The sequence below is a fragment of the Myxocyprinus asiaticus genome, chromosome 3 (assembly GCF_019703515.2).
Source record: "Myxocyprinus asiaticus isolate MX2 ecotype Aquarium Trade chromosome 3, UBuf_Myxa_2, whole genome shotgun sequence".
In the NCBI taxonomy this organism is placed as follows: Eukaryota; Metazoa; Chordata; class Actinopteri; order Cypriniformes; family Catostomidae; genus Myxocyprinus; species Myxocyprinus asiaticus.
Genome location: NC_059346.1, coordinates 20,577,075 through 21,153,790, shown reverse-complemented (window position 1 = coordinate 21,153,790; position 576,716 = coordinate 20,577,075). Strand labels below are relative to the sequence as shown.

Here is a 576,716-nt window from a genome sequence, read left to right as displayed (position 1 = left end):
ACCTGGTAAAATGACAGGTTCTGCACTAACAAAAAGTAATTACAAGATACATGTTGTATTTTCCCAAATGAGAATACAGCAATGTACACACAACAAAATATACATAGTTTAAAGGACACTCATAAAAGTGTGTGTAAGCCCCATGGGCAATAAATTATGTTCTTTTGCAGTGTAATGACAACCAATACTGACAATATTTCCCTTCATACAGCATATCATCCATGATGGACATTCTGGAGAAAAACGATTCTAATTCACTGAGGAACTGTGTCACTTTGAAACTTGTGCTAAATTGCATGTTTACAGAAATTTACAAACCTAACGCTGAGCTACTGTATATAATGGCCTCTTGAAGATAGGAAATCATGGATAGCTGAAAAACTACCCGCAACAATGACACGTGTTTGCAAAGTGTAGCACATCAATCAGCCAAGATGGCACCGGTGGTAATGGAAAGATGATACCATGACACCTGAGGCAATATCTGACAAGATAAAAAGGCCACAATGCCAGCTGAAAATCTGAGACTTTGCTATGAATTTCTGGCCCCAAAAAGAGCAAAATCCTATAAGTCTTCCTCACAATTGTGGACACAGTCTTACTGTGATGAGCAATAAATCTAGGGGTTGCTGGTGATTCACCTGAGAAGATTCACTAACAAATTCTATTGATTCTCAGGCTTGATTTGTGCCTGATCTCATCTACCCCATCAAGAATATGTGGAGCAACTCAGGGTTGGCCAGACTACATTAAAGCAGAAACATTTTGATTAGAGAAGAATAAGCCTTTAAGAGGGAAGGAAATGCATTTTGATGCAAACATGATACCTTTGCATCCAGGGAACTGAGTGGAGCAGCATTTTTAGACAAACATGATATTTATTATGTCCAAACACACTCAGCACCCTGGGCAACTGTTGAATATTAAAAGAGAGAAGATTAAGCTGTGCTGTTTGTTTTGGGGTTGTAACCTTTCTTGTTGAGTATTATTGCTCAAATAAATAAGTAAATTAATGATAAATTAAGCTTCTAATTTACCAAACACTATACCATATGTATGTTAGGATTAAAGATGCACTCAGTAATTTTTTTTTACATTTATTAAATATATTTAAAATAGAATTATCGAAATTAACGCATTAATTATTATTTTTTTATTTTTTTACATGATTAACACATTTACCAATTTGACATTAGATTCTGACATTTTATTAAGTTCTGTGTGATTTCTAAACACTGGGTGGAATACCCATTACTTTGCTATGTGTCTGGAGTCTTTTACACTGATGTACACACCACAAACACACTACTGCGATTCCTCATCAGTGACCAAGAGATGGAGAAAAACATAATTTTTGTACAAAACAAACCCAGATGGGACTTGTGACAAAAATAACGTACTTTGTGGCAATTGTACTGCAGAATTTACCACAAAAGCATTAACTATCACCTAAAAGCCAAACATGATACATGACACTGATGAGGGAGCACAGAGGCAGTCTAGCTTGTTGTAGCCTATAGAGTAAAATTTCAATTTTCGCAATTAGCTATGGATCGCGATTAAATATTTTATTTGACTGACAGCACTAGTTTAAAATCATGTACACTCACATGAAATGAAGACTCCAGATCAGTAGTCTACTAAAAGATTAGTGCTGTCAGTCGATTAACAAAAATGTATTGTGATTAATCGCATAATTTTTCATAATCGTGATTAATTACCGATATTGGAAGAGCTGAGATTTCACTCTATATATGCTTATTTTCCTGTCAAAATGCACTTATTTCTTTTTTAGGAATGAAAACAAAATGAATATGTAACAATAATTCTTTATTAACATTTTCAAAACAAAGCCATCCACAATATAAAGATAGAAATGCACTAAAATAGCATTAATTCAATTAACATTAAATGTTTTGCAAACTCTAAGTCAGAGGTTGACTAATTGAAAGAATTATACAACCATAGGTTGCGTATTCATTGCCATGCGCATTAAATTTCTTAAAATCTCATCCCCCACAGATTGTGGCTATCCGCTTTGTTACAGTAATCATGCAGCTGCATTCACGATTCGCTTCAGGGCATCAACTCCACATGAAAAGCGCTTGCAAACAACGTCTCGTTCTGCATTTTCGTGATAGTTAAGACTTTACATGCATCTGTTGTAAATTGCACCCTACAGAGGCTGCAAAGTACCCATCTGGGCTTGTTTTGTATAACAAATAGCATTAAGAGGTCCATTACACATCATTTGATTACTGACGCGGAAGCGCTGTTGGGTGTTTTGGTGTGCGCATCAGTGTAATGACTCCAGCAGGACACATAGCAAAGGTTCTATCCTGCTCTGACTAGTGTATATGCTGGTTTATCCTTAAGTAATGGTAAATTTGAGCATTTTTAAGAAAAAATATTGTGTTTCTGCATTAACTTTGACAGCTCTTTAGAATATGTTTTATTTTAAACTGAGCTGGGTTGCCTCATGGGGGTCACCATTTTGACATCACAGATTATCAGCCGAATACATAACCCCACTAATATCAGATACTTTCACACATGGAATAAATTAATCATGGCTGATTGTGAAAACTACATTTTATGCCACATCCATACTGCTAGAGTTCAGTATAAGTCCAACAGAACTGTCAATTTCCCAAAGCAATATGAACGAAAAATTACTGACTGTACCGTAGTAAGACTCAACTGTTTTCATAGCAATACATAATTTGACAACAAAAGGAAAAAGAGAGGAGCTGAAGACTAACATTCTAAATAGATGCAGTTTTAGGTGTTTATAAGTTTATAGTGTTCCTAGAACATTATGCGAACATATGCAGCTTTTCGATATTTTAGTCATGTATTTGAACATCAGGCTTCCCTCTAAAGCTCTAACAAAAATGTGTCACCTTTACAGAACAAATTTGAACATAAGGGCTTATTACTAACACACGCTGTTAAATTCTTCCTCAAGTGCACCGAGTGGAGAAGAGCAGCTGAAGAATTGAAGGTCAGGTGTAAATGCGACAGGGTCTTTTAAGTGGCCAGCTGTCTTCCAATGTTCCAATGATTGAGTTCAGGAGGGGATTCTTGGAAACTGGATTTAAAGAACAGTCCCTCTTTCTCTGAGGATGGAATTACAAAAGCTTTATATATATTTTAAAAATTTGACAGACATGTGAATTATGTTGAATTGGTCAGTGCATTCTAAAGGAACTGATAATGAACTGCAAGTTCCATTCAGTTTTTTATTTTTATTTTACTTTGATTAGCTAACAAAAAAAGGCAAATTTGCTTTTCAAGAATAATTATAATTAAATGCTAACACTTTACATTACGGTTCTATTCGTTAACATTTGTTAATGCGTTAGGTATCGAACAAAAAATGAACAATATATTTTTTACAGAATTTATTAATCTTTTTTTTATAAAAATACAATTGTTCATTGTTAGTTCATGTTAGTTCATAGTGCATTAACTAATGTTAACATATACATCTTTTGATTTTAAAAATGTATTACTATGTGTTGATATTAACATTAACCATGATTATTAAATGCTGTAAAAGTGTTGTTCATTGTTAGTTCATGTTAACTACTGATCTGGAGTCTTTATTTCATGTGAGTGTACATGATTGTAAACATTCTTTAAAAAAAAAAAAAAAATCTGTTACACATCATGATATACCCACAAGCTTGATAAAAATTATGCACTTTGTGATAAATCTTGTTCACTTTTAAAAAGGCATACAGTGGCATGAAAAATATGAACACCCGATAATATTTATTTGTGATTTCTATTTGCAATTATTTCACAAAACAAAGAAAAAGCAATTGCTTGGACAAAAATAAGTACACAATCAATTGGGTAAAAATCGATTTTATTCTGCATTTATGGTAATTGTCAATAAGTCTCCTTAATTAAGTTGGAGAGATATTTGTCCACTCTTATTCACAGAACTGCAGACGTGTGATGTTTGGACATTTCACTGAAAAACTGCAGAACCACTTAATTTTGCTTTGCAAAAATGTTGCCATTGTCACGTAAATTTCATGAGATCAGGCTGGATGCTTGAGAGCTTTCTTGCATGTACTGTACAAACCTATGCTTTCACTTTTATATATATATATATATATATATATATATATATATATATATTCTTCAGTGGATTTGCTTTAGTGTCTTTGATTATTGTTTTGTTGCCATGTCCACTTTTAGTCCAACTTCAGATTTTTTTAAAGATGGCCTCATACTCTCAAGTCCCTTATGAAAATCGAGAGATCATGGCAAATTTGCAGCAAACTTGCCGCAAATTCACCACTGATAATTTTTCACATGCAAATGAGCTTTGCGGGAAACTTGCAACAAATTGTCCATTGTTGCCAAAGGCTTGCCAGAGGTTCACCACTACCAGCGAAGAGCTACAAACTTCTGGAAAACATTTGTGGCAAATAAAAAGCTCATTTGCATGTGAAAATAACAAGCTGCAAATTTGCGGCAAGTTTGTGGCTACAATGCAAATTTTTTGTAAGGGGTATTCTCTGGTACAATGTGACTTTATGATAAAAGCCAAAATTCTCTACATAATGCACCAAACAATAACTCCTAGAATTTCTTCTATCAAAAGACAAAGTCCACATCCATAACTAAGACGTTTTCGTTTGAAAACGCATCTTTTTTTCTACGTTTTGGCCTTGCGTCCATACAGAGAAGGCATTTTTGACAGAAAACAAATACATTTTAAAATGCCATCTTCACGTTGAAGACTGGACAGGGGAAATGGAGATATCTGAAAACGATGACATATTTGTTGTCATGCAGCATTATTGTGCCTGATATTCACTTAGATAGTGTTGTTAAAGATAACTGTTACTTTGTAAAACCTTCAAAGGTGATGTGAAGTTTACTCGGAATTGCTGTCTGGCGACGGAACGCAAGGACAATTGCGTTTCAGACCATACATGGAATGGCGTTTTTTTTTTCACATGAGCAGTAAGTTAAAGAGTTTTCATATGTTTCAGTGTGGATGAAAAACTCTTGGAAAATACTTGAAAATGCCAGTGACGGAGAGCGTTTTGAAAACTAAAACGCCATTTTCAAATGCATCCGGACTAATGTGGACGTAGAGTCTTTAGTTTTTATAAAAAATGATGTTTCCTTTTGTGGCCAAGCAGTTCTATCTTATCCTCACCCATCCTGAACAACACTGACAATAAGTACTGTAACATTTTTAAGCATATCACAAAGCATCTTTTCCAACAGCATTTCAAAATCTTACATTTTGTTAGAAGCTTCAAAAGATGCCTTAGAACACCAGAAAGTGTAAATTTCTCCTTTTTTTTTTTTTACACCACAACTTCTCTTACAACCGTTTTTTCCTGATCCTTTTCTTTACATCTATAATGCCAGAATATATCAGAGGCATATCAGAGGTGAATATGCACAAAAGGGCAAAAACATGTAGCTAGTCTAAAATGCCTATTAAAATCTCTGTGGACCAAAATTCTAGATGTTCAAAGCAAACCCACAGCAAGAAAAATCCTCTTAAAGTGTTTTTTTCCCACTATTCATCTATGGCATACCAGCCAGAGATCTTACTTTGGATGTCTGCACCCTTCTCTTTATTAAATATTAAAGCCTAAACACACTAGACAATAGCTAATATTCTGTGCACTGTCCTCTTCTAGTACAACATCATAGTGACATCTCAGAAAGCCAGACACTCTAAGACACAAAAAAGTCACCAAAGCCATTTATATCCGATTAATGTCTTATTCACTCTGGAATGAAAATTAGATCAATATGCAATTATATTCCAATATGCATTTTCAGTTGAAAGAGACAATCAAATATACTATAGGCTAGCACTAATTGATAGCTGATAGATTACCATAAATTGATAAAGAAATAATCCAATATATCAAATAAATAAAATGAAATAAGTAGAGGCTACAGGAAGTGTATGTTGGCTGAGAATTAGATGAAAAATTATTTGTATCATACAATTAGGATTAGTTGATTTGTCAATGGTCACATGCTATTTTGTAGTGTTCATTTTACTATGTATTTATTTGAGCTATGTGTAATTATTTTTGGTGCTGCAAGTAATTGTATATTGTTATTGCTATAGTAATTGATTGGTATAATGTAATATGTGTAACATGGACGCTGTAAAAAGGTTTTCTAATTTTTTTATTCCATACAGTAATATTAAATAAGCACATTAAGATATTAACAAACTAATCCAGTTTTGCTAGATAACATCCATATACTATATAAGAATCCATGTTCAGCACTAAACCTATAAAAAATAATACATTTCTTGCATAGATGGTCCAATATAGTAAGCCTACATGCTGATTGAATGCCATAAGCAAAGAATTAGCAAATAATCCAAGACACAGGGAAAGACATATGATGACTGCAAGAAGGCACTGCAGTATTAAACTACTAGTCACTGTGCCAAATCAAACACATTTTTGCTTATCAGTCTAATTAACCTATCCTGAGTGAGCCACCAACTCTGAATCACTTCCCATCTGTCAAATTTATGAAAGTGTCATCTTTGCTCCCCCACCCGTTTCCACTGACTTGCCGGCAATCAGTCTGATTCATGAAGTGACTGTCGCTTTTCACATATTAGCACAGCCACGCTGAACCTAAATACAAACCCTGCAAGTGTGCAAATCTATTAGAATTATACACTTCCTGTTCTTGCTCTATTGTTGTCTTGTTTCATCCCTTTATAAAGAAAGGTGAATCATGAAGTCAAAGTCAAGGTCAGCTTGTTAAGTTAATGTGTTAAAAGTTGTTGTTAGTGTAAAGGAGCAATAATAATCTTCAGGTTAAATGAAAACAGTCTGAACACTTAATTAGAACACTGTGGTTGAGAGAATGTGACCCACAGTTGCTCTCTCTGACCGCAATGGGCGATGATTTGTGTCAAATGAGAGTTGGATGGACATGTCTTTATCTAATAGGAGCCAAAACACAGCTGTCCACATAAACCTGTCATGATGGCTAATTATACACCCCTCAACATACTAAAGTGGATAATGTATAACTTTTCTCTTGGAATAGCAAAGAAGTGAACCTATGAACCTTTTTATTCAGTTGCCATCTCAGAGATGTTTCCAATGAAACTTAAAATAAGCTAATATCAGAACAGGAATCGTCCAAACCTTGGTGTAGTCTACCTTCCCAGATCATTCTTATTTGGGAATGACACAAAAACTTGACGTATTTAAAAGGTCCAGAAAAATAAAGAGCATCATAATGTTATAAATAATGAGAAAACTTTCAATCAAGGGAATATTAGGGACATTTTAGACCAATAATCCTCTCAAATCTTTTTTAAGATTCTTTTTTTAAGCCATTGATTGGTTGTATTTTTCAATTATTCCTACAAAAAAAAAAAAAAAATTATATACAATAAAAAAACTTTTTTCACAATAATAGCGTGCATGTTTCTTGAATATAGTATAATAGTGTTCAGGCTTCTTGTATATACACTCACTGAGTACTTTATTAGGAACACTATGGTCCTAATAATGTGCCCGACGTAGTCTTCTGCTGTTGTAGCCCATTTGCCTCAATTTACGTTGTGTTGTGCATTCTGAGATGCTATTCTGCTCAATACATTGTACAGAGTGGTTATTCGATTTACCGTACCCTTTCTCTCTGCTCGAACCAGTCTGGCCATTCTCCATTGACCTGTCTAATCAACAAGTAATTTCCATCTGCATAACTGCTGCTCACTGGATGTTTTTTTGTTTGTTTGTTTTTTGGCACCATTCTGAGTAAACTCTAGAGATTGTTGTGCATGAAAATCCCAGGAGATCAGTTACAGAAACACTCAAACCAGCCTGTCTGGCACCAACAATCATGCCACGGTCGAAATAACGTCTCGGTTACTGTTGTAACTTCCGTTCCCTGATGGAGGGAAGAGACGTTGTGTCGATGTAGTGACACTAGGGGTCACTCTTGAGAGCCCTGATCACCTCAGATCTTTGAGAAAAGGCTAATGAGAATTGGCGAGTGGAATTTGCATGCCACTCCCCCAGACATATGGGTATAAAAGGGAGCTGGAATGCAGGATTCATTCAGGTTTTGTGCTGAGGAGCCGAGACACGGTCCTGGCCATTTCAGCTGCTAGTACAGCATTGTGGCGAGAGGGACACAACGTCTCGTTCCCTCCGTCAGGGAATGGAGGTTACGACAGTAACCAAGACGTTCCCCTTCTGTCACTCACTCGACGTTGTGTCGATGTAGTGACACTAGGGGTCCCTATGGAAAAACACCACAACAGCTGAACCGTGTTACGTGAACTGCTGATGCAGGTGCAAGCAAGCTGCTGCGTGCGTAGTAGCAGGTGCATCAGACTGCACGTAACCTCCCCCAATGCCCCAAAAGACTTCTTGTAGTTCCCCACATCCCTGAGGGGGGGGAAGCAACGTAACTAGCATGGGAGCAGGCCGTGCCAGCTGCAGCCTTTTCTCTCTATGTTTTCTCTCCACAGAGTATTAGATTCAGCTGGGGCCATCTAACGATATCATACGCATCGGGGAAGGTGTTCTTTTCCTTTCCTATTCTTTCAGGGGGAAAAGACCCCGCGGAGACCACATCCTGCCCAAAAGGGGAGGTCAACATGTGGCAATACGACACATGGGCTCAGCAGCCGCACATGGAAGAGGCACGATAAGTAGGTCCTGCCACGAAAAAGGGGTTGGGGGACTCTACAAACACAGTGACCGGGGACAGAGAGAGCTCTGCCCAAGGGAGAAGTGGGTCCGCCGACAGGGAGACCGTACCGCGGAATATACATCACAGGGGTTACCGGAGTAATCGGCACCTGTGGAGCACCTATCCCAGTACAGGGCATATTAGAGCCCGTAGTGGGGCTGGCTGCGAACTCCTCCACCGAGTTCACGAACCATAGGGCTAGGGAGTATGGACATCCATGGTCCACGACTTCGTGAACTCGACTGGGGGTAAAAGCGCACGTTTTCGCCTCAGGGGAGGGGAGAGGCGCTATATGCAAGCGATACACCCAGCCAGCTGTTCCGTAATACCGAACTCTAGCTGTTCGTACCTGAAAGAACACGGGACGAAATCGGCTCAACCCGGAGATTGTAAAATCTAGCAAAAGTATCGGGTGTTGCCCAGCCCTCTGCTCTGCAGATGTCTGCTAGAGAGGTGCCATTGGCTAGTGCCCACGAGGACGCCATACTCCTTGTAGAGTGTGCTCGAACCCGCAAGGGGGCGGGCACAGCCTGGGTCTGGTAGGCCAATGCAATGGCGTCCACGATCCAGTGGGCATGCCTCTGTTTGGAGACGGCGTTCCCTTTCCACTGTCCACCAAAGCAGACAAAGAGCTGCTCAGAGCGTCTAAAGCTCTGCGTGCAATCCAAGTAGGTGCGCAAAGCACGCACCGGACACAGCAACGACAGGGCTGCGTCTGCCTTCTCCCGGGGCAGCGCTTGCAGGTTCACCACCTGATCCCTGAAGGGAGTTGTTGGAACCTTGGGCACACCCGGTCAGGGTCTCAGGATCACGTGAGAATCTGCCAGACCGAACTCCAGGCAAGTGTCGCTGACAGAAAACGCTTGCAGGTCCCCCACCCTCTTGATGGAGGTGAGCGCAATCAGGAGGGCCATCTTTAAGGATAGGCCTTTCAGCTCGACTGACTCTAGTGGCTCAAATGGGGCTCTCCAAAGACCCAGGAGGACCACGGTGAGATCCCATGAGGGGAAGAGGCCTGGCCTGGGAGGATAGAGCTTCTGGGCACCTTTGAGGAACCTGATGATCAGGTTGTGCTGTCCAAGGGACTTACCGTCAATTGCGTCGTGGTGAGCCACTATAGCGGCTACATAAACCTTCAAGTTGGAGGGGGACAGCCGCCCCTACAGCCTCTCCTGCAGAAATGTGAGCACTGACCCGACTGCGCATCTCTGGGGGTCTTCGGCTCGGGAAGAACACCAATTCGTGAATAAGCGCCACTTTAGGGCATAAAGCTGCCTGGTAGAGGGAGCTCTGGCTTGAGTGATCGTGTCTACGACTGCTGGTGGTAGACCGCTTAGACCTTCCACGTCCCATCCAGGGACCAGACATGGAGATTCCAGAGGTCTGGGCGCAGATGCCAGAGGGTGCCCCGTCCCTGAGAAAGAAGGTCCTTCCTCAGGGGAATCCACCAAGGAGGTGCTGTCACGAGGAGCGTGAGGTCCGAGAACCAAGTCTGAGTGGGCCACTATGGAGCCACGAGGGTGACTTGTTCCTCATGCTCCCTGACCTTGCACAGGGTCTGTGCAAGAAGGCTCACTGGGGGGAATGCTTATTTGCACAGCCCCCGGGGCCAGCTGTGTGCCAGCGCATCTGTCCCGAGGGGGGCTCCCATCAGGGAATACCAGAGCAGGCAGTGGGAGGATTCCCGGGAAGCGAACAGGTCTACCTGTGCTTTGCCGGATCGACTCCAAATCAGCTGGACCACCTGGGGGTGGAGTCTCCACTCTCCGCTGAGCGTTGCCTGCTACGACAGCATGTCTGCTGTGGCGTTGAGGCTGCCTGGGATATGAGTGGCCCGCAGCGACCTCAGCCGCTGCTGACTCCAGAGGAGGAGATGGCGGACAAGTTGCGACATGCGATGAGAGCATACACCGCCTTGGCGATGTATATGTGCTACTGTCGCTGTGTTGTCGGACTGGACCAACACATGCTTGCCCTGGATCAACGGCAATAGCCTCTGCAGGGCGAGTAGTACAGCCAGCAACTCTAGGCAGTTGATGTACCAACCCAGTTGCAGTCCTGACCAGGAACCGGCGACTGCGTGCCCATAGCACACGGTGCCCCAGCCCAGTTTGGAGGCATCTGTGGTGACCATGACACGTCTGGACACTTGCTGTAGGGGAACTCCTGCCCGTAGAAATGCAAGGTCTGTCCAACAGCTGAATAAGTGGCGGCAGAGCAGCGTGATAGCTACGCAATGTGTGCCGCGGTGCCATGCCCATCTCGGGACTTGAGTCTGAAGCCAGTGCTGAAGCGGTCTCATCAACCCGAGCGCCGTGACTGTTTCTGAGGAAGCCATATGCCCCAGGAGCCTCTGAAAGTGTTTCAGTGGAACCACTGTCCTTCGCCTGAATGACTTCAGGCAGTAAAGCACTGACTGCGTGCGCTCGCTTGTGAGGCGCACTATCATTGAGACCGAGTCTAACTCCATGCCGAGAAAAGAGATGCTCTGAACCGGGGAGAGCTTGCTCTTTTCCCAGTTGACCCAAAGCCCTAGACGGTTGAGGTGCCTGAGCACCAAATCCCTATGCGCGCAAAGCAACTCTCGAGAGTGTGCTAGAATCAGCCAGTCGTCAAGGTAGTATGCGGATGCCCTCTTCCCTTAACGGGGCAAGAGCTGCCTCTGTGACTTTCATGAAGATGCGAGGGGACAGGGACAAGCCGAAGACGTACTGATATGCCTGGCTGTCGAAAGCAAACCGTAGGAAGGGTCTGTGTCGAGGTAGAACCGAGATGTGAAAGTACGTGTCCTTCAGGTCTACCGCCGTGAACCAATCTTGATGCCGGATGCATGCCAGAATGTGTTTCTGCGTTAGCATCTTGAACGGGAGTTTGTGTAAGGCCCGGTTCAGAACTCGCAGGTCCAACATTGGCCGCAACCCACCGCCTTTCTTTGGTACGATGAAGTAAGAGCTGTAGAACCCTTTCCCCATCTCGGCTGGAGGGACAGGCTCTATCGTGCCCTTGCGTAGAAGGGTCGCAATCTCCGCACGCAGGGTGGCGGCGTTCTCGTCCTGCATTGAAGTGAAGCGGGCGTCTGGTGAACTGAATCGCGTAGCCGAGTCGGATGGTCCTGGCCAACCACCGTGACGGGTTGGAAAGCGTTAGCCATGTGTCCAAGCTCCGGGTGAGGGGCACTAAGGGGACGATCGCGTCTGACGTACCTGGGGGTGGGGCCTCGTGGCGGGGGGAGCAGGCAACGCCACATCGAGGAGTGTTGCTTCGACCCGAGGCGGCTGCGCTGAGGGGGACCTCAAAGCACTTACCTTGCTCTGCGTACCCGGCATAGGGCGGGTTAGCGACTGAGGAGGAGGGCCTCTTGGACCGTCCTCGAGACTCGTCACAATGTAGGTGTGGTGCGGCAGGCGCGCGAAGGCGGGGGGCCCACTGGGTCGTCCGTCTCAGTGGTGCTTAGGAGCTTTCCGGCTCATCGTGCCGGCCCGAGAGACGGGGGGCGTCAGCTTCCTGCAGGGGGCTCTACACTGGGGCCGAGAGCTAGGCTCGGGCTGAGGCAGAGCCACCTGGGCTTTCACCGCCACAGGGGGATGCCCTCGGCAAGCAGATGGGGTGCGGGATCTTGAGCCGCGCCGGGGCAAGATGTGCTGGATGGCCTCCATCTGCTTCTTCACCACCGAGAACTGCTGGGCGAAGTCTTCAACGGTGTCGCTGAAAAGTCCAATCTGGGAGATGGGCGCATCGAGAAAGCGTGCTTTTTTGGCCTGGTGTACCTGCAGGAGGGCCATGGTATGCAGGGCAGAGGCAGCCTGTCCAGCGGCACTGTAGGCCAGAGACGTCCAAAAGAGAGGCTCTGGAAGGGAGCGCCAGACGATCCCGCCAGGTGGCGGCGTTTTGCGGGCACAGGTGCATCGCAACTGCCTGATCCACTGAGGGACCTCCGTGTACCCGTGAACCGCCCCGCCGTCAAGGGTAATGAGAGCGGACGAACCCGGAAGTCTGTTTCTGAATGTGCCCTCCACGACCTCGTGAGTTCATCATGCACCTCCGGGAAGAAAGGAGGGGGGGGAGCGTGGCTGTGAGCGGCGCCCCGAACCCAGGAACCAATCATCAAGCCGCGAGCGCTCAGGGGAGGCTGGAGGGTTCCAGTCCAACCCGATACTCGTGGTGGCCTGGGCAAGCATGGCGGTCAGCTCTGCTTCGGCCTCAGACTGGGCGGGCAGACGCAAAAGTGGCAGCCTAGTAGAGTCCTCACCATCCGACATTGCCAGTGCACTCTCCGATGCAGCAATCGAAGACTCATCCTGCTCGCGGGCCCCGAAAGAGACGTCAAGCCGGCCATGAGGCGGGCTGGTCTCATTTCGGAACCGGACGGGAGCAAACGAGCATGCTGGGGAACGGGAGGTCTGCGGGGAATTACCTGGCGAGACCGCACCCATTGAACTCCCCAAATCGCCTCCAGCGCCAGCCGGGCCGGCCTCACACCCGTGGGAAGAAGGCACAGCACGGGGGGCGGTTAGAGTGGCTTTCCCCCGGAAGAAGGAAAGCCGCGACCGCAATGTTGTCATGGTCATATCCTCGCAATGAGATCATGAACCATCCACAAATGCTGCCTCAGTGTGATCGCTGCCTAGACACATGAGGCAGCCCCCGTGGCCGTCGGAGGCGGAGAGATAATGACCGCATCCAGGAATCACACAAAGACGGAAAGGCATCTTTAAAAAGACGCGTCTTTAAAAAGACGTTCAACGTCAATGTGTGTGCTCTAATAGAGAAAATATACTCTTTAGCAGGAATATACACTCTTTTAGCGCTGTCGAAGTGCCCAGGGGGGCGAAATCTGCACTCGTTGTTCAGAAGGAGAGAAAGCCACTGGAAATGCGCCGTATACCCAACAGTATACGCTTCTTAAGAGGTGAATGGAACAGCAGTAGCATTCAGCTCGCTGATAGTACAACCACTCGGCTCCGAAGAAAAAATCGGAATGAATCCTGCATTCCAGCTCCCTTTTATACCCGTATGTGCGGGGGAGTGGCATGCAAATTCCACTCGCCAATTCTCATTGGCCTTTTCTGAAAGATCTGAGGTGATCGGGGCTCTCAAGAGCGACCCCTAGTGTCACTACATTGACACATGTCGAGTGAGTGACAGAAGGGGAACTGAGATCACATTTTTTGCCCCATTCTGATGGTTGATGTGAATATTAATTGAAGCTCCTGACGCATATCTGAATGATTTTTTGCATTGCACTGCTGCTACACGATTGGCTAATTAGATTTGTAGATGTGTTTCTAATAAAGTGCTCAGTGAGTGTACATTTTCTATTGGGATTTTTTTTTTTTTTTTTTTTTTTTTTGGCCTACGCACCTATAAACTGCTTTTTTGGACTTCTTAAAAGGCCTGGTGAGTTCCTTATAACTTTACAACAAAAACATGCCACAGATCAAATCTAATGGTAGGGATCTGGGAGAACCCTCTATAAAAGGCTTGGACTGAAAGCAGAGTTTGATAACAGATATATATCATTCAAATACAACACACTCACAGACACTGCCAAATCCAAAAAAGAATGCATACTGCCATGACAGATTTGTTGTTGCCCTTGCAGATGGTTCATAAACCATACATCTTTTGCTCTTTTAGTCTTGAGTCCTGTTTACATCCTCATCCATACTGATCGTGTACCCAAGGAAATACACAGCAATTTAAAAAAAGCTGCACTTCTTTACAGAGCATAAAAAATAAGACTGCACTTTCTAGTGCTGTAATTATTCTTAGTAAAGGTTTATTTACTTATGAAAGACTAGCCTTTGTGGGTTCTTTTCCAATTCCATTGAGTGTGCATAGAGAAAGTGGGACACCCTTGTTCTTTCAATAGCATAACGATGCCAAGTGTTATCAAGCAATAACATCTAAGAGCATCAGCCAGGGAAAAGATGAGTCAGTTAAGCTATTGCAACCAAACACACAGTGAAACCTTATATTCTCAATGATCCCTTCAAAGTTCCATACATTCATATCCATTTCAAAAGTGCATCACAAAGAGTCTGTACACACATTATGCATTCTTGCATCAGAAAAGACGCAGTGCAATAAATGGAACAGAATGCAGTTGTCTCAAGACATGTTTTTAAAAGTTCTTTGAAGGGGCTGTTTACAACAAATGCATTTTTGCATCCTTCCATGCTTTTTCTTTTTGTTTTTTTTTTCTTTATAAGCAAGCACTAGATGGATGTCTTTGAATGCTGTGCAGTGGCTCGCAGTTTTTTCAGTATATCTTGAAGAAGGCCATGTTTTTAGATGTCATGTCAGGATAAAAAGAATTTCAACTTTAAAAAGCATGTTTTGAGATGCCTACATTCTGTTCTGTTCATCTCAATGCGTATAGCTTTTTTTAGTGCAAGATAACGTTGAACGGCCCCTAACAGGTTAATCCCTTAATTCAATTTTCACAGATGATCAACCATCCATTTTAAAAGAAATCTCTAATTTCTGTCCATTATGATCACACGGGAACTCGACATGTTGCTCCTGAATCGACTGAATCTGCTGAGTTCTGTAAACAACCATCTCCTATCAGATAACTTTGCATCAGTTCAAATGTGTTTATCTTTTTCTGTGGCACTACTGCATTACCAGAGGCTATTTAGTATGGAGCCAGAATGATCTAAAATATATATATATATATATATATATATATATATATATATATATACAAAATACAATTCATAAATGCACAGCACAATTCAAATTCTCAAAATCCGATTCATAAATTCAAAATATAATTCATAAATACACAAGTGAGAGCACAGATATTTCCCGATTGCCCAAACAAATACATCTCACTTTAATAAATTCATAATGTTTTCACAGATACGTATGTATCTATCAAGTTCTTGAATTAATCTGCATCCCAAATGTGCGAATGTTGTTACATTTATTCATGGATGTTGAATCTGCATTTGCAAATCGTCACAGGTGTGTGAATCACTTTGGATTTGTGTGTGGCTTTTTTTTTTTTTTTTTTTTTTTTTTTTGAGACCTTCCTGCTAGGCTGCGATTCACAACTATCATTTTTTTTTTTTTTTTTTTTTTTTTTTTGGAGAAGTCCTCTTTAGCCAATCACATTGAGCTTTTAATCCACCAATCATAACACACCATGCTGATCTGACTCGAGAAGCATAACCTTATGCTGTTTTGCGCAATGTGCCAGCACTAGTGCACAGAGAGGGATGTTTTTAGCGTTGCAGTATTGCAGCTGACCACACTTCACGAGCAAGTAAAGCAGACTTTCAATGTCTCATGGCATTTTATATCTCATAAAATATTATGAGGTTTGTTTATGATAATGAAGTGTGGCATTTGCAGATCTGCAAAGCTAATGCTAATGACCGGTAGCCATACTTTCTGAAGAGAAGCCTGCTATCTTTAAAATGAAGAGAAACATATTTTAACTATAGTGTTTGTAGGAAGGTCGTAGTAATCACAGGTACCACAAGAGTGGGGGGAAACTGAATAATTCCTCTTTGCCATGGTTCAATAAATGTAACAATTTCATTGGTTTCATTAAAACAACCTGTTTCAATTATGAAAAAATAGTTTTAGTTTTGCTATCACATTATGTGGATTGAATTTACATTATTTTAGTCAGAAAACCATAGGTACCACATTTAGAATAACTAGTAATTGAAAGGAAAATGGTACTATTTTAGCTTTACACCATTATGCCATAAATATTCAGTGATCTGGGTGTATGTAAAGTCAATGATTACTTGATTTCTATATTTTTCTTTATTCAGTAACAAAAATGGAATACATTTATGCATGTAGAAGGATTGTTTTTTTACAACCTCTATAGCTTGTCATCCTGAGACAACATCAGCACAGTTATTTGTTTAAAGCTCTGATATGTTCAATAAGGTCTGGATGTTTTTTTTTTTTTTTTTTTAATTCCTTAGGAATCACTAAAGTGTTGTGAATTGTATTTTATATATATATTATTTTTGAGATCATTCTGGCTCCATACTAAAGAAAACAGCTGCCCGTGAGCATTCCAAAGAGGGCGGCCGAGTGGACTCACTTGCCTTTAAAGGCACTTTGGCATTGCACAAGCCACCTCAGAGACAGGAGTTCTGGTCCCATAGAGACCAGGAAGTAATTAACGTTCACATAATCAATGATGAGTTCTATTCAGAGGCTGCAATTTCCCTCTAAGATTACATTTTTACTTCACTGATGCTTAGGTTTAGGGTTGGGCCTAGGGTTTGGGTTAGGGTCTATGGTAAATAAAATATGCATTCTTAGACTGTATTACATAATTTACAACTACAAACAACTCATATTTGTCACCATTCTGAGGACATTTTACCCAGAAACTAAATGGGGGGGGGGGGGGGGGGGTGTTTCTTCTTCTTCTTCTTCATTTGGCAGACACTTTTATCCTAAGCAACTTATAGTGCATTCAAGGTATACATTTTATTAGTTTGTGTGTTCCCTGGGAATCAAACTCATGATCTTGGCATTGCTAGCACCATGTTCTACCAGTTAAGCTACAGGAATACTACCAAACTAAACTGAGATCATCTCTATTTATCCTAAAATTGTATGTTATAAGCATGATATGCATACCTTATGGGACAAGTAGAGAAACAATGGACTGTCACATTTGTTTTGACTTAAAAGGTTTCAGGTTGATCCTCTGAGGTCCACTGAAACAAAGAGGTGATAAGGGAAACTCAGCAGCAAAGCCCCATGTTATTAACACGTCTATGGATATGGATATATGAAACAGAGATTGCAGCAGCCCTGTCTCTCCATCACTATACTCATCTCAAAGGGAGCATAGATAACCACTGCCCCCTGTTGGCCCAATGGCAACACATAGAGCTACTGCAGGAGGAGTTTTAAGATGACTGTTGATGATTAATTCATATACTATCATTCGGAGTTTTTGATGCTTCTCACATATATTTTTATTGTCCTATTTAGTAAGACTTGGACAACTGAAAGAGCAAACCAAGCAATACCTATAATAAACTCCCCTGCTTATAAATCCAGCTCACGGCAAATCAAGGCATTTTAATTGTTCTTAGAAAATCACGTCAAAGCCATAGTGAAATGTGAAGCAGAAAAAACATTTTTTAATCAGTTTGCTACTTCTTCTAAAACTGGGCCACTTCCAGTTAGAAAATTAACCCAAGGGTAATTCACAGTCTGATTAACAGGCTTATGAATAAGTATGAGTATTCCACTGGAAAGAAATACAATGGACTTGCACAAAGACAGAATGAAATAGGCTGAATGCACAAAATGACTAGCTCCCAGACTGATCATTGAGTAACGTGTTTAAAGTCAGTCTATCAATATTATTGACAGTGTCAAGGTAAGTTACAATAGGGCTTAAAGGAAAGAAAGAAAGAAAGAAAATGGCCCTTCTTTCATGTACAGTGTAGTGCCAACTGGTCTGTATTATGCTTTATAATACTTCACTTGTCTATTTTCAGTAAAGGGAAATAAAACACCATGTACATACATAGACAGAACTTATCTAAAAAAATAAAAAGTTTGTTGGTTATTATGTAATCTGTAGTCATAAACAAAGCTCAGGTGTTAATAGAGAGGTTACATGTGAGTTTCCCCTTAGATACTGTCAGTTTTTGTGTTCATCATTCTTTTAAAGTATAAAACCATTTTTTTAATTAGTAGTTCTCCACATCAAATTTTGACATTTACTTGTCAAAGTCAGCACAATTCACACAATGACAAAGCAAGAGAGATGTAAGTGAACTACTGCTGTAAACTTAAGATCAAAGGCAGGGCTGATGTTGCTGCTCTAATATATAACGCTCTCTCTCATCTCATTTAGCTACAATGTAGTAGTTTATATGTCAGCTGTAGCTAAGTGAACGTGTCAAATTTTTCTTAAAGAATACTGCAAAATAGTTTCAGGTAGCACTGAATAAAGACTGAAATCAGCTAATCTATTTGTCTAAATCATTTGCATGTATGCTCAATGGTATTATGCAATCAAATTCATTACACCAAACAAAGAAAGGAAATTAAACGTGGAATTTGTCAATGACCATTTTCAGTTTTAAAAGATTTTCAGTCAATTTTGATAAACTAAATTAAAGGAATATTGCTGGTTCAATACAAGTTAAGTTCTATCATCAGCATTTGTGGCATAATGTTGTTTACGACAAAAATAAATAAATAAATAAATATTTCGACTCATCACCTTCTTTTATTTTTCTTAAAAAATAAAAATAAATAAAATCAAGGTCAAAGTAAGGCACTTACAATGGAAGTGAATGGGAACAATCAGTAAATGTTAAAATACTTACTGTTTTAAAATATAGCCACAAGACGTAATAGAGCCACAAGACGTGTGTTAACATGATTTTAGTGTGATTAAATCCCTTACTAACTTTTTCTGTGTAAAATTAAATCCACTGTTACAACATTGGTGCCATGACGACGTAATGTTACTCTAAAACCTTAAAACGACCATAAAGACGATGATTTAAACATCTTCACAGCTCAAATAATACATTTGTTTTTAACAGAACAATTAATATAAGTACTTTTATAAAATTATAAGCTTCACATTTCTGCCTTTAAGCCCTCCAAAAATTGGCCCCATTGACTTCCATAGTAAGTGCCTCACTGTAACTTCGATTTTTGCTTTTTTTAAAGAAAAGGAGGGATGAGGGACCTGGGTAGCTCAGTGGTAAAAGACGCTGACTACCACCCCTGGAGATGCGAGTTTGAATCCAGGAGTGACTCCAGCCAGGTCTCCTAAGCAACCAAATTGGCCCGGTTACTAGGGAGGGTAGAGTCACATGGGGTAGTCTGTGGTCGCTATAATGTGGTTCGTTCTCGGTGGGGTGCGTGGTGAGTTGAGCGCGGATGCCGAGGTGGATGGCGTGAAGTCTCCACACTTGCTATGTCTCCGTGGCAACGCGCTCAACAAGCCACGTGATAAGATGCGCCGGTTGATGGTCTCAGACGCGGAGGCAACTGGGATTCATCCTCCGCCACCTGGATTGAGGCGAATCACTACGCGACCACGAGGACTTAAAAGCGCAATGGGAATTGGGCATTCCAAATTGGGTGAAAAAGGGGGAGGAAAAAAATATGTGTATTAAATAATAAATAAAGAAAAGGAGGGATGAGTCGAAATTGTTTTTGTGGTACTTATTAACTTTAAGCATCACAGAATTAGTACATGGCACAATGTAGAACTGTTCAGAGGTCACAAAGGCAGCAGATGCACTGTTCACAGTGGAAAATTATTCCCCATGCAATGTGGTTGTGTAAGTGCAATGTAATAATGAGTTGAAGCCTGTTACTATAGACCCATATGAGAGAACTAAAGCAAGTACAGTCATTAAATTGCTCAAGAACTTGTAAAGTTGAATGAATTGTAATAACTTTTTCTTATGGTTCATTCTCATGAACAAACTGGGTGATATCTGTTATGCAAATAGAGAAATAAACTTTGCTCCTCCCTGAATTCCTCTCCTGAGTACCCCAAACTGTACCTAAACTAGAAGAGCTGCATTCCTGTAGACATCATGAATAGTCCCTTGAACACAGACGATTACTTACAACGAGCCACGACTTGAGCGTCATTTAATGAGACATTTAAGCAAAATGCAAATATTCTTTCACTGGAACACGATCACCGTGGAGCTGACAAAGAGGACACCTGTCGATCTTCTCAAAGCGAAGTTTACTCAAATGTTCAATGAAAACTGAAATTCATTGTGCCGTTTTCTCAGTTTACATTTAACTTTTACTCATAATCCATTTACACATTTTTGACCCTCGATTCGGGATATTATTATTCATCATGTGGAAATTAATGGCCTGCGTTCTCATGGCTTCTACAGTACAGGCGCGTAATCTACGGAAGAGACAGAATGTATGTTCAGTGTGCGACTTGTCCCGTTGCCTGTCCGCTCTAGAGTCTTGTTATTTCGGCGTGGTGAAGGACAGCTGTAACTGCTGCACGTTGTGTGCGGCGGGAGAGGGGGAGTTTTGCGGGAAGCGTGAACATGGAGTTTGCGGTCAGGGGATGACCTGTGAATATCCACCGGAAAGGCGCGCGTCCGAGGGCGGCACATGCGTCTGCGACTCAAATGAACCAGTATGCGGCAGCGATGGAAGAACATATCCCAGTATCTGTCGACTGAGAGCTGAAAACAGGCGGGCTGAGCTGAGCGGCATACCTGCTGTCATTTTCATCCAGAGAGGCCCCTGCGAGACCGGTGAGCCAAAAAAAATAAATAAATAAATAAATAAATTCTGCACAGCACCTGGCCAACTTGACACAAGTTAATTACAGTCTGGACGGTGTAATTGACATTTTTGTTCTCCCAAGAAGTTACTTGCAGATGACGCAAAAATTGAAATTGTAAGGAAAGGCGGCAATTCTTATTTTGCAAATTAGGTGTGTCCTGTGATTAAAAAGGTTCAATTGCTGCAGAAAACTTTAATAAATACCTTAAGCTTATTATTATTATTAGTGTACAACGGTGCAAAAGGTTCTGAACTCTTGATTTTATTTTCTCCCAAAACACGAAATAGCATTAAAATCTACCACAGCACTTTTCTAAACACCTGTTTGTCATATGAACTGCACATTTTTCCTCTTTCATGAGATCATTGTGTGTGGTGTCTAAAGGTTCATGCAATTTGATCTAATATTTTATATATTTTTTTAAATGTTATAATTGTGGGGGTTTTTGTGTGTGTGGGGGGGGGGGGGGGTTGCAGCGTGAAGCATTTACATGTTTCCATTATATTTATGGTATAAATAATGGGGGGGGGGGGGGGGTGTTGTACCTGCATGTTTTGATTATTACTGTGTGTAACTAATGAATATCCTGGAAATTACCACATTTATTTTGAAACAAAATACTTGTTTGTCATTTTCAGTTTTGTTCAAGGTGATTATATTTAAATATATATATAATAACTGTCCCTGAAAAGATAACATTTGGGGTAAAAATGTTATCCCTCTTAAGTGGGGAGAATAGATTTGTTATGAAAAATTTTCAAAGTGGGCTCACATTGACTGATTCAATCATAATGAAGATTAATTTGTTTATAGAATACCTTAGATGTTATAAAATGCCAAATGTGTTTGAAATTAACAGGAAATCGTGCACCCTTTTCTTAAGTGGTTATTTTGAATAAGCATTATCTTAATTTGTTACACAAAAAAGCATCTTGTTGTGATCAAAAGTACTCATGTAAGTTGACAAATTGTGCCCTATAACTATTGCCCCACTAAATAGATAGATAGATAGATAGATAGATTATACTGTATATACATACATACATATACATAACAGTTGTTATTATCAATACTGAATATGAGTAGATGTAAAGTCAAGTTTAAGGCACATATCACAATTTGAGTAAGTTTTAATTTACAGCTTCATGCATAATTCAAGCAAAAACCTTCATACAAAAATAAGAAGAGACATTTATGTGATAATGGATTTATAGCTCCAGTCACAAAAACCTTTGTAGTGATGCAGCATTTCAAATCTCTTTCAATGTCAATGGAACTTTGATAGGAATTTATTTCAACACATATCAGTGCTGGTGTTAAGCAAAATTACATATTGCAGGAGCATTGTTTAGTCATTGACAAGTATTTTTTTTGACATTTGTTGTAACAAGCAATGAAGCAACTTTTGATGTTTTAGTGGAATATTATTGCCTCAATAAGCAAACATAACTAGCAAACACTGTTGTATTATGTTGTATCATATTTAGATTATAATAGGCATTTATAAAATTCCCAGTTTTATCATACCATGATACCTATGTTGTGTCCACATCATATCCAATTGTAGCACTAATGAAAGTCATTGCTGTCATTTGGAGATCAGATAAGCAAATCATATTTTTTGTGTATGTCACTCATTCTCACAGCCAAATTGTTCTTTTAGATTGGGTGGTTCTACTGAGATACCATTTTTTATTTTTTATTTTTTTTTTTTTATTGCTTTCAATAACTGAGGGTGCTGGCTGGGTGTTGATTAATGTCAATGTAAGAGTTCTACACAATCTCACAATCACATTGACACTACAATCATTGCAGTTTATATGAGAATAGTGAGAGAAAATGACTTAATAGAGTCTTAATTCACCTATCAGAGCCTGTAATTATCATTAATAAATCAATAATTGTTTTAGGCTTTAAAGTGATAAGTTATTTTTTGGATTTTCATAGACATAAGGACAAGAGTCAAATCAGTGCTCAATGAAGAATTATAGGACTTGACATATTAGTAGTTGTATCACTTTTATTAAATATAATTTAGATTTTATTTATCATATCCCATGTGACTATTTAAACAGAATTTATTTTTGATCTAACTGAAATGTTTGCACAACAATGACAAATAAATATATATTTTTTTTCTCCTTTGGGCTGTTCTTGTTTCTGCAGTTTTTTTTTTTTTTTTTTAGTTAAAAGTGTTCTTTAAATATCAGCTAAATAATTATTGATGCAACTACTCTTGATTGAAAAATGATATAGTGATTCATTACGTATACTGTATATTGATATAGAAGTATATTTATAGGCTTATAATACCTAATTCACTGACATACTTTCTGAAAACACAGTGTTTTGAAACTAACTTTCAGAGAAGGTTTCACCAGAACTCCCTGCTTTTATACATACAAATGTTCTCTGGCTTGAGGCCAAGAGATTCAAATGTACTTTGTCTTGACAGCTGTGCCTTGGGATATATGATCCATAGCTGAAAATCATGTGGCATGTTCTGTCAACTATACCTTGCCAAATTCAAGGGTCCCCAAAGGGCTGAAAAACACAATGTCACAAGCAATTCAGCTCTGAATGTGGACTCTGTATGCTGAAATAGTCAAGGGAGTGCCAATTTCATCTAGCAGTAAAATGACACATTAAACAAACATTACACAAACATTCCATAACATGTTCTATCTAAACACTACAAATTTGCATTTACAAAGTATGTTCTGTCAGGTTTCTTTGACAGAAAACAAGAAAAAGGATGGATTGACCAATTACTCATCATAATCTACACGGTGGGTTTTTAAGGTGCTGCCATAGTGGATTAGAGTCAAGATTTCTCAGTTTCCACAATAGAAAAGCCATTCAATATTTTCTTGTATTCACTTGTTGTGGTTCACCCAAGGCAAACTACACAGTGTCTGGACAGTGTCTGGACTTTCTCTCAGAGGAACACGGCTGATGTCAGCTGCCAGAGACAAGGAGATACGCATCCAGTATCAATTTATGCAAAGTTCTCCCCCAGCACATTCAGATATTTGTAATACATTGCCCATTCTATTTTCTCACAAATTTAGTGTTAGCGAGACATTGTTTAAAAAAGAAAGAAGGTAAAACTGTTACAGCTCACTGAACTCATGTCACCAAGCATGTTTGGTGTTAAGAATTTTTTCATCCCACCTAATGTAGTTATGTTTGATTGTACTTCTGAATTCTGTTTGCTTTAAAAGGTTCTCGAAATCCAAACAGCATGCGCTACAAATTTAACTTCATAGCAGATGTGGTGGATAAAATCGCCCCTGCAGTGGTCCATCTAGAACTGTTCAGAAGGTAAGAACAGATGGTGGTGGCTGTTTAGATGCTGAGCAGAGTAATATGCTGGTGAAAATACTAGGTATTTTTAGCTAGCTCAGGAAGAATTCTTCAGATGTGTTTAAACTGAAAAAAAAGTTTCTGTTTGGTTGTTTAGAATGATGTAAAAAAAAAAAAAAAAAAACTGTTTAAACTGCTGTCGGGATCAGATTCCTGCTTCAAATGTGTGTGATGGGACAACTGCTATTGCAAAAACACATTGGTATAGAATTATGTGAGGAAAACATTAGCATAGTGTCATCTCCATCAGTATTTATTTTTCTATCTCAAACCTCTCTGTAAATAATAAGAAATTAATGTTATTATAAACTCATTTTACATCAAGGGACATTATTTCCAAAAAAATTTCTTCCTAGACTACCATATTCCAACCAAGAAGTCCCTGTTTCCAGTGGTTCAGGGTTCATCGTGTCAGAGGATGGGTGGATTGTTACTAATGCACATGTACTGTCCAATAAGCAACGTACCAAAGTAGAGCTCAACAATGGTGTGCTCCATGATGCCACAGTCAAAGATGTGGATCAAAAATTAGACATCGCTCTCATTAAGATTGACTCAGAGGTAAGTAGACCAAGATGTCCATTATCTGGTCAGGTGGCACTGGAATAATTTACATTTTTGCCATTGTTGCAATAATCAGAAGAGATAATAATCAAAGCATCTAAAGCATGTGGATTTAGAATATGAGCTATCATTAAATGACTTGAAGGGTTAGTTCACCAAAAATGTAAATTCTGTTGTCATTTACTCACCCTCATGTTGTTCCGTATAATCTACTTCCTTAAAACAGAAGAGGAGAAACTTTGAAGAATGTTGACGCTGCTCTTTTTTCATAAATTGAAAGTGAATTGCGACTGAGGCTAACATTCTGCCTAACATCACCTTTTGTGTTCAACAGAATAAAGAAATTCACATGGGTTTGGAACAACATGAGGGTGAATAAGTGATGACAGATTTTTCCATTTTGGTTAAAATATCCCTTTAATAAATGATAATGAGTTATGTAAGGGATCAGCCACTTATTATTGCAAAATAAACCCTGACAAGTTTATCGGGACCCCAACACAAAGCAGAGTGGTCTTGTATCAACCTGAAGGGGTTTATTTTGCGATAACAACTGGCTGCCTGTACATTATCCAGCTTATTACATGGCTACTAACCAAATAAATAAAAAATGGGCATAAAATATTGATTTGCTTTAAAATTAAGTAATTATGTGAGAAAAAAGAAATCGCTGAACAGCTATACTAGTCAAAACTTTTGAAACACTTGACTGAAATGTTTCTCGTGATCTAAAAAATCTTTTGATCTGAAGGCGTATGCTTAAATGTTTGAAATTAGTTTTGTAGACAAAAATATAATTGTGCCAACATATTAATTTATTTCATTATAAAACTAAAATGTAATAAAAAAATTAAAAACGTTTTTGAAATTGATGACGGGCCAAATAATGAAGAAAAGCAGCCAATAAGTGCCCAACATAGATGGGAACTCCTTCAATACTGTTTAAAAAGCATCCCAGAGTGATACCTCAAGAAGTTGGTTGAGAAAATGTCAAGAGTACATGTCTGCAAATTCTAGGCAAAGGGTGACTACTTTGAAGATACTAAAATATAACACAGTTTTGATTTATTTTGGATTTTATTTAGTCACAACATAATTCCCATAGTTCCATTCATGTTATTCTATAGTTTTGATGACTTTACTATTATTATAAAGAATAAGTGTTTCAAAACTTTTCACCGGTAGTGTAACTTCCACCTCCAGTTTGCATCAGATATCTGTTCGTGTTTATTTTGTAAATAAATACAGTCTGACTGCTCATTGTCCAGCTTATTACAAAACTACTTGCCAAATAAATAAATAAATGGACATGAAACATTGATTTGAGTTTGGATCTATATTATTAGCTTACTTGTAGAGATCGCAAAGTGATCCGAGAAGTAGGAAAGATGACTTGCAATACCTGGATGTCCGGTCTGATATGTCGTAAGGCCCAGGTATACTTTGTTTTTCTGCTTTCCAGATCGGATCGGATTTGCCTTACAAAGTATACTCTTCTGGTCGTGAGCGAATACGAACTTGTTTGTTGCATGCGCACTACAGTAGCTTTGTGATACTCTTTTAGTACAGTCAACGGCAGGTGCACGCGCCAGCGATGCGCACAGATGAGGACTGTCTGAGTGTCGAGAAAATGAGTGCTGATAGAGAAATTTGCATCATGCATACTGTGTGTGGAGTGATCAGCAATACGTACAACCGAAGTATACTTATGCCTTTAATCCCCAGATGTACGGTTGTTACTCAGAAGTATCAGACTGCTAGATGGTGCCATTGACCAATCAGAATTGAGTATTCCATAGACCCGAGTAATTACAAGAATTCACAAATGACAAATACTGACATTTTAGACTAGCCTCCAGAGTGTGAGGTCTTCAATGGAGACTATACCCTTTTTTCTTGAGAAAGATGTTGTCTTTTTATTTACAGCTCAGGTCTACTGGACTGTCATCTGACTAGCATCACAGCTACAGAAAGTAAAAAAATCTCAGAAGGGCGGAACAGCAGATGTTTCTGCAGTCAGCAAGGGCATGTGCCACCAAAAATTCGATTCTGATACATGACATGGTTAATTTGCATCCTGCTCTAGAAACACTGGTAATCACGCCTGGTGCATTAACCTAAAGCCATAAAAATGCACCTAAAGAGCATAGGCAGGCAGGGACAGGCTCAGGCCCAGACTGGCTGCTGGCTTCAAATATTTCAAAGAAACTTATTGGACTTTTCTGAGGGCAGAAGTTACTAAAGTTGTTTTTCTGGAACAAAGACTAAGCTTCATTTTCTGTGGGATAACTATCCCCCTGGCTGATCATGCAATCTATAGGAGTTGATCTAAAACATTTTTTAATTTAAATTGGCAAGCTGGCAAAATATGTACAGGGAAAAATCAGTAGGTACAGTATCTACAGTGGCCACATTAATTATTTAGAAACACCTAATTCACACCTAAAAATGTCTGAATGTCACTGCATTCTAGAAAATGCAAGCAACTGACCATTTCTCAGAACTAACTTCAAAAACTACATAAACTTCAATTACTTTAAACCAATTTCAATAAGCCTTTTTCTCTAGGTTTTTAATGGATGTATGAAGTCAGTTGCCCTCAAGCTTACACAGGTTTGACAACCAGAAAGTGTCCAAAAACTTTCTGGCTTAATTTAGAATAATATATCTATTATTTTAAGATTTGAAACCAAACAAACATATTTTGTGAAATGCATTTCTTTAAAAAAAAATGCAACTGGTTTATATAATTTTTTATATAATGCAAAGACATTGATCAATAACATTGATATTGAAGTTTTCGAATACTTTGAGGCCACTGTATCTCTCACTCTCTTATATACAGACTCCGCTGCCCGTGCTTTTGCTCGGCCGTTCATCAGACCTGAGGCCAGGGGAGTTTGTTGTGGCCGTGGGAAGCCCATTTTCCCTTCAAAACACAGTAACAACTGGTATCATCAGCACTACCCACCGTGGAGGTCATGAGCTTGGCCTACAGAACTCTGATATGGATTACATCCAAACGGATGCAATTATTAACGTAAGCATTCTACTTACAAAAGCACAGACACTATTGTCCATATAGGCAGTTTAGCTGTACAACTATGTGTCCCGGCAAATTTATTTTTTATTTACCATTTCAAGGCGAGCATGGATTGCTAATGAATGCTAATAGAATTTAAATGTTTTCTTCCACAGTATGGCAACTCAGGAGGACCTCTTGTGAACTTGGTAAGAACCATTTATTCTTCTGTCTCTTATTCTGCATTAAATATACAGTATTTTAAGCATAATGCTCAATATTACAGATCTTGTGTTGTGTATCTCTTGTCTCTATAAAAACTCATGTTTTTATTTGTTCAACATTTAGTGTTGGTATTTAGGATTCCTCACCATGCAGCTTCAACTGTTTTTATGTCTACTTCCATCTGGAAATGTAGTATACCCCGGACAAATTACCTGCAGTGGTTTATATAATTCTATTGATCTTTATAAAGGAAAAACAACATGTGTCGTTGAAAGAGCCTCAGGCACAACCGGGCATCTGGCTTTGCAATAAAAATATTTCCATTTATATTGCACAAAGGGGGCTTGAAAAAATATGCAAAAAGCACTGCACACTATAAAATTGGAACTTACCAGTGAAAAAGAATAGCATGGTATATGGCATAAGACACTAACATAAAACAAAAATCTGTATTTCAAGCTTCTCTTGTCAGTTTAAAGGGAAAAGTTACAATTGTGTCATCATTTACTCACCCTCTTGTTGTTCCAAACCTCTATGGCTTTCTCTCCACTAAAAGAGATGTTAGGCAGAATGTTAACCTCAGTCACCATTCAGTTTCATTGCATTTTTTCCCACCATACAATGAAAGTTAAGGGTGATTGAAGCTAATATTCTGCCAAACATCTCTTTTTGTATTTCATAAAATAAAGTCATACAGGTTTGGAACAAGAGGATTAGTAAATGGCAACAAACTTTCATTTCTGGGTGAACTATCACTTTAAATCGCTCTTTACTAATTAAACATAAACTTAAATATACAAGCTGTAAGTGCATGCAAAAACCATTTGTTTCACTTGTTTAAACAGTGTCCTAATACTGTGCAAAATTCCCTCTTACTGTCCAATTAAATCAGTAAACTCACTGACCACTGTCCCCTGTGTGTCTCAAGGTAGCTGTTCATTCATTACAGTGCATTTCAATATTGTGCTCCCTGTTTGCGGTTTCAAGGATGGTGATGTCATCGGCATAAACACTTTGAAGGTTACACCAGGAATATCATTTGCCATTCCCTCAGACCGCATACGCCAGTTTCTTGCAGACTCCTATGACAGACAAAGGAAAGGTTTGTAATCCTTTTCTTTATGTAAGAGTTTTTGGTACAGTACAGTACCATTACAGTCGTTTATCTTGACTGAACAAATAAAAGGGATAGTTCACCTAAAAATGAAAATTCTCTCATTATTTACTCACCCTCATGCCATCCCAGATGTGTATGACTTTCTTTCTTCTGCTGAACACAGACAAAGATTTTTAGAAGAATATTTAAGCTCTGTAGGTCCTAACAATGCAAGTGAATGGTGATCAGACCTTTGTAGCTCCAAAATATCACATAAAGGAAACCATATGTAATCCATATGACTCCAGTGTTAAATCCATATCTTCAGAAGTGATATGATATGTGTGGGGGAGAAACAAATTGAAATTTAAGTCCTTTATTTACTCTAAAGCACCACTTTCACTTTCAGATGTGAACGTGAAACTAAACAGGCACCACATGTGGCTTTAAAATGTAAAAGTGAAAGTGGAGATTTAGAGTAAATAAAGGACTTACATTTCGATCTGTTTCTCCCCCACACATATCATATCACTTCTGAAGATATGGATTTAACACTGGAGTCATATGGATTACATATTGTTTCCTTTGTGATATTTTGGAGCTACAAAGTTCTGATCACCATTCACTTGCATTAAGAATTTACAGAGCTGACATATTCTTCTAAAAATCATAATTTGTGTTCAGCTGAAGAAAGAAAGAAATACACATCTAGGATGGCATGAGGGTGAGTAAATGATGAGAGAATTCTCATTTTTCGTACAAGAAAATTGTGTCATTCTGTCAGTTTTTACTCAAACTCATGTTCCAAACCCATGTGACTTACTTTAGGCAGAATGTAAGCCCTAGTCACTATTCTCTTTCACTGCACTTTTTCCATACAATGAAGGTGAATAGTGACTGAGCATAACATTCTAACTTTTCCATTTGTGTTTCACCAAAGAAAGAAGGTAATACAAGTTTGGCAATACATGAGTGCGAGTAAATGATGACAGAATTTACATGTTTGGGGTGAACTATCCCTTTAACAATATTCTTAAACTTTGATTTCAGGAAGAACACTGACTAAAAAGAGATATATGGGAGTGCGAATGCTTCAACTTTCAGCTGCGTAAGATGTATTTTATTTCAACATGCTTTGAAGAAGATATCAAGTTATCTTCCGTTTTTACATTGCTGTTATCAAGTCCTATACTGTATATAAGTATCCATGCACATAGCCTCCTTTGATGTGGAACTGGAGCTCATGGAACTGAAAACTACTTCTGTCATTTTTAAGAAACTGTGATTTATTATAAAGAGTTAATACACTATTGAACTTACCATGTTCATTTCTTCCATTAGTTTGATTAGGGAGCTCAGGGAGAAAGAAAGCAACTTCCCAGATGTGAGCTCAGGGGTGTACGTTTATGAGGTTATTCCAGGGACAGCTGCCTACAGGTAAAGGAATATGCCGACACCTCCTCATCTTCTGCTCAGCCCCAACCGCACCTCTCTCTTCACTCATCTAGGCCCAGAGGCCACTCACGTATACCTCATAACCCTCACTCATATCAGGATTTATGTCCTCATGGTATACCACAGGGGCTTTTTACATATTTGCCCAATTAATATTTTTTCCCCATAGCACTCCTGCTCTATGAAATGATTTTTTTTATTATTATTATTTCATGATAGGCACAAGCTTTTGACAGTGAAGTAAGCAAGACCCTTAAAATCTGCTATTAACTCAGCTGTCAGCATCTTTAAAAATCTGTTATTTTCAATCTGCCACTTTTACCAGTATATGTACATCTAGTCACACACATATGCTATTTGTATTTATTAAAAAGGTTCAGTCAAGCAAAATCCAAACTCACAACCTCTGTATTTAAGCCAAGAAATATTCAGCAGAGCCACATTAGCTCACGTTCTAAAGATGGAAATTCTAGCATTGCCCCTTTTGTGCACTTGGACAAACTGCAAATCAAGAAAGAAATACAATCTGGACTTTATAGAACTTTAAAAGCTTAGACAAAACGTTTCAACAAGTATTAAAATATTTTTAATGCATAGCACTCTATCAGCTCTTAAGAACATACACTAACACCCATGCTCCTCTAACTATATCCCTTATATACTCAACAGGACGCTGTAGAAGATCTGCTCTGTTACATGCAGATCGAAAGTCTGATCAATTTGCTGCTGGAATACATACTCAAATACAAATTGTACTCAAAAAGAAGTATCAAAAATGTGACACCATTGCTGTTTTTTTGCAGTGCTGGCCTGATCAAGCACGATGTGATTATAAGCATTAATGGACAACCAGTGCATTCTACAGATGATGTGAGTCAGGCTGTGCAGTCGGGCGAAAATCTCTCTTTGTTGGTGCGGCGTGTAAATGAAGAAATCATACTTATGGTGGTTCCTGACGAAGTGGACTGATAAGCTTTAGTCACTGTCTGCATACCTCTAAACAATGCAGTATCCATAAGCATGCATTAATTGAAAAGGGCATTCTCTTATTAAAATCGAAGCATTGTGTCATTGCCCACTGATTGTATTGTGTTTTGATACAAATAAACAGGTGAAAAGCATATTTTTTTGTTTCCATAATTTTTCTTTTATGTGTAAGATGTATTGATTTTCTGTATATATTCTCCTGATAGTGTATCATGTCACATTTTGCCATTTCAAAGTTTGAAGTGGCTACTGTATATGATTCTATAATACTGTAATATGAAACTTTTAAAAACCATTCTTGTAAATTTCAGGGAAATTAATAACAGCTTGTAATCTTACAATGCTTTTTGAATGAAAGGGGCTTTACTGCATGAAAATATTTAGAATTCAAATACAAGTTGATATTCTGCCATGATCAAGGTTCCCATGGAAATATCAGGGAATTTTAAAAGTTTTTCTCAGGCCTGGAAAAGTCATGGAAATTAGTAAATGTATATATTTTTCTCTGCTCTAAAATATTTCATCAGTTAGATATTGCTCTTGTGTAGAGTAAAACATGCTCCCAAGCCATAGGGGTGTCCATTTTGTCAGTGTATCATACTTTTGAGTTAGTTCTTTTCAATGAATTAAGACTAAACGGTTCAGAAATCTGTCTAAATGATTTGCTAACAAATCGACCTGAATCAAAAATGATTTTTAAAAATCTGTCATGGAAATTCATTGGTCACAGAGGATGGGAACCTTGCATGCTGCAATCGATCACGTGTACCTAGCTACCTTCTGCTTTCAACTGTTTTACAAATAAAAAATAATTTTCTCTGCCAACCAAAATTCAAGCAAGTCTTTATGATTTTAACAAAGCCTAAAATTGCTTATTAAATGAGCAATTAACTGGGTTGTGTTGCAACACACTCTAAAGGGTCCCATTTTTTCAGTACACACAGTATTTACCATGAAGGCCACGTGACAAAAGTAACCCACAAAATATGAAAGAATAATTATTACTTTCTGTGTTTTAAAGAGTACGTGATAAAAGCCATGGTAATTCTGCCAAGGGATGCATGTTTAATTGAGTGTATTATGGTCTGTTTTTTATTTGCCATCACAAGTGATTTCATAACATTGGTTCATTGACAGCTCTTTATAGGTACTCATTCTTAACAAGATCTGCAACATCTATGCAGCTGTTTTTTTTTTTTTTTTTTTTTTTTTTTTTGCACAGTCTGCATTCCAGCCCTTGAAACAAAATGCGGTTATTTAAAGGTGCACTCAGTAATTTTTCCCTCATTAAAAAGTTTAACTCCTAAAGACATAAATTGTAATTTTGCAATATATGTAGGAAATCATGACCACTCACATTAAAATGAAGACTCCACTCATATCAGTAACTTTATAAAAGCCGTTTTATTCTACATGGAGTGGGTCCGCACATGGGGGCTGCCATGTTAGAATCACATGACCAGCCGAATACTACTCCCTTAATCTCAGTAACCATCCTGTTATTGACACTTTCACTCACTGATTAAAGTAATCATGGATGATTGTGAATACTACATTTGTACAATGGCATCTGAAACTGAAAACTTTTGATTTTAAATTATGCTGCATCCAAGCCGCTAAGTCCAAGATGACACAAAGACAAACGTTACTGAGTGCCCCTTTAAAGCATCACATAGTGACAGAGAGCATGTAAAAACCATGAAACAATAAAGAAAAGTGTTCTGTAGTGTGTTTCGAAAATACCAATCCTATTTTCTTGACAATATTATGCTGTTTACAGACATAGACAGTCCCCTTTGTTATTTTATGGTGAAGTGTCTCAGTCTCAATCCAAGTTTAATACGAAGAGACAACTACACTAACCTGCAAGGGCAAAACTCAGTAACTAAAATTTTTTTCAAAATTTATTTATAACTGAAATCAGGTTTCTTTAGACTACGGTCTGACCAATGCCGTGAGTTTGTGCCGGGGCTATACATTTGTCAGACAGATTGCAGACGAAGTGTGTGTTAGTGAAAACATTTAATCCTTTTTGCAATTCCATTTTGATGACAGTAATGGTTGAGAAATTACACACTTTAACATTAATTGGTCGATTAAGAGTTTGACTCTTAAATGATTTTATTCACGTCACAAATAAAGAAACAGTATTTTACATTTTACAAATAATAAACAGACAGTGCATTTAATATATCCTTTTAGTGTTCAGCTAAAAGCTGAATCAGATAAAGCCACTTTATATCAGTAGAAAGTGCACCAGTTGCTGCTGTCACTGGGTGTCAGCCCCCCTGTGATCAGGAGAATGAGGTCCACAAACCACCAGATGCCAAGACCCCCCAGAGTAAGCAGCTTTCCCACTGCAGTCCCAGTATGTCCAAGACAGAACCGATCAACCCCGAAACATCCCAGGAAAAATGAGTAAAGTAGGGTGGTAATGAAGTAGTGTCCGGTGTATCTTAAATATAAAAAAGGAGGACATTTAACATAAATAAACTGTATAGCATATAGCAAACAAGCAATAGAGCTGCATTAAACAAATTGGTGACAATTAGAATAAATTATGGGAAGGGTTTTTTTTAAGTATATGTAAAGCTTATGAAGTGATACAGCTGTATTAACAGATGGTCAGTTATCTTAGGACTTACAGTGGCAAGAAAAAATTACCTTCATTTATCTTCATCTAAGTTACAATAATGAACAAACACAATCTGTTTTAACTAATAACACATAAATTATTGTTTTGTTCTTGTACATATTGAATACATAACTCAAACATTCACAGTGTAGGTTGGAAAAAGTATGCAAACCCCTGGGCTAATAACATCAACAAAAGCTAATTAGAGTCAGGAGTTGGCAATCTAGGCATCCAATTAATGAAACGAGATTGGAGGTGTGGGTTTGAGCTACTTTGACTTATAAAAAGTAGGGATGCTCCGATCGATCGGCCACTGATCGTATCAGCTGATATTCACATCTTATGACTCGATCTGTAATTTGGCCGATCGCATATACCGATCGCTCATGTCGCAAAACACGCATGGCTCCTTTAAGACATCAGCAGCACTGTCACAGCATCACGGAGTGTGAGGAATACTGGCATAGTGTTGTAAGACAAAAACTTGACACGGCAGTTAAGAACGATGCAGTGGGAAAGGTATGGAGAATATTAAAAGTTTGTGTACTGTACTGTTAATGTGGCGTTTCACATGTGACACGGCAAAGGGAAGACAGCACAAGCTATGAAATAGTCCTTATTATCATTCATAGCGGCAGCTTCTCATCTCCGCCGGGCACAGGCATCTCAGTGATAAAGCGAGTTACAAAATGTGGTGTAATTCAAACATCTTTATTAACTATCTCCCGATTAAATGTAATTAACAATCCGCTTTCCTTTCATTTCATCTCTTGCCTTCATAAGAGAGTGCATGTTCCCCTCATTAAAGTTCAAGCAGCAGCAAGTGAAAAATTAACTATTAATACAATCATCCAACTAAATGAAAAGGAGGGAAGGAATTGATAAATATAAAAAAATGTTTACACAATATTAAGATACCATAATATAATGTATTAAATATAATGCAAAAATACATAAGAAATAAAATAATGAGGAATAATAATTATATGAAACAATGAATCAATTAAGTTTAATTGCACCTATGAGTTATCAGTTTGCACCCCCCCTCCCCCATATACTGCTGCAGAAGCAACCACTGGGCATGAACACACTGCAAACCGAATCCTCCATTCATCTGCATTTAAATAGCAGAATGTTCTTCTCTCAATGGAGACATTTACACTGCATAGATTGTTTTAAAAAGATAATAATGATAATTGCAAGGATTCATAACTGTGAATGTTAATCTGCCTCAGTACTATCTATAAAAGCATTTTTAAACTCCAGTCAACTTCCAGTAATAATAAACGACTGTGATTGGCCCATCCTGGCCAGCGCTGGGAAAAGTTACAGGTACCACGTGTCAACGACAAGACTGAGGGATGGTGATAGGCTGTCCAAGCTCCAAATGCACCACACAAGTCATCCTTAACTCTTGTGCCTTATATATATCAATTCTTCTGAAGCCATTCGATAGTGTTTTTTGAGGGAACGATCGAAATATCAAGTGTTAATTCATCGTTTCCCCATTTGAATCTGGCGCGCGAGACATCTTTGTTTACATTAGCGCAGCTAAGAGCGCACCTGACACTGCTACATGCATTATGCAGTTCACACTGCGGTGCATGCCAAAAGTTTAAACAAAGAAGGAGAAAAAGCAGAGATGTAGATATTGCGCACATTGGTTCTTGCGTATATTGTCACTATTTTTGCTAAATGTGTGAAAGTGATTTGAGAACGGGTCAGTCTTCCGCGCCCCCCTTACGATACCTTTGCGCCCTTCTTAACATTGTGTGTGTCTAATCCGCAGCTAGCAGAAATGCTTGGTTGAGGTTACTGCTGGAGGATCGACTAGTTAAGCACTGTGAATGTTTAATTGTTTGTGTTGCTAGGTTCAGCACACTGTGTTTGTCTATACATGTGACTTTGATGAAGATGAGATCACATTTTATGAATAATTACTTCAGAAAATCAGCTATTTCCAAAGGCTTCACATACTTTTTCTTGCCAACGTATACAATATTTGCATTGTGCATTTGTCCAATATTCAAGAATGTTTCAGGCTCAGTGATAGGGCTCCAAAATACTCAAGAATTTGACTGCCCTCTTGTGGTAACAAAATAAAAACTAATCTCTTGTCTGAAAAGGTAGAGGTCAAACTACAGCAAACACTGTGTAACTGACTATAATTATAAATTGATTATTATTTTATAATTATAAATGAATTACCATTAGCATGTGCGTGAATGATCAGTAAAACATATCATGTTCTGTTTCACTTACTTAATACATGGCTCATTGCCTCTGAGAAACTCCCTGGGTCCAGCACACTCAATGCCATCTAGCGCTGTGCACAACACCAGGGTATGGTTCACATCTTTGTATACTTGACCTCCAAACTACAACAAAACGCAAGTTGTGAGTTACTAGATAAGCATAGACTGAATGAAAAAGTGTTTCAAAGCATAATTTGGTACTGAACCTGCATTTATGACCATGTCTATTCGGTGGACTGTAACTTAGCTTTCCCAAAAACAAAAAGGGTTTAATCTCTTTACCCTCACACATCCATAGCCCAATTCCTGAAAGGCAGAGACATTTCCCCCGTGATCAACTGGATCTTGACAGAATATGAATTCCTCTGGTCTAAAAAAATAAAAAATATAATAATCTCACAAATTATCTTAAAACACCATGTCTGTACCAAATACTTCACAGGGGACACCGGGGCTAGTTGTCACACAGGGAAGTTGTCAAAACGGCTTTAACTCAGTAACAATAAGATTTGGAGACAAAAGTCTAATTGTGCAAATGTGTGCTTTCTCTAGCAGAGGGTCTGTGTGTTGGTTTCAAACAATTCTAAGGTTGTCATATTTTCAATTTTTTCCCATGAAAATCAGGTTTAAATTTATACATTGTATCAAATCTAATATTAACAACATTTTTATATTTTTAAGATAAGATATATTTTTATTTTCCATTTGTTGTTTAATAAATCGTTTCATGCCTCATAACTGTTTTAATTTTGCAATTTTGCTGAAAAGCCTATGTTTAATGGTGTGTTCCATTTTGACAACTTATAGTGTGACAACATGCCCTATTTGGGGCAAGTTGTCATAAAAGGCCAACATGTGTGGATTGAACTGAAGTATATATTTTTTTTCTGGCCAACTGACAATAAAAAATAAATATACTCTGAGAAATACTGCAGTTACAGTACTGCAAAGTGTAACAACTAGCCCCGGTCACTCCCTACTAAGCGAAAACTCAGTTAACCCTAAAACAGGCAACGTGCACCACAAGATACATACTCTTTAGTTTCTTATGGGGGTATTAGAGAGTTTCTCACCCAGTCTTGTTATCATTTATCATAGTTGGGTCTGTTTCGAGTATGTGGGTCACATGACTTGGTTCCCTCTCGAGGGACTCGAGCTGCGTAATCGCTATGGGGACACGTCCTGAGGTCTAAAGCCCTTATACAAATCACAATATACAATTTATTGACTGATGGCACTTAGCGACGCCACCAGGGAGCAACATCTCAAGCTCCATAAAGGCGCTCACTTTGCACCATCATGTCATATTTTCTGTTATTCAGTGCACGATTCTGTCTAAGCCCGTGTTTGTTCCAACGACTCCCGTTGAAGCGAGGTTCTTTGTCCTCCCTTTTGAGTGGAGATCATGGTAAGGATGTTGTTTATACAGCATAAATTTTAGAGCAATTTAATGTAGAACCTTTTTTACTAAACATTACAGGGGTCCGATGGGGACAGCTGCGCTTTTCAAGGCTCGCAATTTCTCACCACGAGGCATTATCCCCACCTGTTCTAGTTCCACAGCCTCCAAATTTGTAGCTCCATGTGCGGTAGCCGTTTGGAGATTTTCGGCTCTTTGTCTGAGAAGTTGGAGTGCAAAAGGACAGCGGTTTCTTCGTCGTGTTTGTAGCACTCCCCCTGAGTGAAAGCAGGACCATGGCTCGGCAGCCATTTTCTGACGATCAAAGCATGCAAAAGAGTTACCATGCGTGCCTTGAGCCGTCGCTATTAAAAAACGCTGTATAGAGAATGAGTCGTCGGAAGGTAAGGAATAAATTTGCCCCATGTCCTTATTGTCTTTTTCTGTGTCATTCTGGGAGAATGCACATGAATAACACAATGGAATAACTTTCTCTGTCTCCCATCCCCATTCGAAGTGCACTGCTTGTGGCGTAGGGGATCATGCAGGGACCAGTAAACCCGGCCACAGAGCAAGGGGGCTGGAATAAGATAATATTCCCCAGCGGAGTGATGGCAAACCAACGTGCGGAGTGTTTCGTCTGTGCCACTATTCTTTCGGGATTCTATCAGGAGATGCAAGGTATTTTAACTCGCTTTCTTTATCTTTCGCCTGCTCATGGACCACGCGGGCATTTTGGCAAGACAAAAGCACTGCTATCTCTACTCGATTTTTCGGTAGCAGCACGGATGTCGCCCTTTTCAGTCAGCTGTTGGATCTACACATGATGGTTTTGCAGTCCAACTAAGCGCATCGCTTAAAGAAATACTCCGAGCTAATATCGGCGCCGTTTGGAATTTCCCTTGTTTATCCCCCCGCGGCTCGCGCTGGGGAACGAGTTGGTCAAGGTGATGCTTTTGTTCTGCAAGGATGTTTCACACTATCCGGGTACTACACGTTGTTCCCCCATTATATGCTGGGACCGGTTTAGTGTCTTACCCATTTTTTTTTTTTCAGTCAATTAATTTAGCTCAGTTTCCCCCCGAAAATTACACTGGTGAACAAGCATTGAATATTTTCAGCTTGAGTTTTGCCTATGCGTCCATGACTAAGAGTCTCGGGGCACACGTATTATAACTCAATGTACGATAAAAATAGATCTATACACGAGCCTATGGGCTTGCTGTGTCACGAAGTATGAGCCTCCTTTCAGTGAGTGACATTGGACTGTATAAATGTATCCGTTTCTCTCCTATCTGCCCTTCGGTCAATATCGAAATGAGTTTGCTGCTGTACACGCTTCGTACATCCGACAACCAGAATCTGGTTCAGTTTTCCCCCGTAGCTTGCCGGGGAGTGAAAAAAAAAAACTGCTTCCCAAATTCAGCCTCTGTCTCCATGACCAAGGGTCTCGAAATATGCGTAACAGAATTCGATGTTCATCAAGGCACAAGTGTACGCAAAGGCACACAGTGAACATAAGCACCACACGTTGTACCCCCATAAGAATGCAGGGGCCGTTGTGCAAGCCTGCTTGATTCTCAATTCTCCTCACGTTTGCATTCCTCCCCATTTCTATGCTAGGGAAGATGGTTTATCTGGCGTCCTCTGCTGTAAATACATTCAGAGTGGCCGGCCCTTATAATTGCTTGATTTAATTTGGCCTCTGTGTCCATGGCCAAAGGTTATGAGACATGCATAACAGAATTTGATGTACACAAAATACACAGTGAGCATAAGCACCACACGTTGTCCCCCCCATACTGAATGCTGGGGCCGTTGGGTGAGCCTGCTTGTTTTCTCAATCCCCCTCATGATTGCATTCTTCCCCGTTTCTATGCTAGGGAAGATTATTTATTTGGTGTCCTCTGCTGTAAATACATTCAGAGTGGCCGGCCTTTATAATTGCCTGATCTAATTCGGCCTCTGTCTCCATAACCAAGGATTTTGAGACATGCATAAAATAATTTGACGTGCACAAAACAATCATTTCCCCAATGTGCATACATTTTCCCTGTTCAGAATACCAGGGAAAGGTTTATTCTATCAGCATCCCATTTTTCATGCCTGAATACAATAAAGGCAAAACATTATCAAATCCTCCTCAACCAGCCTCGGTATTAAGGAGCAAAGATCCCCTCCTTTGTGCCACTGGTTCAGGGGCAGCTGCCAAAAAGTCAAGCGTGCCATCTAGTGGTTACAAGTCATGCTGCAGACAAAGGCCATGGATTAATCCCTCTGTCTGCCCGTCTGTCAGCTTGGCAGCAGCTGAAGGGCATTTAGAACTGGGTACTTCAAACGATAAAGCACAGTGGCTTGCATCCCATTCTGGGTTTGAGATGCTTGAATTCCAAGCTAATGAAATATCAATTCAGAATGAAAACACAAAAGCAAATAATGTCAAGTGCAGCCGAGGGACTGGTTTGTGACAAAAGATTTGAAGGATGCTTCTATCCATATTCAGATTGCGCCAAAACACAGCTGCTTTCGGGGGCAAAGCGTATAAATTTTGCGTCCTTCCGTTTGGAATTGCACTATCACCATGCACTTTCACAAAATGCATGGATGCAGTTTTGACACCCTTGAGACTTTAGGGCATCCGTGTTTTGAATTATCTCGATGATTGGTTGGTGCTAGCCCACTCAGAGACTCTGGCTGCCCAATGTCAAGAGGTCATTCTCAGCCATCTGAGCAATCTAGGGCTGTGTGTACACCTAGACAAGAGTCTCTTGTTGCCAGGAGACAGACTAGGGGTGGAGCTGGATTCGCAGACGATGCAGGCGCAGCTGTCTCCAGCTCGCATTCTGTCATTTCGCTGGTGTCTAGCGATGTTCAAAGTGGGACATGTTCTCCCTGCGAGTGACTATAGTGGCTGGGCAAGCGCTTATTAATGGAGTCTCTGTCTGTGGACATTCTCTTGTCTCTTGTTTTATGCGTGGCGTACGAAGTCTTAGACCTTTTCGTCCTGTCTGCATTCCCTTAAGGGATTTATCTGTTGCTTTTGAGGCGATCTCAGGAGCCCCGATTGAGCCCCTGGCAACAGTTGCTGATAAGTTTCTGACCTTAAGAACGGCCCTGCTGGTGGCATTGGCATCGTTTAAGAGGGTTGGTGATTTACATGCTCTGTCGGTCAATCCCTTATTTATGGATTTTGCGCCTGGGTATTCAAGGGTGGTGTTAAGACCTTGCTTGGGCTATTTGCCCAATGTCATGTCTACATCCTTTCACACGCAGACTATTAATTTTCAGGCTTTCTGTCCTCCCCCATTTGAGTTGGAGCATGAAAGGTTACATATGCTTTGCCCAGTTAGTGGTAATCTTGCCATACTCTCTAGTAGCTGAATAGGCTCGTGCTTTCCTGCAGTAAATCTGACATGATGGCGCAAAGCAAGCGCCTTTATGGAGCTCGTGACTTAGCTCCCTGGTGGCGTCACCAGGCGCCATCAGCCAATAAATTGGCGTGATTGTATAAGGGCTTCAAACCACGTGACACTCAGGGCGTGTCCCCATAGCGATTACGCAGCGTCTTGTCCCTCTCAGGGAACCAGGTTTATGCTTCACGTAACCGAGACGTTTTCTGTGATTGTTAAGTTAAACTGACCTAAAACCAACATGGCCACCCATGGTGCAGGACATGCTGACTTTGTGATATTAATATATAATTAATTCTTACTTTTTCAATAATAGAAGTATAAAGACAAATTGGAGCAGGACTTTGCGAATATGAACACCAAACAGGCTTTTCAGCGAGTCAGGTCTCTTACTGGACAAGCCGTTAAACAGACTATTTCTGTATTAGATCCCACCACCTTTGCTGTTAATCTTAATAATTTTTATGCCCGTTTTGATACCTCTGATTTTTCAGCAGAGTGTGATAGTTTGCATTCTTTTCCTTCTCAAGAGTTGGATTATGAGTCCCTTCTAACTTAGCAGGATGTCTATTTCCAGCTTATTAGGTGTAAACCGAATAAGGCTCCCGGGCCAGATGGAATTCCAGGTCGGGTCTTGAAAAACTGCGCCCTGAAATTAACCCCCATTCTTCATTCTCTTTTCCTTCGATCACTTCGTACTTCAACAATACCGGTCATATGGAAAACATCAGTTGTTATTCTTGTTCCCAAAAAAACTCAACAGAGTTAAATCACTACAGGCCGGTATTGTTAACCTCTATCATAATTAAATACTTTGAGAAAATGGTTCAAAACATTATGCTTCCATATGTTTTACCATTTTGGACTGTCTCCAATTTGCATATAAGCAGAAGAGAGGTACAGAGGATGCAGTGGCTTGTCTCTTGCACTGTCTACTTCAACACCTGGATATCCCTGGAAATTATGCCAGACTTCTTTTTATTGACTTTAGCTCCACCTTGAATTCAATTCAGCGTCATCAGGTCATAAAGCAATTACAGTGTCTGCAAGTTCCATCACCACTAGTATATTGGATTTATAATTTCCTTTCTAATAGACCACAAGTGGTAAAGGTGGACAATGCATTATCGCTCATTATTGTTCTCAACACTGGTGCCCCTCAGGGGTGTGTACTTCGCCCATTTCTTTATATTCTCTATACAAATGACTGTCAGAGTCCAGTTGCCACCACTCATTACTTTAAATATGCAGATGATACTGCCATTCTTGCACTGTTTAATAAGGACAATGATTCTTTTTTGGACTATCAACTCACTATAGCATATTTTAGTACATGGTGTGATGATTACTTTCTCCACCTTAATATCTCAAAGACTAAGGAACTTGTTTTTAGCTCTACCAAAACACTGATCCATCATTCCAGTATTATCATTAACGGAGAGATGGTTGAAAGGGTGGAGCATTTAAGATATCTTGGCATTACATTGGATAAACATCTCAACTTCAATCAGCACACTCTAGGTATTTACAAGTGCTGTCAACAGAGACTTACAGTTATTCGTAAACTTAAACATCTGTCTGTTCAGCCTAGTCGTCGTCTTCTTCTGTATCTAAGTATTAATGAGCCAGTTCTTATGTATGGTGCCATTTGTTTCTTTCATATGCTAACACTTACAAATAAGAACAAACTCTTAAAGATAACTAATTTAGCGAGAAAAATTATTGGTATTCCTACCCCTAATTTATCGGACTGTGTCATTTCATATACGCTCCGGAAGGCACATAAAATTTTAAATGATCCAGACCATCCACTTTATCAGTATTTCATCCTCCTTCCTTCTGGCCGCAGGTATACAGTTATGCTCAAAAGTTTGCATACCCTTGGAGAATTGGAAATATATGTACCATTTTTAAAGAAAACATGAGTGAGCGGGGAAAACACATTTCTTTTATTTCTTATGGGATTCATATTCAACTGTAAGTTATAAAAGAATGGCACAATCATAAAACAAAACATGGTAACAAAGAAAAAAATGAAATGACCCCTGTTCAAAAGTCTGCACACCCTTAGTTCTTAATACTGTGTATTGCCCCCTTTAGCATCAATGATAGCGTGCAGTCTTTTGTAATAGTTGTCTATGAGGCCCCAAATCCTTGCAGGTGGTATAGCTGCCCATTCATCTTGGCAAAATTCCTCCAGGTCAGGCAAAGTCTTTGGTCGTCTTTTTTAAATCTTTTCATTTTTCATTCTAAATCAGCATACTGCTGATATACCTAGCAACATCATTGCTGTTGATTTTATGGTCATTAATTTTAATTAGTTTTATAATCACTTTATGTTGATTAATGACAAATTAATGTTTGCAATGTTTCTATTGTTTTATGCACTTAAAATTAACTTGATGTCTCAAGTGTTATGAATAATAAACTTTGGCCATGCACTGTCATTGCTGTTAGATATAATGGTTACTGTATGTTAATTCATGTAATGTTTAATTTCACTTTTTAAAAATGTCATAAGGAGCTCTTTTTGTGAGGCTCTTTTTTTGTAATAAAGAATGGAATACATTTTCTAATTGTACTTTATTGTTAAAATGATACATGGTTGTCCTACTCAAATGCATGTGACATCAAATAAAATAGAATTAGGTTGGAAGTAATCCAAAAGTATTCAGATTAGATTTACCTTACTAGGGAAACGTATCCTGGGAGATACAACTCATAAAATCCAGAATATATCAAATATATCAAAAATTCCTTTGGATATGTTTGTCCAAATGATATAAAAATTGACATGAAATTATTTTTTGCTGATAATTTTCCACTCTTGCCTGTTTTAGGGTTACACTCGGCGCTGTTTACATAAAACAGGTTACATGCTTCAGCAAATGGGGACGTTTACTTACAGGTACCGACAAAGGACGACTGGTGATGGAGGGCTGTATTCATATTGCTCCGTATGATTTGATGTTTCGGTCGGTATAACACTCTCCGTCACATTTTCTTCGGGTTGTTCGCTAAACAGGATTGATTTGCTGGTCGTCACTCTGTTTCCGGGTGGCTCGGTTGAGTTTTGAGAATGAATCCCATCCAGACACTGTAAAAGCAGCACTGTGAGGAGCAACAAGAACTGCCCGCATAGTAAAATATAACTGACCGAAATCTGCGGCATAGCAATAATCTTTTGATATTTCTGCACAGCAGTGAGGCAGAACGGCTAAATGAACTTCCAGCTAATGCAGGAGATAGCTGCTACCGAGCGCTGGTTTTAGAGTTAAATATGTAAATGCAAGTCGACATATTACTGGTGTTTTTGCTCGATGAAGTGCATTCTACGTTACGCATTGAGACCGAAAAAATACCATATTACACAAACGAAAAGCGGAGCTTTTCAGAAAACCATTTAGGTGGCGCATTGCAATGACGTCATTTTCACCAGAGCGTACGTCACTTGGGCTGTGTCTTGTTTGGAAGGCAGAGTCCTCCGGTGGTCGCGTTTGTCGGCCGTATTCGTCATCGAGGCTGTCTCGTTTCAGAAAAGTGAGTAGGACACTTCGAATGCGACCTTCTTTCACGTGAATTCGGAGGATGCATGAGGTGTATCCTTCGTGGGAACTCACAACCCACAATTCTTTGCTTCAACGGAAATGTCTAAAAACAATAATGCCAATTTGCCCGTAAATATGATGTTCAAACGCAAGGAATGTTAATTCTCAAGTTGAAGTACCTCAGTAGATGGGTGCAGGGTATATAATATGTATAATTATATTAATATATAATTAAAATAAAGTATTAGGCTAAAATTACGCCTGTAAAATCTATTTTCTTTTCTCTTTACATCATTATAACGCTCCTAAAATGTACCTCATACATTCCCTTCCAAAGGGAATTTGTTACCCTCTCACTCAAAGTGCTGGCGCATGTTAAAGTGTGGCGTGCTGTCATAGCAACCATGTTACGTTCCTCCGTTTGTCCTACAAAGGCCGTCTCGTTTGAACGAGACTTGTTTAAAGGAGGACACTCGGTATACTGCAGCCTTCAAAGGACGCATCCTACCAAGCACGCAGCCTTCGAAACAAGACACAGCTATAATATTCATTTTTAAGCCTCATTCAAAGCAGCTTTACAGAAATATATTGTTTTCTGAATCCTGTGTAATCATTCATCTCAATAACTATAATGATAAGAAACTTGTGTATTACGTTATGTTATTATAAAACCCCCCTCCCCACCAAACGCCAATCTTATTGCTTCATCATGAGTTACTTATTTAAGGGCTACCTCTTGTGGTGAAATTAAGCTGTGTAATTGTGTTGCATCGAGCAGATTGAAAATGAACGAAAGTTTCTTATTAAACAAGAATTTATGTCAGATATACCAGTAAAAAAACAGCTAACTTTACACTTAAAGTAAGTTTATAATAGTTATTAACTGATACATCTTAAAAAGGCTGGTCAGTTTGATTGATTAGTTAACAAAATTAGTTAACATAAACTAAGAATGAACAATAATTTTAAAGCATTTACTAATCTTTTTCAGTGTGAGTTACAACATATACTAATACATTTTTTAAATCAAAAGTTGTATTAGTTAACAATAGTTAATGCACTATGCAGGGGCGGATTATGACTAGTAAGGGCCCCGGGGCCAATTTTCTTTTAGGGCTTAAAGTGTGGGGCTCAAAAATAGTGGTCATTTGGTCATTGTTTGGGAAATTCTGTTTGGAACGACCCTACCACTTGGCTACCATTATCATTCTTCCCTCGATAAGCCCTGCAAAGGCATCATTTAAGCCAATTCAAAGTGTCCAAAAATCCCCTAGACTACATTACATTGACAGAATGTTTAAATGAGCTATGAGTCTTTTTTGGAATGTTCATAATTTCAAACTTCAGCTCTCAAAATTTACACAGAAGCCTTTAATCTATTGTAAGATGCTCTCTTTTTTCTTTTTCTATTTTTTTTCTTTCTTTCTTTCTTACTGTTAAACCTGTAAAAATGTCTAACTTCAAGCATTTAAAACTAATAAGAGGGCTGAGGGCCCTCATAGTCACAGGGACCTGTTAAGGGGGCCTTGCTTAAGCTCTGAGGCCCACATATTTAAGCATATATTCGTTTTTTGTTCCTCCCAATTTGGAATGCCCAATTCCCACTACTTAGTAGGTCCTTGTGGTGGCGCGGTTACTCACCTCAGTCCAGGTGGCGGAGGACAAGTCTCAGTTGCCTCCGCTTCTGAGACAGTCAATCTGCGCATCTTATCACGTGGCTCATTGTGCATGACACCGCGGAGACTCCCAGCTTGTGGAGGCTCATGCTATTCTCCGCGATCCACACACAACTTACCACGTGCCCCACTGAGAGTGAGAACCACTAATTGCAACCACGAGGAGGTTACCCCATGTGACTTTACCCTCCCTAGCAACCAGGCCAATTTGGTTGCTTAGGAGACCTGACTGGAGCCACTCAGCACGCCCTGGGATTCAAACTCGTGACTCCAGGGGTGGTAGTCAGTGTTAATACTCGCTAAGCTACCCAGGCCCATTTAAGCACATATAAACATTGGTTTTCAAGGTTGATGGGACGCAAGAACTTGCAGTCCAGGGCCCCCCCGGGCCACTGGTAGTCAAGGCCCCTGGGCACTGGCCCCATTGGCCTGGTCCATAATTCACCTATGGCACTATGAACTAACATGAACTAACAATGAACAATTGTATTTTTATTAACTAACATTAATAAAAATTAATAAATGCTGTAAAAAAATATTTTAGTTCATGATACCTAATGCATTAACTAATGTTAACGAATGGAACCTTATTGTAAAGTGTTACCACTGATCCTAATACAAATTGGCCATGTTAGCAAATCTTGAGAAATAGGATTTATTATTATTATTATCATTATTATTAATAATAATAATAATAGTGATAATAAAAATAACACTATGTAACAATTATTTTTATTTTTTTACCTGGTAGTAAGTTATTTCCTAATTGCTTATTCCCCACAAACTTTGCTTTTGTGACCAGGACAGTGATATTTTGAAATGTACCTATTTCCAATGAGAAAACGGGCGAATTTGTGTCTTTTTGTTCAAATAAAGTCAGAAAAAAACAACATATGAATCCAAATTAACATGTATTTATACTAAAGTAATATTCAAAGCTGTGCTGCTCCATAGTGGTAATAAGTACCCATCTTTTCCCCTGGCTCACTCGGTGCACCTCAAAGAGGATTACAACAGCATCAAGACCTTGCTGGACGCCTTGAAGTATGATGAGTATGGCTGGGAGGTCATAGGAGACTTCAAAATGGTGGCATTCCTGATGGGTCTCCAAGGCAGTTTTACCAAGTTTCCCTGCTATCTTTGCCTTTGGGACAGCAGGGACACCAAGGTGCACTACCACAGGCGGGACTGGCCACAGCAGACCGAGTTCTCTGTGGGGAGGAACAACGTCAAGTGGGAGCCACTTTTGGACCCCTAGAAGGTGCTGATGCCACCACTGCACTTCAAATTGGGCCTTATGAAACAATTTGTCAGAGCTCTAGATAAGGAGTCGGCAGCCTTCAGGTACCTTCAAGACTTCTTCACTAAGCTGTCTGAGGCAAAGGTCAAAGCTGGTGTCTTCGTCGGACCACAGATAAAGAAGGATTTTGTATTCATATGTTGTTTTTTTCTGACTTTATTTAAACGAAAAGACACAAATTCACCCGTTGTCTCATTGGAAATAGGTAAATTTCTAAATATCACTGTCCTGATCACAAAAGCAAAGTTTGTGGGGAATAAAAGCTATTTTCTATACTTCTGAGGCATAAGCAATTAGGAAATAACACTTACTACCCTGGAACAAAAACTGAGTTATATAGTGTAATTAGCTGACTAGAATAATTTAATAAATGCCATTATAAAAACAAAGTGTTTGAGCATACCATCAACCATAGTAGAACAATTGTTTTGGAGGACTGTTAGATTTATTATACTTAAATATTATATAATATATTAATAATATATGTTATTATTACTTATATATTTATATATTATTCAAATTTAGGTAGGACTACATACACTTAAAATACTATTTAAAGATTAATGCATTTCAATTTATTTAATTAAAAATTTAACTGTTCAATTTAATGGAATTTTGTAATGAAATTAAAATGCATAAATAAAAAAATAAAAAATAGGCAAAAAATGTTTGTGTAATAACTTAAATAAGATGTAGATTAGTTACATGATTAGGCTAACTATCTACAAACAATGCTGAAATAAATTAATGTGTACCAAATTGTAAACATTAAAAAAAATAATAATTAAAATAAATGAAGGATAGAAAAAAAACATGGAGAAATTGTATAAAATGTATTATTCATTTAATGGTTGTTCTGCAACTCTTTTGCAAATTTTATTCATTGTTCACACCTTTACAAAGCAGATACAGATTAATGAATAAATAGTATATATTAATTTTTAATCCAGATCTTTGACTGATACATACCATAGATTTACAATGCACATCATCACCGCTTAATTTTGTTTTTTTACATGTTGAATATGTTTCTGTCCCTGTACAGACTCTACAGATCCCGACACAGTGTGTTTTGATCATGATCATGTTGTGATGTAACCACAGGTGATCCAGGAGTTGCAGTAACAGCATGCTTGTTTTTATCAGTTTCATAATCTGATATAAATACTGAGGTTTGTGACAGTTTTCGGCCATGCGCCCACATTGGTAGAGGGTAGGGTCTGCATTGAGGTCGGTAGCTCACATTGAGAAAATTAGGACGGTGAACCTGGTATGATACCCCAGAGGAGGTGGAAGAAGGTGTGGTCATGTAATTCTGTGGATAAGGTAAGATACTTCCATGTGCCCAAACAAGCACACCCTGTAAAAAGGTCAAGCAGATCAAATAATTAATTTTAATTAATTTTCTTGTTATAATTTACATGTATGTTAAGGGCAATAAAACAACACCACATTTTAGTTTGCGCTGATATGGCCAAATAGGCTTTCATTTAAAAGCCAGGTCTAAAACTAAGGCTAGCATTGAGCCCAACATATTGTTCCACATTTAAGGCACTCAGTATCTAAACCAAATAACAGTGAAGAACAGTGACGAGTGCTTCCTACCTGAGAGGTTATTCTATGCTTCTGAAAGCTTGGTGATAAATCTGGCATACCAATGAGTCCTTGTTGTGAGGATGAGACTCCAGAGGTGTAACCTTGGCCCTCCCCTTCCTTTGACTTTCTGAATAGCCAAGGACCTGTTGCTTCAGATGCCAAAAGTGGTACGGTTCGAGCATAATTAAACTGACATAAATTTGACAAGAAATGTGGTGGCATACGCAGAGAATTAATTAGGCCTGGTGTTGGGACGTAATAGTGCTGAGTGAGCAAACCCTTAGTCTCATCTGCTTTAAACTTGTGTTGTTGTCCATTTCTGTTTTCAAATGGTTCATTTTCAGTACCCTCCTCACCAAGCTTTTCCCTGCTATTGATTTCTACATTCCTATCTTTATGTTTCTCCACTTTTGATTCATTCTTTGGTTCGTGTACTGTTGTTGAGATTTCTCTGGAACATTGGTCATTCGTGGAAACTGAGTTCTTGGCATCTCCATTCCTCTCCTTTTCTTCTCCATCTTCATCAAGGTTACTCTCATTAGCATCTGTAAAGTACATATCTCATAAGTTTGTTAGGAAAAGTAACATTAAAATTTATAAGAGGACAAAAAAGAACAAAAGAGATGATGATGAAAAAGCATACTTCTAAAAAACATAAATAATAATATTTAGTTAAAACTTGTTTACAATGAAACACCTGTTGAGGTTGATGTCACGACATTGGGTTCTTGAAGTAAGTAATTCGAGGAGCTTTGGTCCGCCAATAGAATTCTTTTTTTCGGTTCCAAATCTTCACAGCACTGATTCAACATTTGTTTCCTAAATATCGGGAAATGCTCATGTCAGTGGGCATTACATGAAATCTCTTAAGACCTATGTTTAGGAACTTTGGAAGAGAAAACACATTTGACAAAAATGTTTCTGACCTTTTCTCTCGTCTCCCATTCCCAGTATCACGGAATCCTTTCGCAAACGGATTATTATCGATTTTCAGCTGAGTTATCTGTCATTCAAAAAAATAAAAAATAAAATAAATAAATAATATATATACTACCGGTCAAAATTTTGAAACACTTACTCATTCTTTATTATAATTTTTTTCACATTTTAGAATAATAGTAAAGTCATTAAAATTATGGAATAACATAAATGGAACTATGGGAATTATGTAGTGACTAAACAAAATCCAAAATAAATAATAAAAACTGTGTTATATATTTTAGCATCTTCAAAGTAGTCACCCTTTGCCTAGATTTTGCAGACATGTACTCTTGACATTTTCTCAACCAACTTCTTGAGGTATCACCTTGGGATTCTCTTTAAACAGTATTGAAGGAGTTCCCAGCTATATGCTGGGCACTTATTGGCTGCTTTTCTTTATTATTTGGTCCAAGTCATCAATTTCAAAACCTTTTTTTTTTCTAATTAAATTTTAGATTTATAATTAAATAAATTAATATGGTGGCACAATTATATTTTTGTCTACAAAACTAATTTCTAACATTTAAGCATACGCCTTCAAATCAAAAGATTTTTAAGATCATGGGAAACATTTCGGTCAAGTGTTTCAAAACTTTTGACCAGTAGTGTGTATATATATATATATATATATATATATATATATATATATATATATATATATAATCTTACATGTTGTATGAACATTTCTTATGTGTTGGGAATTGTTTAAATTTTTAGTAGGCAACTGTAGGCTTATGTGCTTTGAGTTTGATCAGCTTCTTAATAGGCTAATGACTTTTAAACACATCCTTCCCATTTTTCTGAAATATCCAACAACTGATATAGGTCACATATATATATATATATATATAGATAGATAGATAGATAGATAGATAGAGGTCAGTTGGTTAGAAACATTAGCAATTTCTTGTTTCCCCCCACACGTAGCCTATTCATTTTTCCATTCAGATAAATTGGGGATTCACCAGTGTAACATTTAAATCGATAAGTTTGCTCACCTTTTCATTTTGGTATGCTGTCACAGCGATGAATTCTGTCTCTGGAAACACGTAGGTTTTGAATGTACTGTAAGGAAGTTTGAGGACGTCATTGGCTCGAACAATATGAAACCTCGGCTGATATTTATGCATGGAGTTTAAAATTGTCTGCAAATCCACAGCAAAAATAATAAGAAACCATAATTAATTTTCGTTTTTATTTAATAAATTCTTGTTAACAGAATTAAGGCCATTTCTCATTATGATACGGATTCATATAGGTTATAAAATACTTCTAAATACTAAAAACACACAAATGAACAACTGGACTTTAATGCAACTGAAAGTGTCTTTTAAAAGTGGCTACTTGTTGAAAGGTCGACCATAAATCATGAATCACGTATACGACATTAAACCACTCACAAATCCATGTTTGTCAGATATATTGTTCGTCAGTTTCAGTTTATGAAAGGTCACAATTTTGGACATCCATTGCTCCCCGGTTGCAGGACTGTCTGGATGGACGTACATTCGCTTTGGCATTTCTGGGTCGGCCTTGCCAGCCACCATCCAGCGGGAGTTGTGAAACTTGTATCTGTAGTCATCAGCCGCGACTATATCCATTAGCAGCATGTACCTCGCGTTTCTGTCAAATCCGCTGCAGCGCACTTTGAATGCTGGAAACATTCGCCTCAAAGAAGCAAAACTATTTTTTTAATACTGTCACCACAAGGAATAAATACATATGCACATTATACAAGAAAGTGTGAAGGAAGTTTTGGCTGAATGTGTAAAGGCGCGTTTTCATAAGACTGGCGCGCTCTCGCGCATTTCAAAATAACAATTGCAATTGTAACACAGTCCTCGAATAGCCTAGTCTAGTCTAGTTCTTACCTTCCAGACTTTGTTATGACCATCTCCGTGCCGCTTTTGTGAAACTGGCCCCACAGTTCCTTGCCTTCCAGGTGAACGACGGGGTCAACCTCAGTTGCCAGTTGGGAATCTCTAGCCTCCACAGGGAGGTGAGCAGGAGACGCCGTTTCTCTGAGTGCCAAACGAATGGGGTTAGGGACCACGTTCGCAAACTGTTGCTTCCCGTATCCAACCGGGAAAAACTGAGACTGCTGTCCAAGCATCGAACTGATTGTGAAGTCAGAGGGACCGGCCGGTAAAAAGTGGTGATGCATTCTCTCAACTTGCGCAGCAGTCTACCTGTGAAGTTATTTTATAATGAAAACAATGATCACTCCATGCCCACACTGTATGCAATAATTCTATTCAGTACTGTCTTCGGCATTCGTCCCTATTGCAGTAGCTAAATCATGCTACTTTTAGTGTGCAAGGAGTTGTTACTCGACCACACGACACTTGGCATTTTAACCTCCTCACCACGTTGTCAGTTTTTGAGTCAGTCACCCATTTTTATGGTTGTATTTCTTTGTCCTGTTGAGTGTTAAAAACTCAACTGCAGAGTCAGTTGAGGTTGTTTTATTGGGTCTCTTGCGCAAAGATGAACCCTGAGGACCTTATGCTATACTCGCCGGATTTCCAGACAGCATGATGGTTTGTGGTCGGTACGGGTGAGTATGTTTGAAGTCTGGGGTTTCTGATTGGCTCAGTGGACACATCTAAACCAATTGTGTTTCATAAAGGCGTGGTAGGCTACATTGATTTTTCTAAGAAACAACTGCAACAAACTGATTTCATACAAACTAAGCATCAGCTGTCCAGATTTTAGTGTCGCTTTTGTTGTGCATAAAGTGAGTAAAGAATATATTCACATAACCTTCACAGGTAACACTTTACAACAAGGTTTCATTTGTTGACGTTAATGCATTAGGTATCATGAACAAACAATTAACAATATCGTTTTTTACAAAATGTATTAATCTTAGTTCATGTTAAAAATACAATTTCATAGTGCATTAACTAATGTTAACTTATACAACTTTTGATTTTAAAAATGTATTAGTATATGTTGAAGTTAACATTAACTCAGATTAATAAATGCTGTAAAAGTATTGTTCATTGTTAGTTCATGTTAACTAATGAAATAAATGGAACCTTATTGTAAAGTGTTAAGCATTCACAAAACCTAAGTAAAAACTTAAACTATTAAAAACTATGAAAATGAACTTCACAAAAAAAAAACTGACATTTATCATCAATGTTCTTTTGTGTTAAGGTAAAAACAAAACACAGTTTGTAATGATAATATATTAAAACAAAATTCCTCAAAAAAATGAAACTGACACTTTTTTATAAAGCATTTTTAGGTATCTAATTAATGAATCAGTATGTTTCAGAACTTTGATCAGCCTCCTAAAATGACCTCAGTAATCTATGATTATTCTGATATTATTAATATCACATATAATGACAAAACGGTCTGAAGAAAAGACATACAAAATACTGTATATAGACTTAACTGATGCTCTTTTTAGGACTGTCACATTAAATTACCCCTCCCACTCACCTCCCACAAGTCCACCCATAATCAATCTTACATTGGTTTTCTAAATGCTTGATGCAAAAGCACCACACAGCACAACCGTACTCTCTTTAACCCGGTAAAAGAAAGCTGTATAGGCTTTCTCTTGCAGATATTTCAAGCAGAACCTTCTTGTCAAATAATAGTACTTTTTTCAATTCATTTTTATTATTTGTATGGCACTTTTCAAAAAATACATAATGTTTCAAAGATTTACAGAAAATCATACTGTGATGTCTATAATGTCTTTAAAGTGAATGGTGGCCTGTACCTTTAAGCTAAAAAAAAAAAAAAAAAAAAAAAAAAGCAAAGGCAGCATAAAAGTAATCCCTAAGACTCCAGTTGTTTAATTCATGTCTTCAGAAGTGATATAAGTATGGGTGAGAATCAAATCAATATTTAAGTCATTTTTTACTATCAATCTCCACTTTCACTTCCACAGTCTTCTTCTTTTGTTTTTGGTGATTCGCAATCTTCATGCATATCGCCACCTACTGGGCAGGGAGGAGATTTTAAAGATGAAAAAGGCTTAAATATTGATCTGTTTCTCGCACACACCTATCATATCGCTTCTGAAGATATGGATTTAACCACTGGAGTCTTATGGATTACTTTTTGCCTTTGTGTGCTTTTTGGACCGTCAAAGTTCTGGCCACCATTCACTTGCATTGTACGGATTTACAGAGCTGGGACATACTTCTAAAAATCTTCGTTTGTGTTCAGCAGGAGACAGAAAGTCATACACATCTGGGATGGCATGAGGGTGAGTAAATGATGAGAGAATTTTCACTTTTGGATGAACTATCCCTTTAATATCTTAAAGTCCCTGTGAACAGCTGCGTTGAAAACTTAATTGAAAATCATGCCTTATTGTCTTAATGTCTTTCAGCCCCTAGTGAGCAAGTCATATGTGACTGTGTCAAGGAACAAAAACTCAATAAGATGTTTAGTTAGAAGAGAGAAAAAAAAAACTTTGGAGAAATGGACCCATCTGGGGGAGCCAGTCCTCCTCTGGCTATACAGCATTAACATAATGCCAATATTATTTAGCTATGTGTTTTACAATTCATGTATTATTAGAGTAGATTAAGTGATGTAATATTTTGGTAGGCAACTAAAGGGTAGTGAGTGACAATTTTAGGAGGGTTGCCCTCCCGTCTTTTCCTGCTCTCAGACTCTGTCCCCAAAGATCATGCTGTGACATGAGAGGGGAGCTGGAGAGTGACTGGGGATTCAACCTCTGCAAAGCTGATGTATGCTTTTGATTGGCCTGGCTGGATTAGGTTGTGTATTCAGTTACAAGTTTTTATTGCAGAATAGTTTTGGCAGCACATTCCATGAAGGCTCAAAATCGTCGCAATGGACTGAGTGAGACCAGCATGATCAGACCACAAGTCCATTCAGGCTCCAAAACTGTCAATTGTGTAACTTTTGATTCAGCACAATCCATTTTTTTTTTTTTTTGTCATGTTCACAGTCACATATTGAATATTAAGCTTTGATCTTTTGTGTATGTGTGTGTGTGTGTGTCCTCCTAACTAATGCAGCTCTGATTTGACAGTCCATCCAATGGGGAAATTCCATCAGACATGCACTACATTCCATTGCAGTCTTTCTAATAAGGATCTTTTATTCTTTATTCTGTGTCCTCAAGGCTTTGTCTCTTTAGCTTAGCTTTATATTAAGGGAGGGTAACTGGCGTCACCTTTGTGTTTTTATGTTTTGTAGTGTATAGTGTAAGATGCCTGGCACCACATCGCTTCAGTATCGAAGCAGTGTTGGGTTACACTGTCCTGCCTTACATGTTCATTTAAATACTGGTGCCAGTTTCCCCCCTGTTCAAAACCATCTCTGATATCAAAGAAAAAGAAGGACTATTTATGTCCTTTGTAAAAACCTATTTTATAAATTCCATGTTTGTAATCAGAAATAAAAATCCTGGGATTATTTGCTCACCTTCACGTTGTTCCAAACTTGTTTGACTTGGAACACAAAAAGAAGAGATACAGTGCATCCGGAAAGTATTCACAGCGCTTCACTTTTTCCACATTTTGTTATGTTACAGCCTTATTCCTAAATGGATTAAATTCATTATTTTCCTCAAAATTCTGCAAACAATACCCCATAATGACAACGTGAAAGGAGTTTGTTGGAAATCTTTGCAAATTTATTAAAAATAAAAAAACGAAAAAAATCACATGTACATAAGTATTCACAGCCTTTGCTATGACACTTAAAATTGAGCCCAGGTGCATCCTGTTTCCACTGATCATCCTTGAGATGTTTCTACAACTTGATTGGAGACCACCTGTGGTAAATTCAGTTGATTGGACATGATTTGGAAAGGCACACACCTGTCTATATAAGGTCCCACAGTTAACAGTGCATGTCAGAGCACAAACCAAGCCATGAAGTCCAAGGAATTGTCTGTAGACCTCCGAATGAGCACAGTGGCCTCCATCATCCGAAAATGGAAGAAGTTTGGAACCACCAGGACTCTTCCTAGAGCTGGCGGCCCGGCCAAACTGAGCGATCGGGGGAGAAGGGCTTAGTCAGGGAGGTGACCAAGAACCCGATGGTCACTCTGACAGAGCTCCAGCATTTCTCTGTGGAGAGAGGAGAACCTTCCAGAAGAACAACCATCTCTGCAGCACTCCACCAATCGGGCCTATATGGTAGAGTGGCCAGACGGAAGCCACTCCTCAGTAAAAGGCACATGACAGCCTGCCTGGAGTTTGCCAAAAGGCACCTGAAGGACTCTCAGACCATGAGAAACAAAGACTGAACTCTTTGGCCTGAATGGCAAGCATCATGTCTGGAGGAAACCAGGCACCGCTCATCACCTGGCCAATACCATCCCTACAGCGAAGCATGGTGGTGGCAGCATCATGCTGTGGGGATGTTTTTCAGTGGCAGAAACTGGGAGACTAGTCAGGATCGAGGGAAAGATGAATGCAGCAATGTATAGAGACATCCTTGATGAAAACCTGCTCCAGAGCGCTCTGGACCTCAGACTGGGACGAAGGTTCATCTTCCAACAGGACAACGACCCTAAGCACACAGCCAAGATATCAAAGGAGTGGCTCCGGGACAACTCTGTGAATGTCCTTGAGTGGCCCAGCCAGAGCCCAGACTTGAACCCGATTGAACATCTCTGGAGAGATCTGAAAATGGCTGTGCACCGATGCTCCCCATCCAACCTGATGGAGCTTGAGAGGTCCTGCAAAGAAGAATGGGAGAAACTGCCCAAAAATAGGTGTGCCAAGCTTGTAGCATCATACTCAAATAGACGTGAGGCTGTAATTGGTGCCAAAGAAGCTTCAACAAAGTATTGAGCAAAGGCTGTGAATACTTATGTACATGTGATTTTTTTCGTTTTTTTAATTTTAATAAATTTGCAAAGATTTCAAACAACCTTCTTTCACATTGTCACTATGGGGTATTGTTTGTAGAATTTTGAGGAAAATAATGAATTTAATCCATTTTGGAATAAGGCTGTATCATAACAAAATGTGGAAAAAGTGAAGCGCTGTGAATACTTTCCGGATGCACTGTATTAAGCAGAATGTTAGCCAATCACCACTCACTCTCATTGTATGAAAAAAAAAAAAAAGATTAAATTAATGTTAATGATGTTTTTGTTTTTCGTTCAGATCATGTTTATGAGAAAAAAGGCGTCGCGTTTAACTGAGGGTGGTGAAAACTCCCCTCATAGAGATACAACTTTATTTCCATGAACATTGCCTTTATTCAGAAACATTTCAATTATTTCACACCCTGCTTTTTGTAATGGGCAAATCTGCTGATTTATGACGATGCTCTGCTATGACAGCTTTATGTCCTGTGCTCAGCTGCTCTTCCATGGTGGCTGAGAGCAAAGAAAAAGATCCACACACTGGATTAGGAGAGATATGGCATCTGCACCCATCTGATGATTCAGTTTTAACTGCGCAAGGGGAAACTCTGGCTGTCAGTCATTCCCACTTCAAAGGTGGAGCAGGCAGAAATATGTGGGAGGGCGAGAGTCCAGGATACCAGTCTGATATTTGTGAACACTAACAGGCATTGTGTGTCACTTAACACCAAGGATATATAGTTGCTTTGAACTGTGTCACCACCCAGTACTGACCACTTACAAAATTTAATGGAGATATTGAGGTGTGGCTGGCTGGGAAGAGGCAAGGTTTTGAAGCTAAGGTTTTTTACAGATTCTAAAAAGGAAGTTTAGAGTGTGGACATTGTTTGTACTGTAATAGTAACATTATTAACATTGTAAAAAATATAAGTTCTATACGTTGTATGAATTTCTACTTTTAATCTCCATAATATGAGCAATCTTTATTTCATTCATGCATTTTAAGTACCCATTTTTTTAAGTTGTGAGCAGCATTGCTGGCCTTATTCACAGCAGATTTTTCATGGGAATTACAACAAGGATGTGAGGGAGAGACCTACAGTCTCTTCAATGGATTTTACAGTTGTTTAAAGTGTTTTTGGATCATTCCACAGATGAAACATTGTAAAAAAAACAGTTTTGCAAGAAACTTCAGTAGACCAAAAAAAGCATGCAGCATGAAGCATTTTCATGTTCCATTGATCATGGTATAAATATTGGGGGGGTTGTACCTGATTGTTTTGATTCAAGATTATTTGGAATCTACACCCTTGACCTCACATCATCGCTTTCATTCTAGTCAAAAATCAAAGATGGCGCTAGTGAGAATAAGGTCTATAGTGCAAGAAACCCCAAAACATTCAGCTCTTATAATGCATCTGTGCTTAAGAGACAACTTTAGGTAGAAGTACTTCAACAAACCATGACAACAGTAAAACCAACATATAGTGTTGGGCACAATATGATTACAAAGTTCTTAGTTACTGTGACCAAATTATTTTTGGTCCAAAAAAAGGAGTGTAACGCATTACATTTTAAATTCTCATAATCAGATTATAGATACTGACTTTCAATGAACTTTTAAGTACATTATGGGTTACACATTTCTAAAATAGTATTATTTGAGTAGAATTTAAAACCTGAATTATGTTCATGCACGTTTTTTTGTTTTTTTTGTTTTTGTTTTTTTTTTTGTTTGTTTTTTTGCACTTCTCTGACAGCTGAAGGAAGTACGCCCCCTATTGAATAACTGAAATGGAGAAACGTGTGGTGCTGAGTGTATAACTTGCATGCAACATTGAACAAGGAGGAAATATACATTATTTTTAATTCTTTGAACAAAAAACAACAACTTTTCTGTGAAAAGTGTTATAGAAAGTAATGTCATCAGTAAATGTGATTACTTTTTGAATTAATCAAATTATAATTGCACTTTATACTTTTTAAGTAACTTGCCCAACACTGATGGTAATTCATTTTTAACTTGAGATTTGGCAGATGAAAAGTAAAGGGACTGCAATTTGTGAATACATTCAAAGAGTAAAAATTGGGAGTTATTTCTTGTCATTTCTAATTCATTACTTTACCCCCAATGAATGGCCAATGAGTGGCCTTTGTATGGCCATCTCTCAAACACCTCAGCTGTTTATTTAGAGGGGTTGTGATGAATAGTCAGCCACTAACAGACTGGTGTGACTGGACATGTTTGGACTGTAGAGGTGGGAGGAATGTAGTTAAACAGTGGAACTGAGAAGGTGTGAGGAGAGAGAGGTTTAGAGCACAGCATGGCCATCAAACAGTCTGTATGGCTGCTTAGAAACAGAATCAGGAAAGGGAAACCTTTATAATTTTTTGATTCCTTGTTTATTCACATCTGATTGAGATAAAGTAAAGCAGAAATAAGCACATCTCTTCAGACAGGCTTTCTGGGAGCAAGTCCAACTGCAGATGAATGAGCACTGAGAGAAATGAAAGTAAATGACTGATTGTCTGGGGAGCCTGAAGTGTAGTCGTCAGTCTGATTCAGTTTACATTAGTTTAGAACACCACTTCATGCAAATATTGTTTCTTAATAGAAATAGGAGAGCAGAGAGATCAGTCTTTAAACTGTGAAACCCATAATTCCTCTTGAAAAATCAAATGGCCTGATTCTGCTGGGAATTTGACTGGAGCAATTCCACTACACATAATAAAAGCAGTTACAGTTCTTGCAGGGCCAAGAGTAGTACGGCTGTATGTAGAATAATTGAAAAACATAAGTTTAGTATCTGACTAACTTACATGTATATGGTGAACCCAATATAATATATACACACACACACACACACACACATATATATATATATATATATATATATATATATATATATATATAATATATTATTTGTGCAACAATCTGAATCCATTTGAAACGATATGTTTTCATGGTTAAGCCTTTGAGATTAATTTATTGCTGATCTTGTTAAGAGGTTCTTGCAGTTGGAGAGGTTGAATATTGTGTCCTTCAATTTCTTTTGTGAAATGTTATAACTCAAAAGAATAAAAAAAAAATTAGAGCTGTGTGTCTGAATATCCCAAGCAGAATCCAGGTGAAAGATTTATATCCATATTTGTGGGCAACAAAAAGACACACAATGACAAACTCTACTGAAGGTTATTGCTGTAAATTCTCTGAGAAATGTTTTATAGAGAAACGTTGCTACTATATGAACAATTGTTCAAACACTGGATGTGTTTGTACTAAAAAAGAAATCAATTGCATTGCCACATCTGCACTTCAAGAAAAATTGACAACTTTCTCTCTCGCATAGACATTGATCGATGTTGGGAGGTCAGTGATACAGTGGCAGTGTAGAATGTGCTTTGATTCAGATGAAGGTCACTCCCAAAGAACCACGGAAATACTGGCTTTGCTCAGTTATTGCTATATACTGTATATCAACACTTTTGTTCTTCTTAAATCGTCCATCTGTATTTCGGATAAGTTTTTTGTTGTATACAAATTAAGCTCTTTACTGGACATCCATTCCATAATGGCTTTTAAGTATACCAAGTCTTTGTGGGATTGTAAATAAAACTGAAGTGAAATCAAAATGGTTTTAGTGGAAGTTACTCTGTATAGCCGTTCCGGTATCAGTTTTGAAGTTTGCTTTAAAAATGTTAAGGTTTAGATTTTGTTAGGGGAAACTGGTCTCAGATCTGCCCTTTGGGGAACAGTATGTGGCTCAGGGGATATGGTTATTTGGAACACATCTAATCCCATGAACACCCATGCCAAAAAGACAGTATTGATGTTTTTGAGCAGTGAAAACCTACTCTGGTAGATTAGGAAAGGTCTGCCAGGCTCTGTAAACCTGTGATTAAAAGCTGTAGTAGTCCTTAGAGTATTAAACATGAATCTGGGTAATGAACACAGAAGGAAGGGGTAAATAAAAGAAGCTTTTTGGTAAATTAAATTACATGTAAATATTTGCTTACTTCGGGGGTCTTACATAAGACGTCTGATATTTTGGTACAGTATTGGAATGTCAAGCAGGTTACAGACATTTTTAAGTAAAAGTAAATTATTTATATTCTAAAATGTGAAATATTTCAAAATCATTAAAGTATGTAGTGTCTTGATCATTCAGTTGGTAGCAGTATGCTGTTTTGATGTTTTTTGTTTTTTTACAATATTAAAGGGGTCATGACATAAGGAATCAAATTTTCATTGATCTTCGGACATATAGGAGGTCATTGTACTATAAAAACATACTGTAAGTTTCAGAACTGAAAACTTCTTCCTTAATAGAAAAAGAGCATTTATTTAAACCAAGCTTCAAAAACGGCTCATTTGGAATTTGTGCAACTTGACGTCACAAGGACCAAATACACGTGCATATGACTACCTCTTCAGCAAGACATCAATGCCTATTTTTCCCGTCATTGCACTCTTGGCCCCGCCCACTGGTGCTCAGTCAGGCACACAGGTGAAGAGGAGAGAGATGGGTTTGTCATGGGAGGTCATCCAAAGTGGACTTACATAGGACACCTTCATGTGCCTGTCTGGATTTAAATGCTTGTCTACATAAACGTGCACTAGACGAACGGCTTTGACTGGTATCATACATCTTGCACCGTTTTTAAAAGATGAAATCTCAAGTTATAACTCTAAAATGGATTGCCCATTGTGTTTCATTCAGCTGTGTCCTGGACCATTTTTGCACACAAGAGCGTAAAAGCACAACTTTTAAAAACATGTCTCATTCTGCTGCTGCCACCGACTGACAGAAACAAATGCAGTCCTGTGTGTAAACAAACACAGAAGATATGAGATGTGAAGACCAGCATCTCTTCTTTGGCCTGCTGAAGCACCCAATATCATGGATTGTATTACAGTCACAATATGATTCAAGCTTTGAAAAGGAACTGTTATTGAAGGATGGGGCAGTTAAAACACTATTGGACTGCAAATCCGTAAGCAAACAGTTTTATTCATGAATATTTTATATGTCATTCTGTTTAATGACTGTTAAATATTTTATGGTGCTGCTTGAGTGAACAGTTTAATTTATTGAGATAAATGTGTTGTATGTTATGTGCTAACCTGAAATGTAGTGTGGAGTTTGTTCATTTTCTTCAGATTGTGTTTCAAATATAGCTGTATTGGAAGGGCTGCACAATGTTAGCCAATCAGAACAGTGTGTGTTTACACTGAAGTCTTAAAAGGCCAGACAGCTTAAAATCAAGCGTTTCAGACAGAGGGCCAGAGACAGGGTGGAACATTTTTACATGACTAAATTATAACTGTTTTGGTGCCAAAAAAAAAAACTATACTACAGTTATAAGTGGACCTCAGGGAAGATAATAAAAATATTTAAAAAAAAAAAGAGTATGTCATGACCCCTTTAAAGGGAAAGAGAAGTCAGCAAAGGTTACTACTTTGCGTTTTTTACTAGAGCTCTCAGATCCAAAATGTTTCCATGCCTTGCTATAGAAAGACCTTGAAGCTTTCATCCATTTCTTAATAAGATAATAGTTCTAATGTGTGAAAATTGATTTCCTCAGCCATACGCTGTCCTTCTCTTTGCCTCTTGTATTGTTTTTCTATTTCTGTTTTCCTCAGACATATGATTTACTCTCTTTATAGTAATAAGCCTGGATTGATTTTGCAATGCAAAAAAGCCAATAAAACAATTTTTATTTAAGCTTTGTGGGGCCTTTGGTGTGTATATTTTACAAAGTGTGTGGTCAGGGCAGGGCACTAAAAGAGAAAGAGAGAAGGCAGAAAGTGATTCGCTCATTTACCGCATAATATTTAAGATTGAAATGTGTGTATGCATCAATTTTACTTTTTTATGTTAACTATTTAACCATTGCTATTAAAGTTTTAGTAGTTAGTATTAATAAAATAGTTATTAATAGTAAAGTTATTTTACAGATTTTTCATGAGCTATAAGTTATTGTAAAAATTATTTTATTTTGTTATAATCTCTTTTTTTTTTCTTTTTTTTTCTGCGAAGGTCAGATCAGCAACCATTTAGTTGCATCCAGCTCTTCAAACATAAGTGGATAATGTGTGTTGGTGTTTGTTTGCAAATTTTGTTAGTAAGTGTGCATTCTTTAAGCTCAAACATTGAACCTAAACTGTCAATAAACATAATATTAATAGAAGTCTTTTAACTCTTCTCATAGTATTTTACACAAACAGAATTTACCCTGCATATTGATGGATACTAGTAAACTAAGGTAGGATTCAGTAATTACCGAAAGCTGCCCTCAGAGGATTGTTTGATATTTCTATTTCAGTTTCAAATTCATGCCTTAACTTGAAGATGGTTGCCATATGTGAATATGTATAAAGTCGCTGCTTCTGGCTTGTACAACCATGGTCATTGCATGCATTTTTGTTATGCCTTTGTATTATCTATGGTGTCCATTACTGCATGCAAAAAGGTTGTCTGGTCTAACTTAGACCTCAGTGGGATCTAAGAGCTTGAGAAATGTTTGGAATTTATCATGTCTGTCTGTGAAATTGTCATCAAACTTACAATTGTCTTCCAATCTTGTTTATCCTAGTTTCAGTCCCATTGCAGCATGGATTATCTTCCACTGGACCCACTGGTGCCTCTTTTAGGAGAGTAGAGAGTCTGTAACTGTCTTCTCTCTCAAGTGAATCTCCATAAAATGTGGAAATACTCTATAAGGCTCTCGACAGAATGAACATGCCATGTGATGGATGTGTCACTTTGACAAAGAGTAAAAGAGAGCCTTAAACATTGGGGTCCAAAAGTTTGAGATAGCTTTTGTTTTGCATTCTTTTTTTATACATATTTTTCATTACAAATTATGTCATCAGCATAACTATTAAAGTGAAAAGTAGAAAATAGACATGAATTTCAGTGTTTATTACTATTTGGTATCTTCCCATTTTGCTTTAATGACAGTACACACTCGAGCATGGACAAGCTTATTATGCAAAACCTGATGATCCATGTTATCCCAGCATTATTTGAAATGTTCCAAAGAGCCTCTTTTGTGCTTTAATAGAAACAAAGAAATTTGACCTTTTGTAGAAAAGAGTGATCCATGTAAAAAAAAATATGCTTATGAGTGACCTAGAAAAAGTGCATAATCTTAAATATTATGTCTTCATTTTACATAATAACACAAACATAATCTTTATAAGTGGAAGATTCACAAAAGTGAAAAGATATGGAACTGATATTCTTCAGCTGAACAGCAGGTTAAGAAATCATCCAATTACTCGAAATTACTAGTAGTATTTTTTTATTTATGAAGTATAGCTTTTATGTTGGTTCTTGAGATTTGCACTACTTCTAATAAATGCACCCATTAGAGGTTTAAAATCATTAGAGCCAAATTATTGCAAATTGGTTTAATTCACAATTCTTAGTTTAATTCCTTGGCATCATATCCACGTCTTATCCTCATTTAAGACGTTCTGAAATTATCTGATGCATGTATATATATTTAATTATATATCCCTTACATACACATTCTAGCAGAGCTATAACAAATGAATAATTAGTTTACTGTAACAATAACAAAAATAAAATAAATAATATTTATTTTATAAATAATAAATAATATTTTTTGTCTAAAATTTGTATTTAAAAAGTAAAGCTTTAAAGTATTTTAAACACAAGAAATTCTGTAATGAAAAAAAAAATTTTTTGCCTGTTTGTCTGCACAAATTGCATAATGAAATGCATACAATTTAAATAAACTATGTTTACAACACGTAGCCTACACTAACTAAATTTTCAAAGATTCTCTTTTGAGAAAAGTCAGAGTCAGAGGGCCAAAGGACAGTCAGCACAACATCCATTGGTATGATTGAAAGAATAAATAAATAAATTGAGCAGACGACAGGCTTGCTCTAATGTTAATGAGGCATATTGATCAAAGGCTACAGTAAAAAATGGCAAACAGATAATGGGTGAGTGGAGACTTCCTCTGGGAGAAGACGTTAGATCTGGAGTGAATAAGAGCCTTCTTTATTAGCCGATGATTCACAAAAGTGAAAAGATATTGAACTGATTTTCTCCAGCTGAATGGCAGGTTAAGAAATTAACCAAATACTCAAAATTACTCAATTAGCAGTATTTTATATATGAAGTATAGCTTTTATGTTGGTTATTTTTCTTGATTTGCACTGCTTCTAATACATTTACCCATTAGAGGTTTTAAAACACTAGAGCCAAATTATTGCCAGAAAATGTTGTTTTAATTCATAATTATTTAGTTTACACCAAATCCACATTTTAAAATTAACCGATGCATGTATATAAAGGCTTATATACTACATTAATATATTTCATTATATAGCACTTACATACACCTTCTAGCAAAGCTATAACAAATGAATTATTAGTTCACTGTTACAATGATAAAATTAAATAAATTCAAACATGCACTTTCACAGTCAAATAGACACTTAAGAAATCACTATGGGTGTGAATTATTGATTGAGAGATGCTGGACAGCAGCATCCTGATGAGGGTTGGTTTGGAGCTGTGCTATTTAATTAAGAAAATGTACTCTTTCTCTTCCTTTCCCTTTTGTCAGCACAAACACCTCAGTGGAAGAAGAGGCACCCAGAGTACGCTTCAGCACAAAGAGGCCCATCATTTCTCCTCCTGCCTGTAATTACGGCCTCCAATTGAAACAGCATGAAAATTTATGTCTGAAGGTGTTCTTAATGTCTGCTGTCTGTACTAAGATATACAAGGCTGATACAGATAATCTCGTGGATCATAAAAGACACAAGCTGCCAGAAAGAGAATTAGGGCTTCTTTATTATAAAATTATTTACAGGTAGACCACTGTTAATTGTCTCAATGTAGCTTACTTTCAAGAAACAATGCAAATCTCCTTGTTAGCTTTTAAATATCTAAGTAAATGCTTTGTTATAATATGTTGAAACTCCATGCTGAATGAACAGGTGCAGCCTGGTGTGAAATGATCAGTTTTACATACAGAATTATGGGCCCTGAGTGATTAGTGATGGAGTATTAAAACAGCAGGTGATACTGACCTCACAAATATAGATTTCACTGAAATAGGCCCAGTGAGTTTTGAAGGGTTAAAGTTTTGTGTGTGAACATTTACGCTACTTACCCCATTCTGTCGAGTTACTGACAAGTTCCATCCCCTTTCAGACATCTTTGCTTCAATTCAAGAGTGCTTACTTTTTGTTGTGGCGCCACTGATAGCATGTAGCATGAGTAGCCTCAGACAAGGAAGAAGCACAAGTTCCGGACCTGCATCAGTGGCGGCATTTCACAAAAACCTAGGGTATTGCATAGTTCTCTGTGGCCATACCACAAAGACATTTCAAAGTACTGGAACCATGAAACCACATTATATCTAAACAAACATATGTGCAAAAATCCAACATATTAAAAGAATGCACGGACTCAGACTTACAGATAACAACAGTACGAAAGCAATACAAACCCTGAAACATGCTTAGGCTGTTTAAAATACACTTTTTAAAGCTGCTTGTACAAGCCAACAAACAGATTAAAATGGTTTGATAGTGCATAGAGTAACACATAGACTACAAACCTATGAAGAAGATTACTAGTTGTCCCTACATATAAAAGATTAGACTGCAGGATGCATTATTATCTAAAAAATTACTCACATTAAAAAGCATTAAATACATAAAAACATAGGACTTCCCTATTTTGTCGCAGTGCAGTCTTTATTCCATAAATAGGTAGAGGCGAGGTCAGAACAGTGCAAAGTCGGTGACAAGCTCTTCCAAATCTAAACATTTCACCAACTCTTTCTCCATGAACATGAGCATCAAATGACTTAGTCTCTCATCACCCACTGTTGTCCTTAGATACATTTTTACTTATTTAAGACAGAGTACAAACGTTCCTTGGAAGCTGTTGTGATCGGTAGGGTCAGCACGATTTGGAATAGTTTTATCAACTCATTGTAGGCTACTGGCATAGACTGCAATTGAATGAAATCCAACAAAATGTTGTTGTCATTAGTTGGTTTGTCATTACATTTTAAAAAAAAATCCTTGCAGAACTGACCTGGGACTCAAGGATGACTTCATCAACACGTGCAGCGTAGTAGTTTGCAAATGCAGCAATTTTCACTGAATCCAAGAACAAAGGTGAGCTTTTGTCATTGGCCTCTAGTGACTGTAAAAGGGCATCATTGTCACTGAATTGGCGACAGAATTTGGCAACAAAACAATCAATGACAGAGAAGTACAGCCTTTTTGGATTGTCTACTCCCATACTCTCTCTATATCCAGTGGTTAAAGCAGTGAGATACCCGCTCAAGTATGATGACACTTTCTGTTGTCTTGCTTGTCGGGACTTGGATGCTGTGGCTGCATACTCAGGTGAAACACCTAGTGTGACAGCAAATTTGTTCACCTTTTCCAACACGTCCTCCCATTCAGTGTCTGATCTGATGGTCTCAAGGTGCTCTTTGGTTCTTCTGATCAGAGCTATTGCTTTGAGGACAACAAGACAAGACTCCTGAAGCTGTTCAGACAGACCAAACGTAATAGCTAATACCTTTTCGACAATGTGAAAACTGACAATAAAATTGTATGACTCCACTTTTGCCTTAAGTCCAGCAGCCTCGACTGACCCATCCTTGTGTTCCGTTGCAGTTGCATCCAAAACAGCCATTTCAGCCTCATAGTGCAATACTAGTTTTTGTATCGCTCTGTACCAGTATAGCCAACGAGTTGTGCATGTCCGTTTCAGCTGTAGCACTTTTTGTCCCAGGTGCGTTTGCGCTTCAATTAACATTCCGTGCCTTGTGTTACTATTTGCAATGAAATTTATAAAGTTTGCAGCACGTCGAAAAAGTCTGACAGTTCTGGAATATTCCTAACAGTGTTCACAATAACCAAATTAAATCTGTGGGCATAGCAATGAGTATAAGCTGCATGAGGTACTTTCTCCTTAATTTTAGACTGAACTCCATTGACTGAATGCATAATACTGGCACCATCATAACACTGTCCAATGCAAAACTGCACATCTATACCAAACTCAGTTAACTTGTTAACAATAAACGCAAAAAGTGAATATGCAGAGAGGTCTTGCATATGAAAAGCTCCTAGAGCACGCTCTTTAATTATACCAGAATGTACATACCGCAAATGAACTGCAAGCTGCTCCTTCTTTGACAGGTCTTTGGTTTCATCCACCAAAAGTGAAGAAAATTTTTTTTGGCCTATTTAACTTTGTCGACAATTGTCTTAACAATTTTGTTCCCAAACACTGTGATGAGATCATTCTGACTGTCCTTTGATGTATAATGTCCATATGTTCAGCCCATTCTTGCTCTCATCACATTGTCCATTTCTCCAAAAACATCAATTAGTTCACAAAAATGTCCTCAGTTGTTGCCCACGGCATGATTGCATAGAGACATTCATTGGAGGATTCGAAGTAGAAACTTTAGATGACGTTTCACTTAAAGTACTGGTACAGACCTCATTCTTTCACTGCTGCTCCCACCATTCTCCTTAATTTCTTTGTTTAAAAAAACATAGAGAGTGGATTGTTTAGGCCTGCTTCTTTTCATTTTTACTTCAGTATGTTGACAGCAAATCAAAAAAGACACAAGATTAATTGATGCAATTTACTGTGGCTGTGTAACAGCTGTGTTCTGGAACTGGAAGTAAAATCAATTGATTTATCCACAGAGAGTATTATTAGAATTACTACAGTATTTTTGCAATAATGTATACACCTGGCTTGAGGGCTGAGGTGAGGTTGTTATATGTTTTATATGCTCATGTAAACGCTGCCATTGTGATTTCAACATCATTAAAAAAAATCTTATCTAATTTCCAAAAACCCCTGTGAAAAACTACACTACCTACAATCCTGAAGCAGGATCCAAACAGAGAAGTCACTTTATGATGAAAACAGTGCTCATAATCGGAGACCTCCCGCTATCATAAATCATCGCTATTAACGGACCCTTCCTGCCAATGTCATATTCAGATCTGTTCTATAAATAATTGGATTATCTTTAACGAGCATGTTCCTGAGCTGCTTATTTCCCCTGTTTTGCCTGAATGCTAGGGTATGGCAACTGCCATACTCTGCCACACGCAAACACCGCCCCTGACTTGCATGGAAACCAGGTAGCAATTGTGTTGCCCTAATTAATGATGAGCATAATTCAAAGGTTGCATTTTCCCTCTAAAACATTTTTTTTACTTCACTGACGGTTAGGTTTAGAGTTACGTTTTGTGTTAGGGTGTGTGGTTAATAAAATCTGCATTCTTTGTGATGGCAGTACGTTCCATGGACACCAGAAAGCGGCATATTGCGAGAAAACGGTTATTATGAGAAAGAACCTTCCGTATACATGCGTCTCAGTCAGTAAGCAGCTTTCTCCACAGCAACGTAATTTCTCCGCGACGCTTGTGTAAATAACAAACATGGCATCTGAGGAAGACTTTGATATTTTATTCTCCGTTGCTTTGCTTTATTTCCAGATATTCCAGAGTTGTTGCTGTTTTTGTTTCCTTAACTTTGTATCGCGACCTGCAGTTGCAGTAGTGGTGTTTCCTCCTTACGTAAAACTCTGGGATTCCCCCATTGAGCACATAAACGTGAGGTAAAGGTTGGGCAAGGAGGAGGCGGGAACCGGCTGAACAGTCAACATAAAATTTTAATGCATAAATGAACTTAAACTATGAACTTAAACAAACATAAACAGACACACATGCAATGCGGCCACGTGCATCTCTCTCACTCTCGACCGGCATCTCCGGCTGCCCCTTATCTCACTCTCCTGCTGATCAACTGATTCAGCGCCGGCCGTACTCCATCACGGCCCAGCCATGCCCTCCTTCTCGTCACACTCCTCCCCCACCCGATTCAGGCCGGGGCACCACCGTTCTGAATAACTCCCCCCCTTCTCTGCGGGGGGGAGACGCTGCCCTTCCTACCGTTCTGTCAGCTGGTGGTCCACCCTGCCTCCTGTGAACCTGGGGGGAGAGACGAGGGGAGGTGTGGGGAGAGGGAAAGGGCAGACAGCTGCGGCTACTCCTCTGGCAGATGGCAACGGCGAGGACTCCATGACAGGACTCCTCCTCCTTCCTGGGTTTCGGCACCACTGTAACAGGTAAAGGTTAGGCAAGGAGGAGGTGGGAGCCAGTCAAAGCGGTTATTTACAACTAAAAACGACTAGTTTTTGGCACAACTATGTGGCTATTCTAAACGGAAACTGGAGCTCACACGTGTCCATACGTTCAACAACACTTCCAGCTTCGGTCACTGGGGAAGTGGTTCAAATTTCGGTAAGTACCGAAGACGATTTCACCTGAAGAACTTTCGACATACTTTCACTGAAACTGCTGCTCATAATGAGCTTAGGGAATTTTCTGGCCCCAAGGTACATAATCCTTGACCAGCTTTATACTGTACATTGTTATATATTGTCTAATGTTAAATGAAAAGTGATGGCAAAGACAATACATGTTAATCATGTTATGGTTAAAACAAAAAGAGATATTTAGGATCAAGAACAGCAAAAAAGAGAGAAATTCTGAAAGAGAGAGAGCGAGCAAGAGAGAGAGAGAGAGAGAGAGAGAGAGAGAGAGGTGGTAGATGTTTTAGGGGGCTGATATGTTATGCCCATGTCAGACCCACTGCTAATAATTTAAACAATGGCCAATTTTGAGAGCCAAGACAAACACGATTCTTGTTCAGTAATAAAATTCATTTCCTAAGGCTGAGATGTGGTGTCATCGGCATCCTCAAGCCACAGGAGACCATGATTGTGATTGAAAGTGTATCAGTTTTTCATCTTTTCTTTAGGGGAAAAAATACATAGGTTTAACGAGAGAAAAACATATCAAGCTATGTCAAGAAATACAAGCGGAACTTAACAATATAAAGTTTATTACATATTTTTATGTAATAAATATTTAATTTTACCACAGTTATTGAAATTAGAAACAAAAAGTTAATCTCTTGTAAATAAGACTTCGGTCTGTTGATTAGTATAAATTCTTAGTCTTTCCACAAGAGTAAACTCTGGTCCTTTCTGCACAAGTGAATTATTTATTTATTTTACTGACTGCAACTGATCCCTGCTTGAACTGGATCTTGGAGGGCAAGATGTCAAGTCTTCTCATGACAATTAAATTGCATGACTGTTACTATCAACACCACTCACTACATCAATTTACTACACCTTTATTAATCTGAGAGAGGAAGACAGGGTGTGTGGTAAAGGCAGAGGGGGTGACGCAACACAGGGAAGTAACCTGACCTGGTTTGAATGGTATCTTTTTTTTGCCTGATGTGTGACAGCTTGGGCATGAACACGTTCCCTATGATTATAGCCTAAAGAGCCCATCAAACTCAAAGCCAGTACAGCATGCTGTCTGCTGGCACAGTGCGACCTGCCACTGTATACAGTTACAAAGGCTGGAGTCAACAAGGAAACCTAATCGTTTTATTAATACCCACAGAATTGGGCCAGACATCTTATTTTGAAACAGCTGAAGGCCAGCAAAACCACTTAGGTCACAATCTGACACTGATCTCAGTCTTAACCTACACAACACACATCTGCAATCTACACCTCCACCTGCATATACACATACATTACCCTATCATATTCAAGGCTACAGTGTTTATTTAAAATAAATACACAATAAATAATTTTATGCCACACAGTGGCCATCATACAAAACCACAAATTGTCATTGTGCAGAACACTGAGACTGCATCACCTCCTGATTTTTTTAGAGCAGGGACTAAAAACACAATTTCTGTTTGTTCCAAGCAGAAACTGTATTTGGTTTTTTTCGTCCCGGTTCTGCTGTTCCGCAGTCTTCTTTCCAAATGGTAACCGGTTTTTGACGGTTAATAACATTCTTTTAAAAGTCTTTATTAAATATATATTTTCGATACATGTATTGTTAATATTAAATATATCCCCAAAATAATTTCAAATATTTCAAATATACATCTGGCCATCTAAAATCAATTAATAGCATAAATCTCTCTCTTCTGCACCCACACACTTGGTTTAACATTTTTCAGACAACAGGAATTGGTGTAATTCTGAAGATGTACTGTCACAAACCCTTTGGTCTTTGGTTTAAGGAAGAAAAAAAAACAATCAGAATGAAATCAACTAGTTATTAATCGGTTACCAGCATTACAACTGCAAGTCATTCAAATCATTCATTTTCAGCTATAGTTTTCATTCCTTGAACCATTTTTAGTCCCTGTTTCAGAGTGACTGGCAGTTGAGGGGCATTCCAGAGGGTAATCAGAGGGCATCAGTACAACGTTTCATTAGGAGTTAACTTCCATGAAATATATCATTAGTATTAGACATAAGGGCCTGAGACTTAAAAGTGGATCACAAAATGACATGGATGAGCTATAAGATCAGTATGTTATTTGAGAAGTTCAAGTAACAGGTGGTTATCCAATAAGTATTGGAGGTAAACCATCAAACTAACTTACAAAGAAACGAACTGTAAAGATAGGCAGGTGTATTTAGTCAATTTTAGGCCCATTCTTCCTAACTGATGTACAGATCATCACATCATCGGTCACTGAGTCTATCTTTAGTCAACATTTACTAAAATACTTCTATTTAGAGATGACAGAGAACAACCTATATCTTCCCTCCATTAAAGGAATAAAAAATGAAAATTCTCTCATAATTTACTCACCCTCATGCCATCCCAGATGTGTATGCATTTCTTCTCACCCACACCTATCATATTGCTTCTGAAAACATGAATATACCACTTTGTATGGATTACTTTTATGTGCTTTTTGGAGCTTCAAAATTCTGGTCACCATTCACTTGCATTGTATGGACCTACAGAGTTGAGATATTCTTCTAAAAATGTCCGTTGTGTTCAGCAGAAGAAAGAGTCATACACATCTGGGATGGCATAAGGGTTAGTAAATGGTGAGAGAATTTTCCTTTTTGGATGAACTATCCCTTTAAGGCACACGAGGTCATCACGACTTCTAGGAATGAGTTCAATTCAGTTTTAAGTCTGGATCTGGGACAATGTCAGGATTTGGTATTCCACTGAGGTAATCCACTTCAGAAGTGAGGATCTGTATGCAGAGTTTATTAACAAAAGTCTAACGTGTAAACTATGTGAAAACAATCCTTAGAATTCAGGTGACCTCTGGTGGCGAGTAAAGTGAACTACAGACAGTGCTAACTGTCAAACACGTTTAGATGTATTCATAAAAATAACCGCATATTACATGTGGCATTATTCGTTTCTGACTGTAGCAGTAAATTGTCTGAATAGCAGTGGGTAATGGGGGTAACCAAACTCACTAAAGAAACTTTAGTGTAGGGAAGCAGACATCAACCTTTCTGCAAACATCAACCTTAAATAGAGTTAATGATTAAAAAAAAAAAAAAACATCAGCAAGAGGTATTGCGAGTTAGGCTTAACATTAAAGTAAACACATTAAAGCTTACCGGTCGATTTGAGGCCATTTAAGGTCACTCCATGCAAAGTGTCAGGACAGTGTCATTATTTCTCTGACCTGCTGATTTCTGCTTTCAGCTTCATATGCCATTGGATGACAAAATTTGCATATCCGCTAAACAATTTGCGTGACCAAAGATGCTATAGCATAAGCAGAGATTTTGCCTAGTGTGTGTTACAATTTGCATAATAATAGTTTAGGTATGTAAATTATACACAGATATTATTTAGCGTTACATTTACGATTTAGATTTTCAAATTAAGATTTAACATATTTATGTTACAAGCAAATTTGCAAAATACATTAACGAGTTAGATTTGAGATGTTTTTATTATTTTAAAATGAATTTGAAAAGCGTTTAAAGATATATTGTATTGGATAAAATCATGCTATATCTAGATTGTGTTCAGTGTTGTTATTAACAATGGGTTTTATGAAAAAAAAAATGTTTATGTGTGTCTGTAAATAAAAGTACTAATCCATAACTGAACTACAGTACACATTTTTTTTTATTATTTATTTATTTATTTATTTATTTATTTATTTATTTATTTTTTTTAAAGGGCTTAACGCAAAAAAAACAAAAAAAAACAAAAAAATTTAAGCCTGAGCATGTTCTTTTTTATTGGCCCACATCCACACCATGTAACGCACAAAATTGAGTAGAAAACTGTGATTGGTCAAAAAAGTGATTGGCATTTTTGTGAACAAATGATTTCAGCGCATGAATGCAAATAGACCAATAGCGACAAGGGGCGGACGTTTTAAGGTGAGCGAGGAAAAATGGCGACCATCGCAAAGAAGTTTAACTGGAATATTTACATGACAATAATGAATAATTACAGTCTGGCAAACAAAATTAGATTATCTGCACTGTTAGTTTTAATACTCGCTTTTTCAATTAGTTATGGAGAAAACAGCTATGAAGATAACGCCTATGAATTTCTCAAGCGGGAGTATTCGCTGAGTAAACCATACCAAGGTAAGCGTCAATGACGTTAAACCGGTTTCCTGCCAAAAGTGACACCTGTTTCAGAAAATCAACTAGATAGGGAGAAAGACTTTGGTGTGACCACTGGTTTATTATTAGGTCATTCCTGGGTTCTTAATTTTTTTTTGCTGAGCTTTCACCTTTTCATGATAGAGGGGCTGAGTGATTTGTCAACTGCAGTGATTTACTTATATACGTCCATGGGGCGGAAGTACAGGACAGTTTATTGCTTTGATTTCAGTTTCAGACGATTTAGGCTAAATAATAATAATAAAAATGAAAAATCGGTGTATGTCTTTCTGTTGATTTGATTCTCACTTTGAACCTTGCCTTTACTATGATATCTGAATTCTCTCTGACTGGATGTACGCAGGACTGGGTTCTGCCAGCTCCTCACACTGGGAGTTGATGGGAAACACCATGATCATGCCTGAACACATACGACTGACACCAGACTTGCAGAGCAGACAAGGAGCTGTGTGGAGTCGTATTGTGAGTTTAAATGAAAACATCACCATGGAATATTGGCTGAATATAGAGCAGCAGCCTATCAGACAAAGAGGTCCGTAAAGTGTGTAATAGGCAATTATGAAGGCTTTTTTCTCAGTGTGTTTCTGTATGTAGCCCTGTTACATTAGGGACTGGGAACTGCGAGTGCAATTTAAGGTCCATGGTGAGGGTAAGAAGAACCTGAACGGGGATGGTCTTGCAATATGGCTGACCAAAGAAAGAATGCAAATTGGTAAGATAGCATAATTATTTTAATCATCACTAAAAAGTTGTTAAAATATTGGTATGACCATGAGGTTTTTTTGTTCTTTGTGGTTTTCTCTAGGTCCAGTGTTTGGAAACATAAACTTTTTTACTGGTCTGAGTGTTTTTGTAGACACTTATCCCAATGATGACAAGCAGCATGAGGTATGTCACCACTAAATTTTACAAGAACAAAATGAACTACACAAGTACACAAGATTACTTTGCATGTCATATCCTGCTCCTTATATGTCAATGGATACATCATGTCGGCTTTAACACTAAATATCTATCGTTCATATATCACACACTCACCAGGAGCCCAATGTATAAGCGTTGCGTATGCACAAAATGCACATTGAAATGTGTTTTTGCAATTTCCCACGCAAACATCGGAATTTTTACAAAATAAACTTGCCGTAAATATGTGCCCACTGTCCACACGCTCTTCACTGTGCGTACGCACTCTTTTGCTGGTGTGTGTGAATTGGCGACACCAGCTGGCCAAGTAATGAGCTGAAAAGACTGATTATAAACTCAGATAATGCATTAAAAAAATATAATGCTGCCTTCATGTGTTATCGTAATTATGCTACTTCACAATTGTTGTCGGAAAGAACAGGAAATGAGGACGACGCCAGGTTCTTTTGTACATATTTCTAAAGGAACTTTAATTTTGAAACCATAATACATATTACTCTGTTAGCTTGCTGATGATAATTGAATTTTGGTCAAATACAAGCTATTTTCATGGTGTAAAAAATCTACAACAATCATCAAATGGTTGCTGATATACATAAATGAATATGACCGAAACAGCGAAAGTTAATAATTAGCTGTATTTAGAAGAATGAATAAAACCTGTCATTCACAATAGAAACTGTAGTCTCCTCGTGATGGCACCATAAGCTTACATGTTGCACGTTTTATTTATTTAAAAAAGGCTGCGATCTGATGATGTCAGATAGTGTTTTACACTGCAAAAATGTTTTTCTTAATCACATTTCCTTACAGAATAAAAATAATAAAATCTATGATGATCTATGAAAACATCCTAAAAATGAAGGGCTGAGTATTAATACAGATTTCCTGATTTGATTCCGATTCACAAGCTCTCGGTTTGATTCTGATTTTGAATCAATATCGATTCATATGGGTATATTTCATTTATAATGTCCCTTTTGCTTACATATGAAATAAATTCTCTCCCAGCTAATGCTGTTAATTATACAGAGGACCTTCTAGCTAGGTAGGTTATGAAAATATTAATTTTACTAGTTATTTTTTCACCATTTTGGTCACATTTTAGCTTTTTAAAAATGAATAAATCAATGTATTCAATCAATAAAAATAATATTATATTGCATCAAATTAAATCAAATCACTTTTATTGTCACACAGCCATATACACAAGTGCAGTGGTGTGTGAAATTCTTGGGTGCAGTTCCGATCAACATAGCAGTCGTGACAGTGATGAGACATATACCAATTTACAATAACATCAAATTAACACAACACAATTTAAAGTCTAATATACACATAATTACACAAAACACAATATACAAATAATAACATACACTGTACAGAATACAATATGCACAATATAGATACACGTTATTCAATTAAAAAAAAAAAAAAAAATATATATATATATATATATATATATATATATATATATATATATAGTTACATGTTCATTGTTTAATTGCATAATTTATACTATTTACAAGTATTTCCATTGATTTGTTGAACACGTGCTAAAAACCGGTACTGTCTCTTTAGGGAAACCGGCATTTCTGTAAAGAGCATCTGTAAATGAGTGCATGATAACGAGAGAGACTCAAATGGCTTTATCTCATCTGTGCTATGCATGATTAGAATTAAATGTCTCTTTTTGTTTTTGATCAACAACTGACTGTAAAGAACAGAAACGGTATTAAAAGAGACTGTTAATTGACAAATGGGTTGCTTGGATCTCGTCTTTGGCACACATTAATGGAACAACTTTTACTCTCATCATGTCATGCAGTGAAAGGATCTCGCTGCTGAATACTTCACCACAATTCATTCACTAGTGATTGAAATCTGAACATTTACCAGCCAGTTGCCAAAAATAAAAAAAATTTAGTTGCATTGCGTGAAATTTGGTTGCAAATGCAAGTGATTTCCTCTCATTGTAGTAAAGGTTGCGCATAGAGTAAAAGATTGATCTTCGGATTTAAGAATCGATATAGACATCGTTCAAATGAAGATCATGATGCATCAGGAAATCTATATTTTTACCCACCCCTACAAAAATTCGTACAAAAATTACCTGAGAAGCAAAATTGCATAAGTTAGGTTAGGTTTATTCTTGACCCTTAAACGCATACCTCGGGTCTTTAGAGACCCGGGACCTAATTTCCCCCCTGTACCTCATCCATTTTATGGATTTGTGCCCACAACTCTTTAGTTTTCCTCAGTCTACAGTTTGCATACCCTTGGAGAATTGGTAATATATGTACCATTTTTAAAGAAAACATGAGTGAGCAGGCAAAACACATTTCTTTTATTTCTTATGGGATTCATATTCAACCGTAGGTTATAACAGAATGGCACAATCATAAAACAAAACATGGCAACAATGAAAAGATGAAATGACCCCTGTTCAAAAGTCTGCATACCCTTAGTTCTTAATACTGTGTATTGCCCCCTTTAGCATCAATGACAGCGTGCAGTCTTTTGTAATAGTTGTCTATAAGGCCCCAAATATGCAGGTGGTATAGCTGCCCATTCGTCTTGGCAAAATGCCTCCAGGTCATGCAAAGTCTTTGGTCGTCTTGCATGAACCGCACGTTTGAGATCTTCTCAGAGTGGCTCGATGATATTAAGGTCAGGAGGCTGTGATGGCCACTCACAGTGGGGATGGTATTCTTTTCACTATAGGCCTTGTTGACCCCTCTCCAAACATAGCGCTTATGGTTGTGACCATAAAGCTCTATTTTGGTCTCGTCACTCCAAATTACAGTGTGCCAGAAGCTGTGAGGCGTGTCAAGGTGTTGTCGGGCACATTGTAAACGGGCTTTTTTGTGGCATTGGCGCAGTAAAGGTTTCTTTCTGGCAACTCGACCATGCAGCTCATTTTTGTTCAAGTATCGTTGTATTGTGCTCCTTGAAACAACCACACCGTCTTTTTCCAGAGCAGCCTGTATTTCTCCTGAGGTTACCTGTGGGTTTTTCTTTGTATCCCGAACAATTCTTCTGTTAGTTGTGGCTTAAATCTTTCTTGGTCTACCTGATCTTGGCTTGGAATCAAGAGAGCCCCGAATTTTCCACTTCTTAATAAGTGATTGAACAGTACTGACTGGCATTTTCAAGGCTTTGGATATATTTGTATATCCTTTTCCATCTTTTTAAAGTTCCATTACCTTGTTATGCAGGTCTTTTGACAGTTCTTTTCTGCTCCCCATGGCTCAGTATCTAGCCTGCTCAGTGCATCCACGTGTGAGCTATTAAACTCATTGACTATTTATTAACAGACACTAATTGCAATTTAAAAAGCCACAGGTGTGGGAAATTAACCTTTAATTGCCATTTAAACCTGTGTGTGTCACCTTGTGTGTCTGTAACAAGGCCAAACATTCAAGGGTATGTAAACTTTTGATCAGGGCCATTTGGGTGATTTCTGTTATCATTATGATTTAAAAAGGAGCCAAACAACTATGTGATGATAAATGGCTTCATATGATTACTATCCTTAAATAAAATACTTTTTTTGCATGATTGATATTTTCAAAATCAATGCCAAAATTTCACAATTTCTGCCAGGGTATGCAAACTTTTGAGCACAACTGTATCTCTTATAAATAGTTTGACAAAAAAAAAAAAAAAAAGAATTATTGGTTTTAAGTATCAAAAGTGTGTAGGGTCATTGGAGACCCTTGGTAGGTAAAAGTGTTGTGTTTTTTTTTACACTACCATAAATTATACTTTTTATGATTATTTCTATGTAAGTTTACTGTCACAGGATATCTATTTATTTGTTTATTTCAAGAGAAATTAGAACTATATCTATACAAATAAATACATGTAGATTTTTTTTTTGCAACAATGGTGAATTATCTGTGTCATATACATGCTATTTCTTACTCAAGTGATTGACTTAATTGATTTATATTTAATATTGATATTTAATGAAGAAACAACATCGAAGTAAACTATAGCAGGCATGAACAGTATGATTTGGCTATTGTCATTTGGGTGTACTATTGAAATGATGTAAGTTGTGCATCTATTTAGACTTAATAAGTGCCTGAGAAAATACTTATGTGTAACTTATTTGTAGTTTATGTGTATCTTATATGTTGTGTGTACCTCAATATGTGTTTGACAGCCAATTGCGTCTCATAAAATTTCTGTGTGAAAGTAATGAATCCTGTTCTAGATTTGTCTTGATTTGTTGCATTATCTCTTTGATAAATGAAAAATAAAACATCAAAATTTATTTTATTATTTTCTAATTGTCTTGAAAATATTTTAAAAATTTTACACTATCTTGGAATTTTGTAGATCCATTTTTGATAGATATGCGTGCCTGGTCTATAAAGACCCGAATATGTAAGAGTGTTTGGTGAAATTCCCATGATTTAAGGGTTAATAAACTGAAAAATATTTTTCCAGTGGTGTGAGAATAAGACACTTATGTTAAATAGGCTAATAACAAGATATGTTCTAGATAAAATATATAATCTTTTTTTTTTTTTGGTCTATATTGCACAGCCCTAGTGTAAATTAAGTTATATCATTGTGTCATAATGAAATTAGTAAAATTGCATGCCCCATATAAGTGAGAAATATTTATTTTAACATGTTTACTTTCTCTCTCTCTCTCTCTCTCTCTCTCTCTGACTGACAGAGAACCTTTCCTTTCATCTCTGCCATGGTGGGGAATGGTAGTGTTGCATATGATCATGACCGTGATGGACGGACTACTGATCTTGGTGGCTGCTCTGCCCATGTTCGCAATGTAGAACAAGACACCTTCATCTTGATCAGATACGTGAAAAACAGACTCATAGTAAGAGATATTCTTGCATTCCTTGTTTCTTTCTGCAGCCAAAGAATATTACACATAGACATTTCATCCCGTTATACTGCCATGCTGATACTCAAAGACGAGGCATAGACGGAATTCTATTGATCTTTTAAGGGATGATTTTGGATGGACTAGTCAGACATGTTTGAGAAAGCAGCCTTACCAAAGTTCCATATTCACCTAAATTTCCTGTTCTTTCTGTCAGGTGATGACAGATGTCGAGGGGAAGCAAGAGTGGAAGGATTGTCTGGATATCCCTGGGGTGAGAATCCCACAAGGTTACTACTTTGGAGTCTCGTCAGCCACTGGAGACTTATCAGGTTTGGACCTTGAGAAATCTCATAAAGATGCAGATTATGGAATAATATTTTATGAAATACATTCTTTTCATATGGGTAAATAATTTAGTATTATTATGGGCATTTCTACAGAGCAACATATTCAAATTATATAATGCAAGATAATGCAAGCTGCCACAGACATGTTGGGACAATTCTACATTTTACAAATGTAGATGGCATCTTTTGAGGTATTAAACTAGATTTCAATCAGTTCGTTCAATATATTTTCTCCTCTAGCCGTAGTAGGCAATTCTGTGTCTGCCTGTTTTATTCAAGTATGTGAGGCTATGCCCATTGGCGAGAAAATGAGGCTGGAGGGATAATTTGTTCTTTTTTGTGATTAAATTTTTTTATTGATTCATATATTAAACAAATAAAAGCAAAAACATATACAAACAGAATCAACGCTTAACCCCCTCTTTTACCTCCCCCTCCTCCCTATCCCCAACCCCACACACAAGAACACCCCAGTGGTCCCACAAGGACACACGCAAAAAAATTAAAATAATAATAATCACACACATAACAACTACACCTCTCTCTCCAATGGCCCTCCCCTAGAGCCCTTCAAAAACGGCAGATATTTGCCCCACTTTCCCACAAACAAGTCAAAATTTCCCAATCATCTAGATACCCCTTCTTCAAAAGCTGCCACCCTCCCCATCTCCACACACCACTCCAGAAATGATGGCGCTCTGTCCGACTTCCAACCCCTTAAAATAACTTGTCTGCCAATCATAACACTAGTCAGAACCCAATTTTTATAAATATTGTCCTATGGAACTATGGAATAACATAAATGGAACTTTGGAAATGATGTTGTGACTAAACAAATTACAAAAATCAAAACTGTGTTATATTTTAGCATCTTCAAAGTAGTCACCCTTTGCCTAGAATTTGCAGACATGTACTCTTGACATTTTCTCAACCAACTTCTTGAGGTATCACCCTGGGATGCTTTTTAAACAGTATTGAAGGAGTTCCCATCTATGTTGGCACTTATTGGCTGCTTTTCTTTATTATTTGGTCCAAGACATCAATTTCAAAAACTTTTTTTTTTTTTTTATTATTACATTTTAGTTTTATAATGAAATAAATTAATATGGTGGCACAAATATATTTTTGTCTACAAAACTAATTTCAAACATTTTAGCATACGCCTTCAGATCAAAAGATTTTTAAGATCATGAGAAACATTTCAGTCAAGTGTTTCAAAAGTTTTGACCGGTAGTGTATATCTAGCCAAAAGATTCCCTGCTTTGTCCCCCGACTCAAAATATGACTGTCTTGCCCTAAATAACCAAAACTCCACCTTCTGTGACAAAATAGTATTATATCTGTATTTCAATCAGGTCAGTTCTCTGAGGCCATCAGACAACATTCGGTGCTTCAGTTCTGTCTCGGTACTTTTAATATTCTCTTCCAACTCCACAAGTTCTTGTGCTTTGGATTTTTTGATGAATGAGGCATACTGTATGATCCGACCCCTAAGAACCGCCTTAAGTGCCTCAGTGATACTGAGGACCAGTTGGTCTCCATATAAACATTGATTTCAGCCTTTAATATTTGTTGGAAATCAGCATTTTGCAAAAGGGATACATTAAAGCGCCAACTATATGATTTATTTCTCTGTATGTGGCAACACCACTAAACTCACCAGGGCGTGATCTGAGACTAAGATGTTTCCAATTGAGCAATCCACAACAGATTAAATGAGGGACTTGGATAAAAAAATTAATAAATAAATAAAAAAAAGTCTATTCTAGAATAAATCTTATGGACTGATGAAAAAAATGTATAATCCCTACCAGATGGGTTCAAAAGTCTCCAAATATCTGTAAGACCAAGGTTTTTACACATCCTGTGAAGCATCAATGTTGCTCTAGGGGGCTTGCACACATTTGCTTTGCTATGAACAAGGAGTGAATCCATCAAAAGATTAAAATCTCCTCCCAATATTGTATCATGAGGGGTGCCAGCGGCTTGCAACATCTCTTCAAGATCTATAAAAAAGCCCTGATCATCAACATTAGGTGCGTAAATATTAATCTGTTTGAGACATTTGAATTGTAGATGTTTATTTATCAATGTAATGACCCCCCCTGCTCTTATTTGAGCCAGCACTAAAGAAAACATGTCCACCCCATATCTTCCCAAATATTTCAGCTTCCTGCGGGGAAATATGCATTTCTTGAAGAAACACAATATCATATTTCTTACGTTTAAGAAAAGAAATAACCTACTTTCTTTTTATGGGGTGCCCCAACCCATTCACATTCCACGTGGAGAGAGATAATCCACTCATATTAACATTTGACATTTTGACGTACATTTTGAAAAAATAGATTGTGTGTCAAAAATAAAATGATAAAGACCACATTCCCCATTAGTGCAACAATCAAACCCCGGACTTCCCCCCGAACCAAACAAACAGAAAAAAGAAAAACATGCGCATTAACCCTGTGCACAACAGCGCCAACCGGCATCCATCACTCTAAACTCAGACAGTCCATGTACACCTACGAGAGTCCCCACAACAACTTTGCCTTCGGATCCGGTGCATCTATACAAATTTTGTGAGACAGAATTACACAACAAAAGATAATCTATAAAACAAATTACAGCCAACAGGCAGAATAAACACAAAAAACATGTAGATTCATTCACAAAACTGTCTCGAAGGTGTGTTCCTCCACAAAACAAATTCCAGCCATTAACGGAACCAGCACAAAAAAATAAAAATAATATAAATATATATATATATATATATATATATATATATATATATATATATATATATATATATATATATATATATATATATTAGTCGACAGTCAAATGAATGTTCAGTGAGCCGGCTGTTTCATAAGTGCAGCAAATGACGTAATCATTCCAATGTCCTGCAAAATATACTCCACAAAACACACTCCACCCAATAGGAGGCATAAGCACCAAGAATGAGCAGATTCATCCACAGCTGTCCCAAAGAAGTGTTATTCCACAAAACAAACTCCAGCCGCAAGGCGGAACCAGCACAAAAAGAAACAAAAAAGGCTTCTTCGGACGGTCAAGAGTATATTCAGTGAGACAGCCCACTTGGAGCCACGTCAGAAACACCATGACTTCCTCAGTCCATTGGTTTTATGAAAGACATTGCTTGTTGTGGGCATGTAAATATTTTGTGGCCATCCTTAGTATCTATTCTCAATTTGGCCGGGAACTTCAGTGTAAAAGGTTCCCTTCGTTGATGCAAAAGGTTCCTTGAAGGAGTGTTATTCCACAAAACAATCTCCAGCTGCTTGGCGGAATCCACACAAAAAGAAACAAAAATGGCGCCCAGCTTCCTCAGACAGTCAAGAATATGTACAATGAGACAGCCCACTCGGGGGCCATATGAAAGTCACCAAATGGTTTACTCACCCATTGACTCAATGAAAGACAATGCTTGTTGTGGGCATGTAAATATTTTGCAGCCATCCTTAGTATCTATTCTCAATTTGGCCGGAAATATCAGAGCAAAAGCGATCTTCCATTGATGTAAGAGTTTCTTGCATTCCTTTAAATGATCTAGAAACAAGAAAATGCTGTGGTTCTTCCAAGAAAGCTTTCCTTTGCTCCTCGCCTCGTACAACACGATTTCTTTATTGGATACAATTTCTTTATTGGATGATCTCAGAAATTTGGCCAGAATTGATCCGGGGCCTGTCTCCCTCAGCCGATCTGCGAGCCGGGACTCTGTGAGCTCAATCAATTTCCAGCTTGTGGCCTGTTATGTCAAGCAAACTCAGGATGAGCTCGTCTAGTTTGAATCCAGGGTGTGCTGAGTGAATCCAGTCAGGCTTCCTAAGCAACCAATTGGCCCGGTTGCTAGGGTGGGTAGAGTCACGTTGGGTTAACCTCCCCGTAGTTGCTATAATGTGGTTCTCGCTCTCATTGGGGTGCGTGGTGAGTTGTGCGTGGATGCTGTGGGAATAGCGTGAGCCTCTACATGCGATAGGTCTCCGCGGTAACGCGCTCAACAAGCCACGTGATAAGATGCCCAGATTGACTGTCTCAGACGCGGAGGCAAGTGACATTCATCCTCCGCCACCCGGATTGAGGTGAGTCACTACGCCACCACGAGGGCCTAGAGCGCATTGGAAATTGGGCTTACCAAATTGGGGAGAAAATCCACAAAAAAAGACAAAACAAAGAGAAAAAATAGGGGAAAAGTTCATATTTACAATAGCAATTTTTGTAACTTTAACTGGTTCAAGGGCTCCACATCTCAAATTCTGGATTTGACTGATAAAAAAGGTTTAAACAAGTACAATTAACTCTCAATAAATTTTAAACTAAATATTTTTTTCGTGTTGCACAGCATGTTAGTGCAACCTGTCTCCAAATGCTTTTGTTTTTTTTTTTAAGAGAAAAAAAACTGTTTGTTTTTTAGATTTTTCTGCACTTTTATTGCACTTTGTTTTCTTTCTTTTTTTTTTCTAGATAACCATGACCTGATCTCCCTCAAGTTGTATGAGCTTACAGTGGAACACAGTCCTGAAGAGGAAGAGGACCAGCAGGAGATCACTTTGCCTAGTGTAGACTACAGAGCAGACTTTAATGGTATACAGTTATTCAAGATTGTAACTTATGTTCAATGTGATATTTTATTGAGGAGCACAGATGACTGAATCTTACAAATGTTTTCTTTTCTCAGTTGTGGTGGAGGATGAAGGAAGGAGTATTCTCACCATCTTCTTTCTCTTCATTTTCTCCGTCGTTGGGCTGGTCGTTTTAGTTGTGGCTGTTCTATTTGTATATAGTCGCTATAAAGAAAACCGCCGCAAGCGCTTCTACTGAGCAAACTGAAGAAAGTGTCAGGAAGGAAACGGGATGAGAGATCCGTCATTAGTGTGACTGGCATTTTTGCAAACAATGGAGGACCGCTTTTGGTCCTCACCCCTGCCACCAACAGAAAGGAACTGAAAGCCAAAGCTAAACTAAAAGCCATACCTGACCTCTACAAGTGGAAACCGACCACCTCAATTGTGATTTCACCATCATCTCTCAAAATTTTTTTAAAAAGTATTTGAAAGAGTGTCTGTTGTTGGAGAAAGTGAGAGAGTGTGTTGTGAAAGACTCTTTCTTCATATTCTTTGTGCGTTCACTGTAATTTTGTACCTAACCAGTTACACTGACCTTGGCCTTTGACCCTTAACACTGAAATTTATGTGTGACAGCATTTACAGAGGCGGAATAGTTAAACAAATTGCTATATACTCAGGTTGTCTACTGTAATACCACTGCGGAAATACCTAATATTGAATATTGGTGACCAGTCTAAAATAAATAGTTGTTACTGTCATCTCTTAGCTGTAAGCATTTCTGCTTTAATCTTGTGAATTTTATTCCCTTTATTAAATTTTATTTTCATCCATGGCTTCATAATGCTGGCCAGCTGTACTGTTCTTAACAGATAGCAATAATCATCAATTATTGAAAGACATTTTCCCAAACTCCATTTTTTGTAATAAATGTGTACTTTGAAATTTGTTGTCTTTTGTTGTATGTGGTCCCGTTTCCAAAACTTCACTAAACTGAATGTCCTTAAGCTTAAGCTTTAACATACTTTTAAGTAGGTTTGTTTACATGATTTAACCACTCTGTGATAAACCTTCATTTGTATGTTTTCCTTCCCTGTCCACACCTTCTATCTACTAACCATAATGTGCTGATAAATATCATAGACATGTTGGTAGCACTATTTTACAGTGCTTGTACTTTCTTGGTACATACACTCACTTAGCAAGCATGGACGAAGATACTTGTCGAGTACTTACCGTTAAGTACCATTACATTTCACCTTATATAACAATCTTTAACTGAACACTGATTCTCTTAACTGATTGGTATGTACCATGACATTACCCTTCTTACATCCTGGTAATTTCTGGCAATTCATGAATGTATTTTTTGATGACATATCTAATGATAATGTGTGTGTTGACAATTCTCATTTTGGGCATGGAGACTCCTATATGCACTTGACTACCAGTTGTCATGTGAAGAAGACCTTACTTAAAATTACAAAGTACTAACCAAAAATTTGGCCACAGCTCTGCAGGATGTAAAAAGTCAGTATGTTGTAACTGTGGAGAGGAAGGGCATGAATCAGGCTGTGCAAGACCAGCAAAATGCAGCAACTGCGCAGCTGATCACTCAGCTTCATCAAAAGTCTGTCCAGTCATCAAAGGATCCAGGATCAAAGAGGAGGAAATCCAGAGAGTAAAATGTATGGAGAGAGTGAGCTACGTTGAAGCACTCCGAGTGGTTGAGGAGTCTTAATATGCCTTTAATGTAAGGAAATCTTATGCCTCTGTGGTAAAACCAATCATGAGCACTGCTGAATGCCAGACAGACTTGACCTGGGTGAATAATGACAAACCACAATACATAAACAAAAATTCTATCTCAGCTAAATAGAAGACTTAATTACATCAAGTCAGACCCAAGTTACTGAAGAACAAAGTCTGTCAGCTGAACACAACCAATCTTCAAGAGGGAAAAAGACACAAAGTAGTATAAGAACACAATTATCATAAGTTAATCAAGGAAGATGTCAAAAGACTGAAATTTCAAAGGATATTGAAATGAAAGACAACATAACCTCTCATAGCCGTAGCTTATCTCCTAAATGCAGAAGTAAAGGGCGTGTACCGGTTTTGCCTATTTGAGAATGAAAAATCACATTATTCAGTGGAACTGCCAAGGGATCAAAGTAAACTTTGCTAAACTGCAGTGTTTATCTGCTGTTGATAATCCCATTGCCTTTTGTCTTCAAGAGACTCACTTGGTACCAAGTAGCCCACTGACCTTAAAAAAACTATACAATATTTAATGCATTTGGCCAAAATATGCAACGCCCCTCGGGTGGATCAGCCATATTAGTTAGATGTGACATAATTCACAGCCATATACCAATAGATATAAACTTGCAAGCAGTAGCAGTGCGTTTAACGCTCCATAAAGCCATTTCCCTGTGCTCCATTTACATACCCCCTGATGTTTCTGTAGCATTACATGACTTGGACAGATTGGTACACCAGTTGCCATCCCCATACATCCTAATGGGAGATTTTAATAGTCATAGTCCACTATGGGAGAAAGCTACACAAATACAAAAGGCAAAATGATTGAGGACCTTATCTATAATAATGATCTATGCATATTAAATGATGGTTCGTACACTTATCTGCATCCAGGACATGGAACCTACTCTGCTATTGACCTAACTATATGTGAGCCTGAGCTATTGCTCGACTTCTCGTGGCAAGTTTGGGATGATCTGTGTGGGAGTAACCACTTTCCTCTGATTGTTACTTCATCAGAAGCAGAAATCCAACAAAGAACTCCAAGATGGCATCTTAAAAGAGCCAACTGGTACTCCTTTCAGACACTTTATGAGAAATTCAGCATAGCGCCCCAAGAAAATCATGACCCAATAAAGAGGTTTACTGATACTTTAATAGAAATAGCAGAAAAAGCTGTTCCAAAAATATCAATAAAACAATACCATTAGACTAACCCATGGTTTGATGAAAATTGCAAAAAGGCTAAAGAAGAATGGAAAATGGCAGAAAGGATGTTTAACAAACACCCAACAACAGAAAACCTCATTAAATGTAAAAATCGCAGGTCCAAAGCACGTAGAATCATTAATGAAACAAAAAGACAAAGCTGGAAAAAATATGTATCAAGTTTAACGTCACATGCACCAACAAAGAAAGAATGGGACATGAGCCGAAAGATGAAGGGCAAAGAAGGTGGATCACAAATATGACATATTAAGAGTCAAGGCACTTTATTAACTATAAAACAAGAAATTGCTAACAAGCTTGCAGAGACTTTTGAGAGGAACTCTTCACTACAAAACTGTCTCCCTGAGTTCCAAGAAATAAAGATACAACAGGAACAGAACCAACTTGACTTTTCTTCTGATAACACAGAGACACACAACCAGCTCTTTATAATGGAAGAGCTTCTTAAAGATTTAAAGAACTCAAATGATACTGCTGTTGGACCAGATAAAGTTCATTACCAGTTCCTAAAGCACTTACCCCATAATGTATTATTAATTCTTTTGGACAATTTTAACACCGTTTGGAAACCAGGAGAAATACCATCCTATTGGAAAGAAGCAACAGTCATACCCATACCTAAACTGGGCAAAGGTTATATAGACTCAAACAATTACTGCCTTATATCCCTCACCAGCTGCCTATGTAAAACCATGGAAAGAATGGTCAGTGACCGGCATGTGTGGATGCTAGAGAAAGACCATAAGATCAGTGATTACCAGTGTAGTTTCAGACGAGGAAGAAGCACTTTAGACCATCTCATAAGACTGGAATAATTTGTACATAATGGTTTTATCAAAAAAAGAGCATGCGGTGGCAGTTTTCTTTCATCTAGAGAAAGCCTATGATACTACTGGGAGATTTGGCATTTTAAAAGATCTGTATGAAATGGGTTTTAGAGGGTACTTACCCATTTTCGTTTCAAATATTTTATCGAATAGACTTTTTTGCGTCCGAATAGGAACTACATTGTCGAATATACACACACAAGAATTAGGTGTGCCTCAGGGAAGTATCCTTTCAGTTACCTTGTTTAGTATTAAAATTAACAGTATTGCAAATTTTATCGGGTCAAATGTATTCTGTACAGAGTCTGTATGTCGACGATTTGTGCATCTGTTACAGGGGGAAAAATATTAATTTTATTGAAAGGCAATTACAGATGTGCATAAACAAAATATATGATTGGTCAGTTAGAAATGGATTGAAATTCTCCAAATCAAAAACTGTCAAAAATATAGTTAAAAAGTATATAATAAGTATTGTTTTGTTTCTCAAAATAATCAATCGTTTGCTTTCAGAAGAACTTTATTTGTCGACTGGAGTCGTGTGGATTATTTTGATGCACCCTAAATATGCATTTTGGACTGTCAAATAATGGAGTACATTCACTTGCGTTGTTTAAAGGAAGAGGCCTGAAATGAAATCCTAAAAGTGTTAAATTCTGTTTTGATGAAGAAAGAAACTCAGATACATCTTGGATGGCCTTAGGGTGAGTAAATTATCAGCAAATTTTCATTTTTGGGTGAACTATTCCTTTAAGGCCCCAATGCACGAACAACAGGTCTCTTTGCTTGTACGCTTGCATGCTTGCACCTCCGATTGAGCTAGAAGTAACTAATTGTAGAGGTAACACAGCAGCCACTCAGCCTTGACACATTTCGTAAATGTGTGAGAGACCAGGGACAACCCAAAGGGTAGGACCTTGAACCGGAATGTAACCCCCTTGAAGGCAAATCTCAAGAATGGCCTGTAGGCAGCAAATAAAATCAACCCTGAAAGAGGAAAATTCTGATGGTCTGGCTCTGGTTGCGGAGTGCCAAGTGTCACCAGCCAATTAAATTGATGTGTTGGTATAGGGTTTCAAGGTCACCACCCCTGGGAAGAGCTCCCACAGCATCAGCTACTGACGCAGCGTCGAAGTTACCGACTTGTTTGGTAACATTAAACATAAACTTTATTAAAGTATACATTTATATTTATATATTATTTTAGGTTCTGTCAGAAAACGTAGGCTAACTTTAGGGTAAAAGTTTTATAGCAGTATAGCTAATTAAAAAAAAAAGTGAATTGTATTTACAAATGCACTATTATACTATTCTTACAATATTTATCTTTCATCTAAAAAACAAATGTTTTAAAATGTTTCAAGAAGTTTAATGATTAATTTTATCACATTTAATTCTATAGTGCACATTTGTTTTTGTACCTTTTAATTTGTACCAGCCCTGTAATAATGAAACAATCAAACATAGAGTAAGTTTAATTATTTCCTATGTTTCTCTTCAACAAATTTATTTTGGGCACATGCATGTGTTATTTACTGCCTGTGAATCATCAGCTGATGTTTTTCACACCTCTCTGTGTCAGTTGTCTTATTATACACCCCTGCACTGTCTGTTAGACACAACGTCATGCACAGTGGAAGTAACAATTGATGCACTCCCACAGGCAGTGACACAGAGTTTTAAGATCAACAGAGTTAAAAGGGCGAGTTCAACTGTCTTAATTGAGGATAATTCTTCATTGGAGGACCTTTATATAATTCATTTATCAACCAGGTAAGATTATGACATGACTGAGTACATGCCATTTATTTTAAACCATAGATTGTATGAGTTATATTGTGAGTATATACTATGTTTTTTATGGAGAGATCAAAATGATCTACATGTATGTCTTTTCATATATAGTTCCTGACTTTTAGTGCATGTTCTATGAAATTACTTTGGTTACATCTAGAAGTCTGCATATGGGTAGTTGACACATAACGTGTATGATTTTGTTTTTACAACTTCTAAAATTTTAGAATAAAATGTATATGAATGTATAAGGGAAAGTGTAAATTTTAGGTGCTGTGACTTAGTCAGTATTTCTCTTACGTTTTTCACCATTTTGCCTTCACTAGTTAATTTTGAATGGTCCAGTGGTGTGACATAAAATTTTTTTAAAAAAAATGAACAGTACAAATATTCCATAATGTCAAATAAAATGCATGCATTATAATTATAAAAGTTTTGTAAAATGTTGTTTAGAATAGTTTTAGATGGAGTATATGACACAAAAGGACATGCAAACTACATATATATTTACACACACACTCGCATAATAGACATTACGGTAGATACCCAAAATTCAAATTAATGGTTACTAAATATGTGTTTACATTTATTGTATATGTGTATATTCACAGCTTGGAGTATTGAAAAAGAGGAACTGAGGTAATAGCTCTTCCTCTTTATGGAATTGTGGGGAACTCATCAATTATTCTGTACCTGAAAATAGTTTGTGTAAAAACCAAAAAAACATAAGTTCATATATCTCTGTATGCTTGTAGATGTGTATCTGTTCGCACCGAAAACTGCAGAAAATAATTGAACTATTGTCTGTCGCTGTATGGGAACACAGGAAATGCATCACAAACAGAAAAACACTTCATGAGGCTCCATTTAGTGCCATGTGTCAAACTGTCCTCCGTTATATCAGTTCCTCTTTCAGTTTTGAGACAGGAAATGAGGTTTCTGACTTCACCGAGTCAGTATTCTTTGTTTCATGGATACTAGTAGTTTGGAGAAGAACACAAGGTTTAAGTGTGAGATAATATTTTAACTTCATGTGTATTTGAAAACCTTACAGAACTGAGCAACACTGTGGAAGATGTCCTGCCTGAAGGGCCTAAAGTACACCATGTGTGTGGTGAACTTCATCTTTTTTGTACGTATCCATTTTCAGACTGTCACATGATATATGTTGCTATTTAATATAACACCATGACTCATCTCTGTCACACAGTAGAGAAAAAGCACAGAGACAATGTCTATTTGCCTTTTTCATGAAACATGAACATAACAAATTTCAGTGTAAATAGCACATAAAACCATTATTACATAAATTGTCTGTTGCAATTTAATGGGACAATTTACCCTGTGTTTTTATGATGCAAACATTAAGATAAATTGTGTAATTTCTGTGCCACTAGTATCACTAAAAGTGATAACTCTGATAACGTCCCCGCTCTTACATCGGTTGCACAAACTGATAGTCCCGCTCCAAACTCACACTATTGGTCAAGCCAATGTTGCTGTGCCGAGCTTGACGGTTGTTCAAACTAACAGGGGGACATTTTGATAGGGCAAAAGTTACACATGGCTTACTTACAGTTAACTCTATGAAGGTAAAATAGTGCCCAAATGATTTGCATGTGCAGAGTAAGATTTGTATAAGCGTAAATAAATTTACAAGCATGATAGAAAAATTTGCATGCAAAATTTTTACTTTTACATTTACTTTGTTAATACACAATTACAGATTCACAACCAGGGTTGGGGAGTAACGGAATACATGTAACGGGATTATGTATTTAAAATACAAAATATCAGTAACTGTATTCCACTACAGTTATAATTTAAATCATTGGTAATTAGAATACAGTTACATTCAAAAAGTATTTTGATTACTGAAGAGATTACTTTGCATTTTATTGTCATTTGTTTCATTTAATATTTAGTCCTTTCAGATGGAAAACATTTATACATATAAATGATGCGATCCAAAGTGCATCTGAACATCGGTGAAACACTTTCTTATGATGTGTTACATTCATATGAGCAGACAGAGAAGTAAGTTTGAAGTAAGTTTGGAGCAGAAGAAATAGAAATAAACCTTGTGTAAACTGTCAGCTTTATGCTAAGCTAAAATGCTATTTCTAGCCATTTTACATGCACACGTTACCAGGCACGATCATATTTTTTAACAAGAAAATTCATGTTGGATCATAATTTCTTTTTTTCTAGTAAGACCTTTGATATTAGGGCAAAAATTTTATTCTTGATCATTTTTGTATTGTTTTCCTGTAAAAATATCTAAAAATCCTTAAAACAAGATCAATTTGATTTATCTTGTTTTAGAAACAACACTGCATAAGATATTTAGGTTTTTCAGAGAATGTATTTTTAACGTGTATTTTGTCTTACTGTACTGGCAGAGTTTTTATAGTCAAAACAAGTGAAAAAATCTACTAGTGCTGAAGAAGTAATCCAAAGTATTTAGAATAGGTTACTGACCTTGAGTAATCTAACGGAATACGTTACAAATGACATTTTACAGCATGTATTCTGTAATCTGTAGTGGAATACATTTCAAAAGTAACCCTCCCAACCCTGTTCACAACACATGAATTACACTCATGTAAAGCATTAAAGTATTGCTAATATTTTTTTCTTATGCTTGCAACTTGATTTACACCTTTACAAAATGTTCAGTGCGCATGCAATTTGTTTTTACGCTTGCAATTTGATGCTTTGGAGAGAGAGCATACCTTTTTTCATTAAATTTTTATGTGTAATTAGTTCTTATGTACAATCTTTATGTGTTATTTGTTTGGAGAGGCCTTTGGACACTAGGATACATTTTTACTGGGCAATTTTTTTACCCAGTTACAGTTGACATGATGGGAACAAAACAAAAGCAGTTTTTCAGAGCTACATTATTTATACCCCAAGATATAAAATGTCAAATCAGAAAAATAAGAAAGAAATCATACATTCTGGGGGGGATTTTCAGCAGTTTATTAGGCAGAGAGTCTCATAATTTAGCATAATCTATATAATTAAAAAAATTTGAAAAGTTTTCTTTAAAATGATACAAAATTGACCCTCTTTGTTTTTTCGATGTTATAAGTATTTAATTTTGGGCATGCCACTGAAAAATGAAATCTTTAAAACACCTTCAGATCCTAAAGTGTTAAAAATACACATATTAGCTTTAAAATGCATGAAACAGCAGGTATCAGAACAACCTGTATGAGAAATGTGGGCCACAAAAATGTGCATTTAACAGGTGAATGCATGTTATGTACTTAAACAGTATATCTTTAGAGGGATAGTTCACCCAAAAAGGAAAATTCTTTCATCATTTACTCACCCTCTTTCTTCCTTCTGCTGAACACAAGCAAAGATTTTTAAAAGAATATCTCAGCTCCGTTGGTCCTTTCAATGCAAGTGAAAGGTTAAATCCATATCTTCAAAAGTGATATGATAGATGTGGGTAAGAAACATATCAATATTTAAGTCCTTTTTTACTATAAATCTCCACTTTCACTTTCACATCTTAGTCACATGTGGTGCCTGTTTAGTTTCACTTTCACATCTGAAAGTGAAAGTGGAGATTTATTGTAAAAAAAGGATATAAATATTTATCTGTTTTTTACTCACACCTATCATATCACTTTTGAAGATATGGATTTAACCACTGGAGTTTTATGGATTACTTATGGACCTTCAGATTTCTGGCTACCATTCACTTGCATTGAAAGGACCAACAGAGCTGAAATATTCTTCAAAAAATCTTCATTTGTGTTCTGCAGATGAAAGAAAGTCATACACATCTGGGATGGCATGAGGGTGAGTAAATGATGAGAGAATTTTCATTTTTGGGTGAACTATCCCTTTAATGTGTACTTTAGTGTTTTATAACTAGTGCTTTTAATCTATTGTAATTACATTTTCATTATTCATCTTACATTTATTTATTTAGTACTTGCTTTTATCCACAACAAATGAAATATGAGGAAACAAAAAAACAATTTATCATACAGGAGCCAACAATATTACCAACACTGGTTTAACTTCAGACAAGAAAAGATTGTTAATGAAAGGGCCTTTATTTATAATGCTTTAATAATGAAAAATACAGTATATATACTATGTATTATGATCTATTTTTTATTTGAGCCCCTCTGGTTGGTTATCATATCATTTCAGATCTGTGGTGCTGCTGTCTTTGCATTGGGAATCTATCTGATGACATCCTCCAGGTTCACTTCCCTGCTACCCAGCCTTCAGTCTTTGAACATAGCCAACACTCTCTTCATCACAGGGATCATCATCTCCTGCGTGTCCTTCCTGGGCTTTCTTGGAGCTCTGAAGGAAAATCGTTGCCTTCTAATATCTGTGAGTCTTGGAAACAACTGTATGCAGAACAATTCAATGCATCCATCACTTATCTGTGTACAAATTCTTTAAAGTCAACTAGGTTTATGTTCTTTTAATAAAACTCAACATCTCTACTTGTTTCATTTAGTTCTTTATACTGCTGTTCATTCTAATGCTGGCTGAGTTGGCTGCTGCCTGCCTTCTGCTCATGTATGAGAAACAGGTAAGATACACCTTAGAATGCTCTAATATAGATAACAAACACTGAGTTGCATATGGATGCAGGTTATTCATGAGCAACATAGTTATTATCAATCAGATTGTACTTAATCATCTAATCTAATTTTGAATTTGCAGATTGACCAGTTCATTAAGGATGATCTCACTGGCAGTTTAAAGAAATACAAAGAAAAAAATGTCACACACACAAATGACTGGGACACTGTGCAAAAGAGAGTAAGTGCCCATTTCAGATTATAAGTTTTCTCTCTTTTTCTTTCAATTACATTATGCCTCTAATACATTCTAATACAACAGCTTAAATGCTGTGGTATCGAAAGCTATAAGGACTGGGAGCACCATGTACCACAGTCATGCTGCAAAAGCGACCACTGCCTAAAAAATGGAACACAATACTGGGATCAGGTAATACAGCACTCATATCCCTCTCTAAGCCTGTGTCAACCAAGCAGCAAAACAATAAAAATGTAATTTTTTACAGTATAAACAATGTCAGGGAGATTTTCATATCATGATCAATGTTATACAGTTTGTATTATCTTGATTATTATATTTAGGGTTGCTACAACAAGCTAAAGGATGTGTTTGACAGCAACCTCTTGAACACAGGGATTGCCGTCATTGTTGTCTGCCTTATTGAGGTAAACACATTGGTAATTAAGCGTAATTTTTAAGTGTAAATGAGGCTTTATTTCTTGTCACCACACCTAGGAATCAAAAGTGGTTGTCATCGACAGCACTAGTCCTCACATGACATTAAGGTGCAATTTTAGAGGTTGTGTGGTTCTAATAAATGCTAAATAAAAGTTGACTAATTGTCTTGACATAACCTTTGAAAGACATCAGTGTCGTTTAGCAGTATGTTGTTTTACCTTTGGTTCAGACCAACACAAAACTATTAACTAAGTAGTATGGATGATAAATGCACAAGTATCTTTGATGCTTGACTATAAATATAAACCTCTCTTTTTGTAGGTCTTGGGTATGTGTTTCTCAATGACCCTATTCTGCCACATAAGTCGATCTGGATTAGGATACAAGTGATACACAGTTGGGGCCACAAGGACATCTTCTACAGAGTTTATATTGTTAATAACCATTGTCATCTACTATCAAATCCAGTTAGACTGCCATGAAAAAAACAACAACTCAGTTTCAGATAATCAACAACTGCATTATCATCACTGTCAGAGTGATTTACCAAAACATCATTTTGTTCTTGTTTTTGATGGTGTTGCAATTGTCAGTTCTTCTTTTTACTTCTTTTTTAACATTAAGCATTGTCATTAGAGCAGTTAAACCATTACCGTGGAACTCGTTCTAAATTCGCTTCTTTTGTTCAGCAGTATTATTTTTACATTGAGCATAATAGCTTAAATGGAAACTTCTTAGGGGGTGTTAGAGGCTGGATTCACCCACATGCACGTCTGAATGTCAAGCATGAAAAATGGCATAAGAGAAGGTTTCCATCATGAATCTTCTTTACACACATAGATCTAACTGCATATTGCACTGTATATAAAGTGTATTACTTATTAATATTACTTAAGTATTATATTTTCCCTCTGTCACTTAATAATTCTAAGCAATGTTGAGTTGATTATGTTCTTGTAATTGGCTTAATTGTTACACAGACACATTTTTGTGTACTGGACAATGTAACTGTTAATTTCTTATCACTTCTTTTTTCCTATGGAACTTGACTTACTGAACTGTAGCAAGTGATGAAGAAACCATTTGATTACCCAGAATATGCACAATGTGTAAACCACATGTACAATCTCTTCATTTAACGATCACACCACTTAAAGGCAATTTATGATGCTAACACGGCAATTATGCATTTTATTTCTTTTCTGACTAAATGTAAACTAATCTAAAACAAAATGAAAATGTTGTCTCTCCTTTTTGTACAAGGCAAATACTAACACTGTTTATGGTTAATGCAGGAATATGACTTTTGGTTATGAATGTGTGATTTCAACAGCTTAAACTTTGAAACATGACATCAGAATTCAATGGTTTTATTTTTAAAACAAAATCCTGTCTCCACAATATTTAGGACACCAAAAAAAACTAAGATTTCCTTTACATCGAGTTTGTTTTAAAATAATTTTGTTCTTTAACCATCACACAAAAATAGAAACAAATACAATTTAAAGTCATCTTAAAAAAAAAAAAAAAAAAAAAAAAAAAAAAACTGTACACGGCAGATTACACCATTTTTCGCAAACACCCCTTGTAACTATACATACATTATTGCAATTCACCTAAAATATGCTAAACTATAACTGATCATTCATAAGATTTTCTGCTCTGAAAAATGGTGGCTTGTAAACTGATCTAAATTTTCACCCTTTTGCAATCATGCCCTTGTGCAAAAGCTGAAAACGAGATTTAAACTGATTATCTTATGTTGGGCTTTATGGGGAAAAAGTGGCACTTTGCCCCTCTGCAGAGCAGCTGGACAACAGAATCAATGTAATGTGTGCTTCGAGCAAAAAAGCTGCTTAAAAGATATAGGGAAAAAGAAAGAAAATTATTTTATTTGCCTGATCCAGAGTACAAAAATGTAGACGCCTATTAATGTTTTTCGTAATATCGATTTATCTACCCACCACATAAAATGACTCTATAACGAGCACAAAAAAAAAAGAAAAGAAAAAAAAGGGGGCAACATTGTAGTAACTATCATTTAAAATGTTGTTTAAATATGCATAAATCCTCTAATCAATGTTTTCTTCCATTACTGAACCAATAAAAGAGCTACTGATGGCTCAAGTCTTTCATTTGTGCTTGAAGTAGCAGTCATATGTCTTAGTAATTCTCTTTCTTTCTCCAAGTCCCACATGTATCTAGAAAGCCATTCAGGCTGTGCTGCAAATTTCCAGAATTGGCTGAAGTTACTGTTCTAATGATCTAGGACCAGTTTCTTTTTTACAGTTTCTCATACAACAGGTAAAGTTAGCATTTGGTGGAAGAAACTATTCCTAGATCAGTGCTGTTATATGAAGTCACATTTTCAAGACTCCAAGATAACGAGGCTGTTGGTTTAAAACAATATAAATCATTTATAGCTTTTAAACTATTGCATTATACATTTCAACAGAACTAGCTGTGCATCCAATCCCTTACAAAAACCGTTAGTTTTGCTTTCTCAGCTGTTTGTGAGGAGCATACAGTGTCACCCACAAAATGCATGATAACCAATTATCGCCTTTTGTCCTGAATAATATTATTTCCATTGGTTTCTCAATAAAAACAATTTTTTTTTTAAATCTATATTTGAAGAGTACCACATCAACATTCAACTACGAGAGCCCAGAAACACTTCCTCACACACGCCTTGTTTTACTGTAATAAACAGAGGAAGTGTTTAAGAAAATATAATTATATATTAGACAGCTGAGTTTGTCTAAAAACTACTGTCAGTCAGGGGACATGACACCATCTTTCACATCCTCTTACAACAGCCACAGAATCCCCCAGAGAATCAATCATAGGCATCATATTTGGAATGAGTACAGCTCAATGGGGTACCCAGCCCCCATTCAAACATTGCTAGATAAGAACCAAAGCTCTGCCTTTAATACAACTAAATCAATAAGTTACACACAGAATCCATTAAAAAGGAAAGGTGGGAAATGTAGAACACATAAGGCCCCATTGTTGTAGGTTTTAGTCAGTCTTACTGAAAAACATTTGAATGGGAAAAAGTGAACTTTAATATTGCTTTTACACAGCAAGACTGTTTCGCAAGGAGATGCTTTTGAGTATATGAAACAAAATGAAGTCTTGATGAACTGCCATTCTTTTAATGCTCACTCACCACAACTTAGCCCTTTGCACCAGAAACTTGTTGAACATCTGTGAGTTTAGCAGCAGCTTTGTTCGGAGGACATCAGAGGCTGCCTACCCAAGCATTTTCTGCAACTGTTTAGTCATGGTTAACCAGTAGTCAGTAGTGATTCTAAAGTTAGAAGCCTATTTTAAGAAGTGTAGTTAGAGTAATTTCTCAAACATTGCTTGAGAGCATAACATTTAAGCAAATCAACTGTAACTCCATCTTAAAATGACTTGCAGTGCCTTTAAAGGTGCTGTGTGTAATTACTGTGGCACCAAAAGGAATTGCATTGTTTAAAAAAAAAAAAAAAGAAAAAAAAAAGAAAGAAAGAAAGATAGTTCCATCGCAAACTCATACAATTGGCTGAGCCACTGTTGGTTATGTTGGGTCAAACAATGTTTTGAAAGTGCCACAGAGCCAGAGTTCATAGACTCTTCCTACAGAAAGTCAACCTAAAAATGGCTTACTAATAGATGTCTCTGCATATTAAAGGGAAAGTTCACCCAAAGATTTTAATTCTCTCATTTACTTACCCACATGCCATCCCAAATGTGTATGACTTTATTCTGCTGAACACAAACAAAGATTTTTAGAAGAATATTATATCTCTTAAGGTCCTTTTAATGCAAGTGAATGGTGACCAAACCTTTCAAGCTCCAAAAATCCCATAAAGGCAGCATTAAAGTAATCCATAAAACTCTAGTGGTTAAATCTACATCTTCAAAGGTAATCTAATAGGTGTGGTTGAGAAACAGATCAATACTTAAATCCTTTTATAATTATATAAAAAATTATTAATCTGAAAGTGAAAGTGGAGATTTACAGTAAAAGGATTAAAATATTGATCCGTTTCTCACCCAAAGTGATTGGATCGCTTCAGAAGACATATATTAAAACACTGGAGTCACATGGATTACTTTTATGCTGCCTTTATGGGATTTTTGGAGCTTGAAAGGTCTGGTCACCATTCATTTGCATTGAAAGGACCTACAGAGCTGAGATATTCTTCTAAAAATCTTAATTTGTGTTCAGCAGAAAAAATTCATACACATCTGGGATGGCATTAGGGTGAGTAAATTATGAGAGAATTTTCATTTTTGGGTGAACTATCCCTTTAAGCTAGGATATGAGACAGTATTTTTAAATTTAAAAAAAACAAAAATAAAAAGACACATTTCACCTTTAGGAGTCAGAACACTCCAAACTAAATGTTCATCATCTGCATGCAGGGCCATGACCAAAATCACTTCAAATTCTCTAAGCATGGTCTACTTTAGAAATATTCAACAGCAGTGGGCAGTACTGTCAATCAGTTTAACAATGCCATCTGTGCCATATGCCAACAATAAATGAGTCCACAAGCCAGACTGAGATGAAGTGTCAGTATTAGTTAACCAGTCCTGGTTATGGTCATCATGACCCACTTCAGCTTAGATTGTGAATGGTTTATAGATGCAATATGTAAAACAAAATTAACCAGACAGCATCGTGTACTCATTTCAAACTAACAAAGAAAATGACATGCTCAATTATTCCTCCCCCCATCACTTCAGGATGTGCATCCATGCTTTATGAGGATAACATGATTCTGCTGTCTCACAGAGTATCTGTGCAATTTTCCTGAAGTTTCTTTACAGTTTACAGTATAAAGCTGACCAAAATGCAGCACAAGCCCAAAAGTAAAAGATAGCCAATTAAGAAGGGTTTGTGAAAATATCACATGCACAGCATAATTTTTAAAGGGATACTTCATGCAAAAATGAAAATTCGGTCATCATTTACTCACCCTCATCTTCTTCCAAACTATCTTTCTTCTGCAGAACACAAAATGAGATGTTAGGCAGAATATTAGGGACTGACAGCCTCATTTGCCATTCACCTTTACTGCATCTTTTTGCCATACAATAAAAATTAGTGACTGCCATTCTGTCAAATATTTTTTGTGTTTAATGGAAGAAAAGTTTGGAAAAACCTGAGGGTGACTGATGACAGAATTTACATTTCAGGGCAAACTATCTCTTTAAGGGTACCAGTCACATGTACATCCAACACCATCTAGTTGTATTCCATCTAGACAAGTAAAAAAAAAAAAAAAAAGGAATAACGGAATAATAAAAAATAAAAAAACTACGAGTGTATGACCTTGACTGAACATCCAAGATTATATTACCATGAATTTTAAGCAACTGACAGCAAACCAATCCATGATATCGCTTTGAGCAAAGAGTCTGAGTGTGACACGTAGATGAACAGAGCCATCACGCAGTTCTATTGCAGCTTAATTAAAAAAAAAAAAAAAAAGTTCAGAGGGAAGGAGAAAAAGAAAAAAATTTCTATGAAAAAAAAACCTAAAATGCTTCTGTCATTTCCAAGTAAAAAAGGTAAACTGCAAGCACAATCAGAACACATTTTGAAATACACCTCAAAAAAGAGGTTGTAAAGATTGTGCCGATACATTGTAAATATGATGCTTGGATTTCCAAATCCATTAAGTGTAGTAAGAGAACACAGATTATTTCCTACTTCCGTGTTAGAAAGCAACTGGTCTACATAGACTTCCGCAGTCTACACCGGAGCAGCATGGAGAGAATTCCGGAACCATAAGGGGGAGATGATGTAGGAGTGTGCCGAATGAGTCGATAAATGTGGTGTTTAAGTGTATGTGGGACCAATGCAGTAGTTCAGGTGCTTTCAGGAATGTGTGGAACAATCAGAGGAACAAGGAACAATCCATACTTGGAATGATGATACACGGCATTTGGGAAAAGAGTGGAGCACCTCCGTGAGTCTCACAGAGGCATGAGGCGTGTGGTATGAAGGAGAAGTGGATTCAGATCCTCGGCATGTACAGCGCGGTGTAGAGAGGGCTCAGAGGCACTCCGCTCGATTTTTGGCAACAGATCCTGGACCTGCTCGATGCCCACCAAGATCTGTGCAACATCAGGGGATATACAAGCAAGCACGAAACGTGAAAGGCTGTTGCATAATTAAAACTATTACAAAACTGTTAAAGCTTAATACGGGGGGGAAACAAAAGGAAAGATTACAAAAATTAAATTATTAGTATTGGTCACAAAATAAATACAAAAAATATGAATCTCTCTCTAATTATCACCTGTGGAAAGAGAGGCCGTTCATCCCGTTTGAATTTCAGACAGTCGATAATGAGCCTCTTCATTGATTTAGGGCAGTTACTGTACAGTTTACTGAGGTCTGGGGACAAGTATCCACGACCCACCATGAAAATAATCTGCAGGAGGAGAATAACTTTAAAATCATAATAAAGCATTTTCTTAAAACAGTGAAGTAAATTTTAATATATTGACTTCAATCAAAGACATAAAATGCACATTTTAAACAGGGGTTTTGGTCTATAATTTCAACCTAGAAAGGGGAATCCATCAACCTGTGATATTGTACACCAATTCCTGACATACAGTTGTGGCCAAAAATATTGAATATCGAAAATATATCATTCAAAATATTTACAAAAATCTACCCTTCAATTGAAGTAAACTAACTGAAAGGGGGGGGGGTCTCAATCAAGTATTTATCTCCAAAACATGTTTGCCACAATTATTGGCAACCCTAGAAATTCTTAGGAGTAAAATACACTATTTTGCCAAAAGTATTCACTCATCTGCCTTTAGACACATATGAACTTAAGTGACATCCCATTCTTAATCCATAGGGTTTAATATGATGTCGGCCCACCCTTTGCAGCTATAACAGCTTCAACTCTTCTGGGAAGGCTTTCTACAAGGTTTAGGAGTGTGTTTATGGGAATTTTTGACCATTCTTCCAGAAGCGCATTTGTGAGGTCAGACACTGATGTTGGACGAGAAGGCCTAGCTCGCAGTCTTCGCTCAAATTCATCCCAAAGGTGCTCTATCGGGTTGAGGTCAGGACTCTGTGCAGGCCAGTCAAGTTCTTCCACACCAAACTCGCTCATCCATGTCTTTATGGACCTTGATTTGTGCACTGGTGCACAGTCATGTTGGAACAGGAAGGGGCCATCCCCAAACTGTTCCCACAAAGTTGGGAGCATGGATTGTCCAAAATCTCTTGGTATGCTGAAGCATTCAGAGTTCCTTTCACTGGAACTAAGGGGCCAAGCCCAGCTCCTGAAAAACAACCCCACACCATAATCCCCCCTCCACCAAACTTCACAGTTGGCACAATGCAGTCAGACAAGTACCGTTCTCCTGGCAACTGCCAAACCCAGACTCGTCCATCAGATTTCCAGATGGAGAAGCATGATTCATCACTCCAGAGAACGCGTCTCCACTGCCCTAGAGTCCAGTGGCGGCGTGCTTTACACCACTGCATCCAACGCTTTGCCTTGCACTTGGTGATGTATGGCTTGGATGCAGCTGCTCGGCCATGGAAACCCATTCCATGAAGCTCTCTACGCACTGTTCTTGAGCTAATCTGAAGGCCACATGAACTTTGGAGGTCTGTAGCGATTGACTCTGCAGAAAGTTGGCGACCTCTGCGCACTATGCGCCTCAGCATCCGCTGACCCCGCTCTGTCATTTTACGTGGCCTACCACTTCATGGCTGAGTTGCTGTCATTCCCAATCTCTTCCACTTTGTTATAATACCACTGACAGTTGACTGTGGAATATTTAGTAGCGAGGAAATTTCACAACTGGACTTGTTGCACAGGTGGCATCCTATCACAGTACCACGCTGGAATTCACTGAGCTCCTGAGAGCGGCCCATTCTTTCACAAATGTTTGTAGAAGCAGTCTGCATGCCTAGGTGCTTCGTTTTATACACCTGTGGCCATGGAAGTGATTGGAACACCTGAATTCAATTATTTGGATGGGTGAGCGAATACTTTTGGCAATATAGTGTATATCTGAAGTATATTCCCATTCATATTTTATGTTTTAGTACACCTGGGAGACTAGGAACATGAAATTGTTCAGTAATGACTTCCTTTTTCACATGGGTGTAAATATGAGATAACACACAGGCCAAATTCCCTTACTCATTCATCACAATGGGTAAGACCAATGAATATAGTTCTGATGTGCGGCAAAAGGTTGTTGAGCTTCACAAAATGGTAAGTGGCTATAAGAAAACAGCTAAAGAATTGAAAATGCCCATTTCCACAATCAGGGCAATAATTAAGATGTTCCAATCAACTGGAGATGTTATGAATCGGCCTGGAAAAGGACGCGTGTCTATATTGTCTCCACACATGGTGAGGAGGATGGTTTGAGTGGCCAAAAATTCTCCAAGGATCACAACTGGAGAATTGCAGAAATTAGTTGGGTCTTGGGGTCAGAAAGTCTCCAAAACTACAATCAGACATCACCTACATCACCACAATGTTTGGGAGGGTTTCAAGAAAAAAAGCCTCTGCTCTCATCCAACAACAAACTCAAGCATCTTCAGTTTGCCAGACACTACTGGAACTTCAAATGGGACCGGGTTCTATGGTCAGATAAAACAAAAACAGAGCTTTTTGGCAGCAAACACCAGAGATGAGTCTGGCACACACAGAGAGGTAGCCATATGGAAAAGTACCCCATGCCCACGGTTATATATAAAATACCAACAGATAAAAAAAAATCTAAACCTGACGGCCTCTGCTAGAAAGCTTAAAATTGGCTGTGGTTGAATCTAGGGCTGCAACTAATGATTATTTTGATAATCAACTAATCTAACGATTATTAGAACGATTCTTCGACTATTCTGCGATTATTGCAATGATTAATCATTAGCTCTTAACCGATTATTCAGCTTGTGCCCAGATTTAAATGGTTGTATTAAACGTGCTTGCTAACAATACAGAGGACAAAATCATCTTTTAAAAATACCTCTAAATGACATTCAATGAATTAAATTAAATTTAATTCTTAAATTTTTAACAAAAATCACTGCAAACATTCCTATTGTTATCAAGCATTTATGTCTTGTTTTCCATTTAAAATTACCTACAAATCCTTAAAACAAGATACATTTACTTGAGAAGCAACATATAAGATATTTAGACTCTTGAATATAAGTATATTTTGTCTTTACTGCACTTGCAGAAGTATAACAAAGTGAAAAAAATACACATATTTAAAGGTGTCATGAATTGGATTTTTATTTTATAATGTTCCTTGAGGTCTACTTATAATGTTAGTGTGATTTAAGGATTTTGATATATTTTAAAATATTTGTATTATTAATATTATATTCAACATTCTCAGATAACAATTTTTTATTCTGCAGTATAGCTGCTAAAGTAAATGTACATTGTTTTAAATGAGTTTTAGATATTAGTTTTAGAAAACAAGCCAAAATAAAAACAAATCAAAAACGTATTTTGTTGCAGTGTGTAATGGGGCGAACACTACCCTCTCTCACCTGTTCACTTCAATCCATCTTTATCTCACAAAAAAACAAACTCTCTCTTATTAAAAAAGCTGAGTATTGCCAATTTTCATCACTATAAGTGATGCATAGTGCACAGTGATGCATTTATTATGATTCAATAAGTCACGAGCCATCACGTTATTATCTAGCTGCATTAAATGTTTGCTCGAGGGATGTGCGTCCCCGTGACAGAGTGTGAAACAGCCGGGTGCATTCTCAAAATTCGCAACTCATAGAAGAGGCGCTGACCGCACAGAGAAATGCCAGTTTTGGAGTTTGTAGTTATTTACATGACCTGCTTCCTTATTAACTGAACTTTAATAAAGCTATAACGCATTAAATATAACTGCATTAAAGATGTAACGCCGGGGTGTTTCCTTTAAAGACGCTCGACCCTCAAATTTTGCTTCAGCGAAGCAGCTGCTCCTGCTCTGCTTATTTCACAACGACAGTGCTTCTGTATTTACTTATTTTGTATTATTCCCTCATACTTTGCAATCTACATCACTTGAAGCTGTTAGGAATGTTTGGAGTGCATCTGGACTGCGAGCTGTTTTCTTCCTCTTCTCAATCAGGCATGAGCTGCAGTGCTTCTTTCACGCGTCGTCATTAGTTTCATATGACCTCATGTTAAGTTAAACGAGATCAAACGACTTTGACAACTAAAATTTTTGTTGACAATTTTTTTTTTTATTGTCGATGTTGTCGATAAATGGTTCACTGACCACAAAATCAAGGTTCTGCCATGGCCATAGAAAACCTGTAGGGTGAACTGAAGAGGAGAGTCACCAGCATGGACCTCAGAATTTAAAGGATCTGGAGAGATTCTGTATGGAGGAATGGTCTCAGATCCCTTGCCATGTGTTCTCCAACCTCATTAGGCATTATAGGAGAAGATTCAGAGCTGTTATCTTGAAAAAGGGAGGATGCCCAAAGTATTGAAAAAAAGGGTGCCAATAATTGTGCCACACATATATTTGACAAGTTTTTTGATAAAACTTGTGTTGTGTTTAAAATTGTTTGATATACATTAGTGGATAGTGTGACGAGGAGGAGGGCGAGGCCGGGCCGTGAGTGCGCACCAATCGGGCTAATCAGCCGAGGAGAGGGATAAGGCCGAGCCGGATGCAGCAGTTTGGGATATATATTTTTGGACACAACTGTATGGCTAAAAATGTCAAAGAGTGTGTGTCTGACCTGATCACGGTTGTTGATATTTGAATAAGGCAAAGTCCCAGACATCAGTTCATAAAGCACCACTCCATAGCCATATACATCTGACTGGAAGGTGTATGGGTTAGGGTCCTGCATTCTGATCACCTCAGGGGCCTGATAAACAACAGCAGAGCTTTGAGAGACCATGTTAAATACAGCCTTGACACAGTAACAATGGAAGGGTGATTACTTCAAAATACCCAATGTGTAAGCTATCTGGTATAAGTTTCATAGTCGAAAACGGGCTGCTCAGTTAGTATCTGGTATTGAACTGGTTGATGGTGATTACTTACCATCCACAGGATGGAGCCACTGGGCTGTTCAACCTGCTGAGAGCCACTCCAGCGAGACTTTACTGTGGCAAGCCCAAAGTCACCAATCTTTACCGTCCACCCTTCGTGCAGGAAGATATCTGACAAATGAGCTCAGGACTGTCAATCCACAGTATATGATTTTCAGCAGAAACATGCTGAAATATCCATCAGTGGATCTGGTACAAATAAATCATAAGTAGGGAGGAGAATAAACCAATTCTTAAGCCTTCACTAAAACCACCCACTACAGACATGAGCTAATAAATCTACAAGGACATAGTAGTAATGATGCCATCTGCTGGCAGAGAATGAGCTAAACATCTAATCTAGCTTGGTATTAATGCAACAGATCTCTCACAGTACAGGCAAAGAGCACTGCTAATGCATTATAGAAAGGATACTATTAGATTTCAAGTCCCGATGAATGATATTCTTGGCGTGAAGATAACTGTTCAAGACAAGAGAAGCAGAATATTATATACAACATTAAAAGGAATATTCCGGGTTCAATACAAGTTACGCTCATTTGCCAACATTTGTGGCATAATGTTGATTACCACAAAAAATATTTTCCACTCATCCCCCCTTTTCTTTAAATAAAGAAAAAAAATTTAGGTTAAAGTGAGGCACTTACATTGGAAGTGAATGGAGCAAATTTTTGGAGGGTTGAAAAGGCGGAAATGTGAAGCATATAATTTTATAAAAGGACATAAATTAATTCTTCATGGCAACAAAGTTGTAAAATTGGCTATAACGTTACACAGAAAAGGTTAGTTAGTGATTTTAATCACGCTAAAATCATGTTAACACTCATATTGGTTATGTCTTGTGGCTATACTTTTAAGATAGTATTTTAACATTTACAGATTGTACTGTAAGTGCCTCACTGTAACTTTTTTTTTTTTTTTTAAAGAAAAGGAGGGGCAAGTCAAAATAAATTGTGGCAATCAAATTATGCCTCAAATGCTGTCGATTGAGCTTAACTTGTATTGAACCCAGAATATTCCTTTAGGAATGGGATGAAAACTCCTACGATCTTTACATCCAAGCATTATTAATAGAAAGTATAATCACAGGGGTAGCTCAGCGAGTAAAGATGCTAACTACCACATCTGGAGTTGTGAGTTCGAATCCAGGGCTTGCTTAGTGACTCCAGCCAGGTCTCCTAAGCAACCAAATTGGCCTGGTTGCTAAGGAGGGTAGTGTCACATGGGGTAACCTCCTCGTGGTCGCTATAATGTGGTTCTCACTCTCAGTGGGGCGCATGGCCAGTTGTGCATGGATGCCGTGGAGAATAGCTTGAAGCCTCCACGGTAACGCGCTCAACAAGCCATGTGATAAGATGCACGGATTGACGGTCTCAGATGCGGAGGCAAGTGAGATTCGTCCTCCGCCACCCGGATTGAGGCGAATCACTACGCCACCACGAGGACTTAGAGCGCATTGGGAATTGGGCATTCCAAATTGGGCATAAAAGGAAAAAAATAAAAAATTTAATAAAAAAGTATAATCACATAATCAGTAGAGTTGAGCAAAGGGAGCATGTTATTTTCCTATTCGAATTTGTCCTGAACAAAGAGTGCATTAAGCCTTTTATCTTTGTCTTTGAGAACCCTTCTGTTGGTAAGGCCAAGTTATATTGTCAATTGGCCATTGTATGTGGAGCATCTCGATTAAGACTATTCCTGGAATTTTCCCTTATAAATGTATTTTATATACATTTTTATTAATATCACATTTCTATTTCTTTTCTACATCGCATTTGGCTTCTTTGCACAGCAAATATGCTACAAGTATAAGGGGCCATCCTGAAGACCTGAGGTCAATATAACCAAGTTGTCAATGAAGAAAAAAAAATAGAAATTCTTACTCCATGCCCTGAGCAGTCTGGCGAGCAACATCAATACGGCGCATGGTGTCAAATTTGGTCTCTGTAACGTGCAGGTGGTGATACAGGCTGCTGCCTTCACACCACTGTGTGATTATGGCAAAATTAGGCTTCGTCATAAAGCCCATGAACAGCAGAATGTTGACGTGACGTGTTTTTCTGAGGAGTAAGCGAAATTAGTTATGCTTAAAAGAGAAAATATCAGCTACAGATTATATTTCTAGAGTAGAAGTTCAGTAGAGCAGCATTAATCAGGATTCCCACAGTGTTTGGCCAATACATCCATTTCCATTCCATTTGGGCATAATGGATAAGGATTTTTTTTTTATTCATTCAAATTGAGACAGATTCACTAATGAACCATTCATACCAAATTGGAGATCAGTTTGACCATTTCACTGAAAAGAATAGACCCAAAAGAACAATTCACTTACAAATCGGACATCACTATGGCTTGCGTCTAATATTTAGCCGATAAAATATTCTACAGCAGAGCACAAATACTCACTGAGCACTTATCAGGAACACCTGTACACCTACTTATTCATGCAGTTATTTATTCAGCCAATCATGTGGCAGCAGCGCAATGCATAAATCACACAGATACGGGACAGGAGCTTCAGCTAATGTTCGCATCACATCGGGTGTGAGGGGGGGATGTTCAGGGGGAGGGACATATAATTTGGTATAATGTGTATGTTCTGTTTCTTTAATCCTGTTTTTGAATCAATAAAATATTATTTAAAAATAAATAAATAAATTCACATAAAAAAATGTGATCTCGTACTGCCAAAACAGCGCCAACCCGCATCTCAGAATAGCAGAATAGCATACATATTAGGGGTGTTACGGTACATGTATTCATCCCGAACCATCACGGTAATGACGTCACGGTTCGGTGCATGCAGTCAGACGAAGAATACAGTTGAGCAAAAGGGAGCATGTTATTCAGTCGGTCAGTCACAGGCGATCCACACGTCAATCCAGAAGGGGGCGTGTGCGGTAATGCAACGCTGTTTGCTAACCGCCACAACAGGAAAAAGAGAAGAAGGGACCATCTATGCACCAATCCAAAACAAGAATGGCTTCTCCTAATGCACAAGTTTTATTTTTCATTATTCTATTTATTTTGTACTTTTATAACACAAGAGATGCTTTTCAGTTTGGTAGCTGATTGTGACCAAATACCTTTTGGTTTTTTTTCAACCCTACAAAAAAAATACGGCCTATGAAAGCATGCATTCTGTTTAATGCTTAGTGCTTAATACACTAAAGGAGGCTGTACTGTACCAACTACCTCAGGGGGCACTAAATGCCGCTAGGTGGAACAAACTGTAATTTGCACAACTGTGTGTTAAAAATAAATGAAAAGAAACCTAGCATTTGGGATTTGTTGCTTTTTCCTGTTGTACAGAACTCATATCGAACAGTGACCCCAAAACTGAGGTACATACCGAACCATGACTTCTGTGTACCGTTACACCCCTAATATATATATATATATATATATATATATATATATATATATATCTCCATGACTTTGCCAGGTTTTCCATTAAAGTGGGAACCTTGACTAATGCCAACTATTTAACACTATACATATTTTATCATTTTATCTTTTAACATTGACAGGTGCCATTGCAAATATCTGGAAGGTGTGGCCACTTACCGTAAAACCTGCATCTCATTTTTAAAGGCTTGTAGCTGCTCTGGTGTGGGCTCTGTCACTTTAAGAATCTTGACAGCCACATCTCCGTGCCACTTGCCTTTAAAGACTGTTCCAAAAGAGCCTGCCCCAATCCTCTTTAACATGGTCACCTCCCGTGAGTGCACCTCCCAGTAGTAACTGGAGTCTCTGTAACCTCCACGGTGCTGAAAACCAGCAACAAAATTTAATAAAACAGCTGATTACAATACCAGAAACCACTAATATTCTAAGCAGAATCATTTGAGGTTTCGATCACATAAAATAGATGCTCACCACTTTCTTTTTATCATCAGATGATGATGGCTTTCGTTCCTTGGGCTCAGAAGGGGATTTGGGGGGTCTTCTTCCTGGTGATCCTAGGTGGGGTGGGCTAGTGGAAGGCTTGGTAGAGGGCTCTGGTCCTGTGGACAACAGTAGGTATTAAAGGCCACTTCATACACATGGATATTGCACATTAAGATGTGTAAATCTAAACAGTGATGATGGGCAAGGGAACAATGAACAGTGTAAAGTGATTGTGTGCAAAAAATGAATATGTGCTCATATGCATGATGTCCAACTATCGCTAATTAAAGAGAAAAAAAGAAGAAAAAAAAGAAAAATACTCACCCATTGTGCTGATTTTTAATGGCTCCTGATTGAGTGAAAAAAGAAATGAATAAATAAATGTGATGATAAGAGGTGATAGAGGCATATAGAACTTCCAGAGTCATATTTTCTAAATTTATGGACAAGCTAATACTATCTCTTGTACAGAGGGCATTATATATATATATATAATTTGATACAGCCAATAGGTTTCCCAATAAGTTCATGATTACTGGATAAGGATTTTAAAAAAGACACAAAAAAACAAACAAAAAAAAAAAAAAACAGATTGCGCTCACAAAGAGCAATTTCTAGCTGATGTAATATTTTAAACATGAGCATTACCATGACTTTTTGAGATATCACTAATTTCCATGACCTTTTCAGGCCTGAAAATCACTATTTTAAAATTCCCATTTATTTCCGGGTTTTCCATAATAGTGGGAACACTGATCCTGTTAAATCAAAGACACCAAAAGGAGCAAGTAAAGTGTTTGGAAATGATGAGTCTCTAGTCCCATATCTAACCTCCATGAGGCCAGCAGCTCCAGGATCCAGAGTGCTGACCATGTGGACGTTTGGGGTTGAGGTGGAGCGATGCCTCTGAAGAGACTGACCGTCTTCCCCCCGCACAAGGAAACAGAAGGAGGGAGAGCCAGGGGACAGCAGGTCTCCGCTAAGAGGGGAAAACATTTTAATTTTGATAATGAGGACAAGGAACTCGAATTTCCCCTTGGGGATAAAAACCAAACATGTATCTAACTGTAAGTGAAGTAAACATTTACCCATGAGGATCAGAGGTTAAAGCTAGGTCACTCTGTGATATGGAATTGGAGTCTGACATGATCAAAATTGGTATCTGAGGGTAGTCTTCTGTGCAGGAACTAGCACCACACCTGAGAGACACAAACACCAATTCAGTGACATAAATAACAAACGCACATACACTTAGTGCCAGATTTCATTTGCACAGTTGTGAAACACACACCGTTTTGTCATTGTATCCATGTCCAAACATACAGTAGGGACTTTACTGCTGCAGTGCTGGTGGAACTTATATCCACATGTCTGACACCTGAAGCCATTGAACAAAAACTTGTGGCAGAAGTCACAGTATGCTAACTTGAAGAACGTTTTACGTACCTGTGAAAACAAGAATATGTCATTTAAGGGTGATTGGCACATTGTACACATCCTGGCCAAAAACAAAGTCGCCGTTTGGATTTAAATAAGCAGATACTTTATAGCCTATGATTGGATCATTACTGCAGTGATTAATATGTTTCAGCTGGCAAAAATTGATTTAACCCTAACTGATGCAGTGTGTAGCTTCTCATTTCTTAAACAACCATGTCGGAAGACGGAGATTGCTGAAATTACTGGAATTGGGTTAAGAACTGTCCAATGCATTATTAAACCTGGAAGGATAGTGATGAACCGTCAGCTTCGTGAAAGAAATGTGGTCGGAAAAAAAATCGTGATCGGAGATCACTAAAAGGTTTGGTGAAGTCACATCGTATAAAATCGACAGTAGAACTCACGGCTATGATTAATAGTGAAAGTAAGAGCATTTCCACATGCACAGTGCGACAAGAACTTACAGGATTGGGACTAAACAGCTGTGTGGCCACAAGAAAGCCACTTGTTAGTGAGGCTAATTGTAAAAAACTACTTCAATGTGCTTGGAAGCATAAAGATTGGACTGTGGAGCAATGGAAAAAGGTAATGTGGTCTGATGAGTCCAGATTTACCATATTCCAAAGCGATGGGCGTCAGGGTAAGAAGGGAAGCGCATGAAGCGATGCACCCATCATGCATAGTGCCCACTGTACAAGCCTCTGGAGGCAGTGTTATGATCTGGGGTTGCTTCATTTGGTCAGGTCTAGGCTCAGCAATTTTATACAGCAATAAAATGAAGTCAGCTGACTACATGAATGTACTGAATGACCAGGTTATCCCATCAATGGATTTTTTTCTTCCCTGACAGCATGGGCATATTCCAGGATGACAATGCCAACATGCATCAGGCACAAATTGTGAAAGAGTGGTTCAGGGAGCATGAGGAATCATTTTCACACAAGAATTGGCCACCACAGAGTCCTGACCTTAACCTCATTGAAATTCTTTGGGATGTGCTGGAGAAGACTTTACAGAGTGGTTTGACTTTCCCGTCATCAACACAAGAATTTCAAGCCAAAAATTAATGCAGCTCAGGACAGTAATAAATGTTGTGACGTTGCATAAGTTTGTCAAAACAATGCCATAATGAATGCATGCCGTAATCAAAGCTAAAGGCGGTCCAACGAAATATTAGGGTATGCGACTTTTTTTTTTTTTGGCAGTGAATATTATTAAAGGGAGAGACCTAAAAGTAGTTAATCGTCATGTTGTTCCAAACCCCTTTGACTGACTTTCTTCAGTGGAACACAAAATAATATGTTAGGTAGTATGTTTGTCTCAGTCACAATTCACTTTCATTGCATCTTTTTCATGCAAAGAAAGTGAATGGTGACTGAGGGTGTCATTGAGCCTTTCCTTTTGTAATCCATGGAATAATGTTATACAGGTTTTGTAACAACATGAGGGTCAGTAAATAATGACAGAATATACTTTTTTGTGTGAATTATCCCTTTACATTACAGCTTCAACAGATAAAATTTTAACAATGAAATGTCCAAAAAGCAGCAGAACAGAAAGACCTGTGAATGACTTTAAATTCAGTATTGACCTTTGAATCAATCTCTGCAAACACAAGAGGTCTGTGCCCAATTTTTCCCTGTCAATTTAAAAACTGATGCACCAAGAGAGTCTTTTAAATTAGCTGACTGTTTATATAACAGAGGTGTGATCTCACTGATGTATCATGACAGCTCTGCTGATACTTTAGAACTGCTGTATCAAACATTTTACATCAAGGAGCACTAACACGGAACATTTTCTCAGACTTTGGAAATGTAATTCTAGTTGTACATGACAATATTCGCACATAAACCTACCTCAGAGATAATATACACAGATTACTTGCTGCATTAACCTCACATATTTTCCAGTACATGCACAGTTCCAAAGAAAATCTAAAGAGGCCCTGAAAGGAGAACTGAGTTTCCCACATGCAGACTGATATTTTTTTGCACAAGTACACTTACAAAGTTGTGCATGGTAAGGGGAACATCATCCAGCACTTCTACCAGAAGCTCCTCCCCAACGAGGGGTGTGATGTCAGTGTTCCATTCTGTAAGCCTCTTACGGCTGTCCAAAAGAAGGAAAGAAAAACAAAAAGACACAATTTAAGCATCAAACTGTCCTAAAGAGAGACATTTTGTCACTTTGGGTTACAGCATCCATTTGGCCAGATTCTTAGTGTCACGTACCCTTCAAGAAGGCGAAAGACAGCACAGCAATCCTGGCTAAGGCCTCTGACTTTCAGGGCTTTGTCTAGACTGTCGTAGACAGTCTGCCCAGGTCGAACGTTTACCTGAACACATGGTCACATAGTGGTATCAACAGACACACACAAAAAGACAAGTACACAAAGACAAGTCAATAACATACAGGTCGTGACAAATCCTTTGAAAGGTGAACTAAGCAGTTTTTTGTTTGGACAATAGGATGGAGGTTTTTGACTTCATACTAACTATCACTGTGGATGGCTGCAGTAACACGCAAAAGTTTTCGGTTACCAAAGTCATTATAAAAGTACCCTATTTGTCATATACGTCATGTGATCTCAACATGGCAGTGCCCATGAGGGTGCACCCAACCTCATGTAAAATAAAACACCTTTTTCTTGACAACAGTTATGACTAGAGTTTTCATCTGATTTTAAACACATTTTTCAAAAATACTATTTATTTATTTACATTTAAAAAAACAAACATTTAAACAGCACCTTTAAACAGAAGTTGTTCGAAAACTTTCCGAAGAATAAAATGAAAAGCTGCCCAAGAAGTCTGTGGACATTTAAACGTTGCATAACAGGCTCCAATGAATAAGACATTGAATGAGTATTTGTTCATGGAACCCTCACCACCGTCCGCTGCTTGTTGGGGAGGTAGACACGGATGGTGCCCCCACCTCGGGGAATGTCTTCTGGGCTGTTTTCCCCCGAGGAGGAACAGGAGGAGGTGGAGGACATGATGTCTCCAAAGAGGCAGTGAGGGACTGGCAGCACTGAGACTCAGTCAGCCACAAAAAAGATTCACACACAAGGGCAAAGCAGGAAAAAGCCCTCATCTGGAGCCTAGTATGGAAAAAAAAAGACGAAGTTTAAGGTTTTGAAAAAAACTTTAACAAATCAAACATTGTATATTCTATCTTCAATTTAAAGTTGCTTGCTGAGATGCAAGATTAAATATGAGAATTCTTATTCATGGTCTTAGCACAGATGTTTAGAAAAAATTGTTTCCCTTGTTTTGTACAATTACCCCTTGATAAAGTAACTGTTTCTCAAGGTTCCAGAGCACTAAAGCATTTATGGTACAAGTACACACACACACACAGGGAGGATATGAAGGAGGGTATGGGTGTGAGCAGTGTATCTGACAAATTTAGAAATTTTCCAAACTTTATAGTTTGAATAAATAAAGATCACAATTTCTGTGTGTGCCAAGGGATTATCTGCCAAAAAAAAAAAAAAACGTACAGAGAGTGTGGCATTTAAGATGCGATTCTGCTATCTCCGATGCTTCCACAAAAACTCAGAACTCAGTCATTTTGAAATCATTTAGGATACACACTTCAAGTTGCACTCCTCTAAAACTGACAATTCAAATAGACTGCTTAGGGGCTTAAGTTTAAGACTTGAAATGAGTTTTAAATGGCTATGGCACACCCTAAATTGATAGCCATAATCCACATCCAAGCTCAAAAAAAAACAAAAAAAAAAACACTTTCAATGCACGCAAAAAGCAAACTGGTAACTTGGAACCATACGTGAGTGGAATGTAAAGTGGCTAAATAAATACTTGGACTAGTTTATTTTTGCACGCATTATGAAACACACGATGAAAGAAATGCCCCAAATAAAAGAAACTACTGATGTCATTTAAACACATTTTTACATTATGGTCTATAATTAAAGACCATTAATTTAATCCTGTCAAGACATGTAATTTAGCTCACAAATTTCATGGTATTTAATGAAGTATACCATCTTTGTAACCTTAAGCCACAAATTTGCTATATACATTCAGCAAGTAAAGGTACAGTACAGTGAAGCACTATGCAAAACATCACAACATAATTAATACACAATATACAGTCTTGTGCTGTACAGTTACACAAAAGAAAGCAGAACAGCATGTAATAAATAATCAAATATGCATCTCACACATCCACTTAAACATATGCATCTCTCACATTCTACTCAAATTCCAGTTCATACAAGCCAGAAAGCTGGCAGTCACAATTCCAACAGTACATATTGCTTGATCAACATTAACCACCCCAAGAATACATCAACAACTCCTCAGTGATCAGTCCTTGTTCAAATCTAAGTAGAAAGGCAAATGAAGAGAAATGTAACACCCTGCAATTCATGTTACAAATGCAGCACAAGCGCAGCAGGCGAGAGAAAATCATACAGATGTTTTACAAAAACACCTCCCATCTAGATATAGTTACTATGTTTTTTTGTTGGTGTTTTTTTTTTTTTTTTTTTGCACTTTTACAGCAACACAGGCCATTCACTCTTACCATGCCATTCACGCTCACTCAATAGACACGATATCAGACAACATTTTGATGAAATTGCATTTTCGTGTAATAGGATACTAGCTATTTACAGTCCGGTCAGTTGGTGTTTTTTCTTGCTGAAAAAGGGAATGCTGTTTTCATGAGGCTAAAAGAGATTAGACGACTAGCTAGCTTGTGTTGCTAATGCTGGCCACCAATTCTGTGCAGAAAAGTCGAAAACCCCCGTCTTAATGTATTTTTCAGCCTCGGCGTTATGAATTACGGCTTCTTACACCTGTGGTTAAAATTCCTGCAAACTACGCGGCCCTTTAGCGAGACTCAATTTGCATTTATGCTCCAGAGTAAACACTCACCTGAGACAGCCATCTTGAATTCTTTCAGTCTCTAGTCGGATCAGCAAAGAATTTCATGGAAAGCGGAACAGCAAAAACTCGCACTCTGATTGGTCAGATTCTATGAACCACGGCGCTGATTGGTCACTTTTTGTAACGCTTTGTAGCAAGAGAATGAAAAAGGGGCGTGTGCTGCGAGAAACGAATTCAAAGTTTTTCCAGGATTAAACATGACTGTCAGACAGGACACATCTTTATTAATCGATTGTTCAAATTTTTTTAAACGCATTTCAAAGTAAGTTCCTGCCCGATAGTTGTAATACATGTTTATTGAAACTTCAATTCTTCTTAGAAACTCACTAAATGTGAGGAGTGATTTATGCATTTATATGTCTTGTTGTATATAGTTCACCCAAAAATGAAAATTCGGTCATCATTTACTCACCCTCATGTTGTTCCAAACCCATATGACTGACTTTCTTTTCTGGAACACAAAGTGAGATATTAGGAACTGACAGCCTTAGTCACCATTCACTTCCATTGCGTGGGCCAAAGTTGCAATTGAAGTGAATGGTGACTGAGTTTGTCAGTTTCCAACAATCTGCCTACCATATCCTTTTGTGCTCCATGAACAGAAATAAGCAATACAGGTTTGAAAAATGATAACTAAACAAAACCGTTATACTTAAGCACAAACTGCTTTATACATTTTCAATACAAACCTTGCAAAACCACATTTGATAAAGCATAATGAAGACATAATACAAAGCCAATACATGGTAAAGTTTTTTTTTAATGTTTAGTGAGTGCTGTACAAAATACTTAATTTGTAAACAATATTATAACGTCGTTCTGCAGAGAGCAATTTCCCCACCTTGCTTCCAAATTTGTCAGTGTCACAATTAAATGAAGAAAAAACATTAAAAAAAAGATGACCACTATGTAGGTGGAATTCATTTGGAAATGTCCATAAGAATTGACCAATACACATTTCTGACAAATATATATGGCTACTCCACACTCAAGAATTTCCTCTTTTTGGCAGTACGTATGAAAGAGTGGTGTCGCCATTCAACATCAGCAGTGTTCTCATTTTCCAGTGTGCCGAGCTTGATCATGTACACTGAAAAAAAAAATTATTATGCATAACTCATCAACATTACTGCCACCTGCATTCATATCAACTTATCTAGAACCATAAAAGTGGTACTTACATTTCATTTCAAATCTAGGTCCAACTTCTGACAACTCAATGTTTTTGTGGTCTGTTTTCTTGTAGGTGTGGTGTCTGCAATTTACAAAACTTCAAATTTATCTCTTATATGAACATTCAAGAAAATAATTTAAGGAATGTTCCAGGTTCAATACAAGTTAAGCTCAATCTACATTATTTGTTGTATAATGTTGATTTCCACAAAAATGTATCGTCTAAAAATGTAATGTATATCAACTCGTTCATCCTTTTAATAAAAAAAAAAGAAAGAAAAAAAAAGCAGAAATCAAGGTTACAGTAACTACTTTTCCATCCAAGGATTTTTTGCGAAAAGTTTTAGCGCATCAAAATAAAGCTGATGGAAACGCAAATTATCGCTAAAATGTCGACATAATATTTTAATTAATATTTTATATGTTGATACTTCAAATGTCGCGGAAAACTGGTTTGGAAACACTTTTCATTGAGAAAATTGGCATTAACGCAAAAATGTAGTGTCACATGACAGAATTTACCCCAATCGTTAGCCTGTGTTAATCATGATGACAAGGTATACATCCTTGAAAGCCGATTTATTGTACGTGATTATGGATTGATCTTAACAGCATAAAGATCCGATCACTACAAACATGGCACTTCCAGGAGTGCCAACACAAATATCTCGTATCATGCACATGGACAAGTGCACGGAGAACAAATTAATGGCCACTTTTTGTGATTAACTTAATCGCGGTAGCAATCCATTTATTTATTAAAGTTGCTTTTCCACACCATTCAGAATAATAGACGGCAGTCACAAAATTAGCCCACAATACAAAAAACATATAATTTCTGTGCACAAAGATGTTTTAAATTAAAAATAAATACACAATACTAGGAGAAAAACATCAGTGTGCTTTTTGGAACACTAAAATACAGCCCAATTTTATTAAATTATTGTTAAAATTCCCTGTATTCAATTAAATAAATTACCAAACGAATAAAGCATTAAATTAAAAAAATGACCAAATGAAAAAAATAATATTTTTAGACCTATATATGCCTTTTCTTTACACAAACTTAAATTAGCCTTACCCTGTTCTGTGGATGAAAAAAGTCAGCTGAATGACTTTCTCGGAATGTTCTACACTTTTTTTCAAGACTATAAACTATCAGAACTATTTGTCCAATGCTGAGTTCACTTTCAGAAAATGAGCTTTTGAACATTTTAAAACTTTTAAATATTTTAAATCTAACCCTCTTTACCTTGGATCGCATTTGCTGAGCTTCTTCAGAAAATGTAAATTGCATTATGATGCTAAAATTAATTTTAGATGACAATCAAGTTCAGTTGGTCATTAAAAGTTGCTGGACAAATATGCGGGACATAATGCAGTTGTGATGGCGATGCTTTAGATCAGATGATTGGTCAAAATAGCCTGTTGAATATCAGGAATTTATCATATTTGTAAACCCTGATATTACACCTCATCAATTTTTCTTTAATAGCTGTGCACACAGCATGTACACATTGATGGATGGTCCTTATACTAAGACTGAAAGTTTCCCCCACTACTTGGTGCAGGTTGCCAGCTTGAACAGGGACATGACGATTCATTTTCGGGTTGGAACTGGTGGCAACCTGCGATAGGCACAACATCAGGACAAATATTTGATTGCAATTCCTCGTCTTCTGATTGCTTTTATTTGTGAAATTAAAATGACAATAAGCTGGCTAATATCAATGAATTGTCTCAATACTCTCCCCATTTTACCAAAACTTTGGAGGAAATAAATGAGGGACATCTGAGAGGTGACTTAGCGATAAACACACATTTCTGTATGGAAACGGCTTAAGGGCAGATTTCTTTTGCGATAAACCAAAACTTATACCAAACTTTTTAGGCATGACGTCATCATGCACACTATTTTTTATCAATAAAAGGCCATTTGAATGGAAACAGGCAGAAGACAGCAAATTTCACAAAATATTTTTTACGCATTTTCACTTTGTCGATACCAAAATAGCGTGAAAAGTGGATGGAAACTAGGCTAGTGAGGCACTTACAATGGATTTGAATGCGGCCAATTTTTAAACAGAAATGTGAAGCATCTAATTTTATAAAGCACTTGCATTAATTCTTCTGTTAATACTCATATATTATCTGAGCTGTAAAGTTGTTTAAATTGTCATTTTAACAGTAGTTTTAGGGTTTGTTGACATTACATTGTCATGGTAACAAAGTTGTAAAATTGGCTATAACTTCACACAGAAAAGGTTAGTAAGTGATTTTATCACACTAAAATCATGTTAACACACATTGTTTTTGTCTTGTAGTTATACATTTGAAACTGTGAGTATTTTAATGTAAAAACAATTGGCCCCCATTCACTTCCATTGTATGTGCCTCACTGTAACCCAGATTTTTCTTTTTTTTAAAGAAAAGGAGGAACGAGTCGAAATTCATTTTTGAGCAAATCAACATTATGCCACAAATGCTTCGATTCAGCTTAACTTGTACTGAACCCGGAACATTCCTTTAAACTGCTTTCGCTCAACACCTCCACTCACCTGAAAGAGATGAAGTCATCTGTATTTGCAAATGTAATAACACGTCTACTATCCTCTTTCGGTACTGGAAACAGGTACTTTAGGATGTTGGACACCTACACAGAAATTTTTTTTAACTTAAATGGAATTTCCAAAGCTTTCCAAAAACCCTTTAAAATGCCACATTCTGTTTAAGTACAAGTATACCATAGAAAACTTAGTCTCCATCAATTATTGCAATTAAAAAGGCAACAATGATCCTTTTTAGATATTTTAAAGGAATATTTTGGGTTCAATACAAGTTAAGCTCAATCGACAGCATTTGTGGCATAATGTTGATTACCACAAAAAAATATTTAGACTCTTTTCTTAAAAAAAAAAAAAAAAAAAGTTACACTGAGGCACTTACAATGGAAGTGAATGGGGCCAATTTTTGGAGGGTTTAAAGGCAGAAATGAGAAGCTTATAATTTTTAAAGCACTTACATTAATTCTTCTGTTAAAACTCACGTATTCATTTTTAAGCTGTGAAGTTGTTTAAATTGTTGACTACATCGTCATGGCAACGAAGTTGTAAAATTGGCTATAACTTTACACAGAAAAAGTAAGCGATTTTACCACACTAAAATCATGTTAACACAAATATTGCTTGTCTTGTGCCTATACTTTTGAAATGGTGAGTATTTTAATGTTTACGGACTGGCCCCATTCACTTCCATTTTTAGTGCCTCACTTTCACCCAGATTTTTTTTTTTTTAAAAGAAAAGGGTAATCAATTGTGATCAAATTTTTTTGGGTAATCAATATTATGCCACAAATGCTGTCGATTAATCTTAACTTGTATTGAACACGAAATATTCCTTTAAGACAGATCTTAAAATAGTAGTATGAAACAAATCAAACTACTGGTATGTAATTTCACACACATTATCACATTATGTCTAAATTGAAGAGTTCATAATGCTTAATGTCAGAAAAAAACACAGGACATGGAAAATCATACAACTTAAGTGAGAAACTGATTATCAGAAGTATTTCCTTTATGACCCCTACCCTTCTTCCAAGACGTGATGAGAAGTTGTGAAAGATTAGGTGAGGGTAGGCTTCAGACATGGTGCCGATGTCAGGAACATCATGTCTCATTACCACATTATACAATGTGAAGTATGCTGTTGGCCCGAAAGGGAGGTGGCATACAACCAAACCATCTAGAAAAAGAAAATACATAGATCAAGATTCTGTACACCCTATAAAACCTTACACATGGAAAGTGTCTAGATGAAAGTTACACAATATTAAAATGCTGAGGTAGTATTGCTGAGCACAATAAACTGGATGGGGAAGTAAAGCATTTGAATAATTTTTCACAATACGACAAATGTTTACTGGTACACTGTGCACACCCACTTATATAAGCATGTCCAGAACAGAGAATAAAACAGGGCCTCCATACAAAACAGTCCATACCTGGCTGGCCTCTTGTCTCATGGACAATGACAAGGTCAGTGACACTATTAGCTTTGCACGCATGTACTAATGTTTTAACCTCATGGTTTCCTCTGTTCATACGCTGGGCTCCAGGAAACATGAGCTTCATTTCCTGCATAATAAAAAAAAAAAATGGCAGCCATATAAACCACAACCACACCACTTCTCTGCATGATGCTTGAAGACTGTTTCCTTTAAGTCAATATGATAATACGAAAGTGAATACAATCACATTAAAACACTAAAAGCAAAAAAAAAAAAAGGAAAACACAAGTATGCACACAAATAAATACTTCTATAAAACTGCTCCATCAGTACAATCGGAATAAAATTATTTAACAAACTTTGGCAAACATCTTGAGTCTGGAGCTGGGGTCTCTGGATGTTGTGACCATGACTTTAGGGTCTTCCACTCCTGCCCATTTGTACTCATCATCCATATGAGAGCTGATACCTACACAATATGAATAAACATCTTCATATGTCAGACAGTGAGCATTTGACACATGTGAAAAAGCAGACTGTCTAATCACCTTCTCCACCCTCATCATCAAACTCCAAAAGTTTCTGTAGCTCTAATGCCTCTTTCCGAACCTCAGTGGGTATAAGACGGTTTTCTGCAAAAGATAAAAACAACATCATGATATGACATCCTCAGATAATATGAGACAAGTTGGAAGACAATTAACAGGTGAATACAGGCAATTGTGTTGGATATAAATCTAGAGTCTTACCGTCCAATGAAGATTTGAGCTTCTGTTTCTTCTCTTCAATAGTGCACAATCTGTCCTCCTGGGCTTTCCTGTACAGGTACTCCTTCCTCAGTCTCACCTCTCGACGCAGCTAGATCACAAAATACAGTTCAGCAAAAATATGAATAGTAGAATATAAATTGTTCTGGTAACACTTTACAAGATGGTTCCATTCGTTAACATTAGTCAATGCATTAGGTGTCATGAGCTAACAATGCACAATATATTTCTTACAGCACTGATTCATCTTTGTTAATGTTAGTTAATAAAAACATAAGTGTTCTTTGTTTTTTCATGTTAGATCATAGTGCATTACTTAATGTTAACATATACAACTTTTGATTTTAAACATGTATTAGTATATGTTGAAATAAACATTAACCAAAATTTATAAATGCTGTAAAAGTAATGTTTATTCTTAGTTCATGCTAACTAATGTTAACACATGGAACCTTATGAGCAATATAAGAATGTACTATGTATAATTATGTATACTGTATACGCATGCACTGTGGCATGGCAAGTTATACTCAGATTCTCTTGGACAACTAAACTGAATTGCTTTGATAGTCTGAATATGATATGGCCTTAAAAGACAGCATGCATTGGAAATGATCTAACTAGGTTCATAATGATTTCAATTTAAGAAATCATTATGAACTCTTTAATGTTTGACATCAAGCCAAATTTAAAAGCTATACCCTTTCTTCAACATTTAAATAATATTATATATAAATAAATAATATTTAAATCTCAACACATTTGAAGACACGACTTGAAAGATTAGCATACAACTGCACAGCTCGGCTACAAATGATTTAGATATTTTCAGACAATGTTATGACATTCCCTAAGTGACTCTGTTAATGTGTCTTCTTCACATATCCATCACGCTTTTAATAAATAAATATCCTGCCTGAACACACGTTAACGCAAAAAAGTTAGCACCGTCTGGCTTGATAAACACAATTCTAGTATGAATGGGGTTGAGGAAAAACCTCAAGTCAAAACATTTACACAAAAAAAACTTAAACACGCCTTATCAACCACTCAAATTCAAATTAAATATTAAACTGCAATAACTACTTACCATTTTGAAGAATTACACGTGACGATTCGGCCTCCTTGCAGTCTACTGTCACGACTTCCTGTTGGACAATCCGCTCATCCAATCACTGACCGCGAACAAACATGACTGGGTCTTTCAAAATAAAAGTTCATAACCGGGTCGTGTTGAGAGACTTTTAATAATAGAATTGCACAAACACAGCAGTTAATTACATTAACACAGCAGTTAGTTAACCATACTGACTAGTCAAAGATACTTCTATCTGTGAAAGCTGTTTATTATTAATCTCATGCTGTCAAAGATAAATAAAACGGTCAAAGAAACACTTCTCTTAAGCATAAAAATCAAATACATTTTCAATACATATGCAGATGCAGAAAGGGATGTGCCTGAAACCGAATACCTTATTCGGAAAGGCATGAATAATGACTTCATAACGAATAACGAATATACCTTTTTCACACTCCGGGTTTTGGAACACGGAAGTAAACGACTGCAGGCTAAACTTCGACAGCGGTGAATGGGAGATCACAGCAAATATTATTTTCACTTACCCATTTGCTCAAAGACCAAAAGAAAAAAATCCCCTCTTGAGTTTGAATGACTTTCCAGAAGAGGAAAAAAATTGAGAGCGGCGGATTAAGATTTATATTACTATAAAGTGCCTTTGGTGTCCTCATCAGAATCACTCAGTCATCATGAACATATTTGCAAAATAATGAAATTCTGAGGTTTTATTATAAATGGCCAAACATCTACACATATATCAGTACAATGACAAGTCTCCTGAAATGTGTTTCCCTCATTTTATACCATTTTCATTGATTGGGTGTATGTGATTTTGGCATGTCCTACACGCTGCTCTTCTAACTTCAATGAGTGTAATAAGTGGTTAAATGTCACAAAATTAAAATACTTTTTAAATGTTCTTATTGTCCTCAATAAGTTATTTGATAAAACAAGTCATTTTGATAATTTGCATTCTATTTTCATAATAATATTAAACATTTTGCACATGTCCCTGAAATTGCTGTCCACCCTGTCATTATGGGGTAACTGCCCCTTTAAGAAGCCGGCTGATGTAATCAGTGACATCATCACCACCATTTTGTCTTTCTTCAATGGAGGATAAAACAACTGCTGCAAGTACAGTATTAGGAAATATAAGTGTAATATCTACACTTATATTTCCTAATTTTCATCATATTGTGTTTGTAGTTGGATGTTGTCAAGCTTAACATGTCCACACTGTCATAGTGAAATAGTAATTAATATAAAACTTTTCAGAAATTAAAAATATATTTTTTTTAAACAGTACACAGTCACCTTCAACAATGAATCACTTTGCTAACTTAAGGTCCACCATGTGTTCATTAATTGCTAACTATATCCAAAAATGTCCACCCTGTCACTGTCCACCCTGTCACCAAGCCTTCCATGACAGGGTGGACATGGCACATGACAGGAGGACATGTGCGTAGTTTTTGCCACATTCTAATAATGTTACACATATTACAACAGTTATTACACACATATTATAACAGTAGATGCTATACATAGTAGGAGTGAGCGATATGGACTTTTTTGGCGATATCGGTATCAGCAGGCCCTTTGATGATGATGATAATTTGATGATATTTTACAAACTTTTTTTTCTATGTAATCAAAACAAAGTCCATATAATAGATTTCATTGCCTGTTTGAAAAAATACAGCTGTGCAGATGTAAATGACCAAGACTAGGCAAGCCTAGTTTAGCCAGACCACCAATTAAAGGGGGAGTCAGCGGTTTGTAAGGGAACGTTTTGAATTTTATTTTTCCAGGAATGAGTCCAAGTAGAGCTGAGATAGCAAGGAGATATAGGGAATGTCGTGATGCTGACCCTGACAGTAGAAAAAAGTACCTTGAGAAAGATAGGGACAAATGGAATAAAAACAGAGAGACTGGAAAGAAGAAGGGTGTTAATGAGCTCAGTGAGAGAGAGAAGAGGGCAAAAAGAAAGAAATGGAAGGAGGCAAAAAAGGTGAGCCAGAACCAGGGCCAGTGCTTTACTAGAGACACCCCCAACTCTCCTAAAATTCCTGAAAATCAGACTGAGCCAGGGCCCTCCAGGTTAGAACATAGAAGTTTAGCTATAGGATTTATTAGAAAGTTTAGATTTATTTGAAGGACAATTATCAACTCTTTATTTCCCCATAAAATGACATATTGATAACTAACTCCCTAAAATCGTACTAAAAATACTAACAAATATTTTGTGTTTCAGGTAACGGCATCAAGGGGAAAGCATTCAAAGGAGTTTGAAGAGCAAACTGAAAAAACATCGAAAAATTGGAGGCACAGCTGGCATAAGAGAAAACTAAAACAGAGAAATTTAAGAAGAGGTTCCATAGGGCCAAGAAAGAATGTGCATCCAAATCGCCACGTGCAACAGTCAATGCTTTGTTGGGTCATCAAAAAGTGAATTCACCCATCAAAAGAGCTCTTCTTTTCCATACATCCCTGATTGAAGATATTAGAAGAAAACACAAAAACAAACAAAGAGACGCAGTTGATTGTGTAAGTGGTCACTGGAAATATAGTGAAGAAGTATAAGATCCAAAAGTATGCCCTGACTGTTTTTGGCTACTCTAAGAAGAAAGCAAAGTATCCTCTGAATCTTACCTACTGTGGGAGGAAGTGCATCAGTCGAACTGAGATTAAAAATAAATTTACATCCTTTTTTCTTCGAGATGATGTCAGTCGAATGACAACCGGCCGCAAACAAACAGTCACACGGCTGAAGATAAAGATGCAGAAGAGGATGCTTACTGATACAATGAGGAACTTGCATAGAAAGTTTCTCTCTAACCACCTTGGCCACATGTCATACACCTCCTTTTGCCATCTCAAATCCTTTTGGGTGGTAACCCCTGACCGTGACACATGTCTATGCAAAAAACATGACAACTTGCAATTTATGGCCAATGCCTTGCAGAACCATGGGTTGCTGTCTTCAAGAAATATTGAGGAAATGTCTGAAGCAACCATGTGCGACCCCATAGCCAAGGTCTGTGCTTATGGTGAGTGCAGGGAATGCCTTCACACTTGTCACCCGATGCTGAAAACTCCTGGTCAAGAGAACATTCATTTATCTCAGTGGATGACAGAGAAGATTATGAAGGATGAGAAAATGTCAACAATCACAGTAAAAAAAAGAAATAACAACAACAGAGGAAGACCTAAACACACAATTCCAGGAGAGGCTTCTCCATTTTAGACGCCATGTTTTCAACATTAAATGGCAGTTTGACATCTACAGGGCGCTCAGGAAGAACCTGAAGCACAACGAGTGCCTCTTGCATGTGGATGTTAGTGAAAATTACTCATGCAAGTACAGTGAAGAAATCCAGTCTGTGCATTTTGGAGGCTCACACCAGCAGGCCAGTATGCACGGAGTTCTCTACACTGCAGGTGAACAGGCGCCGCACACCTTCTGCTCCATATCACCCTCCAGAAGACACGACCCTGTGGCCATCTGGGCCCACCTTGAACCAATTCTAAAGTTAGTGAGAGAAAGACACCCTCAAGTCAGCATACTTCATTGGAGAGTGGTGCTTTATTAATTACAACAATGAAGGCTACCCAGGTGTCATCATGGATGTGGAAGGGCACAGTGTGAAAGTTAAGTGTTTGCACCGCAATGGCACAAACAAATTCTTTTGGCCAGGTCCCTGGGAGGACATCAGTTGGCAGGGTTGGCAAGTAACAGAATACATGTAACGGGATTACGTATTTAAAATACAAAATATAAGTAACTGTATTCCACTACAGTTACAATTTAAATCATTGGTAATTAGAATACAGTTACATTCAAAAAGTATTTTGATTACTGAAGAGATTACTTTGCATTTTGCATTCGGAGGTGAGCTTCCCTCCCTCCAAGACATCTATACCAGGCGGTGTGTGAAAAAAGCTGGGAGGATCATCAGAGACTCCAGCCACTCGAGCCATGGGCTGCTCTCACTGCTACCATTATGCAGGCGGTATCGCAGCATCAGGACCCGCACCGGCCGATTTCATGACAGCTTCTTCCCCAAAGCAATCGGACTTTTGAACTCTTGATCGATCACGATACATATATCAGCACTTCATTTTATTAGCCTCAGACTGGACTCACATTTTATACTTCTCTTAATAAAACACTGGCAACTGACTAACAACTGACAGCTAAATGTCTGAGTGTATTTTTATTGTATACAGTCTTCTTATTTTGTGTATACTGGATATTGTATATTATTAGGTGTAAACTGTGTTATGTGTAAATCAGATGTTTATTGTAATTGTCATACTGCTATGTTGCTTGGAACTGCACCCAAGACTTTCACCCACTGTTGCACTTGTGTATATGGTTGAGTGACAATAAAGGGATTTGATTTGATTTGATTTATTGTCATTTGTTTCATTTAATAGTCCTTTCAGATGGAAAACATTTATACATATAAATGATGTGATCAGTAGCGGATTTAGGCATGGGCGACATGCGCAGTTGCCCAGGGCGGCATCTTGCGGGGAACGGCACGAGGCACCCACACAGACCGTCAACAACTTTGGGGGTGTGTTGAAGCGGGTTTCACCCAGGGCGCCATACAAGCTAGAACCGCCACTGGATGTGATCCAAAGTGCATTTGAACAGCGGTGAAACACTTTCTTATGATGTGTTACATTCATAGGAGCAGACAGAAAAGTAAGTTTGAAGTAAGTTTGGAGCAGAAGAAATAGAAATAAACCTTGTGTAAATTTTCAGCTTTACGCTAAGCTAAAATGCTATTTCTAGCCATTTTACATTAGAATCCGAATCAGAATGAGCTTTATTGCCAAGTGTGCTTACACATACAAGGAATTTGTCTTGTTGACAGGAGCTTCCAGTGTACAACAATACAAAAACAGCAGCAAGACATAGATAATAATAAAAAATAAAAAATAGTTATACACATACGTACATACACACACACACACACACACACACAGACACAGACACACATACATACACACATACATACACACATACATACACATACATAGTGCAATCTAATACAAATCTGTTATCTGTTATGTACAGTGCAAATGTTTGTTTTTTTTTTTTTTTCCAGAGAAAATGTACATGTAACAAGATGTACGGCAGCGGATCCGGGTGGCGGAGGACGAATCTCAATTACCTCTGCATCTGAGACCGTCAATCTACGCATCTTATCACGTGGCTTGTTGAGCGTGTTACTGCTGAAACGTAGTGCGTGTGGAGGTTTCACACTATTCTCTGCCGCACAACTCACCACGCGCCCCACCAAGAATGAGAACCACACATTATATCAACCATGAGGAGGTTACCCCATGTGACTCTACCCTCCCTTGCAACCGGGCCAATTTGTTTGCTTAGGAGACCTGGCTGGAGTCACTCCTGGATTCAAACTCGCGACTCCAGGGGTGGTAGTCAGCGTCTTCTATAATTATTTTTATTATTAATGTTAATAATAATAATTAAATAGGCCTATCCGAGGCATATTTTATATGCAGAAACTGTAAGAGAGTTACATTTTAAAAATTAGATTTTGAGACACGTCTGGTTTTAGCCACGCCCACATCCTCTTCTATCCAATTACAGAGACATATACAGATAATGGCTTCGCTGCACACCCCTATACAGAATACAACAGTTTGATTGTAATGTCAGTAATGAGTGAATTGCAAGACAATAAAATGTGGGATCTGTTTAAGGAATAGTTCACTCAAAAATTAAAATTCTCTCATGATTGACTCACCTTTAAGCCATCCCAGATTTGTAAAACTTTCTTTCTTCAGCAGAACCGAAGTGAAGATTTTTATAAGCACATTTCAGCTCTTTTTGTCCATACAATGCAAGATAATGGGTACCATTAGACTGCTGGCAATTTGACAGTCCAAAAGTCATATTTAGGCAGCATAAAAGTAATCCACACTTATGTCTTCTAAAGCAAATCGGTAGGGTTGTGTAAAAAATAAATCAATAATTAAAACTTTATTAACTTTAAAAAAATCGCTTCATGCCAGCAGTCAACGCATCAGTGACATAAGCACAATGGTGCATTCACACGAAAAGTTGGAAGCGCGCACTTTGAATACAACAGAGGAACGAACGTCACACGAGAGTTAGGTCATTTCAAACAGCAAAACAGTGTGGTGAAAGCAATGATTTAAAGTTAAAAACTTTTTAATTATCGATTTGTTTCTTAGTACCTATCGGTTTGCTACAGAAGACATTAATTGATCAACTGGAGTCTTACTTTTATGCTGCCTAAATATGACTTTTGGACCGTCAAACAGCCAGCAGTCTAATGACACATTATCTTGCATTGTGGGCAGCTGTGGCTCAGGTGGTAGAGCGGGTTGTCTATTAATCGCAGGGTTAGCGGTCCGATTCCCGGCCCACTTGACTCCACATGACGAAGTGTCCTTGGGCAAGACACTGAACCCCAAGTTGCTCCCAATGGCAGGCTAGTGCCTTGCATGGTGCAGACCATTTACCATTGTATGGACAAAAAGAACTGAAATGTGCTTATTGAAATCTTCATATCGGTTCTGCTGAAGGAGAGTCATACACATCTGGGAAGGCTTAAAAGTGAGTCCATCAGTCCATTTTTTGGGTGAACTAACCCTTTAAGGAGGCCTGGGATAAATATCCACCTGAACATCTTGATAAATATAATGAATAGAAAGTTTAAAGGGATATTTAGTGAAATTTCTCTGATGAAAATTCTCTCATCCCAGATGTGTATGACTTTCTTTCTTCTGCTGAACACGAAGATTTTTGAGAAGAATATTTCAGCTCTGTAGATCCATACAATGCAAGTGAATGGTGGCCAGAACTTTAAAGCTCCAAAAATCACATAAAGGTACCATAAAAGTAATCCATAAGACTCCAGTGGTTAAATCCATGTCCTCAGAAGCGATCCGCCCCGTTTCCATCTGGTATTACGATGCGTCCTGGGTGATCCGATCACACGTGGTCAGGTGAGACACATCGCTGTTTACCCCTGGTCATTTAAATGCATATCCTGTGACCACTTGTGTTTGGATTTGGAGGGGAGGGTCTCTGTTTCATGACGACATACATCAATCACTATGTCAGTGTGTTACTGCATGATAATAAAGCGCAACAAAGTCAGAAAAGACAAAGAAAGCATGAAAAAACGGCGCGCTATTTCTCCCAGATGTGGTTTACATTTAAACTTCATTAAGTTTAAATGTGGCTTACATCTAAGCACAAATGCAACGTGTCAAGCAGAATTATCCGTTATTTAAGTGTATTACATGTATTAAAGGAATTTCAGGTGTTCGTGCTTGTTATCTGTGTTGATATCAGACACACTAAAGAAGACATGATTGTATATGTGTCTGCTTTTTAAAATTTCCAATCAGATGGTTATTTCCTTTTTAAAGCCGCTCATAAATGGCAAACTCTTGTTTTAGCGCAGCGGTTTATTGACAGGTGTGGGGTTGAGCTTAATTTCTGCCAGGACGCATACAGGATGGGTTACTGTTTACACCCCAAATGTGATGCGGACACATGCGTTTTTTTTGAACACATTCATATGTGATTTCTTTGATTCGATCACAAAACATTTTAGACGCCGTTTAAACCTGTATTTAAGGCTGACCACATGTGACTGGATCACCTGAAACGCATCTTAATACCAGGATGAAACGGGGCCGATGGGTGTGGTTGAGAAACAGATCAATACTTAAGTCCTTTTTTTACTATATATCTCCACTTTCACTTTCACATTCTGAAATTGCATCGCTTCAGAAGACATATATTAAACCACTGGAGTCTAATGTATTACTTTTATGCTTTCTTTATGTGATTTTTGGAGCATGAAGGGACCTACAAATGAGGTGAATAAATGATGAGAGAATTTCCATTTTTAGGTGAACTATCCCTTTAAAACATATATATATTTGAAAATAGAAATACTAATTTATAATAACATATGGAATGAATGTATAAATGCTTGCACTGTATTTTTTGCTCAATTTAATGCACCTTTCAAAAACATACCAATTTAATTCTAATTTTATCTGCAATAAGTTCAATATTTGTCAGTCTGTCAACCTGAAGGAGCAAATAAGGAATCAAAATCTAAAAGCAAAAGATTAGAAATTAGAGAACTGAGCCAAGTTCCTGCTATTTATGGTTGTGGCTACTTATTTCCTGTGTGTGTTTCCTTCTTTACAGCATATACGCGCAGTAAACCCTTTACATTCTCAAAAACACTGCCTGTCATCCATGTACCATACTGCCATAATGAATCTTATAACAGCATTTTTTCTTCTGTTCCTAACAGGTAAGATCACTATGCATACAGATGAAGACTTACATATACAAAATCAAAATCGTTTCAAAAATCTTCATCTTTTAACATTAATTTCAATTCTTAATAACATCAGCTATTCAGTGGAGACATCTTAAAGTTGGTTGGGACAATCATAATAAAGTCTTTATGTTTTAAAAAATCAAATGCAAATATATTGGACATAAAATCCAAAATATGTTCAGATTTAATGCTTGACAAACATATAGTCTTTCACAATTTCCTATAGCTAGTATCCAACCACAGAGGATAAGAAGTAACCACAAACATTAAATTCAATTAATAATCTTCTCTTCAGGACACAGCACATGTCAGAATCTGCAGGAACTCTATTGTCCTTATGAATCTAAGAACACTTATCAGACCAGGGTTTGGTGCAAGAAAGATACCGAAAATGGAACCTGCTGCACAGGCTTCTCATTCAGGCCAAATGTCAGCATTTTGGAAAACGGTAATGTTTATGTAAAAGATGATGGAAAAGCTTTCACTGTCTTGGTACTGACACTGACCCAAGGAGATGGAGTCTACTGGTGTGGGTTGAGGGCTGAAGACAATACCATCATAAAACTGGCAGAGGATTACTTTTACATTAGTAAGATGAAAGACTACTCTATTTCTTTTTCTTTTGTTTAATATTATTAATTGAACAGTTCCCCTGTTGTATGGTGTCCTCTGTGTAGAGCATTACTTTACTGTAATAATTACTGTAATTAAATTTGGTTAAGAAATACTTTAAGCATACATGTATTTCTTAAACCAGTTCATTAAAGCTCGTCTATGCCTGTTGCAGCTCCACCAAACTTTGTGTGGTCAATCCTCCGCTGGATTTTTTTTCTTTTACTGCCTTTGATGTCCATCTCAATTTACATTTATTCAAACAGTGAGTGCTCACACATACCCCTTCAGTTTATCATCGCATCATAATGAAAAACACTTGGAATTATCTCACCTACTAATCTGTACAACTGATGCTCTTTTAAATTAATTTATGTTTTACATGTATTTTTATTTTACAGTAATATATATAATTATGTTCTGCAGAATTTTATTAAATTGACTATTTCTTAATTTAGGGAAATATGGAGATACAAAGGTAAGACATTGCAGAAGCTCATTTTAATCAGTCAGTTTATCTGATTTAGACTATCACTTAGCTGGCAACATTTATTAATAGGGGTTTTTAACTGAAATTTTCATTTTGCAGAAAACAAATGAAAATATTATGCTGTCTGATGCCATGTAAAGCGGGTGGAAGAAGGCGGCAACCGCATTTGCTGAAGAATAATGAAATGATAGGGCGTCAGATACGCCATCAAATGTAGATTATGTTTGTACTTAAAAAGAAATACATTTAGGCACAGTTCCTAATTGTTGTACTTCCCTCTAAATTGCATTTTATATATATGTATATATATATTTCAACTCCCAGATTTAAAATTGTCTATTGAAGAGGGGTAATAATTTTGTTCCATTTGCTTTGTTAAATGTGACGCTTTCAAATGACCCGTTATTGCATATATCATTCATGTAAAATTTAAACTGTGTAATCATTAAAGGAAACAAAAAAATACACATTTTAAATTTTTATTTTGTTTGCTGTAAAATAAATATGCCTTATATCTTATAAAATATACTTTATTTCTTTATAAAGCAAATGTTACAATATAACACACAATGTGACACACAAAGGGATAACCTATACAACACACGCATAACGCAACACAATGTGGATTTAAGAAAGCATATCTAATAACAATTTAAGCTTTTTTATTTTCATACACACTAGCTGATTCAAAGACTTTGTAGAAGCAAATGCGTGTCTGTGAACTGAAATGCCTGTTGCACTAAAGTCTGCTGTCTTTACCTACTGACTTTAATTATTAGTGTAAGTATACAAGTGCCATGCCGTTAATACTGTATTTAAAATGAAACCAAAAAGAATTATGACACAGGACTGGTTCTATTAGAAAACAGCAAAAGGATTACAAAAAATATTGTGTTTTTGCATTGAATTCAGATTTCTAGCAACAGTGCAATTTCAATCAATCCTGATTTAATTGAAAAATAATTCTGGCAAAATATTCTGATGACAAATATTACACAATAGCTCTTTCTTGACATTTACAGTCATCATAAAAAATAAGGCAAACAAATACAGAATTCAAAGTGGTATAATTACAGACAGAAGTCAAATAAAATGTTGTATAATTACACAGTACTGTAGGTACATTTTATTATTCTAACCAAAAACATTCATTATTTGGCCTACTTGAGCTCTTTTAGTGTTGAATGTTGAGTATAGTCTCCTTTGAGACATTTCCTGATTTAAAGACGGTGTAGTCATACAAAGGAAATGCCTGTTTTTGTAATTACCCCTCTATCATGAAAGAATGCCTAAAACTGCGACATTTATTGGCAAAATCTGCAAGATTTAACCAATATATTCCTAAAATATTGTTTTCTTCGGGAAAACAAATAACCATGAAAATACAGCATATTTATTTCAAACACTTCACACAGAGGAAAACTACACAAAGCCAAGTTCTCAGAACATCTACTGAGCATAAATACCAATTCATACACATACACAAGACAACTAATAAACCAATAAAATCAATTAAAAACATTGTCTTGGTGTAGTAGTGGTTCACTTCCGGAATGTGTTCCAAACATGACAGAAATGTAGAAAACACATAAAGGCGAGCATGTAAATATTAAGAAACACAAGGTTATGATAAAGTGAAAATGTTCCATTTACACCTGAAAATTAAAAAGGTACAACATGCAAGATGTAACAGTTTTGCATGGCTGTTCCACTTATTGCAGTTTGAGCCTACGGAGTGCAGACAACCCCAACCCTCCCAGCCTCTGTAGGTATGGAAAGTGAATTGAGTTGCATTTGCGACAAACAGAAAACCACTGTGCAGCGTTTCTTAATCTGTCAGGAAATCATTAAATCAGTCAAATCAAAGAGTTATATGCTGAGCTGCCTACGAAAGCATATTTTTGTTGGTTTTGACAAGAACTCTTTCAAGATTGTGATACCAATGACATCAGCAGCGCAAACAGTGCACAACTGAGCATTACAGCTCCTCGTAGTCGCCCTCCTCTCTTGGTACTGAGCCTTCTTTACCAGCCAGAAAAGCTTCAAGATCATCCGTTTTCTTGCTCCGTGATTTTCTCTTTTTTTTCTCCTTGTCATCTCCAGTTCCTCCTGCCTCATCTCTTTCCTTTTTCTTGTGTTTATCCTTCTTCTTGCTGCTTTTTTCCTCATCCTGAAATAAAATGTGAACCTAGTTATAAAACAGGACACCATAAAGGCCCTGATATACTTCATATGAAATCGAAGAACGAATGGTCGTTATGTCATTTTGAACAAAATCTGGCCAAAAAGAAGGTGTTTTTGAGTTTGTTTCGCCGGGGAGAACTTGTAGGAAAACTTCTTCTGGCTGCTAAATACCTTCTTACTGCCACTGGTCCACGTCATTAGTAGGTGTGACCTGAAGCTCTACCTACTTTAAGGTCGACAGCTAATGCTGTTTACATTGTTCAGTCAGTCAAGATGAACACACCGGTGTGCAGAGTTATTAGCAAGCTGGTGCAAATATACCTTCATCTGTAGAGACATTTTCCAAGACCACGTCATATGATTTTTTTGTTTTAATTAGTCTACAAAAGGAATAAAATGGACTCAAATACTCTCAAGTGCCCATTCACTCATGTGCCACCTGCAGCGAAAGCCATTCACACATCAGCCCATAGTAAGATATCTTATAATCATTCTTTTGTCTGTATTTTGAATATTAACACTCTTTTATACACCCATCTTTGCAGTAGTATCAGTGTCATCAAAAATAACAAAATAACAGAGTGTAATCGGCGCATATTATGGCCACATATAGCATGTTTGTGCATTAGCGTCATGAATTCAGAATGTAAACAAGACAAATTGAACATTCTCTACTGCATATACTGTATATTACTCTAAATCATCATTGTGTGGTTAAAATAGCTTATTTCACTGACCTCATGTGAATTCTACTCACAGAATGAGGCATAAAGTCATTGATAACACATTATAATGCCACATTAGTGAAGGTTTTACATGTAGTCTAGTGCATCCTCATATTTAAATGTACTTCTAAACATCTCCCACAGCAGTGTGGCCAGTGTCTGTATGTTCACAAACAGTATAACGTTGCTCGGCTGTTTCAAACTTCTTTTTACTTCTGAATGAAGAAGAACATCTTTGGAAGTATATCGGGGCCTTAATTGTTTTTACTAATGATAATAACTGAAAATTATTCACCTCTTTAGTCTTCTTTTTCTTTTTCTTCTTTTCCTTGGAATGCTTGCTTTCTTTTTCTGTTAGAAGATATATAGACAATAAATACATTTAAAAATGTGTTTTCACATTTTCTGCATAAAAAACACTAAGCCTAATGTTGTACAAAATTAGTGACTTAAGTGACTTGCCATCTTGCTCGTCGCTGCTGTCTTTGCTTTTAATTGACTTTTCCTCGATGCCTAAGCCAAAGTGGTCACCATCATTCTTGCTTTTGAAGGAAAGTACCGTAGGTTTCAAGGGCTCAGGTATCTTCACTGTGGTGATGTCATCATCTGACAGATCAGGAAGGTCATATCTGACTGGAAAAGAGTCCTTGGGCACACAAAATTAACATTGTATTACAATGAATAACTAAACAATATCATCTGATTATCAATTTTGTTTTAGTCTAATATGGACTATAATGCTCAAAATCATCATCTTCACTTTAGTCATAATACCCTGTGCACTTTCTTAATGACCTCCTCCTTGCTCTCAAACTCAGGGTCGTCCATGACAAATGACAGCATCTGTTTGGCCACAGGGACGTCAGGGTCTGTGTCAGAGGATTCAGCTTCAGCTGATCCCTCTTTCTTTTTTCCAAGATGTGCTTGGGGCTCTGCCAGTCCTTCTGACTGCGATGCTGGTTGCAATGGTTGAGCAGCGTGTATTGGAGTGGGGGTAAGCATTGAAGTTTCTAAGTTTTTACTGCTGATACTTTCTTGGGCCTGGATCAAGGGTTCTGTGTTTTTGGGTTTTGGTTTGTCTTCCAGTGATAATGAATCCACAGTTGCCCTGGATGACCAACAAATATTATTACTACCATGAAATCCAGACTTTGATTTAGATACCTGTTAGTTAACTGCTAGCTAGCTAGCTGCCCACAGCAAAGTGCAAGCAAAATCCAGCCATTTCTTAAAGATATGTAATTGTTTACTATGTTAAAACAGTTTTTTCTTATTCCAGCTTAATTTGCCGAGAAAAATAAGTAAGGTTAATTTGCCCAAAAGTGTAAACATGTGGCACTTTCAAAACATTGCTCTGTTTGTCTGAGACATTATGCCACTGGCTCAACCAGTGGCTTGAGTTTGGGGCAACACTATCTGTTTGTCTGACAGGAAAACTATCATTTTAAAACAATTCTATTATTGTAATTTTGTTTGGTGATGCTAGTGATGCAGAAATTACACACACAAGATGTTAACCCTTTAAGCTCCGAAGATGTTTTTAAAGATTTCCTGTTTCAATGGCATACCCAAAATTAAATGCTTATAACAACAAAAAAAAAAACAACAACAACTAAAAAACAAGGAGGGTCAAGTGTTTGGTATCATTGTAAAGAAAACTTTTCAACATTTTTAATGATATAGATTATGATACATTCAGAGACTCTCAGCCCAAGAAACTGCTGAAAAATAAAAAATAAATGGATCCCAAAATTTACTTTTTCTTATTTTTCTGATTTGTTATTATATATCTCTGGGTGTAAATAAGGTGGCTCCAAAATAACAAAAATTGTGTTGATTTGACAAAGCAATCAAAAGTTATAGCATTACAAATATAATTTATCATAGTGTCCAAAAACATCTCCAAGTGTCCAAAAGTCTCTCCAAACAATAACAAAAAAAACACATAATAACTGTACATAAGAACTAATTACTCATGCAAACACTACAATGACTAAAGGTTTGCATATCATGCAGACATGATTTTAGTAATGAGATTTCACAGAATGAGTAGCATTTGACTCGATGAGTCTGCATCATATGACACATGGCTCTTTGATGAGTTTAATGTTTTTACAGACTGCAATAATTTGTACAGTGCAAATCTCTTTATAAATGATCAAAACGGACTACCACCCCTGGAGTTCGTGAGCTCGAATCCCAGGGTGTGCTGAGTGACTCCAGCCAGGTCTCCTAAGCAACCAAATTGGCCCGGTTGCTAGGGAGGGTAAAGTCACATGGGGTAACCTCCACGTGGTCGCTATAATGTGGTTCGCTCTCGGTGGGGCACGTGGTGAGTTGTGCGTGGATGGCGCGGAGAATAGCGTGAAGCCTCCACACACGCTATGTCTCCGCGGTAACGCGCTCAACAAGCCATGTGATAAGATGCGCGAGTTAATGGACTCAGACACGGAGGCAACTGAGATTCTTCCTCCGCCACCTGGATTGAGGCGAGTCACTATGCCACCACAAGGATTTAGAGCGCATTGGGAATTGGGCATTCCAACTTGGGGAGAAAAAAATAAATAAATAAATAAAATAAAATAATAAATGATCAAAACGGAACACTTCTGATTTGTCTACAAATTTCAAAGCACGTGTTCAGTTTTGGTCATAATGCCTGCATGCACTGGAAAATAGAGCTTCTAAGCTTTCAAACGATACCTATTTTGTGTTGGTTAAGACTGTAGTTATCTTTATGTATTTTGTTTGGGGGGGGGGGGGGGGATTTTTCCCCTTTTTCTCCCAATTTGGAATGCCCAATGACCCAATGTGCTCGTGGTCGTGTAGTGATTCACCTCAGTCCGGATGGCGGAGGACGTATCCCAGTTGCCTCCGCGTCTGAGACCGTCAACCCGCGCATCTTATCACAAGGCTTGTTGAGCGCGTTGCCACGGAGACATAGCGTGTGTGGAGGCTTCACGCCATCCACCGCGGCAACCACGCTCAACTAACCACGCGCCCCATCGAGAACGAACCACATTATAGTGAACACGAGGAGTTTACCCCATGTGACTCTACCCTCCCTAGCAACTGGGCCAATTTGCTTGCTTAGGAGACCTGGCTGGAGTCACTCAGCACGCCCTGGGATTCGAACTAGCGAACTCCAGGGGTGGTAGCCAGCGTATTTTACCACTGAGCTACCCAGGCCCCCAAGACTGTAGTTATTTCAAAATCTTAATTATCATGCATCAAGGGTAGGATCCCAATTAATGCTTACAGGTGTTTGTGAGGCTCAGGGTCCAGATCTTCATCCTGAGCTACCGCAAGGTTTGGACCCTCCTCATCACTGGAGAGAGTGATATCTAAGTCTTTACAGGGAACAGATGCTCTGGGTTCAATTTCTGCATCATCTGGGTCCAAATCATCCTGGAACACAGCGACCATGGGGTTCCCGTCTCTTCCTTCACCATCACTGAAATAAATATAAGTAAAGGGTATCTATGTAAATTTGACTAATTCCATCCATACTGAACATCAAATACAACGCCTCACAATTTCTTGACAACACAAAATGTATTTTCTAACAATGGCTTAACTAGTTTATCTGCAGAGTCAAAGGAATGAAATAGAAGACTTTTTAAGACTATTTAAGGCAAAGGGAAAGAACATTTAAACATCTTTTCACAATGAAACAAACAGTTTAAAACACATTAAATAATTAATTTGTAGATCAATACAAAAACACTGAAGCTGCATAGATTCTCTGGGCATGTTTACTATATAATATTGCACATTTACAGTATGTGTTTTTTTTATAAAATAATATAATAATATATTAAAACTCAAATTTCTTATGACATTATTATGAATGCATTACCTAATGTTAACATATACAACATTTACTGTCTATATATACTGGTATTTGTTGAAATTACAAACATATACCAATACAATTTTTAATACTAAAACATCCAAACATTTTACAACAATCTTAACTAATCTCAGAGGGGGCAACTATTCTTAATTCTTACCTCTAGTTTTATTCAGACAGAATGATTTTTAAGTATGCAACCTACACTGTGACCCTTCTATTAAGTCATTTGTTTCCCGGCAAGATGTGATGCAACCATGTGCTAAATTACATTTATATCGTTGTTCTTGGCAGATACCTTTAACAATTACTTTAACAGGTAGTTAAAGGGCAGTTCATTCAAAAATGAAATTTCTGTTATCATTACTTACCCTCACCCTCAAGCCTGTATGAATTTCTCTCTTGCGTGAAACAAAAAAGGAGTTGTTAAACAGAATGTTAGTCTCAGTCAACACTGATACTACATCTTTTTTTTATTCAATGAAAGTGAATCAAGACTGAAACTAACATTCTCCCTAGCATCTCCTTTTTTATACTGAAAAAATAAAGTCATACAAGTTTGCAACAGCACTGATCATGCCCCAGCAGCATGAAGGTGAGGAAGTGATGACAGATTTTTCATTTTTGGGTGAACTATCACTAGTACAAGTCAATACTCACCAGTTACATTAAATATGTCTGTTTACAAAATGTATTGCAAATGTTAACAGATGAAATCATAAAAGAGAACCTTGCTGCATAATCAGTTATGATGTATATTGAAAACAAATATACTATATATTAAAGATAAATAATAATATATTTTCCTATTATGTATATCAATATTTATATAATGAAATTATTATTGTTTATGTATATAATTATGTACTTATTAAAATTTACTGATTCACATGGCAGAGAAAATACCTGTATAAATCAGATGGAGCTCTAGAGAGATGGAGATGAGAGATGAACCCTGCAGCTGAGTAGTTCTGATAGCTTTACACAAAGCATTTTTTTGCTATTTCTGCCCTTCTTGTCAAAGGTGCTGTAATTTGAGGGAGCGACATGATGTGAAAGGCGGCAAAACTACACCATTCCAATCTTGCAAGCTTGCAAGTTGCAACGTTGACAGCTTTGTTGATTATAAACAGGAGCGATAGTTTTATCCCATCACACACTTACAAAGACATGGTATAACACCATTTGCATGTTGGATAAACAGGTTTATACATCTGTAACATCTTAAGTTCAGTAAATATGGGACAACAATGCGCTTCCTCGCCGTGCGAGCTCACACTAAACTCAAGCATTCAATGAAGTGCTGAATCCTGGTTGCACGAGAGAGAGAGAGAGATACAGTTTGAAACAAATGATTGATTACTGATTTGTTCATCTGTATGGATTGGTTTACCAATCCTCAGTTACATGGTAAATTGAATAAAATTGTGCAAATATTCCTGCATTATGAACGTGGAATTAAAATTGAATGATTAAAATTGTGCGCAAAACCCACATTCCCACGCAGAAATTCAGGCCCCTATTACCTAATGTTAACTGGTTTTAACCAGTCCCAACTCATTATTTTCGAGCCACTTGTTGTTAAACGTACATTTCCCGATTGTTTGGTATTTACTTATATGCAAATCACTTACCATGGCTATCACCAACAAAACATGTTTGCTGCTTTAAGCGTCTCCTATGTTCACACCCCAAAATGTAAGAACCCCCCCAGCCCGCAAACGATATTTAAGATTTCTTGTATTTGATATAAGATATTTAAGACATTTTATGGCCTTAAATATTAAAAAGTGAATTTAATACTGTGGCAGTGGGGGCGTGGTCAAGCATCTCTCTGGAGAGAGAGAAAGCGGTAAGGGCGCTTACACCTGAGCTAAATGATGTCTAACACCTGTCTCTAATTTCAGTGAGCATGGGGAGAGTGGCATAAATAGAGACACACCGCAGATAGAAGAGAGAGAGAGCCTGGGCACCACAGACCCGAATAAGAAACAAAGAGTGTTATTATTACAAATGATGAGAGTTTATTTTGTGAAGCGGTGTGCGATTGTAGATTAACTTAGTGCATAATGCAAAGACTGTGAGACTGTAATTGTGCTACAGACAGAGAAAATAAATCCTTACCTGAACCAGGAAAGCTGCTTCTTGCCTCCTCCTTACACTGGTGCCGAAACCCGGGAATTGAAGTTTGGGTCGAAGATGGATGTAAGTCGCCCCGTAGAGTCCTCCGAGTTGGCGGAGATCCTCCAAGCCCTCGCCAGCCTACATCAGAGCCACCAACAGACACTGCTTGAGCTCCGACAAGATCAAGATCGCCGGTTTGTCGAGCTCCTGCATGCTCAAGCCGAGGACCGGCAGGCGATCCGGAGCCTCCTCAGCCAGGAGGCGTCCTCAGCCGCGACCTCGGACACTCCCACGCCGTTACCCCCGCCAGCATTACAGAAAATGGGGCGGCGGACGACCCCGAGGCCTTCCTGGATTTGAGCGGACCACCGAGATCTGGGGCTGGCCGCTCGGCCAATGGGCGGCCCGACTGATCCCACTATTGTCCGGGGAAGCCCAGCTCGCGGCTCAACAACTGCCAGCGACGAGCCTCCTGGCCTACGGAGATTTAAAGAGAGCCATCTTGCAACGGGTTGGTCGCACTCCGGAGGAAAGTCGTCAACTCTTCCGGAGCTTGAAGTTGGAGAGCTCCGACCGCCCATTTGCCTTCGCCCAGCGGCTCCGTGACGCCTGCCGAAGATGGCTGCTAGCAGGGGACCGCGACGTCCATGGAATTATCGACCAGGTGGTACTGGAGCAATTCACACATCGACTGCCAAAAGGGACAGCGGAGTGGGTCCAGTGCCACCGCCCGGCGTCGTTGGAGGAAGCTGTCCGGCTTGCGGAGGACCACATGGCGGTGATCCTGAGGGCGGAAGAGCCCTCCTACATTTTCTCTCCTCCCTCTGTTTCTTCCCCCTCCCCTCTCTCCTCTCGTTCTGCTCTCTCTCCAGGTCCCGTTCCTGCCCCATGCAGACGAGGAGGACTTCAGCCCCTGAGACCAGTTCCCCTACTCCAATGCCCCGCCACTAATTATTCGGACGTCACCAGCCCGCTGACTGATCTCACTAAAAGGGAGCTCCAGATCCGGTCCAGTGGACGGAGCAGTGTCAGCGGGCGTTCACGCAAGTTAAAGCTGCACTTTGCGGGGGGCCGCTTTTACATTCACCTGACTTCTCTCTCCCTTTTGTTTTACAGACAGATGCTTCAGACAGGGGGCTCGGGGCCATGCTCTCGCAGGTGGTGGAGGGGGAGGAGCGCCCAGTGTTGTACATTAGCCGTAAGCTCTCCTTGAGGGAAACTAAGTACAGCACCGTAGAAAAGGAGTGTCTCGCCATCAAGTGGGCGGTCCTCACTCTCCGATACTACCTGTTGGGGCAGGCCTTCACCCTCTGTTTCGATCATGCCCCACTCCAGTGGCTCCACCGCATGAAAGATACCAATGCCCGGATCACCCGTTGGTACCTGGCTCTTCAGCCATTTAAGTTCAAGGTGGTCCACAGACCGGGGGCGCAGATGGCTGTCGCCGACTTCCTTTCCAGGAATGGGGGGGAGTGGTAGGCAGGCCGGATGCCGTCCCGGCCTGAGTCGGGCGGTGGGGATATGTGGCAGCGGGGGCGTGGTCAAGCATCTCTCCGGAGAGAGAGAAAGCGGTAAGGGGCTTACACCTGAGCTAAATGATGTCTAACACCTGTCTCTAATTTCAGTGAGCACAGGGAGAGCGGCATAAATAGAGACACACCGCAGATAGAAGAGAGAGAGAGCCTGGGCACCACAGACCCGAATAAGAAACAAAGAGTGTTATTATTACAAATGATGAGAGTTTATTTTGTGAAGCGGTGTGCGATTGTAGATTAACTTAGTGCATAACGCAAAGACTGTGAGATTGTAATTGTGCTACAGACACAGAAAATAAATCCTTACCTGAACCAGGAAAGCTGCTTCTCGCCTCCTCCTTACAAATACTTTTAAGATTTTTTAAGGACCCTGTTATCGGTTAGCGAGTACCCTGTTATCACATAATTAAAGTTTCTAAACTTCTACCAAAGACCTTTTTTTTAAAGCTTATCCTTGGTGTACCTGTCACTATCTGCAATGCCTGAAGCAGAGGGCTGGGTATTCATAGTGGATCTTGTGTTAGAAGGGAGATCGTCGTCCAGGAAGATTTTGTCCAGTCCCTCATCTGGCACAAAATCATCCACACTCTGAACTGTAGGAGGAGCCGCTAAAGATACCGGATCTGGCTCTGTAAGAATCAAAGAATTGAGAGATCACATGACCTGTGCCAAAAAAATCAATTTGCAATTACAATGAGTTCCATTGTTTAGCTATTTGCTGCCTTCAAGGAAAGGCAGTAATAAAGCAAATCTTTTGATATTTTATTAGGTATGTTTTCTTAAATAGCTACCGTTTGATATTCTAGTGCCTTTAAGTGGGGTGCAAGAGCTACTAAACCCTCTCCATACCTCAGGAATGCACAAAGTCTTGTGATTTTCTATTGATCCCCAACACATCCTTATGATGTGCACGAGTCCTAATCCTCTCCATTTTTTTTTAAGTCTTTGTATATCTAGCTTGAGGAAAGGTTTTAAAAAGGGTCTGTGTGTGTGTGTGTGTGTGTGTGTGTGTGTGTTAGTGAATGAATTCCTCTCAGCCTTAAAGTCACATTTGGAAGTCATAGCATTGGGGCAATCATTAAACAATAACCAATACAAAAGCTCAATGTTTTTGCTCAAAAAAAAAGCTCAAAAATATATTTACAATATAAAATGATATAATTAATTTGATATACTGTATAGCCAAACAGATCCTGGACCAGAACATAACATGTAATGCATATACTCTTAAATAAACAGCTCACATTCACCTGACAGACATGCCGCTACATGTTTCACAATCCACACTGTACTAAAACTCACCCTGAGTGACTGCTGAAGGTTCCTGGGCTGGAGCTGAGCCGAAGAGCCTGGAGATGAAGCTGCGTTTCTGGGGTTGAGGAGAAGAGGCGGAGGCCTGGGCTGGAGGAGAGACCGCAGGGTCGGGGTGAGCAGGGGAAAGGGAGGGAGAGTTATCAGGCGCTTGAGCTGAGGAGAGAGGGGGAGGAGGAGGCGACGGAGAGGGGGATGGAGACTTCAGGTTCTGGGAGGGGATGGGAGGCTGCTGGGGGCTACAGGGGCTAGAGCTGCTGGTGGAGCATCCACTCTGAGGGACTACGGGAGATTGCGAGCCAGATGATGGGCTCTGTCCATTAGCGGGGCCAGGAGAATTGTAGCCTTTATTACGAGGGTCGTTCATTTCCAGGAAACTGCAAGTTATAACAAACACCTAATGTATTACAATAGCTAGTCAGTCGGCACTCATTGCAGTTCACAAACTCAAAGTGGGTAAGCGATAGGGCTGGACTACAAAGCAAATTTTTTTGATGATATTAGACATTTATCTTGATATTTATGTATTTTATCTAAGGAACCATCACTTCAACAAAATAGCCATTGGTGTAAAGTAGATTTAAAATGTTTCATGCAAGTAAATTACAGTCAAAATCTAGTTAAAAATAATCAACGGATGTTTGCCAAATTGTTGTTTTTTTTTATTAAATGAGTGCAACATTTAATTATCTGCATGTGTATGCACCAATTACATAGTAATAAGCAGCAATATACAGCTTATTTTTTTACTAAATGTAGGGTCGCAAAACCAGTCTAATTACAATAACCCTCACAATATATACAATGCCGCTTTATTTTATATCACCCGCAAAATCATAACAACTATATAGAGGATATCAAGCCCAGCCCTAGTGAGCGCTGTATAATATTGTTAGATCGTCAGTGCAGATGTTGCCATCATTTAAGACATGTCTACAACAACGGCAACATAAATAATGTAGCTATTGTAAAGGCATCTACATTATTTGCATGTGTATTTGAATGTATTGTCGCTGTTATTTGAATCTGAATAATTTTCCTACAAAGCATATGAGACTGAACTGCAGTTTGTGAGTTGTAAGTTCTTACATATCATAGTTCTGATCCTCTGTCTCCTGCTGAACAGTTAGCTCCTCTAGTGTGGCATCGATGTCCAACTGATTGGTTTCTAGCTGCCGTAACAGGGTCTCTCTCTGTAGAGGTTATCATTAGCACATAAAATGAATGACAACTGGTCCCATCACTACCATTTCTTTCAAAGCTATAATAACTATAGTACTGGGAACAATAACTAGCTTAAGAAACAGTGTTACAGGCAAACATGCAGAGAAAGATTTATGTAAATACTGATCTCATTTCTGCTTGGCACATGACACAGCTCAAACACAATAAACAAATCCTACTTACTACTTTGGGGACCTGGTTGATTTTTCATTTGCTTAAACCTCATCAAAAATTATGCAAATCATTTTAGTAAGAGTTAAGTTGTAAGACTAGAGCACTAGAACCTACTCACCTGAAGTTGCAAGAATGGAATGTTGAAAAATCGGTGCAAATATTTCAAACCAAAACCGTTCTTCATGGAAGATTCTGCATAATGGATGTAAGAGGAGCCAAGATGTCTACAAAATTATGGAGATTTCAAACATTAATGAAATGGCACACAGAAGAGTAAGAGATTGTAAAGTCAAGATGAAATCAAATCTGAACTTATTTACTACACTGCCTGCCCCCCCAAAAAAATAAAGTCGCCGTTTGGATTTAAATAAGCAGATACTTAAGAGCCTATGATTGGATCAGTATTGTAGTGATTAATATGTTTCAGCTGGAAACAATTATTTTAACCCTAACTTATGCAGTGTGTAGCTTCTCATTTCTTAAACAACCATGTCGGAAGACGTATCCCGTGGTCGTGGTTGTGATGTTGCATAAGTTTGTCAAAACATTGCCACGATTAATGCGTGCCATAATCAAAGCTAAAGGCGGTCCAATGAAATATTAGAGTATGCAACTATTTTTTGGCCAGGCAGTGTATCTTAACCTTAAAGACCCTGTGAAATCAAAATGTAAGTTATGTTGGTTTTAGTCCATCTATTAGTTTTATATTAGGTACTTTATATTAGGTCATCTATATGTCTTCTAAACGTTGACAAAATTTGTTTTCAGAAGACATTAGCATTATAAATCTGCAGTCTCTTTCTTTCGGCTAAAAAGACTCAGAGGTTGAGAAACGTTTTCCAATCAAATGCTTTCTAGAACATGAACCCACCCTTCCCCTACAACTGTTCAGCACATCTGGCTGTGTTCTAACTGCCGCTGATCATGCCTTCGCAGGGCCTTCGAAGGGAGGACAATACATGCTGTAGGGTCCTTCCAAAAAGAATTTCCAATAAGGATCTCTTAAAAAGTGAGTTCTGACTGACCGTTATCACCTATCAGCCATCTGAAGCTCTCACAGTGGAGGGTAACTGTCTTCAAAGGGCTTGAGTTGAGGGGGGATGTGAGGGGATGGCATCCCCCTTGTTGCAAGAAATACCAAAAAGCAGACCCCTTGTAAAACCACCATCCCACCTTACCATCCTTCTTAGATTGTGTCATGTATTACTTAGAACTAATCATGAAAGTAAAATATTTAATTTTCTACATTTGATAAATAACAGACTTTAAATAAGGGCGATTTGCCAGACAGAATTAGATTGACATGTTTAAGGTTGCCAGATGTCTATAGGTGAAATCCCCCAGTCAGATCTTGACATTTGTACAGTTTGGATATATTCTGCCAGGATGGCGCTTTAGTCACACAATCTGGCAACCATGAGCACACAAGCTCTCTCTCCACTGCGAAAAGACGGTGGTTTTCTCAAAACACTGGCAGGTATGTCGGAGTTCAGCGATGGGTTGATTTATCCTTCGTAGTGTTTACAAGAAAGTTACACCACTGAAGGTACAGCGAGTTTTCAAAAGTTTCACGCACTTTCAAAAATGGCCAAGAGAACCGTTCAAGGACATCTTTTGTATTTCTTAAAAAAAAAAAAAAGAGAACATGATCATAATGTATATTCTTTTCACAAGATTCATCATAAAATACAAAAACAGAGGGTAACAGGTACATATTATGGCCATGTGTTTTAAGGGTCAATGAAGTGACGCTCATTTTTGTCCAGATCTATTAAATTCAAAATACTTAAAAAATGCAATTCACACAAACCATTTACTTGAATACACCTTTTCTATGATGAGCATATTTTCAAGTCATATTGACATTTTTCTGGGGCTTAAAGTAAAATAAATAAATAAATCTGATATTTATTTTGACATTTTTATGAAAAAGCACATTTTGTTCAAGTCATGTGGTGTAACCTTGAGAAAACTTCATATTTTTGACACAAAAATTCATAATATTTATATATATAAAAAATGTACTTGAAAAATGTATTTAAAAACTTTTTGTAAATTAATGATGAAGTTGTTTATTTCTCATGTATTCAAGGTGCAAAGAAAGTGTAATTATACTTTTTACTTTGTGGTTACACCACGTGACAATTTTAAAGTTTTAAATATTTTGGTAGAAAATGCTATCAAGGTTTTTCAAAAATGTATGAAACCAAATTAGAAACAAAGATTACATATCTGAGAACTTGACACAAGTGTTTTGAGCTAGACATTTTTTTTTTTTTTTTTTTTTTTTTACAAATCGACCACTGGGGATGATCACTTCTGAATAGGACGCACCAACGCGGGAACGGGACCTGAAGAAATTTGCTGGAGTTTTTATTTTTTGGTGCAGCCGAAGGTTTCTTGGGATGTACAGCTTGAGTAAGTGTTCTTTATTCTTAATACTTTGTGTATTATGATTCAAAATATGGATATACTGTATTATCTTTTACTCTCGTTTCTCTTTTATCTGCATTGGACTTGCACAATGGCTCCAGACTTGTCATAATCAAAGACCACAATGTGCTGTGTGCGGTTGTGGGATGGTAATGGCTTAATGTTGTCAGATCATCATTCGGTTCTCAAGTTTTCAGAAAACCTGGCCGGTATTGAGATCGCTTCTCAAGTGTCCCCAGTAAGCAGCTCTGACATGAGCAGGTTAGTAGAAACCAAAGCCTACTGGCTATTTTCCACAAAAAAAAACAACAACAAAAAACAAGTTGTTTGAAATGTCATTCAACATGTCCTACCTCATCTTCCTATTTCATTTGGAAACATCAAAATTCTCAAAACACCACCGAATTGCACACGTCAAGGGTTCTCCACAAAGACTTTAAAACTTATTCCTGGTCTTACATACAGTTTCATCTAAACATGTTATTCCAAATTAAAAAACTTTGCAATCTTTCAGTAAAATTGTATAACTTCATCCACCTCTGGAATGACTTTACCAATGCCCACTTATTACAATACAATCAGTTTGTGTTGGATAAAATTCATGCACTACCACTTGCTGAATATCCTGTTTTACAATGTCACAGTACGGAAGTAAAATGGGTTTCGAATGCCATTTCATGTTGATTTTAAACAACTCATTGGTGAACATCTTCCATGATATTCAAGATGACCAACCTTGCACTAGACGTCAACTCACCTCAATGTATCAAACACAAATGATTTGCAGAGAACTGATTATGATTTCCAAGCTTTAATGATCTAACCTGTTAAGGCCAGCAATGAAGTCACGGATGTCATCAGGTAAAATGACTCTGTGCTCCCCCATGTCCCGATAATTACCAAGCACACAAACTGGCACATGAGTGGGTACCTTAGGCAGCTCCCGTATAATGTAATTATAAGTCCTACAGGTGCATAAAACACATACATTTTGTGAAACAAGTTACTATCAGTGAGTTCATTCTGCATAATAGTGAAAAGCAAGCATGCTATGTGATACTTATATGTACAGACAAATAAATGGCTTTTTTTTCATCTCTTTTAAAAAAAAAACACTTAATTATTATTGGTTTTATCTAAACCCAAAAATATATTTAAAAAAAGAAGATTCGTAAAAAGATGAATTCAGTGTGTTAAATAGCCTAAATAGTGTAGTCTAAATAATACAGCTGAAAATTGTCAGTCACTGGAGATATGTAAAGGCAGATTGTCTTTATTCACCTACCACTGCTTGGTGATGTCAAACATCATGATCACACCATTGCAGTTCTTATACACATCCAAAAACTCAGCATCCAAGGCCAATTCACCTTCCGTCTGCTGATGGCACAAAACATTTCAAGTTAAACAGTCGACTTCTCTATTATAATAAAAAAAAAAAAAAAAAAAAAAAAACAACCAATATATTTGTACAATACTTGCATTGACAGAATATTACTTGAGATTAATTTACCTCTGGAGGTTCATTCTCCAACTTTAATGTATCACTTCTCTTTTTACCCTTGCCTATAATGTCATAACAAGGATATTTTAAGTATAGACCAAAAAGAAGCATAAAATTGGAATTCATTGAAAACAACTAGACAAACTTGATGTCAGTAACAGCTTTCTAGTGCATCAAAAACTACTTAGAGAGCAAACTCTTGTGGCAATATCCTCTCTCACAGGAACTGACATTAGTGGCATTAACAAGACTTGGTGTTCTGTGGTATCACAATAACACAATATATTGCATGTCATAACCTGCTAACATAACACACAGAGCATTACACCAAGCACAGGTGAGTCACAGCCTATTGTCTACAACCACGGAGTTTCTCACCTACACCTTCAGGAAGAGGGATTTTTTGGCCTGGTTGGACAGTAGGTAAGAAAAATATCATTAATAAAAATGACTGGGGAACAATGGGGGCTGGGTGAAATGGCTTTATGTATGACCATTAAGTGAGATGGAGGATGTGAATGCAAAAAAATGACATGCAGTAAACATTTTCTAAATTTACAAAGGCATAAAACAAACAAAAGCAGGCAGATAAGACAAATATAATAGCAATGGGCCTCATTCATGAAACTTTCGTAAATATATGAGTAGATTCGGAGTAATTTCAGGGGCGGAGCCAGGAGTTTTTCATAGGGGTGGCCTGGCAGGGGCCAGCGATCAGTCTGTAGTGGCACAGAAATTTCAGGCAGCATTTCCATAGCATCAGGGGCGGTGCGGGGGGGGGGGGGGGGTGATACAGTGACACTCGGGACAGAGAGGTGCGGCGACCTTTGTGTGCGCACATATTAAGACTCCTGTGTGTTGCGGTTGTACAGAGACAGTTCCACCTCTAAAAACTAAATTGTGCCCAAGACAAAAAATGACCAAAGCGGCAGTTGCGAGTGGGGTGTCCAGGCTTCGGTCCATGGTGGCCACGGCCACCCCTGGCCACCCACTAGCTCCGCCACTGAGTAATTTGCGCATAAAATGGACCTTCCTGAAAACTTTCCGTCACATTCACAAATGTTTCGTACTCCCCAGATTTGTTAGTTAAACATGTGTGTTCCAAACATTCATAAATAGGGGTGTGTGCACATTCATTCACAATTATCATAATCCACGCCCATGAAAACTCCATATAAGGAAGGCACCAGACTCGCTAATAAATGCTGTTAACATCTATATGGAACAATAATGAAATCGTTTTTATGAATGAAGTGCATTCACATCATAAATTTTGATTTAGCAAGCACAATAGCATCTCAGAGAAAGTGAGGACTTACTGTCATCGCATGTTTTTGCTGTCATCGGAGGCTCTTTTGTGAATGAAACAGTTCAAGAAGTCAATAAAAATGGTTTGACATGAGTGTAAAATATCTTCAGTTCATGCCGGGAGAGGGATGTCCAACATTATTAACCTTCTCTGGTTCTGTTCGCAGCGCATCACCAACATAGTTCGTGAAACTTCTCGGGTAAATCATAATGGTAACAGTGATATACAGTGATATGCAACTGGAAGAATCTTCAGAGAAATTAACAGAATTCCTGAAGAACATCTTTGAGCGAAACGCTGTGAGATATTACAGATTACAATATTGCAGACATTTGGGCCTATTCTATTTTTTCCCTGTTGTATTGTGTTTGCACCTGACCGGGATGTGTTTATTTATGGGTTTAACAGCATTAGCATTGACTATACGTTATCAACTGAATGCGATTTATCGATGCCTACACTAAATTATGAAAACTAAATTATTGAGCTCATATCAAATAAAAAAAACAATCCAACCAATAACGATAGAGGTCATTCATTTTTTCTAGAAAATCAAACGCAAACTGCGTCTTTCCATGAACCTTTCACCACGTGTAAAGCACTTCTGCAGGAAGAACAATAAACAGAGTTGGGAAAAAAATTATATTTTGAAAAAATTAATTCAAGCTGTAAAGAAACATTTCTATATGGTTTAAAAAGAAAACAAAGCTTTTTCTTGTACTAATTTACGTTATTTATTAAGCTTAATTTCACTCATTTAATTATTAGTTCATTTTTTCATTACTTCTCTTCTATAAAAACATATTCATGACAGTTTGCCTGAAAGAAAACAACACATTCAGATGTCTTACGCACGATTTACACATGGTAGGCAGCACGTGCAAATTTTGTTCATACCAACTAACGTTTTGAAAATACGAAAACTTTCATGAATCCAAGAATTTACATCAGAACGGCTTTACGAATGATTTACACAAAAATTAGTTCTGCTCGTGTTTCATAAATGAAGCCCATTGTCTACAAAGTTTCCCTTTATTTAATGTAGATGCTAAGAGATGGACTAGAAAAAGGTGGAAACTCACCTTTATCCACCACGTCCCATACCTCCACCTTCACCACATCATCAGTAGCTGAGGAGAAACGAGAAATGAGTGCAGTTCTGGAAAACTGAGGTCACTCTTCCTTTGCATTGACCAGGGTAAATCTAGTTTGCAGTGATTATCATATTATAGTTATGTTTAGCCCCAAAATATCAACAATAAATCATGATAGCCAGTATCAATGCACAATATAGACACATCCTCTGCCGTTCAGAACCCAACACTCCCTCCCTTGTCCATCCAGACTATTTTTTGAAGTTAAGCAGGTTCATGTTACATATCCATGCCTATTTAGTACTCAGCAATTTGGTCTGCACTGATAAACAGAGTTATACCATAACATAACAGATGTCTTACAATTTCAGTAGCAAAAACAGCCTTTTTAATTGTAATGTAAACTAAGCATGGACTGTTCTTTGTGCAATAAGCTTGACCAACATTATAAGTACACTTTAGGAAAAAAATATAATACCACAAAAGTGTAGAATATGGATCCTTTAAAGTAAAACATTCCAGGTTCAATACAAGTTGACAGCATTTGTTAATGTTAATTACCACAAAATATTATTTCGACTTGTCCATCCTGTTCTTTAAAAGCAAAACAAAATCTGGGTTACAGTAAAACACTCACAGTGGATGTGAAAGGGGCCTAAACAAGCAAGACATAAACAATATGTGTGTTAACATGATTTTATTGTTCTAAAAGTGCTTACCTTTTCAGTGTAAATTTAAATACAATTTTACAACTTCATTGCAATTATGAAGTAATGCTGTAAACCCTAAGACGACCGTAACAACTACAATTTCAACAACTTTACAGCTCAAATAATACATGAGTTTTAACAGAAGAATTAATGTAAGTGCTTTTCATAAAATTATCTCATTTCTCCCTTTAAACCCTCCAAAGATTGTCCCCATTCACTTCCATTGTAAGTGCCTCACTGTAACCTCGATTTTTGCTTTTTTCTTAAGGAGGGATGAATCGAAATGATATTTTGTGGTAATCAACATTATGCCACAAATGCTGTCGATTGAGCTCAACTTGTATAACACACAGAATATTCCTTTAAAAAGAACAGGGAAAAGAGAGTGCTCCTGGCCATGAACGTAGAGGCACTTTGTTTTTCCAAGTAACAAGTTGGATACAAGTACAGCTATGCCAACTATCTAAAGCAGGAGGCCACACCATAAATTACAGTTAAAAGGTTACATCATGTGATTTTGATCAAAGATGGATGTACATAACTAACAAAAACAAACTCTAGAAATCCCTAACTGCTCTAGGCCTCTAATGTTCCAACCGACGCTATACAAAGCTATCATCTACTTTTCTAATCTAATTATCCATTATCTAAACTGGTTTAGCTCATAGACTGCATATTTACCTCAATGTAAACCTATTTTCACATAATAAAGAAGAACAGATGGAAAGAATATTCTTTAGATAAAAAGTGAATTGCTTTCAAAAAAAGTAACTTTCTAAGAGCAAAAAGATTCTAGACAGTCAAAATGACAACAGGCTTGGTTTGCATAAGAAAACACTCTTACTTTTGTAATTCCAGTGGATACTAGTGGCCTGGATCTCCTGAGTGGGAATATACTCTTTCTGGAACTTCTTACCCTGAAGCCGATGCCACAGAGTGCTCTTTCCAGTGTTTCTATCTCCCCGAATGACTATCTTCACTGTAGTGCAGAAAGACCACGCATAACATGTTAGAGCATGAGATATCAACCTTATCTCATGTACACATCTGCCAGGGGCACCAGTAACACTGTGACATGAACTTGATTTGTTGTGGCATGCAATTCGTTAAGATTTATTTTTCAGCAGTCTCATTCCAATTCCAATCCATGCATGTTCTCCTTAGCATGTGAGGTACAGAAGAGTGAAATGTAAACATTGGCAATAACAACAGGAAATATTTAAGGGACAGCATCAAACTGAATTATACTGACATGCTTGTACAATATGCAAAACTCATTATTTATACATGTTCTCTAAAGGTTTTAACTTGGCAAGCCTTTGATCAGTGGCTGTGCGACTTACTGTTGTACTGAACCCCTTTAGCAAACCTTCTCTGCAGACTCTGGTTCATGGACTGCAGACCAGCTGGGATGTTCTTGTCCTTTACCTGAGCAGTCGGCTCGGAGCCAACCAGCTTCTTCAGAGCAGAGAACATCTTGACCAAACTTTGTCTCTAGAAATGTATTACAAATATAAAATATTCTTGTCTCCAACTGGCCTCTATGATGTACCCAGTTAGTCTGTCTGAAGGCGGACAGTTTTCTTGAGATGCTGATCAAGCATTTCTACATTTTTGGTGAGTGAGTCCTGCTATGGCATTGCATAACGCGTAAAAATGTTCTGGATTTATTCAGATCTTCATCTTTGGATCCTTTGCCAGCCACAGAATGACACAGTTATTGCAGTCAAGCATCACAAAGATCCTCTAGTCTAGAACTTGATCAGCTTCTACTACCACTGGACACAGAAAAAAACAACAACAGTTAGCTGAAATGAATCAGATTGCAATTTGTATACAGCTGAAGCTTAAATGTTGTTTTGATGGCTTAAAATAAAGACATCTGAAATGTGACAGCTCAATCATAGTACGAGAAATGTCGCAAGGCATTGCAGTAATTTGCAGGGATGACTGACTGAGGCTGTTTCAAAACCTAGTGAGATGCCTAGCTAGACAGCATTTTAGACATAAGTAATCTACTAACTAATGCAAGATTTTTAAAACACAACCTGAGACTGCGATTTCTACCATACAAGGAATTACCATTGTGTTTATACAGTGTCCTGTGAAAACACTGTATGCAACTGCAGTTTGGCATCAAATAATCAATCTGTTTTTAAAAGCTTAAACGCACACATGTCGATTGCTGAGAAGTCAGATATTTGACAGCTGCCAACAGATACTAGCTTGCTAACGCGGAACTGACAAACTGATAAATGTATCATGTTTGTGTCGTTTTTGTACTTACTTGGTATTAAAGCCTATACTAGACCAGCTGAATGATTAGATCCAGCGCTCCACATCTAGTATTTCTGCCTCACTGTGAAGTGTCAGTTCATACTAAAGCCTTTGCGGCGGCTGTTCAGCTTGTGAATCATGAAACCGTGGCAATGAATATATACCTTTTTCACACTCCGGATTTTTAAACGCGGAAGTAAACGATTGCAGGTAAACTTTGACAGCGGTGAATGGGAGAGAATGGGAGATCAAAGCAAATATTATTTTTACTTACCCATTTGCTCCAAGAACATAAGAAAAAACCCATTACATTTGAATGACTTTCCAGAAGAGGAAAGAAATAGAGAGCGGTGGATTAAGACAGTAAAATGGGAGAAGATGCCAAATTTACTGTCACTCTCTCAGCAGCTATAATAAAAAAAAAACTCGCAGCTGTGGTAATTAATTTTTTTTAAACTAATTAAAGGGTAATATAACACAAAGCATAATGTTATAAATTTACACTCAATATTTAAAAAAAAAAAATATATATAATCTAAAAAAAATGTGAGATTTACGCTTCTAAATAAGGCGGAAACGCGTCATCACAGTCTGTGAAAAAGGTGGTGAAGTATGCTGCGCTCACGGTCAAAACTTTCAAAATAAAAGTCACAAAAATAATTTCGTCTTGTCCCCTTTTCTTTTGAAAAAAAGCAAAAATGAAAGTTACAGTGAGGCACTTACAATGGAAGTAAATGCGGCCGACTTTTGGAGGGGTTTAAGGCAGAAATGCGAAGCTTATTGTTTTATAAAAGCACTTTAATTCGTTATTTAATTAGTTCCATAATACTCATTAATTCTTCTGTTACAAGTTGTGTATTATTTAAGCTGTATAGTTGTTTAAACCTTGGTTTTTGCGGTTGTTTAAAGGTTTACAGTGTTATGTTGTCATGGCAACAAAGTTATAAAACTGGAATTAACTTTACACAGAAAAGGTTAGCAAGTGATTTTATCACACTTAAATCATGAACACGCATTTTAACGTTTATGGATTGGCCCCATTCACTTCCATTGTAAGTGCCTCACTTTTTTTTTTTTAAGAAAAGGAGGGACACGTCAAAAAATATTTTTTATGGTAATAAACATTGTGCCACAAATTTTGTCGATTGAGCTTAACTTGCATTGAACAATATTGTTTTGTGTTAATATTCCTTTATTATTAAAATACTGTCACTGCCAGTGCAAAGGTCCTAAAAAGGGTTTGTTTTCTTTATGGAATTTTTTTTCTTTTGATTTAAGGGGTCAAATGTGACCAAGATGTGCTCCAAATAAGATTAACCCTTTCATTATTTTATAAATTAAATATTGTATCACACAACATTTTTAGAGAAGCATATAGTTGTATATGTGGTATATTAGAAATAAACATTTGATCTCCATGGTAATAAAGCCAAACATTGTTCAAATATCTCAACTGTTTATTTCAGATTTGTTGATTTACAATGGCAGCAGGTACACTCTAACACATAGAAACATACTGTATATGTAAGATTTAAAAGATGTCAAATCTCCAAGTACAACACAAACAAAATTAATGTGATCTTTTTTTAATTAATCAAGAAACATTAAACATACAGACAAAACATCAGCTAGGCAACCATCAAACAGTAAATTGTTTTTAACAAGAAAATCAATCAGAAAAAATCAAAGACAGTAGAATTCATAAACAGGGTAACTGAATCCATGTATCAACTAGTGGGTTTTCTGTCATTCATCTGTTCTCTAGCATCCATCAAAGAACTCAGTACCCAGTGTTCTTAATGGTGATAGTTTGTGCTGAGTCAATCTTATAGTCTTTGATACCTGAGGAGGCAAGTATAGCATTGCAGATTAAAAAAATAAATAAATTGTGACACATCATTTCTTTATCCGTCCGTTTATGCATTTTACTTATCTTACAGACATGTGCATTGTGTAGGGGTGCTTTTCTTACCCTGTGTCAGAGCGGTGCCATCTGAGGAGACATGCCAGTATCTTCGATCAGTCTGACGTGCTTGTTCTTCATTTACCACACTGAGGAAAGGTCCCCACAAGCTTTCTTCTGTTTTAAAGCTGTGACACAGAGCATATGGGTTGTACGTTTATAAAATAAAACACACAAAAATGTATTCTAATTTAGACAGTAATATTGTTTTTTGACAATATACTTAAAATACAACATATTAAGTGCAAAAGTAATGGGTAATCCAAACTCACGTGAAACCACTTTGTTTGTCTTGGAGAAGCTTAAGGGCTTCATATAGCGAGGAGCCCACGGGTACATGAAGAGAAAACACAGATGATGCACTATTTGATTTAATAACCTCCACCTGTACAGATACTTTCCCCTGATTTGGGAGAACTTCTGAAACAGAGGCAGTGTCAATAGCAAGAGAGTCTAAACCGGAAGCAAATGGGGGAAAAAAACACACACACAAACACACAGAATTAGTAGGAAACCTCATTTTGCAATAATAGCTTAAATACAACACAGTTTTCTGTTTATATTATGATTACTGCATATATTGAGTATATCATTTATTATTTTGTATACAATAACATTTATATAATAAATCATTTGAAATACATTGAAATACACTTTAAACCCTAATGCTCAAAATAATTAATTGTTTTGAGTAGGAAAAATTAAATCATACTAATTAGTTAAAATAAATAAATAAAAACCTTGATGAGTGTTTATAACTTTCTCCTTCTTTTGAGTTCACGTATTGACACCCTTTATTAATTAAATTTACAGGAATTTAAATTTAACAAACTGGGCAGGGGATTTCTATTTCCCAGGATGCTTTGCATGGCACTGGACAGGGAGAGTATATGTTAAAATTAGTGTTATATAATGTGTCTTTGCGCAAGATGAAAGGGGGAGACTTGTAAGTGTTTAATGTTTTGTTGTGTTTTTTAGAAGAGTTTTTGTTATGTTGGAGTTTTGGGGGTTACCATTATGGTGAATAGTGGCACTTGAGTTTAGGTTGAGGACAGGTACAAGTTAAAAATATTCTTCATTGCTTTACTTATTGAGCAATTGCTATGCTAATCAAAACCTAATGTTACCAATCATCATGCATTCAACAGGCTAGCATTCACTGTACTAGCTTAATCCAGCTAGAACTAGCTAGGTTAACACTACTTTAAGTAATTAATTTGAGATTACTAGTTAATTTTAAATTCAGGCATAAAGTTCAATTTAAAGTATAGTGCTTTCAAAATGTATGAGTAAGCTTACTCAATATTTCAAGTTAAGAGCAATTAACATGCATGTGTAGTACAAAATTAAAATCTGAAAATTCTATTAACTTAAACTTGAGATTTTATTAACTTAAAAAATTGATGTAACTGACTGCCTCAATTTTTTGAGTTCTGCTAACTTATTAGAGTACTACTACCAGTGTACTATTTAATTTGAGACAATCACATTTTGATTTTATAGTATACAACATATTCTTCGTTACCTTACATTTTTTACTTTGTTGTAATTAAATCATCATGCTTAAACATTTTAGCATTTAGCAGCTTAATTTTTGATCTCTGTAAAAATAATCTTAGGGCTGCAAACATCACAATTCTGTCGACTGATACTTTATTGAACTTGCATATTTGTTGAACATACCATCCTCATTGTTACATTCTTTGTTCTTCAGATGGAGGTAAGAGTGTTGCTGTAAAGCAGGCAGGATTTGGGAGATGGCCATCGGGTTGTGGTATGTTCCTTTCCTGCCATCTGTCCTTAAAGCCTCCATAGCAGTTCCACATTCCTCAATCTGACTGCCCATAGCCAACAAGGCCTGCAAGACAGAGAGACACGAGAACCTCTATTTCTGTATTTAAAATAAGACTGGTTCATTTAACAACCATTTATTTAACTTTATTCATGTGTCTGACTAACAGGTCTTCATTCTTACCTGCACTGCCAGTCCAGTGCTGAACTCATTGCCTATGTGGCCATCATTTCTCTTAGAGTCAAGAAGCTTCTGCTTAATGGTGGCAAGAGCTCTGTTCAGCTCTGCAGCATTTTTAACATCAGTTCCCTCATCTTTCAGACACTGGAGGGCCATGCCAGCCATAGCAAGCGAGTCTGCAGGGGTGATATGGGAAATCACATTACAAATGCTCAGTGTGGTTAGAAACCTCAGGACATATTTCCCTATATCCACCTAAAATGGTGTAACAGTGCCTTGTCAGCCTGTTGTCATTTTCAGGTTTTTTCTTGAAGTGATATCCAATGATTATAATCTCTTTAAAAAGGTAATCATTGGTAATCAGTATATATATATATATATACACACACACACACATGTAATATTATATTATGCCAATTTGTATTTATATAAATACTATAGAGAGGACAGGAAATGATAGGAGAAGAGGGAGAAATGTCACCCACATCAGCCCTGATGTGCCAAAACAGGTGCGCTTACTGCTAGGCCACAGCTCTAATTAATTAAATGCACTTTTCAACTCATTTCAACTCACCCACACATGAAGAATCTCCGTGTTTTATCTGTCCGTGTTCCACGGCATGGATGAGCTTGTGACTGACATGCGTGTTGACTCTTATACCACTCACACACAAAGCCAGAATGCCCAGAGAGTACTGGTAGTAGCTGGTCTTTGGGCGGTGACTGACTGCAGAAAAGAATAGTATTGACATTAAAATTAGAATCATCATTAAAAAGTCTGGTTAAATCTTACACCATTTGACAGCCTTTTTCCACCACTGGGCCACATGCATATAGGTAACACAGTTTGACAGCATTATATACTCAAGAAATTGCTCTCACATGCAATATTCTGTTTCTCCTCCTCCATCTCTCTCTTGAGGTGAATGAGGAGAGGCTCCTGCATTTCATTGTGAGTGAGATATAAGCTGCCCAGGTCATGGCAGGAAGACTTCAAAGCCAAGATGTACAGAGCAAGACGGCCAACCACCAACTCATTGTTGCTGAGAGATCTATAGACAGATATATAGAACAGAATATAAACAAAGAGAAATAGATTACAGTAGAACAGAATCTTTATTTATAAACACACCACAACCATAGATGATGGAATTTATGTCCACGACTTTCACGTGATGTTATCAAAGAATAATGGCATAAACTTTGTTACAAGGAAAATCCCCCTGGAGCAACCTGGGGTTAAATATCTTGCTCACAGACAATGTTGATAGCTCAAGGCTCACTCCTTGTGAAGCTTGAACCAGCAGGGTTTCTGGTTATCAGCCCTGAGCCTCAACCACTACGCCACACCACCCATCTGAGCTGTAGTTTATAATAATTAAGATAGTTCACAAAAGCTGGAAATCATCAAGAGATGAAAATTTTAGAGGACAAAAAAAAAAAAAAAAAAAAGAGGATTTACTCTTGCTTCAAAATGAAAGTCGAAAATGATAATATTGGTGCAAAGTGAAATATGTGCATACTTCTCAATATCAGCATGAAGCTCTGACTTGAGGCGGTTGAGATGTTCACTCTCTTTAGCTAGGTTATGGTGTTTTGAGAGACGCAGGGCAATGTGCACACTGGGATTGGGGAGGTTATTTTGGTTATCTGTGGTTTGATACACAGAGCGCAGCAGTTGCTTATTGAGGGACAGGAGGAGATCCTCATGATCCGATGCTGAAGGATGACACAGAAAAACTGAGAGTAAGAGCTTGATTGCACACACACACACACACTTATTCACAAAAAAAGCACTACTACTGATTCTAAAACAAAGTTTGACAAAAAACTGTTGAGTCAAATGACATTTAGAAATTTGGTAATATAATAAACTTTGCATCACTGTTGGTAATTTAAATCAGTGGCACTGCATAGTTGGTTTGTGTGGACTGCTGTCTCAGCAATATAGGACACAATGACATTTCCCATCATTGCATTCCATAAAAATCACTCTCAGAACTGTCATGGTCAACAAAAAAGAGGGCAAAGAACAAAGTGAAAGATTCCAAGCATTTTCTGAGCAGAATTCTGCTGACAGGAAAAAAGGAAATTACCCAATCAGGGTTGAGGAGCAGTCTATTGTGTAGCATAGTATAGTATATCATTAGATATAGGGAATAATTGTGGATTCCAGCTGGTATTGTCACTTTTTGTCAATATTAAAAGTTTCTACAAAGTAACTTTTACCAACGTTTACTCAACAGAATGGAGAACATTCTTATCAAAATCAGCCAAAACTGGGCGGCAAAACAAACAGAAAACATACAACAGAGTACAGCTGAAAGGCTACCAATGAAATGGTATTGCCTTTGAAATAGGATAAGGGCATTGTGCAATGATGGGTTTTCTGTCATTACCCCATTCCACTAGTGATACACACGTCAAAATAACCTTGACCTTTACTAGTTTACTAACTAAATCATAAGTCTTACAAAGTCTTACCACAAGGTTTTCCAGCAGCCAGTGCCAGCAGAGCACTCACAATGATGAGAGTCACCATCATTAGTCTGATCTGAGATTGTACACAATACACAAAACTGGTGGAATACTTTAATAAAATGCATTATCATGGAAATAACAAGACACACCAAGGACAGTCTCAAAATGACATTCATTTCCAAAAGGAAAATCATCAAGTTCATATTAAATTATTTTCTTTTGTTTGCTAGCAGTTAACTTTTGTCTGCTATGGTACAGTTTTGTGAGGCATTCTGAATTGTATTCATTAAAAGTTGGGCATGTTTATTCGAGGAGATTCTTACCTTTAAAGGCCAAGTTAGGAGTGACAACAAACGAAGTGGCGAGTTGAATCCAGATAAAAATGAACAACTCTTTTTTTTTTTTTTTTTACTAACACATTATATGACAGTAAAAGCAGAGGCGGAGTTACAACCCGCGGTCAGTCAACTGATTTGTTACTCATTAACAGAGTTTGTACTTTTGTAACATATTGCCATCCTGCGCAGAAACCTCTTTGTTTCCTTCAACCTTTGTTTTCTTTTCTTTGTTATATTTTTAATGCTTTCGGCAGAATAATTTATCCACTCCCTCCTCATAAACGAGACGTGATTTAGTTTACTGTTATTGTAACCCACTTCCGGTTAAAGAACTACAAAACCTATGAACTACAAGTCCCATGAGCCTTCGCTTAGACGCTGTACCAAAACGCGTCGTAAAATTCAAGCTCAGACAACTTCTTATCTCAACTAGACGTTAGACTGTAGAGACATTTGTAACACATTTTACACAAAGCTTCATTTTTGGGTTTTGTGAACGCGTGAGAGGTAAGTGCTTGTCTTCATAATGGAAGAACTGACGAAGTGTTGTTTTTATGTTTTAAGGGGGTGTGACCAGAGGATGTTTCAAGCTGCAGTCAGCGAATAATTCAACTTATTCCTACCCAGGATGCAAACCAAATGTCACAGTTGTTAATTATTTAAGGTTATTGCTGGTAAAGCTGAGAGAAATGTTGATTTGTCCAGAGCATAATAGACTTGTATTTTAAATGTCATGGCCTACGGTGGGAGATAATACATCTATTTATTCGGTTAGTGAACAGTTAGCTCGTTAAACATAGTAATACCTGCAGTTTTCACTAGCCAATGGCAGTTTATCCTGTTTAAAACCCTATCCATTAATAATTATTAAACTAGGTTAATGGCATAATTTGTCCAGTATTACACTGAGTTAGTTCGTGAGCATGTAGACAACAATATTAGGCAGTTACAAAAAGGTTTAGGAGGTATAAGCTTTGTTTTTTTTTCTTTGTTCCCCATTTCCTTTTGTTCCTTTAAATTAATCCTTTATTGAAGATGAGCAAATCCAGTATCATATAGAATTGCTGCAGAACCTATTCTGACAATTTATTCATGGTTCTGTTTTCTAGATTGTTTCTTCCACCCACACTGCTGCACTGCAGACCCTGATGTCTTCAGCTCATCTTTGGCTGGAAGATGATGCAGAGCCACAGGTCAGGAAGCAGCGAACTGGAGTTCATCATGTATTCCCCTCATGCACACTTTAGTAACCCTGATTTGGGCATAATTAATGGGTCAAACAGAGATTCCCATCATCTGACAATTGGATCTATGCCAAATGCGTGAGTGCCATTTGCTATTATGTAGTCCTTGTTTATGCAACCAAATGAGCGCAATTGCCTTGTAGATGATCATACCTCAACCTGACATATGGTTCCGTCTTGTTTGTCTTGACTAATAAACCTAGAAGCTGGGAGAGAAGATGCATGAGGAAGCTGAGGAGAAGGACAAACGATGAGTGAGTACATTTACAGATGGAACTTGATGGAACAGATGATGGATTTGCCTTCATCCTGCTGTAGGGGTGGGCAATAAAACCAAAATCTTATATCACAATATGAGTGGTTTTATATCACAGTAACCATATTTATATCATGGTAACAGTACAAAATCATTATTTTAGCTGGAAATTCAATGAAAAATGGTTTACATAAGGCCATGTTATTGTTTTAGAAAATAATCCCATGAATTCAGTACTTTACAAGTGAAAGTTACTTCATCACATTTGTTTATTTTCTCTTTTTATTTGTAACTTATTGGATTCAAACCAGACGATAGGAATTATAAGTCTGGCATCAGCGCTACAATAGCTGCTTCATATTATAGAACACCTAAATTGAAAACAAAAGATTCAAAACAGTAAAACTAAAATCATAAAAGAGATACTGATTCTAAATGACAGTTGGATGTCACATATGATGCTGTGGTAAAAACAAAACAAAACTGGTATGCGCAGATACCTTTATACCGATCAGCACTGTTCTACAGTGTATTTTGCATGTCTTCTTTCCCCATAGAAGCTGTAGTCCCAAAAGACGAAAGCTGATGGGAGAGGAAGGAGTAGAAATAGCTGAGTATCCAAATCCGAAAGTGAGCCACGGATGGTCTGTGGACTCTACCACCCCTTCACCCTCATCTGATTCCAACCCGGGTCAGTTGCAGACTGAACCCAGGACAGAGGAAATGGGTCTGCCCTTCAGTGCCTCTTCCTCTCCACTGCCCAGAGTTCACACAGAGGGGTCAGGCATGGAGGTAGAGGCAGCTCAGAGGAGACTGCAGGAGATAGAAAAGAGGTGAGGATGACTAGAAGATGCCATTTAACTTGTTTTTAAACTGTATACATGGTAAAAATGGGTAAAAATATAGATTTACCGATGCATCACGATCTTCATTTGAACGATCTCGATATCGATTCTTAAATCCCAAGATCGATCTTTTACTCTATGCGCAAACCTCTCCTACAATGAGAGGAAATCACTCGCATTTGCAACCAAATTTTGTGATTGTGTAGTATAGTGGTGGAGTATTCAGCAGCAAGATACTTTCATTGAGTGTTGAGAGTAAAAGTTGTTCCTTGAAATGCATTTCCAAAAACGTGATCCACGCAACTGATTTGTCATTGAATAATGTCTGTTTAATACCCTTTCTGTTCTTTACAGTCAGTTGTTGGTCAAAAAATAAACATTTAATTCTAATCAGGCATAGCACAGATAAGAGTCTTTTGAGTCTCTCTAGTTAACATGCGCTCATCTAGATGCTCTTTACAGAAATGCCGGTTTTGTTAAAGAGACAGTACCGGTTTTAGCACGTGTTCAACAAATCAATGGAAATACTGGTAAATAATACATTGGTTGAATATATGGATTGTTCATTTTAAAAAAAGCTAAAATGTGACCATGAAGAAAAGCTAATAAAATATAATTAGTAACATTTATATTTTTGTAATTTACCTAGTTAGAAGGTCCAATGTAAAATTAACAGCATTAGCTGGGAGAGAATTTCTTTCATATGTAAGCAAATGGGACATTATAACTGAAATAAACCCATATTGATATTGAATTGAAATCGAATCAAGAGCTTGTGAATCGGAATCGAATCGAATTGTGAAATCTGTATCAATACCTAACCCTAAACCTGTATAGATGTCATTACTAAGCACAATGCTGTAGAATCACTGTGTATGCTGTTATTTTGTTCAAACAACCAGAGGGATTTCTGCATGTATGTAATGATAGATTGGTATATGATAGAATAGTAGATTTTATAGGGTGCCTTATGATACTGAGGTTTGTGTGTATGTGTTTGTCAGGATAACTTTAGAAGATGATAGCGATGAGGAGCTGGATTTGGAACCAGCTCCACGCAGGCCAGTTTTGGTGATGTCCGACAGCCTAAGGGAGGGGTTACAGCATGGGATTGGTGACATTCTACCCCACACAGTAACACAGTCAATGTTGGTATATTTTACTAATCTTTTACTACAATACTACAATTACACTGTGACATCCATTCCACAATGAATGTAAAACATCTTAAAGAAGACCAATGTCACAGCAGTTGTGAGTCGGCTTCTAACAACAGTACTGAGCTCATTCTATAGGAATCCAGCGCTTAGAAAACTCTTCTTCATTTCTGCAGGAGCCGCTCTTGTATGGAACTGGTGCTATGGCGCCCTCCAGAGGACCCTCTCACCCAGAGGCTGAAAGACTCCCTACAAAGACAGCAGCGTAAGCAGCTGTCAGTGAGCAGACAGACTCCCACTCCTATACCATCTATCAGCAGCCCCTTCAGCCCCACATCCCAGCCACTGTTCACAGCAACCAATGAGCAAACTTTCAGCCCCCTGTTCAGCAGCCCTGCGGTTCTCAACTCTGGAGAAGAAGACATGGAGTTATAGAGGGAAATCTTTGGAGTATCCGACTCTTTGTATCCTGTATATGGAATAAGCTTTGAACTAATTGAGACCGCCTCGGCAACCCAATATCTGTGAAAATGAGGAATAACCACAAGGGGTGGAGTGCATTAAGTTTTGCGCAAGTATCGGATTAAATTTATTTGTGCCATGTTTTTTAACCTGCACTTTGGCTATTTAAGAGCTGGGACCATACTTGCACTAGTAAAAATGAGAAGTATCATATATGAATATAATCAGTACATTGGTCAAATGTGCAGTCACTCATCATACATCATAGTGTTTGCATAGCACTACTCCTATTTGAAATCATTACTGATTAATATTGCAAGAAAACTTCAGTTTTGTCTTTATACAGTTGTATTATTGCATTGATATTATTGATTCATAGTGCTTGATTTGTTAAAAACTGCCATATTATTTACATGTAATGCTTTGTGAGCAGACAGGGTGTCAGTGTTCAAAACCTGTGACTCCTTTTATTGTGCTCTTCGTTTTTATGGTCTTTTTTGTTGTTTTTAAAGGTGCTGTAGTTATGAAAATTGGAAACAGAATCTTTAGTGAATATCTGTTCTGTTCATGTTGATGAATTTCATGGAGTGAATGCCAGCTTAACATTTTCAGTTTTAACAAGTTCTTGTCCCCTAACATTGTGTTTCTTTATTTAATTGAGCGGGAATAGAGCATTATGTGGTCTTGAACTGGGCATAGTGTAACAACTGCCCTAATCTTTATAACCAGTTTAATATTTCATTTTAGCTGTCTGCATATTTTTACCTTCTACACAAGGGATGTCAAACTCATATTAGGATTGAGAAAAATGTCACATTATGTCAAACAAAATTAGTAATTATAGGGAGTAATATTCAAACAAAAATATTTACAGGGAAAAGAGAAAATCACTCACTGCTCTAGGGTGGATAACTTAAGTAGCTTTAATAACACATCTAGAATTGAACATTGAACAAAAAAAGAAGGGTGAATTTGTGTAAATGTGCAAGTGCTGAATGCCGGATGTAATAGAGAAAGGTGTTAACACTTTGAGATGTGAGTTATGACATGCAACACAACAAATTAAAGAGTTCATCTGTCCTGCTGTAGCTAAAATAGATTTCATGAATATATATATACCAATGTAACAAATTGGCATGAACAAGCTTCCAGACTGAACTCCTCCACAGGGCAAGTCTTTTACAGCCCTTAATTAAAGGGATAGTTCACCCAAATATTAAAATTCTCTCATCATTTACTCACCCTCATGCCATCCCTGATGTGTATGACTTTCTTCTGCTGAACACAAATGAAGATTTTTAGAAAAATATCTCAGCTCTGTAGGTCTGGTCTAACAATGCAAGTAAATAGTGGCTGGAACTTTGAAGGTCCAAAAAGCATATGAAAGCAGCATAAAAGTAATCCAATGACTCCAGTGGTTAAATCCATATTTTCAGAAGTGATACGATAGTTGTCACTTATATTTAAGCCCTTTTTTACTATAAATCTCCACTTTCACATTCTTCTTCTTTTGTTTTTGGTGATTCATATTTATCATGCATATTGCCACCTTCTGGGCAGGGAGGAGAATTTATAATAAAAAGAACTTAAATATTGATATGTTTCTCACCCATACTTATCATATTGCTTCTGAAGATGTGGATTTAACCACTGGAGTTTAATGGATTACTTCTATGCTTTTTGGAACTTCAAATTTCTGGCCACTATTCACTTGCATTGTGACGACCTACAGAGCTGAGATATTTTTCTAAAAATCTTAATTTGTGTTCAGCAGAAGAAAAAAGTAATACCTATCTGGGACGGCATGAGGGTGAGTAAATGAGAGAATTTCTTTTTTGGGTGAACTACACCTTTAAGGAACTGCTTCATCCTAGTGGGTTGGGATCTCCAGCTCAGCTCTGACCTACCAGGGGACATAAAGTTAGATGATTTAAAATTAACAACCACACTGAACCTTAAGGTCATGCAATACACATGTACACTCACCTTTGGAGGTTGTGTACTGATGGAGCAACTGCCTGAGCTCAGTATTCTGTTGTTTTATATTCTGTGTTTCCACTAGTAGCACAGCCCTTTCAGTTAGTTCCGTACTGAGGAAAAAACATGATTACTCATGAAAAGAATGCAAGGAGGGTTCGGTGCTATAAAGGGTTCTGGGTTCAATACAAGTTATGCTCTATTGACAGCACTTAATGAAAATCACAAATAATAATTTCCATCTGTTTAAAAGAAAAAAATTGTGGTTACATTTGGTCACTTACAACAAGGGAAGTACAGAGGGCCAAGCAATAAGCATTAAAATACACATTGTTTTAAATGCAAGGCCACATGACATTATACATTAAACATTATATGTGTTGGCATCAGGCAATTATGGAATTATGTTAGTAAGGCGTAACCAGCAGTTTATCCACCTAAGGCGTCTTTCTACAGCCGAGTTGAGGCTGCTCTTTGCCTGCTTAAAATTCTGTGAATACTTCATACTTCATTGAAAAATACTAAATGTTCTCATCCATTTCATATTTCTATATTCATAATTTTATATTTTAAACATTAATATCATAGCATTATTTATGCAATTGTAATTGCTGTGTAAATGCATTTATGCCTGCTCTGAGCAGCATTAAACAGTCTGTGTAAATACACCTAAATGCCACTTTAGATGCAGTTTCTGCGCCACCTTTACAAGATGGCTCTAGAAAAGTGGTCCCACTTTCAAAAGGAGGTTTTAGGCAACTTAATAGCTCAAATAATAAACAGTCTATTACTGAATAATTCATGTAGGTGCTTCAACAAGAATACAATCTTTACATTTTTGTTGTAAGTCACTCTTCAGATGTAAGTGTGTTATTGTAATAACGATTTGTTATTTTTATTTTTTTCTTCAAAAAACCGAGGGACAAGTCATCATTATTTTCTGCTGTAATCAACATTATGCTCCAAATGCTGTCCATAGAGCTTAACTGGTATAGAACCGTGAACAGTCCTTTAAGTCAAAATAAAGGTTTTTATTATTCTATAATGATTTGACTACAAAAATGTACACTTACTGATACTTGTTGAGAGCTGTTTCTAGAGCACTCCAGAGCGTGAGTTTGGACTCTGGGATGACATTAGCCATACTTTCCCAGTATGCTGCATCCTCAGAGGCATCTCTCATGTCCAACCCCAAAACACTGCTCTGCTGATCCTGAACCTCACTAGATTCACATTCCAACACAGACAGAGAAGATTTTAGGGTAAATGTCTGGCAAAAATTTTTTTTATTTTTTTAAAGTAAACACATGTGCACTGACCAGGATTTGCGGTATTGAGAGGTAAAATCTTTCAGAGCCACTAGAAGGTCATTGGGATCAATGAAATCAGATTGCTCTTCCACTGATTCTCCCAGCTCATAGTCAGCCTCCCCTTCCTGAGAAACAGAAATGCACAGTGTGTTTATTTTCGCTTCCGTAGTGGCACTGATGACAGCGGCTACAGTGAGAAGTTGAACTCAGGTGATGGGAAAACTGCTCACTCTTACCTCCCTCTGTTCCTTCTGTTCTCTGCTTTGCTGTCTGTACTTCATAAAAAACTCTGTCATTTTATACACATCCTCTTCACTGTTAATCCCCATTGCCTGTGTTTATACAAGAAAGAAGAGATCAACAAGGACACCAGTCTCTGTTATTTAGTTCAGTCCATTCTTTGTGTAGTTTTACTTACTGAGAAAATGGCATCCAGCTTCATTAGAGACTGCTCATTCTTTTCTAGATGTGACAACAGCTTCAGCAGTTTACTCTCTACAAGAAACCCCTGAGAGAGAGAGAGAGAGAGAGAGAGAAAGACATATGCAATGGGATTCAGACACTTTTAATAGTTCCCCCAAAAATGAAAATTCTGTCATAATTTATTCACCTTTATGTTGTTCCAAATCCATATGACTTTCTTCTGTGTAACGCAGAAGATGGTAAGCAAAATGTTAGCCTCAGTCACCATTCAATTTTATTGCATATGTATTTTTCCATACAAAGTGAATGGCGACAGAGGCTGACATTCTGCCTAACATCTCCTTTTGTGTTCCACTGTGTTTTGTGTTAGAGACACTGTGTTCCAATGTTGTGGGTTTGGAACAACATCAGGGTAGTACATGATGACAGAATTTTCTTTCATCTCTTTAAGTGTCCAAAACTGCCCAAATATGTTTGGGGTCACTATAGATTCACATATTCAAACACGCACTCACCGCCTCGTCACACAGCAGCTCCAGAACTTTCTTTACTGTTCTTCTATCTACTCGGCCAACAGTGTTCTGCAGACACTCGGCTCCCTCCACTAAGTTTCCTCTAGTCTCCCCCTGCTGCTCTTCTTTCAGGGCTTCTGCAGCTGCTAGTCTGGCTGAACTGAGGGCCTGCTGTTTACTTACTATCGGTCCAGATACCTCCATGAAGGGGAGTGGAGGGGACACCCATGCCAGACCCAGCTGTTGCTCATGAATCATTCGGTCTATGTCCAGTGCCCTGTGGGCCAGGGCCTTTACCTCAGCTTCATTCATCAACCATAACTTTTCAAAACGTTGAGCATCGAGCGCTGCAAAGTGTCTGTCCACACACACAAAGACACACACACACGTTTGTTTCTCTATCATGCCGGGACTTTCCATTGACTTCTATTGTTTTTACACTAAGCTAATTATAGTTTCTATCCCCTAATCCTACCCCCAACTCTCACACAAACCTGTTTGCATGTTTCATCTCAAAATAAATCAAATCAAATCATTGATTAAATCCTGTAAGCAGAACATAAATCAAATACGGTGATAATAACATCACACCTAATTGGTTCTTGTGTCATGATGTCACAAGTTTGGCCATGAGACATGCAAGAACCAGGTTTGATGTTACTGACATGCCGCCATATTTGATTTGTGCTTTTGTGATGGTGAGCCTTTGGGTCAGTCTCCCATCTCAGGATTTTAATATGTTGTAAGGGCTTATTTATTGTTTTACACACCCTTCAGTATTTATTTGGGGTTTGCCTCTGTAGATTTCCTTTTTTTTAGCATGTGGGCGTAACCATTAGGGAAGCGTGCACCTAATGTGTAAGCGTTCATTTGAGCTATTTTAGGAAATCTTAACTGTTTTAATGTGCAAATATTATGTTTCATCCATCCTATTAATTGCATTATTGATTTGCATTTTAACTATCATTCTTATTTATTTATTCAATGTAATTTTGTATTAGAATGAGGAGATGAGAGTTAAAATATTACTTAAAACAAAATGGTATGTTCCAATTAGCAAAGGTAGGAAATTTGTTTAGAAGCCAGCCACAACTAGAGGGAGAGGAACAAGATGGACAGATCATGTTTGGAGCACATGTGAAACAAGGGAGTTCCAAGGACTACGGCCTTCATTGTTTAGGAAGTGGAGTGGGTGCTGCTATTACACTGCCTTCATGTGCTATCGGAATTATCCTACTTCCCACTTCTGAAGTGGTAATTACGACTATGTCGCGTTCCAGTGCTATGTTGTTGGATTTGTTGTCGCGTTCAAGTGCTTTGTACTGTGAATAAGGTCCATATTTTAACTGTATTGGGGGCCGTACACACCAAGCTGGAATGTCTCGTTTTTGGCTGGTAGAAAGTTGACAACCCAACGCACAAGTCACATAGACTACTTTTATGAGACTTTTGGGTGCTTTTTTTAAGCTTTGAAGTGAGTCACAATCGACTGCTATCATATTGAGCGAACAGTATTGAGTAACTGATGACAGAATTATAATTTTTCAGTGTATTATTCCTTTAAGACATTACTTGGCTGGTTCCCACAATGTAGGTGATTTCAGGTTTTATCATCCAATCAACGATGCCAAAACCTGACCCACTCACACAGAGTATGTCTAAGGACTGTTGGAATGTCTTCCTTTTGTCATCATGCGAGTATACCTTGCTTTTCTCTGCATGTCTTTGTACTGTTGTTTGAGGCGTGCTTTGTCGTTCCTCAGTGATTGGCTCTCCACATTTGACTGCTTCTCCTGTTCTGCGCATTTAGACTTCAGATTGTTCAAAACATCCTGCATTCTGAAAAAGGTACAATTTAACAATAGATCTAAAGATAAGGTTCATGACTGTTAATCATTAAAGGGATAGTTCACCCAACAATAAAAATTCTGTCATCATTTACTCACCCCCTTATTGTTCCAAACCCTTATTCATTTCTTTCTTCTTTGGAACACAAAAGGAGATGTTAGGTAGAATGTCTGCCTCAGTCGCCATTCACTTTCATTGTATGGAAAAAAGTAGCAATAAAACTGAACGGTGACTGAGGCTAACATTCTGCCTAATCTCTCCTTCTACAGAAGAAAGAGAGTTATACGGGTTTGGAACAAAAAGAGGGTGAGTAAATGATGACCGAATTCAAATTTTTTGAATGAATGAATTAATGCAGATATTTGTTCTAACAAATGTAGCTTTTGCTTTCTGTAATTGGTATTGCCTTTTGCTGCTAATTTGGTTGACCTACTGTACACTATGGAACAAATTTTAAAGGTGCACAACAAATTTTCCTGTTTATTTTGCACCGGCCTATTTAGCAGTCATCTTGGAATTATACTGACACCTAGCAGTGTGGATACAGCATCATGCAGAAGCAATAGTTTTTGGTAATTAATGCCATTGCAGAAATGCACTACTCACAGTCAGCCATGATTCATTTATTCTGTGAGTGAATGTGTACGATAGTAGGCAGTTAATAAAGGGGTTTAGCTTAGGTTCTCATACTAAGACTAAACTGTAAAACTGACAATACCTAATGATTTTCCTCTTTAATTGGGATTTTAGGATGGCATTCTCTTCCTCGCGTTTCTTAAGCACTCTGTATTTGTTTTCAAGTTTCTCTTGATTCAGATGGCAGGTAAACTTTGTCTCCTGGACCTTCTTTCTTAAATTCTACAAACACACACAAAAGAGTTGCACATGAGTTTTATGCTTACCTTTACCTAAAGCATCACTGTCTCTAGTACATAAACAGTGTGAACAGTTTTATATATGGAGTATATAGGGTCACAGAGTTATTCTCATATGTCATATGTCCATTTCAAATTCACCTGTACTTCTGTATCCAGTCTGATTTTGTCTACATTGTATTCTTCAGCTGTCTGTACCCTCAGCCTCTGCAGCAAGTCCACATGCTCCTCCATTAAACTTAAACCCTCCACCATGTTCTTCAGCTGCAGACAATATAAATGCAAGAAGATCTGTTGTCTAATTTTGGTTAAAGCAATTTCAATCAAATGTGTTCTCACTCGAATCAATATCATTTAAATTTGTGTTTGAATCTGAACCTGTACCTCTTTATCACGCCGTTCTTTCATCTGATGCTCCCATTTCTTTCTATTATTGGTTAGCAAATCTCTCCTCTCATCACCAAATGTGTTCTACAGTATAATGTCCACAGAAAAGAAGATTATTTATTCACATTCCAAAAGAAATGGTATGACATTCATAGTTATGCCATAATATATATGGTGCAACAGCGTTTTTGAATTGCTTTGGTACTATTTTCACAGGTAGAGTAGCAAATTTTCAAACCGGTTAGTACTAATCACAAAACAGATGTTTCAGCTTATTTTAAATTGTATTGTATATTACACAAAATCACAAAGTTATGTTTTTTCCACCCCTAATAAATGTTTCTGTTTTAATACAATACAATATGTATGAAAGGAAACATTTACAACTCTAATGTGTAGCAGGTTTTTAAGACTATAAGTGTGATCACTTTGGAGTTTTGTATTAAGAGTTTTAAAAATTGACCACTTACATGTGAAAACAGTACTGTAGTGATTTAAAAAAACCTGTAAAACAAACATATCAGAAGAATATTATAAAGGGTTAATTGATTTGTAAGTATAGCCTCCAGACTGCAGGGGGCAGTCCTACACCTCAATTTGGTGCAGCTTCTCTCTGAATGATTTCTTTAGACTTGAGATCTGTTCCTCCATCCTCTCAACCAGCAGGTCTATGTCCTTCGCCTGCCTTTTCAGGTCTTTCACATAGCAATCATCACCTGCTTTCAGCTCCTATTGACATACACACTCTGAGTTACCCTTGGCTTAGAGTCCATATGTTTTTGCATGTATGTATTGCAGATTGAATTAGTGTGTGTGCACCTGCTGCAGCTCATTAATCAGTTTATGCTTGTCCTCTATGAGCTGGTTGCAGAGCTGTTGCTGGCTGTTCAGAACATCTCGCAGATCTTGTGGTATTTTGGCATCTGTCCATTTGCGATTGATCTCCTCAAACTTCTCCTGGCTGGACTTGGCCTCATTCTCCAGCTTTTCTCTCCTTCACAGGAAACATGAAGAGAAGGAGGACAAGAGTCAAGAAAAGGATTCATAGTGTATATACAATGGGCAATTTCAAAGGTTTTTGGCAGTTATTAATTTGAGCATATTGGGCCTCATTCTTGAAACATAAGCTTACACAAATTTAAAGGTGCACTCAGTAATTTTTTTCCTCATTAAAAAGTTTTTCTCTGTGTGTACCTGTGTGTAAAATCATGACCCCTCACATAAAATGAAGACATTTTATTCTAAACAGAGAGGGTCTCCTCATGGGGGCTGCCATGTTAGGATCACATGACCAGCCGAATGCTACTCGCATAATCTTCTGGGGCCTGGGTAGCTCAGTGGTAAAACACCCCTGGAGTTCGCTAGCTCGCTAGTTCGAATCCCAGAGTGTGCTGAGTGACTCCAGCCAGGTCTCCTAAGCAACCAAATTGGTCCGGTTGCTAGGGAGGGTAGAGTCACATGGGGTAAACTCCTCGTGGTCGCTATAATGTGGTTCGTTCTCGGTGGGGCGCATGGTGAGTTGAGCGTGGTTGCCACGGTGGATGGCGTTAAGCCTCCACACCTGCTATGTCTCCGTGGCAATGCGCTCAACAAGGCATGTGATAAGATGCGCGGGTTGACTGTCTCAGACGCGGAGGCAACTGGGATTCGTCCTCCGCCACCCGGTCACTACGCGACCACGAGGACTTAAAAGCACATTGGGAATTGGGCATTCCAAATTGGGAGAAAAAGGGAAAAAAATTAAATAAAAAATGAGAATTTCTGCAATGGCACTGGTAACTGAAAACTTTTTGTTTTAATGATGCTGCATCCATGCCTCTAGGTGTCAGTGTAAGTCCAAGATGACATACATAAAAATTACACCTTTAAATCATGTTAATCGTAAGCAAAACCATTCTTTGGTTTTCCCTACATTGTCACAATGTGACATTTCACATAAGAATGGTTTTATAAACTTTTGTATACATAAGCTCTGTGTCTCTATAGACTAAGCAGAAGAGCTTGCAATGCCAATATATAAAGCAGACCATTGTTTATTTGTGTGTGCATGTGTATACCTCAGTCGAAATGCCTCCTCTTGCTCTGTTCTCCTGTTTGACTCTCTGGCGTCTGCAGCTACCTGAATGTTGGTCACCAACTCTAGGCCATCACTTTTTAATTTAGCCAGAAACTGCAAAAACAGCATAGAACTGTGCTCTGAATTTCATTCAACTTTTAGGCAGAGACTGATAATACGAGCATTGTGGACAAAACGATTGTTGTTAAATTATCCTCACTTATTACATTGTTGCAAAGCCAATGCAATGTACTTGTTGTTTTCAAGGTTACCTGTCTAACAGGATGTGCTATAAATCCTGTAACACATTTATTTAGGTGGAAAATCCATCATGTTATGTATTTTCTTTCTGTGAAAGAAGCACATCTTAAAGTCTAGACAATAAGGACCTAAATGTCTCAACTGAATTATCCACATAAATGCAACTGACTGACCCTCTCACTTTGTTCCACTTCCTTCTGACTTTTCCGTGCTTCTTCTTTAATATCCCCCTTTCCTGAGGAATCTCCAAGCTCTTGTCTGCAACAACACAACAGGGGAGACCAGGGCTAGTTGTCACAAGGAGAAGTTGCCGCAAGGGCTATCTCAGTAATTATAAGGTTTAGAGACAAAAGTCAAAAAAAACCAAATGCCTTTTTTTCTAGCAGTGGTTTTAAATGTTGTTTTCAAACAGCTAGTTCAAAAAACGTTAAAAAAAATACTGAATTCTATCCTTCAAACTAAAATTCCAATATTATAATATTTTTGTTGTAGCTGCTGGGTGAAGTTAAAGGTATAGTTCACCCAAAAATGACTTTGACTTTCTGTCTTCTGCTGTACACAAACAAAGATTTTTAGAAGAATATCTCAGCTCTGTAGTTCCATACAATGCAATTGAATGTAGCCAGAACTTTGAAGGTCCAAAAAGCACATAAAGGCAACATAAAAGTAATCCATATGACTCTAGTGGTTAAAGAAGCGCTATGAAAGGTGTGGGTAAGAAACCGATAAATATTTAAGTCCTTTTTACTGTAAATCTCCACTTTTATTTCACATTCTTCTTCTTTTGTTTTTTGTCATTCACATTCTTCATGCATATCGCCACCTACCGGGCAGGGAGGAGAATTTATATTAAAAATGGATTTAATATTGATCTATTTCTCACCCACACCTTTCATATCGCTTCTGAAGATATGGATTTAACCACTGGAGTTGTATGGATTACATTTATGCTGCCTTTATGTGCTTTTTGGACCTTCAAAGTTCTGACCACCATTCACTTGCATTGTATGGAACTACAGAGTTGAAATATTCTTCAAAACATCTTTGTATATGTTCAGCAGAAGACAGAAAGTCATACATATCTGGGATGGCATAAAGGTGAGTAAATGATGAGAGAATTTTCATTTTCGGGTGAACTATCCCTTTAACAATTGAAGAGAACCAACAAAACCACATATTTGTCACATTTTTACTGTGGTAAGTTGCCACATGTGTTTTATGTAATTTTGTGTTTTTTTACAATTTATTCATTAAAACAATGGTTTGACTTTTTAATATTGCCTTTTACATTTTTGTTGTTTCATGAGTTTTGTGTTTCATAATTGTTTACATTTTCTTGATAAGCTTTTGATAGGCTATTTAATTGCAGGTTCCATTGTGACCCTATATAGACCTTTTTCACACTACGTGTTTTTAAACGCGGAAGTAAAAGTTTGCAAGGGTAAACTTCGACAGCGGTGAATGGGAGATCACAGCAAATATTATTTTTACTTACCAATTTGCTCCAAGATCAAAAGAAAATATCCACTGTTACATTTGAATGACTTTCCATAAAAGGAAAGAAATAGAGAGCGGCGGATTAAGACAGATGGGAGAAGATGCCAAATTTACTGTCACTCTCTCAGCAGCTGTAATAGAAACCCCCTCGCAGCTGTGGTAATTAATTTTTTAAAACTAATTCCAGGGTAATATAACACAAAGCGTAATGTTATAAATGTACACTCAATATTTAAAAAAACGTATAATCTAAAAAAAAAAAAAGAAAAGAAAAGCGAGATTTACGCTGCTAAATAAGGCGGAAACGCGTCATCACAGTCTGTTAAAAAAAGTGTATTACAAAGTGACAACTATTTCATTATCTCCAATATTTATTTCATTGCACTTATAAAACTAAATCCTGATTGAGACGAGATAGTAATTGCAACAAGTTAGTGAGTTAATTATCCAATACAGATTATGTACCGTTTTTTAGCCTCATTTCGTGCGGTTATGCGAAGGCGACGGGCTTTAATTCTCTCCTTTTGGCTTGTAGACTCAACTGATGGTCCAGGATCGTCTGCCTCATCGCCTGCAAAATGCTTGTTTTGGTCCATTTTGAATTGCGTTAATGATTGCAGTAGTAAGAGAATTAAAACACAAACAGACGGTAATAGAGACAAAGCGCTATGAATCGACAAGTGTTTACATTTGCGTTGCTATGATACAGCGCAAGTGGCCGCGCATGTTGGCTGCTCACATGAACCCCGAAGAAAGCTTTGTTTTGCTAGCTAACATTATTTTTTTTATTTTTTGGCTAAGATTTTAATTTACCTATTTTGCTGAAACGAGCTGCATTAACCCTTCTGCGTCAATAAGAAAAATTACTCCGAGGTCCTTAGAGGACAAAAATGTCCGCGTCAAAAACTGCCATACTAATATTATATATGAATATTATTTTCCACTTTCACTGAGTTCATTTTTTAACCAACATCAGTCCTGATCATAACTATCAAATATTCATTCATTTTCAGGATTTTAACCCTTTAAATGCCACTTTGTTTACATAATGCCAGTTGTTTTTTACACACACACACACACACACACACACATTTCTCAATACACACATTAAAAAAAACACATTCTGACATCCATACCAACACACCCACACAATTTTAGCTGCATCATTTATTCAATTGGCCTGCAGTGCTCTATAATACAGCAAACAGAAACTAGGAAAAAAGCATGTATTTGCTCCATAGGCTAAACATGAGGATAAATGGCGCCATCTGGTGGAATATATATATATATATAAACAAAAAATTGAAGCCAGGGCTCCAGAATGAAAGCATAATATCATAGAATTCATGATTTTATGCTTTAATGACACTGGCATCAAATATTGCGGTTTTAATGGGTTTCAATGGGGACATTTTTGTCCTTAAGGTCCTGAGTGTAACTATGTTGTGTACACAGTGTATTATAGATGTATTATAGGAACTGAGGATGAAATATCACAATTCCCCAAAAAATACACACATATGGCAAAATTTATTATGTTAGCATTAACACAAAAAACCTAAAAATGAAAAAAGCAAAAATGTCCCTAAGGTCACACAAGGGTTTATGTCCTCCTGCACAACAAAGAATAAATGTAGTGGAATAGCAGTGTAGAAAACAAAAACAAAAGAATTGCTGGTCCAGAATTCATAATGTACCATATAACAGCAATGCCTTAAAGGTGCACTCAGTAATTTTTTTCCTCATTTAAAAAGACTTACTTCTAAAGAAATGAATAGTCAGTTTGAAACATATGTATAAAATCACAACCATTCATGTGAGATGAAGAGTTCAGTCATATCAGTAACCGTATAAAAGCTCTTTTATACTACACAGAGCAGGGGCACCTGATGGGGGCAGCCATGTTAGCACCACATGACCAGCTGAATACTACTCGCTTAATCTCAGTTACTGCCCTGTTATTGGACACGTGGATTAAATTAATCCTGGTTTATTGTGCATAGTGAATTTCTACAATTTCAACTAAAAACTACTGTGTTTGAATGATGAAGCATCCAGGCCACTAGGTGTCAGTGTAAGCCATACTTCGACATACTTCAAAAAATTTCTGAGTGCACCATAACAGCAGCAGCAGTTTTTAGCAGCATTTTTAAAAAATATATATTTGTGTAATGAGTTGAATGTGGGGATGATTCTCTTTATGTCACTATTTTTTTGCAATCCGTTTCCTCGAGTGTGGCTGGATTAGTGTGTGTCTAGGTTTCTGCATGTGACTTTGCCATCAGATTAAAAGTTCACACACCACATTGTCTCAAGGAGACTTAACCTGATTTGACATCTCCTCTATTTATACTAGGACATTTTAAATTCTCTTGCTCCTCAAAAGAGTCTTTTGCATATCCGTTAAAATACAAATCTATTCATGGGGCCTGGCAGAAAATTATAAACATGGGGATATGGGTGGCCTATTCACTCAGCAGTGTAAGACTCATTTAGAACCCCCCTCGTCACAGGGGCGCAAAGTTTCCGGTTGTCCCCTCCAGACAATGCAGTGGGACTCTCTAGTATTTTCCAGGTATACTTTGGAAGACATTGTGGACTGACAGTCTACTGGATTAGCGGTCACATTGTCCGGGGCTCATGTATTTGGTAATCACCATAGTAATTAGAGTGGCTAAAAGTGTGGTAGAATCACTCATCAGGACATTTGTACCTTTGCCTGACTGATCAAAAGGTATACTGAACAGAAGATCATGAATCCACCACCTTGAAAATTACTTAAATTAATGAAGGGAAGAAATAAACTTTGTAAGTTTGTAGTTGCCTACAGATTAAAATTGTCCTGTGACTAATATGTGTTAGTTAACATGCGTGTTATTTCTGCACGTTTTAATCATATTTTTAGCTTTAGTTAATTCTTAGTAATGGGATTACCATTAGAGAATATTAAAATGGTCTTTATATGTTTATAAAACAGAGAAGTGTTAGAAAACAAGAGAGCAGAGGAGGGAGATGGGAAGTGGTTAGAGGACGAGGGGATTAAGCAAACTGGTTTTATCAAATTACATTATTGTCTTTAAGGAGCTTTAAACTGGCACTATTAAAGTGTAGAGGGAGAAAACTGTGATAATAGTATCAGTTTCTGTATCATTCTTTTCAGGCATTAAAGCTCAGGAGAAGCACATTTGAAGCACAGGTGAAACTGAATCACAAAAGCAACACAGAAGGTGGATAAAACAGCAAAGAGAATGACACAACAGCAGGAGAAGGTGACTGCAGAGAAGTTGGAGTCTCTGATGAGGGGCATGGATGTCCTGTTGACAAATGTGGGACATCTGCGGGGGCATTGTGGCCATAGCAACCTGGAGTTGAGTCGCCACATCATGGAGCTCCGCCTGGAGAACAGAACACTGACTGAGAAATACAACATCCTTGCCCAGGAGCTGCAGGATGCCTTGGAGATCATTGAGGACCTTCAGGACACCAAATACGTCTTGGATGCCAAAGAGAGGCAATCTGAAAAACTTAGCCGACAGCTCTGATTAAACTGCAGACATTCAGCAAATGGAGAATAATAAATGATAAATCTGAGAGGTGCAGTGCTCACAGATTTAAAAGAGGAAACAGACAATACAAATTCATTAACCCTTCTGTAGAGTGTTGAGTGTGCATGAAGATACTAAGAATACAGGTAGGTGAATACAGGTAATTTGACACACTTTCAGATGATTTTCATTGGCGTTGTTTTTAAAATACGATCCAAATAACTACATCAATGTCACATCATATTACTAGTTTAGAATGAACTCAATGCTAATTTTTAGTGATGGAAAAATACACGCATAAAGCTAAAAATGTAGTGGCCATAAATGGCCTTTTTAGAATGATTTTTATTTCAGTTACTCAGCATGTCATGGTGCAAGATGTCATGTTCACTATCTACTGCACTACATCTCTGTCTGGTGATTCACATTCTTCATGCATACTACATGCTACTGGGCAGGGAGAAGAATGACTAGCAAAAATGGACTTAAATATTGACCTGCTTCTCACCCACACCTATCATATCACTTCTGAAAATATGGATTTAACCACTAGAGTCTTATGGATTACTTTTATGCTGCTTTTATGTGCTTTCTGGAGCATCAACATTTTGGCAACCATTCACTTGCATTGTATGGACCTACAGAGCTGAAATTTTCTTCTAAAAATCTTAATTTGTGTTCAACAGAAGTCATACACATCTGGGATGGCATGTGGGTGAGTTAATCATGAGAGAATTTTCATTTTTGGGTGAACGATTCCTTTAAGAATGTTCTATATTGCTGAGCAATTGCTATACAAATTAAAGCATAGTGTTACCTATCAGCATGCATTTAGCATGCTAGCATTCACTGTACTAGCTAATTCTAGCTAGTACTAGCTAGGTTTCCTCTACTTGAAGTATTTAAGTTGAGATTACTTGTTAAGTTTAAAGCTAAGCACCATCAGAATATGTGAGTTAGCTTACTCAATATTTCAAGTTAAGAATAATTTACATGCATGTGTAGTACAAAGTTCTATTAACTTAAACTTGTGAGTTTATTAACTTAAAATGTTATGTAACTGATTGCCTCAGTTTTTTTAGTTCTGCCAACTTAGGGTTTACATTGCAAAAAATAAATATTTTGTAAAACTGTTTCTCACGCAGGGTTTTTCGGTATTATATAAAACATTTTGTTTTGTTTGTTGAGATCTTTAGCTCACCTCATCATTCCTTATCAGAGAGTGAGTTTTTTGGAAAAAGTCAAAATATTGTATCACACTACGACAAAGCAAACACAGACTTCAAATCAATGAGGCTTTATAATTATCTGCTTGAGACATTTTATTTATGCATAAAAAATAATCAAAGTCATGAATTGGCACTGATTTTGGCAGCGTCAATCAATTACAATGATGAGTGCTTCTAAAAAATGACGCGTTATAAACGTGCTGCAAAGTTTACAATAGACAGGTGTAACAGGGTTAAACTCTATTAGCTACACAGTTCTATTAATTTCATAGTCAAACTCAAACAGCAGCTGAGTTCAAGAATTCTTTCATTTCATTTAAAAGTTCATTCTTTGAGTTTTATCATCTTTAGCTCTTTTACATTCACCTTCAATAAAGCACAAAATCATGTCCTTCCAGACCGAGAACACTAGTCATGAGTTTCACAAAGGAAGTAATGAAATGTTTTTTCTTGTAAATGGTTTTCCCTATAAAAATGAATTATGTAATGGACAAGTTCTAGGATAAGACAGTTAAAAGTAAATGTTAACTGGGAAAGGTGCTAGCTGGTAAGCAACCCTCAGTCTTATTGCTTTCCTTGGCTGGATCAATCTGCCAAGAAAAAATAAAACCTACTTTCACATCCTTGATAAGAGATTTATGTGTAGGATATCAGAAAATAAATATTTGTTGCACGAAAAAACAGAACATTTTATTTCATTTAATATAACATTTAACATTTATATCATATATATGAAATAAACAATATAAATTTACTTTCACAAATTAAGTCAAATCATGAACTAAAAAGTAAGATCAAAATACTTTAAACTATGATTGTTATCAAACTGAACTGAATCTAGTTCTTGTGTTAGATTAAGAATACAGGTTGACATACCGTATCCAGATAAGACCCTCCCAGGTCCCTGACTTCCCTGTCCCACTTGCCTAGGCTGGTGCAGTGGGTCTGACTCTCTGCCTGCAGCTGGCGAATGCGACTCTGTAGGTGCCGCAGCAGTTTATATGAGGTCAGGTCCTGGGTATTTGGGGACTTTTGGAAGTCTGGGTCACTTTGAAGAGCAGTGGAGGCTAACTGGGATTCTCTATAGTCTCCGCATTGCTGCAATGAGACAAAAAAGCAGGAAAGTGTACTCGCCTGTAAGTGTTCTTTAAAGAAAGCAAGCACAGGTAAGAACATGTCCCTCAAAGGACAGTGCTTTCTGAGTTAGCTGCAACTAATGATCTACATGAACATACCTCTAAAAGGGCATTTTTTGGTACAGACACTTTTACACCCCTTGAAAGATGTTCTTTATTTTGTTTAAGTCCATACTCACATTTAAAGTATGTTTTCTGTTCATATTGATTATTTACACAGTCATTTACCCCAGTTAGCTGTCTCATCTCATTCTCCAGTCTCTCCAATCTCTTCTGCTGTTCTGCTCTGGGTTTTGGTGCCTTTCTGTTTTATATAGAAAATGTTAAGATGGAAAATCACAACACAAATCTAAAAGGGTTAAAGTGCGGGTCTAACTGTATGTCTCACCTCTCCAGCTCTGCAGTGAGCTCCAATTCAAATTTGCGTGCAAGTCTTGCAGTGGTTTTGTCTTTCCAGTGTGCCATGTTATTTACCACCTGCCTAAGCTCATCATCTTTAGCCTGCAGCTGCCTGCGCAGACATGCAAACAGTCCGTCTGTATCGTCATCACCCCTGTGTAGCTGGGCTCTGGATAGGCTACTCATTTCCTCAATGTGCTCCTTAAGATTACACACAACCCATGAACAAATACACCCATTATCTAAGATACAAATATATTTTAAGAATTTTTTTTCACAAAGGTGCTGTAAGTGATTTTTTTCATGGAAAGGTATGAAGAAAATTCCCTGAAAGATATTAAAGGAATATTCCAGGTTCAATACAAGTTAAGCTCAATCAACAGCAATTGTGGCATAATATTGATTACCAAAAAAGTTCATTTTGACTTGCCCCTCCTTTTCTTTAAAAAAAAAAAAAGCAAAAATCTGGGTTGCAGTGAGGCACTTACAATGGAAGTGAATGGGGCCAACCTGTAAACGTTAAAATACTCACTATTTCAAAAGTATAGCCACAAGACATAAACAATATGCTTGTTAACATGATTTTAGTGTGGTAAACTTTTTCTGTTTAAAATTATATCCAATTTTTCAACTTCATTGCCATTACGATGTAATGTCAACAAACCCTAAAACGACAGTAAAAATTACGATTTAAACAACTTTGCAGCTCAAATAATACATGAGTTTTCACAGAAGAATTAGTTCAAGTGCTTTTATAAAATTATGAGCTTCACATTTTTGCCTTTAAACCCTCCAAAAATTGGCCCCATTCACTTCCATTGAAAGTGCCACACTGTAACCTTGATTTTTGATTTTTTTAAAGAAAAGGAGGGATGAGTCAAAATAAATGTTTGTGGTAATACATTATGCTACAAATGCTGTCGACTGAGCATAACTTGTATTGAACAAAGAATATTGCTTTAATGCTTTAATGAAATAAGTGTCCTGAGAAATCTCACCGGTCTCTGTCACAGCACTAGACTCTGTAAACGGCAAATAAAAATGTGTCCACTGGCCATGGTCTTTGATGCTTTCTGCCTGTCAATCATTCTGTGCATTCTTACACTCACTGAGCACTTTATAAGGAACATTATGGTCCTAATAAATTGCCCGACGTGGTCTTCTGCTACTGTTGCCCATCCGCCTTGAGGTTCGACATGTTGAGCATTCTGAGATGCTATTCAGATTACCACAATTGTACAGAGTTGTTATCTGAGTTACCGTAGCCTTTCTGTCAGCTCGAACAAGTCTGGCCATTCTCCGTTGTCCTCCCATCAACAAGGTATTTCCGTCCACAGAACTGCCACTCACTGGATGTGTTTTGTTTCTGGCACCATTCTGAGTAAACTCTAGAGACTGTTGTGAAATCCCAGGAGATCAGCAGTTACAAAAATACTCAAACCAGCCTGTCTGGCACCGACATTCATGCCACGGTTTAAATCACTGAGATCACATTTTTTTCCCCTTCCCATTCTGATGGTTGATATGAACATTAACTGAAGCTCCTGACCCATATCTGCATGATTTTATGCATTACACTGCTGCCACATGATTGGCTGATTAGATAATCGCATGAATAAGTAGGTGTCCAGGTGTTCCTAATAAAGTGCTCAGTGAGTATATAGTGTAGTAGTTGCAGCATCATTGAGGCTTAATACCATTTTCAGATTCATAACAGAGCACTATTTTGCTCCTGTTGTGTTTGATAACTGCTTCTGCTCTGTGTCGGTCTCAACTAAGCTCCTTGGTCTCAAAGGTATCTTTGGAGTACAAGGTTTTGGAGAAAAAAAAGGGTCGTGGCTAATCCAACATCTCAGCTCATGGAAATTATAGAATGGCTAAAATCGCTTAAAGCACCTTTAAAGTAGTTGATTGGTAAAAAATTAATGACAGAAAATGCATCTTCTATAATGGTAAAAAAATGGCAAACACAGATACAGAGAAAGTCATACTTTTATGAGTTTGTCTTTCAGTGCTGCCAGTGCTTGTTCCTTTTCCTCTATCAGCTGTTCTTTCTGAAGACGTGACTCTTGCTCCTGAGACAAACACATAAACAGCACACAGCAATTTGAATGACCATGTGTACTGTATGTGTGTTGCTCCAAATATGTGTGTGTGTGTTCGGTATGTACCTTATCCCGGCTGAGCTGTAGTGCAGCCCGTCTCTGTGAGCTAAGCTCATTCTTTAGATTATTGATAAGCTGTTGTAGGACCTTTGTGAAGGACTGCAGGGTCTGAATAGCTTCACTCATTGTAGGCCTGAACCAGAGAATAGATACATAAACACATTTTTAAAATACAATCTACAAATCTCGCTTCATATTACAGAGATAGGCCAAAGCAAACTCACTAAGCTTGAAGGTCTTTACTGCATATTTGGAGTCAAATTATTTTTGATCTTTTGGCAACTTTTTTTATTGACTGAGGAAATTATAAAAAGAAAGGGGGAATGGAATCAGGACACAGCATAGGTTCTCGGCACCAACGTTCAATGTGTCTAGGGTACAAGTGTTAACCACTAGGCCACGTTTCCAACATGTCACCTTTTTAAACACTGAACATGAGATATTTTTGTGTGTGTACGAATATCACAGGGTATATACCACAGATATCAAACTCAGCACACCTGTCTGACAGGTGGTTGCTCTCAACAGTCAGGCCATTGTGCTTAAGCAACTCTTGCAGACAAACACACTCAGTGTGTATGTCCTGTGCCCAGTGGCTGCTCTGCTGCTCATGTCTGGCTGTTCTTCTCTGGTGTTTTTGGTCCTTTTCAATGAGGGCTGCCCTCAGCTCCTGAAGCTCTTTTTCTGACCGCTGCAAACTTTTCTTCAGACACACTGTCTCTTTCTCAGCCTCCTGTTAACAGTAAACAGTAAAATAGACTAAGGACAGTGTTGACCCATGTGAACTACTCTTTTGTAGCTTTACTGGTAGGTGCTAGCAATGCCAAGGTCACAGGTTTGATTTCCAGGGACACACATACTGGTAAATATGTAAACCTTAAACGCACTGCAAGTTGCTTTGGCAGGGTATCTGCAGGTATCAACACATCCACTTTAATACTTTTTAATACGCTTTTAAAGACCTTTTCAAAAATATTTAAGACTTGTATGTCACTTCAATCACTATCGAGGTTAATGCATACATTACCCACCACTAGATGCAACATGAAGTCACATATTAAAATGACATGCTCTTTTGAAAATGTTTTGTTTTATTTAAATGGTGAAATGCACATGATAAAAAGAGGAGTTCTGATTTCACTCACTTTCTGAATCTCAATCAGTTTACTTTGCAAGGCCAGGGCGTTCATTCTCTCTTTCTCCACCTCCACTTTCCCTTTCTTTGCCGCCTCCTCTATCTGCTCCTCCAGTATCCCTTGCTGCTCTCTGAGAGCCTTCTCTCTCTGCTCCTCCCACTTCCTTTCCTCTCGCTTCACAGCCTTTCCAATCTGTTAGAACAGGAGACAATATTTGCTCTGGTTCTTTGGGGTAAATAAGAATGAACAGTGGAGGACCACATCAAAAATAAAAACTTCTGGAAAGTTAATGCCCTCACAAAAAATTTACTGTGGGAGTACTATGAGATAACGATGGTATCAGATGGTAATACCATGGTGGTTTGATATCTACCATCGTGCTGAATGATTACCACTGGTACTCCAAGGCACTTGAAAAAATACCATGGTACTACCAATGATACCATGTCCAAAATAACATGGAAGTACCATGGTATTTTTAGAACTTTACTGTTATATTCTACTGTATTAAATTGATTTTATAAATACTGTGTGTTTACCAAAAACACTTTTGTTCAGAATGGCATACTACATCCACTATAGGAAGCCATGGAGGAAGCTTCTACAAACTAAGCCTTGTATATGAAGGAAAATCATTGTAATAGCAACTGCAATTACAGTTATTGTAAAAGCACATTAACAGGGAGGGAACCTTTTCCAGAGTTTCTCCTCTCAGTTCCTCTGCTTGCCTTCTCATGTTCTCCTCATGCTGCTCTAGAGTCTCTTTTAGTCTCTTTACCTCCTCATCTTTCATCTGAAGAGAGAGAGAGAGAAAGAGATAGAGGGGTAAGCGTTAGATTATCTAGAGGGAAGTAAAGAGATTGCTCTTGTCAACGCAGTGCTCAGGAAAGTGTCTTATCATAGTAATCGTGAGGCACTTGCAGTGTTGTGAGATACAAAGGGAACACAGACCCTAATTGTAACCACTAACCTGGATGCAGTTTTGTAAGGAATCTATGCTCTGTTTGTGGGTTTGAGCTTGTTCACTGAGAGCAGCTAATCTCAACACCTCTGCCTGCTGATGTATCTGGACACACACATGCACACCAAACTGCATCAGAGATTCAGTTCTGAATTATCTGTGATAGGCCTCGCAGTGAATAAATCATCTTACCATTTGAAGTTCTTCTTTGTGGCTTTTTGCTAACTGTAATGTCAGTTGCTCAATCTCTTCCTCCTGAAAAAGGATTGATAATTTTGTCCAATTAAAGGGATAGTTCACCCAAAAAATAAAATTCTCTCATAATTTACTCAACCTCATGCAAGTGAATGGGTACCAACATTTTGAACCTCCACAATTCACATTCTTCTGGGCAGGAAGGACATATTTTTCTGTTTCCCACCCACATCTGTCTTATCACTTCTGAAGATATAGATTTAACCACTGGAGTCTTAAGGATTACTTTTACACTGCTTTTATGTGCTTTTTGGAGCTTCAAAAAAGGACCTACAGAGCTGAGATATTCTTCTAAAAACCTTTGTTTGAGTTCAGCAGAAGAAAGAAAGTCATACACATCTGGGATGTGATGAGGGTAAGTAAATGATGAGAGAATATACATTTCTGGGTGAACTATCTCTTTAACATATAGGATATTAAAACTTTACCCTGCTGAAAGACTAGCTTAGACAAGCACATATTTCTAAGATTCAGGATGCTTTATGTTGGTTTGGTGCTAGTCTATCTGGCATTCACCAGCATGGTCATTCAGGCGAAGTTGGTTGAGGTTAAAGTGATAGTTCACCCAAAAATGAAAATTCTCTCATCATTTACTCACCCTCATGCCATCCCAGATGTGTATGACTTCCTTTCTTCAGCAGAACACATTTGATGAAAAATAGAAAAAAATCTCAGCTCTGTAAGTCTTTATAATGGATGTGGATAGCAACATGATTTTTGATGCTCCAGAAAGCACAGACAATCAGCATTAATGTCATCCATATGACTCCCCTGGTTAAATGAATGTCTCATAAAGCAATATGATCGCTTTTGGTGCAATAAAAATCAATGTTTAAAGCTACACCATGTAACTTTTGGCCCTCTAGCGGTTAAAACTGCATGCGTCTTGCGGAAGGACATTGTTTTGGTTGTGGTTCGGCTCTGCTCCTCTGCACGGATGAATGTGGTTCGAAGCACCGGTGTACACAAGAATACAGGACATCTTATCAGAGCGAATGGACAAATAAATATCGAAAGAAAGGAAAAGACAGATATCTGAAAACATGTCATCCGAGCAGGTAAGTGTCATATCTTATGTTGTTGTTTTGACTTATTGGAAACATTGATGTTTTGAAGTAAATGACGTTACAAAAGTTAGGCAACATTCGTTAACATTAGACATAACGATTGTTAGTCTGATAAGGTCAAATGTTGTAACGTTTTTTTAATTGCAGGACATGCTGGCCAAATAGACCACGTAAGTAACTAATTTATAGATTGTCGTTGTTACCAACCAGTGGTCAACATAATTTCAAGACTCACATGTCCTTGGCAAGCCTAGGACTACAGGATTTATTTATATTAATTATTGCTGTTATAAAGAAAAATACACACGTGTGCTAGCAAGTGAAAAGTTCTGCACCGATTACAGTATAATTATTGTATTTCACTACATACACTCAGATGTGTGTGTGATTACACAATTATACATAAACCATATCAATAAAATATCTTTCCTGTTGAGTAAGAAAAAAGCCAACTCTGGGTCACTTTTAAATCCTTTCAGTTGTCGCCACCTCTGAAAAGCCAAGCCGATGTTGATTCGGGTTTTATTACAAACTCCTTCGCTTTCCCTTTTTGCTTGTAGACTCTGTTCTGTTCGGGGTTTCTTTGTTTTTACAAAGTGATTCCCTGGATGTTTGCTGTTTTGAATGATCCATGGTCAATTTTTCTCGTTCGTTGTGACAACAATCTTTCAGCTTCAGCTACTCCCACATGCGCGCTACAGTAGCCGGATCTTATTTTCTGTGTGTATGGATGTGACATCAACACACACGGGCAAATGACGTACAGTGCATCCGGAAAGTATTCACAGCGCTTCACTTTTTCCACATTTTGCTATGTTACAGCCTTATTCCAAAATGGATTAAATTCATTATTTTCCTCAATTCTACAAACAATACCCCATAATGACAACGTGAAAGAAGTTTGTTTGAAATCTTTGCAAATTTATTAAAAATAAAAAACGAAACAAAAAAAAAACAAAAAATCACATGTACATAAGTACTCTCAGCCTTTGCTCAATACTTTGTTGAAGCACCTTTGGCACCAATTACAGCCTCAAGTCTTTTTGAGTATGATGCTACAAGCTTGGCACACCTATTTTTGGGCAGTTTCTCCCATTCTTCTTTGCAGGACCTCTCAAGCTCCATCAGGTTGGATGGGGAGCGTCGGTGCACAGCCATTTTCAGATCTCTCCAGAGATGTTCAATCGGGTTCAAGTCTGGGCTCTGGCTGGGCCACTCAAGGACATTCACAGAGTTGTCCCGGAGCCACTCCTTTGTTATCTTGGCTGTGTGCTTAGGGTCGTTGTCCTGTTGGAAGATGAACCTTCGCCCCAGTCTGAGGTCCAGAGTGCTCTGGAGCAGGTCTTCATCAAGGATGTCTCTGTACATTGCTGCATTCATCTTTCCCTCGATCCTGACTAGTCTCCCAGTTCCTGCCGCTGAAAAACATCTCCACAGCATGATGCTGCCACCACCATGCTTCACTGTAGGGATTGGTATTGGCCAGGTGATGAGCGGTGCCTGGTTTCCTCCAGACATGACGCTTGTCATTCAGGCCAAAGAGTTCAGTCTTTGTACCCTTCCCCAGATCTGTGCCTCGATACAATCCTGTCTCGGAGGTCTACAGACAATTCCTTGGACTTCATGGCTTGGTTTGTGCTCTGACATGCACTGTTAACTGTGGGACCTTATACAGACAGGTATGTGCCTTTCCAAATCATGTCCAATCAACTGAATTTATCACAGGTGGGCTCCAATGAAGTTGTAGAAACATCTCAAGGATGATCAGTGGAAACAGGATGCACCTGAGCTCAATTTTGAGTGTCATGGCAAAGGCTGTGAATACTTATGTACATGTGATATTTTTCATTTTTTATTTTTAATAAATTTGCAAAGATTTCAAACAAACTTCTTTCACGTTGTCATTATGGGGTATTGTTTGTAAAATTTTGAGGAAAATAATGAATTTAATCAATTTTGGAATAAGGCTGTAACATAACAAAATGTGGAAAAAGTGAAGTGCTGTGAATATTTTCCGGATGCACTGTATGTATGCAATTTCCCACGAAATCCATCCAGACAGCTCTAAAATATTTATAATATAATATCATTATTGTAGGTTAATCAAAGTGTATTTGGGTAAAGTAAATACATGTTTTTTTTGAACAGACATATTTAATTGAACCTGAGTACTCTGACCAGGAGCACAGGGAGATGGAGGAGGCTGAACCAACAAGCCACAGAGAGGCAGAGAGCTCAGGAGACATGGTGGTGCACATGTAGCCAATGCCATGCAATGCCAACAGAGGTAGAGAGCGTCTGCTGCAACAAATGGAACATTGCCATGCTATCGCTGGAAAGACCTCGTGACCTCAGCCCTCTCATGAACGTGCATCCTGCTGCTTACCGGACACGATGATTTATAGTTAAAAAGTACTTAAATATTGACCTTTTTCACACCAAAAGTGATCGTATTACATTATAAGTATGGATGACATTAATGCTGATTGTTTTTGCTTTTTGAAGCATCAAAAATCATGTTACCATCCACTTGCATTATATGGACCTACTGAGCAGAGATATATTTCTAATTTTCTTCAAATGTGTTCTACTGAAGAAAGGAAGTTATATACATCTGGGATGGCATGATGGTGAGTAAATGATGAGAGAATTTTAATTTTTGGGTGAACTATCCCTTTACGATAGTTAAAAAGCTTGGCTGGGACACCAGCATACCAGCATCCAAAACATAACATACAGTACAACATAAAATATGGTTGTGTGCAGCAATGCCAGTGTTTTCAGCAGGGTAGTATACCGATCATTTATTTAAAGCACAATACTGATGGCTGATATGAAAATAATGAAAATATATTTCCTACCTTGTCCTTCTGTGTCCTGTTCTTTATTTCTGACAGCTTTAAGCTGTGCTCCTCTCTAAGTGAGTAGAGCTCCAGATGAAGGGCTTTCTTTTCCTCCTCCATCCCCTGCAGAAGAAGATCTTTCTGGGCAACGATTCGCTCCAGCACTCCAAACCGGTTTGCTTGCTGCTTTAGCTCTTCCTGTGAAGACTGCACAGATATTATACACTTATTGAGCAGTGATGGTGAAGTGAGAGAACATTAAGAAGAAACAGCTGAGAATCTACCTCTTTTATTTGTTCTCTTTCTCTGATCGTATAAACCAACTGCTCCTCCAGATCACTGCGTTTCTGTCGGAGAGCCCTGCAGTCCTCTTCTCTCTGCTCCAACTCCTGATTCACCTCATCCAGCCTCTGAGTTGAGAAAAATAGATAAAAATGTGTTTTCAGTCCCTTCACTAATTCACTAATTTTGTCTGTTGTAAAACAAGGTAGTTTGTCTACAGATACTTAGACCATTTGGGTATGCATTTAATGCAATCTACTATAGTTCCATGTTTAATAGCATAATATGTTTTGAGGTTTACCTCCTGCATAGAGTCCAGTGTGTGTCTAAAGTGTCTCTGTTCTGAGAATAGTTCAGATTTGGCATTATGCAGCAGCCTATCCATCTCTTCCCTCTCCAGAGCAGACACACTGCGGCTTACACACTGACAGCATAAAGATATTATAATACACTGAATTTCAAATATCATATCTACACATATTAATTTAGCAAAACCATTGACTGAAAAAAAGATACATATTTACATATTATGCTGTTTTACAACACATTCGTTTTGCTAATATCTATAACATTATATCTGAAATCATATCAACATGTCATTACATTGTGACAGCTGATGTCATGGTTCAGTACAGCTTTTTGCCTCTGATCTAGAGTGACCTGTTGCTCCTGCAGTACCTTGACCTCCTCCAAACATAAGTCCCTCTGAGCCTGCAGTCTGTGTAACTCACACCTACAGTACACAAACACACACACACAAATATGAACAGTGCTAACTGCAATACGTAGTTAGAGCTTTTAAGGTACAGTATAGAGTAAGCATATACACCTATATTGAGGCAGTTTCAAGTCTCAAATATCAAAACAAAACACAGAGCAGCATTCCAATATACAGTACATTAACATCACAAAAAGTCCTGATCTTGTATGTGACTATACAGTAATGATTTGTCAAAGTATGCTAAATCAATCCAAGTGGTAGTCATAGAAACAGATGCCATTGCGATGAATGTTTCAGTGATTGGGACGTACTTGATGTTCTGGGCCTGTGCTCTGTTATCCCTCATACTGAGCTGTAGAGAGTACTGCTCTCTCTTACCCTGATCCATTTCCTGTCTCAGCTTCTCCAGAGATTGAACCGCAGCCTGAGGAAATAACACAATTTTCAACATGATGATTAAAATAAGGGATAAATAGAGGGAATTACTGTGGTATCATGGGTGTGCATGTGTCTCCTTAAGTGGCATTCATACTGTTTTTTGCTGCTGAAGCTCAGCAAGTGACAGTCTAAGCTCTCTGAGTTTATCTCTGTCTATGATGATCTTGTCCTGAGGTCTCTCTGCACTCTGGAAAACACACACACACACACACACACACACACACACAAATAAAAAGCATGGCAAATCTGACAAGAGCGACAAAACATTGTTGTGCAAAGAACAGTATACTGTAGCCTAGCTGGTCACCGGCATATGCTGTTTTGGATGCTGGTGTCCAGCATGGGATGCTGGTGTACCCATTCACACTTCCTTAATCAACCTGCTCCTTCATGAAGACCACCTTGGCTGACCATTTTAACCAGCTACTGTAAGTTTATATTGTGAATAACATGGCTATGCTAGTTCACCAGCTAGACCAGCACAGAACAAACTGGTCCAGCATGTAATTCAGTGCTGGTCTAAACTGGCCTTTTCAGCAGGAATATTCAACAACCCTTTCATACAGTACATCTTTGTTGCTATTTTAGTTAACAATGGTGTGGCACATGATAATGGATTACAGTAACTGTACTGAGTATCAGTTACTTTTCAGAACACATCGGATTGAACTCTTCACTGAGGTCTCTCACTGTGTGGGAGTTTTTTCTTCTGCTCTGGTGGGAACTCCTCCGCTTTCCCTTCCTGCCAGATGTGTGTCTGCTGCCTCTGTAGAAAAGTGTTGACATGGCACCTTCACCACTCATCTCATCAATGGTTCCCTCATCATCAGAGCTAAAACACATACACACCATGAGTCAAGTTTATTCAATATATAAATAGTATTTTTAATAATAGTAGACTATTTAAACTATAAATTATAATATGTTTAATTTATATAGTGCTTTTCCAGAGCTCAAGGACGCTTCACAATAAAGAACAGTAACATAACAATCATATAGATAATGGTAGCGCATTCTATAATCCTTTGATTCTTTGTCATTCCAACTGGCCTAATATTGTATCTTAACACAATGAGAAGTACCTGAAGGATTCAATTTTGTTTTTGATGGGTTGTCCTGTACAGAATCCATTTCCTCTTTTCAGATGAAATGCTACAGTGGCACACACAAGAACAGACACATATTCTTCAGTACAGTTTGGTTATTATGTTATGGACTAATTCCAATTCAAATATCATCTTAACTCCTGGATCAACATGTTTAAATATCTTAAGAAACACAAATTCGATTTTCACAAGATTGCACATCACACTTATGACTGTATGTTAACACTGTATAATATATAGACAAGCACAGATTTCAGATAAAAAGACATCAGTGTACTATAAAGATTACAAGGAATGTAAATAATATATATATATATATATATATATATATACTACATTTGGTGTCATATTTCTGAGTAGTGAATGGTCGGAGTTTGCAACATAATGCAACATAAAAAGTGTTTTAGCCTCAATAAAATGGCACATGCATTCCGCACACCTAATTAACATATGACATTTGACATCGATGTTAATTATGGTACAGAGCAAAGCACCCACACCTGAACCTGTGCTGTTTCTGAGTGCAGACTTCAGGTGCTGTTGAACCTGTTCTGAGCACACTGTTTCCAGATCAGTGTCTATGGTGACTGAATCAAAACTCTGCATAGGAATTCCTGTAAGACAGCATATAAGGGCATACACTCTCAGTGCTTATCAGATCTGCTTATAATCCCTAGTTCACCCAAAAATGAAATTTCTCTCATCATTTACACACCCTCATGCCATCCCAGATGTGTATGACTTTCTTCTCCAGAACACAAGTGAAGATTTTTAGAAGAATATCTCAACTCTGTTGGTCCTTACAATGCAAGTGAATGGTGGCCAGAACTTTGAAGGTCCAAAAAGCGCATAAAGACTGCATAAATGTAATCCATACAACTCCAGTGGTTTAGTCCATGTCTTTAGAAACGATATGATAGGTGTGGGTGAGAAACAGATCAATATTTAAGTCCTTTTTAAATAAAAATCTCCACCTTTGACCAGCTCTGACTGGTAGGTGGCAATATACACCAAATCGGTGAATCGCCAAAAAACACAAGAATGTGGAAGTGAAAGTGAGATTTATAGAGATTTATAGTAAAAAAATATTCTCACCCATCATATCGCTTCTGAAGAAATAGATTTAACAACTGGAGTTGTATGGATTACTTTTATGCTGCCTTTATGTGCTTTTTCGACCTTTAGAGTTCTGGCCACCGTTCACTTGTATTGAATGGACCTACAGAGCTGAGATTTTCTTCTAAAAATCTTAGTTTGTGTTCAGCAGAAGAAAGTCACACACATCTGGGATGACAGGAGGGTGAGAAAGTGATGAGAGAATTTTCAGTTTTGGGTGAACTATCCCTTTAAATGGTACTATTTAAGATTTCTGCGCTTAGATTAATGTCTAAGCTTGGTAATGCACAACACCACATTTAAAAAGATGCAGGACAGGATAGCACAACGAGGTCACAGAGAAAAATATGTGGTACCTGCGAGGTGTCTGACTGGTGTTTTGGAGAGATGCTGTGGGTGATTCTTTGATCTTTCATGATGAGGACTCCTCTGGGGCTGAGTGTGATCTGCAGTGTCACTTCTGTTCATTGGAGCATCAGGGGCTGGAACTAGGATGGAGAAAATTCGTAATGCATGATTTCAAATCTTTCAAATCAAAAAAGTTCCTCTGATATATTGATAAGGTATATTTACTTTTGACTTAATTTCCATCTTGTCCTATCCCATTAGATAAGATCAGTGACTAAAGTTAACCGCTTTCTTCTCCTTGCTCATTCTGTATACTGTACCTGTGCCAGGCAGGTCCAGCATCTCATTTCTGAAGTGAGTTGAGAAGTCCTCAGTGCAGATGCTGTCCTCTATGTTTTCCATTCCTACTATTTCAGCACTTCTTCCAAGAAGCCTCTCTAGTCTCCAGAGGCACTGCTCTTTCCTGGACACTGAGCTTAAACTGCCATTACCCTCAGGATGCCACACGTCTGTGACTGAATCTCCAACCTTTATCATTTCTACTGGCTGATGTTCTGTTTGGCCACCTTTGCCTTGTGACATTTTGGACAGGAAATAATAGAAGGATTTTAACATGATAGACAAAAGTAAACCATGTCTGTGATTATTCCAAAGAAATGGAATGAAAGCTCTTAATAATTTCATTATTTGCTTGTTAATAAAAGCAGATATAAAAAGTCACTATTTGTTTTCAGATGTAATGGTTCCAATGAATCAAAGCTGATTCATATGAATCAGTGATTCTTAGATTCACAGCCTTCGATTATAAAGTAGTATATAACAGTCATAATTTTGCAAATACATTCACTGAACACTTTATTAGGAACACTTTGGTCCAAATAAAGTGCCAGAAGTGTTCTTCTGCTGTTGTAGCCTCAAGGTTCGATGTGTTGTGCATTCTGAAATGCTATTCTGCTCACTACAATTGTACAGAGTGGTTATCTGAGTTACTGTATCCTTTCTGTCAGTTCGAACCAGTCTGGCCATTCTCTGTTGGCCTCTCTTATCAACAAGGCGTTTCCGTCCACAGAACTGCCACTCACTGGATGTTTTGTATTTCTGGCACCATTCTGAGTAATCTCTAGAGACTGTTGTGTGTGAAAATCCCAGGAGATCAGCAGTTACAAAAATACTCAAACCAGCCCAACAAACATGGCATGGTTGAAATCACTGAGATCACATTTTTTCCCCATTCTGATGGTTGATGTGAACATTAACTGATGCTCTTGATCCGTATCTGCATGATTTTATACACTGCACTGCTGCCACACAAATTACTGATTAGATAATCTCATTAATAAGTAGGTGTACAGGTTTTCCTAATAAAGTGCTCAGTGAGTGTACATTCATGTCCATTTGGGATCACTTTTGAACACACTGGAATACCTGAAGGGGTCTGATCAGAAGTGGATGCTGTTTTATCATTTGTTGGAACAGTGCTCCCCAGACCTGTGTCATTACTTAAAGACCAGCTCCGATCAAGATTTCCTGACACATAGAGAGAAAAAAAAAAAATTGATCAAGTAGAAATAGATCCTTGAGGTAACAGTTGCATGTGTTACCACTTTGAACAGTGTAGTCAGTGTTGTTACACAATAGCTGTAATGATTGAAATCGTTTTGCTAGCAAAGAGAGATTCATAACTTGAAAAACTTGTATGTAACTGTAGAACCATTATTAAAGATAAATAAATTATGTAATCTTAAGTAAAGGGTGCTTAATTACACTGTAAAAAAATTTTGTCAGCTAACCTAAAATGTGCTTCAAGTGGTAACATCGAAATTAATTGGCTTAATCCAAGTCAAAATGATTAAATCGACCTAAATGCATTAGATTACATCAACAAAAGTAATTTTTTACATGTTAGATGCAGAAACAGATATTTAAGGTAACAATTGCATGTTACCACTTTTTACAGTGTAACTCATGTGAAGCCCTATGAGCAGCTATGATAAAAATAAGATAAAAAACATAACCTTTTTGGACTAATTAATTACAGAGAAAAGAAAGAGAAAATGTGTGTGTATGGGGAGCATAGATGCTTACACTTTGTATCATAAGCTTTAATTTATTCACATAAATGGTTCATGCCTACCCAAGGAGGGAAATTCATATCTCTTGGAGTTTCCTTGAGGCATTTGGTTATGGCTGTGGGTCTAGGGGTGGAATAAAAAATCAGGGCAGAATTTTACCATTTGACATACACCAGGTTTATAATTATTTTATTCAACTAAAGGTGCTTGACCTGTAGACGACTTAGCTGTGCATCTATGGCATCCAGTAGGTGATCGCAGTGGTCATGGGATAATGGCAGAGGTATGAGCCCATAAACATCAACTCCTGCATCATCCACATCTGCGAGGAGAGAAAGAAGACAGATACAGAATTATGTACTACAACAGATATAGCCTTACATGAGCATTAAAAGGAAGTTTTAATGAAAATGTAATGAAAATTTAAAAGTTAATGGCTCTGACCTGCAGAGAGCAGCTCATCAGTGTTCTCTCCAGATCCATCATGATCTACTTTTGCCATGATTGTTCTAAAACACACACACACACACACACACACACACACACACACACCAGAATATTCACTAATGCATGAGCATTAAATCTAACATACCTCTTTGGAATCTAGTGCATTTACACTATTTCTGGTTTGAAGCAAATAGTTTGAAAGGGGAGTTCTTGGTTATGTGGTTGGTTGCCCAGGAAACGCAGCTGAAAGGGTCTTCAACAAACATTAGCTGCTAGGGGCACCAATATACAAAGGACATAACCCTTCTACATAGTCTAACCTACAAGCTTAGCCTAAAATAGCAGAATGCGGAAGTCCATATACATTCTACTGGCGAGGAGACAATAGGCCGTTTTTTATTGGATGTCTATGGAGGAGATACTTCAGTACACGGAATAAACTGCTTTTGTGAGGAAACAGCTCATTATTTAATTAATTTACCGACTGTCCACTAATATTCAACATGTTATACACTAAACAATCCTTTTGATAATAACTATGTGTGGAGCTTACTTCGACAAAATTGCTGTTTTATAAGAGGAGACGCGGACATTTGTGCGACAGATATACGTCAGTTTACGGCTCTCCCATTGGTTTGTATGGTATCCGCAAACGGTGATTTACTGTCGTAACACGCTAGTTGACCGTTACGCTCTCTCCAATGGTAAGAACGCGGAGAAGTGTATCAATATATAAAAGCTCTCTGACAAAGGACCTCAAAAACCAACATTTCACAGATTTCTCATGAGACGCATATCTCATCTGATTATTTGCTGAATTCTTAGGTTCATTCACAGTATTTTAACATAGAAAATTCTTTGATATGCTATAAACAAAATTACAACCCGAATGCATGGTATATATAGTTTACTGAGTGTAACTTTATTTATCAAGTTTTGTTTTATTTAAGGACTGTCAGACATATCTTAATGACAAATCAGTTGGACATTATGTGACTTATATTCCGTGCACTAACCTGAACGTATTTCCACAGGAGGTTTTCTCTGGAGACGGGCCTGAACAGCAGAAACTGTTTGACATGTAGACATGCATGCACCTCGGCGTCATGGCAACCATCCACACCCACTAACTGCCACCCGAACCAGAAACCTGAAGAGATTTATTTTCTTATTTGTTTGCAAAGCATATTATTCTTATCATATTTGGAAGAAATTTACAATTTAATAATAAAAAAGGTTATAATAAAAAAAACATTATGTTTATAATAATAAAGTGAATATATAAAAATGTCAAGTGTTAAATGTAATAAAATAATGATAATAAAAAAGACAATGAAGCTGGTGGTGTTTCCAAACGCAATCTGGCAACCCCAGTCCTATCGCAAATCTCGCGATAGTTTGTTGTGTTCGCGCTGACAGAGCAGTGTGAAACAAGTTTCCATCACTGATGATCAGCAATTTCTAAACAGTACTGTAGGTGAATTTGAAAGACATTAAGGTTGCCATCGAGTTTCCTTTAATATATTTGACCTTTTAAACGAATAAGGTTAGTACAGACTTTTTGAGATTTAATGATGTTTGCTAAATCAGGTTAACTTTGTACTATTATGCTAACCAGCTAGCAGTGTATTGTGTTATTTATGTCAGCTTGTACTTTGAAAAAGCCTTTCGATCTCTTGAATGCTTAAATCCGGGTGTTTTCTAGCAGTGCTTTTCGTACACCTAATATCTTTGTATCTCTTGTAAGAATCTGCCATAGTTCCTGCAAAGTAACAACAGTTTAATTATGGTGTATATAGTTTGATCATAGTAACAACAGGTTAAGTAATTGGCTTTAATATAGTTGGATTAATGAAATAGATAAATACAAGTCTTTATAAAACAATTCGTTATAAAAAGAAAAGAAAAAAGTAGTAGCCTAAACACAAGTAAAACGTATACAACTGCCTCAGTTATAATAAAAATGATTATTTACTATGGATTTACATTTCTGCCAAAATACTATAGCTAGCCTAGTACAATAAGTGTTACTATAGTAATAATACCATGGTAGATTTTTGTGATGCTGTTTACAGTTCCTGGACAACTGTTGTATGAGAGTCAGACACTCGGATCATGAATCTTTACCACCATTCCAAGTTGTTGTTGTTGTTGTATATAATCCATGTTTAATTTATGTATCCATCAGGTTAGTTAAAAAAATGGCCTCATATTTCGATGAGCATGACTGTGAACCCACAAATCCAGAAGAACAGTACCGACAGAATGCCCTGCTGGAGCTTGCAAGGTAACTTGAAAGACAATTCCATCGTTGTGACAATGACATGTTCTAAACATCTGCTGCTCATTGTAAATCTTTACACCCTTGTACCTTATAGGACTTGTATTCAAATAATGTTACCGCAAGACTAGGGTTGCATGATTATGAAAAAATATGAATTGTCAATTGTGTCCCTTTATTTTGTAATCACGATTATTATTCTCAATGATCATAATTTACATGAAAATATTTATGTATTCTTTACGTAGACAACACTTCCAAAAACAAGCTGAGAACCGTGTCCCTTGATTACTTCATTGCTGTTATATTTTAGTGGGGGCATTCTAGTTTTGTCACGGCATTACTGATAGGCTTATGTGCTCAACACACATTTCTGTGATTGATCACAATGCTCAACCACTTAGAGAAATATTGTAAATACAAAATTTTGGTGCAGCAGAAGTAGATGTAAATGAAATGCTGACACTTTTTTACGATTTGTAAAATAAATATTCCGGGTTCGATACAAGTTTAGCTCAATCAGCAGCATTTGTGGCATAAAGTTTATTACCACACGAATAATTTCGAATCGGCCCTCGTTTTCTTAATAAAATAAAAAATTGAGGTTACAGTGAGGCATTTACAATGAAAGTGAATCGGGCCAATTTTTGGAGGGTTTAACCTGTTCAACTCTGTAGACCCGCCGGCGAGTCAAAAAGGGGGCGCTACTTCGCGAGAAAAGTTTATGCTTATAATGCTCAAGTCCCTGTATACATAAGCCAGGCCTATGTGGTATCGTTTGAAAGCTTAGAATCTGAACTTTCATAGATAACCATCACTTCTGCATTTATGTTACGTTAAATAACAAAATAAAGCCTTAAAACATCCGTGTCGCAAATAAGTGCCACCTAGTGGTTATGTGGTAGAAATATTAATATAGCACTTAAATAGACAAATCATATATCAAATTAAAGCTCTCTTTCTCAGGAATGTGACTGGTTTATTTTGTTGCACTAATGCCACAGTTTAAAAGATTTTCAAAAGAACCACGAAGTTAAATATGATATTTTTAAGACACCAAATAGAAACGTCTCTTTTATGCGCCGATAACTGTTGCTGAAGACCCCACATAGTTAAAAACTTTTTATCAGCTTTCACCTTTTCTAAAAAATTAGCCATTGTTTACTTGTCTGTGAGCTTGCTTGTGTGAATAATCCTTACTGTAGATGTCCAGAACAAAATATGCAGTCCCGCAGGAAAAGCATACTAAACAGATCATCAGAAATATATGTTATTGACTGTTAATGATAAAATGTTATACATACGCAAAGGGGAGAATCACAGCTTTCTCAGTATTATGCAAGACCAGCCTTTATAGCTATTTGAATGAAACTGTAATGATCCTAACATTTTCAACAATTATTTTGTGATTGTAGGTCTCTAATGCAGGGCCTCGACATAGACTCAGGTTCATTTGATTTGTCGGATTGGGGCCAGCGTCTTCCTCCTCCTGCAGCAAAAGCTGTGGTTCAGAGCCTTCCTGTGGTCATCATCTCCCCTGAACAAGCTGGTGACACTCTATTAATTTATAATCAGCTCTTATTCAACAATGACAGTGTTAAGAAAGCAAATCATAATTGCACAGTAATAATTGGGAACATTTGTAAATGGGAGTAAAGGTAAGTGATGATAATGGTAGATATATATTTTCTTGTGCTATGGTATTGGCTGCAATTTTTATTGAATTAGATACATTTAATACTTGGTGTCCATGTCTGCCATTCTTCTGGAGCTCTCCTGGATCACTTTCTTTATGTGGCAGATAAAGGACTGAAGTGTCCGGTGTGTTTACTGGAGTTTGAGGAGCAAGAAACAGTGAGAGAGATGCCCTGTAAACATCTGTTCCACACAGGGTGCATTCTGCCTTGGCTCAGTAAGGTAAGTTTATATAAATGATTAGTAATATAGCTAGAAATGAAGACCAACACTATGCAGTCACATGAAGCAGCACACAGTAAAGTGAATATTTGTTTCAAGGGAGATCACAGGTTTGAGTGAGTTTGAGGTGAATGGTTGAATCTGTGTGATAAGAAATAAGACTTAAATAAAAGGAATGTATATTGTAGATGTAGATTGTTTCGTAGTTTGGCATTATCATGTTACTATGTAACATTACAGACCAATTCATGTCCTTTGTGTCGACTTGAACTACCCACTGACAATCCAGACTATGAGGAGTTTAAGAAAGATAAGGTAAGAGTGTGGTCATAGCTGTTTTCGTATTTAAGTGAATTTTGTGTCATCTAGTCCTTTGTGCATTCATTTATTCATTTGGCAACATGAGAATGTATCTTAGAATTTATTCAGAATGTATATTTTACAGGAACGAAGAAGACAAAGAGAACATAGACTAGAGGATCTACACGGAGCCATGTATACATGACCTCAGCACCTCAAATACTTGAAAATGAATGCAGATGATAATGATAGTCTGAACTTTCAGTTTGATGGAAGTCAGAGTTCACTGTGCAGGGACCAGGCTTTAAAATGATTTTGTTTGCTTGAACTTGAAAAAAACAGCACAGTTTTAAATGTTATTCCTTTTAAGACTGCTTTTTGTATGTATATGCACTGAGAACTATTCGTATGAAAGATGCCACTGTAATGTAACCTTTGGATTTTATTAAATGTTTTATTAATCAATGAAAGCAGTTGCTTTTATGCTGTTAGTATGTGTATTTCCAAAAAAGTTGGGACATAATGAAAAATGCTAAAAAAAAGAAATAAAAAAAAAAGGAGTGATTTGTATATTATATTCACCCTTTGCTATATTGAAAGCACTACAACTAAACATATGATGTTTTACCTTGTGAATTTAATTGTTTTTCTGAAAATGTACAGTAATTTCAAATCAGTTGATTGCAACACACTCCAAAAAAGTTGTGACAGGCAGTGTTTACCACTGTGAAACATCACCATTTCTTCTAATAATACTTAAGCATTTAGGCACTGAAGACACAAGTTTAAGTTTAAAAAGTGGAATTTTCCCCATTCATCCATTATGCAGGTCTTCAGCTGCACAATTGTACGGGGTCTTCGTTGCTGTATTGTGCACTTCATAATGCACCACACATTCTCAATTGGAGATGGTCAGGACTGCATGCAGGCCAATCAAGCACCCGCACACTGTGCTTATTCGGCCAGTATGTGGTTTGAAGTTTTCCTGCTGAAAATGCTGGGACATCCCTGGAAAAGACGGTGCTGGATGGCAGTATATGCTGCTCCAAAATTTTTACATATCTGTCTGCATTAATGGTGCCCTCACAGATGTGCGTGTTACCCATGCCATGGGCACTGACACACCCCTGGCCCATACAGACACTGGCTTTTGGACCTGACGCTGATAACAGCTTGGATGGTCCTTTGGCCCGAAGAACATGATGGCTGTGTTTTTCAAAAACGATTTGAAATGTGGACTCATTGGACCAAAAAACACTGTTCCACTGCTCTAATTTCCATCTAAGATGAGACCAAGCCAGAAGAAGTCGGCAGCACTTCTGGACAGTGTTGATGTATGGCTTCTGCTTTGCATAGTAAAGTCTTAACTTGCATCTGTGGGTGCAGTGGCGAATGGTGTTGACTAACAAAGGTTTACTAAAGTAATCCCAAGCCCACATTCATGATATCCATTACAGATGAATGATGTTTTTTAAGACAGTGATGTCTGAGGAATCAGCCCTTTACACACTGACATTTGAACTATATTGTGCACTGTAGAGGGTGAAATGCCCAAAATCCTTCCAATTTGTCTTTGGGGAACATTGTTCTCAAAGTGCTGGATTATTTGCTGAAACATCTGTTGGCAAATTGACAAGTCTCTATTGATCCTTGCTCTTGAAGGACTAGGCAATTTTTTGAGGCTCCTTATATACTATGACACAATTGCCTCACCCCGCCCTTTGTAGTGCGGCCAGCATTCGCAATGTCTCCGTCCCTTCGTCTCAGGGAACCGAGGTTACGTACATAACCGAGACGTTCCCTTATGACTCAGTACACTTGACATTGCGTGCTAATGCATATGGGGAACAGAATCCCATCACGCCACAATACACAACATAACCTTCCAGAGAGGAAACATGACACCGCAGTCCCACAGGACGGCGACCGACATGAGTATGCCGCAAGTGAGTGACCCACATGTTGCGCCAGGAGGGGAGAACTCAGAATGAACTATAGTCATATAGTGTGAATTAATCCCTTCACGAACCCAGTCGGGAAGGGAGTTTATTTATAAAGAAAGTATTGTGACTTTATGGTAAATTACAATGGCCTGATGCAGGCGGTTGTGTAAAATGATGGGGAGTCCGTACTTAAGGGGTGCCCCCCTATGTCTGGAAAACGAAACTGCAAGCTCTCTAAACAGGACTTGTGAAGAGAGAGAAGTTATGTCAAGGTTGTATGTGTTTTGAGAAGACCATCCTGCTGCAAAACATATGTCTTGTAAAGACACACAGTTCATCCATACCCATGAGGAGGCCATGCCTCTAGTTGAGTGTGCTTTAACACCAATTGGGCAGATCTTACCTTACAACTCGTAAGCCAGGGCAATCGCATCAACGATCCAGTGAGAAAGTCTTTGCTTGGAGACGGACATCCTCAATAGCACACAAAGAGCTGATCAGACTGTCTGAACTGGCGGGTGCGCTCAAAATATGCACGTAGCACCCGCACAGGACATAACAAATGCAAGGATTGTTCCTCATCTGAATTAAATGGAGAAGGGAAGAAAGCTTGAAGGTGAGCCACCTGCGCTCTGAAGGGCGTGGTTAGAACCTTAGCCTTTTCTGGGTTTGACAGTGGCTTTTGAAAGACTGGGGTGAAACTCCAGACATGAATTGTCAATTGATAGTGCATGTAAGTCACTAACCCGTTTAACTGAGGCCAGAGCCAGCAGTAGTGCGGTCTTAATGGAGAGCATACGCAAATCAACATAGTCCAAAGGCTCGAAGGGGGGTCCTGCGAGCGCTTTTAGGAACAAAGTTACGTCCCAAATCGGGACTCTAGCCGGCCGAGGTGGATTTAATCGTCTTGCTCCTTTAAGGAACTTTAAATCAAAATGTAAAGTGAAAAAAGAGTTACAGAGAATTTTAATCATGCTTTCCTATAGTGGCGCTGGCTTCAGGTGTGTGATACGCAGATATAGTCGCCACATAAACTTTAAGCATTGATAGCGTGAGTCCTGCGTCTAATTGCTCTTGAAGAAATAAGAAAATTTTGTGTATGGGGCAGTTTACTGGATCTTTGCCATGTGAAAGACACCAATCAGTGAACACATTCCATTTTAGCGCATAGAGGCGTCTCAAGGATTTCGCTCTGGCCTGTAAAATGGTGTTCATGAATGAATGCATCAGTTCTGATGTGTTTAGTGCACTCCGTTCAGGCGCCACACATGCAGGTTCCAACGCTTGGGACTCGGACTTTGCTAATGACAGAATGGAGGCGGCGCACTGGGGGAAGTGCGTACTTACATTTCGCCAGCCATACATGGGGCCAGCGTGTCATGGCAACATATAAACGCCACTACTGTTGTGTTGTCCACACGAATCAGAATGTGGTGATTCACAATATCAGAATGAAAACCTCTCAAAGCTAGAAAGACAGCCAATAGCTCCAGACGGCTGACATGTCATGGCCGTTTCGCACCTGTTCCCAGGTGTCAGAAGTCGGGCATCCATTACACATCATGCCCAAACCTGTGTTGGATGCATTTGTGGTCAGCACTTTCTTTCTGAAAACTTGACCCAGCATAACACCCTGTTGGTGGGAGGCTGGCACTGTCCATTGTGCTAGAGCAGCCAGACAGTGGCGAGTTACCGTGATGCACAGGAAAATGAAATTTATTCTGTGGTAATGTTTTTTTCAGTTTGAACTGAAACAGACACAGAAGAATGGTCTGTACGTGCTCGTTCACGAGGTGCGCATGCATGAACTCCTTAAAAGGAGATTTACTGGCTGGGGAAAAGTGTGCTTTTTGCCAGTTAACATTAGACCAGATTTTCCATTTGGCAAAGCCTGTGTTCGCTCAGTAGTGCCTCTGATTGGCTAGTAATAACCAATCGCTGAGGTAATTGAAAACACACATACAGTTCATTATCAATGGGGCGAGAGCTGCATCAATACATTTCGTGAATGTGCGAGGAGCCAGAGACAGACTGAAATGAAGGACTTGAAATTGATACGCAGTTCCCTCAAATGCGAATCTAAAAAGCTGCCTGTAACACGGTGCAATTGGTACATGAAGTACGCGTCCTTCAGATCTATTGACGGAAATGAGTCCTGAGGACGGATGTGCGATAAGATCTGTTTCTGAGTTAACATTTTGAATGGGCATGTCGCGAGCGCGCGATTCAAGCGTCGGTGGGACAAAGCCCGCTGTCCTTCTCCAGAACAAGGAATTAACAGCTGTAAATCCCGCTGTGTGTGTCGCAGTCTGTGCACGCAACACTGGCATATCATGTGTTCAGACCATAGATTGTGCTCGATCGTTGTAAACACCAGCTCTGACACATCCGTGAGGACTTGCTATGCATACGTGCAGCGGGACAGCAAGCTTATCAATTCATATGAAACAACCTCTATCACGTATTTTGCAAGAAGTTTGTGTATTTCTGCTTGTAACACTGGCGTGTCTTCGGACAGAACCGTGGAAGACAGAACACCATTGAAACGGGGCGGCCGATGTGCAAATTGGATCATATAACCATGTTTGATCGTTTTTTAGCACCCAGTCGGAATGCCAGTAAGAGGGCAGAGACAGAGGGCAATTTGGTATGTTCATAACATGATATAATGTGCCACTCACCATTGGGAAGCGGTTGCGCATAATGTGAGGCTTTGAAGTGGGAAAGCCCTTTATTGAAACGTGTGAGCATCTCGTGCATGTGCAACGATGTCTCCTCATGTGATCCCTCGGGTGTCACAGAAGAGCCGGGTGGGAGGGCGTGAGTCTGAACTGTCCTTCAGAATGAGGATGATTTGCGAGTGAAGCGTCTTGAGACTCATGCCCTCACAGTGAGGGCAGTCTGTTTCCATAAGAGCTGACTCTGCGTGGGCGCGGCCCAGACAGAGAATGCAGCTCTCATTCTGATCTGACGGTGGGATGTGCCTCTCGCACAAGGAACACTTACGGAACGACATCTTTAAAAAGACGCGAACAAGTAAGCGACTCTTTTAGATATATACTGTATATAAAAAATAAATTATAATATATATATATATATATGTATATATACACACACACACACACACACACACACACACTATACAATATACAATTGCTTTATAAGGATACACAACACCTGCCGAAGTTCTGCGGGGAATCAGAATGCTGAAGCGGCCCGTTCACCAGCAAAGCATCAAGTGGCGTGGCAGAGTGATGCTCGCCGGAGCACTTCAGGGAAGTGGAGAGTCTTCTTGTTGCCATGAAGATTCCGCCAGCAGTAGTCTATGGCGAAGCAGTATAGGGCTTCTAGACGAGAGATGAATCGCTGTCTTGAAGGAAGAAAATTCTGAGGAATGGTGTTTGTACACCTGCTTTTATAGCGGACAGCTTCGTTCCTAAAATGGCGGGGCTCAAACGCCATAGCCAATATTAGAATATTGGCGTTATTGTAGAGAGGTTTCAAATATGTTGTGTGGAAGGACACTCCTCATATGCATTAGCACACAATGTCAAGTGTACTGAGTCGTAAGGGAACAACATCAACAAGGTACAACATCATATAATGTGTATTTGTAGTGTTTTCAATTGGTGAATATAATTTACAAATCTTTACTTGTTTTATTAGCATTTTTCATACTGTCCCAACTTTTTTGGAATTGGGGTTGTATTAAGTAATTGAAAAACCCTATTAATATAATACTGTATAACTTGGCCATAGTAAATTGCCTCATGGAAAATGTGTGTGGATTTTAGGTGGCTCCATATAACGCTCACTTGTTGTTTTGGTTCAATAGCCTGAGACCACCAAACTTGGAACAGATGTTGCTGTAATGACCATTGTATTTACTTATGTTGAGTAGAAAATTGGTCTTTGTTTCATGAATTACCTATAAAAAGTAGTCTTAATTTTGTCTTTTCCATATTTTCTGTAATACTTAAAGGGATAGTTCAATTAAAATTCTCTGATCTTTTACTCACCCTCATGCCATCCCAGATGTGTATGACTTACTTTCTTCTGCTGAACACAAACAAAGACTTTTAGAAGAATATCTCCACTCTGCAGGTCCATACAATGCAAGTGAAAGGTGACCAGAACTCCAAAAGCTAAGAAAAAGAAGACAAAGTCAGCATAAAAGCAATCCATAAGACTCTAGTTTAATCAATGTCTTCTACAGCGATCCAGTTGGTTTTGGGTGAGAACAGACCAAAATGTAACTCCTTTTTCACTTTACATTTTGTCATTGCAGTCTCTAGGCACAATCATGATTTCAAGCTCAATAACACTTCTCTGTGCTTGACGCATGCGCAGAGCACTAGATGGCACTATAGGACGTGTAATTGAGCTTGAAATCATGATTGACAAGGAGACTGCTGTCAAGATTTACAGTGAAAAATAAGTTATAATTTGGTATCTCACCCAAAACCAACTGGATTGCTTCAGAAGACATTGATTAAACCATTGGAGTCTGATGGATTACTTTTATGATGGCTTGATCTCCTTTTTTGAGCTTTTGGAGTTCTGGTTACCATTCACTTGCGTTGTATAGACCTACAGAGCTGAGATTTTCTTCTAAAAAAATCTTTGTTTTTGTTCTGCAGAGGAAAGTCATTTATATCTTGAATGGCATGAGTGTGAGAAAATGATGAGAGAACTTTAATTTTTGGGTGAACTAACATTCTGTTTTGTGTGTGTGTATGTTTTGTAAGTTAATTTATCTTAGAATGATCACAGACAGAGAAACATATACACTTGTTTATTTCTCATCAGATTTTCTGGTAGTTATTCAATATAAATCTCCTGTCAAAGAAAATCATTGAAATGATAAGGAAGTTTTACTTATTTACATAAGTAATTTATAAAATAAAAATATTATCTGCATTTTTATTTCAGTTTTGGAGTGTGAACCTCATGTCTTAGTCCCAATCCCAACAGATATGTATTTATAAAAATATTTCAATTGCATTATTTAAAGTCATCAGAAAAATAACTTTTATCCAGAGAACAACATACAAGGTCAAAGTCATAAAACATCAAGAAAGATACATCATCAACCAAAGCCAACTATTTCACTTAGCTTGATGATTTTCATGCGAGGAGATTCAAATAGTCCTCAGAGTGTGGCTTTTCCTAATATGGGGAGGTCTTTAATCCTATATTTAAGGACATATTATATGTAGGCTCTTACAACATTGTCTTACAAGCAAAAAAAAGTTGTGACAAGCAACATTGAAAAATTTGGCAACAAAATAAAATAAAAAATATTAGACAATTTTCCGTGTCAGTACAGCCTCAGACCAGGCCTTAAAATTGTATAAATCAGTTCAAATAGTAATATAAAACTGAGAAATATGTCTACAATCTTTTCACAACATTTTGCTCTAAAGTGACATGATTGCCCTATTAGTCTGATCATTTAATGTAATATGCACAAAAAGCAATGGTAAGTATTGCATGTTATTTATACCAACAGTTGTATGCAATCCATTACATCAGCCTTGCTGCTCACTCATTCTGCTGGGATGTGGAAAAAAAGGCAATCAATGAGAAATGACAAAAATAATGACTTTAGGTTCATATGCTCAAAAAACATGCTTTGTATTATCTAAGATCCTATAACCTGCTAATCATATATGCAGTTTGGCTTGAGTTGACTTATGAGTATGTTGTAATGATCAACCAGCAATTGTAGAGATACAGTAGCAATAAAAAAATGCCATTCAAAATTATATTTCATAGATGGTTTTGTCTATGCAGCAGTTGCACAGTGCAGCTTTAAACCAGCCCTGTGAATCCTCTCTTGCATGAGAGCAGCTAAACAATGTGTCAAATAGCTCTCTAATAATAGTCAACAGAGATAAACATGTATGATGCCTAAAGACCACATCTAAATTTACTGTGTAATCATTGGCATGAAACTGAGGCAACACAAATATATCCCATTGGAGGGCAACAAAACAAACAGAGACATTAACTGGCACATTTCTGTGTGAAATTCAAAACATTAAAGCACAATGAGTTTGGGGTCACCTTAAAAGCAATAGGGACCCTTTGATTGACAGTTTGGAATAATCTATAGGACACTACAGTAACATTAAGGCCACCATAACCACTCAACCCTAAAAAGGTTCAACCATAGTTTCCCAGGTTCCAGCCTGGAGACCAGCTGGCTTTCATTCATTTATGCATTTCAAAATTGTATAATATTACTATGCTGCACAGGTAACATTTTCTAAATATCATAGCTTTCTTGGTGGCTGTGTCCTGCAACACAGAAAAACAATACCATAAGAGTTGTTGAATCAAAGGCGTACAGTACATATTTAACAAAATGAGACAAACCCTTTGGCAACAGAAAATCTGTAAAAATAAAAATTATGATATTGACTTGTGGTTATGAAAAATATCACTCTTTTCAAACCAGTTAATGAGGCGACGCTTGAACTTTACAACGTATGAGTAGTTATGGCATGAAAAGATATGCAGGCTAATAAATCACAATGTAAAATGCTTAATGGATGTGGCATTTTGTAAATGGTTTCATGACCCATAAGACAATAACAAGAATAAAAAATAAAAAAAATGTAAAAAAAAAATTTTTATATATTTTTTTTTTTACCTGTAGCTACTTTCAAGGTACAGTAAGAATGTACTTATTCTAGACTACTTTTTTAATATACCAGGAGGCCAGAGGTTAGAGCTGGTCACCTTACATTACATCACTTCCCTGTGCTCTAAGCGAAAAACAAGATCCACCTTGTCAGTGAATTAAAATGAGAATAAAACAGCACGAAAGTACAGAGCACCTTAGAGGACAGAACTGGAATTTTTTTCTGAAATAGTTTTGCGTTCCCCTGCAACAAGTTTTTACATTCCCCTACAATAAATTTACCATGGTTTTACTACAGTAACCATATTTTAACCATGATATTTGTAGTGAAACCAAAGTTATAATTGAGGAAAACAAAAGCTATGGTACTAAAAATCCTAATTTTGTGGTTATTATGGATTTACTATACAAATACCATAGTTTAACTATGGTTTTACTATAGTAATATTGTAGAATGTAGTAACCATAGTTTTTGGTGGAACTAACCATGGATTAACCATGGTGATTGTGGTTACTATGGTTTTACTACAACTATTGCAAGGGCACACAAAACGTATTGTGAGGGAATGCAAACTATGTTCGAAAATTCCCGCCCTTTCCTCTAAGGGGCTCCATACTAAAGCAAGCCAGCATGAAAAGACATTCTTCCAACTAAATCATTAAAAGGTCACAATTACAAAAAATTATTTTAACATTGTAGAATAAGAATAAGTGCTGATTCAACAGCTTAAATGAGATTTGGATTTCAATCTTCTGATTCTAAAATAATAGGTGCTCCCAAGCTACAGTTTACATCTTTGACATTCATGGTTGTAAAAAACTATTACTTTGATCCTGATAAGTCTGCAATTCGATAAATCATTAAAGTAAAAAGAACTTAAAACTAAGAGTTCATTCATTTTGTTACGTGCAAATCATCTATTTGCATCAGTAAGGCTGGACAAATAGATGCAAGCTCAAAAAGAGACAACCCTGAAACGTGCAAACGTGACGGTAAAAACATATTCCATCGCCCAGTGCAACAGTTCAAGCAACAGCAAAGTAGCCTCACAAACCATTTGATTTGTGCTACAACAACAACAGCCTTAAAGCATAGAGCTAAAATACGCATCTTTATCTTTAATAAAATGCCCAGTCTGTGATTCTCATCCAAAAACTGCCCATGGAGCAGAACTTGAGCAATAAAAAACAGGATGCTCAAAAAAGACAAACTTAAAATCTCAAACTGTAATACACAAGAGTCATTGTTCTATTTGAAAAGGGATAGTTCACTCAAATTTGAAAATTCTGTCAACATTTACTCACCCTCATGTTGTTCAAACCATATGGCTTTTTCCATGGAACACAAAAGGAGATGTTAGGCAAAATAAAAGCCTTAGTCATCATTAACTTTCATTGAAACAGAAAGGTGACCGAGGCTGTCATTCTGCCTAACATCTCTCTTTGTGTTCCACTGAAGAACGAAGTCATATTGATATGGGACAACATGAGGGTAAGTAAATGATGAATTTTTGCATGAACTATCCCTTTTACCTTCCTTGACTTTACTGGACGGTTCCTCTAAACCTTTATCAGTTTAATCTCTGCCTTAGTGTGGTCTTTAATGTAGGAAGCACCACTGTGAAGCCTCCCACCCTGTATGTGAATGTGCGTGCTGATGTGTGTGTTAATAAGAGGATTAAAGCATTGCAATGTTCTCAGGAGTGCAGTTCAGATGGGTGGAGGTACTGCTTCCTCCTGGAGATTTCAGACCCTTTGTGGCAACTCCTTGGACATCATCTCCAATAATAACACCAGACCCATGTAATAGGTTCAGCTGGAGGCCAGCCAACATGGTGTCAGTTGTGACGGTGCCAAATTCGTAGGTGAAAGTTCCGTAGAATACAAGGATGTCTACAGTGAAGACCCATTCACAGATGGCTGCTGCGTGTTGTAGCACATAGCTCTCATGGATGAAGAATATTCCACCTGAGAGATTCAGTCAAGGAATACAGATTTTTTCAAATTGCATTTTCTGTCTTGGTAGAGATAATTCACCCAAAAATGAAAATTCCGTCATCATTTAATCACCCTCATGTTATTCCAAACTCGCATGACTTTCTTCCTCCCGTGGAACATAAAAGAAGATGTTAGGTAGTATGTTAGCCCCGGTCATTGCATTCATTTCAATGCATCTTTTTTTTTTTTTTTCTACAATGAAAGTGAATAGTGACTGAGGCTAACATTCTGACTAAATTCTCCTTCGTATTTCAAGGAAGAAATAAAGTCATACGTGTTTGGAACAACATTTGCTAACAACTGAATCTTGGCTGAAAAATCAATTAGTGGGATGCTTGGCTGGTCTTATTGTTTACATTTACATTTATGCATTTGGCAGACACTTTTATCCAAAGCAACTTACAGTGCACTTATTACAGGGACAATCCCCCTGGAGCAACCTGGAGTTAAGTGCCTTGCTCAAGGACACAATGGTGATGGCTGTGGGAATTGAACTAGCAACCTTCTGATTACCAGTTATGTGCTTTAGCCCACTACACCACCACCACTCCTTGGTTCAGAAAACAAGGTAAAATGTCTTATCATTAGACCTACACATACACTTGAAGTCAGAAGTTTACATGCACCTTCACCAAATACATTTAATCTCAGTTTTGCACAATTCCTGACATTTAATCATAGAAAACATTCCCTGTCTTAGGTCAGTTAGGATCACTACTTTAAGAATGTTAGATGTCAGAATAATAGTAGAGAGAATGATTTATTTCAGATTTTATTTCTTTCATCACATTCCCAGTGGGTCAGAAGTTTACATACACTTTGTTAGTATTTGGTAGCATTGCCTTTAAATTGTTTAACTTGGGTCAAATGCTTTGGGTAGCATTCCACAAGCTTCTCACAATAAGTTGCTGGAATTTTGGCCCATTCCTCCAGACAGAACTGGTGTAACCGAGTCAGGTTTGTAGGCCTCCTTGCTCGCACACACTTTTTTAGTTCTGCCCACAACTTTTCTATCAAATTGAGGTCAGGGCTTTGTGATGGCCACTCCAATATCTTGACTTTGTTGTGCTTAAGCCATTTTGCCACAACTTGGAAGTATGCTTGGGGCAGTGGCGAATTCTCAGGGTCAGCAAAGCCTTCTCTGCTGGCCTAACAAGCCAAATAAATACATATTTTTCATCCTTTCATTCTCAATCACCTTTTTGCCTATGTTTTTTTAATCACTTTCCACTCTTAATTCATCTACAAACAAATAAGAGAAAAACGAAGTTTATCCAGTCAGAATTTATTCCTTGATGCTTACAAGTGAAGCGTGACAACTGTTTCACAAATCACATGCCCAAAGCAAAGCATGAGTCTGAGCTCCACCCCCTCAGGCCTTCAGAATTTCCACAGAATCCCTCAAAAGTGCAAATGAATTGTCAGATTCATCAGCCAATCAGATTGATTTATTTGTTCTTGGTGGGTGTGATCTTTAGGATATGTCCCGGTCAAGGCCTTCTAGCTGGCCTTGAGTGATGCAATCATGCTTTAAGTAATGTAATCTGAAAGCAAAGAGTGCAAGATCTTGCTGAGGAGTCGGCTGTCATCACTGCTGGTATTGCAGTTGAGAAAGAGATCCTTATGGATTTAAAAACATGAGATGTTCTGCATGACTCTGTGATTGCTTAATTTATTAAACAGGAAAGGAGGACTGTTTTTCACTTCAAGTAAATTGGTAAGTGCTTTTTGCATTATTATAGCAACATCAGGAGTTTTCTAAGTGTAAATTAGGCTGCTGCTGGAGCATTCAGTGTCAGATCAAGTTTTGAAAAGTAGTGCTGCGTTCCATTCAACTTGGAAAGTCAGATTTTACAACTTCATACTAGGAAAAGTGCAACTGAATGCATCTTGAAGTCAGATTACAACTTGTATGCTCGTGCAGAAATTCTCAACTCCAATTTCACCGAGATGCAGGGGCATAATGTCACACAAACATGTCGACACTCAGGGAGATATACAATGTAAGTGATAAACATTCACTTTAAGTAATATCAATAAATGAGTTCGTTTCCACATTACATGATATTAAAGCTTGTTTAACAAACGCCTGCAGAAACAGGTGTATAAAACATTATAATCCCTTTTGATAATCGTACATCTGAAGCACAAATGCTAGCGCTGCAGCATTGTTTATCAGTTAGGTTGCTAGGAGACATCTCTAATGAGAGTCAAACCCCTGCTAAGCTAACGGGAGCATTGCAGTTCTGAATATCGGGGAATGGAATGCATTTATGGTTGGAGATATCAAGTAGGAATATCCCGCATCCAACTTGAATGGAATGCGGCATGACCGTGTACCCTGACGAAAAGAAATTTATTGCAAGCAACATTTAAATCGCAAATATTATTAGATAGATTTTTCCAGGTATTATAGACCTCCTTGGTAGATTCATATGAAAAATTATGATTTTTGAATGTCTGTTTTTGTTTCACAAAACAGTCATGCTGCAGTTAAAATTAGGCTTGCTTGAGCATTGTGTAGTTTCAAGTTCTGGCTTTCGTGCGTGGACGTGTTATTAAATGTCAGTTGGTATTATTAGTTGACTGCCACATAATGTATGATAGGCACAGCGTCTTATTCATTGTGAAACTGTGTTTTCTTAATGGCATGAATCGCACTGAAGGCCTAGACTTAAAATGCACGGCCCGTGGCTGGCTTGGGGTCATTGTCTATTTTGAAGACCCATTTGCAACCAAGTTTTAACTTCATGGCTGATGTCTTGAGATGTTGCTTCAATATACCTACTTAATTTTCCTTCCTCATGATGCCATCTATTTTGTGAAGTGCACCAGTCCCTCCTGCAGCAAAGCACCCCCACAACATGATGCTGCCACCCCATGCTTCACGGTTGGGATGTGTTCTTCAGCTTGCAAGCCTCACCCTTTTTCCTCCAAACATAACAATGTTCATTATGGCCAAACAGTTCAATTTTTGTTTTGTTATACCAGAGGACATTTCTCCAAAAAGTAAGATTGTGTGTACTTGCAAACTGTAGTCTGGCTTTTTTATGGCAGTTTTGGAGCAGTGGCTTCTTCCTTGCTGAGCAGCCTTTCAGGTTATGTCGATATAGGACTCATTTTACTGTGGATATAGATACTTGTCTACCTGTTTCCTCCAATATATTCACAAGGTCCTTTGCTGTTTTTCTGGGATTGATTTGCACTTTTCGCACCAAAATACGTTCATCTCTAGGAGACAGAATGTGTCACCTTCCTGAGCGGTATGATGTCTGCGTGGACCCATGCTATTTATACTTGCATACTATTGTTTGTACAGATGAACGTGGTACCTTCAGGCGTTTGGGAATTGCTCCCAAGGATGAACCAGACTTCTGGAGGTCCACAATTAGTTTTTTCTGAGGTCTTGGCTAATTTCTTTTGATTTTCCAATGATGTCAAGCAAAGAGGCACTGAGTTTGAAGGTAGGCCTTAAAATACATTCACAGGTACACCTCCAATTCAGTACACCTCCTATAAGAAGCTAATTGGATAATGTGTTGTGTAAATCTGATGTTTATTGTAAATTGGTATATGTCTCATCACTGTCATGACTGCTATGTTGCTCGGAACTGCACCCAAGAATTTCACCCAATATTGCACTTGTGTATATGGTTGTGTGACAATAAAAATTATTTGATTTGATTAATTGTCTAAAGACTTGACATAAATTTCTGGAATTTTCCAAGCTGCTTAAAGGCACAGTTAACTTATTGTATGTAAACTTCTGACCCACTGAAATTGTGATTTTCAATTAAAAGTGAAACAATCTGTCTGTAAACAATTGTTGGAAAAATTAGTCATGTCATGCACAAAGTAGATGTCCTAAACGACTTGCCAAAACTATAGTTTTCTAATATTAAATCTGTGGAGTGGTTAAAAAATTAGTTTTAATGACTTCAACCTTAAGTGTATGTAAACCTCTGACTTCAACTGTAACAAAAATAGCACAATAGGTCTATGTAAGATCTATGTTTGCATGTAGCACATCCCACTCACAGTGAGAGCTGATGACACAGCTGGTCACTATGGAATTAACATTAGTGCAGAAACTCATTGATTATTTATAGAGAGACTGGTTAATTAGCTCTTCTCATAGTTACATCACACAGCAACCATTTAGCCACCCCCTTTTCTTCCAGTTGGGACAAAACAATTTATAAATCCTTGAAGAACAAAGCAGAGATAAAACAGGAAGGCTGGGAGACTCCAGCTGGGCTCATTTGTCTCCATGCCAACATTTACACTAACGCAATTAGATTATACTACTTCTACAATATGAGAGTCAGAGGCTTATTGATCATGACAAGAACCTCATGAGCAGGATGAGATAAAGGTACAAGCAGAGTACTGGGCAAAATTTTTCTAAGCCCTCACTGTGTCCATTTTTTATGGATTTTAGTAGCCTAAATAATTCAAATTAAATTATTCAAAAACTGATGATTAAAGTGTGGTTAATCTATGGGGCACATGCAATTAAAGGGATCGTTCACGCAAAATTAAAATTCAGTCATTATTTCCTCGCCCTTGCTTTGTTCCAAACCCGTGTGACACTTTTTCTTCCATGAAACACAAAAGGAGATGTTAAGCACAATGTTAAAGGAATAGATCACTAGATCACACACAATAGATCAGATTTACTCACCCTTATGCCATTCTTTTCTTCAGTAGAACACAAATAAAGATTTTTAGAATTTTTTTCAGCTCTTTTGGTCCATACAATGCAAGTGAATGGGTGCCAAATTTCTGACACACCTAAAATCACATAAGTCATAATCCATTACTCTAGTGGTTAAATCAATGTTTTCAGAAGCGATTTAATAGGTGTGGGTGAGAAACAGATCAATATTTTAGTCAATCTTTACTTTAAATTCTCCTTCCTGCTCAGTCAATCTCCACTGTAACTTTCACTTTCTTCTTGTGTTTTTGGTGATTCACATTCTTCATGCATTCACCCCCTACTGGGCAGGGAGGAAAATTTCTAGCAAAAATAGACTTAAATATTGATCGGTTTCTCACCCACACCTATCATCTGAAGACATTGATTAAAACACTGGAGTCATATGGATTACTTTTATGCTGACCTATGTGATTTTTGGAGCGTCTAAATTTTGGCACCCATTCACTTGCCTTGTATGGACCTAAAGAGCTGAAATATTGTTCTAAAAATCTTAATTTGTGTTCTGCAGAAGACAGAAAGTCATACACATCCGGGATAGCATAAGGGTGAGTAAATGATGAGAGAATTTCCATTTTTGGGTGAACTATTCCTTTGAAGGCTGACCACCTCAGTCACTATTCACTGTCATTGTGTGGGAAAGATCAGTGTCAACATTCTTCAAAAATTTTCCATATTTGTTTTACAAAAGAAAGTAAGTCATAAGTGTGTTTAGAAAGACATGAGGGTGAGTAAATGATGACAGAATTTTTTAGGTGATATAACTACGGTTTTCAATTGATTTTTACAGTTGAAGTCAGAAGTTTACATACACTTAGATTGAAGTCATTAAAACTCATTTTTTAACCACTCCACAGATTTCATATTAGCAAACTATAGTTTTGGCAAGTCGTTTAGGACACTTTGTGCATGACAAGTAATTTTTCCAACAATTGTTTACAGACAGATTGTTTCACTTTTAATTGACTACAATCACAATTCTTTACATACACCAAGTTAACTGTGCCTTTAAACAGCTTGAGAAATTCCAGACAATTATGTCAAGCCTTTAGGCAATTAACTTCTGAAAGGCTAATTCGAGTCAATTGGCGGTGTACCAGTGGATGTATTTTAAGGCCTATCTTCAAACTCCGTGCCTCTTTGCTTGACATCATGGGAAAATCAAAAGAAATTAGCCAAGACCTTAGAAAAAAAACTGTGGACCTCCACAAGTCTGGTTCATCCTTGGGAGCAATTTCCAAATGCCTTAAGGTACCACGTTCATCTGTACAAACAATAGTATGCAAGAATAAACACCATGGGACCATGCAGCCATCATATAGTGCATCCGGAAAGTATTCACAGCGCTTCACTTTTTCCACATTTTGTTATGTTACAGCCTTATTCCCAAATTGATTAAATTCATTATTTTCCTCAAAATTCTACAAACAATACCCCATAATGACAACGTGAAAGAAGTTTGTTTGAAATCTTTGCAAATTTATTAAAAATAAAAAAACGTTTTCTCCAGTTAGCTCACAAGCTAACCGTTTGACCTATTATCTTAGCATACCACTAGATGGTTAGCCTGCTAGCTACTCAATGGTACAGCCTCTTTTCCCCATCATTTTCATCAAGGTTCTTCTCACTGTTCCCATCTAGAACTTTTAAGTTGCTGGATATATAATAATTTTATAAACATTTTATTTTTTTAATCTTTGTGGTTAAGGTTAGTATAGGGGTAGGGTTAAAGATGCTATATGTAATATTTTTACTGTACTAAATCATAAAATGACCATAATATGTCATTAGAGAATTAGGAAACATGCTTCTCCGATAACAATGCTACAGGCAGTATATTCTACTTTGAAGTTTCCATTCCGGGCCGGAATTTCTGTTTATGTTTTGGCCTGTGTGATCCCGCCCACTCACCAATAGTATTTATAATAACACCGCCGGGTTGCCAGATTTGAACAAGTTTGCAGGCAAACAACACTGCGTGCTGCAGGCCATGGAAGCCAGCAAATGAACTGGATCAGAGATGACAGATTCCACCTGACCTAAAAAGCCAAGCCATCCGTCTAAAAGCCACCTTGACCAGAGGCATAGTAAAACAATGATAAATATTGGAGATGCCTTTGGAAGATGGAGACAGTTTAAAGCCCAGAAATCCTTTAAAATGGATGCTGAGTTGGCTGATTTTCTCCTTAACAGGTAAGCATTGAGCGTCACCTAAAATTAGCCATCTAATTTATCTCGGCTACTAGTAGGGACGGACATTTTGAGTAAATTCAACATTTGAGTACTCTCATTCATACTCTGTGTTTCATGTGAGGCTGGTTTCAAGGCAGCGAGACACAGCCGGTGAAGTGATCCCGACTAATGTGGCGGAGCGGATGGGCCACGGCTGTTTACTACCTCGGCAACAACCAGCGTGACAGAAACCACAAGCTTGACTCAAAACTGACTCAATTTAAGAATGCGATTATACATTTAATGAATACTGATGTCCAAATTGAGTAACGTCTCATGCCCATCCCTAGCTACTTGCTACAGTTTTTATCTGTCTAATCTAATGTAAACCTTACATCCTTTTTAGAAGAGTTTATTGTACTTTGTGACTGAATCAATGAATGTGGTGAAATGTCGCTAGCGTTAGATTGCTAGGTAGATATTTTAGTTCAACGATGTACAATTTTCTGAGTGCATAGACTGATTATGGCAAATTCTTTTTAGTTACGAGATTCCAAGCACCTCCACCCCTAGCAAGAGTTGTCCTCATTCTGGCAACCCGCATGAGCTTAGAGTCTGGGGCGGGCCAGACAACGCCATTGAATTTGGACTGCAGTACCCAGTTCAAACGCTTGTTGTCAATCTTACATATAGCACCTTTAAGGTTAGGGTTAGGGTTAGGGGTAGGGATAGGTGTAGTGTTGCTGTGGGACTCCAAATATACACAACAAACACAGTAGGCACGTTTGAGATGCCAAACGCCTCGCCTTGAATGTAGACGAGAGTAGGCGGCTGAAGTCAAGGGTGGAGTGAAATAACTGCTGTCAAGTCGGACAGTTCTCGCTTCTCGTAGTGGATCAGCCGCTACTAGATCAAAGGAAGATGTCGCATGATTTGCGTTCATGTACTTTGTTGTTAATAAATTGGATGCAATTTTAATTCGATTGCTTTTAAGTGAAAATAAATATGATGAACAAGACCCTCAATGTACCTGTTATTTAATTTCCCCTATAAGACGTGTCTTTCCATCCATTTTTAGTTCAATAAAGTATTTAAGATATTTCAGAAATATGATACCAATCACATATCTCATACAGAGATCACACTGTCAGAGTGTTGGGAATATTCACACATAAAAACTTGATATCAGAGTTAAAGAAATCAAACATTTTAAAAAAGAACAAAGCATAACGCTGGCTTGAGCATTGTGCTGTGTCATCAGCAAGTCGTTTCCCATCATGCTTGCAGTTTGTGCAGCTCTGTAAAAGCAGCTGTGCCGCCTGCTTCAAAATACTGAGGCCACCTCGCTCTTGCAGGAGATTTTTTGACATACATCATCATGACATCACAGCAACTCAGATTTCTAACCGGCATGCACCTGCCAGTGATCACCGGTAATCGGTTCTGCGCAGAACTTGCTAATCTCAAATGAGCCTAATGTATGAATGTGACATCCATCTGTTGCAAGACTTGCCTTGTAGTGGGCGTGCCTTGTTGTAGTGTTGCAAGATGCAGACAGACCCTTTTCCCATTTACAGCCTCTGAGGGCAGTATTTTCCAGTTTTCAGATGCAGCCAGTATGGTTTGTTATGAAGGTAAAAATTAAGCAGAACTTGTAGATTTGAATTTGAGAACTTGTACAATAAATTATTGTACAATATTTGTACTTGTTAGCTAAAATTTATACTCACACCCCCGATATGAAAACTTGTAAAATAAAAGTCTAAAATTGAATGTTGCAAACTGCACTCCCAGAAAACAGGTTTTTGATTATTGTCTGTGAGTGCAGATTGCAACATTCAACTTTCTAGCACCAAACACACTTTTATTTTACACATTTTCACACTGGGGCTGTGAGTGTAAATTTCAACTTACAAGTACAAATATTTATTGTAAACGTTTTCAAATTAAAATCTATAAGCTCAAGTTTTGCTACATTTTTACCTTCAGTTTGCTGCCTGTACAGCTGGAGTTGCGCTTACTGCTCCCTGCTAACTGTGACTCATAAAAACTTGTAGATGGTACAATACTTAATTGCCTCTTCCAGTAATAGGAAAACTCCTTATTACAGTACTGTGGCATGATTAATAGCATTAAATTTTTAATGTGTTATTTTTTTTATAAAATTAATTGCACTGAATCATGAACACGTTAAATCGACAGCCCTAGAACTCACCCTTTAAATTGTAATACTTTATATTTTACACAAATTTAAACAAGTCAAGTAAGCAATATATGTCAAGTGAAATTCTATAAAAACACTTGGTCATCATTTTTCCAATCATACTTAAAGAAGGATACTGAGAACGAGTGTGACGAGAGCACCAGTAGCCAGTGCCACTCGCACATAAGCCATCCAGTAGTCCAAAGCAGTGACAGCCAGCCGATATGTCAGCACACACTGCAAACACACGAATAGAATGCCTGCTGGAAAGGCAGCACCTGCACCTACATAGTGAAGTGTTTTAGCATGGTCCACCTGGGCAAAAAGAAGTACAGTGTTTCAAGTCAAACCCAACCAATGAAAACAATTAAAGCTTTGAAAATAAAAGACCAGGGGCCATAACTTAATTTCTTCTGTGTTGAGCTGGATGGGTCACTCAAACAAATAGAGAAATGTTTTGATAGTGCCACAGAACAACAATGTTACACTGTTAGGTTTAATTAGGGATGTGCAAAACTACCTATTTTCATAAATGACTTGTCGGTCGGTTGTTTGAATGACTAGTCGGTGTTAAGGATAATAATGTATAATTAGGCTCTGTTATGTTCACGTGACCCTGATCAGATGCCTTTTATAGGGATGCAGCGATGCAAAGTGCAGCACTTAAACATGGTGACTAACGGATATTCAACAAACAGGCTAAATAACTATAACATCTTATTGCACAAAACTATCAAAGTTAAAAAAGAACAATAAGAAAGGTTCCAATACGGAGCGGCACAAAACCGCTTATGCGCATCCTGAATGCAAAATGATGCGCTTCAATGTAATCGGAGTGCTTCAGATACTCGCTGCGCACTCAAAAGCGCAGCGCTGCAAGATAATATTGCGAGTACATATCTAGTTCACAACATCAAGCAGTTTAAACCTTTTTTACTGCAACTGTTTATTTAAGCAGTGTCAGACAGAATCAGGAAACACCTCACAAATCCGGGAATATAACTCACAGCAGAGGATATCATGCCCGACAGTGATCGTCTTTTCTGTAACAAGAGCGCATAAAAAAAACTGCGATGTGCTAGTGCGTTTATGTTGTCAGTTTGATCATCAGTGTGTTGAGATTGATGCTCAATTTCCCCAGTAACCGGCTCTGGCTTGAGCTGTATGGTGGTAGGGGTGGGTGTGTGTGTGTCTGTGTGTCGACTGCAAACTCGCATTCAGATCTGCCTCCATTCCGTATGCAACGCCTACTTTTTACAATCCAACGAACAACCGATGGATAAAATAAAGTCCCCACCCTAAATTTTTTTTCTTGTTTGATAAGCCTTTATTTCGGAAATATGTCATGGAAGCAATACGGAAGTCGGCTGCAACTTCTGTTTCATGTCGATTTTAAAAGGCTGCATTTCTTCAGTCAGTGCTGTGTGAGCAAAAGGTGCCCTCTAGTGGACTGGATGGCATTCTCCATTATACCACTAGAATACAAAATTTAAAAGGAGGTTTTGTTCCTTTGGTTAAAACTCTTATTTTTCAATTATGAGGCTGATATTTCTGTGGAATTGCAAAACATATACAAAGCATGAATTTGTAATGTTCTATTATATACAGTACATACATGTAAAATGTGAGTTAAGTTCTGTTTTGAACAGCAAAAACAAGAGTGCAAAAATGTTTTAAGTACAAAATGACCTTTTTTCATATCAATCAGCATGTTATATTCTGTATCTTTTCATCTTCTATTTATATTTCATTGTGCCTCCCTTTAAAATGTTTGACCTATCAAGTGTTCGACAGGTCCAATCCATATTTCAATGAAAATTACTTATCATTAGAACAGTAAAAAAGCTTTTGTACCTCTTTGTACAGTTTTTAAGCATAATTTCTAGGTAAAACAGTGATCTGATGACAAAATAGGGTAGGTGGCAAAATATCAGTAATGGCCTATAGTTTTTGTTAAAACTGGTATCAGCAAAAGATTTTCATATGGGTGCATCCCTAGTTATTAGTCGAACACCCTGACACATTTCTAGTCAAAATCAACATACAAATGGCTTACTTATAGTTGTCTCTGCATATTAAGCTTGGATATGAGAGAAAATGTATAATTTTAGCAAAAATTACACACATCAGTTTAAAGTCTGCTAACTGAAATAGCCATTGATTCTAAACAGATAATACAGAATCCTGAAATTAACATGTTTCTGTAATACGGCCACAGGGCAAAAAAACATGACAGACACAAATGTGTAACATCTGACTAGGATAGAGTTCACTGAACAAAATTATGACCACTCACAAGTTTGTCTTTCTCCAAAAAGAAACTTGCCTATTGCACACTAAGCATGCCGATGAAAGCACTATTAAGGATGAGGGAGTGAAATGCCCTCTAAAATCCATACAGAAGAATAAGTTGGCTGTCTTCATGGATCAACAGTAATCACTTTGAGAACATCAGCCTCTCTGAAACACACTGATGCTCATGATCAACACATCCATCTGATGCCATGAATTTACAGCCCATGTATAGACTTATGGTAAAGAGTCAGCCAAGTATATCCTCTCATACAACAATCCACACTAACACAAGGCAAAAAGCATGCTTCCATACTTTGACAAGTATTTTCAGTGATGTGAATGGCAAGGCCGTAACCATGTCTTGAACTTTGGGGGGGGACCCAACAATTTTGGGGGTGGTGGGGGGGGGGGTCACGGGTGTTGAGGTCACAAATATAATGGTCCTCTTTGGTCCTATATTTTGGTAAATATATAGGCGCTGAATGCAATAATTTTCTAAATAAAGGCTTGAAATGTGAAAGTCCCATGTATTTAAAAGATACATGTATTTTTAAAGTTCAGAAAGCACAAGACAAACACTGTGTCTGCATTGCTAGCAATTTGCCTGTTTTTCTTTCTTTTTTGTACGGTCTCACAAAAAGACGAATAAAATTTGAATTTCTTCTCATCATTGATGTATCTGTAAAATGACATGACTGTGTCAGCTGGCTAGCAAAAAGAAATATATAATTATATACTGCCCTCAAGTTGTCCCTTCCTTCCAGCAGAATCTTAACACAATATTTTCAAGAATCCTAACGCTGCTCTTTTAAAAAAACATTCATATTGACCACTGCTGTCAAGGTCCAAATATATATATATATATTTTTTTTTATATATAAATATCATAAAAGTAGTCCATACAACACAAAGCTGTTGTGTGGCCCCAGAAAGCTTGGAATATAGTGCACCTATCATATGGACTACAGTTATGATGTCTTTATACTGAACCTTTAATAGTGCTTTATAGTATTTGTCCTTTTTGAAGCTTGACAGCTCCTGCTCACTATAAACTGATTCTATGGAATAGAGCTGCTAAAAATATCTATTTTTATGTTCCAAGAAAAACCCCAGCATATGGGTTTTGAACAACATAAGTGAGTAAAAGTACATTTTCCATTTTTAGGTGAACGCCTCCTTTAACTGGTGGCTAATTTTTTGAGCACAAACCTGGCAAGACATACTCAAAATAAAATTATTTTTAAAGAAGACTCTTAGCAGATGCTGTACAAAATTTAGAATTAAAGACAAAGAAATTATTTAGAAAATCTTAAATTGATTTAATATTATTAATTAAGAATATTTGCATTAAGAATATATGACGCTGTCCCTGCCAAAACCTAAAAGGACAATAGAAGTCACATGTCTTACCATGTTCTAGTTCTGATCTGGGTGATAATGCTCTACGTTTACTTTGTTGTTTTATGTTTCATTTTATAAAAGAGTATTTTCTAAAAAGCTACTTCAAAAGCCTGCCAGATAACCACATTAATTCAATTCCTTTACAATCTACACACATTCAATCTTTGTCTTGAGCCTGATACGGTTAAAACTGCTCCGTTAATGTTTTCACATTCACAATTATGAATGACATGCAAATCACTTACTGTACATGATATATTTTAAATTCAAAACGGCGTATTCGACAAATGGTGAATAGTTTGCACACTTGGAAATTACTATCGGTCAGTACGACATTTCAATCATAGAACAGTGGTCAAATATTGCATGTTTAGTTAGATACTTACATCTCACATGACACAAACACTCTTGACCTGAATTGCATGCTGACGCGTGGCGCTGGGTTTATGAGATACCCCTCCATAAACATCAAACTAGAAATGTGTTCCTTTTAACTCATACTGGATATCATAAGTAATTTTAAAGTAAAAAGAGTATAATTTATTTTTAATATGATATCATCATTAGTATTCTTGATTACTTCTAAATACTAAAAAAAAAAAAGTAAAAAACAAAAAAATATTAAGGGTGAATAAACACCAAGTAGCAAACATATTCTTCTAGGAGTGTAATTTACAAAAAATTACAAACATTATTATGTGTTCTTTAAAATGAACTGAAAAAAATCATGAGATTATCTAATCTATAAGTCTATTTTATAATAATGATTGCAGGGGATGGAGCCAGCTAAGTGTGGGATAGTTTTTAAAACCAACCTGGAAGTTGCCCACAATGACCAGTCCTACAGCATTGGTGCATCCAGACACGAGTCCACTGGTGTTCAGCCAGCAGTGGCTCCTGTGCTCGATGATCTGAGCGTACCGAAGCAGACACACCAAAACCACTACAAAAAGAAACCACATTGCTTCACACATGGCTTGTACAATTCCTTTATTTCTCTTCCATAGTGTAGTGCTCATAGTGTAATTGTCCCTATTTAGCCCTGGCATTATTTTCAGCAAGGGCCTTTCAAAGAAATGTTCTTAAGGAAAAAATGTAATTCGGTCCTTATTTACTCATCCTCATGCCGTTCTAAACCTTTATGCAGTAGTTTTCTTCTGTGGAAGACAAAATGAGAATTTTCTGAAGAATCATAAGACAGCTCTTGCAATTCAACCACAGTTCATGGTGACCACACCTGTGAAGCTGCAAACAGACAAAAAAATAAAATAACACCAAAAAAAAAAAGTCTGTATGACTCACACGCTATACTCCAAGTGTTCTACAGACATATGATAGGTTGGCACGAGGAAAAGAACATTTTTTAAATAATATTTTGAATCTGAAAGCTTTGGCAAAGGAGAATATTATCAGTGAATAATGACTTAAATTTGGATCCATTCCTGTATGAGGACTACTTTCATGGTGTTTTATTTTTCTTTTCTGTTTTGGAGCTCAGCAGCTGTGGTCACTACTGTCCTTTTATGACAAAGAGCTGCATAAGGATTCTTCCAAAAAATGCTACTTTTGTGTTCAATGAAAAAAGAAAAATGACATAAGAATGGGTCAATTTTCATTTTTTGGTAAACTATTTCTTAAGTTATATATTCTTTATACATTCTGTATTATGCAATTCAGAAAATGTGGTTTTCTTTTTATAACATGACTTGTAAATAGACCCTATTCACAGCAGCGCCATCTTTAATTTATTACAGGAATGAAAACAAGGCTATGAGGGATAGGCGTACAGTCTTTTTAGTTGGTTGTACTGTTGTTTACAGTGTTTTGGGTCATTCTGCTGATGAAACATTGTAAAAAAAAACATACTTTTTCATTCACTTCTAAATTAAATGTGGTGCTAAGGCATATTATGCTATGGTGTGTGTCCTGTTAACACCCAATCTTCCCCAAAACAAGATAAAGCTAACCCCTAATCTTGAAGTTGCACCATAACAGCTCACTGAATACAAAATAAATGATGAATCAGTGATGATGCAATAAGTCCCTCCATGCAGGTATCTGTCCTTCAACACCTCTGCCATTGTAACTGAATCAGTACTACATGCAAGGGTGCTGAATGCTTCTATTCATGCTTTTGTTCTCGGTTATATGAGATGCAGTGTTTCCCATTTATTACCTAGACTGTGGCAGACTGCCCGTATGTGTATGTGCTGAAAATGCTTGCGCTAATGCGCACCTGAACGGTCAAATACATTTCAAAATTCCACCAAAATGCCCGTCTTGGTGAGGTATTCATGTAAACACAGAGAGTGATGTCTAAAGTGAATGTAAACAGCGGACAAAGGCGGATTTGTATTAAAATGTCGGACTTGTAAGTGTAAATGTAAGCTAATAGACCTGCTGCTGTCTAGTGTGTATTATAATAATCAAACAACCAGAACAAGAACATGAGAAAACACTCACTGCTCTTGACTGGGTTACTTTAGAAGCTTTAAAAAGTATCAATGTATTATAATCATACAGTGAAGACTTGTAGACCAGTTATGTAACATAAAATAATTACCATATGACATTAGCCTCCTTCCCCTACCCAGCGCAGTTTACATTTCTGTCGCAGAGAATTGAGTCGGTTGCATAGGTACACTATTAAGTTGGGCATCGGTCGTAATTTTAGAAAAATATACAACATAAACTTTGACATGTTACTTGAGCATGTAACATAAATGTCCTTTTTTCTCTCCGGACAAGTAACTTTTTTTCTCTGACAAGTGTATGACCAATTTTCTTGTCCAGAGGACAAGCACATGACAATGCTTATTGTCAAGCACTGGCTCAAATGTATGTTCTGGTCGATTTTGTATTTTGACCATCTGTGAACTGCATTAAACTCTGTCTCGGTTACCATGCTTTGTGGGTGTGACTTATTTGCCATGTCATCACCATTTCTGATTAAATTACTACTATAGCACAAAATTGTTTACAAGAGCACCAAGATCTAGCCTCTTAATTTTGCTCTCAAAGTGCACCAGATTGATGCATTTAACTTTAAAATGTACAAAATTTTCTTATGGGGGAGCATGCCCCAGAACCACCCCCCCCCTCCCCCCCCGAGGGTCCGAGGTCCACCCACCACAATCTCACAAAATCCTGTGTGAAACACTGAGATGTCACTGCCGGTGTGAAATATGTGGAAATATGAGATGACGGTCTTACCCATGAAAGCTCCCACATTCCCGATAAGACTGAACAGACAGCTCTCTGGAGGGTATGATCCACATTTACTGAATCAAAGTGAAGATAAAGAAGACATTTTCAGATCATACTGGAAATAAACACAAGCTTAGAAAGAGCTCGAAATAAAGCTGATGTGACTACCTGATGAGGGGGATGTCTTGAAGTGTGCAGCATGTTTTCGGGAAGCCTGGCTTGGCCGTTTCCTCTGTGCACGTCACATTGTACGACCTTAAATTTAATCACAAGCTGTGATCCAATTCTACATACTCTAGATACACTGAGCAAAACAAGCTGCTCAACTTACCAGTTTTCTACAGGACAAACATGGTGGTTCATTACAGCCATAGCATACCTGAGGACACAGAAAAATGAATTTCATTCACTCAGAGTATATGAGGAAGAAACACTGAGTAACTAAGACTCATCTGCGGAAGCCCACCTCCTCGGGCTGGCACATATTTAAATAAAACGCTTATAAATATACACATACATAACATGTTCCTAATGTAATGTATATGAATCTGAATTAATTGGAATGCAAAGCTTTGATCTCATCTTTTAAACTATGCTAATGTGAAAAAAACTATTCAATGAGACAAACACTAATTTGATGGGTTTTATTATGTCTAAGAATACACTAAAGGATCTGCTGAATTCCTTTCCTGGGTGACAGTATATTAAAACACACTCACACTATCCATATTCCAGTGATAGAGAAGGCAGCCAGACTGACAGGCAGTATGATCCAGGCAGTCATTGGTCTGACAGTGAGGCCAGTCTGTCCCGAGCATGAGGAGGAGGAACACAAAGGGCTGAGGGGGTGAGACACAGGGGTGGGGGAGACGAGGGGGCACTGACATGCAAGGACACACAGGGAGGGGACATGAGAGGAGGAGAGGGAAGCCACGCTGCTCCTTCTTCTGGCCACCAAATCCAGGCCTAATCAGAGTAGTTATAGAGAACAGAGATAACATATAAACTTATCGGTAAAAGTAAAAAAAGGCAACCCGTTTTACTTCCATAATATATCATACGTGAGTGAGACAGGGGATTCAATTAGTAAAAAATGAAAGGCGTGAATTGATTTTAATCTGTTGTGAATCAGTTGAATAATACAAATAAAACAAATGTTTTCAACATTACAAAATGTGACATTGGTCACATTTTTTCCTTTTGAATAACATGCACATATGAATTGTTCACAATGAGACCAGGAACACACATAGATAAATAAATAAAGTAACCAAACTCTTTGTTTTGTTGACTGGAGCTGCCAAGCATGCATAAATGAGCTATCATTACAGTGATTTTAAGAAATTCCTGGTATCAAACTGTGCTTGTTGCTCATTTCACTTGCAACTGCCCTTTCCACCTATTGATTAAGGACTACCAACAGCACTTCTACTCCAAATCCATATCCTGTAGTCAGCAAGAATGTGGAGGGATTTTTTTTAAAATTAAAAATAAGCTTTACTGGAATTATTCACATGACTGTCACGTGATGGCTGTGTTTCAAAACTAAAGAGTTATGCAACTGAGTTGTGGTATACCACAAATGAGGTGTATTATTATGTGCCTTAAATGCCCAAAAATGAATAGGGAGACTGGAGGAAGATTTGTAGTTGTTAAAACCGTGGTGGTTATGTTTACACATCAATCTAATCAGATATTTTTGCAAATCGCGTATAAAGCTTATTAATGGTATGCATGCACTATCTAAAGCTTACTTAATGGTATGCAATTTCACTGATGTTGACATTAACAACTCAAGCAGGTTGACGTGTTGTTGGCTTCATGCCACGCATACTCATTTGCATTGTGAATTGGAAACCAATGTGTACAGGTGGCTTTTATTGATCTCACTGTATCTTTTGTACTAGCAAAACAATTCATTAAGTTCATATTTCGTCTGCCTTGTTTCTAAATGCACTGGCTGACTATCTCAATTCTCGCTTATCCACAAATTCCATGTTTAGCTCGCTAACTAGCACTGTAGCTACATCTAGGCAGTGTCTCAAAACCTAGTGCGCTACCTATCCAGACGACATTTTGAACAAGGTTTGAACAAACCTGTGATGCTCGAAATGCTGTTTAGTTAGGAAACTCACAAGGTTCTGAGACAGCTACAGAGTCACCCAAACCCCTCAAATGACTGATACCGTCGGAAAAGGTAAATTCGTTAATGTTTATATGTCAGTACAAGGGACAAAAAACTGCGCTCTGCCGATAACATTCGAGCAAACTTCATGTTTAACAAAGATATATTATTAGACACAAATGAGCACATACCTTCAGTCCTGCTACTCCCTGGTTCCAACCTCACTCAACCTTGGTGCTGCTTTAAGATTAGGCACCGTTACTAAACCTGCGCCTTGCTTCTCCCTGTAATTGTAGTTTTTTTGCCCATTTAAAACGCATACGTTTCAATGTATCGCAATAACCGCAAGACTACATTACCCACAATGTCGTCGAGCGAGCGGGTCGAGAACGTTGAGACTGGTAGTGCAGCCCCTTCTAAAGGGAAAAAACGTAACTGCAAGAGGTTGATTACTACTGAGACCCTACAGATAGACAAAAGCAGTTGTTCTGTAGTTGCTACATCATTTTCACTCAATAAATAGGTTTGTTTCGTTAAAATATTTTTTCCAACGTATTTACCAAGCTTTACTGGACTACTTTTAAAGTTCCCAGATACAAAAGTCAGGCATATGTGGTTTTATTTGAAAGCTTAGAATCTGGCATTTTTTATAGAATACCATCACTTTTCATTTATGTTATATAAAATAACAACAAGGGCTGAAAACATTCGCGTCGTAAATAAGCGCCACCTAGAGGTAATGTGGTAGAAATATTAATATGGATATATAATTCTTTCACACAGCACTTAAATAGACAAGTCATATATCAAATGAAAGCTCTCATTCTCAGGAATGTGACTATATAGCTTATTGTATTTCCCTTATACTACAGGGTGAAAGATGTCAAAAGAATCACAAAGTGAAATATGATTTCTGTAAGAAATCAAATACAAAGGTGTCTTTTATGCGCCGCGCCGATCAATGCTGCTGTAAGGTCCAAATAGCAACAAACCTTACATCTGCTCTTACCTTAGTCCATTTGCTATAAGATGGAAATAATAAACATGACCATTTGAAAATATGCTATAGTTTATAGTGCATGGGTTGTTTTTGATTAAATAAGACAGTGTTGTCCATTTGAATCCTGTGCAGATTCCAAATTCGGATGAACAGCTGCAACACTTGAGTTCTGTATCTGCACTGGAGGTGGTGGTGGAGCAGGTAAGATAGAATGTGATGTTGAACCATTGTTGTTTTACTCACTATATCAGGGCAATTCATCATTTTACTCCATCCCATGAAAATAAATTTCTCAGATTGCACCAAAAATTTCAGGTAAATTTGAATTTATGTTCAATAAATTCACTGTAAAAAAAATTCATAATTTTAACGGTAAAAAGCTGTAAAAATGCTACAGTAAAAAAAACGTTAATTGGTTAACGAGTAGTTACCTTAAAATATATGATAAAAAACTGTAGTTTTACGGTAAAACTTTGTAAAAATGTATATTTTTTTAATGTAAAAAGTATGATTTTCTGTATAATTAACAGTAAAAATGTATATTATGTTTAACATTTATGCATTTGGCAGACGCTTTTATCCAAAGCGACTTACAGTGCACTTATTACAGCGACAATCCCCCTGGAGCAACCTGGAGTTAAGTGCCTTGCTCAAGGACACAATTGTGGTGGCTGTGGGGATTGAATCAGCAACCTTCTGATTATCAGTTATGTGCTTTAGTCCACTACACCACCACCATCACTTCAACAAGCGAGTACATGTATTTTATGGTAAATTATTGTTTAAATTACGGTAAAAAACAATAATCCGGCATTCCCAGAATTCCCTGCGTGACCCAGTTCATTTCATTATTCAGTTCATCATCATTTAGTTTCTTCTTATTTTTAATATCAGTTATGTACTTTGGGGTTTTCTGTGTTATATTTGATGTAGTTTAGTTAATGTTTATTGCATTATTTTAATTTCACGTGTTACCCTGATGATTATAGTGTTTGTGTGAGTGACACTGAGCACTGTCTCTACATGTTTATTGGTCATTGCTCCAGGAAGGGCCTCTATTGTTGAACTTCATGTCATCATGTGCCCTTTTGTAATTACTATGGTGATTAACAATACATTATAAAGTGAAAAGCAGATTTTTACAGTTTCAGAAGGTTAATATATCAAGTTTATTATTTAATAATATAAATGACGGTAATGCACCGTCAAATATACAGGCATCAAAATTACATCCCGTAAAGCCTGAAACATGGTTACCGTATTTTTTACGGTGAATTTCTGGCAACCACAGCTGCCAGTTTTTTACCGTAAATTTAACAGGATTTTTTTTACAGGGTTTGCCTGCTGTTTCTGTGTGAATTTTTCCCAGCAAGAAAGCCTAAAGCACTTGTTGCTGACTTGAATGAGACGAAGGATTTCTTTACAAACTACAGTGACACGTTTACGTCACTAGACTCACTCTCAACCGCTGCATCTGGTGTGCTTTCAATACTAAACAGATACCACAGGGACATCAAATAATATGACTATATTAGGTAAGGATTCAATTTCTCTCAGATATTGTGTGTAAAAAGAGACATTTAGGTTAGTTCAATGATAAATAAATACATAAATAAACAAACAAAGAAATGAGTGATTGAGCCATTTTAATCTGAGCTCTTATGCCTGTTGTTATCATACCATGCATTTTGTACAGTAACTAATTATGCCAAGGAATTTTCATGCTTATGTAATGAGACATAATCCACATCCATTTTTACCTCATAATATTTCTCTGTTTCCACTTACAGGTGGACATTATCAGTGGTGTTCTACACCCTGATTCTAATTATAGTATTGCTGATGTTTGCTGGACTGGCTATTTGTGTTCCTCTGATATTCTTTCCTGCTGTTTACCCTGTGTACCTGACCGACCAATTGAAGCTGTCAGCCATCTACCTGCTTAGGGTCTAAGCAGTGTAATTCTTGATGTAATTTATCACATGGCAAAGACAGAGCATTCTATGACCAACACATTAATGAGATTCTTTTCATTTGCGTAAATAAAAAGAAGCTAGTTGCCCATTTCTTAGCAGTCAGCAAATATTAATGAATAATATGTGCACAACCCAGAAACTTCAAGAAGAGTTTAATTTGTTTTAGAGATGCTGGTGTGACATTCACCCTTTCTTGGCCCTTCATCACTCTTTTCTTTGGAGGGCATGCTTACACTTTAGGCTGCAGGGCCTGGACCAGTGGGCAGATTTTTGAGGTATTACGAGCACAAAAATTGACAAACATTTTGTACAGACATTTAACTGGATTATCGAGCCACAAACGACAATGCAAACTTTCAACATAACACAGATCGCAAATTGGACCACAAATGACTCTTTGCTCAAGCTAAATATGAAAACTTCAGAGATATACTAGTAAGGTTCTATACAATGTAAAAAGTGGCAAACAAACCAAAAATGTTAAATTCTGTCATTATTTATTTACACTCATGTTGTTTAAAACTCATAAGACTTTCTTTCTTTCATGGAACACAAAAGGAGATGTTAGGGAGAATGTTAGCCTCAGTCACTATTCACTTTTTTTGGATCTTTTTTCCCCATACAATGAAAGTGAATGGTGACTGAGGCTAACATTCTGCCTAACATCTATTGTGTTCCACATAAGAAAGAAAGGTTTGGAACAACATGATGGTGAGCAAATTATAACCGTATTTTCAGTTTTTAAGTGAACTGTCTACAGTATTTCTACTTGTTTAAACCATTAAAAATGACTTGCATTTGTGTAACCTAAGGAATTACAAATATTATTGACTTGATTAAAAGCAGTTTATTCAGATGTTACCACATGAAGCACATTTTCTAGGATACTGTGATCCTGACAAAACATTTTGTACAGCGTATTAGGGTAGTTGGTGCATAAAGTGTCCATTGGCATGAGCTCTGTTGTTTTTAAGTTCAAGGAAGATCCGTGTTCTACACCATATGGATGAAGTCTTTAATATGAATGTATTTCTAAAGCCATCAAGGTGCATGTAAAATATGTCTCTGTGTAATATGTCTCAGACAGGGTTGGGAGGGTTACTTTTGAAATGTATTCCACTACAGATTACAGAATACATGCTGTAAAATGTAATTTGTAACATATTCCATTAGATTACTCAAGGTCAGTAACGTATTCTAAATACTTTGGATTACTTCTTCAGCACTGGTAGATTTTTTCACATCTTTTGTCTATAAAAACTCTGCCAGTACAGTAAGACAAAATACACATGTTAAAAATACATTCTCTGAAAAACCTAAGTGTCTTATGCAGTGCTGTTTCTGAAACAAGATAAATCTAATTGATCTTGTTTTAAGGAAAACAATACAAAAATTATTATCAAGAATATGATTTTTGTCCTAATATCAAAGGTCTTACAAGAAACAAAGAAATTACGATCCAACATTAATTTTCTTGATAAAAAAATATGATCGTGCCTGGTAACATGTGCATGTAAAATGGCTAGAAATAGCATTTTAGCTTAGCATAAAGCTGACAGTTTACACAAGGTTTATTTCTATTTCTTCTGCTCCAAACTTACTTCAAACTTACTTCTCTGTCTGCTCATATGAATGTAACACATCATAAGAAAGTGTTTCACCGATGTTCAAATGCACTTTGGATTGCATCATTTATATGTATAAATGTTTTCCATCTGAAAGGACTAAATATTAAATGAAACAAATGACAAAAAAATGCAAAGTAATCTCTTCAGTAATCAAAATATTTTTTGAATGTAACTGTATTCTAATAACCAATGATTTCAATTATAACTGTAGTGGAATACAGTTACTTATATTTTGTATTTTAAATATGTAATCCCGTTACATGTATTCCGTTACTCCCCAACCCTGGTCTCAGAAGTTTGAGCTGTGTCATTTCAGTTGGTCTACGCTCATGCTTTGTAGTTGGTTTAACATAGCTGTGGAAACATTTGTTTGTTTTCTTGTGGGTTAGCATACATGTTTATTTCAACTGTTGCTTCTTTCTTTAGACCAGTGCTGATAATATCCTACAGAGCACCAGTCAGACTCAAGCAGCTCTTCAAAGTGAGGTTCCTTATATCATAGCAAATGTTAAGTCAGTTTTAAACATGTGCAATAACGTTCCATGACATCAATCCTAAATAACTAAAAAATAACATCAAATTAAATAATTGTTCAACATTATATATTTTAATGGGTGTTCCTGGTTCAATACAACTTAAGCTCTACCAACATTTGATGCATGCTGACAATTACCACACAACATAATTTTGAATCATGTTAAGAGTCATGCACTTACAATAGAAGTCTGTGGGGCTAGGCATTGCACTGAGATAAACGTTCGAAAGTATAGCGAGAAGACTTAAACATCATCATAACATGACTAGTATGATAAAATCACTTATTAACCTTGTCTGTGCAAAGTTATGTCCAATATTTCAGCTTCTGTCATGACCATGTAAAAACGGTAAACATTGTAACATGTCATGTTCACTGCTAAAAAATCCACCCAGAGGAATTAAGTTGTTTCCTCCACCTAGAACACGAGTTTTGCAACTTTACAGCTCAAATAATACACATTTTGTATGTAAGAATTAATAGTGCTTAAACAAAAATATTGCCCCATAGACTGAGGGATGAGTTGACATACTGTATGTCATTATTGATTGTCTCCTCCAGTTATAAGGATTGCTATGCCCCTTTTCAGACATGATTTTAGATGATTTGACTTCTCCAGTAGGTGTCTTTGTGTGCAGATAACAAGCCAGAGGAGCTACTACAACACTACATGAACTGGGTCAGACATGCGGTAAGTAGTTGGACACAACTCTATATAAAAAATCAATTTTGCATATTTTTGGGGACCGACATTTTAACTGTAGTTTACAATTAATGTGAATTTCACAGTAATGTGTAAGAGACAAAGACAAAAACTCTAATTATATGAACTCATTATGTTTACTTTAACACTTTGCTTTCAGTATAACAGAGTATTATAATCAAGAGGTATTTTATTTAACATGGTTTATCCAGAAGGAGGTTTCTTGTAATATTTCCCAGAAATCACTGCTGTGATTTATCATCTCATGCAAATTGTGTTCCCTTTAAACCAACCAAATTAGATTCCATTAACTGCTATTCAAACAGGCAGATACAAAGTTCTTTGCTTGGTTGAACCTGTTGCTTCTACATTCTTAATTTAGTCACATTTCCGTGTTAAAATACAATGTAGTTAAATTACACATGACTGAGGGATAAAGGCTAAAGAACAAAACAACTATAAATCAATGCAGCTGAAACAGGGCTGTCCCAAATAAAGGGCAGGGCCCATGGCAAGTACTGAGAATCTTAATTTTAAATCTAAAAGATAAAACCTCTATGCTGGTGTTACAGTCAGGTTTTGCTATTTATGTTTACAAAGAATGTATACGAAGAATATTGTAGTTTGCTATGATAGTTAGTTTAGCATTCATTTAAATATGTGCACGACTGATTTGCCATCAGATGATTTTGGTGCTGTTTTAAACATAATTTAGCATCTTAATGGTTTATTCTAGATTATATCAGAAGTTTTGGATTGTCAATGGCACCCTGGGTCTCTGAGCAATGTATACACCGCAACCTGTGAGAATGTGATTGATCCTTGTGTGAGTGAATGCTAACAGATGGAGGAAATGTTATGATGTAGTAGTAGACCTATATATAATGTGTAGTATAAATATATGTTGTTTTTTACAGAAATAATTACATGCATTCTTATATAAGTATCATGTTAAACCATTTGTACACGATTTTTCACTCTTGACAGTATTGTCCTGTTTATATCTTCCTTTAAAGAATGCATTCTGGCTCTGTCTTGGATGGTGCTGTACTTTTCTGGTTCCTGGTGTGATCTTTTGCATATTCAAACTAGAGCTTCTGCCCAGAAAGTAAGACAAATTACAACTCCAAAATGATTTGACATTGTGACCAGTGTGAACTGATATCTCGAAATAATTACTATTACAATAAATATTACGATTTTAATATAAACGAATATAAATATGAATACAAATATAAGGATTATTGTCCATTTTAAGTATTATAGTGACTTTATGCAATTGGTTCTACAGCAATATTAGTCAAATAATAGAGATTCATTTTTGTTTAAGTTGCATCTTTTGTATGTAATAACAGGGTGTTGTTTTCATTGTTTATCTCATCTATCTAAAATGCAGCAAAGCACCATTCTATATGTCAGAGGATATCATCGATACTGATATTCAACCTTAAAGCTACAACACAATGGATGATATGGAGGTAGTGTTTCTTTCCTCATCGCAAATTTCCTCTATTTATTGCAGTTGTTTATCTTACTAAGGAACGAGTAAAAAATAAGGCTGATATCATGTCTGTGTTAGATTTATGAATTGATAGCTCAAAGATTTTGGGGGGAATTCACTGTGCCCGGTAAACTGCGCCCGGTAAAAGCGCCGGTTAGTTGCACGTGCTGTCTGTGTTTGTATTGCCTGATTCACTAAAGGTATTATGCTGATCAGGCAACAGCTCAAATGCCCACAAAATCTATGCTGAACGCAATTTGCACTCACATTTCATATCTTGCAGGCTGATTCTTAATCCTATATAGTGGAGAATGCAGCAGAACCCTGCAATTACCACGTATTTTACATATTTGTAAGATGACACTGTCATCTGCCTCATCCAGGATGATGATGAGTCTGCATACAGAAGGGAGGTTGAACAGCTGGCTGTCTAGTGCAGTCAAAACAACCTGGAGCTGAACACGCTCCAAACAGTGGAGATGATAGTGGACTTTAGGAGGAACACCCCAAGTCAAGTCGAGTCAAGTCATTTTTATTTGTATAGCACTTTTCACAACAAACATCATTTTCAAAGCAGCTTTACAGGAAATCATGCATAAAAAAAAATCATAATAAATGAAAATGTAATATCTATAAAGACTTTGAATGATCATTGTGTAGTTTGATTAAATATGTGTATAAAAATTAAATAATTAAATAATAATTTTATTTAGAACCCCTGTGAACAAGTTGAAGGCGACTGTAGCAAGGAACACAAAACTCCATAAGATGTTGGTTAATGGAGAAAAATAACCTTGGAAGAAACCAGGCTCACTGTGGGGGCCAGTTCCCCTCTGGCTAAACAACATGAATGTAATGCCAATATTAGTTATTTGTGTGCAGTGCAAGTCATGGTTTAAAATGTGTAAATTAAGCGTTGATGTAGTGTTTATATATATAGATCTTTGAGATTAATGACTAATGTCTTTGAGGTCCATCCTGGATTAACTGCAGAAGTTCACATAGATGCATTGTCCTTTGTTAGTTGGCTGATGAAGGCTTTTGTTGGTAATTAAATGATAGTCTAAGTATTCCATTTCAAGAGTGCAGTCCATCAATAGACAAAGGTGATGCAGGCAGAGATCAATGAGATGCATCGCAGTTCAACCGGCAGGTCATTTTGGTGAGGTTTGGTGGGGTCCATCCTAAGTCCAAGGTTCAGGCAGTGGCATATGAAGTATCTGATGTCTTACAGTTGGAGCTGGCATCAGTTCAATCTCTGAAGTCAAAAGTCTGAAGTGATGTCTGGCTAGCACCGGCTGTAGTTTGTTGTCATCACTCAGTGACACGTAGCAGTGGAGTATGACACCAAGCAGGAATGAAGCTGGATCTGGCCGGCTCTGGTAACCTCGGATATGAATCCCAGGGATATTGACCCTACTCACCATTCTGAACAGCACTGTAGCAGCAGGTTCCTGGGGTCTGCCATCTCACATGAACTGAAGTGGAAGACCCACATTGACTTCACTGTGAAAAAGGCCCAGCAGAAAGTTCAACCCGCCACAGGTGCTGCTGATACAGTTCTACTCAGCAGTCATTGAGTCTGTCCTCTGCACTTCAATAACTTTTCTAGTTTGGTTCAGCTATGAAATCGGACATCAGAAGACTACAAAGGACAGTTCGGACTGCTGAGTGGATTACTGGTTGCCCCCTGCCCTCCCTTCAAGAACTCTACACTTCCAGAGTGAGAAAAAGGGCTGGAAAAAATCACTCGGGACACCACTCACCCAGCCCATTACCTTTTTGAACTGTTGCCTTCTGGCCGGCGCTACAGAGCAATGAGCACCAGAACTGTCAGGCACAAGAACAGTTTTTTCCCACAGGCTATCCATCTCATGAACAATTAAAACTGCTCCATTGAGCATTAATTATGTGCAATACACAGTTTAGTCTTTTTATATTTATCCAACATACCCTACCTCTTCTGCCATTACATTCCCTTGCACTATCTGTATATAACAGATTTGTATTTGTACATATGTAAATATATATATATTTTTTTATAAATATATACTTATATTTTCTATTTGCTTTTTATTTTTATTTATTTTTTTATCTCTGTCTTGTTTGTCCACTGGAAGCTTCTGCCACCAAGACAAATTCCTTGTATGTGTAAGCATACTTGGCAATAAAGCTCATTCTGAATTTAAAGTTTTGAGTGAACTATATCTTTAAATGAAAGTATGAATTAATGGTCTACATGCAATTTCAGTGGCTTCCTTTTTGTTCGTTTTGTTATTTATTTCTGTCATATGATGGTCGTTTTCTTTTTCTAAAAATAAAAGTAAGCTATTACAAATAAAAGACAAATATAACATATTGCAAAGCCTCACATATTGTTTAATTTAAATTAATTTAGTATCAGCTTGACTATTTGGGCTTTAGAGCAGCTTTCTATTCTTGAGTAGCATATCCCTAGATGGCAGTAGACCACAATCAGTCTTATCTCTTTAGTAAATGGCAGTAACACACCATAATGGACCCTTTTCACATTTCTGGATTTGGAACACGGAAGTAAACTACAGATGGATAAACTTCTTTAGAGGTGAATGGGAGACCATAGCAATTATTATTTTTGTTTTTGCATTTGCTCCATCAGCAAAAGTTAAAATCCACTATTATATTTCCACAACTTTCCAGAAGAAAAATAGTGATGGATGGATTATGGCAGTCAGAAGAGAGAAAGATGCCAAATGTTCTATCACTCACTCTCTACAGCTGTATTTAAAAAAAAAACCCATAACAGCACTAGTGTATAAATAATTTTTTTTATGTACACTAGGGTAATATAACAAAAAGTATAGTGTTTATAAATTTAAATTAAATGAATAAAAAAATTAAAAAAAAGGAAAAATGTTTGCTGTTTACGCTGCTAATTTGAGGAAATGCGTCATCACTGCCAGTGAAAAGGGTCCATTAAGTTAAATGTCATGTTGTGCAATACATAGTAACTAGTTTAGTACCTACAGTCCTCGTATAGTAAGTGCTTTATTCATGACATGCATGAACACAGGAGAAAATGGCATACAGGTAGGTCACTTCACTAAACCAAATACATGAGCTTTGTGACAAGACTGTTATCTCTTTTGAGGTATCTTGATAGTAAAGTGTTCTTGCCAGCTCAGACAAGATATTTGGGTCTGGCTTAAAATATGAGTGAACAGCAAATACAAAACAAAACACATGCCTAAACTAAATCAGAGACTAGTTTTGAAACCATCAAATCTATGGCAAGCAAAATCAGCACCGTTGATACACATGATATTAGAAACAAGTGTATCAGATTCAGACAAGCACACACAAGCCAGAGAGACTTTTTTTTTTTTTTTACACGCTGAATATCAAATTGCAGGCACTTTGTTATCAACCAAAGAGATGACACCAAATGGCACATAAATATCAGTTTCCTGAAAACTGGCATAAAATACATTTGTCATCTTATAACTTTCTTTAGAGTGAGCGCAGCAATGGAGATATCAAACCATACAGACTTCAAACTTTGAAACAGTTTCAAAGTTAAATCAAAATGGTTTGATCTAATATGAAAAATGACTTTTCACAATAAGATGTTTTAAAAAAAATGACTGAAAACACTGTTCCTTCATTTTTGGCAGTAGCTTTTCAAAGCGAAAGTTGTGCTATTCAGTGGATTACTACTGCACCATTGTGCAACATAATGAAGCCAATTTATTTTTTACTATTTGAATTTTCTTTTTGTGTGTGTGTGACAGTGATTCTTTGGCAGTAAACATTTTGCTCCCCCAACTATTCTGTCCAACAGACAGTTGATAAGTGGAAGTTGTGTTATGATAAAACAGGATTCAGTGGATGATAAATAACATTGTTTCACATTCTTCATACTTATCTGGCTTCTATAATAATTAACAGATGAAAAGAGAATCACATCCCCTCAAAATCACACCTTTTATGAGGAAAACTAAAAAGAAAAATCGAGAAACAAGAAAGTGCAATCAAGCTTCCTTTCAGAACTGTGCCATAGTAAAAATAGTTAACACTTTTCCCATTTCAACAGGACAGTCCAAGTAAAGTCTTAATCTTCGTACTGATAGAAACAGTGGTGCTGCATGGCTTGAGCAGAGGGTTGCTTGAGAAAGGCACAGCGTGAGGCTTTTCCTTCCTTGGCCAGGTCATCATTCCTGCAGTTTAAAATGGAAGCTATTTGTGCTCCACTGGTTGATGTCACAGTTTAGCATGTTATGCTCTGTAAAGTTCACATTTCCCTCTTGGTCGATGAGGATTATCGTATTGGTCCTGTGATGGCCAGACACAAAGATATGACACTGGTTTTAAGACCCAGCATTTATCCTAATAACTAGAGGAAATTTCAGCATGCATTGATCTTCAACACTGAGAGAGAAGTAAGAGTAGGAATAGAATGATGGGACCCATACCTTGTTCCGTATCCTGGTGAGCGCACACACACTGCAGACAGGGCTCGGAGCATGGCCTTACTGTAGCCCACACCTTGACTCTCCTGTGCAGGGTCCGGGGTGTTTCTGGGAAGAGAGGTAATGTAAGTTTCATTCCAAAAGATAATTCATATTAAAATTTGTTTATGTACCAATATATTAATACATACAAATTAGAGGTCTACCGATATTGGATTTTGCTGATACAATAATAATGTGTTGAAAGGTAATAACATTTTAATTAGATTATTTGAAAAATCAATATACAGAATGTTAAATCATGTTCTTAGTCTTTCCCTTCCTGTGACGGGGTGGCTCAGACCGAGGCTACAAGAGTCCAGATTGTGTAACTAAAATTCCAATAATAACCAGAAAAAAAAAGAGAAAAGGCATGAGGTGGAACTACAAACAAGCCTGAAAAACACCAGGGACTCTTATTTCGAAATATCTGTGTGCCACTGCTTCTACCTGCTTACTCAACAGGAAAATAAAATAATGAATTCTTACAACCATCTCCAGTGATGAAGGACATCACCGGACCCTTTCTATATCCCCTTCAATTTGCTTATTGAGCAAACAGGTCTGTGGATGATGCAGTCAACATGGGATTGCATCATATCCTGCAACATCTGGACAGACCAGGGACATACGGTACTGTGCAAAAGTCTTACGCACATAAGGTATTTCACAAAAGCATTTGTCTTAAGATGGTTATTTATATCTTCAGCTTTAGTGTGTCAATAGGAAATATAAATGTTAGACTCCCAAACATTACTTTTGCAAATAGAAAAGATTAGAACAGAAGAACAGGGAGCCCTGCAACAGATGTCATGGCCCCCACAAAGCCCCCCACTGAACATCGTGTAAGTCTGAGATTACATAAAGAGACAGACGCAATTGAGACAGCCTAAATAGATAGAAGAACTGTGGCGAATTCTCCAAAAAACTTGGAACATCAAATCTGCCAACAACCAAGAAAAAGTGTGTCCAGGTGTACCTATGAGAATTGGTGCTGTTTAAAGGCAAAGGTGGTCACTCTGAATATTGATTTAGCTTTTTATGTTTACTGGACTTTGTATGACATAAGTGATAAATGAAAACTATTTATTTCATTATTTTTGAAAACATCCTCACTATGCAACATTTTTCACAAGTGCCTAAAACTTTTGCACAGTAATGCATGCAAGCATCCTTTTTGTGGACTTCAGTTCGGCTTTCAACAACATCATCTCAGCTATACTCCGGACTAAATTACACCAGCTCTCTGTTCCCACGTCTGTCTGTCAGTGGAGCACCAGCTTTCTGACGGACAGGCAGCAGTTTGTGAGACAGGGGAAACTCACTTCCAGCACATGTACGATCAGCGCTGGTGCCCCCCAGGAATGTGTGCTCTCCCCACTACTCTTCTCCCTGTATACCAATGATTGCACCGCCAAGGACACCTCTGTCAAGCTCCTGAAGTTTGCCGATGACACTACTGTCATCGGCCTCATCCAAGATGATGATGAGTCTGTATACAGAAGGAAAGTTGAACGGCTGGCTCACTGGTGCAGTCAAAACAACCTGGAGCAACAACCTGAACACGCTCAAAACAGTGGAGATGATAGTGGACTTTACGAGGAACACCCCAAAATTTACCCCGCTCACCATTTTAAACAGCACTGTGGCAGCAGTGGAGTCATTCAGGTTTCTGGGTACTACCATCTCACAGGACCTGAAGTGGGAGACCCACATTGACTCCATTGTGAAAAAGGCCCAGCAGAGGTTGTACTTCCTTCACCAGTTGAGGAAGTTCAACCTGCCACAGGCGCTGCTGATACAGTTCTACTCAGCAGTCATTGAGCCGATTATTGGTTGCCCCCTGCCCTCCCTTCAAGAACTGTACAGTTCCAGAGTGAGGAAAAGGGCTGGAAAAATCACTCTGGACCCCACTCACCCAGCCCATTACCTTTTTGAACTGTTGCCTTTTGGCAGGTGCTACAGAGCACTGAGCACCAGAACCATCAGGCACAGGAACAGTTTTTTTCCTCCGGGCTATCCATCTCATGAATAGTTAAAATTGCCCAATTGAGCAATAATTACATGCAACACACAGCTTAGTCTATTTAGATTTATCCAACATACCCTACCTCTTCTGCCATACATTCCCTTGCATCTGTATATAACAGATTTGTGTTTGTATATACGTATATATATATATATATATATATATATATTTTGTCTTCTTGTGTATTTCTATATATACCTATATTTTCTATTCACTTTTAATTTTTTTCTTCTACTTTTTTGTTATTATCTCTGTCTTGTTATTGTATTGTTTGTGCACTGGAAGCTTCTGTCACCAAGACAAATTCCTTGTATGTGTAAGCATACTTGGCAATAAAGGTCATTCTAATCTGTTCTGATCTTCTGATTTATATAGTACTTTTCTGACACTACACTCAAAGCGCTTTACACAGTGAACAGGGGCTCTCTTCAACCACCACCAGTGTGCAGCATCCACCTGGATGATGCGACGGCAGCCAGTATGCTCACCACACACCAGCTATTGGTGGGGAGGAGAGAGTAGAGTTACTGAACCAATTAATGGATGGGGATTATTAGGAAGCCATGATTGATGAGGGCCATTGGGGGGAATTTGGTCAGGACACCGGGGTACACCCCTACTCTTTTCGAGAAGTGTCCTGGGATACTGAGAGTCAGGACCTCGGTTTAACGTCTCATCTGAAGGACGGTGCCTTTTTACATTATAGGGTCCCCGTCACTATACTGGGGCATTAGAACCCACCCAGACCACAGGTTGAGCACCCCCTGTTGGCCTTCCATATACCTTTTCCAGCATCAACCTTAGTTTTCCACAGGAGGACTCCCATCCAGGTACTGACCAGGCTCAACCCTGCTTAGCTTCAGTGGGCAACCGGTCTTGAGCTACAGGGTGATATGGCTGCTGTTATAATGCTTAAATAAAACTGGGCAAGGAATCGGAAGTCTGAGATCACAAGTTGAAAATGTACATATTGAACTGCATCATTAAACCAGCCTCAGCCAACATCTTTGAAAATACCCTGTAGCCTGGAAATCTGGAAAATTTGTAATAATTAGTGCCTGACCGATATATCGGTCGGCCAATATTAGCCTTTCACCGATATATCGGTATCGGTGTATATGTTTACCGATATGCGCAGATATAAAAACTTTTTCAGAACATATAATGCAGAAAACAATGCTTTTGAATTGGTTTCATAGTGTAGTTTTCCAGCAGAGCACGCTCTGACTCCATTGTTTACAGAGCTGAACTGACGGTGGCTCTGCAGACAGGGCGGAGTTCAGCAGTAGCTGTTAGCCAGCTACAGTTTGTCAGTGCAGTCAGTAATGTAGTAGATTGAAAGGTAAACATCAGAGCATCTTTTTGCAGCTCAGCAGACAATGGAGCAGTGGTGGATTTTGTCTGCTGAGTGTTGATTTCATGCTATGTTATTACCTAGTTGGTGAGACACAATGCTGGAAAGTAAAATAAACAATGTCCGTCTTTTACTCTCCGTGACAACAAGCTAACAGCTAACTAGCTAATCACGTAGCTACTTTCACTGCTTGTCAGCTGAGTGGAAGCTAATGAGTAAACATGTATTCACCAAACTGTTTACAAAATGTAATATTTAGAAGTCTGGTTTTCCACCGTTGAAAGTTTCCCCTGAACTTGTATAGCAGAAAACTGTGTAACACCGCTGCTTATCTTGACTCGGCAGTGTTAATATAGTCAGCATTTGACTAAACAATAGTACTGATGTTTATTTAGCTATTTATTTTATTTTTATTTATTCTTTATTTTAATGGTCAACATTTGACTGATACTAAACAGTAATACTGATGTTTATTTAGCTATTTATTTTATTTTTATTCTTTATTTTAATGGTCAGCATTTGATACTAAACAGTACTGATGTTTATTTAGCTATTTATTTTAATTTTTATTTATTCTTTATTTTAATGGTCAGCATTTGACTGATACTAAACATACAGTACTGATGTTTATTTAGCTATTTATTGTATTTTTATTTATTCTTTATTTAAATGGTCAGCAATTGACATACTAAACATACAGTACTGATGTTTATTAAGCTATTTATTGTTTTTTTATTTATTTATTTTCTCAGTGTTCATTTCTAAAATTTGTTGACAATGTATAATAATAATGTCAAATATTCTTTGATAAAAATATTTGTTTAAGAAAGTAGCCTTCTGAATACCTTTGCATAGTTATACTGATGCAAAATCGGTGAAAAATCCACATAGAAAAGGTCTGTTTTTATTCCAGCTCAAAAATTAAATATATCGGCCACCATATTGGTAATCGGTGAATTTTATGGGACAAAAATCCCATATCGGTCAGGCTCTAGTAATATGAAAAAAGCAACATATCACATAAAAATACAAGCTGACTAAGGCTGCAAAGTGCTTGGAAAAAAAAGCTAAGAGCTTTCCTATTACGCAAAGACTATTTACATACTTTATCACCATCTCTGATTTTAAACTAATTACCCTTCCTGATGACTATGCAATTATATTCAATTTCAATGGTGCAGAATGCCTAAGACTCATAATGGCTAATCAGAATTCACTCTAAATGTTTCACTGACATCAATTAATCTACATAATCTAAAAGGTCATTACTGACATGAGTGGGCTGTGATATCTATCTCTAATAATCTCAAGTGACAAAATAACAGAGAAATGTTTTAAAAAAAGAAAAAAAAAAAGAAAAAAAAGGTAATTAATATTTATAAACTAATAGGTCAATATCGACATGAGTTGGCTGTAATATCTGTCTCTAATAGACTCAAGTGACAAAATAACAGGGAAATGTGTAAAAAATAAATAGATTGATACTGATAAAACAATGATGCTTGCACTCTTCCGATGTTAGAAACATCCAGTGTCTTATGTGACTTTGCAAGGTTGTTTTTATTACTTTAAATTCATTGCTTGATAGTCTACCTGCATTCACCTTATAAAATCTAAGAAAAAAGGAAAGCTTCAAAAACAGCGCTGTAATAAAATCATGCGGCCTGTGCTTCAAAGATTTCATAAAGTAACTTTCTAATAATCCTTGCTTTGTGTCTTGATTGCCTCTTGAGGATCAAAGAGAATGAATGCTTGGCTGATTGTTTAAGCCAGATAAAGGCAGATGGAAGAAAGATAAAGAGACACACAGAGAATGGAACAGAACACTATTATGGGGGAAACCCTCCTGAAAAAAGCAAGAGAATAATGAGTTTCATAACTTACAGCTCACAATTTTTGAGGATATGCATCAGTTCTTGAACTAAGCCATCAGGGGGCAGCATTCTGCTCACTACACTGGTGAACAGTTGCTTGCCGTGCTGCAGTTTTTTCCAAGGAGTTTCCAGAAGAGAGTTACTTAACCCATAAATTCCTGCTGAAACAAACATGATCATCCATCACTTGCTATGAGTGCTGTCTGAATTAGACACACCCACAAATCTGGAACAATAGAATCTGGTGTTTCAGGTGTAATGTTACAAACAGATTATCAGTGTCTTGGACTGAACAAACCTGCTTTAAGATGAATGGGTTCTGAACTGCCTTTGTTTCCATAGTAACACAATGTGTCTTCATTGGCCCTGCATCCAACAACATAGTGAAAAAAATGAGTTAGTGCTCACTGCTAAAACACAATTAAACACAAATTACAGCTATTTTACAGATAACATTTCCATGTGTATGTAATAAATGCAAATTATATATAGAAGTGTGGTGCCCAAAGAAAATCAACATATACTTTCTACTAATAAAACAAAGTAGAAGAATATAAATACACACAAAAACATTGTCTCATCTTCCAAGTTTTATGGACAGTTAAAACCGCATTCGCTTACACCACAGTCAGCATCCTTGTTAAAAAAGAGAATAAATACAAGAGAATAAACTAGATTAAATTAGGTTGATAAGGCTTTGCTCTCTTGTTTTTGTCCTCTAATCATTAGGAGCTGGTCAGCACTGAATTCACTTAGTACACAGTAAGCAAAAATCAGCATGGACAAAATAATTTTTTCCATGGTTGGATATCTCAATGCAAGGACCGTCATTGCTAGTTTTTTGTATATCCTCCACAAACTTTCTGTTTACAGTAGAGGTCTGGGGGGTTGGGGAGGTGTTGTGTTATATGGATTAATAGATAATTTACAGTATATAACATACTAATTTATGTAACCTAAAGTTAAAAGGTACACTCAGTAATTCTTGCGCCAGCAGTCATCTTTTATAAGGACACCATGCAAAAGCAATAATTTCCAGTCAGCTCTATTTAATTTATTCTGTGAGCAAAATTATTCGATAATACCTACCAAGATAAAATGAGTAGTGTTTAGCTGCTTATGAGATCTCACATAGTGGCCCCAATGAAGCAGTTCAGCTCCATGTAAAATAAAACTTTTATTAGGCTACTGATATGACTGGATTATTCATTTCATGTGAGTGTACATCATTTAAAAAGAAATAAAAAATAAAAAATTATATATTTAAATACTACTGATATTTTTAGGCATCAACATTCGGCAGTTCATGCAAGTAAATAGAATAGATTTTGCTTAAAAATATAGTAAAGAAGTATTAATGTTGTATACTTGAGTTGTACAGTTGTTTTGATAAAGTTTAGTTTAAAAAGAATATGTTGGTTTCATAACTTTTGACCACCAAGTTGTATTCAGCAGTTATGAGTAATAGCAAATTCATTAAATTACTATCAAGGACAATCATAACAACAAACAACTGCGTGAGGGATTCACATCGATCTCAAACCCTCACCGTTCAGGAACAACCAACAACAACAACAAACAACTACAGTAAGTCATGGCATCCGCTCATGTTATTTCTTCCTGCACTGCATGTCACATGTTTACAATAGCCTCTTCTGTCAGCAGTGAGGGATTTACATGTGATAAATGTAAGGAATTAGTCAGGCTGACGGAGAAGGTTAATGAGTTAGAATCAGAATCAGCTTTACTGCCAAGTGTGCTTACACATACAAGGAATTGGTCTTGGTGACAGGAGCTTCCAGTGTACAACAATACAAAAACAATACAAAAACAGCAGCGAGACATAGATAATAATAAAAAATAGTTATACACATACGTACATACACACACAGACACACACATACATACAAACACACATACACATACAGTTGTGCTCAAAAGTTGGCATACCCTGGCAGATATTGTGAAATTTTGGCATTGATTTTGAAAATATATCTGATCATGCAAAAAAACTGTCTTTTATTTAAGGATAGTGATCATATGAAGCCATTTATCATCACAATAGTTGTTTGGCTCCTTTTTAAATCATAATGATAACAGAAATCATCCAAATGACCCTGATCAAAAGTTGACATACCCTTGAATGTTTGGGCTTGTTACAGACACACAAGGTGACACACACAGGTTTAAATGGCAATTAAAGGTTACTTTCCCACACCTGTGGCTTTTTAAATTGCAATTAGTGTCTGTGTATAAATAGTCAATGAGTTTGTTAGCTCTCACGTGGATGCACTGAGCAGGCTAGATACTGAGCCATGGGGAGCAGAAAAGAACTGTCAAAAGACCTGCATAACAAGGTAATGGAATTTTATAAAGATGGAAAAGGATATAAAACAATATCCAAAGCCTTGAAAATGCCAGTCAGTACTATTCAATTGCTTATTAAGAAGTGGAAAATTCAGGGATCTCTTGATACCAAGCCAAGGTCAGGTAGACCAAGAAAGATTTCAGCCACAACTGCCAGAAGAATTGTTCGGGATACAAAGAAAAACCCACAGGTAACCTCAGGAGAAATACAGGCTGCTCTGGAAAAAGACGGTGTGGTTGTTCCAAGGAGCACAATGCGACGATACTTGAACAAAAATGAGCTGCATGGTCGAGTTGCCAGAAAGAAGCCTTTACTGTGCCAATGCCATAAAAAAGCCCAGATACAATATGCCCGACAACACCTTGACATGCCTCATAGCTTCTGGCACACTGTAATTTGAAGTGACGAGACCAAAATAGAGCTTTATGGTCACAACCATAAGCGCTATGTTTCGAGAGGGGTCAACAAGGCCTACAGTGAAAAGAATACCATCCCCACTGTGAAGCATGGTGGTGGCTCACTGATGTTTTGGGGGTGTGTGAGCACTAAAGGTACGGGGAATCTTGTGAAAATTGATGGCAAGATGAATGCAGCATGTTATCAGAAAATACTGGCAGACAATTTGCATTCTTCTGCACGAAAGCTGCGCATAGGATGCTCTTGGACTTTCCAGCATGACAATGACCCTAAGCACAAGGCCAAGTTGACCCTCCAGTGGTTACAGCAGAAAAAGTTGAAGGTTCTGGAGTGGCCATCACAGTCTCCTGACCTTAATATCATCGAGCCACTCTGGGGAGATCTCAAACGTGTGGTTCATGCAAGACGACCAAAGACTTTGCATGACCTGGAGGCATTTTGCCAAAACGAATGGGCAGCTATACCACCTGCAAGAATTTGGGGCCTCATAGACAACTATTACAAAAGACTGCATGCTGTCATTGATGCTAAAGGGGGCAATACACAGTATTAAGAACTAAGGGTATGCAATGACTTTTGAACAGGGGTCATTTCATTTTTTTCTTTGTTGCCATGTTTAATTTTATGATTGTGCCATTCTGTTATAACCTACAATTGAATATGAATCCCATAAGAAATAAAAGAAATGTGATTTGCCTGCTCACTCATGTTTTCATTAAAAATGGTACATATATTACCAATTCACCAAGAGTATGCAAACTTTTGAGCACAACTGTACATAGTGCAAATACAGATCAGTTATCTGTTATGTACAGTGCAAATACAAATCTGTTGTGTACAGTGCAAATGTTTTTTTGTTTTTTTCCCCAGAAGAATGAAATGGCAGAAGAGGTTGGATGTATTGGATAAATATAAAAAAAGACTAAACTGCGTATTGCACATAGTTATTGCTCAGTGGGGCAATTTAACTGTTCATGAGATGGATATCCTGAGGGTAAAAACTGTTCCTGTGCCAGAAGGTTCTGGTGCTCAGAGCTCTGAAGCGTTGGCCAGAAGGCAACAGTTCAAAAAGGTAGTGGGTAGGGTGATTTTTCCAGCCTTTTTTATCACTCTGAAAGTGCATAGTTCTTGAAGGGGGGGGCAGGGGGCAACCGGTAATCCTCTCAGCAGTCCGAATTGACCTTTGTAGTCTTCTGATGTCTGATTTCGTAGCTGAACCAAACCAGACGGTTATTGAAGTGCAGAGGACAAACTCAATGACTGCTGAGTAGAACTGTATCAGCAGCACCTGTGGCAGGTTGAATTTCCTCAGCTGGCGAAGGAAGTACAACCTCTGCAGGGCCTTTTTCACAGTGGAGTCAATGTGTGTCTCCCACTTCAGGTCCTGTGAGATGGTAGTGTCCAGGATCCTGAATGACTCCACTGCTGCCACAGTGCTGTTTAGAATGGTGAGGGGGGTCAGTGTTGGGGTGTTCCTCCTAAAGTCCACAATCATCTCCTCTGTTTTGAGCGTGTTCAGCTCAGGGTTGTTTTGACTGCACCAGACAGCCAGCTGTTCAACCTCCCTTCTGTATGCAGACTCATCATCATCTCGGATGAGGCCGATGACAGTGGTGTCGGCTGCAAACTTCAGAAGCTTGACAGAGGGGTCCTTGGCGATGCAGTCATTGGTGTAGAGGGAGAAGAGTAGTGGGGAGAGCACACATCCCTGGGGGGCACCAGTGCGGATTGTACAGGTGCTGGAAGTGAGTTTCCCCTGTCTCACAAGCTGCTGCCTGTCCGTCAGAAAGCTGGTAATCCACTGACAGATAGACATGGGAACAGAGAGTTGGTGTAATTTATTCTGGAGTATATCTTGGATGATGGTGTTGAAAGCTGAACTGAAGTCCACAAAAAGGATCCTTGCAGATGTCCCTGGTCTGTCCAGATGTTGGAGGATATGATGCAATCCCATGTTGACTGCATCATCCACAGACCTGTTTGCTAAATAAGCAAATTGAAGGGGATCTAGAAAGGGTCCAGTGATGTTCTTCAGGTGGGCCAACACCAGTCTCTCAAATGATTTCATGACCACAGACATCAGGGCAACAGGTCTGTAGTCATTAAGTCCTGTGATTTTTGGTTTCTTTGGGACAGGAATAATGATTGAGCATTTGAAGCAGCATGGGACTTCACACTGCTCCAGTGATCTATTGAAGATCTGTGTGAAGATGGGGGCCAGCTGGTTAGCACAGGATCGAAGACACGCTGGTGAGATGCCATCTGGACCTAAAGCTTTCCTCGTCTTTTGTTTCCGAAAAACACAGCTCACATTATCTTCACAGATCTTAAGTACAGGTAGCAGGAGGGGGGAGGAGGGGGTTGCAGGAGGTGTGGGTGTTTGTGTGAAGTGAAGGTCAGAAGGATGTGGGCTGTGAGATTGGGCCTTTCAAATCTGCAGTATAACACATTCAGGTCGTCAGCCAGTTGTTGGTCCACCACAGGGTTGGGGGTAGGAGTCCTGTAATTTGTGAGTTGTTTCATGCCACTCCACACTGATGCAGGGTCGTTAGCTGAAAACTTGTTTTTCAGCTTCTCAGAGTATCTTCTTTTAGCCACTCTGATTTCCTTGTTCAGTGTGTTCCTGGCCTGATTGTACATGACTTTATCCCCACCCCTGTAAGCATCCTCTTTGGCCTGACGAAGCTGCCTGAGCTCTGCTGCAAACCACGGTTTGTCGTTGTTGAACTTTAAATAAGTCCAAGTAGGAATGCACATATCCTCACAGAAACTGATATATGATGTAACAGTATCTGTGAGCTCGTCCAGGTCTGTGGCTGCAGCCTCAAAAACACTCCAATCCATGCAATCAAAGCAGGCTTGTAGTTCCTGCTCTGCTTCATTGGTCCATCTCTTTACAGTCCTTACTACTGGCTTGGTTGATTTCAATTTCTGCCTGTAGGTTGGAAGAAGATGAACCAGACAGTGATCAGAGAGTCCCAAAGCTGCTCTAGGGACACGCATCCGAATGCTAGTGGAGGTCAGTGAGAAAGAGAAGCCGGTAGATACTGTTTCGGATGTGGGCAGTACAGAGAGCAACACACACACTTTGGTTCCGGCTGTAGAGCCCCTGCAGCATGGTGTTTCGGTGACGACTCAGTGGCATACTCGCTCAACAAAGCGACACCACTCTCCCGTTCCTGTTAGCGTTTCCAATCGATTCTCCCCACTCAGTGATGCACCCACTGAGAATCATGTTGAAAGCGCCCTTGTTATAAGAGATTCTATTGTAAGGAATGTGGAAATAGAGACTCCAGCCACTATTGTTAAATGCATTTCGGGTGCCAGAGTGTCTGACATCAAATCAAATTTACAATGCTGACTAATGCTAAACGTACATTTTCTAAAATTGTTATTCATGTCGGCACTAATGATGTCCGGCTTCGCCAGTCGGAAATCACTAGAGATAATATTAAATAGGTATGTGAATTTGCAAAACGATGTCAGACACTGTAATATGCTCTGGCCCCCTCCCTGCTCGTCATGGTGACGAGGTTTATAGTAGATTAGTGTCACTGAATGGCTGGATGACTGAGTGGTGTCTGGAGAATAGAACAGGATTTATAGACAATTGGAAGAGTTTTTGGGGTAGACCTGACCTTCTAAAGAGAGACGGACTCCATTCCTCCAGGGAAGGTGCCGCTCTCCTCTCTAGTCATTTGGCTCATAGTCTTAATAATGATAGTATTTGACTAACTGGGGCCCAGGTCAGGAAGCAGACAAACTGGTTAATCCGAACACCTGCTAGCTGCCTTGAGACATCACACAGGTCACATAACTACAACACATAGAGACTGTATCACCTAGATATCATATAGAGACTGTGTCTGTTCCCTGAACTACCAAACACAAAACCCTCACTAAATCATTTAGAAAAAATTTGATTAAGGTCAAACTTGAACAAAACAAACAAATTAAAGATAAACTTCATATAAAGATAGGGCTACAAAACATTAGATCTCTTTCTACCAAAGCACTAATTGTAAATGAAATTATTACAGATCATAGTTTGGATGTGCTCTGTTTGACTGAAACCTGGCTTAAACCGGAAGAATATATTAGTTTAAATGAATCTACTCCCCCAGGTTATTGTTATAAATATGAGCCACGTCTGAAGGGTTGAGGAGGAGGTGTTGCTACAATTTACAGTGTAGTTTTTGGTGTTACTCAGAGGACAGAATATAAATTTAAGTCTCTTGAACTAATAATGCTTAATGTGATACCATCAGATATAGACATAAATAAAAAACTCTTGTCGTCTTTTACCCATGCTACAGTATATAAATCACCTGGGCCTTATTCTGATTTCCTTGGTGAATTTGCACATTTTTTATCAGATCTTGTAGTTACTGTAGATAGAGCTTTAACTGTTGGTGACATCAACATTCACATAGATAATGAAACTGACACACAGATATTAGCATTTATCGATATTCTCAACTCTTTTGGAGTCAGACAAAATGTCACAGGACCAACTCAGCGCCATAATCATATGCTAGATTTAATTCTGTCATATGGAGTTGATGTTGATAATATAGAAATCTCGGATCATTACCTCGTCTATGAATGCTGCGATCAGCTAATGTTACTCAATCTACAACATGCTATCGTTCAGGTAGAACTATTCTTTCGACCACTAAAGATAGCTTCACTAATAATCTTCCAGATCTATCTCATATACTCAGTAAACCCCAAAGCCTAGAAGAACTTGAAGAAATAACAGAAAATATAAATACAGTCATCTCTAGCACTCTTGATAGTGTCGCCCCCCTTCGATTAAAGAAAAATGCTCTGCACCATGGTGCAATGATCACACTCATGCTCTCAAGAGAGCAGCTCGGAAAATGGAGCGCAAGTGGAAGAATACAAAATTAGAGGTATTTCACGGTGCATGGAAGGATAGTGTCTGTAGCACAGGCACTAAAAGCTGCCAGGTCAGCATATTTTAGCAAACTCATAGAAAATAACCACAACAATCCTACGTGTTTATTCAGTGCTGTGGCTAAATTGGTTAAGAATAAAGCCTCAACAGGACCAGATATTCTGTCGCAGCACAAGAGTAATGAATTTCTTTACTGATAAAATTGAAATAATCAGAAATAATATTGGAATTATGCAATCATCTGTCACAGTACCTCAGAAAACAGTGTCTCATAATTTTCCTCACAAGCAACTTCAATCCTTCGCTGTCATAGGTCATGAAGAGCTAACAAAACTTATCGAATCATCAAAAGCCACAACATGTTTGTTAGATCCAATACAAACCAAGCTCTTAAAAGAGGTATTCCCTGTAATCTCAGAACCTCTTCTTAATATTATTAACTCCTAGCTATCCTTAGGACATGTCCCAAGAAACTTTAAAATGGCAGTTATCAAACCGCTTAAGAAGCCACAACTTGATCCTGGAGAACTGGCTAATTATAGACCGATTTCAAATCTCCCGTTTATGTCGATAATACTAGAAAAGGTAGTATCCTCCCAAATATGTGCATTTCTACAGAGAAATAGTATATATGAACAATTTCAGTCAGGATTTAGGTCTCATCACAGTACAGAGACTGCACATATCAGTTACAAACGACTTGCTCTTATCATCTAATTGCGGCTGCATTTCACTTCTAGTGCTTTTAGATCTTAGTGCTGTATTCGACACGATAGCTCACAACATTCTCTTGAATAGGCTAGAGAATTATGTTGGCATTTGTGGAGTTGCATTAGCATGGTTTAGGTCCTATTTAGCAGACCACTACCACTTTGTCTATGTAAATGAGGAATTGTCAAACCAAATAAAAGTAAAGTATGGAGTGCCACAGGGATCAGTTTTAGGGCCTCTGCTTTTCTCCTTGTATATGCTTCCCTTGGGAGATATTATCAGGAATCGTGGAATAAGTTTCCACTGTTATGCCGACGATACCCAACTTTATAAGTTTCTAAGTCAAAACCTTTTGAAGAGATTTCACAACTCTCCAAATTAGCAGAGTGTATCAATGAATTAAAATATTGGATGGCCAGAAATTTCCTTCTACTCAATTCCGACAAAACAGAGGTACTAATTATTGGACCAAAAACCTCTAAAAATAAGCCGCTAAAATATAATTTGACTCTTGATGGATGTACTGTTACATCATCTTCAACAGCGAAGAACTTAGGTGTTATATTTGATACCAATCTGTCTTTGAAAATCAAATTACCAATGTTTGTAGAACAGCATTCTTCCACCTAAGAAATATTGCTAAATTACGACAAATGCTCTCTGTTGCTGATGCCGAAAAACTAATTCATGCATTCATGACCTCAAGACTAGATTATTGTAATGCATTACTGGGAGGATGTCCAGCAAGATCAATAAATAAACTTCAATTGGTTCAAAATGCAGCAGCCAGAGTGCTGACGAAAACCAAGAAATATGATCATATTAGCCCCATTTTCTCATCGTTACATTGGCTGCCTATTAAATTTTGTATTAATTTTTAAATTCTATTAACTACGTCCAAAACTTTGAATGGTCTAGCTCCGCAGTACTTAAGTGACCTTCTACCATGCTATATTCCATCACGTTCATTCCGATTGCAAAATTTTGGCCTGTTAATAGTTCCTAGAATATCAAAATCCACAAAAGGAGGTAGATCCTTTTCATATTTGGCTCCTAAACTATGGAATAGTCTCCTGTAACCTATTAATGACTTACAATATAGTTTTAGATGAAACTCATTGGGTTATAAATGATTTATAAGCTTGAATTCCACTGGGTCAAAATTTACCCAGGAATGCAAAAGGTGTATGCAGATATTGAAAGCAATAGGAGGGTTAATAGAAAAATTTATGTAAAGGACTTTTGTAGTACTCTGTTCTTCATAAGTCAATAATGCACATTTAATTGTATTTGCTCCCTACAGCTGTAATTAAAGAAAGTGAATCTTCTGCATGTATGAGCTCAGTCACTCTATCATTAATTGATCTGATTAGACATGCTTCTGTTTTCATACACATGGATCTAATGAATGGACACTCATTGAAGTTATTTCAGATGGAACTATGGTGTGGAACTATGAATGTTTGAGGAGAGAAATTCTAGAGTTGTTGCTTTGCACTTTACATTTTATGGCTCAAAGGGGCAGGAGGATGGCAATGAAAGGAAAAATGGTCAATTTACAGGTTTTTAAAAGCACTTTTAAAGGGACCTAAATAGTGCTGGTGGACAATTTTGCAGTGATGGCAAACCACAACAAAGGGAATCACAGACAGACAGACAGGAAGGGACTTCAGAACATTAGAGCCTGTTCTATAAGTGCTAGAGATTTAATAAGTATACAGAATAAATGTGCAGAATGTGCTGACTTTCAGTAAAACCACATCTGTTTTTGGAATCTTTAAATTAATGTTTGTTAATGGTATTTTACTAAGCTACACTTTTTTTTTTTTAAGCATACCAACTGCACAGAGAAGATGCAATTACAAATTTTATTTTATCTCTGTATATAGTTTCATTCTTCTACAAACCGAAAACAACATTTATATTATAGTAGATAAAGATATAGTAACTAACAGCTCTGATAGCAAACATCTGTTCACCTAACAAACTGTGTATATAGCAGTGCAGCACCCACAGAGAATATGTTCTGTTATTGTTTACACGTCAGGCACAACTGTATATCTTCTAGAGGAAGGATGGCCCTTAGTGAATTTGCTTATTAGAATAATGGTTTAATTGAAATCAGTGTTCTTAATAATTTTATTATGTAGTAACTGTTTCATAAAACCATTAAGATGCCTCTTGTACTTTATCTTCCCATCACATCAGCCATGTCTATAAAAGAAAGCTGCTTTGAATAAAATACACAGGCACAACCGAATGAGGTTTTAATAATAACCTTGTCAGTCTCCAATAATGCATTCATTTCAGTGAAAGGGGTGCATAAAAAAAAGAGCCAAAAAGCCCTATAATGATTTATCAATGCACTACAATCATTGCTAAAAACCACCAACCAAGTCAAAGTTATGGTTTTTGTATTAGAGGCTTTGGTGTGGTTGGACATATGCTGAATATTTTAACTGTTATTTCACAAAAGGCTGATGAAGAATGTTCCGATATGGTCTCTTCCAGCAAGACAGTAAGGAATCATTTAGAAGACACTTAAACCAAAGCAATAGTACCCTTATAACAGGGACAGTCTCCTTGGAGTGTCTTACTCAAGTGTGAAATGGTTTCTAGATCGCCTGTTGCAGGGTTGGAACCTAAAACTTTTCCCTTACCAGCTATAACCATCATGTCAAACTACCCAAAGGTTTTAGTATAACACACCAACTAAGTCCCAAGGATCTTTAACTACACCCTTAACAGTAATAAACTCAGCAAAAAAAGAAACGTCCCTTTTTCAGGACACTGTATTTTAAAGAATTTTGTAAAAATACAAATAACTTCACAGATCTTTATTGTAAAAGGTTTAAACAATGTTTTCCATGCTTGTTCAATGAACCATAAACAATTAATGAACATGCACCTGTGGAACGTTCGTTAAGACACTAACAGCTTATAGACGGTATGCAATTAAGGTCACAGTTATAAAAACTTATGACACTAAAGAGACCTTTCTACTGACTCTTTCTACTGACACCAAAAAAAAGATGCCCAGGGTCCCTGCTCATTTGCGTGAACATGCCTTAGGCATGATGCATGGAGGAATGAGGACTGCAGATGTGGCCAGGGCAATAAATTGCAATGTCCGTACTGTGAGACGCCTCAGACAGCGCTACAGGGAGACAGGAAGGACAGCTGATCATCCTCACAGTGGCAGACCACGTGTAACAACACCTGCACAGGATTGGTACATCCGAATATCACACAGGATGGCAACAACAACTGCCCGAGTTACACCAGGAATGCACAATCCCTCCATCAGTGCTTAGACTGTCCGCAATAGGCTGAGAGAGGCTGGACTGAGGGCTTGTAGGCCTGTTGTAAGGCAGGTCCTTATCAGACATCACCGGCAACAACATCGCCTATGGGCACAAACCCACCTTCGCTGGACCAGACAGGACTGGCAAAAAGTGCTCTTCACTGACGAGTCGTGGTTTTGTCTCACCAGGGGTGATGGTTGGACTCGCGTTTATCGTCGAAGGAATGAGCGTTACACCGAGGCCTGTACTCTGGAGCGAGATCGATTTGGATGTGGAGGGTCTGTCATGGTCTGGGGTGGTGTGTCACAGCATCATCGGACTGAGCTTGTTGTCTTTGCAGGCAATCTCAACGCTGTGTGTTACAGGGAAGACTCCTCCTCCCTCATGTGTTACCCTTCCTGCAGGCTCATCCTGACATGACCCTCCAGCATGACAATGCCACCAGCCATACTGCTCATTCTGTGCATGATTTCCTGCAAGACAGGAATGTCAGTGTTCTGCCATGGCCAGCGAAGAGCCCGGATCTCAATACCATTGAGCACGTCTGGGAACTGTTGGATCGGAGGGTGAGGGCTAGGCCATTCCCCCCAGAAATGTCTGGGAACTTGCAAGTGCCTTGGTGGAAGAGTGGGGTAACATCTCACAGCAAGAACTGGCAAATCTGGTGCAGTTCATGAGGAGGAGATGCACTGCAGTACTTAATGCAGCTGGTGGCCACACCAGATACTGACTGTTACTTTTTGTTCAGGGACACATTATTCCATTTCTGTTAGTCACATGTTTGTGAAACTTGTTCAGTTTATGTCTTAGTTGAATCTTTTTATGTTCATACAAATATTTACACATGTTAAAGGAATAGTTCACCCAAAAATGAAAATTTGCTGATAATTTACCCTCAGGCCATCCAAGATGTATCTGAGTTTCTTTCTTCATCAAAACAGAATTTAAGACTTTTAGGATTTCATTTCAGACCTCAGACCTCCTCCTCTAAACAATGCAAGTGAATGTCCTCCATTTTTTGACGGTCCAAAATGCATATTTAGGGTGCTTCAAAATAATCCACATGACTCCAGTCGACAAATAAAGTTCTTCTGAACCCAAACGATTGATTATTTTGAGAAACAAAACAATACTTGTATACTTTTTAACTACAAATGTTTGCTTCCGTACATCTCTGTGACGTGCGCTCATGAGAGGGATGACATAAGCTCGTTAAGGTCACGCGTCACGTGGAGTCAGGAAGCACGTCATTGTTTACAAGAGAAACTTGTGCCGTTCACAAACCAAAACAGTCCAAAACAATTTCAAAACAATATATATATAAAACATTTCCAAATAATAATAATTAAAAAAATACAATGTAAACAATGACGCGCTTCCTGCCTTCTCCTCCACGTGACGCGTGACCTTACCAAAGAGCTTATGTCATCCCTCATGAGCGCACGTCACAGAGATGTACGGAAGCGAGCATTCAGTAAATTTTCATTTTTGGGTTAACTATTCCTTTAAGTTTGCTGAAAATAAAAGCAATTGAAAGTGAGAGGATGTTTCTTTTTTTGCCGAGTTTACTACCAAACTACACCCATAAATGCCACACATAAAATGCTCTTTGATCTAAAGTATTTAAATATACAGAAAACTTTATTGATAGAATACATGGATTTGTTCATTTTTAACAAGGTAAAATGTAACCAAAGTTATGAAAAACTACCAAAATATGATTAGCAAAATTAATATTTTCACAATGTACCTAGTTAGAAGGTCCCCTGTATAATTAACAGCACTAGCTGTAAGAAAATTTATTTCAGATGTACTGGAAAGTAAAATGGACATAATACCTGAAAAACCCGTATAAATCGATACTGAATCGAAATCAAATCAAGAGCTTGTGAATCGAAATCAGGAAATATTTATCCATACCCAGGCCTACATTGAGCTGGGCCAAGTTTCTGAATACCGAATAGGGTGGTCATGTGTTCAGATGTATGCATCTGTCTTAACATCAGTAAGTTGCCAAAGAACAGAATGAGTTGTTTTTGCAGCTTAGTTTAATAAATGCTCTTATTTAACTGCGTCGGCAGTTTTGAGTACTAAAAGTTTTGAGTCTGAATGTTTTTATAGTACAAGGAACTCTTTTATCTCAAAAGATCAAGGAAAGATTTGATTCCTCATGATATGACCCTTTTGAAGATTTTTTTAGCTCTTAATTTTTATATGGTATCTATATACCCAGTGAAAGTTGAAAACAACACTTCTCAAAGCTGAGTCTGAATACCAAACCTGATAATACAACTAGGGAAATCATTCAATGGGCTGAAATATCATATGATATATTCAGCTATTATCACACTTGTCAGTCACATCCCTATAGAGGAACAAAGGCCGTCTCTATTTACAGGAGACAGCTGTATTGATTTCAGCTCAAAGTGCCTACTGTAATCCTCAAAGTTTATTTGGAAATATATCTTTTTATCCTTTGTGGTTGAGGAAAAAAGGGACAGAACAATAAGTTCAATAATGATCTTGTTTATTAAAAGGGTAAACAAATGAATAACAACCCCCGCTGCTATCTTTATCGGTTTCATTACTGTGTTTGGGACTCTCATGAGTGGCCTTCCGATACACTGTATATATAAATATAGGCTTGAAGAGGCAGATATGAATGGACAAATATTATCCCTCCAGCCCTTCAGATGACAGCACGGACTTAATACATCACTACATTAGCAGACAGACTTTCAGCAAGCTAAAAGATGGGTTGACAGTGTTTTGCCCCAAGACTCTAATGCACAGCTAACTGCTGTGATTAATGTATCTGGAAAAACAAAACAAAATAGATTGTTAAAGTTTGTCAAGGCAAACTTTGATATTGGCCAGACAAAGCCTTGTCTGAAAGTTTAAACTTAGAATGGATTGATGGATGTATAGATGGACAGATGGATGGTTATAGGAAGCTATATTTGTACAGAGTTCCACAAAGACAGTTTCTTTTCTCTATTTACGTTTAGTCAATTAATGATCTGCTGCTACAGCCATAAAAGCATCATTTTTCACTGTGGGACATCAAATCCTCTTCTGCTCTGCATAATATCGCTGTAATATTGAATCGAGAGGTCTGTGGCAATTTCCAGCCCTAATAGCAACCAGAGTCAGAAAAGTCTGAAGGTCTGCGCCAAATTTTGGTCTTGGTTTAAAGGGTCACAACACCTCTCTGTTTCAGCACAGTTGAGCTCTAACCACATTTTTAAATGATGCACTCAAAGTGGGCGTGATCAGCTATGGAGTGAGGGGGAGAAGGGGAGTGAACACAACAACTGTCTGATCCAGTCTCTCATCAAAGTTAACAGCATCAAAGATTCTCAGAATTGCTCGTAACAATGCAAAAATAAATTATACACTGTTTTGTAAGCTCACAATACAGTACTCGCACTGGTAATTTATATCTGTAATTTAATACGCAAATAAACGCCAAGCCATGTACTCTCGAAAATGTGTGAATGTTTTTTACGCTTTATTAACTTTTGACAGTTATTCCAAGATGATGATTTACAAATATAAGTGCTTAGATCGGTTAACACACTTACATCAGGGATGGATGGATCAATGTAAACCGCATCTCCAACGAGTCCCAATCAGAGACGTCGCACATCACCGAATATCTCAAAACAAATTAATAAATACTTGCTGCGCGAACATTCAAAAGGTGTTGCCTTTGAATGAAAGTCTGTCCTGTCCCTCTGTCAGCAGCATGGGGGGGGGGACTCATGTCACAGTCCTATCAACTCTCTCAACTGACTGATGGTGCTTGAGATTTTTTAGCCCCGTTCACACCGCCAGTGACATTGTGCGAGACAGCGACACCATCCCATTGATTTTCAATGAGAGCACAGCAACTTCCGGCGACACAAGCTGTCGCGACCGTTGGCGACAGAGATCGCCGTGGGGAGCGACAAGATAAGTTGAGAAAATTTCAACTTTATGCAAATGACGAGCAAAATTCGCGAGCAACTACCAAAGAGAGTGAAGACAGAGTAGCTTACGTCATCCGTCTCCAGGCAGGGTGAGTGTGAGATACTGGAGTCGACTCGAGTGCAGGCAAGACGGAGAAGATAAAAGTTTCTGTGAGCGATTTCACTGTTCTTTTATCATTTGTCTTTAACCACATATATAGTTATGGGCTAATAAAATGATGTGTGGAAAACCGTGTCAGCATTCTGAGTGAGTTTGATTCATATATTGATATAACATTTGTCTTGTTTAATGATATGATGCATTAAGCACTACTGCAGGTTATATAAAACGCACTCCCTTGCAGAATGTGCATTTTTAGAGGCTGATTCCTTGTCAAATTAGGACGATATCTTAGTTTTAGCAGCAGTATCATCTGCAAACAGCATTTCAAACGCTACTATGGCCAGTTGTGCAGTCCACCAATAATGTTAGAGCGACGGCAGCAGTAGGAACGCCCACCAGCAACACAGATCGCAAAGTCGCCCGCGGTGTGAACAGGGCTTTTTGGTTGAATTCGTACTTATCACAACCTTACTCTATGTGGTTTCACTTACCTAGATCTCTATTTAACAAAACAGGTGGGCTTGAATTTCTTTTAAAATGTGATTTTGAGGTAACTAAGATTCCTATTAAATTATCAAACTTCCACAAACAACTTCTCCAATACTGGAAAATATTTACCCACAACTTTTCTCCCCATGGATCCACCCTATGGAATAACAGGGTCATTACAATTAATAGGAAATCATTGTTTAAAAGTGATTGGTATGAGAAGGGTATTGTGTTTGTGAATGATATATTAGATGATAATGGTAACTTCTTGGAACATAGTGCCTTCTTGCTCAAGTATAATCTTAAATGCACTCATAGAGAATATAATAAGATGTGTAAAGCAATACCGTTACCATTATTACAGTTAATCCAAAACACATTGATATATGCGAGAATAAGACTTTCACCAACCTTACCAAATCTAGTAATTAATGAATGTAATTAATATGACAGTAAATGTAATAACAAATGTATCCATGTTTTTTTAAAATCTAGAATGTTTTTGGATTATGATAGAGGATTGTGTGTACAAGTTCCAAACATGAATGCCTTGTCCATAGATAAACCACATTTCAAATTCATCAAATGGCCCATCTCCACAAAAGTCAAAAAGTAAATTATTTATAAAATATATCCGGTTGCTGACTTTCTTAGAAAAAGGTTCAAATTTGAAGTAGATACCTGTGTATTTTGTGAGGCAGCTGATGAGACACTGGAACACATGTTCTTTTTATGTCCTATGGCCAAAAGCTTCTGGTCCGATTTACATAATTGGCTGTCATTTAAGATTTATGAAATTCCGACGTTTGACTTATCACACATTCTCTTTTATATGGATAATGTAGATTCATCCCTATCTGATTTGGTTAATATGATTGTTCTCATGAGTAAATATCATATTCATTGTAGTAAGTGGAGATATTCTAAGCCTTCTTTTTCATGGTTTATGAATGATTTTAATTTGTTTTTTTCCTCACTGAAGAAAAAGTCTAGTAAAATTGCAAGAAAGATGTGTAGTGATATCCAGACAATTGTTGTTTTGATAAATATCCCCTTGTATGCTATGCCTAAAGGATGTTTTTTTCTCTTTGTATTTTTAACTAATACCCCCTTGTTATTGGCTTTTTGTTGTTCGGTATTGTGTAGGGGACACTTTTCTTTCATTTACACTGACAATAATTGTATTGTTCCTATTGATGTATGTTTCTATTTCTCCCCTACGAGAGTTTTGTACGTTTTCTTGTAAAAAAAAAAAAAAAAAAAAGAACAGGGCTTTTGAAGCGCTGGTCACGTGCATGGCAACGACTTGCTTGTCAAAGGGTAAAGGTCACGCCTTCTCAAGAATAACATCAAGAACACCCATGATGTAGATTTGCTGAAATGCAATGGAAAACCTAAACCAGGTATGTCATGTCCATAGTCAATATTCTTTTCAAACCCGGAAGACGAAAATAGCCAGAACAATCCCTAAATTAACCCTTTTCCTCTTGAAATTAAATATAACGAATGTTGACATTCTCTGCCCTTGTGTACAAGATATATATACCTGTTAACATTTAAAAAAAAATGTGTTGTAGTGTTTCATGACTCTATAAGGATTTTGAAAAAACCTAAACCAAGTCTGTAGAATAACAGTATTTTGGCTTTATCATCAAACATAATAAAAAGGACAATTCTAATTAAATGATGATAGTAAAATCATAGGACAAAGGATTAGTAACATTCGAGCCAGCACTTTAACTAATTACACCAAGCAGTAATCAAATTGCTGCATGTCAGCAAGTTGCTGGACTGTTTGTCACTAGTAGGCATTCCCACCAGGGATCCACCGATACAAGAATTGTGTGTCCATATCAATATCCGATTATTTACAGCAATGTCTGCCAATACAGACATTAGTTTGGAGGTTCTTCTTTTTTTTTTTTTTTGCTTGAAGTTCTTCAATTTTAACAAACTCACATTCCTTGCTGTGTCAAGCTTTAAGATTATCAAATAAGTTTTGTTAAAAGTAGGGATGCACCGATTTATCGGCCAATTATTGACCAAATTAAACCATCGGCATAACAGTTAAAAGCAAGAAAACACGGATATGAATTTATAACTAATTAGTAACACTCTTTGTAAAAACTCTGAATTCAAATGCACAATCCAGAAATAACAATAGCCACAAAATGTAGAAGGGTTGGCACTCTTAAGAACATGTAAAAATTATTTTGTATTCTTTGTTCTCATGTTAATGCAGAAAAAAACAGCACAAACGGACGTGATAGCTGTGAAAGCAGCATTTACCTATAGGCTACATGATGATGGAAAATAGGGGTGGGTGACATGATTCACCGGTAGAAATTGGCCAACCGGTAAACATTTTGGATTATTGTCTCTATCGCGGTAACGCAAAATTGCCACACGAGAAATGTGTACAGCACATAACACGCATGCATTACACATTCTGTCAGATAAATGGAGAAAGACGGAGCGACTGATCGTTCCTCAAATTCATTTGAATGAGAAGATGAGAGGAGATTATGAAAGAAAAAGTGCATCCTCCGTGGTGTGGAATTGGTTTGGCTTTAGAAAACGCAATACCGAGCAGAAAACAGTGATTTGCAAGGTTTGTACATTGTGTATGTCGATATAGCCTATCCATGTGCACGTATATATCAGTGGTCAGGGATTCACGTGAGACTGATAGAAATAATGAAATGCAGTTTTTCACTGACAGCTGCATGTGTCATTAGATGAAAAGCTTATCTAGAACAATAATCATAATAATAACAACAACAACAATAATTATACTAATAAAAATACAAATAAATAGAAAATTGGTGCACATCATCAGACTGAAATGTGGCATTTAATTTTTATTAATTTCTTTGACTATGTCAAGTTCAAAATAAAGAGAAAATTATATAAGATGAGGAAGTTTTCATTTATAAATTATTTAATTCACTGACTGGATTACTCAAAATTACACATTGCAACATGGCTTAATATATAATACAATTTTACTGATTTTTCAGAAAAATGTTACTATATCGTGATATATATATCACTATCATGATATAAAATTACTCATATCGTGATATAGGATTTTGGTCATATTGCCCACCCCTAATGGAAACCATCAAAAACGCTTTGAAACCAGCAGACTTTGACTTGAGACATCGGTTTGACATCCATTAATGCTGCATGATGGATTGAATTAAGATTAAAACCACAATATGGCCTTGCATGATTACTAAATTTTTAAAGGCTGCGTTTTAAAATGGAGGCTGTGTCTCGTTTCGAAGGCTGCATGCTAGGTAAGACGCGTCCTTAGAAGGCTGCAGTATACCAAGTGTCCTCCTTTAAACAAGCCTCGTTTTTGAAGGCTGCATCCTCCGGAGGTCGCATTTGTCGGCCGCATACGTCTTCGAGGCTGTCTCATTTCAGAAAAGCGAGTAGGACACTTCGAATGCAGCCTTCGAATGCGACCTTCTTTCACGGGAATTCGGAGGATGCATGAGCTGTATCCTTCGTGGGCACTCACAACCCACAATTCTTTGCTTCAACGGAAATGTCTAAAAAAAATAAAGCCAATTTGCCCGTAAATATGATGTTCAAATGCAAGGAATGTTAATTCCCAAGCTGAAGTACCTCAGTAGATGGATGCAGAGAATATAATATGTATAATTATATTAACATACAATTAAAATAAAGTATTAGACTAAAATACACCTGTAAAATCTTTATATCATTATAACGCTCCTAAAATTTACCTCATACATTCCCTTCCAAAGGGACTTTGTACCCATCTCACTCAAAGCTCTGGCGCTTGTTAAAGAGTGGCGTGCTGTCATAGCAACCATGTTACGTTCTGTTTCCATTTGTCCTATGAAGGCCATCTTGTTTAAACGAGGCTTGTTTAAAGGAGGACGCTCGGTATTCTGCAGCCTTCAAAGGAAGCGTCCTACCTAGCATGCAGCCTTCGAAACAAGACACAGCCAAAGTCCCTCTGGAAGGGAATCACGAGGTACATTTTAGGAGATAATGATGTAAAGAGAAAAGAAAATAGATTTTACAGGTGTACTTTTAGTCTAATACTTTATTTTAATTATATAATAATATAATTATACATATTATATACCCTGCACCCATCTACTGAGGTACTTCAACTTGAGAATTAACATTCCTTGCGTTTGAACATCATATTTGCAAACTGGTGTATTTTTTTTTAGACATTTCCGCTGGAGCAAAGAATTGTGGGTTGTGAGTGCCCACGAAGGATAAACCTCAAGCATCCTCCGAATTCCCGTAAAAGAAGGTCGCATTCGAAGGCTGCATTCGAAGTGTCCTGCTCGCTTTTCTGAAACGAGACAGCCTCGATGACGAATGTGGCCGACAAATGTGACCGGAGGACGAAGCCTTCTAAACGAGACACAGCCATAGTCTGCATTTAGCGCTTCAGTCAGCATTGCGTGAGCAAGCTGCGCCTTCTAGTGGTCTGGCCAGCATTATCCATTATCCTACTATAATACAGAATTCAAAAGGGGGTTTTGTTCCTTTGGTTAAAACTTTTCATTTTTCCATGATGTCTTTGACATTTCCGTGCAATTGCCCAACATAAGCACAGTATGAATTTGTAATGTTCTATCATATATACAGTACATACTATACATGTAAAATGTAAGTTTTGTTGTTTTGAACTGCAAAAACCGAGGTGCAAATTGTTTTAGAAGTACAAAATAACCTTTTTTCATATCAATAATCATGTTATCATATTTAGTTATTTTTTGTATCTTTTTTCATTGTGGCTCTCTTTAAAAATTTGGCCTGTCATGTGTTCCAACAGATCCAATCAATGTTCAATGGAAATTATTTATTGTTAGAACAGTAAAAAGGCTTTTGTACCTCTTTGTAGATTTTTAAAGCATAATTCCAAAGTAAAACAGAGATATGAAGACAAAATTAGGTAAGCTGCAAAATATCATCTCGGAAAAATATTTTCATATTGGTGCATCCCTATTTAAAAGTTTTAAAGTTAATTCCACCTCGAGAAATTCTAACAGTGCAAAGCTTACAAATTGCAACTCAACTGTCATTGTCACCCAAATCATTGTAATACCAAAAAGAGACATTTCGATTTTTTTCACACATAGCACGACTTGTAGGCTAATTGTCTGACAAATTTTTCTGCCCCCTTTTGACAGGAAATAATTGGCCCCGAACATTGGCTGTATTGAAACAATCTGCCGATGTACCATAGTGCAGTTAATTACATTTATCAGCCAATACCGATGTTCTGAAGAACATGACAGTAAGTAAATGATGACAGAATTTTCATTTTGGGTGAACTATCCCTTTAAACTCTGCTCAAGTCTGTTTAGTTGTCAAGTGTCAAATCACCAACACTCAAAGAAAACGAACCACTTTGAGTCACTTTGTCATTGTTAACTGCTGTCAGTGTGAACACATATTCAGGCTACAAGTTTGCTAATGTAAAATCAACATAGACTCCCAATACACTCACATCTAAAACCATAACTAACATAGTTAACTACCATTACACCAAACAGCATCTAATATATATTATTTGAATGGATGCCATAATTTCTGACCTTTAATATGTAGAATCACAAAATCCCATCTTCTTAAATCACCTCAAATAGCTATGCTCAGAAAAAGCCACGCTGCTGGAAACATGACATCTGTTCTAACAATATCTTAAATAGACTTCTTAAGCTCATTACAGGTTCTGTATCTGGAGAACAGGTGGCTTCAGCAGTGCCTTCTGTCCCTCTCAAAGACTCCAGAGATAAGACAACATCATAACTGTCCTCAATACTAATGATAAAGAATGTGACATCATAAAAAAAATAATAATAATAAATAAAAAAAAAATTAAAAAAAGTTATTTCTCATAACTTGCCTCTACTGTATCTATTAAAATGGGCATTAAGTATGATTTCAGCACTGGTATAGCAAGTGTCTTTCATTGGTGAACTGACAGCTGAACAGTACATAAAACCAACTGGATTCAACTAAAGGATTCTGGGTCACTGTAAGCATCTATGCCATAAATTATAAAATATATAAAAAAGGACAAAGGCAACATTGTTGTGTTGGTAACACTACACTTATAGTTGTATTCGTTAACACTTTATAGAATAAAACAAAAATGTTTATTTTACTCAAACACATACCTATAAAAAGTAAAACTGATCATTTTACAGTGGTTTCTTAATTTTTTTCCAGAGCTGGGTGTGTGTGTATATATATATATATATATATATATATATATATATATACACACACACACACACACACACACACACAGTTGTGCTCAAATGTTTGCATACCCTGGCAGAAATTGTGAAATTTTGGCACTGATCTTTTATTTAAGGATAGTGATCATATGAAGCCATTTATTTTCACATAGTTGTTTGGATCCTTTTTAAATCATAATGATAGCAGAAATCACCCAATTGGCCCTGATCAAAAGTTTATATACCCTTGAATGTTTGGCCTTATTACTGACACACAAGGTGACACACACAGGTTTAAATGGCAATTAAAGGTTAATTTCCCACACATGTGGCTTTTTAAATTGCAATTGCAAAGTGCTCCTTGAAACAACCACACCGTCTTTTTCCAGGGCAGCCTGTATTTCTCCTGAGGTTATCTGTGGGTTTTTCTTTGTATCCTGAACAATTCATCTGGCAGTTGTGGCTGAAATCTTTCTTGGTCTACCTGACCTTGGCTTGGCATCGAGAGATCCCAGAATTTTCCATTTCTTAATAAGTGATTGAACAGTACTGACTGGCATTTTCAAGGCTTTGGATATCTTTTTATATCCATTTCCATCTTCATAAAGTTGCATTACCTTGTTACACAGGTCTTTTGACAGTTCTTTCTGCTCACCATGGCTCAGTATCTAGCCTGTTCAGTGCATCCACGTGAGAGTTAAACTCATTGACTATTTATACACAGACACTAATTGCAATTTAAAAAGCCACAGGTGTGGGAAATTAACCTTTAATTGCCTTTTAAACCTGTGTGTGTCACCTTGTGTGTCTGTAACAAGGCCAAATATTCAAGGGTATGTAAACTTTTGATCAGGGCCATTTGGGTGATTTCTGTTATCATTATTATTTAAAAAGGAGCCAAACAACTATGTGATAATAAATGGCTTCAAATGATCACTATCCTTAAATAAAAGACAGTTTTTTGATCAGTCATATTTTCAAAATCAATGCCAAAATTTCACAAAACTGAAATATTGTTCATTCATTTAACTAATTTAGAGGAATAGCTAATTTATGTCTCATTTGTTGTGTTCACCATTTACACTTCACCAATTGCATTGACACTTTTTTTTTTTTTTTGGATTTTTCCCCTTTTTCTCCCAATTTGGAATGCCCAGTTCCCAATGCACTCTAAGTCCTCGTGGTGGCGTAGTGATTCGCCTCAGTCCGGGTGGCGGAGGACGAATCCCAGTTGCCTCCGCGTCTGAGACAGTCAACCCACGCATCTTATCACGTGGCTTGTTGAGCGCGTTGCCACGGAGACATAGCGCGTGTGGAGGCTTCACGCCATCCACGCTCAATTCACCATGCACCCCACCGAGAACAAACCACATTATAGCGACCACGAGGAGGTTACCCCATGTGACTCTACCCTCCCTAGCAACTGTCCAATTTGGTTGCTTAGGAGACCTGGCTGGAGTCACTCAGCACACCCTGGGATTCGAACTAGCGAACTCCAGGGTTGGTAGCCAGCGTATTTTACCACTGAGCTACCCAGGCCCCTAATTGCATTGATACTTAAGAAATTAACCAATCAAGATATTTGCATAACATCACTCACCTGAAGTCAGCTGTCAGGAGATTGAAGCCATTATATAAATGACCCTCTGAAGACACTTTACGGAGGTAAGCAAAACTGTCCAAGTTATCCGCCAAATAGTTGGTCACCAAGGAACCTGGGTAAAAATTACAAATGAGGACAACCACGTATCAATCATCCAATTTATTACAACCATGGATAGTGAAAGAGGAGAATTTGGTTGTGAACGGTTTGTAAAGGTCAGTTGTTTACTCAAGACTCAGGGAGAAACAGGTATAGATAGAAGACATGTTTTTTAAGAAGACAAATGCAGAAATTAATGTAATTTGTTAAACAACATGTACTGAGCCATGTTACTCTTGCTCTACCATGCAGCTGTTTGTGTGTATGACCTCCCTATCACAGCTGAGATGTTTGCATTATATTTAGTGACATGGCCTGGGAACAGAGGGGTGGGGTCTGTTTGAAATGTTTTTGATGGTAAGTGGTAGTGAGGTGTCAGCCTATAAAGAGGCCTTGAAGAAACCCAACAGAAACTGACACGATGACAGTTAGAAGCCCAGTTCAGCTGAGTGGAGATCTGTAGGGAACAGCTGGTGGAGGACTCAGGCATCACATCCCAAATGCACACACTTGCAAGAACATGTCAACAATCATTAAGAATCAAATAATGAAGGCATTACTGTACATTCCATATAATATTTTGCAATGTTTTGCAATATTTAGCATTGTGGGTAAAAGTAACATAGCTTATAAGTGAGATAAGAGATTGTTTGAATTACAATTAAATGAATCAGGCTTTTTTGTACAGAATGTAAATAAAATAATATAAATAAAAATGATTATTTCAGAGCTCAAAAACTTTTAGAAATAGACAGAAATATGTAATGATGCTTTGAAATCAGGGAAATTAGAATCTTTATATTTTAAATAGAAACATCTATTGAACATCATACCCTCAGGTATATGAAAGTCACATTTGGAGGTGTGTACTGTATGTAGAGAGGTACTGGCTTAATGATAAGACTCTGCCCTGTTTAGCCCATTAGTCTGTCACGTACACTCACTGAGCACTTTATTAGAAACACTATGGTCCTAATAAAGTGCCCGACATGGTCTTCTGCTGTTGTAGCCTATCCGCTTCAAGGTTTGACGTGTGAATTCCGAGATGCTATTCTGCTCACTACAATTGTACAGAGTGGTTATCTGAGTTACTGTAGCCTTTCTGTCAGCTGTTCTCCATTGACCTCTCTCATCAACAAGGCATTTCCATCCGCTGAACTGCCACTCACTGGATGTTGGCACCATTCTGAGTAAACTCTAGAGACCATTGTGCGTGTGAAAATCCCAGGACATCAGCAGTTACAGAAATACTCAAACCAGCCCATCTGGCACCAACAATCATGCCTCGGTCAACATCACCAAGATCACATTTTTTTCCCCATTCTGATGGTTGATGTGAACATTTAACTGAAGCTCCTGACTCGTATCTGCATGACTGTATGCAATGCACTGCTGCCACACGATTGGCTGATTAGATAATCACATGAATAAGTAGGTGTACAGTTGTTCCTAATTAAGTGCTCAGTGAGTAAGGTTGCCCACAGTCCTGTATATTTGAGGGAACAATGTTACGTTCTGTATGAAATGCAAACGGGATGCTTTTTGTCCTGTATTTTAGTGTCTCACACCCAAACTTCTAAGAATGTTTCACAAATCAGGAAAATGGACCTGAAACACACACCTTTCAAGTGAGTTGTGTGAGATATTGGCTGTTAAACGTTACACGGATGAAACAATTGAGCGGCCGGGGAAAAGATAAATGAAAATCAATGCATGTCTTCCATCGTGTTTTCAGTCAGAAGCAGGAGAATTGTCAAACAGATAGCATTCAAGTGCATGATAATTGTTTCTCACCATTGTGATTTCAAAAACACCAGTAATTCATGACATTACATTACATTGCTTACTTTAGTGCTCGTTCTGGAAGAGAGATTCAGCTAAATGACAGTGAGAAAAATTGCAGCACTTTTTAAAAGTACAATACAGTACAGGTTTATTTTTTGTTATTTTTTATTTTGCTTTTTGGGATTTTTTTACATTTCCCTTGTGATAAACACTATTTACTGCCAAAACAACAACATAGTAATCCAAGGAGAAATATACTATTTCATGTTAAGCGTTTTCTCTCCCATAAAAATCCATTATTATGCATGGTTACTACTAAGACTTGTCCTGAGACGAATATTTATTTTTTAGTGATAAAAAATTACTATATTTTTTATTAATCTAAATATAAAATACATATTAGTCATAAAGCCAACTGTCTACAAACTGGTGACCCAAATTTTTAACAGGAAGCCAGACAAAAATGAAAAGGATTAAGTTAATTATGGGGAAGAAAATGCTTGACAGAAAAATATTGTCTTTCTTTATTGATTGATTGCAGCTTCGTTCTTTTGGCAAACAGTTGTGTTTATTAAAAGTGCAGATTGATAGAATTTTTTTTCCTGGATGTTCCATTAAAGTGGTTTTCATTTTAAGCGTATTAGGGGCTGTTCACACCGAACACCGCGTTTTTGTGTCCATCCGCCCTGTTTTTCCAATTGTTTTCTATGTAAACAAGCTTTTTAGGTGGACCTCTTTAACCTTTGCGCAGCATCTCATGCTGGAGCCCCACTGAAAAAAAAAGTGTTTAGTATGTAAAGCTGGAATGTCTCGTATTTGGCTGGTAGAATGTTGGCAACCCTATCAGTGAGTGTTAGACTGCAAATGGCAAAAAAATATTGGTTTGAAAATATTTGAAATGTCTGAGTACAAAGGTGTGGAAGATCTGTTCTACCTCTTCCCTGTGCATCTGGATTTGGCCATCCCTCCAAGTAATTGGTCAGTGCCGCCAGTTTTCCTCGTTTGCTAATTCCCAGCCATGACCCGCCTTCCTTCCCTTCTTCCATGTCCACACCTAATGACAGAAAACAAAAACACGAAGCGACAATAAATCCCCTCTCCTAGTCATATTAAAAACAGCAGGGGAGCAGATTTACAGAAGTACCGAACAGCTCAAGTATGCTCAGTTTGAATGACCTAGACAGGAACAAATATTTTTCATCTTGATTTTGAAAAGAAAACAAGCATTGCAATTTATAGCCTCAAGCACATCGATCTATCCAGGGAGGGCCAACTCTTTGAAAAAGAGAATCCTGAAGTGAACTTTAGTTCACACTTAAATCACTAAATTCTTTCTAAACACCAGCACTACATGGCTTCATAAAAAACTTCTCACCAAAACTACAGAACGGCTCTTGTTTGAAAATGGTCCAGCATTTCACTTTGTCTCACTAAAGTCTCAGTTTTTGGGTGAAAGATTCTAAAGCCTCCACAGCAATACCAATTGTCCTCATTACCACCCAAAGACTCCATCATTGCTCATCCACACCCTACAATTCACCCCTCCAGACAGATAAGGGCTTCTCCTTGAGTGGCAGAATTTATTCCTGCCACAGCATATAAAAGAGGCCATCAATTAAGGGTGAACAAGTGCTGTCTGACCCCTTGATAATGGAGGGGAACATAGACAAACAACAAATGTCCATGACTATCTTTTGTGGGGTGGGTTATGACTGATGACTGATTTCTGTTCTGTACTGTTTCGCAGATCGTGGGTCGTCAGTCAACTGAACAGTTATTACTCCTTGAGGATGGTCAGCTGAATACTGAAAATGGACACTTAATCAATGAAATATTAGGAAAGGATATTATAATCATCCACAGAGCTTGATTGTGACTGAAAAGTTCAATTCCACTGTTGTGCCATGAACCAAGAGACTTAAAGGGATAGTTCACCAAAAAATGAAAATTCAGTTATAGTTTACTCACCCCTGTGTGGTTCTAAACCAATATGACTTACTTTCTTAACACAAAGGAAGAAATTCTGAAAAAAAAATTTGCTCAGTGATGTCATACAATGCAGTTTATGTTGACCACCTCTTCAGGCTTCAAAAGGACGCATAATTATTATTGTATGCGACTCCTGCCTTGTTCTGAAGGCATACAATAAGGTTTGGTAAGAAACAAACCAAAGCCTAATGTATTATTTAGTGAAAATCTTGACCAAACGTTGATCTCCTGTGCGCGTTCATGAGAGTGCACAAGGCGAACAGTTCACGCAGCCTCCGGTCGCAAGACGGGCCACAAAAACTTGTTTTATCTAAAACAGGACAGCAACTGTGATAGTAACAACTGAAATCAACCCAGTGGCACAAAAACCAGAGAACAGAACTTACAAAACATGTCTAAAGGGTTTGAAGTCGAAGAGGAGATGTATTTTTATGCCCAGCCTTATTTGTCTGAATAAAACCGAGAGAGATAGAGAAGGCTGAAGGCAACCACACATACACACTCAGATGCTACAGTCAGATAGAGAGCACAGCAGTGTTTTGGAGGTTTCGCTTACTGAAAGTGAACTGGAAGAACCGGAGAGAAAGGCGGAAGGAGTACATTCACATCTTCTCTATTCTGAACAAGTGTATGTGTGACTTAAGAGAGAAAGACCTCAGCAAAAAAGATGGTAGGTGTGACACACTAAGCTAAAATGTAGTAATTTGAACCAGCTAGTGTGATGCAAGCTTTAATAAACTGTTATGAGAAAGATTCTGGACCGGTGCCAGTTCACAGTGGATGCAGCTACCTGGAGTGGTGCCGCAAACAGAAACAAAGCCACCGACAGAATATGTAATTGCGGCTGGTTAGGGGGAAAAAATCTGATTAACATAGAAATGTTTTTTTAATCGTTTGTCGTCAGGTTAGGACACAGTGTGTGGCTGCTTCTTCCATCTCGGTTTGATTTCCGAGTACTCCAGTTCAAACAAATAAGGCTGAGTAAGTATATCTCCTCTCCTTTTTGACTTCAAGCTCTTCAGACATGTTCTGTAAGTGGGTTGTCTCGTTTGTGTGCAGCTGTGTTGTGTTCTCTGCTCCGAATTTCTCTGGTGGTCTGGTTGCACCAACAACAATGCGGTTTCTCATGAGCGGGGGTCTGTGTATTTTGCTGCTCTCATGCACTCTCATGAACGCGCACAGGAGAGCAATGGTTGGTCAAGATTTTCACTGAATAATTAATTAGATTTCAGTTTGTTCACCAAACCTTATCGTAAGCCTTCAGAACAATGCATACAATAATTTATTAGACTTCTGAATTATACTTTTGTGCTCTTTTGAAGCTTGAAGAGGGGGTCACTATAAACTTCCATTGTATGACATCACTGAGCACAACATTTTTTCAAAATGTACTTTTATTATACAGTGCTTATATAGAGCCAAAGAGCTTAATTTAAATCCTAAATATAAAACCTTTATTATAAAGAGCTTATATAGAGCTGAAGAGCTAGACTTAAAGCCTACATATAGTACCTTTATTATTATTTGAGTCAAGGGCTATACAGCCCAAAAATTTATTTGGACATTACATTAGATAACAAAATATCAAGCAAAATGCCATTTATTTTGAAGATAGCAAAAAAGTAAACTTTTTAAACAAAACATTTCAAGCAAAGGAGTTTGTCAGGTTTTAAATAACATAATACAAAACAATAGTTACACTGTTCAAAATGAAGACAAAAAGTTCAGACACTTTTTTGTTGTCAAACTTAGTAGAGCATGTGATAATGTGATGAACTACACCTGTGGTTACTAGGACACCTGTGTGAACTTGAGGAGAACTAACTTCATACATTCACTAAAAGAAAATCACTTTGTTATCTAAATGAAATCCATTCATTTGAAGTGTGGCTTCAGTGTCCAAATTACTGATGTGCAAAACTATCAACTTTTTATAATCAACTAGTCAGTCGGTTGTTTGAACAATTAGTCGACTAGTCGGTGTTAAGGATAAGCCTAATAATGTATAATAAGGCTCTGTTAAGTTGACGTGACGTGTGACAGACGCCTTTTAGAGGGTTATATGGACGCTAAGTGCAACAGTTCAACATGGTGACTGATGGATATTACACAGATAAACAGGCTAAATAACTGCAACATCTAATTGCACAAAACTATCAAAGTAAGAAAAGGAAGAATTAAGAAAGGTTTCAATACAGAGCAGCACAAAACCGCTTAGGCGCACCTTGAAAGCAGAATGACACGCTTCAATGTAAACAGAGTGCTTCAGGGCGATCCTTGCTGTGCATTCAAAAGGGCAGAACTGTAAGATATTGTGGGTACACATCTAGTTCAAAACATCAAGCAGTTTAAACCTTTTTAACTGCAATTATTTATGTAAGCAGACAGAATCAGCAAAAGACTTAATCTCCACAGCACCTCACAAATACGGAAATATTACTCACAGCAGAGGATTTCCTCTGACGGTGATCTTCTTGAAATGTACTGTTGATGCAACACTTTGCTGTAACAACAGCCCATAAAAAGACTAAACCTAAAACATTAAAGAGACATTTTACTGTGCTGACTGTTATTCACTATTAAGCACAGCAAGCTATCATCACTCAAAAATGCTCTCCATGAAGTTGCGTCTCTCAATTAATTTGAGAATTGCGTCTCACATTAAAACCACTCCACTACAAATATTAATGTTAGAAGTCGACTCCACTAATCGACTAGTCATTTGTTAGATGACTATACGATAAGTCAACCACCCTGGCACATTCCTAGTCCAAATATCAGAGTCCACTGCACATCTGAACAAGACCCTCTGTCATTAATTTATATCCTGAAGAGTAGGACTCCATGAACTCAGCTGACATGATAGAAACCAACATTGAATTCATTAATGAAACAGCAAACAAATACCAGAGTTTCAATTTTGGATATTGTATATTTATCTTATATATGAATAATACAAATTATATTTACCACTGAGGATCTCACTGTTGCTGCCCCAGAAGTCTGCAGCCTTGGATGGCCTGTTGTACAGCTCATCTCTGTTAGCAGCCAGAATAAGCCTGCAGTAGCACACAAAAAGATGGGGTGATTCACACAATCTCTTTCACAGTATGCTCCATATCCAACCATGAAGAAAGCATACCATTTCTTTAATAAAACATGAAGAACTCATGTTTTGCTTCGCAATGTGCTTTCTAAACAATAATGGACAGTGTGTTAAAAGGCTGAAAAGAGTTCCTGTGTGAGTGGAAGAGATGGAGGCTAGCACTATTGAGTGAGCTCAGGTCACATGTGATCACACTCTGATCCCAGGAGTACTGACTGCTTTGTCAGCTACACACCTAAGGCCCAGAGCAGCTCAGCTGTGATGCTGAAAGCTATTATGTGTGGTTTTATTGTCCCAGTTCAGGCCTGATCCACTGTGATTGCCTCACCTATGAATTTCGACCAATTAACTTTCATGATGTTTCCATGATCTTTCCAGTCATTTGTGATAACTAGAAAAGGATTTTTAAAAATCACTCAAATTAAGCATACCTATAAAAATGTGCATTCATCATAGAACTTTCCATGACATTTAAGATCGTATCAATTTCCATTACTTTTTCAGGCCCGGAAAACACATTTAAAACTCACTGAAATGCCCAGGTTTTCATGACTGTGGGAACTCCGATAATAGCTTTAAATTATGACGAGTTTTACAGACACACACTCAATGAATCAAACAGTAATAAAAATGTTTTTTTCCTTACCTCATTTGCAACAAAGGCAAAACTTGCACTAACTGCTTAACAAAAGGATGAAGAGTCTGCATTTCCAGCCTGCAGAACCGGACAGACAGACAGAGAGAAAGGGTAGCGGAGAGACAGAGAATGATGCGATATCCTGGGGGCTTCACAGATTGATCTGCAATAGTTAATGTACCCCAGGAATATGTGCACTGCTCTCTACTAAGCAGAAAAGCTCCTCTGCACCTGAAAACAACTTGCTGGCTGACAATGTCAATTACGCCAGACCTTGGGTAAGGTTATCACCTTCTTAGTCAGCCCAAATGGAGAGATATTCATTGTCATTGAAAGAGAAAAATGGCAAAAGAAAACAGAACTGCAGGAACAATGTTCCCCGAATATGTCAGACTGCACAAACAAACAGAACAATGTTTTGATAGCACCATAGAGTTACCATAATTTAAGGAATATTTCAGGTTTGATACAAGTTAAGCTCAATCGACAGCTTTTGTGGCATAATGTTGATTACCACAAAAATGTATCTCGCCCCTCCTTTTCTTTAAATAAAATCAAAAATCTTACAATGGAAGTGCCTAACTGTATCCATAAATGCTAAAATACTCATCGTTTCAATATTATAGCCACAAGACGCAAAGAATCTGCATGTTAACATGATATTATTGTGATAAAATTGTTTACTAACCATTTCTTTGTAAAGGTATATTCAATTATACAACTTCATTGTCATGACGACGTAACGCCCTAAAATTAACGCAGAAACAACTATTTAAACAACTTAACAGCTCAAATAATACACACATTTTAAAAGAAGAATTATTGTAAATTTTTTTTTTTTTAATTCTAAGCTTCACATTTCTGCCTCTAAATCCTCCAAACATTGTCCCCATTCACTTCCATTGTAAATGCCTCACTGTAACCTCGATTTTTGCGTTTTTAAGAAAAGGAGGAACGAGTTGAAATAATTTTTTGTGGTAACCATAATTATGCCACAAATGCTGTTGATTAAGCTTAACATGTAATGAACCTGGACTATTCCTTTAAACACTTCAGGACTTCAACCTATGAATGACTTATAGCCTACATTTTAAGATGGAATTGGAGACAGTATTTAATCATCAAATATGATTACCTTTAAAGATTGCTTTGACTTAAATGCTAAGCATATCTCAGCCATTGTCACTGCCATTTCTAATGTTGCATTTGCTTTTACTCTTTAAAGAGTTTTACAATCCCTCCACAAATATCAGTTAGCACAGCATTTTAAAGTCTACCAACTATGCATAAATCACATTGCCACAGTGCTTGCAAACTCTCTCTCTCTCTCTCTCTCACTTAATACACACACAACATACACACACACATTCACGTCCTTCTCATGTTCAGTGTCTGGTCTATATGTCGTGTCAGGGTTGAGGCAGCAGGGTGAGTCCGATCTACACATGATGGAAAAACAGACTGTGTGTCCTCATAACTTACCAAGTAATACATTATTTCATGTCCACCTCATTAAAGAAAGAGAAATGAGCTCCATGGTGCTGCTAAGATACAAGCATCAAGAGCTTTAAGAAAGAATGTTGTATGTCAGCTGTCTCCAACAGCTCTGCACTAATAGCAGAGAATTTAAGAGTAGTTTCATTTACATTTTATCCAAATAATCTCTAGATATACAGGTTAAACTTGAGAATTACCTATATTTCAAAATGTTTAAGCCTCTCTGACAGTTACCATCAGTTCCAAAGATAAAATATTGTGGATCCATTTTAGGGACATCAAAGCTGTCATAGCCTTTTAGAAGTAACCTGACAAAGACCGCCTGCCTGTTTTCTCTCAAAGGGATTTTAGATGTTAGAAGTTCATATGATGAAGATTAAATGGTTCCAAAAAGAGGTGTTTTTTTCTCACCAAATGGGTGTGGTGGGTGTGTCTGGTCAGCTTGAACTGTAATGAACTTTGGAATAACTGTACACTTCTTGGTGTTGAGGCAGCAACCCTCATTAATCTTGAGGGTAATTTGGTTTTAAACAGGATTAAAGCAACTGACTTGAATTGACTGAATCATAATGCATGAAAGGTTAATAATACAAGGGTGTTTTCTGATCCCAAATTAAATAAGCAGAAATGCACTCTAATATTGTTTACACATTTGCCTGATCTTAAATACAGTAGGAGAGACTAGGGGGAAATGTTACAGGGGCAATATTAATACTAGGCTAAATTTCTTCAATCACAAATAAATTAGAATGATGACACTTATACAGCAGATGCTCAATAAAATTTCTCTCTGTCTGTGAAAAAGAGTGCAACTGTTTAACTTGTCTAAAATTTTTCTTCTGATGTCTAAAGATTTGATGCCTTCAAATTTACCTTATTTCTATTTTATAGATATTCTTCTAAAAATCTTAGTTTGTGTTCAGCAGAAGAAAGTAATTCAGACACATCTGGGATGGCATGAGGGTGAGTAACTAATGAGAGAATTTTCATTTTTGGGTGAACTATCCCTTTAAATTTGATATTACGATTAAGGTTTCCCCATTATAAGTCTATTAATAGTACAGTTACATAGAAATATCTAGCAGGCAGATTTGTCTGGGTCTTTAAGTTATAAAGGTAAAATGTAATAAAAATTGTACATTTGCTCCTGGCCTCCCTTACATCTCATTTCTGTTTTGTAAACAAGGTTGAGCTACCTACCTAAATCAGAGGAACAGCTGTAACACAATAAAACCCTTCAAGACACAACGTCATTGATTAGATTTTACATCCTGGGCTGAGTCATCTGTGACTGACTCAATATTAGATAATCAAATTAGAGTTTACAGGGCAATAATCCTGATTAGCGTAGCATGTTACAATCTGACAGTATTAACAATGGTAACCTCTCTGCAGTGAAGGGGAAGATTGACACTGCACACAAGAAAACAAATTGATAACATACACAGAATCTACAGATCACCAGGCAATAGCTAATGAAGCACTGAAGCTCCAAAGAGACTCGTGGAACTCTGCGAATCTTGACCTTGAGGTGTCTCCTTTAGGGTCTGAGAGCTCAGAATTGTGGTAGAGGTCAAGTTGCCTAATCCTTCAGCTTGGCTCTCTACAACACTATCTTTGTCCTGCATGTTCACAGCTTTTATGGCTTTTTATAGAAAGTAAACCTTTGTCATTATTTGGAACTTGTTGTTCCCAACTCATATGAAAATCGTAGGTGTGTTCCAGGTGTGGAATGACATGAGAGTGAGTAAATGATTACAGAATTTTCATTTTAAATTAAACCATGCCTTTATGCAAGAACTTTCCACATTCCTACTTGTATTGAACAAAGAGGCCATAAAATGCATAATAAAGTTGAAACAAAGGGTGCTCAACCAACTAAAGAGGAAGTGCAACCAAAAATCAAAATGCCATACTTGAAAAATAAAAGAGGTGCAACACTCACTCTACAGTATAAGCTAAATTTGAACTTGATTAAAACTTACATGACATTTCGGCCACCCCCAGGGCCTTCATCAGTGTGATGAAGGCCCTGAGGGTGGCCGAAACATCATGGATTGTTGAAAGGCCAGCTCTGAGAATAGGTGCGCTACCTGTAGGCATTTTTGGATGCAGGCCGAGGGTCAAACTTGAAGAAGATGATGCACATGTGGAGGTCACTGATGGCAGAAGTTTTCAATCACAATTAGGTCAAAGGTCAGAACTACAACATGCTAGAAGAAGAAAATGAGACCATGAATTTTGAATAAGTGAAAACAAAAGATCGATCAAATATTATTGTTCTCACTGAAATCTAACAATATCTCAATCTGAAAATATACAAAATAGCAATTGACCAGATAGACTGAGCAGCAATAAATATTTAAAACCAGTGGATAACACTACAACCACTCAGTCGCTATTGACATTAATTGTATGGCAAGAAGATGCAATGAAAGTGAATGGTGACTGAGGCATTCAGCCTAACATCATCTTTTGTGTTCCACATAATAAAGGAAGTCATGCAGGTTTGGAACAACATGAGTAAATTAGGACAGAATTATCATCCATGGGTGTACTATCCCTTTAAGTGTAATACTAACAGAATCACTAATATTACATTGCCCTTTTATCCTGAACACTTCACGCCTCGAAAGAAACAGACATATATAATCAGACACAACAAAAATGAAAACTTATTATTCCACTTTTAGTAGATTTGGACAGTTAGCGTTCAGACATATTGCTAGTCAATAACCATCAGCATTTTAAGATATAATACTGTGTCTGAATGGATTCCATTAGACATATATTAACTTGAAACTGCTGTCTATATCCCCCAATGTGGATTATTCATGGTAAATTATCCAGTAGGCTTATGTGTCAGTTGAGAGAAACAGTTTGAGAGCAAGCTAGCAGTAGCCTTACAAGCTTGCTAACTGGTTGGCTACCTTAAGGACTATGAACAAAATCGAACAAACATCTGAATTTAGTTTATGCGTATAGAACAACTATTCTGGATATTACTCACGGATCCATGTGTTGATCATGATTAATTAATTGTGCTGGTACTGTGAGAGGTAACTAGGAGCAGAGTAATTCTGTAACGTTCAAAGAGCAAAACCAACCTCGCTTTGACGTCAGCTGAGAAAACCTTGCTCTGATTGGCTAAAACTGGACCTGACAGCGAGAACTGCACCGCCCACAATAAAAAAAGCTGTTTAGGGAACAGCGTTTATTTCGCCGTTAAAACATAGCCAAGACCAGAAGTTAAGAGAAACTGAACCCAGATCAGAATCATTGAGCGTTTGTTGTCAACTACAACAATTGCGAGTTTCTGGACGTGGCTCTTTTCCCAATTTAAAAAGTTTTATATTCATTATATGTTGTTATGTATTTAATTTGACATAGCATGATCAATTATTATGTTTTAACATGAATTAAGTTTATTTCATTTATTGCTACCGAATTTAATTCTAACACAACACGTTTTTGCGTCCATCTGTGCTGTTTTTAAATTGTTTTTCTATATAAACATGCACTAGATGGACCTCTATTTGCGCTGTTTCATTGTTTTTTTCAGCGTCTCGCGCAGGAGTAGACGTCGCATTTTTAGACGTCGTGTCAAGCTAAAAGAACTTTAACTTTTTTTTAAATATGTCTTGTGACACCTGTGCTGCACCTATTTTTTTTGCGCAAGAAAGTTTTCGGTTTGAATGGCTCAATCAATCAACCAATCGCCACTTTCAATTTCTTCTTCTTTTGTTCTTTTCTTTGTGCATATCGCCACCTACTGAGCAGGGAGGAGAATTTATGGACTTGCAGTTGAAGTCAGTTTACATACACCTTAGCCAAATACAAAAACTCAGTTTTTCACAATTCCTGACATTTAATAGTAGAAAACATTCCCTGTCTTAAGTCAGTTAGGATCACTACTTTATTTTAAGAATGTAAAATGTCAGAATAATAGTAGAGAGAATGATTTATTTCAGCTTTTATTTCTTTCATCATATTCCCAGTGGGTCAGTTTACATACACTTTGTTAGTATTTGGTAGCATTGCCTTTAAATTGTTTAACTTGGGACAAACTCTATGGGTAGCCTTCCACAAGCTTCTCACAATAAGTTGCTGGAATTTTGGCCCATTCCTCCAGACAGAACTGGTGTAACTGAGTCAGGTTTGTAGGCCTACTTGCTCGCACACACTTTTTCAGTTCTGCCCACAAATTTTCCATTGGATTGAGGTCACGGCTTTGTGATGGCCACTCCAGTACCTTGACTTTGTTGTCCATAAGCCATTTTGCCACAACTTTGGAGGTATGCTTGTCCATTTGGGAGACCCATTTGTGACTGAGCTTTAACTTCCTGGCTGATGTTTTGAGATGTTGCTTCAGTATATCCACATAATTTTTCTTCCTCATGATGCCATCTATTTTGTGAAGTGCACCAGTTCCTCCTGCAGCAAAGCATCCCCACACTTCACAATTGGGATGGTGTTCTTCAGCTTGCAAACCTCACCCTTTTTCCTCCAAACATAACGATATTCATTATGGCCAAAAAGTTAAATATTTGTTTCATCAGACCAGAGTAATTTCTCCAAAAAGTAAGATCTTTGTCCCCATGTGCACTTGCAAACTGTAGACTGGCTTTATTATGGTGGTTTATGGAGCAGTGGCTTTTTCCTTGCTGAGCAGACTTTCAGGTTATGTCGAAATAGGACTCATTTTTCTGTGGATATAGATATTTGTCTTCCTATTTCTTCCAGCATCTTCACAAGGTCCTTTGCTGTTGTTCTGTGATTGATTTGCACTTTTCGCACCAAAATACTTTCATCTCTAGGAGACAGAATGTGTCTCCTTCCTGAGGGGTATGATGTCTGCGTGGTCCCATGGTGTTTATACTTGTGTACTGTTGTTTGTACAGATGAACGTGGTACCTTCGGGCATTTGAAAATTGCTCACAAGGATTTGTGGAGGTCCACATTTTTTTTCTGAGGTCTTGGCTGATTTCTTTTGATTTTCCCATGATCTCAAGCAAAGAGGCACTGAGTTTGAAGGTAGGCCCTAAAATACATCCACAGGTACACCTCCAATTCAGTACACCACCTATTAGAGGCTAATTGGCTAATTGTCAAAAGGCTTGACATAATTTTCTGGAATTTTCCAAGCTGCTTAAAGGCACAGTTAACTTAGTGTATGTATACTTCTGACCCACTGGAATTGTGATATAGTCAATCAAAAGTGAAACAATCTGTCTGTAAACAGTTGTTGGAAAAATTATTAGATGTCCTAAACGACTTGCCAAAACTATAGTTAGCTAATATTAAATCTGTGGGGTGGTTAAACAATGAGTTTTAATGACTGTGTATGTAAACTTCTGACTTCAACTGTAAATATTAATCTGTTTCTTACCCACACTTAAATTATCGCTTCTAAAGATATGCCCTGCATCCAAATGGGATAAATCACCCGGCAAAGGGCACTTTGAAGGGAGAACATTCATGATAGCCATGCTGTAAGATCGCTTCAAACAGAATCTCCAAATGAAATTACTTAAAAATTGAGTTCCGAATTACCCTTATTTTTGAGCCCCACACTTTTTAGCCCTCCAAGGCTCTCACAGTGGATGGTAAAGTCTTCGAAGGGAATAGGGCATAGGGATGATCACTTCTGAATGGAACACACCCACAGATTTAACCACTGGAGTTTTATGGATTGCTTTTATGCTACCTTTATGTGCATTTTGGAGCTTTACAGTTCTGGCTGTCATTCATTTGCATCGTGAGGACCTACAGAGCTGAGATTTTCTTCTGGAAATCTTCGTTTGTGTTCAGGAGAAGAGATAAAGTCGTACACACCTGGGATGGCATGAGAATTTTCATTTTTGGGTGAACTATCCCTTTAAGCGTTAATCAAAATCTGAATCTGATTAGATGGGAGAGACATTTAGTGACAGCGATTTAACCAATGAAAATGCTGTTTCTTTGACTGAAGGCGGTGATTCACCAATTAACGTTGAGAACTGAAACATTTTCCTCGAAGGCATTGGGGCGGGATTTCACTAGCATATAACATTCTTTATTATGTTGCTAATGATGGCTAATTACTACTGTCTCCCAGGAGTCAGGACTGGCCACCTACATTTATAATAAATCTCTTACTGGTGCGCATGACGAGCCAACTCTCCAACCTAATCAGAACCTATTTGTTTATTTTAATCGAAATCTGATAGTGACGTAAATATATTTTTTAAATGTGTAAAGTTAATCCAATATATATTTGTAAATTTCAAACGTCTCTTTATCGTACTTGTGGTGTTTACGAGGCAGTCTTGGAAGAATCCAATAACAGTGAGAGGGTTTCTTTTTGTTGTCTAGATGGGAAGCATCGTGGCATTTTACAGGTCTCGCATTTGCATTTACGCTGTAACATTTCCTTCTTAAAAATAACATGTTTTGTCTGAAAAAAGTGAGCAGGGAGTTGGACGATCTCGCAGAGGTGCATCAAGCTCTTCGTGGAATCATCCGCTGCTGCTGCTGTTACTGTTGACAAGTTGAACGAGTGTGCTGCTGTCTGTATAACGCACAGAGAGCAGAGAGGTAAGATTGCTCATTCTTCCCCACCGCTATATCTGCTTTTTACCTGTATGATCAACTGATCTAGAAACTGAAAGTTTATTTCACAAACCCAAAAGCTTATGCGTTCATTCGTTTGCGCGTATCTTAACTGATCGAAGCGAGTGGAGTATTTACTGTCTATCATGAGAGCAGTTGTTCGGCTCTGGTATCATACATTTCGTTCTTTCTTTTTTTACTACAGTGCGTTTTTGACAAATCATAATGGTCGTATGCTTTTAAGCGTTTGGAGATTTATCGCTTGGCTACAACTGGTATTTTTCAACGTTGTTTTCAGACAGCGCATCACGCTTATAGTATGCTACCACGCGTGCTCAATGAGGCGCTCGTGCTTTAATTTGACTGTGAGTGTTTTGATTATGATTATCATATTGAAGAAACGTTTATTAGGTCTGCGGAAAACAAGAGCAGCGATTTGCGGGGATTATTTTGAATAGTGCGCAAGAGAATAGGCTAGTAATAAGTATTTCGGATCTGATTTTGAACACCACCCATTCATGAGCACTGTGTGAAACATTATATACACTATATCCCTAGTGATGGTAATACATATGACGTGATTTTAGATGTACCAAAGATACAATGCTTAATGTAATACAGAGCAGTCACGATCTGTTAAACCTTCTTTTTATTTAAATGCTTATTGGGAATTATCTATGGTAGCCCTTTCCTGGGGGATCATTTTACTAGATTAAAATCGCACGCTAAATCGTACAATTTGCACGTGTAATTCCATTGCAGTTCTTCGAATATGTCTGGAAAGAGTTTATCAAGCTTTCTTTTCTTTTCGCTTTACACTTGCAGTGTGCAAAAAATAGATTGAGTGAGACTGGCATGTGTATGCAGTGTCTTATGAATGAATATACTGTAAGTAGCAGGCATCATTAATCATAACGTTTTGCATCTGAGCTCATTTTCTGCTTTAACAGGGTATCCACAGGCAGATGCTTACACTTAATAAGCAATATGCAGCTATCATTATTTAATGGAACTAAATAATGTTGAATATTTAAGCAGTTTTTCATCATCTGCCAAAATGAGCATTGCAGGTGGAATTATAGTGTCTCGCTAGCTGCGCAGAGGACAGAAACTCAAGTCTTTTGAAATATCACAAAATTCACACAGCTTGTCTGTCTTTCAATAACAAAATGTGGGTGAGCATGCAACATATGCCTTATTCCCTTATATCCTTTTTTCTTAAAGGGATAGTTTTAATTTAACCAACAATTCAGTTATTGTTTACTCACCCCTGTGTTGTTATAACCCCATATGACTTTCTTTTTCTGAACACAAAGGGCGAAATTGTGAAAAATTGTTGTTTAGTGATGTCATACAATGGCAGTTTATGGTGACCACCTCTTCATGCTTCAGAGGGACACAAAAGTATAATTCAGAAGACTAATTAATTATTGTATGCGACCAGGGTTGGGAAGGTTACTTTTAAAAAGTATTCATACATACTGTAAAATGTAATTTGTAACGTATTCTGTTAGATTACTCGAGGTCAGTAACTTAATCTAAATACTTTGAATTACTTCTTCAGCACTGGCACATTTGTTCACTTGTTTTGACTATAAACAAGTAAATGAAGTAAGAAAATACCTTTCACTGTAACAATACATTCTATGAAAAAAAGCCTAAATATCTTATGCAGTTTTGCTACTCAAGTAAATTGATCTTGTTTTAAGGATTTTTAGATATTTTTACAGGAAAACAATGTTTAAATTCTCATTAAGAATGTTTTTTGCAGTGCGTCTGAGCATAAAGCTAAATGTTCACATAACAGTTTACACAAGGTTAACTATTTTTGCTGCTCCGAGCTTCAAAACCCCACAGAGTGTACACAACGACATCCTTTTCTTATTGTATGTGGATTCTGTTCATAGAATGAGGCAGAAGATATATTCTTTGTAGCTTTATATATGATGTTAAAGGCTACATTGGTAAGCATAACCACATAAAAAACATTGACAAGGCATGTAATTGGGTATTTATTGGATTTGTTTCATCTGTCAAAGCATTTCTAACTGTTTTTTTGTTAAGCTGTAGAAACTTATTGTAGCTACTCTATTAAGCTCCCAAGGGAAAGTTCCTCACTGAAGTCATATCCACCTTTTCACTCACACAGTATTTAAATTGTAACTGTTGTTGAATACAGTACTAATATTTCGTATTTTAAATACGTAATCCTATGTATTGCATTACTCTCCAACCCCGTATGCGACTCATGTTTTGTTATGAAGGAATACGATAAGGTTTGGTGAGAAACAAACTGAAATCTAATGTATTACTAAGTGAAACTCTTGACTGACCATTGATCTCCTGTGTGCGTTCATGAGACTGCACGCGAGCATTAGAGCTGTAGTTATGCTGCAGTCGCTTGCGAGGTGGGCGTTCAAGCGAAGGCTCGTTTGTTTCGCTTTAACAGGACCACCAGTGATATTAACGGAAAATACAACACAGCTGCACACAAACCAGAAAACGGAACTTATAAAACATGTCTGAAGAGTTTGTAGTCAAGGAATAGATGCATTTCTATGCCCAGCCTTGTTTGTTTGAATCGCAGGGGTGTGTAAATAATGACTGAATTTTCATTTTTGGGTGAACTATCCCTTTAAGGTAAGCCTGATGGATAGCTGTGCAGCCACCTTACACTGGGTGGCGTTTCAGTTGGTGCATGTTAGGCTTATATACCGCTTCACTTTCAAGTGTACATAAAAATGTACTTTTCACTTTACTGGCTGTAATTGTTCATTAGTGAGGCTTAAAGGTACTTGAACAACCCCAAAGTCATATTCAAAGTCAATACTAAAACATCCTTTGATCTGTTGAAATTCAGTTTTTTTTTTTAAAAACAATCTCACTTAGTTGAGTGGTGAGCTTGTTAAATCAGACAGCACTGTCATTCATGGCACATTGCAAACTGCTTTGCATGTCAAGAGAGAATGCTGAAATATGGATTAGTTCTGCTTTATGCAAAGGCAAAAAGAGCTAACTTTTGTTCCATTTATAATTTGTCATATTATTATTTTTTTTATTATTTATTTTAGTGTGGTTCACGGATGGAAGCTGCCAGTCATTTAATTATTTTTTTCAATAAATCAGGAGGAGAGACTGGCACAGATTCATGTGCATGTGTTTTTAAAGACTGTGCAAAGAGTATTCTCCGTAAAGTGTTTTTTATTTTTTTATTTATGTATTTTTTATAATACTCACTCTTGAATTATGGATATCACTGTGGAGCAAGTTCCAGTGTTTGAGTTCAGCTTTGAAGGGTAGTCTCTAAAGCTTCACTTTGTCTCTTTCTCTCTCTCCATCTTTGTCTTGACTGTTAGCCCCATATTGCTTTTTTTCAGTGCTCTGGAACAATAACTGTGGAATGTAAGTCCCTCAGTTCTGCCTGCAGCTCATTTGATATATTAATGAAGTATCCTCATTATGTAAGCTTTTCTCCTACCTACTCATTGCAGGCCTGTTGCTGTGTTATACAATCAGATAGCTTTGGTTTGCAGTCACATCAAATATGAAAGTCTAGCTGTCGGTAAATCCAATTAGTAATAGTCATGTTTTAAAATGTAAACAAATCTTAGCTGTAACAATGGTGGTACATCAGAATCACTTCATTGTTTATATACTGTACCTCATGATGTAGCATGATAATACTTAGTTTTATTGTTGGTTTATTTGACCATGTTTGAATGAATTGGTTGTAGGGTGAAAAAAAAGGGAAAGTAAGAGGTTTCCCTGTGAGGGTGAATGACTCTTTATGGGCACACACCTGCTTGATGGCTCTGCTTGCCCTGTCTATCCTAGGCCATTTGGTATGTTTTTGGTAAAAATCCTGACAGCGATACATACTCTTACAGACTTTTTTTTTTTTTTTTTGGCGAGGCACCTGCTCTGAATAATTTCTCCTGCTAAATAGCCTTTATTTTGGCGGTATTGCAGAAATTAAATGTTTCAATGTCTTAAATATTTTTAATCTTATCAGCTCATAAATCATGTAAAAGAGTTGTATGTATTTGCAGAATGCAGCATTAGTGTGCAGAGCGGTGGATTTCTATTGTTTATGCTGCTTTGGGACTGTTTATGATTGAGAAGGTCTAAGAAATGTCAGGCCTTCAGGTTGAAGGATGGTGCGGGCATAAATTGTTTCCACAGGTTTGCAAATTGAATGGTGTTTTCAATATAGGGAGACTGTGGTTGGAGTTATTAGGGTTTTGTGAGTGATTTTGATGTCATCAGCATTGCAGTGCATTAGCAAATCTGCTCTAATTTTTTTTTGTAGTACCAACAGATCAACAATGCTTCATTTATGTAACACCATATCTACTATTTTTCTCCCACATTGTAATCCTAGTCCTATAGTAATCCTCAGCTAGTAGGGCATCGACTTTCTCAGGTTTTACTGTACTTACTTACTCAATTGCCACAGTCCTTTGCCAAAGTTAATTTCAGAGAGAATTACTTTTAATTAAAAAAAAAAAATTTTTTTTACAGAGAATTTAATTTAATGCTCATATAAGCAATCAATGAGATTCTTTTTTCACTTAAGAGAACCAATTTATTTTTCATGTTGTTTTTATTGATTTGTGTTTTTACGTTTGTGTTTGTCTGTTAAATTATTTGCTGAAAACTGTGCACAAAAACAGTGTTTTTATATGTTTGTTGTTGAAATAGGTTTATATATGTGCACAAAAGATAGGAATTAGGACATGAATGAGGAAATTTGGCACAAGGAACACTTAATTGTTGCTTTTCTATAAACAATAGTTGGCTTTGATTGTGAGGTGATGTCTCCTTACAATAAATAACCTGGGAAACTTTTATTTTCTTACTTAGAAAACAGAGATGCAATTATTTTTAATAATTTATTTTTGGCATTGTGACATGTTTGCTGGAGGTTAAGCTATTCACCTTTTTTTCTGTTATAGTTTGTTTATTCTAAGCAAATAAAATAAAAATCTAGAGGACTTTTTAAATAATAGGATCAAATGGGAGGATTCAATTATCTAGAGCTTTATTGGCAAGATAAACTTGCAAATGCATTATTATGCACTACATACAGATATAAAACAAACTGAATGTTGAATTTTAATTTGCTGGAGTGTGAAATCTCAAAACTGTTATTTTCTCTGGCTGCCGTTCAGTCTCCATTCCGCACACACTGTGTATTGCTCGTGCAGTTTCACTTTTGACACCGGTTCAGATGACCGTGAGTGGACACTTTTGGGTAATGTGAATAGATATGGCAGCTTGCTTGTATCTCTTCCACACCTGGCTCACCACTTGCGGTCTCCATTAGGACCGTAACCAGGGTTTGAAATTAGTGAGGTCTGGGGTGGGGTGCAAAGAATAGTACCAAAATTACAATTGTTTTTATTTTTTTTTATTTTTATCAATGACATTGTGAAATGTTAGCTTCTAAACTGAATAAAATGGCATTGTCTTTATCATGGCCAGTGTTTGCATATTTGACATTTCATACTGTAGTCTGTACTGGTGTACTAGTGTAGTGTGCTATTGTTTTTGAACATTTCAGAGAATGTCATGATGGTCTTAAGGGCCATATTAAGACTACTTAGTCCCCCTGGGCATGAAGATATAGAGTTTTCTTAGAGTTATAAGATCTTTTTTTTTTTTCTTCAGGGACTCATACTATTTTCCGTGTTTTCTAAAGTCATTCAATAGCTGTGTGTGAGGAATGAACCGAAATTACAAATTCATTTCTTCCTCCAGGGGGCACTTGACAGCTCAGAAAACCTAATCCTTTGCTGATCCGTATTCAAATCGTGGGATGGTTTTATATTAATTGGAGACATTTTTGCAATGGATAGTAATTTTTATATATTTTGTGTGTGTGTGTGTATATTATTTTATATATAAGTACTGTTTTGAATATATTCATGTAATTCATTGCTTCTAAATATACTTGACATTAAGTTAAGATAATACCAAAAAAATGTAATATGTACAGTTGTGCTCAAAAGTTTGCATACCCTGGCAGAAATTGTGAAATTTTGGCATTGATTTTGAAAATATGACTGATCATGCAAAAAAACACTGTCTTTTATTTAAGGATAGTGATCATATGAAGCCATTTATTATCACATAGTTGATTGGTAACAGAAATCACTCAAATGGCCCTGATCAAAAGTTTACATACCCTTGAATGATTGGCCTTGTAACAGACACACAAGGTGACACACACAGGTTTAAGTGGCAATTAAAGGTTGATTTCCCACACCTGTGGCTTTTTAAATTGCAATTAGTGTCTGTGTATAAATAGTCAATGAGTTTGTTAGCTCTCATGTGGATGCACTGAGCAGGCTAGATACTGAGCCATGGGGAGCATAAAAGAACTGTCAAAAGACCTGCGTAACAAGGTAAAGGAACTTTATAAAGGTGGAAAAGGATATAAAAAGATATCCAAAGCCTTTGAACAGTACTGACTGGCATTTTAATCACTTAAGAAGTGGAAAATTCGGGGATTTCTTGATTCCAAGCCAAGGTCAGGTAGACCAAGAAAGATTTCAGCCACAACTGCCAGAGGAATTGTTCGGGATACAAAGAAAAACCCACAGGTAACCTCAGGAGAAATACAGGCTGCTCTGGAAAAAGACTGTGGTTGTTTCAAGGAGCACAATACTTGTTGACCCCTCTCCAAACATAGCGCTTATGGTTGTGACCATAAAGCTCTATTTTGGTCTCGTCACTCCAAATTACAGTGTGCCAGAAGCTGTGAGGCGTGTCAAGGTGTTGTCGGGCATATTGTAACCAGGCTTTTTTGTGGCATTGGCTTCTTTCTGGCAACTCGACTATGCAGCTCATTTTGTTCAAGTATCGTCATATTGTGCTCCTTGAAACAACCACACCGTCTTTTTCCAGAGCAGCCTGTATTTCTCCTGAGGTTACCTGTGGGTTTTTCTTTGTATCCCGAACAATTCTTCTGGCAGTTGTGGCTGAAATCTTTCTTGGTCTACCTGACCTTGGCTTGGTATCAAGAGATCCCCGAATTTTCCACTTCTTAATAAGTGATTGAACAGTACTGACTGGCATTTTAAAGGCTTTGGATATCTTTTTTATATCCTTTTCCATCTTTATAAAGTTCCATTACCTTGTTACGCAGGTCTTTTGACAGTTCTTTTCTGCTCCCCATGGCTCAGTTTCTAGCCTGCTCAGTGCATCCAAGTGAGAGCTAACAAACTCATTGACTATTTATACAGACACTAATTGCAATTTAAAAAGCCACAGGTGTGGGAAATTAACCTTTAATTGCCATTTAAACCTGTGTGTGTCACCTTGTGTGTCTGTAACAAGGCCAAACATTCAAGGGTATGTAAACTTTTGATCAGGGCCATTTGGGTGATTTCTGTTACCATTATGATTTTAAAAAGGAGCCAATCAACTATGTGATGATAAATAGCTTCATATGATCACTATCTTTAAGTAAAAGACAGTGGGTTTTTTTTTTTTTTTGTTTTTTTTTGCATGATCAGTAGTATTTTAAAAACCAATGCCAAAATTGTACAATTTCTGCCAGGGTATGCAAACTTTTGAGCACAACTGTATATAATGAGATAAATTAAATACCATGAAATATAACATTTTAGGTTATTGCTGTTTTTATTTTCATAAAATTTCTCATTAGTTCTAAATACTGTTTTGAAAAACTTTGCCATTTTAGACTTGCTTAGACTAACTCCACAGCACTTGTACAGAAAAGTAATTGTCCGTCTGTCCTCGCATCATGTTCTAGTACTGTATGAATGATATTAGGTAACATTTTAACTCCTGTGTTTGGGCTGCACCCAGCTAATCCTCTTTTCCCAATCCCTTCTGCTCTGTACTGTGTTGGGGCATTGGCTTGATTTATGAAAATGTGATTGGTGGAAATTTCCAGCAATTTCCCAGTTCAGCTCTCATTTTCCTCCTAGCTCCAGTTACTAGTTCCACATCCTGGTTGGCCAAGGAGATGCTTCCTGTCATACATGACCATGTTCCAACAATGACACTGTCCAAGCAGGTTGATGTGGCATGTCCTGTCGTATTTATTTTGGTGTGTGTGGATTAACCCTGACTTGAATATGCCCAAGGATAAGAGCTGCTTAATTGTAATCACTGGGGTTTCCAGGGAAGTTAAACACTACCCTTTGTGTGTGTCTGATTAAAGGTCAGGGACTAAACAGTAGATACTAGTTCACCTGGCTAAGACAGCCCTGCTGAAAAACCAGCTTAGACCAGCATTTTTACTCCAAAAAATATTTTGGCCTATTTAAGATATACACATTCAAACACTTTTCGAATCTGATGACTCCTCTCAGCACCAGTGTCCTTCTGGCATAGCAAAGTGTTCACTGTGTGGTTGCACACTTCAGGATCTCAGCAGATATATTTCCTCATCCAGGTAGTGTTTGGCTACTGCATCACGAATATGTAATATTCTGATATTACACTCATTTGACATTTTACTTTTTGCTGTTGGGACGTAAACTTATTCGTACGCAGGGATTAAAAACACAAAGACTGCCATCTTTGTGCAAATTAAGCCTATGTATTTCACGCAAGGTATGGCTTTTCATGGTCTTAAGTTTAGATTATTCTTTAATTTCTGTTTTGATAGGATGAATGATAATTTGGGCCATAGTTCATAGTCTATACCTATTTTGTACAATCCAAAACCTGATGTGCCTTCCATCAGCGAGTAGAGATGGATCACCCCTATTTTTTTGTTATTTTTGTATGCGCTGCCTGTGGTAGGAAGGGCTGTGGGAAAAGAATGTCCTAATGATGTGGACTGCTCTGCTGAAGCATGACCCACAGCCCCGGTGAGGCACGCCTGATCTCTATACCTTCCATGAAACAGATCTTCACTGCGAGTAGAGATGAGAGAGGCTGCTGTCACAGTGTCCTCTCAATGCTGATATCTGGACAATAATTAGTCAAAACTTACTTTCTTAGTTTCCACTTGTATAAATATTCATAGTTTTCTTCTATAAAAAATTACTGTTTGGTAAATTTAATTAGCAGTGCCCAGGAAACACTTCAGTCCAAAGCCACTTACACCACAGCCGTTCCAGAATTGCTGGGGATTAACTAAGACTGTGGTTTGAATATATTTGACCAAATCTCTTAAAATCGAGGTTTATCCCAGGAACCTTGCATGGCACTCATTGTTTCCTCCTTTAAACAGTACAAAAACTGTTTCAAAGGCGAAGTGTGCAATTTCTGCGCCACTAGCGACACCAAACAGAATTGCAACATTTTTTCTTTCAGACACTTCCCCGCCTACCATTGTTTGGAATAACAGGTAGTCTAGTCTTAATCTCGCAGCATTGCTTAATGTCAGACCTTGTCATGTTGCTCAAGAAAATAGATTGCAATTCCAATTGGTGCCACTAGTGGTGGAGAAATTATATTCTTCACCTGTAACATTTTGTTTGAGCCCTATATACCTGACAAAAGCATCTAGAAGGTCTGAACATTGTGAACACTGCAAAATAATGACTGTTTTTCAACTGGTTTCCCAAACAGTCCCCATGTGATCGGGCATACTGATAGTCCTGCCTCAACTCATGCAATTGGTTGAGCCAAGGTTGCTTTTACGGCCTGGTCAAGATGCTCAACAATGTTTTAACAGCGCCACAGTGTTTACACTTTTTTGGGAAATAAACCTTAAAATGGCTTAAATTTGACTCTGCATCTTACAGTAGTATTTTAACATCCAGATAATGACAAACGTGGGCTTTAAAGGAATAGTTCAACCAAAAATGAAAATGGTCTCATTATTTTCTCACCCTCATGCTATCCCAGATGTTTACGACTTTCTTCTGCAGAACACAAACTAAGATTTTTAGAAAAATATCTCCGCTCTGTTGGTCCATTCAAGTGCTCCAAAAAGCACATAAAGGCAGCATAATAGTAATCTATACGACCCCAGTGGTTAAATCTATGTCTTCAAAAGCGATATGATAGGTATGGGTGAGAAACAGGTCAGTGTAAGTCTTTTTTTTTTTTTTTTTTTTTTTAATACTATAAAGCTACACTTTCACCAGCCCTCCTATGCGCATTCACGGGAATGCTGAGTTCTTCTGTTTTTCGATTATCCGCTTTGTGCATATCGCCACTTACTGGGCAGGGAGGAGAAAGAAGAAAAAGGAGGGATGAAGTAAAATAATAAATAAATCATATTCACACAACAGCCTATTAGGTGTCGATATGCACGCAGAATGCAAATCACCAAAAAACAAAAGAAGACCTCTCGTGAATGCGAAGAGCTCTTGATGGTCATTGAAGGCTTTTAGCAGGAGGCAGGATTGCTGAGCTACATGCAGGTTTGGGCTGAATAGTCTCATAAAAGAGCTGTCAGATAAATGCTTTTCTGCTAGTGCTTAAGACTGGGCAGGAAATAAAAGGAAGCCTCTGTTATAGGCTGGATGTGACAGGATGAACTGCCAGCCTTCCTATCAGTGTGTCTTTATGCATGTACCGGGCTCCTTGGCCAACTCTGAAGCCCGGTCCAGTGTGGGCAAAGGAGGGGGGAGATGAAGAACTCCGGACCAGCTGGAGTTGAATGCTAGTAGACTGAGGGCTGTCACATCTGTGATTGCGAGATCGCAGCCACAGGACTGGGTGTGCTGGCAGTCTGTTCCAAAACCTAGTGAGCTGCTTACAGTGGCAGCATTTTAAATGGACAATTCATCCAAAAATGAAAAGTAATTTACTCGCCCTCATATTGTGTTGAACCCATATGGCTCCCTTTCTTCCACAAACCATGAAAGGAGATGTTTAGCAGAGTGTTTGCCTCACCAGTCACCATTCACAACTTCTTTTCCATACAGTGAATGGTGACTGAGGCTAACATTCTGCAAAACATATCCTTTTGTGTTCCACAGGATACAGTCGTACAAGTTTGGAACTACACGAGTGAGTAAAGGATGAATATTGATTTTCTAAATGATCAGTGATGATTTTTAAATAAAGGATCTATCTATCATTCAGTTAGGGCTGCATGATTTTGACAAAGTCATATTGCAATTTGAACTGTGACATGATAAACAAAAAACTAATAAGTGATTGCTTTCGACCAAAATTAGGCATGTTTTGCCCATGCTTTACTGCCAATAAAAAGACTTAAGCTACTCTTTAAGGGTTCACACTTGAGTTCTCTTAAAAAGAACCAAAGAACCTTTTTCACATTTAGCCAAAAACACAAGCAAAAAGAAACACATTCACATTGTAGCTGTCCAGCGTGTACTTGTTTTTGTCCACTTTGTGATAATGTCTCAACCCACTTTTCATCATTATTTTGTGTTACCCAGTCAACTTGAATATTATATTATTGTAATGTTTATGAATACATTTATTATACAATAGTAATATATTTCTGTAATAAAATTTAAATAAAATTCACGGGCATTGATGTAGTATGCAGAGTGTTGCAAATGGTCATTTATGAGGTCACTTTCATGATGGTTAGGACGCTGCCTTAGAAGGCAGTAGGTTTTTGAACAGCACTAAAAAGAGAGACAAACAGACGTGCACATTGACAGAGACTCTGTTAGAGTTCGAGACCTCATCTGTCAAACTGTGAGAGGAAATGACTCTTGCTTTCTGGGCTTGTGAGACTCTTTAGGCTTCTGTCAAACTGATGGTGTTCCAATTGTTGGATATTTCAGCCATATCCTCTTTGGTTCATCTGCATTCATACCGTTTTCCTTTTTCTTTTTTCTTTTTTTTTTTTTTTTTAAACAGTCTGTTATTTCATTGCTGGTGATGAAATTGATTGCGACTTTTGCCGAGGCATGGTAAATTAGAGTGGAAGAAGGGAAATACTGTATGCGTGTATTCAAACCATGAATCATAATATACTCAGCCAGCAGCCTTATGAGTGCACATGAGTACATAAAACATACAGGGCAGATTTAGTACACTGCAAATGCACAAACTAATTTTACATTCTTGCAAGTGTGTCAGTTATTTTGGGGGAAGGTTTTTCTTTTTTAATGTTAACATTAGTTAACGCAATAGTTATCATGAACTAAAAATGAGCAATATTTTTACAATACTCAATCATGTTTAATGTTAATTTCTACATATACTAACACAACTTTAAAATGTATGAAAATGTATATGTTCACATTAGTTAATGCATTAGTTAATGCATTATGAACTAACATGTAAAATAGTGTTTTAATAAATTAACATTAGCCAAGATTAATAAATGCTGTAAAATATAATTGTTCATTTGTTAGTTCATGATACCTATTGTAATGCATAAACTAATGTTATCGAGGAGAACTTCACAGTGTTACCGAAATTATAACCTCATGTCAGAAATATAAAAGTATGCGTTGATTTGGCTTTATATCTATTGATTGGGTATTTAATATATAAAGCAGGAGTTTACAATGTAAGTGATTTATTTCCATGTTAGCACAATATTTCTTATGTTTGAATGAACTGTAAAAAAATGGGTGATCGCATGCAATAGAAATGCAGCACTATCTATTTCAGCACGGATTTTGGATAATACATTTAGATCGTAGCTTTTGCATTACGTAAAAGCCCATATTGTAAACTCATTCTCCTGGCACTATTGCGAAAGCAATATTGTTTTACAGACATGTTAATATCTCAGATTTTTTCACATCTTTTTTTTTTTTTTTTTTTTTTGGCCTGTCTGTTTACATGCACATTAGACGTAACCAACTGTGTTTATATGAATATCCTGCCAGACGGTTCAGCATTGTGCTGCCCAAATTGATCTGCACAATCAGTGGAGTACGCAAGTGTAGTAGGTTTTCGTAAGAAGGAAGCGGGAGCATTTTTTTTTTTTTTTTTTTTTTTATTCTCCAATTTTAACTCAAAAAGATGCTTTTCAGCAAGTCTTTTCACTTCACAGACAGAGCTTCACTGATAACAGTCAGAATAAACGTAAAGTATTAAATAAACGCTTTGCAGTATATAGTGACAGACACACGACCATGTCCAGATACCCCCACCGCCTGACTCGGGCCCGGGCCCCGTCCGGCCTGCTGTCCCCCCCCCCCCCCCCATTCCTGGAGAGGAAATCAGCCACAACCATCTGTGGCCCTGGCCTGTGGACCACCTTAAATTTGAATGGCTGAAGTGCCAGGTACCAACGTGTGATCCGCGCTTTGGTATCCTTCATCCTCTGCTCGGATCACGCCCCGCTTCAGTGGCTCCACCACATGTAGGCCCGCCCCAGCAGGTAATAGCAGAGGGTTAGGCCTGCCCACTTGATGGCCAGGCACTCTCTCAGTCGTGCTGTACTTAGTCTCCCTCAAAGAGAGCTTGTGACTAATGTACAGCACAGGCCGCTCCACCTCCTGCGAGAGCATGGCCCCCAACCCCCTCTCTGATGCATCCGTCTGCAAAATGAAGGGGAGAGAGAAGTTAGGAGTATGTAGAAGCGGCCCACCACAGAGTGCAGATTTCACTCCCGTTAAAGCCTGTTGGCATGCCTCCGTCCACTGGATTGGATCTGGCGACCCCTTTTTAGTGAGATCAGTCAAGGGGCTGGTGACATCAGAGAAACTAGGCACAAACCTTTTGTAGTAGCCAGCCAGCCCCATAAACTGTCTCACCTCCTTTTTGGTCTTGGGACGTGGGCAGGCCGCTATCGCCGCGGTCTTATCAATTTGGGGCTGTACCTGCCCATGACCCAAGTGGAATCCCAGATACCGTACTTCCATCCGTCCAATTGTGCACTTTTTGGGTTTGCCGTGAGCCCCGCCCACCTCAGTGACCTCAGGACGGCTCTTAGATGCTGCATATGCCTCTGCCAGCCATTATTGTATATAATGATGTCGTCCAAATAGGCAGTGGCATATGCAGTATGCGGCCGGAGAATCTTATCCATGAGGAGCTGGAACATGGCGGGAGCCCTGAACAAACCAAACGGAAGAGTGAGGAATTGGTGTAATCCGAATGGTGTGGAAAATGCAGTTTTTTTTTTTTTGTTTTTTTTTCTCAGGATAATGGAGTTAATGGGATCTGCCAATACCCCTTTTCTAAATTTAGTGTCGAATAAAATTGAGCTGCACCCAACCGTTCGAGCAGTTTGTCAATTTCGGGGCATTGGGTATGCATCAAATTTAGACACCGTGTTGACTTTCCGGTAATCTATACAGAACCAGACTTACCTGTCACTCTTTGGTACAAGAACAACCGGGCTGGCCCAATCGCTGTGCGATTCTTCTATTACCCCCATCTCGAGTATTACCTTTAATTTGACCCAAATCACTTTTTTCTTATGTTCGGGCAAGCGGTACGGCCGACTACGCACTACCACTCCCAGTGGGGTCTCAATATGGTGTTGTATGAGGTTCGTACGACCGGAAAGAGGAGAGAACACGTCTGCAAATTCCTTTTGCAATTTGGCCACTCCCGCAAGCTGGGATGGTGAGAGGTGGTCTCCACAAGGGACCGGGGTGAATGGATCAGCTTTGAACTTCACGTCCGGCCTGAGCTCCACCCTCTCCAGAACTACAGTCTCCATGGACACTGGGACCACCTCTCTCCATAATTTAAGGAGATTGAGATGGTAAATTTGATGTGCTCCGCTTCTATCCGTTTGTTTAACCTCATAATCGTGATCCGACTCACCGTGTAACCTCAAAGGGCCCTTGCCACTTGGTGAGTAATTTCTAGCTCGATGTGGGGAGTAATACAAGTACATAGCTGGGCACCCCATTATAGAGCCGGCTTTGTGTCTCTTGAGCTTGGAGCAAATTTTGCTGTGAGAACTGACCCAGTGTGTGTAGCTTTGCTCGAAGATCAAGGACATACTGAATTTCATTTTTGCTTTGGGAAGGTCCTTCCACGCCTCCCGTATGACGTCAAGCATCCCGCGGGGCCGACGTCCATACAGGAGCTTGAAGGGGGAAAACCCAGTGGAGGCTTGCGGGACCTCCCTGATTGCAAATAATAGGGGTTCCAGCTATGTGTCCCAGTTTCTAGCATCCTCGTGTACAAACTTACGAATCATATTTTTCAGGGTTCGATTAAATCATTCAACCAGCCCATCAGTTTGCGGGTGATAAATGCTGGTGCGAATCAATTTAATCCTCAGCAATTCATAAAGTTCGCGCAGTGTACGTCACATAAAAGTTGTGCCTTGGTCAGTGAGGATTTCCTTCGGAATCCCCTCCCGGGAGATAATTTTGAAGAGTGCCTCCGCAACACTACGTGCTGAGATGTTGTGTTAAAGTATCACTTCCAGATATCACTTTTCATAATCCTCCAGGACTAATACAAACCGATATCCGCGTGCTGACTGCTCTGCACTCGTGGCAGCGGAGACATCAACCTGAGAAGGGAGACGGAGAGGGGCAGGGGAGGGGGCCGGCACATAGTGCAGCCCGCGGAGGTGGGGTGCCGCTATGGGTGGAACCGTTCCCCATTTCCGGGGAGTGGGTATAGGGCGAGAGGGATGAGAGGGAGGGACAAGAGGGGGAGGAGGAGCAAGAGAGAGAGAGAGAGAGAGAGAGCGAGCGAGAGATCTGGACTGCTCGCCGGCTTCTGGGTAGGCCGCCATGTGGGCTTTGGCAAGCTGGACGGCATCATCCACCGACATGGGGCAATGGCACTGGACCCATTCAGCTGCTCCAGCGCCATCAGTTTGATGACATCCTCCATGCCGCGCCCTTCCTCGGCTAGCAGGCATCACGAAGCTGCTGGGCAAATGCAAACGTGCGGCCGGCGTCGCTCAGGGCGAGGGAGCGGAACCGCTGGCGGTGTTGTTCTGGGGTGTGGCCAACCCGTTGCAGGACAGCGATCTTCAGCTTCATGTAGTCCAGGCGGTCCTCAGCTGGTAGTTGCTGTGCCGCAAGCTGGGCTTCCCTGGAAAGTAGCGGCAGCAGGTGGAGGGCACGTTGGGTTTGCGGCCAGCCGGAGGCGGTGGCCGACTGCTCAAAGAAACTCATGAATGCCGCTGACTCATCCTGGGGGCCCATCTTTGAGAGCAGCAGCTGTGGCTTCATCGCTGCTTCCGGAGCCGCAGTGGAGGATCCGCCTGGATCTAACCAGCTCCGCAGGGCCTGCTGATCCTCGGCTTGGGCTTGGAGGAGCTCCTGGAAATGCCATTCTTGAGTGAGGAGAGCTTGATGGTAAGTCACCTGGATGCTAGCCAATGCGTGGATGACTTCGCCCAGTGGTGAGGTATCCATGGCGACCAGTCTTCATTATCTCGGGTTTTGGCACCAGTGTAGCAGGTTTTCGTAAGAAGGAAGCGGGAGCCAGGGTTGCAGTCCATGTAAGTCTGATTTTAACTCAAAAAGGTGCTTTTCAGCAAGTCTTTTCACTTCACAGACAGAGCTTCACTGATAACAGAATAAACTTAGTGTTAAATAAATGCTTTGCAGTGTGTAGCTTTGGGATGTGTGTTTGGATCTGACTCTCTCTCTCGGTCTGTCGCTCCGGTGGCCTTTTAAAGCCCGTCTCTGTCGTCACTGAAACGAGACAGGTATTTAATATCAACAATCACCAGGTGATGGCCCTTTCCGCTTCCTCTCTCCCCAGTGACAGACACACTACCACATCCCACTCCACAGCAAATAAATGGATTTGCTCTGCGCAGTTTAGTGGGTTCATGATGTGTGGTTCTGTTGAGTTGCAGTTTCGTACATCTTTTGGAGCATTTTGCTATCCATAGAACTCATTAATAAATAAAATAGGCTTGTGTGACTACAAGGAAAATGCATGCAAATGTGAGGGTCTAAATTAAACAATTAAATAAATGCATATAATACTAATTGCTCTTATTGTTTACTAACCCGTGTGTTCTTCCTCCATAATCCATATTTAGGAACTCCTGAATTAAAGGTAAAGTATGTCATTTCTGCACAACTATTGGAACCAAACTTAATTAGAAGTTTTCACACATTTGCCAACACCCCTTACATATTCTGAGTATCTTATAAATTTATTTGGTGGTCGACAGTAATGAGCTAACTTGTGTGGCAATACCTTGAGTGTAGTTTACCTATCGAAAAGCAACTTGGCAAGTTTTGCGTCTCCATCAAACCCTAAAAATTATCTCAAAATTCTCCAACTTAAATGTAATGCCAGTGTTTACTCTGGTTTTACTCTGTGTCTTTTAGCAAGTCTTTGAGTTTTGGCTTTAATATCTGTAGGCAAAGCTAAATTTATTTTTCCTCTGTACACATCTGCCATGGATGTTCATATTCTACCAGCTGAACAGCTTACTGCAAGTAGCCATGACCCAAAATCACGCTAGAGGTTGAGCTTGAAAGGGATGGGTGGGGTTGAGTGGCCTGGGAGGCTGTACTTTTAGGGGAAGTAAACCCACAAATTGCTTGCTTATAGTTGTCAATGAACAATAAACTGTGATTAGTATCATGTATTTTGACATCAAAAAAGTTATATACTTCACCTTTTAGAGAAATCAAATACAAGTGTTTAGAATGGTCCGATGCATATCTGGTTGTAGGGGAATACTGCTTAACCCAGTCAAGAGACCAGTATGAACAAAGACCCAGAGTCAAATTGCAATCACTGAAGACAAAGTGTTTTCCATTCTCAACTATTTGAATGGCAACAATCAAAGAGACGAATTAAAGATGAGTGTAGAGAGTGAACTAACTTAAAATACAGAATTTGTAGGCATATGCATAATCAGTTAACATCATAGATTTCCAGACTTTCTCATTGGTAAAAACATAGGAAGATTACAGAACCTGCTCCAATCATGGTATTCATCCGACTACATGACAACAGAAATTTTTAGACATAAAATTCATTATTGTAACCATAACTAATTCTAGCACTTGGGAAGGTGTCATGAGTTGTGGAGCCTCTTTACTCATGATGTCCATGAAACATCCATTCTGTGGAAGTTGGTTGGATAATATGCACCCTGTTAACAAAAACAAAGTCACATGCCCATAAACGTTTTCTGGAGGTAAAGTTGATTTGAGAGAACAAACAGGTCGTATCATATTTTATCATGGTTACACATAGCACACAGACCTAGCATGAATGCAGGGCCTGCAAAGAGATTTGGGAAGAACATAGTGAAAACAGTACACTCATACAAACCAATTCATTATAAAGCTTCCACTTATAATTAAATCAAAAATGTTAAATAGTGATCAGTGATTTAATGGAGCTTGAAAGAGTTAACTTGTTAACTAATATAAATGTCTAAAGGGTTTTTCAATGAATGTATTACAGTCACTGAACTTTATAACCTTGGCATTTCCTTCCTTTTACCCACAAGGCATACAGGACACACACACACACACACACACACACACACACACACTTATCTGTTCTAATGCGTAAAACAAAAAGAACGTAAAACAAAAAGGCATAAAATACACACAATAATATTAAGATGAAACAAACTTGGATTAAAATATCTCTCAAATTAATGAGTAAACCTTAGTATAAAAAGTACAACACCAGTGTATATCTGTTCTCTGAATAAAGCCGAGCTAAATGAGTAAACGCAGTTACTGGACTCCTGGTATGGGTCAGACCCTCAGTCACTTCTCAGATATTAAATATACACATCACTTGTAAAAATAATAAATGATACAACATACAGTGTTATGAAAAAGTATTTACCCCCATCCTGATTTCTTCTGTTTTTGTGTATATCTCATACTAAATTGTTTCAAAAATTCAAACAAAATCTAACATAAAACAAATGCAATCTGAGTAAACACAAAATACAGTTTTTAAATGATATTGTTATTAATTGAAGCAAAAAAGTTATCCAGTACCAACTGGGCATGTGTGAAAATATTTGCTAAATCCCAAAATCTATGAAACCACATTCATGGGGTTCAGCTGGACTAGACACATCCAGGCCTGATTACTGCCAGCCCTGTTCAATAAAATCAACACCTAAATAGAACTTTTTCATCAGCAGAAATTGGCTAAAAGTTTTCACCTAATACCACACTATGCCAAGGTCGAAAGAAATTTCAGAAAGGATGAGGAAAAAGGTGATTGAAATACATCAGTCTGGGAAGGGTTACAAAGCTGTTTCAAAGGCTCTGGATTCCAAAGAACCACAGTGAGAGCCATTATCTCCAAATGGAGAAAACTTGGAACAGTAGCAAACCTTCCCAGAAGTGGTCGACCTTCCAAAATTCCTACCAAGAGCACAGCAACGACTCATCCAGGAAGTCACAAAAAGCCAAGGACAATATCCAAGGAGCTGCAGGCCTCTCTCGCATCAATAAAGGCCACTGTTCATGACTCCACTATCAGAAAGGCACTGTGGCGAAACCACTGCTAACCCAGAAGAACATTAAGGCTTGTCTGAATTTTGCAAAAACACACCTTGATGATCCTCAAACCTTTTGGGAGAGTGTTCTGTGGAAAGTGGAACTGTTTGGAAGACAGGGGTCCCGTTACATCTGCCGTAAATCAAACACAGAATTCCACAAAAAGAACATCATACCTACGGTCAAGCATGGTGGTGGTAGTGTGACTGTGTGGGGACACTTTGCTGCTTCAGGTCCAGGGCGACTTGCAATAATTGAGGGAAACATTAATTCTGCTCTCTACCAGAAAATCCTAAAGGAACATTCAGTGATCAGTCTGTGAGTTGAAGCTCAAGTGCAACTGGATTATGCAGCATGACAATGATCCAAAGCATAGGTGTAAGTCCACCTCTGAATGGCTCAAAAGAAGCAAAATTAAAGTTTTGGAGTGGCCTAGTCAAAGTCTTGACTTGAACCTCATTAAGATGCTGTGGCAGGACCTTAAACAGGCAGTTCATGTTCTAAAACCCTCCAATGTGGCTGAACTAAAGCAGTTCTGCAAAGAAGAGTGGGCCAAAATTCCACCACAGCATTGTGAAAGACTTATCTCCAGTTATCGGAGTGTTTGGTTGCAGCTGTTGCTGATAAAGGTGGCACACCAAGCTATTAAGTTTAAGGGGGCAGTTAGTTTTTCACATGGGTGATATAAGTGTTGGATAACTTTTGATAAAAAATAAAAATTAAAAAAAAGAATTATATATACATATTTGAAAACTATGTTTTGTGTTTACTCAGGTTGCCTTTGTTTTATGTTCTATCTCGTTTGAAGATCTAAAACAACATGGCATAAAAAATAATAAATAAAAATAATTGTTAGTAATATTTGTTCAACTCATCCTAAACCATAGAGAAAAGCATAATTAAATAAAAGGATGGGGAATGGGGATCTTAAAACCACCACTTCAGAACAGACAACCATTTGAAAACCATTTGAAATTGTTACATAATCAAATGCCCAAAAATCTAATCTCATAAATGTTTTCGACATTTACACACAAACAAAAATATCTGATCTGTGCCAGCTCTCCGATGTGGAAAAAAATTGGAATTGGTTGACAGTGTAGTGCAGCTTATGTGATCCAAATGCCATTAGACCTCCTGCCAACTTTTCAAATTATAACAGATTTCACACCATCTTTGCAGGTTCACTTTACATTTTTAATGATTTTTTATTTTATTTATTATATATATATGTGTGTGTGTGTGTGTGTGTGTGTGTGTGTACACACACATACATACATACATACACCGATCAGCCACAACATTTTAACCACCTGCCTAATATTGTGCCCCTCATGCTGCCAAAACAGCGCCAACACGCATCTCAGAATAGCATTGTACAGAGCGGTTATCTGAGTTACCGTAGACTTTGTCAGTTCGAACCAGTCTGGCCATTCTTTGTTGACCTCTGTCATCAACAAGCCATTTCAATCCACAGAACTGCCTCACTGGATGCTTTTTGTTTTTGGCACCATTCGGAGTAAATTCTAGAGACTGTTGTGCATGAAAATCCCAGGAGATCAGCAGTTACAGAAATACTCAAACCAGCCCATCTGGCACCAACAATCATCCATGGGATTATCTAATCAGCCAATTGTGTGGCTGCAGTGCATAAAATCATGAAGATACGGGTTAATGTTCACATCAATCATCAGAATGGGGAAAAATTAGATCACCGTGATTTGGACCATGGCATGCTTGTTGGTGCCAGATGGGCTGGTTTGAGTATTTCTGTAACTGCTGATCTTCTGTGATTTTTCATGTTCAACAGTCCCTAGAATTTACACCGAATGGTGTTAAAAACAAAAAAACATCCAGTGAGGGGCAGTTCTGTGGACAGAAATGCCTTGTTGATGTGAGAGGTCAACAGAGAGTTGACCGACTGGTTTGAACTGACAAAGTGTACATTTGTGGTCAGATGAGGGTTGGCACTGCTTTGGCGGCACGAGGGGGACCTACACAATATTAGGCAGGTGGTTTTAATATTGTTGCTGATGTGTGTGTGTGTGATGTGTGTGCGTGTGTGTGTGTGTAATATATATATATATATATATATATACGCACACTGAATTGCAAAACTGACTGAAAAGGGTCTAGCAAAAAGATATAACTTAATTAAATTTGCATCCTAAAAAAATGTGCAAAGTGAGTTAAATGTCAGACCATCAAAGGGAGCAGACGTTTCAGCACATTGCTTTCTTCAATGCTCATGTTGTAAAAGACATTCACCCATTTTAACAAGTCTTAGTTGAAAATTGCAACCAGCTGGGCCTAATGAGTTAACAAGGATAGAACATAAATATACAAAATTTACCTAAGTGGAATCTAGAATCAACAGGGTCCAAGCGTGCAGACACAAAACAAAATCACCACTGTAACAAAATTACATTAAAAAAAAAAAAAAACACACATTATTAAAAAACAGGAAAGATCATGTTCTTCATTCATACCTCTTGGAGCTAAAGATTTAAGTACAAAAATCCAAAAAGCCTCACTCTGTAACTATTTCTTATCTCTGTCTCCACCTCTCCTATGAGGTAAAATCCTCTCGATGCCCAGGAATATCAAATCTGACAACGAATGTTTAGCCAAATTAAAATGATGAAAAATAGCACTCATATGTTCAATAATTATTGTGCGTAATGCACGTTTAGTTTTGCCTAGATATAGCAAAGGACATGGACAAATTATTATACAAATGATATATGTAGTTCTACATGTATTCAGTTGTCTGATCTTGTAATTTCACAATGTATGAGGATGTGTGAACGAACTGCATTTAACATATTGAGAACAAGATGTACAGTTGTTACAAGGAAAATTACCCTGGGCATTAACAAGGGTAGTCGGAGGAGAGATATAAGTATCTGCATGAACAAGTTTATCCCGCAAATTGGAGCTCCTAGAAAACAATTAGGCTGAATTAAATGCTTTAATTAGCATTGCCGTTTTATCACAATCTCATAAACCTCCAGCAACCCTCTTAAAACCCTAGGGGTTTGCAAATCCCCATTTGGGAAACTCTGTCTCAGGGCAACATGGCTCATTTTACTCGCTGTACGTTTAAGAGGAATGTAAGCAACGGAAACCTTCCAGATCAGAAGATTTCTAATTCAACCTCACAAAGCCCAGAAGAGAGTTAAAAGGGGGAGGGGAGGGAGAGATGGAGAGACAGTGAATGGAATAGAGTTGAAAAGGGAGAAAGACAAATGACTGAAAGAATTAAAAGACCGATTCATTGATATAAAATATGGATTGGCAGAGAAAAGTTGTAGCAGAGAGGTTGAGGAGGGGGGTGAAAAGGGAAAGATGGAATTTGTGGGTGCTGTTAGGGCTCAGGGATAAATTTTATAGACTGTTTTCATAGTTAATTAAATTCAATCCGATCGAAGTGTCCAGTTATGCTGTTTATAACTCTGCAGTCTGTTGAAAATTAATTGCATGTATTCTAGACAATTTTTGACACCCCCCGGACTAATGGCAAAACACAATCAAGGGGGACCAAAATTATCATGGAGGATTTGAGGTCCAACAAGGACATTAATAGTTTCCCACACTGAAGATTAAAATGCAAAGAATTCATTTACAAAGTAATTTTATGTTTTCACCTCATGGGAAGATAATCATTACAAGTCCTTGATAATCTGTATATTTTACTATGACCAGTCATAGGCTTTGTGAGCTTTTTGATAAATAATTTCTGTTACCAGATGTTTTCTGTATCATACTGTATGTTGAGCCCTCTATTTCCATGGCTTATGGCATTAATTCCTAGAGTGCTGTTATGTGTCTGTATCCCTGTCACCTCATCAGAGATGGTGTCATTGTTTGAATAAACCATGCAGCATAAATAGGGTAGGGGTGCAGCACTTTGAAGCAATATGCATCCAAACACACCGAAAGCTCAGAGGGGCCATCAGAAAGGATGAGATCGTAAGTGATCTCTCCAAGGCTGTCTGCAGCAGTGGAAACCATTACATGCCTCCCCCTGTATATCCCTAAAGGGAGTCAGCAAGCCTGAGGCATTTTAATGAGCATAACCCATGACATATCTGTGAATAATGTTACATGGTCCTTTAAGGCCTGCTGTGTGGCGTACTGTAAACCAGACGCATTGCAGTGTGGAGTTAAAATTCTCAAACTATTACCATTTCATTGTTTCATACAGAAGTCATTTTTACAGTGTGGCAGAGCCACACTATACTTGGTCCAATATTTTTAATCAAAATTTATGAGAACAAAACTCTTTGTAAATGTGTATTTGTATCACTATTTGTTCTATAAAATCCAGTCAGTGAGTGTGTTTACATGTATGATTTTACACCGATAATGCTACACCGATAAAGCTGACAACATGTGTGGTCATTTAAACGCCTAAAATTCGTTCTTCGTATCTTACTATGGGAGTCACCTCAGGTGTGACCAATCCTGGAAGCACTAATAACACCACCGTTCCATCATCGGGGTATGGTCATAAACAGTTTAAGCATAGCAAAACATCGATTTTTGCCCGTTACCCTGATTTCGCATTGTAGACATCTTTACCGACATTCTTACCTTCTTCTCCATTGTCCCAAGTGTTGTGTGCATGGCTGTTAATGTTTTGACATCTAAACCAGAGAATAACCCGATGATTTCAAATCTCATGTAAATGCAGTTTTCTTGCGTTGTCCGATTTTGAATTATTATTTTTTTTATGACTTCTGGTTGTTAACAGTGTATTGGTGTGTATGTAAATGGTGTGTAATTTTACACTTTTGACTATAGAGTGAAACAGTCTGGTTCTGGAAGTAAAAATCCCATTATCTTTTTTTCATTGACAAATTGACTAAGCGATTTATTTTTCTTTTTTTTTTCATGGAATGGTATGCACGCTTTCTGCCTGTCAGTCATTTTGTGCGTTCTCAGTGTTGTAATTGCAGCGAATTATTGAGGCTTAATGCCATATTCTGATTTATAATTTGTCTGTTGAGGGCGCTATTTCGCTACTGGTGTGTTTGACAACCATGGGAACATGTTTTGTGTCGGTTACAACAGTATAGGTGCGGTGTTTTGGAAAGAGGGGGCATGGCTAAATCAATGGCTCAGTCTCGCTGACATAAGAACGGCTAAAATCGCTTAACACTTTTTTACTATAAATACTCCTCTCTTCCCAGTAGGTGGCGATATACATGAAAAATGTGATTGCTAAAAGCAAAAGAAAAAGAATGTGAAAGTGGAGCTTGATAGTAAAAAATGACTTAAATATTGATCTGTTTCTCACCCACACCTATCATACTGCTTCTGAAGATTTACTGTAGATTTAACCACTGGAGTCTTATGGATTACTTTTATGCTGCCTTTATGTGCCTTAGGAGCTTCAAAGTTTTGGTACCCATTAGGGATGTCATAAAATATAATCGATATATCGATTATTGACCGGCATGTTATTTTATCAATACTTTTTTGAGGCATCCATATATTAAAATTAGCCAACATTTATTAGGTTATGCATAGTAAAAACAGGCATTGTATGCTCCATATAGGTTATTTTGTTTGGGAGGAGACAGGGTTGGAAAAATAAAGTATGTGCATGTATGCACAGTCTTCCTTTAACTGGGATTTATAATGGGAACTTTGCGCAGGTTCTGGCATACATTTATATAAATGTAAAACTTTTGTGTGCACGCAAGATCTGACTTTTGTGCATATGCACACTTTTAAGATCAAATCTATGGCAAGTTTTATACATGAGGCCCAGATTTTGTAGTTGCAGCATCTACCAGCAAGGGCTAACTGGACCATTCTAACCAGCTAAACCCTTGGTTTGTGAGTCGTTTTGACTGATTAAAAAATGTATATACAGTTGAAGTCAACCACAAGTTGAACATTTTGGCCATAATGACCATCGTTATGTTTGGAGGAAAAAGGGTGAGGCTTGCAAGCCGAAGAACACCATCCCAACCATGAAGCATGGGGGTGGCAGCATCATTGTGGGGGTGCTTTGCTGCAGGAGGGACTGGTGCACTTCACAAAATAGATGGCATCATGAGGAAGGAAAATTATGTGGCTATATTGAAGCAACATCTCAAAACATCAGCCATGAAGTTAAAGCTTGGTCGCAAATGGGTCTTCCAAATGGACAATGACCCCAAGCATAACTCAAGTTGTGGAAAAATGGCTTAAGGACAACAAAGTTAAGGTATTGAAGTGGCCATCACAAAGCCCTGACCTCAATCCGATAGAAAATTTGTGGGCAGAACTGAAAAAGCGTGTGCGAGCTAGGATGCCTACAAACCTGACTCATGGGGCTTTCACGCTGGGCACGTTTGCTGTGGTCTGATTCCGAGTGTGATTGTTCCCGGTGCCCCCTGCAGCGTTGGTCTGGTTTCAAACTCATTTGATTTTATCAAACCCCGGTCCATTTGCGTTCATCTTACATCATCACAAACACGCATGGAGAACACAACACGACTCATCATACTTTGTGTTTTTTTTATTTTGGTGCCATTATGCACAGCAGAGTGAACGAAAACTGCGTATATGTGCGCTTCATGGCGTAACTCATCAGATGTCCAGGGGAAGGCAGCTTGCTGCTGCTCACAAACAGCGTTTTTTGAGGAGACGGCTGATTGCAAGGAATTCATTTACAACTTTGTTTACACTGCACGCTTACTCGCACTCGTGTCCAAGGTGAAGTTATCACCGCTGTCATCTCCTATTATACCCTATATTTATGACCTATAATAGTATTTATAAGATAGATAGACAGTATTTATAGTGTTGATTGTACTTGTATGTCATTGTAGTGTCATTACTTTTTTGGGACTTTCAGGAATGAAAAAATGAAAAAACGTTACGTTACTTCCTGAAGGCGTGCGCACCCGAGTCCGAGTTGCTTTCACATTCATGCGAATCGCGCTACAGTTCCATTGCAACTGAACTCAGACCACCTTCTACAGGTAGTCTCTGGTTCGGTACCACGGTGCGCTCCCCGGTCTGCATAACAGCTTTCACATTATCAGTTTTTCACGCGAACCGTGCTCTGTTTCAAACTAAACTGCCAGTGTGTAAGCACCATCAGTTACACCAGTTCTGTCTGGAGGAATGGGCCAAAATTCCAGCAACTTATTGTGAGAAGCTTGTGGAAGGCTACCAAAAACATCTGACCCAAGTTAAACAATTTAAATGCAATGCTACCAAATACTAACAAAGTGAATGTAAACTGACCCACTGGGAATGTGATGAAAGAAATAAAAGTTGAAATAAATCATTCTCTCTACTATTATTCTGACATTTCACATTCTTAATATAAAGTAGTGATCCTAACTGATCTAAGACAGGGAATGTTTTCTACCAATAAATGTCAGGAATTGTGAAAAACTGAGTTTAAATGTATTTGGCTTATGTGGATGTAAACTTCTGACTTCAACTGTATATCTGCCAGTGAACACAAAGCAATAGAAAAACGTATTGTCTAATTATTCTCTTTTATATTATTCCTGAGGTACCCAGTCTTTTTATCGAATCACATTCAATCCAGACTTCTGTGGTGCTGTAGATTCCGCAGCAGCACATTGGAACCACTGAATAGCAATGCAGGAAACACTTTTCCGCCCAGATGCAGAAGATATGTGGAAATTACTAGAAGGTCTGGTCCCTTGTCTGCCCCCTTCACAGTTTTCTGTGATATACCGTTTTTCATCAAATGTATATTGTGAGTCAAACACCCTCAGGTGAAAGAGAAAGTTTGATAGGAAGTTTTGTGAAGGGTTGAAAAGAGTTTGATTGCTCGGGCTGTGCTCTCTTCTGCCAATACAGAGACAGCGCTTCAAATCTTTGGCCAATTTCTTTTAAACTGTTTTCAAAGGAACTTCCTTAACGAAGAGCGCTGGTGTTTTTGACTTTTCATTAGTTTAACTTTTAAAAAAATATTTTCAATTATCTTTCCTGGAATCTCCATTTCTGACCTTTTGAAAGCTTCAAAGAGTGAGAGAAAAGTTGAATAGAACTCTAAGACATGATTTTCATATGAATACACTCTTGTTTTGACCTTGTAGGGTGGCATTAATTCAACAGTCTCCCACTGCTGCACTAATAATCCCCTTCCATATGCTGCAAATCCCTCACAGCTTCCACTACAAACAATTCTCCCAGCAGTCTTTACCACACAACTCCCCGGCCTCCAGTCCAGATGTTCTCTTAGAGCTGCTTTTTAATATTCAGAAGTGGATCAGAAAATAATTAAACACGGCGACAAGTGATGCGACCCCAATTACCTCGTTCCTTTGTGGTTGTGACATGAGCAAGATGAAGAGGAGGAATAAGTGAGCCTTTCAGTTTGAGGAAGGAACGTTTGTTTAAGGGTGTGTTGGAGGGAAGGGAATTGGAGTGAGGCTGACAAACAAACGTGAATTTTTTTTTCTGTTTAAAGTGGTGTTGGAAATCTTCAAACTGATACGATGTAAATCTGTCATTTTTGAGGCAGTGTTGTTTTAGATCTGTACACACTTGATTTCTTTGTCTTGACATGATTGGGGTGACCCGACACAACATACCTTGTTATATGCCATTTTAAAGACTGTTGCTGCAATGTGCATAGTACCTTCATATGCAAATCTCTGTGCTGTTGGTTTCACTTGCTTTGAAATGTGTAGTCAGATTTTTTTTTTATCTTTGGTGAACTATCACTATAGTTTTGGGAATTGTTTTGTTTTTGTATTATTTAAAGAAATGATTTACAAAGATCAGAACAGTGATGCCAGCAACCACTTTTTTCCATTCTGCAAATGACTGTACTCATCCTCCTCTTCCTCTGCATCATCCACACTTCTTCTCTCACTCCTAAGCTTGGGCTTACATGGCTGCCTCTGGCATTCACACTCTGTGCTCCAGCTCCAGCAGATGGTGATGAGAGGGAGAAGCAGAGAGATTAAAACGGGGTTTCTCTTGTACTTCCCCTCCTGCTGTTCTTTTGATCCTCCACGTTTTGTGGCATATTTGGGATTCTGCACTCAGATGGGTAGAGACTGATACCTGCACTTATTCCTGTCTCACTTATCTCACTGGAAATGGAGGTATCATCTGCAGCATCTGTGGTTCAGTACACATTGGGTGTATTTTCGCTGCTGCCCGCCCAGGCTGCCTTGAAAGCTGTCACATCAAAACACGAAGCAAAATGTATCTTAATTTTGAAATGTAAATTAATCGAGAGATATTAAAGAAATAGCTCACCCAAAATAAAAATGATCGTATAACTTCAGAAGATTTATAGCAAATATATAGCGCACACATATAAGTTGCTTAGGCTGTCACATTAAAATTAGAAATTTGAATATTCGTCAAATATAAAATAAAAATACACATTTGAATACTAAAATGAGCATTACAATTTTGGATGTTTGCAAAGTACTTATGACTTTATTGGGACATGTTCCACTCAATATTCATAAAAGTGTTTTTTTCGTGGTTTATTTTTAAATTATTACATTTGGTACCCCCCCAGTTCAGAATACGTGGTTACATCCTTGCAAGACTGAAAAAAGCAGTAAGACACAACACAATGGTTTAAAAATGGTTGTCTACCGAATGCTTACATAAGGCAGTTGCATTCAGAGTTTTGTGTGTTGTGTCTTGACAATGCCTTACTCTCTTATCAGTGCCTCGCTGTATAAGCATTAAGTACATATATACAACAGTATTTAATAAATAATACTTTTTTCTTAATATTTAAAAATATGTACTGACTAAATCTTTTGACTTTTTCATTTTACGCACATTTGTTATAGCCAGATAAGTTCTTTGCAAATAAACAATCGCTACAACAGGATACTGATTGGTTTATCAAGGAGCTCTAAAATTCTGTATACACCGATCAGCCACAACATTAATCCACCTGCCTAATATTGTGTAGGTCCCCCTCGTGCCACCAAAACAGTGCCAACCTGCATCTCAGAATAGCATTCTGAGATGCTGTTCTTCTCACCACAATTGTAAAGAGTGGTTATCTGTGTTACCGTAGACTTTGTCAGTTCGAACCAGTCTGGCCCTTTTCTGTTGACCTCTCTCATCAACAAGGCGTTTCCATCCGCAGAACTGCCGCTCACTGGATGTTTTTTGTTTTTGGCACCATTCTGAGTAAACTCTAGAGACTCCAGAGTTGTTCGTGAAAATCCCAGGAGATCAGCAGTGTCGATCCCTCTACCTGAAATAATGTCTTCAAAATTCAAGTATAGTTCAAATCGACTACTTTTATGGTGCTTTTTTTTTTTTCTGTCTTCTTTTTGGAGCTTGACATACACGATCACTATGAACTGTCCTTGCATGGAAAAAAGCTGCATTCAGATTTTTCTAAATGTTTGCTTTTGTGTTTCATGGACAAAAAAAATAACAGCATATGGTTTTGGAATAACATGAGGATGAGTACATATTGACAGATTTTCCAAGCACATTATTCCTCTAATCAGTTGCAGGTCCTGAAAATTAGCATGATCTTTTTTTTTTTTCATTCCAACTTTTCTTAGGTAGGCCAACATGGCTCTAGCATCAGTCAAATCTTGTGATGTTATGTAAAAAAAAAATTGTTTTTTAAAGAGATCAGCGGAGCTAACGTTTTGAGTTTTACCAGCACAGAGGAGGTCTGCACTGCTTTTTTTATTCAGTCATATTATCTATCCTCACATTATTTCTGAGGGGTAGTGGACCAGCATGGCCTCTGCTCAGTCTTAGTATTAGAGTGCTATGTCAAATGGCTGTTCTGTGATGGCTGGTGTCTGGGGAACCACTTTCTACTCTCATTAGAGCCTTGCAATTTATTGCATGGATGGCCCTACATTTCAAAGTGAAGGAGAGTCTGTGGACATTCTGTGAATTAGCCTTCATGACAGGAGGGAACCATGGACCATTTAGAAAAATATCTCTCATTTGCCCTCTTTTCATACACTCTCTCCTGTCCTCCATCCTCCCTCAATCTTTAGCCTTATGGAAATACTGTGTATTGTGTTGTTCATATGAAAACTCTTCTCTTTTCTCAATCTCAGATAATAGTCTGGGGTTTGAGCCCTAGTGGTTTGCTCACAGACTGACACGTCGATCCCACAGTCGCACGGGAGATACGGGCTCGAGTTTTATGTTCCCATCACATTTCCTCTCTAACTCCCCTAATCTCCTGTCATATCTTCACTGTCTCTGTAAAATGAAAAAGTATGGACATTACTCAGGGTACATGCCATATTTAAAAATTTGACATTAATGAACACAATACTGTGATGGATAAATGTACAGTGTGTTCAATGGATAGTACTGTTCTTTAACGTGACATTTTAGGATGAGACAGGTCTCTGGTATACTTGGGAATGGGAAAAATCGTAACAATAACTATGACAGCTTTAGGAATGGAAGTCCCACCTTACAGTTAACCGAGCCATTCACCTTTTTGATAGAGACATTGCCAGTTAGTTTTCTTCTAGATCGTGCAGGCGCATTAGCTGGACCAGCAAAAAAAAGCGTTTTTGCGTGACCTGAGCTAAAGAAGCACAGTTTATGATACCATTTTTTTATTTTTATTTTATTGCTGATTTAAAATGTACCACTTGATCGTAATCTCGACCAACCATTTTTGAGATTTCTGTTCTTTCTCATTCAAGTAGCCAGGAGCTGTACGTGTATCTGTAGAAATTAGGCTGCCCGGAGATGTTATGAACATGTCTGCTGAGTGACCTGACTTGTCGTAAAGGTACTTTGGAGTAACTTGCTATTGACCATTCAGCTGATGAAACATTGAAAATACATATTTAAAAAAAAATAAAAGAGAGTAGTCGAGGTATGCATGCATTTCTTGTAGCTCAAATAGAGCATGGTGCTATCAGCATCAAGGTCATGGGTTTGATTCCCAGGGAAAACACAAGCTGATGTACAGACATACTGTTGCTTGCAGTAAGAATATTTATGTATTTGATCTGTATTCGCTGTGATCCCAAGTGATTTTCCTCCTTTTGCATTATGGGACTTTGTGTTTTCAATAAGACACATCCAGAATGATTATGAATCTTCCTACCATGTAATTTCAGTCCACCACTCACCAGATCTGAACTCTTTTAAAAAGTCCATTAAAGAAATTATAGCATCAGCCTCGAGGCTTGATGGTCATTCCTGCGTTTACATTAAGGGAGGTTGCCTTGCCTTTAATTACCCGATATATTTCTCCCTCAGAGTTTTAATGCCGTCAGAGTGTGAATAATTTCATTTAGCAACTCCATTTAGTAATGGGTGGTCCTTTACAAAAAAGTAACCAATGTAAATTCATGGATCTGTGTTTGCTGCATGCGCTTTGCAGGAAGACCAGAAGTATGTAAATAAATGCATCTACGCAGTGCTCATCATCAGAATAACTTGAGATCAGAGCTTGTCTGTGCTTCACAGCTTCTACTGCATAATTCCCCCCATCTCTTATGACAGTCTAAATGCATTTGACTGCTTAAATTTGCTGTTATATATAATTCAGTGATGTGTTTTATCATGGAGACAGCGGCGCCTCATGCTTTATTTGGCCTCCATCTCGTCGCAGTCTCAGCAGTAATACAGTATGCATATGCTAATAGGTGATACTGAGGGAATGAAACCCTGAATGTTTGACCTTCCCCTATTCCATTGAAAAGATGTGATGGATTTATAGGCATATATACATATTAGCCACAACATTAAAACCACCTGCCTAATATTGTGTAGGCCCCCTTCGTGTTGCCAAAAACAGCGCCAGCCCGCATTTTAGAATAGCATGCTGAGATGCTATTCTTCTCACCACAATTGTACAGAGTGGTTGTCTGAGTTACCGTAGACTTTGTCAGTTTGAAACAGTCTGGCCATTCTCCATTGACCTTTCTTATCAACAAGGCATTTCTGTCCACAGAACTGCTGCTCACTGGACGTTTTTTTGTTTTTGGCACCATTCAGTGTAAATTCTAGAGACTGTTGTGCGTGAAAATCCCAGGAGATCAGCAGTTACAGAAATACTCAAACCAGCCCATCTGGCACCAACAATCATACTATGGTCTAAATCATTGAGATTGACATTTTTTCCCCATTCTGATGGTTGATGTGAACATTAACTGAAGCTCCTGACCCGTATCTGCGTGATTTTATGCACTGCTGCCACACGATTGGCTGATTAGATAATCACATGGATGATTGTTGGTTCCAGACAGGCTGGTTTGAGTATTTCTGTAACTGCTGATCTCCTGGGATTTTCACACACAACAGTCTCTAGAATTTACTCAGAGTGGTGCCATAAACAAAAACAGAAAATGGCCAGACTGGTTTGAACTGACAGAGTCTACGGTAACTCAAATAACCGCTCTGTACAATTGTGGTGAGAAGAATGGCATTTCAGAATGCTGTTCTGTGATGTGTGTTGTCACTGTTTTGGCGGCACGAGGGGGACCTAAACAATATTAGGCAGGTGGTATTAATGGTGTGGGTGTGGGTGTGTGTGTGTGTGTGTGTGTGTGTGTGTGTGTGTGTGTGTGTGTGTGTGTGTGTGTGTGTGTGTGTGTGTGTGTGTGTGTGTGTGTGTGTGTGTGTGTGTGTGGCCACAATCTCAAATGCTGAATATTTTGATCTTCCGAGTTATCCTGAGACCTAACAGACTGGCAAGATGTTGACATCCACAAAAGGGAGTGTCTGTCTTTTTTAGGCTAGTATCAGACTTTGACTTGGGGTAGATTGTGAAAACCATTTGGAAAAGGGTAGGTTGTGAAAAACATTGAATTTTTAATGAGTAGATGGAAGAAAGGGTATTAAACAATAGTGGGAGGAGAATTTATGAGTGCTTGTACACCCTTATAGTGTGCTAAAGTCATGTTCAGTGGGGTTCAAAAGTCTGAGTTCTATTTTGCATTTTTCTAATTTGATATGGTAATTTTTAATTACAAATTATATTATTAGCCTCATAATTTGAGTGAAATTTGTATTGAAAAATGTAACGTATTCAAAAATGTTGTATTTTATGTCCCCCTTTTGCTCTAATGACAGCATGGACAAGTTTTTCAAATCCTCATGATCCATGTTATCATAGCATGATTTGAGGATGTTTCAAATGGCATCTTGTGTGCTTCAATGGAAGCAAGGAAATCTGACCTTTCATACAAAGGAGTTAGTGACCCAAATTGACCAAATGTCTTACTCATTTTATGGTCTAATGTTTCTTAACTTTTTTTTTTTTTTTTTTGGAAACCTTATTTCCAGGATTAAATTAACTTTTAAATCTGATATTTCCAATTTAGACTCTTCAGAATTCCACTGTATATCTGTGTGATTTGCATGGCATTTTTTACATGCCTTAAAATAGGTTGTTAATCAAAAGGTGCATTGGTTAAGTATACTGAAATGAGAAATTTCTGTCCAATGCTCATTTCTGTTCCATCAAAATGTTCTTGTGTTGCAATAGCAATCACACATTCTTATCCTTCGCAGCCTCATCAATTGAAGACTCCATAGAAGAGTCCACAATAGGAGGACTGTCGATGGGTTATTGGAGAGTAGTTACTAGTACTTATGTCCAAACACCATTTACTGTAATGCTTTTTACAGCAGTCATAGGACAAAGTATGTTGAGGTCTGCACTCCACAATTGTTGTTTACTCTATTGCAACAGACCCAGCCACCACCAGAGAAACAAGGGCAACCTCATATAATCTTCACTATCCACTTGTATGGGTCTTTTAGTTCATGAAGGTCGTAGAACTGCTCATTGTAAAGGCAAAAACCAGAAGACAGCCTGTAAAAATGAAAAATAGTTTACAAAAGCAAAATTGCGCATATTACATTGCTTAATACGAAAGTTCTATAAATAGGAATTTAACATGACATGAAAAACTGACATTTGAAAATAGTTCCAAAAAAGGCCAAAACATGATCAACTGTTAGTGGATGTTCACACTGAACACATTCTTATGTTAAACGCTATATGCAGCATTGAATAGAGCAGAATGAAGGTGTAACGTTGCTGTTGCTGGCAATGATGACGACGATGACGAAGGAGTGAAGAGAACCCAAGTGCAGTTTATTTACAAACGTGATGACTAAACAAAACAAACATAAACATGAACTTGACTATAACTTGACATAACATGGCTTGACATAAACATGACTTGAACAATGTTACCAAACACATTCAATACTTGACAAGGGACAATGGAAAACATGAAGGCTTAAATACAAGACATGGGAGAACATAAACCAATGAACAAACAGAAATCTAACAAGATAATTAAACAATAAACCAATGAAAACAAGACACATGAACATGGAGGGAAAACAGGACATCACATGACTAGGGATCACATGACATGAAACAGGAACTAAACTTTTCAAAATAAAAGACATGTAACACATTAAACATTACATGTCCCCCCCACTAAGGGGTGGCTCCCGACGCCCCAACACATGAACAAAACGCATAAAACATGACATAATTTTCCAAAGTTCTGTAGGGAGCTTGGGGGGTGGTGTCTTGAGGCATGGGGCATGGGGAGTCAATGGAAGGTGGGGCTCTGAGAGGCTCGAGTGGTGGAGCTGTGGAAGGTGGGGTTGTGAGAGACTTGAGGGGCGACACCATGGAACTTGATACCCAGAGAGTAGCCGAAGACTTGAAGGGCCAGGGTGGAGCCGATGGCAGCGAGGACCAAGGCGGCACTGGAGGCTCGGAGGAGCAAGGCGTAGCTGGGGGATTGGAAGACTGAGTTGGAGCCGGTGGGACTGAGGACCGGGAACCATTTCCAGGTCCAACTGCTCAGATGTGGCCATGACATGGCTTGGAGCAGGCTGAGGCGTGGCTGTGACATGGCTTGGAGCAGGCTGAGGCGTGGCTGTGACATGGCTTGGAGCAGGCTGAGGCGTGGCTGTGACATGGCTTGGAGCAGGCTGAGGCGTGGCTGTGACATGGCATGGAGCAAAAGATGGCGCTAGCTCAGCGACCATGACGAGGAACTCTGGCTCGGCGGTGGCCATGACGTGGAACTCTGGCTCGGCGGCGGCCATGATGTGGAACTGTGGCTCAGCATCCGCCTCCCCCACAGTGAACATGGAACCAATGATCTGCAGGGCAAGGTCGATATATTGAGCCAGGCTGAGGGAACTGCGACCACAAGGCATCAAAGTGGAGATCGGCTCACTCAACCTCACTCTAAAAATGTAATTGAAAGCGACCACATTAAAATCCACCTGGCTGGCCAAATCGCAGAAGTCCTCCACATAGTCCTCCAGGGGATGATTCCCCTGATGTAGTTGCATGAGCTGAACTGTTGGGTTCATAGTAGGTCAAGTATTCTGTAACGTTGCTGTTACTGGCATGATGAAGACGATGACGAAGGAGTGAAGAGAACCCAAGTGCAGTTTATTTACAAACGTGATAACCAAACGTGATGATTAAACAAAACAAACATAAACTTGACATAACTTGGCTTGACATAAACATGACTTGACTTCAACAACGTTACCAAACACATTCAATACTTGACAAGGGCTTAAATACAAGACATGGGAGAACATAAACCAATGAACAAACAGAACTCTAACAAGATAATTAAACAATAAACCAATGAAAACAAGACACATGAACATGGAGGGAAAACAGGACATCACATGACTAGGGATCACATGACATGAAACCGGAACTAAACTTTTCAAAATAAAAGACATGAAATACATGAGCACACACATTAAACATTACAGCAGGTGTCTTCAGATGCATTTGTAGAGGTTGAAGTTCTTTTAACTTCTGGCATGAGACACTGAAAAAGAAGTGAGATGCTGGCAATGGTCATGAATATCAGTGTAGTCTAGTGCATGTGTACATGGAAAAACAATTCCAAAACATTGTAGGTGGATGCAAAAACCTAATACCCATAATATTTTTATTTTACTGTTAAATAATGTTAATAAAGATCCTACAAATGTTAATAGCGCAACATTTTATGTTCAGATGTCCACTTAACAGCAAAGTTCACAAAACTTGATACATTTATTTTCAGCATTTGACATTAATTTAAAGATTAATTCATTATCAGCTCCCTTAGTACATAAGTTAACATTAGACACCCTTTTAATGTTAAGAAATGTATTATACGACTTAGTGTAAATTAACATAAACCAAGATTAATAAACACTGAAAAGAGGCATTGTTCCTTGTTAGATCTAAATTAAGTTCTTAAGTTAACATAAAATAAGATTAATAAATGCTGTTACAGTGTGTTGTTTATTGTAAGTTTACGCTAGCTACTGCATTAAGGAATGTCAAAATATAAACCTTTTTAATGCTAAGAAATGTATTAGTATATCTAAACATTCGCATTAACCAAGATTATTAAATGCTGTAAAGAAGTGTTCATTGTTAATTCATGTTAACTAATGGATTAACCAAGGTACAATAAGGTTGCATTTGTTAAAAGTCTTACTCTTCTGGCAGTGCTTCAACCAGTCAAAGTTTAAGAAATAGGTGGATGACATGAAGCTATGACCAAGGTTAGTTACGCTGATAGCATAAGCTACTTTTGAGTCTTCATGAAGGCCAACAACTGCACAAGTTAATCCTGAACTCATTTTAAATCAACTAACATTTAAAATAGTTGTTCTCTGTCTGGAACACTCTTATTGGTAGTTTATACAGCACATTGCTTCTTATGGAGACTGGAACCAGAAAACAGTCCAGCAGCAGTTAGAATCATCACGGTGGTGCCTAGTGGTTAGTAAGTAATGGATACGAATAACAGCATTCTTGGAACACTTTAAGTTGAAAAATTACTTGGTGCACCTTTAACTGAATAAGAAGACCTGTGGAGCCCAGTTGGCAGTCAGCTATGGAGTGAGCATGTTTGTGTATGAGAGAGAATGTGTGAGTGTGTGTTGGAGTGTCTATCCAAGCTTTGTTGGACAGAAAGCACAGCTAGGGAAGGCTGCCATGCTGCGCTCCATTTACGGTTTCGGTGGCTGCTCATGAGGAGTGGAATGGTGTCTGAGCACCTGACCCTGAGTAACTTTTCATTTCTTTTGCTAAACCTATTAAAGGAGGGATTTGAGGGATATGTGAGCGTTTATTACAGGTCATTTCAGATCACCTCTGATCGTGGCACATGGTAATGAGTAAACTACCTGTTTCTCATTTTCTCTTATTCTAGGCATAGGCATAACAGTCAGAATGCACAAAATGAAAAAAATAAAATTTGTATACGTCAAAAAAAATGCTGTTGCCTTTTCCTAAAGACATATATAGTATGTTGAAAAATCATGTACACTAACATGAGGTATAGACTTCAGTCATATAACCTAATAAAAAACATGGAGATTGGCTGCCTTATGGAGTCCACCATGATGGGATCACATGACCAGCCAAATACAACTTTATCTCAGTAACCCCCTATTATCCAACATGATCACACGGGAGGTCAGCATGCTGTTTCCGGTACACTAGGATCGGAAACATTATGCCAACTCATGGACCACCGTCAGCTCCTATCAGATATGTTTGCATCTATTCAAGTTCGATTGCTTAGCTTTGTGGCGCAACCCGGAAGCGTGTCGCATCAGCAGTGGGGAGACCAGAGCTGTGTCCCAAATGACAAACTATATACTGTGCACTTTTAATATATACTATGCACTCAGCCATTTAGTGTATGAATTTTCAAAGTACAGTATTGTCTCGTCTCAATTGGAACACTTAACGTTTTTTTTACTACACGGAAGCGTTCGCCGTTTAACAGCTGATGGATATGACATTTCAATCCCAAGCGTTGTGTTGCCACTAGATTCAGCACGCTATCCACCCTCAGTTCAACACTTATATCTCAATAATATACATATTCACACAGCATGGTATGATGGTAAAGCGTTTACTCACTTTTGTAAGGTGGTTTTCTCCACTTGTTTAGGGTTAGGAATATGTTTGGGTTGGGTGGTAGACTTTATAAAATAGGCATTTCTCTTCACTGTATAAATACATGTATAGCTGAAAACAACTCACTTCACATCTTGCTTTTGGGACCCCTACGCGGACAGTACACCCCGAAAATGGAGCTCACATGTGTCCATACACCCAACAACACTTACCACTTTGGCCATGGGGGGCAATGTAATGAATTTCGGTAAGTATACAGGTGCATATCAATAAATTAGAATGTCGTGGAAAAGTTCATTTATTTCAGTAATTCAACTCAAATTGTGAAACTCGTGTATTAAATAAATTCAGTGCACACAGACTGAAGTAGTTTAAGTCTTTGGTTCTTTTAATTGTGATGATTTTGGCTCACATTTAACAAAAACCCACCAATTCACTATCTCAAAAAAGTAGAATACATCATAAGACCAATAAAAAAAACATTTTTAGTGAATTGTTGGCCTTCTGGAAAGTATGTTCATTTACTGTATATGTACTCAATACTTGGTAGGGGCTCCTTTTGCTTTAATTACTGCCTCAATTCGGCATGGCATGGAGGTGATCAGTTTGTGGCACTGCTGAGGTGGTATGGAAGCCCAGGTTTCTTTGACAGTGGCCTTCAGCTCATCTGCATTTTTTGGTCTCTTGTTTCTCATTTTCCTCTTGACAATACCCCATAGATTCTCTATGGGGTTCAGGTCTGGTGAGTTTGCTGGCCAGTCAAACACAGCAACACCATGGTCATTTAACCAACTTTTGGTGCTTTTGGCAGTGTGGGCATGTGCCAAATTCTGCTGGAAAATGAAATCAGCATCTTTAAAAAGCTGGTCAGCAGAAGGAAGCATGAAGTGCTCCAAAATTTCTTGGTAAACGGGTGCAGTGACTTTGGTTTTCAAAAAACACAATGGACCAACACCAGCAGATGACATTGCACCCCAAATCATCACAGACTGTGGAAACTTAACACTGGACTTCAAGCAACTTGGGCTATGAGCTTCTCCACCCTTCCTCCAGACTCTAGGACCTTGGTTTCCAAATGAAATACAAAACTTGCTCTCATCTGAAAAGAGGACTTTGGAACACTAGGCAACAGTCCAGTTCTTCTTCTCCTTAGCCCAGGTAAGACGCCTCCGACATTGTCTGTGGTTCAGGAGTGGCTTAACAAGAGGAATACGACAACTGTAGCCAAATTCCTTGACATGTCTGTGTGTGGTGGCTCTTGATGCCTTGACCCCAGCCTCAGTCCATTCCTTGTGAAGTTCACCCAAATTCTTGAATCGATTTTGCTTGACAATCGTAAGGCTGCGGTTCTCTCGGTTGGTTGTGCATCTTTTTCTTCCACACTTTTTCCTTCCACTCAACTTTCTGTTAACATGCTTGGATACAGCACTCTGTGAACAGCCAGCTTCTTTGGCAATGAATGTTTGTGGCTTACCCTCCTTGTGAAGGGTGTCAATGATTGTCTTCTGGACAACTGTCAGATCAGCAGTCTTCCCCATGATTGTGTAGCCTAGTGAACCAAACTGAGAGACCATTTTGAAGGCTCAGGAAACCTTTGCAGGTGTTTTGAGTTGATTAGCTGATTGGCATGTCACCATATTCTAATTTTTTGAGATAGTGAATTGGTGGGTTTTTGTTAAATGTGAGCCAATAACATCACAATTAAAAGAACCAAAGACTTAAACTACTTCAGTCTGTGTGCATTGAATTTATTTAATACACGAGTTTCACAATTTGAGTTGAATTACTGAAATAAATGAACTTTTCCACAACATTCTAATTTATTGAGATGCACCTGTACACCGATTTTAGCTAAAGAAAAGTTGGCCTACTCTTCCCAATCTTACTGTGAGATCAGTCTGTGTTATTGGACACATTTAAATCCTAATATCTTAGAATAGTATTCTATATAAATCATAGATGGCTGTGAAAAGCAAATTTCTACATTGGCATTGGTAACTGAAAACATTTGCTTTTGCATGATGCTGCACCTTTAAGTGATAAAAGATATAAACTGTCAACTTTTCTGACCAGAAGCTCACAGGCCTATGGTGAGTTGAGATTGTGTCTGCCCATTTCTGACAAATGGATGTCTTTGATAGCTTGTGCTGTCCTCATATCTGTCTGCAGGGAATTCTATTTCATTCTGGTCTTTCTTTACCTCACTCTTTTACCCAACTAGATTCAGCCACTAAAATATCTCCGAGCTCTAACCATTGGAGCAGTCATTAGACCTGTTACCACATGATCGGAGTGTCTACACACACACACACACACACACACATACACACACACACACACACACTCCAGATAAGAAAATTTACAGGGCACCCAATTACCTCTGAATCCGAGGTTATTTCCTAATAAGATCTCTTCCTCTTTTACCTCAGGGATTTTCAAGTTTTTGCTCAAGTCTCAGAGGTCATGCAATCTGGAGGAAAAAAGCGGTGATTATAGAAGAGTTGACCCTTTGTTCTTTTTTCGATTTGGGAAATGATGGGAGGACGTTGCTATTTTTTATTTTTTTTTCAACTGAGCACTTTTCATCTTTCTCTCTCTCTCTCTCTCTCTCTCTCTCTCTCTCTCTCTCTCTCTCTCTCTCTTCCCCTAGTGACAAAAATGCTGCTTTAGCATTGTATTCTGCATTGGAGCAGCGGAAAAAGTTTGAAAGCATCTGATTTTCAGTTTTAAACACTATAGCCTAAATGCAAGCATGCTATTATGATTTAAGCTTCAATTGATTTATTAAATTTATTCCATTTTAGGTTCGTTCTTGAATGAAGAACTGTGTGTGTGTACACAATGTAATGCATGTGTGTGACGACAAAATTATATATCTACACTCACCGATCACTTTATTAGGTACTCCTGGATACCTACTTATTCATGCGATTATCTAATCAGCCAATCGTGTGGCAGCAGTGCAATGCTTAAAATTATTCAGATATGGGTCAGGACCTTCAGTTAATGTTCACATCAATCATCTGAATAGGGAAAAAATGTGATCTCAGTGATTTTGACCATGGCATGATTGTTGGTGCCTGACAGGCTGGTTTAAGTATTTCTGTAACTGCTGATCTCCTTGGATTTTCACACACAACAGCCTCTAAAGTTTACTCCAAATGGTGCCAAAAACAAAAAACATCCAGTGAGCGGCAGTTCTGCTGATGGAAATGCCTTATTGATGAGAGAGGTCAACTGAGAATCCAGACTGGTTTGAGCTGACAGAAAGGTTACAGTAACTCAGATATCCACTCTGTACAACTGTAGTGAGCAGAATAGCATCTCAGAATGCACAACACGTCAAACCTTGAGGCGGATGGGCTACAACAGCAGAAGACCACGTCGGGAACTTTATTAGGACCATAGTGTTCGCAATAAAGTACTCGGTGAGTGTATAAGCAGCACACACATACTTTTGGTCCACAAAAGCTCTTTTTCTGCACTCAGTGCTTGCAAAGCCCCTATTGATTTTTCTCTTTTCCCATGGCCCTACTGGCCTGTTTACTTCCTAACATGTTTTTGTTTTATTTATATTTTGGTCCAGTTGTTTTGAGAACATTACTGTGACATAAAGGTCAGCACTTAGCATATAAACCCAGACTTAATAAAATTATCCTGCAAATTAGCTTCTCTAGTAAAGATATTCCAAATTTCGCCTGCCTGTAGTGCCTTTCTTGAACGTGTGCACGCTGTTGTTATTATGCTTCCAGAAGTGCATGAAAAATTACCACGACCACTGAAAATGATTGGAAATAGAATATCTCATTGAACTGTGACATATAGTGCTGGTGATTTTAATAAACAGCCAAAATTCCGAGGTCAAAATAGAAGCACAAAACATAATGTCATACACAAGATTACTAAAACTGCCTGAGGATCAGTCTTTTTTTCCTTGTTCTAATTTCTTCTCATGCTCTGGGGCGGTCACAGCTAAGACCTTTCTGAATTGATATCTAAAGTCAGCAAGATGAGCGTATGCGTGTGATACTGGCCATACGGTATCCTCATGCAGAAATGGTAAGAGCAGTATGCCATTCTGAACTCAGACATTCATTGCTGTAGTTCCGTTGCAGAAATGACACATTTCAACGTTAATATTTTACACCTGATTTTCTGTTGCTCTGCATGGAAAAATGCGACTTAGTAGAGCAAGTGGGTACATTTTGGAACTTCTCTAATGAATAAGGTCTTAGAAATAGCCACCTAGCAGGTTCATCTCATAAAATCTCCTTGTATTAAAATGTGATTTTTATAGCCACTATTAAAGCTTGTATCATTTTACATAACATTTTAATTAGATAATTTTTTTCATTATCACCCTGCACTCACCCTCTCTTCCTTTCTAACAAAAGTCAGCTTCTGCCCGGTTATTTAAACATCTGAGTGTTTTAAAGACTCATTTCTCTGTTTTACAAGAGAATAAATAGCACAGCTCTATATGTTAATGTCATGCATGCTGTTCCAGCCTTTGAGAGACTGCAGATAGTGGTCTCCATCTCTTTGCTTCCTGCTCTGCTTTAATAGGCCACAGGCTCTTAGGTTATCACCACACTAAAGCCCACAAATTAGTACTTGTCATGGAATTGAGATCTTGCTTTTCATAGAGCACTGGATGCTTGTTAAAAGCCCATCCAAGCTGTTAGTTGTACACAGCAAGCGTGTTAATCATCAAATAAAGCTGCTGAACAGGGGCTGATGGTCTATTTTTCATCTGTCTTCATTGGTCTTGTAAAGCATCCAAGGTCATGTCTGCCATTTATATTTGGATTATGGAACACTAGGGTATAGGTCAAGAGTTTAATACAACAGTAGAATGTCAGACAGTAATGAGAGGTTGTTTTTTTTTTTTTTTTTTTTGCAGGCTCTGTCTTTATTTCCTCCACTGCTGTCCAAGTATCTCAACTTGTGTTAATCAGTCATAACTTGGCATAACTGTACTTTCTTACAGGCAGCTGGAATACTAGAGGCCTATTTCTCAACAGTCTGATTAATAGGTGATTAATGGATTTCATCGGGTTGGTTACTAAGTCACTGCTGTTTCACATTCTCACTGAATCACATGTATTGGCATGTCCAGTGTCAAAATTAACTGTTTTATAATTAAGGAACACATTTTTGCCTGCTGGAATTGATTTCTCGGGGCATTTTCTTACCTTTTATGAGGGAATTTTTTCAGCATGCCATCCATTTATGTCAAATACTTAAACCCAATATGAACATTTTTGTAGCTGTCCTACGAAATCGAATCAACATTAAATAGAAAAATAACTATTAATAATGTATTTTAAATAATTGGCCTATCACTACAGTATGTTAGATTATACAACTCTCTACCGTCTACCATCACAATAGATTTGAATGTAATCAGTGTTTCACATTTTGGAGTTCTAGGTAGTGGTATCTTCACATTTAGTATTTTTAAGAGCTCATTTTAGTTTTTAAAACCACTGTTTTCACTTAAATCCACTATTTAGCTACACCTTCAACAACACTTGCCTCTGAGACAATTAATAAAGAACAAAACTGACCGCTAAAGGTCACTATGGTGTCTGCAGAGGCACTAAACCCTTAATTAGATAGGCCTGGATAAAGTCAAATTAAATTTATAAAATGTTAATTACAGATTTTTGCCCCCACATTTTAAATGTCTGTGGAATTTTTGTCAACTGTCGGTGACAGTTTTTCCCCGAGTCCTGGTAAATTTTTGACCCTGGGCCAGTCTAATATTTTTCAGATATATTCCACGAATGAACATAATGTTTTTAAAAAATAATTATTCTCAGTCAGAGCTGGATTTTACTGTATGTCCACCTGATCATTTAAATTTGTGGCTTTTGGTCTTTTTATGCTTATTTTGTGGTGAAAAAACTGCTGACTGGAGGTGGAAACCTTTTGAAGTGTTCTCCTGTTTTATACAATGCTCCAAAGTGTAGAAAAACACAGATGCATTCCTTTTGAAGCTGTGTGTTCTGAAGAGAGCTGGCAAGCAGACTGGAACACCAACACCAGTCTTCACCAAGAGGACAGGTGGGGGTTCATTTGGATTAAGTGCTTGACACTGCAGTGGAGGTATTTTCATGGTACTTTAGTATCCCACACAATTATTTATGGAGCTTGAACCTTTCCATGTGAACGGCAAGGCATGTGGGTCACTTCTTCCTTTATTTAACCAAAAATGTGGAGCTATTTCTGTCTTGAAAACATTGCTAAGTCAAGTTTATATAAGTTCAATAAAAATATAAAAATCAAGCTCTGTGACTGACATCTGGCCCTTGTTATACACACCGAACCACATATAGGTGTGTGTGTATGATATATAATATACACACAGTTATGCTCAAAAGTTTGCATACCCTGGCAGAAATTGTGAAATTTTGGCATTGATTTTGAAAATATGACTGATTATGCAAAAAAACAGTCTTTTATTTAAGGATAGTGATCATATGAAGCCATTTATTCCTTTTTAAATCATATTGATAACAGAAATCACCCAAATGGCCCTGATCAAAAGTTTACATACCCTTGAATGTTTGGCCTTGTTATAGACATACAAGGTAACACACACAGGTTTAAATGGCAATTAAAGGTTAATTTCCCACACCTGTGGCTTTTTAAATTGCAATTAGTGTCTGTGTATAAATAGTCAATGAGTTTGTTAGCTCTCACGTGGATGAACTGAGCAGGCTAGATACTGAGCCACGGGAAGCAGAAAAGAACTGTGAAAACCTGCGTAACAAGGTAATGGAATTTTTATAAAGATGGAAAAGGATATAAAATGATATCCAAATCCTTGAAAATGCCAGTCAGTACTGTTCAGTCACTTATTAAGAAGTGGAAAATTTGGGGATCTCTTGATACCAAGCCAAGGTCAGGTAGACCAAGAAAGATTTCAGCCACAACTGCCAGAATAATTGTTAAGGATACAAAGAAAAACCCACAGGTAACCTCAGGAGAAATACAGGCTGCTCTGGAAAAAGATGGTGTGGTTGTTCCAAGGAGTACAATACGACGATACTTGAACAAAAATGAGCTGCATGGTCGAGTTGCCAGAAAGAAGCCTTTAATGCACCAATGCCACAAAAAAGCCCGGTTACAATATGCCCGACAACACCTTGACGCGCCTCACAGCTTCTGGCACACTGTAATTTGGAGTGACGAGACCAAAATAGAGCTTTATGTTCACAACCATAAGTGCTATGTGTGGAGAGGGGTCAACCAGTCCTATAGTGAAAAGAAAACCATCCCCACTGTGAAGCGTGGTGGCTCACTGATGTTTTGGGGTGGGGGGGGGGTGTGAGCTCTAAAGGCACGGGGAATCTTGTGAAAATTGATGGCAAGATGAATGCAGCATGTTATCAGAAAATACAAGGCCAAGTTGACCCTCCAGTGGTTACAGCAGAAAAAGGTGAAGGTTCTGGAGTGGCCATCACAGTCTCCTGACCTTAATATCATCGAGCCACTCTGGGGAGATCTCAAATGTGCGGTTCATGCAAGACGACCAAAGACTTTGCATGACCTCGAGGCATTTTGCCAAGACGAATGGGCAGCTATACCACCTGCAAGAATTTGGGGCCTTATAGACAACTATTTCAAAAGACTGCACGCTGTCATTGATGCTAAAGGGGGCAATACACAGTATTAAGAACTAAGGGTATGCAGACTTTTGAACAGGGGTCATTTCATTTTATTTCTTTGTTGCCATGTTTTGTTTTATGATTGTGCCATTCTGTTATAACCTACAGTTGAATATGAATCCCATAAGAAATAAAAGAAATGTGTTTTGCCTGCTCACTCATGTTTTCTTTAAAAATGGTACATATATTACCAATTCTCCAAGGGTATGCAAACTTGAGCACAACTGTATGGGTATATACATGGTATGTACTGTGTGTGTGTGTGTGTGTGTGTGTGTGTGTGTATGTATGTATGTGTATCTCTCTCTCTCTCTCTCTCTCTCTCTATATATAAATAAATTAGAGCTGGGAAATTTAGCGCGTTAATTTCTGCTATTTAATAGTTAACTGTTTAACTAGTTTTAAAAAAAATTACGCAATTAATGTATTTTTTTTTTCACTTCCTAAAAACTTCACTAATGTTTTTTCCCACTTCCTGTGGTTAAAATTGGCATATATAAAATTCCAAGATGTACACACTTGACAGAAACTGATTGTGTGGAGCAGTGCATGCTTTTTCTTTACACGCGATGCATGTTCTGGGCATAGTACACACGGGAGCAGATTTACTTTACAGATAATGTACACTTTACCTGCAAGTGGTGAACCAGGTGTGGGAGAGATACGGGCAAGCTGCCGAATCTCTTTGTATCGTCCAAAAATGCTCACCTGAACGGAACAAAAATGCCAGAGAGAGACCCAGCATTTGCACAATAGAGACTGAACGGCAGCCAGAGAAAATTATACTTTTGAGATTTTAAACTTCAGCAAATTAAACTTCAGCATTCAGTTTGGATTCTCTCTGTAAGTATAGTGTCTAATTATGCACTGGGAATGAACACTTCAGTTTATCTTGCCAATAATAGTTGATTTAAACTGAATCTGCCCAACAGATTATTATTAAGTCCACTGGAAAACGCCTGAAGACTTTGCCCAAATTTTTATTACAGCCTATCCACTGATTCTATGCCATGTAAACATATACTTGTATTAAAAATGTATACCTGTAAAAATGTGTCCAATTAACTCTATCCGCAAAAAATATATATATATATTTTAACGTGCATATTTAAATAATTTAAATAAATGATGTCTAACCAATTTCGTTCAAGTTCTTTGAGACAAAGTATACAGTTAATATATTTAGGATTATATTTTAATGTTTTATTTAATGTACCATGATTAATCACGATTTATCACAGTAAAATGTGGGATTAATTAGTTAAAAATATATCAATTAATAGCCCTATTATACTGTATATTTTAGCAAAATAATAGATAGAAATGTAACATATATTCTAACCCTGTGCTGAATTCATAAACTCATTTACTGGAAAAATATGGCTTATGTTGCAAATCATTACTGATTTGTTTACGATCATCAAACCCATTCTAACTGAGGCATCCGAGACATTCTCGTCATTCTCGCAAACTCGACCACACCTACATCAGCCAGCTAGAGAATGCTACCTTGGTTACCTATTTACATCAGTGGATCTTGAATCCCTGGCTAAACAAGACCTCTTTAGAAAGCTGAATTTTTGCCATCAATAATGGAAAATCTCCGTTGTGCTGTTTAAGACACCTCCGCTTAAATCTCCGCACTCTTAAAAGCACCTCTGCTTAAAAGGGCACCTTTACATTTGTGAAGGGCACCTTTAGATTTGTGAACAAAAGGGGCAGGGGCTTGCGCCCCTCTAGCCCCCATTCTGTTCACGTCAGTAGTTGGTTGCTTTACATATCAGTCAGACAACTGCTTCTAGTCTAATTGGGTGGTTCTTTTTGATAGAATACACTGAAAAAAATCAGTTTTGGGTGATTAATTACATTGTATGATTAAAAATAGAAAAACCAAAGTCTTTTTCTCTTTAATTTTAAATTTACAGCGAGTTTTAGTGCACATCTGTAATTTCAGCTGCTTGTTTTCATCTTTGTAACAGTTTTTGTAAAAGTTATCTAATTTAATAATAATAACCTTTGTGCCAGGATGGAAGGAAAAATCATCTCCCTCAAACCTGTCTGCATGGTGTTTGGCTCCTGAACATTTGACTTGTCTCAGCTGTGTGTCCTCTCAGAGTGTGTTTGTGACCGAAGGTGTTCTCCAGTCAGTTAAAATAGAGAGAGAGAGAGAGAGAGAGAGAGAGAGCGCGCTGATGAGAGAAGCCTTGTTTGACTTCCCTCCAAGCAGTGAAAGCTTCCACAGGACCATCCATCATTCAGTCCCTGTGCCAGCAACTGTGTATCTTCCTATCCATCTGCAGCACCTGTTCTGTGCTTTCTGTTCTAAAGAGAGGCATTCCAACCCAGTCTCATGAAAATTTGTATATAAACTACCGGTAAAAAGTTTTGAAACACTTGATCGAAATGTTTCCCATGATCTTAAAAATCTTATGATCTGAAAGGTGTATGCTTTGAAATTAGTTTTCTAGACAAAAATATAATTGTGCCACCATATTCATTTATTTAATTATAAATCTAAATTGTAATAAAAAAATTAAAAAAACGTTTTTGAAATTGATGACTTGGACCAAATAATAAAGAAAAGCAGCCAATAAGTGCCCAACATAGATGGGAACTCCTTCAACTCTGTTTAAAAAGCATCCCAGGGTGATACCTCAAGAAGTTGGTTGAGAAAATGTCAAGAGTACATGTCTGCAAATTCTAGGCAAAGGGTGACTACTTTATGATTTATAAATTTATTTTGGTGATTTATTTTGGATTTTGTTTAGTCACAGCATAATTCCCATAGATCCATTTATGTTATTCCATAGTTTTGATGACTTTACTATTATTCTAAAATGTGAAAAAATTATAATAAATAATGAGTGTGTTTCAAAACTTTTGACCGGTAATGTATTTTACGAGTTGGCTATTTCTTTTGATTTCGTACGTGTTAGTTCTTATGAATTTGTACGATTTCATCATGTACAAATGCCCAGATGTCTAATGCGGAAGCGCGAGTTTCACGCACGAGTCGTTAAGGACATGCTTATTAATATTATGCCCTTACCCAAACCCCTTATCGAAACCTAACCGATCAGTAGAGTGTGTAAACATGATGGGAAGCTGTTGTGTGTGACAGAAGCAAGTACTTGTCGCATATTAGATGGAAACGATGTCCAGTGACATCATTGGCTGTAGTGAAAGTCGTACGAATTCATACGAGTGCAGTCGTACGATATCATACGAATTTGCCAAATTTTGAAAAGTCGTAAGAATCCTTACAATTTCGCCATGTGTAGGGCATTCCCACAACCGCAGTCCAGCTTTTATTAATTCTACGATAAATTATTTCTATTCTCTAAACATTACAAGTGAAGTTTGGTCACAATCAATTTGTGGAGTCTCAAAGTATCTTTCAAACAGATAAAAGTACCTTACATGATGATGTAGTGTTTTTTTTTTTTTTTAACAGTTTATGATTGTAGTAGTTTTAGGGTTAGTTGACTGATTGGAGAGTTTTTGTATTTTCAGGACAGTTTTATGTATCCAGTTACACATTCTTCATTCTTACTGTAAATAAAAAATAGTGAACTGACTTAAAGGGATAGTTCACCCAAAATGAAAATTCTGTAATTTACCCTCATGTTGTTCCAAACTCAATTGACTTTCTTCCATGCAACGCAAAATATTTTAGCCCTTTTTTCATGTAATGAAAGTAAAAAGTAAGCATTGTGCCTAATATCTCCTTTTGTGTTCAATAGAAGAAAGCTATACATGTTTGGAACAACATGGGAGTGAGAAAATGATCTACCCCCTTTTTTCGTGCACATGGCCTATAATATAAGCTAATATATCAAATATTTTATTTCATTTTCTTCTACAATGATCGTAATTGGGTACCTTGACTGTCTCATTCTTGGTTTTGTGCGTACATTCTGGAATTTAGGGTCCCATCTGGGTTTATATTTGAAATGGACCCTTTTCACAGACCTGTTATGACGTTTCCTGCCTTCTTTAACAACCTAAATGTAGCAAACTTTTTTTATATTTCCCATTTTAAAAATATTGTCAATTTGTAACATTGTACTTTATATTACCCTGGAATAAAATCAGTTACCATAGCTGCGATGAGGCTTGTAACAGCTGCTGAGGGAGTGACAGCTCTCTTCTTACTGCTGTTATCCAGCACTGTATATTTTATTATCTTCTTTTGCAAAGCTGTGAAAGCATAATCGTTTATTTGCTGTTGGAGCAAACAGGTAAGCAAAAATGTAATTTGCTGTGGTCCCCCATTCACCGCCATTCAAGTTTATCCAACTATGACGACTTCCGCTTAGCGAACACGGACGTGTGAAAAGGGTCCATACTGCTGTCTAAAACAGGCCATATAAACATTTAGTTGGTTAACATAACAAAAAAAAAAAAAAAATGTAGCCTTTACAATCCTCCCAAAACTATGTTTAGTTTTTGCCTCTTTAGGCAAGCTACCGTCAGTTTTACTGTATTACAGTTTTGTTTTGCTTACATGCTCTTAATGTTTCCTCTCTGCCAAAGGTCATGTACATGTATCTGCCCTTCAAATAGAAGCAAGTGAATTAGAAGTGAAGGAAAGCATTTAAGGAGCTGAGTGATGTCATTGGTAGAAGAGCTGTAAGTAAGCTGATACATGTATATAGATGTAGACCTGAACTTGGGCAATCAGGACAGAAGCTGCTGCACTATGACTGTTGTTGTGAGAGCCATGCTGGTGTCTGTTCTCCTTAAAGGCACTCCAGACATGTTTATTTTTAAAGCCCTCCTGAAAGCCTGTATTCCTGACCAACCAGGGCTGGCGTGTAACAGATCTGACATGTGTGCAGCATTGGTATTTGCATGCACACATGAAGGCCTATGTACAAGTCATACAAACACTCACATGCTCTATTCCAAAACCTAGTGAGTTGCCTTCGTTATGTGAAGATTGTTCTAAAAGGTAGGGAGATAATGCTGCTTCTTATGATACCTTGTTTTGGACTAAATTGCATTGCAGCATCGCAAGTAGACCTATCCTTTGCGGGTAAAACGATCCCAAAATGCATTGTGACAAGCTTTGTGAAAATAAATCCAAGGTGAGAGAAATGTTGATTTAAATATGTTAGGGAGGCACCAATATGAACATTTTTAGCCTACACTGATTTTAACAAAACACTATAGCCAGAACTGATACCACTTACTCACCTTATTTTGTCATTGGATCACTGTATATTTTTTTAAACCATAATTCCTATGCAAAACAAAGAGGAACAAACAGGAAAAACATTATACACTTTATTCAACGCAATAAATGTACATAATTAATTAATTAAACCATCATGCATTTTCATGCTAATGACCAATATGTCAATAGTTTTCATTTGGTCAATAATTGGCTGACACATCCATGCATACCTAATATATGTATATTTAATTCAGTTTTTAAAAGCAGTGATAAAAATCATGGTGTAATGAATTTATACTATTTTGGCCAATATTTGTGAGTGAAGTTTTTTTATTAGGGCTGTAAACATTATATTCTTGTTTTATTATACAATAAATAATGTGGTTTAAAATAAATTACAATTAATCCTAACTCATACATAATAACAGATTTTCCTACCACCTTCATGTCTTTGAGTCCACAGGCAAAGTGCCTTATAAATGTGATCAGTTAATTGGCCAATCATGCAATTAATTGATTTAAAATTTGTACTGCATGTGGAGTTGCTGCCTAATTTGGTGTGTTCCAAATCAGTCACTTATGACGTTTCATGATTGTAAGGATACTGCCTTAGTAAGCAGCTCACTAGGTTTTGTAACAGAGCTACAGATTCGCTCTTGGTGCTCAGTTTATACACACACACACACAAACAAACAGTCAGTCTTTCACTCAGCCTCCAGGTCTGAGCTGGCAAATGGCTCCTGTCAGGGTGGTGGGTGTTAGTGTGGCAGGCATACCAGTGTGATAAAGACTGCTGGTGAGTTCACATAGTTCCCATGGGTCTGTGTCCATGCTCCCTGTAGTGGTCAGAGTATAAATATCATTAAGAACCTGTCTTTCAATGGCTTCCGCATGCCTGTGGTGTCAGCTCCCTTCATTACACGCTGGGTGTTGACCCCAGCCAGTCATTTGCTCCACCACCAATCAGAATGCATTTTTAAATAAACCACAAGCAAGGCCAAGTGTTGGTTCTTGTGAGGAAATTTCACTGTCTGTATTTAGCGCATTAATTCAGTGCGATTTAATTATATAAAAAATAACATGTTAAAAAAAATCAACGCTATCATGAATTTTCCTACTGTCAGAGCAATTCAAGCTTGAAGTTCTATCTTCATGTTTTCAGCAGGGGGCAGTAAGTGCATATTTAGGCAACAAACCACACTTTAGGCTCCTGCAGGCTTCCTATTAAATCTAAGAACAAACATGTGGTGACGTCTTTCAGAACAAAATCTGGCCAAAACGAAGGTGTTTTTGCATTCATTTTGATGGTTCGTAACAGATCACCAGGGCGAACTTTCAGGAAAACTTCATATAGGCTGCTAAACATCTTTTACTGCCATTGGTCCACATCATAGGTAGGTGTGACCTACTTTGAGGCTGACAAGAGACTGCAGACAGCTCAAGAGAAGGACTCGTTCTTGCGTGCAAGCTATGTTTAATCTGACAGCATCCTAAAATGCTGTTCATGACACGATGCATTAAAAATTAGACGCTCCAAAAGCTTCTGTCCTATGCATGTATACATAGACACGTCCTTAGAAAAGCCCTTATAAAAAGTCTACCTCAGACAGATTGATGAATTCATTGTAAAATGAATTGCTGTGCACTGTAGGACCAATGATAGGTTTATGTTTAATGATATGGAAGTAAAATATATATATTGTCTTCGAAAAGCCACTTTTTATATTGCCAAATCAATGCTGTACTTGTCTGCCACAATAATGGAATGTATTTAAATTATCTGAATGATTATATTTATAATTATTTAAATATTATTATTTATAATAATTACATAATTTTATTTTTATTGGGTGGCCTTTCTAGGCAAATATTCATTTGCAATTTAATTTGATTTATTAATCGGCATATCAAGTAATTAATTCGATTAAAATTTGTATTTGATGGACAGCTCTAATATACAGTATACTGGTTTTATGTTACTAGTTTGCACTGCCTGGTCTCAGAATCACATTAATTTACTTGAACACAAGGAGCCAAAACAACAATTACTTTTATTTCCTTTCACACACATCACAAGTAAAACGGCAAATTATTAGCTTAACACTTTTTGCACTGTTCCTCACTTCTGACAGCAAAACACTTACTATAATTATAAACTTGTTCGAGCGTGACCAAATTGCGCAGTAGCTTAACTGATTTGTAATGAACAAAATAATTAATATTAAAAACAGTATATTTAACAATGAACAGGTTTACAAACAAGATGAAAATAAGGTGAAGCAAGGAAGTAAATAAATAACACAAACTTCCTCTTGAACTATGATAGTAAATTGCATTTTTTGAAGCTACCTAACTGAAAAATCAAAGAAAAAGACAAAGCGCCTCCAGATTTCACTATTCTGTATTATACTGTTAACAAAATAAATGAAATACGATACAAAATATAAATGATTTAAGGAAATGGAATTGAAGAAACTTTTTAGGTTAATAAAAGTTAAGCTCCATTGACAGCATTTGTGACACGACATGCAACATAGAAAATAATTTCTATCCATCACTTAGATCATAAAAACAAACCAAAATCATATTTAGGATTTAGAAAAACCTCACTAAAATGTTCCCTGCCAGATGTTAGAATGGTATTCAGCAAACATTTTTGCAATGTTTATGTCCTAAATGTATGTGAATCCATTATTTTTTAGGATGTTTATCATACATTTGTACATAAAAATTACACTAAATTGTTTCCCACGGTATGAGATCTTTCACAGACGTCTTGTGTGATGACATACCATGTGCTTACTATACTACAGCAGTAAATAACCAAAAATACTAACACCAGACTTAACGTTCTGCCACAACTCCGATCATATTACTTTCATAGAGAACTAGGGACTAAAAACTGTTCAAGGAACGAAAACGAAAAACGAAAACCAACCAAAATTTTTGCAGAACGTAACCGAAAACTGGAACAAACTGATTTTCAGTTGTTCCAAAATTAAAACATTATTTTCAAACACTGGTAGCCGTATATAACTGGTTGCTTTCATTCTGATTATTTTTTCATGAAACCAAAGGCCAAAGGGTTTATCACAGTAAGTTTTTGGAACTACACCACTTCATTTTGCTCGTAAAAATGAAACGTGCTTTGATCCTGAAGGAAACCGCTGCATCACACATTTCTTTTCATAACTGTCCGTTGTGGATGTTGTATTCTATGAATGAAGACTTTTTTAACAACTATTTATAATTACTACATATACTGTACATGCATGGTTAATCCAGATATAAGGAAATATATAGAGGTAAAAAGTACATTTCTCAGTTCTTTGAATTATTGTTAGATATTATGCATTAATGCAGATTTGATGCAGCTGGGTTTTGATTGAGAAGCAGATCTGTAATTAAAATTATACTTACCTGTTAATTAACTGTATGCTTATGATTGCTCTGCTGATAAATCCACCACACGGAAAAAAAGGCTTATTTTTTGCCTATTTTGGTGAGGCAAGTGGCTTATTTTGAGCTTGTTTTTCCAGACCCAGTTGCTTTGTTTCTGTTGCGAGATCTGACAACATGGCAACTGGCAATTCACCCACCCTTAGCGCAGAGTATTGTCATTTTAAAAAAGAACGTTATGAACCATTCTTTTATTTTGTTCTAACCAGTAACCTTTTTCGGTAACCAACTTCTGAACCAGAATGAAAAAATAAAGTTTTTGCTCAGAATAAACCGAAATGAAAAACATTTCGTTTTTAGTCCCTGTTGAGAACACAAAAATTGCTCTGCGATCATTGTACAGTTTCTTGGATGCAAGCTCTGTTTTTTTGGCTGCTATGATCCCTCTTTTGAAAGGCAAGTTGTTTCACCTCCACTTAGCTAAGAGCCATTCTTCAATCTATTGTACCCAGGATGATATGACATCCCAGACAGCCCAGCCAACTAGCAGATGACATGTTGACAAGGCGTAATTAATAGTAGATGAACACAGAAGAGTGTAACCGTTAATTTCATTATTAGTGCACTTTTAGAAGAATCCGAGTGATTTTGATGTATGATGAACGACTCCTTCCCTTCTGCCACCAGCTCTGTTGTTTCTCTATTTGTTTCTGGTTGTCTTTTTCCTCCTGTCATTTTGTCTGCCTAAAGGTGTTTAATGAATAATCTATGTTTGTAGATTGTCTTAATGTGGGATTTTACTCTTCCCTCACACCACGAGGGGAATTTACAAAGCCCTACCACATCTTCGTATGCAAATCGCACTGGACCTCTGCCAATTTGTGTTCTTTTCCTCCCTCTCTTCCTTTCTCTCTTCTCCTCTCCAAAGACAGGAGCACAGCTGACAGCTCTGGCCACTCATCTTTTTAATCATTAGCTCTGCATACACAGTGGCGAAAAATGAAGTTCAATCCACGTCTGATTGTAACCGTGATGGAGAATTCTCTCCATGTTTTGAAAGTGTAATGCTAGAAAAATCAGTGCTAAGTCTTTAGTTTATCTACTGTACACATTTTAAAAGGAGAGGTCTGATAGGACCACACTTTTAATGAGCTTGTAGATTGTTTTTGAATTTTATTTTTTTTGTATTATAATACTGTTAATATCTAATTGGATTGAACACTGCTGTTTGGAGGCTGATTTTTTTTTTGTGTGTGAATATCTTTCACAAAAAAAGGGCTCTTTATTTACTGGTGGAACAGTGGAAAATTTAAGTTCTGTACTCATATTTGAAAGTGCGCCATGCACCAGGACTGGCTGTTAAGCTCTGTAAAGCTATAACAGAAGGCATTTCTATTTATTTCTCACCCTTTCTCCCTCTTTTTCATTGCTGAATGTTGAAAGAATTTGGATCTCAGAGCTGAAAGAGCAAAGTAAATAGTGCTGCCGCTGGTAGATTTGGGATGAACACACACACAGGGGTTTAGAGACTGTGGATTGTGTGTGTGCTTGAATGTAAGCATTAATAAAAATACTTTACATTAAGAACAGCCTCATCAACTGTAAATAGTGGTTAAAATAGTGGTTTGGCGGAGCGTGTTGGGATGATGTTAACTCAGCAAGAGCTGCTTAAGCCTTTGACCACATTAAAGCGCAATCTATTTATATTTCTTTATGTATGTATTATGTGTTTTTTTATTTATTTTTCAAAGGATAGATTAGAGAAAAACAAATCTCAGTTTTGGATGCAACATTATTTCCTGCATTTAACTGCAGCTGTGTCACCCATAGGGGGCAGTTTCACTCTCTCAACAAGAATGCTGCATATACTGACAGTACTCTGGTCAGTGCTCTTTTTCCTTCAGCAGTGCCACAGTGCCGATCCTAAAACAAATCAATGTGTTTCCATTTTGCTCCTGCTGTATTGTGGAAAGACAGATGCCCAGACCCTAATGATGTTTTACATCAGCTAGACCTAATTGAAAAGATACTGCAGCCATTTATAATGACATGGTTCTCTCTCCCTCTCTTTTTCTCCATGATTTGATTTTCCATTCAAACAAGAGAGAGAGAGAGAGAGAGAGAGAGAGAGTAATCAGTATTATTTTATTGCTATTCAGTAAAATGTAATAGTTTCTTTGCATTAACAGAGAATATTATGTTAACCAGGGTTGTCTCTTGACATTAATAGATATCTGCGACTTAGCCTATTAGTACCATTTATTGAGGGAAATCTACCTACAAGTATAAACAATTCATGCCATTTTTTTTTCAGGATTTTTAATTTAGGCTGAAGTACGTAACGTTTTTCTGTGTTAAAATACTTTATCCTCTCCCACCTTAAAATGCAGAGACAACTATATGTAAGCCATTTGTAGGTACATTTTTTTGAAAACTGTATACACTGTCTTTGTGGCGCTATAAAATTTCCTCTGTTTGTTTTGAGAGACCCGTCTATACAAACACAATAACATTGACTCAACCACTGGTGTGAGTTGGGGGGCGGGACCAGGGCCGGCCCTAGCATTTTGGGGGCCCTAAGCAGATTTTCAAAATGTACTTGTACAGCTAACCAAACATGCCCAACATCAATAACCAAGCAAGCTTAAACTGTGCAAATAAACAAGTCAGTTTATTCAAAAGTATAAAGGTTAAAAATGCAAACTATCAAATGTAGTCAAGTCATGTCAGTTTTATTTGTATAGCACTTTTCACAACATGCATAGTTTCAAAGCAGCTTTACAGAAAATCATGCATTAACAGAAAATGAAAACTGTAATATTTATAAAGTCTTAGAGTCATCATTGTGTAGTTTGATTAAATATGATTGTAAATTGTGTATAAAAATAAATAATTAAATCATAATTGTATTTAGAACCCCAGTGAGCAAGCCGAAGGCGACTGTGGCAAGTTACACAAAACTCCATAAGATGTTTGTTAATGGAGAAAAATAACCTTGGGAGAAACCAGGCTCACTGTGGGGGCCAGTTCCCCTGTGGCTAACCAGCATGAATATAATGCCATTATTAGTTATTTATGTGCAGTGCAAGTCATGGTTTAAAATGAGTAAACTAAGTTAGTGTTAAGGGCCAGTGTTTATACAAAGATTTTGTATGACCTGTAAGATTAATAACTAATGTCTTTGAAGTTCAGCCTGGATTAACTCTAGAAGTTCACATTGATGCATTGTCCTTTGTTAGTTGGCTGATGTAAGTTTTTGTTGGCAAATAATTGAAAGTCTATGTATTCCATTTTAAGAGTGTAGTCCATCATTAGGCCAAGGTGATGCAGGCAGAGATCAGTGAGGTGCATCACAGTTCAACCAGCAGGTAATTTTGGTGATGTCTATCCTAAGTCCAAGGTTCAGGCAGTGGCATATGAAGTATCCCAAGTCTTATGGTTGGAGTTGGCATCAGTTCATCCCCTGAAGTCCATTATAATAGCCTGAAGTGATGTCTGGCTGGCACCGGCTGCATTTAGTCGTCATCACTCAGAGACACATTGCAATAGAGTCCACAAAGCGGGAACGGAGGTGGATCTGGCTGGCTCTGGTTACGTTGGGATATGAATCCTGAGGTTGAGCGAGGAGTTAATAATATTAAGAAGAGGTTCTGAAATTACAGGGAATATCTCTTTTAAGAGCTTAGTTGATATTGGATCTAATATACCTGTACATGTTGTGGCTTTTGATGTTTCGATAAGTTTTGTTAGCTCTTCATGACCTATGACAGCAAGGGATTGAAGTTGCTCGTGAGGAAAATGATGAGATATATTTTTTGTGGTACTGTGACAAATGATTGCATAATTCCAATTCTATTTAAATGTTATCAGTAAAGAAATTCATGAAGTCATTACTGTTGTGCTGTGACGGAATATCTGGTTCAGCTGAGGCTTTATTCCTAACCAATTTAGACACAGTACTAAACACCTAGGATTGTTTTGTATTCTTCCACTTGCGCTCCATTTTCTGAGCTGCTCTCTTGAGAGCATGAGTGTGATCATTGTACCATGGTGCGGGGCTTTCTCTAGAGTGCTAGAGAAGACTGTATTGGTATTTTCTGATATTACTTCAAGTTCTTTTAGACTTCTTGGCTTACTGAGCATATGAGATAAATCTGGAAGATTATTAGTGAAGCTATCTTTAGTGGTCAAAAGAATAGTTCTACCTGAACGATAGCATGGTGTAGACTGAGTAACATCAAGAACATCTGATCGCAGCATACAGGAGACGAGGTAATGATCTCAGATGTCATTGCTCTGTGGCAGAATTTCTATAGTATCAATATCAACTCCATATGACAGAATTAAATCTAGCATATGATTATGGCGATGAATTAGTCCTGTCACATTTTGTCTGATTCCAAGAGAGTTGAGAATATCGATAAATGCTAATCCCAATGTGCCCTTTTTTATTATCTATGTGAATGTTGAAGTAACCAACAATTAAAGCTCTATCCACAGTAACTACTAGATCTGACAGAAAATGTGCAAATTCACCAAGGAAATCAGAATATGACCCGGGTTATCTATATCCTTAGCAAGCGCAAAAGACGACAGCATTATTAAGTTCAAAAGACTTAAACTGTCCTCCTGAGTAACACCAAAAACTTCACTGTAAATTGCATCAACATCTCCTCCTCAACCCTTCAGTTGAGGCTCATGTTTATAACAATAGCCTGGGGGAGTAGATTTATTTAAACTAATATATTCATACAGTTTAAGCCAGGTTTCGGTCAAACAGAGCGCATCCAAACTATGATTTAATAATTTCCTTTACAATTAGTGCTTTGGTTGAAAGAGATCTAATGTTTAGTAGCCCTATCTTTATATGATGTTTGTCTTATATAATTTTTAAAAAACCTTTTTTTTTTTTTTAAGTTTTACCTTAATACATTTCTTTCTAAATTATTTAGGGAGAGGTTTGTGTTTGGTAGTTTGGGGAACAGACACAGTCTCTATGTGATATCTGGGTGATACAGTCATTATGTGTTGTTGTTTATGTGACCTGTGTAATGTCTCAAGGCAGCTAGCAGACGTTTGGATTAGCCAGTGTGTCTGCTTCCTGACTTGGGCCCCATTTAGTCAAATACTATCATTATTAAGACTATGAGCCAAATTACTAGAGAGGAGAGCAGCACCTTCCCTGGAGGGATGGAGTCCGTCTCTCTTTAGCAGGTCAGGTCTACCCCAAAAACTCTTCCAATTGTCTATAAATCCTATTCTATTCTCCAGACACCACTCAGACATCCAGCCATTCAGTGACACTAATCCACTATAAACCTCATCACCACGATGAGCAGGGAGGGGGCCAGAGCATATTACAGTGTCTGACATCGTTTTTGCAAGTTCACACACCTCTTTAACATTATCTTTAGTGATCTCCGACTGGTGAAGCCGGACATCGTTAGTGCTGACATGAATAACAATTTAGCATTAGCCAGCACTTGTAAATTTGATCTTATGTCAGACGCTCTGACACCGGAAATGCATTTAACAATAGTGGCTAGAGTCTCTATTTCCAAATTCCTTACAATAGAATCTCTTATAACAAGGGCGCTTTCAACATGATTCTCAGTGGGTGCATCACTGAGTGGGGAGAATTGATTGGAAACCCTAACAGGAATGGGAGAGTGGTGTCGCTTTGCCCTACGAGTATGCTGCCGAGACGTCATCCAAATGCCCTGCTGTGTGTGTGTTGCTCGCTGTACTGCCCGCATCCGATACAGTATCTACCGGCTTCTCTTTCTCACTGACCTCCACTGGCGTTCGGATGCGTGTCTCTAACTCATTAACCTTCTCTGTCAGCCTGACTAATTCCTTACATTTATCACATGTAAACTCCTCACTGCTGATGGAAGAAGCTATAGTAAACATGTGACATGTAATGCAGGAAGCAATAATATGAGTGGATGCCATGACTAACCGCAATTGTTTGTTGTTGTTGTTGTTGTTGTTATGGTTGTTCTTAAATGGCAAGGATTTAAGATCGATGTGAATCCCTCACGCAATTGTTTGCTGTTGTTGTGTTAGTTCCAGATCAGCAGATGTTTGAGATTGATGCAATAATCCATGTAAAACACAGAGGAGAATACAGATGCATGCAGTCGAAATGCGAGATATAGACAAGTGGAAAAAAGCAAAGAAATGAAAGAAAATGGGTGCACGCGGTAATATACACGCAGTTGAAACAGTAGAAAAGCGAGAGAAAAACGAAGCACGCAGTAAAATAATACGATGAGCATGGAGGAATAAGCAATGCTAAGCAGGCTAGCAAGCTACAAACAAACAGACTCGTGCAGAGTGCCGGCAGCAACTGGAATAGGAAACAGGAAGTCCAGCTGTCAACGTTTATTAACACAGGTATAACTGTTGTAGAAGTACAAAAATGAAAGAATGCAATTTTTTAAACAAACCAAACATGCTAATAATCACATGCACAAATGAATAAACATCTTTAATTAAATTTTAAGACTTTGCAAATAAATAAGAAAGAATTCAGTTACCAAATTAAGGTAAGGTTTGTGCTGTTTACACTTATCAATCACCATGAGGACATCCTGTTTACTTTCAGTTATATGACACTCCCCTTAGACATTTTATTCAACTGCCATACCAATGTCACCACGCCAGTCCCTTAAATGAGCGCATGTCAAATTGACACTAATGTCTCTATGCCTTTTCTTCAACATTTATATAATATTTTTAAGTAGTTCTGACAAGCTACATTGGACTAACAGCGTGGATATAATGCAAATAATTATGTGGCTAAACTGAACCTGTTATAGGGGGCCCTCTGGTTGTCATGGGACCCCATGCAGCCGCTTGTGTTGCTTATTAGGTAGGGCCAGCACTGGGAGGCACTATCTCTTTGTTTGACCAACGGCAGACGGGGACGGATTCAGAAAGCTATTTTGAAAACAAAGTTTATTTTTGCAATTCAGTTTGGTGGCGCTAGTGCAGTCTTTAAAGCTAACAGCAAGAAAAAATAAGATGATCAGCGATCTACTATCGAAATCTTTAAACCAAAGACACAGACAATAATTAAATTTAACTATAGGCTAAATAAAAACAAATCTCTTATGTCACATGGCATTTTGCTGCAGTATTCACCATTGAGTTACAAAGTTCAAATCTCTGAGAAAAAATATACCCTTTTTCATAGACCAAGTAAACTTGAAACTGTATGTTGCTAAAGCTGGCATGCTGCAAAATCGGATGACATCATGAAAAATTGAAAACAAAGCTGTGTGTTTGTGTTTGTGAGATTAGAGAAAAATTAAAGAAAAAAAGAGAGAGAGAGAGAGAATGAATGAATGAATGAATGTGTCATTCATGTCTGCCAGGGTTTGCTTGAGTCTGATTGGCTGTAATCACTGCAAACTGGGCTCTGGCACATATTCCAGTTCATGCTACAACAACATCACATTATTATCCAACATCGATAGTACTGACTCTAACTGTTCTGCTGGCCTGTTATTCTGCATGTGATCCCATTCACAGCCCTCTTTAGAACTCTCTATAAGATCATTATTGAGTTATCTACTGCCCCAGCAAATCATTTGACTTGTCAACTGCTATTAATTGCAACAATATCACAAATTAAGTCAGAAAGGGATTGCCAGCCAATGAAAGTATGCAGAAAAATTATATGATTTCAGCAGGCCAATACAGATATTGTGTTACAGTGGCCTCTACTTAAAGGAATATTCCGGGTTCAATACAAGTTAAGTTCAGTCGACAGCAATGTTGATTACCACAAAAAATTATTTCAACTTGTCCGTCCTTTTCTTAACAAAAAAAGCAAAAATCTAAGTTAAAATGAGGCACTTACAATTGAAGTGAATGGGGGTAATTTTTTGGAGGATTAAAAGGCAAATATGTGAAGATTATAATTTTATAAACGCTAATTGCTTACATTAATTCTTATGTTAAAACTCATGTATTATTTGAGCTGTAAAGTTGTTTAAATTGTCATTTTTACAGTCATTTTAGGGTATAAGGGTTCATTGACATTACAGCGTCAGGGCAACAACGTTGTAAAATTGGCAGTAATTTTACACAGAAAAGGTTAGTAAGTGGTTTTATCACACTAAAATCATGTTTACATGAATATTGTTTATGTCTTGTGGCTATACTTTTGAAACGGTGAGTATTTACATTTTTACGGATTGGCTCCATTGACTTCCAATGTAAGTGCCTCAAACCCAGATTTGTGTTTTTTTTTGTGTTTTTTTTTTTTTTTAAAGAAAAGGAGGGGCAAGTCAAAATAATTTTTTTTTGGTAATCAATATTATGCCACAAATGCTGTGGCATAATATTTGTATTGAACCCGGAACATTCCTTTTTAAAGGTGTGTTCTCGCACAGCATAATAAAGACTCACAACCTGACAAAAGCTTATGAAAATGAATATACTGACAGACTTTAATAAAATAGATAAATGCAAAAGTGGGGCAATCGGCAGCGCAATTTGGGCATCCTCAACACTGAGCAAAGAGAGATCTATGGGCCTGTTATCTCTATTGGCATTGCAAGGTCACTAACAAAGGAAAGAATAAGGAAGGAAACTCAAACAAGGTTCATCTTCAACTTCCTGGGCTGTTGCTTCCCTTCATTCTCACTGAAGCATTTTTGTACACGCACACTTCTGCTAATCAGAGTGCCAGTATGGCACTAATGAGTAATTTGTAAAACTGAAGGGAGAGGATGATCAGAAACCTAACAGAAATGTTCAGAAAATGTTGTTCCTAGTCAGCATTGCTCTTTTTGCATTGCTTTTCCTCACTTAAAACACTTCAAACCAATTTCCCCTCACAGTTTCTGCCTTCTCTCTTTTTTGTTAGCCATTAATGTTTTCACACTGTTCTCCTGTCACTGCTGCATAAAAGAATAACTCATTAACATTTCCTTCTCTGCTCAGTTCTGATTACCCTGCGAGACGGTGTCTCAGGCCTCCACAAATGCAGATTGGACACAGTGTATTGTTTTCATTGAGCGATCGGTATTTCAAGAGACACCACTGTTTTGTACATGCCACTGTCCAAATCAAGCCATTAGGAGGATCAGTTAGGGTTCGGAATGTGTTTGTGTGTGTGTGTATGTGTGTGTGTGTGTGTGTGTGTGTGTGTGCGTGATTGAGGCCAAACTCGACAATGTGTTGGTTATGGCTGTGTGGAAACTGGAATGGAGGATACATAGGCGCTGATTTACTTTTCTGCCGGTGGGTGCCTTGATCGTATGTGCAAAAGGGTTAAGAGTTTAATCAGTTGTGTCTCGTAATTTAATTTAATTACTTGACGATGATGACTAAAGATAATTTGAAGATAATTGAAGATAAAGATAATTTTGTAAGAGACAATGGTGTCAACTGAAGTTTTCGTTTTAATTACAAATCTGTCCATTTTAAACAAAATAATGAGATTTTACGAGTATTATGACCCGTTGGAATCGCAATCCCGAAGTGAGATCCTCCAATCAGAAAAGTTCCTATTTACCAATAGCTTTTTATTCAAATGTTTTTAATGACATTAATTAATACTAGAGCTTTCTGGTTTGGGTCAAGGCTGAGAAATTGATTAAATTTTTTTTGAAATTCCTATGGAGAAAATTAATGGGGATGATCTTGTGCTTTTCCGTGGGTGCTCGGCCATTCTCGTGAGTGCTCGAGCCCCAGAGCACCCACAGGATCGGCGCCTGTGGGAGGATATATTGCATGCACATTAAACGTATTGCATAAGGACCCTTTCTACAGCATTTTCAAACACCGTTTCAGTAACCACAACAGTTAAATTTCAAGTTAGTCAGATGAAGGGTGCATATTTTTACATGACGCCACTATATACGCGCAAGGAGGTCCATAGTTAGTTAGGACCATAGGTTTTTGTTTTGCCCTTTTATTATAGATTTACACAAAATTTGTTTATTAGAAAAAAAACTTTTATTAAAGTTGTGTGTTGTTTACAAAAATATCAGTCATTGTACACAGGCTGGATATGTGGGGAAGGCTGGTGTTTATAAATCTCTTTTGGCTCATCGTAATATGAACACACTGGAGTTTCCGTTCCCTGTCAAGAGAATGCTGCAAGAGAGCCTACGGTATTGTAATGTTTCATAATTTGTCAAATTTGTATAAATTTTTTTTATTATTTGTGGATAATGAAAGAAAGCTGTTATAAGTTTTTGTTGAATTAAAAAATGGAGAGGAAAACAGAAGGATATAGCAAATTAGAGGTGGATCACTGCAACAGTTAACATTATATATTGTATTTATAATGTTGAATTACCCAGTGAATCTAATCCCTGTTCTCTTGCAGACTGAGAAGCTCCTGTAAAGTATAATAGCAGTGGACACATGGGACGGGATAAATCTGCTTTCCCATTGCACAGAACTGGCATATATTTAGTCAGTCCTGCTTTTAGAGAAACCCATTGAAATCCCTTCTGTAAAGTGTGTGTGTGTGTGTGTGGGGAGTTTAACACTGGTCTGTGACAAAGCACAAAACCTCAGTTCTTGCCCTCTCAAAGTGACCAGAGCAGTTTCACTCTGTATCACCACAGTAGTCAGTCAAGATTAACCCACCTCACCCTTGCCATCAGCTCAGAGCTTTATTTAAATACCTTTATTTAAACAGTTCCACAGTTCTCTTTGAGGACAGAAGCAGTTTTCCAAACTTTGGACATAGAACATTTTTATTTTTTTAAACTCAAGCACATATCATGCAGCCAATTAGCATATATTCTCACAAATTCTATTTTACAGTTTAGGCATATCTGTATGTTTTACATCTGTGACTAAGTTATGTTGTTCATCTTTATTACTGTCCTGTGTGTGCGAGCGAGGTAATCCCACAAAAAAAATATGTCCTGGTCACGTTTCGCCCCAAAAATCAAAAAAGAAGAAAATTGTATTTTGCATAAAGACAATGTAGCTTATTTTTTAGGAACATTAAGATTTTTTTGCATTGTGACATTATTTCCATGACAATTTAATTTCCTTTCCAAATTCTCATTACTGTAATGCACTCGGGCTTTTTACTCTGGATTGCCATTTCTGTTATTTTCAGTGGTGATTCTCATTGCTGTGTTTTTGTGCAAACACTACTATGAATTTGAAATACATTACAGTTTAAATATTATTATTATTTTGCATAATATTAAGGAGATTTTTTAGCATTATGGGAATTAAGGGGGGTTATTGTGAATTGTGTAATCTATAACAAAATTAAATGAATACAATTTAAAGTATCTAAGATTTTTTTCATAAAAGTTTTTGAAAGATTCAGTGCAGTTTGATTGAAATTTTTTAATAAAAAAATTATTATTATTTTATTTAAGTGAATATTTTTTTCCCTGTTGAATTTGGGGTGAAATATTTCATGTTCTTGGCAGGTTTCGTGAGATTCACATCTCTTGTTGGAGGGGGTCATTTTACATGTGGGTTTTTGTCTGCCTGCTGGTGTCTGGTCTATATGCATGAGCAATTCCCAGGAGCTTACCAGACTGTAACAATGTTTGGCAGGGCTTCTGACCCCTCTCTGCTCCATTTCTGTTAGTGAGTTGTCATTTTAACAATACTTGGTTAGACCATCAGACCAATTGACTTTGATTGATGCCTCATAAATTTTAACCCCCTTCCCCCTGTATTAATCAGTTCCACCCACTGGCCATTATTTCTCAACCTCCATTTCATTTTCTGCAACTTTTCTGTCTGAAAACATATGTAGGAAATGTGAGGTTAACTTATAAAGGAACTCTACTAAAAGTCTCAGTTTTCCTCAGGTCTAGTCTTTGAGCTGAGAAATATGTATGTGTGTGTGTTTGTACATGCACACAAGTGAACATACTAATGTGTGCGTCAATGCGTCCCAATGGAAAATAATTCTTGAAGTGAATTTTCATGAAGTCTTGTAGACTTGATGCCCAAAAATAACACAAGAGACCACAGACTAGCTGAAGAATGTTGCTCTGTGTGTACAGTTGGAGTAGTGTGTCAGTGAAACTCAAGCTTCCGCTGTGGGTTGAGCCTCATATGACTCTTTTATGGCCCTTGGAAACCTCACATCTGATCTCTGAATAATGCAAATAACTGCATAGAACACTAAAACCAAAATATATGTTTGGGTTGAAATAGAAAATAATGACAATGTTTTTGCTTTCTCTGAATTTTTACTAAAATAGTCTGCCCTGGCTTGGGCTTCCTGTGACCACAGGGTTCTTTAAATAATTTTAAATTTCAATTTAGATAATCATCATTTGCTCTTCTTCATTTGAGTTATCAAAAGTCCACAAAACTGTCTAGAATATCGAAATTACTTGAAATAACATCAATTTGGGACATCGGAGATGGTATTTAGATTATGTAGGGGAGACCAGGGCTAGTTGTCACATATGTCTCAGTAGCTATTATATCTATATCTAATATTATGTGACTAAAGTCCAATTACACAAATGCTGTGTTATTGTAAATGTAAAAAAGCCACCTTTAGCAGTGGTTTTGTATATTGATTTCAAACTCCTAGTTCAAAACCCTCTTAAATTAGAATTCTTTAATGAATTATATTCTTTAAAATTTGAATATCATCATATTTTTTTTTTTATAATAGCTACTGGGTAAAGCAGCAAAATAAACCTACCCTAAAAATATTCACTGGAGTAAAAATGGTGACAACTAGCCCCAATCCCACTATCCCTATATTTTGCAGCATTTGGGTTCTGTATATCTCTGTGAAAGAAGGCTCTGCTGCTGATTGTTATCCTTTTATATCTCTCACTAGCATTATAAATGTCATCACAATTTTAAACAAAGGTGACATTTTCATCTCTACCCACAAATTAGGTATTTTTTTCTGTCTGTGTTGCTCCACAGCATGCAAGACATTCAAACCATTAGTATTTCATCATCAGAGGAGATCGTAAGACTGAAATTAAATGTTTTTGTACGGCACTAAAATACTGTGTGTCTCTCTCTTGCTCTCTTTTTATCTGTAGTTAAACTGTGGCAGACAGTAAAATACAGTATGAGCTTGACAGATGTGCATAGACCATTGCCATTTCCGTATGCGTGTGTAAATGATCAAATGACTCTCAGCTTGTGTGAGGTTCTGTCCCATTGACACACATACAGCTGTACAGAGTCGATGCAGTTGACATTTCTGTCATACACTGCCTGATTTTCCAACTTGCCATGTAGAGCTAATTCTCACAGACTATAGCTTAACAGGAATTTTTTTTAATCAAGCATCTTTCAGAATAGATTGTATTGTCTAGGTTATTCTGTTAATTACTGATATCTACAGTTAAATAACGTCTGTTCCAGTCTGGCCAACAGTTTACATTCTTTGACTGTTACTGATCGAAGTAGGGGAGATCTGGTACTGTATAACGGTTACACTAAATAATGTAACAATTATTTAGTTCTTAAAGGGGTCATGACATGCATTTTTTCACTTATAAGTTTTCTTGCACAAAAAAACAGTTGTATATTTGTTAAACATGATCATTTTACACCCTCATTCTGACCCTCTGTCAGAAACACTCGGTTTTGGTGCTGCTTCTCCTTTAAGACTTGAGTAAACACCCACTGTTATGATTGGCTCTCTGCTCTGGATTGACCTGCTCTCTCTTTGCCTTCTCAGTGTTGTTGTGGAGGCAGTCAGATGCAAATTTCTACTAACAATGTGACATCACAATGTGGAAGAAGTACAAAACGAGTCGTTTTGGCAGCTTTGGTTTAACAAATAATCTTTTTTGCAGTGAAGAGAAAGTTTTGAGTTCTGAAACTTACAGCATGTTTTTAAAGTACAATAACCTCTTCTATGTCAGAAGATCAAGGACAATTTTATTCCTCAAGTCATGGCCCCTTTAATCCACTCTGTGTAGCCATATTAGATCTGTGCACATTCAATTCAAATAATTTTATACAATCATCTCTCCTTCAAAAGTTGCAGATGTTTTTGTGTTGGTGTGTCTGCATAAATGTAACTGCCTCATCCAGACCAGTTGACATGTGGATCCAGTGCATAATCTGGCTTTCCCCTGCTTCTCATTTCTAAAAGCTTAGTCAAATTAATTTATAATGCACTTTTAAAAACATTTAAGGTCAGATTTAACAAGACAAATGCAACAAAATTGATAATCTTGGGGACTAGCACAAGAAGTTCATATTAATGAATTAGATTAGATATGTGCAATATTTTTCTGGGGATCCTAAGTATGCGTTCTCTGATGGGGACTCTCATAATCCTACCTGGATAGTGTGACTGCAGCCTATGTGCATCAGTAAGCTCACATGATGGTCTATCAGTGGTTCAAACTAGAGGTAGTCTAATATATCGGTTTTACTAATTAATCTGTGCCGATAGTTGCTTTTTGGAACTATCGGTTATCGGCAAAAATCTATGCCGATAGTTGTCAATAATGTTATTTTTTTTTATTCCTCCATGTTCCTATGAAAATATGTTTTTCAAATTGAAGCGAGGGCATGTAAAGAAAAATGTGACTATATAGAAACATCCCTCGTCAGCACATACGTATCTCCAACTTCATATTGTGAATAATAATAATAATAATAATAATAATATATATAGGCTATAAAAAGCTTAATTTGGTAAACATTAAATATAGAGCATTGTAAGTCTATATAATTGCAAAATAAGAGTTCCTGATGTGTTTCAGGCTTGTTTAGTTATTAAAGTCCCATGTTAAGCAATCAATCTTCTTTTTTCTGATTATTATTGGTATAAAAATAAACTAAATCTGGGATTCATTCATTTTAGACTCTGGCCTCTGTGTCTGTGCCGTCTAAGAATATGTTGTTACATTCTATGAATCGATTTTAAAAACTATCGGACGATTAATCGGTTTTCGGTCTTTTCCACAACCTTAGTTATCATATCGGCAAAATCCACTATCGGTTGACCTCTACCCTACATAATAAGTCTGTGAATTAACCACTGGAGCATCATCATTAGTTCTGTTCTAGTTCTGTATCCCTCAATTACTTCAATGGAGACACACTGTACACAGACAAGACATTGTGAGTGTGTTGTGAAAACAAATATATTATCTATTAAAGTAATGCTGGCCAAATTAAACATAGAGACATTAAAATATTAATTTTACTGGAATGTTTTGTGAATACCCAAAGAGTGATTCTGACTGTTACTGAAATCAGTTTGTCCTTTGTTCTGTCTTTCAGGTTTAGCAGTGCCTATAGTGATTTAAGGTCCATTTTGGATGGTGTGGGACATTTATATGGGTCTTTTTCCACAGACAAAGGTATGTGCTTTAATTGAGAGTACTGATCTTATATTACGTACTGCAAACAATGAACTTGGTACTTAGGAGTACAGTGGTGATGGAGCAGGATTATTCAGTTAATTGGTTATCATTAATTGGGACTGGCCTGAGACTTTGTTAGTGGCCCAGGTGCCGGTTGCACCAGCCATACGTAAGTTACAATTTAGCCTAGTTGTGGCGTAAATGGGCACCAAGTCACAATTTATGCACTACTAAATATTTGAGCATTGCACCATTAAACTTGGGTTGGACGTAACCCTACTTATGAACTAAATATTTACGGAAGACTCCGACCAGGAGTAACGGTTGGAATAAAAAAGCAGACTGATTTAATGACATCAGTGAGCTCATGTTTTGCGTGACAGACTATAATGCTTTAGACATACGATGATGGTGATATTTACACTTGTTTACATTTATGAGAGGAAAAAAAAATTGTATTGCTTCTTAGCGGCATTTCAGCATAAAACTGATCTAATGGTGCATGGGGTGTGTCACCTGGTGTCGAGTTTCATCACATACAAAATGTATATGATATTAAAATGAATAAATGTCCATTTTTCCAGCCTGTTGTATTTTTATTGCCTTTATTCCCTTATTAATTTTTCTGCTGTCTAAAAGTTCCTGAATAATGTTATTTACATAGGCTAAATATACTATTTATTAAATCTACTTTTATTACGTGTAGTATTTCAATAGGAATATAATTTATTACAGCTGACAAACTGTAGGTGAGCAAATAAGGTTTGAACATCAACTGTAACAAGATAAAACTAAAATGCATGGCTTTTTAACACTTCTGTGTACATATTTGAAGGCTGCTTATTAGATCAATACAAGTAAACGTCATATTATGCGACTACGCCTTACTTTACAGAGAGCTTACAACCTACCAGCTGAGACTTGCCTTAAGAACAGGTGGTGCAACCAAGTTAAGTTCTTACTTAGTTACAAACTAACTAGTAGTTATTAAGCCCTTAGTTTGAACTTTACGTCCCAACTTAAGTGAGACCTTATGGAAAGCTGGTGCAACCCTACCCAGAACCGTAACCATTAGGCTACCACCATCTGGTCATTCTTGTAACCATTGTGTTGATAAGAAATGAATGAATGGTTTCAGAAAATGTGATTGTCAAAAATAAATAAATAAATATAATAAAAATATATATATATAGTAAAAGTCCATTTTGAGTTTAATTTGTTTTAGTTAATAAACCATGTAAATTAAATTGATGTAGAGATATACAGCTCTTGTGTAAACCAGGTTCTAACAATCAATGCATGCTTTTATCTAATGGCACTTTAGGCTGTTATTTATAACAATATTCGTGCTGGCCCGGTTATTAGATTTAGAACAAATTAAGTAGGTTTTAAAATGGTTTGTGAATATCATGTCTGCATTGCTCCAAGAAGCTCTGTATGATTATGGCAAAACATTTTTTTTAAGAGCATAGCATTTTGCATGAAGTGAGATGCTAAGGTCTGCAGAATCATTTCTTGAAACTTAAAGAACATGATCTCTTGCATCTGATATTGTATTGTAGAAATGTAATGGTGACTTTCTACAAAAATAAGGATTTAACTTGTTTGTGTGGCATAAATGGAAAAAACATCTTGCATAATGGATGTTTTTACCATCCAAAGAGAATAAACTATATTTATGTTTCCAAAATAACCTCAGCTAAATAGTATGTCAAGACTCCTAAGACTTACACCTCTTAGGTTGTGTAACATCTCTTTTAGATGCTGGCGAGAATTTAATTTAGTTCTCTATTTCTGAGAAGAAAAAAAAAACTCTTGTTTGTTGAGGCTAACAAACCTCGCATGTAAATGGGAGCCTGAGTTGTATCATGAAATCAACCAAAAGGATCTTTCTGAGATGAACTTCTTTTGTTTAAATTTAGTTAATTGCAGTACATCCTAAATAGAACTGGAACTGGGGCACTGTGCATAGTTAAACTCCAAAAGTCAATGTTTTTTTCAAATTCTGAAAAAAACTTCAGAAAAAGACAAGTGAGAGAGTTTAAAAAGTTCATGGTGGAACAGTTAAGTTACAAAACGTCTTGTAGTCTTAAGTTGTAACTTTGTTTAAGAGTATATTATATCTAGAGTAAAGGACAGCAAATGTCCTTAATAATACATTAGCTCCTTTTCTGACCTTACTGCTGCATATTTTAGAAGCAACTGTGTGTATTTGTGGCTGTTTGTCACAGAATACCGCTTCACAATACATTAGCTGTTTTTGGCATTTGGCTGAGTAAGCAATAATAAATATCAATATCACTGATTTAAAGAGACACTTCTCAGCAATGCAGTAAAACTGTGTGTGGAATAATGTGATGCATTTTGTGAAAGTGGTCTCTTTATGAATTGTTTACTTCAGGTTTAACTGGTCTCATTTTAAAACATTCTATCTTATCTGGCACAACACGTTTTCAAACATGTGACTGAAGTTGATTTTCAGCAGAAATTTAAGTAACACCATTGTCTATAGTTTTTTGTTTAAAGTATATTTTTTATAACAGTAATGTAATGCAGTGTAATGCAGTGCAATTTTAAAGCATTGCTGGTGAAATATTTTTCAGAGGTCTTGACATTGCCCTTGGTTCTTAGATTATGAAAAGTATGAGCTGAAGGAATAGTTTGATCCAGTCTTTACTGTGAGCTACCATCTGTTAAATACTGTAATGACAAGGAAGAACTTAATAAAGTAAATTATTCTTCATTTGAAATATGCCTTAGTTCTTGTTTAGTGTCTTTTTTTTTTGGTAAACAATGATAAATCACTCTGTTTCACAAGAGGCTAATTCATTTTTTGGCCTTTGGAATTTAGAAATAATATCTGCTGTTGACACTAAGGAATGCGGTTGTCACTCTTCATTGGAGGCTATACATCTGGCCCTTGTTAAAGTGTTGGATTATTTTAACTATAATTTATTTACACTAGAATCATGTTACTCATATATCTGTCCCAGGCCAGTGCATTTACCTCATTTAGCCTGTTATTTACTGTGTTGTCGTTTTACAGTAGATGTCATCACTGTGAGTTGATGGAGTAGCTGTAGAATTAAATTAGGAATGCAATTCCAAAGTTGTGTTTCAATTAGGAACAGCAATGTAAACCTGTGGTTTGCTGTTTTCTTTTGAAGGCTTCTCAAGTATATGGCAATGACACTCCACAAGTACTGTATGGCATGTGTATGGCTGTTAGTGTATTCCATATAGCATATACAATGTTAGAATATTTCAGACAGTGTTTGGTCCAGGACTGGATATGCATTGGATATGCCTTAGTCTAATCCTTTAAATTGCAGAAGGTTCTTTACATGTGGACCCTGAAGTAGTTTAAATGGTGACATTATCACTCATGGCTTGGTAAGGTCAAAACTGTGCAAATTTGAGCTATATAGCTAATCGTTGTATAATTTAATCACTGCAACAATCTCAGTTCTACATTAAGATGGGCTCTATCTGAAATCCTTGTAGTTGTATTCCATATAGCAAATACACTTAAAGGGGTAGTTCACCTGGAAATGTAAATTCTCTCATCATTTACTTAACCTCATGCCATCCCAGATGTGAATGGCTTTCTTTCTTCTACTGAACACAAACAAAGATATTTAGAAAAATATCTCAGCTCTGTAGGTTCTTTCAATGCAATTGAATGGTGGCCAGACATTTCAAGCTCCAAAAATCAGATAAAGGCATCATAAAGGTAATGCATACAACTCCAGTGATTTAATACATGTCTTATGAAGTGATGCAATCTCTTCGGGTGAGAAACAGATCAATATTTAATTTATTTTTTTACTATAAACCTCCACTTTCACTTTCAGAATGTGAAAGTGAAATTGGAGATTTATAATAAAAAATAAATTAAATATTGATCTGTTTCTCACCCACACATCACATCTTCTGAAGACATAGATGTGGACTCGAGTGTGGATTACTTTTATGCTGCATTTATGTGATTTTTGGAGTTTGAAAGGTCTGACCTCCATTCATTTGCATTGTATGGACCTACAGAGCTGAAATATTCTTCTAAAAATCTTCGTTTGGGTTCTGTAGAAGAAAGAAAGTCATGCACATTTGGGATGGCAACTAAATGATGAGAGAATTTACATTTTTGGTTGAACTATCCCTTTAAGTGTACTGTTATGAGAGAATATCTATTTTTTTCAGAGAATAATGTGGACTTGTTTACTTAAAGAAATTTATTTTTAGTCCAGCTCTGTTAATTTGCTTTAAAGGAGTATGGCTAAATCCTTGTTATTAGGGCTTGTTTACTTTGGCTTGCTTATTTATTTTCTAAAAAGCATTGTGCTTCGCTGTCTCACAGGCACATAGCTGAGACTTGCAGTATGTGCTGTATGCTGCTTTTATGAAACAATTATGCTGCATGGTTTCAGTGGTGCTCATGCTGTTGTGAATATGAATGCATTGGAATGCAGGGCGAGTTGACGGTTACAGCAGCATGACTAATTCTGGGATCTCCTGTGAAGTGTGTGGCTGACTGGCCCAGGCTGTCCTTCAAGCTTGGCTGATGAGACTACATGGCCAGCATCCTCTTATCTTGCTGGGCTGGTGGTGGGGGAAACATGTAAATGAAAATGCACATAGAAGTGTAGTGTACTGTAGTTAGCCTCAAACTTAAATGCTTGTCACTCATATCAGTCATTATAACTTTAGGTAATTTTTCCAGCTATAATCATTACTTCATAAGGAAGGGGGCCTTTAAATATTTTCTCTGACAGTGGGAGGCCTTGGAGGCAAATAGGTTGAGAACCACTTATCTAGCCTACTTCCTATTTATTACTTCACTGTGACTTGACGGGACAATTTGCTAAATACTAGAGGTTGACCGATATTGGATTTTGCAGATACAGTACCTATGTTGGTGAAAAAGTCTAATAACTGATTTATTGGCCAGTACTTTTTATAACTGATTTATTGAATGTTAAAATATTTTCTTTACTTTCCTTACTTTGATGGGAACAGACATGGAAGCAGCAAGAGTCGAAAATGAAGAAATATCGACAAACTATTAAGCCGATAACCGATAGGTCCAAAAGCAGCTATCCGTGCCGATTAATCAGCAAAAACGATTAATCGGTCGACCACTACTGAATACTGAATAGGTGTTGATATGTAATTAGCGGCAGTCACATGTTAATGTGGTTATGACATCATTACCATGACTGCTTCAGTTTCCAATTTAATGAACGGAAGTGTTTTTCAGCCCATGCTATCATTAATTCATTACAGAGATTACAAAGCTGTACTGGAATGCCACCATAAATATTTGTAAAAAAAAAGACTATTTGCATTTTGAAGTTAGTTTTAATGAATAACCTCCATGCTTTTTTCCCAAGCAAAACACAGCCAACACACACAGCATTTTCAGAAATCCAGAGAGGCATCAGATCTCATACAAAGCCAGAATTATGTATTAAAATGTGTACGCCGAACTTTATGACTGCTGTCATAGTTTTATGACCGTTTCCAAGTGTCAGTGCCTTTTGTATGTACTTTCATTTGGTTATAGTTTTATGTTTAGCCATTCTGACTTATGAGCTCTGGACACTGACTTGATTTATCAGCAAATGTCCTGTTGGAGGACGCAGAAATGATCTTTTTAATGGTCATTTTCTTCAGTCATAAAACTCTTTAATGTTAATAATGTCCTCTTGTGAAAGTGCTGAACAATGCCACAGCTTCATTAGCATAAAAGCAGAGAAATGTGAATTCATTAGTGTGTCTGGGTAAAGCAGCTTTGCTTTGTTCCTGATAAACAGGTTTGATGACATTCTTGTTGCGTTCTCCGCAAGGATCCCAAATGGGTTTTGTTTCAGTACATTTCATTTTGGGATTGATATGCTAATGTTTTAATTGGCAAAGTGGGACAAAAATAGGATTGTTCTGTAAATACCTTAAAACACATTGGAACATGAAAAAAATAATAATAATATTGCTGCAGAAAAATGACTGATTAGTTCTTGGTGTGTTCTGTTAGTTGTAAGTCCCTTACCCTAAATATGAGCAATGGTGATAGTGACATTACTACTAGTATTGCTCATACTTAGGGATATTAACAAACTCTCAATTTTTCAATTTTTCCCTGGCAGATGCTAAAACAGGCAAAAATAAATCCCATGGACATTAAAGGAGTGACCCAAGCCATATCTACAGAGCCAGAATTTCATAAGTCACCTTTACACTTGGCATTAGTATGCTTTTTTGTTGATCATATCACAACTGGATTGCACTTAACCACATTAAAAGCCAGGTGTAATTTCATCCAAGAGGAATTGTGACTGTACTACTCAAACCACTTTCTGTGGTGGTCAGGGATGGATTCTGAGCACATCAGTCAAAAGTGTAAATGCAGTCCAGTGAAAGAATGCCCAGAATATCCACAAAACTCATGTTAATGACTTTGAACAACCAGCCAGAACACCTTAGCAACTTACCTGCTAAAATCCACTCAGAACAACCCATAGCACATGCATAGCAATGCCCCTGGCAACCACCCACGACTCCCTAGCACAACACCCTAAACTTGCCTGTTGGGATTTGCATGAGCAATCACCACTCACATTTTCTTTTAAAAATGTAAAAATCTACTTATTAAAACTCTGGTTCAGTATACCTTGCAGCTTCACCTGTTTTTCTTTATATTTAAGAATAAAGGCCTGCTCACAACACACCCATTTTTTTATTGTTTTTGGAACAAGCTTTTGTATGGTAAAACAATGGATTCCAATGCAGCTATTCATACCGAGTCCGACAAATCGTCCTCCGATAATCCGAAGGTTTTTGTTTTATGGAGAGTGTTCCGATATTTTTTTTTTCTTGGGACTGCAATGAAAACTGATTGACCAATGAGATTTTTGTCAGTCGCTGCAGCTGTTCAACCCAGCGCGTTGGTGTCGCTAATCAATTGGCAAACACAGGCATTGGACGTGCAGCTGATACACACCCGAAAATTATATACTTAAAAATAAATAGTTGCGGTTCATGAACCTTTGGTACCGCAAACAAACCCGGTCTGTTTTTCAAAGTCTGCTTATGGTGTTTGTCTTAATGTACACTGCTTGGCCAAAAAAAAGTTCTAATGCTCTAATATTTTGTTGGACCGACTTTCGACAAACTTATGCAACATCACAACATTTATTTCCATCCAGATTGCATTAATTTTTGGCTGAGATCTTGTATTGATGACAGGAGAGTCGAACCACTCCGTAAAGTCTTCTCCAGCACATCCCAAAGATTTTCAGTGTGAAAATTATTCCTCATGCTTCCTGAACCACCCTTTCACAATTTGTGCCTGATGAATGTTGGCATTGATGGGATAACCTGGTCATTCAGTACATTCAGGTAGTCAGCTGACTTCATTTTATTGCCACATAATGGTGCTGAGCCTAGACCTGACCTATTGAAACAATCCCAGATCTATGCATGACGGGTGCATCGCTTCATGCGCTTCCCTTCTTACCCTGACGCCCATCGCTTTGGAATAGGGTAAATCTGAACTCAGCATACCACACAACCATTTTCCATTGCTCCACAGTCCAATCTTTATTCACCCTAGCAAATTTGTTTTTTTACGATAAGCCTCATTAACAAGTGGCTTTCTTGTGGCCACACAGCTGTTTAGTCCCAATCCTGTAAGTTCTCGTCGCATTGTGCATGTGGAAAAGCTCTTACTTTCACTATTAAACATAGCCAGGATTTCTACTGTCGATTTTTACGATGTGACTTCAAGTGTTTGTGATCTCAGATCATGATCACTCAAGATTTTTTTCCGACCACATTTCTTCCGTGAAGCTGACTGTTCACCACTATCCTTCCAGGTTTTAATAATGCGTTGGACAGTTCTTAACCCAATTCCATTGATTTCGGAAATCTCCTTGTTTTTTTTGCTTGATGCAGGCCAATAATTTACCCTTCTTAAACACAGTAACATCTTTTCCACGACCACGGGATACAGGATTTTCCGACATGGTTGTTTAAGAAATAAGAAGCGGGGGCCTGGGTAGCTCAGCAAGTAAAGTCGCTACCACACCAGGAGTCGCAAGTTCGAATCCTGGGCATGCTGAGTGACTCCAGTCAGGCTTCCTAAGCAACTAATTGGCCCGGTTGCTAGGGTGGGTAGAGTCACGTTGGGTTAACATCCTCGTGGTCACTATAATGTGGTTCTCACTCTCGGTGGGGCACATGGTGAGTTGTGTTTGGATGCCGCGGAGAATAGTGTGAAGCCTCACATGCTAGGTCTCCGTGGTAATGCGCTCAACAAGCCAAGTGATAAGATGTGCGGATTGATGTTCTCAGAAGCAGAGGCAACTGAGATTTGTCCTCCACCACCCGGATTGAGGTGAGTCACTACGCCACCATGAGGACCTATAGCGTATTGGGAATTGGGCATGCCAAATTGGGGAGAAAAGAAAAATCACAAAAAAAAAAAAAATAAGAAGGTACGCACTGCATCAGTTAGGGTTAAAGAATTGTTTCCTGCTGAAACATATTAATCACTGCAATAATGATCCATTCATAGGCTCTGAAGTATCTGCTTATTTAAATATAAATAGTGACTTTTTTTTTGGCCAGGCAGTGTACATTATTTAACATGTATATCACTGTGCCTGTTATATTCATATGCAATTAAAAATAGCAGCAAGCTTCAGCAATTCATTTGGACTAAGCTTGTAGTAACATCCCATAACGACTTGCCGAAACACACTGCTATTTTTATTGCAAGGATAAATGTAATATATGCATCCTAATTATACTAAAATGCTATTATTAATATGAATTATTCCACATGTATTTATATCACTGTACCACGTGTTGTATTATACAAGAATTATAAAAAGAAGTTGGGTTCTGGAGTCCGTTTGGAAGATACTCATAGATAAATACATGTGCAAATATAAGTAGGACATATATTTATGCAACTGCGCTCTTTACTCATCTCCCTTGCATAAAAAAACTCATTAAATACTCCTCAAAATGCATCAACACCATGGAAAGAACATAATGAAATGGTTATGCCGAATTAGGTAAATAAATGCTTTAACAGAGTTCAATATATTAATCTCTAACAGCTGAAGTGTTCGGACAGGAGACTGGTATGACAACAGCGCCATGTACACATGGGTGAAATAGTTTTTCATTTCATGTTTTTACAGACTCTGTTTGAATAGACTGTCTGTCAGAGGTTCGTCTTGCAAAATCGTCATGGATTTGGTGTAAACAAACCTTAAGATCACTAGAGAAACATTTTAGGTCTGAATGCATCTCAAAATTGCTAATCTTGACATTTTCTTGACTTAACATATCAATACTTTGTCTCATTGACTATTTTATCATATTGCTGCTGTCCCAACCCGTAGTGTGTGTGTGTGTGTGTGTGTGTGTGTACAGGAGAGAATCTCCAGTTCTTAATTTAGAACTATGGAAGTGTTTAGGAATGTTAGTTGGTATGACAATACAGCTTTGTAGATAATACATGCCAAAAACCACGAAGAACTGTTTATATATTATAGTTCATGATGATCCACTGTGTCATAAAAGGAAATCAAATTTCCCTCTTAGCCCACATAAAATCAAAATGGGAATTGTGTAGCTTTTAGCCATTTATACTATAATAGTTTTGAAACCATCTATATGGTTGAGTACTGTTAGAAGTTGACAAAATTAACCTTTAGCAGATTTATAAATTTAAGATTTGCAGTCTTTTCTGGGAATATGGATAAAAAATATCGATCACTAATCCTGCTTTACAGAGATTTTTGTCTAATTGTTTTTTTTTTTTTTCTCCCAATTTGGAATGGTCGTGTAGTGATTTGCCTCAGTCCTCCGCATCTGAGACCGTCAACCCGCGCATCTTATCACGTGCCTTGTTGAGCGCATTGCCATGGAGACATAGCGCGTGTGGAGGCTTCACGCCACCCACCGCGGCAACCATGCCCAACTCACCATGCGCCCCACCGAGAACGAACCACATTATAGCGACCATGAGGAGTTTACCCCATGTGACTCTACCCTCCCTAGCAACCGGGCCAATTTGGTCGCTTAGGAGACCTGGCTGGAGTCGAACTAGTGAGCTAGTGAACTCCAGGGGTGGTAGCCAGTGTATTTTACCACTGAGCTACCCAGGCCCCCTGAGATTTGACTAATTAAATTCCCACTATAATGAGAATGTCCATCCCCCATATACCACCTGCAACCAACTAGCAAGTAGGTTCTTGACCGCTGTGACAAAGCCTTCTGGCTGTTTAACCTTTTCATGAGTAGGGTCTAAATTCCCCTGTAGTGCCCCCTGGAGTGAGTTATTTTTGCATGTGACACTGCACAGCTGGTAACTTTCTAGGAGTATTTTTTCATTTATTTTATTTTTATTTTTTATTTCTTCTCATAAATAATAAAATACAATATATAATATAGTAAACATATGAACAAATGAGGTATGAATGCAGCACTGTATTTAGTTTTATTTCATTTTTATAGATGTAAAAAACAAATGAACAAATAATATCAGCAGTCCGGTTTGCCTATATGCACTGTTTGACTTCTCAGACATTGTTTGTGTGTGTGACAAGTGCTAATGTAAACAGACTTGGCTACATGCATCAGATAATAACGCTCCATCAGCATGTTTTCACTGTGAGTATACAAGTTTTAAACTGTTATCGTGGTGCTTTTGTGATAGTTTGACTGTCTGCCTGAAAAGTCTGTTGAGTTGCTGTTTGTGTGAATGAAAACTGCATCTGCACCTAATAAGTAGACATGGCTGTGTGCATGGGAAGATCGCGTTTAGATATGATGGCTGTGCATATATAAGATGTGAACTGTTATCATGGTACAGTTGTGTTCAAAAGTTTGCATACCCTGGCTGAAAATATGACTGATCATGCAAAAAAACTGTCTTTTATTTAAGGATAGTGATCATATGAAGCCATTTATCATCACATAGTTGTTTGGCTCCTTTTTAAATCATAATGATAACAGAAAGCACCCAAATGGCCCTGATCAAAAGTTTACATACCCTTGAATGTTTGGCCTTGTTACAGACACACAAGGTGACACACACAGGTTTAAATGGCAATTAATGGTTAATTTCCCACACCTGTGGCTTTTTAAATTGCAATTAGTGTCTGTGTATAAATAGTCAATGAGTTTGTTAGCTCTCACGTGGATGCACTGAGCAGGCTAGATACTGAGCCATGGGGAGCAGAAAAGAACTGTCAAAAGACCTGCGTAACAAGGTAATGGAACTTTTATAAAGATGGAAAAGGATATAAAAAGATATCCAAATCCTTGAAAATGCCAGTCAGTACTGTTCAATGACTTATTAAGAAGTGGAAAATTCTGGGATCTCTTGATACCAAGCCAAGGTCAGGTAGACCAAGAACGATTTCAGCCGCAACTGCCAGAAGAATTGTTCGGGATACAAAGAAAAACCCACAGGTAACCTCAGGAGAAATACAGGCTGCTCTGGAAAAAGAGAGCACAATACTTGTTGACCCCTCTCCAAACATAGCGCTTATGGTTGTGACCATAAAGCTCTATTTTGGTCTCGTCACTCCAAATTACAGTGTGCCAGAAGCTGAGAGGCGTGTCAAGGTGTTGTCGGGCATATTGTAACTGGGCTTTTTTGTGGCATTGGCTTCTTTCTGGCAACTCGGCCATGCAGCTCATTTTTGTTCAAGTATCGTCATATTGTGCTCCTTGAAACAGAGTGTGATACTACTCTGTGGGGCCCAGTTATTAAATGTCAAATATGTGTGACGGTATGTATGAAAGGGTTAAAGAAACGGGGACAAGTGCTTTGATATGTCCGTCCCAAACTTCCATTTTCAATAGGAAATATTTCAACATAGGACAGGTAACTATGCTCGTCAAGTGTGAGAGCACATTTCAGTCATATCTACTACAAGTAACTTGAAACAAAATGCATTAGCGTCACTCCTCAGAATTAGTCTGTTTTTACATGCTTTGCAGTAATGATGTCACTCACTCATACAGACATATGACTAAATGATTTGATGTTTCTGCTACATTTGAAGGTTTCCACTACATCAGTCACACAGTATTGATAGTGTTGAATCATCAGAGTGGTAGACAGCATGGTGAAAATTCAACAAATAGCTCCTGGGTGAACCTGTGTGACTCACTGTTTATACACTGTTTGGTGTGTATCACACATTTAATTCATATTTATGCATTACACATTCACATTACACTGTCTGTCATATTTATTCTTTCTCTCTCACATACTGTGATCCTAAAGATTATTTGGGTACTTCAAAATGCATGAATGTCTTTGCATCATATAAAAAAAAATAATAATCTTGGTTCAATACAAGTTAAGCTCAATTTACAGCATTTGTGGCATTATGTTGAATACTACAAAAAAAAAAAAAAAAAGGAAAAAACATAGATGGATTACAGTGAGGCAATTACAATGGAAGTGAATGGGGCCAATCTGTAAACATTAAAATACTCACTGTTTCAAAAGTATAGCCACAGGACATAAACAAAATGCGTGTTAAAATGATTTTTAGTGTGATTAAAATTGCTTATTAACCTTTTGTTATTTTGAATTTTACAACTTTGTTCCCATGACAACGTAACACCATAAACCCTGAAATCCCGCAAAAATGACTTTCAACAACTTTACAGCTCAAATAATACATAAGTTTTAACAAAGTGATTTTATAAAATTATAAGCTTCACATTTCTGCCTTTTAAACCCTCCAAACATTGGCCCCATTCACTTTCATTGTAAGTGCCTTTTTGCTTTTTTTTTTTTTTTAAGAAAAGGAGTCAAAATAGTTTACTTTTGTAATCAACATTATGGCTAAAATGCTGTCAAATGAGCTTAACGTGTATTGAAACCAGAATATTTCTTCAAACCAGTGGCATTTGTTTCAAAGAAATTAAGCACAAGCGCAATTTTCAAGTAAAATATTTCACAAAAAGAAATTAATTTTTAAGGTTAATTTCAAATTATAAAATGTTAGAAATATTGTTCAAGATAAATACAAAAGACATGGTCACTTTCTGTTGTCAAACTTTGTGGAACCTAATTAATTGACTGAAGTCTGAAATTGTACTCTGTTAGGACACCTATGTGAACTTGAGGGGAGCTGACTACATAACTCCACTACAAATGACATGTTGGTTATAAGTAATTGAAAAGTGGTTAAGAAAAGTGAAGTTAGTTCTGTGAAAAGGTGATTTGTTTGCAGGTGCCAACAAAGTCTTTCTAACAAGTCAGTCCATTGGCGGCCATCTTAGGAAACATGAACATGAAAGTGCAACTCCTACCTACTTGAATGGGGGAACACTGAAATCTCAAAAACAGTTGGTCAAGATTACGATCGAATACCATATTTCAAATCAACAGTAAAATCTGACAACACTGGTATCATAAATTGTGCTTCTCTACCTTTAGATTATGCATAAAAACGCAATTTTCACGGATTGTATAGTTAATGCGCATGCCCGTTCTCGAGATGATTGACAGGTGATGTCTGTATCTAAAAGGTGATTGGATCTTTTACCTGTAAGGCGGGACTTCCTTTCTACCTCCATTGACCGTTGGGTATTCCAATTTCTCCAGTTCATTTTAATAGAAGTGGCCCGTCTCTACTAAATAGTCTCTGATATAATACAATGACATTCATACATTTTTATTGTAACTTGAGTGCCCAGAAGAGTCACAATTATTTTGAGGCAATTTATACACACATGCACGCAACTTTCTTGCACCATTAAACCATCCTTTGTTTGTGAGGCTGCCGTGATGTCTCACAGGGAACAAACAAGCACATAGATACAGCCTCCCTTTAAAACGTACCATCACGTCTCTGTCAATGAACTGTGAATTTTAGGGCAGTCTGTCTAAGCCATTCCTGCTGATCTCTTCCAGATGGATTCAAAATAGTTTAAACACTAATATGCTACTGGTGTTTTCAAATGTGGGAATTAAATTACACTAAAAAGTGTTATATTAAAAAGTAACTGGAGGAAATGAATGTGTTTGATATGCATAATTTCATTTAAAATACAGCTCTCTGAAATACTAACTGGTCAGCCACTGCATTCTGTGGCCAGATATTTTTGTATTATGACTTTGTAATTGACCATTGTCCTAGGCAACTGATTTCCTACATTGCTGTGGTAGTTTCAGCTCTCTTGTCATTTTGTGGTCTGTCACTCTTACTTCTTATCCTCTAATCCTTCTAACCAGGTGCAATTTAAAAAAAAGTGACAAGCGATAAAAGCAACAAGTGAGAACAGCTATCACTTCAATGTAAAACTGTGGTTTTGTGGTTATTATTCTAAATAACTTGACTTTACATCTGATGACCATATCAGGATAACTTTAGTGACATTATGCTATATTTATTTTTGCATTTTAAATATTGTCTCATTGTAGAGCTGTCTGAACAGTTGGGCCTCACTCTTTACCGCTTCGGCTAGCTCTACACTAGCTGCGTATCATCACAAACGCTGATTAAAATCCATAGTGATTCTGTCATTCTGCAGAAATAATGCAAAAGCAACTAATAACAGATACAAATAACCATAACATTTTATGGTTTTGGTGCATTTTAAAATATAACCTTGTGAAAACCAACCGAACCATGAAGAAAATGCAACATTGTAACTATTTTAGCCCCTTGTTTCAGAACAAATCATGCAAGCTACAGGTCTGAAAAACGCCCTCAAATCCCTCTGTTGCAATTTGTAATTTTACTCGTTATTTTGTCAGAGAGAGATAGTTGCGGTGAGTCGTTATGTGTGTCACCCCTCCACCATTTTTAATCGCAAGTGTGTCATACCTCTGACTGAAGAGAGCGAGATTTCAGCAAAACAGTCTGCATGTGTGACACCCTCTGCCAGAATGGGTTGTTTTGAGTTTGCTAGTGTAGAGCCAGCTTTAGCAGCATTAAGGGTCGGTCACACTACACTTTGCACTCCATTCCCTCCCATTTAAACGCATCCAAATGCAGCTGAGTGGAAACGTAAGCTCGTGTGAAGAAATTTTGTACTACACTGCGTACCAAAGTTCAAGCTTGGTGAACTCTGAACCGTGAATTCGTACGACAAGGGGATGCATGACCAATAGCAGACTGAAACGTCACACGCTGACCTCTTGGCTCAATTCAAATGATACTTATTTCAAAGCTGCTAGATTTATTGTTGTAGGAAAGTGAGTAGACAAGATATTTTTACATTTTTAATATAATATTATTTGTTTTTTATGATCTATTATTTACTTACACCAGAAGTGCTCCCGCGTGACATCATATCCTGGTCTGTTGCTTTGTACGAAAAACATTTTGCATGCTCAATGCCTAGTGTGACCACCCCTTTAGCCATTCTTTTTCTTCTTGCATCACATAACTCAAACTCAAAGCCAGAGGCAGATCACATTCAGATCACTTTCCACTTCAATACTTCTTTGAATGGTGTCTGTACAGAAAGTAATTTCCCTGTCCACTGGTTTGCTTCTGGGGACCTGTAATGCCATCCAGCCCTTGTGAAGGACCACCCACCCAGTAGGAAGAAAGGTGTCTGGAACCCGTATCCTACTACGCACTCATCCTTGACAATTCATTCTCGCCTGAGCCTCCTGTGCTCTGACCTTGACACTGCAGGACTCTCATTTTAGCCCTGGCATCCAGTTCTCTTCCTCTTCCCACTCACTCTCCACCTGATTGATCCACCACCTTTGGTGCTTCCTCTGTGAAAATTGTGGTGTGTGAAATGGTGAACATGGCATATAGTCAGTGATTTATTCTCATGCTCTTGAGCTGTATGGGACTGAGGGGAATATTAGATTCTTGGTTATATGATGCAACTAAGTTAGAAGATTAAAAACACCTCCTGTTGGTGGGTCTCTATTCTGCCTCTCTAAAATGCTTTCTTTCACACATGTTCGTTCTTTTTTCTGTGGCAATGGTAGAAGCATCTCAATCAGAAATCCAGAAATCCTGTTACTTCATGCAGTGTTTAGACCCAAGCCTTCCTTTCTCTGTCCTACAGTGGCAGTATTGGTTTGCTGGGGAAGTAATTATTTAATTGATTTGATTGGGAGTGTGGTGTATAAAGAACCCTTTTTGTTAGTATCTGGGGCTCTCTCTTTGGGGTAGGTTTACCTCTCCAGAGGAGTCTCGACTCGGCTATACTCACCTGCAGTTATCAGCTCTATATGATATTTGTTCTTCTGTTAAAATCCCCAAGACATTTTACTTAGTTCACTTGAATTCATTTTTAATAAAACTATTTTTATTGCAATTTGTGTCTGACTGGCCTTTGTTGCAGTCTTGAACATGCTGGCCATAACAGCAGGCATAGAGAAGGATTGATAAAGAGAAAGAAAAATAATTTCTTAGGGTTAGGAATGTTAAAGGGATAGTTGACCCAAAAATGAAAATTCTGTTGTCATTTACTCACCCTCATGCCTTTCCAAATCTGTATGACTTTCTTCTGTGGAACACAATGAGAGATGGTGAGCAGAATACTAGAGACTCGCAGCCTCAGTCACCATTCACAGTGGTGGGAAAACAGATGCAGTGAAAGTGAATGGTGACTGAGGCTGACAGTCTTTAATATTCTTTTGTGTTTCACAGAAGAAATAAAGCCATATGAGTTTGGAACAACATGAGGGTGAGTAAATGATTACAGATTTTTTATGTTTGGGTAATCTTAAATCAACTTTCTCCCATCCATCAAGACCTTTTCACACAGACTAAGGATGAACCAAGTGCGGGGTGAAGTTGTAAATTCTAGAATGTGGAGGTGTGTCACACTCCATGTGATGCGTTGAGATTTTTTCTTTTAGAACATTTTAAATAGACTTCCTGCCCCCTAGAGCAATACATTGCATACAAAAGACTTCTTGTTAGTTAGTTTCGGATCATGATGCCTCATTCCACCTCCAGATAAATTATTTGCTATGCCTTTTTGTTCATTCAACTTCCACGTGGCATGTAAACATATTTTGGGAACTGCATGAATATTCTAGCTATTCTAGCTATTCTAGCTCAGACATTGTTCTGATTTTGTAGTATGTGTGTGTGCTCAGGTTTTATATTACATCTGTCAGGAACTCCAAGGAACAATGACAATACATTGCTTTTTAGTAAATTTTAAAAGCCTTAATCCCTCTCATGAGTGCGCGTCACAGAGATGTATGGAAGTGAACATTTGTAGTTAAAAAGCATATAAGTATTTTTTTGTTTAAAAAAAATAATCGTTTTGTTTCAGAAGAACTTTATTTTTCGATTGGAGTCGTGTGGATTATTTTGATGCACCCTAAATATGCATTTTGGACCTTCAAAAAAATGGAGTACATTCACTTGCAATGTTTAAAGGAGGAGGCCTAAAATAAAATCTTAAAAATCTTAAATTCTGTATTGATGAAGAAAGAAACTCAGATACATCTTAGATGGCCTGAGGGTGAGTAAATTATCAGCAAATTTTAATTTTGGGTGAACTATTCCTTTAACTTATGTTGTCACAAACTTGTATGACTTACTTTCTTCTGTCAAACACAAAGATATTTTAATGGAGATATGATGTCTGTTTGTCCATACAATGCTATTAGATGGTGACCAGGGCTTGACTTCAATTGCGGGTAGACCCTCACCCTTACTAGCCACTTTTGCAGGTGGCTGCAGCCGAAGCAAAGTTAATTGTATTAATCTTGCATCCAGCATTTTATAAGCAGTAAATATGCTTCTCATATCTGACATGTGCATTTCGGCAGGGAGAATGAGGTGTGGTTTTCTCGAAACGCCGCAGCGCACATCAGTGTGCTCCAGAGATAGAACAAGGGCTCTGGGACAGCACAGAGCTAAACTTGCATGATTCAGTCAGGCTTTGATATTGCGCCGGCCGGCGGAGACAACAAAACTTATGACCCATTTGAAAGAACGTTCTAGTAAAAAGCTCTATAGGGAGGAAGTCGAACCTCTCAAACTGTTAGACAGCCCTGACATTAACAACACTGACGAGGTAAAGAGATAACAGTGCCCCTGCATCTACATCGATTACAATGTTTTTACTATTATTTTGTCATCATTCAGTCACATTTATCTTGATCCAAACCCTTAAGTTTCCTTACGACTCTGTACACTTGACATTGCATCAGGAAGCTGATGCTATGGGGAATGTCCTTCTATATGACGTAGTTGAAACCTTTCTACAAAAATGGCAATTCACCCTTTTAAGTGCGAAACTGTCCGGTATAAAGCGGGCGCGCAAACACCATTCCTCAGAATGTTCTTCCTTCAAGACAGCGATTCATCTCTCGTCTAGAAGTCTTCTACTACTTCGCCGTCGACATACACAAGTTAGTGGGCAGGATCTTCACGGCAATGAGAAGACTCTCTGCTCCCGTGCAGTGTTCTGGCAAACATTTACTCCGCCTCGCCACTTGATGCTTCGCTGGTGAATGGGCTGCTTCAGCATCCTGATTCCCTGCAGTGCATCGGCAGTTTTGAATCCTTATTAGCTATTGTGATATTGTGTGTGTGTGTGTGTGTGTGTGTATGTGTATATATATATTTAGTTATATAAAACTAAAAGAGCTGTTTACGTGTTCACATCTTTAAGATGTCGTTCTGTATGTGTTCCTTATTCAAGGGACACATCCCATCATAAGATCAACATGAGAGCTGCATTCACTGTCTGAGCTGTGTCCATGCAGAGACAGCTCTCATAGAGATGGATTGCCCTCACTGTGAGGGCATGAGTCTCAAGACGCTTCGCTCATGAATCTCCCTCATTCTGAGGGACGATTCAGCCTCCCTCACCCTCCCATCCGCCTCTTCTGTGACTCCTGAGGGATTTCACGAGGAGGCATGGTTGAGGTCGAGTTGGATGAATTTGAGGTGGACCTCGTGCCAGCACACACCCCACGAGCCCCTCAGTCTCCATATACTGCTTCTATGCCGATACAGTATGTGCGTGACGAGCTTCGGCCCTCTGCTGGAGTGCACAACCTCGTCACGTTCAGCAGTTCTGATGCTGGGGATGATGTTATGTCTCTCGCACTGGCTGGAAAAGCATACTCAGCGGCGGGCTAAGCTGGTTCAGCACTCCATGCGATGGCTGTGCTCCAAGTTTTCCAAGCTAAGCTCCTCAAGCAAATGGACGAGCAAGGCTACGATCCAGAGACATTCAAAGAGCTCCACACCGCTATGGAGCCACGAAAGTCACTGCACAGCCCATTGGCAAGTCAATGAGCAACCTGGTGGTTTTGGATCGTCACATCTGGCTGACCCTCATGGAAATGAGTGATGTAGAAAAAGTCGCTCTATTTGATGTTCCATTGTCCTCGGCCGGCCTTTTCAGTGGCTCTGTGGATAGATTTGCTGAGTGCTATGTCACGACTCCGCAACACTCACAGGCTGTGAGACATTTTATGCCAAAATGGAGCAGTACAACCGGCTTGCTCCCACTCTGTCTCGGGCCAGTGCTCATTTTAAAAACCTCACGCCTGCTGCCTCAGCACTGCCAAATGTTGCAGCCGGTAAAGCCACGCAAGCCGTGACCCAAACGAAGGCAGCCACATCAGCACAAACCTGCAAAGGGGAAAAAACCCCCCACGCAACAAAAGCGCTCCTAACACACAATGCTGTTCCCCTCTTCCCCACTGCTGTTTGTCGGGAAAGGAATATTGTTGTTCAAAATGTTGTTCAATATGTTGTTTATGTGCCTCACATTCAATCACATGCAATAAAGAAAGCAAAAAAGAGTACAGCGCTAGTTGCACATGCAGGATACTCTCACTCTTTTTCAATAAAGAGCTTTCCCACTTCAAAGCCCACACATTATGCACAACCGCGTCCCAATGGTCAACGGCGTATTATATCATACAATGAACCAAATTGCCCTCTGTCCTGTTACGTGGACGTGTGGCGAGCCCTTACGGGCATTTCCGACTGGGAGCTAAAAATGATTGAGCATGGTTATACAATCCAATTTGCACGTCAGCCTCACCATTTCAACGGTGTTCTGTCTTCCACAGTTCCGTCCAAAGACGCGCCATTGTTACGAGCCGAAATACACAATCTTCTCAGATAAATTCAGATGAATTAATAAGCCTAGTGTCCCACTGCGTGGCAAGTCCTCACGGGCATGTCAGAACTGGGTGTTTAAAATGATCGAGCATGGCCATACTATTCAGTTTATATGCCAGCCACCTCGCTTCACAATCTGTGGTCCACTGCTGATGGTGTGTGCAGAGATTCACATTCTAATGTCTGATGTCATCTGGGCGAAAAGCACACATTTCCCAGCCAGTAAATCTCATTTTTAGGAGTGCATCTCGACTCCATGAGCACGTGTGCGCACCTCACGAACAAGCGCATACAGACCATTCTTCGGTGTCTGTCTTAGTTCAAACTGGAAAAAGATTACCACTAAAGTAATTTCAGAGAATGCTGGCTTTTATGGCAGCAGCATCCGCCATTAGGTCTGTTATACATGAGACCTCTCCAGTACTGGCTCAAGCGATGTACCACGTTGCGCCTGGAGCCTCGGGCATATGCGCATCGCGGTGACTTGCCACTGTCTGGCTGCTCTAGCACTGGCCTTCTACCAAAAAGATGTTATACTGGGCCAAATTTTCAGAAGGAAAGTGCTGACCACAGATGCATCCAACACAGGTTGGGCCGCAGTGTGTGATGGACGCCCGACTTTCGACACCTGGATAGGTGTGAAACGGGCGTGGCATTTCTTTCTGGCTTTGAGCCCTTCGTGAATCACCACATTCTGATTCGTTGGGACAACACAACAGTAGTGGCGTATATAAGTAACCAGGACGCGCTGGCCCATGTATGGCCGGCGAAATGCAAGTATGCATTTCCCCCGGTGCGACTCCTTCATTCTGTCATTAGCAAAGTCCGAGTGGACATGGAAATGGTTCTGTTAATTGCGCCGAACTGGCCCAATCAGTCCTGGTTTCTGGAGATGGTAGAAATACTAGATGGGCCTCCATGGGAAATACCACTGAAGAGAGACCCTTCACCCTTCAGAGCGTGGGTGATTCACCTTCAAGCCTTTTTCCCTCTTCCATTTAATTTGGATGAGGAACAGTCCTTGCAATTGTTATGCCCTTTGTGAGTGCTACACACATACGTTGAGCACACCCGCCAATTCAGACTGTCTGACCAGCTCTCTGTGTGCTATGGAGGATGCACGAAAGGAATGTCCATCTACAAGCAAAGACTTTATCACTGGATTGTTGATGCGATCACCCTGGCTTACGAGTCGCAGGGTGCGAATTGCCCAATTGGTGTTAAAGTACACTCAACTAGAGGTGTGGCTTCTTCATGGGCATGGATGAATAGTATGTCCTTGCAAGTAATATGTTTTGCAGCAGGATGGTCTTCTCAAAACACATTCGCAAGGTTTTACAACCTAGACTTAACATCTCTCTCATAGTAAGTTATCTCTGTCTAGAGCGCTTGCTATTTCATTGGCCAAATATATACTTATGCCCCTCTTTTTAAGTATGGGCTCCCTGACTTTTTACACAGCTGCCTGCATTTAGTCCGTTGTATTTCCCAAAAGCCACAGACACTTTAATTACAAATAATTTTCCTTCCAGACTGGGTTTGTGAAGGGGTTAATTCATACTATATGACTATAGTTCATATATCCATTCTGAGTGTTCCCCTCCTGCCCCACCATGAGGGTCATTCACTTGTGGCATAGTCATGTCGGTCATCGTCCCGCGGGACTGCGGCGTCATGTTTCCTCTCTGGAAGGCTGTGTCGTGTAGTGCAGCGTGATGGGATTCTGTTCCCCATATGCGTTAGCACGCAATGTCAAGTGTACTGAGTCATAAGGGAACATCTCCGTTATGTATGTAACCTCGGTTCCCTGAGTGTTTGTCATATAGGTCATATAGAAGGACACTCCCCATACCATCAGCTTCCTGACGCAATATATCGTTCCCTTCATCTCAGGGAACCGAGGATACATGTGTAACTGAGACGACTTTCTTCCATGAATGGGAAAAAAAAAAGATTCATGTGTTTTTGCATTCATGGAAAAAGATGCAATGAAAGTAAATGGTGACTAAGTTTAATCTACCTAACATCTCCATTTTATTATCCATTTGAACTCCATGGAATTATTAACTGTGAAAGTTGTAGTTAAAGGTTTCCAATCTTAGTTTTTCATAACAAATACTATTGTTGATTTTTTTAGGAAGACTATCTGTATTCGCCTAACCACATTAATGTGGAGCCATCCATGGTCTTACCTGTGGCAATGGTTTTGTCATTACAAATGCCACTGTTAAAAAATGGAAGAACAATGGTAAACTTTCATAAAGGCAAGTACATTTTAGAATGGTTAAAAGAGGTTAAAATCTGGACTTCCATAGACTGTTCTGTCCTACTCCAGTAGTACTCTGTCCTTTAAATTGTTAGGCTTGTGTCCTGCTGAACTCATATAATTATTTTTCAAAATAAAGTGTTCAAAACAAATGAATGCAGTTACAGTTGAAGTTAGAAGTTTACATACACTTAGGTTGAAGTCATTCAAACTCATTTTTTATCCACTCCACAGATTTCATATTAACAAACTATAGTTTTGGCAAGTTGTTTAGGACAGCTACTTTGTGCATGACTTGAGTAATTTTTCCAACAATTGTTTACAGACTGATTGTTTCACTTTTAACTGACTATATCACAATTCCAGTGGGTCAGAAGTTAACTGAGCCTTGAAGCAGCTTGGAAAATTCCAGAAAATGATGCCAAGCCTTTAGACAATTAGCTTCTGATAGGAGGTGTACTGAATTGGCGGTGTACCTGTGGATGCATTTCAAGGCCTAACTTCAAACTCAGTGCCTCTTTGCTTGACATCATGGGAAAATCAAAAGAAATCAGCCAAGACCTCAGAAAAACAATTGTGGACCTCACAAGTCTGGTTCATCCTTGGGAGCAATTTCCAAAAACCTGAAGGTACCACGTTCATCTGTACAAACAATAGTACGCAAGTATAAACACATTGGGACCATGCAGCCATCATACTGCTCAGGAAGGAGACACATTCTGTCTCCTAGAGATGAACGTAGTTTGTGTGCGAAAGTGCAAATCAATCCCAGAACATCAGCAAAGGACCTTGCTATATCAACATAATCTGAAAGGCTGCTCAGCAAGGAAGAAGCCACTGCTCAAAAATTGGCATAAAAATGCTAGACTACAGTTAGCAAGTGCACATGGGGACAGAGATCTTACTATTTGGAGAAATGTCCTCTGGTCTAATGAAACAAATATTGAACTGTTTGGCCATAATGACCATCGTTATGTTTGGAGAAAAAAGGGTGAGGATTGCAAGCTGAAGAACACCATCCCAGCTGTGAAGCATGGGGGTGGCAGCATCATGTTATGGGGGTGCTTTGCTGCAGGAGGGACTGGTGCACTTCACAAAATAGATGGCATCATTAGGAAGGAAAATTTTGTGGATATATTGAAGCAATCTCAAGACATCAGCTAGGAAGTTAAAGCTCGGTTGCAATTGGGTCTTCCAAATGGACAATGACCCCTAGTGTACCTCCAAAGTTGTGGCAAAATGGCTTAAGGGCAACAAAGTCAAGGTATTGGAGTGGCCATCACAAAGCCCTGACCTTAATCTGATAGAAAATTTGTGGGCAGAATTAAAAATGCATGTGCGAGCAAGGAGGCCTACAAACCTGACTCGGTTACACCAGTTCTGTCTGGAGGAATGGGCTAAAATTCCAGCAACTTATTGTGAGAAACTTGTGGAAGGCTACCCAAAACATTTGACCCAAGTTAAACAATTTAAAGGCAATGCTAACAAATACTAACAAAGTGTATGTAAACTTCTAACCCACTGGGATGTGATGAAAGAAATAAAAGCTGAAATAAATAATTCTCTCTACAATTATTCTGACATTCCACATTGTAGTGATCCTAACTGACCTAAGACAGGGAATTTCTTCTACATATAAATGTCAGGAATTGTGAAAAACTGAGGTTAAATGTATTTGGTTAAATAGTATGTAAACTTCTGACTTCAACTGTACATTCTCCAGTTAATTTCATCACTTTTTGTGGGACAGGGGATCTTGGCAAATGAAAATACTGAATGGCTAGTGACTTTGAAATACCACTAGCCACAGTTGCCGGTTAGCCAAAACGTTAATGTTAAGCCCTGATGGTGACCATATTTTCAATCTCCAAAAAGGATATTAAATCAGCATATAGATAATCCATATATATTCTAGTGGTTTAATCCAAGTCTTCTGAAGCGATCCAGCTGATTTTGGGTGAGAACAGACCAAAATATATAACTTGTTTTTCACTATAAATCTTGACATCAGCAGTCTCCTTGGTAATCATTATTTCAAGCTTGATTACACTTCCTAGCACCATCTAACACTCTGTGCATGCATCAAGCGCTAGGAAGTATAATTGATCTTAAAATCATGATCGTGCCTAGAGACCGCAATGGCAAGACGTACAGGGAAAAAGGAGTTACATTTTGGTCTGTTCACACCGAAAACCGATTGGATCACTTCAGAAGACATGGATTAAACCACTGGAGTCTTATGGATTACCTTTATGTTGCGTTTTTGGAGTTTGAGAATTTGGTAACCTTTCACTTGTATGGACAAACAGACCTCATATCTCTCTATTAAAATATCTTTGTGTTTCATGGAAGAAAGAAAGTCATTCAAGTTTGAGACAACATACGAGTGAGTAAATGATGAGAGAATTATCATTTTTGGATGAACCATTCATTTAAAGGTAATTAAACATTTTTGTTATGTTTTGATTTAACCTACAGAAATGTGATTACAGTGGGATTTAAGCAGGTATCTGCACAGGGGATTTGCAGCATTGTTATTGTATTTACACGCTAACAGACATCAACATGCTCTTCTGTAAACTAGAGCAAAACAATTCTACAAATAACAAATGTATGTCTCTCTTTCCCACATACTGTACTGGTAAATTTCCCTTGGCTTTGCCTACATTATGCCTTTGTCTTGGACCAAAGCATACATGTTTGTCAAAGAAATGCAAGTACTAACCTGGTCACAGGAAAGAGTGAAGCAATTATTTTAACAAGATACAATAAGATGCTTCTTAAAATGGTCATCTTTTAGATGACGGTGACAGTAGTGTCAAAAATCAGGAGTTGTTTTTTTTTCCAGTTTCTTGCCTGTCACCCCCCCCTTATCCAAGTGTCACCCCCCAGACAGCAAAACAAGTGTGCTTTCAGAGTGGTATGTACTGACCCAGATAACGGCGTCCTCCATTAGAGTGTGCTTGATAAACTCCATGCCCCCTGTGTGGCTGGATCAGGGTACCAGCCTGGGCTCTGAGCTGACACCAGATGCATCGGTGAGGCCACAGGAGATAAAAAGTTTAGGCTGGATATTCTGATACTGTGTATGGGCTCTGTATTGCAGTGCATTCTGCACAGAGCTATATGGAGGGTACTGAAGGGAAAAATGTCCTTTTAAATTAATGATTTAATAGTGTAGACTGTGTGGTCTGAATAGCTGATTGTATGTAGCTGCATTCTTAGGAGCAGATGTCAATGGTGATCAATGAGACCTACTTATGATTATATGTAATGAAGATGTGTATTGCTTGAACACTAATGGTATTCATGGTTGATTGTGACACTTAATTTTAATTTGTAGAAAACGATATTGAGATGCATACATGGATGAATGAGAGACCTGGTGATGCTCTTAAAAGCCTGTATAAAGACAAAAATTGTAATGGCTTTCTGATTAATTTGCTCAACACTAACCTACCCTCTCCTAAAGGACATCGAATCCTGTAACTATACTAAATTCAACTGTCTTTTGACTCCAAAGTGCAATAATAGCTGTGTGGAGCATTAACATATGATTGTCCATTTAAATAAAGTATCAGTGCCTGTTCAGTATTTAGCAATGACCAGCAATGATGAGTAACAGTATGAATTAGGCCACGGCCACACTAAATGTTTAAAAACTAATTGTTTCCTAACATTGAAATTAAATTCTACTGAAGTGTAGATTATAGACTTTTTTTGCTTTGTAAATGGCTTCTTTCCCACTAAGTGAGGATCTACGTATAAGGCTGACATAGCCTACTCAATGACTGGTTGATGAAATCTGACTTGTCCTTGAGTATCAGATGAGTCAGACACATGGGAGCGTGTGTGAGCCCTGTGCCTTTCCTCCATAAAGACCCCCACATCTTTCCATCCATTTGAAACAAACCCTCACCTGAAATAATCTTGATGCAATATTAATATTTCTTACCTCCATTCTCTTTTAACTTTCCTTTCTCTAAGATTTTTTGGCTTCAAATCCTTTTGTCCCTCATCACTGTCACAAAAAGAGTTGGTGGGGAAATACCGGTTGAATTATGGGACCAGGCAGTGAACATTAATACTTTATACACATTTCAAAGCTTTAAAGGTGCAGTAGGCCAACACCAGCATATTTTGATATTTTGGGTTCTGCTGAAGCTTATATAATGCTCTGTAGCTTTGTTTGTAGATCAGTAGTAGGCTGTACTATTACTCCTATAAGTGCATGTATTGGGTTGAGCCACGCTGCTTCCTACATTTCTAAACCCATTTCTCACTAGAGAAATGCACTATGAAATGGTGCGGTGTGAGGTAATTGTGCCGCAGCCTTCTGCGGAAAAGGTCAAATGGATTTTTATTAAAGACACCTTTTCTTTTGAACTTTTTTGGGGGGCAGAAAGAGGAATTTTATTATTGCACTCTGAATGAGAAAGCAGAACTCGTATAATTGAAAGTGAAACTATCCCTTGAATTGTGTCAGTGCCTCTTCTGAAGGGGATTTTTAATAAAAGGAAATAGAATAAATTCAGTGATCTCAGCATGTTTATTCCTGTGTGTTTAGAAGCCAATAAACTACACCGCTTAAATCCACCAAACTGTCTGCCTTTGCCCACTTCAAGAAATATTGACTTATCTGTTCTATGAATAGCCTTTTTTTTAAGCCATAAAACCGGTACCCAATTATTTTGAAAATAGTCTACTGTACTTCTACTGTGATACGTTTTTAAAGTCATGTAAGAGATGGCTACAACACATAAGTGCCTTACTCCCAAAACTCATTGGCATAAAATTAGCAAGACTACATAAAATACATGGGCAAGTACACTTACTTAACTACAGAAGGAAACATAAATTAAATAGCTCTGAACAACCTTATGCAAAAAAACAAACAAAAAAAAACTTATTGAGCACTTTGTTAGGAACACTGTGGTCCTAATAAAGTGCCCAGTGTGGTCTTCTGCTGTTGTAGCCCATCCGCCTCAGGGTGGTTATCTGAGTTACCGTAGCCTTACTGTCAGCTTGAACCAGTCTGGCTATTCTCCGTTGACCTCTCTCGTCAACAAAGCATTTCCATCCACAGAACTGCCACTCACTGGATGTTTTTTGTTTTTGGCACCATTTTGAGTAAACTCTAGAGACTGTTGTGTTGCCACACGATTGGCTGATTAGAAAATCACATGAATAAGTAGGTGTGCAGGTGTTACTAATAATATGCATTGCACTGCTGCCGCGTGATTGGCTGATTAGATAATCACATGAATAAGTAGGTTTACAGGTGTTCCTAATAAAGTATGACTGTAATACTGATTGAATATATTTGGATTTGATTTTGATGTTCATACCATTTTGAACAGCACACTATATAGTAAATGTGACCTCATTTAAGCAAAATAAAGTCAGGCCCATGGGTGGGGTCAATGAGCATCAACAGGTTTTAAGTTAGCAGGTAATAAATTCCAGTGGTTTTTTCCCATCAGCAACATGACAAAGACACCTCAGGCTGCATTTCATACCTCTTTCACCTCTTTTTCTTTTTCTTTTTTTTTTTCTCACCAGCTCTCTCTTTCTTCCCCTCATTCTCACTTTAATTAAGTTCTGAATTGTCTGTCTGTTGTGGATTAAGATGAGAGAAGAACTTCTATCCCCAGCGTTCTTCTAAAGGTTTTACATAATTGATCAGTACATGGTTTGGTGCGCTGGTCAATTTCTGATCTTCCCTACTATCTTTCATTCAGCCCAGCAGACCGTGAAGTCTCTTCTGTGAAAAGTTCTACCACTCCATCAGGAAAGTAGATCTTACTTATTCAGACCCAGTCTATGGCTAGAAGACTTGAATGCACAATTAGACTCTCTTGGTTAAGGCAGGTAGTGGCTGTTATCTAATCTGTAGTTGTCCGGAGGCTTTCTGTTTCTTCTTTCAATATTCACGGCTGTCAAAGGAAGATGTTTTAGGAAACGGTACCTCCCTATTAGGGATTTGCCTAGGTGGTCTACTAAACAACTGACTATTAGTGGGTTCGACCACTAACATTAATATTTTTGTGGTGGTGGTTTTAATGGGAGATGCAATTCTCAGATTAATTAAGAGATGCAACTTCTTAGAGAATGTTATTCGGTGTGATGATAATATGCTGAGCTTAACAGTGAATAACAGTCAACAAAGTAAAACCCTTTGCAAGAAGTTTCGTCTCTTTAGTGGTTTAGGTTTAGTCTTTTTATGCGATGTTGTTACAGCAAAGTGCCGCATCAACAATACGTTTTAAGACGATCACTGTTGGAAGTTATATCCTCTGCTGTGAGTAATCCTGTATGTGTGAGGTGTTGTGGAGAGATGAAAGTCTTTTGCTGATTTTGTCTGACACTGCTTAAATAAATAGTTGCAGTAAAAAAAGGTTTAAACTGCTTGATGACATGAACTAGATGTGTATCCGCAATATTATCTTGCAGCTCTGAGCTTTTGAATGTGTAGCAAGGATCGCCCTGAAGCACTCCAGTTACATTGAAGTGCATCATTCTGCGTTTAGGATGCGCATAAGCCGTTTTGTGCCTCTGTATTAGAGCCTTTCTTATTTCATACTTTTCTTGCTTTGATAGGTTTGTGAAATAAGATGTTATAGTTATTTAGCCTATTTATTTATTGAATATCTGTTAGTCCCCATGTTGACGTGCTGCACTCTGCATCTCTAAATCCCTCTAAAAGGTGTCTGACCGGCAAAGGCAAAAAACTAGAGTAAACATCGGTACAGCATATATAAGGTGGAAAGATTTGATGATGGAGAAAAAGATGAGAAGTGATACCGATGTTGTTGTTTTTTTTTTTTTTTGGACAGGTAAGACATTATTAATTGTTTAGACCACTCTCTAAAATCATATCAGTGGAATTTACTCACAAGTTTCCCTCAAACTTTTTAAAATGATGTGTGTAGTCAACGTATGTTAGTAATGGACAGTTTTCAGCGGTGTTTACAAATGCAACCGGAAAGCAATGTGTAATTTTATTTTCTTTATCACAGCTATAGTAAAGGGGGCCATCTACCTCCACCTCTGAAATGAAATGGCATACATATTAATTAGTTTAGTAGCTTGGCACAGCAATTGTTGTGTATTTTGAGTAAACCATGACGTTGGTTTGCTTGAAAACATTTGGTTTATTTTACGCTAAGCAGTTCTCTAATAAAGGTAATAACTGTCTTTAGAAATAAAGTGAAACGTAGACAGTCTCCATAGATTATTGATATGAGGGAAAATAATAATCTATCCTTAACTGTAGAAGTCTGTTCGCTTGAATTCTGACGTTTGTTTTTAGGCAAAGCAATTATATTTTAGTAGTAATAAATAACTTTAGAAATTACCTCAAACTCCGACATTTTCCAGATGCAAATGAAATTCCAAAGCTGGTGGGGGCAGCAGAGACTATCATGCTTATCCACACCGATAGATGGCAGTACAGTGTCTAACACCACTGTAGTATCGGTACTTAAAATACACAAAGAAGAGCAATGCTAACGCTAGCTAGAGAACTACTGAATGCCCCTTTAAGTGCCTTGCTGCGAAGATGGGCCGAATCAATAGCCGCTTTTCTTCGGGACTTCATTTTCTACCATATCTACCATAATGGGCGTTTCAATTCCTTTATTTTAATACAAGTACTCCGTCTTAGGCTAAATAGTCTCTGCCATGGCTTACACCCATTTATGGTAGTTGTTGTAAAGTCACTGCCCAAACTTCACAAAACATAAGAACATCACATTCAGATGTTTTATGTTGGTTTGGCAGTGCTATATCTATATCATACGAAAGCAAAAAGTTGACATTGCCCATGGATATGAATGCTCAATCCACAATGTGGTGGTGACATTTGGGGCATTACAAGGGATGCCTGGGCAGTATTTGCAAGGTTGTTAGAGTCTTATAACTGGAATGAATTTGTGTCTTTATACATGCACATTGTCATTATGGTATTAAATCATTCAGGGTATAGCCCAGGGGTTCCCAAGCATTTTTGTCAGCTGAGCTCTGACAACCTAAATTATTTTATTTGAAGTGTGCCCTTATACATTATTAAAAGATAATGATAATAATAATGATTAATTTTACAACATCTTTTCTCTCGTTTTCACTGTCACTCTATTTCATAGTCTTATTTTCTTGAACGTTTTATACATTTTATTTTTTAATTATCTTTTTTACAGTAATTGAATCAGCATTGACAGTCCTGTCACATTCGTGAACCCTTGTTTGGGAGACCCTGGTCTTTTACAAACAGGGCAGTGGTGAAGCTTATAGAATGGGTTGTGTGATGTCCTATGCCTCTAGTGAGGTGAAATACACATCCATTCTGAGACCTGAAGAATTCAGAGGTTTCTTTCCACTCAAGCATTTGCCAGGTCTCGCATGCAGACCTGTGGGTCGCTGAATTGCCCATTAAAACCTTTTTCCTGTAGACAGCCAGCTAGTGTTTTCCCCTTTCCATGGCAGGAGTTTTGAGTCTTGATGGATTTGTGATGTAAAGTTCTGAAGTGTTTTTAGTGTTGGAAATGGGAACATTATAAAAGTTAGGCTGGTCTTGAGTACTTTGCACTAGCAAATTAAACCACTTTGGGAGATGATCACTTCCTTAAGTCTAATAATGATAGGTAGTAATTTTCAGTAGAGTTTCTCAATTAGCTTCCTGGCTCTGCTTTGGGCAGCACAGAATGAAAGGCCATTTCAACACAATGTATCTTTGGCTTTGCCTCCAATTAGAGATGCAAGATGACTGGATTACTGTGTCATGGAAGGGGCGGAAAGCTTGCTTTTGTTGCCACTTTAATTACATGATGACAGAATGCGACAGAAGATGATTAACCTGATGGTACGAATTAATACCCGAGTTCACTAGGGCTGGGAATTGCCACAGACCTCCCGATTCGATATTACAACATTTCCTTGCTGATTCAATAGGTATTGTGATATTGAGATTCTGTAAGTATTTCGATTTTATGTTTTGATATAAAAACTTACTAAAATTATTTTTTTTTAAAACTTTAACTTTTTTTTTTAAAGAAAGAAATGTCTATTGCGGGCCTGGTAGCTCAGTGAGTACTGACGCTGACTACCACTCCTGCAGTCACGAGTTCGAATTCAGGGCATGCTGAGTGACTCCAGCCAGGTCTCCTAAGCAACCAAATTGGCCTGGTTGCTAGGGAGGGTAGAGTCACATGGGGTAACCTCCTTGTGGTCGGTATAATGTGTGGTTCTCGCTCTCGGTGGGGCGCGTGGTGAGTTGTGCGTGGATGCCGCGGAGAATAGCGTGGGCCTCCACACACGCTATGTCTCCGCGGTAACGCGCTCAACAAGCCACGTGATAAGATGTGTGGATTGACGGTCTCAGACGCGGAGGCAACTGAGATTCGTCCTCCACCACCCGGATTGAGGCGAGTCACTATGCCACCACAAGGACTTAAAGCGCATTGGGAATTGGGCATTCCAAAAAAAATAAATAAATAAATAAATTGTCTGTTGAAGAACAGTTGTGTCTGAAATGACAATTGTTTTACTCTGTAACAGGGGTGGTTCTAGAGTGGCGGTTCCCCCACAAAATCTTCAATATAACTTTTTTAGACACAGTATTTTATGCCATATTATGGAAAGTTTTCTAAAAAATAGAAGCTAGAGTAACTTAATTTAAATTCTCCAGTACTGTATCAAGAGTATGTCCCCAAGAGCTACCCAATGAGTTTACCTTTTCAGGTCTCCCTCCGCCATCACTATAATTAGAGATAGGTGTTAGAGTAATCATAACCCATGTGACAATCCTTACCGCTCTCCCTCTCCTGCAGACGACACATGACCATGCCCCCCCATGCCACACTTTCATTAATGTGTCTTCAGGCCTAATTGCCATCTTCTGACAAAGTCAGTTGCTCTCTAATGATGAAAAAATCCCTCACTTGCAGTTGCTAACCTTCACAAATTCTTCAAACGCTGTCTTTTATGTTGCTTTGTCTTTTTGTACTTTTGTAGCGAGACACTTCAAACATCCAGTTGCTAACTCTGAGAAACCATATCTGTCTCTCACTCCTTTATAAAAATAAATGTGCATGAGACTTATTAGGCAATAATAAGACGCTAAAAATTGGGATAAAGGGTTTGAACCCCTGTTGTTTGCAGTACAAGAGGTCCCGCAAGCCTCCACAGGGTTTTCACTATTTGAGCTACTGTATGGGCATCGGTTTCATGTAGCTTGATGTCATACGGGAAGCTTGGGAGGAAGGACCTTCAAATAGCAAAAACCAAATTCAATACATTCTTGACCATAGAGCAAAACTCCACACTTTGGGGCAGGTAACACAGGAGAATTTGCTCCAAGTGCAAGAATGTCAACACCGACTGTATGACAGGGGCACTCATCTACGGGAATTCGCACAGGGAGATAAAGTGCTTGTATTGCTGCCCACTTCAAGCTCAAAATTACTCGCCAAGTGGCAAGGACCCTTTGAGGTCACACGACGAGTTGGAGATCTCGATTATGAGGTTAGGTGAACGGATAGGGGAGGGGCACGTCTAATCTACCACCTCAACATCCTCAAACCATGGAGGGAGGCGGTGCCTGTAGCCTTGGTGACGGTAGTTCCGGGGAGGGCGGCGCTCAGGCTGGAGGTGACTCCCAAACCAAATTAATTCACCCCGGTCCCTTGCGGAGACCACCTCTGACTGTAGCAGCTTACAGACATTGCCTGGTTGCAAGCGGAATTCATGGACATGTTTTCACCCCTTCCCGGTCGCATGAACGTTATAGAGCACCATATCGAGACCACCCCGGGAGTGGTGGTTCGTAGCCGCCCCTATCATCTTCCTGAACACAAGAAAAAGATTGTTCAGGAAGAATTAGATGCAATGCTTGAAATGGGCGTAATACGCACAGCAATCGGGCCAGCCCGGTAGTTCTGGTACCGAAGAGCGACGATTCGGTCCGGTTCTGTGTTGACTACCAGAAAGTGAACGCGGTGTCCACATTTGACGATTATTGAGGAGTTACTCGATCAGTTGGGCGCGGTTCAGTTTTACTCGACGCTGGACTTAACAAAGGGTTATTGGCAGATCCCTTTAACTCCAATATCCCTTTAAGTCCAATAGAAAAAACAGCTTTTTCCACACCGTTCGGATTACACCAATTCATGACGCTTCCGTTCGGTTTGTTCGGAGCCTCGGCCACATTTCAGCGCCTTATGGACTAGATCCTCAGACCGCACATGGCATATGCTGCTGCATATCTAGACAATATTATCATTTATAGTAATGACTGGCGGCGGTATATGCAACATCTGAGGGCTGTCCTGAGAGCGCTGCGACAGGCGGGACTCACGGCCAACCCGAAGAAGTGTGCAATTAGGTGTGTGGAAGTTAGGTATCTGGGGTTCCACTTGGGTCACGGGCAGGAACGTCCACAGGTTAAAAAAAAATTTTAAGCAGCGATTGCAACCTGCCCGGTACCCAAGACCAAAAAGGAGGTAAGGCAGTTTTTGGGGTTGGCTGGCTACTACCAGAGGTTTGTGCCTAGTTATTCTGATGTCACCAGCCCGCTGACTGAAAAAGGGGGCTCCCGATCCGGTCCAGTGGACAGAGTTGTGCCAACAGGCTTTCCTGATGTAAAGTCTGCACTTTGTGGGGGGCCACTTTTACATGCACCTGACTTCTCTCTCCCCTTTATTTTGCAGACTGATGCATCTGACAGGGGGCTGGGGGTGGTGCTCTTGCAGGAGGTGGGAGGGGAGGAACGGCCAGTGCTATTTATTAGTCGCAAGCTCTCCTTCAGTGAGAGAAAGTACAGTACCATCGAGAAGGAGTGTCTTGTGATTAAGTGGGCTGTTCTTACCCTCTGCTACTACCTGCTGGGTGGGCCTTTACCCTCTGTTCCGATCACGCTCCTCTTCAGTGGCTCCACCGCATGAATGATACTAATGCACAGATCACCCGTTAGTATCTGGCTCTTCAGCCCTTTAAATTTGAGGTGGTCCACAGACCAGGGGCGCAGATGGTTGTGGCTGACTTTCTCTCCAGAAATGGGGGGGAGTGGATGCTGCCCCTGCCTGAGTCGGCGGTGGGGGTATGTGACATGGGGGGCATGGTCATGTGTCGGTCAAAAGATGTTTACATTCAATGCAAATTCGGGGTAATATGCTAAAAAATCTATGTGTGCTGATCGTTTTTTGCTTAAACTGTTATGAATTTATCCTGATAATAGAAAACCGTTTTTTGCGATAACATAACCACACACACCGGCTTGTTAAGCATAATCTGATCATGCATGTAAACAGGGTGTAAATGCAATCCAGCTAAAATATATAGAGAATCTATCCGGATAAAAAAAGGCATGTTAATATCCGAAATGAACGGGACGATTTATGCATTATAATCACATTTCTGTAATTTTTTTATGACTTATTGGGGACTTTTTGCCAATTGTTTTAAACATTTTTTATAGACATTAAAGAGAGAACAGAAAGTTATGGTGAGAAAGACAGAAAATGGGATGACACAACGCTTGCTGAATTCAAACCTGTATTTCCTGCATGAGCACCGTGGCAGCGTGTTTACTAACCGCTAAACCAAAGTTCATGGATCAATTTTCTAGTAAAGACAGCGTTTTCTCCGCTTAATGTGTTTTAACAAGTGCCCACCTTAAATGATACAATTAAATGCATTACAAACCTGTTCCTTCACCAACCACACACACACACACACACACACACACACACACACACAAGTCTTCATCAGGCTTGATACATTCCTTTACATAGATGTTTCAGGTTGGTTTGACCTTCCCACCTCAGACAAGAAGGGCTTTTCCTCTTCTCTAGTGATTCATACTCCCCACAGAGTCTCTCTCTTTCTCTCTTCTGCTCCCTCCTCTAATTAAGATGCTCCTGTGGGCATGCTGCTTGCATTACTGTCTAAGCACTCTTCCGTCCTCTTACTCCTCAAACAGAGAGGGAAGCTACATTCTACATTGTCTGCTGTTCACACAGGCTATGCCTCAAAGTGAAAAATCCATCTCTTTGCCAATCGCATTGAAGACACTGAATCCATCAGTTCTTTCCTGGCAAAATTTCTACATAACTATTCGATCTATTACACAGTTAAACTCATTATTGTAGCATTAATCTCTGATGTGGCCACTGATATGATGATAATTATGGTAACAGATATTAGCCTGCCCAGCATGATTACTTAAATTAAATTTTCTCTGCTTTGTTCCTTACTGTATCAATGCAAAGTTTTTGGACCATAAGTCATTCAGCTCAGACTATAAATTATGTGACATGCAATTAGTTTAAATATATCAAATATGACCTTTTTTTGGTTAGTTTTTTTTTTTCCTTTTATGGTTTATAGCTCATTGCTTGGGGTTTGGATGCATTTCTTTCACTCTTTGTTTTTGCTTATTTACCATTCCCTGGCAAAAAGATCCATGGCAGTTCCTGATACACTGAATGGTATCAGATGGTAATACCATGGTACCCTGTTGTATATCATGGCTAATGATTTCCATATTCAAGCACAATGGAATTTACATGGTACTACAAGTAATTTCAAAGGATAAAATTGTACTACCATGGCACATGTCCAAAAAAAACAAAAAAACACTTGTTTCGTTTGGCACATTTTTCCAGAGCTGACACAGATATGTATTTAGATTCATAAATAAGTAAATGTAAATATATTTCCAGTTATCAGATTGAAAGCTTTGTGACATTTAAATCTTTTCTATTCTATGTTCTTTGAAAAGAAGTTGCAGATATATCAGTTGCACACTGACATAGGTTTAACATAACACACAGTTGCTTAGAATGCGGTAAGCTCAGTTCAGAAAGATAGAAAGAGGGACCTGATAACAAATGTAGCCTGACTTAACTTACCTTTGATGTCAGTCCCACAAATCCAAGGTGCTCTGAGCATGTCTGTCCTTGAAGTCGAAGCATAGAAGAGTCCCTGCTGGGAAAGTTATTGTAATCCTTTGCAGAATAAGAATGTGTGTGTTGAAGAACTGTTTTGTAACAAGAGTTTTAGAAATTACCCCAGAGTCTCTAGAATGCTTCAAGAACATTGTAGAGAAATAAAAAAAAAGTAAATGGAACAATAAAGAAACAAAACATTACCTCAAATTTTCACGTTTTTAAGTGTGGTTTGCCTGGGTCAGTATGCTTTTGAAGTCGCAGATGTTGACTTTTAAAAGAGTTTCCACCAGAAATCAAATCTTTGGAACTTCGGCTTAAGAAACACGTTCAGTTTTTTATGCAGGCAGAATATAGTCTTCAGAGTTGTTCTTTATGCTGAGGAGGTAACCCAAAACACAGTGAGTCTTTGAGCACAGAGCTCAAAACACCATGAACAGAGGCACAGTATTATGGAGATGCTAATATATGGAAAGATTATGAGCTGTGAACTTTTATTACATGTTCTGCTTTCATCTGCAAAAATCTGTGGAATGCTTTAAATGAGGTACAGTATGTTAAATGGAGCTAGTACGACTACACTCAAATAATTTTTTAATGCAGTGCAACAAATAAAACAATGCAGATGCCTTTTTTTAAAAAGTTAACTTGTGGCTAGAAAAAATCAGCTAGACATGGCGCAACAGTCAAAGATGTATGCATTTTTAAAGAGAAAAGCAAATGGAAAAACTGTGCAGACGTACGCAATTTTTTTTTTTTTTTTTTTTTTCCGCAAAAATCTTTCGGTAGAATTCGTTGGGTGCAGATTTTATTGAGGCCTGGTTTTGAGAAAATAAAATGCTGTGGCATTTAGCTGTTATAAAGAGGAGAGGAACTATTTATAAATCTGCAGTAAACATTCCAAATCCATGAATCTCGGCTCATCACTACATTCTCAGCTTGGGAGTGTGTGACCGCAACAACTCACAGTTGTAATATGTAAATAAACCTGCTAACAATGCAGCATGGATTGCCGCATGTGTTTGATGCATCTTGACGTGTGTTGTTGTCTATCTCCTTGCAGCTGCTGTGTCAGGCAGACTTTTTGGAAGGAGAGTTCTAGTTCCAGTCGACCCATTCTAACTTAACCCCACGTGCACTCGCTCACCGACAGCCCAGTCGACATCAAAGGTACCCATCCAACCTTCTGTCTACAGATCACTCACTCTCCTTCATTTCTCCTCTCATTTTGCCCATTTCACCACTGTATCCGACCCCCCCCCCATCAGACACTCTATCAAAATATGCTGCTAGAAAATTAACAATTGATGTTAATGTTTTTCTTGAGCAAATCTTAAGAATGTTTTGATTGCAATTACAGTAGGTCTGGACCATAATGTAGTTGAATAAACCCATCTAATATAAATGAACGCTACAACGATTAATGCATTAACCAATTTTGTGTTAGATTCTGACATTTTATTCAGCTCCATGTGAGTGCTGAACACTGGTTGTAATAGGGCGGAAACTTTGCGCTGTGTCTAGGGTCATTACACTGATGCACACGCCTCAAATACATACACAATAGTGATTTCATGTCAGTAATCAAGTGATGGAGAAAGGACCTCTTAACTGTAATTTTTTTTGCACAACACAAACCCAGATGGGACTTGTGTAAGCTGCATTCACACAACCCACTGGAGTGCAGCATTAGCATTTCCCCAGCGTCACATTCCAGACAATTTGGATGAAGTATCATTACGCAGACAGTGCCAGCGCTAAAACCAAAACAAGGCGTTCTCTGCAAGCAGATCATGTAAATGTGGCTTCATGATTGCTGCAGCAGAGGATAGCCACTTAATATTGTGGAGGATGAGGGTTTAAGAGATTTAATATCTGTTACAAAGAAAACGCAAACTACAGGGACTAGATATTTCGATTAGTTAACCTCCCACTTAGACTTTAGGAAACATTTATTGTTACTTGAATTGGTGGTATGTTAGTGCATTTCTATTTTTATACTGTGGAATGCTTTGTTTGGAAAATGTTAATAAAACTTTAATGTTACATTTTGTTTTCTTTTCTAAGCAGGAAATAAATGCATTATGACAGGAAAAGTATATATAGTCAGATTTCAGCACTTGTTAAATATGTGATTAATCGCAATTAATTCTGAAAAAACAAATCATGTGATTAATCGAGAATAATATTTGAATCAACAGACAGCAATAATAATAATGGCATGTATTAAAGCAGCACTACTCAACACATGGCCCACAGGCCACATGCAACCCTCGAGCCATCTTTCGTGGCCCGCGTTATGATTTAATCATAAATGAATATTTATATATATATTCATTTTCAAGAGTATTTACTGTATTTTTCTGTATTACTGAATCGCAGTACAGTTAGAGAGGGAAATAAATTGCGAAAGGATGTAACAAATGAAATAAAGCACAAAGAATATCTAAGCATAACTGATATTACATGAGAGCAGCGGTCAGTCTTTGTGCGCATTCATAGAGACAGCATTTGCGCATGCACGATCTGTCAATTACACATGGGAGTCACTTATCAGTGCAAATCTGTGTCAGGACAGTTAGAATAGCTCAACGAGATACTGTACAGTATATGCTCATCATGGTAACAGTCGTAACAGGAAAAAATGCTTATCCTGAAATAATGGTGTTGAGATGCCTTCACACAAATGCTTGGATCTGTGTTATTTCACTGCAAAATGCTAAAGAGAGTGAACAAATCTTTATTACTTCTCACTAGAGCCGTTTTGGAGTTAATATTGGATATGTCTCTCTTGTTTTTGAATGTATTATGTATAATCTGTTTTCTTTATTGCACTGAATTACATAAGTATATACACTGGCGGCCAAAAGTTTGGAAAAATGTACAGATTTTGCTCTTATGGAAAGAAATTTATACTTTTATTCACCAATGTGGCATTCAACTGATCACAATGTATAGTCATGTAATGTATAGGACATTAATAATGTGAAAAATGACTGTTACAATTTGAAAAAAATTGTAAAAAGAAACTACTTCAAAGAGTTCTCATCCAAAAATCCTCCATGTGCAGCAATGACAGCTTTGCAGATCCTTGACATTGTAACTGCCAGTTTGTCCAGATACTCTGTGACATTTCACCCCATGCTTCCTGTAGCACTTGCCATAGATGTGGCTGTCTTGTCGGGCACTTCTCACACAACACTCTTTTCCAATTATCTGTTGTCCAGTGTCTGTTTCTTTGCCCACTCTAACCTTTTCTTTCAAAAGTGGCTTTTTATTTGCAATTCTTCCCATAGACCTGCACCCCTGAGTCTTCTCTTTTCTGTTGTACATGGAACTGGTGTTGAGCGGGTAGAATTCAATGAAGCTGTCAGCTGAGGACGTGAGGCATCTATTTCTCAAACTAGAGACTGATGTACTTATCCACTTGTTTAGTTGTACATCTGGCCTTCCACATCTCTTTCTGTCCTTGTTAGAGCCAGTTATCCTTTGAAGACTGTAGTGTACAACTTTTTGTATGAAATCTTCAGTTTTTTGGCAATTTCAAGCATTGTATAGCCTTCATTCCTCAAAACAATGATTGACTGATGATTGACCTTACGACATGTCAGTCTATTGCATACTGTGGCAACTCAAAAACAAACACAAAGACAATGATAAGCTTTATTTAACGAACCAAATAGCTTTAAACTGTGTTTGATATAATGCCAAGTGATTTTCTAGTACCAAATTAGCATGATTGCTCAAGGATAAGGTGTTGGAGTGATGGCTGCAGGAAATGGGTTCTGTCTAGATTTGATAAAAAATTACTTTTTTCAAATATGATGGTGCTGTTCTTTACATCATTAATGTCCTGAGTCAGGACAGGACTCCTGACTATTCTTTGTGATCAGTTGAATGCCACTTTGGTGAATTAAAGTACCAATTTCCTTCCGAAACAGCAAAATCTGTACATTATTCCAAACCTTTGGCCGCCACTGTATATACAGGGTTGGGAGGGTTACTTTTGAAATGTATTCCACTACAGATTACAGAATACATGCTGTAAAATGTAATTTGTAACATATTCCATTAGATTACTCAAGGTCAGTAACGTATTCTAAATACTTTGGATTACTTCTTCAGCACTGGTAGATTTTTTTCACTTGTTTTGACTATAAAAACTCTGCCAGTACAGTAAGATAAAATACACATGTTAAAAATATATTCTCTGAAGAACCCAAATATCTTGTGCAGTGTTATTTCTAAAACAAGATAAATCAAATTGATCTTGTTTTAAACCTATTATGCAAAATTCACTTTTACATGGTGTTTGAACATAAATGTGAGTCGGCAGTGTGTGTACACAACCACCCTACAATGTTAAAAGTCCACCCACTCCTCTTTCTTATATTTCTATTAATCTAAAACAGTATCTCAAAATTATCGGTTTTGGTTTCTGCTCTAAAGTGACATCACTTTAGAGCAAGCCTAGCCCACGACTGGTGACGGACTCCACCCTATTATCATAGATCCTCCCCCGAGTGATCTACACACAGTCTGCCATTTTTTTTCTGTGCTGGAGCAGCTACGGTGAGAAGAATAATGTCTCAGCTTCGTAAGCGTCATTAGCATTCTGAAATGATATTCTTCTCACCACAATTATACCGAGTGGTGTCTGAGATACCGTAGACTTTGTCAGTTCTAACCTGTCTGGCCATTCTCTGTTGACCTCTCTCATCAACAAGGCATTTCCATCTGCAGAACTGCCGCTCACTGGATGTTTTTTGTTTTTGGCAAATTCTAGAGACTGTTTTGCGTGAAAATCCCAGGAGATCAGTAGTTACAGAAATACTCAAACCAGCCCATCTGGTACCAATGGTGCACCTTCTCAGGCTGCCCATTCTTGGTCAGGTCTGTTAGGGGACAGGCTATTGTGGAGAAGTTAGGAGTGAAGCATCGGTAATACCCTGCCAACCCAAGGAATGCACATACCTGGGTTTTGGTGGTTGGTCGACCGAAGGAGTGTACTGCTTCCACCTTCTGTTCCTGGGGCATGATCAGGCCTCTTCCGATCTGATAGCCCAGGTACCATGCATCTGATACTCCTAGGTGGCACTTTGGGTTGATGGTGAGTCCAGCCCTTCTCAGTTCAGTCAGTACCCTCTGTAGATGGTCTAGGTTGTCCTCCCACCGCTCAGTGAATCACTTCATCGTCCAGTTAAGCCACCGTGTATGCCTGGTGGGATCTCAGGAGGATATCCATCATCCGCTGGAAGGTGGTGGGTGCCCCGTGTAGTCCGAAGTTTAGCACCCGGTACTGCCAGTGGCCACTAGGGTTGCTGAATGCCGTCTTTTCCATGGATGATGTAGCTAGGGGCACTTGCCTGTATCCTTTGGTGAGATCCAGGGTGGATATATGCCACGCTCGGCCCACCCGCTCGATGAGCTCATCCATTCGGGGCATGGGGTATCTGTCAAAGTTGGAGACTTAGTTCAACTTCTGAAAGTCATTACAGAAGCGGAGGGTGCCGTCACCCTTCAGAACCATCAAGATAGGGCTGGACCACGGGCTTCTGGACTACTTGATGACCCCAAGTTGTAACATCCATTGTATTTTCTCCTCTATAGCCTGTTGGCAAGCCTCTGGGACCCAAAAGGGACACTGCTGTATGATGGTGCCAGGGGGTGTACGAACTTCATGGTGGATCATGTTGGTCTGCCCGGGACGACTCAAACACATCGCTGAACTGACCAACCAGGGCATTCAATTCCTTCTTCTGATTGGCAGAGAGATGGTTCCCCAGATGTACCACCAGGGCCTCTGTCTGGGCAAACCCTGCGACCCATCTCTTGGGATCTGTCCAACGCTTGAGGAGGTTAATGTTGTAGATCTGTTCCACTCGTCTTTGTCCTGGCTGCCAGATTCAATACGTTACCGACCCCACCCGTTCCACCGCAGTGTAGGGTCCCTGCCAGGAGGCCAGGAACTTGGACGTGGCACAGGGAATCAGCACTAGGACCCGGTTTCACAAGCTTGGGTAGGGCAGTCGTACATATGCTGCTGGGTGCGTTGGGTTTCCGCCAGATGTTCACGCACCAGGGGCATCACTTTGTTGATCCTTTCCCTCATTTCATGCAAATGCTCAATCAATGTTCGGTGCGGCAAGGGCTGTTGCTCCCAGGCCTCCTGGGTGATGTCTAGTAGGCCCCGGGGTTGGTGTTTGAACAACAACTCGAAGGACGTGAACCCAGTGGACGCTTGGGGCACCTTCCTGATGCCAAACAGCATGTATGGTAACATGAGTTCCCAATCGCACCAATCCTCGGTTACCACTCATTTCAGCATTCGTTTTAGGGTCTAATTGAATCTCTCCACTAATCCATCCATCTGGGGGTGGTAAACCAAGGTGCGGAGCTGTTTCACCTGCAGCAGCTTGCATACATCTGCCATGAGCCAGGACATAAACGGGGTGCCGTGGTCGGTGAGGATCTCCTTCGGGATGCCCTCTCTGCTGAACAGCAGGAATAGCTCTCATGCAATGTTTTTGTAGGTGGCCTTCCTCAGTGGTACTGCTTCACGATACCGAGTTGCATAATCCACTATGACTAGGATGTGCTCATGACCCCAGGTGGACTTCGGCAGCAGTCCCACTAGATCCATCCCGATGCACTCAAAGGGCACCTGGGGGGCTGGTGGGGGGGGCGTCGTGGAGTCGTCCTTTGGCAGACCACGCAGCTCTAGCAATAGCGCCTCACTTCTACGTCCAACCTGGGCCAAAGGAACTGGTCCCTAATTCGCTGGGTGATGTTCTGAACTCTTAGGTGCCCAACCATGGGGTGCGAGTGGGCCAGCTCGAGCACGATCTCCGTCTTTGTACGTGGCACCACCAAAAGGCGTTTCTCCTCCCCCCACCTGTGGGCGACACAGTAAAGCAGACCATTTTCCACAATAAAGTGAGGAGAGGGATGTTGGGGTGGTATGTTGTACTTAGCCATTGACTATTCTGACCTGGGACCAGCAGTTCTTTAGGCGGTCATCCTCCCGTTGTTCCTTCCCAAATGAGCCCCCTTCTGTTATCTGTTTGAATAAATCAGAATACACATTGGGGTCAATTCTCTTAACTCACCATCCCTCTCGCTGTCAGTGGCTAGCAGCACCTGACGTCTTGGTGTCCTCTGGATGGTACCTATGCGGCGTTGCCCCTGGTGGCTGGCAGGTTGGACAGCATGGGCCAACAGCTGTTCAAACCCCAGCCAGTCTTTTTCTTAGAGCAGGGGCCAGGCTCACTGTGCACCCGGAATCCAAGAGGGCTTTCACACATCGGCCCTCATCCTTCACCTTCCTCTCTGGGGCTTCCCGGGGCACCGCTCGGTGTATGATGCAATCTGCCAGCCAGGTCTGGCTGTCCTGAGGGTTTGGGTCCATGGGCATGGGTTCGTCCTGAACGGTCGGTGTTGCTGGTCTGCTTACTGGTCACGAGGTGCCCTCCAGCAGTCGCCTTTCCTGGGGAATCCTCCGGGGTTAGGTGCCAGCTCTCTCTCCACCAGTTCCACGGCCTGCACAAGGGTGGCAGGGGTCTTGGGGTTCCGCATTCCTACGGCCTGCCGTTGCATGTGGGGAAGGGCCCACATAAACCTATCCACCACCACCCGCTCCGCTACCTGCACTGGCATCAGTTGCCCAGTTAACAGAGACAGGCCAGATGGGACAGTTGTGTGGCTTCTACGCAGGCGGGAACCTCTACATCATACACCCAAAGCCCCACCCGTGCCAAGATATAATTTTTTTTAGCTCCGTATATTTGTCAATGGAGGCTAGGCTGAGTGCGTAATAGGCACACTGCGCTTCCCCCCTCAGAAAGGGCGCAAGCGTTCTCGCTCTAATCCCACCCCTCCCTCACAGCAATCACCTCAAATGTGTGCAGGTACACCTTCACGTCATGGTGCTCCGTCAGTTTGGTGATAAACTGGTTGGCTCGGACAAGGGGTTCGGGGATCGGTATGTGGGCAGCAGCTTCCAGTCGCAGTTGCATGAGTTCCTGCTCCACCTGCTCTTGCCGTGCTGTTAATTGTTCCGCAAACTGTTGCTGGCGGAGGGAGATATTCACGAGCTGACACACCAGATCTTCCATCGTCTTCAGAGAGAGAACTGGACCTGCAGAAAAACCAGATGGTGAATTGGGATTAGTTTCATCGTCTGCCCTCATTCTCTTCACTCTAGCCAGCATTCTCCACCACTGTGGCAGGATGAATGAGGCACAGACAGACAATTCTCTTGTGCAGGGGTTGGCAACCTATGGCACGCATGCCAGCATTGGCACGCAGATGGGTAATCACTGGCACGCTAGCAATAGCGAGAGAGGAGTAGTCTATTTTATTTATGTAAATTCCGCACCTGCATTCCAATCTACATCTTGATGTAATCCTTCCTCGTGATTATGCAGCGTGTTTTCATCAGCTGAATGGGAGGCTAAATACTATTAAAGTGTGATGAGACTCACGCTGCACGTGCAAGCTGTTCACACATAAAGAGCTGTCAGCACTTCACTTTCGGTTAATTGCACGAGTTTGCATTCTGTCAGGCTGAGCTGATGACAGCCTACATTCCGTGTTTCATTTGTTTCTTTTTGCTTTCAGAACAACACGTCATGTAATAAGGAAAACACCACTATTAATCCTTGAGATTTCCATTACCCAGCTCTGCGTCATTTTGAAAAATGTCATGACATAATATAATAAATATTTAAGATTCTACTCTTTTTGTGATCTGTAATCAAATAAGCAAATTTGTGACATTAACTCATTTTGTAAAAAAAAGGACAGGTTTCCTTTTCTCATTAAAGCACTTCCAAAAGATGCTTTGTGAAAATTCACATGCAGGATCATGAATATATCCTAATCATTGGGTTTTGCACAAATGTTTCACTAAAACTGTTATGCTGATAACATCATTTGTAATGAAAAAGAAACTATTAAAATCAGAAAAATGGACTCAAACTTCGAAAAATCACATACATGCGCATTTCTTTTTTGGGGGGGGGGTTGGATGGGGGCATCGGCATAGCCATTAACCAGGGAAAAAAAATGGCACTCCATGTCAAAAAGGCTGCCGATCCCTGCTCTAGTGCAGTGTCCCACAAGGTGTTTTATTGACAGAGCAAACAATAGTGAGGGAATGAGACTTAATAGTGCAGTGTCTTAGGTGCAGGGGTGAGGTGGGCGTGCCGCGGTGTCTGTGCTCGTGAATCCTGTATGCAGTGCAGCTTTCCCGAATTCCGTGCTCTGATCAGCCTTCACTTGTCGCTGGACCCTGGTATTTAACGAGACAGAGGGTTAGTGGCATTCTCTGGAGTCGTGTCTCACCGTCTTCCTCTTCCACTGGCGTTTAAATCCTCTCCAGCTTATTGTTCGCAGGTGGGGCTGATCAGCGCCTGCATTCCAGGTATGTTTGGATGATACGCTCCAACTCCAGGGCGATGGTGATATGCGTGTGGGATACTCACCACAAAATATATACAGTACTGTGCAAAAGTCTTAGGCACATAAGATGTTTCACAAAAGCATTTGTCTTAAGATGGTTATTTATATCTTCAGCTTTAGTGTGTCAATAGGAAATATAAATGTTACACTCCCAAACATTACTTTTGCAAATAGAATAGATTAGAATAGAAGAACAGGGAGCCCTGCAACAGATGTCATGGCCCCCACAAAACCCCCCACTGAACATTGTGTCAGTCTGAGATTACATAAATAGACAGAAGCAATTGAGACGGCCTAAATAGACAGAAGAACTGTGGCGAATTCTCCAAGAAGCTTGGAACATCCTATCTGCCAACAACCAAGAAAAACTGTGTCCAGGTGTACCTAGGAGAACTGGTGGTGTTTTAAAGGCAAAGGTGGTCACACTGAATACTGATTTAGCTTTTTTATGTTTACTGGACTTTGTATGACATTAAGTGATAAATGAAAACTATTTATGGCATTATTCTTGAAGACATCCTCACAGTACTGTGTGTGTGTGTGTATGTATGATTGTGTGTGTGTATATATATATATATATATATATATATATATATATATATATATATATATATATATATATATATATTCACTGGCAGCCAAAAGTTTGGAAAAATGTACAGATTTTGCTCCTATGGAAAGAAATTGGTACTTTTATTCACCAAAGTGGAATTCAACTGATCACAGTGTATAGTCAGGACATTTAATAATGTGAAAAATTACTATTACAATTTGAAAAAAATGTTCAGAACTTCTTAAACTACTTCAAAAAATCCTCCATGTGTAGCAAAAATCCTCCAGACAGCTTTGCAGATCTTTGGCATTCTAGCTGTCAGTTTGTCCAGATACTCAGTGATATTTTACCCCACGCTTCCTGTAGCACTTGCCATAAATGTGGCTGTCTTGTCGGGCACTTCTCACACACCTTACAGTCTAGCTGATCCCACAAAAGCTCAATGGGGTTAAGATCCATAACACTTCCAATTATCTGTTGAGTTTCTTTGCCCACTCTAACCTTTTCTTTTTGTTTTTCTGTTTCAAAAGTGGCTTTTTCTTTGCAATTCTTCTCATAAGGATTGCACCCCTGAGTCTTCTCTTTACAGTTGTACATGAAACTGGTGTTGAGCAGGTAGAATTCAATGAAGCTGTCAGCTGAGGATATGTGAGGTGTCTATTTCACAAACTAGGGACTCTGATGTACTTATCCTCTTGTTAAGTTGTACATCTGGCCTTCCACATCTTTTTCTGTCCTGGTTAGTGCCAGTTGTCCTTTGTCTTTGAAAACTGTAGTGTACACCATTGTATGAAATCTTTTCAATTTCTTGTCAATTTCAAGCATTGTATAGCCTTCATTCCTCAAAACAATGACTGACTGACTGACTGACGAGTTTCTAGAGAAAGCTGTTTCTTTTTTGCCATTTTTGACCTAATACTGACCTTAAGACAGGCCAGTCTATTGCATACTGTGGCAACTCAAAAGCAAACACAAATACAATGTTAAGCTTCATTTAACGTACCAAATAGCTTTCAGCTGTGTTTGATATAATGGCAAGTGATTTTCTAGTACCAAATTAGCAATTTAGCATGATTACTCAAGGATAAGGTGTTGGAGTGATGGCTGCTGGAAATGGGGCCTGTCTAGATTTTATCAGAAATTACTTGGACTTCTTTTCAAATAGTGATGGTGCTGTTTTTTTTCATCAGTAATGTCCTGACTATACTTTGATCAGTAGAATGCCACTGTGGTGAATTCAAGTACCAATTTCCTTCCGAAACAGAAAAATCTGTACATTATTCCAAACTTTTGGCCACCAGTGTGTGTGTATGTGTGTGTGTGTGTATGTGTATATATATATACACATACACACACACACACACACACACACTACCGGTCAAAACTTTTGAAACACTTGACTGAAATGTTTCTCATGATCTTAAAAATCTTTTGATTTGAAGGCGTATGCTTAAATGTTTGAAATTAGTTTTGTAGACAAAAATATAATTGTGCCACAATATTAATTTATTTCATTATAAAACTAAAATGTAATCAAAAATAAAAAATAAGTTTTTGAAATTGATGACTTGGAGCAAATAATAAAGAAAAGCAGCCAATAAGTGCCCAACATAGATGGGAACTCCTTCAATACTGTTTAAAAAGCATCCCAGGGTGATTCCTCAAGAAGTTGGTTGAGAAAATGTCAAGAGCACATGTCTGCAAATTCTAGGCAAAGGGTGACTACTTTGAAGATGCTAAAATATAACACAGTTTTGATTTATTTTGGATTTTGTTTAGTCACAACATAATTCCCATAGTTCCATTTATGTTATTCCATAGTTTTGATGACTTTTCTATTATTATAAAGAATAAGTGTTTCAAAACTTTTGACCGGTAGTGTATATAATTAAAACAACTCTTGCCACACAATGATATACACTGTAAAATTATCCTAAAAGTGAAAAAAGCGAAATTACTAATTTTTGAGTGATAATCTTGCCTTTACCCACAGCTTGCATCTAGTGAATTCAGGATTTGTAAATTCAACAACTGTGTGTTGTATTACTACACACAAGAGAACCAGTGCAGTTTTGATTTCAATGATGTCAACAAGCTATTTTTTAATCTGGTCGCAGGCTAGATGAGAGCGTCGTATGAGATGAATAATGGTCTGTTCCTCACACAAACTATTGTATGACATCAGAAGACTTAGAATATGGTGAACAAGTCATGTGGGCTGCTTTTATGGTGTGTTTTTTTTCCCCTTTTCGGTGCTTGAAACTGACTTTGGTCCTCAGAATGGCAATGAGTTTATTTTTGTTTGTTTGGTAGACATTTAATAATTTCTCTAAGACATCTCTTTTTTCAATTTGCTGCCCTCTTTATTCTCTCTGTATATTCGGTTGGTTAAGATTATAAATAATTCAGCATGAAATGTGTAAAACTCTCTTTGTAAATAAATTCAATGAGAATGCATCCTCTCTGAGAGGCAGCCCATCATGGCATTCCTTTGATATGTTTTACTGTACTCGAAACATTCAGTTATTTGAAGACATTTGTCATGCTTCTGAGATTGTTCTTCTGAATCCACTGCAAAATACACTTTACTAATAAAAAAAGATTTTGGCAGCCCTGGCTGATGTATCCTATCATGTATACCACTAGATTCAATGGATCTTTTTAAAGGTGACATTTCAGTGCCACTTATGGAACCAAATGGATTTGCAAAAATAACTGTTTTCAAACTCCCCCTTGTCTACCACTGGTAGACAAACAGTCCTGCCCCAAACTTACCCAATTGGTTGGGCCATTGGTTAGAGGAAATCAACCTTCAAATGGCCTTGTTGTCTGACACAGCCACAATGGCTTGACAAATCATGCATGTTTGGGGCGGGACTATATAGTATTCAACCAGTTGAAGATGGGGTGTTTTGTGGAATCTGTTCGAAAAGAGTGTATTTATTTATTTTTGCAGTTGCATTTAGTGATGCAGAAATTACGTACTTCAGCTTTAACATGTAGAAGGACACGTATTACCTCTAAAATGAAACAATAGCTATATCTAAAGGAGCTACTGTCTATTAATTGCTTACGATAGCAGATGATCTTGCCTTGCCAAGACTTCTGGTTACCCGTTGTCATGCACTTTGTCTACTTAGTGCCATCTGGTTGCATGTGCGCAAATGGATGGCCCTGTTTTATCACAGATGTTATTGATTACTTTGTGGTTTAGTTCCACATTCTTCTCGTGGTTTTAAACTGGGAAATTTTAGAGCTGTGGACATTCACACATTGTAAATGCCGTTAATGTGAAGTATGGCTCCCTTGCACCCACTTCACGGCAAAGCACGTAGAACTTCAATGACATTCTGCCTTTTGATTCCAGCACTTTTTTCATTCACTGTCAGGGTTTACCTCTTGGCACTCCTTGTGCTTGGAACAAAATATTTTAGATTACAGAGAAGTACCAGCCCGTCATTCATCATAAGTACTGTGACATGTAAGGCAGCACAGCTCAACCTCTGAGCCTGTTAACGTCCCTTTGTTTGAATCGGAGTGATTGAACAATGCATCCATAATTCAGTCTCTGATAAATCTGAGCTCAGGTGGAGAGAAGCAAAGGAATATGTTAGAGGTAAAATGGGAGCAGGTGTTCTTGAGAGCCCTTTCTTTGGTCTTCTTTACTGTTAGCAGGAGTCCCTGATTCAGGATCAGTTTCTTTCTGCCCACAGCTTCTTTCTGCACAAAACCGATGACTGAACAGCATCAAATGGTAATTCCCATTATTACGCTACGGACCCTGCACACACAAATGGGCCTCAGGTGGAGCTGGGCAAGTGATTTATTTATGTTGGACCTCTAGCCCTCAGAGGAAAAATGAGAGGGTTTATCTGTTGGAAGAGGGGGTTGGTGGGGGTTAATGAAGTGAGACAATTCCGTAATTGGGGGCGTTTCTCTTCTTACCAGTTAGATGTCTGGTAGTTCCCTTTCCCCTCCGTCTTCAACAATCATTCATTTATGTATACTCTCCTGGGCCTACTTATATCAACTTTTCTTTTGCTCTTTTCCAAAACCTATTATGCTTTCTACAGAGAAAGCATTTTAGGTCATCATAGGTTGCTCCTGATGCAAAAGCTTTGGATCCGTTTCACAAATCTGGGTTTGAAATGCAGAAGCTGGATAAACTTATATAGCTGTGTGAATGGTAGACCACAGTAAATGTTTTTTGTTTTTTTTTTTTGCTTCAGCAGTAGCTAAACAAAAACAAAAAACTATTACATTTCCTATTATGTTGCCTCAACTTTCCAAAAGAGGGGGAAAAATATAGAGAGAAATGGATTATGGGCAGTCAGAATAGAGATGCCAAATTTACTTTATGGTTTACTGTTGATTTAAATTAATTAAAAGTTGGCTAGAATTATGCTGCTAAATTAAGGTGGAAATGTGTCATCACAGTCTGTGAAAGTAGGCAAAGATAGATGTTTTTGTTCAAATTCTAAGGCAGCATTGTATGTATCTTTCGCCCTTGCGATGAGCTCAGTGAAAAAAAAAAAAGATGGCTGAAGAATACTGAAAAATATAGATACAACTATTTCAGTGTAATTACAAATTTTCTATTGTACCTTATATGTGCTATTTATTTTTATGCTTATTAGAGTATCATGCTGTTCGCTAACATCAAACTCTGTTTAGTCGAGTCTCTCATGCAGAGCACTGTTTGTATGATACACAAATTTCTGATTCCAAATCAGTTACAGACGAGGTTCCATTATGGTTAACACCAATTGTAGGCAATTGGCACCAAGGCAGCTCACTAGATTTTCAGAAAAGAGCTTCTGTTTCATAAACTGAGATTGTTCCAAGCTCTCTGGGTTGAGATGTGCAGTTCTGTTCACTGTAAACACAATCGTCATAGTTTATTATCACCTTAACTGAAGTTAGATCAATGTTTCAGTGTCTGGTCAAATACTGTAGGTGTTCCCAAATGACTGATGGATTTGTTGTTGAGGGTTTTTCAAGTAAATGCTTTTAAATGCACTGCTGCTGCATTTAATCTCTTGAATGATGCAGAAAGCACTGGCTGCATTTTTAAATGTATTATAGATCTATTTTTATCACTGTTGATTTATGCTGCAATGTATTTATGCCCTAGGTAAAAAACACTGTGCTAGCACAAGCAATGTTCTTATTATTCGCCTCTGGAAATAAAAGCCAGTTCTGCCATTGGTAATAACTATAACCCCTATGTTAAATGGGCTTTCAGTTTTAGTTTTATTAGTTTAGTAGGTTTGTATAACTTATCACTAATCACTGTTTTGTTATTTAGTGGGCACTGTTATCAAAAGTGAGAGAGTACAAATATTACAGGGACAGTTCCACTGGCTCAACCAGAAATTTTGTACTATGCTCAATGATGAATTGGTGGTTTTCATTGGGCCCATAGATGTAACCACAATAGACACCATGAATTCAGATTAGTGGTCAATCAATATGGATTTTTTTAATGACATATTCTTTGGTCCCCCCAGTTTTGAATATTTAGTTGCATCCTTGATAGTGCCCCTTGCAAGATTGGAACCTACAGTTACCAGCCTAGATCTTTAACCACACTGCATATATTTGGATCTATTTAGCATGGCACCACTTTTATTTTGTCCAACCTTGTTGGCAGTTAATTTAATAAATTACACTGTAGTCCATTCTTCTTTGTTAAGCTGCCCAGCAATCATTAGTTCAAATAACCATATTGCCATATCAGTGCATTAATATTATCCAGATGGGATATTTCTGCCTGAACAGTTAGCTGAAAATGTAATAGCTTTATTCTTTCTACACACTATTAGCTAAAAAGTACTGCTCAAAATTCCAAACGAGGCCTGGGATTCTTCAGATCCTCTCATAACATTCTTTGGCCTATTTTAAGCATGGTTCAGTGGCCAGTGGTCAAGATAAGTGCAGTGGGCGTGTCTGACATGCCTGTTATTCTCCTGCTGTTACTTACAGAAGCACCATTTCCCATCAGCCTCTGTACTCCCTGAAATAGGGAGTACGGGAGAGGCAGCTTCTGTAATCCTACAACAGGGTTCATCATCATAAATGTCTCATCATCATAGCTCAGTTATGTCTCAATGTCTCTGTACCCTTGTACACTGTGAATATTTTGATAGTTGGTATTAAATGAGGGTTTGGGCAACATAGTGGAACCCCTTAGCATACTGATTTCCTTTGAGTGAAATTTTGGATAATACTATTGCTATAATGATCAAGCAATTCAGATAATAAATACAGAGTATTAAAGCTTTCAAATGATCTTTTGGATGTCAAGATTAATTAGTTGCACTTGCTAAACATCACTATTACTAATGCATATACTTAGGGTTAGGAATTTGAACAAAACCCTGACCCTAAGTATTAAACTTTGTCACGTAACTCGTCCTGCACAGTATTTGCTACAGACATGAACCTCAAATTGTGCCGCTTGTTGAGGAGAGGTGTGCTATTACTTTTCAAATCAATCAAATTTATTATTTTGACCTGACAAACAATAAAATAGGTGAAAAAATCCCATAGATTAACCATGAAGGAGGGATCCGGACCATTTCGACCAAGTTGGTGACTCTAGACTTAAAGACATAGATTTGGAGGTAGTCTTTTTTGACCTGGGATAGTAAGCAACCACCTAGCAGCGTTCTAGCAACAAACAAGAACAGCCGAGCGTCATTACCGTTGGTTTGCACAGCCAAATTTAGTTAGAAATACATGTTATCCCTTTACAACAGATTTTCCTTTGAGGGGGACACCAAATGATAATAGGCTAAACATATTTGAAGTTGTATGTTAAATCGGATCTAACACTTTAGATCTCACAGATAATGGAAATTATTAAGTTGTTGGCACAGTTTTCCATTTACATTTTCATCTGGTTTTTATGATAACCTACCACGTTTTTGTAAACATGTCTTATCTAGCTGATAAGAGTAAACTCAATGGGCCTCATTTATGAAAATTTCATAAATACTGTATGTGAGTAAATTGCGTGCAAAATGGACCTTCCGGAAAACTTTCAGCCAGATTCACAAACGCTTTGTACTCGCCAGATTTGTTAGTAAAACGTGTGTATGTTAGTGAATTCCAAACATTCGTAAACGGGCCGTGTGCACATCCATAAACAATTATCATAATCTACGCCCATAGAAATGTCATATAAGAAAAGCTTCAGACTCGCTAGTAAATGAGAATAGGCAGCTTTTAACATCTATGCGAACAGTAATAAAAGTTATTTATTTTTATTTTTTCAAGTGGAATGCATTCCAGTGGCGGATTTAGGATTGGGCGACATGGGCAGTTGCCCAGGGCGGCATCTTGCGGGGGGGTGGGGGGGGCACGAGACACCCACACAGACCCCCCCTACTGATGCATTCACATCGTGAAATATTGATTTAGCAAACACTCGCATGTTCGTTCTAAAAAGAAAGTGATCGCATACTTTTGCTGTCATCGGAGGTTCTTTTGTCAATTAAACAGTCCAAGAGGTCAGTAAAAATGGTTTGAAATGAAGCTTTAGTGTAAAAAAGTTCATGCCGGCAGGAGAATGACCACCACCATTAATCTTCTCTGGTTCAGTTGAGTGCATCGCCAGCATCATTGGCAAAACCTTTCGGGTAAATCATGATGGTAACAGTGACATTTCCCTTGCAACAGGAAAAATCTTTAAAGAAATTTATAGAATGCCTGAAGAAGGTCTTTGACCGAAACGCTGTAAGATATTACAGATTTGCAAACTAATATACGTTATCAACTGAACGAGATTTAAAGGTGCTGAGTCATATCAACTATAAAAAATAGCCAGTCATGTTAGAGGGCATGAATTTCTTTTTTCGAGAAAATCAAACACATCCCATGTCAAGAACTACTGCTGGGAAAACAATAAGCAGAGTTGGGGAAAAAACTATAGCCTACTTTAAAAAAATAAATAAAATGCAAACAGCAAAGAAATGTTTCTAAATAAAAAATGTTTGATTATTTTTTTAATGTTACTTTTTTAAGGTTAATTTCACTTATTTAATTATTAGTTGTTGTTTTTTTTTCATTACTTATTTAATTTTAGTTCTATCAGTTTGCCTGAAAGAACACAACATGTTCAGATGTCTTACACACGATTTACACGTGGTCAGGACCAGGTGAAAATTTTGCTCGTACCAACTAATGTTTTGAAAATACGAAAAATTTCATGAATCAGAAAATTTACGACAGAATGGCTTTATGAATGATTTACACAAAAATTTGTTCTGCTCGGGTTTCATTAATGAGGCCTAATGCGAGTTATTTTCCTCTGTTGAGGCAGGAGAGAACAGCAGAGGTCTGTCTCCTCCCTCTCCTAAACATCATGAAGTCTCTCTTATACCCAGAACAGGACTGTAGAACAATGCCTTGCAGTTTGAGCTGTGTCTGAATGCCGCTTAAGATAAATAAATGATCAGCCAGAAACAAACATCAAAGGCTGTGTGTGTACTGTGCTATGCTTCAAAGGGAATAGGATCTTCACACCCACTGTTCCAGAGAGAATAGTGTGTGTGTGTGTGTCCATTTATGGTTTTGGTTTAATAGAGAATTAAAACAACAACTCTATCAAGTTCTTACTAAATATTAATTTGCACCAGCCCTATTTTCCCACGCTTACTCATTCTGGGACCGTCCATCTCCTCACACTTGTCCCCAGATGCCCCCATCCAATTTACTTTTCTCAGTGACTTGATGACTCTTGGTTTCAATACTCATTTATCATTCTCTAGCATCTTCATCTTGATTTCCTTATCTTCATCCTGGTTCAACCCCCAAGAGCCAGAGCACAATTCTGTCTAATGTGTTTATAACATGTGATCTAACCTATGATTCCTTCTCTGTACCTTTCTTTTCCTCTGCAGCCCTCTCTCTGTCTCTCTCTCTCTCCCCTTGCTGCTGGGCACATCTTCTCCTGTCTGTCCTTTCATGGGGATGTCTGTCCTCTAACTGCCTCTCTCTCTTCACTAACTGCTAGGTGTGTATGCAGGTGAACTGTGTGAACTGTGCCTCAAGTTTGAACTCAAGTTCGCATTTTCTCTATGAAGCCATCATTTTCAACATTTTCTCACCTTTGGTTATGGATGTGAAGTCTGGATCAGTTGTGCATAGCATGAATAATGTTGTCGTGATGATGGAGAGTGCAGCATGCATACAGTATGTGTACTGCTTTGGAGTGTGGTGAACTTGGTTTGGTACTACTGTGAGTGTATAATATGTTTTACGCCATATGCATGCTTGTGTTGTCCATTTATGGTTGTTACCAGTGTTGGGGAAGCTACTTTGAGTTGAACTACAGTCAAACTACTCTTTGGAAAAATATTAGTGCACTACAAGCTACTAACAAAAAGTAGCTACATTGACTACATTGAAGCAATAACTTTTTATAATGTCCCATTTATATTATAATTGATAATTTATAAATATTTTGGCACAAAACCAGTTAAAATAGCCAATCTTTTTTTTATGGAGACATCGCTCGTCAGTTTACTCAAGAACACGCATGCACGGACCAGCTGGACCAGCCTGAAAAATAGCTTCTTTTTCTTTTTTCTTTTTTTTTCATGATCTGAGCTATAGAAGCAAAATATATTATATGGTGGTTGTCAGGTTTTATTGCTAATTTGAAATATGTCATTTGATTGTAATCTTGACTAACTGTTTTGGAGATTTTGCTCTTTCCCCATTCAAATAGATCCATAGAAAATAGGATCCACAGAAAATAGCTGCCCGAAAGCATCACAAACCACCACTGAATAGCCACCGAATGCCCTGACCTGCCCTGAATTGAATTACGTCATGTTGCTATAAAAAAAGAAGAAATAAAATGCTGGGGCTCTAATCTGAACTGTCCAAGTGAACTGATTTGCTAGAATCGGTCTTTACACCACTAAATATAAGAAAAATAACAGATTAGGAGAGCATGTTTGATTATTGTCCCAGTTTGCATTGATGTACTGTAAAGCTATGTGTGAAATATAATTGAAATAAAAAAAAAATTGCTTGTTTCTAGAAAAGCTACACTGTTTTGAAATCAGCTGAACTTCTGTCAGACTTCTAAAAATATTGTTAAATTAGTTACATTGCTACTTCTAGTTACTTCCTAACACTGGTTTTAACATGCAAAAAAGTATTAACCTTTTAACACTTGGGCTGGCTGCAGTGTATGTACAGAGTACAATGTGACTTGTCAGGCTGCAGCATGTGGTACATGAATATTTGTTGTATTTTTATCACCTCAGTTAGCTTTTCAAATGACATGGAATTAAATGGTTGTTTTTTTTGCCCTGGGTCCTTCTCTCTTGCCCACTTATCCCCCCTCATAACCAGCAAATCATTTTGGACACTTCGCCACTATGGAAGACTATGACGTGCCATCAGCGGGCAGTATCCTGGCCTCAGTCAAAGAGCAGGAGGCGCGCTTTGAGCGTCTGACCAGGGCCCTTGAAGAGGAACGCCGCAATGTCTCCCTGCAGCTGGAACGTGGCAACCTGGCCTCTGATAGGTTTGCGGGTGGCACCACTGACGTGAGCAATCAACCACTGGCCTGGCAACAGATGGTCATGCAGGTAAACCGTTCCAGCTTGGCCAGTCATGCAGCAGTGCAGTGTGAATGGACATGTCAGCCCCATATTGCTCATGTAAACCAATGCTGATGCTACTTCATATCCATTGTTTTCATGAAATCAGTCTGTCTGACACAAAATGAATGGGAGAGAATGGCGCTGTATCTAATTTTGGCTTCACTTTATTCTGCATCATGCCAATCCATCATGCCAATCCATCGTGCTTTTGAGTTATTGCTCTGGGTGTGTTGTCCTGCAGTGACTTATTATTCATTGCCAGACTGAGTCTTTTTCACGCTGTTTTCTCCTGTATCTTCTCTTCCCATCTTGTACCACAGGTCCCTTCTTTCTCTGCAATGTGCTTCCTCATATCATCTCATAGACCTTCCTGATTGCTCCCTCATGGTCCTTCATGGTGCTCCCTAAAGATCTCTTAGAAGGTCGCCTAACACCTTATCAGATCTGCATCTTATGTCTAAACCCAAATTTGATTGTCCCCTCCCCCTTTAAAAGTTTGCTTTCAGTCAGTTGTTGTGTCATGTATACTTGGTTCACTTTTGAATTGTGTCTAGATCAACCAATTACAATATTATGGTTCCAGACCAAGGTTATAATAGTTTTTAATTTTTAATTTAGTTTTTATTTCTATTCCATTTTCAGTTTTTCACTCCAAATTAGTTTAGTTTTAGTTTTGTTTGTTAGTTATTTGTTAGTTTTGTTCGTTAGTTATTTGTTAGTTTTAGTTTAGTTTTTCAGTGTGTATATATATATAGTTTTAGTATTTATATTAAGGGATATTGGAGAATGGGGAAAGCAGGTATTTGTGTAATGTAAGTCATAGATAGACTCCCAAATGTCCAATTTGTAAATAATATTATTGAGGGTGGCCTCCAAGTAGGATTTTGCTCCCATATGCTTAGAAACGGCCCTGCTAATAGTACAGCTCTGCAATCAACTCGATTCTCTGGGACAGAAATTTAAACTGTGCTGGGTAGGGGAGGGGAGGAGGCTATTGTCATTTGGTAGTTATATAATGTTATGCATGGTAGTCAAAGAAAAGCCTCCATCACCATCATTTACAGCAGGGGTGCTCACAATTCTATGGAATGAGATCTAATTTTTCATGATATTGCAGCAAGATATACCATACACAATACAGTACAGGTGCATCTCAATAAATTAGAATATCGTGGAAAAGTTCATTTATTTCAGTAATTCAACTCAAATTGTGAAACTCGTGTATTAAATAAATTCAATGCACACAGACTGAAGTAGTTTAAGTCTTTGGTTCTTTTAATTGTGATGATTTTTGCTCACATTTAACAAAAACCCACCAATTCACTATCTCAAAAAATTAGAATACATCATAAGACCAATAAAAAAAACATTTTTAGTGAATTGTTGGCCTTCTGGAAAGTATGTTCATTTACTGTATATGTACTCAATACTTGGTAGGGGCTCCTTTTGCTTTAATTACTGCCTCAATTCGGCGTGGCATGGAGGTGATCAGTTTGTGGCACTGCTGAGGTGGTATGGAAGCCCAGGTTTCTTTGACAGTGGCCTTCAGCTCATCTGCATTTTTTGGTCTCTTGTTTCTCATTTTCCTCTTGACAATACCTGGTCTGGTGAGTTTACTGGCCAGTCAAGCACACCAACACCATGGTCATTTAACCAACTTTTGGTGCTTTTGGCAGTGTGGGCAGGTGCCAAATCCTGCTGGAAAATAAAATCAGCATCTTTAAAAAGCTGGTCAGCAGAAGGAAGCATGAAGTGCTCCAAAATTTATTGGTAAACGGGTGCAGTGACTTTGGTTTTCAAAAAACACAATGGAGCAACACCAGCAGATGACATTGCACCCCAGATCATCACAGACTGTGGAAACTTAACACTGGACTTCAAGCAGCTTGGGCTATGAGCTTCTCCACCCTTCCTCCAGACTCTAGGACCTTGGTTTCCAAATGAAATACAAAACTTGCTCTCATCTGAAAAGAGGACTTTGGACCACTGGGCAACAGTCCAGTTCTTCTTCTCCTTAGCCCAGGTAAGACGCCTTTGACGTTGTCTGTGGTTCAGGAGTGGCTTAACAAGAGGAATACGACAACTGTAGCCAAATTCCTTGACATGTCTGTGTGTGGTGGCTCTTGATGCCTTGACCCCAGCCTCAGTCCATTCCTTGTGAAGTTCACCCAAATTCTTGAATCGATTTTGCTTGACAATCATAAGGCTGCAGTTCTCTCGGTTGGTTGTGCATCTTTTTCTTCCACACTTTTTCCTTCCACTCAACTTTCTGTTAACATGCTTGGATACAGCACTCTGTGAACAGCCAGCTTCTTTGGCAATGAATGTTTGTGGCTTACCCTCCTTGTGAAGGGTGTCAATGATTGTCTTCTGGACAACTGTTAGATCAGCATTCTTCCCCATGATTGTGTAGCCTAGTGAACCAAACTGAGAGACCATTTTGAAGGCTCAGGAAACCTTTGCAGGTGTTTTGAGTTGATTAGCTGATTGGCATGTCACCATATTCTAATTTTTTGAGATAGTGAATTGGTGGGTTTTTGTTAAATGTGAGCTAAAATCATCACAATTAAAAGAACCAAAGACTTAAACTACTTCAGTCTGTGTGCATTGAATTTATTTAATACACGTGTTTCACAATTTGAGTTGAATTACTGAAATAAATGAACTTTTCCACGACATTCTAATTTATTGAGATGCACCTGTATGTATACATAGTCACAATACCAACATTTCTGTAGTTGTTAGTGAAATTTGACAATTCTTGATACCAGCTTATCACAACAAATAATCACACTATTTAATTTGTTATGTAAGAATTGTACTCAGGTAATTATTCAAGACTGCTAAACAGTCAGTAATAAAATAACAATACAGCAATGAATAGAAATAATTAAAATAGAACAAAAAATACAAAATTAAGAAAACAGTACTTTTGTTAACAGCTTTAAATGTTTTTAACATCAGTTTAATGTATTCAACTAAATTTACAGAATAAAATGCTACATAGAGCCTTATTACTACTGGTCTTCACTGTATAATGTATAATACATTAATACATTTTAAAGCTAATAAAGTTATCCAGTCAAGAACAGTGAGTGGTTTTCTCGTTTTCTTGTAATGGTTTGATTAATATTAACAACAGCAGCAGCTCTATTAGCAGTGGCGGACTCAGGCTGTCTGTGAGGCAGGTGCAAAAAAAAAAAAAGGGCACCAGCTGCATGTGGTGGGGCACCAGAACGCAGAAATATGTGCAGACATTTTTGGTGAAACCGTTTCAAACCCTGGTTAAGATTCAAATTGTTTTATTATGTGACTCAGATTTTAAGTATAACTACTACACCTCCGTAATAAAAACACACAGGGAACTATTAACTATTTAACCATTTATAACACACACACCAGTGATGTCACTGAGAATGAGCTGTATATTGAGGAGCTTAGTCAGGGTAGGGAGATAGTCAGGGTGGTGGAATCAGAGTAGAATTCCTCTTTTGGCCATGTGTTCGTAAATATCAGTGACCTCGTTTGGGTCAACTGGGATGTCCCTCTCAGTGGATAGCAGCAGAAGATCTGAGAACCTGCCTTCCCCACATCTGTTCCTGAGCTGGGTCTTGATCAGCTTCAGTTTAGAAAATGACCGCTCTTCTGAAGCGGTTGTCACTGGCAATGTGGCATATATTTTGAGGAGCTTCGTCAGGGTAGTGAAAACTGTGTCCACATCGTTGACTTTAAGGCACCATAGCATTTTCTAGCATGTAGGGCAGCCTGCATGGCACTGCATCACATTATCTCCAATGGAAGGGCACCCAGAGGGCACTTCATCATGTTTTCTCCACTGAAAGGGCACGTTGTTTGCACATAGGGGCACCCTAGATGGCACTGCATTAAAGATTTTCCATTGGAAGGGCGCCCATTAGGGCACTGCATCACGTTTTCTCCGCTGGAAGAGCACCACAGTGGGCACTTTATCACATATTATCTACCATAAGGGCATCCAATAGGGCACTTTTGTGGAGTTTTTTTTTAACATAAGGGCACCAGGGGAGCGATTTGTTATTGTCATTCAGGCTACTTTTCTATTTTACTTGACCCTTCAAAAATCCACTTCTCCCTGACAAGTGTTAATGTTGAGCCCTGCTGAACTTCAAATCAAACTTTTTACCGGTTCCATATTAAATATAAATCAAATCACAGATTGACAGGGTGAGACAGAATGAGTGAAAAGACTGTTATTATCTACCTGCTTTGCCTCTCTTCAAGATAGTAATGATTCTCACTCTGTTGCTGAATGCAGTCATTAGGCCGTCTATTATCACCGTCTAGTGGCATCTTCATGTCACGTAAATGGCGGGCTTAAAGGTTAAAAAAAAAAAAACACTGCAACAAAAACGAAAAGTAAGTCTTATTCAAGATTATTTTTATTGTATTTCAGTTAGTTTCAGAGCCTTGGATTTTTATTATAGTTTAGTTTCAGTTTTTTCAATTGTTATTTATTTTATTTCAGTTCACATTTTTATTTATTTATTAATTTTTTACATTTAGTCTTCGTTTTTGTTTACGATAATAACCTTGTTCCAGACCTCCTTTTTCAAACAGTCAAATGTGGTTTCCTTAGTGCGCACCCAAGTTCAGAATATGACAATTACACTAGTCAGATGAATCGAACTTTACGGCTAATTGAACTTGGGTCTGCACCAAAAGCTCTAGTGTGAAAGCAACATTAGCATGTATGGGCTGCTGATGGGAAATGAGGCTGATGAAATTCCCTCATTATTAAGTGGTCAGAAGCGGAAAATTGCAGTGTAGTTCTATTTCTGATTGTCTAAAGTTTGGAGTCAATTTGGATGTGCTGCATTGTTACTTCATCTTAAGGATGACATATTTTGGCTTTTAACTGGACGTTTCCTTCCACATTACTGATGAACATTTCTGTGTGTTTGACAATTATCTTTTCTTTTTCAAATTAATTGTACATTTAACGCTCAAAGGAAAATGCCTGGCTCCCTGTCACCGCTAAACTCTAAAAATCTGCCTCTGCCGTTATTTGTTTAGCCTGTCTAATGCCCTATACTGCCCATAAAACCTGTGATTTACTCCTCTCTGGCTAACATGACAGCTTGAAAATTTGTTTGCCCCTTTACATGTAGGTTTTTTCAGAAGGACTCAAGTGCTAAGGGATCAGTTTGCCAGAACAGGCTGTTTCTTTCTACTCTGTTGGCTTTATTTCAACAGTTGATTTCATTCTCGGTGAGAGTTTCGCAGTAAGATCACTAACTGCACTGTGATTTGGATCTAAAGCAGGCAAGCTGATGATCTGACATTACTGAAGTGTAAAGGAGAGGTGATGTGTTGTAGCTGGCACATGTTACATACAGTAGGCCTGTGTATATTGGGTTAGCAAGTTTACTGACCTTCTGGCAGTGTTCATGACAGAGTTTTGATAAGGTTGTTGAATAATTCATGTTGATAAGTGTAGCATAACTAAAGGAGCAGTAGTTTTAATGTTGGCTAAACTTGGGAATCAACAAACATTAGGTTGCACTTAGGGGTGGATGATTTTCAACCAAAACTGTTGCAATATTGCAGTTTTTATCACAAACCACTAGTTCCAGTAAATGATATATGCAGGTCCACATGGAATTTGCACCCGCAGAACTCTCAGACTTTCACAGAATAGGACCATGTTTAAATCCATTTTGCACAAATAAATGCAGCAAATGTGAAAAAAGTCAGCAGGTTCTGTTTGGGCCTGGTTAAATGTTACATCTTGACTATGAATGAAAGTGTCTGTTTTATTAAGTAATTTACAGTTGTGCTCAAAATTTGCATACCCTTGGAGAATTGGTAATATATGTACCATTTTTAAAGAGAACATGAGTGAGCGGGCAAATCACATTTCTTTTATTTCTTATGGGATTCATATTCAACTGTAGGTTATAACAGAATGGCACAATCATAAAACAAAACATGGCAAAAAAATAAAATGAAATGACCCCTGTTCTAAAGTCTGCATACCCTTAGTTCTTAATACTGTGTATTGCCCCCTTTAGCATCAATGACAGCGTGCAGTCTTTTGTAATAGTTGTCTATGAGGCCCCAAATTCTTGCAGGTGATATAGCTGCCCATTCATCTTGGCAAAATGCCTCCAGGTCATGCAAAGTCTTTGGTCGTCTTGCATGAACCGCACGTTTGAGATCTCCCCAGAGTGGCTCGATGATATTAAGGTCAGGAGACTGTGATGGCCACTCCAGAACCTTCCCCTTTTTCTGCTGTAACCACTGGAGGGTCAACTTGGCCTTGTGCTTAGGATCATTGTCGTGCTGGAAAGTCCAAGAGCGTCCCATGCGCAGCTTTCGTGCAGAAGAATGCAAATTGTCTGCCAGTATTTTCTGATAACATGCTGCATTCACCTTGCCATCAATTTTCACAAGATTCCCTATGCATTTAGAGCTCACCCCCCCCCCCCCAAAACAACAGTGAGCCACTACCATGCTTCACAGTGGAGATGGTATTCTTTTCACTATAGGCCTTGTTGACCCCTCTCCAAACATAGCGCTTATGGTTGTGACCATAAAGCTCTATTTTGGTCTCGTCACTCCAAATTACAGTGTGCCAGAAGCTGTGAGGCGTGTCAAGGTGTTGTCGGGCATATTGTAACCAGGCTTTTTTGTGGCATTGGCACAGTAAAGGCTTCTTTCTGGCAACTCGACCATGCAGCTCATTTTTGTTCAAGTATCGTTGTATTGTGCTCCTTGAAACAACCACACCATCTTTTTCCAGAGCAGCCTGTATTTCTCCTGAGGTTACCTGTGGGTTTTTCTTTGTATCCCGAACAATTCTTCTGTTAGTTGTGGCTGAAATCTTTCTTGGTCTACCTGACCTTGGCTTGGTATCAAGAGATCCCCGAATTCCCCACTTCTTAATAAGTGATTGAATAGTACTGACTGGCATTTTCAAGGCTTTGGATATCTTTTTATATCCTTTTCCATCTTTATAAAGTTCCATTACCTTGTTACGCAGGTCTTTTGACAGTTCTTTTCTGCTCCCCATGGCTCAGTATCTAGCCTGCTCAGTGCATCCACGTGAGAGCTAACAAACTCATTGACTAATTATACACAGACACTAATTGCAATTAAAAAGCCACAGGTGTGGGAAATTAACCTTTAATTGCCATTTAAACCTGTGTGTGTGTAAACTTTTGATCAGGGCCATTTGGGTGATTTCTGTTATCATTATGATTTAAAAAGGAGCCAAACAACTATGTGATAATAAATGGCTTCATATGATCACTATCCTTAAATAAAAGACTAAAAAAAAAAACAAATTTGCATGATCAGTCATATTTTCAAAATCAATGCCAAAGTTTCACAATTTCTGCCAGGGTATGCAAACTTATTAGCACAACTGTATATACAGTGCATTCAGAAAGTATTCAGACCCCTTCATTTATTTAACATTTTGTTATGTTACAGCCTTATGCTAAAATGCTTTAAATTATCTTATTTTTTCATCAATCTACATTCCATGCCCCATAATGACAAAGCAAAACCCAGATTTTTTATAACTTTGCAAATGTATTAAAAAGAAAAAACTGAAATATCACATTGACATAGGTATTCAGATCCTTGACTCAGTTGAAGCACCTTTGGCAACGATTACAGCCTCAAGTCTTTTTTGGGAATGATGTGACAAGCTTTGCACACCTGGATTTGGGGATTTTCCGCCATTCTTCTCTGCAGATCCTCTTAAGCTCCGTCAGGTTGGATGGGGACCGTCGGTGGACAGCTATTTTCAGGTCTCTTCAGAGATGTTCGATTGGGTTGTCCCTAAGCCATTCTTGTGTTGTCTTGGCTGTGTGCTTAGGGTCATTGTCCTGTTGGAAGGTGAACCTTCGGCCCAGTCTGAGGTCCTGAGCACTCTGGACCAGGTTTTCATTAAGGATATCTCTGTATATTGCTGCATTCAGCTTTCCTTCAACCCTGGCCAGTCCCCCAGTCTCCGCTGCTGAAAAACACCCCCACAACATGATGCTACCACCACCACACTTCACCATTGGGATAGTATTGCACAGGTGATGAGTGGTGCCTGGTGCCTTCCTCCAGACATGAGCAGTGCCTTCCCGCAGACTTGATGCTTGGAATTGAGGCCAAACAGTTCAGTCTTCGTTTCATCACAGTCTGAGAGTCCTTTAAGTGCTTTTTTGCAAATTCCAAGCGGGCTTTCATGTGTCTTGCACTGAGGAGAGGCTTCTGTCTGGTCACTCTGCCATAAAGCCCAGAGCAGTGGAGTGTTGCAGTGATGGTTGTCCTTCTGCAAGTTTCTCCCATCTCCACACATGATCTCTGGAGCTCAACGAGAGTGACCATCGGGTTCTTTGTCACCTCTCTTATCAAGGCCCTTTTTCCCCAATTGCTCAGTTTGGCTGGGCAGCCAGCTCTAGGAAGAGCCCTGGTTGTTCCAAACTTCTTCCATTTAAGAATTATGGAGGCCACTGTGCCTTTGGGAACCTTAAATGCAGCCGAAATGTTTTTGTAGCCTTCCCCAGATCTGTGCCTCGACACAGTCCTGTCTCTGAGCTCTGCAGGCAGTTTCTTTGACCTCATGGCTTGGTTTTTGCTCTGATATGCATTTTCAGCTGTAAGAACTTATATAGACAGGTGTGTGCCTTTCCAAATAGTGTCCAATTAATTGAATTTGCCACAGGTGGACTCCAGTCAAAGTGTAGAAACATCTCAAAGATGATCCAGAGAAATGGGATGTACCTGAGCTAAATTTCAGGTGTCATAGCATAGGGTCTGAATACATATGTCAATGTAATATTTCAGTTTTGTTTTGTTTTTGTTTTTTTATAAATTTGCATAGTTATAAAAAATCTGTTTTTTGCAGTTTTATTAATAAAATAATAATAATTTAAAGCATTTTAACATAAGGCTGCAACATAACAAGGGGTCTGAATACTTTCTGAATGCACTGTAAATGGGTAATATTACTAGTAATTTATATTTGTATTATCATGAAAAAGGGGATATTTACAAAAAAAAAAACAAACCCCAGGCAAATCTTATTATTTTATCATATGTAAATGATGTGCATATGTGCATGCAATTTCTTTCTCTTCTGGTTAACATTCCCCATACCACAGCACTGTTATACTGTAAAATGCATATATATATATAAACTGGTCAAATTAGCAACCTTATTTATTTATTTATTTATTTATTTTTATAACGCAATAAATAAAAAACAGTGCAGGTACACCTTATTTAATATTTATGTCTTGTATCTCTTTAATTTTTAATTCACAGACATGTTGACTCTGTTTTGGGAGGTGGATCAAATGTTAATGGATTTGATTCCCAAACAAAGAAAGGGCACACCTCATTCATTACTTAATCTTCGGTCTGTTGACTGGGTAGACATTGATTTATTTTGTTATTTAGCCTTTATAATTCTCCACAAGGCCTAATAGGTCACAGGCTGAAAGAGTAACACAATAGGGCTCAGTCAATGGCAGACCTTGTCTCTTTCATATCGACTCTGACGTCATAGACCACTTTTATTTAAAGCATTCTTAACTGTCCCAAATGTAAGGAACGTCACGGGGTCATGACCTGAGGCAGTATGCGTAACATCACAGCTACTTCACCCATTGTTTCATCCTGAAATATAGAACGTTATTTGAAATTCAGACAGTGTGCCTTGAAGTTGGTGGCTGTAGCTGAAATTTGCTAGCCCTGTCTAAATGTTTTGAGAAGTCTGAAAGGCCTGTGGAGAGCTTTGGAGGAACAGTGGCTTCTTGGATCAGGGCTGTTCATGCTAAGACTCACAGGGATGGTATGATGCAGCACTACTCAGGTTCTTCAGTTTTAGCCGCAACACACAAGGAAACAACCAAGCCTTTGCCGATAAATCCCTCGCTGCTGGCAAAACCTGGGAGGTCCACAGACTTGTAAATCACCTGCTTAACAATGACTTTCACATCCTCCTCCTACACACACACTCTCCATGATGACACCTCCCTTTCAGTGCCATTTGAAAAAGTCAAACCTCCTGTAAAAACTATAATTAAGCCAGTGTGAAACTGCCTGCATTGCTTATTTTCTCTTTTACACCTCTCTCCTTGCTTTTTCTGCTCGCTCATACACTTACAAACAAACATAGTGATATTTTTTTCTACTAATCAACAAACAAATTCTTTCAAATTTTAGTTTAGAAATTTTTCTTTGAAAATAACAAATATGACTAAAAATAGATGACTGTGAATATCTTAACACATGCAGAATTGTTTTTTTACTGATACTGAAATGACTTACAGTGGGTAATGTGTCCTAACAAGGCACAATGCAACAAGTTTCCAGAGATGAGCAATTTGTCTGTCCACACTAAATGTGAAATTGCTGCGCAACACAACATAAGTAGTTGTGGCCATCACGAGTTGAGTTGGAAACTGTATCAGTGGTTTAGTTGTGAGACAGAGTCATTTGGGTATGTGATAATCAGTGTTAATATACATACTGTATGTTTCCTAGGCAAGATCAGACAATGAGGTTCTCGTAAACTTCGGGAAGCTGCTTAAAGTCACAAAAGATCACTTTTTCAGTGAGAGTTGAAGGCGGAACAACGAGCAGACGCAGTCCTGTAAAACAACTGCAGATGAGCGATAGAGAAGTGGAGCATGTATCTGATAGCTGTGTGCAAGGGGTGTGCCTGTGCTATCCTAACATTCACATTCTATGTGATTACCTACTATATTGCCTATTTTAGGATCCACCTGCTTTAAAAATTGTAATGGTAACATTTTACATTAAGGGTGTTTATTGTAACTATAGTTAATGCTTAAGGTATCATGAACTAACAATGAATAACAATGTTTTACAGCATCCTTGAATCTTGGTTAATTTTAATTTATTAATGTACAATTGTTAGATCATTTTAGTTTATAATACATTTACTAATGTTAATGACTATATCACCTTTAATGTAAAAAATAGTATATATAAAAATTAACATCAACCAAGATTATTAAATGCTGTGAAAGTGTTGTTCATGTTAAACACTGGATTAACCTAATTATAAAGTGTTACCATTGTAATCCTGTGAATAATCCCAATTTTTACTCAAATATAACTGTAATCTGATTGTGTATTTACTTGAAATGTAACAGAGTGAAGGTACCTTTTTTGTATCCTGATTATGTAACTCTGTTCCAAGTATTCTGTTACTCCCAAAGCCTGCAAGCCTATTAACATTCAGAAATGTCTGCAGATGTTAGAAAGGAGAACCTGCTCACATGTTCCACTGAAGGACAAGACCTCTCACTGAGAAGTGGAAGAAAGTTTCATTCTTTGCATTCAGAGCAGCTGCTGGTGCTTACAGCAATTCATATTCTACGGAGGGCTGTTCAGACCATTCACATCTCCATTCCCCAATCCATCAAATTATTAATCTTCTAAAAGCTCTAAAATACATAAAACAGAGTGTTTTTCTTTTAATTCTTTTTTTTCTTTTCTCACTATTTAAGTGCAAAAAAAAAGAGGTTGTGCCCAGAATCTCCTGTGGCCACACCTTTTGTAATCCGAGTACTGGGCAATATAGATAGCCTTTTGATTATATTCAATGTGTATCTCAATATTTATGTATTTGCTCTGAAATTTATAAAATGGCTTAAATGGGTGATCTTTTTTCCCCCCAGAGTAATCAGAGTAACCATAATTTTGTCAATATTTGTTTTTATTTTTTATTTGCAAAGTGCAAAGTGAATAAAAAGCCGGACAGGCACAATGCAATGTTATGCGAGTTTAAATATAAAAATAACATTTTCCAGACCTTTCTACTCTAAATTTTATTCAGTGTGCAGACAGCATTTTGTGTTTTTTGTTACAATTTTTTGACTTTATGCATATGAAGTAGTGTAAGTTTGACTGAGTGTAACAATACTTTCTACTTTGCTAAGTACAACAAAATGTTTATTGTTAGTAAAATACAGTAAAAAAAAAAAAAAAAAAAATCTATTTTAAAATAAAGCTTGTGTTCCACTGTGCTTTTCACTAAATTGAAACATGAAAGAATATAATTTAATGATAGTTCTTTCAATATCATTATTGAAAGAACTATGATTAAATTACTTTCTTTCATGTGTTAATTTGCAGAAATTAATCAGACTTCTAAGTCTTACTCCAATTCCGATTTAGGGTAATTGGGCAGTTGATTCAAACCGATGTGAGAAACGGACTGACAGAATCAGACATCACTACTCTCATTAGAATACATAAATGGCCAAATTAAAAACACAATGATCAACGTGGTTATTCACAATGTTGCTTAATTTTATATTGCTAACAAAATGATCAAGTGTATATATTGTAAATATTCAATATGTCGCCCAACCCAGAATAATCCTTGGCACCATTAGTTGTCAGATTTCTATAATGTGAACTGTATATTTGACAGTTTTGTGTTTGTACCTTATTCTTAACTGTCCCTGCAGAACTGACACTGGAGCCACTTAAATCACCAACTGCTGCTCACAAAGTGAATCCTGGATTCATGTGTTTAAAATAAGAATCCATCGCTTTACGAGACCTCTGAGCCACTCCAGGAATGTGACCCCTTTACACTGGATGTTCATATATAACCAAACAAGTCTGTGTGCTCATTCTCTTATTAGGAACCTAAACTGAAACCACCTGAAGTGTGTAAAATGCACTATTACTTGAAAGAGTTGTTTGGAGGATTTAAGACACTGACTTTTATTGGTGGTTATCTTCAATAAATATGTTTTTTCAACGCAGTTTACGTTTGCATTTTTCCATTTAGCAGACGCTTTTATCCAAAGTGACTTTCAAAATGAGGAACACTATCAATTTGTCAAAAAACCAACAATATCCACAATATTGCACTGCAAAGTTCTAATCACAGCTGGAGTAGTACGGAAGTTAGGACAGAAGAAAGACACAAAAGAAAGAAACAGAATATATATATATATATATATATATATATATATATATATATACACACACACACACACACACACACACAGTTGTGGCCAAAAATATTGACACCCTTGGTAAATATGAGCAAAGAAAGCTGTGAAAAAAAAAAACCAGCATTGTTTATCCTTTTGATCTTTCATTCAAAGAAATTACAAAAATCTAACCTTTAATTGAAGTAAAACAACTGAAACGGGAAATATCTCATTATTAAATAAATATTTTTCTCCAAAACACATTGGCCATAATTATTGGCACCCTTTTATTCAGTACTTTTTGCAACCTCCCTTTGCCAAAATAACAGCTCTGAGTCTTCTCTTTTAATGCCTAATGAAGTTGGACAACACCTGGCAAGGGATCTGAGACCATTCCTCCATACAGAATCTCCACAGATCCTTCAAATTCAGAGGTCTATCTTGGTGGACTCTCCTCTTCAGCTCACCCCACAACTGAGGTTCAGGTCAGGGGACTAGGATGGCCATGACAAAACCTTGATTTTGTGGTCAGTGAACCATTTTTGTGTTGATTTTGATGTTTGTTTTGGATCATTGTCCTGCTGGAAGATCCAACCAGTGCCCATTGTAAGCTTTCTGGCAGAGGCAGCCAAGTTTTGATTTTTTATCTGTTGGTATTTGATAGAGTCCGTGATGCCATGTATCTGAACAAGATGTACAGGACCACTGGCAGAAAAACAGCCCAACAACATTAAAGATCCAGCACCACATTTAACCGTGGGCATTGGGTACTTCATCTCTGTTTGCGCCAAACTCATCTCTGGTGTTTGCTGCCAAAAAGCTCTTTTTTTGTTCCAACAGACCATAGAACTCAGTCGCATTTGAAGTTCCAGTAGTGTCTGGCAAACTGAAGATGCTTGAGTTTGTTGTTGGATGAGAGCAGAGGCTTTTTTTCTTGAAACCCTCCCAAACAACTTGTGGTGATGTAGGTGATGTCTGATATTTTTTTTGAGGCTTCCTGACCCCAAGACCCAACTAATTTCTGCAATTCTTTAGCTGTGATCCATGGAGATTCTTTGGCCACTTGAACCATCCTCCTCACTGTGCGTGGAGACAATATAGACGCACGTCCTTTTCCAGGCCGATTCATAACATCTCCAGTTGATTGGAACTTGTTAATATTTGCCCTGATGGTAAAAATTGGCTATTTTCTTATAGCCACTTCCCATTTTGTGAAGCTCAACAACCTTTTGCCGCACATCAGAACTATATTCTTTAGTCTAACCCACTGTGATGGATGATTAAGGGAATTTGGCCTGTGTGTTACCTCATACTCCTGGGAAACAGGAAGTCATGGCTGAACAATTTCATGTTCCTAGTCACCCATGTGCAATAAAAAATGTAAAATATGAATGGAAATATATTTTTCTACAGATATATTTTACTCATAAGAATTTCTAGGGGTGCCGATAATTGTGGCCAACGTGTTTTGGAGAAAATATTTATTTAGTAATGAGCTATTTCCCCTCTTTCAATTGTTTTACTTCAATTAAAGGTTAGTTTTTTGTGAATTTATTGAATGAAAGATCAAAAGGATAAACAATGCAGATTTTTTTTCACTACCTTCTTTGCTCATATTTACCAAGGGTGCCAATATTTTTGGCCACCACTGTGTGTATATATACAGTTGTGCTCAAAAGTTTGCATACCCTGGCAGAAATTGTGAAATTTTGGCATTGATTTTGAAAATTGGTACAGCTACATTCAAAAAGTATTTTGATTACTAAAGAGATTACTTTGCATTTTTTTTGTCATTTAATATTTAGTCCTTTCAGATGGAAAACATTTATACATATAAATGATGCGATCCAAAGTGCAAAGTGTTCAAATTTGAACAGCAGTGAAACACTTTCTTATGATGTGTTACATTCATATGAGCAGACAGAGAAGTAAGTTTGAAGTAAGTTTGGAGCAGAAGAAATAGAAATAAACCTTGTGTAAATTGTCAGCTTTACCTTAAGCTAAAATGCTATTTCTAGCCAATTTACATGCATGTTACCAGGCACGACCATATTTTTTTATCAAGAAAATTCATGTTAGATCATAATTTCTTTTTATCTCGTAAGACCTTTGATATTAGGGCAAAAATCTTATTCTTGATAAAAAAAAAAAAATAATGTTTTCCTGCAAAAATATCTAAAAATCCTTAAAACAAGATCAGTTTGGTTTATCTTGTTTTAGAAACAACACTGTATAAGATATTTAGGTTTTTCAGAGAATGTATTTTTAACGTGTATTTTGTCTTACTGTACTGACAGAGTTTTTATAGTCAAAACAAGTGAAAAAAATCTACCAGTGCTGAAGTAGTAATCCAAAGTATTTAGAATACGTTACTCACCTTGAGTAATCTAACAGAATACGTTACAAATTACATTTTACAGCATGTATTCTGTAATCTGTAATGGAATACATTTCAAAAGTAACCCTCCAAACCTTGACAACTTGGTGCAAAATACATCAAAAACTCCTTTTAGACCTGGGTCACAACTGTAACCAGTGGGATTAAATGGGTTAATGACTGTGCAGATTACCTAAAGGGTTCCAGTAATATCTCCAACTTCTGCATTGGCTAGTACACTATGAAACAGAGACACTGTGACAGAACCTTGGAGGCAGCAGCAGGGTTTGCGTTAGACTGTAATTACTGTTTTTTGACCGTTAAAACATATCAATCAAAAATGGTCTATGCTGCCACAGAGGATTAATTTTCCTGACAGTTTACGAAGTTGTATCCCTCTCACTGGAAAAAGCAGTTCAAAAGCAATTCACTTCACTTCATCGCATCAAAACAGTCTTGCGTTGCAGTCTCTGCCTCTGGAAGAGAAGGATATCAGGCATATGGTGTAAAACTCTTGCTTTAGCACATCGGTTGATTGGCAGGTGAGTAGATCCCGCAATTCATTCACAAACTTGCACACGTGTCAACGGGAGAGTTTATTCATGGTAAACAAGCATAAAAGAACGGCTCATGCCTGTAGATGCGTTTTGGTTGATCCAATCAGAAGTGGACAATCGAGACAGTTAGCTATAACTGGCCGTATTAGGAGTCTTTATTTTTTTTATTTTTTTTTTATTTTTTATTTTTTTTGACCACTTGTGTTTGGATTTCGAAGGAGAGTATCTGGTTTAATGACACATTGATCATTAGCCTATGTCAGTGTAGTAAAAGAAAAAAAAAACATTTCTCTTAATTATACTAGCATTTAATCTAAGCACAAATATGATCTTTATAGCAGAATTTATTAAGTTCACTAAGTTGTTTAGTAAAATATGTGAAATAGCAGGGCTTCAATTGTGCATGCTTAGTCCATCGTGTTACAGCACAAAATAAACACCAAAATGAGATTTTTCTCATTTGTCCGGCGAATTTAATAATTCCCAGACACATTGGCCGTGCGCAGTGCAAGGCAGGTGTTCAAATGGCAGCTGCCTTCATGTTTCAAAGCTCTATCTGTGCTTTGCAGGCATGTTCTACTGCTATGCTCCAGTGATAAAATGCTTGGTGCAGGTCTCAGCATAATGTCTCCAACCATCTGTTTTCCCGAAGGTCAATGCATGTGACATTAGCGGCATTTGCCTGAATTGACTCGCTTCTCTTTGAGACGCTGTTTTGGTGGCACGAGGGGGACCTACACAATATTAGGCAGGTGGTTTTAATGTTGTGGCTGATCAGTATATGTATAAAATATATATACACACACACTACCGGTCAAAAATTTTGAAACACTCATTCTTATATATATATATATATACAGTTGTGCTCAGAAGTATTTTGAAAATATGTCTGATCATGCAAAAAACTGTCTTTTATTTAAGGATAGTGATCAGATGAAGCCATTTATCATCACATAGTTGTTTGGCTACTTTTTAAATCATAGTGATAACAGAAATCACCCAAATGCACTGAGCAGGCTAGATACTGAGCCATGGGGAGCAGAAAAGAACTGTCAAAAGACCTGTGTAACAAGGTAATGGAATTTTATAAAGACTGAAAAGGATATAAAAAGATATCCAAAGCCTTGAAAATGCCAGTCAGTACTGTTCAATCACTTATTAAGAAGCGGAAAATTCGGGGAACTCTTGATACCAAGCCAAGGTCAGGTAGACCAAGAAAGATTTCAGCCACAACTGCTGGAAGAATTGTTTGGGATACAAAGAAAAACCCACAGGTAACCTCAGGAGAAATACAGGCTGCTCTGGAAAAAGACGGTGTGGTTGTTTCAGGTAACATAAACATAAAACACAAGTGCCTTATGTTTGTGGACTGATTATGTACTCATGGAAGGGATGTGTCTTTATCTGTTTAATGAATGTTGAGAAGGTCTCAACAGATCAGGTGGGGGTTGGAAGCACATTCCACCACTGAGGAACTGAGCGACTTTGTGCCTTTTTGCAATGGAACAAGCAGGTGTTGCTCATTCTTTCAAAGTCTTGAATTTGAGGTAGGCAGCTACAGGTAGCCAATGGAGTGAGATCAAGAGGGGGTGACGTGGGCCCTCTTTGTTTGGTTGAAAACCAGATTCGCAGCATATTTAAAAAGGAAAGGTCTGATTTTCCTGATGTTGTAAAATGCATGTCTGCAAGACTGGAAGCATGGCCAGTGAAGTTTAGCTGGTCATCAAGCACCACTCCCTGGTCCCTTGCTGTTCTGGTTGGTGTTAGTATTTTTGAACCAAGATGAATTGTGAGGTTGTGGTCAACACATGTGTGGGCAGGGATTCCTTTATCCAGGCCAAGATATCTGAAAGGCAGGCTGAAATATGACCTGAGACAGTCAGGTCATCGGGCTGAATGACAGGTGGAGCTGTGTATCATCTGCATGGCAGTGATAGGATAAACCATGTACCTTTTATGATAGGTCCGAGAGATGTTGTATAGATCGAGAAGAGGAGGGGTCCAAGCACTGATCCCTGAGGAACACCAGGTATTAGCTGATGTGACTTGGAGACTTCTCCTCTCCAGGAGACCTTGAAGGATCTGCCTGTGAGATACGACTCGAGTCAGCCAAATGCTGTTCCTGTGATGCCTAGGTGGGAGAGGGTGGACAGGAGGATCTGGTGGTTCACTATGTCAAAGGCAGCAGACAGGTCAAGGAGGATGAGGACAAATGATATGGAGTTTGCTCTTGCCAGTCGCAGGGTTTCAGTTACTGTCATGTGAGCAGTCTCCGTGGTTTGTTGTTTTTTTTTAAACCAGATTGATGTCTGTCAAGTAGGTTGTTCTGTGAAAGAAAAGCAGACAGCTGGTTAAAAGGCAACCCTCTGAAGTGTTTTTGCTAAGAAAGGTAGTAGAGGAGGGGGTCATGTGATGCCATGTAAGAAGCAGACGTGTGAGCGACGAGCTCTGCGCACTTTGCTAATTTTTAATTATTCTCATGTTATAATCTGGTGAAATTTGATACACCCAGTTACACATTTGCTCTTTGAGGTAAAACATGGCAAAGAAGTCAAAATCCTCGGGCTCTGGAGACATTAAAAGACACTTACGTGTTCAGGATGAAAGCCCCAACAGGCCTACAGACCGGGAACTCGATTTAGATTGTGCGGCGGGAGAGGAGATCCAGCGTCAGTTGTCCAACATGTCTGTGATGCTGACGAAGGTTCTTGCTGACTTGGAGGATCTCGCTGTAATACGTCGATCAATTACGGCGATGGAAATAAAATTCTCTGAGATGGTTATAAGAGTGACTGATGTTGAAAGACGAATCGATTATTTGGAGTCTTTGGAGAGGGAATCATCCGCTAATATGCCCGCGACCAAAGTTGATTTGGAACAGGTTCTTGAAAAGCTTGAAGAATTTGAGAATAGAAGCCGCAGGAATAACGTTCAAATAGTTGGAATTCCTGAGCATGAGGAGGGCAGAGATATTTTGAAATTCCTGGACGAGCTCTTCCCAAGTCTGCTCGACATAACAGACCACAAGCTGGAAATTGAGCGAGCTCACAGAGTTCCTGCTCACAGATCTGCTGAGGGAGATAGGCCCCGATCGATTCTGGCCAGATTTCTGAGATCATCCGATAAAGATCTTGTGTTGCACCAGGCGAGGAGCAAAGGCAAGCTTTCTTGGAGGAATCATAATATTTTCTTGTTCCCGGACTTTGCGAGTTTGACGAGAGAAACGCGATCGGGTCAGGGAATGCAAGAAACTCTTGCATCAATGTAAGATTACTTTTGCATTGATGTATCCGGCCAAGCTGAGAATAAAAGTGAAGGACGGTTGCAAAGTATTTACATGTCCCAATCAGGCAATGTCTTTTATAGAATCAATGGGTGAGTAACCATCAGATATTTCTCATGTGAGTGGGTCGACTTGCTGTACTTAATCTGGCTTTTGGGGAAGCTGGGCGTCATTTTGGTTTCTTTCTGCGTTGGCTCCGCCTAGCGGCTGGAGTTTGTTTTGTGAATAACACTTTTCATTAAAGAAACTTTTGCATTGACGGAAGATCACTTTTACTTTTACATTAAAGTTCCCGGCCAGTTTGAGGGTGGACACTACGGATGACCGCAAAATATCTACATGCTGCTCACACAAAGGATGTCTTTTATAAAGTTGATGGATTGAGTAAGTCATGGTATATACTTTTATGCGGCCTCCGAGTGAATTGACTTGATCGTCCGGGGGACCGGGATGCCTGATTTGTTTCTTTTTGCATTGGTTCCGCCTAGCGGCTGGAGTATGTTCTGCTGAATAACACTCCTTTGGAACAGCTGGGGACTGATCTTTCTTTCTTCGTGCTTATGCCTCCTGCTGGCTGGAGTTTGTTATGTTGAGTATTTTTACGGGACACTGCTGAACTCATAACAGCTGGCTCACTGAACATGGAAACTGAAAGGTTTTATATCGGCTGAAATTTGTTTTGTGGAAGATCACACCTTTGAGACCGTTCTGTGAATGAATCTACATGTTCTTTGTGTTCATTCTGCCTGTTGGCTGGGGTTTATTTTACAAAGTATTTTCTGTTATGTAATTTTGCCTCACAAATTTGTGAGGCAAAATTGTGCATTCCGATGGCACCGATGACAAGTTGTCGTAGGGGCTCATGGGCGTTCATGGCCTTTTGAGTTTAGAGGGATTGACGCCGGTTGGCGCTTTTGCGCGCGGGGTTAATGCGCACGTTTTTCTTTTTTCTGTTTGTTTTGTTCGGAGGAAGTTCGGGGTTTGATTGTTTCACTAATGGGGAATGTGGTCTGTATAATTTTGTTTTTGACACACAATTTATTTTTTCTTCTATATCAAAATGTCAGTTGTTAAAATGAGTGTACTATCTCTCTCCACATGGAATGTAAATGGGTTGGGGCACCCCATAAAAAGAAGGAAGGTTATTACTTTTCTTAAACATAAGAAATATGATATAGTGTTTCTTCAAAAAAACGCATCTTTCCCCGCAGGAAGCTGAAAAATTTGGGAAGATATGGGGTGGACATGTTTTCTTTAGTGCTGGCTCAAGTAATAGCAAGGGAGTCATTATATTGGTAAATAAACATTCACATTCAAATGTCTCAAACAGATTAAAGATAAATTAGGGAGAGTAATTATTGTTTTAGCTGAAATTCAGGGGCAAAGGTTGACTTTGGCTAATATTTACACACCTAATGCTGATGATCAGGGCTTTTTTTTAGATCTTGAAGGGATGTTGCAAGCCGCAGGCACCCCTCATGATATAATATTGGGTGGAGACTTTAATCTGTTGATGGACTCAGTCCTTGATCATAGTGAAGCAAAAGTGTGTAAGCACCCTAGAGCAACAATGACGCTTCACAGGATGTGTAAAAATTTCGGTCTTACAGATATTTGGAGACTTTTGAACCCATCTGGTAGGGACTATACATTTTTTTCATCAGTCCATAAGATTTATTCTAGAATAGATTTTTTTTTATATCTAAGTCCCTCATTTCATCTGTTGTTGATTGCTCAATTGGAAACATCTTAGTTTCAGATCACGCCCTGGTGAGTTTAGAGGTGTTGCCACATATAGAGAAAAATAAATCATATAGTTGCCGCTTTAATGTATCCCTTTTGCAAAATCCTGATTTCCAACAAATGTTAAAGACTGAAATCAATGTTTATATGGAGACCAACTGGTCCTCAGTATCCTCTGTGGGCATGGCTTGGGAGGCACTTAAGGCGGTTCTTAGGGGTCGGATCATACAGTATGCCTCTTTCATCAAAAAATCCAAAGCATGAGAACTCGTGGAGTTGGAAGGAAATATTAAAAGTGCAGAGGCAGAGTTGAAGCGCTGTTTGTCGTCTGATGGCCTCAGAGAATTGACCCGATTTAAATATAGATATAATACTATTTTGTCGCGGAAAGTGGAGTATTGGTTATTCAGGGCAAGACAGTCATACTTTGAGTCGGGGGACAAAGCAGGAAAACTTTTGGCTAGATATATAAAGCAGAGAGAGTCTTTTTCTACCATTCCCTCAGTGAAATCTGCTGGTGGTGAAATATTTACCTCGGCCATTGATATTAATAATGCTTTTAAAGAATTCTACCTCGATCTCTGTAGTTCCACGTCTTCGTCTACTGATGAAGATATTAGAAACATTGTGGAACCATTAGAACTTCCTAAATTGACGACTGAGCAAAAAAAATTCTCTTGATTCTGATAAACTTGGAAGAGCTTGATGAGGTAATTAAGGCCCAGCCTACAGGCAAGGCTCCGGGGCCTGATGGCTTTGCTGCTGAATTTTTCAAATCATATGCTACAGAACTGGCTCCACATTTGTTAGAAGTTTATACGGAATCATTAAAGAATGGAAAGCTCCCACCAACCATGACACAAGCCCGGATCAGTCTGATTCTTAAAAAGGACAAAGATCCAAGCGAGTGTAAAAGTTACTGTCCAATTTCCCTGATCCAGTTAGATGTAAAAATGTTGTCAAAAATTCTGGCTAATCAATTAAGTAAAGTTATGACATCACTTATACATATAGATCAGGTGGGGTTTATTCGGGGCTGTAACTCTTCTGATAACATTAGGCGTTTCATCAATATCATGTGGTCAGTAGCGAATGATCAATCTCCGGTCGCTGCCATCTCACTTGATGCCGAAAATGCATTTGATATGGCAGAATGGGATTGTCTTTTTAAGATTTTGGAAATGTATGGGTTTGTATGGGTACTTTTATTGGTTGGATTAAGTTACTCTATAGACACTCTGTAGCAGCGGTACAAACAAATGGATTAATTTCAGATTATTTTACTCTGTATAGGGGCACTCGGCAGGGTTGCCCTCTTTCCCCATTATTGATCTGTCTTGCCCTGGAACCATTAGCAGCCGTGATAAGAAAGGAGGATGGTTTTCCAGGGGTGATTGAGGGAGGTGTGGCGCATAAGCTTCTGCTTTACTCAGATGATATTTTATTATTCGTCTCCGACCCCACTAGATCTATGCCTTGCCTCCATAGATTTATTAATTCCTTTTCCGAGTTCCCAGGATATAAAGTCAATTGGTCCAAATCTGAAGCTTTGGCTTTGACGGCATACTGTCCAGTAACGGCCTTCCAGCCGGGCGCCTTCCAGTGGCCCAAACAGGGCATTAAGTATTTGGGAATTTTATTCCCAGCATATTTGTCTGATTTAGTCAAAGTTAATTTTGATCCCTTCATAAAAAGGTTTTCGAATGATGTGGACAGGTGGGCTTCATTACACTTATCGATGATTGGGAAGGTTAATGTAATTAAAATGAATTGTATTCCAAAATTCAACTACCTGTTACAATCTCTCACTATAGATGTCCCCCTGTCTTATTCCAGGCAATTTGATAGCATAGCGAAGTCCTTCATTTGGAATGGTAAGCGTGCCAGGTTAGATTTTAATAAGTTACATAGGCTGATGGACAAAGGTGGGCTAGGCCTACCCAAGATTCTGTTTTATTATTATGCATTCGGTCTCAGACATTTGGCACATTGGTCGCTTCCACCTGAAAGAGCCCCACCCTGGTTTTGCATTGAACAAGAACTTGCCCCTATTTTGCCATTGCAAAGCCTTTCCATCAAACTAACCAGAGAAGTTAAATCACACCCCGTTTTTTCACATTTGCACTCAGTATGGACAAAAGTGTCCAGAGTGTTTAATTCAGATATTTATCTAAATTTTGCCTCGAGCCTATGGCTAAACCCCAAACTATGCATCAATAAGTCCCCTTTTTGTTGGTTTGAGTGGATTGTGAGGGGGGTTAATACATTCTGTGATCTTTATGAGAGTGGTGTGATGAGAGGGGAAATTCAAAAGTTTTGTTTAAAGGTGCAGAGTCTGGTATGCGAGGTGTTAGGTATTCAGGTATTATTCTGCCCCAGGCTCTGTATCTTGGGTGATGGGGCGGTCATTGACATTGTAAGTAGACATATAAAGAATTAGGTCTTAACCAGTGTCATGATCGCCAGGCAGATCATTTTGAGGGGCTGGAGGTTGGCTGGAGCATCCTCCTTTCAGGAGTGGTGCTTGGAGATGGGAAGGGTGGCGGCCTTTGAGGAAGTTACTTTCAGGGGAATGGGGAGGTATAAAGTGTTTGTGAAGAAATGGGGCGGGTATTTGTCATTTGTGGATGTGTGATTATTGTTGTTGTTTTTTTTTTTATTTGTTTAATTATTTATTTTTTATGTATTTTTTTTTATGTGTGTGCATGTGTGTCTATGTCATTTAAGACCACTGTTATGTTGCTGGGGTTAGGGTGGGATTGGGAGGGGGAGGAGTAATAGTTGGGGTTAAGTTTGATTCTATGTATATATGTGTTGTTCTATGAGGTACTTTATTGCTGTGAATCAATAAAAAATTGTTAATCAGAAAGTCTGGGACAAGCCTAAAACAGTCAAATATGTACAGAAAAGGCATTTGAAAAGTACCAAAAATAAATGATGAAAGCCTGGTTAAAAAAAAATAAAAATAAAAGAAAGGTGGTAGAGAGTCTGTAGTTATTGACTACTATGGGGGGGATTGAGCAGTGGGGTTACCTGAGCCTGCTAAAATGTGATGGTTCCAATTGTAAGGGATGTGTTGATGATGTGTGTGGCAAGATTGGTGGAGAGGCAACTTGCAGAAGATAAGAAGGAAAAGGGTCTAAAGGACCGGTAGTAGGACAGTTGGAAATAAGAACTTTGAAGACATCAGTCTCCGAAAGAGGAGAAAAAGAGGAGAGCAGAGGGTGGGATGTGGGAAGAGAGCAGTTGTGGATGTGTGATAATGTGAGCATTACAAGCATGATGGTAGGTAACAATTGAAATGGATCTGATGATTACTTGCACACTGGTATAAAGACAGGTTGATTTTACAACTAATTACTTAATTCAGTACAGCCAAAATTGTTGTTTAAAATTACATTTGCCGAATCAACCTATATAGATAAAAAAATATATATTATCAGGAAGCAGAATATAAATTCAGCTGAATTATACAATCTATTCTGTAATATTTGTGTCTGGTCTCTTGCAACTTAATTAACTGTGTGTGTACGGACAGTAGATAGACTCTTTTTTTTTTTTTTACTCTTGTTTATACAGATATCGGTGTGCATGTCTGGACTGTCAGACGCTTACCTTATTACCAGGGTCCCACTCTATGTACACACGTTCTGTCATAAGACTTCAATTTGAGCAGAGGAGTGGATAATGAGCTTTGAGTAAGTGAAAGACTCAGAGCAGGTATGGGAAAGTTAGTAGGACAGATTGAAAGCAGAGGTGTTTGTGTGAGTCTTTTTTATTAAGCAGCACTGGGGCCATTTTTGGCACTTTCAGTGGCATTTTTGACCAAAGGCCTGGTTAATTTTTGACCTTGTTTTTGATGGATGGTGGAGATGGTTGGATCACCACACTGTGAGATGCAGTGAAATCAGTGCTGTTTTCATGTGCTATATTTCCCTTCCCTTTACTTTTTCCTCTTCATCTTCTCTCTCGGGGTCACATTTATCAGATCTGTATTGCTGATCCACACCTCTGTGATGGAAAAGTTAGGCAAGAAAGATCCTGAATCTCGATTAGCAAACAGATACATTAATAAACCCAAGATTTGTATTTGATCATGCATATCAGGAGAAATCTTTTTTTTTTTTTTTTTTCAGTCTACTCAACATTTGAAAGGAGCGTACTCAGATTTTTTTGTTTTTGTGGGCGTATTAATTAGTAATTAGTGCTTGATCACAGAGGTGATACATTTAAAATGTGATCTTTAAGTAGCCACCTTTGAAAACTTCTAATGATGAAACCCATTACGCTTCGGATCTGGGAGTGCTGCAACCCCTTAGCACACATGACACATCCTCTTGCACAAAATCCCTCAAATATTCTGGGCTTATAAATATATTTATGAGACTAGAACAGTCCGTGTATGCATGCGCATCTAGCTTTTCCTTTCTGGTTAATTTCATTATCTCTGGTTGTCTTTTTCTCTGCAGTGGCCTGAGTTAACCTTTCCTTCGTCTGTTCCCCCCTCAGGCCTGAAACTACTAAAAGACTGATTACTTTCACTTTATTTATTTACCAACACTTTTCTGTTGACATGTTTTGTGTGCGGTTCAGTGACCACAGGGCTTCACTGTGCTCTGCAGTGTGTTTTGTGTCAGACTGAGTAGCAGAATACAGAATTTTTTAGTGTGAATTCATTCAGGCCAAGTGCGAATAGTTTCAGGCTGTTACGCTAGATAAGACATGATGCTCTTCAGTGTGGGTGCGTGTTTGTGCAGACTGTTTGGTGTTTGAGAAAGGATTTGGCTTTTAAGTGATAGAGGCAGACGAAAATCGCATTTACCTCCTTAGCTGTTTCCTGTATGGAGGTGGAATATCTTCAGTTCTGATGCTTTATTGATGTGTTTTAGCTAGGGATAGGTGATATATCAGTAAGGCTGATTGGTCTGTTGATATTTGACTATTTGAAGATCATCAGCATCTGGGTTATTCAATGCCAAATCAACCAATAAAGGTACATTTCTAGTTTCAACATTATTTGTACTTCAGACCTTTGTTTTGTTAGACAATTAAAAAATAGCTTTATAGCATGTGACCCACATTTGGTTTTCAGCCATTTAAAAATGGGTACAATTGTACAATTTCCAGATTGACCCACACTATTAGCCCCATATCACTGGGATTTAACCATAAAGGGCCTTAAGTATGAAGATACCAAAAGGAGAGTTTGTTCTGAACCAGAATCTAAAAGGATATGAAGATACTTATGGAGTTATAGGCACTCCAACTCCTACACAAAAAAGTGTTGTTTTATTATTATTATTATTATTTATTTATTTTATTTAGACTCAAATAATTGGCATATAATGCAACAAGGGGTTCTGAAGTCAACTAATTTTAGTTATTTACCTACCTAGCTATGTGTAAAAAATTAAATACAATTAAAATAAAAATGGTGCTGCCTCCTTTTTTCTTCTTCTTTTTTTTTTTTTTCTTTTCTCCCCAATTTGTAATGCCCAATTCCCAATGCGCTCTAAGTCCTCGTGGTGGCGTAGTGGCTCGCCTCAATCCAGGTGGCAGAGGACGAATCTCAGTTGCCTCCACGTCTGAGACGTCAATTCGCACATCTTATCACGTGGCTTATTGAGCGTGTTACCGCGGAGACCTAGCACGTGTGGAGGCTTCACGCTATTCTCCGCGGCATCCACGCACACCTCACCACGTGCCCCACCAAGAGCAAGAACCACATTATAGCGACCATGAGGAGGTTAACCCAACGTGACTCTACCCACCCTAGCAACCGGGCCAATTGATTGCTTAGGAAGCAATTGCAAAAAAACACAAACACTTTTAAAGCAAAATATTTCACCAAAAATATTTGTTAGTTTTTTTAAATTATTAAATAAGATATACTGTTAATAGATATAAGTTAGTTTTGAAAAAAGGTTAAGCATATTTTTTTGCAGATTGATTTGATATTTTGTATCTAATCCCATGACACTCAGATATTTTTATGTGTGATTTAATAATTTGTTACCACTGTATATTGGCATTACTGTATATTGGCATTCAGCCTCTCTTCTCTCTAAATGTTGGTATCGACATCAGCTTGTGAAAAACCTATATTGGTCTATCAATATCAGGGTTTGTCCGGAATTGCACTCAAATGTGGTGCCTCTTGGTGTAAAGCACCCATCCCTGAACCCTCCCTCCCTCCGGCTTTGTGTTAAACACATTCACAGATTTGGATTAAAATTCTTTCTCACTAGTAGTCAATGAATGCTGTCTGAAATCATTCTGCTGCTACTTTTCCTTTCCCTGCTCATATTTAGCAGTCTGGTAGGACAAAAGGACAAAAGTTGAGAGAGAAAAGAATGGGGCAAGAGAGGGAGAGAGAGAGAGAGAGAGCGTGTGGATTAAAAAAAGGAAAAAAGAGAGAGAATAAAAAAAACAAAGTTTTGTAGTTGCCCCCTCTCAGGGCCATGCTCTTTTGGCATGTTGGCTGGATGGAGTCCCCCCCCCCCCCCCCCCCCGCCCTCTCTCTCTCTCTCTCTCTCTCTCTCTCTCTCTCTCTCTCTCTCTTTCCACTCCAGCTGCGTCTGTCTGTCAGTCCCCTCCCCCTCCAAATGTCTGACCCTTGTCTTCATAGATGCTCTGTGAGGAGAGTACGAGAGTACAAAACTCTGTGCTGTGAACACAGGGCAACTGCCTTCTGGGAAGCTTCTATTCACTCAAACACACACTCACCCCCCTCACCCTCTCCTCTACACCCGTTCATCCCCCCTCCTCTTTTAGTCCACCCAGAGGGGTTTTGTTCCTGCACTGGGCAACTTTTTTTTCCTCCACTCTCTGTGTGTGAGCTGTTTTGTTTTGGCTCTCTCCCGTCTCTTCTCTTGGAATTAGAATTGATTGAAGGATACCAGCTATACACTCACATTGGACTGTCAGGAGCATCTGAAATCATAATTTGCACCAGTGTTCACAGCATCTTCGCTCAGCAAATGTGGAGGCGAGTTTTTATCTCCTTGAGAGGATTACGAGCTTGTGTTAGAGCGTGTGTGTGAGAAGGAGAGAGAGAGAGAAAACACACAAGAAGACGAGAGAGACGGAGTAGTTTCGCACATGTGAACGTGGGGAAAGGATGGCTCTGTGGCTCTGAGCTGCCTCGGTTCTCACAGGACGTACTCGCATAATAAGGAACGAAAAGCTGACTGACAGACAAAACTCCACTCACAAGAGAATATTGTTCTTTTTGTGGTTCTCCCAGAGGCTTAACTAAACAGGATTTCCATGATGCCAGCTGAAGTCAAGCAGGTCAGTTGTGGGATTCACTTGCTCTCACCATCCCTTCCTCACCATTCTCTTCTGTTCCTACTATTCTTGTGTGTATTTCTTTTTAAATTGTATATACATGTTGTCTTGCAGTTTTCTTTCTGTTTGGTGGTTTAGTCTGGTTGTCTTGGATGTAAAGTTGTCCCTCAGAAACAGATTTAGTCTATAATATTTTTTTTTTTATTATTATTATCCTGATTCTCTAATGTTTATATTTTTATATATAATTTATTTTGGGGCTTTTTACCTTTATTTGTAGATTAGTAGAGTGTAGACTCGAAATTAGGGGTAAGGGAAGGGGATATGAGTGGAATCGGGACATGAACCTGGTTGGACTCAAACCTGACAATATGTATGTTTTGCTTTAGAATATCTTCTCCAGAATTGAGAGTAATACTGTTGCGGTCACATGCTATGAACTGTCAACATTCAAAATGGTCAGTTTTGTGTAGTGCATTCAGTACATATCTGTTCCGAATGAGAATAGTATTTCCTCTTTTAATTCAGATTCAATTTGGAGGACAGCAATGTCAATAACATTCCCATAATGTCATGCAGCACACAAACACAATTAAGCTGATGTTCTGTGCAACAACAAAAAAAAAAAATTACGATCTGATTAAGAAAGAGTGAAAAATAGATGTAATACAGGGAATTTGTGGAAAGTTTTTCCTTGATGAAAAGAAGGCAGAATAGTTTATTTACTGGCACAGTGGACATCCTCCCTTCCTCTACTCCCTCCCTTCCTCCCTAGTAGTGGACTCATCAGTGGTCACCATCAATTTGTTCCCTTTGTTTTGAAGCTACCACATTGCCTGGCAAAGCAATGAGTAGATCAGAGGAATGTGCTTTTTTTTTATCACTGTTTGTCTAAGCAAAGATGCTTTCCCAGAAGACTGCAGTGTCATCCCATGCCATAATGTGACTGGTTGGACCGTTATTGCACATAAATCACACACATTTAACAAAGAAGGAAATGCTTTGAAAGAAACAACCAGTCTTTGTGTTCTACGCTAATGATTTTTTTGACAGTGTTGAGTCAAAAACAGGCTTGTCATAGAAAGATGTTGTGAAAACTACCCGCTAGGCACTGTTAATCTGTTAACGGCTGTCTCACGGTTGACTTCTGCTGGATAGAATCTGTAGCGACAGTTCTTTTTCCTGAAACAATACCTCCCCCCCAACCCGCACACCAAACAAAACAAACTTTGAAGGCGTAGAATTTGTGGTGTCTCCGTCCGTGAACCCCTGCCTCCAAGGGACGCTAACGCTGTATCTAACCTCTGCTCACCTCCATGCCCAGCAAAACATTCCTTATGACTAGCACCTGCTCAGTGAGGTTAGACGTGTCACACGATGGTATGAAGATTAAGAGGCTCTGCTTTCTGCAGGAGTGTCTGACACGCTTGATGGTGTTGTCAGTCATCTCGGTTGCTGGATAAAGAGGGTTGCGAGTGAGATCATAGAAAAAGAAAAAGGCACATAGATGATGTATAGATCACATGAATAGATGTTATATCTATCACATAGAGAGCAGCTAATAAAGTGTAAATATACTAGTGTTGTCACGGCACCAATATTTCCGTGGTAGCAAGACTACCTTAATTTTGATAACACTGGAAAAAATTATGTGCTATTGAACACACTCCTTTGAATGTTGATATAAATGTTAAAAAAAGTCAAAAACAATGGTATACGGGTACTGAATTGAAGGCTGAGGTTCCTTCAAAAGTATACTCCTTTGACTGCGAGCCCATGCATACAGGTTTGACACATGCACAACGACTGCTTTATCATACTGCTTTATGCCAGCAGGCATATCGCCCTGTAGCTCAAGACCAGTTGCCCACTGAAGCTAAGAAGGGTTGAGCCTGGTCAGTACCTGGATGGGAGACCTCCTGGGGAAAACTGAGGTTGCTGCTGGAAAAGGTATTAGGGAGGCCAGCAGCGGGTGCTCACCCTGCGGTCTTTGTGGGTCCTAATGCCCCAATATAGTGATGGAGACACTATACTGTCAAAAAAAAAAAAAAGGGCATCGTCCTTTGGATGAGACGTTAAACCAAGGTCCTGACTCTCTGTGGTCATTAAAAATCACCCCATTGGCCCTTATCAATCATGGCCTCCTAATAATCCCCTTTCATTAATTGGCTCTGTCACTCCACTCTCTCCTCTCCACCAATAGCTGGTTTGTGGTGAAAGTACTGGCGCACTGTGGCTGCCACCGCATCATCCATGTGGATGCTGCACACTAGTGGTGGTTGAGGAGAGTCCCCTGTTCACTGTGTGAAGCACTTTGAGTGTAATGTCAGAAAAGCACTATATAAATGTAACGTTCATTCATTCATTCATTCACTGTGCACGAGAAGTAGCGGTATGCTGAAAACTCAAGTATACCTTGGACTTGAGTCAGTACTCTGTACTATTGATGCTGGAGAGAATGGAATTTTTTCTTTATTTTTATTTTAGTATTAACTTGGTACATACATACTAGTACTTTTAATATCTCTTGATATACCATGACTGTGTACTCTGTGTAAATATTTTTATATTTACTGCTTTGCAGTGCCTCTAGGCCACCAATTAATAGCTTGTGGATGCCCTTCATCTTTGTCACTTTGCAGTGAGTCTTGTGTGTGAAGTCACTCATCTCTCTCTATAAATTAAATTAAGCATTAATTTTTACATGTGTTGTAGACACAAGATGGAGTAGGAAATGCCTGCAATGTCTTTTCTTAATCGACATGCACTTTGGCTGCATTACAACAACTCCTCATCCAGTGGAGATTACCGTCCTCAGCCCTCAATTACCATGGGGTGAATCAGCCTGCCCAAGTCTGAGTTAAATATAAATGTCTGATACTTCAGTAGAGGGTGGCAGTGCCATTACTGCAAAAGAGATTTAGCCTCATCAAACTGCCAGCGGTGTGTAGACAGAAAAATTATTTCATTTTCAAAGAACCATTTACATTTTCATTTAGGCTTAGGCTATTGGCTTCGGCAGAAGTTGTATGGCGCTTCACTTTAGCAGAGTGATTGTCACTTCACTTCAGGACATTCTGCAGAGTGATTATTTAAGTTTCAGTTGAGCATTTTCTGGTGTTTCCAGAAGTAATTTGACTCATTTGTGGGTAAAATTGTATGTGTCACTCTGGTGATCTGCTTTAACCCCCATTAGCTTTGCTGTTCTTTCTATTCCTCATCATTCACCTTCCTGTCTGGGAAGCCAGGATTATTTTATAATGCATTTTCCATTCACTCTTCAGTGGCATGGATCAGTATTTGAAGACATATAGAGCAGAAGAAGCTGAATTGTGGTTGTGAATAGGGCACAAAATGTCATTGACCCACAAGAGCTACGGGTAATGGGGCTGGTGGTGCTACAGGGGGAGTCTGATTGCTGTCTGCTTAGCCAGACTATGGGATCTGTTGGGAAGGGGTGGTGTATGAGAGCATGGTAAAGAGGGTCCAGATGTCCCACTTCAGCTGCACTGCCCATATCAGGACATTCAAGAACCTATGGGATGGAAGAACAAAGATCTGCCTCACCTCTTGAGGCTGAGGGGGTGCCAGAACTGTGGAAGTGGTGATGGCTTTAAGTATCATTTGCCGTTCCGCACTGACGTACGAACCCTTTGCTCTTTTTGATTCCAAACATTTATTCTTTATAATGTATTAAAGCTATAAGCTACATTTATTTTTTATCAGTGTGTGCGTTCCTTGAGAGTCGAACCGTTGCTAATGCCATGCTCCACCCTTTGAGCTACAGGAACTCTATACTGTTCTACCAAGGCAAAATGCAGTAACTACGGCAACAATTTTAAAGTTTTACACTCATTTTCTCTGAATCTGAGCATAGTTGAGCCAAACCTGTCTGTTGCTGGACAGATCATAGTCCAAGTTATTGGTTATAACTCAGTTTTAACAAAATGTTTTACTGCACCATTGCAGTATAGTCCTTACTTTTGTAGCCATAGCCAACAAATTGCCATCTTGTTTTATATTTGCAGCAAAGTCCATACTTGTGTTGGCTCTCGGGTACCTGTGTTACATTGTACATGCCGTGAGAGCTTGGCATGCTATCAGGAGGTCCATCACATTGCACTGTCAAGTAACCCATTTGGCATGCTGACTGCATGCCCGAAATAGAACTTCCTTGCTTGCCTGGGTTTTCTCATGCAACACACACACACACACATATATAGAGAAGCACCTTCTGACCCCTCCGTAACACCCCTGTCAAACTGCCTCTTCCTCTTGCCAGTCCACTCAAACTTATTCAGTCAAACACCCTCCAAGGTGGAATTTCTTAGTAAGCTGTTTCCAAAAGTGTTAATGGAGAAGCTTGTGTGTTAATGAGCTGATGTCTTGTTAGCATAAATTGGTTCAGTATTTATCCTTCTACAGACCTATATTGTTCATTCCTTTCCTAATCTTTACTGTGTATGCCATATTAAGTCAGTGATTTGTGTTTATGAGTGTATGAGTGAATCAGTTCATTTTGATACTTCATATAATGCACCTGTGGATATAAACAATTTGCTGATTCATTTGATTATCTGTGTTTTTTTTTTTTTTTTTTTTTTTTTGTTACAATACATTTAGTTAAATTCTGCTGTTCATCACTATGTGTTTTTTAGTTTGCTAGTTGTATATGGTGTAAATGTATCTGTTCAGTTTAATGCTGTCTCACTAATTGCTTGTTGTGTGCCGGATTAAAACTCTGCACTGATTGCAGAAGATATTCCCCCCTTAATGTAGTTAGCTACTTTTGCTTATTATTGCTTGGAGTATAGCTAACTACATTTTCAAAAGGATAGCTTGTCTATAGTTTAACTACTTTTAATTATGAGTAGCTTGTAGCTTGGGAACTTCATTTTGAAAGTTGCTACCTGTAGAGGGGTAGCTCATTAATTGCTTCTTCTGGGGTTTGAACCTACAACCTTTAGGTTGCTAGCTCAGCTCTTTAACCACTAAGCCACACCACCACAATAACATGGGACACCGAAAACGCAAGCTCATACAGAACATTTTGAATTTGCATGACAAGAAGATGTGTGACCACAGTGACCTCCTGGCTCAATATAAAAAACACATATTTCAAAGCTGCATGATTTACTACATGCATGTTTTATTTGTAATTTTTTACATGTATTTATTAAAACCAGTAGCCCTTGATCTTGATATATTGACCGGAATAACTTTGCATGATCAAAGCCTAGAGTGATCACGGCTTTAAATCAGAATTCTTTGAAGATTCCCTACTGAACCAATGCATAACAGGGTGCCTCTCTCATACACATGGTGCACCACCATGTCTTTCCCATAACTGTTTACTCAGCCTCTTTGTTGTTTGTTTGGTAATATATATTTTCTTCTTGATTGCTGGGTAGGCCATCCTCTTGTAGCTCTTGATCTGTCTGTATGGATGCTTGCGGAAAAAAAAGAAAAGAAAAACTTAGTAGTTTAGATTGTGCTGATAGCACCAGAACAATCCTGTCAGTAAACAAAGAGGCCAGGAGGGGTGAAACTGATCAGAAACCAGAGACTGTGTGTTTCAAGGAGGATAACAGGTGATGATGTAGGATTAGTGTGAATAGCCCCAGACTGCTATCTCAGATTGCTTGGGTTCTCCTATAATAAGCTCTGGAATATCTTTTTACTCTTCAGCATTGACAGAAAGACTAATAAAGAAAGGATTAAAATATTGTTTTCTGAGAGAAAACAGGAGTTAGAGGAGTGGGCAAGGTCAAAGAGTGCATTTGTGTACAGTATATGTGTAAACGTGCATGTGAAGCAATGTTTGCAAGTTTTTCCTGTGTTTTAAATAACCACTGTAATTGGCTGGCAGCTAGCCAGTGACGCCAGAGAAAAAGAGGGAAAGGTGCATATGTGACACTTTTGCTGGGCCTGCCATGGCAACAGGACTGGATGAAGAGCCCTCTGACCCTGGATCTCATGATTAATGACATTGGCCCGCTGGATGCTGGCGAACAGCATTGCACCGCTGTGTGTTTGCTTTTGTTTCATTAGTTCAGTGAGAGAACCCTAGACTTTTCTGCCCATCAACCGAAATACACACGCATACACAGCCCATCCCGGCTCAGATGGTCGTTTCAGTTCGAGAGAGAGAGTGGATGAAGAATTATCCAGTAGGGAAAGCAACACTGATGTGCTTGCCGGAATAGATTTTATATTTTCAGCTGCATTGAAATATTTATACAACAGCTGTGCTGTTGAGGGAAGATATGCTGTATATAAACAGCTTACTCAATTTGCTTTACTGAGAAATCCCCTCAGACACACAGGGATTGATAGACTAACTGTACTCTCCGTCCTTTAGAAGACATTATCTCGCCATTGGCTGCAAGCATCGATTCAGTGCAAGTTCATTTCACCCCTTTATCCCTCCCTCCCTTACTTTCCATTACTTCCTTTTGCTCCTCAGTTCACAGTTGTCCTTACTAAAGCCATTCAATGGTCTTAAGGCAACATTGATGGTTATGTATAGGCCTTGTTCCATCCCCTTTCCAACCTCAGCGCCCTGATAAGGTAAGAGGTCCTGAGGGCGAGGTCATGTCCCTCAAACCCCGCCCTTGTCCTTCCTCCTAGAATCTGCAGTATTGTGTTAGACTAAAACTAACCACATGACCTCTGGGTCAGTTACATCTATAGCGTTCTTAAGGAGGATTATCCAACTTGATGTTCTCTAATGGTTTGTGAAAGGTGGGGTTTAGGGGTTAAGCATTGATTCTAAACTCTTGGTAAAGGTCTTTCCTTACATACTGATCCAGGACTAGCTTCACCAACTTAGTTCTGAACCTGTTCATTTGAAATGGCTGTCTCTGCTCAGTGAAAATGTGGCTTGCTGGTTCTCCATCATGCCATCTGTCAGTGATAGTCTTGATGGATTAATGATGTCTTCTGACAGCTCTTTAGCATGGTGTAGGCACCACAGACGGGCATGACAGATTAGCGCTAACAGTCTGGGAAGGGGTGGTGCTTTCCTGGATGTTTTTGTGTTTGTTCCTTCATCTGCCACGCTCTACGCCAACATTTTTGTACCATTACTGAAAACATGTAGCACTGCAGTTATTAATCCCAATTTAGAGGATGTTTGCTGTTCATTATATTCTAGTTAGCTAAAACACTCAACTCTTTTCTGAGAGTATAATTCTTTCCGGTTTGTTAAATTTGGAAATGCACAAGTTCTTTCAGTGAAAGAAATGTACTCTGAAAATCAGTTATTTTGATTTTAGCCTCTGATGCATGAATTATTGCATCACATATTAATGTTTATTTTTACTTCACATCAAGAATATGATTAATCCCAGTTGTTCATTTTCCTTAATGAAGATTTACACATCTGTCCATCGCAATAGAAGAAAATAATAAATTGTTCAGATTTACTAGGTACATCACGACTTTTGTCACCATGTTAAAAAAAAAATTGTCATTAGGGCTGTCAATCAATTAAAAAAAAAAATCCCCCAAATAAAGATCATTCAATACATAAAAATCATTATAAATAAATGTTAATATACAAAATAATAATAATAATAATAATCAGATAATTTAAAGACATTGAATTATTGTGGTAGTCGAGTAAATCATTGATTAGGAAATACAAAAAGTGGCTTTAGAAATCAATAAATTGTTTGGTTTATTTCCATATCAGTGAATATAAGTCTATCAATGACCTACAATCTACAATCTGTAGAATTTTACAATTAAAGAAATATTCTGGGTTCAATACAAGTTAAGCTCAATCGACAGAAATTGTAAGTGCCTCAATGGTAAGAATTAAGAATAATTGTAAGAACCCAGATTTTTGCTTCTTTTTTCTTTTTCTTTTTTTTTTTAGAAAAGGAGGGACGAGTCAATATTAATTTTTGTGGTAATCAACATTATGCCACAAATGTTGTCGATTGAGCTTAACTTGTATTAAACCCAGAATATTCCTTTAAGTTGATCAATCTGTCCGAGATAGACTTAAGAGATGTTTTCACAGAACATTGGTTAGACACAAAGATTAAACGCACTGAATTGTTAAATATTTGTATGCAATATCTGACAAATTCCAATGTTGTTTTTAGTGATGAAGGCAAACTTATGGAGAGTGATCAACATCATGATTCCTTGCAATGTTGTTACACAGGCTTGAGATTACTTCTCATTTCTATGCTTATTTTAGACTCAACCTTCTCACCTCACCTTCATCTACTCAAGCTCTCAGCAAGAGATTTCATCGAAGTTTTTCAGAATATACTCTGTAGGCTAGTTTCACAGAAGTTTCTCCACAATTCATAAAAACAGCAGTGCACACCAGTTTAACAATAGAGCTGTCCAGATCTGCAGGGAGGAAGCTGTCATATGCTGTTAGCTCCATTTGCACAGTATTGTTACTCCATCATGCCATCTTTTTCTGCTCTAAATGTATGAGCCATTTGTTCACACTGGGGTTTAGAGAGAACAATAGTGCAAGGCACAGCTCTGATGCTCCTTAAAGAGTTGTCTAATGAACCTCGACTAGATGTGCACATCTGGCTGGCATGGCTGAGCTTACATTCTTTTATTTGCTAATTGGAAAGACTTGCCATTGTTCATATCATGTGGCTTGTTAAGGTAAAGTGTGCTTTTACTTTTCCAAACAATCTAAATTGTGATTTTTCACCTGGCAGATGATAAAACGGCAAAAATTTCCAGTAGACTAGTATTTAAAGGAATAGTTCACCCAAAAATGAAAATTTGCTGATAATTTACTCAACCTCAGGCCATCCAAGATGTATCTGAGTTTCTTTCTTCATCAAAACAGAATTTAAGACTTTTAGGATTTCATTTCAGGCCTCCTCCTCTAAACAATGCAAGTGAATGTCCTCCATTTTTTGACGGTCCAAAATGCATATTTAAGGTGCATCAAAATAATCCACATGACTCCATTCTACAAATAGAGGTCTTCTGAATGCAAATGATTGATTATTTTTAGAAACAAAACAATACTTATATACTTTTTAACTACAAATGTTTGCTTCAGTACACCTCTGTGACCTGCACTCATGAGAGGGATGACGTAAGCTCGTTGGTAAGGTCACGCGTCACGTGGAGGAGGAGCCAAGAAGCGTGTCATTGTTTACATTTTTTTTTTTTTTTATTATTATTTGGAAATAATTATTATGTGTGTGTGTGTATATATATATATATATATATATATATATATATATATATATATATATATATTGTTTTGGACTGTTTTGGTTTGTGAATGGCACAAGTTTCTCTTGTAAACAATGATGCGCTTCCTGACTCCTCCTCCACGTGACGTGTGACCGTACCAACGAGCATACGTCATCCCTCTCATGAGCGCACGTTTTGTTTCTCAAAATAATCAATCATTTGCATTCAGAAGAACTTTATTTGTCGACGAGTCGTGTGGATTATTTTGATGCACCCTAAATATGCATTTTGGACCGTCAAAAAATGGAGTACATTTACTTGAATTGTTTAGAGGAGGAGGCCTGAAATGAAATCCTAAAAGTCTTAAATTCTGTTTTGATGAAGAAAGAAACTCAGATACATCTTGGATGGCCTGAGGGTGAGTAAATTATCAGCAAATTTTCATTTTTGGGTGAACTATTCCTTTAAGGAAGGATCAGGCCATATCTGGCAACCACAACATTGTAGAGGCTTGGAGGTGGGAGACTTTTGACTTGGGCCAGTAAGCAGCCACCTAGCAATCACCCAGCAATCACCTAGAACACCCATGCAACTGCATAGCAAATGTATAAATCCAGTATTTTGTATTCTCTCAATATGCCTGCATTCATTTTCTTGTGAGTCTTTAAAGCTCTGTGAAGTACACTATATGGCCAAACGTTTGTGGACACCCCTTTCTAATTAACAAATTTGGTTACTCCATTAAATTCAGTAAAGAAAAATCTTAATGTTTCTTTATATAATGGCTTGGGCTTTGTGTGCTTCCAAATTTGTGGCAACTGTTTGAGGATAAGCCTTTTCTGTTCCAGCATGACAATGCCCCTGTGAACAAAGTAAGGTCCATAAAGAAATGGTTTACTGTGTCTGGCGTTGAAGAAATTGACTGGCCTGCACAAAACCCAGACCTGAACCCCACTGATCACATTTGTTGTGAACTGGAACAGCAACTGTAAGTCAGGCCCCATCGACCAACATCAGTTCCTGACCTCACTGATAGCCTTGTGTCTGAATGAGAGCAAATCCCTGCAGCCATGTTATTACATACAGTATAGTGGAAAGCCTTCCCAAAAGAGTGGAAGCTGTTATTACAGCAAAGGGGGAAATTGATGCCTAAGGTTTTGAAATCAAATGTTCATCAAGCACATATGGTGTCCACAAACTTTTGGCCATATAGTGTACATCAACATGTATTGCTCTTGATTTCCTGGTTTGTTTGAAGAAAGAGTGAACGAGAGAGAACGTTTATATCTGCTGCCAGTTTTGGACGAAAGTTCTGATGTTGTGATGACAACCTTGAGATGAAAGAAAATCGGTGCCATGTATAACAAGCATTCTGTCAACAGGACAGAGACCCTTCCTCCTCACCATATGAGGTTCAAATGTCTCTATTTGATTGTTTATGACCTTCAGATTACATTATAGCCTCTTTGAACACAGGTTTTTTTCTCTCTGTCTATTGTTTGTGGTAACCCACAGTGAGGAAGCCAATCCAATGCTCTCACTTGGCTGTCCAAAATTAAAGGTTGAGAATGTGCTTTGTGTGTGTAGCATTTATGTGGGGATGGTGAAGGGGTAGAGAAAGGATTTAGTGTGGATTTGTCAAGCACAGAGTTCAAGAGGCAAACAGCAATATTTTTCCTCAAAATGCAGATGCGAGCAAGATCGAGGCCACACTAAAGTTCTCAGAGTTAAACAAATACAGTTCATGGACCTTCAGTTCCCCTCCATCTTGCTTTAGCACACAGTGATTTAATCCACTCAGATTGCTCTCAGCCACTCCCTCTACATCTGCTCTCCCTGCTTTAGATGAGAGAGAGAGAGAGAGACCTTGCCGGGCTGTATTGGTTTGTATTACCAAAGTCTTAAAGAATTTAATCCATTCTTCTACACCTCCACCTCTCTCTCCTGCCTCAATACAGACCCATAATAAACAAGTTTTTTCATAAGAGGCCATTTGGAGCTAATTGAGGCCATAAGGGAGAGCTTGAATGACCTCTCATGCCCTGCATGCCCTGCATTAGTCTCGCTTGGCTCACCACCATGAGACAAATGCTCATTTTGTCCTCCATGTTCTCACCTTAGTCAAACATGCAGCGGCCTAATCATTAAAGTGAATGAGAACTGGGGCTGTCAAGCTCCAAAAAAAAAAAAAAAAAGGACTAACGGATCAGAAAAGCTGTCCATTTGACTCTGAAGCTGTACAAAAGCTTATGGAAAACAATGGCCAAATATATTCTTCAAAATTATAGCTAGGTTATACAGGTTTGGAACAACATGATGAAATAATTTTATATTTTTCTATTAATTTTAAACCTTTCAAACTCCTTTCAGCCTTAATGAAAGCTGCAGGAACCCAACATGCAGCTATTTTAGTGTCATAACAGTGTGTTCTTTTACTGCTTTTTAGATCTGTGTTCTTTTATTGTCCATGTGTTGTAGAAGGTAGTGTATTGTGTTTGGCTTTGTCGTAATCTAAGTGGCAAATGGAACATCCCCTGAATACTGTCTGTTCCTGCATGGCTTTCTGAGAGCCTTTTCATCATATGTGCTTTGGTTTCCTTGGTTCACTCCTGTGGAAAAAAAAAGAACACATTGTTCAAATACATTCTATGTATTGATTTAAAAAATTACAATCCATTTTGAAGTATCTTGCTTGGAAATACATATTAACATATTCATGTGTAATCATCAGAGATACATAAAGGATGTCTCATTCGTTTGATTAGGCCAAAACAGAGAGGAGGCTCTTTGGAGCAGCTGGAGCAGAATAAATGTAAAGCAAATGAGAATGAATAATGGATGCAGAGTAACGTGCATGCACCTCTGCTGAGGTACAGACAGTCAAAGCAGGTTTATGCTTTCCTGTTGGAGGTCTGCATTAAATGATTACAGCTGTTAGAAAATGTCTTCTGATTGGTGCACTGTACTTTAAGTGTTTTTCAAAAGATTTTGAGTAAATTAAGGTCTGAAATGAATGGTTACTGCGTGATCTGATATAATATTGATGACCCACCAGATACAGTATCTTTGGCCAACAAATGTACAGTATCAGTCTGTTATGACTATGTCTACGTAATTCCATTTGTTTACTTTTTCAGCACGATAATTATACTTACTATGTCTGTCAGTATGGTATGTCACTTAGGAGGATGGATTATTTGTTAAGTGTTATTAGCAGCACTGTTTTCATCAGTGGACATGCAGTATTTTTAATAAAAAAAACTCTGTTAGAACATCCAGAAATGATTGGCTGTAATACAGGTTTTAATTGGTTTCAAATGTAAGTTCAAACCTCACAAGGAGTGATCCATGACCTGTTATTCCCTTGAGAAAGACACTGAACTTCAAGTTGCTCCAGGGTGAGTGTCCTTTCTTGTAACAAGTGTAACGTAAGTCCCAAGCATCTGCTAAATTAATGATTAATTTGTAACTTTAGCATTAGCATGTAGTGCTTTGCCAGTAGTTTAACCCTCAGAGACCCAATAATTGATATTGAATATTTATTTGCTTTTTTCCTTTTTTAAGCACATATGGTTGTGGGGTGATTTTTTTTAATGTACAATTTTTTTACATCCAATATTCATTTTTGTCCTGCCACAACTGTTGTTGTGATACATTTCATAGTGCCAGATAGTATTATGTGTAGTTTTTGATGAACAGGTGTTTCGTGTCATAGTTGCTACTATATTTTAGCATGACTGGACTGATGTTTTGACCAGCGTCTAGGATCAGAACTATCCGTTTAACTAAGTACAATATTAAACAGGGTTTAACACACACTGTGTATTATACTGCACATGTGTTTGTATGCTACACTTAAGTAGCATATCTCTGCCACTGAATGTGTGTGTTGGCACTGAATAAATAGGGTGCCACAATGTTCTTTTCATGCTGAACCTACTGTAGTACTGCTGCCTTTTTTGGCCTAAATTGGGTCAGTTATTCTCACTGTTCCACAGTCAGAGCAGCTCCTTTAGTCTGAGCTGAAAGCAGAGTTTATGATAACGCACAATCTCCCCTGCTGATAAGATGCTAGTGTATGTCTAATTTTAGAGTCTGTATGGTATGCATATTGAAGCTGGGAATGATATATGCTAGCTGTAGAGGACTTAATTCCATTCTAGAGAAAAACTCTGGGGTGGTGGGGGTGTTCTAAATGATTATTCACTAATTAACATATAGACATTTTTTCTTGGCAAATGCAAAATGCCTTTAGATGTGGAAGCAGATATAAAACACTTTTCCTCCTGAATTGGTTTTTATTATTGCACGTTAATGATTTGGAAAATGCCCATTTGACTAACAGGGTGTCAAATGTCAGACTGTACCACGATAAGAGATGTTGAATGAGGTTTGAATTGATTCTTCTCCCTGTTCTGTGATATGCTATATGCAGGACTGTGAATGAGCTCATAGTATATAGTGCAGTCATGAATGGAGAAGAATCCTGTGATAGTAGCTATTTATAGTGTTATTATGTAATATGTTTTCTACAGTGGTTGTGCTAGTCTTTTGATGTATGAGTCTATTAAAATTCACCCATCTGAAAAACAGATAATACATGTTCATCACCCTTTTCTGTACTTGTCTGTCAGAGCTTATAGCTAAGATAAGAAGGGAGTTACATTTGATTTCAGCATCCCTGCCAAACATGAAGAGTTGAAATGATCAGGACAGGCTCACTAATGCAAGTCCTTTCCTGCAGCATCCCTTAAAATGCTTTACGAGCCTTGAAGGTATATCTAGACTCCACAACCCTCTCAGATCTCCATCTTCGACTTGGCAAGCTTACATCCTATACAATTCACCTAAAGAATATTTTAAGACCCCATTAAGTGGTTTGATTAATGCAATTATCTTTCCTGTGTTGACTTATTTTCTGTTGAAACAAGAAGTTGGGTTGGGACACATCTAAGGGCCTGTGCTTTTTCTAAATAGCTAGTAGTCTTAAGTTTATGTCACTAATTCTCAATAGAATTCAAATGAGTCGCATCTGTTTTGCAGTCTGCAACGCAATATTGAGGGAAGCCCATTTGACGTGCTTAAAGATACAGTAGGTTAGAGGTTGTGTGATGGCTCGTGCCACACTGTTAGTTACACAGTAGCTGCATTATTAACCTTACCCCTAAACCTAAACCTACTCCAACTCTTACCCTAACCCCTTACCCCCAACCCTACCCCTACTCCTAAACCTACCCGTACCTCAACTTCAGTAGCATCAATTGTGAATCTTGTGAGAATTTTGCAGAACAACATATATTTACACAATAAACACATTATATTGTATCTTTTTTTAATGTTTGTACTTGGTAGTTAAAGCTACATTTTATAAGATTTATTTGTTAGAAATGAACAAAATTTCATTAATGAGCAAGTACACAAACAATCCGTCTTCAGAACCATGTTTTTACCTTAGCCTGGTTCACTGTAGTAAGCCTATAATAATGATTTATAATTTAGAGCTGTCAGGACAGATTTGGTGGTAAAAATTGCACACTTCAGTCATTTGTCCAGGCATGTTTACGTGATGGCCATAAAGAAAAGAAGATCCAGCTACAGCGCGTGTATATGTGCGATGATATGTGTGGTAGTAGTTTGAAGCTGAAAGCTTGTATCCACAACAAATGAGCGACACTGACCATGGATCATTCAATAAGTCAACCCTCTGGGGAATCACCTGTTTTCAAAATAAGAGGAACCGAGAAGAGTCTGCAAGAAAAAAGGGAAAGCGACAGAGCCAGTAATAAAACATGAAACAATATCGGATTGGCATTTCAGAGGTGGTGACAACTCCGATATTTTAAAGGATTTAAAACCGACCCAGAGATGGAGCTTTCGGACCGACAGTAAGGAAGGTTATTTTCGTAAACTAAAACTGAAACGAAGATTATTGATTAAAAATAATTTTCATAAACTGAAATAAAATAAATATTTCAAAATAAATGAAAAGCTCAAACTAAACTAACAGCAGTTATTAAAAAACTAACTGAAATAAAGGAAAAAATTAATTATAATTAATTATAAAAATAAATTATCGTTTTCATACTCAACGAGCTCTCATCACATGGCGGAAAAATCGGATCTGTGTGTGTGTGTTTGAGATATGTTCATCTTCAGAGCCGCAGAGTCATACACTATTGGGCTGTTAAGGTGAACACCTGCAGGTGGCATTGTTCATGTAATGCACATGAGGTTAGCTGATACTGAAAGACTGATATATGAAGATGTCTCGGACATGAATTATGGCTGGTAGGAAGTTTTTTTTTTTTTTTTTTTAAAAGTATAAAAAAAATTTTTTTTACATAAATGATGATAATTCATGGGTTGCCGTCATTGTTATCAGTCTGCTCTATTAGACACAATTGACCCGCAGCAGCTATTGGTGGATATTCTTTTTTTTTTTCTTTTTTTTTTTCAATTTGGAATGCCCAATTCCCAATGCGCTCTAAGTCCTCATGGTGGCGTAGTGAATCTGGGTGAATGAATCTCAGTTGCCTCCGCATCTGAGACTGTCAATCCGTGCATCTTATCACGTGGCTTGTTTAGCGCGTTACAGCGCGTGTGGAGGCTTCATGCTATTCTCCGCGGCATCCACACACAACTCACCACGCGCCCCACCGAGAGTGAGAACCACATTATGGCGACCACGAGGAGGTTATCCCATGTAACTCTATCCTCCCTAGCAACCGGGCCAATTTGGTTGCTTAGGAGACATGGCTGGAATCACTCAGCATACCCTGGATTCGAACTTGCATCTCCAGGTGTGGTAGTCAGCGTCTTTACTCGCTGAGCTACACAGGCCCCCACTGTTGGTGGATATTAACTTTTTTTATTGAAGAAATCACGCAAACTCTGATCGCAAACGGTTGTTTTTAATTTCCAAAGTGCTGTCGCTGTGACCGATATGAGATCAAATATGATCTAATGATGATGAAGACCACTATATAAGATGTAACGGGAGGAACGGGAGTCGTCTCCACCACCGCAGCACATGGACTACTGTTTGTGAAAGGATAAGTGAATAAAAATAATGTCATACAGTGAAAATTATGTCTGCATTTATTTTGAATGCAGTAAATAATATTGTTCTAGCGAAAATGGGTGTTAAGTTTTTATATGGATCATATTGAAGTTAATTATTATTTATTGTATGTGGGTTAATAATTTAAGTAGTTAAGACACATATTGTATGTCTGATGGTAGTTTTTATTTCTAAGTACACATTCTTAGGCTTTAGAAGTGTGTTAAACGTATGAGGATGTGTATTCATCAACCTACCTATTACATGTCTGGCATAATCAAACAGGCTCACTGAACCAAGTTTAAACTTGTTTTGCCGATAATTCAGAAAAGGACCCACATAATTTCTTCACTGTAAACCATAGATATTAAAATACATTATTACATTCTATAAAGCTTAAAAGATTATTAAAACTGCAGCGCTGCCTATTTCCACCATTGTAATCTGCAGCTCAAAAGAACCTGGAAGCGTGGTTTCCTGCAGTGTGACGTCAGAGTAATTTAATCTATAAATGTTTTCAGGTCCTACTGTGGCGAAGGCTGGCAAACTGGGGTAACAGGTGCAATACAATGGCAAAGGTGCTAGCGTGTTAGCGTTAGCATTAGCCCATGTACATTATTACAAATTACAAATAATCTAATGCAAATATCTTACTTTCAAGTCAACACTGAGTTGTTATAACAGCTTCTTTTACTGATTTCATGTGGATTCCATTCATAGAATGAAGCAGAAAGTATAATATTTCTAGAATTTGCAGCCTGAGTCCAGTGCTAGATCCAGAACTGTTCAATAAACATACAAATACAAGCGATCGCTTGGAAAATATTGACAAACCATACATTTTCATAGTCATCTATATATTCATGACATCTTTCATCAGACTAAAGATTATTTTTCCGCTTTACACAGAGTTTATACGTATAGATCCAAATGCGGAAGTCTGTTCATGTGGTCTCTGATGTGATGCACTTTTTTCTTCATGTCCACATTTGGATCATTTCTGCGCTGCAGCGGCTTCTGGCTTCGCGGTTGAATGGATAACATACTATATTTAACTGACGACCACAGATTTCAAGATTATACGAGACATGTATCATATTGTATGCAGTAAATGTAAACATATATAAACAAAGTGATGGAGCGCCCACCGTCGGTACAGTGAGCATCAACAGTTTAACAAGATTTCCTGTTTAACATGAATTTGAGTTCATTTGAAATTTTCATACAGTTAATTTTTATACTTTTGATTTGCTTTTGTTTGGTTCTTTGTGACTTTGTTGAATCGCAAACCATTATGTTATTGTTATTATGCACTAGTATGCTGAGTCTAAGTAAACTGTGCAAATATTCAACGGTTTCATTTTGCTTTAAGTGTATTGTGTAAGTTTGCCAAGCTTAAATTGAAATGTCTTGCTTTGGTCTACACTCTGGAAGTGTTCTGTTAACTCTCAAAATGATAATTACTAAAACTAAAACTGAAACTAAAATATATAAAAATGAAATAGAAATGTGTTTACAAAATAAAAACTAAACTAAAACTAACAAAATCATTAATGAAACTAATTAAAATTAAACTGAAAGTTATAGCAAATTTTGAAAACGATATAAAATAAAAGCTGATTTGAAAATGCAAAACTACAATGACCTTTATAGTGAGCCAGGTAGCCCACTTAGCACGGTAGTTTGTTAGATAGCATTAGCCACTCTAATAGGGCATTTTATGAATTATTTTTGGTACTGCAGTGCTTTCAGTTTCATTTTCGAGGAAGGACGGACAATGGAAAAAAATTTTACTTTTATGCTGGTAACAATGCCAATCTCTAAACCAGTTACTACTTTGGTCTATTTGCCTGCTAACTAAGTTATAATAAATTCCACCATTTGATTTTATCTGATATGACTAGCAATCGTTATGTCTAATGTCATCGTTGCCTAACTTTTGTAACGCTAAGTCAAAACAACAAAGGAAGATATGCTATTTACCTGCCCATAAGACATATTATCTGTCTTTTTCTTCCTTTGGTTATTTATTTATTTTTTGAGGGGAGGGGGCGAGTTTTTTTGTCGTGAATGACATTCGCTCTGATAAGTTGATCACCTGTAACCAAGTTTACACCGGTAAACTTCAAACCATTAGATTCATCCACGCAGAAGAGCAGAGTCGAAGCCCAACTCACATAATTTAGCAAAACAATGTTCCTCTGCAAATAGCTTGCAGTTTTATGCTTGAACCACTAGAGGGCCAAAAAGTTACATAGTGTAGATTTAAAGACACCTAATATAAACTGGGACCAAAATATTCAGGTCTGAATAGACTTAAATAGACCTGCGACCCATTCTGGGTCGCGACACACTAGTTGAGAAACACTGCATTAGCATATAGATGGCTTTAAAGACGTGGACTAAAAGTCACATAATTCCAATTTTGATTTTATGGGGTTTTAATTGTTTGGCTATGACAGGATATGATTCAAAACTTTTATGTAGGCTCATATTTCTCAGTCTGCAGCATCAGCCACCTGCAGGATTTTCCCAATAGAACTTCTGCAATAAATCTGAATTAATCCTAGCATTGAAATGTCTCGTGTTGCTGAATGATGTGTCTGCCCTCAACTTATTCAAAGAAGGATCTGAATAATTAACCAAGAATGATGAAGGAAGTTAACCCCTTTCTTGAGGCCTGACTCATTTGGCTGTTTTCTTAAAATAGGAAGCGGTAGAGGAACTAAAGTTATTCCTGTACCAAAATGCCTCAGAATATATTTCAGGGTCAAAACATTGGTTAGGTTTATATGCGTTTCCATCAGGGTATTGAGTTATTTGAGGGCTGCCAATGGTCCAAAGCGGGCTTAATTATTTAATAAACAGACCTTTTCAGCTTTAATAAAAAGTTTCCAGCTTGTGTACAGAATTTAACGACAATATTAATGTTAATATTGTTTACATAATAGGAGTTTATTCAGCTCCTAGTCCTTTGCTGTCAGTACAGTGTTGTTACCTTGTTTTCTCTGAGACAAAACAGCCTTCTTTTTAACAGCCTTTTATCACTGTGGTTCTTAGTTATTTTCACACAGTAGTATTGCTTTCAGGATCTTTATTGCATGCTCGTCCATCCTCTTCCCTGTTTTTTCATTGAAGCCATGTTAGAGTGAAAGCTTTCTGAGAAAACCTTGACAGAATATTTGATTTACTCAATATGATACCAATATGAAGTCTTTCAGTTTTATTACACCATGTAGTTTTAGTTTCATCTTACAAAGCTCACGGATATTGTTTTTTGTTCTACTAGAACAAACTTTGGCAGATCTGGTTGCCACTTTGAAATGCATGTCATCCAGATGACCAGAGGTTATCAAATTTCCATCTATGTAATAACAACACACTGTTTTCCTTTGTGTATATATAATTTCAGTCCATGTTCTAAGTGCAAGCGCAAGTCAGAAATTTTATTTCATTGGATTTTGGCTGTGCTTCATGCCCGTGACCATCCCACTGAGTTGACTGAAGCTTTTGGTAACATTCCAAGGATTAAGACTCCAGTAAACATTTACACCCCCCGCTACTCCCTGTCAATGCAGCTGTTATGGTCAAACAGACATACTGTATTTAAAGTGTATCACATTTTCGAGGCAAGGAGATTGATATAATTTGCCTCTGGTTTTAGCCGTTTAAGTAGGCTTTATATAAAATGTGCACCATGGCGGAAGAGTTTGGATAAGCTGCAGTTACAGTGAGAATTTGATAGATTCTCTGGCTGATGAACATTTCAGTCGCTGAGTGGCTAGGAAAACAAGGCTGGTATTGTGTGTTCTCTCTGATTTTATTAAGCTATTGGTTGGTAACTTTTAGATTTCACTTCATGGAGAAGTTTGATGTTAAAATAGTTTGTCATATACCAGCTTAATGTGCAGAGACAAATATACGTACACCATTGGATGGTTGATTTACCAAAGATCGTAAACACTGTGGCTCTGTGGTATTTTCAAAACAATCCTCTTTCTGTTTGAGTGTTCAGAGTCAACTTCTAGCTCAACCAGTGGTGTGACATTGAGGCAGGACCAGAGAAAAAATTAGGAGGAAGAGAATAGAAAAATTAATGAACGCAACCATTAATATGGCTACTGTAAGAATGGAAATCCCACCTTTCAGTTAAAAGAGCCAATCGTCTATTTGATTGATGTATTACTTGTTTTCTTTTATTTTTACTCTAGATCTTGCATGCAATTTAGCTGGACCAGCCTAAAAAATATTGTTTTTTTAATGTGAATTGAGCTAAAAATTCTGTCCTACAAAAACAAAACACTATGTCGATTCTGAAAGTGAGAATGGCTTCAAAGTTGCTTGGTTTTATTGGGGATTTTAACTGCAATTGTCACACATGAAGTTGAGCATGGTTGAGCTATGTCATAGCATACATCAGTTCAAGAGACCGAATTACGGTCAATTCAATAGCCGCGTTTCCACTATCGGGCCAAATGAGGGCGTGCAAGTGCATGCCAGGGCCAGTTGCGTTCTCATGGTCACTTCCGGGGCTTCACTGTGCCTCCTTGAGGCCAACAGCCAATGGCCTTTGGCCCGCCGATTACCCTTGGGCCAAAGAATGCCAACCTAGTATTGAGGCGGGGTCAATGTCAAAGGCGGAGTTTCACTGAGTCAGGTCTGAGTTTTCACTAGAGAATCATCAGCACTGGTCAGTAGATGGTCAGGCTCTTCTAAATATATGGGCTTATGAAAATGTGCAATGTAAGATCGACGCCATCTGGACACAGTACAAATCCGTGTTCATTTCAAGGGTTAGCTTGTCTCCAGAGTCTAATACCTCTGCTTAAGGTTCCCACTTGCTTGTGAAATGGGCGTGGTGTGTGACATTGGCACCAGGGCTGCGCATTAACGGCAGGTTTAAGGGAAACGCTGTGGGGCTATTGGCCTGATGGTGGGAGCTTCTATGGTGGAAGAGGAACTGCCTTTTTTTTTTTTTAATTTAGAGTTCTATTACAGGGTGAGAAAATATGAGTGAGGTTATTCTGAAGCGCTTCATGTCTTAAAGGAATAGTTCACCCAAATTTTTTTTCGGCTGCCGTATTGACAGGACGCATCAGGATATTCATTAAAACATCTCCTTTTGTGTTCCACATATGTAAGAAAGTTGTACAGGTTTGGAACAACACAAAGTGTGTAAATTATGAAATGATGATTATTATGTAATAATTAAAAAATTTTGGACAAACTGTTCCTTTAGAAGTGGTAAACGGGTATGATGTTATATAGAACAAAATCTGGCCCAAAAGAAGGTGTTTTTGCGTTAGTTTCGATGGTTTGTAACAGCTCACCTGGGTGAATGTTTAGTAAAACTTCTAACCGGCTGCTAAACACCTTGCTGCCATTGGTCCACTTCATTGGTAGGTGTGACCTGAAGCTCAACCTACTACTCATTCAGTATTCAACATGAATACACTGGCGTGCAAGACCATGTCATGCGATTTTTTTTTTTTGTTTAATTAGTCTACTAAAGGAATCAAATATACTCAAATACTCTTGTGCCCATTCACTCATGTACCATCTGCAGCGAAAGCTATTCACACATGTGCCCAAATAAGATATGCCTCTATCACCATTCTTTTGTCTTTATTAACACTCTTTTATAAACCTATCTTTGCAGTAGTATCCGTGTCATCATAAATTACAATAACAGAGTGTAATCAGTGCATATTATGGCCGCGTATAGCATGTTAGCACATTAGCGTCATGAATTCAGAATGTAAAAAAAAAACAAATTAAACATTTCCTGCTGCATATATATTACTATAAATCATCATCGAGTTTTTAAAATAGCTTCTTTCACTGACCTCATGTGAATTCTACTCATAGAGTGAGGCATAAAGTCATTTAACACATTTTAATGTCACATTAGTTACGGTTTTACATGTAGCTTCCTCAGATTTAAATGTACTTCTAAACACCTCGCACAGCGGTGTGGCCAGTGTCTGAATGTTCGCAAACAGTATACAATTGCTCGGCCGTTTCGAACGTCTTTTTACCTCTGAATGAAGTACGAAGAAGAACTTCTCCGAAAGCATACCTTTCTAGGGCCTTTATAGGATCCTTCTCTACTTTAACCTCTACCTTACAATCATTTTTTTAATATTCTGTTCTGTGTATGTAGCTGCAAGATTGTCCAGAGCAGAAAAAAGTCTTCGAGGGAGGTCAGAATTGTGTTGGCCTTTTCTCTGAGTGTGCGCATCAACAATCTGAGAGAGGACCCCAGACTTGATTTGCACATAGATTGGATTGGCGGCTTTAATTTGGACTCCAGCCCATTCAGGTTAAAGGAATAGTTTACATTCCCAACAATGAAAATTCTGTCATCATTTACTCACCCTCATGCCCAGACCCTTGTCTTTTTCTTTCTTCTGTGAATCACAAAACTTTCAAAGAATATCCTCCTTGCTGCTCTTTTCCATATCATGAAAGTGAATGGGAACGGGTGCTGTCAGTCTCCAAAGTAACATCAAAACACCATCAAGCCTGATGTGTTATGTATGAAAGTGCCATATTTGATGATAAAGTTTTGTGGTGCTTTTTTGTCATTTTGGAGATTGAAAGCACTTCACTTCACCCAATTCACTTTCCGTATATGTAAATGAGTGGCCAGAATATTCTTGAAAATTTCACCTTTTGTGCTCCACAGAAGAAAGAAAGTCACAGGAGTTTGGAATGACATGACAGTGAGTAAATTACAGAATTTTCATGTGTCTGTTGAGTGTGTGTGTGGACAAAAGAATGTAGCCAAATATTCAAGATTAAGGTAAAAGTTTAAGAATTGGTAATTGAAGAACTCATATTGATCTATTACTAATCTGAATATGTGTTTGGTGGTTACAGCCATGTGTGTATATAATAGTGTTGTGTAATGTGATCTGCATTGCTCATATTTATATTTATGTTCATATTGATATTTACCACAGTAAGAACTGTAACACAGTTCTACTTAGTTCATTTAGGTAGTGTGGAACAGTGTTATATAGCATTCCTTTAATTCTGCCAGAACGTGTTACAGGTCAGCTTGCACTTACCTCATTCTCTATTTAAAGGCTTCAGTGACTGGCACAGATCTCCTCTGTGAACCCATGTCAGACTGCTGATATATTACTAATGACTAAACTCTCTAAACACCCTTCCAAAATTAGTCATCAGATTGTTGAATGAAGATAGATGCAAGCCTGTAAGAACCTAGCCATAGCTTATCAAGGCCGCAGTTTAAATGTTTGTTGTGACTGTCATTTTGTTTATGATTTACACTCTCATTAAACTGCGATTTAACTACCTTCCTGTGCAGCAGGGGTGGAGCTGAATTCCAGGCAGTTAGGACAGGAAGTCTTGAGAGCTCCTTAGCATTTCCTTCCTGTGCTGATACAATGCTCAGAGTCTTTCTGTGTTTGTATCAAACCTCCAGCAATGCAACACATGCCACCATGAATACAAGCACACCATTCATGGATTTGGGACATTCACTGAAAGATCTCTGCTTGAACTGTTGTGGTAGATTGTTTTTAGGTTTATTGGTGTTGATTGGTTATTAAGCACCACTGCTTTGACATCTCAGCTTTGCCTTGTTTCTTGAGAGTAGAGTCAGATGTTGGAGTTTACTTGTATTTGGCCAATGAAAGGCAGAGGTGTTGAAGTGAGTTTAAATGGTTTTGGCAGCTGTATGGCATGAGATGTTCAGATTCCACTTCCAGGAATCCAGCTTTAATTAGTTAGAGGATACTAGATGTCTCTGGACAAGACACAACTTCGGATGAGACACAAACAAGCTATTCCTCTCAGCACACCCAGTACTGCCACTTCCTGCACTAATGAGGGTTTGAAACCAGACCGGCTATGGGCAGCTGTGTTATCTCTTGATATGTACTCATTCCACACCCGGTAATGGTTATTCTGCCTCTAAAAATATTTAAAAGACTAACTGGCCTTCATTTCTCCTTTATAATAGTGATAATACACTGTAAAAAAAAATTTTTTTGAGAATAGTTATGTTTCTTATTTTTAATAAAGCCAGAAACATGGTCACCATATTTTTTATGGTACATTTCTGGCAACCGCAGTTGCCAGTATTTTACTGTATATTTAACAGATTTTACAGGGTAGATTTTTCTGAAGAAAATCTGAATTCTGTTTGCTCATGCAAAACTCACTGCCACAATGTTAGGTTGTCCTGGATGGTTTTTAGAGCATTGCTATGTGGCTGCTAGGGTTATCTGCATTGATAGGTGGTTGCTTGTTGGTCAAAACAGCCCACTCTGAAGTCTCTATGATAATCTGGTACCTAGATATGGCAATGTAAATGTATGGGATTTTTTTCACCTGATTTATCACCCACCAGATATCTACTCCAATCAATTAGAAAAGTAATAGCACGCCTATCCTAAACAAGCTGGATGATTTGAGGCATTATTTATGTCTGTATCACCAAAGTTTAATACTCAAGCCCCGTTCAGACCGCCAGCGACATCGCACGACATAGCAACACAATCCCATTTATTTTCAATGAGAGCACAGGGACTGTGACACTCCGGTGACACGAGCTGCTGTGACCATTGGCGACAGATATTGCCGTGGCAAACGACGAGACAAGTTGAGAAAATGTCAACTTTATGCAAATGACGAGTGTCACCCGTCTGCTGTGAGTAAAGACACTGCAGACAAATGCAGGCAAGGGGGAGAAGGTCAGAGTTTCTGTGAGCGATTTTCATTGTCTGTAACCACATACATAGATATGGGCTAATAAATTGATGCGCTGAAACCATGTCGGCATTGTGAGTTTGATTTCAGGGCTGTTACCACCATAGACATTGTGGGGGACATGTCCCCCCACCCACAATATTCATAATCAGATATACTGATATGGGTTTTTTCCATGGTTATTTAATTATTGCATTTGGTCCCTCCCAATCCTGAATAAGTGGTTACATCCTTGTTTGATTCATATATTGATATAACGTTCGTCTGTTGATGCATTAAGCACTGCTGCAGATTATATAAAACGCTCTCATCTTCAGAATGTTCATTTTTAGAGGCAAGAGAACTGATTCCTTGTCAGATTAGAATGATATCTTAGTTTTATCTGCAGTATCATCTGTAATCAGCATTTCAAAAGCTACTATGGCCAGTTGTGCAGTCCACCAATAACGATAGAGCAGCAGCTAGCGACACAAAGCGACAATGCTGCCAGCGGTGTGAACGGAGCTTTAGGGTTAGGGGTTTGTTCAGATTTTGCTACAGGGTGGTCTGGTTTTCTGTTTTTTTAGAGGGGTTTTGGGCACTTGTCAGCTAATCAGGCTGGGAGACCAGCTTGCCAAAACAGCTGAACACTAGCTTGGCCAGGCTAGGCTCCCAGTTAGACCATCTTAAACCAGCTAAAACCAGCAAACCAGCTTAGGCTGATTCACTTTTCCCTTGAGTGAGTCCAAACTCTGGGCACTTGAAGTGGGAAATGGACCAGCCAACAGCATGAATACTTCATGACCTGTATTTGTAGGAGAAGCGAAAATGCTCAGAGCTCCATTTGATATTTAGAAATCACTATGACTCCACCAACATAAAACTCCTCTCACCTCAACTTCATAGGTTTGGTTTTGCATTTAGATGTCTCAGTGAAGAGTGCGACTTTGTGGTACCGTACATCACAGGCTTATTACAAAAGTGTGTGGAAGTCATTCTATAACTTCCACCATATGAGATGTGGCATGTTTTACAGGTCACAGTTTGTGTGACACTCGGCAGCAACTCGCAGATTTTTATAATCGCAAGGCATGCACAATAATGCCCTTTGTTTTACGTTATGAAAGAGGACTCCATCTCCATAGCGGAGTAACAGGAATGAATTAGCTACGCTTCAGCTATTGGTTTATTAGCCACAATCTCTTTTGTTGTGTCCCATTAGTCTATGATTAGAAATCTAAACAGGCAATTAGGAGGCAATATTCCAGAAATCAAAATCCAATCTGCTTCTAATCAAACGCACCTTCGTAGTGGGCTGCCGAAATTGAATGGCAGTGGGCTGGAATACATTAGGAGTAATGATGCCACAACATCACTCTCACTAAAAAATTTTGTTCTCTTGTCTCAATTTCTTTCTCTGTTTGTATCTCTTTATTTCTTGCCCCTCGCTTTCAGTATCTCTCCTCCCTTCCTGTCCTTATTTGTTCGACACAACATTGCCGACTAAGAGTCAGCTTTGTTTGCTATATAATATGCTGTACATAGGCAGTAGCCATTACATAGTGTGTCATGCAAATGACGCTCCTAACATTTTTCAAACACATGGGTAAATTGACTAATTTCAATAGAGTTTGACATTTGGATGCTGCTAAGCTAACAATGCAATACTCTAATAAGGATAAACTTTCATACCTGTAGTACAGACAAATATTGAGTACAACGGTCAGTTTTTAATTATTTAAAGTATTTTTCATTTATACACCCCTGTATGGGATAAATTAAGTATTTATATTCAACATTAATGCATGCAATAGTATACATACAGTTGTGCTCAAAAGTTTGCATACCCTTGGAAAATTTGTAATATGTGTACCATTTTTAAAGAAAACATGAGTGAGCGGGCAAAACACATTTCTTTTATTTCTTATGGGATTCATATTCAACTGTAGGTTGGCACAATCATAAAACAAAACATGGCAAAAAACTTTTGACCCCTGTTCAAAAGTCTGCATACCCTTAGTTCTTAATACTGTGTATTGCCCCCTTTAGCATCAATGACAGCGTGCAGTCTTTTGTAATAGTTGTCTATGAGGCCCCAAATTCTTGCAGGTGGTATAGCTGCCCATTCGTATTGGCAAAATGCCTCCAGGTCATGCAAAGTCTTTGGTCGTCTTGCATGAACCGCACGTTTGAGATCTCCCCAGAGTGGCTCGATGATATTAAGGTCAGGAGACTGTGATGGCCACTCCAGAACCTTCACCTTTTTCTGCTGTAACCACTGGAGGGTCAACTTGGCCTTGTGCTTAGGGTCATTGTCATGCTGGAAAGTCCAAGAGCATCCTATGCGCAGCTTTCATGCAGAAGAATGCAAATTGTCTGCCATTATTTTCTGATAACATGCTGCATTCATCTTGCCATCAATTTTCACAAGATTCCCCGTGCCTTTAGAGCTCACACACCCCCAAAACATCAGTGAGCCACCACCATGCTTCACAGTGGGGATGGTATTCTTTTCACTATAGGTCTTGTTGACCCCTCTCCAAACATAGCACTTATGGTTGTGACCATAAAGCTCTATTTTGGTCTCGTCACTCCAAATTACAGTGTGCCAGAAGTTGTGAGGCGTGTCAAGGTGTTGTCGGGCATATTGTAACCAGGCGTTTTTGTGGCGTTGGCACAGTAAACACTTCTTCCTGGCAATTCGACCACGCAGCTCATTTTTGTTCAAGTATCGTCGTATTGTGCTCCTTGAAACAACCACACCATCTTTTTCCAGTATTTCTCCTGAGGTTACCTGTGGGTTTTTCTTTGTATCCCGAACAATTCTTCTGTTAGTTGTGGCTGAAAACTTTCTTGGTCTACCTGACCGCGGCTTGGTATCAAGAGATTCCCAAAAGTGATTGAATAGTACTTACTGGCATTTTCAAGGCTTTGGTTCCATTACCTTGTTACGCAGGTCTTTTGACAGTTCTTTTCTGCTCCCCATGGCTCAGTATCTAGCCTGCTCAGTGCATCCACGTGAGAGCTAACAAACTCATTGACTATTTATACACGGACACTAATTGCAATTTTAAAAGCCACAGGTGTGGGAAATTAAACTTTAATTGCCATTTAAACTTGTGTGTGTCACCTTGTGTGTCTGTAACAAGGCCAAACATTCAAGGGTATGTAAACTTTTGATCAGGGCCATTTGGGTGATTTCTGTTATCATTATGATTTAAAAAGGAGCCAAACAACTATGTGATAATAAATGGCTTCATATGATCACTATCCTTAAATAAAAGACAGTTTTTTTGCATGATCAGTCATATTTTCAAAATCAGTGCCAAAATTTCACAATTTCTGCCAGGGTATGCAAACTTTTGAGCACAACTATAGTATACATGCTATGCTGCTTTTGAATTTGGCCAAAGGGTATCTTAGGTGGCAGCATATTTAAGTTGCCTGTACAACAGTTTATGTGTTGGAAGTGCACCTATGATGCCTTAAAATGTTGCCTCTGTAGGTAACTCACTAGGTTTTTTACACGAGTGATGTTTCAACAGCTTTGACTGGTCTGCTGAAATTTTATTATGATATACAACAATAGTTGTGTAGCTGTGGATCATTTCTTTTCTGCTTCCTCCAAAGCCCAAAGGATCAGATCCAGTTTATTCTTGTAGCTAGTGCTTTTAAGGCTCATCGGATCCTGTGAGAATATTGCTTACAGATGGGCCTTTCACATGAGGTATGAATAGCCACATCATCTCTACGGCACAGACGGGACCAAGAGGGTTTCTAATGAATCGTCTGGCCACTCCTTGATTTCACAGCCCGTCTTCGTGACGCCATAACACGCAGATGGTTGACCGAGCTCCCAGACGCTGTTCCTGAACACTTCAGCAGTGCAGCACATGCATACACATAACAGAGCTGCAACACATTAGTCAATGGGACATGAAATGCTAGCCGCTTTTAGCATATGTGAAGTGTAGTTCAGGTGCTGAGAGGTTTATGACATGTGTAAGTAATGTTTTAACAATTAGATGGATGACCAATGCACAAATGGCTATTCCTTATAAATCTTTGTACATGGTGCACAAGCCTTCATAAATATGTAACCATAAAGAACTTATACTCAGATTTAACATTACCGCCTTAAATAGGTCAAGGCAGAGCAGGATAGATTGCATTGAGCTTTGAGGTCTGTGCGTATGTGTCCATCCTGCACAGCGCCTTAAGTCACTGGATATATTACACAGCCTTTATCTCACTGCACAGTATAAGCATTGCTCTAAATCAGCAATGGTTTCCATGACAGCATGTCCTTCCTTTTCCTGAAGCATGTGTTAGAGGAACAATTTGCTCACTAGTGTGACTTTATGTGTCCATTTGCACACATACACAATCATAAAGTCTATCACTGGTTTAATCACATCTGATTGGCTGCACATTGGAAGAGATAAAGATTTGATAGACTGAAAGCAAAGAGGAACAATCACTCTATAATGATTCCAGGATTTCAGCCTTAGGGGGCTCAGCCTCTTATCAATATGAGATGTTATAGTTCCAAGGAATATTTCTTGTTTGTGTGCAAGAGGTTGCGAGTTCAAATGAATATCGATGTTTACTCCCCTGAAATCTAATGGTACAGGTATCTGCAATAGGCTCCCATTAAAGCACGGCTTTAACAGGGCTCTGTGGGGCGTAACTTGTTTTTTATAACTTATTCCAGGGTGAGAGAATACAAAGTATAATGTTATAAATTTACACTAAATAAAAAATTACAAATATAAAAAGGTTTGATAGATTTAAGCTGCTAAAGTAGGCAGAAATGTGTTATTACAGTCTGTGAAAGGTTCCATCTTGTTACTTAGAGCGCCACCTACATTTCAGGTCTTTATATTGTGATGAATGGAAATTATTTTTCCTAGTACTTGATGCCCTCTAGTGGAATGAAATAAGATTTTTTGCAGGGAGAAAGAGTAAACAGAACCAGAATTACATGCTTATAAATTTAGAGAGAAAAAACACACACACACATATATACAATATTATTTATGAAAGATTGGAATATTTTCTTAAAATTTGGGGGGGGTTGTCTGTAAAAAGAGACCAATTTTATGCAAGTTGTCTACTGTTTGTGTGTATGGTGAGCTTTTAAATTTGAGAGTGAAAAATTGCAGGCAGCAGGCAAAAAATGCACCAGAGTTGAAGAGGTTAATAAAAATGTTACAGAGACAATCTAACTCTTATATATTCGGACTCTCAAAGTCTAAGTTAGGGTCATTGGGTGTGTAATAGTTGAAAACCCCATGTGTACAGTAGAACATTGAAATGTTCATTGGAGCCCATGATGCCTCGCCGCCTTCTATCCAGCCCTCAGCGTATCTGTATTGGAGTGTTGTGTTTCAGTGACAGGCTGGTCCCAAGGCCTGATATTTAATCTTCTAACAAACAGTGGCAGAAGCAACAAACAGGACAGTGGGAGTTGCTGTTGGGAGAGCTAAAGGAAGTCAAACACATGTCTTTCCTGCCTTGCCCACAGTCACAGCCTGGAGATCTTGGCAAAGGCTCCCAGTGCCTCTCCCTGGAAACCACATTTCTTACTCGCAGCCAGAAAGCAGTATTTGTGGTGCGTAGGGTTGTGTTGATGTGTGTGCATCTGTGCCCTCCTTCACTCCACTAATTTTATTGCCACTGTCCTCTGGCTTCCTAGTGGTTAGGGTCTTGCTCTCTCTCTATTTCACACCCTCTATTTAAACAAACAACTCCACAACAAGCCTATCTCTTCTCCTATAGCCCTGCCCTGTTGTTTTCACAGGTTTCAACTAAAGCAGACTACTGTTTTTATTGTAGTATTTTGGGAAGGGTTGGGTTTTTTATCCTGCTGCTTCATCTTTACTGTGTTTACTAAGTTGTATTGCCATACAGGAGTGATATGAGCTCTGGCTTTGTTTTTTGGGTTGCATTCCAGAGAGGGAGCGCTGACCGTAAGCAGAATTATATGAGTGTAAGTGTGAGGGTGCGGGTGAGTATGTGCTTTTTCAAGCCCCACTGTAAGCCACGCAATGCCAAAAATCCTTAAGACGGGTGTGACTTAGATACGTGGCTAATTCTTTCCAGATATTCAGAATTACCATCACAAAAATATTTTCATCTAACAAGACCGGTGGGAGGTTAATGGAATCACATAGATCATGTATTTTTATTCATTAGAGCAAACAAAGCTTAAAAAGTTGTGCTTTAATTGAATAAATACTTTCATTTTCGGAGGGAGAGATGTGGTCCTTTGGCTGTTCTGATCAGTCACCATTTTCAATTTTCTTTTTGTCCAGACCTGGGAATCTTGAACAAAAGAACAAAAGGGGTGGTCAGGGGTGGCAGAGCAGAGAAAGAGAGGCTTCTCAAAGCTGTTGTTGGAGAAGCAAATGTGGCCAAAGAATGAGGAATGTCTAAAATGAGACCCCATCTTCGAGAGATGAGAGGATGGGTTTTTGGCACTGGATCACTAATAAGGACAAGCAGATTAGCAAAGACATTACAGCCTGATTTCTATTCTATCTCACTTTCTCTTTCATTCCTCTTGCTTCCATCCCTATTTTCCGCTAAGCATATCTGCTAGCCGTCAACCCTGAATACATTTAACTATCTGTTACTCACAGCTTTCGGTGAAATGCCACAGCCTGGCACCTCACCCTTCTATGCATACCCCAGTAGGAGTCGGACACAGCCATCCATTGGCTCGGGCTTAGCTGAACCAGAGCTGCTCTTGAGTGGGCTGCAAACTCAGGCCTTCAGCTTGTCTCTTGTGAGAGTGTGAAGAGCTGGGCTGCCATCTCTCATTAGCTCTGTTCTAAAACCTAGTGAGCTGCCTAACTTTCTTCTGCCTGCATAGGCAGCTTAGCATCCTAATTGAAATGGAACCTCATAAGTGACTGATATGGATTGCTCTACATAGATAGCAACTCAACTCAGCAACTTGTGAGATTAACTTGTCGATCCCAATATAGTTTGTTTTTAACATGTTGCTAGCATAATTAATTTTCAATTACATTTCATATATTTAGAATTTTATTTAATTTCTTATTTAAGAAAATGTCTTCTGGTCGTATTTAACCCCAAATCGATAACAAATATGATATTATATTTAGCATAAAGAAAATGAAGTCTACATTTAGGACCACTAAAAAATTTTGCATGAGAGATCATTTTACTGCCCAATTCTCATTACTGTAACACGTCCTGAGGTTTTACTTTTACTAATTCTATTGTTTTTAATGATGATTCTCATTACTGAACGGTATTACTGTAAAAAATATGCTGTTGCACAATGATTTAAAAAAAAAAAAAAATCTGCAAAAAAGAAAGGCCGTACCAAAGGAACACTACTATGATGTATAAATACTTTATAAGTATTATTTTTTTTTTCTTCACATTACGGTAATGAGAATATCATAATGAGCATCTTTTGTCGCATTGCAGTAATGAAAATTGGAGGGTAAAAATGTGCAAAACTGTCATAAAAATATCACAATGTAAAAACAATCTTACAGGACCTAAAATAGGCTTCATTTTCTGTATGCAAAATATAATTTCTTATTCTTTTCTTTCTTTCATTTATTTTGATTTTGGAGTAAAATAGCATCAGGACATTTTCTTGACTGGTTTCCTGAGAAACCGTTCAGTATTAAATTAAATATACACTGCCATTCAAAAGTTTGGGGTCACTTACTCTTGATTATTATTATTCTTATTTTTCACATTTTAGAGTAATAGTAAAGTCATTAAAATTATAGAATAACAGAAAGAGAACTATGGAAATTTTGTTGTGACTAAACTATGTTATATTTTAGCATCTTCAAAGTGGCCACACTTTGCCTAGATGTACTCTTGGCATTTTCTCAACCAACTTTTTGAGGTATCACCCTGGGATGTTTTTTAAACAGTATTGAAGGAGTTACCATCTATATGCTGGGCATTTAGTGGCTGCTTTTCTTAATTATTCGGTCCAAGTCATCAATTTCAAAAACGTTTTTTTTATTTTTTATAAAATTTTAGTTTTGTAATTAAATACATTAATATGTTGGCTCAATTATATTTTTGTCTACAAATCTAATTTAAAACATTTAAGCATACGCCATCAGAGCAAAAGGTTTTTAAGATCATGAGAGTGCAAGTGACCCCAAACTTTTGAACGGTAGTGTGTATATATGTTTGTTTTGTAATTTAATATGTTGCCGCAATTATATTTGTCTACCAATCTAATATCAACCATTTAAGCATACGCCTTCAGATCAAAAGTTTTTTAAGATCATGAGAAACATTTCCCAACGACCACAAACTTTTGAACGGAAGTGTTCATTTATGATTTAGATTTCTCTTGCTTCATCTACCATCTTGGATTTATTTTTACTGAGCTCACTGCAATGCATCATAAAACTGCCTTTTCCACAAAGGATACATACAATGCTGCCATAATATTTGGCCATAACACGGTATCCTAGAAGGCAGCTTAATTACAGTAAGTTGCCCAATTTTTGGAACAGCCATCATGTAGGGAGTGCACCTATGATACTTTAAAATGCTGCCTCCGTAGGCAGCAAGTTTGAGAAGAGAGCTTTTGTGTCACCTCTGTCCAATTACTCTCCTCCATTTACACCAGCCCCAGGAAGATATTTAGAAGAGATCTGTGTGCCCTCTTCTTAGCTATTTGTTTTTTTGAATTGCCTGATTTATCTGCTCAATTTTCCATGAGTACAGCACAGTGAGATGAAAGCTAATTCCCGCTCGCTGTCACATCCCGGCACGGTGTGACTCTTGGTCATGAAGACGGATGCTAGGAAGACAGCAATTTGATGGGAAACTCTTACGATCCAAGGTTATACAAACGCTCTTTGCGGAGGGATTAATTGTGTAAGATCTTACCGATGATTGCTGCCATGAGGTCTGACTGAAATCCTGTTAAGCAGTGTGCAATGCATTACTGTGGGAGAGGTCACTGCCCAGGTGATGCATGGCGACTGTAATGAACAAATTGGAGGCACGGAAACTAATCCTCTCTGTATCTCTCTGACCTTCTCAGAGTGTGATATTAGGTTAGATGGTGATGTTTCACTTACTGTGCAAACTTGATGAGAAAGTTTAATGGAGACAAATTAATCTGTGGAAAATCGGAGACTTTTTTTCATTCAGAGCAACAGGAAATAATATCCATTTCACATAGGCCACGTTCACACAGCTGCAGAATATGGTTTTCAGTCCTGTTTTGAGTGCTTAATACAGTTACGTTCTCACACAAGTCGGTTATTTACTAGAGTGACAACCACATTCTATAGCCGAACTGACATCCGCAAATTTTCAGCACTCAACTGCATTTTCGGCAGACCTGTGCTGTGTGAACGGAACCGTACTGGACAACTAGTTGTCTGTCATGTTATATAGTGTGAAAGCCACGCTGTACTGTACACGCGCGTCTCGTTAATCATGAGGGGTTTTGTTAACTCACAGAGACGGAGATATGAGCTGCATGTCATCCGAAGATCTAACCATTCTTTCACTGAAGCCAGAGGCCTAAAACCATATATGCAATGAATGCAATGCATAAAATGGGGCGCAGTACTGGTGTTATGAATGTCGCCATCTTTGACGTTTACTTTAGTCACTGTCACTATTGTTACAGTTGTTAGAATATGGGCTTGACTTCAGTTGTTCATTCAATACAGTATTCTAGCCACTACTATAAGATGTTGAATGAACAGGACATTTCAAGACTCACACTTGTAAGTAAATGCCGTTGTCAATTGCAAACACTGACTGTGTGAACATAGCCTTAGTCTTTATTATGTGTTAATCTAGTAACTGATCTAAACTTTGTGTTCTATAGGTTAAGGTTTTGTTAGAGCATCTTAAAATCGAAGATGGTTGGAGAGTTCAGTTTCCATTTCAGTTTGGTGCCGAAAGTGGCACAGAAATTACACACCTCACCGTTAAATTCCTAGACTATGCACTGAAATGAGAAACAGACCTTCTGTTATAAATACAGCCCTAAAGCAAAAATAGAAACACATTTAGATGGTTGTTGTTTTTGAGGTGTAGAGAGCACTGATGTTGCTCTCTTAGCTTTGCAGATGGGTGGTCTGGGCGCTTTTCAGACTCATCTATTATCCAGCATTGATCAGGAACAGAACTGATAACCACCTGAGTGACACCACTATTCAAAAGCTTTTTAATTGCCAGTTGGTTCTCTCATTTGCCTATCTACTCTATTTGCTCCGGCTCACCTTATCTTCTCCAGGGCAGTCTCAATTTTTCGTTGTAAAAGACTGATATTTATCTCAGACATCTCTGTGCTGCTACTTGCCAGGAAAAAGGATGAAATTAAAAGCCACATATTTCCTTCTTAGTAAAGCACCATGTTGTGTAATTACCAAACCCTTAATTATGTGCAAATTCACATCAATGATGAAAAGTATTGAAGATTTGAAACATGAAATAAGGGATACTATACAGTTAGAATATGTTTATTTTGTGATAATGACCAACTGACTGTAATTTATCATACTTATTGCATGCCTACAGTATATACCAAATAAATAAATACATGGACATGAAACATGTAAGTTGAAATTATTTTAATATGTAAGAAGGGAAACCACAGAGTGAGAGACATGAAACTAGATAATCTATGTAGGAAATTCAACAGTCCTTATACAAAAATATTTGGCTGCAGAATGCCACAGTTTTCAAATCAGAATCAAGTATTCCAGAGAGTCTTATAGCATTCATGAAATGGCCTCTGAGTTTCTCACACAAAGTTTCTCATTCAGTGTTTTCTTTAACTAGTTTCCTTAATGTCATGACTGTCATGACTGCTATGTTGCTCGGAACTGCACCCAAGAATTTCACACACTATTGCACTTGTGTATATGGTTGTGTGACAGTAAAAGTGATTTGATTTGATTTGTTGACATTCACTCCTTGGCCTGTTGCTAAGGAACACCCTCTAACGCAGAGTCCCGCAGTTTACTCCAGCCACTTTACACAGTTTTAAGTTTGCGCTCAATGCTTTGTGATTTATGTATTAAAGCATTAACTATATACAAAACTATTGTGCTAAAGAAAGACAAGAAATCTGTGATTATAGTATTAGACATGCACCAAACGTTTGTAATTATCGCCAGTCTACTGTCTTTCTCCAGAATAGAAGATTGTGGGTGTTCCAGACTTTCTAAAATTAGAACACAGCGAAACAGGCTCATTGTCTGATCCCTGCGGCTTTCCCGTAAACACCTCTCTGTTCTGTGAGACACACTATGTAAGCGCATGCACATAAACACACAAACACAGTGCTGGGTTCAGGAGTTCACCTGTGCAATAGTTGTCATGGAGGCAAAGCTGGTATCTGTGGCAGCAGATTTTCCTCCATGCGGTGCGGATCACCCATGAACACCCCGCTGAATGATGCCCAAGTCGAAGTCAAAATTCTCAACCTGCCCGGAGGCCATCTCTCTCTCTCTCTCTCTCTCTCTCTCTCTCTCTAAAGAGGCTTTATTTCGCACGGCAAAATGAGCGCATCAGTGCTAGAGGGGGTTTCTTGGTTTATTCCCCCATCATTTAAAATCCAATTGGGTATTTTCACTGGGAAAACAAACTTCATGGATGGCTGGTGAGCATGAAACTGTTTCACTTCCTGTGTGATTCCTTAAAGGTATTGATGTAATGGTCAAGTGTTTATTTTTATACTGTAAATAAAGTAGATCTTGCTTCAGCTCTCTCACAGATTATTTTTGGTTTTGTATATTTTCAATAAGTGGTCTTATTTGTGTATATGTGTAAGAACTTTTATAAGAAAAAGCTTGTCCGTGGATTTAAGTATTGTAATGAGCAGTTTCAGATTAACACCCTGCAAAAAAAAACAAAAAAAAAAAACATCTTTATCAGTATCTTTGTCTTGTTTTCCAGTATTTTAACATTCTTAAGGGGCGTTCAAACCGAATGTGTTCTTAAGCTTAAAAAAGCTTGATGCAGAGCAATGGATAAAACAGAACGCAGGTGTATAAAGATGCATTTTTTTTTTTTTTTTTTAAGTTAAGTTCTTTTTAAATTGACATGGTGCCAAAAAAATTATAAATAAAAAACACGTCTCGAGTTGCTGAAAAAAACAAGATGCCTAAACCTCACAACATTTAGCTGAAAACAAGTTAAATTATCTGCCAGTGGAATGAGACAATACAGTATATTAAAGATACATTTTCCAAAAACAATTACTTTTATATTTGACTAGAAAACAAGGTGAAAACCCTGATTAAAAATAGTTTTTTTGCAGTGCATTTGGATATCAGATGCTTTCCAGTTTGGTTGATATAGAGAAGAATTCTTAGTCGAATGATTTAATCCCCTTTAACATCTCCTGACTCTTATTTTCCTCAAACTCTGCTCTCAGCTTCTGAACTTCATTACTCCTGCAAAGTGATAGTTGGCTTTTCCGTGCTCTAGATTATCCCAGGAGTATCCTCCTTTTACATGCAGAGTTTTGTGGGATGACTTTTTCTGGGCAATGCGTGGATGGTTTCATAATCGAACCAGCAATGCCCACTTGGATTTATAAGATATTTTGTGATTTATTTCCCCTCTTCTTTTTCCTGTTGAAAAGAGGCCTATTTATCTCTGCTTTCACAGGGATGCTAATAGGCTTTTAGAAGTCGCTCATTGCTTTCTCATATTGAATTTTGCTCAAGCCTGCTTCTTGGCTGTAAGGAAGTTAATCAAAGCTTTGTTTCTGTGCAGTATGTCTGCATAATCCATATGGTGCTCGGCTTTTAGAAATGAAGCACTTCAGATAACATTTTCTTTTCATTCTCATTAATCATCAATCTCTTTATCAATTCTTCACTCCTCTTAAAATAAAAAAAATAAAAAAAATAAAAAAAGCCCAATTAGAAGAACAGTTTAAGCTAAATCATCCAAGAAAGTAGAAGTTTTGTTTGACTTTTTGCTCTCTTTAAGAAGTAGTTGTGAGGTTGGACAGGCAAACCCAATGTAGCTGCCAGAGAAATTATACAGAGACATGAAAGGGTAGAAGTGAATGATTAGCAAGACGGGCTGCGGATCAGTTTGACCTTGCACAGACTTTGAAGCCTTCCACTATGATAATCAATGAAAACTGCCCGCTCGTTAATACGCTCAAAGATGGATGGAAAACAAACGACTACCAGTGTCATGCATCTTTAGTATCTTATCCAGGTTGAGTTTAATCCTGAGCACTTGGCTAAAACGTTCCTTCCCTTTCTGTATTTGAAACAGTGCCTGGTGCTCTTCAGACCTATTTAATAAATATTTTTGCCAAATTTGGATTTTTGTGGCAGCACTGTTTTTGTTGCCATTTTTTGCATCTTAGTTCTTGCTTGGAGTCTTTTAGAACCTGCTCAGTTACAAAATTCTCACAACGTTCCTGTAAGCTGCGTTCGTAAGAAAATAGCTTTAAATTTAAAATGCAGTTTTCTTATAAGTCATATGTTCTCCATGGTTAAGTAGACTATGAAAATCATCCGTCTTATATCATTTAAAGCTCTTAAAGTTTCCTCTCCTAATTGCTCAGCTAAACCCACGTCACTAACCTCTGACCTTTAACCACTGCCCTTTGCTCATCCCACAGGAGCAGAGCCCCAGTAACCAGACATCACTGGCCATGATGCAGGAGCCCCAGGAGGTTGTAGAAGAGACAGTAACCATAGAGGAGGACCCTGGCACACCCACCTCTCATGTTTCTGTGGTTACCTCCGAAGATGGGACTACACGCCGCACAGAGACCAAGGTATGCATACTTGCTAACATTTTGAAATTATTTTTTCATTTAGAACTGTCTCTGTGTACACGTGTGTAAGCCTTTATTAGGATGGCAATCATTATATTTGTACATGCAAATAATGCAGGTGCTCACATTCTCAGAACATCTTTTCAGTTTAACTTGTGATGTTCTTTTAATGAGGAACAATAGATCAACTTGCAGAAAACCTCACTGATATTTAATTAAATATTCATATCAAACTATTAATATTAAATAGTTTTATGTAGTGTGAGTAATGTGGTTTATCGTCAAAAGATATTGATTGTGTTGATGGGTGTTTCTTCAACTTTGGGCATTTTTATGTCCCGGTGGTTGATCACATTAAAACTGACTTTTTTTTTTTACCATACCTTCATAATTTATTTGCGGTACTTTTCAAAAGCCTTTTATGTATATATTTTACTGTTTTAGCTTTGTCCCATACCCAGACTTTCAATGTTAAACTATGAAAATCCATTATAAAAATACTAATTATTACATGTTTAAAACTATGATAGTCAAAACAAATAGTGAAATAAACAAACCATTTCTATATTTATTGTGTGAAAATGATTTTTATCATAAAAAAAATTAATTAATTAATTAAAAAAAAAAGTGAATGTAATTCCACTACACCAAACAATTTTGCCCCTAATAAAGTTTTTTTCAGAAGTTAGTGTACTTGTTGACAAGTTTCATCAAAGATCATGCTTAAAATGACATATGAAGTAGTGTTTTAAGACAACAAAGAGAACTAAAGGTAAATATAATTTGAGCAGAGTATTTTTATTGGGCATCATTTCCAATCAAGCTGTAATTTTGCCTACATATTGCAAAAAGTGTGAAAATATTATTTCATTGTTCGTATTTAGGATGCATTTAATGTTAGCTATGAAGTTAGTCTTAGCATGAAAAAGAAGTTGGCCATTTTATTTCAAATGTTGAAATAGAACATTTAAAAGTTGAAGTTGGTCATTTCCATCACAGATTTCTACTAAACACAATACAGAATTTGAGATGGTGAAAAAAACACTTTGGTGGGAATTTTCATGACATTTCAGAAACAAATGACACATTTTCTTTGATGCATGTACATGAATATGCTGTTGGGACATTTCACAAAAAAAGTGTCATTTTTTTTTTAACAAAACTATCTAGAAGTCCACAGAGCTAAAAGTGCCCGTTAAAGAAACACCCATATACATTCATTGTACTGTATAAAAACATAGAATTGCATTATAACACTGAAGTATCATTTCAAATTTCATAGAATGTTTCACTGAATCATATATATATATATATATATATATATATATATAACCATTTTATCTGGCATTGTAAAAACCTTTTATCTAGATTAGTGGAAAGTGTTTAATGGGTTTTAAGGGGTTAAGTGTTTTTGGTGTGGTGTGTAGTAGTCAGAGAGATCCAGAAAATGCTGGCATTGAATTCCACCTAATCAGCCCTACTGTTATCAGACAGAGGGATTAACATGGCAGACTAGTGCTTCTTTACTATTATCACAGCTCAGCTGTTTTGAACATAAGAGAGTGTGGAAATTCAGCTGTTTGTAGTTCCATCCACCTGTATTTTGACTTTTTAGCCACACTGTCTTGATTGCCCTTTACTTTTGTTTTGTTGTTCCTTAAAGGACAATTCAACTAATGTGAAGGTGAGTTAAAATCTCTCCCTCACATACGCATTCTTACATGCACACATTGCCTCTTGTCAGTCACCATTATTTGTACCCATTGAAGCTCAGCAATGCATAGAGTCTTAGCACTGGTGTGAAATCACTTCACAAAGCTTTGATATGCTGGCGGTCACCTCCTCACGCCCTCTACTGCTATAATACATCAGTGTGCACACAAAAACAAACTGCTATATTCATGCACAAGCATATATACGTTGGGTATTAACTAATGTGCACACAAACACTAAAACGGGTCCAGTAGTGGAGGGTAATAAAGTGTTACTGTAAGTGTAATCCTCCTACTGCTGTGCTTTCAATCATTATACCGTACACACTCTGTACTAATCTATGAATTAGTCCCATGAAACACTAAGGAATAAAATCACAGAGCGTGTATTGCATGTGTGCACAGATGTATGGGTCTTTCTGTCATGTGTTTGTGCTGAGACCACAGGGGCATAGATTCCAGTGGGATGGGGGGAGGTAACCCCTCAGTAATTTTTTTTATACCACGATCAACAGAAACATGGGAAAATAATCACATAAATATATCCTGTAGACTTATCACCTTTAGCCACATAGCCTTGGGACTTTTTTTTTTTTTTTTTTTTTTTTTTTTTTTTTTTGAGTATGTAGGACATAAAGTAAGCACTCTGTTACTCTGTTTCATTAAACTAAAACTACAGTAGCAAACTGGCATTAAGATGATTCAATGGGTAGTTAAACAGCTGAATTTTGTAAACATCCATTCATGCAGTGCAGTGAATTAAATAGAATGCCGGTATGATGCATTTTTCAAAGTTTATGTTCTTTTTAAACTGACATTGCTTTTAAAGATTGTGAAACTCCTGCAGGAGTTGCTGAAAAAATAAACAGAGAGATGAAGTGCACTGGTTAAATATGTCAGTCTAGCACATGTTTACATAGAAAAACTATTGAAAAACTGTCCATATAGGCGCAAGAACGTGTTTGGTGTTAACGGCCCCTTACACTTCGGATGAATTTATAGTATGGGTTCATCAATTTCTACAGCAGATGTCACCAGTTAGCGCACCCAGACCCCGGATTGGTTCCATCCAGATGGTGAATTGTTTCTCATACATTTATATAATTATAAACATATATTGAACCAACAATTATAACTATTAAAACAGTCTTTACACTGTAAAGGCAACACAGAAGATGATGTGAAGTAACATGCAGTATATACAGTACCATAACAATGTGTGTTTACACAGACTTTTTAATTTCGGACAGAGGCAACCTATATACCAGAATCACAAGTGTGGAAATGTTATTTATTATTTATTATTAATATGTTTGCTACTGTTGATTATTGTACACCACTGACAGACAAGCAAGACGTGCACTGATTGTCATGACAACGGCAAATTTTAAGTATTAATGCAAAGAAAAATATATATTAAATGTTGTTCTAATTTTAAAAACATTGATGAATATTTCAAATGCTTTCCATCACTTTGACAGTCAGGGTTTTTTTACTTCACTGATAAATTTTGATAAGGATATTCATCTCACATTCTGCACTTTGTAAGTGCTAAATATGCTTCTCATCTGAAATGCACAAGTGAAGCATTGTTTCACGTGTCGCACTAGCTACATGTTGATTAGTGATCAGAAAACAGGAGAGAGATGTGGAGGATATGAGGAGAGAGACAGGAAATTCCAAGTGTATTCCAATAGAATAATTCATGGGATATTGTTCATTATTTTTTGTTCTAGTGACAAGATTGCAAGACTCCAGTGTCTGTTGTGTTCTTCACATTGCAATGGCAGAATAAACTGAAAAAGTCAAGAACCCGCAACACAGCACTTTACCAATGATAATCGGGGGGAAAAATGGTGCACTGTTTCTCCCAGATGCAGTTTAAATTATTTGAGTGGAGTACCTGTATTTGATGAGTGTGCATCTCATCTGTGTCCCTGCATGTTGATCTCAGAAACACCGATCCGTAAAGTTCTCTTGCTTGTGTATGTATTTGCTTTTTTAAATTTTCCAATCTGACAGTTATTTCCTTTTAAAACCGGCAAAGTTTAAACTTGTTTTAATGCAGCGGTTTATTGACAGTGAGGGGTGGTGCAATTTGCAACCCATTTACACCATGTGTTTAAAACTGACCACGTGTGAACTGATCACCCGAAACATATCTCAATACTAGGTGTAAACGAGGTCACTGTATCTTGGGTGCATTTACACCTGACATTTAATGTGGTCAAGTGCTATCTGATAGTGATCCAATCACCCAAAGCGCATGTTAATGCAAGGTGTAAATGGGGCCTTAGACTATGATCTGTCTTGTGAAGGATGGGTTTGGCTCAATTACGCTCAGTTTCAGAGAAAGCAGAGTGTGAAAATGTAATAATCCACATTTGGCTGGACAATCAAAAAAGTTTTAAGCCATTTTTCTCTGTTTCAGTGTTTTGTAGGGCAGTACTGTGCAGGAAATTTATATACTGGACCTCTTTAATTGAATAGCCCAGCTCTAGAGAGATGTCACATGTCCATTGTACATTTTTCTGCATCTGTCTCTTCTTTGTCACTCTCTCCCCCTCTGTTTCTCTTCTTGGAAATCAGCCTTCTTTCTCCTGCTACATGGAATGTTCAATTAAATGTTTAAATCACTGTTTGGTGAAAGACAAAATTGGGTCACAAAGGCATTCTTGTATTTTTCTGGTTTTGCCAGAAAATGCATATAAAGTATTAATTATCTGGTGCAGTTTATGCCTTGGACTGTTCTTGACTGTTAACTAGGCTTCATGGGAAGCAGCCCTGCTTTTTAAACACTTTAACAGGCTTTCATTTTTCACTTTTACTGTTACAAGAGTTGACATTTCCATTATAACTGCTTTTCTCATGCCACCTCAACTGACATAACTTTGACTGTAGGTGACCAGAGTTGTTAAAACCATCACACGACGAACCTTCCAGCCGGTTATCCTGACAGAGTCCAAACCTTCTACTCCCATACCTACACCCATCCCTCCATCTACGCCAACACCATCTGAAATGAAACCAGTAAAGAGTGCCTCTGTTTAATGGTTGATGTGTCACTAACTGTGTTTATAACTCAAAGCTGCTGTGGCAGTGCTCTGTAAAAGTCAATACCATAGAGATCATAAAACCCTTATAGAATTGTAAAATCCGGCCATGACGCCTGCATGCACCTTTTCACAGGCAAACATTTGTAAACACAGCCATTGCTACAGATAGACACCTTTCATTATAGAGCACAGTAGCCTTGGTAGTTAAGCTCAGTCTAAATATAAGTCTCAGTGCCACCTTTATTTTAAAGAGGCTGTAATTGTACTCTGTGTTTGTCACACAGTGTCACCACCATTAAACCAAAGGTTCACCCAAAAGTGAAAATTCATAATTTACTCACCCTCAACTCGTTTCATAACCATGTGACTTTCTTTTTTTTCCTGGGAACACAAAAGGAGAACTTCTAAAGACTGTGTTGGTCACTCCTTTCCATGCAGTTACAATGAATGGGGACTGAAGATTTCAAGCTTTAGAAAGGATGCGAAAGCACAGTGAAAATATCATAAAAGTGCTCCATACGGCTCACTATATTTGATAGTTTTGGAAAACTTGTTTGATACTTTTCATGATGCTTTTGTGTACTTGTTAAAGCTTGAAAGCTTCAGTCCCCATTCATTGTAATAAGATCATTTGCCTTTTAACATTTCTCCTTTTGTGTTCCATGGAAAAATGTCATGAGGGTGAATAAACAACATTTATTTATTTTTTTATATTTTTTTTTTGGTTAACCAACACTTTTAAAAATGTGTTTTATTAAACACACACTCTGGAGGGCTCCTGTGGCTCATGAAGGCCCTGCTGATGAACTGTGTCTGATGTACTCTCAGCTTGTCTTGGCTGGGTTAAAAGGCTCCCGTGGTTTGGAGACTGGTGATGTAGAACCATCCACCTGGTGGGTTTGTACAGCCAGCAGAATAGAGTCCAAATAAAGTTTCATCAACAAGCCTTTTTCAAGGGCTGTTGCTCAAACCATTGGGAGGTAGTGACAACCATTTGTTTGGCCTCCATTGAAATTAAACAAAATGACATTGATCAAGACATTCAATAGCAGGCCTGTTATTTACAAAAGTTCAACAAGTGCTTTTTATTTGACAGTGAAAGGAATTTTAATAATTGTGTTGTACACAAAAGGAGGAGAAAAGTTACATATTCGGTTGAGACGGGGAATAAAACAATTTATAGATAATGTATAATTTTTTCTCAGTGGAAGTAATATTCAGCAGGTTAATAGGAAGACTTTGCTACCGCTCACAACCATAATATTTGTGTCTGTTTTAACCTTCTACATTTTTAACTTCACATTTGGGTGTTATGATTTGTTGTTACATGTAATGATGTTTGTTGAAATAAACTTCTGTTTGAAATAACCATCAAGTTAATCACTAATTCGTGAGCTCTATACTCCAATGGTAAAACTGGTAAAAGTCAGACTGAGGTGTGTATATTGAGTGTGATTTATACCATTCTTTTCCCCCTATAGAAAGAGACACCTCTCCTGAGATATTAAGCTCTGACAACTGGCCATGTGCCTTGTAAGGGCTTGCACACAAATTCAAGCAGTCATGGTTCATATCCAATGACGATTATATTTTATCAAGCTCATTAATTTTCTAGATGAATTTACATCCATGGACAAAATAGCCAATTAATTGCACTGCAAAATTCACTGGGCATCAAATTGGTTTCTGTATCAGCAGTGAACCTTTAGGAGCAGAGGCACTCCTGACAGGCAGACATTTTGTGAAATAAGGAACTGGATTAGCACCCAGAGGGGAATAGTGATTTATTTAAGTTGACTCATAAAGACGTCAGTGCCTGGTGATGGACACAGAGAAATAGGACATCAGTCAGTTTATGTTGGACCATGTTATCAGTGATTTAAGTCTTGCAGCAGTTCTTATCAAGATTGATTTACTATTGTAAAACTGCTCTCATTTAAGTGGTTATTGTTAAATTTTTAAGGTTCCTGGATTTTAGAAACATCTCAAAAGGGTGTATTTAAAAGTTAGACCCTCGTATAGTAAGAAAGTTTGTAAAATTTTAGCTATGTTTGGAATAGCATACTACCATACTACTCAAACTCTTTCTGCAGTATATTGTGTGTACTGTATATTGTGCATAGTATGCACATTTTTGGTATGCATGGAGTACCAGGATGACCTACAGCTGTACATTTGGCAAACCATACTATTTTTGGCATATCTGGCAGAAATAGTAAAAGTAGTACAGAAGTATGCCATTCCAAACTCAGCCAGAGCATACTGCACTGTATACTGTAAACCACAGTGCAATGTGCTCGACTTTACCTTCCATTTTCCATGTAATGAATGAACCAAGAGTAAAATCAGCTGAGATTATCAATATTTTTCATTCGTTATTCGATTGGACTGCCAAAAGTTAAAAAAAATGTGCACAAAAATGAGTTAAAACTGCGAAATAACTATTTTTTACGAGATGATGAATGGACATTGCTGAATTAAACATGCAACATAAAACAATGATTGTTATGCATACTATTAAAAAAAATAAAAAAATAGTAAGCAGTAGGCTATTATTCCATTCTAAATGCTTATATATAGCCTATTCATAGCCTATTCCTCAGTCCCGCATGTAGTATACAAAGTTTGTTGCTTCTTTGTTCCATATGGAATTTTAAAAGATAAGGAGTACTTGTCCATCAGATAAATTTAGAACAACAGAGAAGACTTTTGAAATGTCCCCTTATTTTCCATTCCAGCTGTTTCATTACTGATGAACACAAAGCATATTAAGGGACTGAAAAAGATCAGTCATTTCACTGCAACTCGGCCAAACTCACAGTGTGACGCCCCACTTCCCTGCTGATATTAGACCACTAAGTTAGTGTGCTGCATTTCACTCATAAATGCCTGTGGTTGTTTTGGCTGCTGTGATTTTAGCAATTTGACATAATGGCTGTATTTTGAATGGCTACATATCATACAGTGTGTGTGTGTGTGTGTATATATATATATATATATATATATATATATATATATATATGCCTTATATAAGGCGTATAAAAGCGGAAAATGGCTCATTTTCAGTTTCACATTCACTGCAATGATTATGATGATGTTACCATCAAGACTTGTTCTTCTGCTGATGCCATGCTTATTTTTTCTCCATCATCTAAGGTGACTAAGATGGTCAAAACAGTGACAACACGGACAGTTCGACAGGTGCCACTGGGTCCAGATGGCCTCCCTCTTCCAGAAGGTTCATCTCCACTGGGGAGCTACACCGACTCCATTGATCGCCGCTACGTGAAGAACGGTGAAGGCTTCATCACACCCCAGGCCACCTCCACCCTCACACGCTCCTTCAAAAATTACAGCGATTCCTACAATGACACTCCAGACAGCCAGTATCGCCATTACGGCCTTCACGATGGATACGGAGACATGCCTGACAACTACGGAAGCCTCCCTAGTGGAGTTAACTACAGGCCCTATCGGCCCTACATGCCTGGTGGATACCAGCCAGAGAACAGCTACACACTCCCCATCCGCAAGTACGACTATGGGCATGTGGCCCAGCCACAGGTCCCTATGGGCAGTAGCACTGTGGATCTCAATCGTTCTCAGCCTGAACGCTTTCAAGCGGAACCCTACGGCCTGGAGGATGACCGCCGCAGTCTGGGCCCCGACGATGAAGAGCCGTATGATCTAGAGCCTGATTATTCTACAGCTAACCGCCGCACGCTGACTGGACGTACCATTCGAGAGCCACTACGCAATGGCCCTCGCGTAAGGTAAAAGTGAACCGTGTGATTGATTTGGTTTATTTGCTTATGTATTGCTGCACTGGCTTTTGAACAATATAAAGAAGCACTGTTGATGATTGTAAGCAGCCTTGATGTGATTGCCTGTTTTAAGGTATTCAAATGGTCTGTCCCTTGAGAAGCACAAATATGCTGGATCTTTCTTTGCATAATGGAAGGTGCTAAGCATGTGCAGCTTGCAATGTGTGGCAAGGTATTTAGAAGCACAGCAAAAAACATGCAGGAAGTGCTCGCATCATTTTTGCACAGATTTGCACAGAATGGGAAAAAGAAGAAAAAGAGTCAACATTTATGAGACTTTGGTTGGGCAGATGTGGGCTACAGCTAGCTGGCACTTTGACTGTTTGTAATATATTTTGAAGTAAATATATATTATGTATGTGCAGCGCATTTCATTGAATTCATGCTGCTTTGTTGAAACACACACTCATAGCATGCTTGAGGCACGTGATGTGCCTGCTGTTTTCAGCTGTCAGAGCGGCACGCAATGTGTGAGCGCTCCACATGAACAACATCTCAGATGTAGATGCTCGATAGTTCCATTCGCTTATAACATGCTTCAAGAAAGGCACCGGTGAAGCATTTTACCAGATTTAAAATCTGGTAAAACGCTGGACAAGCGTCTGTAATACATATTCGCACAAATATTGAACCATACTGTCTTTTCAAGCACATGATACATTTATTTTATGAAACAGGCAGCGAAATTGACACTAAAGGATCGCAATAAAAAGTTTACAGCTCTTATACGCACAGTCAATACATTCAAATGCGATCATCCATGCAGCCATGTCTGCCTATTAGGTGGTTATGCGGTTGTTATTCAAGTCACACAAACAGCAACTCAGACGGTCAACACATTTATAAGCGTAATGTCTGTTTACATTAGGAGACTATGTGGTTTTCATTCATAAGTCATACAAACAGCAACTTGAACAGTCTTTTCAAGCATATAATATGTATGTTTTCTGAAAAAGACAGCCAAACTATCACAAAAGCACCACGATAACGATAGTGTATATCTTATACACTCACAGTCAACACATCAGGGAAACGCAATCATCCTATGCGCACAGCCATGTCTGTTTACATTAGGTGACTATGCGTTTGACACACTCAAACACACACACACACACTTCACAGGCACATAGGCATTTAACACATCAGCTTCATAAACATAACAGGTTAAACAGCTTCAGCTTCAGGAGCACCGTGGCCTTCTTTGTGCCAGACTCTCTCACCCTCTCTGCTGGTGGTGTGGCTGCTTATATGCCACTCTCCCCATGCTCACTGGAATTAGAGACAGGTGTTACACATAATCTAGCTCAGGTGCAAGCACCCTTACTGTTTTCTCTCTCTCCGGACGGATGCTCGACCACGCCCCCGCTGCCACAGATAGTTCACCCAAAAATTTAAATTCTCTCCTCATTTACTCACCCTCATGTCATCCCAGATGTGTATGACTTTCTTTCTTCTGCTGAACACAAACTGAGATTTTTAGAAGAATATTTCAGCTCTGTTGGTCCTCACAATGTAAGTGAATAGTGACCAAAACTTAGAATCTTCAAAAATCACACAGTCAGCATAAATTTAATCCATAAATCTCCATTGGTTAAACCCATATATTCTGAACAATATGACAGGTGTGGGTGAGAAACAGATCCATATTTAAGTCCTATTTTTCTGTAAATCTCCCCCTGACCAGTAGGTGGCGATATGCATGAAGAATGCAAATCGGCAAAAAACAAAACAAAAGAAGGAGAATGTAAAAGTGAAGTGAAAGTGGAGATTCATGGGAAAAAAGGACTTAAATATTGATCTGTTATTCACCCACACCCATCATATCGCTTCTGAAGATAGTGATTTTACCACTGGAGTCTTATGGATTACTTTTATGCTGCCCTTATGTAATATTTGAAGATTCAAAATTCTGGTCACCATTCACTTGCATTGTATGGACCTACAGAGCTGAGAGATTCTTTTAAAAATATTTGTTTGTGTTCTGCAGAAGACAAAAAGACACACCTCTGGGATGGCATGAGGGTAAGTAAATGATGAGAGAATTTTCATTTTTGGGTGAACTATTCCATTAAAGGACACAGAAATATTTTTCAGATGTTCTAACCATAGCTTGCTCTTTGCATTAACATGGGAAACAGAAAGGGCAAAGCAAATGACAGTTGACATAAAGCAGGTGCTTTTGTGTGTTAAAGAGCTCCTCATTGGCAGATGGAGTTATTAAACTTTTCAGTGTTTTGTTTTCTTCTGAAACAGCATATATTAAGATGGAGGACAGGAGGAGTGATGTTTAAACAGAGTTACACTTTGTTATCTTAAAACATATTTTTCTTTGTATGCTTCCTCAGTCGATGTCATCGCATTCCTTGATAGTTAATGTATCTGCAGTTGTTTTGATATGGAGTGTGTGTTTGCGGGAACATGAAAAGAAAGTAGTGTTTCTTTTTAATTACACAAATGCATGCAATCAGTGTCACATATAACAAAATTTTTGGCCACTTCCTGTTTTTCATGTGAGCAAAAATTACTGGGGAATTAGCAATGATGTCACTTCTCTAGCTCTTAAATGTCAAAGTCTCACATTTCACATTCATTATTTGTATTCCCATAATACCAAACACTCACAAAAATCTTGCTAATGAATGTGTATAACAAATATGTTAATTATTGCTTATTGCTTTGCAGCTTGGAAACCCACAATTATAAAACATAAAATTGCGACATTTAGCAGAGAAATGGTTTCCAGTGCCATGTTTGCTTGAATTAGACAGCTACTATGTATTTAATTTGTTACACAGACTACCAGCCTTTCTTCTCCTCTCTGTTTGTCTCTCTCGCTCTCGCTCTCTCTCTCTCTCTCTCTCTCTCTCTCTCTCGCTCTCTCTCTCTCTCTCTCTCTCTCTCTATATATATATCTGTGTAGCTGTTGTTGTCAGGGTGATTAATAGTCTTTGGTGAACACTGCCAGACAAAAAGGGCGTCTCGGCTCCAGCCATATCTCTAATGGTTCATCTCGCCTTGGCTCATCCTCCCTGCACCTGCCACTAATGCCACTGCAGTACATCCATAAGGTCGTCATGAAGACATCCCCCTGGAGACCACCAGAAACCACTCCTCCTACGTCCTTATGCTGAAATGGCAGTTTATAGGCGTACAGAGGAAAACATGACATCCCATCCTCTACATTTTATATGGATGTTTGGTCATGGGACTATAAACTGGAGAACTTTTTTCTTTTTTTTGGACAAAAATATGGTACCATGGCAATACCATATTTTTTACATTTCTCCCAAGGTACATTTCAGATACCTTGGTGTATCACGTAAATACCATTGTACATGAATATGGTAAACATTTAGTATATGGTATAGATCAGGGTTTGTCGATCTTTAAAAGACCCCACAGTAGGACACCCCCACCCCACTTTCAGCCAACCCTAGACCCACAGAATAAAATGTTTTCTTAGTATCACCTCAAAATAACTTTCATTAAGAATATTAAAGGAATGAAAAGTATAGCCACAAAACGTAAACATTACACATCTACATGATAAAATCAGGGATTCTCGCCGTTACGATGTTTACCAGATTACACGGTTTTCCACCATTGCGTAGTCATGACAGTGAAGTTGTAATATTGGTGTGACGAGGAGGAGGGCGGGGCCGGGCTGTGACTATGCACGCCCCGCCCCCAATTGGGCTAATCAGCCGAGGAGAGGGATAAATGCAGCGGAATGCGGCAGTTCGAGAGAGAGAGAGCCACACGCAGCTGCAGTGTGTGCATTTGTGTTCTGTGTCTTTTTGTTTAAGTTTTCATTAAACTATTATTTTGACAATTCAGCCGGTTCCCGCCGCCTCCTTTCCCATTTTAACCTTGTTACAACTGGATATAACTTTACACAGATAATGTAAGTAATTTCACACTGAAATCATGTAAACACGTATAATATTTACATATTATGGCTATACTTTTGAAAATGTGTATTTCAATGTTTATTGACTGGCACCATTTACTTGCATTGTAAGTGCCTTATTGTAATCATGCTTTTTTCTTTATTTTAAATAAACGAAGGACAATTATTATTATTTTTTATTTTTTTTTTGATAATCAGCATTATGCCACAAATGCTGTAGATTGAGCTTAACTTGTATTGAAACCAGAAAATGTATTTAACATTACTACATTATAAAGTATAATGCTCAAAAGATCATAGAACAGATAGTTGAAAATTAGAAATTAATAAATAGTGTGAAATGTTATGAAAATTTGTTTTATACTGTATATGGACCCCAGCCCCCCGGAATACCTTCAGGGACTCCTAGGAGTCCATGGACCCCTATTTCAAACCTTAGGTGTACATAAAAGTACCACAGTAATACCAATGTATACCATCACTGAACCATGGAACTGCCACCGTACTTTTTGTAAGGGTCTAAAAATTGAAATGAGAAAAACAGTATTCAAAATAAAACAAAGAACAGTTGTGATAAAACAACTTTTATTAGATGCAGATTTGTCAAATGAAGCGAGATGTTTGTGCCTGTTCTACTTTTCACTTGTTTTCAGAAGCGATAGTGAATCCACAAGCATGCTTATTTGTTGCTTGTTTCCTCATCACTGTGATTCTCTTCAAATGAGAAGACTTTTACAAATCTGCTTATATTTTCTTCTTCTTTTGACCTCTTCTGAGGCACTGACATTTATTCAAAAAATCTAGAACTAAATAATTCAGAGAAAGAAAATGACTGGAGAGCAAATAATTGATGCAGCAATGGGTATATTACCATGTGTTTTCTGTCGGTAACAAACACATTGTTTTTTTGAATGTGGATAACGTTTGGCTCCACCATTACTGAGGCATAGAAGCTGCTGTAATCATCATCTGAGCATCATGTCTAGTCGATGTGCTTTTCATGTGTTATGAATACACACGCACACTCGATGCCAATTTAAATGCAAATCTTGACATTACCATCGCTCAGTCCGCAGGATTTAGCATGCATCTAAACTGTCTAAATAATTTCAACTTGCAAAGCCTTCAGTGTGTGTGTGTGTGTGTGTGTGTGTGTGTGTGTGTTTGAGAGAGAGAAAGTGAAAAGGAAATAGACTAAACTACTTATACAATGATAATCCTAATAATGAATATTTTTTTAGACATCCTTGATCTCTCACAGTCATCTTTTCTTCTGGTCATATGCATTTTCCATCTGCACCTGACATCATCACTGCATCTCTAGTTCTATCGCAAACTCTGCTCTTTAGCTGTATGAAAACCCCATGAAATGATTTGACAAGCACTGTTTGAAACAGGAAGAAAGGGTGGTACTATTATTTTTTAAACAGCCCATTGGTTTCAGTTGCATCCTCTGGTTTGGCAGTTATGTTCCAGCAGCAGAAAACTCCATGTGTACTATTTTAATTACTGTTCTTAATCAACTGGTGCCTGGTGAGTCTGGTTTTGTGACTGCATTGAGGCTATGCTCTGTTTGCTGGTGTATAAATTAGGCATTTAAGGAATACCATTTATTGTACACTAGACCAAGCTTTTAAATCTTAAGCAAGTCTAAGATTAGTAGTAGTGTAAAAAGGATGTCAAAGAAGATGCTGCTTCAGAATTATTTTTAGTCCAAAGCTTGGCTACATTTGGATGGAAGAAACATCTAGTTTTCTGTTGAGCCGCAGAAGTGTCTGGCTCATAGCTGTCTTGGAGCTGTTAAAGACTTTAGAAAGGTGTTTTGGGGGGTGTGAATAATCAGATGAGATGACTTTTGGCCTCTATTAACAGCAATAATGCCTGGAAGAAATTGAACTGTCTAACTCTGCCAATAACTGTCTAAGTGAGCAAGTTACTCACTCTGTAAATATTATTTATTCATGGTCACACACACCTTCAAACATGAGTTATATTTGCTGAGCTTGGAGTTCCTTATATTAGTTGCTTAGGTTAATTATTTGCATCAGCATGAGACTTGGTGGGAAGAGTTCTGAACTGTTTAACTCAAAGTAGAAATAATGTAGCCTGAGTGCCAGCCATATTAATGTTGCTCTCCAGGTCGTACCCTGCCAACATGTCTGGCATTGGTTGCCATTCAGACATTACATCAGTTAATGATCATTTAATCATTCTGACTCTGATGGGCACTTGGATGGCAGTTAACTACTAGGCCTTTCTAAAGAGGTAAAATTGTTCAAAATTTGGTCAGGATCCAGTCACTTAATTTATATGAAATTTGTTTGCATGTTACAATAGTAAAACAAATGGTGACGGTAATAAATGGTGACCAGGGCCGGAGGTTTTAGGAGTGATCAGCGAAGAAAGTGAATTAAAGCTTCACACAACTGGAAATTACATTATTTATTTATAAGTAGCTTTTTATTTTATGATGGAAAAGGGAAAGAATTTTTGCATTATATGACTAAACGTATACAAGATATGAATGTCCAAAATTAGAAAGGTTCTACATAATATTCTGCGTTTTTCGTCTGTATGTGCTGCTTTTCAATTGTTTTTCTATGTAAACATGGACTTTGCAGACACCTTTGACCATTAAATAACAGCTTGCTGAGTTTTCCTCACTCTGTAAATGTGCTCCCAAACCACCACCAAAGTTGTGGTGCATAATTATCATAAAACTCTCATTAAAAGTGCACCCCTCACAAACGGCCAACATTCTCATCTGTGGCCCATTTTGTGAGGCCACACATCAAAGATGTTCACTTCATAGAGTTATCTAACCAGCATAAACATAACTTTAAAGATGTTCTTTAAAATTCTCCTTGGATTCCAGAATGCTTTTAGATTATAGTGGTGCCTCCGTGTTTGCTGCCACTGTCCCTTGTGCTTTGGATTTCTGGAACACATTGTTTTTTCCCGCTTAGAACCTGATGAGGACAGAAAATTAGCTGGAAATGGAGAGAGAGAGAAAGAGTGAAGGCTCTTGATGATGACACACAGGGTCAGTATTTCTATGCCAATTTAATAGTAACAGCACAGGGACACCTCTGTTGTGGTCACACTGATAATGAAGCATGCCAAGACTCTTGTCTGAGCTTGATTTAACCTCCCTGATGCACATGGCACAGCAGCAGACACATTATTATCAAAAATAATTCTCAAAGGGAGAACTTGGCTCATGAGAGCCTCCATATTACAGAACAGAAAGAAGATACCAAACTAGAATGAGACCGAAAAGTTAGAACAGCACTTTAAAAAAAATAAATAAATGTTTGGTGCTTGCTTGTGCTTAAGTCACCACCTGTATGCTAGGGTGTTGCTATGAGGTTGCTTAGCTGTTTTGGGTTGTTTCTAGGTGGTTGCTTTCTGACTCAAGAGGCCACCCTAAGACTATAACATTGGCTACGTTTACATGCACCCTCATACTGCGATTAAACTGTAGCTCATGTAAACAGAATATTGTGATTATGATATTGCGATTTTGCTAATAATCAGAGTAATGATAATCACAGTAAGATATGTAGAGTACTCCTATTTTAATCGCTTTATACAAGCATGTAAACTCTTAAATTGCATTTCTTCCACTCTGACCAAAGTGCACCTGCACCAGTGCTTCAGACGGATCATGTTCCACTCAAGCACAGGTTCGAAAACATTGCGAAAAAGAAGAAGCTGCACTTACTTTGCATCATGTAAAACGGCAGGTCCATGCACCGTTTTCCAGCAGTGGTGCGCCCCCATCTACAGCCCCACCATGGCAAAAGAAAACATATTTTCCAGAGTTGTGAATGTCCGATTGCAGTCTGAATTGAATGTTGGCGAGATAAAAAGACCATATGCTACAGAATAATGGGAAGGAAACATGTCTTTAAAATGAGTTTGTGCTCACGGGCGAAACGCAACAACATCAGAATCAGTTTATTGCCAAGTATGCTTACACATGCAAGTAATTTGTCTTGGTGTCATGAGCTTCCAGTGTACAACAATACAAAAACAACAGAAAGTTAAAATAGTTATACACATACGTACATACACACACATACATACATACACACATACACATACGTAGTGCAATCTAATACAAATGTTATCTGTTATGTACAGTGCAAATACAAATCTGTTATGTGCAGTGCAAATGTTTTTGTTTTTTTGTTTGTATGTTTGTTTTTTTGCCCAGAGGAATGAAATGGCAGAAGAGGTTAGATGTGTTGGATAAATGTAAAAAAGACTAAACTGTGTATTGCACATAGTTATTGCTCAATGGGGCAGTTTAACTGTTCATGAGATAGATAGCCTGAGGGAAAAAACTGTTCCTGTGCCTGACGGTTCTGGTGCTCAGAGCTCTGAAGCGTTGGCCAGAAGGCAACAGTTCAAAAAGGTAATGGGCAGGGTGAGTGGGGTCCAGAGTGATTTTTCCAGCATTTTTCCTCACTCTGGAAGTGTATAGTTCTTGAAAGTGGGGCAGGGGGCAACCAATAATCCTCTAAGCAGTCCGAACTGTCCTTTGTAGTCTTCTGATGTCTGATTTCGTAGCTGAACCAAACCAGACAGCTACTGAAGTGCAGAGGACAGACTCAGTGACTGCTGAGTAGAACTGTATCAGCAGCACCTGTAGCAGGTTGAATTTCCTGAACTGGTGAAGGAAGTACAACCTCTGTTGGGCCTTTTTCACAGTGGAGTTAATGTGTGTCTCCCACTTCAGGTCCTGTGAGATGGTAGTGCCCAGGAACCTGAATGACTCCACTGCTGCCACAGTGCTGTTTAGAATGGTGAGGGGGGTCAGTGTTGGGGTGTTCCTCCTAAAGTCCACAATCATCTCCACCGTTTTGAGCGTGTTCAGCTCAAGGTTGTTTTGACTGCACCAGACAGCCAGCTGTTCAACCTCCCTGAGTATGCAGACTCATCGTCATCTCGGATGAGGCCGATGATAGTGGTGTCGTCTGCAAACTTCAGGAGCTTGACAGAGGGGTCTTTGGCGATGCAGTCACTGGTGTAGAGGGAGAAGAGTAGTGGGGAGAGCACACATCCCTGGGGGGCACCAGTGCTGATTGTACAGGTGCTGGAAGTGAGTTTCCCCTGTCTCACAAGCTGTTGCCTGTCTGTCAGAAAGCTGGTAATCCACTGACAGATAGACATGGGAACAGAGAGTTGGTGTAATTTATTCTGGAGTATAGCTGGGATGATGGTGTTGAAAGCCAAACTGAAGTCCACAAAAAGGATCCATGCATATGTCCCTAGTCTGTCCAGATGTTGCAGGATATGATGCAATCCCATGACGTCAGGGCGACAGGTCTGTAGTCATTAAGTCCTGTGATTTTTGGTTTCTTTGGGACAGGAATAATGATTGAGCGTTTGAAGCAGCATGGGACTTCACACTGCTCCAGTGATCTATTGAAGATCTTTGTGAAGATGGGGGCCAGCTGGTTAGCACAGGATTGAAGACACGCTGGTGAGACGCCATCTGGGCCTGAAGATTTCCTCGTCTTTTGTTTCCGAAAGACGTGGCTCACATCATCTTCACAGATCTTAAGTGCAGGTTGAGTAGCAGGAGGGGGGAGAAGGGGGGTTGCAGAAGGTGTTGGTGTGAAGTGAAGGTCAGAGTGGGTGTGGAGTGTGAGATTGGGCCTTTCAAATCTGCAGTAGAACACATACAGGTCATCAGCCAGTTGTTGGTCCACCACAGGGTTGGGGGTAGGAGTCCTGTAATTTGTGAGTTGTTTCATGCCACTCCACACTGATGCAGGGTCGTTAGCTGAAAACTTGTTTTTCAGCTTCTCAGAATATCTTCTTTTAGCCACTCTGATTTCCTTGTTCAGTGTGTTCCTGTCCTGATTGTGTAAGGCTTTATCCCCACCCCTGTAATCATCCTCTTTGGCCTGACGAAGCTGCCTGAGCTCTGCTGTAAAACATGGTTTGTCGTTGTTGAACTTTAAATAAGTCCTAGTAGGAATGCACATATCCTCACAGAAACTGATATATGATGTAACAGTATCTGTGAGCTCATCCAGGTTTGTGGCTGCAGCCTCAAAAACACTCCAATCCATGCATTCGAAGCAGGCTTGTAGTTCCCGCTCTGCTTCATTGGTCCATCTCTTTACAGTCCTTACTACTGGCTTGGTTGATTTTAATTTCTGCCTGTAGGTTGGAAGAAGATGAACCAGACAGTGATCAGAGAGTCCCAAAGCTGCTCTAGGGACAGAGCGATATGCATCCTTTATTGTTGTGTAGCAGTGATCCAGTATGTTCCTGTCTCTGGTGGGGCATGTAATGTGCTGTTTGTATTTGGGCAGTTCACGTGTGAGATTTGCTTTTTTAAAATCCCCAAGAATAATAATAACTGGGTCCAGGTATTGTTGTTCCGTGTCTGTGATTTGATCAGCCAGCTGTTGCAGCGCTGTGTTCACACACGCATTTGGCACGATATATACACTCACCAGAATGAACGACGAAAACTCCCACGGCGAGTAGAAAGGCTTAGAGTTAATAAAGATTGCTTCCAAATTAGGACAGCACATCCTCTTTAACGTTGTTACATCTGTACACCAACTATCATTGATGTAAAAGCATGTTCCACCGCCTCTCGTTTTCCCCATTAACTCCGCGATGCGATCCACTCTGAACAGCTGAAAGCCCGGCAATGTAATGCGCTGTCCAGAATGGTTTCACTCAGCCAGGTGTCTGTGAAGCACAAGGCAGCAGAGGTTGAAAAGTCCTTGTTTGTGTGGGTGAGGAGATGTAGTTCATCCGTTTTTTTAGGAAGAGTGCAGAGATTCGCAAGATGAATGCTCGGCAGCGCTGTTCGAAAGCCGCGCCGACGGAGTTTGACCAGCGCACCGGCTCGTCTCCCTCGCCTGCGTCTCCTGAACAACAAAGACACGCCTCCAACTAAAATGTCCAGCAAAATGTCTGAATATTCAAAAAACGGGAAAAGACTATCTGGTATAAACTGTCGAAATGTTCAGCAGTTCGTCTCTGGTAAAACTGACTGGAAAAAGATTACTAAACACAGGACAAACAAACAAAAACAACAAAATAATAGGAGCGCTCCACACTGAGGCGGTCATCCGTGGCACCATCGTGATGTATCCATCACATGTATTCCAATTCACACACAAATGACTCTTATGAATTTATTATTTTTAGTGAATCAAAACAGACAGCTCATCCAGTGTAGTCAAAAATGACTCTTATGAAGTGGTTCTTTTAATAAATCATTCGAAAAGACTGACTAATTTTCTTTATGCCAAGATGTATTTAAAGAGATATATTTGCAACAAGTTGTTTTTTGTAATAAATATTAATTTATAAAAAGGCATTAAAACATCACATTTCTTAGCAAATAATCAGAGTAATTGCAAGTAGCATGTAAACGGGATTGAAGTGGTTGGCCCAAATCATGTAAAGATCTTAATCTAATTATTTCTTATACTCTGATCAAATGAATATTGGGGGGTTGCAGCGTGAAGCATCTACATTTTTCCATTGATCATGGTATATATAGGGGCAGTGGTGGCTCAGCAGGTAAGGCTCTTGGTTACTGATCAGAAGGTTGGGGGTTCAAGCCCCAGCACCACCAAGATGCCACCATTGGGCCCTTGAGCAAGGCCCTTGACCCTATCTGCTCCAGGGGCACTGTATCATGGCTGACCCTGCACTCTGACCCCAGCTTAGCTGGGATATGTGAAAAAAAAAATAATAATTTCACTGTATATGTGCAAATGTATAATGTGTGATAAATAATTATAATTATAAATATTGGGGGGGTTGTACTTGTTTGTACAACCCGTCTCCCGTCCCCCCTGGAAACTATGCCCTGACTCTGATTATTGCAATGATCAGGTGTACATGTAAACATAGACATTGACTACATTTGCATGGACACAGGAAAGCAGCTTTTTGCAAAGAAAGCGGGATATTGCAAGAAAGCAGTGTTCCAGTTTACATGCACTGTATAAGCGGTGTACTCTTTATTACCGTATACATGCAGCTCGGGCAGTAAGCAGCTTTCTCCACAGCAACTTAATTTCCCAGCGACACTTGTATAAATAACAAACATGGTATCCGTGAAAGACTTCCTTGTTTTATTCTCTGTTAATTTGCTTTATTTTCAGATATTCCAGATTTGTTGCTGTGTTTGTTTCCTGAACTGTCCATCGCAATATGCAGCGTAATTGTGCTGCAATACTGGGGTTTCCCTGAAAACTCTTGGATTCCCTCAATGTGTGTGCATATATGTGAACGTGTGGGACCGTCGATATTTTACATTGGTGTGTGTAAATGGGTTTAGTTTATAGTGTATGTGCTTTTCCCTCTGTACTCCCAGAAATGTTGAATTCTTTCCACTGTGTTTAATTGTTGTTGGGCTCCATCCTATGACGTCTGTTCTCCGGTCAGTTCACGCACATGCGCACTCCTCAAAAACCTTTTAGAACGCTGCTTGTGTGTTACATGGCCACATTAAGCCACGTTCTCCTATAATATTTATATTTTTCATTAAATGTAAAATTTTCTTTATAAAAAAACAACTAGCATTGCTGGAAAACGATGGCATACGATGCAAAAAAAAAAAAGAAAAAACTGAATGTATTGTAATTTTCCACCCATTCTTACTGATGCCTTCAAAATGATCACTATTATTCTCGCAATTTTGACAGCTAGATAATGTTGCCTTGGTGATACATTTATATCGGCAAAATTCGCAATTGCAAAGCTCAGTACATCCCAGAAATCAAAATGTTTAAACCTGAAGGATGTAACTTTTTCACTCTTAAAATACTTATAATAAACTACTCTCCTGTCACAGCTTAAAATGCAGAGACAAATATGAGTAAGCCATTAAGAGGTTAATTTTCTCAAAAACTATAAAAACTGTCTTTGTGGTGCTATAAAAATTCCTGTTTGTTTTGAGGGACCCTCTTAGACCCGCCCCAACAACATTACTTGAGCAATAGTGTGAGTTGGGGGTGGGACTATCTGACTGTTAGAACAACAGCAGACATGGGGCGTATTCGGAAAGCTGTTATGAAAACATTGTTTATTTTTGCAATTCCATTCAGTGGCACTAGTGACGCAGAAATTACATACTTGAGCTTTAAGTTTGCAAGGCATAAAAATACATTAACAATTTCAGCATTTGTAAGATTTAGTGAAAACACAGCATTGGCCCGATAGGGCAAGTGGCAGTTCCGTCAACTGTCCGCGAAACTCGCTCACACTGGCCCGGGTCAGCAGGCCATACTTATTATTGAGCCCTGACCAGTACATAGTTTTTTTTTCTTAAGAACAAGAGAAGACCAGAAAGTTCTTGGTGGAACTCCTAGGGCATCAGAGGGTAAAACCCTTTTAGTTCTATTAGGAAGTTTTATTTATTTAAAAGAGTGAGATCACAGAAATTGATTGATGGAATGTTACTGAACACCATGCTTGCATGTGACTAGTGAAGGAACACTCAGAAAAATCCAGGGATGGGTGCTTTACTGTGCTGTCCTGCATCCTTTATAGAAGAGAGATGTTTTTCTGCAGATTCTTTGATGCTATGGTTAATAACTGAAATAAGCCCTTTTCTCTGTGTCTGTTATCTCTGGCTCTATCTTTTTCAATCTCTTTGTCACCTATACTTCATCATTCGCTCTCAACTTATTTTCCCTTGAGGATCTTTTCATTACTGCAGGAACTTTAGAGCTGTTCATCTTGTTGAACCTTGAAACATTTTCTAACTTAAACTTCATTCACTCTTTACTGCACTGTGCCTGGTGTTAAATTATGTCATCTTTTATGCACCCTCGTGTTGTTCCAAGCCCATATGACTTTCTGTCTGGAAAAGTTGTAGAATGTTAGTCTCAGTCACCATTTACTTTCATTGTGCAACAACATCCTTCAAAATTTCTCTTGTGTTCCACAGAAGAAAAAAGTAATGTGTTTGGAACAAGAGTGAGTAAATGACTACAAAATTTTAATTTAATTGGGTGGTATCCTTTTTGCTGGATGACTAGTTACTGTAAGGACTTGACTAAAATCTCTCTCTGTGTGTATTTGTTACAGAGGCTATGAAGACCACATAGAGGCTGAATTAATTGATGAAAGACACCCCTACATCCATGGCATGTTCCCAGCTCCCCTTGCCCAACCTGAGAGGGGCAGCATGGCTAGTCTCGACCGCATGGGTGGCCGTCGCTCCCCCTCGATAGACAGTATCCGCAAAGACCCTCGCTGGAGGGACCCTGACCTGCCCGAGGTCATTGCCATGCTAGGTCACCCCATCGATCCCGTCAAGTCTAATGCAGCCGCCTACCTGCAGCACCTCTGCTATGAGAATGACAAAATAAAGAAGGACGTGAGGCAGTTGAAGGGGATCCCAGTGCTGGTGGGGTTGTTGGATCACCCTAAAGCTGAAGTCCATCGTAAGGCCTGCGGAGCTCTGAGGAACATCTCCTATGGCAAGGACCATGATAACAAGGTGGCCATCAAGAACTGTGATGGGATTCCCGCTCTCATTCGTCTGCTGAGGAAAACCAACGACATGGAAGTTCGTGAACTTATCACAGGTATGATGTGATAATTTTCTCCAGCTGCTCCATCTCATAATAGAATTCAGTGTTAAGCCAATTAACATGAACTCTGTAAAATATATTGGGTAACAGTTAAAATTCGAAGAATAGGTCATTGACAAAAACCCATATTGATCAACCACTAATTTAATGTTGGGAGGAACATTTTGAAGAGAATGTTATGGTAGTTACTAGGGGTGAGACCTGGCAACACAATAGTATATCAGGATCACAACACGATAATATTGCGGCTCTTTATGTTTAGTGTATATTTATTGAAAACTGTTACACTAATGCAGTAAATTACAGTAAGTTTCAATTCTTTGGAATGGTGGTCAGTCTTCTTGTTCTGAAAAAAGTTTATGTAAAAAATGTAACTACATATTGCTTCTTTGTTTAAGAATATCGATACAGTATTGTGAGGTAAAATATCACAATACTGTGAAATATAAGTCCCCCCCCCCCCATTGTGGTTACTGCCCAAGTCGAATTATACATTATTATTCTTAACACCAACTATTCGACTAGTCGTTCAAACAACCAACTGACTAGTCGATTTTCTAAAATTTGTAGTATTGCGCATATCTAGTAACAAGAAAGGGACATGACGTAACTATCTGCAAAGTCCTGTTTACCTGGATCATACGCCACACACGGCAATCACATTGGTAACGTATAACCAGAAGTTCATCCATCTAGAAAAGTCCCACTGCATAATGTTCAGAATTTTACACACACAGTTTTGTACAGAAGAATTAATGTTAGTGCTTCACAACAATGCAAGCTTCACTTTTCTGCTATAAACCCACTGGAATTACTGAACCCACTGGAGAAACTAGCATGCAGCCATCTTGAAAATTTTGTCTTTGATCTTCCGGTCTAGCGCATTCTATATAGATTTCTATGGTGTTGATGTCTAAGTGTAATTAGCTAGTGAAGTGGATTTACAGGTTGTATAATTGACAAAAGTTATCATGAGTATTTTAAAGTGTTCAGGGGATGTCATAACAACTGGAAGCAGAGCAGGGAGATTTTAAAACAAGAGTACTTGATTCATAAATACACAAGATCATTCCTTCACACTGTGGATGTACTGATATGCCTCTGTGCTCATGAAACTCCAAGAGACAACACAAGTCATTAAAAATATCTCTGTACGACACCTCTGAAAATCTTCTCATGTCATTCAACCATCAAGCTATTCTTCAGGAGATTTGATTTTTTGAGTGTTAAAACGGGACGAGGGAAGGAGTGCTACTATCTTTATATATACACATACACACACATACATGTTGGTGCAGTTATCATTATGAGGACTCTCCATAGACATAATGATTTTTATACTGTCTGAACTATAGATTCTATCCCCTAACCCTACCCCTAAACCTAACCCTAAAAAAAACTTTCTGCATTTTTACATTTTCAAACAAACATAGTTTTTTTTTTTTTTTAAGCGATTTGAATTATGGGGACACTAGAAATGTCCTCATAAACCACATTTATAGCATAATACCCTTGTAATTATCAGTTTGTAACCTAAAAATAGTCCTGGTAAACTACCCAAACCCACCCACACACACACACACACACAGTGTATATATATATATATATATATATAGTATATATATATATATAAATATATACTATATATATATATATATATATATATATATATATATATATATATATATATATATATATATATATATATATATATATATATATATATATATATATATATGTATATATGTATATATATATATATGTATGTATATATGTATATATATATATATGTATGTATATATGTATATATATATATATGTATGTATATATGTATATATATATGTATGTATGTATATATATATATATATATGTGTATATATATATATATGTATATATATATATATATATATATATGTATGTATGTATGTATGTATGTATGTATGTATGTATATATATATATATATATATATATATATATATATATATAAAATATAAGTGTACGTTTTATTTTATATTGCTTCTACAACTAAAAATGTGGGGTGAAAAATGTATTTAAAAAAGTACAAATGATTTCCTTTAATGTCGTGAACTTGCATGTAAAATAATATGAGCTGTCCTGTTTGCAATTTCATGTTGACTGCACATTTAAACACAAATTATTAACAAGTTGAAACCCTAAAATATTAAGCAGAATTACATGTATAACAATGAAATGCTTTGTATCATGAAAAAGTGCAGTGTGTCAGCTGTCTGAATGTGATCTGCCAGGTCCAATTTACCTCCGCAGGTGTCGGAAAACAAACTTGTACAGTGACAGAAAAACACCACACGAGCATTTTCATGTAGTAAAGGGGTGGTGTAGACTCACCATGAACTCTTGGGGAAAAATACTTTCTGTGCTCCCACATGAAATCCATTTTGAGCGATTCTTCTCAGTAGCTTCAATACAAACAGGAAGTTTGATGACAAAATTCGAAAGTGGAGCGCTGAAAATGGGCCGAGCTGAATAAGGTGATAGACTTCAACATTTTTGTTTGTTATTACAAACTGAAGGACATCAAAATTCTTGTCTGTGGTAATTAACAGCAAGCCAAAGATGCTGTCAATAGAGTTCAACATATTTTAAACATATTTTAAAATTCTGTCGTACTGCTGAAGTGTGAGACAGCTAAGTGACGTATAACCAGTGGTCGATTTGTAACAAAAATTTAAAGGGGGATGGTGTTGTCAGATTTTTTATAACATTTTCAGTTTTAAAGAAAAGTTTAAAATTGCCATGTGGTGTAACCATCAAGTAAAAAGTATTATAATTCTTTCTTTGCACCTTGAATACATGGGAGCATAAACAACTTCATCATTAATTTCCCAAAAAGTTTTCAAATATATTTTTCAAGATAATATTTTTTTTTTTTGTATATAAATATTATGAATTTTTGAGTCAAAAATATAACGTTTTCTCAACATTACATCACATGACTTGAACAAAATGTGCCTTTTTATAAAAATGTCAAAATAAATATCAGATATTTTTTTTAAACTTTACGCTCAGTTTTGAGGGTCTAAAGGTGTCCGCTCTGTTAACAACAAAATGGCTACCTACATGTTGGTTACACCATGACTTTGATTTGGTGGACAAAAGAGTTTTTAAATATGAAAATATTTTAAAACACAATTATTTAACTGCTTAATTTTTTTTTTTTTTAAGAAATAACAATAAAAGATCATTCTGCACTAGTCATGCCAACATTTCTTTTTTCAGGAATTTCAGCTTTTAATGAGATTTTGACTTTTTTACTGTCTCTGGACACCACATACAATTTTTTACTTTAAGCCCCACAAAAAATGTCAATATGACTTGAAAATATGTAAATATGCTCATCATAGAAGAGGTGTATTCAAGTAAATGGTTTGTGTGAATTGCATTTTTTATGTATTTTTAATTGAATAGATCTGGACAAAAATGAGTGTCACTTCATTGACCCTTAGGAGTCCTAGGACACATGGCCATAATATGCACCTGTTACTCTCTGTTATTGTATTTTATGATGAATTCTGTGAAAAGAATTCATGTTATGATCATGAAAAAGGTTTTATCTCTAGATCATTTACCCACTGTCACAGACACACGTTTTTTTTTTGTTTGTTTTTTTTTACTCCAATAACCTAAAGGAAGTTTGGGCTGTTTCTATGAAGGATGCTTAAACAGTGGTGTCAAAAATTTGATATACACACAAAAGCATTTTATGGGTGAAACCATGAAAATTGTTTGAGTTAAAAACATGTAAACATTGTAACTGTACACTTGTCATAGCAATATCTTATATTCTGTTCTCTTTTTTAAAAAGAAAGACAAAAGGCCATTTTTGAAAGTGCGTGAAACTTTTGAAAACTTGCATTACCTTCTGTACATAACTTTAATGTGAACACTTGGAAGGACAAATCAACCCATCACTAAGCTCCGACATACCTGCCAGTGTTTTCAGAAAACCAGTGTCTTTTCACAGTGGAGAGAGAGCTTGTGTGCTCATGGTTGCCAGATTGTATGACTAAAGCGCCATCCTGGCACAATATATCCAAACTGTATTGGATTTGATTGGGGGATTTCACCTTTAGAAATCTGGCAACCTTACACATGTCGAAATCTAATTCTGACTGGCAAATCGCCCTTATTTAAAGTCTGTTATTTATCAAAATTAAACATTTTACTTGATTAGTTCTAAGTAATACATGAAACAATTAATCTAAAGGAGATGGGGGGTGGGGGGTTTACAATGGGGATGCTTTTTAGTATTGCAACAAGGGAGATGCCATCCCTTTGCATCCCTCCTCAACTCAAGCCCTGCATACCTTAGCCTTTGCAGCACAATGTTGCTTTCAGTCTCTGCTAAAAATAGCTCTACTACTATAAGAAGGAGGGAGTATAGTCTGCCAGTTCCAAACCAAGCCCTCAACAGCCATATGGTTTATCTGCAAGTCCACTATGAAAACATAGACCTCACAATAGTCAGTTGTATTTCAGCAGCCTGGAAAACCAAGCATGTTTATTTACAATTAAAAATAATTGCAGGGTTTTAAAAATAGGCAGCTCACCATGTGTTCTTGAAGGCACTCCATGGTTGGTACCATCGAATTGTCTGCTGTCCATTTCCACCTTTGTTCAACCCTAGCATGCCATGAACCTTTTTGTGTGGATGTTGCCATCTCTTTTTCCTTTCGTTTCATAATTTGTTCAATTGCAGAATTATCCGCATAGATTTTTTTCATTACTTTTTCCTCTTGTTAGCATTATTTTTAATTAAACTGCCAGTTTTATTTGGTGACCCTATGTTACGTGTACTTTGAATATTTAGCAGTTCATCTTAATGCATTTATATCAAGGTGCTCAAGGCTGATACAACTTCAAAGCATTATAATTAACTTTTCAGGGCTCCTTATTTTGAATGTTAAGTCTTTTGAACTAATTTATCATTTAAAGTGGCTACAGCATTGCTTATTGCTTTACCGTGACCCCCTCCTTTTTATTCTGCATTCTGACTTTCTTTATTGTACCTCTGGATTTTCAGTAGGTCCTTCTTGCATTTTCTACTTTTGTGTCTCTTTTGTGCTCTGGTCTCAGGCAAGTAAGTATCTAACAAAATGGAAAGCATGGTAGCTCTCATAGAAATGAACACATCAAGCCATTTAAAGAATACTGTTTGACTCTAACTATAGATTTGCTCTGGGAAGGGGAGCAGCCCTACTCTAGCTGAGGTCAAAGAGGAAGGGGTCAGAGATGGGCGGTATAGGAGCTTCTCTGGTGTCATGTGATGCTGTATTGCTGTTGATCCCAAGTGGTCAAGGTTTGGCTGATTAGCATGGCTCAGTTAACCCCTGCTGGTAGGTGGTGTAACTACACCATTCTGGGGTAAAAAGAATCATTCTTTATTGAGGTAAAATTTTTTATTTTGCTGCAAAATAATTCCCAAATATTTATTTTTGTAGAAGATGTTTTTCAAGTGGCCAATTGCTTTTTGGAGGGCTCTTAGCATGGACCTTTCCCATGCCTGCTGCCTCTGACATCACAGCTCATGCACTGGCAGGATAGTCACTAGCGAAGGGCTTGGCATTTCTTTCTGATGGCACTTTCTTGTGGTGCCATCAGCCAGTCAATGCTGTGATGATCACATTTTTCTGTACCTCCAGAGTGATTAGTCTCATGGCATTTATGGCTCAGGTGTTTGGCTCTAAAATACTGTATGTGGAACTGAGTGCCCAAGAGCAAAGATGGCAGCATCTAGGTCACGTACTTCCAGCTGCATCCACATAATACATTCAGAATGATTCCTTTTCCATGTACAGTCCTGAATGCTGTCCTCACATTACCTGATGATATTTGAACAATTCAATTTAAGCAAGATAGAAAAAGGACACGAAACTTCGCTTACAAATTGACCTTTGTTCAGAACCTCCAAAAGTCCTGAGTCTGGTGGTATTTCTGAGATGATTACCTCGTTTGCTCTTCCTCTGTTCTCTTCCTCTGTTTCTTCTGTCCAATCAGTGTATGATAAATGGCAGGGGGCAGGGTAGGACTATAATAGCAGCCCTAAGTGAATGGCCTGTTAGACTAGCATGTCTGCTGTTCCCAGGAAATTGAATTAGCAAGGAGGCTCCAATGACAAGCAGGAAGGAGTAAACTCAATCAGGCTGCACCTCTGACAAGGTTCAGCTTGCCTCATGTTGATTTAATTGGCTTCTTTTGTATTAGTTTTTTGGGTATCCGGGAACCTGCAAAAGATTGCAGAGGAGCCAACTAGATACGACACCAGAGCCCTTCCGAAAAAACACAGTGTTTTCACTGTAATTTCTGGCCTCCTTTTTAAATCTGCTTTCTCCTTGACCAAAGATATATATATATATATATATATATATATATATATATATATATATATAGTATACTGTATTTTTAATTAATAAACATTTGTATATGAATAAAAAGTCCTGTAGCTCCAGTTGGATCACATGGTTCTAGCAATGCCAAGGTCATTGGTTTGATTCCTTTTTTTGAATAAGCTGATTTTTGGTAAAGGTATTTTTTATAGGCCACAGATATCATTTTAAACATCTGTACTCTTCATATATTTTGGTAAAATACTTTTCTGTGTAAGTGGGAAAAATGTACTTGTATACGCAAGATGTAATCCATGGTTATAAAAAGCCTTTGAACGAATGCATTAATTTGCATTATACAAGATTAAAGAACACAAGATGTAATCCATGGTTATAAAAAGCCTTTGAACTAATGCATTGTTTACCATGCTGTTGCAACACAACCTGCTCCAGTTGTCTGCCTCCTGTTAAAGCCAATAGAGTGACTTTACACAATGTTAATCAACATGTTCTAAACCTCTACCTCTCCTCTAACGACATGTCCATTCAAAACAATAACGCGTGCTTGAGCACATGAGATGGCCAGTAATGATCCATGCTCCTTAATGTTCCACTTTACTAAATAGACATTCCCATGTACGGCAAGAGCCATTTGTACGATGTCTGCTATCCAGGCTTTAATCAGTGACTAATGGCTATTCAGAGGCTAAGAGGTGATGGAGCCTGCTTGCAGATGGAAATACAGATGCTGTTATTATCAGGGGGTAAATTTATTTATTTTTGGGGCTTGAAAACCATTAAACCACATTAGAGGGAGTTGCAATGTGTTTTTAGACCTCTTGTCTCCTGTTGTAGCTTTTGTAAGCAGAAATGGACCTGGAAATAATTAACAAGTGAGAATGATGTGGGGTGATGATGAATGTGAAAAGCATAGATAATATATTCAGAATTTTATGAATTGGTAGTCAGCTATATGCGAGCACTTATTATTTCTGTTTTAGTAAGAATGCCCTGTGGTCCTTGGACTTTAGTTTTCACTAACACAAGAGGAGGCAGTTTATTTATCCACTCTACATTTCCAAAGGTTGCAGTAGCTGTGTAGGGGTTGCCAAGTTAATAAAATAAAGGCCAGTCGGATGTACGTCTGCTGGCTTATAGAATAAGGTTTCCTGTTTTATTGTCTTGAAAATAACAGTCTGGCCCCTTCCACATTTTGTTTGTTCAGAGCAAATTTTCTCATAATTTAGTTTTTCTTTCTGAATATACAGTATCAAGGCTTTTGTAATGTGCAGCATAAGACTAACCCTAAACAGATCTAAAGCCCGGTAAAAACTGTTTGATTTTGGCATCTGAGACAAATGTCAGTAAATATTTATTTTAAAAAATCACTTTCATTGCTTTGTGTCATGCTCACTGATGGGCAATTAGTTGCCTTTGCATTTAATCTTTGGCCACATCCACACTAATTTGTTTTCTTTTGAAATCTCTAATGTCATCTTTTTCCAAAGTATTTCGTAATGGAGAGCGTTTTCAAAATGTTCCTTTATCAGTGGAGAAAAATTTCGTTCCAGTGTGGATAAGAGGCATAAATGTACTGAAATTCATTTTCAAGCAAAAATGCATTAGTGTGGATGTGGTTTTAGCCTCCTATGAAGTTCTGATCGTGCCCGAAATTTTGAGTCGCAGTCCTGCATTATGACATCTCCTAAGATAACCATCTAAAGGTGAATTAATTGAAATGAGTGTTTTTTCTTTTCCGAGAAAATCATTGCCAATATTAGCACAAGGGCTTGCTTGGATTTGTATGGTACTTTTACAGTTTCTCATCTCAATGCGTTTGTGTTTGTGTGCACACCAATATGCTGGAAACTACCAAAAAACAGCTTGTTCAAAAAATCCGACAGCACACCAAAACTGTGTTTACATGAGACATGAAATCATCAGTTATTCTCTGCTTTTGATTTCAAAACATAAATAAGCATGCACAAAACACTTGTTCACATTGGATATGCCGGTAAAAATGTTGGTAAAGGTGTTTACATGCAACACGAAATTGGAGTAATTTGCAAAAGTCTACGTGTTCCACTTTGATTACCCCTATAAAGGAAAACCGTAGAAAGGGTTTACAAGTTGCTGGCTCATTAAGCATAATCAGTGTGATGTGCATGTAAACACTCTCAATGAGTTTGTCGAAATGTGACATGATTGATCGGCCAGTCAGTCGTGTTCAAAGTCCTAAAAATGTGTATTATTTAGTCTGACATAAAAGATCTTTGGTGTGCACAGTCTGACTTGGGTTTATGCAAGTTCTCACCAGGGGCATATTGTATATTTTGACAAGCAACAACTGTAAAGAACAGAAAAAATTGCAGTGTACACCTGGCTTAACAGTAGTGCCTCATTCATTGTCTCTTTCTTTTGTTAGTAGCTCGTTTTATGTTAAGAGATAAAACCCTCTCTTACTCTTTTTTTTTTTTCTGTTGCTTTTCCCTTAATTTCTGTCTTCTGTCTCTCACTCAACCTGTTAGGAACACTTTGGAACTTATCATCCTATGAGCCTCTGAAGATGGTCATAATTAACCACGGGCTTCAGACGATGACAAACGAAGTCATCATCCCTCATTCTGGCTGGGAACATGAGCCCAATGAAGACTCAAAGCCACGCGATGCAGAGTGGACCACTGTCTTCAAGAACACATCAGGATGTCTAAGGTATGGTAATCTTACTTTAGTAGGTGATTAATTGCTTGGACTTATCTTCTGATGGCTAAAGCATCTTCTCTATCTTTGTAAACCTAAATAGAACTATAGCGATATCATTGAACCCTGTTTTAAAAGTATTACTGGATTTCAGCAAAAAGCTTTTTTCCCATGTAGTCTATTATAATTTGATTACTAAAAGGTTTCAAATGAACAAAAGAAGAAATTAATTTGCATATATAAGCATTGTGTCTAGCTCTCTTGAAATGACTAACAAACCAGGTGGTGGCCTAACCCATTGTCAAGTGGTTCTGTTTTGGGTCACCACCATATTCTAATCACTATATACAGTATGATTTCTGTTCATTGTTGATTAGAAGAGCAATCCAGTTGTTTTGAAAGTATGGTTATTTATGCCTTAGGGAACAGCAGTCAAAACTGATCTGAATGACTGTTGCATCTCTATATGTAAAATAGAACAAGGTGGGAATACAGTTGTGGAGACTATATGTTTTGACCTTATTTGTCTCTGACAGAATCTATGAAAAAATATAGAAAAACATTATGTGTTTGTTCCTTTTTCACATTATAATGAAAGGCTAAATCAGTGATCTCTATCTGTTCTATATATAAAAATATTTGCTACTATGTTATGAGCCTCTCTGCAAACACTGATCCATTCCTCAGGGGGTCATTTTTCTGCTCAGCTTTTGATTAAGATATCCAGTCACATAGGGCTTTATATCTCCATGGTTACCCTACCTGCATCCTACCACAATAAATGAAGTCAGTTTTTTCTTCCTCGCACTCCTGTCTCTAAAAGGCAAGAGAAAATTGCTGTCTAATAGCGGTCCACGTTGATTTTGCTCTCTTCCTGTTTTTTGTGTTGCTTTTAGTGTAGTCATTGCCTGTCCTAATAACCTGGTGCAAATCTCATTTATACTCCAAATGTACCAGTGGTTCCACATCGTCTCAACTGAACATATAAGTGTGGCATAGGTATTGCAAGGGGGGTGTGGAAGACTGCCCTTCTTCTCAAATCTTCTTCACTTTCACAAATTTGCCACTGTGACAATAAACAGAAGAACAAATAAAGTTTTTCACGATTTCACTTTCTCCTCTCCCTCTATATGGTGGCAGGTGCGCTCACTTCGCTTATGTAAACGAGGACGTTGTTGAGTGCCTGTCTGATTCGAATGGGTGAAGGGAAAGATTTTCAGTGATTTAGCCTAACACAAATTTTGGTCTGTTCCTGACACAACACTATCCTATGGTTTTAGAAGACTTGAGATATAGTGCACGAGTGTTATGGAAGACTTTGTGGTGCTTTTATGTGCTTTTGGAGCTTGACAAAATCCTTTCATTTCCCATCATTTTGTTCCTCAGATGAAAAAAAAGTCATATTGGTTTGGAAGGACTTGAGGGGATGAGTAAATTATGACATAATTTACTGCTATTCCTTTAACATTGCTCCTGCAAGGCAGTATCTCTTTTATATTTTATTTTTGGATATTTTAAAAAGTTTATAATTAAAATGCTTTATTTATTTTTGTAACAGAAAGTGTACAGAAAATAATATAACCTAGTGATAAAAAAGGTCAGATTCACATACTTTTTTCATTATTCAGCAAACAATTGAAAGATATGCAGTTTTTAAATTACACTTTTCTTTAATCATATGAAAGACTGACATGAAACTGCAAGAAAATGCAGTTAACGTTTAGCAATGTTAAAGCATTTTTGTTTTTGTTTTGTTTAAAAAAAAAAAAAAAAAAAAAACTTGATTTTTTGTTTTCATAATTTTTTTAGATCAGATTTTGGGATGGGGGAGGGTGCAAAAGATTGTCTAGTTGCAAAGGGGGACGTGACCAAAAAATAAATAACAGAAAAATTGAGAAACACTGCCACAAACCACACTGTAAACCCTAATAAGTTTAAAACATAATTTTAAGGCAATCAGTTACATCAAATCTTTTAAGTTTATAAACTCCCAAGTTAATAGAACTTTTAGTAAATCGCTTTGGATAAAAGCATCTGCTAAATGACTATATTTAAATTGTGTACTACACATGCATGTTAATTGTTCTTATATTGAGTAAACTTCAATTTAATTGCAACTTTTTTGCTGAACTTAAAATTAATAAGTAATCTCAAATTAAATACTTCAATTAGAGGAAACCTAGCTAGAACTATAGCAAGAATTAGCTAATACAGTGAATGCTAGCATGCTAAATGCATGCTGATTGGTAATGCTTTGATTAGCATAGCAATTGCTCACTGAGCAAAGCAATGTTATATGATTGTTCATTATGTTAATACCCGCCCCATCACCCAAAATACAAAGTCTGGGGCAAAATAAAATCTAAGTGCTCAAGACCTCAGATAAAATTCTGAACCCTTGAATCTTAGTACAGAACCAAAAAACATACTCCATTCTCCATCTTCCAGTACTAAATTCAAGTCTCTCTCCCATAACTTCTTAAGAGATGTTAAAACCCTGTCCCCTAGACTCTGAATTAGCCAGGAATAGTATGTTGAACATTCTTAACTTGTACCTGTCCTCGACCTAAACTCAAGCTCCACTATTCACCACAATGGTAACCCACAATGGTAAAAACAGAAACTCTTCTAAAAAAAAAAAACGCAACAAAACATTAAACACTAACAAGTCTCCCCCTTTCATCTTGCGCAAAGACACATTATGTAGCTCTTAATTTTAACATAAATTCTCCTTGTCGAGTGCCATGCAAAACATGCTGGGAAATAGAAATCCCCTTCCCAGTTTCATTTAAATTTAAGTTCCTGTATATTTAAAGAGACAAGTTCTTTAAACACAAAATAATAATAATTAAGAAAAAATCAGTTTACGTAAAAGGTGCCAGTTTCCTGAACTCAAAAGAAAGAGAAAGTTCTAAATACTCATCAAGGTTAATTTATTTGAATTAATTGTGTGATTTAATTTTCCCTACTCAAAACAGTTAATTATTTTGAGCATTAGGGTTTACAGTGCATTACTTTGTTTTGTAGGTAGGGAAGGGTAGTCACATTATTGAGAAATTTTTTTGAGATGATAAGGTTGTCTGATTAACTACAACTGACCATGTAATTAAAGAGTCAGAGGGAAACAACACTGGTTGCGTTGGCTGTGAGGACAGGCATTAAGATAATAGTTACTTTATGTCTTCCTTTATACAGTAGACCGTCATGGCCAGGTAAACCTTAGCTCATAAGTCTGATTGTCTAACTGATCATGCTAACCAAGTGACAAAGCAGGTCTGTTTAATGACCTTGAGGAGATGCTTTCATTTAATCATTAATCTCATGGTTGTATGAGGAGGCATTGGTACTTTCAACTTAGCATTTGCCAACCCTGCTTTTAGAGGTCCCCAACACTTTCTACCTTTTAATTTCAGAAATTGTGTGTGATATTTTACCACTGAGTGAATATTCTCCCTGTCTCCTTTCTTTTACTCCTCTCTCCCTTCTCTCGTAGCCAGTTTTTAATTCAAACTGTATCCTGTGTTGTGTGAGAGCTAAGCACTGAAGCTCCAGAGGGACTGGGCAGTGTTTTCACCCTCTGTTTCCTTTATAGCAGCCAGACCTCTAATCTCTTGCTGCTGGTGTGATGGTGCTGCATCCTCCTGGGCCAAGCCCAACTTCTGCTTGCTTGCCTACGTTTGCCTCTACCTCCCTGCCTTCATCCACTCTTCTTTGTCTCTATGTTTCCATTCCCTCTCTTTTCTAGAAGAACATATCCAAGCATCTCACACAGGATCAACCGTTATTGTAACCAAGCATCTCACAGCCTGTCTGGAATGCAAACCCAGACAAGTGGAGTGATACAAACAGTGTAGTGTCCCAGTGCTGTTACATAAAATATGAGCACTCTTAGAAACCGCTTGTCCGATCAGATTCTAGGACCAGAACTAACTATTATATAATATAGTGCTGTCTTATCTTTCTATCTCTTTCTCATCAATTTCAGGGAAACATCCTGGAATGTGTCCTGAAAGTGAAATTACCTGGGATAATTTACTTTCTGTTATTGTATCTGACTCTATATCTTTGTCTTTCTCACTTTTTCTCAACCTGCTTATCTCTCTTTAGCTTGTTCTCCTTTGCCAATGCTCTTCCTGGCAGTGAAAATCCATCCTTTCCATCTTCATCCTGTCTTTCAAGCCTCAGCTCAGGCTGTAGCCATGGAAACTGTATCCAGTGGCATCTGTTGCCAAGCAAGCAGCTTGGAGGCAGAGTCTTATTTGTAGTGTTTCTGCGCACTTTATTTTATTGTGACAAATATGAAAGTTTGCAATTCCTGCTGATAGTGGCTCTAGCAATTTGTTTGACCTTGAGATGTTTGAAGGTCTGTCCTTCAGGAAACTACAGTGTAAACATATGAGAATCCATTAATATTTCTTTGAATATGTGCACTTTTGGACTAAATGTTCAATTGGATGTTGTACACTGAAGTCTGCTTGGGACAAAACAACAGGAGTTTACATCACTGAATAGGTATGTACATCTTTATAACGGTTTCATTTTCATAACTCAACACCGAACGTGAGGCCGTCTGTGATCCCCGCGTGGAAAAGGGCTAACATACATCCAAGCGTACAGATCATTCACAGTGATCTGCATGGCAGTAAATTACAATAGGTACAACTGTAAATTACAAGCAATGAATAGCAAAATAGGGCAACATTTACACAATGAGACAGTATTTACATTGGATACTGTATATGATATATGTATGCCTAAGACCTAAGAAGAGATGTGGAATGTATTGTCTGCATAAGTATAAATATTATAAAATATAAACAATAGACCAGAGCCAATATTTTAACATTGTTTCACAAGATTCCACATTATTTCACAATATCTTTATTTGCATGCATCAGCCAGTGAATCATGGATTCCTACATACTGTGAATACCTTTTTATTATGGAGGGAAGGAATTTGCATAGGCTATATACAACAAAAATATACATATCGAATCCTTCTTTTTTCCCATTTAAGAATGACTTAAAAAAATTAGAGGCTGGTTACTGTTCTTTATGCAGACTGCCATTCAGACATTAAGAATGAAAAAGGCAGGTAAATGTAAAATCAAAATCCATCACTCTAATATCAATGGACCATAGCCACAACAGATGTACAGCTAGAAAATGTTGTATTCCATATGGTTGTTCTACTGCAAATGGGTTTAAAATTCCTTTGCTGGAAAGGGACCCATTTGTTTGGCAGAGTGTTTGTTTAATATATGTTTTCTCCAGTTGTCTTTTGGTAGTGATGGCTCTGGAGTGAGTTTTTATGGGTAGGATTTCAACTTGGCAATCAAGTTATGAAGAACTACAGCTGAACAGCTGGCAGGAAAGAAATCTTGGGGTGAAGGATGAAGAACCCATATGGCTCATACTGTCTGCTCAGGTGTGGACACATCTGACATTCTTTTCTTTTTTCTTTTGTAACACTAACCTTTCTTTTGAATTTGGCCCTTCATGTGTTTCAAAGAGGAACACTGGTCGATTTTGCACTTAAGAACATCTGAGACCTATCTGTATTTTGTCCTGTAATAAATCAAGATGATAAGAGCAGGTCTGAGATCATTAATGAAGGGTAGCTGAAAGTACCTTGGCTGAACGAGGCTTGAATGTGGGTTTAATTGGATTGGATGACCATGAAACCATTAAACTTTTTTTTTTTTTCCAATTAGTTCCCTGCTCTCAGATGATTGCCTTTTGTGTATGTGATATTCTCAAAAGGGCATTAAGTAGGCAAAATTGCACTTTTCTTGTGCAATTCTGTGTCAGGGCATTTGTGTGGTCCAGAGTTGCTAGTTACGCTTCAGGTCAGCTGATCTGAGTTGTGTTTAGTGTTTCCAGTTTTTTTACTATTCATAGTGTAACTGAAGTAAGCCTGCCTTTTACTCTGTTGCTCACTGTATCTGGGTCCACCTGATTTTGTCAGGCTTTGCCGGGCTTGGCTCTTAGGGTGCTTTCACACTAGCACTTTTGGTGCACACAAAGGTTCAAATGAAGTCAAAATTTGGTTCATTTGGATGATGTGAACGCTGTTTTCTGAACTCTGGTGCGCACCTGCAAACCGCACCCTAGTCTGCTTGAAAAGGTGATTTGGAGTATGGTACATGTGAACTCTGGTACGGTTTACTGCGGATATGAATGCAATCATACCAAGTCGCGTAAGTGAATTTTACCCCCCCCCCCCGTCCTGTTCTGTTCCCTATCCCAGGCATGTGCCGGAGACCATTCTGACGTGCCAACGCTCCCTCCCTAGAAAGGGGGGAGGTAGATCACAGGCCGGAGAATTCCCCGACCTGAGTTTGGCAATGGGGGTATGTGGCGAGCAGGGCAGGGCCAAGCGGCGTCTGGGCAGAGCGAGGTCGGAAACATAAGTGGTGAATGAGGTCCACCTGTGTGCCACACCGGTCTCACATTCCAGTGAGGGGTGGCGGAAGTATTTAAGGATAGGAGACAGCGGCAGAGGAGAGAGAGAGATGCACAAATATTTCTGTCTGCGTGTCAGTGTTATGCTGAAAAGCAAAATGTGTTGGAGCTGCTGAAAAGTAGCTGTGTTGTAGTGTTTAATGTAATTAAAGTGTCTTACGTGTTTGTCAAACCAGTCCCAGCTTCCTCCTTGCCCATCTTGTGAACTTTGTTACATTATGTTAATCTTTTATTGTATCATTTTTGTTATGGTTAATTGCACTAAATTAAAGTGTTACATTGACAGCCCTAATAAAAAAATATATATATTTAAATGTTAGAGCTTGTGATGTATAATTAGTAAAAATTGCTTTTGCTTACTCATGCTTTTGCCATAGGAATGTGAGTTCAGATGGAGCAGAGGCACGTAGACGGTTGCGTGAGTGTGAGGGGCTGGTAGATGCCTTGCTGCATGCACTGCAGTCTGCCGTTGGAAAGAAGGACATGGACAACAAGGTGAGTCTCTTCAGAAGAAAGAGGGCAGCTGGGACGTATATCAGTGTCTGTTTAACCAATATACTTGTGTTCTAAGTTTACATTTGTTGCGTCTAATATGGTATCTGATGTATGGAAATAATCTAATCCCCTTGAAGGGAGCACTACGATAAATATGTAATGGCTCAGTCGGTCCTAGTAAATTGAGTGCTTAAACAACATAGACAACAAATAAACCATGCTATCAGAACGTGCAATTCATTCTTTGTGAGTTCTCTCTCAGTCTTTGAAGGATGCACTATAATAAAAAAGTGATCAGGTCTTGTATCACCCTGAAGGGGTTTATTTTGTGATAATCACTGGCTGGCTGTGCATTATCTTGCTCATTACATGGCTACTTTCCTTATAAAAAATAAATAAATGGAAGGAAATATTGATTTGAGTTGCTAATATTTTATTATGTGCTAAAGGAGACTGCATTGTGATACGAAAAAACAAAATGCTGCAATTGACCAATCCGTGTAAATACAGATTTGATATATGGTATATTTAGTAATATAGTCTTTAGTGGACAAATGGCCAGTGTTTTAAATAGTCCTCTTTTACCAAGAATGGCTGTACTAATAAAAGGTCTCTCTATCTTATAGTCTGTTGAGAATTGTGTTTGCATCATGAGGAACCTGTCTTACCACGTGCACAAGGAGATTCCAGGGGCTGAGAAGTTCCAGGAGTCCTCGGCTCTTCAGGGCCCTGGCTCTGCCAGCACTCAGAGGAAAAAGAAAGATGACGCAGGCTGCTTTGGAGGAAAGAAGGCCAAAGGTCAGAATTGAATCCTTCATCTGATTCATCATCTCATGTATGTGCTTGATACTTGTTAATCAACAGCCTGATGTTTCAATCACATTAAAATAAGTTCGAAGAGTCCATTGCTATCCTATCGTTAAGACAACATCATAAATAGCAGTTTGGGCAGATAAAATGCTTGGGGCTCTATTTGTTTGGCCTGCTCTCTTATGTGGCTTATGACCCACAACTTTAGTGTACTGTATGTCTAGGGTATCAATGTTGAATCAATATTTATCTTTAAATGGATGTGGGCGTACGTTCAGCGTCTGTGGTGGTACATTGTATCGGTCTATAGAGAGTTGAATCAGTTCTTTTCAGTGTTGTGTCTGAGAAATCTTGCACAAGTTTTTAAATAATGCCAAGAGTACTGACTAATTTCTAGGCTGAACTGGTCTCAATGCTTATATTAATTACTTGCATTAGTTGTCCAGATTTTTTTCCCCCTCTCAAACTAACAAAAGAGAGAGACCCCTTGAATATGTTAATGACTTTAGTTATTGATTTTTAAACAGACCTTTATGAGAAGTCATTAAACTTCCTTATGGAGCAAAATTAAATATGTGTGTAAACAGAAGAGATGACAGCATTGATGGCATACTGTGCCTCGTGGACCCTTTTTAATGAGGTTTGTTTATTTGTCAGTGGCCCTGGAGATATAAGCTACTACTTTAAGATGCAAGTGCCCTATATTTACATCAGAAAATGGCCCTAAAACATTACTCATTTCCGGAAAGTTATTAGGACAACCTTGTTTTCCCAGCAAAGTTTTACTTGAGTTAAAAGGCATGATTTATTCTTGCTCACAAAATTCTTTGACTGCTTGATTATCAACAGCAAAAGAGTTATTAGTGTATGCTGCTTTGCTTGTTTATGGCAAACCAAAGTTGTGCTGTACATTTAGAGTTTTGGTTAAGCTGCTTTCATTTTTGGTGTTCCACATGTTTATAACTTTTTATTATGGCTTCATACAAGACTATTACAGCATATGCAGAGGTTTCTTTTTTAACAGATCTGAGAGCAATTTTATAGTTTTTGTTTTACCTAGTATTACTGAATTTGTATGTGTCTTGGAAAATTGGAGTATGGTTCACTCCAAGTCTGTGGTGTGGTGCACTTATTAACAGACCAAGACAGAATCTGACAGACTCTTTTTACACTCTTGGTGGTTGCTGAAATCAAATTAGCCAAAATATTAAATAAACGGACAAGCTCTGTAGAATTTTATGAATAATGGGCATTCCAATTTTACAGATTATGTGTTAGCCTGCTGATAGCATAAATCAAATTTAGCATTTAAGGTGGTCTTAAATGGATAGTTCACCCTAAAAAATTATTCTCTCATCATTTACTCACCTTTATATCAAACTCAAATGACTTTCTTCTGCAGAACAAAGATATTTTGAAGGATAAATTGCATTTGGGGTCCAACACGTGCTGTACAAGCGCTCTGTGCAAGCTTCAAGTTCAAGGAAGTGTGAATGAGCTTCTCTCACGAACACACCAAGGAGACTGCACATGTCAAGATTTAGGGTGAAAAAGAGTTACATGTTGCCGTTTCTCACCCAAAACTGATCGCATCACTTCAGAAGCCATTATGTGCTTTTTGGAACGTCTAAGTTTTGGACCCCATTGACTTGCTTTGTATGTAAAAAACCAAAACAAAAAAAAATTCGTCATTTATCCTTCAACATTTCTCTGTGTTCTGCAGAAAAAAGAAAGTCATATGAGTTTGAGATGGCATAAGGGTGAGAATATGATGAGTGAATTATCATTTTTGGGTGAACTGTTTCTTTAAGGAATGGTCAACCAGCCTTTGCTGCCAATTCAAAATGGCTCTTACTAAATGTTTAAAGCTGTGCACACATAAACAATCTTTTAATTCCTTCCTGGTAACCTGAGGAAACTAATATGACTGACTCACCTCTCAACTTTGTATTTGCTAGGTACTCTCTCCTTTCCTTTGTACTTTTAAAGTGGTTCACAAATAAGATCAGTCCTCTTTATTACACACATTCTGAATTTCCTCTCTCTTCCCCTGCCTGCTTTTTTCTTACTGGTCTTGCTGCCGCTGCGTTGGCTAACTGTAGAGGAATGGTTTAATCAAGGTGAGTCACTCGGCCTGTCTGACTCTCTTTCTCTCTTAGCATACTCTCATATTACACCTCCCTCTATCTTCATCAGACTCAACTCTTCATCACCACCCCTCTTTCACCTTTTCACCTTCCATCCTTAAATTACTGGCCAGCATTTCATCTTAAAGGAAATGTCATACCTGTGTCAATTTAGCTCGTTCAAAGCCACTTTCAGCTGGCATAGACTGTCTGTGTGTCTGTGCTGTTATCTGTTAATGAGGCCTGGCTTTCACCTATCTTTCTGTCTATTGCGCTAACACTTATGTTCTTGTTGTGAGTGATAGTGGAGTAGTATTCATTACTTTGCTCTATTATAAACAGCTGTCCTCCATAAAGGTTACTGCATTATTAATGGAGGTTCCCACTCTTGGGAGCTGGTGTCAAGAGGGTAGAGATTTTCTGTGCTTATTACATGGCTCTGGAATACTTGATTCTGATAGGTCAATTGCGGCATTGAGCTGTCAAATATTTTTTGATAATTTTGAATATTTGACTGTTGCCTAATTCAACATACCTAAGTACGGTAAGTAGCCATGTAATAAGCAGGATAATGTACAGTCTGCCGGTAATTATATCACCCTGATCACCTGTCAGGGTTTATTTTGTGAAGATGACTGTACATTTTCCCTTACCTATTTGTGTAGTAGCTAGATTTATGTGTGGCTTATGTGTCTGTGACTTTGTGCGTCTGCGTATTAGGTGGACTTGACATTTTCATACCTGTATAGTTCTGTCTCACATAGAGTGACACTTACAACTGCTTTCCCTTTCATTCTCCCTCACACTCTCTTACTATATCTTCCCCTTCTTCACTTAGGGAGGAAAAATGGAGAGCATGACAAAAACTATGACACGCTGGACCTACCCAAGCGCACAGAACCCACTAAAGGTATGTCTTACTTTTGGCACCACCGAATTATTACATCTTTAAGCTGTCACTCTTTTGAAAAAGCGACAGTAAAAGGCCTGACTCCTTGGTCTCACTCTCACTCTGAAAGACAGAAATCTAGTCATTAAAGGTGGGTGAACTGCTCTGAGGATGTGAATATAATAGCCTAAAATCCGCCCTCTTTGCCCCAAACACCATGCACAGCGACATACTCTGCCACATAGAATTGTGGGATGTGAAAAAGGCTATGAGAACACACTTTTCACTAAGATGTACACTACCGGTCAAAAGTTTTGAAACACTTACTCATTCTTTATTCATATGCCTTCAGATCAAAAGATTTTTAAGATCATGAGAAACATTTCAGTCAAGTGTTTCAAAACTTTTGACCGGTAAAGTATATTAAAGTATGATATTCTATATTTGTACTAGTGCATCGAGTGCACATCAGCATGCAGAGATCCACTAGAAAGTCCCTGGTATCACGTAACAATTCTGCTCTGCTCAAGCATTTTATCATTATGACAAAACACCGACAGAATCCTCAGAAGCACAGTGGTAAATAGGCAGAGTGTATTTCAGTACGATTGAGACCCCTGACCAAGTAAATCTAGGTAGAATGAGGTTGATTTACCCTCAGCAACAGGCCAGGTTGAGCCTGACTTTAGATGTATTGGTGAGTTATACCATCTGTTCTTTGAGAGGGGCTCAAATCTTTTGCTGGTAATTGCCTGACAGTTGTTCTGCTGGCACATGTAGCCCCAAAAGTGCTCATGGGCACCAAATTTCGTGGACATATTTGTAACCAGTCATCTTAGCCATACATGCCATGTGGCTAATTACTCTATACGAACTCCTTGCACCAGACAAGGAAAAACAATCGCTCTATTTTCACTTTTTTAAGAGCTCTCCAAAAAATCGGTCACTGGTAACATATCTACTAATATAAGTGAATTTTGCTGATTTGTATGTTGCTTAAACATTCTTATTTAATCAGAATTAGGGCTGTCAATTGATTAAAATTTTTAATCAAATTAATTCCACTGTACGCTGATTAATTAATCAAATTAATCGCAATTAATCGAATATATGAATATTTGCAAATAACAATAATTCAGTTTATAGTGAATAGTTATATTTAAATAATTATGAGTAATATATTGTAAAAGATGAGGCGAGGAGCAGTTTTTCCTTCTTAAGGTGAGGCTTTATTTTCCCCTCTTGGCGACACCACTTTACAGTTTACCTTTACACACTAAACTGACACTAACACACACTGCTTTCATAAATAAACTTTCACTACTAGAAAAATCCTTGCTCTGGCTCGGCTCTGTCGTATCCAGTCTCTCTCTCGACTGAGTGTTGTGTCGCTCTATTTATGCCGCTCTCCCCGTGCTCAATGAAATTAGAGACAGGTGTTAGACATAATTTAGCTCAGGTGTAAGCACCCTTACCGCTTTCTCTCTCCAGAGAGATGCTTGACCACGCCCCCGCTGCCACATATATATATATATATATATATATATATATATATATATATATATATAATGAAATTTGGTGCCCATGAGCACTTTTGGGGCTACATGTGCCAGCAGAACAACTGTCAGGCAATTACCAGCAAAAGATTTGTCCAGAACTGTTGAAGCTAAATAGCCAAACTTTGGCACATTTTTGCATTAAAAACAGCTAGACAGGGCATCTCTATGCATTTTTAACAGTTTTAAAGGACACTGTCTTAAAAACGTGACTCTTATGGTGCAAGGCGATGAATAAACAGCAAGCTGTGGTAACAAACACATTTTTGACGTATGTGTACATAGACCATTAAAGAAAGAAGTAACACATATATAACAGAAGAACTAATCCTTTGTGGAGGCCCCCCAAGAGAACAGCCATCTGTGAGCCAACTCAGTACCTCTCTCCTACTGCAAGACACATTTCTAGGATCATTTTACCTTAGAGCTCCACTTAATGAGATAGGAAAAAGGTTTTATTGAGCCTCATTTTTATGTATTACTGTAGATGAGCCACAAAGATGGAGGGAAAATGTATCATTATAAAATGACCTGATTTTCTCCTACAAGTTAGTTTGTGAGAGATATTTGCTTGTGAAAACATCTCATTAAAGAAGAGAAATACTGTTTACTGATCTCCCCTTCATTCGAGGACCACCATAATTCATGCAAGATGAAGGTAAATGAAAAGGAAGAATACAGTGAAATCAAATTCGGTCAAGAAGCTTTTGTAGGGAGCCAGTGAGTGGTTTGGAGAAATCAGCGGGAAGCTTACTTAACAGGGGCACAAAAATGACTAAAGCTTTTTTGTTTGTAAAATACTCACCAGAGAAAAAAACTGGCTCATAGGTAGGCCTAGACGGAGGCTACGACCACACTAATACTTTTTTGGTATCTTATTTTTATAGTTTTCCAAAGTACAGGGTACTAGAGAGTTTTCAAAAGTCTTTGTTTTCGGTTGAGGAAAACGGCATTCCAGTGTGGATGAGATGTGTAAGCGTAGCACAATCTGTGTTTTATTAGAGTGGATGTGGTCAGAATCTGCCGACTTATTTCTGCTTTCTGGTGAAAATCACAAGAATTCTGAGTAAATAATAAATGCTGGTCTAGTGCTTTACAGTACACACTCATTCTCAGTTTCATAAAGGTATCATGGCAGCTCAAAGTCAATACCATTTCCTGTCTCTCTTCAGTTAGCCACGTTATCATGCGAAAAGAGATGTTATTGAGCTAGATTACAATTAATTGCAGTGGGTTTATCTGACTGAAGTCAATGCAAGCAGTTGAGCTTCAAACATGATAATTCAAATTTTTCGCTCTGGATTGCACCACCACTTATAATAATAACAGTTATGATACGACTCACATGAAAAATTCCCCACTCTTCATCCACTTCACACTTGTTTTACTTTTTGAGGTGCTAATTATGTCCTGTCATCTCTGATGCATCCTTTATGAATGCTAAGTGAAGTGTTAAAAGCCTTTTTTTTTAACAAAAGTTTCACTGAAGTTCCTGTACGCTGTGTGTGACTTTATTTCTAACTCCCTATATTCTGTAAAAATTATTCTGATAGAGATATACTATGTAAGAGTATTTTTATAATTTAAAGACAGAAAGGTACAGTACATAAACCGAGTGAGCTATCTTTCTGCCTAGATTCACCTTTGTCTACAAGCATGCTATTAGGGCTGAGAAAAGGCATGTGATCAGATGAATTGCAATTGCGATCTGATGTCAGATGGGATCGGCACCCTTAAGATTAATATTCAATGAAAAGACCATGGGCAACTGAGTTTACAGTGCACTGGAACATCATCCATTCTGAGCCTCATTCTGAGTGATCATTCTTTGATCATCAAACATGTGGTTTAGATGCAGCAGTGACAGCAGAGCTTAGAGGGATTTGGGGTGTTTAGCTGAAGCTGTGACATGTAGCCATTGTTTATTCACTGAGCATGTTTATTGCATTTTATGCCTCTAGAATTTGGTTTCAATGCCTCAGAGAGGAACTGTTAAAAACTACAAGCTATGGAGCATTTGAAGGCATCTTACCGCATTATTCAAATTTCTGGAGCTAACAAAGATATGCCATTAGTTCTCTTTGTATTTCTCAATTCATTATGCAAACCAAGAAGGTATTTACACCTGAAGAAAGTTAACCATTAGTATTCCCATTCATTTCAATAGCAGTTGTGCAGAACACAGGACAACATTTTAATTTTAAAAGCTATTTATTGCCTTACTCCTGAAGCCGTTTGAATATAATCCTTAATATTCTTCTGCGGAAACCTTTTGGAAAGACTTAGTGGCAGTCTGTTAAATTGTTGATAAGACTGCGGCAACAACTGCACTGGATCCCCCTGTTCTAGAACATTTTAATGACAGAAATGAATCATTTTCTACTTAGTCATCATCACAAAGTACATTTGCTTATTTGTACACTGGACAAGTTCTCCCAAGATAATATCACTCTGATTCAGACAGATAATATGTTTTCTTAGTGTTCTCCTGAAGAGATGTTTGCCTTTCTTTGCATTGCTCCATATCTCATTTAATTTGCCTGTGTTGCCTGTTGACAGCTTGCCTGGTATGGAGATTTACATATCCTTCAAACAGAGCTGAGTGATACAAATGAGATGGCTTACTTATTAAGGGAATCTTCCCATTGTTTGCAAACCCTTCAATTCATTTAGAAAGCTTCTTAACAACAGGAACAACATTCGTAATTGGGGTGTTTTACAGCAATCTACACTTGAGAGATCCATTTGTGTTATCCGTTCGAGTCCACCATTAGTAGTGTAATGGAAACGGTCTCTGCGGGGATTAAGTCCTCTGCTCTAAAACGGCATTTTCCCTGATATGTTTTGTTAATGAACTCAAACTCTTTACCGTCATCCCTGTTTATCAGAGCTGTACATTTCACATTTACACTGACATGCCTCATATGGCCCGCTTTCTGTCAACACTGTCTCTCTCCCACATGCTGTGAGACATCTCTGTGGATTTAAAATAAAACACACTTTCTCACAACTTCTAAACCTCAAATGGTGCGTTCCACGAATAGGGTATGAAATGGCACCTGGAACAAATCAGTGAAAGGAGATGCTTAGCCTTCAGAAAATGTTGGTAAAACTAAATATATAAGTGGTTATATATAGTTTTAACATGTTAACCCATGCGGTCATTTTTCTTAATCGCTATTAACACATTTCTGTCTTTATACTGTGGATGGTTTTGTTTGGAAAATTTTAATAAAGCATTATATTGTTATATATTGTTTATTTTTCTTTCCTAAGAAGGAAATAAATGCATTTTGACAGGAAAAGAATTATTTTAAAAGTCAAATTTCAGCACTTTCAAAATCTGCGATTAATCACGATTAACTATATAAAATTATGCGATTAATCATGATTAAAACCTTTAATCGACTGAGCACTCTTTTTTTTAATTAGTTTTAAATTAAGTTTGCCATTTTGGCAATCACATATAGATAGATATATTGCAATACTTTTTCTCACATGCTTTGGATCCCTGTATCGGTATTTTTATTTGTGTACTCATATCATGTCAAACAGTTCAATAATAAAGAAGTAGGTCATCCAAATAAGTGCAAACTCTGAGACTACTGTTCCTCAGTGCAGTCAAAGCTGCTCCTTTGAGGCTAGAGATAGATTGAAACTAAACCTGCTTGATTCACTTTTTTTCTCTCACACATTTGGCACAGTTTCTATATAAATCCAATTATAATATCATTATGAAACGCAATGTATTGAACCATGACATAAGTCACAATACGTCTCCTAAAGTTGGTTGGCGATACCCAGTCCTGCAAAATGATGACATTGTTTAACGGTTTTAATTGTTGGACACAGTTGAGGTCAAGACCTCTGAGGTGGGACAGGCCAACGTTGCCACCACTTTTAAACAAAAACACGAAGAACAAAATTAATTGGACACCAAAGTATAACTAAAACTTTACTTTGAAATGGATTTATTGAGTTAGTTTGCGTAGTTCGGAGGCATTTTAAAATAGAACAGAGAATTAGAAGTGGGATGGAAAATCCCAGAATAAGACGACAGGGTGAATGACGCATGGTGCAGCGCCCATGTGGAATGTAGCACCCAGATAGTCACACAAACAGCACTCTGTCATCCTCCATCCTCCCTACATGCAGTCTCTCCATTACTTCTTTAATCCCTCATGTTAGAAATCACACACCCTTGAGAGTGAAACCACATATCACACGAAGATGGCTGTAGCCATCTCATCATCCTAGACTGCTTGGAGATATACACACAAATGGCTTGCATTAGTACACTTTAGGTTGTCTCGATATGGTTTAACAGTAACCTATTTCCTCCCAAAGATATCAACACGTTGACAAAGATTCATGCAGTCTTCCTGCCAGCTGTCCTGTGTTGGTCTGTGTTTGTGGTGATAATAAAATGAGAATTTTATGGCTGTACGCCAGAGACAGTGATGCTTCCAATGGAGGTGCCAGTCTGTGAAAGAAGACTGGCAGTGCCACGCTGTCATCTGCCGATCATTGTCACACACACTGCTGACAATATTGATTCTATTGTAGCACAACAAACACTACCTCTTATAATCAACAAAAGAGCAGCTTTTGTGTGGTTTGATGCTGAGAGGCATTATGAGACACTGTAGCACAGCTAGAGCCATGAGAAGATGATGTAGCATCTGGACCAATCAGACACACAATTGTCTGAATAAATAATCCAACAGACTTCTCAAGACAGTAACAAGCAAAGGTCCAAGTAGGCCCAAGCAGACTCAGAGATGTCAGCTTTCCCACTAATCATGAGCTTTTACTCCCCCTTTGCTGACACTAGTCCAGCAACTAGTTGACCTCAGAGACATTCCAGGTGGGGGAAGGTAGCCACATGCAAAGCAAAGGAATGTGGGAAGAAGTAACTCACTCCATTCCCCCATAGGAAAGACACATAAAGCCCATAAAACAGACTTTTCTTCATTAATTTATAGACAAACTGTTCTATAAATGCACATGCATATCCTTAGGACATTGTGTGTATGATCATTACTATCTCATATAGTGTCTTTTGTACTGTATACCGTTTTGTGCATGCTTTATGACAGAACCACTAGGTAATGTAAAATTATTGGGATCATGCTTCCTATCAAATTAATCCTTGTGTGATGCCCTAAACATTGGAGTATAGCACCCCCTTTTAGCATGCATTGTATGCTTGTTATATTAATCAGAGCATAAAGGGGCACAAACTGCTAGCTTACTCCAATGATGCAAATGAGTCAGCTTTCAAACAAAGGAACTTTCCCACTGGAAAATTGCACATTTCTCATTGGTCAAGCCAAACTCGAGAGGAGTGACCTCCCTCAGGAGTTAAAGGGCACTGTCGGAGTGACCTCTCTCTCTCTTCACTCATCTCTTTCTCCCTGCTGCTCATGGTTGCTGCTCGTGTGGGACCGGAAACACCCGGTCTGACCGCGAGGTTGCGGGCCGGCAGGCCTCAAACACATCAAGCCATGTGTAACTTCCTTGACCATAACAGAGTCAAACTAACACCGCAAGTTCATCATCATTTCTTCATTAAACGCGGAAGAAATTGAATGCAACTTCAACACCATTGACTCAAGGAACCATCAAGACTTTCTCCTGAGACTGCATCCGGGCATGTCTCAACAGCCAAGGCATTGCAAGTATTGTACAATTAACGAACTAAACAGAGGTTTAGTATGAGCTGTGAACCCATTTGTTAACAAAGGTGCTTTTAAGTAAGAAACTGATGGTTCTTTCAGATGGTTAAATGACTCTTTTCATAGCTTCATTCCCCTGTTCTGTTCCGGTTTCATTCACTTTCACTTTTCCATTTCCCATGTATGCGTGATTTGTGTGTATGTGTTTGTTTAGATTAGTTATGTGTTCGTGATTTAGTTAAATAAAGCTTTTGTGTACATTCTTGCGAGTTGATTCTGGTCTGCTTGTAAATCAACATCAATTTAACAATTTGATCACAGCTACATGCTAAGTAATGAGTTATTTTTCTCTGGCCACGAAAAATATCCTTTCTGAGAGTTAATAGATGATCAATACTGAGTGTTCGCTGGACAAACAGATTAATTGATTATAATGTTAATTCAGATACATCAAGTTAATTCTATTAACTGATCCAAATATAAATAAAGTTATGATTAATTATTTATATTTCCATTTTAAAGATAATTTGACTGTGGTATATTTTGATAAATAATCTCATCCCTGTTTTTAAAAGATTTCGCTTCAAAGCTGTACCTAAATATGTGTAATATTATTTTCAATAAGCCATGAGCATAATATTACTCCAATAAGAGAATTAATCATAATTCCCTTATTAAAGCTAATTCCTTACAATAGAAATTGTGAGCGGATACAATGAGACGTTGTATTACGAATTTGATGGTGGAGAATTTTATTCAGACAAATAATCTAGTTAATTGTCATTTATCTAATTTATAATGGTTGTCGAACGCGACTAATTCCATTATAAATTTCCTTACAAAATAATGTAGAATAAGGACAGTTTAATTTAATTCCTAGCTCACACATACTGTTTCCCTACATATAATGGTGGAGGTACGCTGGCACTTTAACTCATCCCGTGTACATTTATACTACCAAATTCGCTTCATATAATGGGGGTCAAATGCAGCCAAGATTCGTAAACGAATTAATTAATTATTTACATATAAATTTGCTACAGTGAAGATCTTATTAGAAGTGCTGATCTTGGTTCAGGTTTTTTGGACCGGAAAGTTATGAAATGTGTTTTATCAGAAACAAGTTGTATAAAAGTATGTGCAAGCTGGGATAAGTTTAATTAATCTGTACTTGGTAGTGCAGCCCAAGATGGTGGCATTGATTTTAAAGCTGAACATTTTAGACACAACCATCATGAGCCTGGGCCAGTGATATGAGTTCTGGGTCAATATTCATGTGAATGAAGGAGTTTGGATTTCACTAGACTGGGAAAGCGATCTGATCCCAGACCAGTCTGAAATGCTTACTCTCATCTATCTTATAAAGGAGCTTGCAAATAGTGTGTGATGTCAGAAGGCCACAGGAAGCTTAGTGATGGATGTAATAAATGATATGCATCATAACGCATATGTTATTGTTTGTGAAAACAAGTCTGGCAGACAGTGTCTAATTGGGTACGTGATGGGCTGCAGATACACTGCATTTGAAAATGTGCCTGTTTAAGTAGACTTCATCCACTGTAAAACCTTGAAAGCTCTGAAAGCTGAAACACAGCCATGCTGATATACATTATAACAGCTTGCTTGTGTGATATTGCTTTTATACACTATAGTGTAAGCAAGAAGTTAATATGGAGTAACTTGCATTTTACACACTGTATAGCTAGTTATTTTGTCTATTTTTTCTTCACTAATGAAAACATTTCCAAACAATGCCAAAGCAGGATCACTGCAGGAAGGCTACAAGCAAACAAGTGGAGTGATACAAGTAATCTAAATATCAGCACTCTTGCAATGCCACTTGTCCAATCAGATTAGAGGGCCGTACCTAACTCTGTTAATTAATAATAATTATTTAACAAGTGCTTATTAATAACAGTTGTTTATTAGTGTTGCTGTGCAGTTATTGTTCTGTAGAGCGTGGCTGAATAGAAGAGGGCTTGTGCATTTATTTGAGTGTATCATTATTGACCATATGTACATGATACAGCAACTCATTCTTCACTGGCCTAATAGCTTAAGCAATAATTAAAGGGCTAAATTAAACTACAGGATGGAATAGGGAGAGAGATTTACCCTCCCACTGGAGCCTTTGTGTGCTGCTTTTCAGCCAGAAGAGGATGTTTCTGTGTCTCAGAGAGATGCTGTACACAGACACACACACACACACATATACTTGAATGCAATTAGGCACAGATTAATAGGAAAGCTGTCAGTGGCGTCTACACAAAGAGCTGGCAGAGTTTATTGTTTCCTGTTTCGCAAACATGCTATTTTATAAATTAACGTTTTACATTGAAAACTGTCATTTGCAAAATGCAAGAGCGAGAGAGGAAGACTTTATTGCATCCTTTGAAATTTTCAGTAAAAATCTGGCAGCTGTGGTTACCATAAATGTGCTTTATTATATATGGTGACGAGGCTTGTCAGGCATTACAGGATAGCATTTTGGTACCTGTATGTTTTTAAAGTTCATAACCGTGTGTTTCATTAACTGATACAATGTTAATAAACCAACCCACTTGAAAGACAAAAATCTGTCTTGTACCTTATAACTAATAATTCTGGTAATCACTATAATAAGGCAAGTTGTAAACTAGGGACACATGATGAATCAAAGTATTTCAAAATGAGCCTTTTTTATGAACAATGGTTAATAAACATTTAGACAGTGTTACCCACATTATTTAACTGTTTATATAAAATGTAATTAATTGTTATGCGTCACACAGGGACTTCTGAGAACATCTGTTTAATATGGCGTTGATTATAATTTTTATTATAATAATTAGTTTTATTGTGTATTTTATTTTGTATTTTTTTACTTACAAATAGGGCTGTTGATTTAATACGTTGATTTAGTGCGATTTTTAATTATATAAAAAACAACACGTTTAAAAAAACGCAATTAATTATGCCCACTGGCGCATACATAAATTCATAATAAAAGTAAAAAACTTAATGAAAGTACTAACCATATGAGCAATAGAGCTGTTCAGTCATGACTTGAATATGTAGGTGAACCCGGAAGTTTAATTCGCCATGGGTTCCCTCAAAAGTTTCCTATGGGTTTTTATAATGGGGTTTTTCAACCTATGAGTAAAATAAGGTCTGTGATAAACATTACTTGACAATTCGTGGGCGTTTTGTTCTACAACATAAATTACACACTTTCATACCTCAAACATACATTTTGAAGCCGCCGTGTGATTTTTAAAAAGTATGTAATTCAATACTGCTACAAAAATCACGTCTTGTGTAAGAAAGTGTGTAATTTATGTTGTAGAGCAAATGTCCACGAATTGTCAAGTAGTGTTTACCACAGACATTCAATTTTAATCATAACTTGAAAGCCCTTATTATAAAAACCTATAGGAAAATCCCGAGGGAACCCATAGTGAATTCTCTTCTGGGTTTGTGGACTACAACCTGAACAGCTCTACAGTATTTAAAGGTGCACCGAGTTATTTTTTCCTCATTTAAAAAAACTACTTCTAAAGAAATGAATTGTAATTTTGAAACCAATCATGAGTACTCACATGAGATGAAGACTTCAATCATATCAGAAACCTTATTAAAGCTGTTTTATTCTACATGGAGAGGGTCCCCTCATGGGAGCTGCTATGTTAAAAACACATGACCAGCCGAATACTACTAGCTTAATCTCAGAAAAACGTCCTGTTATTGGACACTTTCACTCAGTGATTTAATTAATCCTGGCTGACTGTGAATAATGAATATCTGCAATAGCATCTGTAACTGAAAACTATTGAGTTATATGAATAATGAGAATAATGCTGCATCCACGTGGCTAGGTGTCAGTGTAAGTCCAAGACGTGAACAAAAACTTACTGAGTGCCAGAGGTGTAAAGTAATTGAGTAAAAATACTTAAGTATTATACTTAAGTATTGTTTTTTGGGGGATTTGTACTTGAGTGTAATTTAAACGGAATAATTGTACTTTACTTAATTACATTTCCAAAGAAAAAATAGTACTTTTTACTCCTTACTCCTAACTTGAAAAGTACTCATTACATTTTTGTTGGTAATTTTCTTTCATCTTACTTGACTGAAGCCGCCTTTTCACTGCATCCAAATAAATGACAGATGACAGACCAGAGGTCAGTCATTTCAAATGGAGTGTCGCACGGCAGCTGTGTGGAGTTCTGACTATCTGCGGAGGTGGATCTGATTTGAGCTTCGGACACGTTGAAATATTTGTGCAACTAGACCATATGTGACTACCTGACTGAATGTGATGTATTCATTCAAAACTATGAGCATCAAGTGAGAAAGACTTGACAGTTTTATTTAACACCTGCTACTCCTACAGGTTGGACAGTTATGAAGTCAAAAATAATCATTCACGTTGAAAAAAAAAAATGTTTTATATATATATATATATATATATATATATATATAAATAAGCAAAAGGCTTTTGCAATTAAATGTGTACATGTCATTTATTTCTACACTTGCCTTCATATTTAAATCATATCTATGAACTTCTACTCCTTATTTACTGAACTATTATTGTTGTTGTTGATAGGCAACTATTAATTATAATATTAACTATAAAACCAGCAATGAGAATAATAATGATAATAAAATAATGGAATCTGAGTAAATATGAATTTTAGTGAATTCATCCATCTGCTCAACAGCAAGGTTTGGTAGCAAACCTCAGAAAACAATTCACATGACCAACAACATTACTAACTTTCTTCAAAGCTTATTTTGAATTATTTTGTCTCAAGGGGCTGGGTGGTCTTTGTGTGACTGTGGCAATGTTTTTGCAAAATAAAATGATGTGGTTCATTACAAGTCTCCAAAGAGAAATGTCCACTGTGTGGAGCTAAAAGTGAGTTAAATGTTCTCCCAAACAGATGAGGTTTTAAAGGTTAATGTTCTATCGAGATTTAAATCAACAAAACCTACCTACCTCCATACCCAAAACCTTAAACCTAACCGATAGTGTCAGAAAAAGCAAATGTGAGATGAAAAACACAATTTCTGAAGCAACCACATCATTTTGTGGTGCTTCTATGACACTTCCAGCTCATGTGTTGACTCAAGAATCATATCTCAGTCCTTTGTAACAGTATCAGTTGAGCTACCGCGCAATTTGATCACACTTAAACAAGCTTGTAAATGTAGTTAGTTATGTAATGCAAACGTTAAAATGAGTCATGCGCTATAGTAAATGTGTTTAGATGTCATAAGACAGCATTGTGAGAGGAATCGAGTGAAAAGTAAGTGTTTATTAACTGATAATCTGCCAATTTGATTGAAAGGGGATAAAAGTCATTGTTGTTTTAGCATGTTATGTACAACAGTCCACATAAAAATCATTTTGTAAAAATGTAGTTATTTTAACATGATTCTATGACCACATTGCGAATGCCATTGGGGGGGAAAATATGTCAGAGACAGTAAAAAGGCGATTTAAACCAATCAAATTTAACAACATCTTCTCTCACACAATCTCCTCTCTTGATTTCATTCTATCTTGGAAAAAAAGTTACTTTTTACTTTTTTAATACTTACGTACAATTTAAGGTGAATACTTTTTTACTTTCACTCAAGTATGTTTTTAGCTAAATACTTGTGTAAATAATTGTGTAAAAGTTTCACTCAGTATCCATACATTCACTTAAGTATAATTTCTGAGAACTTTTTACACCCCTGCTGAGTGGAACTTTAAGCTTGAAGTCGGCTACATCTGTTTTTATGAGTCGCGTCAATAGATGGCAGCACGCCTCTAAAAAAACGTCACAAGCAGCACAGCCACAGAATGAGAACCGCTCACAGTGGAAACACAACAGGTGGGCAAAGCACAACAGAATACAGGAATCTTGAGACGCAATTTTCAAAGTTTCCACTACTTTTAACTTGACAAAACGTCCTAAAAATGCGGTGTTTATGATGCAGAATACCAGTGAGACGTTCCAAATGCGTCCGTCTGAGACACACACGTACATAGAGCGACAATAAAAAATAGTATAGACGTAACGCAAGAACGCCTACTGTGAGCAGGGCCGTAGCTAGTGGAGTGAAAGGTGGTAATGATTCTAGGGGCCCAAAGGTCCAGGGGGCCCCACAACAAATTCTAAACTGTATGTTTTAATAGGAAAGGGGCCCAGAGCAATATACAGTCAGGGGGCCCAGATTACCTTGCTACGGGCCTGACTGTGAGAACTGGACACATTGACGAACTCAGTGCAAAACAGATTGCTGTCAACTGTTGGCTTGTTCAATGATATGAGAATAAAACAAACAATATACTGTGTTCTTAAGCTACTTTTTGTATTGTCTAATCAATGTTTTATTCATCTGCCACAATAATGCAATTTATTTCAAACTGAATTTCCATCCATATTATATACTGTAGTTATTACAAGCCCTACATATTATTTGTATAAATATTTGAATAATTATGCATTAATCATATGAATTATCATTATTTGGGGGCCTTTCTCGTCAAATAATGATGAAGCCTATGCGATTAGATTAATTAATCAGCATGTCATGTAATTAATTAGATTAAAAAATTGAATCGATTGACTACTTACAGATAACATAATTTGAACAATATTTGACTGTAAAAGCAAATGTATTGTCTTGTTGAATATAATATAGATTAAATGATAATTCATACTTTTTAATTCCCAAAATATTGTATTTTACAGTCAAATTTCATGTTTTGTCTAAATCTAATTTTTTTTTATTTGTTTTTTTTAATTAAAATTAAGAAATAAAAAAAAATCACTGTAAATGGTCAGGTAACGTACAGTTTGCCAATTAGGCTAATAGGTTTTTAAAGTAGCATTTTTTTTATTATATTAAAATCGTAAACATTTTTACAGTGTGGTAAAACATTTTTAAAAAGATTATAATTTATGGCACAGACTGGACAGGTTTTTTGTGCCAATGAAGAATGGGACATCAGAGGGTTGTGAATGTTACATGAAGACCCAGGGAGAAAAACAAAGATGTGGTGCAGCTGAGGGAGAGAGAGCGTATGATTATTTAGCATGTGCCGGAGCATGAGACGACAGGAAGGTGGGTCGTGAAGAATGGGATATGACATTAAGCCTGCAAAGGCACATCCTTCTTCAAGCAAAGCAGATCAGACATATCATCTGCTTCCAGCTTCCCAGAAATGACTCAAACAAGCCTAACAAAGACACTGTGCAGCTAGAAGAGAGAGAGAGAGCGTGTCAGCCAGAGAGACAGAGAGAGTCTGAAGGAGAGGGAAAAACAGAGAAACGGATGAAGGTTGGGGATGATGATTGTAAACAAGAAATAGAGAGTGAGAGGAAATTGGAAGAATGGAGTTGCTGTGCATACACACAATATTAAACCATATGTGTGTATGCAAACACCGCATCAATGACTGACAGAAGCAATTCCCAATGTTCTAACAAAATGTTCGGTTTTGGTTTTGTACTATTCAAGGTTCTACAATAATGGCAGCCCGATGGCCTTCGGCTAGTTTGGAAGTGTCACTTGTTCCATTAGATGTTGTCACTACTTGCATTCTTACAATGATCATGTACATGTGTTTTTATGCCTTAACATACAACAACCAAACATTTTGATTTATGTGATGAATTGAACATGAATGACTTGTGATAGTTTGGAAGCATTAGTTAGAATGGGTTGAATATTATAAACAAATCAGTCATGTTTCACGCCGTATGCTGTATGGTTTTTCCAGCACAAATTTGTTTGTGAATTTATAGCTGTCATAGAGTTACATTAAAGCTTGTTTTGTTTTGTTTTTACTTTAAATGAAAAATATAACCTTTTTGCATGATAACTAAACATATGTTGCTTAAAATAGCTATTTTTTATATTTGTGGTAGAGCCAGTAAAAATGTTGGCAGAGCAAATAAAGCAGAACAAGATCCTTCATGTTGAACCCAGTGATTGAAACTCCATGTTTATTTCAGTAATGTGGGAGATAGCTGTCAGACCAGATAGACAATATAAAATCAACATATTTTCAGTGGATAATTCAGAAACAGATATGTATTTTATCGAATTCTAAAGTTGCCATGTGCTTTTGGCCTGTAGGCATGTCTTACTCTCGGTTTCTTTCTTTTGCTTTCTGATATGTAATCAGTTCGTAATATACCGCCTCCATCCTATTTAATCTCTGTCAGATTTATCCGCCTGGTATTCACCATGGCAATTTATATATATAACCATTTGAATTATAGTGAGATCATGACACCTGTGCTATGTGCGTCTGCAGCGCATTGCCCTCATGTTAAGTGCTTTTGCATGCCGTTTCTAACTCCCATAATTTTTAATGCATCGCACAAGCCGCCACTTGTGTCTGTGTGTGAGAGTGAAATGAGGCAGAGCTCAAGGCGAGCTCAATAACAACCTTTTTTTAAAAAGGTAAGATGGCATTGAAGATTCATGACTTACAAAGCCTGGACAACTTATTTCACATAAGAGGTTGTATTTGTGCACTGTGCTCATCCAGTGGCAGATGCTTTGTCACAGCCCTCACATCTTTTTTTTTTTTTTTTTAGCCTTTCAATCTTGCCTAGAAAGACAAAGAAACTCAGTTCCAAAACCTAGTGAGCTGTCTTAATGCCATAGGCAGCTGCTTTATAAGGCAGCATCCTAACTGAAATGGAACCTCAGTCATAAGTGATGAAAATTGAATGCCTCTACATGGGCAAAACCTCACACAGCAACTGTGGCAGTATGCCACACAAATAGTGTTCCTTACAGTAATCAAATCACTTTTATTGTCACACAACCATATACACAAGTGCAATAGTGGGTGAAAGTCTTGGAGTAGTATGTGAAGTGCACAGGATTCAATTGATTTCAGTAGTTAAAAGTAAAAAGAAATACATAGAACACACAAGTACTGGGTCAAATAGTCAATCAGTTATTGGTAATTTGTAGTGTTGAATAAAAATTTTATGTTTACCGTATAGCCAGCTTTACTTTGAATCTGTCATTTTGTACCATTTTTTTTTTTCCTCAGCGCTAATAGCAATGCATTCTTGGATTGCCTTCTCCATGAGGAATACAGTACATGTGATGCTGACCGAAACATGGGATCTTTGAAAGTTGCATAATGTTGCTCTCTAACTCTTTCTTTTAAGTTTGTTAAAGGGATAGTTCACTTTTTGTGCTTTGTGATGTCATACAATAGCAGTTTATGACCACCTCTTCAAGCTTCAAAAGAATGCAAAAGTAGAATTCAGAAGTCTAATAAATGATTCCATGAGACTCATGATTGTTATGAAAGTGTACGATACCGGTGCTAGTTCACAGTGGACAGAGTTACCCATGTGATGCGAAAATTGAAAAATAGAATGTACCATCGCTCATCACTGCTGGTTAGCACAAAAACTCTGATTACCATAGAAAATATACCTTTTCATGTGTCGTTTTCTGTCAGGTTAGGACATGGTGTGACTGTGGCTGCCTGTAGCCTCCTCTGTTTCTGTTTGAGTACTAAAATAAGGCCGGGAATAGAAATGCATTAATTCTTCGATTACAAACTCTTCAGACATGCTTAGTGAGTTCTGTTCTATGTTTTGTGCACAGCTGTGTTGTGTTCTGTTGTCACTATCGCTGTGGAGGACATGTTTTTAGATAAACAAAACGAAATTTCACTTGAATGCCCCAATATCGCGAGGGGGCTGCATGAACGGTTGCTCTCGTGCCCTATCATGAACGCGCACAGGAGATCAACGGTCAGTAAAGATTTTAACTAAATAATACATTAGATTTCAGTTTCTCACCAAACCATATCGTATGCTTTAATAACAGTCATGAGTCTCGTGGAATAATTTATTAGACCTCAGAATTCTACTTTTGCATTCTTTTAAAGCTTGAAGAAGGGGTCACCATAAACTGCCATTGTATGACATCACTGAGCAAATTTTTTTTCTCCAAATTTACCCCTTTGTGTTAAAGAGGCCATATTATGCTTTTTGGGATTTTACCTTTACTTTAGTGTGTAATATAGCTGTTTGTGTACGTAAAGGGTCTGCAAAGTTACAAAGCACAAGGTACACGCCAAAGGGAGTTACTCTCTCCCACAGAAAACACTGCTCCTGAACTGTCTGAAACACCTGGTTTGCAGTCCAGCCATTACTTCTGTGGCTTAGCTATGTCACTATGTAATACATTTGCATAATGCCCACTTAAGGGCAAAACCGACACCATTGTTACCGTAGTTACAATAGTGTTTACAGCTGCTCATAAGGCTCTGGAGCTGAAACTCAGTTATGGTAAGGGGCGTTACATTTCCAAAAAACACTCTAAGCAGTTGACCAATCACAACAGACTGGGCCAGCTGACCAATCAGAGCATACTGGGTTTTTCGGAAAGGGGGGCTTTAAAGAGACAGGAGCTAAAACAGAGCATTTCAGACAGGTGCTGCAGCAATGTACAGTATGAGAAAAATAATATTTTTTGAACATTAAAGCATGTAAACCTGTTCTAGTAGACCCCCAAAATAAAATTATGAACATGTAAATGAGCATAATATGGGTTCTTTAAGAAAAAGAAAGAAAGTCATATAGGGTTGTAACAACTCAGGACTGAGTAAACAATGACTGAATTTTTATTTTTGGGTGAACTAATCATTTAATGAACAGCTCTGTTTGTATGGATGGACGGTTGGTTGCTTGGGTGATTGAGGCGATTGCTGGTTTGAAGTACTTGCGGTTGGTCGTCTCATCTGCAGCCTACTCTAGCTCTTCTATTCAAATTTATTCACAAAACTGCTTATTTTCATCGTCACCGCCCACCCCTGCAATACACACTCAATCACACACGCAAACATGTTTGTTTTGCTATCATGGTAGGGACTTTTCATTTGCTTCTGTTATTATAATGATATTTTCTGTCACTGACCCCTAAACCTAACCCCTTTTTTTTTTCTTCTTTTTTTTCATTTTTACATTGTCATTAAGACATTATTTTGTATGTGTATATAGCTGTTTTCCTGATGGGGACCATTGAGTGATCCTTACAATGTCAGAGATTTCAGGGTTTTACAATCCTTTTGGGGACATCTGGGCAGTCCTACTTGTAGTATTGTTTCGAGAGGATGCAGGGTTAAGTCTGGACTTAATCTTGACCTCTAGATCTTTTGTTATTCAGTAACACATTTCATTTTCCCCTCGCTCACACCAATAGCTCAATGAATCTGTATTAGTTTTGCAGATACTTTTATTATGATAACAGTTTAGCTGTGAGATTCATGGATATTTGATCATGGTTTTGACAAATTCAACTTGTCAGGTTATTTATTAAATGACCACAGAAAAATATAAGATTAAGGATATCTTTTTCATATGTTAAGTTGGTCTTTTCTTTCCCACCGAAATCTGGGTCTGATTTTCAAGTCATGCCAGTGAACGTTCTACCACCTTCTGCAGATATAAACATGGATTCCTACAATGTCATTCATCCATTCTCTCCACCATGTATTTTTAACAGTTCTTTAATAGATAATCACTCAAAAGGTTCAGATCACAGCTGCTGAGAATTTATTCTTGGCAAGCTCAGTGTTTCAAATAAACATCCTTCTTCTCCCAGAGGTCCATAGAGATTAAAACCCAAAGGAATCTTGAAAAGTTATGTGCAATGCATTATCCCTGTCCATTACTGGGCAAGCCTTCCCTGGGATGGATAGTATCTTCTAGTTCACAACAGCAGTCTCGGTTTTATTTATATTAAACCATATATAAATGTGGGGTTTTGTCGATGGAAGGATAGGGATAGAGAGCATGGATAAATATGGGTCATTGGAGACAAGTTGAAAGCAAAAAAACCTCTACTCTTTTACTTCGAACATCTCAATCTTATTTAGAAAGATAGGAGCTCTGTGTCAAAACTTGGAGATCCTTGCTGTTTACTACATAAATAGGAAGCTGCTTTCTAAGGCTGCGTCCTAACCAAAATGAAACCTCACAAGTGACCGTTTTGGAAAACTTTACATTGGCAGCAACTTCCCAACCAAAATTAGGTATCTTAGAAGGCAGCATAATGTTGCTGCCTACCTTTTCAAACTGCTTTTGCATTGGGGCGTGCCTACTGTATGATACCCTAAAATGCTGTCTTGGTAGGCAGCTCACTAGGTTTTGGTACAGAGTCTCAGTCTCAACATTGTTAATGTAGAAAATCAAATAAATGTGGGGATTAGTTGATTAAAGGTTAGGGATGTGTTGATGAACAGAGAGAAAAACTCTTTTTGGAATGGGAGGTTTGAAGACTGACATCCGCATAATATGGGCTATTGAGGACAAGTGGAAAACAAAATAGACCTCCTCGGGTGAGCAGTGACAAACTGGTTTCAGCAGCCCTATGGCACTTGGGGATGTCACAGTGGAGCTTGGCCAGCCAGTGCATAGAGAAGATGATGATGCCACTTTCAGGAATGAACCACAGCAATTGAAGAGCTGGCCAGAGGCTCTCAATCTATAAAGAACCATTTCCAGGGGAAATCAAAAAGTCGACAGGCTTGTCCATTCTGGTTCCAATGGCCTGTGGAGGGGTGAAGACTTCAGCATGAACATGAAAAGAAAGGTGCTTTGTTGGTGTATCCTATTCTCTACAGACTACTCCACTTCCTGTCTCCACAGGCTATTCTTATGAGCACAGATGCTGTGATTTTGTCTGTAAGCCGTGACCATCTTCTGTCTTTTGGTATAAAGGCAAATAACACCTAACAACTATCTAAGCCAGTTGGCATTTGAACTTCCTGCTACTTTGTGGATTCAGCTCACAAAAGAAGTGTAGTCTCCTGTCTGAAAGTAGACTCTCATTCAGGCCTGCTTGCATTTGAATGGCCATGACTTGCTTTCCCTCTGGACAAGCCACAGGGGAGTTAGGAAAGAATCCATCCGTTCTTAGAAAACAATTTCTTCTTTGAATTGGTCTTCTCAGTTAAAATAAGCTCCCTCAAATACAATATCTCTAACAACTGCTGAAAGTTGAGCAACATGCTGTTTTTGCATTATTTATTGTCTCTTTTTATGCTGCTCTGGAGAACTCAGAAGGCTTTTAAACATGTCCTCACTGAAGTTATTGACATAATGAAAACATATAAGGGAAACTTTGACAGAATCTAGAAGTTAGTGTGTGAAGTCGGTTTTTTTATATATACTTTTGGAACTTTTGAACTTGTAATTGCAGCTGATGAGGAATACATTTGAACACATTTTGTGTTAATTGATGAGTTACGCCATGTTTGTCACTTGGTGTCACTCACTCATATTAACTTTGCTTGCCAGTGGCTTACTTCTAAGGCCACTCTGTTTTCAGTTTTCTAATGTCATCATTTTCCAAAAGTATGTGGTACTAGAGAGTGTTTTTGTTAGTCTCAATTTTTGGTGGAGGAAAATGCTGTTCTAGTGTGAATGAGAGGTTTAAACATGGCTAAATCATTGCGTTTCCAGTGCAAAATGTATGACATGGCCCAAGATGTTTGGAATGGAATCCTATAGTTATGCCTATTGCATATAGCAGAGTATATATTGTGTGCTGCATAAATGTTTTTTTTTTTGTTTGTTTTTTTGTTTTTTAATAGTGTGTAATGGTATACATTATGTGATGATATACATTTCAAACAGTAGTATGTTACATCGTTGTCACATGAGCTCATTACATTGCATGTTAAATTCAGAGAGCGTCGTTCTGTTATCATGTCAGAAATAAAAATAGTTAAATTGTACTTTTATCTGCAATTTATCTTCCAAATGTCTTATCCTTTGGTCTGAATCTGATCGAATGATGAGTCAAGCAAAAGTTTTTTGCATTCCATTGTGGAATACAGTCTCTGCGCTATGTGCTCTGGCTCTATATTGTACATTTGGTCTACTACATTACTGACATTCGGGTATACCATTCATACAGAAAATATGTGTTAATTAGATTAATTTAGATTAATTTATGTGCACAGTATGCCGTATGTACTTTATACAGTATGTATTGTATACTGCAGAAATAGTGCAATTGGGATATATGCTATTCTGAACCCCGTGTCTCTCTCTGAAGCTTGTTCATGCTGTCTTCTTTCTCTTGGGATTGCTAATTACATTCATACAATTAGGCACCAGGGGTGGTGTGTATAGGTTTTTGTGTTTCATTTGTGAATTGCTTATGACTGACGTGTGTGCTTATAGTGGTGACATCATCTAATATTCATTCATTGTTTTAAACTTTACAGCACTTCTACCTGCTATCAAAGATGTCATCTTCTGTCATCTGGGAATGTGGTACTCACTTTGCTCAAAGTGCATGTTAAGCAAAGTTCCCAGCAGTAATTGATGAAATTTGTAGAGCATGGATGTTTTGTCTCCTGCTGTTTTGATCTCTTTCTGAGGGAAGAACATGTTTTGCAACTAATCCCAAATCTCAGCTTAAAATTTGCTGTTTCATAACTGCAGATCCTCCAGAGACAAATCCAGCCTCCAAGAATTGCACTAGTAGGGAATGTAGACTCCAGAATATCAAAAAGCTGTCAAGGAAATGACAGGAACTTTGCAGTGGGGTTTTACACAGATGTCAGTAATATGGAAAGGAATCTCCATTTGCATGATACAACTGTCAGCATTCTCCCCCACAAGACGAATGACCTTTTAATTTGCTGACTGTGTGTATAAACTGAGTTTGAGTTTGAATTAAAGCTAAACTAGCAAGCTGCGTCCACAATATGAAGCAAGCATTTCATTGTTTCGATGTTGGCTCAATTTTGACAGAAAGATTAAGGGAAGCTGCAATTGTCAGACAGGGAATACAGCACTCTATCTGAACAACTGTGTTCGTAAGCTTCCTAAAAAGACATTTAGCTCTGTGTTACAAAAGCATAGTACTGTATAGTACACAGTACTGAAGTAAACACATGCATTAGCAAAAGATTTCATACTAAGCTAATCCTTATAAACAGTAATGTACACTCACTCTCTGAGGGTTCTTTGATGTCTTTTTGCATAGTAACTCTGTCAAGAGGAGAAAGACTTAAAATGGGCTAAAATGGTAATTGAGGTTCAGAATGTGTATAAACTGCAAAAAAAAAAAAAAACAGGACAGTCATTTTCTTGCTCAAATCATCAGTCAGACAGAAATAAAAATGTATAGTGAGCATGTCAAAGCCAGGCCCACATCCTGAAGGCCACTCTTGCCTCTCTAAATTATAGGTGTTAGGTGCAGATTTAGAAATTGCAGATTGGCCAAGCAATGGCAAATCTTGTCTAATGCAGTGACAAACCAGCAAACATGCATTAGTATGAAAGCTTTTCCATCTTTTTCTGCATTACATCACCATGCAAATACTCAACTAATTTCAGGCACACTACCAATTTACACAGTGTTGCAGTTTTGCTGCTTTTGTGTCAAAACCAAAGATCAAGTTCCTTTGAACCTCTCCAGACTATCCGGTCTTGACGTGGCAGTGAAAGAGAAGAAGGCCTGTTTAACCACAGCTCATAAGTCATGTTCAGGCTTGTGAAATTCTAGCCTGGGCCAAATCAAGCATCCATGTTCTTGCACATATGAATGCTTGAACGTCGGAACCAAATGATTATCCTCATAAGGCCCACAAAGTAACTCGTAGAGCTTAAATATTGAGTATTTCTCTCTAAAAATGCTTCAATGCATTATTTTGCAGCTCTTGATCATTTACAATTCAGATTGTAAGATCAGCTAAGACAATCTCTTGTTTCGTGATGCTGCAGATTTAGTAGCAGTGCAGGAAAAAGCTATTTTAGTATGGTGCTCCATCCGCATTAGTGGAAGAATGCAGACGTTCAAGAACTACTAGAAGAGCCAAACATCATGAAAATCATTTGGTTCCAGTATTTTTTTTTTTTTTTTTTTTAAATGTTCACAATTCCCAACCCTACCCAGAGCCTTACAGTTGTCAATACTGTTGCTGCCTGCTGCTGCATTTGAAAATTAAACTTTATTACAAAAGTGGAACAAAGTCGGACATTACCTGCCAGAATGTGTTGAATAGATTAGAGGATTAACATTCTTTGAGATAGCTTTTTGTATTTGTTAGATCAGTCAGTGTCTTGCAATTCTCTGAGCGGTGACAGACCCAATTCAGTCTTCAAATCCTAATATGTAAGAGAGTGTAGAGAAACAGACACAAACTCTCACTTCCTGGAAACAGCATTCATATGTCCAACAGCATCATTTAGCATTTAGACTAATTATCCACTTCCTACTACCACTGCAGATGTCTTCAACTTAGATGAAATGTGTAAATTCTGCAACACTGCATCATCAGATGGAATTGAAAAAATAATGATTGTTTTCAAACAAATTTCACAAATATTCCCCCTTCTGCCATTGATGGAAAAACAGATAATCCCGCCCCAAACTCACGACATTGGCTGAGCCAGTGTTGCTGTGTCGGGCTTGGGCAAACAGAGCAATGTTTTGATAGTGCCACAGAACCACATTGTTTAAATGTTTTCAGGGTAATCAATCTGCAAAAGGCTCGCTTATAGTTGTTTTTGTATATTATGCTGGGGAAGGAGAAACTATTTTAATACCAAAAAAATAAAATAAATACACACTTTAGCTTTAACTGGGTTTTCTTTAAATGCTTTTGTTTTTTTGTGGGGCATTCACCCTAAATCAGCATAAAGGAGCTACTTCTGATGGGATTCTGACCTCAAGCAGTGCTTGGTGGAAGAATGACTGATTAGATTGCCTGAGATTGGGATGTTGCTATCAAGAAAGAAAACTTCAATCAGGCCATTGATGTTTTTGAGACACGTTGTCAATCGAACTGTTCACTGTATCCGTGAAAGTGGAGTGTCTTTGATTTTCTGTCTCTGTTTCTCTGTTGTGCTAATCATGCATTTGTCCTATGCTGTTATTTAGTCCACTTTTCATTTCACCTGGTGCGATACAACACTGACAATAGGACATTTTTGCAATCAATATTTACAACCCCATAGCTCATCTTTGTGTGTCTGTGTACCATGTTGTCCATATTTAATGCTGTTGTGTATTTGTATGTGTGCAGGTTTTGAGTTACTGTATCAGCCCGAGGTGGTTCGTCTCTACCTGTCCCTCCTGACAGAAAGCCAGAACTACAACACACTAGAAGCAGCGGCTGGAGCTATACAGAACCTCAGCGCTGGACAGTGGACCGTAAGTTTCTTCTCACGCCAAGCCTGCACATTGGGAGTCGAGAACCGGTTCTTATTCAGAACCGATTACATTTTTTAATAACATCAGAAAAACTGTATGATTTTCATGACGTTTGGTTCTGTTATCAGGAATGTCTGCATTCTTTGCTGATACAGACAGAGTGCTGTAATAAAATAAGCATAAAATATTCTCTATCATTTGTGCATGGGAATCAACAATCAGCTTTCAAGCATGTGATTTATTATTTCTTACAATTAAAAAGTCTACACAGCTAGATAGATAGACGGCCGGATAGATGGATGGATGAATTAGTTAAGTGGAATCAGAACCGGAATTGTTCAATTCCTAATGATTCGCATCTCTAATTACTAATATTGTCACTGAAGAACAATTGACCTGTGGCATGGCATGACACAAGACACCTTATCAAACCCAAAACTCTGATTGGCCTGCTGAAGTGTATTATGCAAATCCATCCAACTCTGAAAGTAACAAGATAACAGATAAACCTTCATTTGGCATGTTTCGTTTCTGTCTGCTTACAATGCACGTTCCTAGCCAATGCATCTCATTTCCTCTGAGTATAATTATGATGTTCTGCACCACAGTGTCACGTAAAACTCTTGCTTTCCAAGTCAAGCGGAAGCGCTCCTATTACTAGAGTAAATCCCATTAAACTGCACTACCCTGACCCTGCTTCCTTCTCCGTGTCTCCTGGCGTGCCTTATAACCTGAAGTGCAGCCATGCATAAGCACACTGCTTCTCTGTGTGGTTACACCGCTTTAAACCTGCCTCATCTCTATGCTTGGCCACACACAGGCGCTCGTATACCCAGAGTCCCAAACACTTCACAATCCCCTGCCTTAGGGAGATGGATGTGTCGCGCCTGTGGTCTATAAGAGGATTTGAGGATTTTATTTATTCATTTATTCTTTTCCCTACTTTCCTTTTTTGCAGATGTGTTTATGTATCTGTTTTAAGTAGTAGTGATGGCTCCAAGGGCCACTACCATGTCCTAGTGGCCATTAAGTGGTATTACAACAACTTGATCACATCTCAAGGGCACTGGTTGGGGTATATAGTTTTGTGTGTGTGTGTGTGTGTGTGTGTGTGTGTGTGTGTGTGTGTGTCACAAAAAGGCTTTGTGATTCATGGGGTAGGAGAGGAAAATGCAATCTAAAAATGCAGTCTAACAGGGCCAAATGACTTTTTGCTGGATTGTGATTTTCCAGCATTGAAGAGCTCTGGGAAAGTTCACTGTTCAGCTTTTTTCTCACACACATACATACTGCTGTATTGTGTGCCCATTTTCAAGGCAGACTTGCAGAGCTGCAAATTTGGCTGAGTATGATGTACAATGGAAGAATGTTTTAACCACAGGTGGATCATTGGCTTCATGCAGTCTGTTCGTCTCATTTCTATAGTGGTCGAACTATATCCGGGCAACAGTGCGTAAGGAGAAAGGGTTACCCATTCTTGTAGAACTTCTGCGCTCGGACTCAGACAAGGTGGTGCGAGCTGTGGCCATAGCTCTAAGGAACCTGTCCATTGACCGCCGCAACAAAGATCTAATAGGTAAGAGCAGAATATACAACCTTTTATGTAAAAGGCTATTTAATTTTTTCATCTGATTTGTTGCCAGAAGGATTATAATTAGTGCTAAAGGCCTCATGAAATCACTTGACAAGCACAGTGTTGGCACATTTCATATTGAACAGGAAGTTTGGACGGGACATATAAAAGGGCACTTAAAAAAAAACAGTCAATAGTCTTTAGTTACATCACAACCTTGAACCATTCCTGGCTGCTACGTAGTCAGCTACAGGTGGTATTGGGGGAGAGACATTCTCATTCTAGAGAGCATTTTATTGGACAAAAATTTGTGTAGTGCAAGATGAGTCATCAATATTTTTGGTTTGTTTTCCCAAAAGAGAAAGACTGTAAGACTTTTATGAGTACTCTAGCACATAAATTAGATGACTTCAAAGCTAAGAAACATAGTCTAAAAGCCACAAAACTCCAATTTCTGATTTCATTGGGTCTTTAAAAAATATATAATGTAAAGGATATATGAGTTCAAACCTATGTGTAAAGAATGGTTTTATTTGGCTTTTGTGTTTTTGCAAATCATTTGGCTGTTTTCCAGAGCTGTATCTCTCATTGTTCTGTAATATCCTCCTCAGGGAGTTATGCCATGAGGGACTTGGTTAGCAACCTGCCCAGCGGACAGCAGCGGCCAGCCAAGAACCTGGAGGAGGATACAGTGGTGGCCATCCTCAACACAATCCATGAAATCATCACTGAAAGCTCTGAAAACGCTCGCTCTCTCATTACTGCTCAAGCAATCGACAAACTAGTGTCCATCAACAGGACCAGGTACATAGGAAGTGAATGGAGAACAGAACAAGCTTATGAAAAGGGCAAAGTAGGATTGCCTATTGATCACATTTAGATTATGTTCACACTGTAAGCCAGACACCACGTCCGAATATGCCTACTTCCCTATTATTTAGTATGGCAAAAAATTTGTAGGATGTCAGAATCCTCAGTATTCCTAATAAGGTGAAAAATACCCGGATGATCTACTGCATCTGCTGAGATTTTGAAGTGTGCATCCACTGAATACTTAACTCTAGCTGTTGTTATATATACCACAAGAAAGTTGTTGTGGTTAAAGAATATTTCAGATTCAATACAAGTTAAAAATTTATTTTGACTTTCTTTAAAAAGAGCAAAAATCTGGGTTCCAGTGAGGCACTTACAATGGAAGTGAATGGGGCCTATATGTAAACGTTAAAATACTCACTGTTTCAAAAGTATAGCCACAAGACATAAACAACATGCATGTTAACGTGATTGTAATGTGATAAAATCGCTTACTAGCCTTTTCTGTGTACAGTTCTATCCAATTTTACAACTTTTTTGCCATGACGATGTAATGTCAACAAACCCTAAATCGACTTTTGTTTTAACAGAAGAATTAATGTAAGTGCTTTTATAAAATTAAAAGATTCACATTTCTGCCTTCAAACCCTCCAGCAATTGGCCCCATTCACTTCCATTGGAAGTGCCTCACTGTAACGAGTCGAAATCATTTTTTGTGGTAATCCACATTATGCCACAAACGTTGTTGATTGAGCTTTACTTGTACTGAACCCAGAATATTCCTTTAAATTATGTCTGGAAATGTATTCATACTACTCACCTGTATTCCTAAAGTACATACCTAATTAATGGACAATAAGTACGTCCTTCATCAAAAAAAGTACATACTCTGACAACACGAAAATTCGGCCATAGGGAATGTTTTTTTAAAAGGTCATGTGTTGTTCACATGATCTTTTAAACATGACCCATATCAGACACTAGTCTAAACAGCTCACTTAGTGCATTATGTACAGAAAAAAAACAGGTTTTTGATCTGTGAAAACATCTTACATTGATTTAGGTCGTCCCTACCTCACAGAGAAAAACAGCAACAAGACATGCATCTCCCTGCTCTTTGAAGTGTCTTATTTTTATCAACACACGTCATCCTTAATATATGCATGTGAAAAACTGAATATTAGATAAAGTGCTGTAAATATCAAAAGTAACACAGAGCTCTGAAGAGTAAACCATATGTTAAACAAACACCCCCCATCCTTTTTACATCTGACCTCATTTAATACTTCACATCAATTATACCATTTCAGCCTTAGCGTGATTTTGTCCGAAAGTAAATATTGATTGTGGGAGATTAACTTTTTAAACAGTACTTGCTTGACTGGAGAGTGGCTACATGATCTCCCTATATCCCTCTCTAACTCTGGGGAGACAGCTTTGAAGTTGTAGGCTCCTGATAATTACGTAAGTGAGGATCACAGGAAAAGCTGATGAAGTGAAAAGAGAGAAATCTGTGGCCACAGGGGTTGGAGATTGAAGCAATGGTGACTTCAGGGTGCTGGGAGGGGAATAGAAGACTTTGAATTTTTAGACCGAGTTTTTCAGATGGGCTCTGAATTCCTCATTCCTATTTCATCCTGTGTTTATGCACTGCAGCCAGTCAGCAAGGGAGACTAAAGCTGCCTCCCATGTACTACAGACGGTTTGGAGCTATAAGGATCTGAGAAACGTCCTAACCAAGGACGGCTGGAATAAAACGCACTTCCAGGTAGAGCAAAACATAGACACGCACACTTTTTTCTCATTTATTGATCTTGGATTATAAATATCAAATGCACAAGTATGGAAGGAGGAATGTCGTAATGTCCAGGTCGTTTTTCACCCCTTCAAGCTCTAAAGGTGTTTTTAAAGATTTTCTCTTTCAGTGGCATGCCCAAAATTAAAGGCTTTGAAGTCTACAAAAAAAAAACAAAGAGGGTCAATTGTTTGGTATCATTTTAAAGAAAACTTAACTTAAAAAATAAATAAAAAATAATAATTATAATGATAAAACATTAATAATGTTTTTACCGATTATAATAATATACAATATGAGTATTGGAACTACCTTGTGCATTCTTTAATACAAATATTAAACAGTTTTTAGAAAAGGAGCACTTGGTTTAAGGTCTACATGTTTTCTTTTGTTTTGTAAAGATTTTTTTTTTTGTCTTTTCTTCTCAATTGTTTTCAGCCTATCACGACTGGCACTCCCAAAATGTCCAAGAGCTGCAAGCCTGGGTACGACGACACTACACTGCCTTTGATGGAGAAGAACCAAGGTTAGCTTAAGACCACAAACAGAAAAAAATCTGTATGCTCAGGGGAGTTTTTGAGGTTCAGGTGCACGTAAATGAACATGTCTCCTAAACTTGACTACTATCTGTGTTTTTACATGCGGCAGAATTTGATTTCTCACCTCCATTGCTCAGCTTTAGCGTGCAGCTGTCCCCATCACTCGCACTTTAATCAGTCATTTGAGCTGTTCATATGATACAGAATGGTTTATGAGGACCAGGCAGCAGATTAATCGGCCTCTGTATAGGAGCTCATTATTCATTCACTCTCAAGTAAAATTATGGTAAATTACTGAGTGCTGCCATAAAAAGCTCCATTCGTCCACCCAAGCAAAACACATCTCATTGAGAGAGGAGTTAGCATGACAGCTTTGGCTATTTTTTTATTGTATTTTTTTTACTGATTGTTTTACTCCTGTGAGAATGGGTGCTCACGACAAAGATGCATTTGATCACATCCATCATTCCCACTTCTTTCCCCTCTTGTATTAATGCGGAGAATCGAGCGCAACAGTGACTGAAGTATAATTCCCATTCTTTTTCTTCTTATTTCAAACAGTTTTTCAGTAAAGAGATCTAGGCCTTGAAAGAAACTAGAGGTCGACCGATAGTGGATTTTGCCAATACCGATAACTAAGGTTGTGGGAAAGGCCGATAACCGATTAGTCTGCCCATAGTTTTTTAATCGATTTATAGATAAAATTATTCTTTCTTTACTATAACAGGCAAAAGCAAAGAGTCCAAAATTAATAAAATCCCCGATGCAGTTTATTGTTCAACCAAAATCCCAATAATAACCAGAAAAAAGTTTTGGTGCAGAACGTGGGACGTTTAAGTATAAACAAGACCGAAACATTCCGGGATTCTTATTTTGAAATGATTAAATGATGAAAACTATCAGCAACGATTAATCGGTTAAACCGATATATCGGTCTACCTCTTAATCAAACCAATTAGCTTTGACATGAATTACAACATTTTATTCTAGGCAAAAAAAGTTTTGAAAATGTAAAAAAGACAGATCTTTTATAAGAAAATGAACTACTCATTCCATCAAGCATTGCGAATGATAATCGAATCAGCAACTGACTGAGAGTGTAGTGGGACTTATTTGATTTACATTCATCTGTAATGTTTTATGAGAGTGGGCTGTAACTTTTGAGTCAGATTGCCGGGATTCCTGCTCCCATTATAACTGCCTTTTCTGATTGGTGAATTTTGCTTTAGGATTGTGGGTAATGTAGTCTTTTAAAGGGAATTCTGCAATTAAACAAGATATTTTTTTAAATATTGTGGAAAGGATACTGGCTTGTGCTACAGAAACATATACCACCGCTTAACAACCTCAAAGCTCATGGTTGGTCTGTCTTGAAAGGATTGTTTTTTAGCACTAAAAATCTATTTTTTTCTTGAGAAAATGAATGGGATTTATACTTCCAGAACACTTTCGGCTTTATATGTTGCACTCAATAGGCCATATAATCTAGATCTACAGAACTATTTGACTTAAAGTGATCATTTTAAATTGCCAAGAAAAATCCAGCCTGTAAAATGCTTTTCAGGCAACAGAGGGTGTGGCAGTGGAGATATGATACCTATGGATGAATTTGGTCCAGGTAAGACTACATTTGCATGCCCGCAAACAAAATTATTGTTGTTACAATACAAAAACATAATCCCTCTAACATTCCATTCCTCAGAAATGTCTCCCAAAGAAGGATGTTGGGTTTAGGTTAAAAGTAAAAAAAAAACATTATTGCATTTTAATTCATTTCATTCCAATGCTGTCTGCAAAAGCCCTCTTTTAATAAGATGTTTGTAGTGTATTGTATTTGCTTTGTTTCTGGCTGATGGACATTTGAAAAAAGCACCATTGTTTGTTCACCACAGAGTGCCACCTCTTCATTATAGTGCCATCTCTCTGATCTTCTCCACTGCACCAGTATCCTCCCCAAGCCTGACTGGCAATAACTGAACAGAGGCTGGAGAAGTGGTGCTGCCTGAGTGGGTAGAAGATAGTGATTACATTTCCTGCCTATGGGGGAGAGTTAATACACATAGCCTGCATGCACACAAACGAGTACACAAACCAAAACACACACACAAGCTGCAAGCGTGAGAACATCTGTGCACATAGCACATACTGGATGCTTCCAGCTGAAGGTTGAGGGATCTGTTTCTGCTTGTTTGAAGATCCATGCTGAGGGGGCAGACATGCAGACCACGATAACAAAGATCTCTCTCCTTTCTTTCCCTCTCATTAGATGGCTATTCGACGATCAACCAGAGAGACAAAGACTCAAAGTACAAAGGCAGTGATGGCTCGTCGGACCTGCAGGAGCGGGAGCCATTAAAGGTCAGAACTGAAGTGTCAGAAGTGAGACAAGTTTTTACATGTGTTTAATCTCGGAGTTGGCAGACACTCGGATGGTGTGGCAGTGCTGTCTGAGATTGTGCAGTAATATAATTAACTCTGTCAGGCACCCACATTGAAATTTCTAAGGGAAGAAATAGAATGGTATATTAACAGTGAATATACAGTGGCCCTAATAAGTATAGGTATTTGATTTTAGGCTGTCACATGTCTTCCTCTCCTGTCTTGGAAGCCCAGTTAGGTCCACTTTCTTCCAATGTACAAAAGAAAGTTAAGAATCTTGGAATCATTTTTGACTCTTTGCTTCTTTTTGATAAACAGATTAGTGCTGTTATTAAGGGAAGCTTCTTTGATCTCAGATCTATTCCAAAGCTAAAACATTTCCTTTCTATTAAAGTTCTGGAAATTATGATCCATGCTCTTATTACATCATGGCTGGACTATTGTAATTCACTGTACATCGACCTTCCTCAATCTGCTTTATCTCGCTTACGAATTGTTCAAAATGTGGCAGCCAGGTTTTTAACAGGGTCAAAAAAGTGGGATCATATTTCCCCCATATTGGCATCTCTTCACTGGCTTCCTGTTAAGTTCAGGGTTGATTTTAAAATCCTTCTTTTTGTTTGATAAGCATTGTTCGGTCTTGCACCAAAATAAATTTCTGACCGTCTCCACCCTTACTCTCCAACCAGAGCACTCAGATCTTCCAATCAATTATTTCTGTCTGTACCCCATTGTCGATATAAATCCAAGGGTGATCGGGCCTTTTCTGTGGCCGGACCCAAACTTTGGAATAGTCTCCCCCATCACGTGAGGTCTGCTTCATCGTTAGCTATTTGTCTTCATTATCTATTGTGTTATTTAAAACCTAACAAAGGTGTTGCTTGAAAGGTGTTCTTGTGCTATCTTTCTTTAAAATAAAGGCCCCTTTTTTATTTTGTTATCTAATGCAATTTCATTCATACATTTTTAAGTGTGTGCTTAGCTAAAAGCAGACTCTATTGGAATCAACTGTGAGCGTAGTTGCGTCTCTTGTGAGTCAAGTTTAGCTCAGTTGACAGCATTTATGGCATAATGATTATTACCCAAAAAATTGTTTTAACTTGCCCCTCCTTTTCTTTATAAAGAGCAAAAATAAAGGTTACAGTGAGGTACTTACAATGGAAGTGAATGGGGCCAATATTTGGAGGGTTTAAAGGCAGAAATTTGATGCTTATAGTTTTATAAAAGCACTTACATTAATTCTTCTGTTCAAACACATGTATTATTTGAGCTGTAAAGTTGCTTAAATCGTTACTTCTATGGTCGTTTTAGGGTTTTTGGGTTTCCAGCATTATGTTGTCATGGCAACAAAGTTGTTAAATTGGATATAACTTTACACAGAAAAGGTAATAAGCGATTTTTTCACACTTAAATCATGTTAACACATTTTTTTTTTTTAAATATATATCTCATGGCTATATTATGTGTATTTTAACATTTACGAATTGACCCCATTCACTTCTAGTGCCTCACTGTTACACAGATTATTCTTTTTTTTTTTTTTTTTAAAGAAACAAGGGCCAAGTCAAAATAAATATTTGTGATAGTCAACCACTATCTATTTATGCCACAAATGGGGCAGTGGTGGCTTGGCGGTTAAGGCTCTGGGTTACTGATCAGAATGCCACTGTTGGGCCCTTGAGAAAGGCCTTTGACCCCATCTGACCTATGCGAAAACTACTGCATTTCATTGGCTCTGTACCTGTACTCTGCACAATGACAATAAAGTTGAATCTAAATCTAAAATGCTGTTGATTTGAGTTAACTTGTATTGAACCTAGAATATTCCTTTAAGTTTGGTGCTATTGCAGGTGACATAGGTTTGAATCTGGCCTGCGATGTGTCCCGATCATATTCACCCCCTCTCTGTATATCTATTCAATGCAAGAGGGGAAAAATAAAAAAAATAATATATAAATATATATAAAGATCTGTCTTTATGCAGTGGGGTTCAGAAGTATGAATCCACTTGTGAAAATGCTTCTCTTTTCCCATTTCAAATTTTGTTATCAGCATAACCATTAGTGAATACCTGACCTTAAATAAAATGTTAATATGGTCAATATCACAAATTTGCTTACATTTGATTAGTGCAGAATCTTAAAAATTGCATATTAATTTTACGTTATAACATCTTTAACATTTTTAACCTAAATTAGGTTTTAATTAGATTTTCAATCCCAGATTTTCAATGTGGACTTTTGAACACCACTGTATATATATATATATATATATATATATATATATATATATATATATATATATATATGTATATATGACAGCCAACTTGACTTTTCCTCAGACAATTCGCTGTTAGCCCCACATCGAGCTTAAACAGAAAATTAAGCTTCAACTTTCTGATTTAAAGTCATTAATGTGGAGCTGATTAAGAAGCTGTCTAGTGCTACTATCTGTTCGCTTCCCCACATAGAAATGATCGGCGTCTGCTAGAGAGGGTGGCTTGCATATTAAGTGCCTCTGTTGAAAGGCTGCATCACTAAATTAAGTTCTCTGATTCCCTCTTGACTTTATATGGAGTCATCTCTTATGATGAGTGCTATCAGAGCCCAGCATGAGAGCAATTCACTTTACTATATATCTGCATTTGAAAGGCCACACGGCATTTATAAATGAATGTGTACATTGACACACTACATTATTTACAACTACATTTCTGCACCATCTGTAGTAGTCTTAGCCTTGTGACAGTGCTTTGTATCTCAAATACTGCCTGCCAAATTACTTAAATAAGCTTTCCAAATACACTGTAATAGATGTCATGACAAATTAAGATTGCTGCCACTGTGACTATGAGGACATTTTATTTCCATTATTGGAATGTTTTGGAGACTATATGGGTTAATTTTATCACTAGAACATTCAAGTTGCTCCCTCTAGGGTTCCTTATTGGCACAACTATCAAACCACGCTTCTACACCTTAATATCACACTTGCCACAGTTTTGTTGTTTTCAGAATGGTTCTCTCGACGTTTGTTTGTTTGTTTTGCATGCATTCACTTAAATTAACTTTAATTTCTTCTGGGTTCTCATAATCATGGAAAACCTGAAAATATCAGGATTTTTTGTTTTTGTTTTCCAGGTCTGAAAAAAGTTATGGAAATATTAAAATCTTAAATTAAGTGTTTTATAATAATGCTTTGCTCAAAAACATTTAATCAGCTCTTGTGGGGGCTGGGGCTGGGTAGCTCAACAAGTAAAGACGCTGACAATCACACCTGGAGTTGCAAGTTCGAATCCAGGGCGTGCTGAGTGACTCCAGTTAGGCTTCCTAAGCAACCAGTTGGCCCGGTTGCTAGGGTGGGTAGAGTCATGTTGGAGTAACCTCCTCGTGGTCGCTATAATGTGGTTCTCACTCTCGGTGGGGTGCTTGGTGAGGTGTGCGTTGATGCCGCGGAGAATAGCGTGAAGCCTCCACACATGCTAGGTCGCCGCGGTAACGCGCTCAACAAGCCACGTGATGAGATGCGCGGATTGACTTCTCAGACGCGGAGGCAACTGAGATTCGTCCTCTGCCACCCAGATTGAGATGAGTCACTACGCCACCACGAGGACTTAGAGCGCATTGGGAATTGGGCATTCCAAATTGGGGAGAAAAGAGGAGAAAATAATAATACTTATCCGGTAATCACAAATGACAGGAAAGGTCATGGAAAATGTACTGGTCAAAAAGTGTGGGAATCCTGCTTCCTTGATTTCTTTGTTTATTTTTCGCTTGAGCTTCCTCAATATGAGGACTAACTCTGGCCTTTCTCTGTGTGTTTTAACTGTTGGTTGTGCTGATTTGAACCCCTCTCCCAACGCTGCAGAATGACACAAATAGGAAACACTATATCAGGAGTAACAGGCCGACTGTCAGTCTGGTGGATGCTTGTGATGTTAAACCTCAGCCTGTTGACTCCTGGGTCTAAATGCATGCATGGTAGGTCTTATGAGTTGAATTTGGATGTTTTATGTTTGTGGTGTAGTTTTTGCTTGTTCTGTTTATGAAATAACACCCACCCTCAGTCATCATTTGCTAAGCCTAACCCAGAAGAGTGCCATTGTCTGAACTATCAGTCACTAATCTGACAGAATGCATGTTCAGATCACTTGTGAGAGCTTTAAATGATCTCTTTTCTTCTCTCTTACCTCTTTTCCACCGAAATGGCTCTTGTTTGGTCATGGGATCTGTGAACCTCTCTTAAAACTGATCTGTGTTTCCACTGATTTGAGAGCCATACAATGAGTATCTACATTACTACACAACCTGCCCACGAATAAACATGCCGCATCACTGTCTTTATTTAGAAGTCTTACAGGTTTTGAGAACGTATTTTAATATCTGAAGTAATTTAATTCAGCGTTTTCATAAAACTGCAACCTGCTTCTCATGGAACCTAAAAAGTTATAATGAATCAAATTCATTGCAATTTACATTTATTATTGATAAATAATATTTTATTTTAGACAGACAGTGAAAATTTAGTCCTACGGTATATGTTTTGAGAACATATTTTAACATCCAAAGTAATTTGATTCAGTGTCTTTATGCCAACACAAGCTGCATTTGAGGCAACAGTCTGAAGTTATTATTTCAATATGTAACAAATCAAATTTAGAGCAGTCAATTCACATATACAATATTTATAAATAATATACTTTAATTTTAAACAGACAGGGAAAATAGTCTTGCCAGACTGAAGAGTTGATGTTTTTGTAAACTTTGCTTGATGAGGACTTTGCAGTGGAAACGCATGAAAGCAGCATCGGCGCCCTGTCGGTTGGAAAGAGATATCCATCTGGTACTACTATCAGAATAGATGAGAATGCTTCTATGCATGCAGGAGATAAGAGGGCCTCAAACACAAATTAAGATTGCATGTATTTGCATATATTATACTACAATCACCTCTTGTTTCCTGTAGATATAATAATAGATAAGGCTAATATAATCAAAACCATGTAGGAACTGCTGGCATCGCTATCATCCATTTGTTTCACACTCCTGCTCAGCAAATATCAGCTCATCATGCTTCTTCATCTCATATCTGTCTGGCAAGAAATTAGTGACCATCAATTTAATCTTGTGTGTAGGCTGAGATTACTGTACATTTAGAGGATTCTTTCAGAGGTCTTATTATTTTATCATTCTTGAAAACAAATGTGGTTGAACACTTAAGAGTTAAAGGAATATTCCGGGTTCAGTACAAGTAAAGTTTAATCGACAGCATTTTTGGCATAATGTTGATTACCACAAAAAATTATTCTAACTCATCCATCCTCTTTCAGATGAGTGAGTATTTTAACGTTTACCAATTGGCCCCATTCACTTCCATTGTAAGTACCTCACTGGAACCCAGATTTTTGCTTTTTTTAAAGAAAAAGAGGGAAAAGTCCAAATACATTTTTGTGGTTATCAATATTATACCACAAAAGCTGTCGACTGATCTTAACTTGTATTGAACCCAGAATATTCCTTTAAATTATTACATAGTCACATTACCTTTTGTAAGTTTGACTACATGTGATAAGTCTGGTAAGTTATGAAGATAAATTCTTAAAGGTGCACTCAGAAATGTTCTGTTTATTTTGCGCTGGCTGATATGGACTTATCCTGACATCACGCAGAAGTTTTCAGTTACCGATGCCATTGAAGAAATGCACTATTCACAGTCTGCTATGATTAATATATTCTGTGGGCAAAAAAAGTTCAGTAATATGGAGGTTACTGGGGTAAAGTAAGTAGTTTTTGGCTTTTATGTGATCTCAACACGGCAGCCACCATGGGGGCTGCTGAAATGTGTCTTCATCTAATGTGAAGACTTATTTAAAAAATATTTGGTCACACTTTATATTAGGTGTCTTTAACTACTAGGTACTAACATTAAAATACATGCAATACAATGCATTTATTCTGTAACTACATGTTGTTCTCATTAAAAAAACATGAATAATTAATACATTCATAATTCTCACAAGATTCACATTTGCTGCTACTGAGGTTGAGGTACAGGTAGGTTAAGGGTAAGGATTGGGGTAGAGTTAGGTTTAGGGTTAGAGGTTAGGTAAACAGTTTAACTTCAAATGTAATTAAATGCAGGTACTTTAAATGTAAGTAAAATGCAACAACACGTATGTACATAATAAATACATTGTATCAAATGCTTAAGTACATAGTAGTTAAAGTAGTTAAAGACCTAATATAATGTGAGACCAAATATATTTTTAAGTACTATTTAATTCTTTAGGGGTAAAATTAGTTTAATGAGTAAAAAATGACTAAGTGCACCTTTAATGCTTGCTAATTTTCAAATCTGTTTCTATCTTTACAATCTCATGAAATTCATTCATCATTCAGTCCATCATTTTGCAAACATTGTCATGCATGTTGATAAAAGTTAGCAGGTCTGTGTTCTATGACCATGATATAAATATCTATCACCACGCACACATTTTCATTCAGTCTGATATCTGTAATAATATTGTCTAATGTTCCCACCCTCTTCACTCCAGGCTTAGCTAGCAACAGCATCTTTACCACACAAGGATTTCATGTGTCACCACTGCCATTAACCGCAGAGCTCACCGTGATGTGGACTCATCTGAAGACTTTTGCCTTAAAAAGCAAGAGAAAAATTCGAACTTTCATTCAACAGCCAATATTTTGTGGAAAGTGGAAAGAAATTAAACTATTTGAAAAAAAACAACAAAAAAAAAAAACACCACTTCTCATATGTACATTCCCAGTGGACGTAGTGTACCCTGAACCGAGGATCTGGATTGACGGATGGATTGAGTGTACAGGAAGTGCTGTCATGGACGCGGACGTGTATTGGAAAGAATTGGATTTTGGGAAAGAGGAAATAAAAAACTCTATTTTTTATGTCAAAACAAAAAAGATAAATTTGCCTCTATTATTTTTGTTGTGTGTTTCTGCCTGATTACTGTTTGTTTGTGGATTTATTTTTTTCCCCCCAGAAGTGCAGTGAATTTTGAAATTTGTTTCATTTTGTAGAGTTTTAATGATGGTTTGGGTTTTCTAAAATGGTGGGCTGATGTGAGCAATGGAGTCCAGTGGAAGCACTTGTCAAAGGAGGAAAAGAAGATTTTTTTGTTTTTGTTTGTTTTTTTGTTGGGGCACATATGAAGTCTGGGGGTTCTTTATCGAAATGCACGGTTTTGCGATTTCTGTGTGCTGGCTTTATAAAGCAACTTTAAAGACAAATTATCACTGTGTTTGTTTCTTCTCACTGAGAACTGTTCTTCAAATGCAGGGATTTACCCTGCACACTGAAATCTGCTTATAGCGGAGCTGAGAGAAGGAGAGCTGCTATGATTTGGAGAGATTTGGATTTGGTCTTCTGATCCTGTATTCCCAGAGGCATGCTGGTTACACTGGCACTTATCAGCTATTGATTAACGTTGTTTTGGTTTATTTAATAAAGGGTAAAGGGAGCAACAACAACAACAAAAAAAACATTTGTTAATATGTAGATTGTGGAATGAGGGGTAGTAGGAGGATTCACTTGCTCCTGTTGTCATAAAAGTAGATTTTAAAAGCTTTTTATATTTTTGTTGTTTTATAAGTGTATTTTAGGTTATAAAGGTTAAGAGAGGGACAAAAAAAACAGTTCACACTCTTCTGTGTGTCTTTATACATTGATAGATGTGTATCCATAACAGTTTGTTCAGAGCACATTCAGTATTCGGTAAATAAAGCATGGCCATGTTTGTATAATAATAATAATAATATAATAAAAAGATAATTGCGCTAGTTAAACATGTATCAAATGCGGTAGAGTCATTCTCATTGTCTATTTATATTTTTTCTATTTTCTTTTTATTTTTTTTTAAATAGAAGCCCATCCATCCATCTTCTAAAGCCGTTTGTTCTATACAGGGTCACAGGTAGTACTGGAGCCTATCCTAGCTTTTAAATAGAATAATTTATCTTTGATGTTCTTTTTCGGTTGAAATACATGATCAAAATGATGATCTGATTGGTTACCAAATTGTAATTGACATCAGATCTGGTGTAATAAAAACAGAGTGAAAGAATAAAAAAGAAAAGAGGAATCAAGGAAAGACACTTCCTTTCATTATGCAAGACAAAATACTTTGATATCAAAACTATATCATGAGTGTAACAAAAACAAGCGTGACAAATGTTTTAATGATGTTTTCACTGTTTTCCAGTAATAGATTTATGTAATTGTAAATTGGATATTACATAATGAACATCAGGAAGAAAGCACTTGGTGTAAATCTTTCCACTGGCAGAGCATCATCCTGCAAAGAAATCCATAGTTAACTTTTAAGAGCAGTTTTTGGGAGGCTACCATTTACATACCAAGGAGGGCAAAATATTTTGTTTTTATTCTCATAATATGAGGTAAGCAGCTTGTGTCCGCTCTGTTATCTAATTTCTGTCATGCAACTCTATATAACTCTCTATAGCAAGGTTTTTACCATAGTGTTTTAACAGAGACTTCTAACAACAAAATAATTGTTAACAGTTTTAATTTTGAAAGATAAAAATGTTGTGTACATCCATGTCGAGAAATTTAGCCGTCTGTAATTTAAATTTGACGTTCTGTTCCTGACTGCCTTTTCTGCAGAAAACAACCAAAGGATTTTGGTACGGTGTAGTACAAGAGGTTCCAAGAGTGTGAATTTGCATCAGATTGTATATTTATAGAAAAAAGTATACTGAAATGGAATCAAGAGAGACCTACCTTTGTAGATATCACTTAGTCAAAGCATCAGAATTCAGTATGTGTTCCAATTTGGTAGCAAATGTGTTTGTAACTATCATGTGCCTTAACCTTTTTCCATGTTAGATGAAAAAGATAAATGTTTTTATATGTTTTATTGGTCCCTAACCACTGTATTACTCGCTATCTCTCCCTAACCCTCTTTATCTCTTTTATGTACCAACACACACACAAATCTCCTCTATTTCCTCTCTCTGCCTCCCCCACTTTCACTCACTGTTTTCAATGTAGTCTAGACTGGTGGTGGATTTTGCCTTGTATTGCATTGTATTATAAACTTTTAAAAGATAGACACACTAAAAGGGTTTGAATATATAGTTGTTAATGCTTTCCTAGCACTCATGAACAATGCCACAGTGACAGAATGTATTGTTAATTTTACTAATACCCACAAGAGGGAATTGCTCTTGTTAAAGAAAAATACAGGTTTTTGGTGTGTTTTCAATAAATCATGCCTGAAAAGAGTATGTCTTGTGTGCTAAATAATTTTCTCCATATAATACACAAGGCACTTTCAGTATGCAAAATGCTTTTTTTTTCTTTTTCTTTTTTTTTTTTTTCTCATATAAACAAACAGTTGTTCATTTGATCAGAGAACAGGTTTTTGTTTGATATAGTGCACTGGAAATCTGCTGGGAATGGTAGTCATAACATAGTTTATATAAACCAGAAATCTCTCCATCTTGTATTTTTTTTACATTTGTACATGATTTTTCAGGCTGATACTCACTCAGCACACCCTCTGGGTATTTAACAAATCTGAGAGCAAAAAATATTCATTTGTATCATTTTGAAATTTCATTCTTACAAAAACTGAAATGCATAGTGTACAATCTAGTTCTTTATCTCTTGAGAAGTTCCCATAGTAGTTGTATAATATCAGTTCCCTTAAGACTCAGTACACTTGACATTGCGTGCTAACGACCTAGTTGAAACCTCTACAATAACAACAATATTCTAATATTGGCTATGGTGTTTGAGCTCAGCCCTCTACTGCTTCGCCGTTGACTACATGAGTCAGTGGGCGGTATTTCACATCTAAAAGAGTCGCTTACGTGTTAGCGTCTTTTTAAAGATGTTGTTCCGTAAATGTTCCTTGTGCGAGAGACACATCCCGCCATCAGTCCAGCATGAGAGCTGCATTCTCTGTCTGGGCCGCACCCATGCAGAGCCAGCTCTCATTGAGACAAACTGCCCTCACTGAAAGGGCATGAATCTCAAGACGCATATGGGACGATTCAGCCTCCCGTGCCCTCCCACAGGCCTCTTCTGTGATACCTGAGGGGTCACACGAGGAGGCACGGCGGGGCCGCGAGGTCAAGCAGGATGAATTTGATTGAGCCACTCAATCTCCATGCAATGCGTCTATGCCGATACATTGTGCGTGATGAGCTCCGGCCCTCCACAGGAGTGCACGGCCTCATCTCGTTCGGCGGTTCTGACGCTGGGGATGATGACGATGTCATGTCTCGCTGCATCAAGTGACTGGTCAGTGGATGATGCTTCCGGTCCTTTGAAGGGCGGTCGAAGAGCTTGTTATCGAGTGATCTCCTCCAGAGGAACCTACACAATCTCGCCTTGATGAATGGTTCCTGCAGTCCGGACGCCATCAAGCAACCGCGTCTCGTAGATCTGCCCCATTATTCCATGACGTTCATAATGAACTATTAAAATCCTGGCAAGCGCCCTATTCAGCTCGCCCACGCAGCGATTACATCCTCTCTAATGTGGATCATGGGGAAGAAAACGGTTATGCCCAACTACCCCCTGTGGAGGTGGCGGTGGCAGTAGCAGCACACATCTGCCCAGCGAGTAGCAGGGCTTGGAAATCACTCCCTATTCATCCTTACAAGCCCTGTCGACTGACACCCACACTGGCTGGAAGAGCATTCTCAGCGGCGGGCCAGGCTGCTTCAGCACTCCACAGCAACAATCAGAGGCTTTAAGACATTTTATGCCGAAACAGAGTAACATTTCACAGCCGGCTCACTCCCGTGCCCACTGCCTCAGCGCCACCGCCAAGCAACCGGTGAGGCCACACAAGCCGTGGCCCAAACGGAAGCAGCCGTATCAGCGCCCGCCTCGCACCGACAGAACAAACCCCCCCAACATGTGTGACCCCTGAACAGAGCACGCTAAACACGCCAGAACTGACGCATTCAGTCATGAACACCATTTTACAGGGCAAAGCGCAGTCCACGAGATGCCTCTATGCACTAAAATGGAATGTGTTCACTGATTGGTGTCTTTCACATGGCAAAGACTGAGTAAGCTGCCCCATACATGAAATTCCCATATTTATTCAAGAGTGATTGGACGCAGGACTCACTCTGTCAACGCTCAGAATGTATGTGCCGACTATATCTGCATATCACGCACCTGAAGCCAGCGCCACTATAGGCAAGCATGATTTAATCATAAAGTTCCTTAGAGGAGAAAAATTATTAAATCCACCACGGCTGGCTACAGTTCTGACTTGGGACCTAACTTTGGTCCTAAAAGCGCTTGCAGGACCCCCCCTTCGAGTCTTTGGACTTGATTTGTGCATGATCTCCATTAAGACCGCATTACTGCTGGCTCTGGCCTCAGTAAAACGGGTCGGTGACTTTCATGCACTCTCAATTGACAATTCATGTCTGGAGTTTGACCCCGGTCTTTCAAAAGCCACTGTCAAACCCAAAAAAAGTTTTAACCATGCCCTTCAGAGCGCAGGTGGTTCACCTTCAAGCTTTCTTTCCTCCTCCATTTAACTAGGATGAGGAACAATTCTTGCACTTGTTATGCCCTCTGCGGGCGCTACACGCATACGTTGAGTGCACCTGCCAGTTCAGACTGTCTGATCAGCTCTTTGTGTGCTACGGAGGACACACGAAAGGAATGTTAGTCCCCAAGCAAAGACTTTCTCACCGGATCGTTTATGCGATTGCCCTGGCTTATGAGACGCAGGGTAAAATTTGCCCAATTGGTGTTAAAGCACACTCAACTAGAGGCATGGCCTCCTCGTGGGCATGGATGAACGGTGTGTCTTTACAAGACATATGTTTTGCAGCAGGATGGTCTTCTCAAAACACGCAACATTCGCAAGGTTTTACAACCTAGACGTAACATCTCTCTCTTCACAAGTCCTCTCTGTTTAGAACACTTGCTATTTCATTTGACAAACATATACTTATGCCCCTCCCCTTAAGTACGGGCTCTACATCATTTACAAAACCGCCTGCATTCAGACCATTGTAATTTACCATAAAGTCACAAGCACTTCATTATAAATAAAAATAAACTCCCTTCCCGACTGGGTTCATGAAGGGGTTAATTCATACTATATGACTATAGTTCATATATTCATTCGGAGTGCTCCCCTCCTGGCCCAACATGAGGGTCACTAACTTGTAGCATGCTCATGTTGCTCGTCGTCCCGTGTGATAGCGGCATAATGTTTCCTCTCTGGTAGGTTATGTCATGAAGTGTGGCGTGATGGGATTCTGTTCCCCTATTGTGTTAGCACGCAATGTCAAGTGTACGGATTCGTAAGGGAACGTCTTGGTTATGTACGTAACCTTGGTTCCCTGAGACGAAGGGAACAAGACATGCGAACGCAGGCCACACTACAAGACTCAAGTTCTTCTGAGGTGCGAGTGATGCACTCGTCCCTCAGTCAGAAAATTCTAAGGAATGGTGTTTGTGCACCTGCTTTTATAGCGGACAGCTTTGCTCCTAAAAGGGCAGAGCTCAAACACCATAGGCAATATTAGAATATTGGCGTTATTGTAGAGAGGTTTCAACTAGGTCATGTGGAAGGACAACTCCCCATATGCATTAGCACGCAATGTCTCGTTCCCTTTGTCTCAGGGAACCGAGGTTACGTATGTAACCGAGACGTTCTGTCTGGTTCTTCGTCCATGATTTACAATGTTTTTTTAGTTTTTTTTTTTATATTAACAATTTTTATTGATTCCATGCAGAAAATGCAGAATCAAACCACATGAAATCACAACTTTTCCCCCAAAATATTAACCCCCCCCCCACCCGACACAAATGAGCTCCCCAGTGGTCAAAAGCCAACTGACAAAGACACACATATAGACAATAAAACAGCAAAAAATGTTTAGAAACATAAAAAACACAAAAACACTAGTCTCTCTCCACTGCCCCTCCCCGAGAGCCTTTCAAAAAGGCTAAATAGCTGCCCCATTTCCTGATGTACAAATCCAGGTTGCCTAGCCTTCTACATGCTATCTCCTCAAATGCTGCTACCCTGCCCATCTCGGTAGACCACTCATGAAATGAGGGTGCATCAGTTGACTTACATCCCCTGAGAATTACCTGTCTGCCAATCATCACGCTGGTTAGGACCCAGCTTTTTATATATTTATCATCTATATTCAGGACCGCCCCATCATCCAAAATACACAGTCTGGGGCAAAACGAAATTTGAGTGTCCACTACATCACACACAAAGCTCTGAACCCTCAACCAAAACTCCTGGATCCCAACACATCCCCAAAAAACATGGGTTGTGTCCCCGTCTTCTGATTGGCATCGCCATCAGGTGGGAGTGTCTTTAAGACCAAGCCTATACAATCTAGAGGGGGTCCAATAAGATCGATACAAAATCTTAAATTGCATCAGACACACCCTTGCATCTCTAGATGCAGACTTGACATTTTTTAGGATCCTAGCCCACACCCCCTCCCCCAATGTCAAGTTTAGATCTTTCTCCAATAATCTTTTGAGAGAATTCAAAGTTCCATCCCCCAGACTCTGAATTAGCAGGGAGTAATACACTGATGCCTCATGACCCTTCCCAAAAGCAGCAATCGCCACTCCCAGAGTATCCGCCGCTTTAGGGGGGTGCGTGCCACTCCCAAAAACAGTGCAGCATAGGTGGAAAAGCTGTAAATACTTATAAAACTGAGATCTGGGAATGCCAAAATGTTGAACCAAATTTTCAAAAGGTCTCACTACTCCACCCTCATATAGGTCACCGAGTGCATTAACCCCCCTCACAATCCAATCTGACCAACAGACAGGGGACTTATTAATACATAGTTTAGGGTTCAGCCATATGCTCGAGGCTACGTTTAAATAAATATCCGAATTAAACACTCTTGACACTTTTGTCCATATCGAGTACAAATGCAAAATAACGGGGTGCGACTTAACCTCTCCGGCTAGTTTGATCGAAAGGCTTTGCAGTGGCGAGATAGGGGCAAGAACTTCCTTTTCAATACAAAACCAGGGAGGGGCTCTCTCAGGTGGAAGTGACCAATGAGCCAAATGTCTAAGACCAAATGCATAATAATAAAACAAAATCTTGGGTAGGCCTAACCCACCATTGTCAATCGGCCTATGTAATTTATTGAAATTTAACCTGGGACGCTTACCATTCCAAATAAAGGACTTCGCTATGCTATCAAATTGCTTTAAATAAGAGTGGGGGACATCTACAGGGAGAGACTGAAGCAGGTAGTTGAATTTTGGAATACAATTAATTTTAATAACATTAACCTTCCCAATCATCGATAAATGTAATGAAGCCCACCTGTCCACATCATTCGTAAACCTCTTTATTAAGGGATCAAAATTAACTCTGACTAAATCAGACAAATTTGCTGGGAATAAAATTCCCAAATACTTAATACTTAAGTAAGTTTGGGTCACTGGAAGGCGCCCGGCTGAAAAGCCGTTACTGGACAGTACCCTGTCAAAGCCAAAGCTTCGGATTTAGACCAATTGACTTTGTATCCTGAGAACTTGGAAAAGGAATTAATAATTCTGTGGAGGCAAGGCATAGATCTAGTAGGGTCGGAGATGAATAATAAAATATCATCTGCGTAAAGCAGAAGCTTATGCGCCACACCTCCCGCAATCACCCCTGGAAAATCATCCTCCTTTCTTATTGCGGCTGCTAATGTTTCCAGGGCAAGACAGAACAATAATGGGGAAAGAGGGTAACCCTGCCGGGTGCCCCTATCCAGAGTAAAACAAAATCTGAAATTAATCCATTTGTTTGTACCGCCGCTAAAGGGTGTCTATAAAGTAGCTTAATCCAACCAATAAAAGTATTCCCGAACCCATACATTTCCAAAATCTTCAAAAGATAATCCCATTCTACCATATTAAATGCCTTTTTGGCGTCAAGTGAGATGGCAGCAACCTGAGTCTGATCATTCGCTACTGCCCACATGATTTTGATGAGACGCCTAATGTTATCAGAAGAGCTACAGCCCCGAATAAACCCCACCTGATCTATATGTATAAGTGATGTCATAACTTTACTTAATCGATTAGCCAGAATTTTTGACAAAATTTTTACATCTAACTGGATCAGGGAAATTGGACGGTAACTTTTACACTCGCTTGGATCTTTGTCCTTTTTAAGAATCAGACTGATCCGGGCTTGTGTCATGGTTGGAGGAAGTTTTCCATTCTTTAATGATTCCGTATAAACTTCTAACAAAAGTGGAGCCAGTTCTGTAGCATAAGATTTGCAAAACTCAGAGGCAAAGCCATCAGGCCCCGGAGCCTTGCCTGTAGACAGGGCCTTAATTACCTCATCAAGCTCCTCCAAGTTTATCTTAGAATCAAGAGAACTCCTTTGCGCAGTCATCAGTTTAGGAAGATCTAATGGTTCCACAAAGTTCCTAATATCCTCATCAGTAGACGAAGACATGGAACTATAAAGATCAAAGTAGAATTCTTTAAAAGCATTGTTAATATCAATGGCCGAGGTAAATATTTCACCACCAGCAGATTTCACTGAGGGAATGGCAGAAAAAGACTCTCTCTGCTTTATATATCTAGCCAAAAGTTTTCCTGCTTTGTCCCCTGACACAAAGTATGACTGTCTTGCCTGAATAACAAAAACTCCACTTTCTGCGACAAAATAGTTTTACATCTATATTTCAGTTGGGTCAATTCTCTGAGGCCATCAGATGACATACAGCGCTTCAGCTCTGCCTCGGCACTTTTAATATTTCCTTCCAACTCCACAAATTCTTGTGCTTTGGATTTTTTGGTGAATGAGGCATACTGTATGATCCGACCCCTAAGAACCGCCTTAAGTGTCTCCCAAGCCACGCCCACAGAGGATACTGAGGACCAGTTGGTCTCCATATAGAAAATGATTTCAGCCTTTAGCATTTGTTGGAAATCAGGATTTTGCAAAAGGGACACATTAAGGCACCAACTAAATTATTTCTTTTTCTCTATATGTGGCAACATCTCAACTCACCAGGGCATGATCTGAGACTAAGATATTTCCAATTGAGCAATCAACAACAGATGAAATGAGGGATTTGGATATAAAAAAAAAAAAAAATCTATTCTAGAATAAATCTTATGGACTGATGAAAAAAATGTATAGTCCCTACCAGATAGGTTAAAAAGTCTCCAAATATTTGTAAGACCAAAATTTTTACACATCCTGTGAAGCATCAGTGTTGCTCTAGGGGGCTTACACACTTTTGCTTCACTATGATCAAGGACTGAGTCCATCAAAAGATTAAAGTCTCCTCCCAAAATTATATCATGAGGGGTGCCAGTGGCTTGCAACATCCCTTTAGGTTCTATAAAAAAGCCCTGATCATCAGCATTAGGTGCGTAAATATTAGCCAAAATCAACCTTTGCCCTTGAATTTCAGCTAAAACAATAATGACTCTCCCTAATTTATCTTTAGTCTGTTTGAAACATTTGAATTGTAGATATTTATTAATCAATATAATGACTCCCTTGATCTTACTTGAGCCAGCGCTAAAGAAAACATGTCCACCCCATATCTTCCCACATTTTTCAGCTTCCTGCGGGGAAAGATGTGTTTCTTGGAGAAACATTATATCATATTTCTTACACTTAAGAAAAGTAATAACCTTCCTTCTTTTTATGGGGTGCCCCAACCCATTCACATTCCATGTGGAGAGAGACAATCCACTCATATTAATATTTGACATTTTGATATAGTAGAAAAAATTAATTGTCAAAAACAAAATTATACAGACCACATTCCCCATTACTGCAACAATCAAACCCCAAACTTCCCCCTGAACAAAACAAACAGAAAAAAGAAAAACATGCGCATTAACCCTGCGCACGACAGTGCCAACCTGCGACAATCCCTCTAAACTCAAAAGGTCCATGAACGCCCACGAGCCCCCACGACAACTTTTCCATCGGATTGCTAAATTTTGCCTCACAAAATTACATAACAGAAGATAATTTGTAAAATAAACCCCAGCCAGTAGGAAGAATGAACACAAAGAACATGTAGATTAATTCACAGAACTGTCTCAAAGGTGTGATCTTCCACAAAACAAATTCCAGCTGATATAAAACCATTCAGATTCCTCAGACAGACAAACAAATGTTCAGTGAGCCGGCTGTTATGAGTTCAGCGGATGACGTAATCATTCCAGTATCCCGTAAAAATACTCAACAAAACAAACTCCAGCCAGCAGGAGGAATAAGCACGAAGAATGAACAGATGAATCCACAGCTGTTTCAAAGGAGTGTTATTCAATAGAACAAGCTCCAGCTGCTAGGCGGAACCAATACAAAAAGAAACAAAACCGGCATCCCGGTTCCCTGGATGGTTGAGTCAATTCACTCGGAGGCCGCATAAAAGTATTTACCATGACTTACTCAATCCGTCAACTTTAAAAAAAAAAAAAAAAAGACATCATTTATGTGAGCACGTAGATATTTTGCAGTCATCCGTAGTGTCCACTCTCAAGCTGGCCGGGAACTTCAATGCAAAAGTAATCTTCCATCAATGCAAAAGTTTCTTTAAGGAAAAGTGTTATTCACAAAACAAACTCCAGCCGCTCGGTGGAGCCAACACAAAAGAAAAAAGAAACCAAAATGATGCCCAGCTTCCTCAAAAGCCAGAGTAAGTACAGCGAGTCGACCCACTCCCATGAGAGACACCCAATGGTTTACTCACCCATTGATTCTATAAAAGACATTGCCTGATTTGGACATGTAAATACTTTGCAACCGTCCTTCGTTTCTATTCTCAGTTTGGCCGGAAACATCAGAGCAAAAGTGATCTTTCGCTGATGTAAGTGTTTCTCTCGTCGATCTCGCAAAGTCTGGGAACAAGAAAATATTATGGTTCTTCCAAGAAAGCTTCCCTTTGCTCCTCACCTGGCGCAAAACAAGATCTTTATCGGATGATCTCAGAAATTTGGCCAGAATCGATCGGGGCCTATCTCCCTCAGCAGATCTGCGAGCTCGCTTGATTTCCAGCTTGTGGCCTGTTATGTCGAGCAGACTCGGGAAAAGCTCGTCTAGGAATTTCACCATATCTCTGCCCTCCTCATGCTCAGGAATTCCAACAATATGAACGTTATTCCTGTGGCTTCTATTCTCAAGATCTTCAAGGAGATGTTCCAACTCAACTTTGGTCGCAGGCGGATTAGTGGTTAATTCCCTCTCCGAAGACTCCAGACAATCGATTCATCTCTCAACATCAGTCACTCTTGTAACTCAGAGAATTTTATTTCCATCGCCGTAATTGATCGACGTATTACGGCGAGATCCTCCAAGTCAGCAAGAACCTTTGTCAGCATCACCGACATGTTGGACAACTGATGCTGGATCTCCTTTCCCGCCGCGCCATCCA

The 576,716-nt window shown here is 38.1% G+C and overlaps 17 protein-coding genes across 45 annotated transcripts; 7 read left to right on the top strand and 10 right to left on the bottom strand.

Moving 5' to 3' along the window:
• The first annotated feature begins 20,312 nt into the window (after positions 1-20,312).
• Positions 20,313-31,885, top strand: htra4 (HtrA serine peptidase 4). The gene is made up of 9 exons (XM_051677664.1): positions 20,313-21,002; positions 24,259-24,358; positions 24,757-24,961; positions 27,810-28,004; positions 28,163-28,195; positions 29,199-29,313; positions 30,358-30,415; positions 30,649-30,744; positions 31,566-31,885. Exons 1-9 carry the CDS (start codon positions 20,585-20,587, stop codon positions 31,729-31,731), a joined length of 1,386 nt encoding a protein of 461 aa, XP_051533624.1. The 5' UTR covers positions 20,313-20,584; the 3' UTR covers positions 31,732-31,885.
• A 1,812-nt stretch (positions 31,886-33,697) lies between these two features.
• tm2d2 (TM2 domain containing 2) lies at positions 33,698-44,901 on the bottom strand. The gene is made up of 4 exons (XM_051676080.1): positions 44,355-44,901; positions 36,922-37,009; positions 36,647-36,762; positions 33,698-34,204 (listed from the first exon to the last, which is right to left on the bottom strand). The coding sequence occupies exons 1-4, from the start codon at positions 44,618-44,620 to the stop codon at positions 33,991-33,993; spliced, it is 684 nt and encodes a 227-aa protein (XP_051532040.1). The 5' UTR covers positions 44,621-44,901; the 3' UTR covers positions 33,698-33,990.
• Positions 44,902-49,020: 4,119 nt separating this feature from the next.
• Positions 49,021-52,713, bottom strand: tbx3b (T-box transcription factor 3b). Its single transcript, XM_051658001.1, has 7 exons — positions 52,421-52,713; positions 51,950-52,217; positions 51,548-51,694; positions 50,495-50,571; positions 50,266-50,387; positions 49,578-50,113; positions 49,021-49,332 (listed from the first exon to the last, which is right to left on the bottom strand). The coding sequence occupies exons 1-7, from the start codon at positions 52,711-52,713 to the stop codon at positions 49,021-49,023; spliced, it is 1,755 nt and encodes a 584-aa protein (XP_051513961.1).
• Positions 52,714-74,674: 21,961 nt separating this feature from the next.
• lman2lb (lectin, mannose-binding 2-like b) lies at positions 74,675-86,602 on the top strand. The gene is made up of 8 exons (XM_051673686.1): positions 74,675-74,892; positions 75,275-75,393; positions 75,526-75,643; positions 75,737-75,819; positions 80,549-80,710; positions 80,934-81,048; positions 85,552-85,671; positions 85,766-86,602. Exons 1-8 carry the CDS (start codon positions 74,694-74,696, stop codon positions 85,906-85,908), a joined length of 1,059 nt encoding a protein of 352 aa, XP_051529646.1. The 5' UTR covers positions 74,675-74,693; the 3' UTR covers positions 85,909-86,602.
• Positions 86,603-91,077: 4,475 nt separating this feature from the next.
• Positions 91,078-98,674, top strand: zgc:64051 (leukocyte surface antigen CD53). 3 transcript variants are annotated; one of them, XM_051665206.1, is made up of 9 exons: positions 91,078-91,246; positions 91,879-91,906; positions 92,322-92,399; positions 95,447-95,635; positions 95,766-95,840; positions 95,975-96,073; positions 96,155-96,262; positions 96,415-96,498; positions 96,833-98,674. In XM_051665206.1, the coding sequence occupies exons 3-9, from the start codon at positions 92,343-92,345 to the stop codon at positions 96,899-96,901; spliced, it is 681 nt and encodes a 226-aa protein (XP_051521166.1). In that variant the 5' UTR covers positions 91,078-91,246; positions 91,879-91,906; positions 92,322-92,342; the 3' UTR covers positions 96,902-98,674. The 3 variants fall into 3 exon arrangements, with proteins under 3 accessions (XP_051521166.1, XP_051521158.1, XP_051521174.1); XM_051665198.1 differs by lacking the exon at positions 91,879-91,906 and having other exon boundaries at positions 91,079-91,246; XM_051665214.1 differs by lacking the exons at positions 91,078-91,246; positions 91,879-91,906; positions 92,322-92,399 and adding an exon at positions 93,196-93,315.
• Positions 98,675-100,720: 2,046 nt separating this feature from the next.
• On the bottom strand, positions 100,721-117,861 carry araf (A-Raf proto-oncogene, serine/threonine kinase). 2 transcript variants are annotated; one of them, XM_051676500.1, is made up of 17 exons: positions 117,837-117,861; positions 115,817-116,029; positions 115,161-115,264; positions 114,936-115,038; positions 112,778-112,932; positions 112,575-112,685; positions 112,318-112,465; positions 111,811-111,835; positions 111,475-111,602; positions 111,163-111,365; positions 109,476-109,652; positions 108,007-108,053; positions 107,585-107,703; positions 107,274-107,405; positions 102,817-102,951; positions 102,480-102,631; positions 100,721-101,515 (listed from the first exon to the last, which is right to left on the bottom strand). In XM_051676500.1, exons 2-16 carry the CDS (start codon positions 115,922-115,924, stop codon positions 102,491-102,493), a joined length of 1,836 nt encoding a protein of 611 aa, XP_051532460.1. In that variant the 5' UTR covers positions 115,925-116,029; positions 117,837-117,861; the 3' UTR covers positions 100,721-101,515; positions 102,480-102,490. The 2 variants fall into 2 exon arrangements, with proteins under 2 accessions (XP_051532460.1, XP_051532453.1); XM_051676493.1 differs by having other exon boundaries at positions 100,721-102,631.
• Positions 117,862-118,590: 729 nt separating this feature from the next.
• On the bottom strand, positions 118,591-125,153 carry imp4 (IMP U3 small nucleolar ribonucleoprotein 4). Of its 2 annotated transcripts, none has more exons than XM_051676420.1 (9): positions 124,888-125,153; positions 123,780-123,888; positions 123,579-123,662; positions 123,390-123,499; positions 123,025-123,157; positions 122,611-122,765; positions 121,580-121,674; positions 119,030-119,118; positions 118,591-118,938 (listed from the first exon to the last, which is right to left on the bottom strand). In XM_051676420.1, the coding sequence occupies exons 1-9, from the start codon at positions 124,888-124,890 to the stop codon at positions 118,826-118,828; spliced, it is 891 nt and encodes a 296-aa protein (XP_051532380.1). In that variant the 5' UTR covers positions 124,891-125,153; the 3' UTR covers positions 118,591-118,825. The 2 variants fall into 2 exon arrangements, with proteins under 2 accessions (XP_051532380.1, XP_051532387.1); XM_051676427.1 differs by having other exon boundaries at positions 119,030-119,103; positions 124,888-125,137.
• A 4,292-nt stretch (positions 125,154-129,445) lies between these two features.
• Positions 129,446-134,882, top strand: si:ch211-102c2.4 (uncharacterized protein LOC568178 homolog). 5 transcript variants are annotated; one of them, XM_051662553.1, is made up of 7 exons: positions 129,446-129,592; positions 129,999-130,135; positions 133,118-133,226; positions 133,552-133,845; positions 134,044-134,133; positions 134,327-134,346; positions 134,458-134,882. In XM_051662553.1, exons 3-7 carry the CDS (start codon positions 133,169-133,171, stop codon positions 134,494-134,496), a joined length of 501 nt encoding a protein of 166 aa, XP_051518513.1. In that variant the 5' UTR covers positions 129,446-129,592; positions 129,999-130,135; positions 133,118-133,168; the 3' UTR covers positions 134,497-134,882. The 5 variants fall into 5 exon arrangements, with proteins under 5 accessions (XP_051518513.1, XP_051518499.1, XP_051518484.1 ...); XM_051662539.1 differs by having other exon boundaries at positions 129,999-130,228; XM_051662524.1 differs by lacking the exons at positions 129,446-129,592; positions 129,999-130,135 and adding an exon at positions 132,742-132,777.
• A 152-nt stretch (positions 134,883-135,034) lies between these two features.
• LOC127420296 (rab-like protein 6) lies at positions 135,035-157,322 on the bottom strand. 5 transcript variants are annotated; one of them, XM_051662488.1, is made up of 17 exons: positions 157,090-157,322; positions 155,882-156,316; positions 155,383-155,517; positions 153,817-153,864; positions 151,804-151,833; positions 151,435-151,487; positions 151,207-151,301; positions 150,746-150,886; positions 147,607-147,712; positions 147,180-147,283; positions 146,082-146,467; positions 145,243-145,408; positions 140,527-140,721; positions 138,042-138,375; positions 137,730-137,913; positions 137,563-137,618; positions 135,035-136,528 (listed from the first exon to the last, which is right to left on the bottom strand). In XM_051662488.1, the coding sequence occupies exons 2-17, from the start codon at positions 156,012-156,014 to the stop codon at positions 136,337-136,339; spliced, it is 2,358 nt and encodes a 785-aa protein (XP_051518448.1). In that variant the 5' UTR covers positions 156,015-156,316; positions 157,090-157,322; the 3' UTR covers positions 135,035-136,336. The 5 variants fall into 5 exon arrangements, with proteins under 5 accessions (XP_051518448.1, XP_051518439.1, XP_051518454.1 ...); XM_051662479.1 differs by lacking the exon at positions 157,090-157,322 and adding an exon at positions 156,826-157,010; XM_051662494.1 differs by lacking the exon at positions 157,090-157,322 and adding an exon at positions 156,826-157,010 and having other exon boundaries at positions 151,207-151,298.
• Positions 157,323-158,251: 929 nt separating this feature from the next.
• Positions 158,252-163,711, bottom strand: tcn2 (transcobalamin II). 2 transcript variants are annotated; one of them, XM_051671739.1, is made up of 10 exons: positions 163,555-163,711; positions 163,235-163,329; positions 162,274-162,469; positions 161,633-161,802; positions 161,325-161,477; positions 160,754-160,926; positions 160,462-160,636; positions 159,051-159,231; positions 158,788-158,906; positions 158,252-158,657 (listed from the first exon to the last, which is right to left on the bottom strand). In XM_051671739.1, the coding sequence occupies exons 2-10, from the start codon at positions 163,293-163,295 to the stop codon at positions 158,596-158,598; spliced, it is 1,290 nt and encodes a 429-aa protein (XP_051527699.1). In that variant the 5' UTR covers positions 163,296-163,329; positions 163,555-163,711; the 3' UTR covers positions 158,252-158,595. The 2 variants fall into 2 exon arrangements, with proteins under 2 accessions (XP_051527699.1, XP_051527690.1); XM_051671730.1 differs by having other exon boundaries at positions 163,235-163,304; positions 163,555-163,701.
• A 212-nt stretch (positions 163,712-163,923) lies between these two features.
• Positions 163,924-168,761, top strand: ccdc117 (coiled-coil domain containing 117). 2 transcript variants are annotated; one of them, XM_051671763.1, is made up of 6 exons: positions 163,924-164,076; positions 164,679-164,891; positions 165,020-165,067; positions 165,627-165,902; positions 166,919-167,062; positions 167,248-168,761. In XM_051671763.1, the coding sequence occupies exons 2-6, from the start codon at positions 164,746-164,748 to the stop codon at positions 167,504-167,506; spliced, it is 873 nt and encodes a 290-aa protein (XP_051527723.1). In that variant the 5' UTR covers positions 163,924-164,076; positions 164,679-164,745; the 3' UTR covers positions 167,507-168,761. The 2 variants fall into 2 exon arrangements, with proteins under 2 accessions (XP_051527723.1, XP_051527714.1); XM_051671754.1 differs by having other exon boundaries at positions 165,017-165,067; positions 167,248-168,757.
• Positions 168,762-169,284: 523 nt separating this feature from the next.
• Positions 169,285-179,302, bottom strand: drc1 (dynein regulatory complex subunit 1 homolog (Chlamydomonas)). The gene is made up of 16 exons (XM_051671721.1): positions 179,145-179,302; positions 177,356-177,440; positions 176,923-177,035; positions 175,685-175,859; positions 175,457-175,594; positions 174,863-174,949; positions 174,620-174,742; positions 174,322-174,461; positions 173,460-173,594; positions 171,759-172,113; positions 171,239-171,328; positions 171,057-171,152; positions 170,830-170,945; positions 170,584-170,733; positions 169,520-169,623; positions 169,285-169,436 (listed from the first exon to the last, which is right to left on the bottom strand). Exons 1-16 carry the CDS (start codon positions 179,273-179,275, stop codon positions 169,426-169,428), a joined length of 2,049 nt encoding a protein of 682 aa, XP_051527681.1. The 5' UTR covers positions 179,276-179,302; the 3' UTR covers positions 169,285-169,425.
• Positions 179,303-183,525: 4,223 nt separating this feature from the next.
• On the bottom strand, positions 183,526-201,248 carry LOC127427723 (trichohyalin-like). Its single transcript, XM_051675513.1, has 27 exons — positions 200,962-201,248; positions 199,943-200,007; positions 199,711-199,820; positions 199,561-199,621; positions 198,852-198,953; positions 197,747-197,998; positions 197,435-197,566; positions 196,463-196,576; positions 195,939-196,008; positions 195,547-195,688; positions 194,951-195,043; positions 194,730-194,842; positions 194,301-194,430; positions 193,999-194,121; positions 193,700-193,825; positions 193,434-193,622; positions 189,443-189,505; positions 189,260-189,355; positions 188,981-189,082; positions 188,299-188,481; positions 187,654-187,886; positions 187,160-187,286; positions 186,980-187,063; positions 184,978-185,189; positions 184,818-184,893; positions 184,330-184,551; positions 183,526-184,043 (listed from the first exon to the last, which is right to left on the bottom strand). The coding sequence occupies exons 1-27, from the start codon at positions 201,060-201,062 to the stop codon at positions 183,978-183,980; spliced, it is 3,387 nt and encodes a 1,128-aa protein (XP_051531473.1). The 5' UTR covers positions 201,063-201,248; the 3' UTR covers positions 183,526-183,977.
• A 96-nt stretch (positions 201,249-201,344) lies between these two features.
• Positions 201,345-205,035, top strand: LOC127427732 (E3 ubiquitin-protein ligase RNF181). Its single transcript, XM_051675523.1, has 6 exons — positions 201,345-201,491; positions 202,134-202,232; positions 203,642-203,775; positions 204,028-204,143; positions 204,384-204,458; positions 204,589-205,035. Exons 2-6 carry the CDS (start codon positions 202,147-202,149, stop codon positions 204,646-204,648), a joined length of 471 nt encoding a protein of 156 aa, XP_051531483.1. The 5' UTR covers positions 201,345-201,491; positions 202,134-202,146; the 3' UTR covers positions 204,649-205,035.
• A 6,131-nt stretch (positions 205,036-211,166) lies between these two features.
• On the bottom strand, positions 211,167-233,454 carry LOC127424154 (transmembrane protein 150A-like). 2 transcript variants are annotated; one of them, XM_051669106.1, is made up of 8 exons: positions 233,345-233,454; positions 231,748-231,994; positions 231,360-231,407; positions 231,197-231,283; positions 231,035-231,102; positions 228,637-228,764; positions 224,263-224,440; positions 211,167-215,003 (listed from the first exon to the last, which is right to left on the bottom strand). In XM_051669106.1, the coding sequence occupies exons 2-8, from the start codon at positions 231,810-231,812 to the stop codon at positions 214,714-214,716; spliced, it is 864 nt and encodes a 287-aa protein (XP_051525066.1). In that variant the 5' UTR covers positions 231,813-231,994; positions 233,345-233,454; the 3' UTR covers positions 211,167-214,713. The 2 variants fall into 2 exon arrangements, with proteins under 2 accessions (XP_051525066.1, XP_051525073.1); XM_051669113.1 differs by lacking the exon at positions 211,167-215,003 and adding an exon at positions 221,073-223,100.
• Positions 233,455-243,846: 10,392 nt separating this feature from the next.
• Positions 243,847-286,604, bottom strand: LOC127425524 (transport and Golgi organization protein 2 homolog). 6 transcript variants are annotated; one of them, XM_051671634.1, is made up of 10 exons: positions 286,497-286,604; positions 285,580-285,699; positions 281,999-282,067; positions 281,217-281,305; positions 277,192-277,311; positions 274,371-274,485; positions 250,539-250,606; positions 250,251-250,401; positions 244,948-245,052; positions 243,847-244,807 (listed from the first exon to the last, which is right to left on the bottom strand). In XM_051671634.1, exons 2-10 carry the CDS (start codon positions 285,633-285,635, stop codon positions 244,687-244,689), a joined length of 894 nt encoding a protein of 297 aa, XP_051527594.1. In that variant the 5' UTR covers positions 285,636-285,699; positions 286,497-286,604; the 3' UTR covers positions 243,847-244,686. The 6 variants fall into 6 exon arrangements, with proteins under 6 accessions (XP_051527594.1, XP_051527585.1, XP_051527577.1 ...); XM_051671625.1 differs by having other exon boundaries at positions 250,251-250,398; positions 285,580-285,645; positions 286,497-286,580; XM_051671617.1 differs by having other exon boundaries at positions 285,580-285,645; positions 286,497-286,579.
• Positions 286,605-289,568: 2,964 nt separating this feature from the next.
• On the top strand, positions 289,569-565,045 carry LOC127421825 (splicing regulator ARVCF-like). 9 transcript variants are annotated; one of them, XM_051664985.1, is made up of 25 exons: positions 289,569-289,813; positions 289,933-290,062; positions 359,774-359,853; positions 397,249-397,355; positions 415,107-415,219; positions 416,572-416,810; positions 483,650-483,808; positions 485,472-485,492; positions 488,422-488,550; positions 491,733-492,349; positions 506,394-506,896; positions 515,797-515,980; positions 522,811-522,928; positions 523,555-523,726; positions 525,841-525,858; positions 526,703-526,774; positions 551,056-551,183; positions 552,609-552,759; positions 553,368-553,560; positions 555,226-555,337; positions 555,803-555,890; positions 557,468-557,521; positions 558,170-558,261; positions 562,150-562,262; positions 564,836-565,045. In XM_051664985.1, exons 6-24 carry the CDS (start codon positions 416,598-416,600, stop codon positions 562,249-562,251), a joined length of 3,126 nt encoding a protein of 1,041 aa, XP_051520945.1. In that variant the 5' UTR covers positions 289,569-289,813; positions 289,933-290,062; positions 359,774-359,853; positions 397,249-397,355; positions 415,107-415,219; positions 416,572-416,597; the 3' UTR covers positions 562,252-562,262; positions 564,836-565,045. The 9 variants fall into 9 exon arrangements, with proteins under 9 accessions (XP_051520945.1, XP_051520953.1, XP_051520975.1 ...); XM_051664993.1 differs by lacking the exon at positions 488,422-488,550 and having other exon boundaries at positions 289,569-290,062; XM_051665037.1 differs by lacking the exons at positions 415,107-415,219; positions 416,572-416,810 and having other exon boundaries at positions 289,570-290,062.
• The last annotated feature ends 11,671 nt before the right edge of the window (positions 565,046-576,716 follow it).

Bases quoted from the DNA above. Each gene is read 5' to 3' on its own strand.
- htra4 (XM_051677664.1), top strand. From the start codon at position 20,585: ATGTGGAAATTAATGGCCTGCGTTCTCATGGCTTCTACAGTACAGGCG. The intron at 24,359-24,756 runs GTAAGAACAGAT...ATTTCTTCCTAG, and splicing joins CATCTAGAACTGTTCAGAAG to ACTACCATATTCCAACCAAG. The intron at 28,196-29,198 runs GTAAGAACCATT...TGCGGTTTCAAG, and splicing joins GAGGACCTCTTGTGAACTTG to GATGGTGATGTCATCGGCAT.
- tm2d2 (XM_051676080.1), bottom strand. From the start codon at position 44,620: ATGCCGCAGATTTCGGTCAGTTATATTTTACTATGCGGGCAGTTCTTG. The intron at 37,010-44,354 runs GTAAGTAAACGT...TTATTTTTTTAG, and splicing joins GTCGTCCTTTGTCGGTACCT to ACCAGAGGAATTCATATTCT. The intron at 36,763-36,921 runs GTAAAGAGATTA...GTTTTGTTGTAG, and splicing joins TGGGCTATGGATGTGTGAGG to TTTGGAGGTCAAGTATACAA.
- tbx3b (XM_051658001.1), bottom strand. From the start codon at position 52,713: ATGCATCACCACTTTTTACCGGCCGGTCCCTCTGACTTCACAATCAGT. The intron at 52,218-52,420 runs GTAAGAACTAGA...TGCTTCTTTGAG, and splicing joins GTCATAACAAAGTCTGGAAG to GCGAATGTTTCCAGCATTCA. The intron at 49,333-49,577 runs GTAGGAAGCACT...ACCTTTTTACAG, and splicing joins AGCATAGAATAACCTCTCAG to GGTGTGCTTGTTTGGGCACA.
- lman2lb (XM_051673686.1), top strand. From the start codon at position 74,694: ATGGCGACCATCGCAAAGAAGTTTAACTGGAATATTTACATGACAATA. The intron at 75,394-75,525 runs GTGAGTTTAAAT...TTCTGTATGTAG, and splicing joins GAGCTGTGTGGAGTCGTATT to CCCTGTTACATTAGGGACTG. The intron at 81,049-85,551 runs GTTTGGACCTTG...TTTTTTTTCTAG, and splicing joins AGCCACTGGAGACTTATCAG to ATAACCATGACCTGATCTCC.
- zgc:64051 (XM_051665206.1), top strand. From the start codon at position 92,343: ATGTCCTGCCTGAAGGGCCTAAAGTACACCATGTGTGTGGTGAACTTC. The intron at 95,636-95,765 runs GTGAGTCTTGGA...TGTTTCATTTAG, and splicing joins ATCGTTGCCTTCTAATATCT to TTCTTTATACTGCTGTTCAT. The intron at 96,074-96,154 runs GTAAGTGCCCAT...CTAATACAACAG, and splicing joins GGGACACTGTGCAAAAGAGA to CTTAAATGCTGTGGTATCGA.
- araf (XM_051676493.1), bottom strand. From the start codon at position 115,924: ATGTCCTCCACCTCCTCCTGTTCCTCCTCGGGGGAAAACAGCCCAGAA. The intron at 115,265-115,816 runs GTGAGGGTTCCA...CCATGTGTTCAG, and splicing joins CCAACAAGCAGCGGACGGTG to GTAAACGTTCGACCTGGGCA. The intron at 107,406-107,584 runs GTAAGTAATCAC...GTTGTTTATCAG, and splicing joins GTGGCTCCATCCTGTGGATG to GCCCCTGAGGTGATCAGAAT.
- imp4 (XM_051676420.1), bottom strand. The intron at 123,663-123,779 runs GTAAGACTCTAG...TATCTTTTGCAG, and splicing joins GCTCAAATCTTCATTGGACG to AAAACCGTCTTATACCCACT. The intron at 122,766-123,024 runs GTATGGACTGTT...TTCTTTTTCTAG, and splicing joins TGAGACAAGAGGCCAGCCAG to ATGGTTTGGTTGTATGCCAC.
- si:ch211-102c2.4 (XM_051662532.1), top strand. From the start codon at position 133,073: ATGGTTGTGGCTACTTATTTCCTGTGTGTGTTTCCTTCTTTACAGCAT. The intron at 133,227-133,551 runs GTAAGATCACTA...TCTTCTCTTCAG, and splicing joins TTTTCTTCTGTTCCTAACAG to GACACAGCACATGTCAGAAT. The intron at 134,347-134,457 runs GTAAGACATTGC...TTCATTTTGCAG, and splicing joins GGAAATATGGAGATACAAAG to AAAACAAATGAAAATATTAT.
- LOC127420296 (XM_051662488.1), bottom strand. From the start codon at position 156,014: ATGTTCTCTGCTCTGAAGAAGCTGGTTGGCTCCGAGCCGACTGCTCAG. The intron at 150,887-151,206 runs GTAGGTGAATAA...ATGCACCTGTAG, and splicing joins TTTGACATCACCAAGCAGTG to GACTTATAATTACATTATAC. The intron at 138,376-140,526 runs GTAAGCATTAAT...TTGGTCATCCAG, and splicing joins CCTGAGCCTCACAAACACCT to GGCAACTGTGGATTCATTAT.
- tcn2 (XM_051671739.1), bottom strand. From the start codon at position 163,295: ATGATGGTGACTCTCATCATTGTGAGTGCTCTGCTGGCACTGGCTGCT. The intron at 160,927-161,324 runs GTGAGTTGAAAT...TCACCCCTGCAG, and splicing joins CGGAGATTCTTCATGTGTGG to ACTCGCTTGCTATGGCTGGC. The intron at 158,658-158,787 runs GTAAGAAAAGCA...TTGCCTCCTCAG, and splicing joins TGGCACCGCTCTGACACAGG to GTATCAAAGACTATAAGATT.
- ccdc117 (XM_051671754.1), top strand. From the start codon at position 164,746: ATGATGCAGAGCCACAGGTCAGGAAGCAGCGAACTGGAGTTCATCATG. The intron at 165,903-166,918 runs GTGAGGATGACT...TGTGTTTGTCAG, and splicing joins CTGCAGGAGATAGAAAAGAG to GATAACTTTAGAAGATGATA. The intron at 167,063-167,247 runs GTTGGTATATTT...TCATTTCTGCAG, and splicing joins CACACAGTAACACAGTCAAT to GAGCCGCTCTTGTATGGAAC.
- drc1 (XM_051671721.1), bottom strand. From the start codon at position 179,275: ATGGACCAAAACAAGCATTTTGCAGGCGATGAGGCAGACGATCCTGGA. The intron at 177,441-179,144 runs GTACATAATCTG...GTGTTGTTGCAG, and splicing joins CGAAATGAGGCTAAAAAACG to ACAAGAGCTTGGAGATTCCT. The intron at 173,595-174,321 runs GTATTGTCAGTT...TACCTTTTTCAG, and splicing joins TTAAAGAGGAAAATCATTAG to AATGCAGGATGTTTTGAACA.
- LOC127427723 (XM_051675513.1), bottom strand. From the start codon at position 201,062: ATGGTTGCCATGACGCCGAGGTGCATGCATGTCTACATGTCAAACAGT. The intron at 189,506-193,433 runs GTAGGAAATATA...ATCCTTTTTCAG, and splicing joins ACAGGACACAGAAGGACAAG to GAGGAAGAGATTGAGCAACT. The intron at 187,287-187,653 runs GTGTGCTGAGTT...TCTCTGGTTCAG, and splicing joins AGCAACCACCTGTCAGACAG to GCCTACAATGAGTGAAGCTA.
- LOC127427732 (XM_051675523.1), top strand. From the start codon at position 202,147: ATGGCCTCATATTTCGATGAGCATGACTGTGAACCCACAAATCCAGAA. The intron at 202,233-203,641 runs GTAACTTGAAAG...TTGTGATTGTAG, and splicing joins GCCCTGCTGGAGCTTGCAAG to GTCTCTAATGCAGGGCCTCG. The intron at 203,776-204,027 runs GTGACACTCTAT...TTTATGTGGCAG, and splicing joins CATCTCCCCTGAACAAGCTG to ATAAAGGACTGAAGTGTCCG.
- LOC127424154 (XM_051669106.1), bottom strand. From the start codon at position 231,812: ATGACTGCCTGGATCATACTGCCTGTCAGTCTGGCTGCCTTCTCTATC. The intron at 231,408-231,747 runs GTGAGTGTGTTT...CTGTGTCCTCAG, and splicing joins ATCACTGGAATATGGATAGT to GTATGCTATGGCTGTAATGA. The intron at 224,441-228,636 runs GTTGGTTTTAAA...CTTTTTGCCCAG, and splicing joins TCATTGTGGGCAACTTCCAG to GTGGACCATGCTAAAACACT.
- LOC127425524 (XM_051671617.1), bottom strand. The intron at 281,306-281,998 runs GTAAGGAAAAAA...GTGCTACTGCAG, and splicing joins TTGCCTTTGTTGCAAATGAG to GCTTATTCTGGCTGCTAACA. The intron at 244,808-244,947 runs GTATGGGTCCCA...TGGCCATCACAG, and splicing joins TCACCAGGATACGGAACAAG to GACCAATACGATAATCCTCA.
- LOC127421825 (XM_051664985.1), top strand. From the start codon at position 416,598: ATGGAAGACTATGACGTGCCATCAGCGGGCAGTATCCTGGCCTCAGTC. The intron at 488,551-491,732 runs GTAAAGAGTGCC...CCATCATCTAAG, and splicing joins CACCATCTGAAATGAAACCA to GTGACTAAGATGGTCAAAAC. The intron at 557,522-558,169 runs GTAAGACTACAT...CCCTCTCATTAG, and splicing joins TATGGATGAATTTGGTCCAG to ATGGCTATTCGACGATCAAC.